The 576,716-nt window shown below is 36.6% G+C and overlaps 20 protein-coding genes, 9 long non-coding RNA genes and 1 pseudogene across 53 annotated transcripts; 12 read left to right on the top strand and 18 right to left on the bottom strand.

Moving 5' to 3' along the window:
* The first annotated feature begins 1,947 nt into the window (after window positions 1-1,947).
* LOC149612649 (uncharacterized) lies at window positions 1,948-98,400 on the top strand. The gene is made up of 3 exons (XR_016376367.1): window positions 1,948-2,717; window positions 97,605-98,162; window positions 98,252-98,400. It is a non-coding gene; the product is annotated as an uncharacterized LOC149612649 (long non-coding RNA).
* On the bottom strand, window positions 4,143-6,603 carry LOC149612650 (uncharacterized). Its single transcript, XR_016376366.1, has 2 exons — window positions 6,019-6,603; window positions 4,143-5,740 (listed from the first exon to the last, which is right to left on the bottom strand). It is a non-coding gene; the product is annotated as an uncharacterized LOC149612650 (long non-coding RNA).
* Window positions 98,401-103,340: 4,940 nt separating the features above from the next.
* Window positions 103,341-174,291, bottom strand: LOC149612651 (protein kinase C-binding protein NELL1-like). 5 transcript variants are annotated; one of them, XM_089858322.1, is made up of 16 exons: window positions 174,097-174,291; window positions 115,256-115,544; window positions 113,931-114,201; window positions 113,493-113,565; window positions 112,931-113,013; window positions 112,712-112,840; window positions 112,525-112,618; window positions 112,258-112,446; window positions 111,838-112,095; window positions 111,627-111,749; window positions 111,465-111,557; window positions 111,216-111,353; window positions 110,673-111,037; window positions 109,941-110,156; window positions 108,433-108,479; window positions 106,720-107,186 (listed from the first exon to the last, which is right to left on the bottom strand). In XM_089858322.1, the coding sequence occupies exons 1-16, from the start codon at window positions 174,209-174,211 to the stop codon at window positions 106,862-106,864; spliced, it is 2,808 nt and encodes a 935-aa protein (XP_089714448.1). In that variant the 5' UTR covers window positions 174,212-174,291; the 3' UTR covers window positions 106,720-106,861. The 5 variants fall into 5 exon arrangements, with proteins under 5 accessions (XP_089714445.1, XP_089714444.1, XP_089714447.1 ...); XM_089858319.1 differs by lacking the exon at window positions 108,433-108,479 and having other exon boundaries at window positions 103,341-107,186; window positions 115,256-115,541; XM_089858318.1 differs by lacking the exon at window positions 108,433-108,479 and having other exon boundaries at window positions 103,341-107,186.
* An 872-nt stretch (window positions 174,292-175,163) lies between these two features.
* On the bottom strand, window positions 175,164-195,573 carry LOC149612652 (uncharacterized). Its single transcript, XR_016376368.1, has 2 exons — window positions 195,353-195,573; window positions 175,164-175,257 (listed from the first exon to the last, which is right to left on the bottom strand). It is a non-coding gene; the product is annotated as an uncharacterized LOC149612652 (long non-coding RNA).
* A 3,282-nt stretch (window positions 195,574-198,855) lies between these two features.
* LOC149612653 (uncharacterized) lies at window positions 198,856-209,284 on the top strand. Its single transcript, XM_089858202.1, has 4 exons — window positions 198,856-199,136; window positions 199,220-199,348; window positions 200,490-200,597; window positions 201,682-209,284. Exons 3-4 carry the CDS (start codon window positions 200,506-200,508, stop codon window positions 208,958-208,960), a joined length of 7,371 nt encoding a protein of 2,456 aa, XP_089714328.1. The 5' UTR covers window positions 198,856-199,136; window positions 199,220-199,348; window positions 200,490-200,505; the 3' UTR covers window positions 208,961-209,284.
* LOC149612654 (proline-rich protein 5-like) lies at window positions 209,274-212,214 on the bottom strand. Of its 2 annotated transcripts, none has more exons than XM_089858208.1 (8): window positions 212,042-212,214; window positions 210,698-211,001; window positions 210,488-210,623; window positions 210,363-210,420; window positions 210,195-210,286; window positions 210,057-210,135; window positions 209,747-209,977; window positions 209,274-209,553 (listed from the first exon to the last, which is right to left on the bottom strand). In XM_089858208.1, exons 1-8 carry the CDS (start codon window positions 212,067-212,069, stop codon window positions 209,432-209,434), a joined length of 1,050 nt encoding a protein of 349 aa, XP_089714334.1. In that variant the 5' UTR covers window positions 212,070-212,214; the 3' UTR covers window positions 209,274-209,431. The 2 variants fall into 2 exon arrangements, with proteins under 2 accessions (XP_089714334.1, XP_089714335.1); XM_089858209.1 differs by lacking the exon at window positions 212,042-212,214 and adding an exon at window positions 211,341-212,010.
* Window positions 212,215-212,467: 253 nt separating this feature from the next.
* Dera (deoxyribose-phosphate aldolase) lies at window positions 212,468-228,722 on the bottom strand. Of its 2 annotated transcripts, XM_089858212.1 has the most exons (5): window positions 228,576-228,722; window positions 226,129-226,182; window positions 224,599-225,102; window positions 223,580-224,054; window positions 212,468-212,735 (listed from the first exon to the last, which is right to left on the bottom strand). In XM_089858212.1, exons 2-4 carry the CDS (start codon window positions 226,157-226,159, stop codon window positions 223,606-223,608), a joined length of 984 nt encoding a protein of 327 aa, XP_089714338.1. In that variant the 5' UTR covers window positions 226,160-226,182; window positions 228,576-228,722; the 3' UTR covers window positions 212,468-212,735; window positions 223,580-223,605. The 2 variants fall into 2 exon arrangements, with proteins under 2 accessions (XP_089714338.1, XP_089714337.1); XM_089858211.1 differs by lacking the exon at window positions 212,468-212,735 and having other exon boundaries at window positions 223,471-224,054.
* Window positions 212,792-223,533, top strand: LOC149612656 (kielin/chordin-like protein). Of its 2 annotated transcripts, XM_089858203.1 has the most exons (20): window positions 217,945-218,086; window positions 218,150-218,335; window positions 218,400-218,834; window positions 218,899-219,071; window positions 219,146-219,239; window positions 219,303-219,388; window positions 219,454-219,627; window positions 219,689-219,865; window positions 219,922-220,189; window positions 220,252-220,422; window positions 220,494-220,831; window positions 220,893-220,986; window positions 221,048-221,221; window positions 221,286-221,557; window positions 221,616-221,807; window positions 221,863-222,163; window positions 222,230-222,462; window positions 222,559-222,825; window positions 222,884-223,175; window positions 223,243-223,533. In XM_089858203.1, exons 2-20 carry the CDS (start codon window positions 218,251-218,253, stop codon window positions 223,443-223,445), a joined length of 4,029 nt encoding a protein of 1,342 aa, XP_089714329.1. In that variant the 5' UTR covers window positions 217,945-218,086; window positions 218,150-218,250; the 3' UTR covers window positions 223,446-223,533. The 2 variants fall into 2 exon arrangements, with proteins under 2 accessions (XP_089714330.1, XP_089714329.1); XM_089858204.1 differs by lacking the exons at window positions 218,400-218,834; window positions 218,899-219,071; window positions 219,146-219,239; ... (13 more) ...; window positions 222,884-223,175; window positions 223,243-223,533 and adding exons at window positions 212,792-213,213; window positions 213,286-213,377; window positions 213,447-213,575; ... (5 more) ...; window positions 215,726-216,070; window positions 216,156-217,854 and having other exon boundaries at window positions 217,920-218,086; window positions 218,150-218,291.
* cactin (cactin, spliceosome C complex subunit) lies at window positions 226,259-228,576 on the bottom strand. The gene has a single exon (XM_089858207.1). It carries the CDS (start codon window positions 228,377-228,379, stop codon window positions 226,334-226,336), a length of 2,046 nt encoding a protein of 681 aa, XP_089714333.1. The 5' UTR covers window positions 228,380-228,576; the 3' UTR covers window positions 226,259-226,333.
* Window positions 228,723-229,083: 361 nt separating the features above from the next.
* On the bottom strand, window positions 229,084-233,154 carry Lztr1 (Leucine zipper like transcription regulator 1). 2 transcript variants are annotated; one of them, XM_089858206.1, is made up of 12 exons: window positions 232,845-233,154; window positions 232,716-232,778; window positions 232,416-232,658; window positions 232,046-232,330; window positions 231,569-231,974; window positions 231,175-231,273; window positions 230,952-231,105; window positions 230,537-230,878; window positions 229,773-229,951; window positions 229,623-229,720; window positions 229,338-229,524; window positions 229,084-229,282 (listed from the first exon to the last, which is right to left on the bottom strand). In XM_089858206.1, the coding sequence occupies exons 1-12, from the start codon at window positions 232,985-232,987 to the stop codon at window positions 229,142-229,144; spliced, it is 2,340 nt and encodes a 779-aa protein (XP_089714332.1). In that variant the 5' UTR covers window positions 232,988-233,154; the 3' UTR covers window positions 229,084-229,141. The 2 variants fall into 2 exon arrangements, with proteins under 2 accessions (XP_089714332.1, XP_089714331.1); XM_089858205.1 differs by having other exon boundaries at window positions 232,046-232,348.
* Window positions 233,155-239,361: 6,207 nt separating this feature from the next.
* Window positions 239,362-245,986, bottom strand: LOC149612659 (chromosome-associated kinesin KIF4-like). Its single transcript, XM_089858235.1, has 18 exons — window positions 245,965-245,986; window positions 245,849-245,919; window positions 245,674-245,757; window positions 244,737-244,998; window positions 244,149-244,259; window positions 243,862-244,037; window positions 243,490-243,798; window positions 243,276-243,334; window positions 243,061-243,190; window positions 242,753-242,926; window positions 242,008-242,111; window positions 241,500-241,644; window positions 240,770-241,066; window positions 240,408-240,557; window positions 240,153-240,321; window positions 239,821-240,077; window positions 239,584-239,706; window positions 239,362-239,505 (listed from the first exon to the last, which is right to left on the bottom strand). Exons 1-18 carry the CDS (start codon window positions 245,984-245,986, stop codon window positions 239,362-239,364), a joined length of 2,787 nt encoding a protein of 928 aa, XP_089714361.1.
* On the bottom strand, window positions 245,941-247,498 carry LOC149612660 (kinesin-II 85 kDa subunit-like). Its single transcript, XM_089858361.1, has 5 exons — window positions 246,948-247,498; window positions 246,796-246,879; window positions 246,584-246,657; window positions 246,237-246,482; window positions 245,941-246,042 (listed from the first exon to the last, which is right to left on the bottom strand). Exons 3-5 carry the CDS (start codon window positions 246,636-246,638, stop codon window positions 246,017-246,019), a joined length of 327 nt encoding a protein of 108 aa, XP_089714487.1. The 5' UTR covers window positions 246,639-246,657; window positions 246,796-246,879; window positions 246,948-247,498; the 3' UTR covers window positions 245,941-246,016.
* Window positions 247,499-249,874: 2,376 nt separating this feature from the next.
* LOC149612661 (protein inscuteable homolog) lies at window positions 249,875-254,085 on the bottom strand. The gene is made up of 9 exons (XM_089858360.1): window positions 254,053-254,085; window positions 252,259-253,444; window positions 251,824-252,011; window positions 251,162-251,744; window positions 250,895-251,073; window positions 250,577-250,802; window positions 250,147-250,233; window positions 250,010-250,072; window positions 249,875-249,952 (listed from the first exon to the last, which is right to left on the bottom strand). The coding sequence occupies exons 1-7, from the start codon at window positions 254,083-254,085 to the stop codon at window positions 250,154-250,156; spliced, it is 2,475 nt and encodes an 824-aa protein (XP_089714486.1). The 3' UTR covers window positions 249,875-249,952; window positions 250,010-250,072; window positions 250,147-250,153.
* A 12,156-nt stretch (window positions 254,086-266,241) lies between these two features.
* On the top strand, window positions 266,242-267,403 carry LOC149612662 (uncharacterized). Its single transcript, XR_016376365.1, has 2 exons — window positions 266,242-266,395; window positions 266,458-267,403. It is a non-coding gene; the product is annotated as an uncharacterized LOC149612662 (long non-coding RNA).
* LOC149612663 (uncharacterized) lies at window positions 266,879-275,538 on the bottom strand. Of its 4 annotated transcripts, none has more exons than XM_089858310.1 (10): window positions 274,307-275,538; window positions 274,094-274,118; window positions 271,354-271,546; window positions 270,626-270,841; window positions 268,976-270,349; window positions 268,807-268,909; window positions 268,676-268,731; window positions 268,393-268,595; window positions 268,160-268,319; window positions 266,879-267,812 (listed from the first exon to the last, which is right to left on the bottom strand). In XM_089858310.1, the coding sequence occupies exons 3-10, from the start codon at window positions 271,544-271,546 to the stop codon at window positions 267,499-267,501; spliced, it is 2,619 nt and encodes an 872-aa protein (XP_089714436.1). In that variant the 5' UTR covers window positions 274,094-274,118; window positions 274,307-275,538; the 3' UTR covers window positions 266,879-267,498. The 4 variants fall into 4 exon arrangements, with proteins under 4 accessions (XP_089714436.1, XP_089714435.1, XP_089714433.1 ...); XM_089858309.1 differs by having other exon boundaries at window positions 268,807-270,349; window positions 274,307-274,367; window positions 274,434-275,536; XM_089858307.1 differs by having other exon boundaries at window positions 268,807-270,349; window positions 274,307-275,536.
* A 2,576-nt stretch (window positions 275,539-278,114) lies between these two features.
* Window positions 278,115-279,448, bottom strand: LOC149612664 (uncharacterized). Its single transcript, XR_016376333.1, has 4 exons — window positions 278,829-279,448; window positions 278,677-278,760; window positions 278,469-278,542; window positions 278,115-278,367 (listed from the first exon to the last, which is right to left on the bottom strand). It is a non-coding gene; the product is annotated as an uncharacterized LOC149612664 (long non-coding RNA).
* Window positions 279,449-281,196: 1,748 nt separating this feature from the next.
* Window positions 281,197-283,209, bottom strand: LOC149612665 (uncharacterized). Its single transcript, XR_016376338.1, has 3 exons — window positions 282,869-283,209; window positions 282,189-282,800; window positions 281,197-282,106 (listed from the first exon to the last, which is right to left on the bottom strand). It is a non-coding gene; the product is annotated as an uncharacterized LOC149612665 (long non-coding RNA).
* Window positions 281,241-284,569, top strand: LOC149612666 (uncharacterized). Of its 3 annotated transcripts, XR_016376336.1 has the most exons (5): window positions 283,180-283,433; window positions 283,568-283,641; window positions 283,743-283,870; window positions 284,077-284,179; window positions 284,256-284,569. It is a non-coding gene; the product is annotated as an uncharacterized LOC149612666 (long non-coding RNA). The 3 variants fall into 3 exon arrangements; XR_016376334.1 differs by having other exon boundaries at window positions 284,077-284,569; XR_016376337.1 differs by lacking the exon at window positions 283,180-283,433 and adding an exon at window positions 281,241-281,299 and having other exon boundaries at window positions 283,743-284,569.
* Window positions 284,570-284,940: 371 nt separating this feature from the next.
* On the bottom strand, window positions 284,941-286,146 carry LOC149612667 (terpene synthase pseudogene; annotated as a pseudogene).
* Window positions 286,147-286,867: 721 nt separating this feature from the next.
* Window positions 286,868-288,938, top strand: LOC149612668 (exportin-7-like). 2 transcript variants are annotated; one of them, XM_089858257.1, is made up of 4 exons: window positions 286,868-286,915; window positions 288,224-288,382; window positions 288,443-288,643; window positions 288,703-288,938. In XM_089858257.1, exons 1-4 carry the CDS (start codon window positions 286,901-286,903, stop codon window positions 288,814-288,816), a joined length of 489 nt encoding a protein of 162 aa, XP_089714383.1. In that variant the 5' UTR covers window positions 286,868-286,900; the 3' UTR covers window positions 288,817-288,938. The 2 variants fall into 2 exon arrangements, 1 of the variants encoding a protein (XP_089714383.1); XR_016376356.1 differs by lacking the exon at window positions 286,868-286,915 and adding an exon at window positions 286,931-287,300 and having other exon boundaries at window positions 288,703-288,936.
* Window positions 288,939-294,431: 5,493 nt separating this feature from the next.
* On the bottom strand, window positions 294,432-296,299 carry LOC149612669 (terpene synthase-like). Its single transcript, XM_089858376.1, has 2 exons — window positions 295,970-296,299; window positions 294,432-295,294 (listed from the first exon to the last, which is right to left on the bottom strand). Exons 1-2 carry the CDS (start codon window positions 296,175-296,177, stop codon window positions 294,498-294,500), a joined length of 1,005 nt encoding a protein of 334 aa, XP_089714502.1. The 5' UTR covers window positions 296,178-296,299; the 3' UTR covers window positions 294,432-294,497.
* A 955-nt stretch (window positions 296,300-297,254) lies between these two features.
* Window positions 297,255-298,517, top strand: LOC149612670 (leucine-zipper-like transcriptional regulator 1). 3 transcript variants are annotated; one of them, XM_089858312.1, is made up of 5 exons: window positions 297,255-297,584; window positions 297,651-297,713; window positions 297,771-298,013; window positions 298,074-298,300; window positions 298,415-298,484. In XM_089858312.1, exons 1-5 carry the CDS (start codon window positions 297,442-297,444, stop codon window positions 298,423-298,425), a joined length of 687 nt encoding a protein of 228 aa, XP_089714438.1. In that variant the 5' UTR covers window positions 297,255-297,441; the 3' UTR covers window positions 298,426-298,484. The 3 variants fall into 3 exon arrangements, with proteins under 3 accessions (XP_089714438.1, XP_089714439.1, XP_089714437.1); XM_089858313.1 differs by having other exon boundaries at window positions 298,092-298,517; XM_089858311.1 differs by having other exon boundaries at window positions 298,074-298,515.
* Window positions 298,518-305,206: 6,689 nt separating this feature from the next.
* Window positions 305,207-306,006, bottom strand: LOC149612671 (uncharacterized). Its single transcript, XR_016376330.1, has 3 exons — window positions 305,748-306,006; window positions 305,477-305,685; window positions 305,207-305,292 (listed from the first exon to the last, which is right to left on the bottom strand). It is a non-coding gene; the product is annotated as an uncharacterized LOC149612671 (long non-coding RNA).
* A 6,206-nt stretch (window positions 306,007-312,212) lies between these two features.
* LOC149612672 (uncharacterized) lies at window positions 312,213-316,577 on the top strand. 3 transcript variants are annotated; one of them, XM_089858197.1, is made up of 2 exons: window positions 312,213-314,670; window positions 314,740-316,577. In XM_089858197.1, the coding sequence occupies exon 2, from the start codon at window positions 315,544-315,546 to the stop codon at window positions 316,510-316,512; it is 969 nt and encodes a 322-aa protein (XP_089714323.1). In that variant the 5' UTR covers window positions 312,213-314,670; window positions 314,740-315,543; the 3' UTR covers window positions 316,513-316,577. The 3 variants fall into 3 exon arrangements, with proteins under 3 accessions (XP_089714323.1, XP_089714321.1, XP_089714322.1); XM_089858195.1 differs by having other exon boundaries at window positions 314,760-316,577; XM_089858196.1 differs by having other exon boundaries at window positions 314,763-316,577.
* Window positions 316,578-317,171: 594 nt separating this feature from the next.
* Window positions 317,172-321,948, top strand: LOC149612673 (uncharacterized). 3 transcript variants are annotated; one of them, XM_089858194.1, is made up of 2 exons: window positions 317,172-320,041; window positions 320,111-321,948. In XM_089858194.1, exon 2 carries the CDS (start codon window positions 320,915-320,917, stop codon window positions 321,881-321,883), a length of 969 nt encoding a protein of 322 aa, XP_089714320.1. In that variant the 5' UTR covers window positions 317,172-320,041; window positions 320,111-320,914; the 3' UTR covers window positions 321,884-321,948. The 3 variants fall into 3 exon arrangements, with proteins under 3 accessions (XP_089714320.1, XP_089714318.1, XP_089714319.1); XM_089858192.1 differs by having other exon boundaries at window positions 320,131-321,948; XM_089858193.1 differs by having other exon boundaries at window positions 320,134-321,948.
* A 143-nt stretch (window positions 321,949-322,091) lies between these two features.
* LOC149612674 (uncharacterized) lies at window positions 322,092-326,556 on the top strand. Its single transcript, XM_089858198.1, has 2 exons — window positions 322,092-324,549; window positions 324,639-326,556. The coding sequence occupies exon 2, from the start codon at window positions 325,423-325,425 to the stop codon at window positions 326,290-326,292; it is 870 nt and encodes a 289-aa protein (XP_089714324.1). The 5' UTR covers window positions 322,092-324,549; window positions 324,639-325,422; the 3' UTR covers window positions 326,293-326,556.
* Window positions 326,557-326,683: 127 nt separating this feature from the next.
* Window positions 326,684-333,333, top strand: LOC149612675 (uncharacterized). 3 transcript variants are annotated; one of them, XM_089858191.1, is made up of 7 exons: window positions 326,973-327,634; window positions 327,711-327,967; window positions 328,082-328,600; window positions 328,895-329,120; window positions 329,855-330,219; window positions 330,340-330,403; window positions 330,561-330,699. In XM_089858191.1, the coding sequence occupies exons 1-6, from the start codon at window positions 327,631-327,633 to the stop codon at window positions 330,355-330,357; spliced, it is 1,389 nt and encodes a 462-aa protein (XP_089714317.1). In that variant the 5' UTR covers window positions 326,973-327,630; the 3' UTR covers window positions 330,358-330,403; window positions 330,561-330,699. The 3 variants fall into 3 exon arrangements, with proteins under 3 accessions (XP_089714316.1, XP_089714317.1, XP_089714315.1); XM_089858190.1 differs by lacking the exons at window positions 326,973-327,634; window positions 330,340-330,403 and adding an exon at window positions 326,684-326,903 and having other exon boundaries at window positions 330,561-333,333; XM_089858189.1 differs by lacking the exon at window positions 330,340-330,403 and having other exon boundaries at window positions 326,974-327,634; window positions 330,561-333,333.
* A 581-nt stretch (window positions 333,334-333,914) lies between these two features.
* LOC149612676 (uncharacterized) lies at window positions 333,915-334,967 on the bottom strand. The gene is made up of 2 exons (XM_089858256.1): window positions 334,557-334,967; window positions 333,915-334,473 (listed from the first exon to the last, which is right to left on the bottom strand). Exons 1-2 carry the CDS (start codon window positions 334,589-334,591, stop codon window positions 334,065-334,067), a joined length of 444 nt encoding a protein of 147 aa, XP_089714382.1. The 5' UTR covers window positions 334,592-334,967; the 3' UTR covers window positions 333,915-334,064.
* A 5,352-nt stretch (window positions 334,968-340,319) lies between these two features.
* Window positions 340,320-341,791, bottom strand: LOC149612677 (cytochrome P450 4V2-like). Its single transcript, XM_089858330.1, has 6 exons — window positions 341,481-341,791; window positions 341,249-341,372; window positions 341,025-341,180; window positions 340,794-340,967; window positions 340,645-340,711; window positions 340,320-340,546 (listed from the first exon to the last, which is right to left on the bottom strand). The coding sequence occupies exons 2-6, from the start codon at window positions 341,255-341,257 to the stop codon at window positions 340,479-340,481; spliced, it is 474 nt and encodes a 157-aa protein (XP_089714456.1). The 5' UTR covers window positions 341,258-341,372; window positions 341,481-341,791; the 3' UTR covers window positions 340,320-340,478.
* Window positions 341,792-418,863: 77,072 nt separating this feature from the next.
* On the top strand, window positions 418,864-424,950 carry LOC149612678 (uncharacterized). 3 transcript variants are annotated; one of them, XR_016376347.1, is made up of 3 exons: window positions 418,864-419,955; window positions 420,018-420,403; window positions 424,649-424,950. It is a non-coding gene; the product is annotated as an uncharacterized LOC149612678 (long non-coding RNA). The 3 variants fall into 3 exon arrangements; XR_016376348.1 differs by lacking the exon at window positions 424,649-424,950 and having other exon boundaries at window positions 420,018-420,188; window positions 420,263-420,561; XR_016376346.1 differs by lacking the exon at window positions 424,649-424,950 and having other exon boundaries at window positions 420,018-420,561.
* The last annotated feature ends 151,766 nt before the right edge of the window (window positions 424,951-576,716 follow it).

Genomic DNA, 576,716 nt, shown 5'->3' on the forward strand with positions numbered 1-576,716 from the left:
AAATTAATACATACCTAATATATTTTAAACTAAGCATGAATACATGTGTATACTTCTGAGGTTATATGACATTAACTTCTGCTGTTTTTTTTTTTTTTTTGATTAGAGTACACGCTTTTGGATGGTACAGTGAATAACAGAGACAGATATTATTGCTTAGCACGCGTTCTATATAAAGACTTATCGTATAAAAAGGAAAAACTATGAAATCAGATAGGAATGTCTGGCAGGAAGTCCATGCCGTCAAAATGGACCAGCGGAAACGAACCATTTGTGATGTTAACGAGACACGAAAGGGTAAAGGGAAGGGATTTCCTAGATTACTTTAACCCATTCCCCCGTTGTAATAAAAGAAATTAGAAATTAAAAACTTTATCCAAATAATTTTATTAAAATATTAAGGTGTATTCGGATAGGCCTTCAAATTAGCTTTAAAATAAAACAAACCCGATCAAAATCGGACGATAATTAAAAAAGTTGGATTTATTTCAAACTTGAGAAGTCCCTCAAGTTTGAAATTCAACTTTTTTATTTATCGTCTGATTTCAACGCGGTTTGTATCATTTTAAAGCCTAGGTTAAGCTGTATTTAAATCCGTTTCGAAACTTTCAAAAGGTTTGAACGGTAAAGAGACAACGCCCCCTTTCACTTCGACGAAAAAAATAAAATTCCTTTCTTTCGGGTTTAAAACTTGAATAAGATAAATTTATTTTTATTCCATAGCGAGACAGGAAGATTTGAAATAGTAAGGCGTTGAAATGATCCCTTGCATTATGTAGATTTGCGGCGTGAACGGGGTATGGTATAAGGAGGCATCATCACTACTTTGAATTTTTACCTGAATTGACCTTTAAGGCATAACCATTTTCTCTCTCACGCTTTTAAGGCTCAACTCAGGATGTCCTTATCCCCCTTTCTCGATAAGAATCTACATTTAGATTGCGTACATTTCTTAAGGATTCAGCTATTTCTTTTTATTTTCATAAAGTTCTTTTGCAAAACGAATTCTTTTTTTTTTTTAAAAAAAAAGGAAAAACCGTTTTCTTTTAGGCCATATCGTAGTTTGACCCGAGCCGTAGTAGTAACAGTAGTAACAGTAGTAACAGTAGTGGCCGGAGTTTTCGCTATCGTTATCGTTATATTTTAGCTTAAAAGGAACTCCATAGTACCTAAACCCACCAATAGGGGTAGCTGGGCTCGGTTAGAGATTTAATTTTAATTAAAATTTTTTCAGGTCAGACCCGGGAATCGAACCCGGGTCGCTGGCGCAATAGGCAGACATTCTACCAACTGAACCATAGAGACTTGATAGAAACTCCGAGTTTTTTATTATTTATTTTTATCTCTAAAATGTCGGGGTGATGTGGGGTGGGGTACCTCTTAATCTGTGGGGTCGAATACTTATGAATTTGTATGTTTGGGGTTTTTATATTTATTTTCTTTTTATTTATATGTGCTAATTAAATAGATAACGATTTTCCCCGTTTCCTATCGCGCTCCTCATGTGTTTCGTTCTCCTTCGGTAGCTATCGTCATCTATGTTATGTTTGACTGGAACGTTTTGGCGGTTAATTCAAATGTGGGTTTAGATAGAGCTAACATAGTGTTAAATGAGCGTTATGCGTTTGATCATTTTAGCATTGCTAAAGGTAATTCGAGGGGATAATCACTAAAATGCGTAATGACTATAACTAAACTTTCTCTTTCAAACGTTTCTGGGCATAAGTCCTTGTTAGAAATATAAAAAAACGTCTTGATTTGGACCAAGACCGAAAAAACAAACGATATGTGTGAGGTTTATCAATTGGCTGAAGTTTCAGATATTGAAATTTTTTTTAGTTATTTTTATCCATTTAATCCTTAAAAAATATTAAATTCAATCAACTGATTTTACTGTTAATCGATCTATTACCTCTAAATTAATTGAAAAAATTACATATCTACGCTTTTTCAAGAACAATTACATTTTCCGAAAACATTTTATCATGAAATTAATTATTTTGAAGGGTGTACGTGCTGAGGGATCAATAATGAATATTTGAAACACTCTGTCTAAAAAGACCAAGCGAACTTTGACATAATTCGAAAGGAAAATGTAAATTTTTAAAAGTCGATTCCAAACCACCCTGCACGAATTCATACATTTAATTTCGTATATCGAAATGCTACATTTCTAATGTCGCGACTATGAAGGAAAGGTTGCACTGCAATTTCCCTCTTCGTACTTTAGAGTTTTATAACGTCACCATCCCTTTCTACATTGTTGGCGTTACTTGTACACCGGTAACGTATTACGCATAATCATTTTAGCACGCGTAAATACCATTTCGGAAAACACACAGTGGCGAGGCCACCATTGGGTATTATCCCTCGCACCAAGGGTCACCGCCAGACGGTAACAAAGTTGACTACAGGCAGGAGGCTAGTCAACTTGCACTGCCTATAGCGGTGCTTCTGGGCGAGAGAGAGAAGACCTTAATGGCGGCATCACACCTGTGTTTTAATTCTCTGTATGTAATTTCTAAAATGGTCTACTCTCTTACAAATGTACACCGATTAGACTGAGTGATCGGTCCTTCAGGCGCTAGCGAGTGTCAAGCCACAACAATAATCATTCTTGTACACGAACGTTTTATAGTTTTAGGTTATTAAGGTTGGCGGGCAAGTCCGGAGAGTCATGTACCGTTCACTAATGTGAAAAGGTTTCGACCTATATGGTAATATTTGCTGGGTGTATTGCGTCGGCTCAGATGACCCAAAACACTGGAACCACTGGTGATTGTAAAATTTTATATATTGGGGAAATGGAGGAAGGGGGGGATTAAGTTAAGTGTGACCTTCTTCGTTTAACTGGTAATGAATGGAGATGAATATAACAAGCCATTGATACTGAAACGTATTTCTTTTTATGTAATCTTTACCCTTACCTTTGGTTATATACCGATATCATATTTGTCCAGTGTTACAGATAGCTACCTACTAAATGAAACCACACAGGATAAACGATGTTGCTTTGTCTTAAATAGACGACATTAGTTATTTAGTTTATTAACTAGTCTGAACAAAATAAATTTAAATTATCATATTTTTTTTGAACATCAGTCTTCTTAGCAACTTACAGATTTAAACTTTTTTGGGTGCACATTTGAAAATTTGTCAAGCCAGCAACAATTAAATCTATGTCCGTCAAGGTGCTTACACGAAATCCCTTGAAAAAAATTAATTTCATGATAAAATGTTTTCGGAAAATGTAATTGTTCTTGAAAAAGCGTAGATATGTAATTTTTTCAATTAATTTAGAGGTAATAGATCGATTAACAGTAAAATCAGTTGATTGAATTTAATATTTTTTAAGGATTAAATGGATAAAAATAACTAAAAAAAATTTCAATATCTGAAACTTCAGCCAATTGATAAACCTCACACATATCGTTTGTTTTTTCGGTCTTGGTCCAAATCAAGACGTTTTTTTATAATATCTGTCACTTCAGTCTTAATGTAATTAAATTTTGAATAATTATGTTAGCTTTACCGTATATATATATATTTATATACGTGGGCTATTTATATATATAGGCGCTAGCCCACTTGCGAGAAGGTTCAAGGTAGTTTGACCATAAAGGATAGGTTTGACTAAATGACTAAATTGACTCTGCGAGACTTCAAAATTCCAATCGTGCCGAGACTGCCGACTACCGTGTAGTTTTAAATCTAACTTAATACCACTACCAAAACCTGGTACCACTTGGCAAGCCCTTCATTTGGGTCTAAACTCTAGAGTGATGCGGTTTATTGTGTTTGAAATAGAAAAGTTAAGAGTAGAAATTGGAAGAAAGCTTGAATTTTTAAACTGGTCCCGCCTCAATTCCCATCAAAAAACTTAATTATTAATTTTTTCAATTAAAAACTGGTCCAAGCAACCAATAAACTGGTTTTGGACCAGCGGACGTGTGCTATTTCTAAGTCTGGTAGTGTTAAAATTGTAACAATACTCCTGTTAAAAAGGCACAAATACTGTAACATCCCCCCCCCCAAACTTTAAGTTTCGCTCCTTTTCAATGGCTCTCTTTCAATATGGGAAAAATGCTTTTAAATGACAATTTATTTAAGTGTAAGAATTAAACAGGAAAATGGAGGCTGAGTGTAAGATAAGTGTAGTTTTAATTATAATTTGTTAGTTTAATTATAAGGTATCCATGAATTTTCCAAAAACATTCGTGTTTTGGGTTGATTTCACATTAATTATACTTGATTAAGTTTAATTTAACGGTTTATCTAGTGTGGATACAAGTTTCGATAGAATATTAACTTTAATTGCAATTACCCTAAAATATGTAAGAGCTTTCGATGTATTTTAATGATGAATTAAATCAATTTGAAAGTGAAATAGGAAACATCTGTGGCTGTGCGAAAAACTTGTGATGTTTTAATATTAATTTTAGCGCGGTTCGGGAGAGTGGATTAAGCTTAAAAGTATAATTTCTTGGAATTTTTTACCCTAATTGCAACGTTTAGTGAAGTTTAACATTTTTGCCAGTCATTATTTTACCTTAAACTTTTGAATTTCGCGCCAATTAATGTACTTTAAAGATAGTTTAAATTAACTTAAGTGTGAAATAGAAAACATTGGGATTTATACCAATGGCTTGGGTAGTTTTAAATAAGATTAAAAGTTATTTGAGTTTTTATCCAAAAAATGAATATATTTGGTTTAATTTCACGTTAATTATATTTAATTGAGTGACAATTAACGTAGGATTGTGTTTCGGCAGTGTATATTTAGGTTATAAAATTACTTCAATAAATACTTCACGTTAATTGCAATTTTTAGTGGAGCTTTTGAATCTTATTTTACCCTACACTTTCGAATTTCGCGCCTATTAATGTATTTTAAAGATAATTTAAATTAACTTAAGTGTGAAATTGAAAACATGGGGCTATACTAACAGCTTGTGCAGTTTTAATCTTAATTAAGTATTTTATTTCAAAGTTACTCGAGTTCTCATCCAAATATGAATATTTCATGTTTAAATTCACGTTAATTATACTTAATTAAGTTGAAATTAATGAAGGATTGAGGTTTGGCAGTGTTGATTTAGCTTACAAAATGAGTATCAAATCACCTTAATTGTAAAGTTTAGAAGAGGTTTTCATTCTTGCCAACACAATGTGTTAAATTTTTATCATACCACGTGCTAAATTTGCGGTAACATAAAGATCATCTATAACATATGTTAATGAATGATGTGATTCTATAGTTTAGCTACTTTGGCTTCAATAACAGTAATTAAATTAAATACCTAAACAATTCATAGCAATTTAGACAAATGAACAAACGGCAATGTGAACTGTGGAGATAGCGAACAACGTAACCCTCCGTTGCTGACGTGGTTACGTTGGAAAAATCTGCGCCGATGTAAACATGGAAATTATTTGACTAATTAAATTACATAACGACACTGTCCTCCTGGATTAATCAGACCACTGTTACTTATATTTATGAATTAACAAAATCCACTGTTGGTAACAAACTGCGCTAAGGTAAACACCACGAGTCTTTAAACTGCCGTAAGGAAAACATTTTAAACTTTTTGTCATCTTACCAGTAGCATTTTGAAGTTTTCGATCTTTTCACAGGGTGAAAAGCACTATCTTTATTTCAACACGTTAATAATTTGAATAGGTATGCCATTTTTTACATCAAATTGCAAGCGCACACGGTAAATACAGCATAAAAAACCTAGGGTTAACCCGGTTAGGCTCTTTTTCTAGCATAAAATTGAGCAGACTATATAAAGGATTCCAAAACAAATGAGAGCTGGAAATCAGCCTTTTTAATAATCTTTAAAGAGTAACTAAAATAGGGTAATGGCAGCCCTCTGCCTTCGACTGTATTAAGCTCTATGGGGAAATAACATGGGGTGCTATTAGTCTATATAACTTAAGCCTTGGCCGTAAAGAACGTCGAAAAACTTACTTCAAAAGATATAAAAACCCCTATTAACTGTAATAATTTACCTGAATTACTTTTCTAGACGAAAATTCGACCTGATAACGACCTATTTCTTATTAAGGGTGCTACAGTTAATTAGAAAATACATATAAAGGTGCTCAAGCTCGGACGAAATACCAAAGTAATTTGTTAGAGTCTACTGCAAAGAAATTAGGAAAATCAGCAAGAAAGCCAACATTTGAAATTTGTCAACGTAACTTGTTAGCACCCACAAACCTAGGCCCTTCTAGTTGTCAACGAGAACGAAATCAGGAAATAGGTTTAAGCGCGCTATAAGGTTAGGCTGACATCTGACCCAAAAGTAATTTTTTGACGTACTATCTTAATTAGTTAAATTACAAAAATTAGAATTCATTAATTAAAAATCGAAACAGGTAAGTTTCTCATTTAAGAAATGCTTGTTAATTTAGAAGTATTCCGAAAACTAACTTCGCTATAGTTTTTCCGTATGGCCGGCTTCAATTGCCTTAAAAAACCGAAAATTTTTTAATGCTTTTTCTATGGGACGCTAACCCTAAAAGGTGTGACTTTTTCTTTAACATTACGGAAGGGTGTCATGTCATATCTACAAGGGCCTACCGGCCCTGTAGAATTTATAATATGCGATAAGTGTGAATCGGCATAAGTCTATGTTGTAAACTCATCGAGGGGATTATCACTAAAACTATCTGTTCTTCGATTCGCCGGAATATTAGAATTACAGCATAAGTAAATTTATACGGTTATAATTTTATCACTGTCTAGAGTAGGGAATCGAGGGGCTATTAACTCTGATTTTATGCACGGTACATCACGGTACATCATTAAAGCATTGAAAAAGATAGCGCTATTCACTCATTAGGGTAAGGTATAGAGGGGTTATCCACTCATTAGGGTAGGGTATAGAGGGGCTATTCACTCGTACGATATGGCTACTATTACGAGCCCTTGGGCCGTCTTGTTTATTTCTAACAGAAACTTTAAATAATTCTTTCTTCTCTTTAAAAATATACGAAATTTGGTTCCCGAGATCTTTCATTTTTTAAGGTTTTTGAGTTTAGCTCGAGGAGCTAAAGAAATTTATCGATTCCCAAAACGTTTATCGCTGTCTACTTTACCGCTGGGTGTCGCGTGCAAGAAACGACTAATCTATAAAGTGACGTCATTTACAAACGTATCCCAGAAGAAGAAGAAGATTCGAACAATTGGTTAAGAGAGATCGTTCCAGGCGTTCATGAATCATAATCCAAAGAAAGTACTATAGTAACGTTTTGACAATTTGACGAGCGTATTACGTGACATTTTTTTTAACTAACTATACTGGCGTAGATAGCGCTTAAATAGAGCTTTAAAATGGTGCAAACCGTGTCAAAATCGGATAATAAACAAAAAAGTTGAATTTCAAACTTGAGGGACAACCCTAAGCCTTGGTCAAGTTTGAAAAAAATCAAACTTCCTTAAATATCGTACGATTTTCACGCGGTTTTCACCAAATTAAAGCTTAGATCGAGCATAATCTAATTCCAGAGTGACTTCGTATCCATAATTAATTTTTCCTTCATTAATTAACAAATATAAACATCCCAATCCAATTAAAATCAAGTAAAAGGTCAATAACCTTTAATTGGAGAAATTACTCGATCCTTATTTTAAAATAAACAAGAAGGGGTGCCGAATTAAGTTTAATTATAAAATTAATCAGGAAATAATCTCATTAAGCTCCGGCAACCATCTTTACGCAACAAACACTTAGGCATGGTTCCAAAATCAACAAGTTATATATGTCTACACAGATCAAAATGATTTAGAGAATGAATGAAAGGTCAATGCTTGAAGAACGAAATTAGGGAATTCAAGAGTCAGTTCAATAGACTTTAGTCAAACCTTCCCAAAAGAAAAATCCAAATTGAGTCCCAACTAAGTAATGGAGTTGGAAAAAAAAAATCCCAAACTAGGATTGAGTGTCAGATAGTCTTAACTTTCAATTAACTAAAAACAACAGTTGAGTAATTGACTTTTCTTCGTTACTATACAACTAGGGGATAGGGATAGCTTTCAGAGCAAATAAACGTAAGAAATAATTCAAGATTAGGAACAATAGACTTTCTTCCCGTGATTGCGAGTCAATGTTCCTTTTCTACTTCCTTGCCTTGCAAAAGAGTGAATAAAGGTTTACATAGGCCAAGGCCTAAGAATGCCTTCTTCAATATTTATAGAAAAAAAAAGGGGGTTTTCCTTAGATTTACGGCTAGGGTTTCTAAACCTACGTAAACACCAGTAAAAAAATAATAGAAGCAATGAATACGTAACATAGGTCTTGTTTTATAAAGATGGAGAATGATTAGAGCTTCAAAATGAATTCAACCGCGTTAAAATCGGATCATAATTAAGGAAGTTTGAATTTTTTGGCAATTTTTTTCAAATTTGATATTACTTTGGCAATTTATTTTTTTCAAATTTGATACTACTTTGGCAATTTTCAAACTTTCTTATTTATAACCCGATTTTAACGCGGCAAATTCCAATTTAAAGCTACTTCCATGTACTATCGTACTGCATTAATATATTTTAAATAGCTTTGATTTCCAAAAATTACGAATTTAAATTCAAATTTGATAATTGCCAATTTTCAAACTTTCTTATTTATAACCCGATTTTAACGCGACTGATTCCAATTTAAAGCTACTTCCAAGTACTATCGTATTATATTTATACATTTGAAATAAATCTAACTCTAGAATGACGTCAAGTTCAAATAAAAAACCCGGAGGAGAGTATTTTCATTTCAAACTCGAGGTACTTGGACGTATTGTCCTTCTAAATAAAAAATACCTTCTTTATTTTGAAAGTAGATGGGTTTTGGGCTAAGAAGAAGCCAAGCACGTACTCTATTCAGTCTTTTTTTTTTGGGATAAACTTTAAAAGCTTAACCATGCATTGAAGAATTGTATGGTAAGATCATACTACAGTCGAAACCAAACCAAAGTAAATGGTATCACATTTAAATGCTATTGTTTAAAGGTACAATCTTAGGATGAAAAACCAAGTCAAAACCAATTTTTGTTCCTTGCCCTCTTTGTGATCTTTAAGCTTTACGTGTGGTAAGGTTTTTAGTCTTTGGTCAACTTTTTGGTTCTTGGGCAATGGTGTTCCATTACAGTAAGGTAAGTTGGTCACGTATGCTCTTGTACCTTTCATGGAAACTCTATCTATGGCTAGGTGTATATAAAAATCCCTCAAATACAGGGTGTTTGTCCATTCCAAAATGGATAATTGTAATTATAGTTTGCAGTATAAGTACATGATGCAGTGGGACGTGCATGTGTGGTAAGTTCTATGGGAAATCAATCAATCTGGAGTCCGAAAATGTATTTAACATCTATACTTCTTTGACCACCCATAAGATTTAGTTTGACCCCCCATAATGGACATGTACTGACCACCCCCTAACACAAGTTGATTGGAACGAGTGTTTTATGGATGACCCCCTTAATTAAATTATCAATCATTAATTTAATTTAAGTTTCTTAATTAACTCTAATTATAATAAAAATCCAAAATTATTTCAATGTCATTAGAGGTCAAAAATTGTACGTAAGGGTCAAGACGTGGACACGATAGGGTTGAACTGGACACAAGGGGAAGAAAGAGAGAGAGAGAGAGGGAGGGAGAGAGAGAGGGAGGGAGGGAGAGAGAGAGGGAGGGAGGGAGGGAGAGAGGAGTGGCAATGTCAATCTAGATCAGTGTCCAAGTAACTGGACATGGTACGGTAACGGGTATAAGCTCAAAGGATCAAACGTTAACGCACCGTTGAATCCGAACGAATTCGGGATCGCTCTCGGCCAAACAAGAAAGGAACCCCCCTTCCACCCACCCTCCTAGCTACAAAAATTGATCTTGGGAAGTTGGGACAGAATCAAGAAAACACAATAAAAAAGATAACCAGTCGTATCCAACCGTAATTGACGTAAAAGAAAATGTTAAAGCGTATTAATACGTAATGTTAAATTTAATAGAATAGAAATACTTAATGTTAGAAACTCATTTTAGAAGTAAACGAAGCCATTATTTTATAAATGAACAATCAATAGGGTCAGAGGTTAAGTTAAAAATATATAGTATGCACCAAGGGGGGTTATATAATAACTTAACAGGGTTGCCACACATAATTTTATTATTGAAAAATTCCCAAGATTTCCAGTTATTGTGGGAACCCTTTGTACTCGCGTCCATCTCACGACACAAGTTTCAATCTCTTTTAGAGGTCAAAGGGTCAAGAGATTTTAAGTATCTCAGGGACTGGCACCGGAAACGTCATTTTTTTTAAAGAGAGAGTTAGAGCCTTCATCCTTGGCCGAGCGATGTTTAACTTTTAAATTTGACGTAGAAATTAAAGACAAATATTTACAATCTCCCGAAGAGAAAGTTACCGCTTCTGATAACCTATGACCTATGAGTATGACGTCAAAAGGGAATCCGCTTTCTGTCAGTTTATACTAAATTTTGAAAACTGTCCCTTATCATCATGTACAGTAGACTAGAGATGATGAAGATGACATAATCAGGCTGGGAGATTACAAATTTAGAACGTAATGTACCCAATAACCTAAATACATTTTTTTAACTAATTTATTTCAATTCAAGGTTTTCTCTGTTTTTCAAAATTTATAAAATAATCAGAGAGTTGTTTTGCCTTTGGAATTAACTACTGCCAAGAGACCATGTCACTTGACGTGTAAAATCAATTAGTTCCAGGTTGTCAAAGCGTAGCGTACCGCGGAGTGTCTCTGTCCCACTTTACACTATGTCACCTAAACCAAGGCCTACTATGCGCCAACTACTATTTAAAGACATTTTTTTCAGGAACTCAGAACAGGGTAAGGTTTATTTTGCGTATTGAACCATGGACTTTTTTACTTTTCAAGTAAGTAGGTTCGTTGAAGTATGACACTAAGTTAGTGTCACTAACTATACAAGTTCGTAATGCTAAGTACTGAGAGACTTACAGCAGCTCGAGATAACTAGTTCGAGAAGGAGAACGAGGGGGAGCGAGTCAATTGAAGTCCTAAGGACACTCGGTGCATTGTGGTTAATTAATTTTGCAGCTAGGACATATTCCATCTAGGCACTCCTTTTTAGTCCACATTACTAAGCCCAAATTTGACAGCAGCGCCCCCTCACTCACCAAATAGGCCTCCCTCGCTTTACCTCCTCGAATCTATGACCTACCTCACTCACTCACTCACTTCAAAATTACAAGCCTTTCAGTTTCTAAGTTACAAGAGATTAATTAAACAAACTTATGGAAGGAAAATATCTTATGAACTTATGGTATAAAAGGGGAAATTAAGATTGGAGTTCTCAAGGTCGATCTAAAAGGATTTCTCGTTACATCATGGTTACGATTACGACGACATTCGAATCTTAACTGGGGCAAAAACAAAGGTTTTTTTGTATTAGTAACAAACATATAACAAGTTAAATGTTCCAAATACATCGAGGATCTGAACCTGAAAGATCCAATTGTTTCACACAGAGAGAACTATAAATAAAACTCACAAACACGTAACATCGAATTCTTAACAAACGCCCTGATTTACAGGTGTTAAGATAAAATGCTACCCAATCTCTAACAAAAACAATTTTTCAATTCTGAAGCATGTATTACCGGTTAACCATTTCATTTAACTACTATAACCTTCAAAAGTTAATTTTAATAAACATGTTTGTTTAAACGATACTCGGAATTTTCTTTTTAAATTGTTTTAAAGCAATCAATACGCAATTACTTAAATAATCATTAAATATTAACATATAATAGCCATTTAATGTCAATTAAATTCAACTTAAATAATAATTACTACTCATTATTTATTATTCTCAAAATCGTATAAGGAAAAGTTGAGCTTTTAATTCTTGTTTACCATTTAATATCAAAACGATCTGACCTTCAAAATTTAACAATTAACTCGCGTCTTTTTTCTTAATGTCCGTCTGTAAATAACGCTCGATTTGTTAAGTTAATCGCCTATAGATGGCGCGCGCGCCTTTAGTACCGTTATCTACCTGTTAATTTTCACGCGCCACTTTTAAATATATATATAAATCTTCGCAATTAAGAAAATAATGGAAAATTTTAATTAACAATTATTTAAAGAGTTAGGTAACTCTAAAAAAATCAAATAGCTTCCCATAAAATCTATTTTAACAACCCTTAATTTATAATCCCATACTTGTAAAATTCTTCAAAATGAAAAAGAACTTAAATTGGATTTTGCGAAGTTGCCAATATTTTTATAAAAGCTTTAATTCATTTTAAGTCTAAAAATAAATACTAAATTTTTTTGTACGAGGTAATAATCAACTCTACGTAATCCTAAACTTAACAATTCATGACCACAACCAAACGGTCAAGAAAAAATGACCAATAGCCATTGAGTAAATCAAAATAATGAATGGAACAAATTTTCTATCAAAAAAATCATTCAAATAAACTAACCTTTCCTGGACCGTAACTGGTACACATCCAACGACACTACCACCACCACCTTGACCAGTACCACCAGTACATTCCTTGACCTTTAACCTCGGGTCATTATGATTATATACGTCACAACTCCAAGCTTTAACAGTTACTCTATCGGGTACTTCTTCTAACCGACCAGTACCCTTCTTTTCACAAGCTACCAAAAGAGCTTCGGCTATTGTGGGGTCAAGTCCGTTAACCTCTTGACCTTCCAACCGCGGGGTCACTTTATACTGACGTTTACGTCGACTGAATATCGCGCAAAACGGCATGGTCGTACAACGACGAAATCAAACGCATGGTTTTCATATATTTTAAACTAAGTTCTTCCCTGAGAAATGTTCCAAGTTACACTGTTAGTTGCTTAGAGGGGGAAAACTGTCTTAGAAAAATCCGGAACTTTGCCAGATTTCGAAGAGAGTGTGTATAGAACAGTCCAAACTTTAAAGCGTGAGGGTGGGAAAGGTTTAGAACATTTTTTAAGTAACGTTATAAGTATAAGTTACATTTCTACGAGGCGGGGTTTGTTTGTGGGCCGGGCTTAAGAACTTACAATCGCGTCACGCCTGATGGCGTCTTACCTAACTGTAATTTCATTGGTTGCATGGTAGCAACGCGAGTTCCCAGGCGCTCGCCCGCAGGTGCAACAGGTGCAGCGAGATAGATTATTAATAGAGTAATATCGGTTACGGGGAGGGTGACATTAAACTCCGCCCATTCGCCCTTTTGGAGGCAGAATTTAACATGAGCTCTATAGCCACCAGAAGGTGACTCCATCTGTTGGCTTGTTAATTTCATTGGCTGAAAAACCAATGACGTCTCACCCCCCTCAGCAAATATAACTCTATTCGCCAGGTAAAATTCGTCATGCTCCGCCCATAAAGCCCGCCTAGATACGTTGAGTGAAAATGAATGGCTACACAATGATTCCTAGTAGCTGTATGTATTCCTGATGCAACAAGAAATCATACATTACTCCCAAATTAACGTATCTTGTAGTTATTATTATACTTATTGGTGTTATGTGGTTTATGGTATAGTGCATATATTACTTGCGAACTGCATAAACTCAAAATCGAGGTAAGGGCTTTGACAGAAGTAGACTAAGTAGAAGTGTGTTTATTATTATTATTTTTAAACAGCGGAACCGAAAATTTTTTGACAACGATTTGTATATCTATTTCAATCTTGGGCCGAGAATGTCTAACGTCTTAAAATGTTTTCTTGAAGGTTTTTATCTACGTCATTAAGTTAGTGACTCACTCAACACTCTTCATATTGAAGAGGCCCCCACCTTAAACGGTTTAATTATAATTTGACAATTTAAAGAAGTTTATTTATATAAAATATTAGCAGATCTAATTTTAGCAAAAAAATTAAACCACTAATTATTTTTTGAAGGATTTTTGTGACGTTACTTCAATTTGTACACCGATGAAATTTGGAGGGATTACTCTATGAAATATCTAGTTTCTAAGGGTATTTTCAAATTAATTTAATCTCAATTAGAACTAAAGTTACAGCCAATTAAATATGGGGTAAATTTAAAATTTAAAATCAACCGAATTAAAATAAAAAAAAATCCAAAAAGTAATAAATAATAAGTGATTTTACTTCAATTACTGTATCGATGAAATTAGGAGCGATTACTCTATGGAATATCTAGTTTCCAAATATACTTCCAAATTAATTTAATCTCAAATAGAACTTAAGTTACAGCCAATTAAAAACAGAGTAAAAAATTCAATTTAAAAACAAAACACTAATAAATAAATAAATAAATAAGTAATTAAAAATTCATTTCGTCACTACTAGGGAAGTTTAAATAACCCTGATTATAACTATAACAATCCCTAAATCCGCTTGAACAACTTAAATTCAATTAAAATTAAAATAACAAATAAACAAAAAAACCTTTTAAAAATTTGGATGATAGGCTAGCAAAACCCAAACACAACGCAACAACGCAAGTAGCAAACCCAAAAAATCAAACGCAAGAAAGAACAGAACAGAGAGACGTAACTAACTAACTAACCTTTGATCCTTTAAATTTAGACATCGCGTTAAAACGAACCGACCCATCACGACCACGAAGGTAACTAGACTAAACATACCTTTAAAAATATCTACGTCATAAAAAAAAACTGAAAATAGTTCAAAAACTTATTAAGAAAGTTTCTTAAAAAGAAATTTTCCGTTCAAGCGTTTTCAAAAAGTAAAAAAAAAACCTCCCATAACGTTTGGTTTGGTTTTTCGTCGTTTGGGTTTTGGGAGCCGAGTTTAAAAATAACCCAAAAAATCCGTCGTCGACTTTCGACCTTGTATATTCGCGTAAGGTCGCTATAGAATTACCAATATCACTTGACAGCGTTAGGGAACCTAAGGTAAAACGATTTTCTTCAGTCTTAGGGTCTTATCTAACGGAATAATTTGAATTTAAGCCAAATGTTAACACCGATTTGTACGTTGATAAAAAGGATTGTGAGGAAAAGTTTACAGGGGTTTTTTTAAATTAGAGTTTCACATTGAAATTGCACCGATATAAAGAGCTTTTTGTACTGGTATTTCTATGGCTTGAAGCTAAGTTTGTATGTAGTGCAGTTTAAAGTTGAAATGAAGTGAATAAATAAATAAATAAATAAAAATGCGACACTTCTTCGAGACACGTGCTGGCATCTTTTTAAATTTTGCCAAACTAAAGTTAAAACTCTATAATTAAACGTAAGTAGCATAGCGTGCACTGTTTTTTAACTATAACTGCACGCGCTTCCGGTACAGGATTGCCAATAACTTGCTTTTACTATAGAGAGCTTCCCAAGTCTTACCGGTGTTCTGGTAGCCAACCATATTGGGTGGTCTCAGCTTCATTCCCGCTTTAAACCCACCAATATGGCAGCGTATATTATGTCACGAGACTCGGCTCCTCCTCCAACTGAAAGCTCTCTATAGGGACACAGCAATACGGGATAAACCCCTCCTACAAAAACGTCACACCTATTACCCAATCATCTTTCCTCCCTCACTAGGGTTCCACTTCATAAATTCCTCCAAAATGTAGATGTAAATGGGAGGAGCCGTCTGAAGCCCAGCCCCTTTTGCTGTTTCCCTACATATATATATAGTAAACTAGTCCATAATAAAGACTTAAAAACCATAAAAAAGAATCAATTAAGGTTAGCAAGGTCTTGGTCAATTTGCGTTAGATTCGGAACGTGTCCTTCTTTCAAAAAATTAAAACTCAGACCCAAAACTTTTAAAGTCTCCTTATCTTAAGCCAAGCTTTGAAAATTAAGTCTTTTCATAAAAATGGCATTACAGAATTATTAACACTAGGGGCACCTAGTGTTATTTCTCCTTAGAGCTTAATTCAGTCAAAGGTCGGGGGCTGCCACTACTCCTTATAAACGACTTTTCTTAACAGGGGATGGTTTCTAGTTATATAAGAATCGTAAAGAGCTAGGAAAAGATTTTTTGGTGGTTCATTTGAATTCAAAACCATCCTAAGATGGTTGGTTCCTAAGGGGGGAGGGGTTACGGCGGAGTAGTTCAGTTTCAAATCTACCCCCGCTGCTATACTTGCTTTTTGAAAAGGCTTGGATTTTGGTTTTAATGACCCAGAAAAGTTTGTTTAATTTGGGTATAAATTTAAGGCGGGAAAGTTGTTTTAAAACTATGACATATATCCTAGTTTCTTGATTTTAATAAATAAAAGGTTTTAGGTTTAGGTTTGAAATAGGCTTAGGTTTGTTTTTGAATTTATAGGGCTTTAAAATGAATTAAATCGTGTCAAAAACGTGCCATAAATGATTAAGGAAAATTTAAAAAAATTTGTTTTGAATTTTGAATTTTTCAAACTTGCTTATTTGTTAATTTTTTTAATTAATTCGAAAACGGTGTGATATTTAGATTTCGCTTAAATACAGTTTTAAAATGAATCAAACCGCGTCAAAATAGGACCATAAATAAGGAAGTTTGATTATTACGCATTTTCAAATTTGATAATTTTCAAACTTCCTAATTCATTAATTTTTCTAATCTGAACAAGATGCGATATTTAGATTCCCCTTAAATACAGCTACAAAATGCTACAAACCGCGTCAAAATCGGCCCATAAATAAGGAAGTTTGATTATTAGACAATTTGATAATTTCAAACTTCCTTATTTATAGGGCGATTTGAACGAAACTAATTTCAAATTGAAGATCTAATCGAGTACTATCTAAATCAGACCCAAAACGCAATCAAATAAATACCCTTAACCTTAATAACATCAAAATGAATTATAAATACAAATTTAATTAAAATAAAATCTTCACTTTACTAATTATACCAAATACCATTAAAGAACCTGTAAAGTCGGTAGCGAACCGTAAAGGTGAATGGAGAGGAAGTTTGATTAAATTAATATCGAAGCTGTTTGTAATTAAACTTTAGAAACGGCTAGCTCTTAAATCATTTGCGACAATAAACGTATGAAAAGAAATATTATTTCGAGTCGAGGCGAGGCGAGCGGCCATCAGGTACAGTACACAACACGCAAGGACCTTCTATATTATAAGCGGGAGTTAAGTGTCCTTCCATGGTCCTTACTCGTGCGTCGCCTGTTGTTTTAATTGCAAACAGGACCGGAAGGTCTCTTCTGGATCAATATCCGGGGCCATTCGTCGAGAGACTAAATTTAGATTTTCATAGCTTCAGGAAATAAGGATCTAGGAGACACGCTCGGCTCGTGTAAGATAGATGGGAAAGGAGGAAGCTACTTTAAGCGTAACTCTTCAACGTCCGATATCAGTGATAAAACGCCGTAACTGCCCCCAATGCCTTAAATAATATCACTCTTTTCGAAATGAGCTTAAAAAGAGCTTTAAAATGAAATAAACCGCGTCGAAATCCGACCGTAATTAGGGAAGTTTGGAAATTTCAAATTTGAAATGGGGACTATGGAAAGTTCGTCTTGAAGTAATTACCGAATGTAGAAACCTAATGCGGAATTACAATAAATTTAAAAAGAGCTTTAAAATGAAATAAACCGCGTCGAAATCGGACCAGAATTAAGGAAGTTTGATTTTTTTCAAACTTGCTTGTCCCTAAAGTTTGAAATTGAACTTTTTTATTTATGGCCCGATTTCAACGCGATTTTTTTTCATTTTGAAGGTCTAATCGAGCTCAAACTTTATATGAATAAACAACATCTATAATTTTAACTTATAAAATAAAATTATAATAAAAACGTTCTTAATACACTTTTGAAATAAGATACTATATAAAGTTAACGTAATAACGTTCGTCTGTAGGTAACGGGGCGTCGTCGTCTTTAGCGATATCATTCCACCCCCCTCCCCCGCCCCCTTCTTCTTCTTCCCAACAGTTTTATAAGCAAATAAGGAAGTATAGCTGTACAATGTCCATATAGACGCTTTTCCTTTGCAAGTCCCATCTCCTCTCTTGGTAAAAGTCACGCGTCGCAACTTTTAAATCCTTCAATTTTTGGAGAATTCAAATCGATATGCAAATTGATTTTTCTTTGCAGTTTTTGTAATCTCCTCGCGGCTAAATTCAAACCCCTCCCCCTTCCCCCCTTTGAAGATGGGAATGAAACTAACAAGTACCCCTTCAAACTTACAGTAAATTTTTCCCCCCTAAGAACACCACCGATTAAAGAGATATTTAAATGCTCAACTAAATAATTAAAGTTGATAATATTATACGGTTTTTCAGTTCTTAATCCAAGATGGGGTCCACGGACCCGACTAAGTTAAGAGAAATTTATAATTATCGCTTGCTACGTAACGATCGAGTGATCAACGACGTTCAAAATATGCTTTTATTATATAATTATATTAAATAGATTATAAAATGATTATTTTATTTTTCAACTACTAACCCAAGATGGGGTCCGCGGGCCCAATAGTTTCAAGAATAATATAATTATCACCTGCTATGATTGTTCAAGGACGTTTAAAAATTACTTTTATTATATAATTATATTAAAGAGCCTACAAAATTACTATTTTTCAACTATTAATCCAAGATGGGGTCCGCGGCACAAGTAGGTTCCAAGAAAAATATAATCATCACCTACTATAATTGATCAACGATGTTTAAAAATTGCTTTTATTATATAATAGTATTAAAGTCCCGTCAAAGGTACTATTTTTCAACTATCAGTCCAAATTGGGGTCCGCGGACCCCATAATCATCTAATAAAGTCACAGGTAGAATTAACACCTTTCGATATAGGAAACGGGTACTGTTTGCAAGACACATTATATTTTAATACACTGTATTAAGTACGCGTATTTTTTACCTCTCCGTGTGACGTAGTCCAGGAGAGGTTCTGTAACGGCCGTGTCTGTGTGTGTGTCTGTCTGTGTGTGTGTCTGTGTGTGTGTCTGTGTGTCTGTCTGTCTGTGTGTCTGTCCGTTGTTACACCCACGTGACCGCGTTCGCAGTTTGCGTATCGGAGCAAACGTGTTCGCCATTTCCGAACTGCTTTCACAGTCACGGAAATGGCTCCTCTACTTGAGTTCTCACACCACCATCTTCTGGTCTTTGTCCATCCCACATTGACACCAGTCTGCACTTACACTGGCTTCTAACACCACCATCCACTGGTCTTCCGTCATTCCACATAGACACCAATCTGTATCATTGGCTTCTACTCCATTATCATCGTTTGGTTTTAGGATATACGCGGCGATCAGCTAGGGTTACGAGAAACGTCTAGCCTCCCTAAGGTGGGATCGCCACCAAAGGTTTTCGCAATTGCGCTTTTTCCTTACTATTATAATGGAAATGAATCGTATATATACCCCAAATTTGAAAAAAGCGGGCAAGAGGGGTACCCTTCACTTTAAACGTCAATATTAGCAAAGTTTGAGAAGATAATAGGTATAACTTTATTTTAAACGATTTAACTATTATTAATGTTAATTATTGAAGATTAAAATAATTAAAAATAATTATATTTATTTAAATATTAAAGATAAACCTCTCGTGCAAAGAGAGAGATTATCATTGCCTCCTATATCTACCAAGGCCCGTGCATGCGATATATTTCCTTCATTGCCTCTTATATCTATCAAGGCCCGTGCATTGTGATATATTTCATTCATTGCCTCCTATATCTATCAAGGCCCGTGCATTGCGATATATTTTTCAAAACAACAACAAAAATGGGAAACCCCAACTTAGAAACATAATAACGTTTTCATTGGATACTTTAAGTTTATATAATCTTCTTGACACGGAGAGGTAATATTTTGGTTTTCCCAACTTGTCTAACTTAATTAGTGTCCGTTTTTGATCTTTGTTAGCCAATCAATTCACCCCGTCGTCGCTAGCTAGTAGCCTTTAGTACGCGCCAATGCCCTGGGCTCCGTTAAGCCTCGGTTTTGATGCCAAGCAGCGGGGGAAGTATACGCGAGATCCTATTATGAAGTAAAGTCGCTTTCATCGACGTCGTCAACGGTGCACTTCAAGGGTTTCTGTCTTATGTTCAAGAGTGAAGCCTTACTAACAAGAAAACTAAAGAAAACCAGACGCGGATGAATACACCACGTTAAATCTCGTAAGAAAAAAACAGTCTCGATGAGATGTCCTTGTACATGAATATAGAGTATAAAACTAACCTTTACTGCCCCAGAAACTTGACTTTTTCTAAATGGCCCAGTTATTTATATTTCTGGATATCTGACCATGTACTTAGCTTAAAAGGTCGTCTGCGTTGGCATTTGCTTTTTATATGAGAGTTCGTAAGTTCAAAGGTCATTATTTCGGGCCCTAATTGAGATAGGGTCAAGTTTTAAAAATCAATGGATAGAGGACAATTTGGTCTTTAGTATAATCAAGGGGTTTCCCTGAAAGTCTTAAATTCCCTGACCTTTCGATGTTTTCCCTAGGTGTAATTTTTTTCATAGAGTTCGTAAGTTCAAAGGTCATTATCTCGGGTCCTAATTGAGATATGGTCAAGTTTTTGGTATCAACGGACAGAGGAGATTTTGGACTATAAGATAACCAACGGATTTCCCTGAAAGTGTTAAATTCCCTGACTTTTTCAGGTTTTCCCTAGGTGTAATGTTTTTCATAATAGAGCTCTCAAGTTCAAAGGTCAATAGAGCCCTAATTGAGATATGGTCAAGTTTTTAGTATCAATGGATAGGGGAGAATTTGGACTATCTTATTATAAAGGGATTTCCTTGAAAGTGTTAAATTCCCTTACGTTTTCGGGTTTTCCCTAGGTGAATTCTTTACAATTTTAGAAAACAAAAATTTAAATTAATTTATTCTTAGTATAAATTGATACAGTATAATTAGGAATTTCCCTGACTTTTCCAGGTATTTCCCTGAAAGTGTTAAATTCCCTTACGTTTTCGGGTTTTCCCTAGGTGAATTCTTTACAATTTTAGAAAACAAAAATTTAAATTAATTTATTCTTAGTATAAATTGATACCGTATAATTAGGAATTTCCCTGACTTTTCCAGGTATTCCAGGAACTGTAACAACCCGGGTATAGTATCATTAAAATTCAAAAATGAATTACAAAATTGGTCTAATAGAAATAAGACGTACAAATTCAATTTATCAGAATAATTATTAAATTTTAATATATTCAAATTAATTCCGATACCATTTATTAAATTTAAACGTAATAATCATATTACAGAGGTATAAGTTAAACGCGTACAATCCCATATGCTAAATTTAAATTTAAATTTGGGTCAGGTGCAAATTCGGCCAATACTTGAGGCTACTTCACATCAAAGACCATTTCACCTTCGAGGAATTTTGGGCTCAGATGCAAATGCGATGCGACTGAATTGCAATATACCATATTATACAATTCTAAAAAGGTGTAAATTTCACCCAAAAACCTTAAAAACTTTAAAAATAAAAAGGTAGCTTCCACTCTAGTTCAATTTAAATTTCAAATGAGTATTTTACGAGTTGGTAGACTATTTCTATCTAGTATAATCTGAAGTTATAAAAAAAAATAAATACATTTTGTTGCAGTTGCAATTCTAGAGCATACGGTTAATAGAAACAGGAATGCATATATATAATAGGAATCTTTTGAAGATGTGGAGCCATTTTACATTTTTTCTCAACGTATCTAGGCGGATTTTGTGGGAGGAGCTAACTAGGCTAATCATTAAGTATGATGAATTTTACCTCGCGTATTAATAATCTATCGCCTTACCTCGTAATAACCAATGAAACAACAGTTAAGAAAGACGTAAGAATAATGAGATAAGGATAGTAAGTTCTCAGGCCCGGCCCACAAAACCCCCGCATAGAAATGAACACGGGACACAATAATTCCTATTAACTTCATGTATTCCAGGCACAAAATTAATTTTAATTTAATTATTAAGAGATAAATTGTAATTAGCGTTTAATTATAATTGGTTTCTCATTTAAATATATATATTTAAACCCTAGTTACATATTTAAACTATTATAAACAATTCATTCATTCATTTATAATAGGAAATACATTGAAAACCAAACCCCTAAGTATTGGCTTTCCTCTAAGCCATTTTTCCAACAAAAAGAAAATAAATAAAAAATTGCTAAGCCTAATCTAAATCAATTAATTTAATCAAAACGATAAATAAAAGAAAACCAATTTCGTAACAAGTCACGAGACTTTCATCCATATCGAACCCCCCCCCCCCCCCAGAAAAAAACCGATTTAGGTTTGAAATATTTTAACAGGAGATTTTACTATAGGTTTAAGGCTGATTTAACGTGTTAAAGGAAGTCACGGTTTCCCCCTTTCGACTATATTGTCGTCTGCTACTAAAAACTACGAAGGTCTACGGAAGTGTACGTACCCTTCCCTTTTCTAAGAAATTACAAAAAACGAGCTACAGAATTTTCCGAGGAGAAATCGGATAAAATCCCATCTCGGTTGCCAAGGGTTACCGAACGAGACGTTGTCCTGGCAACGCCGATCCAGGAAGAGCGAGATGAGAAAGATAACTCGGTGCAAAAATGCCCTATCTTTCAAAATATTCTTATTTTACGAAGGGTTTATAACTTTGCAATAATTGCAATTACTAAATTGAATATAAAATCCAGCGTGACGTCATTACAAAAGCCGAATAATCAAAATATAATTGCAGATTCGATTAGAGCTTATTGAGAGCTTTAAAACGAAACCAATCGCGTTAAACTCGGCCTGTAAATAAGGAAGTTTGAAATTTTAATATTTTTGAAATTGCCATTGAAATTAACGCAAGATTTTGAAAATTGCAATTTTCAAACTTCCTTATTTACCATCCGATTTCGACGCGGTTTGCGCCATTTTAAAGCTCTCAACGAGCTCTATTCATATCCGTTGCGACATTTCAGCCACTTGGAAGATTTTTGCGCCAAAAATAACCTTTACTGAGAAAAGCGTATATATACTATTGTCTCGTGGCCCTGTGAATAAGTTAGAAAAATAGCCCGTACCTTAGTCGTCCTGCCCGCCCTTCCCTTAAGGTATACAACATTTAACCCTGGAGGTACAAGAGAGAGAGAGAGATGTATACGGAATTGGAATCAATATACGTCATAGTATAGGTAGATCTTCCTCGGAACTCGTTTTTATCAGAGGAGGCAAAAGGCTTAGGTGATTGATTGTGGCAATAAGATTTACCCAAAACGCGGAGGGACCCAAACGGACGATCGTATACCATCTTCTTCTATCCCATCTAAAGGTATCTCTGGGGACACGGGACATATCCTACACGCAGATACAACCAGACAGAAGCAAATAAACCCTACAAGTTATCGAATCCCCGGGACAATTGCGGCTAAAATAACAGTACGGAAAAAATAATAATTAATTTGAATATTTTCCAACCTATTATAGAAAGCATCAATTGCTAAGGGAATATTAAGCTTTAACTTGAAGCGAGTATTTGATAACTTCAGATTTAATTGATAATAGTTGCAACTTCTAGGCAAGAAAAATATATTGTCGCAATAATATATGTATATTTACCGAAATATCAGCTTAAATTCGTATAACTGCCAAAAATAACCATCAAACACCTTTCCCTTGATAGGCAAGATACACGATTTGGGGTCAAGCGAGGTCAAATTTCAATTTACATGATACTACCTAAGTCTGTATATTTGCAAGTTTTGCAACCCCTAAAGCACAGTTTTATATATTAAAATCTAAATTATTCAAAAAATGTATTTTAAAGTGTAATTTAACGAAAACATTTAACTAACATTTGAAATTAATTTTATAAATATAAAGCTATTTATATATAATATAAAATAATAAAATGTAATAATATATAAAATAATAATATTATATATTATCAGAAGGGGATAATTGAAGAGAAGTATTAAATACTTCTGATATAATGCATTCTAAATTATTAGCTTCAAGACTGTTCTGCTTAAGGCCTTAGCCTGAATATTTTAATTCTTTTTTAATTAAGGCAAAAAACCACCTTTTTAAAGATCAGATACTTTGAATAAAAAAAAGCACGAGGAAATTTTCTTTTCGTTCTTTTAAATTCACGAGCTAAAAAATTATAGTTCATGTCACGCGGAAATTACAATAAGGATTAAAGTATAAAATAATTAGAATTGTATGCTAAAAGTGTAGGAGACAAGTTAAAAAGTATAAAGTAAACTCGAACTGGGATGATGATGATAAATTTAATTATTAAGGCGTATGGATACCCAATGTCAAATATCAAAGGGGTTTAAAAAAAAATGTTCAGATTGAAAAGTATTTAAATTCCAAATACGAAATCAGAATCCAAAATTAAAAACTTTGGAAATTCAAATTCGAATTCTTTTTTTCAAATTTAAAAGATTAAAGCAAAGCAAAAAAAAAAAGGCACAATCAAATTTGACTTACTTTCCCATACTGACGCAAAGATATCTCATGGATATTAAAGGCAAAAATTAAATTAAATTAATCTTAATTAAAAATGATTAAATTAAATATTGAGATACGTGGTGTGTCAGTTGTTCATCCATGCACAACCTCAACTGACAAAATAGCCCTTGAATTGGCAAATCACTGGTTTATATAACATTTAACAGTTGGGGGAGGGGGGGCAGCGGCAGCTAACCCTAAATTCGAACATAATCCTGATTTAATTTATATGGTTTCGGTAACTTCGTCGTATTCGGAGGAGATAAGAAACCTTCAAAGTTAACTTTGGTAAGCAATAGACCCAATTCCGACAAATATACACGCGTAAATATAGATACAAAATATTTTTAAACATGTATTTAAACAGAAAGTATTATTTATAAATTATTTATTACATATTTATTTTTTATTTTGTAAATTATTCGGTTTAATAATCGTGGAAATTAATTAATCAAAGCTTTCTCTGTCTTTTATAAAATAAAATGCACTGTCAAGGTATCAAAAGGTTCACGCTCCATGCGCCTATCGAAATGGTTAGTCCAAAATAAAAAATTCACGTGCTAATATTAATTTATTCCACGTGCTAAAATGTATTCATTCCACGCGCCAAAATTACTATATTTATTCACGCGCAAAATAAAAAGCAAGGATGAATAAATACCGGAGAAGAAAGTAAATAAAACATTTACTGTAAAAGTAAAGTTACGAATTGTTAAAAAGTTATTAAAGTTTTGCAGAAATTTCATTATAAATACCGTACTATTTAACGGAGAGAAGGGGGGAGGGAGATTCTATTCATAAAACTTTTATATTCGTTCATTATTAAACAAAGGGGTTCCCATAGAAACGCCCACGCTTTCCCGAAAAATTCCTTAACCAGGCAGGTGCCTACCTACTTTGGAAGTTGGAACAAAAGGCGAAAATATCTCCGAAAAGAAAAATCAATTAAAAACCTACTCCATAACCAACCCTGGGTCCTAAAGGATTCTAGAACATAAGTGCGGACCCCACCTTGAACACCAGGTTGAATATACGCCTTAAATAAAGTATAATAATAATAAAGTTCCCAATTCTTTCTCGAAATGTACGTAGAAGAAAGAATCTCTTTTAGAAGTATGTTGATTAGATTTTTGAATGATGCAGCTTAGTTAAGTCCTCAAAAAACAAAAGAAATCCTTTCTTAATTAATTAATGGGAAGACAAGCTAACTTGGCACTGATAAATATACACTGATTACGGTACAGTCACTAATTTACCTTTGAGTATGGTTAGAATCAATGGGATTTAATATTAACTGCCAATACAAAACTTGTAGAAAAATAATAATAATGAAATGAAATGAAATGAAATGAAATAGATTTTAATGTCTATATAAAAAACTATACAAGTAGTTCACGAGAATATAGACAGACATATAAAAGCAAATACAATAATTACAGAAAATACACTTTTTACATATATACATGGGATTGAGATTATCATCGTACTAGCGTATATTTGTAATTGGTACGGAAAATATATCTATTGTTTGGGAATATTTATTATACGTATTCTGAATGCGATTAATTGGATTAAGAACTTTCATAGGTACATAAAATGTCACGGTATAACGGAGAGAATTTGGAATTAAAAAGTTAAGTTTTGCGACTAAGTCGCTTAATTTAATCTTATTATTAATTAATTTAGAAAGAAATTTAATATCATTTATTTCAAGTAAGTGGGCTAAAGATGGAAGGCCAAGACTAATTAGTAACAATTGATAATCATAAGTGAGATTTCGCAAGAAGAACGTATGGGCGTATAATATAAATTTCCGTTGAACCGATTCTATTCTTTGTCGTAAATAGGAACTACAGCCACTCCATGCCAATGAACCGTAAACAAGTCGCGATCGTACTAGACTGAGGTAGAGCAGTTTAAAATGTTTTAACGATCTTAGGGACCGACATAGTTTTAAGGACACGCCTAGAGTTCGGCGACAGCGATTAACTGTAATCGTCACTTGCTCGCGAAAAAGCAAGGCACGATCAAAAATAACACCTAGATCATTTACCTGAAATTTCTGGGGGATAGTTGTATTTGCAATGGTGTATGTATTGCAGATTTCTCTGCCCACTCTCCTCGTGAAGGTTACCTGAGTCGATTTGGTAGGGTTAATTGGCAAATTTCAATCTAAGTTTACTATACAGTTAATACTAAAACCAACGCCTTAGAAACACAAACTCCCCTGCCTTTTACAGTAGAACAAACTGAAGTTGGAAATAAACCGAAATAAATTTTTAATAATAAAAAAAATTATCAATTTTAATTTAAAAGTTTGCACCATGATTTAACGGTATATTAATGCATTGTTAATTGTTATTAAAGTGACTTGCAATTTGTTAATTACGCATTTGGCGGGTACTATATCAAGCTTATCTTCAAGACACGTGTGAATTTCGTAGTATTATCAGCGGATTTTAAAACACTTGACCATCGGTCATTTCCGTCGAATCTATAACGCCATCTCGTTACACGCACAGAGTCACGTGAGAATGCCCGATAATCTCTACTCCAGGAAAAATTAGCGCTACTATTTCAAAATATACATATAGTTCTGGACACGCCCCTCTATGCATACGCTGGTTTATCTACGATGTTAAAATAAACTTTGATGTTTTAAATATTTAACAAGAAAAAGCGACAAAAATACCTGGGATAAAAAAAAAATAAAGAAAAAAAAACTATGCACGCGAGAATATTTCATGAATGGGGTTCAAATTTTCCCCGCTGTGAACGCTAGTCTCGGTAAAAGGTTGAACTTGGATATATCGCGCCACCTATAGTCCAAAACCTCAACTAAAAGTTTCAGGAGTAAATAGAATTCGGAGTGTGCAATAGCAATACTGTATGTAATTTACAAATAAATATTGAAGGAATATATCGTGAAAACCACTACAGGGGGAAAGAAGATCGTGAAAAACTCGACGGAAAGGGGAGACAGGGGAAGAGAAGCTCGTGAAAAACTCTACGAAAGGGGGTGAGACTGGGTGGGGGGAAATAAGCTCGTGAAAAACTCTACGAAAGGGGGAGGCGGGGGAAAAGAAGCTCGTAAAAAACTCTACGAAAGGGGTGAGACTGGGGGGGGAAATAAGCTCGTGAAAAACTCTACGAAAGGGGGTGAGACGGGGGCAAATAAGCTCGTGAAAAACTCTACGAAAGGGGGTGAGACGGGGGCAAAGAGGCTCGTGAAAAACTCTACGAAAGGGGAGAAGCTGGTGAAAAACTCTACGGAAAGGGGGAGAAGCTGGTGAGAAACTTCAGGTAGATAAAAACTGACCATAACTGACCCTTAGTAGACCTAGTTGGTTTTATCTTCGCTACGAGTATAAATGCAGTTGTTTGAGATTGAGAGAAACATTTCTTTTGGTTGTTGAAAGGTTCACTCCTTGGCGGGGTAAGCTTAGCCGAAGCTTATCTTGTTATAGGGGGCCATTCGGTCAAAGATTCATTCTTAAAAGTAAACGCCCCTTTTTTCGGGGACGTATTCTCGTAGGCTTTCTCCGTTTGACGTCACCCCCCAATGACGTCATCATAATTGGAGTTTACATTGTGAGGCTCTGGGGGAAATGGATAGTGTCGGAAGCCGTCAACCACCAGATGTTAAGACAGAGCGACAACCTCACCTGACCATATGACAAGGGATTTGTCAAGGACAACAAAGTTCCCTACCCAATAACTTTTAAGTATGGCTTAAACAGAACATAAATAGCCCTATCCATGTTTGTTTTTACTTAAGGATAAAATAGATGATGCGCAGCATGGGTTAGGTATTAGAGTGGGTTGTTAGTATTATTTATACTATAATGTAGTAGTTTCCCCCCTATGCTATGTATTAAATAATTAAATACCTGCGTTGATAATATACAATAATACCTAACAATAAACATTAAAAGTAAATTCTATAGTGTAGTACTTTTTCCACTGTAATATAGTAGTTTTACCCCTACCTACTGTTACACTACACTTCTATGATGTAAAAGCATTAAATAATTAAATTCCTGCGTTCATATTACACAATAATACCTAACAATAAACTGTACACTAAAAGAAAATTCTATAGTGTAGTACTTTTCCCACTATAATAGTAGTTTTACCCCTACACTTCCATGATGCAAATGCATTAAATAATAAAATTTCTGCGTTGATAATACACAATAATACTTAACAATAAACACTGAAAGTAAATTCTATAGTGTAGTACTTTTCCCTCTATAATATAGTAGTTTTACCCCTACCTACTATCTCACTACACTTCTACAATGTAAAATTAACATTAACTCGTTAAAGTTCTTCCATTAAAAATTCTAAAAATTTAAAATACAAATTAAGAGACAGTCACATCGTAATTGTAAAATCTTTCTAAACCTGACTAAAAATAGCAACCGAATTTGAACCCAAAATCAATATAACAGTTGTAAACCTTAGATCCGTTTTCCAAAATAGATAGCCATTGGAATACGACAACTTTACGACGTCATAGAATAGAATAGAATAGAATAGATTTTTAATGTGGATCAAAACAATACAGAGGTATCAGCTAGTTGAGCCACACGAGTCAAGTTTGCGAATGATAAAATAATTAAAATACAAGAAGAGAAAAATCTGTAAGAGTCAAAGTCGAGTCGAGTCGAAGGATTATATTAAATTGTTATTAGGAACTGCGACTGACATGTAAAATGGTCATTTAAGACCTGATAAAATAATTTTATTATTTTGCAATTTTGTAATAGTATTGAGGTCATTTTGAAAGCCAAATTTGTTATAATTGTCCATCAGTCTATTAATAGTTCGTAAGGTTTTAGTTCTAAGAAGGCGTGGCTACCATACGGTTATGATTTGAAATACGATTGCTAGAAATAAAAGTTATCATTCAGAAAACCAGAGGCCAAAAAAAGGACCTCTCTGAATGAAATGGAATGGTTGCCCATAGCAACCGTGGTACCTTACGACCCAGGACACAGGACAACCTGAACCCGGAAGTAAAATTTTTACCTTACGTTTTTCCGAATTTCTGATTGGAGAAATATTTTACGGATAACCCCTTAATGAAATTTAACGTAAGAAACAATGAAATACAATGATATCTAATTTAAATCAAGAGGGGGTCATCACTAAAACACTTTCCAATGTTCATAACTTTAACTTGTGAATATGCCTTATGCGGTCATAGTAGTATAGATATTGATTGATTTCCAATACTGTGCTAAGGTTATATAATAACCCTCTCTTTTAAACACCATAATTAAATAGTGAATTAAAGATAAATTAATTTAATACCGACTCAACTGAAATATTAAACCATTTATAAGCCTTTTCTTTATGCTCTTTAAGATTTTATGGGGGTAAGGTGGAGTGTTCGACGTCTTATTAGAGGGGTTAAAGTATAAGATAAACACCTACCTATTTTCACTTATGATTCATCCTCGCAAACGCTAGACTAGATGTTAGAATGCAGTCAGTTGTGGGGAGTTAAGGCCTTTTTAGCGGAAACGAGGGGCTTATAAAATTTCTGAATCAAAAGTGACCGCGTTTGTTGGTATATGTCAAGTGAGAGTCAAAATAGATTCTAATCCAATTTTTAATATTCAACATAATATTCAATCTTGTTCATAAATGTTCACACACTTTTATAGGGGTCAAAATAAAGAAATTAAACAAGACAATTAAACTTACATCTAAGGGAGGTTTGCAATTTATAACCTCTTTGAAATGGCTCCTCAATAGGATTACCTCCTACAGCCTTTAAGATTTTAAAAATTAAATTTAGGGGTTTGTTAGGTTAAAAGCGTGCAATTATGCACTAAAAAATGATGTTCAAAAATAGAAAGTTAAGATTTTTTAAAATGAATCAATCCGTCAACCATAATCCAGGTTCTTTAACAATAGTTTCAAGCCAGTTAATCAATAGTTTCAAGTTTTTTTAATTTCTTACGCCAAGTAGCTCCTCTTCCATATTCTTTATAGGGGTTCAGGATCTTTTTTTTTCTTCTCTCTCGATTTCAGGGTTTTTCTTCAGGATCTTTTTTTTTTCTCTGATTACGCGATTTAAGGGTTAATTATGTTTTTTTTTCTTCTTTCTCGATTTAAGGGTTCGCGCGCTCTCTTCTTCTAGGGGTTAAAATATTCTCCGATTCAACTTGATGAAAAATAAAGGTATCAAATGAATAAAAATAAAAACATCGAATAAAAATAAAGGTTTCGATTTAAAAAATAATCTCCGTCCGTTTAGAGATTTCTTGGGGGTGAGCCGACAGGGTCTCGTTTAGACATTTCAGGTATCGACTGACGATGGGACAGGAGGGACTTCGTATATATAACTTCTAGTTTCTCGCAAGGATTTCTGGGATAATGACGTTTGTTGATTGACTTCGGTTTGGCGAATAGTGGACCATATTTATGACGTAGCCGGGCGTATTCATGTTAACAGCGAATGGGCAAAACTTTTTGTTTTGGGACCAAATACGGATTGGTCAGTTAAAGGGTTAAAAAAAATGTTCTAGAAGTTTCTCGGGCCAGGTACCAAGATAGTGACTCAAGGTCTTGTTGCTTGGGGGTCTAAATAAGCTAGTATTTCTCTGGTTTCTTGGAAAAAATTTTCGTTGCTAAGTGTTTCATTTTGCACTGTGGATACTGTGGTATAGGATAGTTCTAGAAAGTTCGCTGTCAATTTTGATGGGCTATTTCCTCTTTCATTGTAGTTATTTTTAGAAACCGTGAATTTCTTTTCAGTTTGTTTTAAAGGGATAGGTTTAAGTTTAAAGGGCTAATATTATTTTTATAGGGGTAATTTAAGGCATTTCGTTATTAATTTAAAGGTTTAATCGGAAATTTAATTTGATTTTCATGTCAAGATGGTTATATATCCCCACCTCTTCTGAAAAGTTCGTCCCCGAACTTACTCTGTTCATCCTACCATCACGTTAAATTTTTTTTTTTTTTTTTTTTTCGATGCATAGGGGTTTTAGTACTTGAAGACTTCATCAACTTGTTTCCATTCAAAAACCGCTCAGTGGGATAAAAAGTAGGGGTGTTATGTTTCAATTCTTCTTTGTCTTGTTCATCCTCCGTAAGGGAATTTTCATTCATTCTCTTCTCTTCGATAAAGAAGTTTTGCAATTCTTGTTTTTTCTCTGTATCCAGATCTATATCTTCTGGCATGCTTATGTTATTGGTCAGGGTCATAGTAGTAGGGGTTGCTCTTGGGTTTTGAATAAATGGAAACACCCAGTATTGTCCATTTATTGTGCAAGTGATACTATGATCCTCGTAGTTCAGTTTTGCTCCTACATCTGTCATCCAATTAGATCCCAATATAATCGAAAAGTTTGCTTTCTCAATTATGTAAAATTCAATTTCCATAGGGGGACCCATTTCATCATTTAATTGTACAGGAAGTTTAATTGGGCCTTCAGCTTTAAGAGGACTGTTAGGGGAAGCTGAATAGAATTCTCTTGTTTTCAGACGGTTAAAATCCATTTCTGGGTAGACTTGTTCAGCGACATTTTTGACCATAAACGATGTACATGCTCCCGTGTCTAGGATTGCAGCATAATTGCCATTGGGTAATTTTAGGGGTATACTTCCAGTTCTTGGGACGAAATTACGTATCACGTTAATTAAGTTTTCTGGTTGTGGGACAGTTATCTCAACCGTTCTTTTAGGAGTGGTATTTTGTTCTTCATTTATTCTTTCTCTTGATTGATAGTTTTGTTTTTGGGGACAATCTCTAGCCATATGATCCGTAGAATTACATACAAAGCATTTAGGCCTAGCTGATGGAAGATACGATTCAAGGGGTAAGGTTACTTCTTGTGGTCTACTCCTTTTATTTGGGCAGTTATAAACAAAATGTCCATATTCCTTGCAATAGTTGCAAAATTTGTTTGTTAAAGGGTTTCGGGGTTCGTTTGTTCCTTGATTTCTAGGGTGTAAAACTCCCATCACTGGTTGAAGTTGCTTCACTACCTCTAGAAGTTCATCAACAGTGGTACATGTTTTCAGATTTAATAGGGCTTCATATTCGGGCATTAATCCAAAAATTATATGGTCTAATCGATCTTGCTCAGAGGGGATAGAGGGTAATTCATCATAATAGTTAATCATATCCTGCACATAATCTGCAGGGCTCTCATTGGGTCTTTGCCTTCTTGTTTGGATTTTTCTCTTGATTATTTTGGAATAACCATCTCCCAAAAATTTTTCTTTAAACTTATTTTCAAAGTCATTCCAAGTATGAAAATCATTTATATTTTTCCAATACCATTTCTTTGCTTGTCCTTCGAATGCTAAGGGTATGTGGGTCAATAATTCCTGACGTGTCACGCCTGTTATCATCCCATACTCGTAAGCGCTATATAGGAATTCTATAGGGTTTGATTCTCCATTAAATCTTGTGGTAAATTGAGGAATAGGTAAAGTTCGATTTTTAGGGGTTGAATATTGTAATTTTTCTCCTCTAGGAATTAAGGTAATATCAGGAATATTTGATATCTCTTGTTCTTTCTCGTATACAGGAAATATAGGACTTTTCAACTTGTCTTGGAAGGTATTCTGACTTAGAATAGGTTCGTTTCTTGGAAAAAGTTCCTCTCTCTCGGGTCTCAAGGTAACGTTTGTAGGGGGGTTGAAAAATTCTTTTACTCGTGTCGTATAGGGGTCTTCCGAACGTTTTTCTTCGTAAATATTGGAGGGGAGGGATACTTTCTTTCCTGTTTCTTTTTGGTTATAAGGGGTAGATGTAAATATGGGGTCTAACCTCTCTTCCTCTCTTCTAGTTCTTTCGACTCTTCTAAGGATTTCTTCTCTATCAATAACATTTTCTTCGGGTGATTTTGGTATATCATTTATATGGGTACGTTTTGTATTAATTTGATGGGTATCAGATTCCGAACTCGAACTTGAGTTAGATCTCAAAGATTGGGGAGGGGAACCTCTATGGGTTTCTAATGAATCTCTATAACTCTTATTGAGTGTCTCTATCGTTTCTTTAAACATTTGTTGTGATTCAGCATTTTGCTGTAATAGTTTTAATATCATTTCATCTTTAAGATTAGGGGTAACTAAATTTTTTCTTTGGATCCAACTGACCAAGACATAAAACAATTTTATAAAGGGTAGAATTACTTTGTCATACGACAATATGATTATCAAAATAATCAAAACGTATATAATAAGATCCGATGTGTCAATTTGACTCATGATGCTTGCTCGATTATTTTCAATATTTTCTCAAAATATAGGGGTTTTTTAATAATAGGGATTTTTTTAACAATTGAACCAACTTTGACTCTCTTTAAGACATGTCAGAATCCATCATATCGATAAGATTCCGAAGTATCGCATCCTGCCGACTGCGCCAATTTATAAGCCTTTTCTTTATGCTCTTTAAGATTTTATGGGGGTAAGGTGGAGTGTTCGACGTCTTATTAGAGGGGTTAAAGTATAAGATAAACACCTACCTATTTTCACTTATGATTCATCCTCGCAAACGCTAGACTAGATGTTAGAATGCAGTCAGTTGTGGGGAGTTAAGGCCTTTTTAGCGGAAACGAGGGGCTTATAAAATTTCTGAATCAAAAGTGACCGCGTTTGTTGGTATATGTCAAGTGAGAGTCAAAATAGATTCTAATCCAATTTTTAATATTCAACATAATATTCAATCTTGTTCATAAATGTTCACACACTTTTATAGGGGTCAAAATAAAGAAATTAAACAAGACAATTAAACTTACATCTAAGGGAGGTTTGCAATTTATAACCTCTTTGAAATGGCTCCTCAATAGGATTACCTCCTACAGCCTTTAAGATTTTAAAAATTAAATTTAGGGGTTTGTTAGGTTAAAAGCGTGCAATTATGCACTAAAAAATGATGTTCAAAAATAGAAAGTTAAGATTTTTTAAAATGAATCAATCCGTCAACCATAATCCAGGTTCTTTAACAATAGTTTCAAGCCAGTTAATCAATAGTTTCAAGTTTTTTTAATTTCTTACGCCAAGTAGCTCCTCTTCCATATTCTTTATAGGGGTTCAGGATCTTTTTTTTTCTTCTCTCTCGATTTCAGGGTTTTTCTTCAGGATCTTTTTTTTTTCTCTGATTACGCGATTTAAGGGTTAATTATGTTTTTTTTTCTTCTTTCTCGATTTAAGGGTTCGCGCGCTCTCTTCTTCTAGGGGTTAAAATATTCTCCGATTCAACTTGATGAAAAATAAAGGTATCAAATGAATAAAAATAAAAACATCGAATAAAAATAAAGGTTTCGATTTAAAAAATAATCTCCGTCCGTTTAGAGATTTCTTGGGGGTGAGCCGACAGGGTCTCGTTTAGACATTTCAGGTATCGACTGACGATGGGACAGGAGGGACTTCGTATATATAACTTCTAGTTTCTCGCAAGGATTTCTGGGATAATGACGTTTGTTGATTGACTTCGGTTTGGCGAATAGTGGACCATATTTATGACGTAGCCGGGCGTATTCATGTTAACAGCGAATGGGCAAAACTTTTTGTTTTGGGACCAAATACGGATTGGTCAGTTAAAGGGTTAAAAAAAATGTTCTAGAAGTTTCTCGGGCCAGGTACCAAGATAGTGACTCAAGGTCTTGTTGCTTGGGGGTCTAAATAAGCTAGTATTTCTCTGGTTTCTTGGAAAAAATTTTCGTTGCTAAGTGTTTCATTTTGCACTGTGGATACTGTGGTATAGGATAGTTCTAGAAAGTTCGCTGTCAATTTTGATGGGCTATTTCCTCTTTCATTGTAGTTATTTTTAGAAACCGTGAATTTCTTTTCAGTTTGTTTTAAAGGGATAGGTTTAAGTTTAAAGGGCTAATATTATTTTTATAGGGGTAATTTAAGGCATTTCGTTATTAATTTAAAGGTTTAATCGGAAATTTAATTTGATTTTCATGTCAAGATGGTTATATATCCCCACCTCTTCTGAAAAGTTCGTCCCCGAACTTACTCTGTTCATCCTACCATCACGTTAAATTTTTTTTTTTTTTTTTTTTTCGATGCATAGGGGTTTTAGTACTTGAAGACTTCATCAACTTGTTTCCATTCAAAAACCGCTCAGTGGGATAAAAAGTAGGGGTGTTATGTTTCAATTCTTCTTTGTCTTGTTCATCCTCCGTAAGGGAATTTTCATTCATTCTCTTCTCTTCGATAAAGAAGTTTTGCAATTCTTGTTTTTTCTCTGTATCCAGATCTATATCTTCTGGCATGCTTATGTTATTGGTCAGGGTCATAGTAGTAGGGGTTGCTCTTGGGTTTTGAATAAATGGAAACACCCAGTATTGTCCATTTATTGTGCAAGTGATACTATGATCCTCGTAGTTCAGTTTTGCTCCTACATCTGTCATCCAATTAGATCCCAATATAATCGAAAAGTTTGCTTTCTCAATTATGTAAAATTCAATTTCCATAGGGGGACCCATTTCATCATTTAATTGTACAGGAAGTTTAATTGGGCCTTCAGCTTTAAGAGGACTGTTAGGGGAAGCTGAATAGAATTCTCTTGTTTTCAGACGGTTAAAATCCATTTCTGGGTAGACTTGTTCAGCGACATTTTTGACCATAAACGATGTACATGCTCCCGTGTCTAGGATTGCAGCATAATTGCCATTGGGTAATTTTAGGGGTATACTTCCAGTTCTTGGGACGAAATTACGTATCACGTTAATTAAGTTTTCTGGTTGTGGGACAGTTATCTCAACCGTTCTTTTAGGAGTGGTATTTTGTTCTTCATTTATTCTTTCTCTTGATTGATAGTTTTGTTTTTGGGGACAATCTCTAGCCATATGATCCGTAGAATTACATACAAAGCATTTAGGCCTAGCTGATGGAAGATACGATTCAAGGGGTAAGGTTACTTCTTGTGGTCTACTCCTTTTATTTGGGCAGTTATAAACAAAATGTCCATATTCCTTGCAATAGTTGCAAAATTTGTTTGTTAAAGGGTTTCGGGGTTCGTTTGTTCCTTGATTTCTAGGGTGTAAAACTCCCATCACTGGTTGAAGTTGCTTCACTACCTCTAGAAGTTCATCAACAGTGGTACATGTTTTCAGATTTAATAGGGCTTCATATTCGGGCATTAATCCAAAAATTATATGGTCTAATCGATCTTGCTCAGAGGGGATAGAGGGTAATTCATCATAATAGTTAATCATATCCTGCACATAATCTGCAGGGCTCTCATTGGGTCTTTGCCTTCTTGTTTGGATTTTTCTCTTGATTATTTTGGAATAACCATCTCCCAAAAATTTTTCTTTAAACTTATTTTCAAAGTCATTCCAAGTATGAAAATCATTTATATTTTTCCAATACCATTTCTTTGCTTGTCCTTCGAATGCTAAGGGTATGTGGGTCAATAATTCCTGACGTGTCACGCCTGTTATCATCCCATACTCGTAAGCGCTATATAGGAATTCTATAGGGTTTGATTCTCCATTAAATCTTGTGGTAAATTGAGGAATAGGTAAAGTTCGATTTTTAGGGGTTGAATATTGTAATTTTTCTCCTCTAGGAATTAAGGTAATATCAGGAATATTTGATATCTCTTGTTCTTTCTCGTATACAGGAAATATAGGACTTTTCAACTTGTCTTGGAAGGTATTCTGACTTAGAATAGGTTCGTTTCTTGGAAAAAGTTCCTCTCTCTCGGGTCTCAAGGTAACGTTTGTAGGGGGGTTGAAAAATTCTTTTACTCGTGTCGTATAGGGGTCTTCCGAACGTTTTTCTTCGTAAATATTGGAGGGGAGGGATACTTTCTTTCCTGTTTCTTTTTGGTTATAAGGGGTAGATGTAAATATGGGGTCTAACCTCTCTTCCTCTCTTCTAGTTCTTTCGACTCTTCTAAGGATTTCTTCTCTATCAATAACATTTTCTTCGGGTGATTTTGGTATATCATTTATATGGGTACGTTTTGTATTAATTTGATGGGTATCAGATTCCGAACTCGAACTTGAGTTAGATCTCAAAGATTGGGGAGGGGAACCTCTATGGGTTTCTAATGAATCTCTATAACTCTTATTGAGTGTCTCTATCGTTTCTTTAAACATTTGTTGTGATTCAGCATTTTGCTGTAATAGTTTTAATATCATTTCATCTTTAAGATTAGGGGTAACTAAATTTTTTCTTTGGATCCAACTGACCAAGACATAAAACAATTTTATAAAGGGTAGAATTACTTTGTCATACGACAATATGATTATCAAAATAATCAAAACGTATATAATAAGATCCGATGTGTCAATTTGACTCATGATGCTTGCTCGATTATTTTCAATATTTTCTCAAAATATAGGGGTTTTTTAATAATAGGGATTTTTTTAACAATTGAACCAACTTTGACTCTCTTTAAGACATGTCAGAATCCATCATATCGATAAGATTCCGAAGTATCGCATCCTGCCGACTGCGCCAATTTATAAGCCTTTTCTTTATGCTCTTTAAGATTTTATGGGGGTAAGGTGGAGTGTTCGACGTCTTATTAGAGGGGTTAAAGTATAAGATAAACACCTACCTATTTTCACTTATGATTCATCCTCGCAAACGCTAGACTAGATGTTAGAATGCAGTCAGTTGTGGGGAGTTAAGGCCTTTTTAGCGGAAACGAGGGGCTTATAAAATTTCTGAATCAAAAGTGACCGCGTTTGTTGGTATATGTCAAGTGAGAGTCAAAATAGATTCTAATCCAATTTTTAATATTCAACATAATATTCAATCTTGTTCATAAATGTTCACACACTTTTATAGGGGTCAAAATAAAGAAATTAAACAAGACAATTAAACTTACATCTAAGGGAGGTTTGCAATTTATAACCTCTTTGAAATGGCTCCTCAATAGGATTACCTCCTACAGCCTTTAAGATTTTAAAAATTAAATTTAGGGGTTTGTTAGGTTAAAAGCGTGCAATTATGCACTAAAAAATGATGTTCAAAAATAGAAAGTTAAGATTTTTTAAAATGAATCAATCCGTCAACCATAATCCAGGTTCTTTAACAATAGTTTCAAGCCAGTTAATCAATAGTTTCAAGTTTTTTTAATTTCTTACGCCAAGTAGCTCCTCTTCCATATTCTTTATAGGGGTTCAGGATCTTTTTTTTTCTTCTCTCTCGATTTCAGGGTTTTTCTTCAGGATCTTTTTTTTTTCTCTGATTACGCGATTTAAGGGTTAATTATGTTTTTTTTTCTTCTTTCTCGATTTAAGGGTTCGCGCGCTCTCTTCTTCTAGGGGTTAAAATATTCTCCGATTCAACTTGATGAAAAATAAAGGTATCAAATGAATAAAAATAAAAACATCGAATAAAAATAAAGGTTTCGATTTAAAAAATAATCTCCGTCCGTTTAGAGATTTCTTGGGGGTGAGCCGACAGGGTCTCGTTTAGACATTTCAGGTATCGACTGACGATGGGACAGGAGGGACTTCGTATATATAACTTCTAGTTTCTCGCAAGGATTTCTGGGATAATGACGTTTGTTGATTGACTTCGGTTTGGCGAATAGTGGACCATATTTATGACGTAGCCGGGCGTATTCATGTTAACAGCGAATGGGCAAAACTTTTTGTTTTGGGACCAAATACGGATTGGTCAGTTAAAGGGTTAAAAAAAATGTTCTAGAAGTTTCTCGGGCCAGGTACCAAGATAGTGACTCAAGGTCTTGTTGCTTGGGGGTCTAAATAAGCTAGTATTTCTCTGGTTTCTTGGAAAAAATTTTCGTTGCTAAGTGTTTCATTTTGCACTGTGGATACTGTGGTATAGGATAGTTCTAGAAAGTTCGCTGTCAATTTTGATGGGCTATTTCCTCTTTCATTGTAGTTATTTTTAGAAACCGTGAATTTCTTTTCAGTTTGTTTTAAAGGGATAGGTTTAAGTTTAAAGGGCTAATATTATTTTTATAGGGGTAATTTAAGGCATTTCGTTATTAATTTAAAGGTTTAATCGGAAATTTAATTTGATTTTCATGTCAAGATGGTTATATATCCCCACCTCTTCTGAAAAGTTCGTCCCCGAACTTACTCTGTTCATCCTACCATCACGTTAAATTTTTTTTTTTTTTTTTTTTTCGATGCATAGGGGTTTTAGTACTTGAAGACTTCATCAACTTGTTTCCATTCAAAAACCGCTCAGTGGGATAAAAAGTAGGGGTGTTATGTTTCAATTCTTCTTTGTCTTGTTCATCCTCCGTAAGGGAATTTTCATTCATTCTCTTCTCTTCGATAAAGAAGTTTTGCAATTCTTGTTTTTTCTCTGTATCCAGATCTATATCTTCTGGCATGCTTATGTTATTGGTCAGGGTCATAGTAGTAGGGGTTGCTCTTGGGTTTTGAATAAATGGAAACACCCAGTATTGTCCATTTATTGTGCAAGTGATACTATGATCCTCGTAGTTCAGTTTTGCTCCTACATCTGTCATCCAATTAGATCCCAATATAATCGAAAAGTTTGCTTTCTCAATTATGTAAAATTCAATTTCCATAGGGGGACCCATTTCATCATTTAATTGTACAGGAAGTTTAATTGGGCCTTCAGCTTTAAGAGGACTGTTAGGGGAAGCTGAATAGAATTCTCTTGTTTTCAGACGGTTAAAATCCATTTCTGGGTAGACTTGTTCAGCGACATTTTTGACCATAAACGATGTACATGCTCCCGTGTCTAGGATTGCAGCATAATTGCCATTGGGTAATTTTAGGGGTATACTTCCAGTTCTTGGGACGAAATTACGTATCACGTTAATTAAGTTTTCTGGTTGTGGGACAGTTATCTCAACCGTTCTTTTAGGAGTGGTATTTTGTTCTTCATTTATTCTTTCTCTTGATTGATAGTTTTGTTTTTGGGGACAATCTCTAGCCATATGATCCGTAGAATTACATACAAAGCATTTAGGCCTAGCTGATGGAAGATACGATTCAAGGGGTAAGGTTACTTCTTGTGGTCTACTCCTTTTATTTGGGCAGTTATAAACAAAATGTCCATATTCCTTGCAATAGTTGCAAAATTTGTTTGTTAAAGGGTTTCGGGGTTCGTTTGTTCCTTGATTTCTAGGGTGTAAAACTCCCATCACTGGTTGAAGTTGCTTCACTACCTCTAGAAGTTCATCAACAGTGGTACATGTTTTCAGATTTAATAGGGCTTCATATTCGGGCATTAATCCAAAAATTATATGGTCTAATCGATCTTGCTCAGAGGGGATAGAGGGTAATTCATCATAATAGTTAATCATATCCTGCACATAATCTGCAGGGCTCTCATTGGGTCTTTGCCTTCTTGTTTGGATTTTTCTCTTGATTATTTTGGAATAACCATCTCCCAAAAATTTTTCTTTAAACTTATTTTCAAAGTCATTCCAAGTATGAAAATCATTTATATTTTTCCAATACCATTTCTTTGCTTGTCCTTCGAATGCTAAGGGTATGTGGGTCAATAATTCCTGACGTGTCACGCCTGTTATCATCCCATACTCGTAAGCGCTATATAGGAATTCTATAGGGTTTGATTCTCCATTAAATCTTGTGGTAAATTGAGGAATAGGTAAAGTTCGATTTTTAGGGGTTGAATATTGTAATTTTTCTCCTCTAGGAATTAAGGTAATATCAGGAATATTTGATATCTCTTGTTCTTTCTCGTATACAGGAAATATAGGACTTTTCAACTTGTCTTGGAAGGTATTCTGACTTAGAATAGGTTCGTTTCTTGGAAAAAGTTCCTCTCTCTCGGGTCTCAAGGTAACGTTTGTAGGGGGGTTGAAAAATTCTTTTACTCGTGTCGTATAGGGGTCTTCCGAACGTTTTTCTTCGTAAATATTGGAGGGGAGGGATACTTTCTTTCCTGTTTCTTTTTGGTTATAAGGGGTAGATGTAAATATGGGGTCTAACCTCTCTTCCTCTCTTCTAGTTCTTTCGACTCTTCTAAGGATTTCTTCTCTATCAATAACATTTTCTTCGGGTGATTTTGGTATATCATTTATATGGGTACGTTTTGTATTAATTTGATGGGTATCAGATTCCGAACTCGAACTTGAGTTAGATCTCAAAGATTGGGGAGGGGAACCTCTATGGGTTTCTAATGAATCTCTATAACTCTTATTGAGTGTCTCTATCGTTTCTTTAAACATTTGTTGTGATTCAGCATTTTGCTGTAATAGTTTTAATATCATTTCATCTTTAAGATTAGGGGTAACTAAATTTTTTCTTTGGATCCAACTGACCAAGACATAAAACAATTTTATAAAGGGTAGAATTACTTTGTCATACGACAATATGATTATCAAAATAATCAAAACGTATATAATAAGATCCGATGTGTCAATTTGACTCATGATGCTTGCTCGATTATTTTCAATATTTTCTCAAAATATAGGGGTTTTTTAATAATAGGGATTTTTTTAACAATTGAACCAACTTTGACTCTCTTTAAGACATGTCAGAATCCATCATATCGATAAGATTCCGAAGTATCGCATCCTGCCGACTGCGCCAATTTATAAGCCTTTTCTTTATGCTCTTTAAGATTTTATGGGGGTAAGGTGGAGTGTTCGACGTCTTATTAGAGGGGTTAAAGTATAAGATAAACACCTACCTATTTTCACTTATGATTCATCCTCGCAAACGCTAGACTAGATGTTAGAATGCAGTCAGTTGTGGGGAGTTAAGGCCTTTTTAGCGGAAACGAGGGGCTTATAAAATTTCTGAATCAAAAGTGACCGCGTTTGTTGGTATATGTCAAGTGAGAGTCAAAATAGATTCTAATCCAATTTTTAATATTCAACATAATATTCAATCTTGTTCATAAATGTTCACACACTTTTATAGGGGTCAAAATAAAGAAATTAAACAAGACAATTAAACTTACATCTAAGGGAGGTTTGCAATTTATAACCTCTTTGAAATGGCTCCTCAATAGGATTACCTCCTACAGCCTTTAAGATTTTAAAAATTAAATTTAGGGGTTTGTTAGGTTAAAAGCGTGCAATTATGCACTAAAAAATGATGTTCAAAAATAGAAAGTTAAGATTTTTTAAAATGAATCAATCCGTCAACCATAATCCAGGTTCTTTAACAATAGTTTCAAGCCAGTTAATCAATAGTTTCAAGTTTTTTTAATTTCTTACGCCAAGTAGCTCCTCTTCCATATTCTTTATAGGGGTTCAGGATCTTTTTTTTTCTTCTCTCTCGATTTCAGGGTTTTTCTTCAGGATCTTTTTTTCTCTGATTACGCGATTTAAGGGTTAATTATGTTTTTTTTTCTTCTTTCTCGATTTAAGGGTTCGCGCGCTCTCTTCTTCTAGGGGTTAAAATATTCTCCGATTCAACTTGATGAAAAATAAAGGTATCAAATGAATAAAAATAAAAACATCGAATAAAAATAAAGGTTTCGATTTAAAAAATAATCTCCGTCCGTTTAGAGATTTCTTGGGGGTGAGCCGACAGGGTCTCGTTTAGACATTTCAGGTATCGACTGACGATGGGACAGGAGGGACTTCGTATATATAACTTCTAGTTTCTCGCAAGGATTTCTGGGATAATGACGTTTGTTGATTGACTTCGGTTTGGCGAATAGTGGACCATATTTATGACGTAGCCGGGCGTATTCATGTTAACAGCGAATGGGCAAAACTTTTTGTTTTGGGACCAAATACGGATTGGTCAGTTAAAGGGTTAAAAAAAATGTTCTAGAAGTTTCTCGGGCCAGGTACCAAGATAGTGACTCAAGGTCTTGTTGCTTGGGGGTCTAAATAAGCTAGTATTTCTCTGGTTTCTTGGAAAAAATTTTCGTTGCTAAGTGTTTCATTTTGCACTGTGGATACTGTGGTATAGGATAGTTCTAGAAAGTTCGCTGTCAATTTTGATGGGCTATTTCCTCTTTCATTGTAGTTATTTTTAGAAACCGTGAATTTCTTTTCAGTTTGTTTTAAAGGGATAGGTTTAAGTTTAAAGGGCTAATATTATTTTTATAGGGGTAATTTAAGGCATTTCGTTATTAATTTAAAGGTTTAATCGGAAATTTAATTTGATTTTCATGTCAAGATGGTTATACGTTGTTCAGTAAAAAGTAAAAATAAATAAATAAATAAATAAATAAATAAATAAATAAAGTTTTGAATCAATACGAAAATTGATTAGAATTTTGGTGGAAACCAAAAACCGTAGTGAAGCAGCGACACCTAACGGAGAAGTTAGTAACCAGACCTTAAACTTAATTAAAACCTTTTTTAATTAATAATTTTATAATAACCCTAAATCAACGAACGTTACAATTAACAGGGGCTATTATTTTAAATTAATAATTATATTAAATTCTTGATTAACTTTCAATATATTAAATAAAATAAAACCAATCGATAAAACTCAAAAATCCATAATAAAGTATAGATCTACCTCAGAGAAGCCTTAGCGTGACGTCACCCATGCAATTTACCCATATAACCAAAGCGGTACCAAAACATGGCCGCCAACTACCAAAGCTAAGCCCGTGACGTTTTACCTAGGCACTGACGTCACAACTAAGATAGTTCTATTGGAATTAATCCTTGAAACGAAAAAATAAAATTAATATGACATATAAAACTTGCAAGAAGATAATATGACATGTCAAATTTAGAAGAGGACAATCTGACAATATTTTACCTGTCAAAATGTTTAGTAAAGATAATATTGCTAGCAATAGCAACAGGTGTTTTTGATTTAAAACCATTCCTAACTACACAATTCGCGATTTATAAATATTTGATTGATAACAGTCATTACTTATCATCAATTTCAACAATAAGGTGCTCTCCAAAATTACTCAGGGACGTCTAAGGATTAATAATTTTATAGTTCATTACATAACTAATCAATAATGTCGTTCAGATTTGGCATGAAAAGATTTTTTTGTTTCAAATATTTCAAAATTTTAAATTCAGAATTAAGTTCAGAATTTTCCTTAATCAATTTTACTCCCCAAAAAAATATGAAATTCCCTGACAACTATATGTAATAAATAATAAATACTAATAACCATGGTTTTAAAGATACTATAGAAACCACATAGTCAATAATTTCACTCCATTTAAATTAAAGCTACAATCATCTAATCAATATTTTAATTAAGAGTCTAGTATAATTCCGTGTTCTCGGAATTTCTAGGGCATCTTATAAACAGTCACAATCTCCGATCCTTATAATACAAATTAAATATAAATGGGCGTCATTGTTACCATAGCAACCCCAAAACCGAAGATACCCCATTATATAAGCAACTTGATAAATTAAATAAATAAATAAGTCGACGTGAAAGTTTGCAAAACTTAAAATTGGTTTATGTAACGAAATCTGCATTCTTATTAAAATTAGTTAACAAGATTTAACTAACAAATGAAGATAATTTTATATATAAATATAACAAGAAAAAGAGGCGCGAAAACTAACAGCTGATTCAGTTTACTGTTATTTTTGGCGCCAAAACATTATTGGCGCGAGAATAGAGGCTGTTAGAAGCACGTGCTAAGCCAGCAGTAAGTCGTCACAAGTCTCGCTCGCGCCAAAATCAAATTGAGTTCATTTCCGACGCGAAGAATTTTCCCGCGCGCGCGCGCTTCTTTCTTCACCCCACGTGACTAGACCGGAAGTTGAGTCTTGTAAAAGAGGAAATAACCCTATATAAGTCTCTCGAGTGCATTTGCATAACATTATTATTTTTATTAATATTAAGGATTCTTTAGTTAGTGGTTTGACCTTCATTTATAATTAAATTAATTAACAACAACAGTTTTTACGCTGTAATTGTAACTTAATGAATAAGTCTTTAGTTAATTCAAGGGTATATTAAAGTTTGGGTGGGTCCCCTTTTTTGAGCCCCAAAAAAATTCAATAATAGGTCAAAGGCGTGACGTCATCGGTATCATTATCGGGTGTATGGGGTGAATAAGGGTGGGTTCTGATTGATGCGGTTAGGTTAGATTCTTTATAGCCCAAATAAAAATAGAAATTCCTTATTTTTTCTTGGCTTTTCAAAGCCAGGCTTTGTTCGATTCAGTAAGATGGAGCCTGCAATGGTCTTTTTTGCCAAAAGAAAAGTATCTGGGTCATTTAGTTTGACCTCAAAGTAGCCCCAACAATAACAACAAAGAAATATATTTATTTTTATTGAATTTCTGTCAAATATAAAAAAGAAATATGAAAGAAATTATTGTGTAACTTCGGTTTTATAGACTTTAGTATATAATTTCAAGAAGTGATATCTAGTTTATTAGGGAGAAGGTTTAATAAATTCGCGCCACATTTCCAGCTTTATCTCCAGTCCAAACGTAGACGTGTCCGGAGTTAATCCCCGCCGCCTCTAAATAAAATTACAACCAGCCAGCATCTCATTGGTTCTTGAAAACTCGTGCACGTCAGCGCGACGCGAATGAAGAGAAAATTACAGTCGTATTTTCCTTGAAAGGGGGACTGCAGGGCTATGGCGCGCGCCAATACTTAGGCATCTTATACCTTCTCCCTAATAAACTAGATATCACTTCTTGATATATTATAAGAGTAAAAGTTCTTTGTTTTGGGTTTTTTTATTCTTATGTACTTGGTTTATTTTAGGTCAAAATTGGGTATTATAATTTATTGCTTGTTAAGACTGAAGCACGTACTGTACGCTTTTTCAGATAAGATAAGGCGTCTGTTAAATTAAAATAGCTTATACCGTCGTTTATGACTTCACTTATAGTTTACTACATCTTTGTTTGCCACCAGTTCTATATCGACATATATAGTTTTCAGACCATTTGCACAGCAGGAGGTCAGGTTACTTGGTGGACAAAGTGCGGTACCAAGTAGCCCGGTCTCCTGGTGCCTGTAAATGGTATAAACCATCCTAGCCTGAAAATTCTGAATATATATTAAAATCCATTGGAATTTAATATATGGCTGTAAATTTGGAATTGAAATAAATGTCAAGTTTATTTATTAATCTATAAAAGTTGAGTTACGATTAACCCTTTATGTTCTTAACGAAAAATAAATAAATAAATAAATAAATAAAGAAAATCAAAAGTATTAGCATATATATATATATATTTCTTATGACTCTGAAGAAGGAGTGTTTAAAAATTAACCTGACACACTTTAAGCACATGGCTCTAATAGAGCGTATCGCGCTATACTTCGCAGCAGGACGCCATATTCCAGAAAAACAATTAAAGCAGCCAGTTGTTCTACTTAAGCTCAATAAGCGAGCGCACCGTGGCCCAAAGCCAAATTATACTTAATTTTATAATAAACATTTCTTTAAGCTAAAAGAATCCATTATTTTTTATTTTTTTTAATAAATTCTTTTCACTCTCATGCAGCCAAAACTAATTGAAAATTAGTTTATACTGTTTCAAAATAATTAATTTTTAAAATATACGGGTTTTGCCCAATGGATTTTTAATTGCCTGAGTAATCAGTGATATAATTGTTTTAAGTTGGTTTTAGCAATTAATCACTTCAGGGCAAACTTATTCAAGCCACACAAATTTCACTGAATTTTACTAAAAATTATACATGTCCCCGAATTGTCCCGGAATTTTACTATAAAATTATAAATTTTCCCGAGTTTTCCCTGAATTTTATTAAAAAAAATTATAAATTTCCCTGAGTTTTCCCTGAATTTTATTAAAAAAAATTATAAATTTCCCTGAGTTTTCCCTGAATTTTATTAAAAAAAATTATAAATTTCCCTGAGTTTTCCCTGAATTTTATTAAAAAAAATTATAAATTTCCCTGAGATATCCCTGAATTTTACTAAAAATTATTAATTTCCCTGACTTTTACTAAAAATTATAAATTTCCCTGAATATTTAGTCAACAATATATTTCCCTGACACTTCTAAAGCTTCTCCAAACCCTTAAACAGTGCTAACGGGACCACACTTAAACCTCCAATAATTCGCATATATTAGACAGGTACTAATTAACAACATTAATCTCACCTTATTCTCGGATAACAGAATTCCAAATTAGCGTTTCGTTTGTGATGTAAGAAACAGGCGGCTTCTACGATACTGGCATGTTCATCCAGATCATAATCGCAATGATTTTCGTCGTAATTTCGCAGTTCACGTTGACCACCATTATGGTCATCTAACGGAGTCAAAGACTGTCCCAGAGGACTGGGTGACAACGACCCTGACCTATTACGAACTTTTTGTCTAAAAGCCGGACGGTGTTTGTAATGACCTAGTGACTTCCGTTTTGTGTATCGTGGATTAACGTTTTTCAAACCAATTCCACTTGTGCATTGAGAAAACATGATTGTTTGTTTAATTAGTTAATTAAGAGTTTCCGGGTTCTTAATTAAATTTAGTCTTTTATATTTAACACGCAAATTAGGTCAAAGTTCACATATTTCTCAAGATCTTCAAGAAGTTAAAGTTTGTATAATTTCAGATTCAATTTCAATTTCAGGTTTTCCCTGACTTAATTGAACTTTTTAAAATTCCCTGACCTTTTGAAATTCCCTAATAATTCCAGGTCAGGTTTTACCTGTGACACGTGTAGAAATTAACCCTTTTTCCCAAGTTAGTCTCACCGCAACTTAAAGGGCTTGTTAAAATACACGTCTTGGGGCGTAGTACTTAAATCTAATCCGAATTAAGACATAATTCCAAGCCAATTAAAATAATTAAACACTGCAATACAACGCCCCTTCAATCACTTTCATACTAATTCACTTTTCCAAATCAATTCTTCTATTAAATAAAATCAAATTAACGTATAAATCCAATTATAAAAACCAAATAAAAACAATCTAGTAGTTTTAAAGTTGATAACCCGTCAAGATCACAGCACACACCTGTGTCACAATCTTTCTCCCTAACAAACAGGTATTTAAAAACAAAACCCACGAGTTCACAACAAACAGTCGCGTTTCACCAAGTTAAACACGGCAGTTGTAAACACAGAACCGAAATCCGTGTTGGTTAACTTAAATCGTAGGAAGAAAGAAACACCACAGTTTAGTCTCATAATCAAACAGATTCCCGAATGTAGCAGGTGGTTTTGACGTCCGTTAAAGACCAACGCAAGACACACACCACTAAGGATAGAAACTTGTGGTTTAGTACGTCAAAAGTATAACGCTGCCTAACTCTTTTGGCGCGAACTAGCGTGTTTGCGCGGGAAAGGTCTCGTGCGCTCTCGCGCCAGAATTACAACATATGGAGACCGCACGCGCAGCACGAGGAACTACGTAACGTTTTCCCGCCTTCTATCTCCTTTGGCTGGCTCTTTAAACGATTTAATATATATAACTTCCCTCTGGCTTTCCTGGCGCTATTTCGTCACTAGGTTACGTCATATTATATCTAGAACGAATGTTTTCTAACTCAAAACCAGTCTTTAATATGGGGCTGGTTTACTTCGCGACCAGTCTTTGCCTCTTTGGGTGTCTATTGAAATTCGCCCACGTTAGGTTAGGTTATAAAAGGTCAAATGGACTCTACGGAGTGCTTGCTATCTTTCTAATGGTGTTTATGAATTTATCTTTCTTCTGTTTATGTATTCATGGGAAAATATTATGGGTTTATATGAGTTGAGTTTTGTTTCAATGTACAGACGTTAATTTTGTCTCGATTGTGACGTAATTTGGAGCAATTACTCTATGAAACCCCCTCTATCTCATGGAACTCTCAATTCTTCCCTAACTAGCTTAGAACCAAAGTTATGGGAAGTTATGTATAACGTTGTATCATTTAAATTCGAGTTATAAATTAAAAATATATTAGTTTATATTAAGTGACCTTATTTTCAAACCGATTTTCATGATACTTGGAGCAATTACTCTATGAAACGTCCTCTATCTCATGATATTTTGAAATATTCCCTAACTACCTTAGAACCAAAGTTATGACGAGTTATATAATGCCACAAAACTAATAAATAAATAAATTGGTTCTGTCGCCAAGAACTTTGTGTACTGGTGACAAATAGACCTCAATTACTCTACTAAACCCTAACCACCACCCTCTTTAAATAACTGACCACTGACCAAAATAGATCTATACTCCCATGGGACGATTTGTTTAAAAAAATATATTCCGGTTTTAGCGCATAAATGAAAAAACAAAAAAAATTGTTATCCAATGTTTACGTTCATATATATATAAAAAGTATTAAAAATGTCCCCCAAGTTGCATAACATATTTATAAAATAAAAGTTTAAAAAAAAAATGTTAATAAAAACTTTGCCCATACAATAATATTGTTGACTTAACCCAATCTAAAAATACATTTATTTTTGAAAAAAATTTCCGAATTTCTGTAGGCCCCTATAGAATCCGTCCGTCAATTAAAATTGACAATCCCACGCTAAGAATTCATAATAAAAATGTGTCAACTTAAGTTCAAAGCAGTAATATTCAATAAAATTAATATGGTACCCACTAAAAGGTTAACTTGACTAAGCGTCAATTCAAGGCGTTTAACTTTAGAACGAGGGGGGTTTAATAAAGTACAACCTAAGTTGGCATTAAAACTTTCAATTCAATTTTGACATACTTTCCCTGATTAAATTCAACAGGTAGGAAAGGTACTGGGTGGCTGTTCATACAAAAGGACAGAAAGGCAAACATATATTTTCTATTCAAATATTTAAGGGGGAGTTCATTACGCGCCGGATGCTAAAGCGGATGAATAAACAATGGAAAATCGCGTTGAAATGAAAATAGTTACGGTTTAAGTGAAGTTTCAAAAAAGGAATGTCACGCGGTGTGTCTTTATCTCCGGGGGGGGGGGAATATTCCCCCCATTTTAAATTCGTCGTATATTAAATTTATGGGAAGTAAATTAAAGGTGAAGTCTCACAATATTTCCCTCCATCTCTACATCTTACCTCTCGGCGACAACCCGCCCCCAAATATTACCTCTCGGCGACAACCCTCTCCCAAATCTTACCTCAGCAGCAATTACCCCAAAAAAACATAAAGATAAGAAAATCCACCACCACAAGACAGTGCACAATAACAACAAAAGAATGACGTAAACAATTAAGTACCCTAGATACCACAGACCTGTAAGATGGCCGATGTCTGCCTCCCATATGCCACGACAGTCCATCAAAAGCGTCATCCTCGGAAGGCGACAAAAGTCCAGCAGCGACGCTAACGCCCAGTTGAGGATTGGTTCTTCGGAAGACTTCCAACGGCGTCAAAGTCTCCGGAAACAATTCCTCTTCCACAACGATAATTGGTACCATCTCTGGTAACGGTTCCAATTGGCTGAAGGATGGTAAGGTCAAAAGGGGGTCTTCGTCCGATGACGGGTACTTTGAACCATTGTCGTTATTGGAGGAGGCCATGACGGTGTCCTGTTGGGTGTCACACTCCACCATAAGGACAAACAACGGGGCAAATGGTCTACTTGCCACCCGAAATCTCTCTTCAAGTACTTATCAAATACGTCCTGCAATAAATAATAATAAAGATTCATATTAATTAAAATTAAATACATCTCAATTTAATAACCAATGGTAATAAAAATAGGCCAAATTAAATAGACCAAAAAATGTTTAACCGCAAAAAATTAATCGACCCGTATCTTAACGGGTTATTGATTAAATTACCAATCTAACTTAAATTTAATTTAATTAAAATTTGAATTGACCTAAAACTAAATTAATCGAAATTAAATCATTACTAAATATATTAAACGCGATTAACTTAAACCACAATTAATTATTATAAAATAAAATAATTTTTTCCAAGCGTCCGCTAGATGGCGAAGAAAGATTTACTTCGATCGAAGTCGGAAACGGTTATTCTTTGCCAGAAGTTACAATCTTAGAAAGTACCTAATCTACCAGTACCATCTAGTGGAGTTTAAAAGCATTCGCCTTACTTATAACTTATTTACTACCAAGATTGCAAAAAAGTATGGTTCTGTAAGCTGTCGGAATTTTGCTCGGAAATTTTTTTAAATAGCTATACATTATGGAATCAAATTTCCAAGACATTCCATAGAAAGAGAAGAATGTCGCCAAAATATGACAGGACCACCGTGACATTCTACAGACTACATATGACCGGAATTTGTGCACAGATTGCAAAAAATAAACTCAACTACATACAACACTCTTCAAAACTTGCGAACAGGGCAGGGATAGATTTAATTTTAGAAGTAGGAATGGAGAACGGGGTTAGTATTTACTTCAGTTATTCCGACTGATAGCCCACCCAGTATAGAGCCCCTCCCTAAAACCAACACGTAACGAAAAGTTTAAATTATCTTATTGGCTGACTTAAACCCTACGTTTTGATGACGTTGCTGACGGGGACGGCGAAAAATTAAATACGTAATTCCTTATTACCTCTGTCGCTATGACCCTTCGGCCTCTTCTTTCATACACCCCCCCCCCTCCGTCCCGTTAAAAGGGGGTCCGGGACTTTGACTCGCGCGCGCCCAGATATTACTCTGTTCTCCATTCCTACTTCTAAAATTAAATCTATCCCTGCTTATATCATTTAGGTTATACTGGACAAAATTCAAATTGATACTGTGGATCACTTAATTTTTTGGCCTATTTTTGATCTACTATAAACATGCACCGCACTAACTCAATATGAAACACCCTGTATTTTCTCCTTACAATATACTTAAACTTCGATTTTCTTAATAAATCACTTCTTCGGTGAGAGACTCGAGACATCATTAGCCTATCAAGGTCTCACTTCAAGAATCATAGAAAAAAAGTTCTTCAAAACTTCTTTTGGTTTTAAAATAAAAAAAACCGTGTTAAGCCGGAATCACACACACAGAAATCCAGAGCTAATGTATATAAGCGTCCATAAGACACACAAGTATCGCAATCAAACAGTGTGAAGCTGTCTTTAAGACTCAACTCAAACACAATGATGAAACGGAAAAAACTTAAAGAAAAAAAGAAACTTTCGAAAAAGATTTTTATATCCTTTTTTAGTCCGGCTGTTTTATCCCTTCTCTTCGAGGGAGTAACCTCCTAATAACGTTTTCAAATTCTCGAATTTCTTATAGGAATTATAGGATTTTATTTTATGGGAGTTATAGGATTTTATAGGACAAATAAAACACATGTTTTTATAGGAAAATATAGGAATAAAAATGCATGCTCATATATAATAATACTATTTTGGCTTAAACTATATTATAGAAAAATCTCAAATAAATAAAAATTATAACAAATTGGGGATTTTATACTTTGAATTAAATTCAGAGGAACTTAATTAAATTAAATGACATAATATAATTAAAAAAAATCCCGAGTACAAACTCCGCCTGATAAATTTCGGTCAAATCTAGTCAAATGTCATCTCTATTTTAAAAGAGCCATAACTAAATTTTAATTAAAATAAATTTGATGCCTAAACTATAAACGAAAACTAAGACCCCAAACTAAGCATCAAAAATATATAGGATATTATATTATAATCTGACCTTTCATGAAATTATAGCATAATAATAATATAGGCTAGAACATGTTCAAAAATATAGTATTTAATTTTATAGGAATTATAGGACCACTGGGCTCCCTGAAAGGGTCACCTAAATCGAAGTGGTCAACCTCTCGAATTTTCAATCAATATTACGCGGGGAAGGAGATGTAATGGTCCTTAAGGTATGATGCTCTGTTCTGCCCACCAGATTTATGCTCCTTTGCTATTTTTTTTACAAAGAAACCTTCAATTAGGTCTAGTAAAGATTTAGAAACCGTACGTCAGGTCACTAAAGTACAAAAGCATTGTTATTTTTAACACTGCTCTCTTTTCCGGCCATTTCAAATAGACTTTACTCCATTATCGTTATAGAGTTGAATTATACGTTAGAGAGAGCGCGGTGATTTCGTAGTTTTTATTAAGTTAGGGTTAACTTAAACTCGCTATAACTTCCGAATGAATTAAGGTAGAGTAAAACTGAAAACACCAGTAGATACTAGATATTCAACAGAGTAATCGCACCAAGTTTCATGGGAAACCCAGATTAAATAATACCCTAATAAATTAAAAACGTCTATGGGTAGTATTCAAATTATTCGTTAGGGTTAGCTTAAACTCTCTATAACATTTGACCTATTAATCGTAGAGTAAAAATAAAAACATAATAATAAACTAGACATTCCATAGAGTAATCGTTCCAAGTTTCATGAAAATCGCATTTCAAATAATAGCCCAATAAATCAAAAATATTTCGGATAATATTGAAATTTTCGTTAGGGTTAGCTTAAACTTTCTATAACTTTGACCTATTTATTGTAGAGTAAAAATAAAAACACCATAATAAACTAGACATTCCACAGAGTAATAGCGCCACGTTTCATGAAAATACAACAAAAAATAACAGACAAACAATTAAATCAATATCAATAATTAAAAATAAACTTTTCAAAATACCATTCATGCACTCTTTCACCAAAACAATTTCACGAGATTTAAGAGTTCAATTTAAGTCTCACCTTACGGTGCACTTTGTTCAAAACTATCCAATCAACGGAGCGACCCCGGCAAACCCCAAAATAGCCTCAATTTATTACAACAGTGATAAATGCCCTGTGATAAATATAAATTTCGATTTCTTCCAGAGCCAAACTTCGACTTCCAAGAAAATTGCCAGTCAAAAGAAAAAAAGATAGAAGAGTAATCGATGAATAGGAATAAATTTTTGCCGATTTGGACTTACAGATCCGTACTACCTTAGCACCTTAAAGTGTAGTTAGGAATGCATTGTATACAAACTGTTCCTCGTTATAAGCGTGCGTACTTAAGTTTCTAAGTGACTATGGAAGGTGTCACGATAGGTGGAAAAGAGTAGATTTACGAGACCCACTTTAAGATGATTCCCTTGTAAAGTTACACGGATTGGATTAGCTATTAGATTACATAGTATTATTCCTACTATATCGTAGTAGTTTTCCCCCTATCATTTAAAAATTGTATCTGTCAACATACTGATACTTGGATGTATAATAAAAAAGAAACACGAACGAAATTTAAAAGCTATTATGTAGTATTATTCCTGCTATTATGTAGTATTATTCCTACTGTAATGTAGTAGTTTTCCCCCTACTATATTGAAAAAGTAGTTTTTAAATAATCAAATTCGAATGTACTGAATCTGATGAAGCATAGATAAACTAGAACCTACATCGAAATTGTATGAATTCTAAATTAAATTCTATGATATAGTGATATTCTACTACATGTAGTAGTTTTCCCCCTACTATACTGAGAAAATAAATTGTATTAAAATAATAAAATAAAATGTAGACAAACACGATAAACAACCCTACATTGAAATTGAATGGGTAGTATTATTCAACTATAATGTAGTAGGTGTCCCCCTATATTAATTATTAAGAAAAATATTAACAGCCAATTGGCATGGATTGACAGTAGAAAATACCGTAGCTTACAGTAGGATCATACTACCCTACAGGACCTCGAATATCCAACCCACTCTGTTAAGTCCCCTGTGCCAAAACCGTTTCCAACTGCAGGAAGGCACCAGCAGCTAGCTTGAACTTCATCCCCTCATCCCGAAACACACGTTACATACTCTGTTACAGTCTCAGTGTTTTTCCTTGCCTTCCTCTAAATGGCTTCTGGGCTCTCTACTTTCTTGGGTTTTCTTTGGATTGGATGCAGCCATTGGAGCGTAAGACTGGATGGATACCTTAGGGGGGGCTATACCCCTGTACTATACCTTTTCCCCTTAACCCTAACTTCCAAAAGTCTAATGACCAAGTCCTAAACTCATTCCCCTCCAAATTCCTAGATTTATAACATCTGCTACAATACAATCTTTGCCCTTATTTTTTCGGGAAAAACTAAAACTTTCGATGCCTTTACAAAGTTTCAATTTAAAAATGTTTGCTTTTTACCTCTCCGAGTGACGTATGTCACGGAGAGGTTCTAATTTCGACGTGTCTGTGTGTGTGTGTGTGTGTGTCTGTCTGTTGTTATTGACATACACCCCAGGGGACCGCGTTCGCAGTTTCCGAATCGAAGCAAATGTGTTCGCTATTTCCGGACCGCAATCACAGTTCCCGGAAAATTCAAAACTTGAGGCTATCCACAATTCAACTAGTCACTATTATTTCATCTGACTAGTCAATTGTCCATTCCACATGAACACCAATCTGTATTCATTGGCTTCTAACACCACCATCTTCTGGGCGTTGTTTTTGTCTATCCCACATAGACACCAGTCTGTACTTACTGACTTTTAACACCACCATCTTCTGGTCATTATTCCCACATGGACACCAGTCTGTACTTACTGGCTTCTAACACCACTATCTTCTGGTCTTTGCTTTGTCCAACCCACATGGACACCAGTCTGTACACCTGGCTTCTACACCACCATCTTCTGGTCTTTGTTTTTGTCCATCTCACATGGACACCAGTCTGCACACCTGGCTTCTACACCACCATCTTCTGGTCATTGTTTTTGTCCATCCCACATGGACACCAGTCTGCACACCTGGCTTCTACACCTCCACCTTCTGGTAATTGTTTTTGTCCATCCCACATGGACACCAGTCTGCACACCTGGCTTCTACTCCATCATCATCCTTAAGGTTAAGACATACGCGGCGATCGGCCAGGGTTACGAGAAACGTCCGGCCTCCCAATGGCGGGGCTTCCACCAAAGGTTCACGCAATTGCGCTGTTCTTATCCATAGCTGCGATTCGAAATCCTTATATACTACCTATTTGACTAAGGTGAAGCAACCGGCGTATGCTTCATTTTAAACGCCAATATTAGTCAAGTCTCTCAAGAATGTTTAATTGTTCTTTATCAAGACGATGTAACGCTCAATAAGGCGAACAACTAACGAAGAAAATATTTAATATTAATTATATTTATTTTAATATTTAAGATAATCTTGTTTCTCAACTCAAAATTAATACGGAAAGAGTTAAAAAGCAGTCTATTTTTTCTGTCTGTGTGTGTCTGTCCGTTGTCACACTAGTGCGCCGAGTTAGCAGTTCGCTTTGTTTTGATGTGTTAAGAAATCCTACAGAACCTTAATATTCTCTTTTTCCATAATATAAAGTGAATATGTGGAAATCTTTTTCGTAATTACGATGCATTTAATACTTTTGTAGCTTTAAAACTCTATTTCATTTTGATATTCCAAGGATGTTTTTTAATATTGTTATTTGAAATTGCTGTTTATATATTACTTAAGCTATACTACATCTGTTTATAGCATAATCCTTTCTATAGTCATTTCAAGAAGAACGCAACGATGTTGGTCAATTGATTTGTTATTTGTCAATAGGCCTAGTGAACCTAAAAGTAAACGCTAGGGTTTGGTTTTCGTTTCTGTAATGCAGAGACATTAACGGTTCAGAGTGAGCCGAAAGTTAATACACTTTTAAATAATTAGGCTTAGATTATATAATCATGGTGGATACCTGGGCCGCGTTCAGCAGAGCTCAGCGCTGTTAGCAGTGTCCTACAGGACGGGATTTTGTTTTAGAATTAGACGTCACGGTGCTCAGCGCTGAGCCATCGCGGTCTTCAAAGAAAATAGTCGGGTTTTTGGAAAACGTGACGTAAAACGCGTAGTTCTCAGCTTGGCGAAAAAACATGGAGGAATTAATACAAATAGGTCTTGCTGATTCTGATGGGACTATAGCTATTTAATTGGCGTGAAACCAGTTGATCACGCGAGAATTTTAAGATACATGTTACTTTCTAATTTTAATTATAAAAGTTGTTGTTATCTATCTCTTTGAATATGTTATCATACAATTTTTGTTAAGCCTTGGTACCTTGCACGCTTTATTGCGCTAGCGTCATTTTTAAAACACCGATGACCGGAGAAAAGCTATGACGATAGATCTCACCGGTAAACGTTTCGTAATCGAATTATAGCTTCGTGTTTTCATGCTTTTTATGGTACGCATTTACTTTCAGTGTGTGTAGCCACAAATAAGCTTTGGTGTTATGTAACGTTAACAGTCATGTTGACAAACTAAGAAAATCGTTGAGGTGAAACGAGAGGATAGTGTTTACATGGCAACCCTGTTGTGAATATGGCTTTGAACATAGAGGGTATACAGTTGAGGAGTAGAAAATTGGGCCTTTACAAACACGTAAAGGTAATATCCCTCCAAAGTTTTAGCTCTTCATTTCCCGTTTTTCCACCATCGGATGATTTTAATGTGTACAAGTATATCCTTATTGGATGTAAAATGTCGTCTGATTTACAGTATATTTGCTATGCTTTGTATACTGCTTTAATATTTCATAAATTTTAACTTCAGTATTTGTTCTTAAAAAAAGAAACATTTCCATATCTGGGTAAGTAAGTTTGTAAGTAGTCCTCCTCGGAGAGGTAATATTTTGGTTTTCCCAACTTGTTGATTTTTGGTATGCAGAGTTACAAGAATAAATGGTTAGGTTTTAGGCAATTGTAATTATTAATCAGTATGATGTGAAGTTTTCTTTATTCCAGGATTACATAACAGCTACTAGGAATGATTGTTAACGCAATATATCCCTTTGGGTTTTGTGGATATTCCGGGCTTGAGAACATACTATCAACGTCACGCCTCATAAATCTGATGGCGTCTTTCCTAACTGTCGTTTCATTGGTTGCATTGTAGTAACACGAGGTCCTAGGCTGGTGCAATTTGCAGCGAGACAGGGCATAGGGCAAAATTCCTCATACATTATGATTAGTCTAGCTAGCTCCTCCCACAAAACCCGCCTAGATACGTTAAGTAAAAATGGCTGTACACCATTATTCCAATTAACTGTATGTATTCTTTAAGTCTTTTAATAATGAACTCTATTTTTACACATCAAAACAAAAGGTCATAGACATTTACTAAAAACGTCTTAATAAGCTAAATTTCTCTATAATCACGTACCATTTTCTCGAGTTAGTTATTAGAAGAAATAATCTTTAACAATCTTAAGCTCGAGCTGAATGTTTTCTTCATTGCGTAGTACCAAGAAGTGATATCTAGTTTACTAGTGAGAAGGTATAAACTCGCGCCGCCACATTTCCAGCTCTTTATCTCCAAACTGTAGAAAATATCACGAGAAATTTCAATTAAATCAAAATTAAAGTAAATTAACTTAAAGATAAATAACATCAAATAAATTTAGAATAAAATGTAAAAAATAGAAATAGAAATCGAAAACAACATGTTTTGAAACTTAACGAAAATGGAAAAACCGACAAAAACCAGGTGTCAGGTGTTTTCAAAATCAACCTTTCATGGAAAAATACCACTTCTATAGGGATGAGCAAGAACTTATACCCTAGAAAGAAAGTTCATTGGTCCCCCGGACCCAGCCTTTGGTAAGGGTACTGGGCAGGACCAACCCCTTTGCAAAAGGTATAAATACCAAAGCATTTCCTTTGTAAAATTAGACCCTTTCAAAATTTTCACCTGTAGCCACTTGGACGGCAAAATAAAACTCGGATCACTTTCTTTTTATTTGTTACAAAACTTGGAATTTACTTGACTCTAACTTAGCCTAGAGACTTTAGGAAACAGCGAATTTGGACGTTTTTGGACTTCAGAGAACTCAAGGTAAATAGGCTATCATTTTTCAGTCGGTGATAGGCTCTATTAAGTAGCCAAACGCTATTAAAATATCCCAGCAATTAGCATGCGCCACTAGGAAGGTGCGATATGGTGCAATGAAACCCGGGAATTAGAACTAAAAATTCGGGACTTTAGATAAAATTAATTAGGATTAAAGTGAAAAGAAAGGGTACGCTTTTTAGTGTAAAACGTAAATCGGAATCGGAATCTGCAAAATCGGATCTTGCAATTAGGAAATAATATAGGATTTTGGACTGACCCAAACGGTTAATTGGAAAAATAATTAAAATCGGAATCGTGAGAAAAGTAATCGGAAAGAACAATGGCTAGTCGCGAAACGGAATTGAATAAGTTTAAGACATCGCGAAAAGTCATAAGAACTTTAGTTACGAAGCTAATCACAGAACTTGAGACGCTACTTAAAGCAACGAACTGTGATGTCGAAGACGTAGAAGACATCGTGGCAATTTTTCAACAAAAGGAGGAAGCTCTGATAGACTACGACGCCAAAATCGAAGCGCTATTCGACAATGATAAACAACAAGAAGAGGATACAGAAAAGGCCCAGGAGTACCGGGATAAAATCATTAGGGCAGTACGGAAGGCGAACCGACGCATAGAAAGTATCAAGGGGGCGACAACATCGGCGTCCAGCTCAACTTCCACGATCGTCACCGGAAATACCGTGGCCAGCCAAGTCGTCCCGACTCAGGTCACCCAACACGCCAAGCTACCTAAGCTCACCGTAAGAAAATTCGACGGGGAAATCACCCAGTGGACAAGCTTCTGGAACCAGTTTTCTTCAGCCGTTCACAAGCAAAACATTGACAAGGTAGAAAAATTCACGTATTTAGAATCGTATTTAGAAGGTGAAGCAAAATTAGCTTTAGCGGGAATGTACCCCAGTGACGCAACTTACGATGAGGCTATAGACATTTTAGAAAGGAGATTTGGTCAGAGAGACCAGGTTGTCAATACCCACATGCACACATTACAAAATCTAGAACCTGTATATAAGATCAGCAATTTGAAAGGTCTGAGAGAACTAATTAATACCATTGATATTAACATTAGAAGCTTAAAATCCGTGGGGGAAGATGTAAGGAAGTGTAGTGTGGCTTTATGCCCAAGAATATTGGAATGCTTTCCAGAAGAGATTAGGTTAGATTTTAGGCGCGTTAGAAAAGCGAATACTGATTGGGATATTGACCAGATGGTTGATTATTTGAGGGAGGAGATTGAATCAAGGGAAGCCTGTAGAGCTTTAGGATCTAAATCTAGCTCAGAAAAAATTGGGACAAATAGTTATAAGGAGTACGTTGAAAGAAAACCTTCCTACCAAAGGCACACAGCTTCGGCCTTGTCAACGGGTGTAACATACCCGCAAAATAGTTATCAAAATCAAAACAGGTATCAAAGTAGGGACAATAGATATCAAAATCATAGTCAAAATCGAGCGGAAAATCCATTTTGCATATTCTGTGAAGCTAACGGGCATAATTCGAATGATTGTCCTAAGTTTAATTTGGAACAAAAACGTAACTTAATTAGAGAACAACGTCGATGCTACCTTTGTTTGAGACAGAACCATAGAGTCAGAGATTGCAATGCCAGGTTTAAGACATGTAAGAAATGCCAAAAGGGCCACAATTACGCGGTGTGTGACAAAAACCCAGCTAACTTTACAGTAGAAAATAAGGAGGAGAACGTAACCTTGAACGTGGGGGTAGCCTCAGTTAGTAATGGGGAAGGGATTGATGAAACTGTTTTGCTGCAGTCGGCGAGAGCTATTGTTAGGAACCCAGTACAGCAAAATACAGGTTTAGAAGTAAGGTGTTTTTTGGACTCCGGGGCGCAAGCGTCATTTATTAGGGAACATGTATCTAGGAAATTAAGATTACCAGTAGTGGGAGAAACTAAGGTTGGATTTAACACCTTCATGAGTAAGGAGGTATCGGAACAAATTAGGAAGCGAGTCAAGGTAACTCTCGAAAACGTAGAAAAACCGGAACAAAGGGTTGAGATTATAGCGATAGAAGTTCCGTACGTTTGCAACTCAGTAACTGCGTTTAAATGCCATGAGATTGAGACATACATGAAACAAAAGGGTTGGCAATTAGCGGATAAACCAACAACTCAGAGCCCAGATTCAGATGGGATGGATTTGTTAATAGGGGGAGATTATTATTGGACAGTCGCGTCAGGAAAGACAGAAAGATTTGGACCTAGGATTATGGCCATTGAAACAAAATTGGGATGGGCCGTGCAAGGACCCTTGGATTCGGGGAACCAGGTAAACGTAAATAGCTGCCCAATAACAGTAATGAGGGTAGGTGTAGTGGAAAGAAAAGCTGATGAGATAATTGAGAAATTTTGGAAATTGGAATCTATAGGAATTGAGAATGAGGAGAAAAGGGTGGGATATTTGGAAAATCAGGAAATAATTGAGAATTTTAATTTGGAAACTAAGATGGAGAATGGGCGATACCACGTGAAATTTCCGTGGAAGGTAGAGAAGGAATTGTTGCCTGATAACTTGGACTTAGCAACAAAAAGGGGGAATTCTTTAGTACGTAGATTCATTCGGGACCCAATTTTGTTTGAGGACTATAAGAAGGTCATAGATGACCAATTGGAAAAGGGGATAACAGAGATTGTACCTGAAAATAGCATAGCCCCAGCGGGAACTTTTTATCTTCCCCATCAGCCGGTAAAAAGCGCGTCGGCCACCACAAGCTTGAGAGTAGTGTTAGATGGGTCAGCTCATGGAAAGGGGCTCCCCTCCTTAAATGATTGTTTAGCAGCGGGACCAAATCTGAACCCGGATATTTTATTGTTATTGTTGAGATTTAGAATGAATAAGGTCGCATTCGTAGCGGATATTGAGAAGGCGTTTCTCCAGATAGCCCTAGCAGAGTCAGAAAGGGATTCAGTGAGATTTTTATGGGTAAACGCTGAGACGCATGACCAATTAAAAGAAAATGATTTTAAAACCCTACGTATGGCACGCGTACCTTTTGGAATCACTTCAAGCCCTCTTTTGTTAGCTCTAACAATAAAGTATCACATACACAAGGTGGAGGGAGCGGACGAAAATGTAGTTAGAATATTGGACCAGGATCTCTATGTAGATGATTTGACTAGTGGGGAACAAAATGTGGAAAAGGCTTATGAAACTACTGTAGGAATAAATAAGATAATGAGCAGCGCCAACATGCGATTTAGGAAATGGAACACAAATTCGCCTGATCTTAGGAAGTTATGGGGAGACACAAAATCGGAAAATTCGGTCCCCATGTTTGATGGTAAGGAGGCACCCGAAGGAATCAAACTGTTAGGGCTAAGGTGGAACCCAAATTCGGACACTTACTTTTTTGACTTAACAAAATTAATTGAGATATTACAAAACATCAAGCCGACCAAGCGTTGCGTAATCAGTGCCGTTGCACAAATATTTGACCCTATAGGAATTTTGACCCCATTTACAATTAGAGCAAAACTCTTATTTCAGAGGTTATGGGTGGAGAAGGTAGATTGGGACGAAACTTTAGGACCAGAGTTAGCGGAAGAATTCCTTGATTGGTGCCACGATTTGCCCAATCTTCGAAATATTAGTATGCCAAGGCATTATTTTGATGGGGAGGAAGAAGTAGATAATTGGGAGTTACACTGTTTTACAGATGCAAGTAGGAACGCCTATGCGGCTATTGTTTACGTTAGGTATATAACAAAGGCAGGGAAAATTAGGGTAGCTTTTGTAACATCCAAGGCACGAGTCGCACCGCTTAAGCAGTTTCAACAAAGTTCCAACTTAGAACCCGAACTATCGATACCACGATTAGAACTAATGGGATGCAATTTAGGAGCGCGTTTGGTAAATTATGTAAAATCAACGTTTAGCAAAAAATTGATTAGGAGTTTTATGTGGACAGATTCCAAAATTGCCCTTTATTGGATTAGGGGAGCGTCAACCACGTGGAAACCTTTTATATCAAACAGAATATCAGAAATACAAAGGCTCACAAATACAGAAGATTGGTTCCACTGCCCAGGGGTTGATAATCCAGCAGATATTCCTACACGGGGAGTAAAAGCGGAGAATCTGCACGCGCTCAAAAAATGGTGGGAGGGACCTAGTTGGTTGTTGTTGCCGAGATCAGAATGGCAAATGGACGATTCCAGAAAAATAAAAATAGACCCCAAAGAGTTAGAACAGGAGATGAGAAAAACAATTTTAGTCATAAACATTGATGAAAAACCTGGATTAGATAAGATTATTGACCTACGTAGGTATAGTAAGTTGGACAAAGCGTTAAGAGTTACAGCCTATGTTAGAAGGGCATTCAGAAAAAATAAACAAGATGGACCCGTAACCGCGGCGGAGATGGTAAAAGCGGAAATAGATTGGGTGAACTGCGTCCAGGGGATAGACTATGCTAACGAGATAGCTACAATTAAAATCGGTGAGAAATTAGGGAACTCAAATAAGCTAGCAACCCTTCAGCCAATTTTCAATAATCAAAATCAATTATGTGTAGGGGGAAGATTAGACCAATCGGATTTGACTCAAGAACAAAAGCACCCCATAATTCTAAATTCAAAACAAAGGTTAGCCTATTTGTTAACGGAACGCAGTCACAACCGAGTTATGCATGGGGGAGTCCAAGAGACCTTAACTCAAGTCAGAGAAAGATATTTCATTATTTCAGGTCGACAGTTAGCAAGGAAAGTGGTTAGGGGATGTATGGCATGTAGGAAACTACTTAGTAAAGCTGGAAGCGCACCAACTGCGCCCTTACCGAAAGACCGGATTGAGGAAGCCCCACCCTTCTCAGTTATAGGGATAGATTTTGCGGGGCCAGTGTATGTGAAGGGACCCTCATATTTTGAGAAAAATAAGGATTTGGACAAGGCTTATATTTGTTTAGTAACCTGCGCCGTTACAAGAGCTTTGCATCTGGAACTTATACCATCATTATCAACAGAGGAGTTTATGTTAGCTTTCAGACGAATGGTAGCTAGGCGAGGTTTGCCACATACTATCTACACAGATAATGCAAAAACGTTCGAGCGCGCAAACAAGGACATGCAAAACATTTGGAAAAAATTGAAAGAGGAAAAACTATTGGAATATTTTGGGAGGGAAGGAATTAATTGGAAATTTATAGCCGAACGAGCCGCATGGTGGGGAGGTTTCTATGAACGTATGGTTAGGTCGACTAAAACAATTCTGAAAAAGGTACTTAAAAATTCGAAACTAACCTACCCCGAAATGGAAACCATTCTTTTAGAAACAGAGGCATCCATAAATTCACGCCCAATTACATTTGTTTACAATGACCCCCAGGAACCAACCCCTTTAAGTCCCTCGCATTTTTTACTAGGTAAAAGAGTTAATTCTTTACCACCCCAAACATTCGATCAGACCATTCAAAAGCAAACACAACAACAATTATCAAATAGATTAAAGTACAGGCAGCAATTATTAGATAGGCTTTGGAAAAGATGGCACGAGGAGTATTTACTCCAGTTAAGAACAGCCCATTATTCGGATAAACAATTAACTCATAAAATTAAGTTAGGAGATGTAGTCTTAATACATCAAGACAAAAAACCAAAACATGAATGGAAATTAGGAACAATAACGGAAACATTAATGGGTAGAGACAACCAGGTCAGAGCTTGCATGATAAGATTAAGTAATGGTTCAATATTAAGAAGACCCATACAACTTCTGTACCCCTTAGAGATAACTGAACCATAATTTTAAGAAATTAAGAAAACTTTAAAACTGAAATTAACTAATTAAAATTGGATTGTATAATAAATAAATTAAGAACTACTGTGAAAAACATAAAACATAAGACATAAAACTAGGAATAAGAAAATTAGAATTTAAATAGGACCAATTTTCTCGCGAATAGTTTTGTATAATTTTTAAGTAATACATGACTCAAGGTTGCGTCACATATTACGGTGGGGAGTGTAGAAAATATCACGAGAAATTTCAATTAAATCAAAATTAAAGTAAATTAACTTAAAGATAAATAACATCAAATAAATTTAGAATAAAATGTAAAAAATAGAAATAGAAATCGAAAACAACATGTTTTGAAACTTAACGAAAATGGAAAAACCGACAAAAACCAGGTGTCAGGTGTTTTCAAAATCAACCTTTCATGGAAAAATACCACTTCTATAGGGATGAGCAAGAACTTATACCCTAGAAAGAAAGTTCATTGGTCCCCCGGACCCAGCCTTTGGTAAGGGTACTGGGCAGGACCAACCCCTTTGCAAAAGGTATAAATACCAAAGCATTTCCTTTGTAAAATTAGACCCTTTCAAAATTTTCACCTGTAGCCACTTGGACGGCAAAATAAAACTCGGATCACTTTCTTTTTATTTGTTACAAAACTTGGAATTTACTTGACTCTAACTTAGCCTAGAGACTTTAGGAAACAGCGAATTTGGACGTTTTTGGACTTCAGAGAACTCAAGGTAAATAGGCTATCATTTTTCAGTCGGTGATAGGCTCTATTAAGTAGCCAAACGCTATTAAAATATCCCAGCAATTAGCATGCGCCACTAGGAAGGTGCGATACAAACAGACCTATCAGACACACCCTGATGTATATTTGCATTTGAAGTTACAAAGCGATAACTATAATAAGGAAAAGGAAGTGATAATACTGAATAGACAAAAAAATCCATCATTTCAGGAAGTTATCTAGGCATACCAATAATAATAATAAAAAAAAACCCGTGAAAGAATAATCGCCGCATTTGAAAGTCAACAGCCTGTTGAGAACGATATCGGCTATACACGGAAACCATCCCACATTATCGATTTTTCATTTTGAAACTTTAAAACACGTAAAGAGAAAAAACCGCTAACATAATTCCCAAGTGTAAATAAACACCTTAATAATACACTGGAAGCTAAATACAGTGTATTTTCAATGCGGGTAACTTAATATAGGACATACTTTACACTTCATTAACTATCTAATAGCGATGCAGTTAACAAATTCGCATCAGATAACAGCAAATTTGAAGAGAAAAAAACCTTAATCGAAAATCGTTTAAAAATAAACTAGGTCGATTTCAGAATATTTTAAGGTCATTCAGGTTGTAAGGGTTAATGAAATAAAAGGGTTTTCTATGGAAGCATGGGGTTAGGGTAAGCCTTGGCTGTATTACCTGTTAATAGGAATCAGGTATTACATGGGATAATTCGAACGGAACTCTACTAGCTTTTGGGTATAGATTTATCAAGCTCAACCTTGATGCCTTGTGACGTGTCTGACGCGAATACGGTTGACTGCCTCCACCAGAACGGTGATGTTTAAGTTAGGCTTAGCGTTATTACATTATATTTCTATGAGGATTTAGTTACGGTTAAGGTTATCGAAAGTAACCCTATTCCATAGACAACACGATAGATTAGATTCTGTATTTTTGGGTAAATTAATTTATGAGAGGAAAATGTTGATCTTCCATCCATAGGGTTAACATGGAATTTTTGTTATACGCGATGTACGAGGTTACCTCCCATTTTTAAAATGTGAGTAGTTTTTGGTAATCGCCATCTAGTGAGCGAAATCTGTACTTTGATTTTATTCCGTATTTTAAAAATGGCCGCGGACAACAACAATCTTTATGACACAGAGTTAACCCTTTGTCAGGTCCCGAATGAAGTTTGCAAACCCACGATCTCCACTCCCTTAAATCCCTATCACTACTTTTACAGCCAAGAACGGAACATGTTCTACCCCAGCTTGCCATTTTCATTTTTCAAAACTTACTAATTACCAATGAGAATTAAAAAATATGTTCAAATCATCGGATTCACCGAGCCAAAGGATTTCAGACGATGGTTTTGAACTTCCTGCTTTTGAACGCTAGATGGCTTTAAACACCGACGTTTAAAGAGACAAAAATACCGAATTTTACGCTTTACTTCGACGCTAGATGGCGGTATCAAAAACTACTAAGACGCAATGGCAGCCCCCCTTGAATTTGCCTGGTAAACGACGTATAATAATTTGGAGACTCATAACTCTGGTTCTGTAAGAGATACGGTGATGTCCTTTGAGTATGTTATAGCACTATTTCTTAGCTTTCCAACCATACTAAATACTTGGAGTTTACAACAATCAGGGCACGAGTAATTAAGCAAAATGTTAATTAACATCCTCTCCATAGTGTTAACATGGGCTTATTTACACGACACCATTTAACACTGCTTCTATAAGAGATACGGGGGTGTCTTTCGAGTATGTTGTAGCCCTATTTCTTAGCTTTCCAATGATACCAAATACTTGGTGGTTACATCAATCAGGGCCCGAGTAATTAAGCAAAATGTTCATAATCCAAAAAATTCCCATGTTAGCCTTTTGGAGAGGACGTTAATTAACATTTTGCTTAATTACTCGGACCCCGATTGTTGTAACCCCCAAGTATTAGGTATCGTTGAAAAGCTAAGAAATAGGGCTATAACATACCCAAAGGACACACCCGTATCTCTAATAGAACCAGAGTTATGACCTTCCAAAATATTGCGCCAAGTGTATTAGTAATTGACTTGGAAATATTTCCGTAATTCGAAACTCTAGAAAAATGCCACTTTGCCATTTCAAACATTTCCAATTCCCTAATGCTTTAGAGAGGAGGTGTCCAATGGGATCCCTCTTGATTAAGTGGCTAGTTAAGAGCCGAGATTCCGGTATTTCCCACGCGTTCCAAACGAAAGTGGTCCCGTATTTTCCACTTAACAGTTTGCATAATTTAAAACATCCCAACAATTTTCAATCCCTTAAGTAATAACCCCATCTAGAAATGTTTTAATTTAACTAGTAAATATTATCATTGGGATTTTAAAGTTTTTTAAGGTCATAGGTCAACTTGGAGTCTTGGAATTAACAGCTACGTTTATTAAAAACTTGCGTGGGTGGATTAAGGGAAGATGACTTCCAGGGGCAAAGGTAGTACAGGTTTACAGGTTTACAGGTTTAATTGTTCGCCGTACAATGGTACGCCCTTTTGAAACAGGGCGGCTCCCTACAATTGGGGGAGCGCAGCAGAAGTTAATAAGTCCAACAAAATGCGCAAATGTTGTGGTGGCAGCGGGGGACGGAAGTCTTGAGACCTATCGGTCCAGATAATGTGGTATGGACGAGTCAGGGTGGGCGCGTCGCCAGGCTTCATTTTTGGTCCACCAGGTCGTGAGGATGGCCCGAACGGCGTCGTGGTCCCACACGGAGCCCTCCAGACCTAGGACGACTTCCAACGGGCTACCACGATTGACATGTCGCCAATCGGAAGTCGCGGGGGAGGCACATGTCTCTGGACACGCCATTAAGACGTGAAAGACATCTTCGTCCTGGAGACCACAGAGGCGACAGGTGCGCTGGTAATCGCCGAAGTCGGCGCGGCGGACACCCGTAAGCAGGGACCCCGTCCGTGCCTGGAAAAGGAGGCCTCCTCCGTGAGAGCCATCATAGCAGGCCTCCACGGAGGGAAGCGCTTTAGCCCCGTAGTGCCGTAGGCTTCGCTTGGCGGAGATTGCGGAGCGCCACGTCCGTTCAGCGTGCTCGGATGTTTCCCCGTCGACTTGGCTGGCCCAGGTAGCATAGGATGTTGCTTCACCCCTAGCGGTGCCGACCCCATATTTTCTATCCAACGCCGCGACGCGGAAAGTCCATGCGGTCTCTAGACCGTTAGCACGAATGGACTCGTACACTTGTTTGGCCAATCTGTCCTGGGGGAGGAACTTTAGGCGGCCGAGGTACCTGAGTTTGGAACGAGCTTCTCTGGCCTCCATGGAGCTCCAGCCCATTTCCCCTTGGATTGCCGCGTAAGCCGCCATCGAACCCGCGTTTAGTGCCGTTTTGCCAACCATCGATTGGGTACGCTCCAAGGTATCACACACCGATTTGGGGTAACAAAGTACCTCATTTCCATGAGTGAGGGCCGGGACTGCAACGGATTTCCATAAGGTTCGACCGACGGAGTATTTATTGTAGGACCCTTCCGCAAGGTTGCGGACGGACCAGCGGAGGCGGTTACACTTCTGTGCGAGCACGTTGGCGGCCTTGGACAGGTAGTTGCCGACATTGGTTAGCACTACCCCCAGATAAGCGTATTCGTCCACCTCTGGGACCCGGAAGCCTTGAAGAACGTAGCCGGGGTGCTGGACTAGTCGACAGAAAGCCATAGAGTTAGACTTTTCACGGCTAAACCGAAGGCCTGTCTCCAAGGCAAAGGAACTGCAGGCGTCCAGGAGGGCTTGCATGTCGCGGGGGGAGTTCGCGAAGAGAACGATATCATCAGCGTACAGGACGCAGGAGATGATAATCGCCTCCCCGTTCCCCACAGCCGGCAACGTTGCGCCACATTTGAGATGGATAAGACTAGCCACCAACCGATCAATGTATACCAGGAACAGAAGAGGCGAGAGGGGGCAGCCCTGACGAAGGCCAACGAGACTGGGAATGGGCGCGGTGGTGCAGCCATGCAGCGTATACTCATACGACGACCCCGTGTATAGGCGCCGGATCTCCTCTATAAACGCGGGCGGAATGCCTTTCGTAGCGAGAGTCGCCCACAGACGCGTTCTGTCCACGCTATCGTACGCCTTTTGGATGTCGAGAAAGACGACTTCGAGCGGAGTACCTGCCCGTTGGGCCAGATCTACTAACTGTGTGACGACGAAAAGGCTGTCGGCAAGGCGACGGTCGGGGCGAAAACCGCCCTGGGCTTCCTCCAAGAGGTGGCCGGTTTCAAGGAAAGGGCTTAGCCGGTTTTTCAGCAGGAGGGCATACATCTTGTAGAGGATGGATGACACAGCGATCGGGCGGTAGGAAGCGAGGTCGGCCTCGTCCTTGGACTTCCCCTTGAATATGAGAGAGACTCGGGCGCGCAGCCAGGACGCAGGGACTACGTTCTCTGCCCTCATGGAGTTGATAATGTTGAGAAGTGCGAAAGCGGCTGCTGGCCCAAGTGTTTTTAGCGGTTCGGTGTAGACGCCATCGGGGCCCGCGGCCTTACCAGATTTCAACTGGAGGAGGACATGGCGAAGTTCCGCAATATCAAACGCGTCACAGAGGTCCGAAGGTGGAGTCGGCAACGAAGGTGGGGACGGGGTATGTCCCTGAGACCCTGGCCCGCTGCCGGGTGGAGCAAGCAGCTCAGCTTCCAGGTCCTGGACATATTCGACTATGCGGAGGATTATGTCCTGGCGGGCCGTTAGGATGGCACCTTGCTCTGTTTTTATCCCCTTTAGCTGTGTAGATAATCGTTTGCCCTGACTACGGAGCCGCTTGAGGTGACGCCAGAATTTTCGGCCCTTGTCACGTCCCGCTGCGAGTATTGCTCTTTCAGTCCTGCGATGTGTTTCCCTAATCTTGTCTTGGATCAAACGCTTTGTAGACTGGCGAGCATCCTGGTAAGCTAGCCATTTTTGCCGCGTCACCTGGACCGGCTCATGAGCACGGACCGAGAGTCTATGGCTTTTGTTGCGCTGTTTCCGCGTTAGGATCGCGTCCTTAACATCCTGATCCCACCACCTTTTCGGTGTGTGACCTTTGTGCGGTTGGGCCGATAGCTTCTTCCTGCGCAGGTGTAGGTTCATACCGTCGAATAAAGCCGCGGTAAAAGTATCGTAGGTGGGGAGGCCGGCGATAGCACGAGTCTCCATGTAGGACGAGAACGCTACCATCGCTCTGTCATCCTGGAAGTCCCAGGTATAGCGGTCCGGGGTGACAACCTCGGGGTCGGGCAAAACGGGAGGCGGGGGTTGGGATTTTTCTACGGAGCCCCTGTAGAAAGGGTTTTCCTGCCTGGTTTTTATGAAAAAAATATATTCGATTTTGAGTCTAATTTTAAACTGATTATTACGACTTCAATTTAATTACGGTATTCATGAAATTTGGTGCAATTACTAAACGGAATACGCTCTTTCATATGGTACCAATGACTTTGCGCTAACTATAAAAGAACCTAAGTTACGATTGTTTCATTAGATCGTAAATTAATTTAATTACTGCGACTTCAATTTAATTACTGTACTCATGAAATTTGGTGCAATTACTATACGGAATACGCTCTTTCATATGAATTTGCGCTACCTCTAATAGAACCAAAGTTACAGCCCATTATAAACCACCTCCCTCAAAATGATTAATTAGATCTTAAATTAAATTGACTTAATTATTGCGACGTTAGTTTAATTACTGCATTCATGAAAGACGGTGCCAATTACTATACGGAACACGCTCTTTCTAATGGTACCAATGAATTAGCTCTACTTACAATACAACAAAAGATACGGACCATTAAACCTCATCTCAAAATAAATATTTAAAATAAAATAATTCATTAGCATATCAAAAGACGTCCTCGTAAAATGGAACGCTAGCCATCTATCCGCGGAGTCTGAATTAATAAAGATAAAGGCGGGGAAAATACGTGTACACGTTAAGCGCAATACCCTTAGCGTTAATTAAACCTTTCAAAGTGAACAAAGTCCTTTGATATATAGACTACAGACAGCTTCAGTCGTTCTGAATTCCAACCACGGAAAATACCTGAACTCTATTAACAAAGGATACGAGGTTGGTTTACACCTTAATTCAGTATTCCTAAGATATTTCTTATAGCTTTGATACCACTGTCAAGTAACGCAAGTAGATCCAGAGCTAGAATTCCAAGAATTCCAGAAAATACCACCGGGAGTGAGTTTAATAACAGCAATGGACTTGCAAGTAAAAAAAAAATATATATCAAGTGATATATAACCCAGACGTATTTACAACACCCCTGCTGTTTGATTTGGTCCTTTTTTAAGTTTACTAGGTTCTTTGGACTATTTTGAGTCAAAAATGTTCTATGACATTTTCCCGTTAGGGTCACTGTTTTCGAGTTATGACTTGATAAGTATTTTAGGTCTGACCCCTTAATTAAAAAATTAGCAATAATTATAAGGGTTTTAGTTAGTGAAATTAAAATTTTGATTTTTGAAATATCATGGTAAAATATTAGTTGTTGTGATATAGGCCTGGTAACTGTGGGAAGATGTAGAAACTTAACTTGACCTAGATTATAGAGGTCAAATCAGAGTTCAAACTCTGGGATTATTGGAAGCTTTATATAGATTCAATCTGTTATCAATTTATATGGGATCGTTTTCCATTTCCAGATATTGGATTACAGTTATTTTTCTTGCATTGCAGGTATACTGTATAGTGAGGAAATCTTTTTATTGCTTCATGACAAGGTATTGATGAACATACATTCTATTTCCTAAATATAATACAACTACTTTTTCTGTTCTTAAGAAGAACAGTGCTCTGATACCTTTATTATCAAGTTATGGAGTAGAATCAAGGTTTAATGTGTTAATTGGTTCAAAGGTCAACTCATTTGATTATTCTGACCTTAGTTTAATTACGATATTAATTATGCTCGGTGCAATTACTCTATTTAATGTCTCCTTTTATATGTTACCAATGAATTTTCTCTATCTACTATACGTCAAAAGTTATGGCGAATTATAGATTGATTTTAGGAGAATTGCAATTAATTTGATTGTTGTGACGTTAATTTAATTACGATATTTATGATACTCGGTGCAATTACTCTATTTAATGTCTACTTTCACGTGGTACCAATAACTTCCTTCTATTAGCTACAGGTCAAAGGTTAAGACTAAATAAACCTCATTTCATTTGAAATTATTTTCAAGTATCTTCATTAGAGTATCAAAACCAAAGCATCGAATGCTTTTAATGACTACGATTCAAAACCCAGAATTCAAGGTCCTCGATTCAAAACCCTCAATTCAAAGTCCTCAATTCAAAATCATCAATTCAAAGCTCACAATTCAAAGCTCACAATTCAAAACCCTCAATTCAAAGCTCACAATTCAAAACCCTCAATTCAAAGTGACATTACGTAACTCCTAACCGATGCAAATTTCGAAGATTCAAATCAGGCCAACCGCCAAAAGGGTTTTCGTAAGTATAGAGAATAATCCTTTATAGGGTTTTGGGACACGAATAACCTCCCAAATTTTCAAATGAGCAATTATACCCAAGCCTTTGTCATCCTAACTTTGGTATTAAAGATCTACAACATGAAACTTCGCTTTACGACGTTTCAAGACAGTAGCCGAGTCCGCAAATCAATAATTCCTAATTTGTCCAAGCGATAACTCGCAAATCTAAGACGAAGTTTCAAACCATCGAAAGGGATAAATAATTCATGCAGGTCGCAATTATAATGTTATTATTTTAATCATAAAATGTATTATAAGTCAATAATGGAGAAAACGCAAATTACTATTATTATTAAATTGATTTTGAAAAGTAAATTAAGTTAAATATAGTAATAAAAGAATGGCAGAGGTAAAAATAAATGATAATTAGATTTAGGGGCAATTCACGACGGTTAGTTATATCAAGAATACATACAGCTAATTGGAATCATTGTGTTTTAAATCCATAATTTAAGTAAAATTTGACTTACAACCTTTTATCATTAAAACCGGCTATTCAAAGCTAAGTAAAATACGATAATATAATTTCTCTAAATCGCATTAATTATGAACGCTATAGATTAAAGTTTAATTTCGGCTCACCGTTTACGTTTCTCTTCAATACATTTATAGAGCATAAGTTTATAAGTGATATGTTCGCTCCATAAGTATGATATGCACTACCTATACTTTGTCGTAATGCAACTGAGAGACTTAGAGCAGCTCGAGATAACTAGTTCGACTCAAGGAGAACGAGGGGGAGCGAGTCAATTGAAGTCCTAAGTACACTCGGTGCAGGTGGTTAATTAATTTTGCAGCTAGGACTTATTCCATCTAGGCACTCCTTTTTAGTCCACATTACTAAGCCCAAATTTGACAGCAGCGCCTCACTCACCAACCAGGCCTCCCTCGCTTTACCTCCTCGAATCTATGACCTACCTCACTCACTCACTCACTTCAAAATTACAAGCCTTTCAGTTTCTAAGTTACAAGAGATTAATTAAACAAACTTATGGAAGGAACATATCTTATCAACTTATGATATAGTTAAACCTAAAACTCTGTCCTACTCCCCCCCCCCACCTTGGGGTAATTAGGGATTTTCATTAAATATTCTGTCTAATGGACTAGGGGATTATCAAGCGTTAATTGCTAATCAGCGTCTAATTATAACTTCATTTGTAAAATAGACTAATTTCCAAAATGAAATCATTATTATATTTTTAAAAGGCAAAATTCGTGCAACGTTTATTTCCCAGTATTGTTATTATTATTTATCACAAATTGCTTTATTTATTGAAAAAGTTATTGTTTTGAAAAGTTTACTCGGAAGTAGACATATTATATATACAAAACACAGACGAAACCACGCCTTCTTCAAAGTCAGAGGCCGTCCCTGAACATCAAAACTAAAATAAAGCCTTAGTTCCATATCCCTTTACACTACGATCAAAGGCAGGAGGGGTCCTATTAAACCCATTTTATAAGTGAAGGTTATTATTGACAGGTTGGATTGCTATTAGAGGTCGGGTAAACTTACGGACGTCGTAACTCTGGTAATTTGAAAGCTAAGTGGAAATCCTTTGAGGGTGTAATAGACCAAATTGTCCTCTATCCAACGGTACCAATTACATGGTCCTAAACCAATCACAGCTCGAGATATTAAGGTTTTAACCGAGTTAATTTTAGACGAACTTTGACCCGTCGTAACTCTGGCAGTTTTAGAGATAAGGGAAATCCTTTGAGGGTATAATATACCAAATAATCATTTATCCAACAATACCAATAACGTAATCCTAAACCAATCACAGCCCAAGATATTAAGGTTTTAACCGAGTTAATTATTAGACGAACTTTGACCCGTCGTAGCTCTGGCAATTTTATAGATAAGTGGAAATCCTTTGAGGGTATAATAGACAAAATTGTCCTCTATCCAACGGTACCAATTACAAGGCCCTAAACCAATCACAGCCCGAGATATTAAAGTTTTAAAACAAAACCATTTTTAGACCTTTCGACTTCATCTTGGAGAAAATTCCCTAGGGGGAAACATACAATATATTACGGTAAAATAATGCCACCAACTACCTAAGCCACACTGTCAAGGGTTCAACAATCAAACATCCGTTATCGAAAATATAATAAAGACAATATGGTCATACGTAACTTGGGAGCACTATGAAGGGTAGAGTTGGGTCTTATAACTCTATAAGGATGGTATAAGGTTACGTTGAATTAAAGTCTTGAGTGACGGGGCGGTCGCCCAACCTGCCCTACTGTTATCCTGTCAAACTACTTCTGCGAAAGAGCGGAGAGACCCCCTGAAATCTGGCCGTCCGAAATTTTCCTATACGAAGGAAGTCGTTCACAGATAAGAGTTTTAGTTTTCAATGGTTATTTTATTATCTCTATGCTATAAGGATGCCTCCGCGTTATGTTCCGTGGCAATCAAGAGCGTTAGAGTGCATTAATAAATTGAGTTTATGTTCGCATTTGACAAGGCTTAACTTTAGAATTTGACAAAACTCTGGTTCTATTAGAGATACGGGGATGTCCTTTGAGTATGTTATAGCCCTATTTCTAAGCTTTCCAACGATACCTCACACTTGGGGTTTATGACAATTAGCCCCCCGAGTAATGAAGGAAAATGTTCATGAACGTCCTCTGCATAGGATTAACATGTGCACCACCTTTTAAGGCTCATAACTCTGGTTCTATAAGAGATACGGGGATGTCCTTTGAGTATGTTATAGCCCTATTTCTAAGCTTTCCAACGATATTAAAAAATTGGGGTTTACAACAATCAGAGCCCTAGTAAATAAGGGAAATGTTCATGAACGTCCTCTCCATAGGATTAACATGTGTGCCACTTTTATGGCTCATAACTCTGGTTCTATAAGAGATACTGGGATGTCCTTTGAGTATGTTATAGCCCTATTTCTAAGCTTTCCAATGATACTAAAAACTTGGGAGTTACAACAATTAGGGTCCGAGTAATTAAGCAAAATGTTAATTAACGGCGTTAACATGGTCTTATTTACACGATACCTTTTAACTATGGCTCTATAAGAGATACGTGGGAGTCCTTTGAGTATGTTATAGCCCCATTTATAAAGTTTCCAACCATACAAAACACTAAATTCAATCTAAACCAATCAGATCTAGAAAAATCATTTAATTTAAAGAGAAAAAACTTAATTTACTTTCTAAGCCTAAATCAAATCTATACCTTGTCGGTTTAATATAGTTTACAAAAAAATAAATAAAATAAAAACAGAAGAACGTAGAAAATCCCATAAGGAGCAGAACCGAATTTCTCATATTGGAAACAAAAAAAAAATGTATACATAAAAATTTCCAACCCAATTCAATTCGAACATCAAACATCGAATCCCGCCAAAAAAAAAGATGTCACCGAACATTGAAAAATAAAAAAACCCAAAATAAAAAATGAAATAAAAGAAAATAATAAAAAAATCAATACGATTTTTATATCAAGTACAACTTCATCGATAACAAAAAAAATGCACAACTTGAGCAAGAAACTACACTTGAAATTTCTCAAAAAGGTTCTCAAACTACCTCTACGTATCATCATATCCATTCTAAAATGCTATAAGTCATGATGGTGTAAGTACTTGTAAGTAACTTCTATTGGGCTTTGTTTACCTATGGTCATAAGTTTATAAGATATGTATGTTGCTTCCATAAGTTTGTTTAATTGTTTTCTGGTAACTTAGAAACTGAAAGGCTTGTAATTTTGAAGTGAGTGAGTGAGTGAGTGAGTGAGGTCATAGATTCGAGAGGAGGTAAAGCGAGCTAGGGAGGCCTGGTTGGTGAGTGAGGCGCTGCTGTCAAATTTGGGCTTAGTAATGCGGACTAAATAGGAGTGCCTAGATGGAATGGAAGTCCTAGCTGCAAAATTAATTAATTAACCACCACCGAGTGTACTTAGGACTTCAATTGAATTGACTCGCTTCCGTTGTTCTCCTTGAGTCGAACTAGTTATCTCGAGCTGCTCTAAGTCTCTCGGTAGGATTACGAACGTATCATACTTATGGAGCGAACGTATCACTTATAAACTTATGCTATGGTATGTAGAAATCGCTTCTTTTTGTATTTCTTGGAACTCGTATCGCGACTCGAGTTCTAAAGGGTCGACCAAGGCCCAAAGCACTTACAACAACTTTCAAGTAAATAAATATAAAAATAAACATAAGGAAAAAAAGATTGCGAATCCAGTGGGATCACGTGTATCAAATACAAAAGAGTTCTTGGATATGGAATATGGATTTCAAAATCGCGTACAATCGTCGTAGCTAAAGCTTTTTCAAGTATTTTTCTTATCTCAGAATCTTAATGTTTATTCACAAAGTAGTTTAGATTGGAAAAAAATAAAAATATGTTCAACATTCTTTGTTAAAACCCTCAATTTCAATTTTTGTACTAAATTTCACTTCGAATATATGAAATGCTAACCCTCATTGATTACTAATTGGTAATTTAATTTATCCCCATAAGTTACTAATTACCAGTAGAAATTACTACCAAAAAATTTAATTACCTTTAATTTTTTACATAGATGTAGATCAGATTTAATACTTGGCAAATATTTCTAGCATAATCTGTAATTTTAAATGTTTGGATTTAATTTAGGTAACATTAAGCTTAATTAGTACCTTAATACGGTTGAAATTTACCTAGTATAATGAAGAATATAACATTAATTGGCCCAGGCTTAAAAAATTAATTTTTCCTTACTGGAGAAAGATCACTTAAACCAGTTGAAAACTTAAATTAGCTTTCTAATTATTAGTAATAACTTAAAATAATTATCCCCACGATTAGGTTCTACCTTTCTACAACTTAAATACTTAGTAATTAAACTTTAAATTACTTAAAAATTAACTTTAAATCATGGTAATAATTTTAGACACCGACAAAAACCCAAATTTCCGGAAAAAACCTGAGTAAACTAAGCTGTAAGCAGACTACATGACCGCTGAACTACACACGTGATTACTACAGCCAATCATCGAACTTCGCAAAGATTTTAAACTGGCTTTTCCCGCGTTTTTTTGTATAAATCCGATTTAATCATGGTTTTAAACCAATAATAAATGCAAATAACTTAAGGTTATTGAACTACAAAGTCGAAAAGCTTTACTTTTTATAAATATATCAAAAAGCTCGGGTTAACAAAGCCTAAACCACATGAAAAGCTGTTACCAACAGCGTAAATAATACAGTCTACATAACAGGCCTACAGGTGCATCCTTATATAAAAGGCCAAGGCTTAATAAAAAAATCAGTATAACTTCACAGCACTAATAAAGGTATTGAATCCCATACTTTGCTTTCAGGTTATATCAGGTAACACCAGTGGCGTCGCCAGGGTCTCGAATTTGGGAGGGCTTAAGCCCTCCCTAAAGTACTGTGTTTCCAATTATTCAAAACACATCACTTTTGACACCCTCTTGTCTATAAGGCGAATATTAGAGTAATAAACTAAGGAAAAGTATTTAGGGACTGAACGCATGTTTTATCACAAAAGCTTTCGCATCACACAAATTAATTTTTACCTCTCCGTGTGACGTAGTCCAGGAGAGGTTCTGTAACGGCCGTGTCTGTGTGTGTGTGTGTGTGTCTGTCTGTCTGTCTGTCCGTTGTCACACCCACGTGACCGCGTTCGCAGTTTGCGTATCGGAGCAAACGTGTTCGCCATTTCCGAACTGCTTTCACAGACACGGAAATGGCTCCTCTACTTGAGTTCTCACACCACCATCTTCTCGTCTTTGTCCATCCCACACGGACACCAGTCTGTACTTACTGGCTTCTAATCACCACCATCTTTTGGTCTTCGTCCATTCCACTTGGACACCAGTCTGTACATACTGGCTTCTAATCACCACCATCTTCTGGTCTTTATCCATCCCACTTGGACACCAGTCTGTACGTACTGGCTTCTAATCACCACCATCTTCTGGTCTTTGTCCATCCCACTTGGACACCAGTCTGTACATACTGGCTTCTAAACACCACCAACCTTCTTCCGTCTATTCCACATAGACACCAATCTGTATCATTGGCTTCTACTCCATTATCATCGTTTGGTTTTAGGATATACGCGGCGATCAGCTAGGGTTACGAGAAACGTCTAGCCTCCCTAAGGTAGGATCGCCACCAAAGGTTTTCGCAATTGCGCTTTTTCCTTACTATTATAATGGAAACGAATCGTATATATACCCCAAAATCTGAAGAAAGCGGGCAAGAGGGGTACCCTTCACTTTAAACGTCAATATTAGGAAAGTTTGAGATGATAATAGGTATAACTTTATTTTAAACGATTTAACTATTATTAATGTTAATTATTGAAGATTAAAATAATTAAAAATAATTATATTTATTTAATTATTAAAGATAAACCTCTCGTGCAAAGAGAGAGATTATCATTGCCTCCTATATCTACCAAGGCCCGTGCATGCGATATATTTCCTTCATTGCCTCCTATATCTTTCAAGGCCCGTGCATTGTGATATATTTCATTCATTGCCTCCTTTATCTATCAAGGCCCGTGCATTGCGATATATTTTTCAAAACAACAACAAAAATGGGAAGCTCCTCTCAGAAACATAATAATTTCTTTTCTCTGTATATGAAATGAAAATATGGATAATATTGCGCTCCTTCTTTAACGGTATGAATCCTTGCCTGTCTATTAATATTTTACGTAGGAGTAATACGTTTTTAGCGAAGTCTAGAGAGGATAAACATAAGCGAAATTGTTTGGAAAAAAAATACTGCTTCCACTAATGGGTTTATACTCCTTGTTACTGTTGTATAGAGTAATCATGATAAAAGCTTAAAAAATACGAGAGGACAGACCTTTTTTATCCTCTTGTTTTATTAGCCATATCGTAGTATACGATAGGCTCTTAGTTTGACCCGAGCCGTCCGTAGTAGTAGTAGTAGTAGTAGTAGTAGTAGTGGCCGGGGTTGTCGCTTCGTTATCGTCAGATTTTAGCTTAAAAGGAACTTTATATTACCACAACCCACCCATAGGGGTTACTGGGCTCGGTTAGAGATTTAATTTTAATTAAAATTTTTTCAAGTCAGACCCGGGAATCGAACCCGGGACGCTGGTGTAGAAGACAGCCACTCTACCAATGAACCATAGAGACTTTATAGAAACTCCGAGTTTTTTATTATTTATTCTTATCTCTAAAATATCGGGGTGATGTGGGGTGGGGTACCTCTTAATCTGTGGGGTCGGAAACTTTTGAATTTTTATCTGTGGGGTCGGATACTTATGAATTTGTATGTTTGGGGTTTTTATATTTATTTTCTTTTTATGTATGTGCTAATTAAATAGATAACGATTTTCCCCGTTTCCTACCGCGCTCCTCATGTGTTTCGTTCTCGTTCGGTAGCTATCGTCATCTATGTTATGTTTGACTGGAACGTTTTGGCGGTTAATTCAAATGTGGGTTTAGATAGAGCTAACATAGTGTTAAATGAGCGTTGTGCGTTTGATCATTTTAGCATTGTTAAAGGTAATTCGAGGGGATAATCACTAAAATGCGTAATCACTATAACTAAACTTTCTCTTTCAAAAGTTTCTGGGCATAAGTCCTTGTTAGAAATTTATAAGATGCGATAAGTGTGCATCGGCATAAGTCTATGTTGTAAACTCATCGAGGGGATTATCACTAAAAACTATCCGTTCTTCGATTCGCCGGAATATTAGAATTACAGCATAAGTAAATTTATACGGTTATAATTTAATCACTGTTTAGAGTAGGGAATCGAGGGGCTATTCACTCTGATTTTATGCACGGTAAATCATTTAAGCATTGAAAAAGATAGCGCTATTCACTCATTAGGGTAAGGTATAGAGGGGTTATCCACTCATTAGGGTAGGGTATATAGGGGCTATTCACTCGTACGATATGGCTACTATTACGAGCCCTTGGGCCGTCTTGTTCTTAATAAGAATATAAAACATTTATTTTTTGATGCTAAGATTGCTTTAAAAAAATCCAAACGGTTAGGCATTGGTAAAAGAGACAAATGATATTTTTCAAATCTAATGAGATAACGCCCACCTAGTTGAAAATTGGCCTTTTTTATCCGCGGGATCCATTCTTAATGAGAATTTCGATGCTAGTAGGTTGTCAATTAAACTACCGGTATATTATTGTTGTTGGAAATTGGGTATTAAGTCAAATTAAGTGGTTGTAAAGAGCCAGCAGGTTTTTGCCACTTCTTTTTGTGAGTATTTGATTTTTGTATGTAAAATGGAGGAAGATAATGTTGAGAGTAAGGATGAAATGCAGAAGCGCAAAGCGCGGGAAAGGATGAGGGCAAAAAGGTCGACGTTTTCATCGGATACTTAAGTTTATATAATCTTCTCGACACGGAGAGGTAATATTTTGGTTTTCCCAACTTGTATTACTGTTAAAATGTTTGAATATAACTTGACACTGACTGAATCAGGACTAGACTAAACTCGAGTGTGACAAGTGGACGTGCTTGATAGAGGGGGGGGGGGGGCAGTAATGGCAAACTTTCAATTATTCGATTCGGCGATCCTCCTCCGGTACTTGAGTGGGTAGAGGACGGGGAGAAGTTATTTTTTAGACCTCGCTTCGGAAGGCACGCGATTGAGGCGAAAGGGGGAAGATGTTGCCCTCAGTGCTTGGGACGGTGTAGGGTAGCTATGCTACAGAAAAATCATGAAAATAACTGTTACGACTATATACATACGCTCTAGTTTATATAAATATGAAATATTGTTTCTATGTGTATTTCACTTTCATATAGTAAAAACTTCAATTCATCCCAAATGAATAATTAGGATAGTCTTTCGGTAAAAATAAGGGGCCGCTTTTAAGAAATTTTAGGAGGGGCTTCAGAGAATTTTCAGGGGGCTCAAGCGCCTCCAAAAAAACCCTGGCGACGCCACTGGGTAACACAGACACGTGTTATATAATAGCCAATTAACCGCCAGTACAACTTGAAAGCGGTATATATATAGAAGTCCACAAGTGACCAGGCGCAATCCGAACCAATCTCAATTGTTAATTCAGATGGGGTATTTCAATTCTAACCACGTGCCAGTTTCCATCAACCTTTATCAATGCCTTAATTTAGCAAGGAAATATCTTAGCACGTGCCTCGAATTTAACCAGCCCATACTCCATTCATTCATAAGTGCCAAGGTTAGTTGTCAGTACTATAAAAGATTTATTACACCATCGTAAGTCTGTTCTAGTACTCTCAGGAAAGATAGACACAGTGTCAATCTTAGTATGCATTGAAATCGATTTATAGTACCTTTATCGATTATCTTTGATCTAACTGTCAACTTCAAATGACGCTAGCGAGACCTGAGGGGTATATAATCTAACCTTTTTTTTTTTGCCTTGACATCTTATTCGTGGTTTGATTTGCTAAGGCACCTGTCACCTAAGAGAGGATAATAAGGACCCACTAAAGCCTCAAATATCGATGACAAAATCAAGTATCTTTTCATAGGAATGGAATAGAAGTTACGACCTTTTTGCAACAAAGTTCAAATACGATATTTCAGTGTTAACTTCAACATCAAAAGAACGTATGTGTTAATTTATGAAAGTCGTAAGTCCTTAATGTCTGTTAATCAACGCCCAGCTCAAACCACTTCATCTAGAAGGCTGAGACATTTTGCAGGGACTTGTGATGAAGTGACGTAGGTGAAACGTCATAGATTCAGGGTAAAGCAAGGGAGGCTTAGTACTTAAGACTAAATAGGACCTAGATGGAAGTCCTAGCTGCAAAATTAACCACCGAGTGTAGGACTTCAATTCTCACTTGTCGTTCTCGAACTAGCTTTCACTAGAACCTAATTAACATTAACCCTTGACCTTTCGTCATAACATAAGCGACTACCTAAAAAAATATGGGTATTTTCAAAGCTTTGTATACTAAAGGTGAAAAATTAGGGTGAAATTTGAATTGTAACCCAAAATCGTTTAAGCAAACCCTCTGCTATGAAGAAATCGACCGGTTTTCTTTAGTGGGGGGTCCCTTAGCTTGTATAGGGGCCCTTGGGGGTCCCTAAGGCGATCCATTTCCGGGCCTTGGCCTCGAAAAGCCATAAAAAGGAATGACCAAAAACGAAACTGCAGTCAGCCATAAATCAAGGAGGATTTTAGTTTAGATAGTCTTTCCGGTGGTGGTGGATTCAGAGCTGCAGGCAACCAATTGGATTGCGGACTTTTAAATGGCGGCAAAAAAACGTCACACCATCCATAAGTAAAAGTTTCCCGCAATATTTGTTAAACGGGCAGTTATACATGCGAGTCCTTAGAGTATATTATAGCCCTTTTTCTTAGCTTTCAAACGATACTAAATACTTAGAGAATACAATAATCAGGGCCTGAGTAATTAAGCAAAATGTTAATTAACGTCCTCTCCATAGCGTCAACATGGGCTTATTTACACAACACCTTATAACTCTGGTTCTATAAGAGATACAGGGATGTCCTTCGAGTATGTTATAGCCCTATTTCTTAGCTTTCCAACGATACTAAATACTTGGGAGTTACAACAATCAGGGCGCGAATAATTAACCAAAATGTTAATTAAAGTCCTCTCCATAGCGTTAACATTGGCTTATTTACATTACACCTTTTAACTCTGGTTCTATAAAAGATACGGGGATGTCCTTTGAGTATTTTACAGCCCTATTTCTAAGCTTTCCAACCATACTAAATACTTGGGGGTTAAAATAATCAGAGCCAGAGTAAATAATAATTAAATAAATAAATTACTAAGGAAAAAAAGCATAAAAATAGTAAGCCATTTTTCAAAGAACAAATGTGATTTCTTAAATCAATCGAAAAGGACGCTACCTATTTCATTTCCTTTAAAACTCAAAGGAACTTCCTAAGCCTTGGTTAGCTTTAAAAAGAAGAGTGTGAAATTCAGCGTGAAATCTAAACGATTCTCAAGGGGTCCCCATAAGTCCCCACTCCAATTTTAAGCCCTTCTCTCTTCAACTACTGAAGAAGATTTTTTCTCAGGTACACTACTTTCTTCTCCTACGACTCTAAACCATCTCGTATCCTTCCGCGCAACCCTTGATAACATATTGAAGAAAAATATTCTAATTTTAGAATTCTAGAAATGCAAGAAGTTTTTTGGAGCGAAGAGTTTCCCGCGCTAGGGCATTGGAAGTTTTTTTTTTGGTTGGGAAATGAATTAGATGGACCCCTTTTCTTTGAATTATTTTTTTTAAATCTAAATTTATTCTTTTGTTGAAGGATTTGATTCTATGGAACTCGAGGAAAGGTTCATATCGAGTCACACATATCAGAGGTATATTAAAATAAAAGAAAGTGCCTAAGAAGCGTTGGTATGTAGGTGACAATCGCGTCTAGCTCCTCCCACAAAGCCAGCCCACCCTAGATACGTTGATGTAATCATAAGTTCATAAGATACGTTCCTTCCATAGGTTTGTTTAATTAATCTCTGGTCATGACAAACTGAAAGGCTTGTAATGAATTTGAAAAGAGTGAGTGAGTGAGGTAGGTTATAGATTCGAGGAGGTAAAGCGAGGGAGGCCTGGTGAGTGAGTGGGGCGCTGCTGTCAAATTTGGGCTTAGTAATGCGGACTAAATAGGAGTGCCTAAATGGAATAGGTCCTAGCTGCAAAATTAATTAACCACCACCGAGTGTACTTAGGACTTCAATTGACTCGCTCCCCCTCGTTCTGCTGATCTCGAACTAGTTATCTCGAGCTGATCTAAGTCTCTCAGTAGCATTACGAATCGTGTCATACTTATCATTTAACATATAACTTATAAACTTATGTCTTAAGAAAGCTACACCTTCAACTACTTACTTAGTAAGTACTTCACTAAACAAATTTAGAGCCCAAAGAAAACAAATGAAATAAAACTGTCTTACATCTCCCTGCAGTAAAGTCGAAAGCATGCAGAGTACGCCAGGTTCAAGAGTGGACCGCTCTCTCCTCGATCTAATTAAGTTGTGTCCCTTAATGGCGTCGCTAATTTGAAAAGCTCCCACTGGCCAAGAGAGAGAAAGCATGAGAGAGCATCCCTGTGGCGTTATACAGTGAAGAGGCTTGGATTAAAATAACCATTCCTCCAACCACTCAGAATCTAAACTTGAACCAAGACTAACAATTTAAGCCTTCATTTACATACAAAACAAATCTGTAAAAACATTCGCGGTGATATAAAGTTTCGTCTCAAAAATAAACCTGGTTTATGATACGGAATAAATTATTTAATTTAACCTTTGCAAAATATTATGATTAGGTATAATTAAAAAGAATTAAATATAATACAGTGTCGTCTGTTATAATTTTAAGGGTGGTTGTGGGGTTAATTGGGGTCAAATTTTAGTTGAACGTGTCACCAGAATCATTAAAGTAAAGTCTATAATATTTAGTTGAGTATATAGATATGGGCTCTGAAATATTTTTTTTTCAACTAAAATATGTAAAAAAGGAAAGCTAGCATACAGGGGCAAAGACTCCATGTATTTTCCCATGAATGAATGAATGAATGAATGGTTTATTGACCCAATTTTTAAAAAAATCCCTTTTGAAACAGGGAGGAACCCTCAAAGGAGGGTTCACAGGTCCGGAAAAAAAATTAAAAAAACGAAACGGTGCAATATGCACTTTACAATGGCAAAAACTAATAAAAAAACTAATAACAAAACTATTTACAATACCACACGAGACTGAGTTACAATAATTAATCTATCTATATACAGCGCTACCCTCTAAGAGGGCATGGGGCCATGGGAGCGCGCTTTTGCCCAATTTGCAAGAATACTTTTAGTGGCGTTAATAATGTCTATATTTGACCTATCTCCGAGAGACAAACTATCTGCTAGGGACACGGGCCCAAGCCTCTGGTACGGTGCTCTCGCTTTTTCTAGAGCCGGACAAAACAGCACTACGTGTTCGACGTCCTCTATTTCCGCCCCACAGAGGGGACAGGCACCCTCCTCATTACCTAGAATGCGAGAAAGACGGGCGGATGTTGCCAATGCCCCCGTTCGGGCCAGGAATAACAACCCACTGGCAAGGGAATTGTCGTAGAAAGGTTCTATGCCAGGGGCTTCCTTTAATGCGTAAAGTGTCAAGCTCGGATGGCCAGCAACATCCCTCCGCCATTGGGCTTGAGAATACTCAACAACAGCCTTATCTACCTTGGCATACCACTCATATACCGATTCAACCGAGCTCCGGGACACTCCAGCACCATAGTTTTCGTGAAAAACCTCAACGCGCTTCAGCCAGGTAGTTTTCCTGGTCATTGCTCGAATATAGCAAAATACCCGCCGTGCAACGCGCTTTTCGTCCATGAACATCAACCGACCCAGGTAGCGGAGCTTACTTTTGGCCTCCCTCTCCTCGAAGGCAGACCAGGCCATTTCACCCTTCACAGCGGCGTATGATGTAATGAAATTACCCCCCAACGCGGCCTTACCCACGTTAAATTGAGCCTGATTAAGTCGACGACTCGTAGTAGATGAGAAACACATGACCTCATTCGCGTAAGTTAACGCCGGAACCGCGACAGCCTTCCATAGTGTCCTCATAGCACTGTACTTATTGTACGAGTGGTACCCCTTGTGCTTTATGGCACCAGCCAGACGGTTGGCCTTAGCCATCACACTACTTTCCTGGGGTTCCAAAAACTTCCCCCTATTCGATATCTTTACGCCTAGGTAGGTTACCTCAGTCACTTCCGCTAAAACGCAACCTTGCAGGAAAACAGAGGTGGACTCTCTTTCAAAAGGCAAACTATTTGCGAGGACTAAACATTTATCAGGGCTAAAAGTCAATCAATATTCCGCTGCGTAGGACCCACAAATATCCAAAATGGCTTGCAGCCCTACCCGCGATTCAGCAACAACAAAAATATCATCCGCAAAAAATCCACCCACTATCCGATAGTCCTGCGTCGCGCTGCCAGGGTAGCTAAGCGTAAAACCGAGGTTGGAAGCCCGTAGGGCCCTGTCTAGAGGTTCCAGATATAGTGCAAAGAGGAGAGGAGACAGAGGGCACCCCTGTTTTAAACGGGTGTACCTCGTATGAGCAGTTCCCAGTAGAGCAGTTCTCGAAATAGCAGCCGCGATTCCAAAAAAACAGCGGCGTTCTTCAAAACTGCTGTTTTAGAAATAGCGGCTGCTGTTTTAGAAATAGCGGCCGCTGTTTTAGAAATAGCGGCTGCTATTTTGGGAAATAGCAGTGTTTGTCTTCAGTTTCGAGTATTTCTTAACAATAAAGTTATATTCGTTGTTTTCGAAAACAACCTTATTCTGTGATCATTTAGTCAGTAATGTGACCTACTAACGGATCGTGTTTTTAAAGTACACTTAAATATTACACTATTCTTCAGGCTGTATCAGTTTACAATTCTAATACCAGATTAGAAAATATTTCAAGAAAGCTTATTTTATTTCGGAAGTAGATAATTGTAAACAGTATTTTTTTTTGAAAGGGCATATTATTATTTGGGAAGTGAAAGAAGATAAACAACAATATTTTGGAAAAGGCGTAACATTGTTACACCATTTCCAAAATATTACTAACCTAAGTCTAACCAATCAAAACAAAACCTTAAAACCCAACCGAACCCAACCCAACCCAACCCAACCCTACCTAACCAAACCTAACCAAACCTAACCTAACCTAACCTAACCTAACCAAGCCCAACCAAACCTAACCTAACCTAGCCCAACCAAACCTAACCTAACCTAGCCCAACCAAACCTAACCTAACCTAGCCCAACCAAACCTAACCTAACCTAGCCCAACCCAACCTAACCTAACCTATCCTAACCAAACCTAACCAAACCAATAAGAAAGCTTACTTTATTTCGGAAGTAGATAATTGTAAACAGTATTTTTTTGGAAAAGGCATATTATTATTTGGGAAGTGAAAGAAGATAAACAACAATATTTTGGAAAAGGCGTAACATTGTTACACTATTTCCAAAATATTACTAACCTAAGTCTAACCAATCAAAACAAACCTAAAAAACCCAACCGAACCCAACCCAACCCAACCCAACCCAACCCAACCCAGCCTAACCTAACCTAACCAAACCCAACCCAACCCAACCTAACCTAACCTAACCTAACCAAACCTAACCAAACCTAACCTAACCAAACCTAACCTAACCTAACCTAACCTAACCTAACCTAACCTAACCTAACCTAACCTAACCTAACCTAACCTAACCTAACACTATTGGGGGTTCAAATAATCAACTTGAAGCAAACCATATATGACCTAGTTCTATTTCAGTTCATTTTACACAGCGTAAACCATAACAAACAACAGTCGTTTTTCGCATTCCTGTTTTTCTGCTCTTTTGAGAACTGCTGTAATGGTACGCCGCGTTTACAAGAACCGCTGTACTGGTACGCCGCGTTTACGAGAACCGCTGTATCGGTAACTGTTGTAACGGGTAAACTGCCATTTCGGGAAACCGCTATTTAGGGAACTGCTGATATGAGGACCGCTATTATGGAATCCGCTCATACGGGAACCGCTCATCTGAGGGCTTCCCGTTTTAAACCCACCCCACTGGACATGAAATCTGTAACCACATCCCCAAACCAATACCGGTACTTTACATCCTCATAAAGCCGAGCCAAGAGAGTAACAAAATGACCTGGAATGCCTAGGGTCACCAGTAACGCCCACAACCGAGCCCTACAGACACTATCGTAAGCCTTTCGTAGGTCCAGAAAAGCGAATAACGCCGAACGTTGTTCAATTCGAGAAATGTCCAACAACTGGTATACTATAAATAGACTATCAGCCCCTCGCCTATCCCTCCTGAACCCGTTCTGTAACTCCCCTAAGATATTATTGTTCTCAACAAAATGTTCCAAGCGTGTTTTTAGAATTGCGACAAACACCTTAGAGACGCACTGTGATAGGGCAATTGGCCGGAACCAGCCCAGATTTTCAATGTCCTTTCCTCCACCTTTGTACAGCAGTTTTATTTCCGTGAGGCCCCACGTCTCTGGGACAGTCGAATTTCGTAGGACTCCATTAAATAATTCGCACAATACCCGACGCGAGCACCCGTTCAGGGATTTTATGAGATCATACGAAATAGAGTCCGGACCCGCCGCCTTCCCCGTGGGGAGAGCGTTGAGAACTGTATCAAGCTCATGGGGATGAATATCATCGTGGAGAGAGTCGTCATACTGTATCTCTACACCGGCTTGCAGCCCGGGAAGGAACGCGTGACATTTTATGAAAGCTTCTTCCTCGGCCCGGAAGAATTCCGAGACTCGTAATCTAATAGCCTCTGGACCTGATATAAGATTAAAACCATCCTCCGCCTTTACTGCCGCCAGGGTCTGAGATGGGTGTGGCGGGTTAAATAATCGCCAAAACTTTTTACCAGCCAAACGTTTATCAGATAAAATATCCTGTTCCATGGCCCGATTTACTTCTCCAATCTTGCTTGCTACAAGCTGCGCGACTTCACGTTTACAGGCACAATAGGAGTTACAAAGCTCCTTTATGTACTCCGGCCCCTGTAGAAATGTTGTTCTCTCAATACACCCATGTTCAGGGAGAAGCCCGTTTACAGGCACGAGGCTTCATTATTATCAGGTAAAAAGGAAAGCTAGCATACAGGGGCAAAGACCCTACATATTTTCCCATAGCCCCTGTAAAAATGTTGTTCCCTCTATACACCAAAGTTCAGGAAAAGAATGTTGTGTGTCTAAAAATGACTAATTTAACATGAACCTATAAATGCTAGTAGTAGCTAAAAATTCCCTGACATCATTCCAAAATCCCTGATTTCACCAGGTACTACTTTAACCCTACTCATTGTAACACCAATTAAAATCCAGAATGCATTAACTTCAGAGCCTAAATTAATCTAAATCAAACTCATATAATGGTAAATGAAGCTTTTATCTTTAAACATGTTATTACAATACCGTTTTATTCTTATTATTTAGGATAGGGCAATGAGTCTTTTTTTGGTTAAACCTCTACATAATCTGTCCCTACGCAAAGCTAGAGGAAAGTTAGGCTTAACGCTAAGCCTTGCAGGAAATTTCACTCTATTTTATTACCATTCCAGACGACGATTTTTTACGACTAGCAATAGTTTGTCTTGCCCAAGGGTGTTTAAGTCCTATCCCGAAAACTCGCGGTCGAAACTAGTTCTCTTACGACAATGGACGGCCATGACAGTGGTAAACCAATACACCACGTGACTCGATCGATTACGATCTGGTTTATTATTTAAAATTAAATTTAGAAAGACCAAGTCTAAATAAATTTTCTAGGCCTTTGTCAAAGTGAGTAAGGTTTGGACAATCTTAACTTGCATTGCAGGCAAGGGAATGACCTTATTTTCGTTCGTTTAACATTGTTAGTCAACATGGCTTGTTCCAAGTTCCAACAAGAAGATATCGCTTGTCAGCTTTTCTACGGAAAGTGGCTTTGCTATTCGAGTAGCTAGTATTAAATGATTTGCAAGGGAAACTACTATATCATAGGGGAAAACTACTAAAATGTAGGGGCAAAACCACTATTGTAGGGTGAAAACCACTATAAAGTAGGGGAAAAACTACGATAATGTAGGGGGGAAAACTACGATAATGTAGGGGGAAAACTACGATAATGTAGGGGGGAAAACTACGATAATGTAGGGGGGAAAACTACGATAATGTAGGGGGGAAAACTACGATAATGTAGGGGGGAAAACTACGATAATGTAGGGGGGAAAACTACGATAATGTAGGGGGGAAAACTACGATAATGTAGGGGGGAAAACTACGATAATGTAGGGGGAAAACTACGATAATGTAGGGGGGAAAACTACGAAAATGTAGGGTGAAAACCACTATTGTAGGGTGAAAACCACTGTAATGCAGGGGAAAAACTACTATAATGTAGGGTTGAATAAATCCTGCCCAGTCTGAATAGCTTAACCACCCTGTCCCCTGAGACGAAAGGCCTCGTTTGAGGATCACGTGACTATATCTCGAGCCATCCCTGAAAGAGGACTTAATTAGGCGTTATTAAAACTCTTTTCTGAGCTAAGCCTTTTGATAATAACAGAAAAGCGACGCGTTTCCATGGAAATCTTATTCAAAGACGCATAAAGGACTTGTTAGTCTCCTATTCAATCAAATCTAATTAGTTTACCTATTAAATTTGGTGTTCCGAACTTCAAAAAACAAAAAATGAAACAAAAGACAAATTTGCATAGCTTAATATATCTATTTTAAATCGACATAGGATCTATTTGAGCTGAGTTAGTTAATACAGTTAAACTTAACCTCCGTGCCACTTTTTCATCTCCCTTATATAACCTTCATTACCTGTAGCGACGCGAATACTTATTTCACTTTTAAAATTCAGTTAAATATAACCTAAACCTTTATTAAGGAAACATATTTCCTTTCAGAGTTTTCAAGATGAAATGAACTAAAAGTTTCACAGTCACGAGACATCATAGACATAATAAATATTTAAACTTTTTAAAAATAAATCGTGTTGAAATTAATACACGATTTCATAAACTATTTCTGGTATCTATGAAGAAAGATAAAATTTCTAATTAAGCACGTGCGCCAAGCCTTGGTTAATTAAAAAGAAAAAAATCTCAACTTCCATGCTTGTCAATGGGCCCGTTTCGAATTATGGAACGAGCGCGAGATGTTGCAGCCTTTAATAACGCCGTTTATTTTAATTCTATTAAAGGCGGGAATGAAATGGCTCAAAAGTTTAATGAAAAACGTCTATACCACGATGGATTTTTTTTATTTTTCGATAAGAAAAAGTGGCCGGGCTTTGTTTGACAATCTTTAATATAAATTTAAGTAAGTAAGGAAGGAAGAAAAACCAAGCCAGGTAGCACCTGTTATGTGTTGAAAATAATCGATTAAGGACATATTTTTATTTTAAAATAAAATCGTTCTTTTTTCCAAAAAAAAACCGTAACCCATACACGTTTTTTTGTGTTGATAAAAACTTTGAATAATTTTTTCTTTAAATATCTTTTAAAACAGGAATGCATACAGCGACTAGGAATCATTGCGACCCCATGTTAATTTCTTTGAATTCGGGTTTTTGTGGGTATACCGGGCTTGAGAACTTACCATAAATGAAGTCACGCCTTAAAATAATTCTGATGACGTCTTTCTAACAGTGCAATTTTCATTGGATGCATTGTGCAACAGCCAGCAAGATATATTATTAATTTGCTATGGGTAAAATTCGCTATACGTATAGCTAGCTCCTCCCACAAAATATGCACCTAGATAGATTGAGTTAAAATGGATGTAGCATAATAATTCCTATTAGGTCTTTATGTATCCCTTTTTTAAAATAAAAATAAAAATAAAACAACACGTTTTTCTTGCGGACTTATTTTTAGAAACTTTGAAAGAAGGTTTTTCTTAGACAATATTCCCAAAATAAAATATTTCAGTATCTATATTTTTTTGTTGTTTGAGTTGTTGTTTAAATACTGACTACACAGAATGGAAAGCCGCCATTACATTAATGTCCATTAAAATGATAGTTGAGATATATATTAAATAAAACGGAAAACACATAGATTTTTTGTCGCGAAATTACTAAAGGTCAAAGGGCATTAATACACAATGCTAAAACAAACCAAAAATCATTGCAAACTGCTCCTGAAAAAATCCCAGCTTAACCTTAGGGAATAAGAACTCTTTGAAGACCAAAAAACAAATAATAAAAAATAAATAAAAATGTGAAATCGTAAAAGTTAAAAAAAAATTTTAAAAATAAATAAAAATGGTCAAAAAATGTTTCTTCACCAAAAACAAATTTTTCTTTCTTTTAAATTCAAGTCCAGAAATTTCTCATTTTTTACAAAAAGGGAAAATCTTTTCTTTCAGGCTGGACTCAAAGGCTTAAGTCAGGCGCTACGTTAAGGCCTTAAATCCGTAGTGCCTTAGAAAAGAGCCTTAGCTTTATCCTACACAATTTAACTCTGCACCAACGGTATTCCATAAATTTCATAAATACTTATATAAGGAAAAATGTATTTCAACCTTAAATTGCTTCGAATCCCCGCATTGAATAGGTTCATTTTTAGACCATTTTAAGATCGTAATTTTGTGTTACCAAAATGTAAGGAGCTCAGGAAGGAAGGAAGTTTTCATACGGAAAAACTTTTGAAAAGGCGTCGAAAATAGACAGATAACAAGGGTTTTACTATAGAGAATATATTGGCGTTGACAATATTACTTGTCAGTGTTATTAAAGGCTGATTTTTTAAGCTGATAATAAGTTCGTTGGCTAAAATTCATAAGATACGATATTCTATGGTCAGGTAGGTATGACATTTACTTAGAAAAAAGACGTATTTGACAATGTTTATAGTCTGTGTAAAGGATTATGGTCTTTTACGCCTTTAGGGGTTTTATTATGTATATTACTACTATAGCATAGCATTTCTCTGGTTTAGGATTTTAGGCCTAGAATTTTTCTAGATTTAGGAGGCGTAGATGGGATTTCCATGATGTGGAATTGTAGTCGATTTTATTATTATAACTCCAAGGCACGTCCTTCGACAAAATACTTCGTTGTGATAGCTTAAAACAAGTTGGGCACGGCCCTAATATATACTGCTCTTTACTATAACAGTATATTCATAAATGTTTCATTAACATTCGATATAACTCGTGTTCCATTTCAGATAGAGTTAATCCGAAGGTACATCGTGAAATTAGACATTCCGTAGAGTAATTGCTCCAAATATTATAGGGTTTACTTTTAAAATTAATTTGTGGTAGTTTATTGAAGTTTCATCTAACACCTTACGCGTCATAATTGGGTATATCTTAACTTCTGAAGTAGATAAGGGAAAATTGAAGATACCATAATAAACTAGACATTCCATAGAGTAATCCCTCCAAATTTTATGAATTTCCCATTTTAAATAAGGTCACAATTTAAGTTTGAAAACCAAACTCAGAAAATTTTAAAATTAAGTGTGTCTAAAACAGGCCATAACTTTAGTTCTAAAATCGATAGAGAAAAATTAAAGATACCATAACAAACTAGACATTCCGTAGAGTAATCCCTCCAAATTTCACGAAATTTCACAAATTACAACACTTGAAACCAAAGAGATATACAACCATGGAAGTAAAAACACCAAAAATAAAAAGAGACTTTAAGAAATGATCAGTATGAGCGAGAAGCAACCAATCTTACACAGAGAAGAAAGAAAGATAGGGCTTAAGAAACGTTCTTGGAATATATTTGATGGACAAGGGTTATTTTGTGGCATTTCTGGGCCACCTAGAATCCTAAAAATCGTGCCTTATCGCAGGGTCACGTAAATGTTTAATAGCTCCGAGATGGACTTGCGAGGTTCTATCTCTCGCTCGGCTACGTTGTTATAAAGCAATTGTTTATGGATCAAAACCGAATTATGGATAGATACTCTATATATCGGACACTGCAACTCGGAAATAGAACAGCTGGTCTCGTCTCAGCCAAGGCTTAACAAATATAAGTTATTTTTCTTGTCTGTCACCGTCTTTATAGATTATCGCTTGTTTTACGATGTTAATAAATTGCGATTGTTACGTAACTATATTAGAGGAATAGAAATATAACTTTCTTGACTCTTCGTCCAAGTTGGGGTCCGCGGACCACCTAATTATTTAATTTTATTAAATTTTAGTAATCTCTACAGGAGGCCACGTGCCAGGAACGTAATATAAAAATGCTATTATTATATAACTATATTAGAGGAATAAAAATATAATTTTTTCAACTCTTCGTCCAAGTTGGGGTCCGCGGACCACCTAATTATTTTATTTTATTAAATTTTTCTAATCTCTATAGCCGACCACGCGCCAAGGACCTAATATAAAATGCTATTAATATATAATTATATTAAAGGGAAAGAAATTGCGGTTTTTCAACTCTTGATCCAAGTTGGGGTCCGCGAACCCCAAAAATAATTATAATTTATTAATATAATTGAATGAGGTTTTTCCTCTTAACACCGACTAGAGGTTTATACAGAAGGAGTGATATAATAATAAAGATAACAATTAAACCGTTTGATACAAACAAGCAGAGAGAAGCCAGTGATATTAGTGGAATTATTTGCCGAACCGCGAGCAAACTAGGGACATGCACGAGTTACACTTATTTTGCAACAATTTTTACAGCATTACAGAACTGATCTCTTAAATTGGGATGAACCTTAAAACGTCTACGCTTGTAAAGAGAAAAGGGGATTTGGAAGCGATTAAAACTGAGACTAATCCCTGGTCTCCGTTTGTTTTCTAACCCCTCTGTTTTAGGAGATTATACTAAGCCTTAGTAGATTTATCATTTGTTTGCACCGTGAATTTTTACATCTCTCATTTTGAGTTCATTTAAATATTAAACACATTGAATTTCTTTCGGTTGAAAAACAACAACTAAAGTATGATTTTAAAAAGACAGACATTTATGCTAAATTTTGGTTATACAGGGTGATGTATCCCAAAATGGGAGAGGACTTCCTAACACCCTGTACAATCATTTTAAAATACTACAAATGTATGTACGTTACAGGACAGACATTAATAGCGTTTATGCTAAATTTTGATTATACAGGGTGTATTCCAAAATGGGAGGGGTAATTACAAGACTTCCTAACACCCTGTACAATCATTTTAAAATACTACAAATTACAGGACAGACATTTACAGCGTTTAAAATAAACTCCCCCTTTTTTATCATGACCTTCTTGGGGGCGATTCAATCTATAAATAGGAGACGCTGCAACTGACCCCGGCCGCTATATCTACAGGTAAACAAGGCGGTTTATGCACACCTAATATAAATCCCACGCTCTGTAAATATAAAGCGTGGTGGTGCTGCCAAAAAGGGAATCGGCAACCAAATTACCCTAGGGGTATTGCATTGCGTTTTACTCCCCTTTAACCCTTCTATAGGGTTTTCAATTGATTTTAAATCGATGGATTCCAATATGAAACCACCTAAGTCGGGTTGAAATGGTGGGGAAAGGGGATTCGTTTTCAATTTGCAAAGTTAAGGCGGATTTTGTTTATTCTCGTGTGCTCCGTTTGTATAGAAGGGTTACGCCCTATCCTATCTGTTTTCTAAACCAATTGTATTGGAGATTATTTCAGGCATTATTAAACTACGTCACGTGGCAGGCATTGAGTTTTCCCGCCAAATTAATTTAATTTTATTTATAAAACAGGTATAGCGCGTGCATTAATAATTTATGGCGCGTGGAATTATTTCGCGCCTTTTCTTTTGGAGGCAAGACTCGCGTGAGAATAATACACCGCACGTGCTTTTTTTATTTCCCGCCAAATATTCTAGAGGGCCGGTAGGCCCTTCTAGATAAGATCCCACACCCTCCCGTAATGTTAAATGAAAATTCACAGATTTTAGCCGATTTTCCCATAGGAATAACATGGGGTTTTTGGTGCTCCTGTACATCGAATCATTTAAAAACTACATGCAAGTTAGCTTTCGGAATACATTTAAATTAACAAGTAACTATTCAAGGTGTGCCTTTTTCAAGTTTCATCAAATTTAATTAAGTCTAAGTATGTTAATTTAATTAAAAACGTAAGTACCTCAAAAGATTATTCTACAGCAGACGACGCTAATTGTCGTTACCCTACAGTAGACGACGCTAATTTGCCATTTCGCCGCCTTGAAACTTTAACTTGATATTTTTCAATAAATATAACACTATATTTATTAAAAACTTCTCTGGCGGGTCTAATTTTCGTTTAATTATGTGTCTCGGTTGAAATTCTATACTTAAGATACCTTTTTAATTTATATTTTAGATGTTAGTTTCGACCAAGGCTTAAGTTGCCTTACTTAGGCCATGGATTTATAATAGAAGCTTACGCTTCATGGATATTTCCCTGTAGCCTTCAGTAAGGCATTTTGATTTTAAACACATTTATGTCACAAAAATTCGCGCGGGTGGGGACTGGGGGGCTGATGACGTAGAAATTGAGGCAAACGTTTTTCTTTAGGCGTGCGTGCGCGCGCGCTATTCAAAATTAGAACTCTGAATTTGCCTCAAATTCTACGTCACAAACGCGCGTGCCAGGCTGGTACTATTTCAGACGAGGAATAAATGTTGTGCGCGTTTTAAGGTGAGTGAAATATCCAGGAAGCGTAAGCTTCTATTATAAATCCATGCTTAGGCAGACTATTGAGTGAGTCTATGCAATGGGTGATTGTAAAAGCTGGAAGGATAGATGGATCCGTGTTGGAAATAAGGATATTTTTAAAACTGGACCTGTGGCCTAGGTATTTTAATTAAAATAACTGTCCACGGTGCCAATCACTGTAAACGTACAAGGGCAGTGCACGCAATGTCATGGATAATTGCAATCGTAAAGTGGACTGTAAAAGATACGGCTTTGATAGTTTAAAATCGTGGCAGGTTTGTTTTGAAGTTGACTATAAAGCTCGGGTTCTAAAACGAATTGTGAGCCGTATCATACAGGGTGTTTCTGAAAAGTCCATCACAAATTAAGGGGCGTGTTTATGGGACCAAACTGAGCGGAAAGTACCAAAGAACATGGGGTGTACAACATTTTGTTACGGAGATATGGCCTTCCAAACATTCGCCCCTAAAACAAGGAAATATCCAAAAATGAGGAGTAACACTTAGACCGACTAACCAGCTTGTTTAAAATTACTAGACAATTTCTATAGCCTTTAATCGAACAATTGATTTCTACCTTTACTAATCAGAAGCGTATAAATGAGTAGAAGTATGCCTACGGTGGTAATGTAAAATTAATCCCAAGTGACATGATGTTTCAAGATCTTCCCAGCACCAAGTAAAATGGTTCTGATTGAAGGGACTTTTATTAGCACAGCGTAAACAACGTTATTTTCAGGAATTAGTCCAAATGTCCACGGGCGGCATTACAAAAACGAGGCAGTCTTTCGAATGATACTTGGACATGTTGGAAGATCCCTGGCTTGTTCCTGTTATCTCAAACCGTAAAAAGCTACGCAAATCTTCATCATCACGGACAACACTCTTGTACGTTAGGTATGACCTTGAGAAAACCTAAAAGGACATCTCGAATGTATTTGAAAAACCCATCTCCAATTAAGGGGCGTGTTGTTTGTTTCCAACAGAGTAAACTCGCCCAGAGAACAATTACAATGCAGAGCCACGTTTCGGCGTTAATGGCCCACAAAGGTGGTCCCAAACAAAAGAACAAACTTTAATTTGTTTCGTTCAGTAAGTGTTTCATGTGTCATAGATAAAACGCCATGATTAATGCACAAAGAAAATGTTATTGACAAGTTTTCGGACCGCGATGCTGAAATGTGGTGGTGCACCATCGTGCATGAACCACATTCTGTTTATTAAACCTAAGGGTACGTCTTCGAGTAGTTCTGGTAAATCGTCCCGTAAGAACTACAAGTAAGCCACACCGTTTAACCGCTTTGGTCCCATTGAACCGAATTCCCATTCGACAGAAGGGGTTTTTTTTTGGGGTCCCATTCGACCGAACGTAGCCAAAGGTGCGATTTTATTATAGTCCCATTGGACCGAAATTCTATTGAACTGAAAGAAGACATACTGTGTGGTTTTGCATTAAATATATTTTTAATTTCACAACTTATTGTTGTTAAAATAAATGTGAGTTGAAAATGTATTACTGCACTTATTTTAACTACGTTTTAATTACGGCGAACCTCACCTACCCTATCCTATCCTAACCTAACCTTACCAATCGTAACCTAACCTAACCTAACCCAATCCAACCTTGTTTGGAGGTAAAAAGATTATTTATATGAGTATTAAAAGCCCGCCTCTTACCACGAACAATTTATAAGCAATAATAGAAATATTTTGGAAAAGATGTCAGATAATTAATTGGAGAATATTTTGGAAAAGGTGGCAGCTAATTAATAGGAGAATATTTTGGAAAAGGTGGCAGCTAATTAATAGGAAAATCTTTTGGAAAAGGTGGCAGCTAATTAATAGGAGAATATTTTAGAAAAGGTGGTAGCTAATTAAAAGGAGAATATTTTGGAAAATGTGGCAGCTAATTAGTAGGAGAATGTTTTGGAAAAAGTTGCAGCTAATTAATAGGAGAATATTTTGGAAAAGGTGGCAGCTAATTAATAGGAGAATGTTTTGGAAAAGGTGGTAGCTAATTAGTAGGAGAATGTTTTGGAAAAGGTTGCAGCTAATTAATAGGAGAATATTTTGAAAAAGGTGGCAGCTAATTAATAGGAAAATCTTTTGGAAAAGGTGGCTGCTGCTTGGTGCTGGGAAGATCTTGAAACATCATGTCACTTGGGATTAATTTTACATTACCACCGTAGGCATACTTCTACTCATTTATACGCTTCTGATTAGTAAAGGTAGAAATCAATTGTTCGATTAAAGGCTATTGAAATTGTCTAGTAATTTTAAACAAGCTGGTTAGTCGGTCTTAAGTGTTACTCCTCATTTTTGGATATTTCCTTGTTTTAGGGGCGAATGTTTGGAAGGCCATATCTCCGTAACAAAATGTTGTACACCCCATGTTCTTTGGTACTTTCCGCTCAGTTTGGTCCCATAAACACGCCCCTTAATTTGTGATGGACTTTTCAGAAACACCCTGTATAAGAATTAGTAGAAGTGTAGAACCATTTTTAACCTCGTCCTAGAAGTGAAAAATTTCGCATTTCAGGCAAATATTATTTTATAATAGATTAATACAAATAAAGACTGAAGGAACAGATATTATATAAAAAGGACTTGGTTTGTCCAAGCCTAAAAAACAAAACGATAAGAGTTTTTTCCAGTTGACTGAAGCGCGGATATTTTATTTTTCTATATAATCTTAAAGACAATCTGTATTTTACTACTCTTTAATTCAATCTACTGATTTTACTGGTAATGGATTTATTTCCTATAAATTAATTGAAATAAAAAATTACTTATCTCAGATTTTTCATGATAAAATTTTACGAAAATGGAATTGTTGTTGAAAAATCTGAGATAAGATATTTTATTTCAATTAATTTATAGGAAATAAAATCTGGAGATTGAATTAAAGAGTAGTAAAATACAGATCGTCTTTAAAATTATATAGAAAAATAAAATATCCGCGCTTCAGTCAACTGGAAAAAACTCTTATCGTTTTGTTTTTTAGGCTTGGACAAACCAAGTCCTTTTTATATAATTTATTATGTTTTCCCGCTTTTTTTATTTATTTAATTTTTTTGGATTTCGGATTATGTTTTCGCGCCAAGACAAATTTGAAGTTAAGAATATTTTAGATCCGTTTAGAAAAATTGGTATCGCGCCAATCTTCTAATCTATTTTTAAACACCTGTCATATAACTTAGGTGGATAAAAAGGTATTCAAGGATTATTATCATTGCGGTATTTTTAAATTAAAACATCATTCAAAAAACCGTCCACAAAAACATCAAAATTTACTACAAACACAATTACTTTAAAATTAAACTAACCCTACCTCAAAAAGGTTGGTTGTTAGTCGAAAATATTTTCCCCGAAAATTAAAATTAACCACAAAAATTAATTTAACCTAATTTTCAAAGTTTTTCGAAAAATATATATTTTTTTTAAATAAAATTCTTAATTGACATGCGAGACAATTAAGCTATATTTTCTCTAATAAATAACGCTAAATTTCTGGGCTTAAATTTTATTTTTTAAAGCATTAAAACTCTTAAGGTAGAGAGCGGTGAAGTTAAAACGATCCGATTGTGAGATTGGCAAACTTGGTTTTGGCGGGATTGACTCTGACTCTTCGCACGAGCTACGATTTTGATTCTAGTCTCGGCCACCGTGACCGTTTTGGCGCCAAATTCGCACGCGCCGCATTTGTTACAGGAAAGCGCGCGCCATATACCCCCAATCAATGGTTAAAACGAGCGCGCTATGTTCTATACTTATTACGATAAACGCGTTGCTATGGTTACCATTCAAAGCTACCCCCCTAGTACACCCCCCTGCATAAACCGAGGGTTAAGGTCGTAAAGGATGTATCTGTTATGATACGATGTCAGAAGGTTTTAAGTAACAATTCCAAATACTCATACAAAACATGAATTGAACTCACATGTAATAGTAGTTATCAAACTTCATGTTGGTTATCCATCTCATGTTGATTAAAAGTATCGTAATACTTCATGGGCAAATTTTCCAAATTTATCCCCCTCCCTTCTCACTCGCCTATACGGTTGTTATGTACGTCCCATTCTTGAATTCGGTAGTCAGATTTGGAACCCTCATTCCGCCCATTCCACTTCCATCCTTGATGGTGTTCAAGCCCGAGCATCACGTATCCCACGTTCGCTGTCCCACCTATCACGCGAGAACCGTTTAGAAACCTTGGGATGGGCCCCTTTATCACTACGTCGCTCATTCCTAGATCTAATTAGTCTATTTAAAATCTTAGTCAATCCTACACAAGATTTTTTCACCTTTGTCCATCAGTCGGTACATACTCGCGGACACAGTCGTAAACTATTCCTCAAACCCTTTAAAAGAGATTGTCTTAAGTTTTCTTTTTACCGTCGAGTCATTCCCCTATGGAATGCACTTCCTGATGAGCTAGTGTCTGTTCGTTCTATTAATATTTTTAAGAGAAAACTACGTATTCATTTAAACTTGTAAAATTATTTTTAAAATTTCAGTGTTAGAAATTCCTATTATAAGCAACCTAGTGATAAATCTTGTCAATCCTTGTGATATTTTGTAAATATGAAATTTAAAAAAAAAAAAAAAGAAGTACTATTATCAATTATCTTTTTAAGCGTGTTTTGGAGCTGTAAGGCTACTAAGCCCTAGCCCTTAAGTAAATAAATAAACCTGGAACAAAAAAAAAAAAAAAAATGTTCTAGTTATTATTTACTCTCACTATTTAATCCGATTCTTAAGTTCACAGGTTACGATGGCTTCCTTATTAGTAAACCCGGTCCCGGTGTAAATTGGTGCAAAGGCTTAGCATAGTCGTACTAAAAATTATCCACAATCTTAATTTTAAAACAAAGCTGCCTATTTTAAAACTTTGGCATTCTACAGTCTCGAAGAGTGACGTCATCACAAGCGCGACTTAAACTCTAGCCAAGGCCCGAAAATCCCGCCTAAAGTCTCAACCTATGTTGTCTTGATTCCCGAACTTTAGGGTTCAATTCGCGACTTAAAACGGCTTCCCAAACCAAGTCAACATTTCCCACGCTTATTATAAACATTCCGTAATGAAGTACAAGCGTTTGACCGTAATTATTAATCAAAATTAAAGTTAATTACCCAATAATTAGCGGAGACAGGTGAATTTCTTTCAAACTCGACGTGAAGAAATTTTCATAGATATATATACGGGTCTAGATACACTTCCCCTCTGTTAGGCCCTTTAAAAAATGCGGAGGTGAGAACTAGCAGTCGACGCTTTACGGCGGGGGAATTAGATCCAAACGCCATCTATTGAGAGTTTCAAGAAACAAAAAAACGAAAAATTCGAATATGGAAGGCGCGGGAAATTCGAATATGAAAAGAGCGGGAAATTCAAATTAGGCTTAACTTTTCAAATAGCTTTACGTATTTTTGATCTCCTTTATACGTGTAATTATGTTCTTAAATGAAATAAATAGTTTTTATGTAAAAGAAGTAGTGTTTTTAATGAATTGTTAGTGAAATAAGGCATTAAAGATGGTTAACAGTTGTTCTTTCACACATTGTCATAATTTATCAACTTCTGGAAAAGCAATATTTTTTCATAAGTATGATTAAAAGTTTGTTTACCACCTCGAAACCAAATAATAACATTATAACTACCAAATACAATTGCAAAGCATCAGCACGCCCGCTGGCAAAAGTTATTTATCCAATTTTTTAGCTTTCAAAGTTCAGCGATAGATGGCGCACTAGGTATCTTCCCCCGGGAAAATCGCGTCGACTGCTAGCTGTCATCTCCGTATTTTCCCCGATTCAGTAGGGTATCTAGACCGTATATATATATCTATGGAAATTTTACTCAAGAACGACGGGTGGTCCGTTATGAATTTCCTAGCGGTGGTTTCAAAAGGCGCTCACGTGACTCTTTCTGTCCAATCAATGATAATTGCGCCAAATACGAGTACGTAAGCCGGCATGGTGTCCATAGACATCATAAATACGTATAAATCTGGATAATATTATAATTATCTGAAATTAGTCAAAATAAATTATTATAATAATTAAAGCAAGACGAAATTAGTTTTTAAGTCTTTTTTGATGAGCATTAAGCTTTTACTGTCACATCTTTTACACAGTTTATTAAACCTTTAATACGGTTGTTTGTTTTTTTATTTATATAGGTGTTCATTCTAAACCTTACTTAATTTAAAAAGAAATTAAAATTAATCACCTATATTATTTTTTCTTTAGGTTAGTATTGGCTACATGGTTGTTTGTTTATTTATTTTAAACGCGTTTTAATTGTTGTTTATTATTTACTTTTTTTAATTGACGGAGGGGGGATGGGACGAGGGGGACCAAAATAGACTAGACTAAAATCAAGTGTTTGTTTGTTTATGTATGTTTTGTATTTTTTGTTATTTTTCATTTTTTCAATATTAATACATTTACACTATTCACAACAATATACAACTACAATTTTTTCCATGTTTTCTTTTACTTTCATTTATTTAATTTAAATAATCTGTAGAATTTTTTTTTTAAATTTATTTTATTGTATTTTTCAGAAATTTGTTTATTTTTTTTTTGTTTTATTTGTTATTTATTTTTCTTATTAGATCCTGCTGATAATTTACGTCAGCGTTTGTTTATTTGTTTATTTATTTGAAATTTTACGCTAGGTTTAATTAGTTTTAAGCTAATTTAATTAATATCAGTTAAAATTAAAAAATAGAATTTTTTTTTTATTTTAAATTCCTGTTATTTATTTTACGTTTTTATTTTATTTATTTTAAACAGCGAATAATTTAACTTTAATAATAAAAAAGTTTGAGAAATAATTTTTTAATTAAATTAACATATTTTTCTATCTTTCAATGTAACAAATGTTTGTTTACTTATTTTTTTATTATTTATTTGTTTGTTTGTTGTACGTTGATTTATTTATTTATTTATTTATTCAATTTTAATATTTATATTTGGGAAGACATTTTGCATAGCATTTAAAAATAAAAAAAAATTATTTTTTTTTTATAATTTTTAATACGAAACCTTTATGGTATAATATTTTGTTATTTTTAATGTTCATTTTATTTTAATTAGTGTGCAATTTTAATTAAATTTGTTTTTATTTATATATAATTGGCATTTTTTAGAACTGTTTTAAATCCTGAAAGAGGTTTTGTTTAATTATTACAACTATTTAATTTTTATGCAGATTCCGTTTTCTGTTTTAAAAATTAACTTTTTTATTTAAAAAAAAAATATTTTTTTTTTAATTTTAAGTTAATTGATTAAAAATTAAAATTAAATTAATAAGCGTTTAAAAAATTATAGGTGGTAGTTTTTAGAGTAGGTTTACTTTTGTTTGTTTGTTTAGAATTTAAAAACCTGACGCTATATTTTAAGTATTAATTAATTAATTAATTAATTTATTTTTAACAAATTAATTTTCGGAAAAAAAAATATTTTAAAATTAATTGAAATTAAGAATTAAATTAACCCAAATTAAATTGTGTACTGAGGTAGTCCAAAAGATTTTTGTTTTTTAAAAATAATTAAACCGTAAATGATTAATTAATTTAAACTGAAATTAATGAAGAAAAAGAAAAGCTCTTAATTAATTTTTTTCTTACGAATTAATTAGTTAATTAAAACACAAATTAAACCTGAACTGACTAGGGATTATACGTCACAAACATGCTAAGTTATTATTAGTTACTGTACATTTTAATTAAATTAAATTAAAAAGAAATCACGTAGTTTTTAATTAAAAAAAAAGTGATTTTTTTTAATTTAATTTAATTTTATTTTATTTTCCCTAATTATGAGGAACATTTGACTAGTGTTCAGTTATGTATTATTGTTGTTTTTCAATGTTAATTAACCGGTAGTTAATTAGTTAATGAAGGGGGGCGCAGTATCAGTAAACATCGATGATTAATTTTTTTCCAGGCCAATTACCAAAAAAAAAAAAAATTATAAAATTGTTTTTGATAAATTTTTAAATAACCAGAAATTAATTAATTTTTGATTATTGTTTTTTTTGGATATATTAATTATTGTTTTAACTGTATTATTTAATAGTTTGTGCTTGGTTTAATTTTTTTTTCTTTTTAATTTTTCGGGTAATTAACGTTAATTAACCGCACTGTAGCATCATTTTTTTAATTATCACAAAACTTGATCAATTTTCTGTACATTGTCCTTTATTTTTTTAATTGTTTTTAATAATTCTCCCCTGGTTTTTTTTTTTTTTTAATCGCACACGAGTTGACCGCACAAATTTTTTTCTAACCATTAACCATAAATTACCATTATTAGAGTAATTTAAGGTAATTAATTCCACGTTTTTTTATAATTACAATATTATAATACAAGTTCATTCTTTAATAATAAATAAGATGCAAATTTTTTTTGTTTAATTTCACGGCGTGATGAAGCTAATTAATTAATTAGTTTTAATGATTAATTTTAATTTGTTTTTTAAAGGAGAGGGGAAGGATCAAATTGTTTTCAATTTTTTTTATTCATTTATTTAAATCTTTTAAACCTTTTTTTTTTAATTTTAATTTAAAAGATCGCAATTTTGTTTATTTGTTTACGCGATGGCAAAAAAATAAACCAAAAAAAAATAATGTGTTATTTACAATTTAAGAAAAAAATTCAAATAAACGTTTAAAAAACTTTCTTTTTAATTTAGGACAAAAAAACGCAAAAATAAACAAAAATAACTAATATTTTATAAACACAGGGAAACTCTTTGTTTGTTTGTTTGTTTGTTTGAATTTTGAAGGCTCGCAATTCAAAATATATTTTTTTTAGTCTTTGTTTAATTTAATTTAATTTAAACAAAACTTAAACTTTTTTTAACTAAACTGCAAATATTAGTACCGAGTAGTAAAGTAAAAAAAACAATGTTTTTTAAACTGGGGCGAAATATGTTTGTATGTTTGTTTATATATAAATACTATAATTTCTGTTTGTTCTTAATTAGGGAGGGGGCGTGGCGTGTCTGATATGTCAAAAATTAAGTAAATAGAACGAACTTATATATATAACAAAAATTTTGACATAGTGCAAAAAAAAAAAAGAAATTTTACAAGAAAATTTCTTTTTAAATTTAAGTTAAATTTTAACGTAACTTTTTTCTCTAAACTTTTCCATAATTTTTCTTTTGTAGACCTTAAATTTTTGCGAATTTAATTATATTACTTTAAATTACCGGTAGTAATTAAATCCACATTTACCTAAAAAAATGTTTGTTTGTTTGTTTTCATCATTATTTACCAACTTTGACAAAGTTTTCTAACCACCAACCAATCTGGTTCAAAGAATTACGATATTCTTTTGTGTTTTTTAAGCCCCGCCATTGTAGCGATTTCGCGCTGTAAGCTTTGACTTAGCGGTGGTTGTAGTAGTAGTAGTTGATGTTGTAGTGGTAGGAGTAGTAGTACTAGTTGAAGGGTAATTATTACGGGAAGTAATTACCAACTTTCCATCATCTCTGACATCTCGGAGGTCGTTAGTAGTAGTAACTCGTTTATCGGTTAACAAAAATTGTTCGGTAGAAGTAGTAGCAGCACTATCGTTAGCTACTACAAAGGAGTCCTTGGAATGCTCTGTAGTTGTAGTTGTAATCGTAGTTGTACCCCGTAATGCGTACGATTCAGTTTCAAACTCGATATCGTTGGAGGAAGTGACGTTATAGACTTCGTCTTTGATCGTGAAGAATTTCTCTTGGTATTGGTTGACGTTGTTGTTGTTGTTGTCGTCGTCGTCGTCGTCGTCGTAATAGTGGTGGTGGTTGTAGTAGTACTCGTTGCCGGAACGATCCAACAGAGATCGTCTAGCAACTTTATGTTTGTCGTCCATATCAAGGCCAAGACAACTGCCCATAAATGAACAGCAAATTTTGCCATTCTGCGTGTTTCGAAACGGAAATTTACCAATTTAATTTTGACGCAGAAATTTTGGGTTTTAAAAGATTTGAGGGGGGAAAGACGGATTATCAAAAACAGAGTTGGTTTTAATGGTAGAGGATAGTTCAAATTAATTTCAGAAGGAATATTATCGCGATTTAAGGCCCGAATTAATTTGAGAATGAAAATTATCGCGTTTTAAGGCCCGGATTAATTTGGTAAGGAATATTATCGCGTTTTAAGGCCCGGATTAATTTGGTAAGGAATATTATCGCGTTTTAAGGCCCGGATTAATTTGGTAAGGAATATTATCGCGTTTTAAGGCCCGGATTAATTTGGTAAGGAATATTATCGCGTTTTAAGGCCCGGATTAATTTGGTAAGGAATATTATCGCGTTTTAAGGCCCAGATTAATTTGGTAAGGAATATTATCGCGTTTTAAGGCCCGGATTAATTTGGTAAGGAATATTATCGCGTTTTAAGGCCCAGATTAATTTGGTAAGGAATATTATCGCGTTTTAAGGCCCAGATTAATTTGGTAAGGAATATTATCGCGTTTTAAGCCCCGGATTAATTTGAGAAGGAATATTATCGCGTTTTAAGGCAAATTACCTTAGAATCAGAAAACCAACTCCGTTATCGATATAGAACTTGGAAAAATCCCAGAAATTTTTATGTACCATCGTAAATATTCTTAGAAAACCCATAAAAATTTCTTGGAAAAAGGAAGCTTCGAAGCCAGAAAATACGTTGAAGGAGAAAATAATTATCACACGTGCACACTATATATATAAATGGTTGTTTGTATCACGAAGGCACAAATAGACAAACTGTGCAATTCTCTCGAAAAAAATATATATTTTTCGAATCCTTAAAAAGTAATTTAAACTTAAGCCAAGAAAAATAAATAATTAAAACAAGCACAAATTTTGACCCTATACAATAATTAAAACAATATATATCGTGTAATATATCTATACTCTCATGCTATAATATGACAATATATATACAACCCTGGAAAATACCATCAAAATGGTAGCCTCCAAAGTTGACGCAAAATTTTTAAAGTGATGGTGAAATGTTTATGAATAAATATTTTGGTGACATTGTGATATTCAAAAAATTAGAAGCAATGTGATTGGGGGGGAAGGAAAAGGTGTGGGGTGATTGTTTGGTGCTTTGGTATAAATATAAATATATATATATTTGTTTACGAAGGTGTTAGACAACAAAAAGTGCGTTTTTACCGATGGAAGCTATAACCGGAGCTCACCGAATGCTCACAGTGAGGAACCTAAAACGTCATCGGATGGAAATTTGGTTTGTTTTTTTTTTCACCCATGGAGAAAGAAATGGACGGGGAAAAAATATGGGATAGGAGTAAAAATGGTTAGGAATTTGTTAGTAAAAAAGCCACCAACTGTTTTTAATTAGAACATATTAGTTTATAAAATTGTTAGTTTACTATCGTTTATTCAATTAAAAAAAAAATAACCAAGATATGCAAAAACTCTTTCTGAAGTTTTTCATAAATTTTAAGTAGAATTGATCATTTATGGGAGTTTTATTCTAAATATTATGTTACGCATTTTTACAGTAGATTTCCCCCTAAGTACAGTAGATTTCCCCCTAAGTACAGTAGATTTCCCCCTAAGTACAGTAGATTTCCCCCTAAGTACAGTAGATTTCCCCCTAAGTACAGTAGATTTCCCCCTAAGTACAGTAGATTTCCCCCTAAGTACAGTAGATTTCCCCCTAAGTACAGTAGATTTCCCCCTAAGTACAGTAGATTTCCCCCTAAGTACAGTAGATTTCCCCCTAAGTACAGTAGATTTCCCCCTAAGTACAGTAGATTTCCCCCTAAGTACAGTAGATTTCCCCCTAAGTACAGTAGATTTCCCCTAAGTACAGTAGATTTCCCCCTAAGTACAGGCTAATACCATTATCAAAAATTGATCTAAAATTTGTCTAACAAATCAGAAAGAGTTTAAAGCATCATTTGACGTGTGCTAAACTCAAACTTGCACCAAGCACACCAGCATTTAATTTAAAAAAAATTAAATATTTCTATTTAAATTGAACATTGCTGGTTAAAATTAATTTTAGGGATTTTAATCTACGCCAGAATAAGGTAAAGAAAAAAGGTTTGAACAGGATTTGCGAGAGAGAGAGAGAGAGAGAGAGAGAGAGAGAGAGAATTGCATTTTTTGTCAATTATTCGGCCCCCATTTAAGTCCCGCGCAAATTTATTAAAATTTAACCAAAAATTAAAATATAATTAAATAATTCTACTAAAAATTCAAATTATAAAAGAAATTATTGAAAATTTGGAAAATGAAAAACGGAAAAACAAGGAAGAATTTTTTGTTTTTGAGAGAGAGAGAGAGAGATATGGGGTCAAATTTGGTGCAAATTTGTTTTTAGACACTGGGTTTAAAAAAATTAGAAAAAACTTAAAAACAAGATTAGTAATAAAATAAATAAAACCAGGAAAAAATATAGTTGACTATGGGTTAAAATCATAAATTTAAAAAACCAAAATAAAGTGTTAATTGGTTAATTAATTGTTAGTAAAAAATATAGTAGGAAATCAAAAAGTTTAAATTAAATTAAATTAAATTAATGATTATGGGTTCCACCGGTTTTGGAATGAAAATTTTGTACTAAAAAAAATAATCCTACTAAATCTACTAATAATACTACTACTACGTTTAAATAAAAATATGGGATGATGATTTAAAGGGATAGTACTTACATTGCATTTGCACGAGGAACATGGATCCTGAGTGCGTGGAACTTTTTCACCAGAGAGGTACATTTTACCCGCGTAACTGCAGCCTTTCGTGCCATTCTCGAAAGAACTGCAAGGATCGTCGGGACATATCGGGCAGCAACTACTACCCGGATCTATGACTGGATTTTCGCACCTAGCAGGCTTGCACGTGATCGGCCAACAATCAACTTCACCATACTGTTAAAAAGAAATGCGAGTACACGAATTTAGTAGGTTTCACTCTAAATTGTAGTAGATTTCCTACTATAATGTAGTAGGTTTCATTCTAGAATTTAGTAGCGTTCCTACTATAGTGAAAATGTGGTAGGATTCTTTCTATAGTGTAGTAGGATTCTTTCTATAGTGTAGTAGGTTTCATTCTAAAATGGGGTTGGATTCCTATAGTGTAGCAAGTTTCATTCTAGATTATAGTACATTTCCTACCATAGTGTAGTAGGTTTCATTCTCGAACGTAGTATATTTCCTACTATAGTGCAGCAAGTTTCATTCTACATTTCCTACTATAGTGCTGCAAGTTTCATTCTACATTTCCTACTATAGTGCTGCAAGTTTCATTCTAGAATGTAGTATATTTCCTACTAAAACGCGGTAACTTTTTAACTAAAATTTGGTATGATTCCCACTAAAGACTTATAAATGGTACATTCACCCTTCTAGAAATGGTAGTTTTAATTGGAGAGAGAAAGTACTTACTAGGCACTCGCAGGTTTCACACTGATAAATCCACTGATCTCCATTACGATAGGCAATATTGGCCTCCTGATGTTGGCAAGTAGAGGACCTATCGCACTCGGGGCAACAACCCAAATCGACGTCGGGATTGGCGCAATCGCACTCTTCATTGACGCACGTCGTGACGCCATCTTTACATTCGCACAAACTGCAAGATTGGCCGAAAGGATGCCACGTTTCGCCGTTAAACCTCATGGCTTCGTAATCTAGGCAATCTAGAGAGCAAGTCACGTTGCTATTGCACTCGCAACGATAACCGCCAACCTCGTTGACGCACGTTGCCGATTTATGGCATGTATGAGCACCAGTTTTACATTCGTCAATATCTGAAACAAACAAAGAAACAAAACCGAAAAACCCTTTAAGCCTTGGTTTACAAAATAGACCTAAATCCGTTTCCATCATTAAAATTAAACGAAATAATTAAAAAATATCGACGAATAATCGTTAACGATAATATACTTAAATTATTTAAACAATTATTTTATTAACTTAATGACGTACCTTGGCAATGAATTGCGGAATCCGTTGAGACTCGACTTTTGTATCCAGGTTTACACTGGCAATAATACCAGCCTGGCATATTGACGCAAATCGTATCTGAATGACAATGATGTTGACCCGTACCACATTCGTCAAGGTCTGTCACAATATAATTTAAAATAATCTCATTAAACCTAATTTAATTAAAATTAAACTAAAATAAAATCACAAAAACGCAATTTAAATTAAAATTAAATTAATAAAACGTACCAATATCGCATCTAGGGCCCGAATACCCGCTAAGACAAGTACAAACTCCGGGAGACGTGCAATTGCCATTTTGACAAGTTTGATTGCAAACGGCTGCAAGAAGTGAAACAATTCCTTAGCTTAATTTAATTAAATTATAATTAAGTCGACTGATTAACTTACGATGACATTTGAACCCGTCACCGGAGAATCCCTCTTGGCAATGACATTGATAGCTACCATCTGTATTTACACATTTTGCATTTTTGTCACATTGATGATCCTGAGCTCTACATTCGTCATATTCTGCAATTAACGGCAACAAGATTCGTCAAAAACTCAGCCCGGGGGCAGGGTGGCAATAAAACCCATGGGTAAAACGGCAATAACTCACCGACGCAAGTATAGGCATCTTGCCTCGTGTACCCTGGTAAGCACTCGCACGTGTAGGACCCTGGTACGTTGGTGCAAACCGTATTAGCGTGACAATGATGACCATCGTGTCCACCTAATTTCAAACACTCGTCGATATCGGTACAATTCTTGCCATTACCCTCGTATCCCAGATTGCACTGGCAAATATACCGCGTTTGAACGTTCAAACAAGTCGCGTTCAAGTGGCAATCGTGACCACCGGCGCAATGGTCCATTCCTAATAATAATCAAGTTAAACCGTCCCCCAATCAGAAACCAGCAATTTAGATCACGCCCCCAATCAGAAACCAGCAATTTAGATCACGCCCCCAATCAGAAACCAGCAATTTAAACAAACAAACTTTCGAAGGAAGTAAGCTTAAGTAAGTAATCTACTTACCGGGACAAAATGGACAGCATTCCCCGGAGACGTTAAACTGTTCACTTTCGGAACAGTTTAATTTAGGACAGACCTTCTCGGGGTCTGTTCTATTGCAGCTTAAGCGGCCATCTTGGCATTCGCATTCCATACACTTGCTTCTCTTACGTTCGCCGTGCATATACGACATATTACCCGCGAAACACTCTCCTAAACACAAAGAAAACCCCCGGTCAATCCCCGCTAAGCCTTGGCGAAGAAAAAGTAGGCTTAAATACAGAAACTTACCAAGACACTTAGGACAACACTCTCCCGGTTTCTTAACGGGATATTTGCAGTTTGTTTCATTACATTTTATATGCTGGCACTTCACTTCACCATGCTTTAAAAAACAGGCGGTAAATAATTAGGCTTAACAATTGAACAAACGGTTTTTTTAAAAATTAATAAATAGGCTTAAGAATTGAACACTTACCACGCACGCGCATTCGTCACAATTATTCCGCCACGTGCTACCATCGAGGCGTAAACTGTTATTAACGAAGCAATTCTTTTGACACTCACACTCTTCAACGGCAGCCAATCGGCTTTCGGCTTGTAATAGCTACGAAAAAATAATTAGGCTTAACATTAAGCCTTGGCCAAAACCGAAATAAAAACCAACAAAACAGAACAGTAATAAAATTCAACATACCCTATTGTTTAACTGTTGTATAATACTTTCTAAGTGGAATACTGAAACTTGTAGTTGACGAAATTGACCACAGGTAGGGCATTCTAACGAAAAAACAATTAATATTTAAATTAAATAAATACGTCGAGTGGCGCCATCTATGAAGCTAATCACGAGGTAGTTTTGGGAAAGAGGGCGGAGATAGGCAATCAAAATTACAGGGCACGCGACAATAAAGAACTAAAGCGTGTCCGGCCATTGTTGTAAATTTATCTCCTATTTCTTTTTCGTTTTTTTGTGGGGGGGGAGGGGGTCCCACCCTGGTCTGTATTTATATGTCTATATACTAGATTAACATTACTCGGGGACGCGTGGCGCAGCTTTTAAACGCGTATGACGACACCTGTCAGGCGTCTGAACTCATGCGGAACCCTTAGAAAAAAAAACAGCAAACTCTAGGCCTAACCCAAGCAATAAAATTAATGTCATTGGACCATGGGGGAAGGGGAGACGAAAATATTAACGGTTTTCTGTGTTTATGCTATAATAAGGTAACTTTTCTATTAAATTTTATTAAACTTACCTGTGTCAATGTGCGGGCACTGCATAACGTAACCATGCGCTTTGCCAACTATTTTGACATCTTGCAGGTAACCCTAAACGGCAACAAAAATTACCAATTAATTAGATTTATTAATTAGGGATCGTAACTTATTAAAATACTGGAAATTAATACGAAATTATTATGATTTTTAAACGCAAAATTAACCAAGTCTGTCAAAAATACTGTTACATTACAAAGAAACAAAAACCATGACTTTCCATAACTATTTAAAATTTCCACCAACTGGGACTATGGCGCGCGAATACTTATAGGCATCTTATACCTTCTCCCTAATAAACTAGATATCGCTTCTTGATAGTAGATACCTTTTAACTTATTTAAAATCCCCATGACGTAAATTTCAAATAAAATCCCGCGACTTCCACAGTAAAATGAAGGACAAAAGAAGGGACAAACCTTGTATAGGAAATGGTTGGCGTTTCTCTGACCAAACCAAAGGGTCAAGTTTTTGTCTTGTAGTTGGCAATCGACCTCCCTGATGACCCTCTTGTAAATACGTGAGCAATTAACGAAAACGGCGACGTGCGTCCCACTGACGGACACGGCAACTTGATGCCACGAGCCGTCCGCTAGTCTATATGGAAAGGTTTCCACTAGAATTTTGTCCCGATGACTGTAATGCAACCTTAATTCGTCTCTTCGACCACTGCTTTGTAATTCTAGGAACCTTAAGAAACACAGAAAAAAGAAAAATTAAAAATATATCAGATACACCATAATGGTCATGCACGTTATATTTTCCGTTCCAGGAAATTGTAACCCAGATTTCCGCCTCAAAGGAGTACATAGTACATGGTATTTTTAGTGCCTTATACGCGGCAGGAATACATACAGCTACTAGGAATAATTGCGTAGCCGCATTTTCATTCAAAGTATTTAGGGCGGATTTTGTCCAAGGGAGGAGCTAGCTAGACTAATCATAATGTATTAATAATAATTGTACCTAGGAACTGGTGTTGCTACCATGCAACCAATGAAACGATGGTTAAAAAGACGCCATCATATGAGGCGTGATGGATACCTAGTAAGTTCTCAAACCGCGTTGAAATAAACTTGGGAGATAAAAGAGTATTCAAATATTCCAATAAGCTGTATGTATTCCAGATGTACGTTATTTCATTAATAAATTGCATTGCACAGAATGGGAAGGAGGTAACACTGTAGCTGACCTCAGAGAGAATCATTGTGCGTATATATATTGTTACGTGCTGTTCATTAACATGTATATTTTATTAGGTTATATATATATATATATGCTCTGATTTTTATGGTTTTGTTTATATAGTAAATTTCCCCCTTTACTGAATATTAAAAACAATGACTTTTATATGTTTTGGTTTTTTTTAAAAACATTCCATGAAATTTAAACGTAAATTCCATGAAATTTTTGTCTGTATAATTATTAAGGTTAATTCGTAACATTCATATTAAACTTCCTTGAAAATTTAATTTTGGTGAAAACTCTAAGAATAAGGTCCAAGAACCCGAATATATAGTGATAAATTTTGCCAAAGTATCTCCATGAAATTTCCATGAGTAATAACCCAATAAAAAAATACCAAAACCCAACACCATAAAAACGGAATACAAGTCCTAAGAATCCCCAAAAATAACCTTGCAATTCTTAGAAACTCAAGGACAAGGGTGTGGTCCAAGTAAAAATTCAAGGAATTTGTTAAGGACCAAACAAAGATGACTGGGACATTAGTATGACATTTTACCGATTATTTCCTTGTGAAAAGGCCAAAATGGTGCCGGCATTCCTGGCGTCTTGTTTAATGGAAGCCATGAGAGTGAACTCGTTACTGCGAGATAGTAGCGAAGTGGCCCGGTTGAGGACTTCCGGTGGCAATTGAACTCGTCGAGTCTCGCCCGTCAAGAAGACCGCCGTCGACAAGGGTAACAATCCACCTTCCGAACTGACGCTTAAACCACGGTATGTCCGGTTAGCCAGACTTAAACCCGAAATCAAGTCCACTTGGTAGCGAGCCTCTATCAGCAAGCCTGCTGCTAAGAACATAAATAACAAAAAACAATTAAATATTAATAATTAGCGAAAAAAATTATAAATTAAAATGAAAAAGTTTTAAAATACAACAAAAATAACTATTAAGGCAAAGCTAACAAACAGGGGCAACGAGCCCCATGTATTTCCCCATAGCCCCTGTAGAAATGTTGTTCCCTCAACACATCCGCGTTCAGGGAGAAGCCCGTTTACAGGAAACACATTTCAAAAATTTCAATTTTTTAATATTTGAATTTTTATTTTATAATATTGAGGTAAAAGTGATTTTTAATTTAAAAAATATTAAATTGATTTGTTATTTTCGGGGATTCACTGATGTTCTTCATTAATTTTTCCACTAACCACTTTTAATTTCAACTTTAATTTACAAGTTGAAATATCAGAATTAATTAATATTGTGGGGTTAAAATTAGTTCAAAATTAACTAATTAATATTCCCCAATTTTTAACACTACAATTTTAAAAATTCCCAAATTTTCTAAAAGTACTTATGACAGCTAAAAATTAACAAAACCCAAAAACACACCCAAATCTAATATAACAACCTCAAAAAAATAAAAACTCCAGGAACACGGAAAAACCTGGGCCAAAAAAAAAACATTATAAACCCGACAATAATATAATATAAAACCAACAATAGTTTAAAATTTAACAAGGTTACCCAAAAACATATGGTTTTTAAGGAAATAAGTAAAAAAAATATTAAAAAGTGTCAAAGAAAACCAACGATATCTGTAAAACTCGACAATTCAACTATAAATAATCCAAAAACCGAACCCCAAAAACGTATAAAACCGTACCCAAAAATCTTACAAGGGTTCCAAGGACTACGGAAACAGCATACTTCAAAATTTGGCTCGACATAAGCAAGAAAAAAAGTGCCATTTAAATTGAAAATACTAGAAACTTCGGTGGTAACTTTTACATAAAAGTTTCAGAACTACTACTAACCCCGAAATGTTAGGTACGACTTGGACACAATACAATAGCTCTTTATAAAAGGGGGGGATAAGGTAGGGCGCCACTCCAAGATACGATCTTAGGGCTAAAAGGTCGTAGGTTAAAACTTAACGAATAATTTTGAGCAGAAAAATTACTAGTTATAAATATAATAATATTATTGTAGTCTTTGTCCACTAAGACATTTTTTAATTAAGTTAATTAAGCTTTACTTGAACACTATAATTACCATCCCATTTTGGAATAGAAATAAACATTTCCCAAACAAGAGCATCATAGCCCAAACATCCAAAATCTATTTCCCAACCAATTCAACATTTTAAACGGTTACTACATATCGTCACCGGAACGCACCCCCCTATCACTACAGAATACCCTTGGGGCAGGGGCAGGGGTTTGGAGGGGATAGATTCTATACATTCGGGGTCACAGTGCCGGAATCCGACCTACTTAAAAAAGTGGCGTAATAATGGCAGTCACAATATCACAATAGGCAATTTTTAGAATGGAAAGAAAGTTTTCGAGCAATGCCCCAAAAACCCTCGGGGGTAGTCCCTAGTATACTGGCACGTGACAGGCACGAGCCTAAATTTAATCCTTAAGGCTAGAGAAAAGGGGGAGGGGGGGAAAGACCGAATTGAATTATGGGAAATGTACCCGGTAGCAGCAGCTGAAATTTTGTGTCCGTATGAACATAATAATGGCAACTTCAGTACGTATTTCTTTTTAAAAATCAATTGATAGAATGCGCAAATTTTTAAGCTATTTTTGAAGGTCTATTTTACGACTGCCCCATACGTGGAGTTGTTTGTAACATCATAAGTTCATAAGATATGTTATGTTCCTTCCATAAGTTTGTTTAATTAATATCTGGTCATGACAAACTGAAAGGCTTGTAATTTTGAAGTGAGGTAGGGGGCATAGATTCGAGGAGGTAAAGCGAGGGAGGGAGGCCTGGTGAGTGAGGTGGCGCTGCTGTCAAAGGGGGCTTAGTAATGCGGACTAAATAGGAGTGCCTAGATGGAATAGGTCCTAGCTGCAAAATTAATTAACCACCACCGAGTGTACTTAGGACTTCAATTTAATTCGCTCCCCCTCGTTCTCCCTGAGTCGAACTATAGTTATCTCGAGCTGGAAGTCTCTCAGTAGCATTACAAGCATATCTAACTTATAAACTTATGGTAACATCAATATTTTTGACTTTTAAATTCCCTGACTTCCATTAACCCCCAATTAACAAACTCAGTCCATTTCTTGCTAATTTAAATTTAAATATGTACAGTTTGCAAAATTATAAACCAACCATACCCACTTCTGAACTTGAACCCATATATTGCATAAAATAATTCATAGAACTATCCAAAAACAGATACAATAATAAAAAACCGTCCGTCCAAAGCAACCTAACACACACAAAATTTAATTAAAATTGGCAGACACGCTAAAAATCGCGGGAAAAAAAAGGTTTTAAAAGAAATGGCGGGAAATGTCACAGCTGTGTCGTCAATTTGGCGGCAAAACAAAACACGAGAATTGGTTGGAAACGCGAGAGGTATAAAAACATGAGTCTCGAGAGCGCGCTCGCGCTAAAAGGCGGGAAAACATTAGAAAAAAAAAAATTCTCGCGCCAAAGACTGAATTTTTGTTGTTTTCTCTGGTATGATCCAAGACGGAAAAACTAAACGAAGCGTGTGTATCAGTCACCCCTGCACGCGCCAAAAAGGTACCCTCCCCCTACCTTCCTCCTTTCAAGATTATTCCCGCCACTTTTCACTCCTCGCCGTTTTTCCCGGGACCCGGAGCGAGCGAGATCTCCGCTTTTTCGCGCCTTTAACTTTTTAGCGCCAAAAAGACAGGTGATTTGGAAAGGTCTACTACCAAGCTACGGGTTTAGTAGATGAGATGATTGAGGTTTAAAGATAGGAAACTACTATCAGAAGAGCTCGGTCAAGAGAGGTTTGAAAACGACACGAGCCGGCGTAAGTTGGAAAAATTCAAACTTGGAGCCTTTGAATAACGTAAAACATATTCAAATTTGAAAATTCAAAGACTATAAACCGATATGAACGCGGTTATTTTCACTTTGAAGCTTTATTAAAATTAAAAACCCGCAGTTCAATTTTCAAACTTGAGTGAACATTCCAAATTTGAAATTTAAACGTTTTTCAAACTTCCTTATTTATAGACCGATTTCGACCAGACTTATCTCATTTTAAAGCTCTTTTTAATCTCAATCCGAATATGAACATAACATTAACTCGACTAACCTTCAAAATAAAAAACAGCAATTCAATTTTCAAACTTGAATGAACATCACAAATTTGAAATTTAAATTACTTCGAACTCACTTATTTATAAACCAATTTCGACGAGAATAATCTCATTTTGCAGCTCTTCTCGAGCTCTACACGAATATAACCCTAACATATCTCCAAACCATGAACCTTTTTAAAACTAAAACGTCTTAATAATATCATCTAGGAAGGAAGAAGTAAGGAAGGTCTGTGAAAAAGTAAAGTACACGCTGAGAAATCTCTTCGGAACAGTACAGTACAGGGGTAGGAGAGGGGGTGTGGGAGAGGTTTAGGTGCTGACAAGCGTGCCATAGCCCATTAAAAAGGTTCCAGACCTCTATACGCGCCATTTTGCTTCGCTACTCAGCTGATAATAACTCAAAACCGCGCGCCGTCTTTTAACGGGGTCTTACATACATTCTGAGGAGACTACTATCTCTCCAACCAATCCACCTTATAGGGCTTCTTTAAGCCCCCAAAAACAAGAATGTTTCGCGCCAAAAGTCAATATTTCCCGGGGACCACCGTTACTCCCTTTTAAACCTTCCCAAAAAAAATTATAAAAAAATATCAGTATAAATGTTTTGGACGTAACGTCTTTGAAAATTTACGATACCCAAAATTCCTTTTTGAAACTAAATCTTTAATACCCAGTGCCCAGAAATTTCTCATCAATAATTAAACTGTATGTATAGATAGGGGCTAAAATATTTAATCAATCAAATCTCGAGTCCCAAAATGTATTTAACATCTATACTTCAATGACCACACCGATTTTGTTTGACCCCCATGAGGGACATGTACTGTACACCCCCTAACACAAGTTGAAGTTATGAACATTAATGTAAGGGGTGTTTTATGGATGACCCCCTTAAGCAGAATTGTCTTTCATTCATGTACTTAGGCAAACTATAACTACAATTACCCACCCATTTTGGAATGGACAGACACCAATGTATTGTAATTGTGTAGCTTTCTAAGGCGCTAACAAACTATAATAATAATAAAATATAAATTCGGTAGCCGGCCTAAACTAAACTAAATTGAATAACGTATATTTTTTTATCGGTTTCACGTAAGGTTAATTCAGTTCAGTTAAAAAAGAACCCCAAATTATATACGTGAATCAAAATCTAGTCGGTATACTTTTACACTATATAGTAAAAATAGAGTAGAAATCATTCATAATTTTACGTCAACGTAGCAAGTGTACCTTAGCATCACCGGAAACTACACATATTTATTTTAATTCATATATTTTTAAAGCCAGGAATGAATACAGGTACTAGGAATAATTGCGCCTATAATATATCCCGTGTTAATTTATTTGAATTCGGGTTTTGTGGGTATATTGGGCTTGAGATCCTACTACTACGTCATGGATTAACTAACGGTCAAGCATCAAAGTTAAAATGAGGCTACGCAATTATTCCTAATAGACCTTTATGAATTCCAGATCGTAAAACAACATAGTAATAATAATTCTACACACGCTTTAAGGACCCATAAAATTAAGTTAAATTAAGTTCTCAAATTTTAATTCTGTAATTTCAACAAGTCTTATATTATATTATATTTTAAGTGAGGTGAAACACCTTTTATCATTAGAATTATAATTGCGACATTATGTATAATGTTTCTTTTTTTTAATCATTGGGTCCTTCAAACGATATAATTAAGGGCCATATATAATACCTTAATAAAACACATTCCCGAATTTTAAACACTAGTAACCCGACCTTGTGCGTTTGAATTATAAAATCTTATATATATATAAAAAAAATTTAATAGTTTCCCATAGATTTTATATTTTAGAGCAAAAACGCAGTATCTTTATATTAATAAAATTAAAAATATTATTACTTAAAAACCTAATTACTTAAATGACTGTTTTAAAATACGTATTTTTATTTAAATTATTTAAGTTATCTTAATGGGAAATTCAATTTTTTCATTTACTTATATATTTAAAAAAATAATTTGGAATTTTTAAAAGTTCAGTTACGACGTTTTTGTTCTGAACTCAAATTGCACACCCGGCGAATGCAGACTACAATTTAAACTATTCGAATGTTAATTGTACGAATTCTTTTTATATGAATTAAAAAAAAAGAAAAACTAAATGAAATATTCGGAATTTCAAGGCTACACGCTTTTGATAATAACTTAAGAATTAAAACTTCTTTAAAAAAGATCAATTTAGGCCCAGGAGACATTATGCAAATTAACCCGGGGGACAAAACAAGTTTCTATATAGCTATGTCAAAAAATACAACTAGCTCCGGCTGCAGACGCCGGTCTGCCTTGCAGCCAAAGTCTATGCCAACTTTCAGGCCCAAACGAAAATCGAAAATACTAAAAATAAACTAATCACTAAGAAATAAATATTTGACCTTTTTTTACCTTAAATTCTACTTAGTTCTATGGGAAAATAACGAGTAGGCCAAAAATAGGTCAAATTCGTAAACATAACAGCTATCGTGCCAGTATCCGATAGAATTTAGGCCAAACTAAAGCCTCTAAGCCTTTACATTATTTTCAGAGGCGTATCTCGAATTTATTACAATTTAATTTAAATGCTAAGCTTAATTTTAAATGTACCCCAATTACTAAGCCTTATTATTAAGAAACGCATCCTCTTCAACGCCTAATATTTAATTAAAACCTTATTAAAACGTAATTGAGGTGTTATTATAAATAAATACTAAATTCCTAAGCCTAATTTTGATTAAAATAATGTATTTAATGCATAAAAACAATTAAAACTTACCAATATCGGGCGCTAAGCTTACTAGTACAGCTCCCAGCCAAACCAGGACAATGAGCATACTGTTTTAATCAACGCTACCATTCAGACAGATAATTTTACCTAAGTTAATTTCACGTTAAAATAATATACATTCCGACGTATTTAACTTATAAATTAAACAACCGTAACGGCGGCGGTTAAAATAAATATCACACCGACACAACTGATTAAACACGATTTCGGTCCCCGATTTGGTTTGGTTTCCTTTTTAAAAAAAACGAATTGCAAATTTTAAAATTAATTAGGCTTAGTAAAAAAATTAGATATAAACTGGCGCGCGCGAAAAATCCACGCGAGCAATTATCCAATAGTAAAAGGCGCGTGCCGCGGACGTAAAACTTCGATGACGTAACGTCGTCGCGATATCATTTTGGCGGGGAATAGAAAAACTAAGAAAAAACAAAAAAAAAAAAATTACGGTAATCTCGTGCAAACTGCGAAGGGAAAAATCCAGCGTATTTTTGGCGCGTCTACTCCGCCAGAATTCTACTTGCCAAATGACATAAAATCGCGCGCGCTACTAGCGGAGCGACTCTGATGCTGCTGAAGCTGAAGCTGTAGTCCTCGTGCGTACGTTCAATTTCTCTCTCTCTAGTCTCTCTCGAGCTTAGCCGGGGAAACCAATAGAAGGGCGGGAAAAAAAGAAGCGGGAGGGGGGAGTTCAAACACACCGGTAAAAATGTAATGCTAAATTATTATTTCATATTTTTTTGTAAATTATACTATTAAAAAAAAAACTAAATAGAGCTATATATTTCTCTCAATGATTTGCATTAATTGATTGTAAAATAATTATTGGTGGTTATCTGCTAAGTTAAGGGTCAAAGACTCAAAGGTCAAATTATTTATTAGGTTAAATTTATCAAGTTCTATTTAAAAAAAATTGGTTGATTTATTTATTTTTTAACACATGTTTTGAAGGTCAAATTATTTATTAAAATTGCATTAAATTGCCCTATGTCTCCTGCAATATTGCTCCATGGTGGAAGATTGCTGGCAGCTAATTAAGGGTAAACGGCATTAATAAGAATTTGAAGTGGTCAAGCTGATACAGGTCGTGTTGGTTGGATTTTTAAATGGAATGATGTGGGATTGAGGTCAAAGGTTAAATTATTTAAATATATGTATAAATTATATTTAATATAAAGTTTTCATTTGGACATTAGGGTCAAGCTCTTATTGGCAGCGTTGATTACGACGACCCCTGTAGAAATTTATCGTAAATAACACGAATGTAATGAATGAAACAGAGGTCAAAGATCCGAATGGCAGCAAGTCAATCGCAATTCGCAATCTACACATACGTATGTACTCGATGTCACAGAACGTTTCTGATTGGTTTATTGGAAAATAATGTGGGATTTGAGTGACAGGAGTACTTATTTAGTTCCGAACTTGTACCGTAATGAAATACTGTCGAAATGTACATTTCCTCATTTAAATATTAAATGTTAAAAGTCACTCTGATGATTAAAATAAAGCGTGTTAAAAAACGTGTTCACCGGATATGTAAAATAAATAATAAAGTAAACATAATTTACTTGTCAAATGAAATGTAAAATTTCAAAAATTAATTACAAAAATATAAATTTAAATAATAAATACATATTTTTATTTTAAACTATTTTATTTAAAACTAAAAAAAATACTTGAATAATTTTAACCCTTTAAGGTAGTTGACCTTGAAATTAATATTAATTTTAAAACGTAATTAAACTAATCTGTGCTTAACTTAATCATAATCGTGAACAACCTATTTAAAAAATAAATTACAAAAAAATATTAATTTAAAAAATAAATACCATAAATGTTTTTAAATTATTTTTATTTAAAACTAAAAAAAATAATACTTGAATAATTTTGACCCCTTAAGTTATTTGAACTTGGAATTAATATTAATTTTAAAACGAAATTAAACTAACCAAAGTTTTTATTTAAATTAAAATAATCATGCATAAAAATTAAGAAATAATAAAAAGATTTAACATAGATCTATTTCTATATTATATTTTCAATATTAATGTGTAATATGGCTGCATTTATTTCGGGATCTAGCGTTAGTGACCACCTGTATTTAGGGGTTTCCTCAGCTGTTTCCGCCGTACCAGGACTAGGACGCCCTCTCTTTACCACCCACACTAAAGGAACCCACAGATCGCCACCCTTCGCAATGGGCGACACAAATGTCCCCCAACGACAGACAGCAGGAGGTACGTGAAAGCTCCAATAACAATAGACATATTTTGCCAAATTTCGTACCAATATTATGGATTACGGTAGCCCTGACCAAAGAGTACCTATTACAATGGAGTTGTTTCATAGTAATATTTCTAATCGCACGTACAAAGTTCCATTGGATATAATTTTTAAACAAATTGTTAGTTGCGATTCAACTAAAAAAATTCATTAAAATGCTCGTATAGTATTTGAGCAACTTCAAATTAACCTATATAAATTTTAATGATCGCTAAAACACTATGAAATAAAATAAAACGTATTTGAATTAAATTTCACAATCACGTATTAAACGTTTGCTAACTTTGAAACCCTCGCGTTGGTTTAATAAATTTAAAAATAAATTATTTTGTCAAATTAAATTATTTTGTCAAATTAAATTATTTTGTCAAATTAAATTAAATTGGTGTACGTGAAAAAATTAACAAGCTTAAATTCAATTACATTTAATTTTATTATTATATTTTTTTTAATAATAAAATTTCGTAGGTAATGCGAACTTAAACTTTGCAAGTTTTGGCGCGAGCCAAGAGAGTCATCGCACGCGCCACTAAACTTGATCCTTCTTTCCTCTTTTCAATCTTCTGATAAAAGCGCGGGAAGGGGGTGGAAACTTGGACACGTTCGTATTACAAATTTTACAGTTACCTTCAGGAATGCCTACAGAGCACTAGGAATAATTGCATAGGGCTCCATTTTCACTCAGGATATCTAATAGAGAGGAGTTTTTAGAAGGGCTAGCTAGACTAACCATTATGTATGACAAATTTCACCCTGGCGAATAAATAATCCATCTCGAGCCAAACAGCCAACCAATGAAACAGCAGATAGAAAGGCACCATCAGAATTATTATGAGACCGGCGTGACGGGGGGAAGGGATAGTAAGTTCTCAAGCCCCTCCCACAAAACAAAACCCGAATTCATAGAAATTAGCATGGGGATACACAATTATTCCTAGTAGCTGTATTTATTCCTGTTGTTATATAGACCTATGCCTACTTGATTTTAGGATACTGGACAAATATTTGATTCGGGAGACGGCCTGGGACTCCGGGACGGGAGTCGAGGCTGAATCCGAAAATGAGTTTTAAGTAAGTATAGCTATAGCGGAGTCGTGTGTTAGCTGCGGATTAATATGGTTTCACGATTTATTTGACTGGTAAATTAATGAGTATAAAGAGAGGGCAGGTTTGCGTGTAGACTACAAAATAAATATTTAACTTCTAATTAAACCAACTCAACTGAGTTTGATTTTGTTAGCATTATAGGCCTATATACAGGGTATAATTATAGTCCACATACACCCTTTTTGGAATGAAATACAACAACTTTATGTTTAAACAAGAAGCGATATCTAGTTTATTAAGGAGAAGGTGTAAGATGCCTAAGTATTGGCGCGTGCGTGCCATAGTCCCTGCAGTCCCCCTTTCAAAATACAAGGGGGGACGTAAAAGGAGGGGCCGGGCTATTTCGCCTCCTCTCCTCAGTCGGAAAATTTTACTGTGATTTTTTAGTCATTCGCGTCGCGCTGACGTGCACGAGTTTTCAAGAACCAATGAGATGCTGGCTGGTTGTAATTTAGAGGCTTCGGGATTAACTCCGGACACGTCTACGTTTGGACTGGAGATAAAGAGCTAGAAATGCTGTTAAAAGATAAAGCTAGAAATGTGGCGAATTATTTATCTTCTCCCTAGTAAACTAGATATCACTTCTTGGTTTAAATAAAAACTTGTAAAATTTGACTTGACTATAAACAGAAGTTGATAGAATATTTAATAAAGCAAGTTAATTATAATTTTTTTTTCTTAACCTTTTTGAGAACTCAATATATTTCGGGTATAAGAATCTGAATTTATGAACTGCTTTTACACTTACCATGCAGGTATATATATACGCACTTATATATTTCATTATATATATATACACTAGGCCTAAATTGAGAAATATTTTCTGCCGTGGTTCCCTTTTTCGTTGACCGTTGAAGCGTACCGACATTTGGCTGCGCTGCTGGCTTTTAAAATGTTCTTCAACTTTTATAGCCATAGATCTTAAACGCTCTTTTGAACGCAAACTATGGATGGAGTTTAAGGGTCCAGGGGACTAACGTACTCCGTCCCTGAGTCCCCATACTTGGTTTTTATCGAGCCCCAGTCAATATTACCATAAGTTTAAAAGCGATATGTTCCTTTCCATAAGTTTGTTTAATTAATCTCTGGTAAGTTAGAAACTGAAAGGCTTGTAATGAATTTGAAGTGAGTGAGTGAGTGAGTGAGGTAGGTCATAGATTCGAGGAGGTAAAGCGAGGGAGGCCTGGTGAGTGAGTGGGGCGCTGCTGTCAAAGGGGGCTTAGTAATGCGAACTAAATAGGAGTGCCTAGATGGAATAGGTCCTAGCTGCAAAATTAATTAACCACCACCGAGTGTACTTAGGACATCAATTGACTCGCTCCCCCTCGTTCTCCTTCTCGAACTAGCTATCTCGAGCTGCTGTAAGTCTCTCAGTAGCATTACGAATCTTATAGGTAGTGTCATACTTATGGATGGAACTTTTAAACTGATGTTATTACATATATTTTCCTGGGGAATTCCTTAGGCAATGGGCGCTCTCCATAAGTTACCGAGTGGGCTGCCCGTATTGTTTACTTACCATCTATGGGTTCCCCTTCTCCCATTATACAGGGTGTTTCTGAAAAGTCCATCACAAATTAAGGGGCGTGTTTATGGGACCAAACTGAGCGGAAAGTACCAAAGAACATGGGGTGTACAACATTTTGTTACGGAGATATGGCCTTCCAAACATTCGCCCCTAAAACAAGGAAATATCCAAAAATGAGGAGTAACACTTAGACCGACTAACCAGCTTGTTTAAAATTACTAGACAATTTCTATAGCCTTTAATCGAACAATTGATTTCTACCTTTACTAATCAGAAGCGTATAAATGAGTAGAAGTATGCCTACGGTGGTAATGTAAAATTAATCCCAAGTGACATGATGTTTCAAGATCTTCCCAGCACCAAGTAAAATGGTTCTGATTGAAGGGACTTTTATTAGCACAGCGTAAACAACGTTATTTTCAGGAATTAGTCCAAATGTCCACGGGCGGCATTACAAAAACGAGGCAGTCTTTCGAATGATACTTGGACATGTTGGAAGATCCCTGGCTTGTTCCTGTTATCTCAAACCGTAAAAAGCTACGCAAATCTTCATCATCACGGACAACACTCTTGTACGTTAGGTATGACCTTGAGAAAACCTAAAAGGACATCTCGAATGTATTTGAAAAACCCATCTCCAATTAAGGGGCGTGTTGTTTGTTTCCAACAGAGTAAACTCGCCCAGAGAACAATTACAATGCAGAGCCACGTTTCGGCGTTAATGGCCCACAAAGGTGGTCCCAAACAAAAGAACAAACTTTAATTTGTTTCGTTCAGTAAGTGTTTCATGTGTCATAGATAAAACGCCATGATTAATGCACAAAGAAAATGTTATTGACAAGTTTTCGGACCGCGATGCTGAAATGTGGTGGTGCACCATCGTGCATGAACCACATTCTGTTTATTAAACCTAAGGGTACGTCTTCGAGTAGTTCTGGTAAATCGTCCCGTAAGAACTACAAGTAAGCCACACCGTTTAACCTGGGCTCTAGGAAATATGGCCCAATTAAATTGTCACCCACAATACTACACCACACGTTTAAGCTGAATTGTACTTTGTGAATTCTAACGCAAGTTGCGTGTGGTTTTTTCTTAATCAGCAAACCAATTGGCGGCTGCTTGTTTTTGGATCGTCCTCGAAAATAGTGAGAACTTCGCCCATTCTTAAAAAACAGTGCACTAAAACAGAGCACTATGTTTTTTAAGAAAGGAATAAAAGAGGTTTCACGTACATGTGTTTGTTTTATTAAACTCATAATTCAACGAAGTCTGTTACAATGCCTTTCTTCACAAATGCCGAATATGCGGATATGCACCTAATGTATGGACTAGCCGAGGGGAATGCCGCTGCAGCTGTACGCTTGTATCAGGAAAGATTTCCGCAGAGGCGACTACCAAATCGACTGACGTTCGAGGCTGTGGACAGACGTTTGAGGCAAGATGGACGAATCCAACCGGCTGGACCTCAACCTAGAGCGAGAGCCATCCCAGAGGCCGTAGAAGACGAAGTTCTCACCATTTTCGAGGACGAGCCTGAATCAAGTACCCGCCAAGTTGGTCGCCGATTAGGCGTAAACCACACGCTCGTGTGGAAAATCCTCAGAAGCCACCGGTTTCATCCTTTCCATGTTCAAAAAGTTCAAGGTTTGAATCCAGCGGACTACCCACGACGCACGGCGTTTTGTCAGTGGTTTCTGGCTAAAGTAAACGATATCGATTTCCCACGGGATTTGTTGGTTACTGACGAAGCTAACTTTTCACGGGATGGTATTATTAACTTACATAATAAACATCAATGGTCCCAGCTAAACCCCCACGCAACTTGCGTTAGAAGTCACCAAGTACAATTCAGTTTAAACGTGTGGTGTGGTATTGTGGGTGACAATTTAATTGGGCCATATTTCCTAGAGCCCAGGTTAAACGGTGTGGCTTACTTGCAGTTCTTACGGGACGATTTACCAGAACTACTCGAAGACGTACCCTTAGGTTTAATAAACAGAATGTGGTTCATGCACGATGGTGCACCACCACATTTCAGCATCGCGGTCCGAAATTATCTTAACGCGACCTTCCCTTTGCGGTGGTTAGGTCGAGGTGGACCTGTGGAGTGGCCTGCTCGATCACCCGATCTGAACCCTTGTGATTTCTTTCTTTGGGGCCACCTGAAAGACTTAGTTTATCAGACTGAAGTGCCCGATGTTGAAGAGCTACGTCGACGAATAATTCACGGCTGTCAAACAATTCGCGAAACTCCAGGCATTTTTCAACGTGTAAGGGAATCATTTGTAAGACGTGCTAATGTGTGCCTTAACGCGGGTGGTGAACACTTTGAACAATTTTTGTAACTAGTTGCAATTAAATGTTAAAACTTGTCAATAAATTCATTTTCTTCGTGCATTAATCATGGCGTTTTATCTATGACACATGAAACACTTACTGAACGAAACAAATTAAAGTTTGTTCTTTTGTTTGGGACCACCTTTGTGGGTCATTAACGCCGAAACGTGGCTCTGCATTGTAATTGTTCTCTGGGCGAGTTTACTCTGTTGGAAACAAACAACACGCCCCTTAATTGGAGATGGGTTTTTCAAATACATTCGAGATGTCCTTTTAGGTTTTCTCAAGGTCATACCTAACGTACAAGAGTGTTGTCCGTGATGATGAAGATTTGCGTAGCTTTTTACGGTTTGAGATAACAGGAACAAGCCAGGGATCTTCCAACATGTCCAAGTATCATTCGAAAGACTGCCTCGTTTTTGTAATGCCGCCCGTGGACATTTGGACTAATTCCTGAAAATAACGTTGTTTACGCTGTGCTAATAAAAGTCCCTTCAATCAGAACCATTTTACTTGGTGCTGGGAAGATCTTGAAACATCATGTCACTTGGGATTAATTTTACATTACCACCGTAGGCATACTTCTACTCATTTATACGCTTCTGATTAGTAAAGGTAGAAATCAATTGTTCGATTAAAGGCTATAGAAATTGTCTAGTAATTTTAAACAAGCTGGTTAGTCGGTCTTAAGTGTTACTCCTCATTTTTGGATATTTCCTTGTTTTAGGGGCGAATGTTTGGAAGGCCATATCTCCGTAACAAAATGTTGTACACCCCATGTTCTTTGGTACTTTCCGCTCAGTTTGGTCCCATAAACACGCCCCTTAATTTGTGATGGACTTTTCAGAAACACCCTGTATATTGGACATTTTTGTTGGGTTGGCGTCAAACAGAAGGTACCCCGGGTCTACAAGGGTATAAATTTTTGGGGGAATTTTTCACTTTTTCGGCAACTATTTGACGGGGAGAAACTTTTGGAAAGGGAAATTTTGTCGAGGCGTTTGGTGTTTTTAATATAATATTTTTCTTTCTATTTTTGGGGCGGTTTACAAGTTGGCATATAATTTTGAAAGAGGTCTTTTGGTCTGGTTTTAATTTTGATTGCATGTTTGAATAGAGATTGTTTAGAGGTTTAAAATGATACCAGTTACATCAAAATAGGAAAGTAAATAAAGAAGTTGATTAAATTCAAACTTTCAAAACAGTTTTACCTTTCTGGTTTTTTATTTTAAATTTCCTGACCTTCCTGGTTCATTTTTTAAATTCCCCAAAATTTCTAGCCCATTTTTTAAATCCCCCAAAATTTGTAATCTTTTATATATTCCCCTAAATTTCTAGTCTAGTCCATTTTTTAAATTCCCAAACCTTCCTAGTCCAACCCTGCAAGAAATACTAAAGCATTCAATAAATAAATTAATCAAATAAATAAATACAACACCGCAAAACATCTGCGCAGACGCAGTTAGAACCCCATAAAACATCTTTCGATGATTCGATGATACAGTACTCAGAAAAATATGGCATCAGCTGCTAAACCTAACTCCTTTTAAAATCCCCTCAATAAACCAAGATTAACCACCACCAAAGAGTTAACTCGTTTGGGGTACAAAACTCCCAAAATATTGTTGCCCAAGTTTTCCCCCATCGTAGCAAAGCAGAACTTACTAAACACTTTCATACTCGATCATAAAGGTTTGTAAAAATTTCTGCCAAGGCTTAGTACCATAGCATACCATCCATAAGTCATATTAAAAACGGGGGGTTTATGTTCAGCCCCTCGTGCACGCTCCAAAAGGGTTTCCTTTCCACTATAACATACGGAAAGCTATAACCCCCGCTGGCTGCACGCGCCAATACAAAAATCGCGCGAGCGGAACGTCAAAGTTCAAAATGCAACTTAGGCCTAACTGTATAGTAGTAGTGGTAGTAGTAGTAACAGATGCCATGTGGTATGTATGTTAGGGTACAACTTTGGCGGGAAAAATATTGAAAAAAAAAAAAAAAGAAATCTGCTGTACCGTACTACCACCATCATCCATAACACTATCCACGTGAACCTCGTAAGGGGGTGGCACCTGTTTATGACCTATATTAGCTGGTAGGGTCAAATGACAGTGGGTTTAAAGTAAGAAGTTTGTACAGTTAATCCCTTAGACTGTGGTCAAATCACCTATGAATTATTCTCATAGCGGTAAATACATCATTTTAGAAGTTCATAAAGTACAAATAAAACTTATATCAACTTTAACTGCGCATGCGCTTCAGGGACAGGGTTGCCTGCAGTAATTTGTTATTAGAGCAACTCCTGCATTCATTCAGATTTGGAACTCAATTATCCAGAACTGAATTGAACAGAATTCTACAATCTTAATTCATTCTGGTTGTAGATAACGAACTTCAATTGCACACGTCACAAATGACTGGCAACACTTACAAGTATTTGCACACTATCTATATGAAAATTGCCGAACCAATATAGAATTGCATAACACCCATTTTCAAATTCGACGACTTTTCCATGCAGATACTGCAGTGATAACTCGACTGTTACCAAAATAAATAACTTCAAGTATCAAACTTCTGTTGTTAAACGTTATTTTGACACGAGGTTCTAATAATAATACGAGGTGACCTTTGAACCCCATTGCTTCAATTTAAGCGAACGCGCATGCATGCTAACTTGTAATGCAAAGCAAACGGAAATGAATACAGCTGCAGCTGCAACGACAACCCAAGTTATAGTTTAGAAAGTCCAGCAACTAGAAAAGTGTATCAAAATGATTATGGCCTGGAGCAAGAAGGTTATCGTCCCCTGATGGTGCAGCTAGGCTACGCTAGAGTGACCATACGTGGCACGCGCCCCGTTCCCGCCAACACGCTTTTACCTTTATAATAAGTTAAGGCGCTTTCTTTTTAAAGGAAATTGTATATCGTATAGGAAATTAAGCGCCAAATGGGGAGGGGGTCACGTGTTTTTACCGTTACACAGAAGCTGATGATCATGATCATTTAACCAGAGTAGATTAGCCTTAGATGGATGGGACTTTTTGAAAGTGATACGTCACTAGAGAGTACGGAACATCTGGGGTGAAGTATGGGGACACAAAGACGATAATTTTTATACCTGGGCTTCAAAGTTACCAGTCCTGCTAAACCGAAGTAGTCCTTGTCTTAATTAACACGTCTTTGTTGTTACCATACCGTCCTATCAATGTTTCGTCTTAACTTAAGATAAGGTGGAATTTTAAAACGTTTACACATATGGAGGATTCATACCATTTACACCAGAAGGTCAAGCTACCTGAAGGTCAAAAGCAGACGGGTTTCTGCCCTCTAGGTAGTCACTATTCCGGCCTTCTGGTGTAAATTGTATGAAACGTACATTTGTTTAAGTTATCTATACTTTTTTGACAGTAAAAAATAGGGACCTAACGCCAGTAAAATCTAAAAATTAAAATCTCCTTTGCATATTATAACCCCTAAAATCCCAATGACCTTTGAACTACCCCTTTGACTAGTAACAAAATTGAACGGACATCCGTTACTTATGCTAGGTACCACATGTCCACAAAATTTCACTTAAAATGAAAGTATTTCTGTTAAGTTTATCGACCCAATATGGTTTCCGCTATGATCTCTAGAAGACCGCTATAGCTGATGGTCCAGCCACGAACCGGTGACCGGATTTCTGTCAGTCTGCCAATAATATAGGCGTACACTTCGGACTACTATATACAATTGGGTCAGGGGAGCTCTGCTCGGCTACTAGAGTCTGTTCTGTTCTCAACCGAGCGGTGGTGACCACCAAGGCTTAACGGTACGGTAGACCTAGCGGAACCCAACCCGCAGCTAAGGTAAAGAAGGAGAAAGAACTGAACTACAAAACATCTTTTCACAACAAAATACCTTTTCAAGGTGATTATGGATCCGTAGCGTAGAGAGCAAGCGACAGATTTCAAAGCACGATTTACAAAATTCAATGAGTGGCAAAGGCTTAGTTCTAGATGTTTATTACAGTACGATTTGATGTACTTTTACAATGGAAAAGGGGTTTTGACAACGGATGGTTCTAGTTCACACTTGGGGTCACGTGTACAAGAAGGGAGCCATGCGCGAAGTACAAAAGATCATCCACCATTTTGTGGCATGCATCTTGAATTCTATAGTTTTCAGGCTAGGAGGATTGATACCTTTGCTGGTACCAGGAGGAGAAGCCACTTGGTGCATGGACAATGTGGAGTACTACCAAGTAACCTCGTCTCCTGGTAGCTGTAAATGGTATCAATCCTTCTAGGGCTAATTCTCTAAAGCGAAGAAATAGTTAGTTACACATGTTGAGTAATTAGCTTTACAATTAAATAAATAAATGAAGAAATATGAATAAATTTTAAATTTGAATACGTGTATAAAAAATAAAAACCCTTCAAAAATAACAACGGAGGTAATAAATTACATATTTTTATTACACAATATGGTCAAACAAATGAAATATCCGAATAAATTTAATATATAATATATAATACATACACCTGCCTTAAAACCAAATATAATATAAACTTGTTACAGATCCGCATACCAATGATATATTTGAATTAAAATGAACAAGATAGAATTTATTTAAAATTTAACGAAAATCTTTCTTATGAAATAGAAACTGAATAGACATAAATGATTTAATTCTAATTAATTAAATAATAAGGGGTTATCCCTAAAGTACTCAAATCAAATAATAACTGGAAAACAGTGTCCCTTAGATAGATAAGTTATATTTTCGACACAAAATCTATGCTAAAAATAACATACATGATCCCCCTTATCAAAAGACACAATGTATAAATCACTCAATAACGACGCCCTAATAAGATGTTCCCAAAAATAACCGCCATGCAGACGAGTATTTTTTGTGAATGATAAGGCCTTGAAGTTGATAAACAGTTATGTCTTGGTAATGGTACAAAGGTAATTTTTGCAACCCCCCCCCTGTTATTTATTTGCAAAAGAGGAGATCATTGATAAGTAAGAATATTATGACCTTTTAGGATAAAAAACCAAGTGTAGGTTATACACTGTTCCCTCCTCTCATAACCCATCCGGATATGTTCAGGAAATTTGACTGGCTTGAAGACAACGCCTTTTTTGCGTCACATGCGTGCCGGCCGGGTCCAAAATAGAATCGCGGACATACCTTGTACATACACTCTACCTTGACCTAACGGACCGTTCAGCAGCCAGCCATTCAAGCTCTGTTCTCTCTCTGTGTGTTGGCTGAGATATGAATATAATAACAAACAGTTTGAGTTTAAATCCGTTTCTAGTACCGTTTTCAAAACTGGACAAAAGCTAGCGACAATTACGTTTAAATGTCCTTAATGATCCGGGTGCTTTAAACCTGATAAGGATGTGCCGTATGTAATAATACCATTTTTGAAGAGATATACAGTTTGATACTGGGAAATTAAGTTAAGCCTATTTGTGAAAAATTAATATTTTAAAAACTTCGACATCGCAAAGGCTCTAGTTTACTAAATAATTGTTAATCACTGGTTACAAACTGAAAGGCTTGTAATTTTGAAGTGAGTGAGTGAGTGAGGTAGGTCATAGATTCGAGGAGGTAAAGCGAGGGAGGCCTATTTGGTGAGTGAGGCGCTGCTGTCAAATTTGGGCTTAGTAATGTGGACTAAAAAGGAGTGCCTAGATGGAATAGGACCTAGCTGCAAAATTAATTAACCACCACCGAGTGTCCTTAGGACTTCAATTGACTCGCTCCCCCTCGTTCTCCTTCTCGAACTAGCTATCTCGAGCTGCTGTAAGTCTCTCAGTAGCATTACGAACTTATAGGTAGTGCAAGTCATACTTATGGAGCTAACATATCACTTATAAACTTATGGTATCTACTTGTATTCCTGGTGTTAAATATATATATACGCAATACCTTCTTAAAGACACTATCATTGTCTCTCAAATCACACCATACAACATTTTCCTTAATCTCTGGGAGCTAATTGGGAATTATCTAGCATTAAGACAGCACCGGGTTTCCATTATCAACTGAGCGTGTAAAATACTTGTCCCCCCTCTTAGGGTACAAGTTCTGAGTCACACACAGCCAGGCCCAGTCACTTTCCAGTATCCACCCACCGTCCATCGTCTCTTAGTTGATTAAGGAATCCCTCCGACTCTAGACTGTTTGCAATTAAACTCACCAGGACACTAAGGACAGGAGGGGACAGGACAGGACGCAGTCTTATTAACTAAACCCCAACCCTGCACTGTGTAGACTGTTTTCGTATATCGTAAAGCTCGACTCTCACTCTAGCCACCCTCCAAATTGGCTACAATTGAACTCCCTTCCTCCTCCCAACCCCAATTGCATCTCCATGGTCAAGGGGTCAAGTACTTACCAAATTTTGTGTAGTCCTATCAATAAGTTGTAAGATTTTATTTTTTAAAGAGCTTTTTTACACAGAAGATTTCATGGAAGGTTAATGAAATTTCATGGAAATGCCCTAGGTTTTCAAGGAAATGTAATGAAATTTCATGGATAATTGTATTCCACGGAACGTTAATGATATTTGGGGGAACTCAAAGACATTTCATGTAAATTTCATCGAAATTTCATGGAATTTCTTTGGGATTAAGTGTCCAACTCCACATAAAGTACTCAATACTAACAATAGGAGAATCCTTCTTCCATCCAGAGAGAGAGAGAGACAGAGAGAGGGGGAGAACGTGAGAGGAACAGATAGCCACTTAGAACCTAGACGAACGTGCTATTGGGCTTGTTACACGCTCTTAAAAACATCCCACTTAGAGAATGCAATTACTAACAACCATAGAAACGATACCTAATCTAATCCCATAAGAGGTAAACCGAAAGGAACACTGAAATACACTTGTTGCATTCTAGATGTGAAATGATCAATGTAAGTTAAAATCTCGCGTTCAACATTATAGGGTTGACTTTTTGTAGATTCTGATCACGTGGTAACTATAGGGTTGTAAAAAGTACCAAGATAGCCAATTGATCTTCCTACGATGCTCAATCCACGTCCGGACCATAGCATGGTAACCAGGGAATCTAAGCGAGTGTTTTGGTTGGGGACAACGCCCTGCCGGGAATCTGCTGGTTAATTTCACGCCCTAATCGTTTAGAACCGATTTAGTTAGTTATTCACGTGGCCCTTCTCTATACCACGTGACGCATGCCATATAGCTCGCGATTGTCAGTGTAGTTAAGAAACTATATGGCGGATGGATACTAAATGTTAAATCCCTGCAGAGAAAGTAGTCTTGTGACGTAATGGCCCTTTCGATGTATAATAAAAGGGGGTATAGGAAAACCGCTATGTTGTAGGTGGAAAACCGCTATATTGCAGGTTTAAAACTACTATATTGTCGGTGGAAAACTACTATATTGTCGGTGGAAAACTACTATATTGTCGGTGGAAAACTACTATATTGTCGGTGGAAAACTACTATATTGTCGGTGGAAAACTACTATATTGTCGGTGGAAAACCACTATATTACAGATGGAATACCACTACTGTAGGTGGAAAAAAGCTATATTATAGGAAGAAAACCACTATCATAATACCATGAGCCTGAATAACTAAGCTATATATACACTTTATATAACGAACCTCTTTGAGAATCGGAAAGATACGAGTCAAGGGATCAAACGTGATAATTCTCTTGATGATGCCGAGAATCGGAAGAGGCGATAGGTACATGATCGCACCAATAAGAAGACAGAAGATATACCCCCAAAGGATCGTTATATACAGTACATAAACACGCGTATCAGTAACTTGGTATCGAAGCTCCGTTCGCGTTACTTCCATATTAACGTTACTTTTCACCCTTTTCATAAAACACCTTTGAACATCTTTTAGTATGTGAACAAGACTTTATGCCCAACCCAAAGTTATCTTTTTTTTTTATTGGGGCCCCAAACTTACATCAAACATCGATATGGAAGGAAGGGAGGTATAGCTTCGTTATTGGCCCATAGCCCAACTAAATTACCTAAAAATGAGGGGCCCTTTTTTATTGGTAAAGAAAACTTTTGGGGCCAAAGAGATAACTAACTAATCCAGCAGGCTTTCATCAAAGAACCATAAGATGCCCGGGTTTCCTCGAGGGTCCACTATAGAACCATCTCTATCTCTCTCTCTTAAAGGTTTGCTTTCTGTACAGAGCATCCAAATTAGGCTCCAGGGAATTTTAGGGCCTTTTGTAAAAGTTTAGTTTTCTAAAGGATAATGAATTTTGCCCAAAATATTTATCTACTTAGTACAATAATGGTTTGCGAAATTAGGTCAAATTTGTTAGATAGTAAAATATCTCCGGAAATTTATCCCTTGTGGAGATATTTGCAGGGGGACCCTCTACAAAATAGTAGGAACCTACTGCAATAATATTTAAGTAGGGGGAAACCTCTGCAGAATAGTAGGATCACCCTACAATAATATTGAAGTAGGGGAAAACTTCTAGAAAATAGTAGAATCATACTACAATAATATTGAAGTAGGGGGAAACTTCTAAAAAATAGTAGGATCACTCTACAATAATATTTAAGTTGAGGAAAACCTCTACAAAATAGGAGGATCATACTAAAATAATACTGAAATAGAGGGAAAACCTCTAGAAAATAGTAGAATCATACTAGAATAATATTTAAGTAGGGGGAAAACCTCTTCAAAATAGTAGAATCATACTACAATAATATTGAAATAGGAGAAAAACCTCTTCAAAATAGTAGGCTCACACTACCCTGCATAGGAATGGCACGGAAAAAAATATTCTCACGGTAAACACAATGCGATCACAGGTGCTGGTAATTACCAAAAATTAACAACAAAAAAAAATTTAAATAATTCTCATAGAAAAATTCTTGATACGAATTTAACTTCCGTTTGTAATCAAATAAAAAATACATTTCAATATTAACGGTTCGATTATCACGTGACCGGAAACGACACTCCTAGCCGGTGTAACGCGACGCAAAGTGTAAGTTATCAATGGGTTTGTCTTGTTTTAAATCTCTCATCCGATAATCAAAGCGAGTTGACGATCAAATCGGCTTTTTAATCGACAATAAACATCTTTGTTTATTATTACCACCGATTTGGGCCAAGGTTTCCAGCATTGTTATTAAGAGATAAAAATAAGTTTTTACCTCCATTTTAATGGACATTAAGTTACCTTAATAGCGTACTCTAACTTAAGTGTTTACCTACCGGAAGTAAGTACAAGGAGTATTAAGTTATAGGGAGATGGATGGTGTTTGGGTAAAATATATAATAAATGCATTGTTTAAAATATATTTACAAAGCATTCGTTGTTTAATTTTACTGGTCTGTTTGTTTGTTACTCTGCAAACAGGTTTAATTGTAATTTAAAGGGAGTATAAACGACAGTAAATCTACAATAACAGCGCGTATCCCACGACCGTATACTTCCCCTTTAAAAAAACCCAAAAATTATAAATTATTTTTAAATTTAAATAGAGCTTTAATTTAATTTGAAAATAAATATAGGTTTAATGTTAATTTAAAGGGGGTATAAACGAAAATAAACCTATAATAACAGCGTTTCCCATGACCATATACTTCCCCTTTAAACACCAAAATTATAAAACATTAAAAAAAAAATTAAATAACAGTTCTAAATTTTAATTTAATTTCAAAATAAAACCTTAAAATTCTAACTAACAATTTTGCAAACGCAAAAATGAGGAGTAGGACCTTCTAGCCTTATATACATTTTTGCCTTAACCTGAATAGCCTTAGAAGATATATAAATTTTTTGGGTTCCTGAACCTTACACTTTTTTTTTTCAGATCCCCCGCTAAATTTTGCTTATACAAAAAAAAAATGTCCAATACGTAACGTTTTGGAGCTTTGCCAAAAAGTGCTACAGTCAGGCGAGAATCGTAGCCTGATTTATGCCCTTATACTTAAAGGCAGGGCTCTGAGAGACCTAAGGCTAAAAAAACTGTGCATAGGCTTAACCCTAGCAGAGAGCAGAGACATAAAAAAAAATAAAATCTCATCCATTTCCACTGTCTCGTAATTTGTATGACAATTACGTTGGGTGGCGTTGAATTATACGTCTGAAGCTAGATTCCCACTCGACGGAAAACACGACGGAAACCCGGCAGAAAGGGGTTCGACCGAAAAATCTTTACGCCGAGCCCGACGGAATTTCCGTTCAGTCGGGCGTAAGTTGTGTTCTATTTTTTCGGTCGTGTTCGGCGTTACGCCGGTGTCTCAGCCAATGAAATTATCCCACTGACAACGTCATAAATTTCAAGAGCGCACGCACACGCGAGATCGATTGATAGCCGCCATTTTTTTGTGGTTGACCAAGGCTTATCGGAAACATACCACCAAGAAAGAAAAATTAAACTAACGGAAGTAAAAAGAGATAAGATGTTAATAAGGAAGACCCCATTACTGAGAAACAGAAAATATCCCTTCTTGTACGATCTAAGCTACAAAGGGACAAAGATACCAATTCAGAGTGTGAAATAGATGTTGTGGAAACAACTCAAATCTGTCACGTGACCCAAAATTATCTACCGCCAAACAGAAAATTCGGTCGTAGTGTGAACGGTCTACCGCCGGACGCCGGCGTAAGTTAAAATTTTTACCGTTGGCTGTGTGATTTCCGCCGGTTTTTTTCGGTCGAGTGGGAATCTAGCTTGAGGGTCTGAGAAAATAAAGCGGTAGATTTTACAGACGATCGTCGTCTTTGGCAGCACGAGATAGGCGATTGTCTGCACGTGAAGTATTTTTAGCTCCGCCCCCTCCCATTCCCGTCTGTATATTGAAACAAGCGGATAATGGCCAACCCCTCGTCTTGTCTCGTTTTGCAATATGTTATGGAATCCTGTTTTCAAAATATTGATTCTGAACTGCGAAAGTTTTGAAATATAAAATAAATAAAATATTGTTTCTTTATTTTAACCACAATCTATTGTTTTTTGGTTTTTTGTTATTGTTATTTTACTACTATAAATAAAACATAGTTTTCGGGCTAGGAGGATACATACCATTTCTACAAGGAGTAGAGGCTACTGGAGCCTATTAAAGTACTCTCCGCTATTGTCTTTCAAGTAGACTAGCCTCTACTCCTTTTGTAAATTGTGCGAATCGTCCTAGCCGGAATACAATGTATAGTAATAGCAATTCGTACCCTTTATAGTACCAATGTTACTGCTTAAAAATACGCTACTGCCATTTATCTAACTTCAATGGAAAAAAATTGCACTATTATTTATATAAAAGTTACGCCTAAAACAACTTACAAGCAAACAAAAAGAGCTCATCAAAATAACGTAGGTAAAATCATTAATTTTAAGGTTAAACTGACGTTATAAGGCCTTGTTAATCTATAATTTACGTCAAGTTAAGTTAAAAGCGTCTATTTATATTCGGCAGTGGTTGCCATGGGAACCATGTTGTACACAGAATGAAATATTATATATATATATACCCCAAAATGGGTTCCTATATAATATTTTGGGCCCTTAAAATAAGGACCCTTCGCTTGACTATGTAGAGCGGTCATTCAAGGATTAAAATATCTCTAAACTCTATTAAGTAATTTAAGTTTAATCGATAATAAATAATCAATTATTTATTTTTATAAATTACAATCAATACCGCTATAACAATCATTTTCATTATTGGAGAGTTGTCATTGCATCTACCATTATCATTAACATGAAATAAACCTAAGCTAACCAGATAATTAATCCCCAATTACCAGCACTTTTTAATAACAATAATAATTAATGCGCGATAGACAGTGCGCAAAGGAAATTACAGGGCAAGCAGTTTATGAATGGTCATTTTGGCGCTATGACTGGTTCCTTCCCGAATTCATACAGCAAGAAGTGATATCTAGTTTATTAGGGAGAAGGTATAAGATGCCTAACTAAGTATTGGCGCGCCACAGTCCTGCAGCCCCCCTTTCAAAATACAAGAGGGGACGTAAAAGGAGGCCCCGGGCTATTTCGCCTCCTCTCCTCAGTTGGAAAATATGACTGCAATTTTCGTACTCATTCGCGTCGCGCTGACGTGCACGAGTTTTCAAGAACCAATGAGATGCTGCTAGTTGTAATTTAGAGGCGGCGGGAATTAACTCCGGACACGTCTACGTTTGGACTGGAGATTAAGCTGGAAATGTGCTCGCGAATTTAACCTTCTCCCTAATAAACTAGATATCACTTCTTGCATGTTCATACTAAATAAAAATCAATTTTGTTTATTTTGACTTGAGTCAGCCTGCTCTTTGTGTCTGCGATCCTAAATTTTGATTGACGACTAGGGTTGAAGTTTTCTCGTGCAGAGCAGCAAGGAGACCAAATATCTTAGACATCAGTTAGGCCTAGCAAGCGATTCCCCGAAAATTACGTAACCAACTAACCGTATAGACCCCGTGATCCTATTTTTAGACAGACAGACAACAATTTCCCGCCAAGAAAAAAAAAGACAATTTCCTATAAACAATATCAATTATTTTCTAGCAAACTTGTAATCTTTAGGTTAAGTTAAAGTAATTTAATTTTAATTATAAAGATTTTCAAGTCTATACCTATACTATTCGTAATGCTACTGAGAGACTTGCAGCTCGAGATAGTTCGAGAAGGAGAACGAAGGGGAGCGAGTTAATTGAAGTCCTAAGTACACTCGGTGGTGGTTAATTAATTTTGCAGCTAGGACCTATTCCATCTAGGCACTCCTATTTAGTCCGCATAACTAAGCCCCCTTTGACAGAAGCGCCCCCTCACGCACCAGGCCCCTCCCTCGCTTTACCTCCTCGAATCTATGACCTACCTCACTCACTCACTCACTTCAAAATTACAAGCCTTTCAGTTTCTAAGTTACCAGAGATTAATTAAACAAACTTATCACTTATAAACTTACGAAAACCATCTAATATTTCTAATTAATTTGAAAAAAAAAAAAAAAAAAACTAACGGTATCTTAGACACGAAGCGTCTTTAAATTCTACACTTTAAGGGGCCGTTGACAGCGAGAGTCGAAAGACGGTTTTGGGTTTTTTCTTTCTTTGAAATATTTTTCTAAACCCTGAGGGAGAAGTAAAGAAGTATAAGCCGCCCATGCATGCACGAGTTCTGGCGGCTATTTAGCATCTTGAAATATATCTTCATCCTCCTGCCTCTGAAGATCCTTCTCTTTAAAATCCCGAGAGGGAAAACATATTTTCATCTTGAAAATCATCCACAGTTTAAAGTAGAATTTATGTATTTTACAGCATCTCGTATGGTATATTTTTAAACTAAAAAAAACTACTTTCTCAGCATCTTCCAATCCAATCCCGGGAGAGAGTAAATATATTTTCATCTTGAAAAGCATCCAAAGTTAAAGGTAGGAATATTGTAAATTCAGGATGGTATTTAAGGATGATGATGATGATAAGGTATCGTTCTTTTCAAGGGATTTTTAACGCGTGGCTCTTGAGCTTCTCGTTTCTCCTTTGGAGTGTTTTTTTTTTTTTTAAAAAAAAAAGATGAGGTAGATGGTGGTTAACTAGAGGATGATTTAGTGCTCATCACGTTTAAGAAAGAGTTTAGTTTAGTTCAGTACAGTTCCTTATAGAGGGTGTTAATTATAGGACCAAAGTATGCAGTACAGTAAAATCAACCTGCAGTTTTTCCTATATGATTTTCTATTCATTACATTAACACAGTTCAGTTCAATACCGTTCCTTAAAAAGAAAGGGTTACCAGTAACTAAATTTAGCGTAAAATATGCTTCCCCCGGCGTCCATCTCTGATAGATAAGTTCCTCTTCCCCAAAAACCACCACCACCGTCCAAAAGCCTCTTCCGGTGGTTCCTGATGCGCTGTGTTTAAAGACATTATGTCTCCCCTGGCAACCATGTAAGCTAAAACGGAGGAGGAGGAGGAGGGAAGGGGGTATAATTCCGCGATCATTTCCTCCTCTGGAACCGGAAATTCTTAAAGGATGGTATGGTATGTCCTCTCCCCTACTAGTTTGGTATCGCGAGTATATAGTTAGAGGCCCTAATGTTCTGCTGATACTGTCACTTAATCGAACTACGTCGGATATAAGAACGATTTTTCTATTAGGTAAAATGATATCGATTCTTTAGATTATTGGACTCAATTGACACTTTGTTTTTGGTCTATTTTTATCTACTATATCAATAGATATCTATTTTCCTGTACTACAAATTCATTAATGTTGTTTTATTATTATTATTATTATTAATGTTGTTAGATCCACACGCCGGGCATTATTTGTCAGCCGCCTGGAAAAAGATCTACTTTCCTCTGACTTGGTTGCTGCGCTTCGGGACGAGGCTGGCATTCCTAAACCAATTTGCATCAGGCTCAAAACTAAAAATCCTGACGCTGATCATTCCTCATTCTATCAGAAGTAATATAAGAAACCTCCCTACGGGAGGGAAGTATACAAGGCGCCATAGCCATAACGTTAAAACACGCGATACATCCTCGAAACGCCAAATACCATATTCAGACACTATTGCTCATGGACAAGGTACGGTAGTCCTTCGATATGGTCGTTGGAAAAGGAAAGAGGAAAAAGCGCTTCAAACTAGTGTAGTCTGCTTAGCCGTCTGTCGTAAGAAACAGATGATTCCTGATTTTACTAATAAATATTCACATACGGTTATTTCGAAACAAAAATCTAGTTTGAAGATGATGAAAATTATGAATACAAGAATAAAATTTCGAGATAGATAATAACACCATTTTAAAATCTATCTATGTATAGTGTTAGTCATGTACCTTGGCTAGGTAAGGATTTAATTAAAATTTTATGCAAAGACCTATGAAAATCCTATAATCTAGTCACTGCCTGTCTATTAATGATTTATTATCATCAAAATCTAAAAATACTGCATGAATTATTTCATTGAAAAAGTTTAAAATTACAATGAGTTTGTGAAATTGACGAACTTAAGCAGCCGACGCAATCACTTAAGCAGCCGACGCAATCGCTTAAGCAGCCGACGCAAACGCGAGATCAGAGAATGTATTCCTACGCTCTACGCGGCGCGGCCCTATTTTTTAAACGTTGTTTACGGCCGTATAAGTGCGCGGGGACATTCGCGGTACGAGGATGTATCGCAAAAAATTCGCCTTTGTATACTTTCCTCCCGAAGGGAGGTTTCTTATATTACTTTTGATTCTATGTTGCCTGTGAGGATGACAGCGACTTTGACAAACTATCTGACCTCGCCATTTGGCCGGTCAACTGCATTATTACAGAATTTAATGGTATGCCTCGTGACGCACATAAACATGCCAGCGAAACTAGCAACCCTATCATCGTAACACCACAATGAAGAAGATATCAATGGGGTACCAAAACGTTCGTGGTTTACGGACCAAATCAGTTGAATTTTTTAGGAACATTGCTACACAAGATATCGATATAATTTGTTTAACGGAAACTTGGCTAAATAATACACATTTTACAAATGACTACTTTCCCAATAACTACACCGTATATCGTGCTGATCGTCCAGATCTTGATTTTACTAACGTCCGTGGTGGTGGCTCTTTAATTGCCATTAAGCGGTCTATGACTAGTTGGCGACGACATGGCCTTGAGGGCACGTCTGAAAGTGTTTTTGTTGAACTAAAAATCTCATCGCACAGATCTCTAATAATTGGCTCAGCTTATTTTCGACCTTCCCTTGACGATCAGGGTTACTTGCTTTATAGAGACAGTTTGTTGCGGGAACTGGGTGGTGATACTAATGATCTCATATTGCTTGGTGATTTTAACCTCCCGGGCATTGACTGGCAGTGTTGCGGCACACTAGGCTGCTCTGCTCCTGTTAGCTCTAAAGCTGCCCCGATCTTTGATATCTGCTATGAATTTAATTTGCGGCAAGTGATACCTGCCCCAAGCTCAGGCAATTTGTTAGATTTATGCCTTACCAATGTCAATGGTTTGGGTGTTGATAGTCTTGATGACCCATTTGTGGTCATTGATACTTTTCATCCCCCATTACTATTTACATTACCGGACATTTGCTGTTCAACGCCTCCACCTTCAGACCCTATATTCTTATACAAAAAGGGAGACTATGCTTTATTATACACTACCCTTAGAGTCATGAATTGGAATTTAATCCTTGATTCGCAGAATGTTAATTATTGCGTCGATTTGTTAACGGAAAGAGTCCAGGAAGCTATGGATCTGGCTATCCCTAGAAAGGTACAGCGTGCCTACTCTGGATTTCCTCAATGGTACTCTCATGCTCTTCGGACTGCCATTAATCAGAAAAAATATTATTTTAAAAAGAAAAAACGAACTGGTGATAACCGATATTATTGAATTTAAACGTCTACGGGCAGTTCTCAAACGGTTACTCGCGAAAGACAAAACTGCTTATGCTGAGACTATTTGCCAGCATGCACGTTCCCACCCTAAAAAGTTCTGGACCTTTGTTAAAGGCAACATTCGTGAGGACTCGCGTACCATCACATTAAAACTTAACAATACGATGGTCTCTGATCCTACTCGCCTGGCTAGCACATTTGCAGAACAGTTTTCTCGTGTCTCCGTCGACAACACTGACCCTAATGAGCACTACAAGTTTGAGGATACCAGAGTTGCAGAGAACCCCTATTACTCTCAGGTTATCACATTGTCACAAATTCACAATGCCATTTCCAAACTTCCCAATAAATTATCAACTGGGATAGATGGTATTCCTGCCTTTGTTGTTAAGGGCTGTGAGACCGTGCTTCTGCCAATATTAGAACACATCTTCAACCCTTCAATTAAAACCAGTACCTTTCCCACTTCTTGGAAAAGAGCAGTTGTAGCCCCTATTTTCAAGTCGGGCGTAGCCTGTGATCCTAAAAATTACCGCCCCATTTCGCTATTGTGTGTTTTTGCAAAGTTATTTGACATGGTCATGCACAGCCATTTACAACAGTGGTTCAGTTTTTTCCCTAACGAATGCCAGCATGGATTTTCCCCTGGTAAGAGCGTTGATACTAATCATGCGGCCTTTATGAATTTCGTGGCACCGGTGGTTGAAAGTCGCGGTCAAGTTGATGTAATTTATTTGGACCTTGCTAAGGCTTTTGATCGTGTTCCCCATGGTTATTTAAGGGATAAATTGTGTGCATTGGGCATAAATGGCGTACTTTTAGATTGGCTAACTGATTATTTGAGAGGCAGGGTCTGTGTCCTAAAATGCAACGGATCTCTCACGACAATTGTATACCCCGTGAAATGTGGAGTACCACAGGGCTCATCACTTGGGCCTTTGTTATTTAATATTTACCTATACGATCTACAATTTAAAATTCAATTTTCTAACTTACTACAATTTGCAGACGACAATAAACTTAGCAAGATCATAGACACTGATCATGATATTTCCGCCTTGCAACAGGACATAGACGCAGTTTCTGACTGGTGTACTAAAAATAATATACCCGTAAACCCTTCTAAGTCAGTACATATAACCTACACAAGGCGTGTTTGTCGAGCCCTTCACAATTCATTTGTCATAAATAACACACCCATACATACTGCTACCGAGACTAAAGATTTGGGCACCGTATTCGATGCACCTTTACGTTTTACGAAACATGTCAATAAAACCGTTAATTTATGCCGCCGCACCCTAGCTATATCATTAAAACTCAGTCGAAAATTAAATTCATTAACCCGTTTTCGAACTTTATATCTAAGTCTTGTTAGGTCGCGTGTAATTTTTGGTTGGGTTGCCTGGGGTGGGTGTAGTCCATATTTCCTCAATAAAATCGAAGGAGTTCAGCGGAAATTTATCGAAAATTGTCATACATTCTTTATGCCTCGAGCAAATTATAATTATGATTCCTTGTTAAATATACTAAATCTTCCAAAACTTCAGGACATCTTGTATTTTAATGATATAACCTTTGTTTAAAAATTATTAAATAACCGTATAAAACTACTAGAATCAATTAATATCTTAATTCCCAAACGACTACGAAATGTGCATACATTCTATATTCCCCGTAAAAGTATTAATCCAATTATCCGAATGCAAAGTATATGCAATAATTTCACTAATAAATTTGACATTTTTTTCGACAAATTAATTGATGTAAAAAACCTTTTTCTGTATGGCTGTAAAGAGTAATTTTTGAAAAGTGTTTTCATAATTATTAACTTAACTGTGGATGTAGATGGTTACTAAATGTATTAAATATATGAGATGACATTAATCAATACTAAACAAAAAAAAATTTAATTCAATGATTTAATTTATTATTCTTAAATTTGTTCGCGATTCTAATTCTCTTGTGTTATTCTCATGATACTCTGTAGTTTACATTTTTTTTTATTTTTGACAAATTAATTGACGCTAAATTACCTCTGTATGGCTGCAAAGAATAACTTTTGTAGTAGTAATATATATATTAACTTCTTTTGATTGTTACTTAGGTCTTATGATTTTCTTTGTGAACTGTGCATGTTCTCGTGAGTTGTATACAACTTTTTTCATGTACAATAAACCCATATTTCATTTCATTATAGGAATTTTACTAATAAATATTTCCCATACTTTCCTCAAAGCACGTTGATTATTCCTCTAATTTACACATAACACGTTGATTATTCCACTAATTTACACATAACACGTTGATTATTCCACTAATTTACACATAACACTTTGATTATTCCACTAATTTACACATAACACGTTGATTATTCCTCTAATTTACACATAACACGTTAATTTTCCCCCTAATTTACACATAACACGTTGATTATTCCCCTAATTTACACATAAAACGTTGATTATACCCCTAATTTACATATAACACGTTAATATTTTCCTAATTTACATATAACACGTTAATATTTTCCTAATTTACATATAACACGTTAATATTTTCCTAATTTACATATAACACGTTAATATTTCCCTAATTTACACATAACACGTTAATATTTCCCTAATTTACACATAACACGTTAATATTTCCCTAATTTACACATAACACGTTAATATTTCCCTAATTTACACATAACACTTTAATTTCCCCTAATTTACACATAACACGTTAATTTTCCCCCTGATTTTGTCCAAACACATTGATTTTTCCCCTGATTTTGTCAAAACACATTAATTTTTCCCTAATTTACTCAAAAACACGTTAATTTCCCACTAACATGCTCAAAAAGACATTGGTTTTTATCAAATACGTTTTACCCTAAACCGATTTCCCCCAAAGACATCTTCCCTAGGCCTATTTGTCATCCATGTCCATTATTTTGGTTTATCGCTTGTGATCCCAAAGTTGGGCGAGTCCGTCTAGAACCAATATCTCAATACCAATTTGCAATACTGCTAAAACTAGCTACGACTAGGGTACATACAATACACCATAGAATTATGGGAGAACAACTATAAATTGAAACGAACCTAAAACAACAACACAAAGCCAAGCTTAACAATACAAGAACCCCCAATGGGGCCCTTATGTTTGCACCCACGAGTCCGGAAAATGGAGTATTTTTTTTTAAACAATTGGTCACTTAGAACGTTTTTGGTTTCGGTTTTATCAGCTCTGGTAGCTGGTTCCCCCTCCCCCATTACGTCAAACAGTTAACAGCGAGTCGTAGAGCACCCTGTAGGGTACCAGGGATTGCCAACAAGGGTGCAGGGGAGATTGGTTCTTGTCCGACAAAGTGATGTTCCGTGTAACTATAACTACACGAGCTATATAGGGTTGCTTGAGCCGAACGATTTTTTTGGAGGGGATTCAATCATATTTAATGGATTTTGTATTGGCTAATCGGTCAAGCGGAACCCACTCTCTCTTTCGCTACTATCAGAGACAAATAGAATTAACAGAAAATGTACATGGCATTATCGACTCGCGGTACTTCTAACGGTGCTTCTTTGAACCAGGAACAAAACCCAAGAAGTTGGTGAACCTTCCCCACACTGTGTGGTCTTTGCGTTCCTTCAGGAATCAATTATAATTATCTACACCGACCTGCACATCCTTCACTTCCCATTACTTCTATTTGCATTTCATAATACCATACATTATATCACGCCCTCCAGTGACTATTGCCTTTGACGCTTAGATATATACACGCGTCAATACGTGACAGGTTTAGTTGACAGCGCTGGGTAATTCTTTTAACTGTCTCATTACAATTACAATTACAGTCAAAATAAACATCTATGGTGATGCATGGTAATAAGAATGGCATCCCTAATCAATAATAATTAAGAATATTCAATTAATGGTCTGACTTCCGCAAACATCAATAACACTCTTGTTAATACACAATACAAATATCGTATTTACTTAATAAGAAATAAATAAATAAATATTACGCAATGTAGGCAGGAATTGATCATCAAATTGTAAGGAAGGAAGAAGACCCATATAAAAATAAATTCAGAATGTTCAAAAATAGTTCTAACGAAAAAGGGTTGTCTACCACCAGTCCGTTTCATTTCCAATATACAACGCCATTAAGGCTAAACCAGCCATATATATACCATACAAATCTCGCACGTGAGGCGAACTCTACGCGGCAAGTCGCGCCAGAACACACCACGCGCTGCTGTGCTGAAACGCCGGCTCTTCCAGGGGCGCCAACCAGACTGACAAAAATACACTAGCAGAAGATTCAATCCCAATTTGCAATATCAAAACACTATCATTACGTAATACGACCTAACTTTGTAAAGCAAACTAGGGTTGACTTAAACTATAATGACCCCGACTAGATCTCGCGACGAGTGCACGAGATTCCAACTCCTCTCCCCCCCCAATCCAACCCAACCCTGTTAAGTCCATCGTCTATATATTTGGTTTTTCTTTTGAAAACCAAAGTACGTCAGTTTTTGAAGAAAAAAGAATTTGCAGTTCAATTGCACTTGATTAAAACTCGAATTCCGACTACTCTACTCTACTCTTAAGATGTATTTCAAATTTGAGTACGTTACGTCATGTCTGTACTTGGATCAAAAGGGTTGTCTATTCCAAAAAAAAAGGGTTAATTGTAATTATAGTTTGCTGAATTCGGTACATGCATGATTGCAGTGGGATGAATTGGATGGTAAGTTCTATGGGAAATCAATCAATCTCGAGTCCCAAAATCTATTTAACATCTATACTTCTATAACCCCACCGATTTTGTTTGACATGTACTGACCACCCCCTAACACGAGTTAAAGTTATGAACATTGATTGGAAGGAGTGTTTTAGGGATGACCCCCTTAACCAAATTTAACGTAATAAACAATGAAAGACAATAAATGTACTTAATAAATGTAAAACAGTCTAAACTAAAACGTATATTTTTTTTCACATCAAAATTGAATTACGATTTAAATGAAACTTGCCCTTTCTAAAGGTCATTGACCTTAGATTAAACTAAATTGTATTCTTCCACACACAATAACATAAATTGTTTTACTTTCAACAGAAAGAAACCGCGTTAGAAATTTAATTAAACACCAAAGAAGACCATATGGTCCTAACCTAAACTAAACCCAAATAACGTGTTTTTTTATGGTTCTTTTTTTTTTGGGCCGATAAAAACATGGGGTCCAAATCCTGGTCATTGTATATCCCACAGGAATCACTATTAAACCCTAAAAAAATAGCCAACGGTCATTGCAAAAACCCCAATACATTGATGTCTTCATTACCTCCGTACCAACACACAAAAAAATCGTCTGCTATCTCCAAAAGGTAGCAAAGGCTTAGCGTGCAAAAAAGTTCTGGGTCTAGACTTTTTGTATAAAAAAAATTTAGAAGAATACCCCGGTTACCCTCACGTGTACCAGACCATTTTTTTAAAGGGTCCTGTACCCATTGTAGAGATTACCCGGGTCCGTCCGTTATCTGTGGTCCAAAGATATTGCCTATCGCACCGTAAAGTTGTAAACCAAAAGGGTTTATACTTTAGTGTGGTGGTTTTTTTTTTCTAATGCAAATTTATGTATGCCTCTTGGTTTTTTTCCCCCGCTATGGGTCCCGTTGATAATAGCAGCTCAGTTATGTTAATATTTACAGATAAAAAAATTTGCCGGACGCTTCAAAATTTACTGATCCATTTTGCGCTTGCTATCTTGAAATTTGGCGGGAAAAAAACGAATCAAAAACATAACAGATAAAGGCGCGAAATATTTATGAAGAAATAATAAATCCACGTGCCACCTACTGAGCTGCGCGAGATTGGGCTAAGAAATAGATCCAATTGGACATTTATCTAGAGATTTATTCGTTCTCCAATTGGTTTAAAAAATAAAAATCACGAGACCAACTTTGAAAAATGGTTTCCAATATTTTCTCGTGTTCAAGGGACCAAAAAAAGGTACGCAGCGCTCTAGTAGTAATAATGGATTCATTTTAGTACACGTAAAGGCTAAAATAAACCTGCACGTGCAATAAAACGAAAAGGTTTATGTAATATTCCACGTGAGAAATAGCTTTTAATCTAATTTACAGCGCGTGAAACGATCTTTTTTAGTTCGAGGAATCACGCCTTGTTTGCAATACCATTAAAGTTAATGGGGGTATAAAAAGTTCACTTGGAATTTAAAGCATATTCCGGGTGGATATTAAACCGGGATTAAAAAATAAGAGTATAATAAAGTTAATTTAGTGTATAATAAGATATATAATTCGTATTTTTAGGCCTAGGCCTATTTTAGGAAAATATAAATCACTAGTAAAGTGATTACAAATTAAGATTTGTAACATAATAAATTTTCAAATAAAAATAAAATCAAACTGCGCTGTAGAAATAGGCTTAGCAAGGAATGCATACAGCTAATAGGAAACATAAAGACAACAATTTATTGTAGATAACGGTTGAATATTGCACGTCACAAAAAACTGGCAACACATACAAGTATCTACACACTCAATATATACCCTCTAAACCACAATCCGTAATATCAACTTAGTTTAAAGTTAAACCAATATTTAAATAAAATTTAATAATAATAAAACAGAACTATATATAAAAAGGTATCCTTGATCTATATATAAATATATACACATCAATAAATTTCTTTATACATATAAAATATCTATAGTTAAAAATAAACGTACGTTCACGAACATTCATTCACCCATCCATCCACAAGTAGCAAAACGGCAGTAGCTGGCAGGCAGGCAAGCAGACACGCGCCATGCAACTTCTGTTTTTCAAACTAGGTATTGTACTTATGGGGGTATATCCCCCTTGGCAGACCCCGGGGGCAGGTGATAGTAGCGTAGTGGCTTTCCAGGTGGTCCTTGGATTAGAAAATCCCCCTACACTGTACTCGACTTGATTGGGGTGACATTGGATTGGACCAGGAATCGTTGGTTGCATGGGTCGTGTGCCAGACGGTTGAAAAAAATGACTAGGCTCATAGTCCTATAGTCCCATACCCGGAAAAAAAATTACGCAAAAAATAAGTGAAAGTTAGGGCATAGTAAGGGAAATAATAATAATACTAAAAAATGGTGTTCGATTTTACAATAGGGTCATGAGGGTATCGGTTTTCGTGGATATCGTTTTTGATTTTTTTTTTCATTTATTTTTTTATTTGAATTCGTCAATAGCTTCATCAGGGTGTTTTTTTATAAATATATATATTTGATTGAATTGAATTGAATCGCATATGTTTGCATGTGATTTTTTTTATCAGGTATGATATTATTAAAAAGAAATGTTGAAATATATTAAAAAAACAATACGGGTGTCCATTTTGGAAGATGGAGGTTCAGGTAGTTACAATCGAGGATTTAAAGGGTTAATTAGCGTCTGATAAGTTTGGTATTTAAATTAAAGGGGGTGTTAATTGTTCTTTGGGAAATCAATCGATTTTGAGTTGAAAATGTATGTAACTTCTATCTATATGACATTTTGTTTGACCTAAGACTAAGGGACACTGTTTTCGAGTTATGATTGGATTTTAGTGTTTTATGGATGCCCCCTTACATTTAATTAGCAATCATTGTCTTAAATTCTGTTTCTTAATTAAATTTTAGGGATCACCCGTACAATACTCTGTACAATCTTAACTCGAAAACAATGCCGAAATTGTTCTTGAGTTTGGAAATTAAACCAAATAAAAAAATATTCAATTACCAATCATTGAGTGGTTCAGTTTCTTAATTAAATTTGAGGGGTCATCCGTAAAATACTCCAATACAATCTGAACTCGAAAACAGTGCTGAAATTACTCTTGAGCTTGCAAACTAAAACTAAAAAAAAATTCAAATATATAAACCAGGATTATGGGCCAGTAAAAGTATTTTTTTTTCTTTTTTTTTTCAAACTTAAAAACTAACCCTCAGTATTTTTTCCAATTCGACATCGGCAGGGTCATTTTAAAATTGGTGTATGTCACTAGGTGACGTTTACCGGTTACTAGGGGCAGATGTCTAACGTTATCCCTAAGTATATCCTGCTACACGCTAAGTTACCAGTAACAAAAAAAAAATAAAAAAAATTAAATAAAAAAATAAAATCACTTCTAACGCCTTCCATGGTTCCATGGTTCCATGGTATGGTATGCTTGCTATACCTTGAAGATTATCTCTATGAAAAAAAAAAGGTTTCGGTTATTTGGCGATAAAAAATTGTCACCCCTCGAAATATTTTTTTTGTCTGGTAGGGTATTTTGGAAAAATTTTGGACAGGGGGCTATATGGGTCCCCGCAGCAAGTTTTTGAGGGGCGACCCTCAAAGGACTTAAGTTTGCCCCTATATGCGTGTCTCTACTCTACTACGTAAGTTTGTTGGTCCCCCCATTTTTGAACATTTTAAAGGTGTTTTATAAATTTTTTTCATGATTTTTTTGATTTTGAAAAGGTGTATAAAAAAATTAGAAAATATATTTTTTTGGAGAAAATGGTAAGCATTATTTGCAAATAACTATGAGATTGATGTTTGTATAAATTTTAAACACCATTAATGATCCCTTAATTTTAATTTAATTATGGCTTAATTTAAATTAGTATTTGAAATTGTTAATTTTTTAAGAAAATAATTATTGCAAAATTCTATAATAAAAAAATTTGAGCAAATATTTTTTATTTGTAATTTATATCAGTGTCCCCTGGGCTTGTCGGATTTAAATCTTAACCCTTTTCCCTTTACAAGGGTTTTAACAAAAGGAATGTTAACCCTTTCAAAAGGAATTGTAATGTATTCTTGTTAAAGTTGGGGATACGTTTTTTCGTTATTACCTAGTGTAATCCTTAAACAAGTTAGGTGTCGTCTTTAATGACTTTGTAATTTACCTTTTAACGCTTCAAGTACCACGCTTTCTTCGAAAACTTAAACAATGTAGCAAATATTTGAAGAAATTAGACCCCCTATAAAGAAATAAGGAAGATTTTTCTACAAATTAACCAAAAAAAGTAAAGAAAAAAAAACTGCAGTCTGGGATTTAGTTTCGCTAATATCTTAAACCGACTGCCAATTAAATTCAATTAAATACCAAATATTCAAATTCAAATCCAAAACCCCAAATTACACTCAGTTCACTGAACCCCTAAGGCTATAGGCTAGGCTAGGCTACACCCTCCCTGAAAAACTGAACAACTCATACATAACGCCTAATAAATTTTAAATCGCATCATGGTAGTGAACCAACAAAACACCTTTATCGAAACCACACTTACCATCTTACAATCAAATAAAAAAGAATTAACCCTTTCCCAACAAGACAAATTACACGACATCAACCCTTTCAAAAGTTCATTCAAAAATACGGTAGTAACAGGAGCATGTTATAATACATTACAAAAGTAAACCTTGTATTGTACAATTCAATCCCTCAATTCACCCAAAAACCAGAAATACTGGACCAGTTGTAAAAAATCTCCGATATACAGCTGACAAGTTAAGTTGGACCATGGCATGCCTGCAAAGACATTGTTAATCTTTACAATATCTATATTCGGTTCAATAGATTTAGAAGTGTGCCATCAGTATTGTTGAATTGGCTTCTGGGTAAGGAAGCTAGGAACACCTTGGACTAGTTTATTTCCTCTAAAGTTCTTCCTCCGGTAGTGGTGGTTGGTGGTACTGACTAACGCGTGCCATGGGCCTTTGCAGCTGTCTTCTTGTGTCGTACCCAAGTAACTTATCTTTCCTACTGGGGATTATGTAATTGTATGATTCTTAAGAATAAGCTAGTACTTCTGTATATGTGATGATTTACTCCCATTTAACCCAAACCGTTTCTCCCAATTCCCATATCTCCCAATCCCATATGACCCAACACTATGTCTTTTCCCCCAATTTCTTTTGTCCCAATTCAGCATAAAACATATGTTAATAAGTTCAAAGAGAATTTTTTTGTTTTATTAACAATGATATATTTTACATTGGCAGGATAATTATTTAACCTAACCTAACCTAACATAACAGTAATGTTTTGAAAAAGGCATATTATTTGAGAAGTCAATGAAGCTAAACATTATTATTTTGGAAAAGACGTACCATAGTTTAATGATTTATAAAATATTACTAACCTAACCTAACCTAACCAAACCTAACCTATCATAACAGTAATGTTTTGGAAAAGGCATATTATTTGAGAAGTCAATGAAGCTAAACGTCAATATTTTGGAAAAGGCGTACCATAGTTTAATGATTTATAAAATATTACTAACTTAGCCTAACCAAACTTAACCTAACCTAACCTAACCTATCATAACAGTAATGTTTTGGAAAAGGCATATTATTTGAGAAGTAAATGAAGCTAAACATTAATATTTTGGAAAAGGCGTACCATAGTTTAATGATTTATAAAATATTACTAACCTAACCTAACCTAACCTAACCAAACCTAACCTATCATAACAGTAATGTTTTGGAAAAGGCATATTATTTGAGAAGTCAATGAAGCTAAACGTCAATATTTTGGAAAAGGCGTACCATAGTTTAATGATTTATAAAATATTACTAACCTAACCTAACCTAACCTAACCAAACCTAACCTATCATAACAGTAATGTTTTGGAAAAGGCATATTATTTGAGAAGTCAATGAAGCTAAACCTCAATATTTTGGAAAAGGCGTACCATAGTTTAATGATTTATAAAATATTACTAACCTAACCAAACCTAACCTATCATAACAGTAATGTTTTGGAAAAGGCATATTATTTGAGAAGTCAATGAAGCTAAACGTCAATATTTTGGAAAAGGCGTACCATAGTTTAATGATTTATAAAATACTACTAACCTAACCTAACCTAACCTATTTGCCTATTCGCATTAAAAATAATCAAAGTAGTTTTGAAAGCAACCCTTTGCAGCATAAAATATTAGACGAAACCATTCTATTGGGAGAAATGAGAATTGAATAGTTTGGGATAAAAATTCCGATTGGGAAATATAAGATTGGGAGAACTGGGAATCGGAAAGTTTGGGATAAAAATTTATTTTGGGAAACACAGAATTGGGAGAAATGGGACCATACCTATGTGATTGATAACAATAGAGCCAGTATCAAATTTTTTATGGTTAGCTTTATATGATTTTTTTGAGGGGATATGGTGTCATGACCTGAACTGAACTGAAGGAAATTATAGAATCTATAATTTCTGGATACTTTGTATTATATGTCTTTAGAAAGTGTTATACATATATTTTTATGATTATTAATTTATATTAACACATGGAAAATATTCATGGAATGAAAGTCATGGAAATATCAAGGAAATTGGTTTTCAAAATGAGGAGAAGAATGTAGTGTCGTCTGTTTCGATACTAGTGTTAAGAAAGTGGCAAACAGGGCCGGAAATAAGGAAATATTCTTATAGGACATGGGTCCAGTGATGCACCCATTGACCTTAAAAAATTATAGGACATTGTCCACTGGAGTGTGCAAACATATTTGCTTTGAGGTGAAATTGAAAAAAAGGAAATTAAGTGTCTGCAGATAATTAACCCATTAAGACAATTGCAAGACGTTTCAGTTAAATTGAAAATTTAAGCAAAATTCGCAAATTCTTCACTCGGAATCGCATCATTTATTTTTACAGCCCATAAAGCGGGTCTTGATTGGATGGAACTTTATACGCGTGTATCACGTGACTCTAATCGTATCCAATCATCGTTTCCCTTAATGATAACCATAACCGATGTTCCATGATGGTACTATGGCATTCCTTGAAATAAACGAAACCCGTGTATGTCTTTCGTTACAAATGGCAGCAGCGCAGTGAAGCGTGAATTATTTTTTTTATAGTATAATTGCGGGTTATTTATCCGTATTGGTTAAAGGTGCCATTACTCTCTCCATTAGTGTCAACGTTAAGAATGATTAAGACATGTATTTCGTGATAGTTAACCATTAACTTTAACACAAGATTGATCTACCTTTGAAAGGAGTTGCTTGTTAATACGATTTTAGAGTTAAATATATAATTTTTTTTATATTCTGATAAATCTAGCAGTGTTTTTTAGCGACAGATTTTGAGTCTAAAATGTTATGTAACTTCTATCACCATTTTGTTTGACCCAAGGGACACTGTTTCGAGTTATAATTGGATGAGGTTTTAGGGATGACCACTTAAATTTAATTAAGAAACTGATTAACACAATCATTACTAATTAAATGATAAGGGGGTCATCCCTAAAGTACTTATCAAATCATAACTCGAAAACAGTATCCATTAGGTCAAACAAAATGTCATTTTCGACTCAAAATCGACTTTCAAAAGAATTAGCACTGCTCCTTATCAAAAACACCAGGCTGTATCATTTTAAATATAATTATATTTTGCAAGGTAATCGCCACCGCCATGACAGCGTTACTATCAGAAAGACAGACAAAGGCAGCTCCCGGGGACTCGGTCTTCCTTACAAGCATACATTAGGTTAGGGTTTCCAAAAAAAAAATCGATAAAAATTAATTTAACGACTTGAGAAGCGATTCAGAAGTATAGCATCATGCATAATCTCGCCCTCGGCTCGGTTCGGTTCGGTTGGGTAAGAAGAACTGATGGAACGTATGGAATCTGGCATTAAATCTTTCCCCCAGCCTAGTAAAAAAGATAAAAAGATTTCAAATCATCCCAGGCATATTTTCTATCTTTTTTTCCTTGCCAAGGCTTAAGACCAGCCTATTCAAAAAAAGAGATAAAAAATACCAGGCTAAGAAATCGTTATTACACCTCTTTGCCTCTTACGATCATTTTTGAAGAGCCGCATCAGGGATAAAGATGAAGATGAGATGAAGATGAGCGTAAAAAATTTATATTAAGATATTAGGTACGTTGTGAAAAAATAATTAAAATAAAAAACCCCACGAGATTTAATTAATAAATCAATGAATTAAGATATTAACGAAACTAAATCCCAGACTGCAGTTTTTTTTTCTTTACTTTTTTTGGTTAATTTGTAGAAAAATCTTCCTTATTTCTTTATAGGGGGTCTAATTTCTTCAAATATTTGCTACATTGTTTAAGTTTTCGAAGAAAGCGTGGTACTTGAAGCGTTAAAAGGTAAATTACAAAGTCATTAAAGACGACACCTAACTTGTTTAAGGATTACACTAGGTAATAACGAAAAAACGTATCCCCAACTTTAACAAGAATACATTACAATTCCTTTTGAAAGGGTTAACATTCCTTTTGTTAAAACCCCTGTAAAGGGAAAAGGGTTAAGATTTAAATCCGACAAGCCCAGGGGACACTAATATAAATTACAAATAAATCCCTATGCTACATGGTATTATATTTTAGCTTTTATAAATGGGCCTTAGTGGAGTCTGAAAACGATCATAATATTTTTTTTTAAATTCAAACTGAAATATTTAGCCTAAATTATAGACTTAATCTTAATTTAATATTTGACCGTTGGGCCTGGGTTGCCAAAATATATATCGCCACCATAACCATACCGGATGAAAACAGGAACTAATAAAATTCATGCAGGGAAATGAATCAGAATGCACATTGAATTCTGAATTGAACTTAATCAGGTCAACTCCACTTGGTCCGTATTGACACCCCCGTATACTGAACTCAATAAATTCTCCCCCATGCAATTCCTATGGGACAATAAAAGCGTGGACAGCTGGTGACTGCTATGGATGGTGAAAACAGGCTTCCAGTATGTACGTCCATCAGTATTTGGGCTCGACGCAGAAGCAACGTCGACGCATTTTGCAATCGCGGACAGCTTCTCTATTTTCGTTACACGTTAATCGCGTAATGTATCGGCTCGCGGAACTCTAATAAAAGATTTAGGATGACGGAGCTAGGGATTAGACCAAGGCTTAACGTTGTTAGTCTGTTAGAGGGTGGCAAGCAAGCAAGCCAAGGCCTAAATTTAGGACTTGGCTTGGCTTGGCTTAAAAAAAAAGAGATGGTATCGTTGGCTGGTTGGTGTCTGCGAGGAGACTAGTCTTTTATATTAATCCTGTTATGGATTTTTTGTAATCCATGGATTTACTATGATGTTTTTTTACCTGTATTGGTTTGTTGTAGTTGAGGTTAGAGAACCCAGTTGTTGTTAATTTGTTAAAGGGGTTGTAAAAATTAGGCTTAGTTATTATGGATCTTTTAAGGTGGAGAGATGGTAGCAAGATATATTTATGGACGACTGTGTTATTGGAAAATGAGGTAAATAGCGAGAATTATTTTGTGGGTATTTATTAGCAAATACATTTTCTGGGGATTTATTAGCAAATACATTTTCTGGGGGTTAATTAGCAAATATATTGTGTGGGGGTTAATTAGCAAATATATTGTGTGGGGGTTAATTAGCAAATATATTGTGTGGGGGTTAATTAGCAAATATATTGTGTGGGGGTTAATTAGCAAATATATTGTGTGGGGGTTAATTAGCAAATGTATTGTGTGGGGGTTAATTAGCAAATATATTGTGTGGGGTTAATTAACAAATAAATTGTGTGGGGTAAATTAACAAATACGTTGTGGGGTAAATTAACAAATACGTTGTGGGGTAAATTAACAAATATATTTTGTGGGGGTAAATTAACAAATATATTTTGTGGGAGTAAATTAACAAATATATTTTGTGGGGTAAATTAACAAATATATTTTGTGGGGGTAAATTAACAAATATATTTTGTGGGGTAAATTAACAAATACTTTGTGGGGTAAATTAATAAATACTTTGTGGGGTAAATTAACAAATACTTTTTGGGGTAAATTAATAAATACTTTGTGGGGTAAATTAACAAATACGTTGTGGGGTAAATTAACAAATACGTTGTGGGGTAAATTAACAAATATATTTTGTGGGGGTAAATTAACAAATATATTTTGTGGGGGTAAATTAACAAATATATTTTGTGGGGTAAATTAACAAATATATTTTGTGGGGGTAAATTAACAAATATATTTTGTGGGGTAAATTAACAAATACTTTGTGGGGTAAATTAATAAATACTTTGTGGGGTAAATTAACAAATACTTTTTGGGGTAAATTAATAAATACTTTGTGGGGTAAATTAACAAATACTTTGTGGGGTAAATTAACAAATACATTGATGTGCACGGAGACCACACACAGTCTCAAATCACGATCGCATATAATATTTATAACATAAAACACACTTAACCAAAAAAGCAACCGTCTCAATCGAAACTTGAACCTTCTTCATTTATAGTCAAAATAAGATTTTCCAAGAAAGAATTCTCTAAAATATTTAAACAAACTTTTTCGGAGTTTATTTCACTTGGCTTATAGCGATTTCCACTGACTGCTCCAAAGAGTGCTCTCAGTGTCAGGATGACGTAACTGCCCTCAGCGAGTTTTGGAGAGAATAGTTTCGTCAGTGGAACACGATCGAGAGGTCAGAGCGCGCTCTGAATAATCAAAATTGGCGCCGGAGACGAAATTGCAATAAAGTGTGTATATCTTGACGCAAATGGGCCGAAACCAATTAATAGAATTAACATTTCAATTAATTTTCAAAAAATCTATTTTGAATAATGATCGACAACGTCTCTGATATAATTATTGGTTTTAGGAAGAGGCGTAATATCTTTAAAGTAATGATAAAACCTCGTATTCTTCATCTTCAGAACTTTAAGAAGATGATTCCAGAAATAAATAAGCATAAGCGAGAGCCTGTCTTCTATGAGATACCCCATGGTCCGCCATTTTAATTTTATTACGTCATACTCGAGCACCGTCGCTCCGTCGAATTTTTCAGAGCACGAAAGAGCAATTCTCGGGCAGTTTTTGGGGTCAGTGGAAAACGCGATTCTGGGCGAGTGTTGCACTCGTGTTCCCAGTGGCGGACGAAAACGCGCCGAGAGTGCACTTAGAGTGCTCTAGTGCAGTCAGTGGAAATCGCTATTAACGTCACTTCCTTGATTCTATCTCCTCCCCCCTCCCCCTCCCACCCCCTTCTTATAAATGAGTAATAAAGTAACTATTTGGGGAGAATAAATAAATTGGATGGACCTCCTAGAAATTTAGAAAAACCAAAAGAAAAAAAATCCAATGTTAATTTGCATTACACCCAAAACTGCGTTACTCCATACTTATACCATATAAATAGGGTCAACTCCGACTGACTCGTATATATATTTAAGACAAAAGACACCCGGGATTTTAAGCATTGATTAATAAGGGTTCGCCGTGACTTTTATAACAGTGACAAGTGACATTGTATTTTTTATTTACAGTATAGTGCTTTCACCTGAGAGACCGAGTGATGTAAATAATACAGAAACAGTCTACCCCCTTTTAGTAGAAGCCACCTTTACTTGACAGAGGGCCTCTATATTATTAATTGCACTTTCCTAACTCTTAGGAAACTGCCAAGATAAATTGGTTGTTAAATTTTTCAACGTAAACTAACTTCCGAAACGTGTTCGCCACAACGACACTGAACAGATACGTTAGTAACGTTACTATCAGTGTATCTTTTTTGGCTTTTTATACTAGGAAATTCTTTAAATAGTTTTATTATAGAATTCAGAGTGTAGACACATTTGTTTTTTGTTTGTTTTTCAAATTCCTTCTTTTCTTATTTATACAATCAAATTGGAATAACTTTCAAAGATGCCGGTGTATCGTAAAGGTTACTTCATATTTGAATTCAACGTCAACAGAGCTTTAAAATGACACCAAAGAACGTCCAAATCGGATAATAAATAAGAAAGTTGGAAATTTTCAAACGTTTTCATACCAAATAATGTCATTTTCAAATCAGACAAAAATCAAACTTCCTTATTCATCACGCGATTTCAGCGATTTTGATGTCAAATTAAAGCTCTAAAGGAGTACAATTTTAATGGGGGGAAATACCCAGAACTCAACTGGTATTTGAATAGCTATTCAATTAAATACAGTTTGGTATCAAATGACGTCACTTTCAAATCAGACAAAAATCAAACTTCCTTATTTATCAAGCGACTTCAACGATTTTGGTGTCAAATTAAAGCTCTTAAGGAGTACATTCATAATTGGGTAAAATATCCAAAATTCCAAAGGTACTTGAATAGTTATGTAAATAACTAAGTTTAAATAACACCTGGGATAAAAAAAGACCCCTCGAGTTAGACTCGTCAGTACGCCGTCCGTCAATTACGCAAAATATATTTGTTTTCGTCGTCAATTCCATACCTAAAACATCAAAGCCAACCGAGCCCATTACGGTAGAACCGACCCGACCCACGAGTTCCCCCTCCCACCATGTCAGGTCATAGTTAAAAAAAAAATCTACCTTTAGCGTGAGTGTATATATAGGTAACACACGCCATATAGTACGCTATCCCAATGGTAAAATTCCAACTAAACAGTACAACTTGAACCAAAACAAAATAGGCTCCATCTTACAGTACATTCAAACAGATTCGAACCCTAGAAGATCCCAAAAACCTCCCCATGGTTTTTGGTCTCGTGACATTGATGAATTGAACTGTCTTACGCAACGATAAGGCCCTAGATGGACCTGACCCCTCGTGGCGTAGTAGTTAAGGTATTGTAATTTAGGCTCACGCGCGAGAAAGTACTTTAACTGCGCATGCGTCTTACAGTAAAAACATTCCCGCACGACTTAATAGGCATGTCAATGTCAGACCGTGCTATATATCTACTAACTATGACTCAGTTAAGACTTGGCTAGCTATAACCTTAAGCCTTGGTCGGTGCATAGAGTTGGGTGTATGTTTCATTCTTCAGTTTTTTTGACCTTGACAGATATAGTTTTGTTTACGTTAAAGCTAACTTCTTGCCTTGTTAAAAGATAATACTATTTTTAGGTCTTTATTGGTTATTTTCTAAGCATGGATCTTCTTTTTTACCATATTAGGGCAAAGGTAACGAAAGGGAAGACAGGGACTTTGTACCGCATTATTTTACTTATGGCTCCATAAGTTTATAAGTGATATGTTCCTTCCATAAGTTTGTTTAATTAATATCTGGTAACTTAGAAACTGAAAGGCTTGTAATGAATTTGAAGTGAGTGAGTGAGTGAGTGAGGTAGGTCATAGATTCGAGGAGGTAAAGCGAGGAAGGCCTGCAGTGAGTGAGGTGGCGCTGCTGTCAAATTTGAGCTTAGTAATGCGGACTAAATAGGAACTAGATGGGATAGGTCCTAGCTGCAAAATTAATTAACCACCACCGAGTGTACTTAGGACTTCAATTGACTCGCTCCCCTTCGTTCTACCTCGAGCAAGTCTCTAGCAGTGCAAGTACCAAGTAGCCTGGACTCACTCCTGGTGTAACTGGTATGAATCCTCCAAGTCTGAAAACTCTGTATAGAAAACTGATGATAAGCTTAAAGACATATCGAACCATCGCAGCCCCAATTATTGGAAACCAAAAATGAGATCCATTAATAATTATCGGACAAGTTGACCAAAACTGGTTCAAAATATTTTCAAACTTCATTCAGGCTTATAGCCAATTTTACAGAAAGCATGTACAGGGTGTTCATTACAAAAAGGAACAAGTAATTATAGTTTGCCGAATGGATGGTAAGTTCTATGGGAAATCAATCAACCAAAAATGTTCTTTGGAATAAACACCCTGTATACTTCCGTGTGGTCCTACGTTCATCCATATTTCATCCAAGGTTGACTTTCCGATAATGGGGTCCCCCAATTTTCGCGATCCCTTTATAAGCCTTTGCCATATTTTACTGTAGATTAGTTCTGCTATGGTTTTAGACGATAGGGAAAACAGCTAGCTATAGGTAAGTTTCAAAACGTGTATGGTCATATAAAAATGATTGAAAAGCTATACGCCGCTAGCTACCCATTCAATTTTCTTAATCTATAGGTTACCCGCACTTGTCACTGGAATAGATTATAATGAGATATGTCCACAGAAACATATAGGGAAATTATGAAGAAAAAATATATATTTTAACTGATTTTAGCTGAAGATTATGGATTCATTTTATATGGCTTGAAAAATTCTTAAGAAAGTTTGACACTTTTGAGACGTCATAACTCTGGTTCTATATGAGATACGGGGATGTCCTTTGAGTATGTTATAGCCCTATTTCTTAGCTTTCAAACGATACCTAATACTTGGGGGTTACAACAATCAGGGTCCGAGTAATTAAGCAAAATGTTAATTAACGTCCTCTTCATAGCCCTTGTTAACATGGGCTTATTCACAAAACACCATTTAACTCTGGTTCTATGAGAGATACATTGAAGTCCTTTGAGAATGCTATAGCCCTATTTCTTAGCTTTCCAACTATACCTAATATTTGGGGGTTACAACAATAAGGGCCCGAGTAATTAAGCAAAATATTCATAAACGTCCTCTCCATAGCGTTAACATGGGATTATTTACACGACACCATTTAACATACGGTGAAGTCCTTTGAGTATGTCATAGCCCTAATAATAAGCTTTCCAAACATCAACTTAATCCTACACACAACTGAGCTTTAAATTAACAATAGAAATCCCCGGTGAACTAAATACAGAAAAGACCCTTCTTAAAATAACTAATTTGCTACTATTTTCCAAAAGAAGACTGTTGTTATAAAGCGTAGTTCGCGTGCTATCTTTGAAGACACGAATACATTGTCTCCTCTTTCATACGTTACAAAAGATCTGGAATAGCATTTACATTTGCATAATAAATAAAGAGCTAACACGTATCTCCAACCGTCCCATTCTTCATAAAGACGCAAAAGATATACTAAAGTTTACGACATAAATGTGATAAGATCAACCTTGCATTATTTAGAAACAGCGTATAATATAAATTCCGTAATTTAAATAGAATTCTTTAAATATTTCAAATAGTTTTAAATGGTCTACATTCTCTAACCATTATCAAATTCAATCAGGGTAAAAAATAGGTCAAATAAACGATTAGAGAAAGCTGCAAAAATGTAGTAGAATCAAAATGTAAATTGCCAATCTCAGTTTGCAGTAGGGTTAAATATAATGACCTTAGTGGAATCACTCAGGTACTTTGAGTCAACCGAGCTTGTCCGAAGTAATTTTGTAGATCGTTGGTCTATTTCAGTCTTAATTTGCTATGAAATCAAAGGGAGTAATGCACGGCTTTCTAATGTTAGTAGTAATAAGGTGTAACGCATACTCCGGTTGAACTACAGGTACTTCTTTTTATTGCAAGCCGTTAATAGCTCATAAAGAAAAGTATTGTTTTTTGTTTGGGAACCGACAAAGGCTTAACGGTTGGGGGTCTAATGGGGCGTCGCTTAGCCCCCTCAAGGTCTCCTCAACTAACACCCACCAATGTAAATGAGGCTTTTATGTTAAGGGCGTTTTAAGTTGTTCTACTATTTCCAAGTTTTTCAGGGTTGTTTCAAATGATATCGTTATTGACGTTACATATTGGAAAACAGATCGAAAAATGCTCTAAAATGACACCGAGATCGTCAAAATCCGATAATAAATAAGAAAGTTGGAAAATTTTCAAACTTGCCATGAAATGACGTCATCTTGCAGGAGCAAGTTTGAAAATTTCCAACTTCCTTAATAATGCACCGATTTTAATTTTCTTGGTGTCAAATTAAAGCTCTTGTCGAGCTCTATTTGAATCCATAATCAAAATCTAAACAAATATTATATTTACAGATCTACAACAAATTGAGGAAAACAAATATAAAATTTAAACCCATTTCGAAAAAGTAAAAACTACACGGAAAACCCTTTTTCCCCATGAAATTCGAAAACCGTGGGATAAAAAAGCCGTTAGATGGGAACCGAGATATAGCAAAAAGTAAATCCCCTGTCCCCATTAGCTTTGCCGTTTCTTTACACCTTAAAATCCCCGGGGTTTTTAAAAACGAGTAAAAAATCCCTTTCTAAAGTGAGGAAAAACCAGGGGAGAGAAAAAACAAAAAATAAAAGGGAGAGGAGGTATTTGCCAGTTGATCAACGCCAAATTCAGGCGGGAGATATGCTGAGAAGAGTATTCTTAAGGGGCTGTTTAAAAAGAACAACACAACCGCTCAGGCTACAAAGATCTATCTACATTACCAACTTCAAACTAAAAGTACATCAGTTAAAGTAAATCAATTTGAACCTAATAGGGCGTTCAATTATAAGACCAATCTGCATAGTGAAACATCAAAAGAAAATACCCATGATGAATTATTTTAAAATTCAAATCAGTTCTAGATTTGCACCTCCAACCAATCACGTAACGCCCTACCTTCTTGTTAACAAAATTCCCATAGCACGTGACGTTCTACATTTCGTGCAATTTTTATAAAATCTCGCGCAATAAAATTCAAACTAGATTTGCACCTGCAACCAATCACGTATCACCGTGGCCTTCTTGTTAACAAAATTCGCTTTGGTCCCATTGAACCGAATTCCCATTCGACAGAAGGGGGTTTTTTTTTGGGGTCCCATTCGACCGAACGTAGCCAAAGGTGCGATTTTATTATAGTCCCATTGGACCGAAATTCTATTGAACTGGAAGAAGACATACTGTGTGGTTTTGCATTAAATATATTTTTAATTTCACAACTTATTGTTGTTAAAATAAATGTGAGTTGAAAATGTATTACTGCACTTATTTTAACTACGTTTTAATTACGGCGAACCTCACCTACCCTAGCCTAACCTAACCTAACCTAACCTAACCTAACCAAACGTAACCTAACCTAACCTAACCTTGTTTGGAGGTAAAAAGATTATTTATATGAGTATTAAAAGCCCGCCTCTTACCACGAACAATTTATTAGCAATAATAGAAATATTTTGGAAAAGATGTCAGATAATTAATTGAAGAATATTTTGGAAAAGGTGGCAGCTAATTAATAGGAGAATATTTTGGAAAAGGTGGCAGCTAATTAATAGGAAAATCTTTTGGAAAAGGTGGCAGCTAATTAATAGGAGAATATTTTAGAAAAGGTGGTAGCTAATTAAAAGGAGAATATTTTGGAAAATGAGGCAGCTAATTAATAGGAGAATGTTTTGGAAAAGGTGGTAGCTAATTAAAAGGAGAATATTTTGGAAAAGGTGGTAGCTAGTTAAAAGGAGAATATTTTGGAAAATGTGGTAGCTAATTAGTAAGAGAATGTTTTGGAAAAGGTTGCAGCTAATTAATAGGAGAATATTTTGAAAAAGGTGGCAGCTAATTAATAGGAGAATATTTTGAAAAAGGTGGCAGCTAATTAATAGGAAAATCTTTGGAAAAGGTGGCAGCTAATTAATAGGATAATGTTTTGGAAAAGGTGGTAGCTATTTAAAGGGAGAATATTTTGGAAAAGGTGGTAGCTAATTAAAAGGAGCATATTTTGGAAAAGGTGTCAACGAATTATTGGAACCAAACCAAACCAAACCAAACCTAAGCTAACCTAACCTAAGCTAACCTAACCTAAGCTAACCTAACCTAACCTATGCTAACCTAACCTAACCTAACCTAACCTAACCTAACCCAACCCAACCCACACGAAACCAAAATATTAAAATTTTAATTTAAAATTTAAAGACATTGATGGAACTACCATTAAGACTGTACTTCATTTTAAGCACAATTTGTTTATTAATTCTATATATCTCTTGCCTTGAAAGGAATGAAAGTGAGCGTTTTAATTAGTATCACGAAACATTTACTTTTAATATTATTAACATACCTTTCGGAGATTCGAACCAATAACCTATCGCTTCGCAGTCCAACATCGTATCCACTACACCACCGAATCGCTGACGGCTACAGTGTTTCAAGTTATATTCATGTATTTTTTAGGGGCATATTCGGACGATTGGGATTTCGGTCCATCGGGAATATAGCCATTGGGCTGGAAATCTAAAATCATTGCGGGATATTCGGTCGAATGGGATTTCGGTCCATTGGGAATTCGGTTGAAAGGAACGATACCACAAAATTCACGTGCCACGATTGTGTCAGATCGCGTGCGATTTCAATCAAATCTCGCGCTAAATTTCATTCGACACGTGTCTCGTGAACACTAGGCCTACTAATCTTAATTCCCTACCACGTGACTCGCTTTGTCGTATCGACAAAGAAGAATTTCTAATCTCTATTTAAATAACCCGATTACGATCACAGTGCCACATTGTCATTCCTTATGTAAGAACAATGTTTAGTGTACATCAAGATAATGGTCTTTTAGCCTTACATAAGGAGCTATCGACGTCAAAAACAGGCCCTCTTTGGAGAAATAAAAAAAATTTACTAGAAAGGAAAGAGGTCTTGGAGAGATCTAGCTGGCTATAGGCGAAAGCAAAGTTCTAGTTCCTACGATGGGGGGCCAAAAACGAAACAAGCTTGAGTTCTACAATACAACATATATCCTCCTCACTCAAAGTCCAGTCCAGAAATCGATATGGTATTGAAAAGGGACATTTTATATGTATGTATGTATTCAAGGCTTAATAACAAGAGTCATTGTCTTTCTGAGGAGGGCTCCAATTCGTCCAGGAATGCATAAAGCTACATGGAATCATTGTGGCCAAATATTAATTTCTATGAATTCGGGTTTTGTGGGTATACCGGGCTTGAGAACTCACGTGCCTCATAATTTTGATGGTGTCTTTCCTAACTGCTATTTCATTAGTTGCATGGTAGCAATGCTTGTATTATTCTGCTTGATTCATTTATTACCATTCAATTCCTAACATGAATGATGCAGAAGATGATTTAATAACTAATTACTAGCAACACTGTCATTGAAGCGCATGCGCGGTTAAAGTTAAGAAATGTTTATGGGGGGATTTAGGAAATTAATATCTCTAGAACCCCCCCGTTTAATGCATTAATATCTATTAATATAAACTAACCTACTTTACAAATTATAGCTAAAAAGAAAGAGAAAACGAAAGTATGGAATTCATCTCATATCATTATTTTACAAAGCACGATTTGACCTAATCATAAATAAAACACAGACGATAAGCTTAGGACTTAGGAGAGGAGAGGAGAGGAGACAGGGTCATGTATAGAACGTATATATATCCAGTATAAAAAGAAAGCAAACTATATCATATTAAACAGATTAGTGTAAGGCTATTAGGAGATTGTGTGGATATAGGACAAAACGCCGGTTATAGTAAAAAGAAGAAAAACCGTATATACGCTTTGTATATATGTATATAGTCTTATATTATCATGAGTAAGGTAATTACGATAAGTGTGACACTTGAAGAGAGGTAGACAGAGCCTGGTCTATTAAAAAGAGCTCCATGGGTAATTATAGTTGGCCGAAGTACATGATTGCATGTGTGGTAAGTTCTATGGGAAATCAATGATATCAATCAATCTCGAGTCTGAAAATGTATTTAACATCTATACTTCAATGACCACACCGATTTTGTTTGACCCCCCATAAGGGACATGTACTGACCACCCCTAACACAAGTTAAAGTTATGAAAATTGATTGGAAACCGTGTTTTGCCAATGACCCCTTTCAATTTAATTTTACGTAAGAAACTAAGAGGTTATCCTTAAAACACTCCTCAAATTAATGTTCATGATAACTTTAACTTGTGTTAGGGGGTGTTCAGTACATGTCCCTTATGGGTGGTCAAACAAATCTTAGAAGTATAGATGTTAAATACATTTTCGGACTCGAAAATTGTGCAAAGGGAAATTGCGGTAAACTTACGTTCTCGCCTTACTTCTTAAGGGGGGGGGGATTGGGGGTTTGGGTGAGGGTTGGGGGTCGGTGGGGTCCAAAAGTACTCTAGAGAAATCGATTTTGGTAGGCGGCGAATATAGCCTAGTCTGTAACTCCGTACAGGCTCTCTTGTATTGCGGCAAAGACCGCGACGCCGGCGCCAAGAGCTAAGCCTTCTTTCCTATTTTCCATTGCCAGAATTTACAACTATTCCACGAGTCGAATTATAATAATAACGGTACCATTCTTTCCATATAAAGAAATTCTAACTTTGAATTATTTTTTTTTTCTTGAATATTATTTTATATTCCTTATAAAGAAATCATGGTGGGATAATACATGAAACTTGGTGCAATTACTCTATGAAACGTGCTCTTTCTCGTGGTACTTTCAAAATTGTTTTATCTGCTCTCGTTAAAAAGTTACATCCAATTGAAACTAGAACCATCGGACAATTTTCTTAAAATTCATATTTTAATTTTAATGTGGGAATTTTAATATAATTGCGGTATTTATTAAACTTGGTGGAATTACTCTATGAAACGTGCTCTTTCTCATGGTACTTTCAAATTCCCCCTATCTGCTCTCATTAAAAAGTTATGGTCAATTGAAACTAGAGACATCGGAGAATTTTCCTTTCTTATAATTAATAATTAATATTTAAATTTTAATGTGGGAATTTTAATATAATTGTGGTATTTATGAAACTTGGGAGTAATTATTCTACACAACGCGCTCTCTCCCTTTCTCGTGGTCCATTCAAATCCCCTAATCTAATTAAACCCAATCAATTATAATTAATATTAATATTTAATTATTTATATTTTAAAATTGAGCGCGCGGAGAATATCAAAGGGTGTTAAGCCTAATTCGTCGCGTTCTTATCTGTAAAAGACTGAACCAATATCCCGTCAATAATTCGAAATATATATTGTGAGTCTCATTTCCCGCTACACGCTCTGATAAAGATAATAACTATTTTACAAGGTATATATATTAAAAGCGTATAATTCTCGTCAAATTTCTCCCCATTATCAAATAAACAGATCTTGTGTAAATATAGATGGATTCCTGCCATTAATGTTAGAGCTAGCTTTTCCCGTCACTACAATATCCTTTGTAATTAAACTATGGGCCTAAAACTGATAATAAATAATATTAATACTGAATAATTTCGTTACTTCCGGCTAAGTTCATAAATTTAGCAAATTTGATTTGCTCGCTGTGACGTCATTTTAATCGTGAATTTTATAAAACTTGGTGATTTTAGATTACGAAATGCCCTCTTTCTTATGACGTGCTCAGTTCTTCTCTAACTATATTAGGTCAAAGGTTATGGTTCATTTAATTATGAACCATGTGCAAGTTTTAATTTATTGCAGGGGAATTTATTTTAATTTAATTCCGCGGCTGATGATACTTGGTGCAATTACTCTACGGAATATTCTCTTTTTAATGGTGTTACCCCTCGAAATTTAATCAAATAAATAGTTGCAAACCCAAGAAAATACCTGAAATTCCTTAGCCGGGAAAAACTCTACCTAACGTGGATGAATGTATCTCAAATGAAAATAAAAATAATAAAAATAAATAAAATTCTATTTTCCCGAAAACATTCCATTTTATCTTTAGAAATACACGTTCGAGAAAACAATACCAAGTTAACATGACTAAATCAATTAAATTTTAATACAAAGTGTCAAACTAACACCCAACCACTATTACAAGGCTTGAACAGATAAAAATCTGTACTTCTTGGGGGGGACCCAGGGGGGAAGGGAAACAGAGAAACCACACACACCTGAACGAGTCCCTCTTTTCAAGAATTTAGTAATATCGTTCTATCGACAAGTGGCGTACAGGGTTCATCCCATGTTAAATATACAGTACAAATAACCTTAGCCCACCCATAAACCGTGGTTAAATTTAACATTAGTTTACTATTGTATTAATGGAACGTTTAAACTGGGACAAAACTTCTAAGGTATGGGCCATTTCGAATTTTTACTTTTTTGGGGCTTGAAATTTTGTGAACCACCAATACTCATAGATCATGCGCGGTTTCGTTTGAACCTTAAAGGTCGGGCGAGGTCAATACGGATTCTTTTTGGTGTATTTCACTTTTTAAGGGCTGTTAAAGGCACGTTTTCAAAATGGTTTTATGGTTGAATTGAACTGGTCTAAAAGGGTCACGTGGGGGTTTGAACTTTGATAAATGGATTCAAGTTTCTTTTTTCCCATTCAATTTCAAAGGTGTGGGGTATAGGTGGTATTGAAGCCGTTAAGGTATTTTCTACTATTGTTAATGGGGTAATGGCAGAGTGTACTTTTGACTATGGTTATTTATAGGTGAAGTTCACATTGGGTGCCATCGTTAGCGGAATTTTCATTTTGACATAACATAGAGTTAAAAATGGCGACCGTTAACCCATTTGGTACTGACCAATAATACACTGACCTATTAAATTTAAGCCACTTTGGAAGAAATTTTTGAGACACAAATTCGTATTTAAAAATAAAATAATTAAAATTAGGCCAAAATTAAATAATTATATAGGCCAAAATTAAATAATATTAGGCCAAAATTAAATAAAATTAGGCCAAAATTAAATAAAATTAGGCCAAAATTAAATAAAATTAGGCCAAAATTAAATAAAAATCGGCCAAAAATAAATAAAAATCGGCCAAAAATAAATAAAAATCGGCCAAAAATAAATAAAAATCGGCCAAAAATAAATAAAAATCGGCCAAAAATAAATAAAAATCGGCCAAAAATAAATAAAAATCGGCCAAAAATAAATAAAAATCGGCCAAAAATAAATAAAAAACGGATAAAAATAAATAAAAATCGGCCAAAAATAAATAAAAAACGGATAAAAATAAATAAAAATCGGCCAAAAATAAATAAAAATCGGCCAAAAATAAATAAAAATCGGCCAAAAATAAATAAAAATCGGCCAAAAATAAATAAAAATCGGCCAAAAATAAATAAAAAACGGATAAAAATAAATAAAAATCGGCCAAAAATAAATAAAAATCGGCCAAAAATAAATAAAAAACGGATAAAAATAAATAAAAATCGGCCAAAAATAAATAAAAAACGGATAAAAATAAATAAAAATCGGCCAAAAATAAATAAAAATCGGCCAAAAATAAATAAAAATCGGCCAAAAATAAATAAAAATCGGCCAAAAATAAATAAAAATCGGCCAAAAATAAATAAAAAACGGATAAAAATAAATAAAAATCGGCCAAAAATAAATAAAAATCGGCCAAAAATAAATAAAAATCGGCCAAAAATAAATAAAAATCGGCCAAAAATAAATAAAAATCGGCCAAAAATAAATAAAAATCGGCCAAAAATAAATAAAAAACGGATAAAAATAAATAAAAATCGGCCAAAAATAAATAAAAATCGGCCAAAAATAAATAAAAATCGGCCAAAAATAAATAAAAATCGGCCAAAAATAAATAAAAATAGGCTAATAATAAATAAAAATAGGCTAATAATAAATAAAAATCGGCCAATAATAAATAAAAATCGGCCAAAAATAAATAAAAATCGGCCAAAAATAAATAAAAATAGGCCAAAAATAAATAAAAATAGGCCAAAAATAAATAAAAATAGGCCAAAAATAAATAAAAATAGGCCAAAAATAAATAAAAATAGGCCAAAAATAAATAAAAATAGGCCGAAAATAAATAAAAATCGGCCAAAAATAAATAAAAATCGGCCAAAAATAAATAAAAATCGGCCAAAAATAAATAAAAATAGGCTAATAATAAATAAAAATAGGCTAATAATAAATAAAAATCGGCCAATAATAAATAAAAATCGGCCAAAAATAAATAAAAATCGGCCAAAAATAAATAAAATAAGGCCAAAAAAAATTAAATTGGGCCAAAAATAAATAAAAATAGGCCAAAAATAAATAAAAATAGGTTAAAAACAAATAAAACGCTTCCGAAAGTTCCGAATGCACTTAAAAATTAGACCCGTTAACCAACTGAGGTATTGAGACTCACACGCTTAAGTAATTTGCCAACCCCCAAAAAATTCATTTTAAAATATTTCATTGCAGCAATTAATTTCTTAATAAAATTAAAAAACAAAGAAAAGAAATAATTTTTTTAAGCTTACCTAAATTATCTACGAAAATGTCCAGAATGAGAAACGCATAGAGGAACGAACACATGGCTACGCTACATCTAAAGTTGCTTAGTAGACGAATCGCGAAAACCACTAGAAATACCATGCAGCGAGAATTCACAATTCCAAAATTTTTAAACTTTTGTTTATCCACTCGTAGCAGACGATGATCCGATCTAATTTATTTTTTTTATACCGAATCACGTGACACGCGATTAATTAATTAATTAATGAACGTTAATTAAGTTCAGGCACTAATTTTTTAGCGGCGAAGTTCAGCAGTTTCTTTTGAGGCACCGAAATTAAAAATTTTGAAAAAAGTTATTCTTTTTAAAATTAAAACTCAAAATGATGATGGCGACGAAAAACACAATTAAAACTGATGAAATTAACGGAGCACCGGTATTAACGATGACGTCATATCGTGACGTATATACAGTCTTTTAACTCGCCTATAACGGCGATTTTTTAATGTTTTTAATATCATTTTTTTAATTTAATTATATATAAATGGCTTAGTTTTTTAAAAACACGACTTTTTTATATTTAAATTTAATTTTCACGGTAAAATATTGCAGCGTATTTTCCGACGTTTCTTAACCATTTGTTTTAGATGCATAATAACAAATTTCCGTACGTTTAAGCAGACGACGCTTATAGCTAGCTAGCTAGGTCGGTTATTTTAAAAAAACAATAGCTTCGATAGCTTGGTAATTTTCGGACTCCCGACCAAAGAGAGCCCAACCCGACGACTAAGGCGAGCGACTTTACTGCCCAGTCGAGTTTCGCCCCCAATTTCTTAAAGGGGCGATCGCAGCGCCTCAAATACTACGGTGTCTGTCTTATATGTGGGGTGAAAGAATTTTGCAGTCAAAAACCATCTCTTCCCAAGATTCCAAGACTTTCGGCGGTAAGAAAAGAGACTGGCTGGAAGAGTTGGTTGGATTTCCTTTAGCTCTAACGTACCTCTAAAGTAGCGGTAGAGTTGAATTTTTGGGGCCAAGACGAACGAGGTCCACGTCCGTCGTAGTGGACTGCTGGACGTACCAACCCCAAAGGATCATACACCTACATTTTTTGCCTTGCATTGCTAGCCTTGCAAATAAGGCTTAAATAGGTTTCATGTGCCGTACGGTTTTCCGTTTACAAATTCTGAAATATAAATTGTTTTTATAAATAAATTTTATTAATATATGCTTTTTATAAATAAATTTCATTAATATTTTTTTATAAATAAATTTTATTAATATATACTTTTTTATAAATAAATTTTATTAATATATACTTTTTTATAAATAAATTTCATTAATATATATTTTTTAATAACTAAATTTCATTAATATATATTTTTTAATAAATAAATTTCATTAATATATATTTTTTATAAATAAATGTCATTAATATATATTTTTTATAAATAAATGTCATTAATATATATTTTTTATAAATAAATGTCATTAATATATATTTTTTATAAATAATAAATGTCATTAATATATATTTTTTATAAATAATAAATGTCATTAATATATATTTTTAAAAAAACAAATGTCATTAATATATACTTTTTATATTAATATATACTTTTTTATCAATAAATTTTATTAATATATACTTTTTTATCAATAAATTTTATTAATATATACTTTTTTATCAATAAATTTTATTAATATATACTTTTTTATCAATAAATTTTATTAATATATACTTTTTATAAATAAATTTCATTAATATATACTTTTTTATAAATAAATTTTAATAATATATACTTTTTATAAATAAATTTCATTAATATAGTTTTTACATAAAGCATGAAATAATAGATTAATTTTCTTTTAAAATCGATTATGTTCCCAATCCCCGGATTCAAATAAAATAATCTAACAATACCAAATAATCGACTAAATCTTAATTCTATAACTAAACTAAAAGATAATTTAACAATTACGTTTTTAAAATTAAAAATTAATTTGTCAGTCAGTCAGTAAAGAATTAAAAATTAATTTAAAAATTATTTCCCAATTTATTTTCTTTATAACCGGCGCTTAATTAATGAGGTAGACACGTCTAAGTAATTATTATTTAATTTTTAAAAAAACGCCCCAAAACCAAAACAGTCTGGGCATCAAATTTGGCAAATCCGAAAACCAGTTTCGGTAAAAGGAGAATCAAAAGTCTAGGGGTTTGATCGGCAAAGTTAATTTAACTTTGATGTGTTTTCTTGAATGACGAAATTCCAAAGATAAATTTCTTTACACGACACGAAAGGGTTAAGTTGTAGAATTTGAAACTTAAAAAAAAAAAAAAAGAACCCCAGGGGGTACGTACGTACGAGTTTTCAGTTTAAAATTAAATTAATGATTTTAAAGTACGTAACCGTGCATTGAGTATTTCCTTATTGTAAAAGGAAAGGAATTTATGTCTACGTTTTTAATTACTTTAAAATAAATACTTCAGATTATGGACTAAATGTCTGGGTTTCAAAAAAAAAAAAAATATTGAAAATTCTCTAATATATTTTTAGATATTTTTTTATACCCCGTTAAATATTTCAATTTACGCTTGATTAAAGACCGTTTAAATATTTAATTTATTATTAGATTATTAAAAAGCGAAGCTAATCGAATTAAAGTTCACTCTCTCTTTCTTTCTGTCTTACGAAAGTTATTTTAATAATTAAAATTGTTAATGAATTGAAAAAATTATATAGTAAAAATATTAAATTAATGGTGTAAGCTGGTACTGTAAAATTCCATCAATAAAAAGTCTCAACCCAAATTTTCATTCATAAAAGAAATGGTTCCTTTTTCTTTTAGTTCACCAGTTATTTCATTAATAATTATTCTATAATGAACAAGTTTTGAGAGTTGCTAAGGGTATGGATGTACCATTGTGGTTTTCAGAGGAAGAACAAATGTTTGAAACGCAATAACTCTGGTTTAATACTAGATTTTTGGAAAAATTTTCAGGATGTGATAGCCCCAATTGTCCTCTATCTAATGCTATCAAGAACTTTGTCCTACAAGTATTAGAAGTCGAGTAATTAAGATTTGAATAAAGACATATTTTGGGTCACCAGAACTCTGGCGATTTGAAGGTTAATTAAGAACGCTTTTAGGATATGATAGTCCTAATTATCCTCTATCTAACGGTACCAATAAATTGTCCCTACATCAATTAGACCTCGAGTTATTAAGCTTTGAATCAAGACAAACTTTCAGACATTAAAACTAGAGATATTAACGGTTTTAAAACAGACGTCAGAACTCTGGCAATTTGAACGCGAATCGCAAACGCTTATAGGTTGTGATAGCCCTAATTGTCCTCTATCCAACGATACCAAGAACTTGGTCCTACATCAACCAGACCTCGAGTTATTAAGCTTAGAATCAAGACAAACTTTCAGACATTAAAACTCGACATATTAACGGTTTTAAGACAGACGTCAGAACTCTGGCAATTTTAACGCAAACGGCAAACGCTTATAGAATATGATAGTCCTAATTGTCCTCTATCCAACAAGGTCCTAAATCAACTAGACCTCGAGTTATTAAGCTTTGAATCAAGACAAACTTTCAGACGTCAGGCACAACTCAAAATATAAAGATTTAACTTTTACCGTGTTCCCCATAAATTGGTACCGCCAACAAAACCCTTATAACCAAACCAACCGATTAAAATCTCTTAAAAGCAACTTAACTTAAAAAAAATGCAACTCGAACTATCCTATATCAGAGGTCAAAAAGGTTAAATAATTTGACACGTTCAAAAGCTTACACAGCGCGAACCTTTCTTTCATTTTTAGCTAACAAAAAGTCATGTAGCGACAAAACGAGAGCTTAACAACTTGAAAACGCTGCATGAATACATGTTTAATTATAAACAGGATCCAAAAGATCTTAGAAACCCCTCCGAAAGAAAAATTGAAAACCAAGAAAGAAAAAGAATTCAATTTATAACTGAAACTCAAAAGAAGGCTTTCAACAAGTTTCAAAAAAAAAAAAAAATTCTTCTTTTTGTGTGTTAAAAAATTAAATAGCCATGTTCAAAAAACGTTACACCGAGGATAATTTACGATAATATAAGTTTCCTTTTAATTGGATAATAAATTTTAAAAAATTGTGAAGAAACAATTTAGTTTAAAAAAGAAAAATTATTTTTTTTTAGAATAAAAATAGTATATATTGTAGGGCCTTTGTTTTCAGTGCAAACTAAGCTTGGTTTGTGTGGTGCGATTGCAAGAAAGATCTATTATAGATTGTGTGCAAATACTTGTAAGTGTTGCCAGTCTTTTGTGACGTGTGCAATTGCAATTCAACCGCAATCTGCTACAACAACAGACTGAATTAAGTTTGTAGAATAGAATTGTGTAATTTGATTCAGTAATTAGAACCTGAATGAATGCAAGAGATGCAAATATAATAACAAAAAACTGGCAACACTGTCCATGAAGCGCATGCGCAGTTAAGTAAAGAAACGGAGGAATTAATTTCTCTAGCTTTTAGTACATTTATCTATACTTCATTATCCCTTGAAAAAATAAGAGAAAAACGAAGTCTTTTAGTTAAAATTCATTTTGTTCTAAACTAAAATAGTTTTGTAAAGTTTTGTGTTGTGTAACAAAGCTTTTCTTGTTTTAAATCGTTGTTGTTGTTCACTTTCTTATCTTGTAGGAAGCAGACTGCGTACAGTCCAGTCCTGTCCGTGTTCGGTCAAGCGTCCAAGACTTTTAACACTCAAGCGCAATTTGCAATGAAGGTAAAGGCTATACTAAGTACTCTGTACTATGTGTGATCCGGTATTTTATAATTATATTTAAAAAGCATTCAGTGTTGGTTGGGTAAGTGCAGGTCTTAGACAAAAAGGCCTAGAAAATTAATTTTGTCTCTTATAAAAGAGTGTAATATTAATAACTGGAAGTAGAATGAACAAGAATAAATAATTTTAAAATTAAATTTGAGAATTTGAGTGGAATAAACAGGAATAAATCATTTTAATATTAAATTTAAGAAGAATAAATACTAATAAATATTTTTCAAATTAAATTTAGGAAGAATAAATGGGAATAAATAATTTTAAAATTAAATTTAAGAAGAATAAACAGGAATAAATAATTTTAAAATTAATTTTAAGAAGAATAAATGGGAATAAATAATTTTAAAATTAATTTTAAGAAGAATAAATGGGAATAAATAATTTTAAAATTAATTTTAAGAAGAATAAATGGGAATAAATAATTTTAAAATTAATTTTAAGAAGAATAAATGGGAATAAATAATTTTAAAATTAATTTTAAGAAGAATAAACGGGATTAAATAATTTTAAAATTTAATTTAAGCAGAATAAACGGGATTAAATAATTTTAAAATTTAATTTAAGCAGAATAAACGGGATTAAATAATTTTAAAATTTAATTTAAGCAGAATAAACGGGATTAAATAATTTTAAAATTTAATTTAAGCAGAATAAACGGGATTAAATAATTTTAAAATTTAATTTAAGCAGAATAAACGGGATTAAATAATTTTAAAATTTAATTTAAGAGGAATAAACGGGATCAAATAATTTAAAATTTAATTTAAGAGGAATTAACGGGATTAAATAATTTAAAATTAAATTTAAGTAGAATAAACGGGATTAAATGAAATATATATAGTCTATCATTGTTGAGTTGGGTTCAGTTCAGATTTACTCTTTGAACCACGAGAAAGAAAACGCACAGAAATATTTCCAAGTAAATCCAAAATCCCTCTAAAGAAACTAAATTCCGGCAATAAATAAATCCGTCAATGTTGGATTGAATCACGTACTGATATTTGAGCAAGTAATTTAAGTTTAGCGGGAATCTAGAAAATCGAAAATGCGCCAATTTCACGAAATCTCACGAAAAATTAAGCTTAGCGAATCGTTTTTTTTTACGATAGCCCGCAATTTCATTTTATTGTCGCCATAAATATAAAATTAATTCCTTCTGGGTCTAATTGGTTCCATGTGACGTCACGTGGGGCACCCACCAAAATAAAAAGTGAAATTTTTCCACCTCAAAATTTTTTTTCAAATAAAAAAATTGAAGTTCACTGGAGCGTTGAAATTTTTTCAAAAATTTAATTTAGTTGAGTTTTTCATGACAGATGAGTGGTAAAAATTTGGGGGGACTTTTAGGTATTATATCAAATTTTAATTTTCATATAATATATTACGTTGTACTGTACCATAAGTTTATAAGTGATATGTTATTTTTCATAAGTTTATTTAATTAATCTCTGGTCATGACAAACTGAAAGGCTTGTAATCAATTTGAAGTGAGTGAGTGAGTGAGGTAGGTCATAGATTCGAGAGGAGGTAAAGCGAGGGAGGCCTGGTTGGTGAGTAAGGTGGCGCTGCTGTCAAATTTGGGCTTAGTAATGCGGACTAAATAGGAGTGCCTAGATGGAATGGAAGTCCTAGCTGCAAAATTAATTAACCACCTGCACCGAGTGTACTTAGGACTTCAATTGACTCGCTCCCCCTCGTTCTCCTGATCTCGAACTAGTTATCTCGAGCTGCTCTAAGTCTCTCAGTAGCATTACGACAAAGTATAGGTAGTACATATCATACTTATGGAACTTATAAACTTATGATCTTACATATATTTTTGTCATACTTATGGATGTAACATATTGTACCACGTGGTTCCATGCGATAACATAAATGACATAACAACTGCAAGTGCCATGCTCAATGAAACCACATGTGTTTTTTAGGATAAAATTCTATATGGTGACGTAATTTTTAAAATCAATGAAGCAGTCAGTGAATTAAATCTATTAATGTTCCCTATCAATGAAAATTAAATGCGAACACGACCTTAACTTTTCTTCATAGCGATGGCACGTTTAAGATAAGAATATATATAAAAAAAATCGTTCAAATGTCTCTCGCGGTTTTTCTTTGAGGTAAGTAAGTTAAGGTTTCTAGGGGGTGCCAACCAAAAACGAAAATACTGTAATAAAATTATATACATATATATATATCTATAAGGAGGGGCCCCAAATTATTGCCATATATATTTATATACTTAAAAGGGAGCTCCTATAAACGCCACTCGAATTCTAAATAGATCTCGTAAAATTGAATTTTATTTTATTTTAATACCAAAAACTTATATTTAAAATTAAATTAAGATATCTATGACTTTAGAACAACAAGGACTACTTTGATGCAGAGGGACTTGTAACTTTGAAGCCCATAAGTCTGCACCAGGCTTCCCTCGCTTTACCTCCTCGAATCTATGACCTACCTACCTCATTCACTCATTCACTTCAAAATTACAAGCCTTTCAGTTTCTAAGTTACCAGAGATTAATTAAACAAACTTATGGAAGGAACTTATCACTTATAAACTTATGATAGAGCTAATAGATTACCACAGAACTTTGATTTCCCCGGGACATACGCCTTTAATTTACAACTTACCAAAGTTAAAATTCTCAGACACATTTCTAAAAAAAAAAAAAATTTAAAAAAAAAACCAAATTTAATTCAAGAATATAAAATTTTATATAAAACCGGGAAATCAAAGCGTGACCCCAATGACCCTGCAACATAAACCGGATATTCGATGGCGCACGCCGATAAAACCCCTTTTCAAAAATGTCTCCGTTTGTCTAACACTTCCCAAAAACCACCTACTACTAGTAACATAAGTTTATAAGTGATATGTCACATCCATAAGTATGATATGCACTACCTATACGATTCGTAATGCTACTGCTAGAGACTTATGCTATGTTCACACTTGCAGGGGAACCGGTTGAAAACTCGTCTGCCCAAACAGTTTTGAAACGCTCTTTAATGGTAGTTCGGAGCGATTTCAACTGCCTCGGTTCACACTCTAAGACGATTCTGTTAGTGCTGTCTGCTTATCATTTCGTTGGTGTTGTCTGCTAAGGCCGGAGAAAATACACTTAATACTAGTCTCATCCCAGGTGAAATATCCCTGAAAACTACAAACTAGCTTCCAAAGCCGCTTTAAGTTGGTTCGCGAAGAAACTTCAAGAAACCGCGTTTGTAATTAGCTTCTCGAGTATCAGTTTTGTTCACACCTAACTTTGGAAGCGATTTGAGTCGCTTCGAACCGGTTTCCCATGTAAGTGTGAACGTGGCTTTACAGCAGCTCGAGATAACTAGTTCGAGATCAGGAGAACGAGGGGGGAGCGAGTCAATTGAAGTCCTAAGTACACTCGGTGGTGGTTAATTAATTTTGCAGCTAGGACCTATTCCATCTAGGCACTCCTATTTAGTCCGCATTACTAAGCCCCCTTTGACAGCAGCGCCCCCTCACGCACCAGGCCCCTCCCTCGCTTTACCTCCTCGAATCTATGACCTACCTCACTCACTCACTCACTTCAAAATTACAAGCCTTTCAGTTTCTAAGTTACCAGAGATTAATTAAACAAACTTATGAAAGGAACATACATATCTTATGGTAACAGTTTTGAGTGGGTCAAGTCAGGACTTTCACCTGATACTATCCGACCTCTCGCTTGTGTTGTAGCAGTTTAAAAAAAAGAGTGACAGTTTCGAAGGATAAGTTTAGATATGTCAGATTTCTTGTTTTTTTCCTTACGTAAGTCGGTCGGTCCAAGTTCAAAGCTTGTCGGTGCTCGATGGTGGGGGCCATGAAAATTTTAGGCTTAACGTTAAGCCTAACTGTGAAAAGGGTCCACACCACACCACATTCCGATAAGGATTAACTAGGTGGTAATATTATTTTTTTTTTCACTGCACGGATTCAAGATTAAACGCCAATTTTATCAAAATTTTAAAATTCATGATATCAAGGTCAAAGAACTGTTTACTTAGCATTTTAATTTTATCTTTAGTTGTGAAAATTCTGAACATCATGGGTAACAATCCTGTATAAGTATGATAGACCAGGGATAGATTAAATTTTAGAAGTAGGAATGGAGAACGGGGTTAGTAGTTACTTCAGTATAGAGCCCCTCCCTCCCTCCAACACGTAACGAAAAGTTCAAATTATCTTATTGGCTGCTCACTTAAACCCTACGTTTTGATGACGTCGCTGACGGAGACGGCGAAAAATTAAATACGTAATTTCTTTTTACCTCTGTCGCTATGACCCTCCCGCCTCTTCTTTCATACCCCCCCCCCCGTCCCGTGGAAGGGGGTCCGGGACTTTGACGCGCGCAACCAGATATTACTCTGTTCTCTATTCCTACTTCTAAAATTAAATCTATCCCTGCTGGTTCAACGGTTCTTCTGAATTTCTCTGACCCATGATAGGCCCAACGCCACGATATAGCGTGTTGTAATCCCTGGCTAAATTCGATTGGGTATAATTGTTTCGAGCTAGCTCCCTTCCAAATAATCTAATTACTCAGGGGGATGGGGGAACCATGGCGCCGCGGCTCTAGTGAGAGGAAATGATTAGTCCTTGATTAATTAGCTACCCGGGACTTAACGAGGCAATCGGAAACCAATAACTGCATGCCTTCCCCTACCTCAGTACCTCAAGTTGCAATTACCATCCCCATTCCCAAAACCCTGAGCACTGTATCTACATTTTTACAATTTAATATTTTATTATTTATTTCTAAATTTCCCCATCTATAATGAATAATTAAATAAATAAATAATAAAATTAATACAGACATATTTAGAAAATATATAAGCCCGCTCCGCTTTTCCAGTTTGAGGCAAAATTCAAATAATCCAACACTCACGTCATGCGCCCTCATAGATATTTAATCCAATCAAAACACTTCAACCTAATCCTGGCCTAAAAATTACAGGTCAAGGGTTATACCATAAGTGGATCATATTACAGCTCCCTATTCTGAGAGAGCGGTAGCTCTCTTAGATAAGACTTCATACTGCTCTTAATGTATAAGGAGGGTTTTTTGTTTGGATGTAGTTTTTTTTGTATTGCATTAACTGTTTTGAAAAAATTCCACAGAACTACAATTCCGGCCCTCAATATGTGGTTAAAATTTCAAAGAGATCCATTAATTAGTTAATTTTATAAAAAATAAAGTTGCTAAGGGTGGTTTTCATTTCCATAAAATTAATCACACCTTTTGATGCAAAACAGAAATTTTTCCCATAGAAATAACATGGGAAATTTTTTGAAAAAAACAAATCGGTTATTCGTGATTTAGGAAAACTATACGTTGGTTAGTTTTGGGAACGGTCTTAAATTAAACTTTAAACTATAATCTAGGATCATTTTTCTTGTTATTAAGAAAAATTATTTTAAGTATGTTTAACTTTAATTTTAAAAACTACCCCAATCTGCGATATTTTAGCATTTATACACTGTTTTATTAGGAAATATCAGCGAGACCAATGTTGGCCTTTTTTAACGTATAGTTGCCTCATAATAATCCGATTGTTTCTTCTTAATGCCTTTTGGTTGGAATGGCCTATCGATAGTGAGATAAGACGGCTTTAATATTGCTGCAGTGACGTTGACGCGGCCGCTACAGCGACGCCTTCAAAACACTCGGGGTCTAAATTGTCGCGGATATAGTCAAATTCAGACTAGCTTAATGAACATTTTAATTTTCCCTGCTAATTATTCTGGATTACCAATAAACGATAATTAAACTAGACTCCCAATTAAAGATAAATAAGCTAGATTACGAATTTAAGTAATTAAAGTAGTTTACCAATTAAACGTTCTTAAAATAAATTATCAATTACAGGTAATTAAACTAGACTACCAATTAGAGGTTATTAAACTAGATTACGAATTAAGGGTTACTAATTAAATTACCAATTAAGGGTAATTAAACTAGATTTCCGACGACTGGTAATTAAACCAGATTACCGACGACTGGTAATTAAACCAGATTACCGACGACTGGTAATTAAACCAGATTACCGACGACTGGTAATTAAACCAGATTACCGACGACTGGTAATTAAACCAGATTACCGACGACTGGTAATTAAACCAGATTACCGACGACTGGTAATTAAACCAGATTACCGACGACTGGTAATTAAACCAGATTACCGACGACTGGTAATTAAACCAGATTACCGACGACTGGTAATTAAACCAGATTACCGACGACTGGTAATTAAACCAGATTACCGACGACTGGTAATTAAACCAGATTACCGACGACTGGTAATTAAACCAGATTACCGACGACTGGTAATTAAACCAGATTACCGACGACTGGTAATTAAACCAGATTACCGACGACTGGTAATTAAACCAGATTACCGACGACTGGTAATTAAACCAGATTACCGACGACTGGTAATTAAACCAGATTACCGACGACTGGTAATTAAACCAGATTACCGACGATTGGTAATTAAGCCAGATTACCGACGATTGGTAATTAAGCCAGATTACCGACGACTGGTAATTAAGCCAGATTACCGACGATTGGTAATTAAGCCAGATTACCGACGGCTGGTAATTAAGCTAGATTACCGACGACCGGTAATTAAGCCAGATTACCGACGACCGGAAATTAAGCCAGATTACCGACGACCGGTAATTAAGCTAGATTACCGACGACCGGAAATTAAGCTAGATTACCGACGACCGGTAATTAAGCTAGATTACCGACGACCGGTAATTAAGCTAGATTACCGACGACCGGTAATTAAGCTAGATTACCGACGACCGGTAATTAAGCTAGATTACCGACGACCGGTAATTAAGCTAGATTACCGACGACCGGTAATTAAGCTAGATTACCGACGACCGGTAATTAAGCTAGATTACCGACGACCGGTAATTAAGCTAGATTACCGACGACCGGTAATTAAGCTAGATTACCGACGACCGGTAATTAAGCTAGATTACCGACGACCGGTAATTAGGCTAGATTACCGACGACCGGTAATTAAGCTAGATTACCGACGACCGGTAATTAAGCTAGATTACCGACGACCGGTAATTAAGCTAGATTACCGACGACCGGTAATTAAGCTAGATTACCGACGACCGGTAATTAAGCTAGATTACCGACGACCGGTAATTAAGCTAGATTACCGACGACCGGTAATTAAGCTATATTACCGACGACCGGTAATTAAGCTAGATTATCGACGACCGGTAATTAAGCTAGATTACCGACGACCGGTAATTAAGCTAGATTACCGACGACCGGTAATTAAGCTAGATTACCGACGACCGGTAATTAAGCTAGATTACCGACGGCCGGTAATTAAGCTAGATTACCGACGGCCGGTAATTAAGCTAGATTACCGACGGCCGGTAATTAAGCTAGATTACCGACGACCGGTAATTAAACCAGATTACCGACGACCGGTAATTAAACCAGATTACCGACGACCGGTAATTAAACCAGATTACCGACGACTGGTAATTAAACCAGATTACCGACGACTGGTAATTAAACCAGATTACCGACGACTGGTAATTAAACCAGATTACCGACGACTGGTAATTAAACCAGATTACCGACGACTGGTAATTAAACCAGATTACCGACGACTGGTAATTAAACCAGATTACCGACGACTGGTAATTAAGCTAGATTACCGACGGCCGGTAATTAAGCTAGATTACCGACGACCGGTAATTAAGCTAGATTACCGACGACTGGTAATTAAGCTAGATTAGCGAAGACTGGTAATAAAGCTAGATTACCGACGACTGGTAATAAAGCTAGATTACCGACGACTGGTAATAAAGCTAGATTACCGACGACTGGTAATAAAGCTAGATTACCGACGACTGGTAATAAAGCTAGATTACGGACGACTGGTAATAAAGCTAGATTACCGACGACTGGTAATTAAGCTAGATTACCGACGACTGGTAATTAAGCTAGATTACCGACGACTGGTAATTAAGCTAGATTACCGACGACTGGTAATTAAGCTAGATTACCGACGACTGGTAATTAAGCTAGATTACCGACGACTGGTAATTAAGCTAGATTACCGACGACTGGTAATTAAGCTAGATTACCGACGACTGGTAATTAAGCTAGATTACCGACGACTGGTAATTAAGCTAGATTACCGACGACTGGTAATTAAGCTTTATTACCGACGATTGCTAATTAAGCTACATTACCGACGATTGTTAATTAAGCTAGATTACCGACGATTGCTAATTAAGCTAGATTACCGACGATTGCTAATTAAGCTAGGTTACCGACGATTGCTAATTAAGCTAGATTACCGATGGACGCGCAACGCCCTAGGACTTTTTCTCTCCTATATTTTCTAAACAATTTTAATTAATATGAAGACTGAAGTGACAGATATTAATAAAAACTGTCATTGTAGACAAAGACTGGAAAGTGTAAAAGATAAGGTTTGAAAATGAACTGCCTGAAGTAACAGATATTAAAATTTTCACTTTTGAAGACATCATTATAAAACATCAATTATTTTAAAAAATTCTTATCTTACTTTTTTTCACCAAAATTTCATTTTCCCAAAATATTTTTCAGCAATATTTACCCAAGTATTTTGTCCTCAATAGTAGTTGTCACCTAGAAGGGTTTAAGGGATACTAGCTTGGTACTGGTTTTACTTTCAACTAACATTTGATTCTAGGAGATTCAAATGCTTGGATATCTGAAAAGATTTCTCTTGAAGAGTTTAAATTTTTATATTTTAAAATTGAAAATATTGCAAAGCGGAAAATAATATAGGACTTTTCATTGTGATTTAGTTATTAGTGTCGAAAAGATCTGTAGATTGATCTAGATCTTTGAGAGCAACACAGCACGTTAATATTTAATACTTTGAAAGCTTTACAATTTAAGAATACGTTTTGTAAAGTTTTAATTTTATAAGCTCTCAACGATTTTCTCTCGTTATAGGGTCGAATTTTCTACCTAATTTTAAATTTTTGATAAAAAATAAAATGTAAAGCCGTAGTATTTTTAAAATAACGCGCATGTTCCTTTTTAAAATACTTTCCCGAAGTAATTTTGGTGAAAAAAAGTAAGATAAGAATTTTTTAAAATAATTGATGTTTTATAATGATGTCTTCAAAAGTGAAAATTTTAATATCTGTTACTTCAGGCAGTTCATTTTCAAACCTTATCTTTTACACTTTCCAGTCTTTGTCTACAATGACAGTTTTTATTAATAAGTACTGGACGTAGGTTATGCTTTTGTAAACAGCGTTTTCTTCCAAGACATCCAAGCCTGCCATCTATAGCTCAGTCTTACAATTATAGTTTGCCCATTAACCCGGATCTGGAGTTTCTTTAGACTACGGAAGTTCCGGTTGATGGTAGCCTAATGGCTGTCAGACCGCCGTCAGTGTTGTGATTAGAGTGAAGCTTGTTATCGCGCTATAATTTTGATTTTGAATGGCTTATGTTTCTTTGCTAATTAGGAAAAACGTCTAGCATCAATGTAACTAATTACAATCGTCGCATGCCCAAATGAAAGACACATCTGAACACAATTTATATGTGATATTAAAATCACATAACCCTAAGCGACTAAAACGTTTTGTAAAACTGAAAAATATTGACCAGCATCTTTCGCAAACGGAAAACGTTAAAGCATTGAAAAAATTTGTCAGACTTAAAAAAGGAAAACAAATTTCTATGTCGACGCACATAACCTATAATTCGTAATAAATCGGTCCAACTATCCCTATAAATCGGTGGAAACTCAGTGCTGTATTGGGGATGCATTAAAAATGTTCTAGCATGATGAATTTTATTTTGAACATTTGAATTCATATTAATTTCCTTTTCAACACAAGCGTTTAGAAATTGAGCGAAATATCTATAGACCGCCAATTATTTTTTAAAATCGTAAAAACAAAGTGGACTTCTAGTATTATATTTTCAACGCAACACTATGTATGGAACAACTTGTTTCCTTCCGCGCTCTTCTCTCCAAACCTTTTCTCGTTGGCTACTACGTACTTCCGTTTTCTTGGCCCGCTTTTTAAAAATTTCTTTCGCGCCAAAATCATTCCTCTGGTTTAGTTCACAAATTCGCCGCTGCGTTTCGCATATACCCTCTTCCCTTTAGCGCTGGGAGACAATGCTGATGCACAGCGATGTTATATCGTCCAGTACTTCTAGGGAGCTGTAATATGATCTACTTCTGGTTATACGTATCATATCTAGCTGTCTTTCAAATCTGACAACAAGTTTATTTTAAAATCGTAATAGACTATTGCATAAATTACTTGCAGATATGTTCCTTCCATAAGTTTGTTCTATTAATATCTGGTCATGACAAACTGAAACTAGTCTGAAAGGCTTGTAATTTTGAAGTGAGTGAGTGAGTGAGTGAGGTAGGCCATAGATTCGAGGAGGTAAAGCGAGGGAGGCCTGGTGAGTGAGTGAGGTGCTGCTGTCTCAAAGGGGGCTTAGTAATGCAGACTAAATAGGAGTGCCTAGATGGAATAGGTCCTATAGCTGCAAAATTAATTAACCACCACCGAGTGTACTTAGGACTTCAATTGAATTCTCGCTCCCCCTCGTTCTCCTTCTCGAACTAGTTATCTCGAGCTGCTGTAAGTCTCTCAGTAGCATTACGAACTTGTATACTTATCACTTATAAACTTATGGAAGGTTTAAATTTAAATTTAAATAAAATCGATCGTGTTTTTAAAATTAAGGGACCACCATGAATGATTTTAACCTCAATATTTCACCCTTTATTAGAGAGGTACCAGAAAATAACGATATCCTTATAACTAGAACCGTTACAACAAAAAAATCAAGTCAAAAAACGCGTCTTGCACTATTTTCTCTCGACGCTAACGAGACCGTCTGTCAACAAACACGTCATCTTAACTAAAGTCATCCAAAAATAAAGATACAATGGCGCGCGGTGGGTCTAGCTAGTCTCGAGGTCTCATTTCGCGCCCAAAAGATTTTTACCTCTCCGTGTGACGTAGTCCAGGAGAGGTTCTGTAACGGCCGTGTCTGTGTGTGTGTCTGTGTGTGTGTGTGTCTGTGTGTCTGTGTGTCTGTGTGTCTGTCCGTTGTTACACCCACGTGACCGCGTTCGCAGTTTGCGTATCGGAGCAAACGTGTTCCCAATTTCCGGACCGCATTGACAGGTCACAGAAATTTAGAAAATTGTATTTCTCTCCGCTGGCTACTCTATATTTGAGTTCTCACACCACCATGTTTGGCCTTCGTCCATCCCACATGGACACCAGTCTGTACATACTGGCTTCTAATCACCACCATCTTCTGGTCTTCGTCCATTCCAATTGGACACCAGTCTGTACATATTGGCTTCTAATCACCACCATCTTCTGGTCTTGTCCATTCCACTTGGACACCAGTCTGTACATACTGGCTTCTAATCACCACCATCTTCTGGTCTTTGTCCATCCCACTTGGACACCAGTCTGTACATACTGGCTCCTAAATACCACCATCCACTGGTCTTCCGTCTACTCCACATAGACACCAATCTGTATCATTGGCTTCCAACAACACCATCCACTGGTCTTCCGTCTATTCCACATAGACACCAATCTGTATCATTGGCTTCTACTCCATTATCATCGTTTGGTCTTAGGATATACGCGGCGATCAGCTAGGGTTACGAGAAACGTCTAGCCTCCCTAAGGTGGGATCGCCACCAAAGGTTTTCGCAATTGCGCTTTTTCCTTACTATTATAATGGAAACGAATCGTATATACACCCCAAAATTTGAAGAAAGTGGGCAAGAGGGGTACCCTTCACTTTAAACGTCAATATTAGCAAAGTTGAGATGATAATAGGTATAACTTTATTTTAAACGATTTAACTATTATTAATGTTAATTATTGAAGATCAAAATAATTTAAAATAATTATATTTATTTAAATATTAAAGATAAACCTCTCGTGCAAAGAGAGAGATTATCATCGCCTCCTATATCTGCCAAGGCCCGTGCATGCGATATATTTCATTCATTGCCTCCTATCTATCAAGGCCCGTGCATTGCGATATATTTTTCAAAACAACAACCAAAATGGGAAGCTCCTCTCAGAAACATAATAATTTCTTTTCTCTGTATATGAAATGAAAATATGGATAATATTGCGCTCCTTCTATAATGGTATCAATCCTTGCCTGTCTATTAATATTTTACGAAGTAGTAATACGTTTTTAGCGAAGTCTAGAGAGGATAAACATAAGCGAGATTGTTTCGGAAAAAAAAAATACTGCTTCCACTAATGGGTTTATACTCCTTGTTACTCTTGTTGTCTGTGTGTGTCCGTCCATTGTTACACTAGTGCGTCGCGTTAGCAGTTAGCCTTGTGTTGATGTGTTAAGAAATCATACAGAACCTTAATATTCCCTTTTTCCATAATACAAAGTGAATATGTGGAAGTATTTTTCGTAATTATGATGCATTTAGTACTTTTGTAGCTTTAAAGCTCTGTTTCATTTTGATATTCCAAAGATTTTTTTTTATATTGTTATTTGAAATGGCTGTTTATATATTGCTTAAGCTATACTACATCTGTATATAGAATAATCCTTGGTTCAGTGATTTCGTGAAGAAAACTAAGACCTAGACTCCGGCGCGTATAACAAGTATTGTCCGCAATAGGCTTAGTGAAACAAAGAGTAAATAATTGAGGCCTGAGGTGAAGTAAACTCTTGGCTTTGATTTTCGTGTCTGGAATGAACAGACATCAACGGTTCAGAGTGAGCCGAAAGTTAAATACACTCTTAAGTAATAATTATAAGGTTAGTAAAATGGCTAATGGTAAACGGGTAGTAACTACAGACTTATTATTCTCTTTATGGTGCGCATGGACTATTAGTGCGTCTAGCTACAATTTAGCTTTGGTGTTATTTAACGTTAACATTCATGTTGGCAAACTAAGAATATTGTTGCGGTGAGACGAGACGATAGTGTTTACACTGCAAACCAGTTGCGAATGTAGCTTTCAGAATATAGGGTAAACAGCTGAAGCGTAGACTTCATTTCCTGTTCTTTTCCCCATTGACTGATTTCCATGTGTCCAAGATTTATCCTTATTGGATGTAAAATGTCGTCTGCTTTACTGTACATTCGCTATGTTTGGAATACTGCTTCAATATTTCGTAAATTTTTACTTCAAAAAAGTGAAATAATTCCATATCTAGGTAAATACGTTTGTAGTAGTAGACCTCTTGACACGGAGAGGTAATATTTTGGTTTTCCCAACTTGTTTTTTTTTTAGTTTTTTTTTATTTCCCGCCAAAAATGTTCCTTTTGAAGAAGGCGCGCGCGGGCTGTGATTTTGAGTGAAGGCTCAGAAGAAGAAACCTCGTGCTTATTTCCCGCATTTTTCTTTCTTTTATTATTATTATTATTATAACGAGGAGACATTTATTTTGGCGGGAATGAATCAGTATTCATTATCAATTACGTATGACTTTTAACGTCATGAAATACCACACAAGATGGTTTCCCAAATTCATAAAAATAAGTTGTTTTTTAAATACTAAAAATTATTTTAAAAATTTAATGTTTTTAGTATTGATAGGAATACATATAGAAGTAATAGGAATTATTTTGTAAAAAGTTAAACCCATTTTCACTGTCAATGTATCTAGGCGGGAGTTATGGGTGGAGCTTAACCTTACGTACGCCTATGGAGGAACTCGCGTTGCTACCAACCCAACCAATGAAAAAATCACAGTTTGAAAGATGCCCTCAGAATTATGAGGCACGTGACAGTTCTCAAGCCCCTCCCCCATAAAAAACCGGCTTTCATAGGAATTAAACAATGATTCCCGTTAACTTTATGCTTTCCTGTTATTGACTATAGAAAACTTCAACTAAATTAAGAAATACGGTATTTAAAACAGCTTATGAGTTTAAGGTTACTTAACATTCTTGAAAATCCCAGCTTTTTTAATGGAAAATTGTATATAAAATCGGTGCATTTTAAGCTTGCAATATTTTTCTCTAGTCTAGTCTGGCTGGCCCGGACCCGGCCGGGAATGGTCCCGGGAATCAGGGCTCTATTTTTCATTTTTAAGACTTGGAGTAAAGCAGTAACAAAACGGTAGAAAAAGCTAATTTTAAATACGATAAATTTAACCTAATCCCTGCCTTTAATCTCTAGTAAATTCTTAGCGTGAAAAAGGCCTTAACTTTCAGCTCTAGGGGCTAACGATAAAAGAAGGTGTTAAATGACGCGGTTAATCGAAAAAGGCAATTTTTCCTTTCAAAAGCCAGAAACGACAGATTAACTTGAGAGTGATGAAATACGTGGCTATTTAATACTGGACAGTTGAAGTTGACTGTACAAGTATACTTAGCCCCTATTTACTCCCGCGTTTAAAAGTCACTGACAACTTAGTCTGTCCAAGATGTTTCTAGGGATTTAAAAGCGAGGCGATTTTAAAGTTTCATTTTAAATTGGTTATTGTCAACATGATATTATTAATACTCTCTATCTCTCTCAAATATCGGCCCCTGGAAATGCGGCATTCCATATATACACTTTAAAATGGATTAAAATTCCATTATGATTAAAAATAAAAATTTTAATTAAATTTTTTGAAATAAAATCAAAGTAAGACTGTAATAGATTAAAAGGATGTGACGTACTAACTGAGCTAACTGAAATCTCTCTACTGAACCCGCTGTATTTCGTTCAGATTCTGTAACCTTTTTTGTAAACACCAGGGATAGATTTAATTTTAGAAGCAGGAATGAAGTCTAATGGTTAGTATTTACTTCAGTTATTCCGACTCATAGACCACCCAGTATAGATATGCCCCTCCCTCCAACCAACACGTAACGAAAAGTTTAAATTATCTTATTGGCTGCTCGCTTAAACCCTACGTTTTGATGACGTTGCTGACGGAGACGGCGAAAAATTAAATATGTAATTCCTTTTTTACCTCTGTCGCTATGACCCCCGCCTCTTCTTACATACCCCTCCGTCCCGTGGAAGGGGGTCCGGGACTTTGACAGATATTACTCTGTTCTCCATTCCTACTTCTAAATTACATCTATCCCTGGTAATTACAAAAATTTTAATTGAAAAGAAAAAATTTTTTATTTTAATTCCATTTTCGGGTTGGTGTTAGTTATAGGACCTTTTCGTGTACCAAACGTTGTCGAAGCTTATTAATTAATTATTCCGTTGAACAGAGAAGGGCGTTGTTATCTCTAAACGGAAACTTGATCCATTTAGGACCCCCTACCCCTTCCCCCTAACTTTCCAAATAATCACTAACCCGAACGGAACTCATTGTGTGTGGGAAAAATCGTGAAAGCGAATGAAAACTCGGAAAATCAACGCGTGATGGGGTTGGTGACATACCCTTCTGTGTGGCGCAATTTTTGCGCCCCTTTTTTTGCATAAAACGCGCGCTTAGTTGTTAGTAACGATTTTTAAATGTCCGACTAGGCCACCACCTGTCGCCTAGGAAACATGTCACGCGAGAAATAAATGTTTCCCTCCAAAAGTTGTAATTGCGCGCGCCAACTGCTTTGTTTTTAATTTCGTTTATTTGACATAAACATCAAATTGGTTATATTTTAGTATAAAGGCCCATTCAGACTTATGTTGATTTTGTGGCGTCGGTACGTTCATTTCCCTGTTCAGAAGCAGACGACAGAGCAGACGACTTAAAACGAGGGAGGACGCGTCAGTTAAGGCAAGTATGATCGAGTGAGCTATGCAGGAGCTAACAAGGTGGCACCATCTGACGACACTGCCAGTCGAAACTGATTGAAAATTTAAATTTTCAAACTAAACCCCGCCAATTTTTAACGTAGAAGTTGACACGTGTGTCTAATGTAGCCATCAAAGTGACTACACTGATGCGAACGTATGATTTTAGTCTGTAGTCTGAAGAGGCCTTTGATTTATTTTTTAATTTTAAAATTCTAATTTGTTAGCTTTAGTAATTAGCCCCTTTTAAAGGGGGAATTTAAATCTTGTCAACCGTGCAAGTTATTGACACTCTCATAATGAATAGAATAGAATAAAACAGAAGCAACTGGACAATCTCTCAAAAGTTTCTAATTAAAACCGAAACTAACCCAAAATCGGATCAAACATTTCTAATTTCCCTTCCTAAATGTCTCCTATGTCTTTCAAAGATATAATAACTTTTGTGACAGTTTGAATTAATTCTAGAAAATATACAGGGTGTAAATCCATTCCAAAAATAGGTCCTGGGTAATTATAGTTTAAAATTTAAATTGAAGAAACGTTTTCAAAGGCATTGAAATACTACTGAATTCACTCTGTTTCACTCAAATAGCCAGGGATTATGAAAATGGTATTGGAAAATTGGGCTTACCCTTTTCAGTAGGCGGTATGTGTCCCGTTACCGTTATTGTCCCGTGTCTAAAATGCCAAAGGACACGACGACGACGACGAAGCTGTCCTTTCAAGCGTATCAAATGGCAGGAGGCGTTGGAATTGTTGGACACTCGGCAAATCATTCTGAATTTTGGACACGGTTCAAGGAACAATTATAGAACTGCACCCTTTGTTATATCTGAACGTTTTAAATATATAAGAGAAATACCTGCAATTAAATAAAAATAATATAAATTAGATGCGTATTTAATAATATTTAAAATGAAAGTAAGATATTAACTAAAAAAAAACTCCTAAAATATTTAAACGATTTCCTTCCATTTATAATAAAGTTAATTTGAAAGTGTTATTGTTCGAGGTGTCTAGCAATACGTTAACTTATCAAATTTTTACAGGCGTTTTAAGGAGAACCTAAAGGTTTTGTTCGACCCCTCTAATATTAAACAGCAGCTTGCGAGAAATATATAATAATTTGAATAGTTTTAACTTGTAAAGTTTGGAATACATATAAATAATAGGAATAATTGCGTATGGCTCTATGCATATTTAATTTAACATATCTAGGGCGGATTTGGTGGTGGGAGGAGCTAGCTAGACTAATCATCTGTGACGAATTTTACCCTAGCGAATTAATAATCTATCTCACTGCACCTTGCGTGGACTTACGTGCCTAGGAACTGGCCTTTCTACCCGACCAATGACGCCATCAGAATTAAGAGGCGTGACGGTGGGGTAGTAAGTTCTCTAGCCCCTCCCACAAAACCCACCGCATAGAAATTAATATGGGGTCGCAATGATTCCTAGTATCTTTATGTATTCCTGGCTTTAAAACCTATTATAAAACTATGAAGTATGAACCATTGTTAAAACGAATAGGTAGGTCTATTACGTGAAAGTAATTTTTGACTATTTTGCATTGTGTATTTCTTCATTCATTGTTTAATTAATTGCACTTAATTAGGAATAAGTATATTTAATTCCAATTTGAAATAATTTTATATATTTATATTAAAAAAATTTCATAAATTCTCATGCTGTTGTCTATGATTTGAAATCTGATTGTTTTATTTAAATTGCTATTAAAATAATTAAATTGGAATTTTGGTTATTTTGATTTTTCTTTGAAAGTACTTGGTAATAATAAATAGTGTTCAAAACGACCCATTTAATAGAGGGGAAAGGCTAAACACGCTTAACTTAATACTAAACAATAAACATTCCCCTATTTTGCTTTATTACCAAATAAACCTCGAACATACCATGAGAAAACAAACAGACCGTCTTAAAGAAGAAACAAAACTTAAAAATTTCGAAATTTTCTATCAACTAAACCTCATACTAAATTCAAATCTACAAGATTACCTTTAAACGCTGCAGACTTATCAGATTCACCCTGTATATCTGCTTGTTTTATTTCTTGGTATTCTTGTTTGAGAAAATACCTGATCAATATGAGAAGACATTGTTTGCAAACCAACAGATGAGATCTTTAATATACTAACGGCAGATTCTAGCTTTAATAGTGTTACGGTTTTACCGAGGTTGCCATTAGGGTTTAAAAGTAAAAAAAGGCTGACGTCTGCGTAGTATATTAGATTGCAATTCCAAGAAATTGCAATTTTAGACTCAATTACTTTCGTATATTGATTGATTCGATCGGATAAGAATATAATGAGATATTGGTTTAACTATATACCTAAGAATTTCCTGGAAATTTCCAGGAAAAATAGGTATTTTTAATTTTTTAACCATATATTGCCAATACTATTAAAATTTTTATTTAATATCATCGTATGAAGTCTAAAACTAACAATTAAAAGCGCAGTTTTGTGAAAATCATAATAAGAATAAATTAAATATTCCATGACTTTCCAGGAGTTCACGGTATATTTTAATCCAATATTACAAAATTATTAACAACATGGCATGAAGTCTAAAATTATCAATTAAACGCGAATTTTTATCAAAATTATTGGAATAAATGAAATATTCCATGAAATTTCCAGGAGTTCAAGGTATATTTTAACTCCTGGACGCGAGGAACTTCTCGTATTTTAACAGCCTTGAACCCCGAAGTTTAAAAATAAAATTAAACCTCTTAAATACCTAACTGTTAATTTCCTCAGTTGATTGCCCAAGGCTTAACAATATAAATCCTCATTGCAAAGTTGCAATTCAACAAAAATATATAACTTTCATTCAAACAGCTGGTGTTCTTCCGAGAGACACCTGGCACCTGAATCTAGCAGAACCTCCCGCGCAATATGGTTAAAACAATGGGCAATTTCATTTTACATCGCGAACTAATCGCCTCCCGCCTCAATCCCATATTAAAAATAATAGCGTTATCAAAGGCAGGGAAAACTTAGCTCGTACCTTCAATCGAAATAGCCCCTTACATAAATATCTATCCTTATTATGAATGACTAAACGCATCAATAAGCAATAGACTTTTATTCCGCTCCACTAAAAATATATAAAAAGAATTTAAAATGTTAGAGCAGACAAAATAAAACAGGCTATGGATAATTGTTATGGGTTAGCGTCAAGTGTAACGTCTGTCCAAATTTCCTATCCACGATTTTCGGTGTTCCCTGGCTTTAAATATTTTTAGGGTTAGTAATTAATTGTAGTTTTAATTATGACCTGAGGAATTTTTAATTAAAATTTCAACTAAAATTAACGAGGCAAGTTTTAAAGACGACTTTTAATTAATTATAGTTTCAAAAGAATTGTAATAAAAGAAGCCCCAATAAATTATACAGAAAAGAATTCCAAAAATTTCACGTATATAAATTTTGGCGCCCACTTTACCTAACGCCATCTATTATAAAACAGTGAAAACTATATGTAATTAACTAATAAAGTAAGCGCTAGATGGTGTCGAATAATTTGCATCGTCCGCTACATCATTTTCAATATTTTTAACCAAGGCTTAAAGCTTATTACCGTATTTTTCATAGTTTTAACTAATTAAACTTAAACTATATGTATGTTATAACTCGAACTAATTATAAAATGTTATAATTATATAATATTCAAAGTTTTTAAGCCAAGACAAGGATGAAATGATAAATAATATTTACCAGAGTCAATGTAAAAGCCGGATTCTTCTAGGTGAACTTTATATGGGAGGGGAGGGTAAAAACCTTGACTCAAAACAGTGACACTACCGCCATCTATGTCGTGACTTTTAAAACAATTTATTCCTTTTTAAGATTAGGCTTAGGTATCGATGCCTTTAAAAACTTCTATTTTCGTAAATAAATTGGTTTTAACTTGAATTTTGATATATTGTGGTTATGTTTTATAATAAATATGTTTTAAAAAAACTGTTTTCGTAATTTTTGGCCACATATTTCCTTCATAACTTATAAAATATCGCTAAACGTAAAGCTCCGAGGAAGGAACGTGCAAAATGTTATCATAAACATACTCGTTCCTTATTGGCTGAGCGGCTAACCCAGGATCAGAGCCACCTATAAGCGGGAGGTCAGAAAATCGCGCAATTCGACGAGAAAGCGCTAAAGTAGTCCATCGATCTCTATAAAGAAACCTTTAAACCGCGCTAATTATAAAATTAATTGAACTAATTTTCGGTTTTAGTTGTGGTTAAAGAACCCTAATTTCCTCTATGAAATTTTCGCGGTAGGTGTAAACATTCTTTAAGTCATTTAAAGCTGTGCAAAGGGACTCAATTTGGTCGCTAAGCCTCGGCCATTGGCTTTATCCCAAAGGCCCTAACCGCTAGGCCTAACGACGTAAGTCTGACGTTTTACATAATGTTTTTATCACTTGAATCATTGCAATACTAATAAGAAAATCATTTATAAATTATTTATAGGATTGTGGACAAATTTGGGACATAACTATGCTGTTATAGTTGTCATAATACAAATAATTTAGCCTAACAAGTAACAATGACTCAGCAATAATTTGTAAGCGACCGCAGCGCCACCATATCCCGTTTGTGGTACGTTAAAACTTTAATTATCTTATTAATAAACTTATGATATCTTGATCTTGATCGTGATCCTAAACACTGAATCAACCAGTATACTCAGCTACATATCCTCTAAACCTGCTGATTTAATAACAATAAAACTAATAAAGTACCATTATAGTAACCTAGTGGTCAACACATGTAAACATGAACAAGGCTTAGCTAGTTTTTTTCAGTCTGCATTAAGCCTAAATCACACTAATTAGGCTTAAGTCGTAATTTACCCTTATGTAGTATAAATATGGGTTTGTGTATAGTGTAGCTTACTCTATGGGCAAGGCTTAGTTAATTTTTAAAACCATGATTACAGCGTGATTACGCAATCATTACGTCATGTAATTAACATTGCATTATAATTACGGATCGTACTTAGGTTAGATGTGACCAAAATTAAGTGTAATTAAGTTCAATGTTGAAATTACGGCAAAATATCGTTTTCACAGCGTGTTCCTTATGCAGTTGAGATTTTTTTTTCCAGTTAACTCCTTAACTAGGGACTCCTAGCGGGGACAGATTTTGGCGCCATTTTTGAAAAGTTGTATCAACCTTTTGAGATAGCGATAGGAAAGGTAGGACCCCGCCTTTGTGAATGTATTAAGATTTCCCGCCTTTCATAGTGCTATCTCAAAAACTTGAAACAATTAACATTATGTCCCGAAATTGGGATTAATTAAAAATTAACAAATTAATAGAATTTAGGCCGACTTAAATGAAATTAAATTTAAACTAAGCTTATATGAGAAAATAAAATACCATGTTGATATAAAAATTACGTTCCCTGACATTATTTCTTTACATAAAATATGTGATAAATGCAAATTAATTAATTTAATTAATGAATTTTTCTAATTAATTTAATTAATGAATTTTTCTAATTAATTTAATTAATGAATTTTTCTAATTAATTTAATTAATGAATTTTTCTAATTAATTTAATTAATGAATTTTTCTAATTAATTTAATTAATGAATTTTTCTAATTAATTTAATTAATGAATTTTTCTAATTAATTTAATTAATGAATTTTTCTAATTAATTTAATTAATGAATTATTCTAATTAATTTAATTAATGAATTTTTCTAATTAATTAATTAATTTATTTAATTAACAGAAAATTGAAATTAATCATGGAGGAAATGCCACTAATTAAAATAAAGCAGGAACCTCCAGATTATGATGAAAATATTACCGATAACGGAGAATATCAAAATACACCAAAGTAATTAATAAATAAATTTTTCAAATTAAAAAACCTTGCCCCCCCCCCAAATTTACCCGCCATAAAAACAAACCCACTTAATAAAACCATAAGTTTATAAGATATATTCCATAAGTCTGTCACTACCTAAAATTGTACTAAGCCTTTGACAGACGTCACTTTAGGAGAATCTATGACGTCACGTTATGACAAGCCTGTGACAAACTTATGGTGAACATATCTTATGAACTTATGATAAAAGTATAAAACCCATCACTAAGATTTTCAATTTGCATGAATTTAAATGCTAGAATAATTTAATTTTAATGATATTTTAAGTTATTATTGTTTTATAATCAACTTCAAAACCCATTATTTAATAATTTTTATAAATTGTTATAAAACATTTTAAGACTTTTTTAGACTTTTAAAGATGACCTCCCACCCCCCCCCCCAAAAAAAACCCCAATAAAACCCGGCGGGCTGGGTTTGTTTTTTAAATAACCCTTTTTATTTTAACCCTGAATAAAGTCCCTCATAATTAAAATTATAATTAATTATTCTAAAACACCCATTTAATTAAAATAATAACTAATTAATCTAAACGAAGTGGCTATATAGGCCCAAATTTTGGGCCTAAATAGTCCCGGTCTATTTAAGCCCAAAATTTGGGCCAAAATAGCCGGTCTCCAAGGTCTTACTATTAAGGCCCAAATTTTGGGCTTAAATAGCCTCTATAATGCAGACAGCTATTTAGGCCCAAAAATGTTAGCCATACAATTTTGGGCGTAAATAGCAACGGCCGCGCGGCGATGACTATTTAGGCCCAAATTTTGTGAAGACAATTTTTGGGCCTAAATAGCAACGGCCGCGCGGCGACGACTATTTAGGCCTAAATTTTGGGCGAAAATAGTACTGATAAAGTAATAGGCTATTTAGGCCCAAAATTTGGGCTTAAATAGCTCACCAAACCATATACACTATTTAAGCCCAAAATTTGGGCCTAAATAGTGTCCCCGGCTATTTAAGCCCAAAAATTGGGCCTAAATAGAAGCAGCCTAATCTAAAACACCCCAATCATATATTTAATTACAATAAAACGCAGCAACCACCACCACGTTGTTGAAGCAGTTCCCACCATGTTACTACAAGTCCAATACATCCAACAAGAACAGAACGTATTCAAAGTATTGGTCCCTCAATCTACCATTAGCCTTAAAGACAACCAACGCTGTTCGTCTCAAACAAACCACCCAAACCACCAAAACCCAAACACGGACAGAAAACCCTCATTTGAAAGCGGAAACGAAATAGGCGGTCTTGATTCCTTACAAGGATTAAAACCGGTTATTTGTCAAATACAAGAAGCCAAAAGCTTCGAAAAACAATTTCAAGATGAATCTCCGGTTTTAACAACATTTTCCAACTTATCAAGTCAATTTAAAACGGTTAAATCGGTTGTTAAATTACCAGTTGGGTTAGATAGTGCTATGGGTGCGACTAAAAAGGTATCTACATCTACATCCACGCAAATTAAACCCCAATTGCAACCGCAACCGCGACAGCAACAACCTTTGAACTCTATTCCAACCCCCGATTCCAAATCTCAAAATAGCCTTGACGCTCAACCGCCAATTTTAACAGCTGAAAAACCAACCGAACTCGCGTCAACAACCACCACAACAACAGCAGCAACAACAAAAAATCCCGGACTCGGTATCGGTATCAGTATCCCTAAACCGTCTCTGTCCCCGCCACCAACTTTGGTCCCAATGAAACCAATTCCTTACCCAACCGCGTTATTAAAAGCCGCCCCTCGACCAGTTAACCCGGTTGTTGAACGTCCATTACCAAGTTTGACCCCTCCTATTGTCCCCCAAGTTATGGAAGACGTTAAACCGAACGTTGAGGAATTAGCCAGACTCTTAAGTTTGGAATCGGCCATTAAACACGACGATATTACGTCATCCGATATGGCGGCCATTAAAAATAATTCCAGGATTATAAGTAGTAGCAGCAGTAGCAGTAGTAGTAGCGAATCGGAGGATGAAACTGATAGCTCGTCATCAAGTTCGTCATCGGATGATGATAATAAAACTCAACTTGGAAATACGTTTTTATCGATGCTTAAAATTAATTGCAAGAAAAAAGGCAATGCCGGCAATACTGAAGATGATAAGACGTTAATCAGGAAACAAATAAGTTCAAACAACTCCTTAGACTCGTCTACGTGTAAGGATGACGTCGAAAATAGACCACCAATGACAACCACGTCCCCAAATGAAAACATATCCCAAAATAAACTAATTAAAACATCACCAAAGTTTAACGAACAACAAAGTCCCCCAAAATCCAGGACTGCAACACCCCAACCTTTTCCCGAGGTACCCTCTGAACACCCTTTAGAAACCACCACCCAATCATCTTCGGAAATACCCGAAACTCCGATGGAGATTGAAGAACCCGAACCTCGTAAAAGACACGACGCCTATCATAATCTAAGACCCCAAAGAGGTCTCCCAATATGGGCGCAATTAAAACGCAATAAACGAAAGGATAAACCACCCCCCGTACCACGTGTACCAAAGGTCAAGGTTCCTAAACCACCACCTAAACCGAGAGCTCCGCGAATTCCGAAACCACCCGCTGAGAAAAAGAAACAACCAAATACGTTGCCAACACCCGTAGTACCTGTACTATCAAACCAGCCGAAATCGCAGCAACCAAGGCCTAAAATAACCGCAACTGCAACTGATCAATGCGCGCGCGTTCTACTAAACGCGAAATCAGACGCGATTAAGTTATCAAATACCAGAATTACTCAGAAAAAACCGTTCCCTCATGTTAATTCCGCAAGTACTTCCGGTGGTACTTCGACCTTATCGCGAGAAGGTAACAACGAGACATCAACGCCATCCGATGACGACCAGGATGAGGATGAAGACAGTAGTTCCAGTAGCAGCAGTGACGAAGACGAGTACTTGGATGAAGTCATGAACTTTCATACCTTAACTGTCTACGATCCCAGAAGAAAACCAACCTTTGAAGAACATTTAAAACCTCCGCCAACTAAAAAGGCACCTGCCAAGAAAAAGGACCCCCCTGTCCGCGATTTCAACTACACAATACGTCACGATGACCCCTTAAGTCCCGAGGAAACATTTCAACGAAATTTCGGTCGTAATTGGGTCGATTTCGATCGTAGTATGTCCGGAAGTAACATTGATGATTCGTCATCATCTAGTTCCTCGAAAAATTCAACTTCCTCCGCTTCAAAGAATACCACCACCACCACCACCACTACTACTACTCCCCCTGCAACTACAACTGCAACTGCAACCACAACCGCAATTCCGCGATTGGACTCGGATACTTTAACGCAATTACTGGATAAACGAAAACCAGTTGAAAAAATTGCGAAAGCTCCTGCGAAAAAATACGAAATTCCGGATAAACCTCCGCCATTGGAGTTACCAACTTGCGAGGAAATTGTAATTACGGCGCCGATTTACGATTATCGTATCGAACGTACGGATGACTTCCTTTTTAGGAATAAAGATAAACCAGTTGATAAACCGCATGAAAAACGTAAAAGACATCGACCCAAACACCACTTCGATAGACGTATCGATAATTTGGTTAAAAGTAGCGAAACTTCCGAAGATACGACCAGTAACGATAGCGCTGGTTTATTCAGCGATAAAAATAAAACAGCAGCTGCTAAAAACGCAATTGCCAGTCCGACAACTAAGTTATCCACGGCGCAAAGTTTATTGCAACTTGCTGAAAGTTTAGCAACTTCGTCCAAAAATAGCAGTGGTTCCTCGAGTAAAGTTAACGCCGCCGCGGCCAAAATAATCGAGGCCAAGAAACCAATTCAACCCAAACGTCCTCCCATCTACGCCCCCAAACCCACGGATCCTAAAGAAACCTCGACGAAACCGAGTGCGACAACCACAAATGATAAAACTGCAACCCCAACCTCAACCACCTCGAATGATAAACCAGGATACCAAAAATTCAAGTTCACAACATCGGAGATCATAAATAAAGATGGAAAACGTGAAGTGACCATCGTAATACCTCAAGATTGTTTTCAAATGAAGGATGGACAGATTGTGGTGCCTAAAGACTTCTTAATGCCTTACTTGTCAAAGGGTGGGCAAGTTAAATTGATGTTTCAAGGGACGCCTAACGCTGATGGTAAGACGCAAACCACGACATCAGCCACTGTTGGGCCAACTGGACCGTCGGCAACGTTTCAAGCAGCGGAAGTCGCGCCTGTTATGAAGCAACCCGTAGTTCCGCCCGCTGTGAAACAACCAGTTGTTGCGCCTATTATGAAGCAACAAGTTGTTGCACCCGCTGTGAAGCAACCAGTTGTTGCGCCCGTTGTGAAGCAACCCATAGTCCCGCCAATTTTGAAACAACCAGTTGTTGCGCCTATTATGAAGCAACAAGTTGTTGCACCCGCTGTGAAGCAACCAGTTGTTGCGCCCGTTGTGAAGCAACCCATAGTCCCGCCAATTTTGAAACAACCCGTAGTTCCGCCAGTTTTGAAGCAACCAGTTGTTGCAACTAAACCCGCTATCTTATCACAACCTGGGACCAAAACTGTTGTTATGACTTCGAAATCTTCAACTGTTAAACCAGTTTATAGTAAAATAGCAAAAACAACCACCCCAGCTGCTGTTGTTACGACCAATACAACTTTGAATACGCTTAAAGTTGCTACTAGCAACATTCCCGGTACACCCGTAACAACGACAATAATGCTGAACAATCCGTCTACCACAAAAATTATAAAAACTCCTAACAACCCTGTTGGTACATCAGTTGCAAATAATGCAATTACCATGCTTGGTCAAAAACCGATACTTCAGTTGTTGCAAGAAGCCTTAAAGACGCAACAAGGGAAACCCGGACAACCGATTAAGTTAATGATACCCAAAAATCAACTTAGTGGCAATGAAGCAATGCAGAATAAGTTGACCAAGGCGTCGCAATTGCTTACAACGATGGCTTCAAATATCGCTAAGGTCCATAAACCAAAACCTAGGAACCCCATTTTAAACTCACCGCCATCTACATCCCGGACTGAACCATTGTTCCCAAATTTACATTTGGACGCTTTTAAACCCAAGATTGTAATGAGAGCTCAACCTGTTGCGCCTACCATCGTCAAAGTACCTTCTAATTCCGCTACAAGTACTTCGCCAACTACTTCTACTACTACTACTACAACATCAACACCCAAAACTGTTCCAGCAAATTCCGCACCAGTTAAAAAATCCCTGGTACTAAACGCCGCCGATTTGGAAAAGTTTTCAAAGAGTCCCACTGGGACAATTACTATTAACAATCCGTCAAATATCGCCGGTCCTTTGATAATGACGTCGAAAGGACAAAGATTTCTGTTGATACCACAAACATCAGCGCCTGGTAAGGGTAAGACTGACGCAAAGGATCCTAAAGTGTCGACTCAATCCGCAGCAGCGGCTGCAAAACCCATTGTGGTACAAGGCCCGAAACCAAACCCACCGCCGACTAACACTAAAACCTCAATTAAGTTTGAAATAAAGAAACCTCCACCACCGAAAGTTCAAGATCAACTTAAAAGCGTTCTCAAATCAAAACCAGAACCCCAACAACAAAAAATTATTTACGTTCAACAACCCCAACCCCAACAAACACAACAACAATTTGTGATTCAACAGCAACAACCCCAACCCCAACAAACACAACAACAATTTGTGATTCAACAGCAACAATCCCAACCCCAACAAACACAACAACAATTTGTGATTCAACAGCAACCACCCCAAGAAATTGTCTACCAACAATTGGTTGATGTTGTTCAAGATACGAAGGTTGAACCAAATCCCCCTGTGACGCAACAAATAATTGAAGATGAATTTGGTAGACAGTACCTTTATGAAGGCGGTGGAGAAGGGCTGTTCTTTAACCCAATTACTCAACAAATGATGTTTGATCCTTCTAATTATAAATTAATTAATCAACCAACGCAAGAAAATGCCTTGCAAGATGGTATGGTTCAGGAGGAAATTGCGCAGCAAGGTTTAATCCAGGAAACGGTGGTGCAAGATGGAATGGTTCATGAAAATATTTTGCAACAATCTATGGAGCAAAATGCTATTGTGCAAGATTCTATGGGACAAAATGAAACGGTGCCAGAATTTATGGGACAAAATGAAACGGTGCAAGAGTCTATTGGTCAAAATGTCACTGCGCAAGACACTACCGTGGAAGAACCAATGGAACAAGGTACCCAACAAGAAACCACGTTACCTAACCCCATGATGCAACTGGGTGGTTTAGCTGTACTTCAAGCAGCGGTAGACCAACAATTGATGGAAGAAGAATTAGCGGAACAGTTGCTGCAAATGAATAATATGGCTACCAATGACGCACCACCGTTTGATCAGCAAGTCATTCACGAAACCGTGGATCATTTGCAAACGCTGGTTGATCAGCCCTTATTTCAAGATAATATCAACACTGTTGAGTCGTCCTCAGATAATCAAGTACTTGAGGAACAGTTGCAACAACAAGAACAACAACAAACGGATGATGAAGTAAAACCTCAAAGTACTAATGAGGAATTGTTGGAGCAAGAAAAATCTCAAGAGGTGCAACCTGGTATTGTTGAAGTCTCTCAAAATGAACAGGTAGAGCAATTGCCTCAACCGCAAGAACAATTTGCAACTGAAGGAATTGAGGAACAAAGTACCTTACTGTTGGGCCAAACACAAAATCAGGAAGAGGCAATTGTCGACCATCATTTATTGCAACTTTATCAAGAACAGGCTGACACGGAACCCTTAATTGATGAACACCAATATATTACCCAGGATCAGGGACTTCCCGAGCAATTACTGCAAGAAGACTCGCAACAGCAAGAAATGAACGAAGAAACCTCAGTCCAAGAGCAACAACTTGCAGAAGAAAATTTTACTCTAGCTCAACCAGACCATGAATTGCTGCAACATCAACAAGATCATACCATTCATGAGGAAGTACAAACTAGTACTGAACAAGTAGTTCAAAATGACCAGGAATTGTTGCAACAAGTTGCAGACAATCAGTCGCTTCAGGAGCAATTGACTTTAGAGCAATCTAATGAAGTACAAGTAGTCACGGATCTACCATTAAACGAAAATGAAACGTTGCAGGGACAAGACACTAATGAATTATTGCAGCAAGAACTACCAGCAGAGGAACCCAAGCTAATGTTAAACCAGGAACAATTATTGCAAGAGCAAGTCAATGAAAACATCTTACACCAACATAATCAACTGACCAATAACAACCAACTCTTGCAGGAGCAAACTAACCAAGAACAGTTATTACAAGAGCACTCTAACCAAGAACTATACCACCAAACTGAGCAAGTCGAACTTGCCGACGAACAACAGGTGCAAAATCAACTTATTCAAGACCCAAACACCCAACAACTGTTGCCGGAACAATTACTTCAACACTTCCAAGAATCTGCAACTGGAATTGAAATTCCGCAAGACCAACTAATGGTCCAAGAAGACTATTTCCAAGGACAAATCGTTGACGAATCAGGCAACGAACAACTATTCTACTTGGACGATGGTACCCAAATAACCGCGGAAATGTACCGACAACTTGTAGGTGACCAATTTATATACCAAGAAGGCCTTATTGACGATGGACACGTCGATACGATACAACTACATGAAAATCTAGTCCAAGAAAGTCTACCACAATATAATATGGCTGCCGTTAGCCATGACATGAAGCTGCAACCGGAAATGGTTCAACAAACGCTGGTACTCGAAAACGAACCCCAATTACCCATGTCCCAGGACATGGCTGTCCAGGATATCCCTCAAATAAACCAAGAAATGGCCGATATTTATAAAGAATTAGAAATACCCATGGAAAACTTGGTGGAAACTCAAACTAATGAACAATCGCAACAAGACCAAATGAATTTCATCAATTCTTTCATACAGGACAATACCCAGATATTGGACAATGGTCAGTTTAATGATATGCTTCAGTTTAATCAATTTGAAATAACTTCTTCGACAACCGAAAACGTAGATATAAAAACTCTTAAGAGAAAATCTAACGATGATAGTGACCAACCACCGGTTAAAAAATCGCTATTAGATGGTTTAATCATCAAAAATCCTAGTAGTGACTCTATAGGCTTCCCATTGGTTAATAATAAACCAATAAGAACTTATTTATCTATAGGTGATGCGGACGTTTCAAGTGAAACTTTAAAAAACCAAGGTACAAAAGACTTTCAACAGTTAATTGGTAGTTTACCCAATGCCTTAGAAAATCAACCATCACCCACTGCTAGTACGAACGTATCATTATGATTACCTTAATTTCTTCTTCTTGAACAACCCCCAAAATTATCCCTTTCATTTTGTTTATTTTTATTTTAAGTTGTGACTCACGATTATTTAAAAGTTATATTGTAAAATAAATTCACTTACCAGTTGTCAACTTTGTGTATATTCCGCTTTAAACCATCAAAATCATCAGTTACCAACAAGAGTTAGGCTTAACGTACCCAAGAAATTGCTAAGCCTAACGTCTTCAAAATTCATTATGTGTATCCAATCCATAAAATCCGTGAAATATCGGCACATTTTTGTATGAAAATTTGATGAATTAAATGTAATAAACTTATTAACAAACGTTATATTTATTATTTTGTTAAAAATTAAACTTAAAAACTTAAATATTCTTTTGTTAAACGGGAGAAAACGCGAGCTTACGCAGACCGAACTTTCAGGAGGAAGTTGAAATGGCCAAACCGGAAGTAAGTGAACTTTTGTTTTAACCTATCGGGCGAAACTAGAAGCTTGCTGTTTTCTAATTGCCATTAAAAATAAGTCGTTCAAATTCTCTAATTGTCTGGGTTGAACGCTAAGAGGTCTGGAAACTCTTCTACATAGCGTTAAATCTATGAAAATACGGTAAAAATATTTGAAATACGCAGATATTAGCAGTAGGTGGGAATTCTCAAGCTTATGTTCAGCGCGGCGCCGCGGCCGCAAGAAATTTGGCGGGAATTTAAAAATGGTGTTAGACATAAGTCAAAGGCTGCCGAGGCTTATCAAAATAGTGGTTAAAACATAAGAGAATTATAAATTTACCTGTAGATTTTTTCCTAGCGACCATACTAGGTTCAGAAGAAACTATAACAGGTTCAGGACCACCCTGGTATAAACCATTGAACCCCATATATGGTATGATAACCATAGCAACAAGTTGCTCAAATAAAAGTTTATTCTTATTGGGCGGAAATACGTCATTAACGTTCTGTAAGACCAATAGCATATGCTTTATGGAAGGATTAACAGCGGATTGAATATTGGTCAATGCAACTGTAACCATGGAAACCATATAATAATTAGGCTTATCATTTTAAAAAAGCAAAGGCTTAGGTAGAAATGGCTTAATTACCATCTAATTTAACTTTTAAGGCAACAACATCTCGGAATGCAAGTAACGCCGTAGCTCTAATAGCTTGGGCCCTTTTGGTCTAAGATTAGTTTAATATTAAATTTAATTAAATCTAATTAAAAACAAATTAAGTCTTACTTTAACTGGGTACATTATAGCTTCCATATAGGGTAAAATTTTAGTAAAAAACGTATCCCAAGTTTCACCTAACACTTTTAAAAGTTTTTCGCCTAAAACCGTATTAATTTAAATTTAATTCAATTCAATTAAAGTTAATTAATTAATTAATTAAAATTAAAAACAAACCGTTATGTTTCTTGACCTCTTCCCTAAGTATAATCATACCTTTAGTTAAAAGCTCTTGCTACAACAAAAAATAAATAAAATTAATTACTTAAACATTTAATTATGTTTAATTTAATCTTACATACTTTATAATAATCGTAAAGAAACGGTCCTGTTTTGGACTCCAATAATTTCCTAATATTCTTATGCAAAATTGTTAATTCCCCTGGCGCTAATGACGGCTCAGAATGTCGAAACAAATCCAAAATACATCTTTGCAAACTTAAGTTAAAACCCAAAACACTTATCCTCAGCGCCAGTACTTAACGGGGACAAGTAAGTACTTATTTACATACTTATTCCAATCTTCCCCACGTCCCGCAGCTCGTACCTGTTGATAATTACTGGTCACTGGTAATGTCTGGGCGTGTGACACTTGTCTACAAGGTGATGTCCTTCCGGGTGATCTTCTTGACCTTGAGGCGTCGAGATCAACTTCACTGTTCTCTGGCACCCTTTGTAACGTATGACTGTTTCGAAGGTAAGATGGTCCGCCGCCAGTGGACACACTCAAACTTTGTACTAAACCTAAATTCGGGTATATTTGAGCCGAGCTTATGCTGGGTGGTAAGAACGGTTTCTTCCAAGCTGCCATTTTCTCTAAAAATAAATAAATATACCACAAGACAACTGCTTCAGTTCTGTGTGGACGTCTTTACTGTATATTTTAATATAAACACAATTATCAGGGGTTCATGATGTACTTGTTACTTCAACTTATAATCGAAAATAAGATAAGATAAACAATATCAATTCTACTCAAGGTTAACTAACACACACTATGTTTATAGTGTGAGTATTGTATAGCGTAGTGTTTGCAGAATAAACCATTTCGTAATGAATTATATCAGGAATACATACAGCTACTAAGAATCATTGCGTCCCATGTTAATTTCTATGAATTCGGGTTTGGTGGGTATAACGGGCTTGAGAACTTACCATCCCTCCGTCACGCGCCTCATAATTCTCTTGTTTCATTGGTTGGGTAGCAGCGCAAGGTGCAACAGGCGCAGCGAGATAGATTATTTTAGTTCGCCAGGTTGAAATTCGTCATACGTAATGATTACTCTAGCTAGCTCCTCCCACAATATCCGCCTAGATACGTTGAGGGAAAATGAATGGCTACACAGTGATTCCTAGTACGACTTTATGTATTCCGCGTTATAGATACATTCTCATTGTTACCAATAATGAAAATTACTGGGTAATTACTAGGTACAGGTGTGAATGACTTGCCTGAATGAACTGACGCTTCAAAAATGGAGTTCGCGATGTTAATTAGGACCAAGTGAAAATTTCCGACTGACGTTATGAACCGTATAATTCGTATTATGGATAAATAATCTTTTTTTTTTTTTAATAAATTATCTTTAAGTGAATAAAGATAAGATAATGAAGAAAAACGTTCTTGAGACAAGAGCTTAAGTTGGTTTATCCTTGCATGATTTTAAAGGGAAAGGCCAATTGACAGTGAGTAGCGTTTTATAAAGGTCAACTGGGGTCAGCCCGAAATTTATTGAAATATTCAGCTCAAAGAAATATTAATAAAGTTATTGAATTACAGAATTATCTTAAATGAAATATTTCTTCTTAAAAAAATTTCTTAATTTTATTTTAAATATTAAAATTTAATTACTTACGTTTGAATAACTTCTTAACTGAATTCATCTCTTAGTCCTCAAGTTCAAACTCCGAGAAAAAACGAAGTGTTTCATTTGAAATCAGGAGAAATAAATTCAAGTTCAGAAACCAAGGAAAAACTGATTTTGAAGACTTGTATTTCAACTCATCCGTTTTAAAACCTCTGAAAATCGGTCTGACAAACCGCCTACACAATAGGCCTAGCAGTTAAACAATGCCGACCCAACATAACCAACCCACAATGCATTACTAATTAAAAATAAATGACATTGCAAAAAATAAACGTTGAAGTTTTGTTGTATAACAATTAGTTAAAGTCAATATTAAAAAAATATATTTATATATAATATATTTCTCTTTTTTTATATTCTAACAAAACCACATATCTCAAATTTGAAATCTACATGACAATATTTACATAACATAACATAAAGACAGCCCCTATCATACCCGGAAACAGCGATACAACACACTTTCAAGATAACTCGCAAATCTTTACAATATTTACAATATAAAAATGGACAACTTAACCTAAACATATCATAACAACCTAAGCCTAACTATGTTAAATACTGACTTAAGACAGTCAGTTTAAAATATACCACGAAACATGACACCAGTGAAAGTCTTCAAGATACCAGTAGACAAGTCCTGTTGAGTCCTGACAGTTCCATACGTGTACCATAGCAAGTACTATAAGGATATATTGAAATTTGTACTTGATTTTAAGCTCAAAGTCAGGTTAAGTTTCACAGCTTATTGCGTACTGGTTTTATAATAAAACAACGCTGTTAAGTTAAACTGTCGTGAAATATATGGATCATGGATATTTAGTCGTATTTCGGTCTATTTTTTACCCAATAACAGATAAGCCCCTTAAGTAGAAGTGGATTAACATGCATTGAAAGACGCATATCCTATTACAAAACCCGTAAACTTTAAAAGAAAACTCCAATGTCGTGATTACTTCTAGTTAATCAACCTCTGACCCCTATATGGACCCCCTTTTTGATATATTTAGATGTACTTACTGTTCAGAGTGAGAAAAATTCAGTTACTAAAATGTCTTTGGTGATGGTACTAAAGCGGCTCTCATAAAATAACATGGATTTTAAACTTGTCATTCGTGTTTTGATAATTTTTTGTAATTTAAATTGTATTTACAATTTGAGTTAAGTCTCATTTTGATATTAATTTAATTTACTAATTAATTAATAGGTTTAAATTAATTATATGAATTTAGGTATTACGCAAGAATCATTATCTCAATCTATTAACGATACTTCAGAGTTAAGGGACAATATTCATGGTGAATTGTTCGAACTCAAAATTGAAGTGAGTTTGTCTTTGGAATAAGAAAAATTTTCAAAATTCTTTTCACTGACATAATTTCTTACATTGAAGAAAACAATACTGATTGAAAACATTGACAAACTGATATCAGCTTGTAACTTACGAGTATGTCACGAAGGTAATCGAATTTACCTTTCAGATGAGTCATGGATTAACAATTGTACAATAAGTACTTGTCAGGTATGTCAAATCGGGTAACCCCGACGAGTCAAGTTTGAATTACTTATCATGCGTTCATAGGATAATGGTGAAATTCTACGCAAAACGGATCTGTCACGAATCGAATGTACCAACGCATGTAGTCGAAACCCGTGTTTAAACGGTGGTACGTGTCATCTATTGGACCATGGTACCTTTAGGTGTCAATGTAAACCGAGTTACTACGGGACACAGTGCGAACATAGGGTTAATTGTTGCCTTGAAGCTCCCAAATACGGTAATTGTCTGGGTAATAATGCCAGATGGTATTACAACAGTACCAACCAGGAATGCCAAACCTTTATTTATTCCGGTAAGTGAAGGGGTAACGCGGTCCATTACTAATATCGGACTAATAATGGTTCCGGATACCATTAGGTTGTGGTGGAAGTTCAAATACCTTCCTAACCATGACTGAATGCGTCAATAATTGCGAACGCGGCGCGTGTTGTACCAAGTCAAAGACAACACAAGTTATAACTTGCGTGGTAAGTATTTTCTATTCATCGCGCTTGGGTCCATCATTGAGTTATGTACCATTCTTTTAGAAACAAAGTAAATCTACTTGCAAAGCAAGTAAAAACACAGAGGTCATCGCCTTTCATGTCGGTTGGCCAGTTAGAAACTCATGGCGTACGGATTACGCGTCATGCGATATTGGAATTCGTTACCGAATAGGAGACAACTTCACCGTGGGTTGTGACAGTACGGGGAATGAATGCACCTGCCTGATTGGTGGGATTACATCATGTCGGTAAGCTCTTGGTCCATTCCAAAATTAAGTATAATTAAGAGTCATACGTCATAGGCAAAGACCGAATTATACAAGAAGGTTAGAATTCCTGGATTTAAATTATCACCAATGGAAGAATTTTGCAAAGGTCATCAAGATCATGAGGTTAAGTGGTCCTGGTAACTTATGGGTACACTTAACGGAAATCTTTACTAGTCATTACCTCCACGCGACTTCAGACCGTAATTACTTGCTCTGGAACCGGATGTACTTAAAATACGTCGAGTTAATTATGCAACGAGTTAATTGTAATGTTACCTTACCATTCTGGGACTTTACCATCGAGGATTCGGTTCAAAATTCGTTAATTTGGAGTACAAATAAAATGGGTCGTCCAATTGGTAATTGCGTCAAACGTCACGCGTTTCAGAATGGTACTATTGATTGGGAACCGTGTATATCGCGTCAATTTCGAACCAATCACGCGCAACCTACTAAATATGACGTCATGGTAGCGTTATCTCGAGATAGTTTCGAAAAATTCACCGTGGATGTTAAAAACATCGTTAAGAAATTATGTAAAGTACTTGGACTTGATGGTACGACCGAACTCGGTTCGCCTTACGACCCCGTTTTCTACTTGATACAAAGTTACGTTGATATGTTGTTCACTAAATGGCAGGAACGTCATAAGGAGTGTTCATTTGAGTCAACTCAACTTGAAACTGAGTTACTGTACCCGTTTAAGGACTCGAACGAAGATGTATGGGCGTTTAGGGCTAATTACCAAACGCCTGAATGGTACAACGTCATTGGTAAGACTATAAATGAATAGAACTTTTGAAAACCATCAAAACGAGACCAACCGCGTCTAAATCGGACCATAAATAAGTGACTTTGAAGTTTTCAAACTTTCTTATTTGTGGTCCGATTTCGACGTTCTTGGGATCGTTTTAAAGCTCTAATTGAGCTGTATTTGAATAACTCATCATGTAAAGCATAACGATTACAGATCCATGTGTCCCGAACCCATGTTATCACGGTGCAACTTGTAAGTCACTGAACGAAACTAAATACTATTGCGAGTGTCCAGCTGATTTTGAAGGACCCTTATACGAAGTTAAAGCGAGTAGCATGCGATGTTATCAACCCAGGGACATCACTAAGGGTACATATCAGAAATACCTACAACCAATTGGAATTATTGCCTACCCATTGTAAATCAACGTATCTAGGCGGGCTTTGTGGGAGGAGATAAGCTAGACTAGATCTCAAGCCTGGCCCGCAAAACCCGCATGGAAATTAACATGGGACACAATAATTCCAATTAGCTGCATGTATTACTGTTATATATAACCCTGTAGAAAGTTTCCTCAAAAACAAATAACAACTTAAACAGGTTGTGGTGCAACTGAACGTTGGTACTACGACTCAAAAAGACTTAACTGTTACCAGTACAACTACACTGGTTGCAAACCTAAAGGAAACACATTCGTATCTCATTACGATTGCAAAATTCATTGTCTTATTGGGGCCTGTTGTTGGAGAGTGCCCCTAAACCCTAGTAGAGTTGATGGTTACGACAGTAGGGGTTATGACAAATATGGAAAACACCAGAACACGAGCGCCAAAATTAATTGGACCAATCAACGCTTCAGATACGTCACAAGCACCAGTAAATCATTGGACTGTCAAGGTTACGACGAAAGGGGCTTCAATTACATTACTGGTTTCAACCTGACAGGTGAGTGGGACAAAAAGGGAGGGTAATCATAGGCCGTAGGTACTGTGGGACATGGTTCTATGTTACAATCGAACACATACAATAGGGTACAACGTCATTGGCGACCACGATGGTGTGATAGACTATGACGCGAATGGTTTCAACAAGGACGGTTACGATCGCGACGGCTTCAACTGTCAAGGGGTCAACTCAAAGGGTTACGATAGATGCGGGTTCACCGCGGGTTACCACAAAGAATGTCGATCCATGTCCATGAGTGATTGCAAAACCATTGAAAAAATCTACCCCTACCTAAAACGTAAAGTCGTTCAATTCGCTTTGGGTAAACGATGCGAGGACATTGAATGCGCCAATACGTGTACTTGTAATTATCTAAGTAGAACTTACAACCTAGGCGAGTCTTTCGCAATTGGCTCTACAAAATGCGAATGTCAACGAGGTAGCTCGATTAAATGCGATTTTGAAGACACTAAACGTAAAGAAATCCGCGATTTTAGTCGCGTAGAATGGGACGAATACCATGACGCATTGCGTCAATTAAACAGCGGTGATTGGCCCACGAAATGGATGGAGTTAACCCAAACTTATTCGCAATTTTTGGGACAATCGCAAGGAGTGAATTTCCTAACGTGGCATAGAATTTGGTTTAAAATGGTTGAATCTGAGTTGAGGAACTACAGGCCGAATATAACAATACCGTATTATGATTGGACAATTGATAATGATGTCACGCAGTCACTATTATGGCAAGTTAACGTCATGGGGGGTAACGGTGACGGTAAAAACGACCAATGCGTTAAATACGTGCCGTTTGAAAACGAATCGAACCAAACTCGAACGTGTTTAAGACGAAATTTAACTTCAATTACTTTACCAAGTAAAGTACATTTGGAACTGATACTAAGGACCAAAAACTACACGGAATTTGTGCTTAAAATGCAGCGAATCAGTGGACAGTTTCACAGATTAGTCGACGGGCATATGATGACCATTTACTGTTTCTACGACCCGGTGTTCCTACAATTCTACGCGTTTTTGGACAAGTTATTTTCTGACTGGGAAATTAAGTACTCGGACGAACTTAATTACCAATTAAAATATACCCCAATGGAACCGTTCGGAGTTACCCCCGATGACGTCATGAAGAATAGTTTAAAAGTTAAATACTTAAATACCTTGCAATGTGCGTGCAAAGCCAATTACCAATTACCACCACCGAAACCAATATCAATTAACAATCACGAAGGAGGATACGTCAATGGTTTTGACCAAATGAATTGGGATTTTGATGGGTTTAACAAGGATGGTTTCAACAGAGACGGTTACGACCGTGAAGGACATGACCGAAATGGTTTCAATCGTTACGGTATTCATAAAAACAACTGCGTCAAAGTAACCAAGTGTGCCAAGCACGATATCAACTACGAAGAAAGAATTTTTGACCAATTTGGGTTCGACTCTCAAGGATTAGACGTGGAAGGTTATGACCAATACGGTTTTGACCTCGAAGGTTTGGACAGACGCGATTGCAGCTACGGTTCAAACGGACCATTTTACAACCGAAGGATGGTCGAATACGAAACGGTCATCAAGGAATTACCGACAGAAAAGCTATTACAGATTGAACCATACGAATTTAGGTCTAGTAACATTGATAACTGGTACATGGACCAGATGTGGTGGGTCAATATGACGGATTTGACAAATCAGGGGACGGATACGAAAACGGATATAGTACCGGAAGTAGATGTTTTAAAGGAAGTAGATTACTGGATTCCAATAAGGTTGGTCATTGTCAAATCAATCACTTCCTAAATCTCAACGGTTGTAAAATACAAGTACTTCATAGATATCAAGAGGAACCACCGATTCATTATTGTTCCCACGAGTTATGTCACAATAAGACGTGTCCCTTCAACCCTAACGTGCATTGTAAAGTCAAATACGTCACAAGTACTTGCTCAGTGACATTCATAGACTGACTAACCGGGGAAGAAATACCATGTCCTGAAAACTGTAAGTACTTTGAATGAATGAATGACTTGAAAAGTAATTGCTAGCAATTTACCAACCCCGTAGACTGCGAGTATAAAGGTAAGTACTACTTAAACGGCACCGTACTCGTAAACAAGTACGACGCGAACACCACGTGTCAACGATGCTTTTGTTACGAGGGTAAAATGACTTGTTGGAATAAAGAAAAATGTGTCAAAACATGTACACATGGTTTTGATTCAATTACATCGTGTTGTTCCATGTGTTCTGGTAAGTTCGTAACCCGTTTGAAACACCTAATTACCTATCTAAATTACCACGGTAACACACACAGACTGTAGTTACCACGATTACTTGCTTGTCAATGGCCAACTTTTTTCAACCCCGAATAACCCGTGCAATTTATGCACTTGCAAAGACGGCAACGTTACGTGCGTCAATTTAAAATCTACTTGTCCCAAATTAAGTTGCAAAAAGGTTGAGCGCCTAAAGGAGGAATGTTGCCCTAGTTGCAAAGGTTGCCTAGATCATAAAGGGAAGTATTTACAACACGGCAGTAAATTTCCCAGTCCGGAGGACAAGTGCAAAACATGCAATTGCATCGAAGGCGATATTAAATGCAGTAAAAACACCTGCGTTTCAAAATGCAGGAACCCTATTACATTCGATTGCTGCGCCGATTGCAGCGGGTGTTATTATAAAGGTGTTAATTACACAAACGGTGCGGCATTTGACGAAGGATTATGCAGGAATTGCAGTTGCAATAATGGTAAGTTAACTATAAATAAATTTGAAACCCCTGAGCTAGGTTATAATTTTGAAATACGCAAAAGGCAATGTTGACTGTCAGGACGTTATATGTCCGGTGTTAAACTGCCCAAAAGGGACATCTATCCCTGGACAATGTTGTCCGATTTGCCAGGACTGTGAATACAAGGGCATTCAGAGCTCTGACCAATATGAATTCATAACACAGGAAGATCCATGTGTAAAATGCAAATGTGATGTTAGTATAATTGTTTTTGGGTTAGGTTTAATTGAAAATTATTAAATAATTATTTTAAGTTAATTCATTAATAGAAAGGCAATATTTTATGCAAAAGTATTGAATGTGGTAATCAATGTTCTCATCCGGTTAAAATCCCTGGACAATGTTGCCCATATTGTGACCGAGGTAAATAACTTTAAGTTACCGGCTAAAATTCCTCAAATAATGTGTTAATTGTTACGTAATTAGGTTGTCAACTTGGCTCAAAATTATACCAAGATCACGAAACATTCGCGCCCATACTCGAGGATCCGTGTTTTACTTGTAATTGTTCGGTAATTAAACATAATTACGAAATAATTTAATTAAACAGGATGGGTAATAACAATAATTATGATAGTCCGGTAATATAGATTGTCACAACGGAACTTGTCCCGAGACAAATTGTTTAACTTCAGTAAAAGTACTTGGTAAATGTTGTCCAATATGTACTTGCGAAGTAGGGGACACTATTTATCGTGAAGGACAAAAATGGAACAGTACCCAGTACAAATGTGAGGAATGCGTGTGTCTCGTAAGTATTTGGTTAATTTTAACAGCTGGGATCAGTTCAAAAGTTAATTTTTTATTTACAGAACTCGAGACCATATTGTTATCGGTTAGAATGCCCATCGGCTAACTGTTCTAACTCAGCCGCACCATACGGGGTCTGTTGCCCCGAATGCAATCATTGCGAATTTAAAAGAAGATTATACAGAAATGGACAACATTTCATAGTAAACGATGGGACGTGTCGCAAATGTCAATGCGAAGTAATAAGTCTAAAACTATTTTCAAGTACTTAAACTAAATCCACAATGTCCCACAGAATGGTGAAGTCACGTGTCAAGTTGAAACATGCCCACCCGCTTACTGTACGCATTCCGTACAAAATCGGGACCAATGCTGTCCAAGTTGCGACCAAGGATGCCTTCTAGAGGGTAAGTTACTTAAACACGCCGAAAAGTTCCAGCACCCATTAGAAAAATGCGTTGATTGCAAATGCAACGGTGGCAATGTGACATGCACTCAACGTAAGTGTCAAGAGACAAAGTGTTTGCATCCAGCGGTTGAAAATTGCTGCCCGGAATGCAACCGTAAGTTGATAATCGTAAGTACTTGAAAAAAAAAATCAATCAATACCACAATAACATTTCAGACTGTGAGTACCAAGGGGAATTGGTTAAAAATGGCGATAAGGTTCTCTTCTATGACGAATGTACTATTTGTACTTGCGAGGATGGTACTGTGGTATGCCGTGCTAAAAAATGTCCTACCTACAATTGCCAATCACCAATTTTGAGGAATTGCTATCCCATATGCGTAGAAGGTTTGGCAATTACTTTTGCGGAGCCCTTAAGAGTTAATTACTAATTGCTGGTGGTGCAATTCAACGGATAGGTTGTTTCCATAATGGCAACACATACGCACTAGGCGAGGAATTTGAAACGCCTCATAAGCCCTGCGAAAAATGTATTTGTATCGAAGAAAAGGTCAAACCAGTCAAAAATCCAAAGGGACAAAAGGATCAAGACAATTCCATAAGTAATTGGATAGATTTCCAAGAAGGTAGAGTACACTGCTACAAGAAACCCTGTGGACCGGTTCAATGCAAGAACCCAAAACCTGGCGTGTGTTGTCCGGTTTGCACAGGAACTTGTTTACTTGGTAGCGCCGAAATGCAGAATGGTACCGCAATTTACGATCCCGATAATCCTTGCAATTACTGCAAGTGTCTGGTACGTAATTACACGCTTTTTAATGCCATTGGCAAGGGTTAAAGCGTTGCATTTTGTATAGGATGGTAAACTGGATTGTGTCATGAAAGTATGTCCTCAAATCGCCTGCGCGGTTAGTATTAGGAAACCTGGAGAATGCTGCGAAACTTGCAAAGGTATTTGTCCTAATCTGCATGAAATGACGCGGTACTTGTATAAAATTAAACTATACTTAAGGCTGTATGTACGAGGGACGGGAATACAACAGTGGTTCCAGTTGGACTTCGCTAAAAGACCCTTGTATCTCGTGCCAATGCGACGGCGGTATTGTATCATGCGCTCAATTACAATGCGTTGTCCCTTGCGTAAACCCTGTACCAGTGCCCGGCCAATGTTGCCCCATGTGTCCTGGTAAGTTTCATTTACCATTTTTTTCCAAATCAAGTGCTGAAAGTGCCTCATCAAACCCATAAAGGTTGTACAGTCGGTTCAAAACTTTACAAATCCGGAGAAACATTCAACCCAAACCATAACCCTTGCGAAATTTGTACGTGTGAATCGGGACAATTACTATGTCTTAGTCAACACTGCCCCCCGTTAATTGGTTGCCCAAAAGAATCAATAAAACCAGCGAGAATTGGTGAATGTTGTCCAACTTGTTCGGGGTTAAGTACAGCGTGTCATGAAAATGATATTGACAATCTGAAACATCCAACAAACGATCCTTGTTTCACTTGCGAATGCAAGGTAGGTTTGTACTGAACTTGAAGAACTGAACCAGATAAATTTAAGTTCTTTGTGGTAGGATTCAACTTGGATATGTATCAGACAAATATGTCCAAGATGGGACAACTGCCCTGAGGAATACTTATTGAGGGAACCGGGAGAATGTTGCGCTACCTGCTCGGTTTGTGTGTCCGAAATCGACAAAGAAATGCATGCAAACAATTCCAGATGGACGCAGAAGGATGACCCTTGCCTAAAATGTGCCTGTCAGGTTTGTAGTCCATATTTTTCTCGCATAAATTATTTAAATACTTATTGAATTACAGAATGGTAACATAAACTGCACCAAAGAAATCTGCCCTCAACATAACTGCCTTGAAAACCAAAATCTAATTAGACAATCTGCCGAGTGTTGTGGTCAATGCGTCAATTTGACCGATTTGAGTTGTATCTACTCGGACGAAATTTATAAAAATGGGGAGATATGGAAATTAGATACATGTACCGAATGTACTTGTTCGAATCAAGTAGTTAGGTGTCATACCGAACGATGTCCTCCATTAAGGTGTCCGGATGGTTATACCCCGACTATAGACCCTGGTTTATGTTGCCCCAAGTGTATTCTAAGTACGATGTTTCTTTAATTATCTTAAGTTAAGAATTTACAAGTTGTAATTTTATCACCACAAATAGAACCAGCTACTTGCGCTGCCTTTGGGGACCCACACTACAGGACATTCGATGGACAGATAATACATTTTCAGGGGACTTGCAGATACGTCCTGGCTAAGGATTGTGACTCTGGGAACTTCACCGTTGAGGTACAGAACAGTGATAGAGGAAAGAAAGTAGTTTCATGGACTGAAAGTGTCCACGTAGAAATTGGAGGCGTCAATATTGACCTTTACAAGGGCCCAACTATTATGGTAGGTTATATTTAAGTATAGATATGTATTGGGGGCTTTCAAATGAAACTTGTAGCACCCAAAAAACGAGAGGCTCTTTACCTTCCACCTACTTAGGTTAACGACCAACCCGTAACAGTCCCGTATCTACAAGAATCACATTTTTACATCGAACCAGCGGGTACTTCGGTCTTACTATCAACAAACGTTGGAGTTCAAGTCATATGGGACGGGGAAAGCTTCGTGGAAGTTAGTGTATCGGGCAATTACGGCAATAAAGTTTGCGGACTTTGTGGCAATTTCAACAGTTTCCCTCAAGATGACCTACGGCTACCCGGTGGACAAATTGCCACGTCTGAAACCTACTTTGGGGACAGCTGGAAGGTATGTCTCACAAAGTTAACCTTTTGCAACTAATGGCTCTAACACTTTCATATTGTAGACCCCGGGACTACAACTTGATTCGTGTCAAAAAACGGAGGAAATAGACCCATGTAGCCGGGGAGGTTACAAGGCGGTCAAACTCGCGAATATCAAATGCTCAGTATTAAAAGGCGCAGCGTTTCGACCTTGTCATAAAGTATTCTCTCCTGAACCGTACTACGCATCCTGCGTTTACGATTTATGCGCGTGTTGGGAGACATTCGACTGTCTCTGCGATATACTGGGGACGTATTCGCGCAAATGCTCGCAAGTTGGCGTTATACTCAGCTGGAGAAAACCAGGATTATGCGGTAAGATACATAGATAGATCATGGTGCCTCAAAGTCAAATTTAAAACATTCAATTTTACCCAAATAGATATTGGTTGTCCAAAAGAATTGGGTCTTATTTTTGACGAATGCGGACCTCCTTGTCCGAGGACATGCGAGAATAAAGACTTACCATTGGGTGTTTTAGACGCCCAATGTTTTAAACCCTGTATTTCCGGTTGTCAATGTCCGGCAGACAAAGTTTTACATCGCGGAAAATGCATTAAACCCGAACAATGCCCGAATATTTAAAACTATTCCCAAACAATAACATTTCATATTTGTGTGTGCCTTGATTTGTTTAATCGACAATAAAGTCGAACTTAACTTACAAAAATAATTGGTACTGTACAATCATGCGTAGGAATTAAGTAATTGTGACGCACCTTTAGGGACTGATGTCTGTCCAGAGTTAAGCCATGGGTAGGTCCCGAACGCTGGCGTATCTCCCGGTTAAGTGATGGTACAACTGTCTCTGGATATCGTGAAGAAGTCCACTGGCCCCGATACGGAAGAGTTGTGGAGTCAACCAATCATCTCCCAGTTCCTCTTTCATTAGTATCATCCAGTTCAATGCGTCTTTGGTGGTACGTATCCCACCGGCGGGTTTGAAACCAACTTTGAAGCCGGTCTTGGAGTAATATTCCCTTATGGCTCGAGCCATGACGAGTCCTCCGATTAAACTGGCGTTGATTGACTCTTTTCCCGTTGAGGTTTTGATGAAATCCGAACCGGCCATCATACATATCATGCTGGCACGATAAACGTCATGCATGGAACTAATTTCGCCGATAGCGAGAATGCTTTTTAAATGGGCTTCCCCACAAGCCTTTCTCATAGCACGAACTTCGTGGTAGAGTTCTGGAATGAACCCATAACGTTTCCTTGATCTTTTCAACCAATTTTCAAAGTTTCCCGTCGCTCTGAACCTAATTTCAAATCTACCTCGAGCCATGAACTCAATTTCAAACCTTCCCCGATGTTATGAACTCAATTTCAAACCTTTCCCGACGTTATGAACACAATTTCAAATCTTCCCCGCCGCTATGAACACAATTTGAACCATTTCCAACACTACGAACACAATTTCAACCTTCCCTGACGCTATGAACACAAGAACCTCACCCGACGCTATGAACACAATTTGAACCTCCCCCGATGCTATGAACACAATTTGAACCTCCCCCAACACTATGAACACAATTTGAACCCTTCCCAACACTATGAACACAATTTGAACCTCCCCCGACGCTATGAACACAATTTGAACCTCCCCCAACACTATGAACACAATTTGAACCCTTCCCAACACTATGAACACAATTTCAAATCTTCCCTGACGCTATGAACACAATTTGAACCTCCCGCAACGTTCAGAACCAATCAAAACAAAACTGTAACTTACTTTGCCAATCCCCAGTTGCGACCAAACTCCTATTAACAACAATATCAATTTCTTTGGCTCCATCAGCAACTGCAAGTTCAATTTCGCGTAGTTTGGTCTCGAGGGGATACTGTCCACTTGGAAAGCCAGCGGCAACCGAAGCGACGGGGATGTCCACTTTAAGTTTCTTCAATTTCTCGACGGCCTCTCGGACATGGTAAGGGTAGACGCAAACGGCCCCTACTTTGATGCTCTTCAGAAAATCATCGTCTTCATTAAGTCCAACGGTGTCCAAGTTTTCTTGGGTAATTGGATGAGCGGCTTTGGTGCAAAGACGTTCAACAGTTCCTCGAGTATCGTTTGAGTTTAGGGTGGTCAAATCCAAACAGGTAACCGCTTTCAAGAGCCAAGCGGCTTCGTGGTCACCCTTGACCACGCGACGGTCTTTAAGGTGGTTGTAATGTTCAGTCAGGGCTGGTAGATTGACGACGTATTTGGACGTTTCATAGTGAAAATCCTCAACATCTTTAAAATTTGTTTATGATACTCGGTGCTATTACTCTATGGTATATCTATTGACTCATGGGTAAGGATAGAAGCTTAAGCCCTTGGAACTCGTGGGTTTAAAGTTTAGGACGTAACCTAACCCAAGCCAACAGGGGTTTCTTCAAGGTCAAGGGTCACGAAACTAAGGTACGTTTACCAACTCATGGACTATGGTATCAACCATAAGTTAAGAATTTAAGGTCTTAGAACTCGTGGGTTTAAAGTTTGGGGCGGAACCTAAACCAACAGGGGTTTCTTCAAGGTCAAGGGTCACGAAACGAAGGTACGTTTACCAACTCATGGACTGTGGCACCATCCATAAGTTAAGAATTTAAGGTCTTAGAACTCGTGGGTTTAAAGTTTGGGGCGGAACCTAAACCAACAGGGGTTTCTTCAAGGTCAAGGGTCACGAAACGAAAGTACGTTTACCAACTCATGGACTGTAGTACCATCCATAAGTTAAGAATTTAAGGTCTTAGAACTCGTCGGTTTAAAGTTTGGGACGGAACCTAAGCCAACAGGGGTTTCTTCAAGGTCAAGGGTCACGAAACGAAGGTACGTTTACCAACTCATGGACTGTGGCACCATCCATAAGTTAAGAATTTAAGGTCTTAGAACTCGTGGGTTTAAAGTTTGGGGCGGAACCTAAACCAACAGGGGTTTCTTCAAGGTCAAGGGTCACGAAACGAAGGTACGTTTACCAACTCATGGACTGTAGTACCATCCATAAGTTAAGAATTTAAGGTCTTAGAACTCGTCGGTTTAAAGTTTGGGACGGAACCTAAGCCAACAGGGGTTTCTTCAAGGTCAAGGGTCACGAAACGAAGGTACGTTTACCAACTCATGGACTGTGGCACCATCCATAAGTTAAGAATTTAAGGTCTTAGAACTCGTGGGTTTAAAGTTTGGGGCGGAACCTAAGCCAACAGGGTTTCTTCAAGGTCAAGGGTCACGAAACTCGGAGTATTTACCAACTCATGGTAGGCGCCTACCATCCATACTTACTTAAAGGAATTCCTGGATTTCGTTCCAACATTTTCAATTACAATAGTTTTCCACCTAAAATAATTAAGCCTTAATTAATTAATTAACCATTTAAATTAAATAGAAAACACGTGACACAACAAGTCCAAAATACACTTGAAATATAAATTTATTGGTTACATAGTGAATGAATATTTTTTTTGCAATTTTCAATAGAAGTACGCGTCTATCTTCTGTATCGGTAACGTTTGAAATGAAACCATAACTGGAAGATATTATTATGAAACTGACATCTAAATCCTCGTTTATACGAATACTCCCATTCGCGATTAACAATCTTGAAGGCGATGTCTTCGTAAGGTGGTCCGGCGTGGAACCTCAAGATGGCGAAATCCTTATTATCGGGACATGCTGTTAAAGAATACTCCGGCGTCTTGCTTTTATCAATCAAATCCGGGAAGAATATATTGAACTTATATCCTTGTACGATCTTTGGGGGCGGGTTATCCATATCGTAATGGGTTTGATTGTACTTGTTCCATTCGAAACCAGTATGGACTCTGTTGAAGTACCGTGGTTTTCTCGGACGGTACTTATCCGACCATAAGTAAGTCTTGTCAACGGGGGATTCGACGCTAAAGATGGATTCATCTCCATCCATACTTTTTCTGGCTTCAGCTTCAAATGCCTTCTCTTCGGCAGTCCGGTCGTCAACTGGTCCTGATACGTTCATAAGTCGTTGACGCGTGAAGTTAAGCCTAGTTTCATCCTCAGCGGGATCGACTAGAATTGTCCCAGGTTCTAAGTTATCTTGCGTCAAAAGTGTGGGGGAGTAGCGGCCATTCGCGTATTCCTCCTCGCATTGTTTAATGGGGTCAACTTCATCTTCTTTGGGTTTATCTTCATTGGCCGTTTCATCATCAGTATTTTTGCTGGATGTTGAGGCAGTTGACGTAATATTCTCCACCACCGTTCTGGAAGAAGTGGATGGTCCAGGTTGGGTCGAGGAATCTTTAGAATCCGACTCATTTCCCGAATTAACGCAAGGAAATAATGGCGCGCTGGCTACTCCTTGTTCCTGTTTCAATTGGAACAGTTTTTGTCGTAGGTTCTCTTGATGACGTTCGCGGAGTCTAGCTCTGGCCATATAGGCTTTAAGACGCGATTGGAGTGTCTCCCAGTATCCGATATCGACTCCTTCTTCGCCGGAATGGATTTTGCGTTCGATTTGTTGGTGTAAGGCTTGTAATTGCGCTGGAGTTTTGCCTTTAAAGACTGATACGACTTCGCCACTAACCGCGGTGTTGATTCCTTCGCGTCTATCACCGACGTGCGTACTATCCGATGATGTTAAACGATGAAGTTTATGTATTTCGTCATCGACTATAATTTGGAGATCGCGCCAGTAATCCAGGTTTTTCCCGTTTTCTAAGGTCATGTAGACTTTAATGTCTTCTTGTAAGTCTTCTAAGTCGTTAATGGTAAGTCCATTTAGGTATACGTATGGTTCGTGCATTTCAACGGTGAAATCTTCCTCCTCGGCGCTGATATAACGAGCTAAAAGATCGATGGGTTTCGCGCGGCCATCTTGGATGCGTATCTTAGAACGCAACTTTGCTTGTTGAAGATGAAATGAATCTTCTTGTTTCTCCCATTCTTTGAACTGAGCAGCTTCTTTGTCGCGTTGAACTCGCGTCAATTCATCTTCGCGTTGTTCTTTTTCACGTTCACGTTCCAATCTGCGTTGCTTAACTTTCTCCAATTCTTTACGGTTTTCTTCAAGCTTCAAACCATTCTGTTTCTCAATTTCCTCAACGGCAACATTAACTAAACCTTCTTTCTCAAGTTTCTTGTTCCAGACGAATGTTTTCAATAGATTTGCGTCACCAAATGGGTTATCAGTGTTGGTATAACCCATATAATCCTCATCCCAGCCCATTTGTTCCTTGCGTTTACGTTCCTTAGCTTCTTTTTTAGCTAAACGCCTAAGACGTTTTTGTTCCGGAGTTTCAATAGCCTTCATCATCTCTTTTTGAGCTTTAAGTTGCTGAATTCTTAATAACTGTTCTTCTTCGGCGGTTAATTTAGAACGGGTATCGCGCTTATCTCTTACTGGGGAAGAATCTGAATCACTGCTAGAAGAAGCTGATGAATTGTCTCTCCGTTTATGGGATTTGTTATGGTGGCTTTTAGAATGTTTTTTATGTTTTCTAGATTTGCTTCTATGTTTATCATGCCTAGAGTCGCGTTCGGGGGATCTTGAACGACCCATTGTTTAAAACTTTCTTTAATTTCGTATTTTAATACAAAATGTTTAACAAAATTGAATAAAAACGCAAAAAAAAAGAATTTATATATATATGACCAAGGCTTAACAACACAAATCGAACAATTTCCGTTTAGCTTAACAGCTTAATTACAATAATTATTCTTATTTAAACTATCACATATGTTAGTTTATAGTGTACCTTTGATAATCCGCACAAAATCCAGATAATCTTCTTTAAAGTTAATCAACTTTTCCGTAAAAGAATGGCACAGCTCGCAAAAACACACCACTAAAATCCACTCGCTCGCGTAAGATAAGATTATAGACTAATGGCACCCCATGTTATTCCCCATAGAGCTTAATACAGTCGAAGGCAGAGGGCTGCCATTACTCTATACGAGATTCTGTGTTTGTGACGTAATAAACTCAACCCCGATAAATTTTGTCTAAAAAATTAGTTTATTAATTAATCTTAGCGATATGCCTAAATTCGAACTTTAATATTAAAAATCAAATACAAATAATAGTTCATTAGTTTTTATTCCAGATTTACTACATAAGAACACTAAAGAGATTCTGCGTTTGTGACGTCATAAACTCAACCCGATAAAACCCGTTAATCTTATTTTGCCTAAAAAATTAGTTTATTAATTAAACTTAGCGATATGCCTAAATTCGATACTTTAATATTAAAAATCAAGTACAAATAATATTTCATTAGTTTTTATTCCAGATTTACTACATAAGAACACTAAAAAAATAAATCTATGAGGAATTATCGAAGCATAAACTACCCGATGACATATCTTGGCACATTTTAGACTCGCTCCTTTCGTTGGCGAGTTCAATCAGAATTTCATACAATAACTTTTGACTTACAACCTTCATTCGGGGCAATTTCGCGACCTAAATCATTTAAAAATAAATAAAAACTCACCTTTGACCCTTGAACATTACTAACCTTAACAATATGATGAACAATCAAATGAAGCGCGTATTTCTTCATATCAGTGGCTTGAATTCTATCAGCCGCTTCCAGAATCTGAATAACGTTTTCAAACGTCACATTCATTTCTAAATTTTGTTTACAAAATGCTTGTAAACGATTATTTGTAAATCCATAGAAAAACGGGGCTGAAAATAAATATCTGAAACAATTTTAATTAAGAAATGAATATTATTTCTTAAGCCTTGGTTACGTTAAGCCTAACTTTAAAAAATAGACCAAAATAGGCCTAAAGGATACAATGAATCTTCCGGTGGCATTGTTATCTCTCCGTAATAAATATATCTTAAAAGAGTATTGAATGACTGAGCTGATGGTACCATTTCTCCAATGGTTATCTAAAATTATGGGTTAATCACTTGGTAATTAAGTTTAATTAGTTAAACTTACGGTAACTTGATTATCTTGGGGCATAAATGATCGAAACATTGCTTCAAAATAACTGCATCTCGCTGCTAAGATCGCTTTATGAGAAGGGATTGGTTGATCATCTAACATCAAAACAACATCGCAAAATTCACGCCCAGTAGTTTTTAAGAAATTTTCCATGTCTTCTTCAAGCGTGGTGCCTAATTTTAGCATAAAATGAACCAAAATAGGCTCAGCATAACTTGTTGAATTATAGACCAAAGTAGGCTTAACAAAAGTAGACCAAACTAGGCTTAGCGCAACTCGTTGACTTATAGAACAAAGTAGGCTTAACAAAAGTAGACCAAACTAGGCTTAGCGCAACTCGTTCAATTATAGACCAAAGTAGGCTTAACAAAAGTAGACCAAACTAGGCTTAGAGCAACTCGTTGACTTATAGAACAAAGTAGGCTTAACAAAAGTAGACCAAACTAGGCTTAGAGCAACTCGTTGACTTATAGAACAAAGTAGGCTTAACAAAAGTAGACCAAACTAGGCTTAGCATAACTTGTTGAATTATAGACCAAAGTAGGCTTAACAAAAGTAGACCAAACTAGGCTTAGAGCGTTGACTTATAGAACAAAGTAGGCTTAAGAAAAGTATATTAAACTAAACTTAGAGCAACTTAACAAAAGTAGGTCAAACTAGGCTTAGCAAACCTCATTGCTAAAAGTAGACCAAACTAGGCTTAACAAATCTGATTGATAAAAGTAGGCTTAGCATATAAAATAGGCCTAAAACTTTACCTGTAGAGTCGAAATTGGGTTCAATCAATCTTCTAACACCCACAGTTTGTCTCCTTCTTATAATTTCAACCATTAGAGACTGGGCAATTGTTTCAAACTCGGTACTCAAGATAATCGAGTTAAAATTCTGATCTTTAACAATAAATCTCAAACAAAACTCTTTAATGAAGTCCAGCTTCAAATCGGAGGCGTTTTGTAGCGCGACCAAGACATTCTTATGATTAATGGCCGTTTCTAAATATTGAACGCAAAGTTGTTCCAATCTCCTCATATGAAATTTAACGGCCAATCTGTAGACATCCATCATTAGTAAAACTATTTTGTTACTAAATGGATCTTTTCCTGTTTCAATTAAAACCCTTAATTTAGTTTAATTAATTAGTTTTAATACTAATTAATTAATTAATTAAACAACCTTTTTTGGTGGGATCAATTCTATCCGTGTAAATAAATGTTAAAATGAGTTCAAAAGCTTCAGGAACCGCGTCTTGTAGGACACATTGAAGCATCGGAGTTTCATGAGATTTTCCAATTAAATCTAATTGATCTTGCCTTAAATTATTCTCCAGCTAATTAAGAATATTATAATTAATACGGTAATTAATTAATTAATTAATTAATTAAAATGATATAATTACGTATTCATTTTGCTTTTCTTTCGCTTTTTTGATCAAAGCTCTTAACCATTCAGATCTCGCTGTAACAAAAGCAATATGCGCGGGAATTCTGACTTCCTCCTGTAATTAAAACCCCCATAATTAACTTAATCACAATTAGGCCTAATTAGCCTTATTCCTGATCAGCGCCACCTACCCATAGCGGCGATTTTGAGAACTACTGTAAGCGGCAAGCCAATCAGATGTCGCTAAAATCTGGTGACGTCACTGACTGGCACTCTCGGGTCTTACCAAAAATGACGTAACCAGATTTTAGCGACATCTGATTGGCTTGCCGATTACAGTAGTTCTCAAAGTCACCGCTATGGGTAGATGGCGCTGATCAGGAATAAGGCTAATTATCATTAAAACTTACAGGCCCAACTATAAACTCCACATCACAAAACAACTTTGTCTCTAAAAGTCTCCCAAAATCTTCGTGTAAAGTACATTTTGGATAACAAGAGAATTGGAACCGAAACATTTCTCCGCTACGAACATTATTGTCTACTGTTCCTCCAAAAATGTACATAGCATCCCCGATAACGGCGGAAGCGTGGAATAAACGTCCCGAAGGTATCTGACTATCACTTGAAGGGGTAACGGTTGACCAAGTTTGCGAGTCAAGATCGAAGCAATGGAGTTCGCTAGGAAGGGCATTATCAGCAGCTCCGCCAAATACGTAAAGATGACGGTCAAAAGCAACCATTGTGTGGCCATAACGGCGGGTTGGAGGGGAAGGAGCGCCTCTTAAAATATGCTCAGTTGATATTGTTGCCCAACTTAAGTGTAAATTTAAAATGGTTTCGTAATTTTAATTTACGAGTTTTTAATTTTTATCGTTAAAACTCACTATTTTCCTTCAAAATTAAACTGGAACAAGGTGTTTGTTATTTTGGCGCCACTTTGGCCTGAGAAAACGAACATACTATTCCTTGCAACCGCAACAGGAAAGTTGCAACATGTAGGGGGACAATCCCCGCGTTGGGGTACTTCCTCCCATACTTTTCTATCGCCCAATAACGATATTGTCCACATATCGTTTAATCTAGCGTTGCCATCATATCCGGCAAAAATCCATAATTTCCCATCATAAACTACAGCGCCGTGCGCTGATCTGCAAGCGGGTACTGGTACTCTGGGGCATATACTTGGTCTAGTAATTGTCGTTTTATTTAAAAGTCCCTCCCGATGGTTTTAAGTTGATTTATAAAACAACTTACAAGTCAAATTTCCACTCAATCCATTGACCAGTGGTGAATTTGTACTCGAATAAGTCGTTTTTATTGGTTAAATTGGAGTTTGAATGAATATCTCCCGTGTAACCGCCAAAAACGAACATGCTATTCTCATGAACAACGGCAGAATGATGGTACCGAGGCGCTGGTGGGATACCAGTTGTAAATGCCCTTCCCCAAGACTTATCTTTAACATCAAATCGCAGTAAATCGTTTAACATGTGTCTCCTAATATATACGACATAATTTAACACGAGGAACCCGCATAAATTATTTAATAAATACCCATTATCCCCGCCAAAGACATAAATGGCATCCTTATAGGCTACAACTGTATGTTTGCTACGTCTATAATATTTTAATTAATTTAGGGGCTACTAAATAAATAATAAAGGGGTAATTATAATTAATTACCTTGCTCCTACAAATTCGTCACATTCAGGCATTCGTTTCCATCGATGAACAGTTTCAAATGGTCCAAAATCAAGTGATAGAAACTCGGAAGCTTCCGGCCAATTATGGTCAAACTCCATTCCAGGTGGTCTAGCGATTGCCATTTTAATTTTAGATAGTTAACTTCTAACTGTTTAATATGTCAATAAGGCATTGGTAATTAAAAATTAAAGTTTCCAGTGATCACATAATTTATAAATCATTAACTTCCTAAATAATTAACTTGATTTGAAAGAAGCCAGTTATAATGTACACTACACATCCAGACGTTCGGATTTTTGACACTTGAACGCGGAAATGTATGTACTACATGTAGACGGTGCTCAGGGCTGTAAATAAGCTGTCGCTGATTGAAGAAGAATACTCTGAATGACGTCAGAAAGGTATTCACTAAATTACCGCCAACTTGCAATCTGCCGAAAATTGCCGAAAGTAAAAAATTCTACAATAGTACTTTTTCCACTATGCGTCGTCTGCTAAAAATCATACCAGGAGGAGGGGCTTATGTAGCTTTCATTCTGTTAAAAAAACATACCATAATGGCGCTGGGGGCGGAGTTAAGCCCGAATTGCCAAGTCCCTATAGAGTAATGTCAGTTCTAGGTATGCAAACGCCATACCCTTCTATCTCTTAGGTCAGTGTCATCCCCCCTACCCCCTTACAAAAGCACGCCTAGAGGGAGGGATACACCGTCTACTCCCCCCTACCAGGCGCGTACAGTATCCCCTCTTACAAAAGCACGCCTAGAGGGAGGGATACACCGTCTACTCCCCCCTACCAGGCGCGTACAGTATCCCCTCTTACAAAAGCGCGCCTAGAGGGAGGGATACACCGTCTACTCCCCTCTCTACCAACACTACTCTATAAGGATTAACGTAGTTGTGATAGGCTTATAGAGTACTCCATTTTCTACTCGGGGATGCTCACTTTTGTGTTCCATTTATAGATCTAGATGAGCTCGCGCTAGAATTTTCGTTTACCGAGAGCCCGAAAAATCTTTCAAGTAGGATTAATAGAGCTATCTCAGTTATGACGTCAGTGCCTAGGTAAAACGTCACCGTTTAGCTTTGGCAGTTGGCGGCCATGTTTGGTACCGCTTTAGTTCTATGGGCAAATAGCATGGGTGACGTCACACTAAGCCTTCTGAGATAGCTCTATTAAACTCGTCGACATTCTTAAGCACACCTTAAGTCAGTCCTAATTGATAACATGTTAAAATAAAATTGTAGAAAGTTATTGTAAAAAAATTGTAAATTTTATTTATTAAAAGATAACTCAGCAACGAAGAAACGGGTGCAAAATACAATGACCAGGATTTTTCTTATATTAACATCATTTTTAAACAATTCTTGCAAATAAAAAAAGTAAATTTAAAATTAAAATTTAAAATTTAAAATTAAAATTTAAAATTAAAATTAAAATTTAAAATTTAAAATTTAAAATTTAAACTTTAAAAAATTGTAAATTTTATTTATTAAAAGATAACTCAGCAACGAAGAAACGGGTGCAAAATACAATGACCAGGATTTTTCTTATATTAACATCATTTTTAAACAATTCTTGCAAATAAAAAAATTAACACGCGTTCATTTACTATCTGAAAAGCAACTAAAATGGTTCCTTTTGCACCTTATGTTCAAACATTTCAAAGACATTAAAAATTAAATTTAAAATTAAAAATTAAATTTAAAATTAAAAATTAAATTTAAAATTAAAAATTAAATTTAAAATTAAAAATTAAATTTAAAATTAAAAATTAAATTTAAAATTAAAAATTAAATTTAAAATTAAAAATTAAATTTAAAATTAAAAATTAAATTTAAAATTAAAAATTAAATTTAAAATTAAAAATTAAATTTAAAATTAAAAATTAAATTTAAAATTAAAAATTAAATTTAAAATTAAAAATTAAATTTAAAATTAAAAATTAAATTTAAAATTAAAAATTAAATTTAAAATTAAAAATTAAATTTAAAATTAAAAATTAAATTTAAAATTAAAAATTAAATTTAAAATTAAAAATTAAATTTAAAATTAAAAATTAAATTTAAAATTAAAAATTAAATTTAAAATTAAAAATTAAATTTAAAATTAAAAATTAAATTTAAAATTAAAAATTAAATTTAAAATTAAAAATTAAATTTAAAATTAAAAATTAAATTTAAAATTAAAAATTAAATTTAAAATTAAAAATTAAATTTAAAATTAAAAATTAAATTTAAAATTAAAAATTAAATTTAAAATTAAAAATTAAATTTAAAATTAAAAATTAAATTTAAAATTAAAAATTAAATTTAAAATTAAAAATTAAATTTAAAATTAAAAATTAAATTTAAAATTAAAAATTAAATTTAAAATTAAAAATTAAATTTAAAATTAAAAATTAAATTTAAAATTAAAAATTAAATTTAAAATTAAAAATTAAATTTAAAATTAAAAATTAAATTTAAAATTAAAAATTAAATTTAAAATTAAAAATTAAATTTAAAATTAAAAATTAAATTTAAAATTAAAAATTAAATTTAAAATTAAAAATTAAATTTAAAATTAAAAATTAAATTTAAAATTAAAAATTAAATTTAAAATTAAAAATTAAATTTAAAATTAAAAATTAAATTTAAAATTAAAAATTAAATTTAAAATTAAAAATTAAATTTAAAATTAAAAATTAAATTTAAAATTAAAAATTAAATTTAAAATTAAAAATTAAATTTAAAATTAAAAATTAAATTTAAAATTAAAAATTAAATTTAAAATTAAAAATTAAATTTAAAATTAAAAATTAAATTTAAAATTAAAAATTAAATTTAAAATTAAAAATTAAATTTAAAATTAAAAATTAAATTTAAAATTAAAAATTAAATTTAAAATTAAAAATTAAATTTAAAATTAAAAATTAAATTTAAAATTAAAAATTAAATTTAAAATTAAAAATTAAATTTAAAATTAAAAATTAAATTTAAAATTAAAAATTAAATTTAAAATTAAAAATTAAATTTAAAATTAAAAATTAAATTTAAAATTAAAAATTAAATTTAAAATTAAAAATTAAATTTAAAATTAAAAATTAAATTTAAAATTAAAAATTAAATTTAAAATTAAAAATTAAATTTAAAATTAAAAATTAAATTTAAAATTAAAAATTAAATTTAAAATTAAAAATTAAATTTAAAATTAAAAATTAAATTTAAAATTAAAAATTAAATTTAAAATTAAAAATTAAATTTAAAATTAAAAATTAAATTTAAAATTAAAAATTAAATTTAAAATTAAAAATTAAATTTAAAATTAAAAATTAAATTTAAAATTAAAAATTAAATTTAAAATTAAAAATTAAATTTAAAATTAAAAATTAAATTTAAAATTAAAAATTAAATTTAAAATTAAAAATTAAATTTAAAATTAAAAATTAAATTTAAAATTAAAAATTAAATTTAAAATTAAAAATTAAATTTAAAATTAAAAATTAAATTTAAAATTAAAAATTAAATTTAAAATTAAAAATTAAATTTAAAATTAAAAATTAAATTTAAAATTAAAAATTAAATTTAAAATTAAAAATTAAATTTAAAATTAAAAATTAAATTTAAAATTAAAAATTAAATTTAAAATTAAAAATTAAATTTAAAATTAAAAATTAAATTTAAAATTAAAAATTAAATTTAAAATTAAAAATTAAATTTAAAATTAAAAATTAAATTTAAAATTAAAAATTAAATTTAAAATTAAAAATTAAATTTAAAATTAAAAATTAAATTTAAAATTAAAAATTAAATTTAAAATTAAAAATTAAATTTAAAATTAAAAATTAAATTTAAAATTAAAAATTAAATTTAAAATTAAAAATTAAATTTAAAATTAAAAATTAAATTTAAAATTAAAAATTAAATTTAAAATTAAAAATTAAATTTAAAATTAAAAATTAAATTTAAAATTAAAAATTAAATTTAAAATTAAAAATTAAATTTAAAATTAAAAATTAAATTTAAAATTAAAAATTAAATTTAAAATTAAAAATTAAATTTAAAATTAAAAATTAAATTTAAAATTAAAAATTAAATTTAAAATTAAAAATTAAATTTAAAATTAAAAATTAAATTTAAAATTAAAAATTAAATTTAAAATTAAAAATTCAATTTAAAATTAAAAATTAAATTTAAAATTAAAAATTAAATTTAAAATTAAAAATTAAATTTAAAATTAAAAATTAAATTTAAAATTAAAAATTAAATTAAAAATTAAAAATTAAATTAAAAATTAAAAATTAAATTAAAAATTAAATTAAAAATTAAAAATTAAATTTAAAATTAAAAATTAAATTTAAAATTAAAAATTAAATTTAAAATTAAAAATTAAATTTAAAATTAAAAATTAAATTAAAAATTAAAAATTAAATTAAAAATTAAAAATTAAATTAAAAATTAAAAATTAAATTAAAAATTAAAAATTAAATTAAAAATTAAAAATTAAATTTAAAATTAAAAATTAAATTTAAAATTAAAAATTAAATTTAAAATTAAAAATTAAATTTAAAATTAAAAATTAAATTTAAAATTAAAAATTAAATTTAAAATTAAAAATTAAATTTAAAATTAAAAATTAAATTTAAAATTAAAAATTAAATTTAAAATTAAAAATTAAATTTAAAATTAAAAATTAAATTTAAAATTAAAAATTAAATTTAAAATTAAAAATTAAATTTAAAATTAAAAATTAAATTTAAAATTAAAAATTAAATTTAAAATTAAAAATTAAATTTAAAATTAAAAATTAAATTTAAAATTAAAAATTAAATTTAAAATTAAAAATTAAATTTAAAATTAAAAATTAAATTTAAAATTAAAAATTAAATTTAAAATTAAAAATTAAATTTAAAATTAAAAATTAAATTTAAAATTAAAAATTAAATTTAAAATTAAAAATTAAATTTAAAATTAAAAATTAAATTTAAAATTAAAAATTAAATTTAAAATTAAAAATTAAATTTAAAATTAAAAATTAAATTTAAAATTAAAAATTAAATTTAAAATTAAAAATTAAATTTAAAATTAAAAATTAAATTTAAAATTAAAAATTAAATTTAAAATTAAAAATTAAATTTAAAATTAAAAATTAAATTTAAAATTAAAAATTAAATTTAAAATTAAAAATTAAATTTAAAATTAAAAATTAAATTTAAAATTAAAAATTAAATTTAAAATTAAAAATTAAATTTAAAATTAAAAATTAAATTTAAAATTAAAAATTAAATTTAAAATTAAAAATTAAATTTAAAATTAAAAATTAAATTTAAAATTAAAAATTAAATTTAAAATTAAAAATTAAATTTAAAATTAAAAATTAAATTTAAAATTAAAAATTAAATTTAAAATTAAAAATTAAATTTAAAATTAAAAATTAAATTTAAAATTAAAAATTAAATTTAAAATTAAAAATTAAATTTAAAATTAAAAATTAAATTTAAAATTAAAAATTAAATTTAAAATTAAAAATTAAATTTAAAATTAAAAATTAAATTTAAAATTAAAAATTAAATTTAAAATTAAAAATTAAATTTAAAATTAAAAATTAAATTTAAAATTAAAAATTAAATTTAAAATTAAAAATTAAATTTAAAATTAAAAATTAAATTTAAAATTAAAAATTAAATTTAAAATTAAAAATTAAATTTAAAATTAAAAATTAAATTTAAAATTAAAAATTAAATTTAAAATTAAAAATTAAATTTAAAATTAAAAATTAAATTTAAAATTAAAAATTAAATTTAAAATTAAAAATTAAATTTAAAATTAAAAATTAAATTTAAAATTAAAAATTAAATTTAAAATTAAAAATTAAATTTAAAATTAAAAATTAAATTTAAAATTAAAAATTAAATTTAAAATTAAAAATTAAATTTAAAATTAAAAATTAAATTTAAAATTAAAAATTAAATTTAAAATTAAAAATTAAATTTAAAATTAAAAATTAAATTTAAAATTAAAAATTAAATTTAAAATTAAAAATTAAATTTAAAATTAAAAATTAAATTTAAAATTAAAAATTAAATTTAAAATTAAAAATTAAATTTAAAATTAAAAATTAAATTTAAAATTAAAAATTAAATTTAAAATTAAAAATTAAATTTAAAATTAAAAATTAAATTTAAAATTAAAAATTAAATTTAAAATTAAAAATTAAATTTAAAATTAAAAATTAAATTTAAAATTAAAAATTAAATTTAAAATTAAAAATTAAATTTAAAATTAAAAATTAAATTTAAAATTAAAAATTAAATTTAAAATTAAAAATTAAATTTAAAATTAAAAATTAAATTTAAAATTAAAAATTAAATTTAAAATTAAAAATTAAATTTAAAATTAAAAATTAAATTTAAAATTAAAAATTAAATTTAAAATTAAAAATTAAATTTAAAATTAAAAATTAAATTTAAAATTTAAAATTAAATTTAAAATTAAATTTAAAATTAAATTTAAAATTAAAATTTAAAAAATTTAAAATGGTCTAAAATAATGATGTCCGGAACTTTACGCTGGCAACCGTTTTTGTTCTCGACCGATTGGGGAGACGGAGTCAGCGGCACAATGTCCTCCTGCCCCTTAGTTTTGCCGAGAACCAACTCCTGCGCGCGCAATTAAAACGTGCAAATTAAACCACCTTTTAGGGTGTCGCCGAGAACATCATTTTCAAGGCCACTTACCGCCTGCAATTGGTCAACTTCGTCCGACTTCTCTTTCAAATTGCGCGTCAACTTCGAGATGAGATCGTCTGAGCTCTTGCTAGATTTCTTGACAGAGCTAACTTGATCCAAGAGGTCCATTATCTAAAGTCGCGAAGGAAAACTCGACTAATTCATATCTCAAATCTCGGCTCGTCAATGTCGCAAAAAACCCCCTGGCCCTCGGCTCGTCAATTCCCAAGTAACCAACTAACTTACCTGAACATTGTACTCATCCGTCAACTTCTTGATGGTTTCTCGCGACTCTTGAGCGGCTTTCTTCATCTCCCGATCGCAATCGCGGTGTTCTTTCTTTATCTGTTCGAGGCTCGATCGAGCTTCGTGATAATCCCGAGTGACGTCATTTTTCTTGGAGATTTGTTGCAACAGCATCTCGAATAAATAAGACAAAGCGCATTTGAATTCGGCCACTTTGCTCAACTCGTTCCATCGACTCTTTTCGTTTAACGTCAAATCTAAGCGAGCAAACAAAACATACATGAATGAATCTAGTTTAGCGCGCAGATACTCGGGAGCACGCGTGTCCGTACCGTCCGATCCAGTCAGCATATCGTGATGAATGGCTTGTATGCTCGACGTGAATTCCTCCATACTTTGTTTAATTCGTGAAATGTCTTGTTCGATTTCCAACCTTTTTTTCAACGTATCCGAGGAATCAACTTCGTCCAAGTTGAAGGCGGTGTCACCCGAGATGCGTTTCTAACCCCCCCAGAGACATCATTAGATATTCATTGATGGTATAAAGAAAACTAATTAACCCGGAGCAATTAGCGAAGGTTAAGTACCTTTGAAGGCGACTGAGACAAGTCTTCTAATTGTTCTTGCAAGTTTTCGAGTTCTTTGGCCAATTCAGCTCGGTTTTCTTTAAGAACTTCGATATGTTTTCTGGCTTCAACTCGGTTAACTTCTACGTCGATCTCTTGGTTCAACCAGTCCTAGATATATAACTTTACTTAGGACTAACGGCTCTGCGAGTCCAGTTTTCTACTACTCGAAACTAAAAGTATCGGGACTGGCCGAGTCCATTTTTCTACTACTCTTAAGTTGAACTCAAAACTGATGTAATCAGGACTATCACAGAACCCCGTTTTTTTATCCAAACTGAGATTAACGATTAGTAATAAACGAAACGAAAATACGTTCTTACCTTGACACGTTCACTCAAGTTGGCTTGCGATTTTCCTCGGAAGGTGGCACGATCTTTAGCGAGCGCAGTTTGCTTAGCCAACGACATTTCTAGTTTCTGTTTGGCCGATTGCGCGGCTTCGAGTTTCCTCTTGACTTGAGCAATTTCCTCGTTATTTTTACTGACCAGCATTTTAGTCTTACTTTGTTCGTTTTGGAATCGGACATCCTGCGTTCTCACTTTGCGTTGAAGTTCCGCGATTCGTTTCGACTCTCCTTGCATTTTACGCATTAAAGATACTCGAGCGCTCTTAAGCTCCTAGAAAAAGACAATCGAACGACGACCAAGGCCTCAGAGACTATTTTAAAGCGAATAGAGCTATCTCGGAAGCTTTAGTACGACGCCATTTTGCGGGCATAGAAGCGAAGCGGCGTACCCAAAACATGGCCGCCCATTGCGGACCAAAGCTATAATAAGCCCATGACGTTTTACCCAAGCACTGTCGTCACAGCAGAGATAGCTCGATGATTTTTCTTTGTTTCCTTAATTTTAATTTCCCCTAATAATTTTTAGGCCTAAAGTTACTCGTTAATTGCTAAGAGAGATATCGTAAAGACGCCATTAAACACGTACTCAGTCAATACGCTAAAATAAACCGATTTTAACGGAACCTTTCTTATTAAACGCCTACCATCTTAAATTGCAATGGAAACTAAATAAATAACCAAGTTATATTAAAAGCGTGACTTGCCACGATTTCTTTCTCCAATTCCTTCTTCCTCCTTCCCTGTTCTCTCTTCATGGACAGCAATCGCGTTTTCTCCGCCATTTCCTTCTTTAAAACGGCCATCTCACCTTCCAACACTTTGATCTTTTTCCGACGCTCCTCGCTCATCCTTAAATAAAAGTGTTTCGTAACGAATTAAATTTAATTAAAAACAAGTTGGGAAACCAAAATGAATAACCTCTCCTACGAGTCGAGACCGAATTAATAAGAGGTTTTTCTCAAATAATTAAATATCATTGAAATTAATGCTTTTAATCGGCAGTAATTTACCTTAATATTAGTTAAATCGTTTTAAGAAACTTTATTCATAAAATCATTTTAAACATAGCTATTGTTGACGTTTTAATTCTAGCGTATGCCTCTTTAAGAATCTTTGGAAATTTAGGTATATAAGTTAGGCGATTAATTCACGATAAATGATAAGAACACCCGCAATTGCGGCGATGAAATTATAAAATTCATTGCAACTCACTTGGCGGCAGCGTTCTTGGTTGTTGATGGCACTTCGCCGGATATCTCCACGAGTCGCTCCTTCTCCAATCTATTGATCTCGGATTGTAATCGCTCAACGCGCACCTGCAACAGTATTATGGCCGGGTTGGTTTGAAGTGATTCGCGATAACAGGAGGAAAGGTTCAAAAATATAGGATTTCATAGGAGCGGAGCCTCCGAAATGAACTAGGCCCATGCATGTCAAATTTTATGTGGGGAAATATCCAGTTTGTTAAGGAAAATATTTTCACCATATACGTGTACGAGATGGCGCTTATATTACCGTTGTGACAGGGGTCTTCCTTAAATTATCGTTGATATTTTTGGGGTCAGTCATAAAATTTTTATGATAGAGAAAAGTTTCATCCTAAAATTAACGTAAATGTTTTTGGGGCTATTCATTTTTTATTGAATCTTTCGGTTAGATTGTATTGATGACAACAAAATAAATTATTTCAATTAAAATAATTCAGTAAGCCTAATATAAACGTATACTTACAATCCGCGACCTTGGCCCAAATACTTAAGCAGTCGACAGGGTCACGGGGTTGAACTTTGTTTATTTTACGGTAATGATATAAGCGCCCCCAAGCGTAAAACCACGGCGAACTAAATTGGTTAAAAAAAATATTCTCGCTTCGCGACACGCATGGGCCTAGTTCATTTCGGAGGCTCCGATAGGAGTTATAGGACAACTGGGCTTCTTCGAAGTCCCTTTAGCTTACGTTTTCTGCCTCAGTTTCCTCTTCCCGTTGGTCATTGTCATTTTGGTAACGACACAGCAAGATTTGCTTCTTCTCGAGGTTATCTTCGACGGACTGCAATTCTTTGCTGATGGCCACGCTCGCTTCCAGTCGCTTCATATCGCCACCTCCGCCGCTCGCCAAAACTAACTCGCTCTTAAAATTAAAATAAATCAATATGATTAAAGTTTCGGGGTGTGTGTGGGGGGGGGGCAATCAGACGGCGGCAACTCGACCCCGCTCCTCGAGAAAGGTCAACAAGAGGAGGTGGTGGTGGTACTACTACTCACGGGGTTGCGTTTAGGATTCGGAGTCCGCTCATTAACAACGTTGAGAGTCTCGTCTATAATGGGGGCCAATTTCATCTTGATGGCTTTAACGGCGTCTTCGTTAACCCCGCTCACTTCATTGATCGTTTCTCTGCATCGAAGAATAAATTTAAATCTCTACCTTCAACGCGAATGAGATATGGAGACGCGAATAATAAACAAGAATTCAAACTAACTCGTAATGTTTGGCGAATTCTTTGAACTGCCGTCTCATGTTGTCTCGAGTATTTTCTGCCTGTTTGCGAAATTACGACAGTTAATGTTATTAAACAATAACAATATATCGTTATTGAGGCGCGAAAAACGATAATAGCGGCGCGCATCAATAAATAATAATAGCAGCACCCTAGTCTGCGCGTAGGATATAATCAATAGAAAGATAATACTCACGCATATCATTCTGCCACAGAATCCGGCAATTTGGTTCATGGCATGTTGCAACTCCTCTTCGACTTTTCTCTTTTCTTCCTCGAGTTTATGCAATTGCTCCTTGAGGCGACTGTTGGTGGGGTCGTGACGGGAGACGGGCGAATTGCCACCGTCAGAGTCGCAGGCAGGAGGAACGCTCAAAGTATCGTACGCGATGTAGACGTCCAAATCATCATCGTCATCTAAATCTCCATCTTTGACTTTAACGGGATCGTCTTTCATGGGACATTTGGCGCGATGTCGCGACCATTCGAGTTGCAATGTCGTGATCTGAAGAACACCCAAAGTAATTACTCCCAGTTATAAATGAACAAACCGGAAATTGGTTCCGACCTGTTTTTTAAGTTCCTCAATTTCCAGTACTCTGGGATCTTTATTAACAATCGGTTGGTTCTTGATCTTTCTGGCTCTATCGGCGTATCGGAGGGTGTTTAACGTTTCTTCTAAATTAGTATCGGCGGGACTGACGCAAGCCACCATCACCGTGTAACTATTACCTCCCAGCGAATCTTAATTGAGATTAATTTAAATAGAGACATTCAAATTATGATTTAGCGTTGTTCGTTTTACGAATTTCAGTAGGATAAAGATGTATGCCTATCAATTATTAAATTAAATACCTTGTAGAAGTCTGGTTAGTTTCGAATCTCGATAGGGTATGTGCGAATTTCCGTCACAGAGGGCGCTGATGACGTTGCCAAGTGCCAATAATCCCTTATTGATGTTAACACCTTAAGTGACATTGAATTAAAATTTTAATTAAATTATACTTTTAGGACCAAATATTAAATTAGTTAATACATTTCAGGGCCAAACATTAAATTTAATGATTATTTTTTAATTTTTAGTTAATTTGCTCAACTACTCGGGCCCTAATTGTCGTAACCCCAAGTACTTAGTATCACTGGAAAGGGGAGAAATTGGACTATGAAATACACTCGGAGGACTTCTAGTAGAACCAGAGTTATAATAACACTCCAAAGTTGCGTGTCAATAATATTTGCGCTATATTTTTGCTATTTTGCTTAATTACTCAGTCCCCAATTGTAATTGTAACCCCAAGTATTTTGTATCGTCGGAAAGGGGACAAGTGGGACTATAACATACTCTGAGGACTTGCCCGTATCTCTTATAGAACCAGAGTTATGACGCTTCAAAATCATAACCACATTTTACTTTATTCCAAGAAAATCCCCGTTATCTCTCACCTTCTCTGAATCTGGTTCCGGATGCTCCCGTTTTTTTGGCCCTTTCAGATCCGGCTAAATCGACCAGATGAAACTTGGAGGTGCTACAATCGTCGGTATCAGCCTTGCTTCTTTGTTCCATGGTTAACGTGAAGATGGCGTGACTTCTCGAGCTAGATTCGTTCATATTAGTCGATCCAGTCTTCCTATTGGCCGTCCCGCGTTCCAAAAGGGTCAAGACGTCCTTTTCACATTCAACCGAAATTTCCTTCACGCCACTGATCTGTAAAATGTTAGGGGAAAAATACACAAGTAATTATTAAATTCCCTGACTTTGTAAATACAAGAATTTCACTAAACTTCCCTGACTTGGAAAAAAATTCTAAGATTTCCCACAATTCCAACCCCCCCCCCCCCGACTATTTCGCTTCCATTTTCAAATTCCCAGACTGGGATAAAATTCTTAAAATATCCAGAATTTTCCCTGAATTTTTGGCCTATTATTAAAATTCTGGATTTGATAAAAAAAAACAAAAACCAAAAAAAAACCACAACAAAAAACCAAAAAAAAAAACACAAAAAAAAATGCGCAAAATGTTCCATGACTATTAAGCGCCATTTTTTTAAAGTACCTGTCTTGGTAAACCCAATAAATTTAAAAGTCCCTGATATTTTCACTTTCCAGGCCCATTTATAAATTCCCTGATTTAGTACACATTCTTAAAGTATTTCCTGATCTTTTGACTCCATTCCTAAATTTCCTTGAATTGGTAAAATAAAGAAATTTCACCACTAAAACAGATTCATTGGTTTTTTTTCCTGATTTGGATAATATTCCCAGAACTTTTTGTATAACATTTAAACTCCCTTAATCAACTCCTTAAAATTCCCCGATTTTATTAACAACTCCTTAAAATTCCCCTGACCTTTAATTCTCTTTAAAATAATAGTATCTCACCTTAATTGCAGTGAAATCATCGCGTATCTGAACTTCTTTGACACCGGACGGATTGAACAAATCATAAATACTTTCATTATAAATCTGTCCATAATTAAAAACATTAAATTAAAATTAAAATTAATAATTATTATAATTCATTAGATAAAAAAGTAAAACCCATCCATTCACGTACTTCTAAGAATGAAACTCTAATGGTATAGATATGCGTTTCAGTCTTCGATGCGGTTAATTTGAAGATATCCGCTAACACCCGTGGAATTATCCCTTTCTAATTATTAGTACAGGTACTCTGGGCATGCGCCGTCCCCATTGTAAATGTTTTACCTGAACCAGTTTGACCCTAAGCCAGGATAGTGGCATTGTACCCTAATTAGTTTAATTAAATCTCAATTAAATACTAAGCCTAAATAATAGTAACAACAAGAACAGCGGAGTTCAATTTAATTAATAAATTAAATAACTTAACATTCTGAAAACCGAATTAATAAGCCTCACTTAAAGCCCTAACCTAACTTAAAATTAAGCCTAACATAAGCCCAACACAAAATATTAAGGCTTACCTTTAGAAATAGTTTCAATCAGTTTCTTGCCACATTTATCGTAAATTTCATCCTGCTTGGAGTCAGGTGGGAACACGTGATCGTATGTGAAGCATTTATTGAGATCGGGTAGGGAAACTTGATTTTGCGCCTTTGAAAACTGCACCACAATTTTGGCTCCTCCATAGGTTTCCCTTCGCACAAGAGGACGTGAACGGACCACAACTGTTACTGGAATAACTTTCTCCAGTGCAGCTGAGGTGGCTTCTATTTAAATAAAAAGGGCGTAGTTTAAATAAAAAAGGCCAATTTTTAAATCAGATTAACATGCCAGATAGATTCGCGTAAAAAATTAATTGAAACAATACCAGAATTGGCACGAGGAGAGACTCGAGTGGTTGTTGATTTGAGTTTGCCAAGCATTGTTGAATTTGTTTTACCACTAAAATAGTACACAAGGGTCGGTCAATAAGTTTAAATGGTAATAATCAAGGCCCAATTTATTTATAATATAGCAACTAATTTAAATTAATTAATTAAAGTTAATATATAAACAGGATCAGAAAAGCTTATTGCTTACCTAGTATCACAAGGCGCTTGTTAAGTACAAAAACTTAACTACTATTACTTCAAATTACCGTCCCGGTTTAAAAAACTGATAAACCTGAACATTAAAATACAAACATTATAAAATTAAACTAACTAATTAGCTTTAGTAAAATGATATTCAACCTAGAAGCGTCAGACTTCAGGTCCAGGAAGCAACTACCAAACAATTTAACATGACTTTCCGAAGAAAGTTCCCTCTGAAATTTTGAAATTGACATTTGGTTTTTTTTTAATTATTTCGTAGTGGTTTTTTTACGGTTAGGGGCTGTACATAGACATTAGAATACTATAAGATGGCCTCCACTGACGTCTGCTACGGTGCGTTCCAGACCAGAGGGTAGTACTTCTTTGGCAGTCTGGGAAATAAGGATATTTTTTAAACTAGTCCTTGGGACCAGTGACCACCCTAGGGTCCGAAATAATAAACTGGTCTCCGGACTGGTCCCTGGCTTTGTTCTCTTATAGATTTGCAATTAATAAACTGGTCCCGAGGACCAGTAACCCCCACTTTTTGAATTAAAAAACTAGTCCAAGCAATTAATAAACTGGTTTTGGACCAGAGGAAGTGTGCTATTTCCCAGACTGTTCTTTGGTAGTACTGAGGGCCGCAAATAAGAAAATTTTCTTATAGGACACGTGCCCAGTGACTGAGTAAGCACGGATGTGCTCCATGGAGTAAGTGAGTAACCGCGGAGCAACGTCTACGAGGGTTTATGTAACGCCTATGCACGCGGCTCCATAGAGACTATAAACCCCAAGGAGTGGAAGGAATGCCTCAACTTGTTGCCCCTTTTTTCCTGGTAAACGGGCCGGAAGCTCTCATGTACCAATTTAGGAGCAACATCATTATTTGCGCTTGTAGAGCGGGGGACCTGCCACTCCTTGGGGTTTATAGTCTCTATGGCGGCTCATTCTGAATGTTTTTCTGGAGTTTATACTTCGACCAGTATTATCGCTAGAGCGGCTAGAGACGCTTTTTTAACAGGCTAGGAAATAAGACAGGTTTACAGGTCAAAAACCAGTTTATTATTAGCTTGGACCACTTTTTATATTCAAAACGTGAGGGTCACTGGTCCCAATGACTAGTTTATTAATTGCAAATCTATAGGAGAACAAGGGTGGGGACCAGTCTGGAGACCAGTTTATTATTTCGGAAGCTAGGGGGTCACTGGTCCCAAGGACTAGTTTAAAAATTATGCTTATTTCCCAGCCTGTTTTTTAAGGTAATAAAGGTAGTGACGTGTTTTACGTCAGAGCTTGTTTGAATTTGAGATTCCCGCGCAAACTGATTTTCCCGCGACCTGGGTGGGAGCATGGGAGGAAGAGATTGGGTGAAAAAAGCTTAGAGATTCGGGTCCCAGGGAAGAATTCGCAAGAGACACTTTGGTCTGGGAAATATTTCTCCCCCTTTGTGATAATTTAATTAAGTAATTAACTCATGAACCAGACATTTTCCAGAGGTGAGACATGGTTCATTCGATTCTTGATATTGAGTAGAATATTTTAGAATATTTTCATGAAAATTGTATGTATAAGGGGGCGGAGGTAATCAGGTTTTTTTCCTTTTGTAGGGATGATATTGGAGAATTTTTTGTTTTAGTTTCATAGGTCTGAAGCAATTTTTCCGTCGTGAGTCCGGCAGAAGTTTCGCCTAAGTTTGTTTTTATTTTGCTGATTCTTTTTTTTTCTTTTTCTGGTTTTTTGTGGAGCTAGGGCGCAGGCCATAGCAGCTCCTTGAGGCATATTTAAAATTTGACTATAATAGTACCAAGGAAACAGGGACATATTTGGTAGGTATGGGCCAGATTGAAAAATTAAAGTATACATCAGAGTTAAGAATAGTTACATATTCTGTTGGGATTCTGTTCTGCTATAAAAAATGTAATTTTTTGGCCTAAATGGGAAATAAAGTTATTAACTATGAAGCATTGAAACTACGGTGTTTATTTATTTATTTATTTATTTATTTATTTATTTATTTATTTATTTATTGAATGAATGATTGCCCACAAAGTCATCAAAGTGACGTGTAAATGGGCATCGTATGTAGTTACAAATTGTCAAGAGAAAGAAAAACTAAATGTAATTACAAAATAAGAAAACATCAACAAGTAATCGGGAGCAAATAGTACAATAGTATTGGGCAAGAATAATAACACGAGATTAATTAAGACCATGTATATGTATAAAAAAAAATAAATAAAATAAAATAAGATAAAGATAATAATGATAATTAAATAAAATGGTACAATATAAGTTGGTCATTCAGAATAAAAAAAAAAGAAAAAAACTAACAATACAGTGAGGAACTAGGGTAATGAAAGTTACAAAGTAGCGCGAAAAAAGTTTATCAAATGACGACGGAATTGAGATTTGGTAGAGAGTATGATAATATCATTGGGCAAAGAGTTCCAATCATCAATGACAGAATTGGCAAAATGCGTTTGGCGGAAGGTAGTCGTGACCCGCGGTTTAGTTAATTTCTGTGAGTGACCACGAGTTCGTGTATTGGAATAGGGGGTGAAAAATAATGAGGGGTCCAAATCAATTATTAATAAGATCTAGCATTCAGCTTTGAAATGAGAAAACGAACATACTATTCCTTGCAACCGCAACAGGAAAGTTGCAACATGTAGGGGGACAATCCCCGCGTTGGGGTACTTCCTCCCATACTTTTCTATCGCCCAATAACGATATTGTCCACATATCGTTTAATCTAGCGTTGCCATCATATCCGGCAAAAATCCATAATTTCCCATCATAAACTACAGCGCCGTGCGCTGATCTGCAAGCGGGTACTGGTACTCTGGGGCATATACTTGGTCTAGTAATTGTCGTTTTATTTAAAGTCCCCGATGGTTTTAAGTTGATTTATAACAACTTACAAGTCAAATTTCCACTGAATCCATTGACCAGTGGTGAATTTGTACTCGAATAAGTCGTTTTTGTTGGTTAAATTGGAGTTTGAATGAATATCTCCCGTGTAACCGCCAAAAACGAACATGCTATTCTCATGAACAACGGCAGAATGATGGTACCGAGGCGCTGGTGGGATACCAGTTGTAAATGCCCTTCCCCAAGACTTATCTTTAACATCAAATCGCAGTAAATCGTTTAACATGTGTCTCCTAATATATACGACATAATTTAACACGAGGAACCCGCATAAATTATTTAATAAATACCCATTATCCCCGCCAAAGACATAAATGGCATCCTTATAGGCTACAACTGTATGTTTACTACGTCTATAAGGTTTTAATTAATTTAAATTTATAATTTAATTATAGGGGCTGCTAAATAATAAAGGAATTATAATTACCTTGCTCCTACAAATTCGTCACATTCAGGCATTCGCTGTTATTTCTTTCGTAGCCATCTTTGCATAATTTAACCAATCTTTTAACTCCTGTTAAGAAAAACAAAAAGAAACCAAGGCTTAAGTTTAAAGAATTTCTAGTTAGGCATAAAAAGTTTCCGTTCAGTTCAGTACCCAGTACCGCTTATTTAGGCGCCAAATATAAATTTTAACCCAGCACGTGAGTAAAAATTAGGCTTAAATAAGGTTTCGGTTTATGTTCAGCACCGCTTTTTAAGGCGCCAAATATAAACTTCAACCCCACGTGAGTAAAAATTATGCTTAAGAAAGGTTTCGGTTTATGTTCAGCACCGCTTTTTTAGGCGCCAAATATAAGCATCATCTTCGCGTGAGGAAACATTAGGCTTAACAAATATAAAAAACCGAGGCTTACCATGCATTTGAGCGACAGATGTAGCCGTTTTCAAATCGCCGCATAATCTCGATAAGGCGATGGCTGATTTTTGTTGTACTCTTTCGCAAGCCGCTAATTCCGCGTCATTCATTGATTTCAAGGGTCTGACTTGCAAAAACGATAACAATAGTACGAGAGAACCCGCTTCGATAACGGAAGTTTTGCAGCTGCCAATGGCGGCCATATTTGCCAAAACTGTCGCAACCTAAAGAATGAAATAACAAAAACGTACTTTGTTAGTTCCTGGTTTTGTTTTAATATTGTTTTTCGTTTACCTAATCAATAGCGTGACATTACCTGATCTTTGATAAATAAGGAATCTCCCAAGGCGTTTTGGGTACAAGCACCAATAAGTACTTGAAGAGTTCCGTCAATTTGAAAACAACTGCAAGCCTTGGCGTCGAGGAATGATAAATTAGCCAATGCCGCCGCTGTTAGCAAGAGAACTTCGCTTGATTGTGTTGTTCGTGCCAAATCTGAATTGAAATAAATAAATGAACAAATTTAATTAACACATGTCTCATAGTTAATTAGCTGCAAAATTAATGAGTAACCAAGGCTTACCGGTTAGTGCACGTGTTAAATTGTTCATGTTTTCGACTAGTCCTTTAAGGGTTTCGCTTTCGCAGTCCATCCAAGGGGCTGTGATTTGAGCTAACAATCCAGCAGCTTCACTACGTAGACTTTCCTCTAAGTTAGCTTCGCAGAGGACATCACAAAGTACTTGGATTCCTCCGGCTTTTTCCAGTTGTTGAATGGCTTCAGGGGCGCAACAAATGATGGTAAGTATCCTCAGAGCCGCCGCTCTGAGTGGTCGCCATTTGTTCTCCAAGCATACGGTCAACAGAGATTTAATTCCTCCTGATTTGGTTATGAGGTGACACATGGTTTCGCCCGTTTGACCAATCATGGCTAAGGCAGCCATGGCCATTTGAAGACAGTAAACGCTGGATGTTTCTTCTATTGACTTAACGATGACCGTCATCTCTTCGATGGTGAATTGGTCAATTAGTTCCTTCAGGGTTCTAAGTACCGAATGAAGGTTGCGTTTGACTGTGGATTTGCGTTCCTCCGTTTGGGACTTGTCCGAATTTCTCTTTAGAAATTCCTCAAGATCTTCGCAAGCGCGTTTAAGACACACTTCAGTCTATAATATATAAGTTAAATACTTAATTTTTAGTTTTTGGTCTCAATTAAAGAAATAAATTAAATTTAAGGCTAATTACCTTTGAGGTATGGGCGATCTCAATGTCCGTGGAACAATGGTAATTCCTTAACGTTTCCAGAATGTTACTAATGAGATTCATGGCGTACTCGCAAAACTCGAACCATCTTTTCGATGATAGAGATTCGATTACGAATTCAAAGTCTTCCAATACGAATTCTAACCTCCTTTGTAAGGCGGCTATCGTATCTAATTAATTAAAATTAATCTTAATTAACTTTAATTCTAATAACAAGACGCTATTGTCATAATTAATAAGATGACCTTTAGAATGGTGAAAACCGCGTTCAAATCGGTTCAGAAATAATAAAGTTGCAAATATTTCAAACTTCGCTTATCAACAAACAAAGTTTGAAAATTTTCCAACTTCCTTATTTATGCGTCGATTTCGACGCGGTTTTTACCATTTTAACGCTCTATTTAAAAACAAGCTTACCTTGTGAGTTTCGAACAGCAGCTGCCATCAACATACCGGGATCTTTGGTTAGAGTCTTGGCTTGTAATACGTTCAAACACTCAGCCTCGGCTAAAACTCTAATGTCCTTTAACCATTGCTGAACGCACCCATCATACTTAATCGAACTGTCCACATTAACCGTTAAATAACTGTCCAATAAAATGTCTTCATCATTTTGATAATCGCTCTTTTGACTAGAAACACAAATCTCCCCGGAAGACACAACTTGTTGTTGTTGTTGTTGTTGATCTTGTTGCAAATTTTGTACCGCGGTGTTTCTAGTTGTTGCAACAATACTTTGACTAGATTCCGGTGTTGGATTTTCAAAAAGTACTTTTTTAGCTGTTGTACCACAACCGAGGGCGCGGTTAATGTCAGTTTTAACTTGCACCTTCTCAGGTGTATAGGTGTTTACATGTCGTGGTTGAAATTTGACATAAACTTCCTGACAATCGTAATGACTTTCGCGTCCGAGTGGTTGAGGTCTCGGTTCTGACGTCATCATACTGGGTGATGACGTATCGTCTAAATTAAGAGGTAATGGCGGTAATGGAGGTTGTTTATAAACTGGAGGACTTCGTGGTTCTTGTTCCAAAGTTGAATTGGCGAAGTGAACTGATTTGGGTGGTTGTATCCTGCAGCTATGAGGTCTGCCCTGACCTTTCGGGGTACTGGTCTTAGGTAGGGTAACGACTAGTTGCTGATTTGGTGGGGTGACGTATCCTTGGTTAGCCGAACCATTTAATGGACTGATGCCAATACTGGTTGTTGATGTTTTCTTAGCAGCTTTGTCTTGCTTGCAACGGAGACACATGGCCGGTCTGCGGACTAAACGGTACTTTGGGGTGGGGCTGGTTTCAATTATACTGTTCTCTGAGGACTTAGGTGTGTCCTTGAACGGTGGTAAAGTGGACAAGACAATTTTATCGTCTTTATTCGATGTGTTGCCGGACATGTTGATTTTGTCGTACAGGACCTCTTTGTATAAAGGCCCTTGGCAAACTTTGTCGATGGATTGAGCTATGACGTCATCGACTTTGTGGTCGTGACGTAAGCGAGGTTGACTAGCCGGAACGCTTTTAAATGATTTTAAAGCGATCGGGGTTGGCGACGAGTTGTTTAAAAAAAATTCGGCCACTTGACCATTGGTGGATAGCGGTGGAATCTGAATTTAAATTAATTATACTTTAATTTAATATTAAAGAAATTAAATTTTTTTATTGAAATTATTCTAGGTTAGGAGAAGCTAACTTACAGGGGGAATCGTTATAATGGAAAACCCATAGAACGCCTGTACAAGGTTTACCCGCAATACACGCGTGTAGTACATCCCCGGGAACATAGTAATTTTGCTAGAATTTTTTTTAGACGTTTAAATTTAATTTATGTGTAAATTAATTTAGATATTATGGTAGAGGATAACTAGAGCTATATTTTGAGACCCAAAAGGTCGAAATCAGTCAATAATTATGGAGATTATAAATAATTTACCAAAACCAAAAAAATATATATTTTCTGAAAATTAATTTATAAATCCCAAAAATGTTTAAAAATTCATAACATCCTTAAAAATCGTCTGATTTTGTCCTAATAAGGCTTATTTTGAAGCCCATATTCCCCTCTAACTAAATAAGCAAACCTTAACACCAAAAACTAATTTTAACATAACATTAAAACTAAAATAAACCATGAAATCAAAAGTATAATAAATAATTTCTTTAAAACAAATATCAAAATTATCCGATGACTAATATTAAAATAAACAATGCTTACCATATCTGAATATTGACTAGTTTGTTGTCCCATAATATTACAAGTTGGGAAAACCAAAATATTACCTCTCCGAGTCAAGAGGAGAACTACTTCAAAACTTAATTACGAAATTATTTGTCTTTTTTCTTTTGCGCTCTTTAGAGCTAGCGAAAGTATTGTTCCGACCCTTGCTGGCAGGCTGGGCGCCTTTTCTATCCCCATTTCCCCCTTTTTTCGCGTACATGGTCGGATATTTGCAAAGAACAACTCTTAGGTTGCTCTGCAACATCAATATAATTTTTTATTTAAGAAAATATTTTGCGCTTTGGATCCCCACTTTTCTCCTCAGATTATTGACTAAGCAAGCTGAGCCACGGAGGTATGTTGACAAGCTACAGTTATTTGGCAAAGCGTATCTCGTGAAGAGATATTCGTCGCCTGGGAACGGCCGCGATTCACTTATTTAATTAAACTGTAAACCAAATTCTAACTAGATTGGTTTTATTCATAATCGGAATGCTATTTTATAAACAATGGAAAAAACCGAAAATTATAAATTTGCCGGGGTCATCTTATAATGAATATAGTAATACTAATTCTAGTCACTAGAGGCCGCGCAAAAGTGTAATCTGGCCGGTGCCATCTTGTTTATGTTAAAATTTACGAATTATTAAAGCAGTATTGAAGGCAAAGCGCATATACAGTAAAGCAGACGACATTTTTCATCCAAGTAGGATATGCCTTAGCTTTATTTTCTAATCTCTAAAGCAAGGTTTTAAGGTTTATGCCATCTACAGTTGTAGTATAGCTTAAGTAATATATAAACAGCCATTTCAAATAAAAATATAAATATTGTTTTTGGAATATCAAAATGAAACAGCTTTATTGTTACAAAACTACGTGAATTCTTCGAAATTACAAAAACAAAATCCCTATAATCATGTTATATTAGGACAAAAGCAAATATAAAGGTTTTATAGGATTTCTTTACATATCTACAGAAGGCGAACTGCTAACGTGGCGCACTTAACAACGGACGGACGCACACACACAGATAAACTCATAGTGCTATTTAACTCTTTCTTTATTAATTTGCAACCCTCTTTTCTACTCGTTGGTGCTGAACGCGCACCGCCGCTAAGGTAAAGGATGCTACTTTAAATATGTTACTAATATTTTTTAACCAAATGAAAACAAGGAATTGAGCAAGCCAGTGTTCTCTTTAATTTCTGGGTATCTTAATTAATAACAATTTATAATAATATGGCCAGGTGCCGCCCTACTAATACGATTGAGACAAAGAAATTAATGATCAGAATGTGAGGCACTTATCACTTCGCGACACATCGGTGGAGGGCTTCTGAAATCGTTCTCTACATCCGTCCTTTTGACTCAGACATACGGGGTGGACGTCTACAGTTGGTGTCCTTGTCTGTCGTTACATAATAATAGTTGGCGTGGCCATCGCCTTGGCTATCATCATTATGACGTCAGTTCTGACTCCTGTTCTCGTCTCCCTTTGGTTCTGAGGTACTTCGGAACGCTTTCGGGAACCAGTCTCCCGTGATTCCAGGTTCCAGCCTAGTTAGTTTAACTTGGGTCGTTCTGCCATTAACTTTTCTAAGTACTCCGCTCCGCTATGTTCACACGGTAAAAGTCTACTGCTTTAGTCATAGTCTATTAACCGACACTTGGATTGTTGTTCCGTCCGACTCGGTATCTTCGGACCTTCTCTTCTGTGGTCTCGAAAGCAACTCGCATCCTCTTTTAACCCCTTTTTCTGATGTTGTTAAAGTAAGGCACCAATCATGTCGGTCAACATTGGTGACGCTGGTTTGTAACCCGTTATTAGTGGCTCTTACTTTCGCGCCAAACGATGTAAGTGGCTAGCACCTTCACGGTAACCAATGTCGTCAATGCGAGGGCTTTTTAACCCTGGCGTCGCGTTGTCTCATGACCTTTTGGACGGCTCCAGATTACCTAGCTCTGGCTACCTGGCTTTAAGCATGCATGGGCCTAGGTGTCTATACAGTCATCTATACTGTCTTCTCGAATCGCAGCAATGGAAAAGAACAGCGCATTTGCGTGAATTTTAATTTATATTTATTAATATTCATATTTTTTTCGTATTAGGTTAGCAAACTGATCCTCATAAATAGCGCTCAACGCTTAACCACGTAACAAAGTCAAATTATCAACACCAATAATTAAGTAACAAAGTCATAAATTCTCAGCATCAACAATTAAGTAACAAAGTCATAAATTCTCAACATCAGTAATTAGGTAACAAAGTAACAAGGTCATAAATTCTTAACATGATTAATTAAGTAACAAAGTAACAAAGTCATAAATTCTCAACATGATTAATTAAGTAACAGAGTCATAAATTCTCAACATCATTAATTAAGTAACAGAGTCATAAATTCTCAACATCATTAAGTAACAAAGTAACAAGGTCATAAATTCTTAACATGATTAATTAAATAACAAAGTCATAAATTCTCAACATGATTAATTAAGTAACAGAGTCATAAATTCTCAACATCATCTTGATATTCCTTGTTCTCCCAAATCTAGTCTTGAGTTTATCTATTGCTTTCTTATAATTAGCAGAGGTTAAGGAGAAACCAGCTCTTGAGCCTGCGGCTTCTCCTCCTACGTATGACCTTAAGTATCCAAACTTAGTGACGTCATCTTCTGCAGTGTTGTGGATGGCCATTTCAAATTGAGACCAAAATCCATTCCACTGACTTGGATCTCCCATAAATTTTTCAATAACCAATTTAGGTAGCCTATGAACGGAACCGTTTCCATTTGCGGAAGGGTTGATCGATGCATAATCAAGTGTAAGAAGTCTTCTACTTTCTATAAATTCAGTCAATAAACATTTTACTCTTACTATTCCTTCTCTGTAATTTTCAGCATTTTCCATTTCCTGGTTCAAGGTTTCTTCGTCTTCGGATAAGTTTATAATTTCTTCGTCTAATCCGAATAACAGTTTTTCTTTAGCACTTAACTGTTCATAGTGAACCTTCATGTTGGAAACTGTGGTCGATGGTGAATTTACTTCTCTTTCTATCTTGTTAATTAGCGTTGTGGTCATTCGTCTTAAAGTGGTTCTCTTTTGTTTCATCATTCGTAATCCAGTATCGTCGTCTATTTCGTCTGCCATGTCGTCGATTCTTCTAGCGTAATTTCACAATCACCTTAATTGTTCCTTGTAATTTCAGTCCTTTCGTCTTTCTTCGTTTCGGGTCGTTTCGGGAACAATAAAGTTTTCATCGGGAAATTTCACTCATTTTAATTAAATCTAACTATTATCCAAAGGGATTCCCGGGTTTCGGCACCATGTTGTAATTTCAGTCTTCAGGGAAATTATTAGACGTTAGTTTAATTGTAAAAACTAGAAAATGAGGTAAATTTATTGAGCAAAAATTGGTTACATGTTTACAGCTCGGTGGCTAGTACAAGAGTGATATTTTTAGAGAGAGAGGGTCAAAGTAAAAAGTCCTCTCTTCTTTCAAAAAGGGGGAGGCACTCCTATTTTTAGGTAAAAGTATTCGAAAAAGGTTAACAAGCGCGAACTTTTAGGGTTAGATAGTGATCTAAAAAAAGGGGAATGGCTCCATACTGGGTGGTCGGTTTATCAGTTCAATAACAAAAAACAAGTCGTCGCGCGCGATACCTTCAAACTAAACAAGTCGTCGCGATACATTAAAATAAAACAAATCTCAACATAATATGACATTTCAATTAATTTTTTTTTCGTTTCCTTTATATATTTCTCAAACTTAATATTGAACAAAAATGAAAAATGGGAAAATTAATCTAACCTACCTACAACTTGCTTTTGTTAAGGCTAGTTAAATTCAGTGAAAAGATGTCGTAAGTCGCAGTTCACAGAACATAGGCCTAGATTGTGTGCACTAAAGGGGGGGGGGGCAAGGGAAACTAATTCATCCCCCCCCAGTTTCTTAACTTTAACAGTGTTGCCAGTAATTTGTTATTAGAGCATCTCCTGAATTCATTATTAGGTTTGGAACTGAATGATACAGTACTGAATCGAATTACAGATTCACAGGACATAGGCCTAGATTGTGTGCCCTAAGGGGGGGGGGCTAGGGAAACTAATTCATCCCCCCCAGTTTCTTAACTTTAACAGTGTTGCCAGTAATTTGTTATTAGAGCATCTCCTGAATTCATTATTAGGTTTGGAACTGAATGATACAGTACTGAGTTGAATTACAGAACTGCTACAAAGTAAACTTAATTCAGTCTGTTAATTATTGTAGATAGCAATTGAATTTTACACACGTCACAAATTACTGGCAACACTTACAAGTACTTGCACACAATCTATACACCCTTAACATTATTACTGACTTGCGTATTATTACAGTACATATGAAAGTGCAATTTTCAAAAACGAGAGTTGCGACATCTACGCATTCAGATAAGCAAGCAAAATCTAAGATACTTAAGCCTAACTTCAAGATTAACTGTTAGCGCTATTAAAGGTGGAAATCATAGCTTGATTCCAGGTACAATAGGACAATGTTAGATTGATCTTTCAATCTCTGAGTAGAAATCGATATTGGTTTGATGAATGATTTCCTAGAGCACTTCTTGCCTTATCTAAGTGGGGGGCCGCGCACTTTTTGGGGGGGGGGGTTCCTTTTTGTTTTATAGCTATAGCCCCAAATTTCGAGATATCAAAAGAAAATTATAATTCGGCGCAATGTTATCTCAAAACCCTAGCTAACATCGATAAACCAACTCATTTCCTGAATGTACCCGAAACACGAAATTCAACTTAATGTTTGTCGTCTCTCGTGATTGGGGAACAATACCAATTTGAAAATGTTGAACGAAAAGAGTTTATGACAGTTCAATGATTGATTTTGGGTTTATTTTTAACCCTAAGGTCACGTACTAACTTATTTTTGTCGCGTTAAACTTTTTGTCGGAAGTATTAAGGGTCTATAGTGACACAGTAAAAAGTAGCCAATCACGAGAGAGACGCGAGCCTGAAGGTCAAATATTTTGTCCAATTACATTTCAGTCCGAGATTCAAACCCGATATTGTAATATTTACAAATTTTTGGGGGCTATTATAATTATAATTCAAATTTAACTTCTAGGTTACGTAAGTTGTTTTTAAATTTTAAATTCGTTATGGTTTGAAAACGGGCTCAGCCAATGGGAGACTATAGTTACAAAGGATCTCAAGGTCAGGCCTATAGCCAATCAGAGATGGATTCCAGGGAAAATAGGGGAAAGGATCAAGGTCAAATTGAACCGCGTGGTTTCAAAAATGTCTTCCAATAAAATAATTGGTATTTAGGGTATATTTAAATAAAGGCCAGTTAATTAATCCATAAAAAATAGTTCAAAATGACTTACCAATTATAAGAAATGAACTCTGTGTTATCAGCTTATGATCAGCCCGCTTGATAAGGTTAAAGTCTACTGATAAGAACTATATAAATATCGTACCCTCCCATTATCAGTTTAGTTGTTAATTTAAGTCCCGTAGAGGCAAATACAGACGCGCATAAATAATGCAATAAAAATTACGTTTTATACAAATTTAAAGGTGTTAAAGTTCATAACACAACATGGTGTCAGAAGAAACAGTCGCGAGCGCTCTATCACCGCGTAGTTTTTAAAATTTTTCGTTTTCTCAAGAGTATCAGTAACGCGTTTCGTGCCGTCGCGATCCAGCTTCTATCATCGTGTTTGCGGACGCTAGACTGTAACGCTTACCTATTGCTACTTAAAAAGAAAAACAACTCAACATGACCGCTGTGCCAGCCTCTGCGCCCGTATTTCAAGTCTCAACCCCGGATCCTTTCACCTTTGCTTGCCCGAGCGAGTGGCCAAAATGGAGCCGCCGTTTCGAACGTTTCCGTAATGCCTCTGGTCTCAGTTCAAAAGGGGAGGAAGAGCAGGTCAACGCGTTAATTTATCTCATGGGAGATCAAGCAGATGACATATTTCTTTCGTTCACACTGACGGCTGCGGAAAAGAAGACATACTCTGTAGTATTGGACAAGTTTGATAAACACTTCGTAATACGCAGAAACACCATTTACGAGAGGGCAAGATTCAATACAAGGACACAACGAGAAGGTGAGACGGCGGATGAATTTATTACCGCAGTATACGCTTTATCCGAACATTGCGAGTACGGTACCCTACGGGACGAACTGATAAGAGACCGAATCGTCGTTGGAATACGCAACAAACACTTATCAGAGCGGCTACAAGACGATCCGAAGCTAACACTAGACCAAGCTATACAGACGGTCAGAAGCGCTGAGGATCGGAAACGGGAACAGCTGGATTTAAATGGAGTCAAACCAGCTAGCCAAGTAGACCGAATTGGAACCCAACCGAACAACAAACGCGCAAGTGCGTGCAGCTACAAGTCGGATTGGAAAAACCGTAAGAAGCGCACATACGACAACATAACGAAGAAGCAACCACCGTTCAACACAACGAAGAACAGTAAAGGATGTTCTCGTTGCGGCAGCCAAGCAAGTCATTCCCGAGACAAGTGTCCAGCGAAGAGCAGCAAATGTCACGAATGTCACGCCGTCGGACATTTTGCGAAGTACTGCCGAAAAACCACTATTAACCAAGTCGAAATGGAAGATGTCTTCCTAGGAGCCATTTCCGTAGACGACATGGAAATCAACGAGTTGGATATCAACCTGGAAAGTCTATTTCGTGAGGAAGACAACTCAGCTAGCAAGATTATGCAGCAAGAAGACACATACATCCATTCAGTATCAGAGGAACGGGACAAGAAATGGATAGTACCAGTCAAAGTAAACGGCGATTTGGTAAAATTTAAAGTGGATACTGGAGCAGAAGTTTCTGCCATACCTTGGGACTGGTATGAACCAAGAAAAACTGAGATGACGCTCTTACCATCAGACAAAAGGCTGTATGGACCGGGAAGAACACGGTTGAAAACGGAAGGCAGAATCCAAGTTCAGCTGGAATACCACGGTGTAAGAATCGATGAATATCTCTACGTTATCGAGAAACTACAACTTCCATTGTTGGGGTTAACGGCAAGCGAGGATCTCAGACTGATCCAAATGATTGAAGATATTGGAACAGAGACAAGATCAACGGTGAATCCCGTCAAGGAATTCCCAGCACTTTTCAACGGCCTGGGAAAGATGAAAACATCTTACAAGATTCAGTTGGTACCAAATGCCGTTCCATTCGCATTAACTACCCCAAGAAGAGTGCCAATTGCGCTATTGGACGACATTCTACCTTTTGGAAAAGGACAGGAAGACCATGACACAAACCTTCGTGCTGTATTAGGACGACTGCAAAACTCAGGCGTCACATTGAATTTGAAGAAATGCCAATTCTCTGTAAATCGTATCAAGTTTGTGGGACATGTTATCGACAAAAATGGAATCAGCCCGGACGAGGAAAAGGTTCAAGCAATTACGAATTTTCCGGAACCGAAGGATCCCACGGAGCTAAGAAGATTCCTGGGTCTTGCAAACTATTTGGGGAAGTTTATCCCAAGGATGGCCGACATCATTCAACCATTAAATGCACTTTTAAGCACGAAGAATAGCTGGTTTTGGGGCGTCTCACAATCTAACGCCTACCAGGAAGTTAAGACCATCCTCGCATCGAAGCCTGTGTTGTCACTATATGATCCAAAACTGAAAACCATAGTATCAGCGGACGCATCATCATATGGCATCGGCGCCGTTCTCCGTCAAGAACAAGAGAACAAGCAATTGAAGGTCGTCGCCTACGCTTCCAAGACGTTAAGTCCAGCGGAGGTACGGTACGCCCAAATAGAGAAGGAGGCCTTAGCCATGGCATGGGCGTGCGAGCGATTTCAAGATTACATCTTGGGACTTCAAATTTTGATCGAGACCGATCATAAGCCACTCGTAGCCATAATGCAAACCAAGGCACTTGACGACCTGTCACCTAGACTACAACGACTACGTATCCGTCTAATGCGATATGACTATACTGTTTATTTTACGCCAGGAAAAGACTTAATCATAGCAGATGTCTTATCAAGAGGCCCGTTACCAGAAACCGGTAATGCTGAGCTAGAAGAAGAAATCGCAGCACATATTCAGTTGGTCACGGCTTCCATTCCTGTATCAGACGAAAGATTGGCTGAAGTCTGGAGAGCACAAAAGCAAGACGATACCTGCAAAGCGTTGACGAAGTATTCAGAATCGAGTTGGCCAAAACCAAGGGAACTAAACCAAGAGCTGACTAAATATTATCCATACCGTGATGAGATCTCCGTCCAGCAAGATATTCTGATGAAAGGATCCAGAATAATAATACCAAGCGAAATGCAACACGACGTTTTGGATAGAATACACGAGGGCCATCAGGGCATAACAAAATGTCGAGCTAGAGCAAGATCTACAGTTTGGTGGCCAGGACTGTCGAAGCAAATAGAAGAAACTGTAAAGAAATGTACAGCATGCACGAAAGAAATCACAAACCGCCACGAACCACTCTCTCCGAGCGAATTCCCAGACCGTCCCTGGCAAATAGTGGCAATGGACCTTTTCTACCTAGAGAAACAGTGGTATCTCTTGGTAACAGACTTCTACTCTCGCTATTTCGAAGTTCGAAAGCTCAATGACTTGACATCAGCTGCTATCATCAATCACGTGAAATCAATATTCGCCACGCATGGAATCCCCGAGCAAGTCAGGAGCGACAACGGACCACAATTTCAAAATAAACTACTATCAACTTTTACCGCTTTCGCAAGGGAATTTGGATTCCAGCACGTGACGTCAAGCCCGAATTTCCCGCAAAGTAACGGATTTGTAGAAGCAGCCGTGAAAATCATAAAGCAGACTTTGAAAAAGAGCAAGGACCCGAATTTGGCACTTCTAGCATATCGGTCGACACCGTTAGCCAACGGATATAGTCCCGCGGAATTATTGATGGGCAGAAAACTCCGAACAACCCTACCCATATCGAACAAGGAGCTGTTGCCACAAATACCGCCGTTTCATATTGTCCTCAAACGTGAAGAGAAACGTAGGCAGAGACAGAAGGAAGACTATGATCGTCGTCACCGGGTGAAACCATTGCAATCACTTTCGAGAGGAGAGAGAGTGTGGGTCACAGATCTAAGAGTACAAGGGACAATACAAGACCAAACTTCTGAGCCCCGATCATACCTAATCCAAACGCCCAATGGTTTGCTAAGAAGAAATCGATTTCACTTGGTACCAATGCCAAAAGAACCGGAGGATGGTACCCGTCACATACTACATCCCACTGGAGTTAAAGAGATGTGCCTAAACCACGCCGTTCAGTATCCTGTTGCACCAACCATCTCAACGGAAGCTACTGATGCAGAACCAACCATCTCAACGGAAGCTACTAATACAGAACCAACGATAGTCGGCGATCAGAATTCAGTTCCAGATCCATTGACGAATAATCTACCGACCGAACCATCAACTAGTCAGAATGAAGCACTTGACCCTGCAAGAGTTCCGGATGCCAGGAGAAACGAACACACAGCAATAATACACACCAGAAGTGGCCGCCAAGTGAAACAAACTGTTAGACTTAATTTGTAATTAATTAGCTAAAATCATTACTGTAAAGTACTTGTAAATAATGAATTGTAATGTAGGAATTTGACTTATGGGAGAGGATGTGTTATCAGCTTATGATCAGCCCGCTTGATAAGGTTAAAGTCTACTGATAAGAACTATATAAATATCGTACCCTCCCATTATCAGTTTAGTTGTTAATTTAAGTCCCGTAGAGGCAAATACAGACGCGCATAAATAATGCAATAAAGTTTACGTTTTATACAAATTTAAAGGTGTTAAAGTTCATAACACAACAAACTCGACAATATTGAACTTGAAAAATGAATATTGAACTTAATTGAAGAGATGAATTTTCTGTAAAAATTTACTTAATTTTAGTATAATTATAAATAAGTTTAAAAATTAATATCAACATCAAGAAAATCTGCATTTAATAAAAAAAATATGAACATTACAATTTGAACAATAAAAATTAAATATCTAAATAAAAATAATGATATAGATGAACTAATCAATCATTCTCTAATAAGTTACTGTTCCCAAATCTGTAGAAAAATAACTCTACTTATTCCGAAGATTAAACCAAAACTTTAAGTATTTAGCTCAAATTGCACTATAACTTAAAATACTTAATCTTTCCCAGTGTAATTTAGAATTATTTTTATGTAAAAATAAATAAAAATAATTAAGGAATGTGAAAATGTAAATAACATTATGAAAAAAAACAAAAAAATGCTAAATAATAATTAAAATACCTTTCTTTATTTTTATAATTATTAATAACTATTAATATTAATATTAAGATCTAAATATTATTACTTTTCTAATTTTTATAGCTGATAAATATTAAAAGAAACTAACCAATTAAAACTCCCCGTAAATTTTTAAAAAAATATAAAAATTTAGATATATTGTTTTTAGAAGGAAATTCCATAAAATTAAATTAAAAGAAAATCAGTGCCTTTTGTGTGATTAAAGATTCAAAAAATAAATAAAAAGTAAAATTTAAATAATCTGATCAAAAAATTAAATAATCTTGCTCATGAATTAACTTTAAAAGAATTTCTTTCTTCTATGATCTAGATCTAAAAGCCAAGGCCCGTTTTTCTCCAATTTTTAAGTTTTACCGTTTTAATTTCAAATGGTCTGTGATATTAATTAAATGTAATTTGTAAATACACTTTATACCTGAATTATGTATTCACCTAATAACTAATAGAGATAATAAATTCATTATAAAATTAAATTGTATTTACCTTTTTATATGCCAAGGCTTAAACGAGGAGTGGAATTTAGAGCGACTGGTCTACAGGTATTCCCGGAGTAAAAATGGGCTACAATTCCAATATGGCGGACAAACACGTGACGTGACGATGGTGACGTATGGTACCTAAGCCTTGGATAGTTTTGCGTAATTAAAATTTATTAAAATCATTTCCAGGCTGTTCAGAATAATTTTACTAAATAAATTATACCTTTTCTAATAAAATTAGGCCTAATAAGTCTTTGTATGTAAAATAAATTCCAATATGGCGGACTTACGATGGTGACATATGGTACCTAAGCCTTGGACACTTTTGCGCAACTAAAATATAATAAAATCATTTCCAGACTGTTAAGAATAATTTTACAAAATAAATTATACCTTTTCTTATAAAATTAGGCCTAATAAGTCTTCGTATGTAAAATAAATTCCAATATGGCGGACTGACGATGGTGACGTATATTACAGAGTCAAATTCTCAACATCAATAATTAAGTAACAGAGTCAAATTCTCAACATCAATAATTAAGTAACAGAGTCATAAATTCTCAACATTAGTAATTAAGTAACAAAGTCATATTTTTTAGTATCAATAATACAATAACTAAGACAAATTTCCAACATCGAAAATTGTATAACTAAGTTGTAATTACGTAACTAAAACGCATATTTTAAAGAAACCAATAATAAAGTTTGTTTATTATAAATCCCTGATTATTGTTGCTGTCTGATAAGTACTGTTCTCTATAGTGTGAGTGTTGGGCTTGAAATAATTACGAATTTCTGACCCTGCATTAACGGATTAAAGACACTGTCATATCGTATAAGGGAGTCACAAGTAATTTACTGCAAAAGTCGATGTATCATGGAAATATTCCAGAATTGACACTCATTCATGAAGACAAAATACCTAGCAGATTTTACAATTACACCAATGTTGCTTCTATTTGATAATTATGTGTTCGAAAATCTGACAATTTCCCTTCAAGAAAGCAAATCGTTTGGGAAACGGAAGTTAACGTTACTTTGCTCTACACATCCAGTGACTTTGCCCGAAGCTCAGTTTTCCACCGAGACTTACCAAACGGGATCGTTTGGGAAATGGCAGCGAACGTCACTTCATGCCACACATCCAGTGACTTTGCCCGAAGCTCAGTTTTCCACCAAGACTTACTAAACAGGATCGTTTGGGAAATGGCAGCGAACGTTTTTTTGGAGCAGGTTTGCATTTCAGTTTGCGCAAACGAGCTTCTTGATTATATGTGAAGAACAAGAAACTATGTTACTTGCGTCATTCGAACTCTCCCGCGAGTCGAATGCTTCAACATTGTAAACACATTGACTCCCCTGTAACAAAATAGACGTTGGCCCGACTTCGTCCGACCGACGCAACACCGACAGACGCAAAAGGGTCGGTGAACATGCAGTTTGACCGTCGAAATGTCCTAGCCATGAAACGGTTGGCCAGACTCTTGCCCGACTGTATTTTGCCAACTCCGAAAACGTAACATTACCACCCCAAAAAAACATAGTTTTCCGACTGTATTCTGTACCACTTGCCAACAGATAAGAATCTTAATGGGCGTCTAAACCGACTATTAATGGTGTTCCTATCCGACTGCTAACGGTCGTCCGCCCGACTGTTAACTATAATCACGCCCGACTGCTAATGATCGTCTTGCCCGACTGCTAATGGTTGTCCGCCCGACTGTTAACTATAATCACGCCCGACTGCTAATGATCGTCTTGCCCGACTGCTAATGGTCGTATCGTCGGACTTATATCTGTTGACTCGCCCGACGTTTAACTGTCTTCTCGCCCGACCCTAAATATTCTTTTTGCCATACTGTAAATATCCTTTTTGTCCGACTGAAAATCGTCCTCTTATCCGACTGCAAACGATTGCCTTACCTGTCTCGTTATCACGCTGCGGGCAGCGAAGTTGGTTTTTCCTTAGGTCCCAAAAATTGTGAATTTTACACATATATAGATTTCAAGAACATAAAAATAGTTTTATTCCAAGGTCACTTTAGCATCTCACACATAGTCATATCACATCTTTTAACATAATGGTATCACTAAATGACCGTTTTTTGATCATGTGGGAAAAAATTGGAGGAAAATGAATTTTTTGTAAATGCAATATTTTGTTAGGACCAATGAATTAGAATACTAAATTTCATGTACAATATAGTTTAGGAACATTAATTACATGAAATACAAATAGTTTTGAGGAGTAACAATGACTTAAATATTTTGTTTGGACCAAATAACTTGAAAACTTGTTTTACTATTTAAACATTGAAGTTTGAAAACACTTCAACTTATATAGTTAAGGGATAATTAAATGACGAAAACACTTTCATATTATGCAGCTCAAAAGCTTTAAAGGGAGAGTTAATTCTGACATAAAGTGATATAACAGAGTCCATGTTCCAAAAAACGCCCAATGAATCCAGTTTATTTATAAATATAAAGGAATTTATAAATATAAAGGAATTTATAAAAACCACTTTTTGCTAGAATAGTCTATAATCCCTTAGGATACTTGGAAAAGTTCGTATTAAAAATACTCGTCTGAAAAGATAAAGTGAAGTCTCTATATACTTAATCAGTTAAAGAATCTTCACTGTCGAAACGCCTGCTTTCATCATTGGACGTTTGGCACTTTTCATAGTTCAAACCCTCATCTATGTTCCCTTTATCTTCAGGGTTTTCTTCTTCATTACTGTTTTCGTCGTCATCAATTCGTTCATCTGCATCAACACTATCACCATCTTGGGAAATTATCTTATTTTCTTTCTTTCTTCGATCCAGTCGACCCCCATCGCGGTCAGACTTATGTTTAAGCCATTTTTTAATGACACATTCAACATCATATTCCGTAGATCTTCTTAACTTCGGATTTGCCATTACTGCAGCTACAAGTAAATAAATTATTTTATCTCTCTGAATAAAAACAGGAATGTGATAAATACACATTCCAACAATATATAATTACTTTAAACTAAACTTACCAAAACCTTTCCGTTAATTTAATATTGTTTTTCAAAGTTTCAAAAGTTGACTTAAAAAGTCAAAATTTAAAAGTTTGAAAAACTATATAAAATGAACGAACAGATTTTGATAAGTTTTGTTATTGATTTTGATGTTATTTTAACAATCTTAATCGATTTAAAAATGGTTCTGAGATTATTTCTTTATCCCTTTATGATGAATAGTTGTTGAAGATTTATGCGCTTCACTAGCACTTAAAAATAATACTAACCATTGATTACATCTCTTAAAATTAATTTTGAATAGCCAATTTTTCCATTCGATCCCATCCAGTTCATTTGCAAAACTAAACCATGTTTGAAAGTTTTCGCCAAGGCCCTCCTTATAATATCATCCGGATACTTTCCACCCCAAGTTCTGATCATGGCAATCTTCAAATAATAAATTACACTCATTTCATGTCACAACCGTTTTTGAGTATTAATTGGGAAAGGATTTACTTACGGCTTTTTCTCTTTCTTCTTCACTTTGAAGGAGTTCTTCAATTTGTTCTAGCACTTGTATATCTGGAATTGGTAACTTTAAACGATTTGATGTAGTCGATGACGTTGTATTAAATCCAAAATTTTCCGAAAGAGCCTTTGACATTTGAGCAAACTTGGAATTTAAGTCGGTAAGCATAAGAACTACAGTTTTTTGAAATTTTTCTGTAATCCAAAATTTTTTATAAACCAAAAAAACAAAATATTTATAAAATCAATGAAGTAAAAAGCGTTCTCATTTTTACCTTGAGACATTATATTTCCAGTTAAACTGCAAGCTGTGTCGTCAATATTCATTGTACTATGATAAATAAATTAGAATAGGCTGTTGTAACTTGGCATTTTGAGAGTTATATTGCTTAAATTTTACTCATACTTCATTTGAGTGGATATACTTTCTGGGTTACTAGTCGATCCAATAAAACCATATTTTTGAGTTGATTCGCTATCTAAAGCTCGAGTTGATCCGCCTGATGCACCTATATGAGTTGAACCGCTAGGTAATCCTTTCCTGCCATTACGGAGTAATTCGCTTTCGCTTTCACCTTTTCGAAATGATTGGCTTTCACTTTTGCGAGACGATCCATTTAGACTTTTGCGAGATGAACCGATAATATCTTTGCAAGGTGATACGGTTATATCTTTGGAAAATGATCCGGTTATACCTTTGCGAGCTGATCCGGTTATACCTTTGCGAGCTGATCCGGTTATACCTTTGCGAGCTGATCCGGTTATACCTTTGCGAGGTGATCCGGTTATACCTTTGCGAGGTGATCCGACTAGACCTTTGCGAGGTGATCCGACTAGACCTTTGCGAGCTGATCCGGTTATACCTTTGCGAGCTGATCCGGTTATACCTTTGCGAGCTGATCCGACTAGACCTTTGCGAGGTGATCCGACTAGACGTTTGCGAGGTGATCCGACAAGACGTTTGCGAGGTGATCCGACAAGACGTTTGCGAGGTGATCCGACAAGACCTTTGCGAGGTGATCCGACAAGACCTTTGCGAGGTGATCCGACAAGACCTTTGCGTGTTGATCCGACAAGACCTTTGCGTGTTGATCCGACAAGACCTTTGCGTGTTGATCCGACAAGACCTTTGCGTGTTGATACGACTAGACCTTTGCGAGATGATCCACTACTAAATAAATGAGGCCCCGATTCGCTGACAACTGATTTAGTTGTTAATCGGTTAAATGACTTTGAGGTTGAAGCCCTATCTATGGGTTTATGAACCCATCCGCTAGCTCCATTCTTTTCAGTACTTCCGGTTTCATTTTCATCCACAATTTTTTTATTATTTATCCCAATACGGGGCTCTTGCTCGTCATTTTGTTTCTGCAAGTAATTTTCTGCATTATCGTTTAAGACGTCTTCAACTACGCCTATTTTTGAAGATGTTATATGCATTTCTCTTTGAGATGAGATTTTTTTATTTTTATTTTGCAAAGAAGTGTTAATAGCTTCCAGTTTTGTTCCTCCTATGTTGCTATTTAAGCTTAGAGGTTGCACGCTGAAAGGCAAATTCAGATCTTCGGACCTTCCCTCAGACGAATTGTTGTAAGTTGTATTTTCTTGTGATTTATTGTTGAAAGCCCCTGGGGATACATAGTTTTCATCCGAGCCATTTTGTGCACTGCTTTGAGTTTCTGTTTCTTGTAGTGAAACTGTAGGTGAATCTTTCACTAGAGATGACGAAACATTTTGAGGAAACTCAAATCTGGATTTTTCCGTTATAGCCGGTGGCAATATCTCAGATAGATCCCTTTCGACTAGATTAGTTGAATCCATACTCTGCCCTGACCTTAAAAAGGTTTTTTGACTAGTCTGTTTGTTTGGATTACTTTCCGGAAATGGAACAAATTCCGGTGGAGATGGAAACTTAATGACGGTAGAGCCCTTGGGTTTGAGAACCAAATCTGATAATATATTAGGAAAAAATTAGTACAACCTTTTAAGGGATACTTAAACCCAACCCAATATTTTCTTATTGAAAATTCATAAAATGAGTCTTTTTGAAACATGAATAATAAAAGAAATGAAGAAAATTTAGTACCTCAACAATTACAAAACATAAAAATGTTTTTGACAAATTGTAAAATTGTATTTATCCCCGATTCTCCAGAAAGTATATCAATTTAATCTCCTAATTGCTGTTCTCATTTTTAGTATTGAAATAAGATATTTTTATTTACCATTTGATATCTCCTTTTTTTTCTTAAACTTCTTTTTTCGTTGAGTCAGTTCATTATCAGAACGGCTCGATTCATCTCCATCTCCTCTGTCACTTTCTTCGTTGCTTAGATAGGCTGTATTTCTCTTTCTCTTTCGTTTTCCGTTTTCGATTTCACTTTGCAAATCCGATGTATCTTCCGCCCTCTTGCAAAGTTGCCTAGCTTTATTGTACGTCGCTTCAGAAGAAAAACATGGAATATGAAATTAATTACCATTTGAGACCGGGTAAATCGAAAAATAACTATACTTTTATGCGGTACCGCATTTAAGACTTGTTTACATAATAATAACGCATGCATTTTTTGCAAATGCTTTGAATTTTGAACTATTAGATGTCTTAATCTACCATTCACGTGCGTGTCAATGCAAATCGATCTTTGTAGTTAACCTCTCATTTAATTCTTTCTTCATCATCCCATTTAAGGGGTTCTTCACCGAAGATGAAGAGGCAGAGCATATTTTGCAATTTTCGGCGAAAAAATTTCGTCTACAGAGTATGCACGACTTTCTAACCAATGAAATCACCTCTCGTCATACCAGAGGGCGCTGCTGGTTGGTTGGCAAGTCACGCATGCTCTGGATATGAAAGTTTGCGCCGGAAATTTCAAAAAGGCTCCTCGTCTTCATACTCGGTGAAGGCCCCTTTAATAATCATTTACAATAAATTGAAACACTTTTAAATACTTACAGGCTTTAGATAGAATCTTTACGTTGAATGATTCCCAGTTCATTGAGGGAGGATGACAAGCAATTTGTAACTTAGATATTTCTCCGCGCTTAGATTTCATTGGCCATAAGCACTTGTTTTTGGCAACACACCAAGATGATGGCACAATATCAATAGCCCCAGGCTCATCGAGAAAACTAACTATTGCATACATCTGATTCAAGAAAGATTGAAATTTAACTTACATTGCTTAAATTAGATCTTAAAATCATCTTGTCATTAATAATTTTTTTAAACAAAGAATATACGCTTCTCTTTATTTAAAAAAAATACCAATGGTAGGTTCATTTTTCAACCACAGGCGCTTATTTTGAATTTGTAATATCAATGGGGTTTTAAATGTTAAAATCCAATCAAGCAGAAAAATGTTTAGTTAATTTTTGTTACTATCTAGGCATCATGCATCAAAGGAATCACGCTGAATAAATTATTCTCTATTGGCAACAGTAAACACTTCATCTTTAGACTTGAATAACTGTAAGTGCTAATTTGTTTTGAAAACCGCCCTATAAAAATACCTAATTTGGAAGATTCCAGGGGATAGTCAAAAAGGTCATTGACAAATTTACAAACACTTCCGCAAACAAATATTTCACTATCTAAATTTTTAAAAATCGCTTTTATAACCAATGTTTCACCAGATTCCAACAGAAAACAATTATCCCCGTTTGATACTGACACAACAAATTTTTGTGTATGAAGTTTTTTGAACGTTTCTACATTTGGAGGTAAAAATGGATAGTTGGCTTTAAAACGTTTCTTTAGACTTAGACCTTGCCTAATTTGGGATTTGGAAAATGATTTGGATTCTTCAATCCTTTTAATCAGTTGCTGAAGTGGTTTGTTCGGACTTCTTAAATGTTTTTTAATGAAATGCAAATGATTTTCGAATGGAAAGGCACTATAAGAATCTAGTGCTCCAAACATCTTTACATCCTGAACAATATGAGAAAGAGAATGGACATTCATTACAATGAACTCTAATCCATAAATTTCTTTTGACATGTTTATGAATATTTTCAGTAACTCTCCTGCATAATCGGCATATTGTTTGTGCAAAATTGGGTGTGCTAAAATATAAATTGCGCAGTGAAGCAACCGGAAATGTTTTAAAACATCATCTTTGAGTATGCCTATCAAAATTATTGGACCAGTATACAATAGAAACTGCCTAAGTTCTGTTGCTTTCCACAGTTTAATGTGCTTTACAGCTCGGGGTTTTCTCGCAAATTCATTTGGAACATACTGTCTACAGTTTAGGAGTTTCTCAGATAGACGTTCACATAAGTGGTTAGTTAATCTAACATTAAGTTTTCCGGTTAACCAACACTTGGCCATCCTTCTCATCACACCAAGGCAAACCAAATGCATGTAATCCAATGGAAACTGCCGAACCATGTTTACATTCAAGTCTATTAGGGGAGACATGTTACCAACTAAATGATGAAAATCATCATCTTGGATTCGAAATAATTCATTAGTACGAGGTGGCGTGCTAAATTCTTCATCAAAAAAAACAGTTCGGCGGAGATGTCTACTGCCTCTTATAGAACATTTGTCACATGAGTTGAAACCTGTGTGACCCTTTGTATTCTTAACAAAAGCCCGAGCAGGAGTGTCAAGAATAAAGGGCCCTTTAACATTGCAGATATATTTTTTATTTTCATATTCAAATCCGTTGACTTCTAAATTTTGTAAGTCAGTAATCAACGGCCTCAAAAATTCTTCTAGGTTACCAGGTTTAACTTCCCCGCAGAACACACCGACCACAAAAGGCTTACCTATCATCCCCTGAGAAAAACTAAAAACACTAGCTAATATGGGCCAAAAGTGTTTGGCATCACTATGGAAAATTGGAAGGCCATCTATATTTATGGCAAAAGATATTTCACGATCATAATGGGGATTTCCTTGTAAAAATGTTTTTAAACCTTGACTAAACCCGGCATGATAATATTCGCCGTTTTCTATATTTACTACCATAGCTGACCTTGGAGTCTTTAAAAGAGTACGTGCATCCTTTGGCAGTTCCATACCATTATCTCGCAACAACACCAGTAGGGCATTAATAGTAACGTGATTAACACTGTGATTTAATGCCCAGTTACGCAAGCCCGAACGAATGTCTAACAATTCCTCTTCCGATGAGCTACTCGAACTTTGCTCTGAATTTAAACTACTAGGGTCTGAACTATTGTCAATATCAGAACTTATTGAATGACGTGAACCACCAGAATTAGAAGTATCTCGATTGTAATCGTCACGATGAGAGTTACTCATATTTGAATCATTGGAACCTGGAATATTTTCCCCGCTAACACGAAGCGGACCTTCTGCATCCGAAGAACTTGACTGCGTAAACTCAGGGGTCGAACCCTCTAAAGACGGACTATTACTTCTTTTGGAGAAAGTGTTAGAGCTACTGCCCTGATTTTCGCTAATTGTGTCATTCAATGATACCTTATTAACATCATCAACTCGATCTAAAACACTCGCAAGATATCTAGCTCTCTTTCGACGTTTCTGCCTATCACTCAAATTATTCAACGACTTATAACTACCCCGTGGAGCTTGGCTATCATCCATTATCTAATAGCTGAACCAATAACCCAACTTAACAAACTAATTAATGCTTAAAACTGTAAACTCACCTAATGTATGTTGGTTAATCTTTTGAAATTCTATTTAAATACTTTCTTACCTTTATTAACAACACAGTTTCAAACCTAAAGAGAGAAATATAATATTTAGATTAATGGAGTCATAACTTACAGTTTAACTAGCTTAATTTTAGCAAAAGAGCAACATTCAAGTCCCCTCTGTAGAGGCACAGGCTTAAATACACTATCAAAATCAGTTCTTTCTTTGTCATTCTGTAGCAAAGGCTTAGCGAAATTATATACAAAGAACTCACCTCTTTACACAAAAGCGTTTGTACAATAAATGCTGAGTTTCATTAGGTCTCTCTTAAATACCTTTAGAATTTAGAGCTGCAGTTAAAGAAGTATCATTAAATTTAAGTTTAAAGGCGATAAACCCACGGGCCACAGCAGTATCAGGCTCTATCAGCGCAGTAAACACGAGACAAACGCGGAGCGAAGAAAGCGCGAGAAACGTTAAGAGTCGGCCGCGTAAGTGAGAGTGGGAGACCTTAACGTGGTAAAACCCGACACAATCAGCGCCGAGGATGAGACAGAGCTACCAGATTTTTTATGGATACCGCACAATCCAAAAAAATCCCGCACAAATAAAATAGGTTTTTCCGGGAAACCGCCAATAAAATTCCATGAAAAAACCACAATTATTTACATTTATATATAAAAGTTTTCTTCAATTAAATATATCTTGAGCAACGAACTCTATTGGCATATTTCTCTTTGTCTACTGAAATATAAATTCCAAAAAAGCCAAATTCGAGATGAAAACCGCCCATCCGGAAACTCTGGAGTGAGAATGGATCAAAATTCAAAATTTATTTATCAAAGACTATATAACATTTCTCCATGAGCAAATGGACTCACAAACTCTATATTTTATATGGTTTAATAACTTCCTGCTCAGTGCCGGAATAATTACACGGAGTTTTTACACCATTTATATTAACTAAGAATTTTTTTGTATATTTTTATTAAATACGTAAATGACTATTTTTATTTCCTCATCGTTTATACTACAACTTAATTTTTTATTTTTAAATAAACGACTTCTCGACCTTTTACCAACCTAAAAGCGGTACGACTAGCTACATTCAAAACGGCCGACTCCTTACCAACCCTTTAAAAATGATTTAGATTTAATCTAACTAAACGTAGTTCATAGCATTGTGTCAGGACGAGAATTAATTATTGGCGCGTTTTCAGATATTTTAAATATTTAGAAATGATTAATTTTCGTTAAGGTCAGACCACCCGCAATAGAGTCGGTAGGAAGTCGAACATTCCGACAGTTTGTTAATTCGAGAGTTAATCCAAACTGCATCTCGGTTGATAAGAATTGAGAAATCGATTGGAACTTAAAAACTTCTTGCGACTACGAACCGTAACATAAGCCGACCATTATTTCGAAGTACTGTTAGCCGACCTTATAACGGCGTAGTCAACTAATGTCGGCATTTAGTCGTTAGAGAACACTCAACGGACAGCCGACGATTCGACCAAAAACCGACGAAAATGCGGAGAGCTTGTGCTACTGGGGCTAAAGCAGTAAGAAATGTGACAATTAAACGCAATTTGTCCTTTTTTAATCCTTTAACCCTTGATCAGAAATTGTCAATTATTTCAAAATCTTGACATACACATACACCTAGACAACAGAACTTGATAGACAACAACAACGTTAAATGATACAGGACTCAAAGTAGGTATCGCCAGGAAATCAAAAAACGGACCTGAAACATTTTAATAGCAAATTTACATTAACACTCCCCTCCCCTCCCCTTCCCCGAATCAAAAAGTAACAATCGGGAGAGTTCTCCCCCTTAATTACGTAACGAACAGAATTGACCCCTTTTGTATACTAGAATTTCGCTACTTTAAATCTATCTCGTCTATTTCCCTCTAAATAATGTGAACATAGTGGAAATTGTATTAGTAAAACTCAATGGAAATGTATTCATTGATAAAACCCAAAGTACATAGAAATAGAAACAAAAAGTACACTTCGTTGAAACTTGCTCGTGCCATGTAATATGAGGAGTCCTCCTTTATCTCAGAATAGTGTTGACCCCCTCTGCACAGGGAACAAGCCGTGAATAGGCTCATAAAGTAGCAGATGCTAGCTCTAGTACCAAAAATGAACGTTAGGATAGCCAGCATCATCTACTACTTTCTATAATTTCCCTGATTGGTTAGTTCATGTAATCGGTTAAGCGGATTGCAGTTTGCTTCTCAGTTTACATGTAGTCTACAGTCAATGGAAGGGAATGGTTAATGAAGTGTACTTTTTGTTTATATCTATACACTTTTGATGAAACCCTGTTCTTCTAACGTAATTTGTGAGCAGGCCCAATGAGATTTATTTATTCCACACAGGAATATTTTAATCTGAATTTTCACCTATTGCGTTATTCCAAACAGGAATATTGAAATTTGTATTCACACATTTTTCTTTATTAGATTTTTCTATTTTAGATCTCGCATTCAGCTTTGAAATGAGACCAAAAAAATTAAAATCGGACCAGAAATGAGTTTGAAAAAAAACCTTCTTCCCTTCCTTACAACATACATGGATTAACTAACGCCAGAAGTATATAATACTTCTCTTCGAGAGAAGTGTACCACAAAGCTGGGTGAGTGTAACGTCACTCTTCCCAACATCGGAACATTTAGAGCAAGGTTACTAAACCGAATCACATACGCGATAAATAGTTCCCTCATCATTACTCTATTAGCGCTTAAATATTTGGCAAGACGCGCTCGTGCATTTTGTCCCACGTCAAGACGAGGTTTGTGGGATGATTGCTGGGGATTTAGTGCCAAACAACTATCGAATTCACATTACGGTGCGATGCCCATTTGTAGTTTGATGAGCAGGAAAGCAAACTTAAAGGGTGAGCCTGGGAAGAATGACGTTACATAACTAAAGCATAGGGAGGATACAGAGTGTCATCCTTCTTCTATTATCCCCTTCTGCTAACGCTAGGGATTGTTCGTTCCCTCATAAAGATTAAGTATGCGTGTTTCAAACACCCCCTAGCAGCAGCTACTATCATTGAGTGGCTACTATATGTATTATGAAGGATATATGTTCTGAACTCAATGGCTACTATCCCTAACCGGAAGTTAGAATAAAATTGGACCAAATATCACCGTGTCCTACGACGTCAAAATTAAAATCCCACCTAAAATTGGGCGCCGCCATCTTTAAAATCCGCAAAAACGATTTATTTTGCGTAGAGATGGCGCTATATCTACATCAGTTTTGGTCCAATAAATTGGGGGAATGAAGAGGAGAATCAAGGAATAATTCGGAACATGAAGTTGGCGATAGAAATACATGGGAAACACGGTTAGTGAACAATCCCTAGCGTTAGTTAATCCATGCAACATAAGCCAATTTGAAAATAAATATAATTATTTAAAATTCTTCATTTATTATATAAAAATTCTTAAAATACATTTTGCTGACCGCCATTTTGTTAATAATTTACTGATTAGCCTCAAACAATTAATTAAATTAAAACTTAAAATTTAAAATTTAAAATTTAAAATTTAAAAATTCTTTGAATACATTTTGCTGACCGTCATTTTGTTAATAATTTACTGATTAGCCTCAAACAATTAATTAATTTAAAACTTAAAATTTAAAATTTAATTTAAAATGAGAATGAAACTCTAATTGAGTTTCAGTCGTCGATACAGTTAATTTGAAAATATCCGCTAACACCCGTGGAATTATGCCTTTCTGGTTACTATTTAATTTAATTTAAAATTTAAAATTTAATTTAAAATTTAATCCATGGTGAACGGCTTAGTAACAAACACAATTAAAATTTAATTTAAAATTTAATTTAAAATTTAAAATTCAATTTAAAATTTAAAATTTAAAATTTAATTTAAAATTTAAAATAAGATCACAGCTCCCTTTAAAGATTTCATATCGTTGAGCATGGCTGCATGATGAAGCTATCACACCGTTCTCATGTTGTTTATAGAAAGACTTAAAATTTAATTTAAAATTTAAAATTTAATTTAAAATTTAAAATTTAATTTAAAATTTAAAATTTAATTTAAAATTTAAAATTTAAAATTTAATTTAAAATTTAAAATTTAATTTAAAATTTAAAATTTAATTTAAAATTTAAAATTTAATCGTATGTGAAACATTTATTGATATCCGGAAGAGAGACTTGATTATGTGTCTTTGAAAAGTTAACCACAATTTTGTCTCCTCCATAGGTTTCCCTTTGTACCAGAGGTCGTGAACGGACTACAACTGTTACTGGAATAACTTTCTCCAGTGCAGCAGTGGTGGCTTCTATTTAAATTAAAAGGGCGTAGTTTAAATAAAATGGGCCAATTTTTAAATCAGATTAACATGCCAGATAGATTCGCGTAAAAAATTAATTGAAACAATACCAGAATTGGCACGAGGAGAGACTCGAGTGGTTGTTGATTTGAGTTTGCCAAGCATTGTTGAATTTGTTTTACCACTAAAATAGTACACAAGGGTCGGTCAATAAGTTTAAATGGTAATAATCAAGGCCCAATTTATTTATAATATAGCAATTAATTTAAATAAATTAAAGTTAATATATAAACAGGATCAGAAAAGCTTACTGCTTACCTAGTATCACAAGGCGCTTGTTAAGTACAAAAACTTAACTACTATTACTTCAAATTACCGTCCCGGTTTAAAAAACTGATAAACCTGAACATTAAAATACAAACATTATAAAATTAAACTAACTAATTAGCTTTAGTAAAATGATATTCAACCTAGAAGCGTCAGACTTCAGGTCCAGGAAGCAACTACCAAACAATTTAACATGACTTTCCGAAGAAAGTTCCCTCTGAAATTTTGAAATTGACATTTGGTTTTTTTTTAATTATTTCGTAGTGGTTTTTTTACGGTTAGGGGCTGTACATAGACATTAGAATACTATAAGATGGCCTCCACTGACGTCTGCTACGGTGCGTTCCAGACCAGAGGGTAGTACTTCTTTGGCAGTCTGGGAAATAAGGATATTTTTTAAACTAGTCCTTGGGACCAGTGACCACCCTAGGGTCCGAAATAATAAACTGGTCTCCGGACTGGTCCCTGGCTTTGTTCTCTTATAGATTTGCAATTAATAAACTGGTCCCGAGGACCAGTAACCCCCACTTTTTGAATTAAAAAACTAGTCCAAGCAATTAATAAACTGGTTTTGGACCAGAGGAAGTGTGCTATTTCCCAGACTGTTCTTTGGTAGTACTGAGGGCCGCAAATAAGAAAATTTTCTTATAGGACACGTGCCCAGTGACTGAGTAAGCACGGATGTGCTCCATGGAGTAAGTGAGTAACCGGAGCAACGCCTACGAGATTTATGTAACGCCTATGCACGCGGCTCCATAGAGACTATAAACCCCAAGGAGTGGAAGGAATGCCTCAACTTGTTGCCCCTTTTTTCCTGGTAAACGGGCCGGAAGCTCTCATGTACCAATTTAGGAGCAACATCATTATTTGCGCTTGTAGAGCGGGGGACCTGCCACTCCTAGGGGTTTATAGTCTCTATGGCGGCTCATTCTGAATGTTTTTCTGGAGTTTATACTTCGACCAGTATTATCGCTAGAGCGGCTAGAGACGCTTTTTTAAGGTAATAAAGGTAGTGACGTGTTTTACGTCAGAGCTTGTTTGAATTTGAGATTCCCGCGCAAACTGATTTTCCCGCGACCTGGGTGGGAGCATGGGAGGAAGAGATTGGGTGAAAAAAGCTTAGAGATTCGGGTCCCAGGGAAGAATTCGCAAGAGACACTTTGGTCTGGGAAATATTTCTCCCCCTTTGTGATAATTTAATTTAGTAATTAACTCATGAACCAGACATTTTCCAGAGGTGAGACATGGTTCATTCGATTCTTGATATTGAGTAGAATATTTTGGAATATTTTCATGAAAATTGCATGTTAGGGGGCCGAGGTAATCAGGTTTTTTTCCTTTTGTAGGGATGATATTGGAGAATTTTTTGTTTTAGTTTCATAGGTCTGAAGCAATTTTTCCGTCGTGAGTCCGGCAGAAGTTTCGCCCAAGTTTTTTTTATTTTGCTGATTCTGTTGGGATTCTGTTCTGCTATAAAAAATGTAGTTTTTTGACTGTATTGTTAGTTTTTTTCTTTTTTTTTATTCTGAATGACCAACTTATATTGTACCATTTTATTTAATTATCATTATTATCTTTATCTTATTTTATTTTATTTTTTTTTATACATATGCATGGTCTTAATTAATCTCGTGTTATTATTCTTGCCCAATACTATTGTACTATTTGCTCCCGATTACTTGTTGATGTTTTCTTATTTTGTAATTACATTTAGTTTTTCTTCCTCTTGACAATTTGTAACTACATACGATGCCCATTTACACGTCACTTTGATGACTTTGTGGGCAATCATTCATTCAATAAATAAATAAATAAATAAACACCGTAGTTTCAATGCTTCATAGTTAATAACTTTATTTCCCATTTAGGCCAAAAAATTACATTTTTTATAGCAGAACAGAATCCCAACAGAATCAGCAAAATAAAAAAAAACTTGAGCGAAACTTCTGCCGGACTCACGACGGAAAAATTGCTTCAGACCTATGAAACTAAAACAAAAAATTCTCCAATATCATCCCTACAAAAGGAAAAAAACCTGATTACCTCGGCCCAGTGTTGCCAATGTGCGGGAAATTTCCCGTTTTGCGGGATTTTTCGATGGTATTTTGGCTTTGGCGGGAAAAAGGTAGTTTTTTGATAAATCAATCGATTTGGCGGGAATTTCAATGACCGTAGGGTTTTGATCATATTTTTTAAACCTTTGGTAAAATTTTAATCTTTTGGCTTGGTGCATCCGATTTTTTCCAACCGACCAGAAATGTTTCCTTCATAGTTTTGGTCCCCCAAATGGGACCTTACTTATAATTGGGTATTTAGTGCTTCTCAGGCAACACCTTCACAATGCTTACTTAAATTGTAGTGCGGCTGAAAACGTAAAATTTACGACAATTTTGCTCTAAATGGAGTTGCGGGAAATAATGACCGTCGGCGGGAAATTTTGGGTCGTCAGGCGGGAAATTGACACTTTGAACATTGGCAACACTGCCTCGGCCCCCTAACATGCAATTTTCATTTTAGGAACTTACGTATTTTGAGTTTAAATAGAGAAAGAGTGGGCTGGCCAACTACTTCGGTAGGAATGGAGTTCCAGATGGGAACAGTCCTCCTGGCATAAGTAAGCAAAGCGCGAAAATTGTTCCACAATTTTACATTATTTTTATTACTAACTGCAACTCAAGTAAAGATATCCGGTTGATCAGTCCAGTTTGTTAGTAAAATGGCTCAATGCCATTGGAAAATCAAATTGGTCTCCAGGGAAAAATACCGCGATTTGTACAGGGTTGCCACAGAATTTTCAGAACCAAATTCCCTGACTTTTCCAGGTTTTCCCTGACATTTTTCTTAGATTTTCCCTGACCTTTTTAGGCCGAAAACGTAAATTTTTGCAGCACGTTTTAAGTGCTTTTAATTAAATAAACCCTCTACATAGAGTTTTCCCATTTATTTGTTACCTTAAAATGATTAAGAAATATAACAGTCTAAGAGGTTTTTAAAGGCATTTACTTGACATAAAAGCAATTCTAGACAGCATTTTTAAGGATTGCTCAAGAGTTCAGTCTGCGTTATGAAGAGAGGATGAGGAGAAAACTTTCATTACTCTTTCAATAAAGACTTATCCCCAGAAATTTTACTCGCTTAAATCAATTTCCCTGACTTTTCAACCCATTTTTAAATTCCCTGACTTTTCCAGGTTTTCCAGGTACTGTGGCAACCCTGTTAGCAATCATTTTCAAATATCTGACTATCGGAAAGTCACCAAAATAAGTTTTTTGTCACTTGGGCAAAACCGCTATTCTACATTACTTTTGCGTGCACCCACAAACCCACGCCTAAGAGATGGAATTATATTTTATCAAAGAAATTTTAGACTCCAACGGTGTTTTCAAATTTTTAATCATTAATTATGGAAAACATAGTCGGGCTAGCAAAAAGAGCGATAGTTTAGGGTCATCAAAATCTGTTGATATCTACTAATATATTGTTTTAATCAAAACAAAAATTACCTTCCAACGTACAAACTGTCTCAAAACCATTTAGATATTTTTTCGGAGTAGTAAGACAAAAAGGTGGATGGAACAACAATCCCACGATTTTAAAATTTAAAGCAGCTTATAAAAACCCCTTTCTGGTTGTGCAAATGTCTTGGCTCGTGATAATACTGAGTCACCAAATTTTTCTGAGGTATCAACAAATTTTCTCCAAGCTAACAGAGGACATTTATATTTTGATGGGTCAAACCTATTGAGAGACACCATCATTCACTATTTTGGCTGGATTTGTGTACGGAAACTGCACAAAGTCCTCAAGTGCAATCAATGCAAACTTGCACAAGAAAAACCTCCTCTTAATCGCAAGAGTTTTCACGACTACTGCATTACGACCACGTCGACCAGAGGATTAATTGTTAGAGATCACGGTAGTTTAATATATCCTTCGGAGAGTGTAGTGAAAATTCTTGATCTCACCAAAAAATTCCTGCGGATGCAAAACCTTGAAAATGATGGTGGTACTGCTTCTAAAACAATTGCTCTCAAAATTTAATCCCTCGTAAAAAGGTGTCTGATGCGTGAAAACATTTTTCCAAAGAAATTGGATGAAAACATTATCTGAACTTTCTAGTTTCCAAAGTTATTCGTATTTTTAATGAAAAAATGAAAATGGAAGCTGTTAGAAAAAAGCTTACCAAATTGATATTATTTTAAGGACAATAATAACAACAGCTAAGCCTACAATTGCTTCAAAACATATTTAATATTATAGGCCTACTTTTCACAATAAATAATATCAAAACAATATTTAAAAACATTTTCACTACCGCGTCTATGCGCCCAAATTCATAAGCAATTAAAGCAAATGAGAAAAATTCAGCTTCAGCAAAGCAGACGACAGATAATTATTTCGTCTCAAGCATTATAGATGGCGTTACCAACGAATGATAAAGTTATCGTTTAAAAAAAAGTGGGCTTGGAAATTGAAAAATTCGAGCGTGGATGTGTAATTCTAGGGGGCTATATGTTCCAAGTTCTTTGAAAATTTCAGAGGGAACTTTCTTCGGAAAGTCATGTTAAATTGTTTGGTAGTTGCTTCCTGCAGCCCGACGCTTCTGGGCCAAACATCCTTTTACTTTAGCGAATTAGTTTAATTTTAGAACATCTGTATTTTAATTTTCATGCTAATCATTTTTTTAAACCGGGACGAAGTAATAGTATTTTAAGTTTTTGTACTTAACAAGCGCATTGTGATACTAGGTAAGCAGTAAGCTTTTCTGATCCTGTTTATATATTAACTTTAATTTATTTAAATTAATTGCTATATTATAAATAAATTGGGCCTTGATTATTACCATTTAAACTTATTGACCGACCCTTGTGTACTATTTTAGTGGTAAAACAAATTCAACAATGCTTGGCAAACTCAAATCAACAACCACTCGAGTCTCTCCTCGTGCCAATTCTGGTATTGTTTCAATTAATTTTTTACGCGAATCTATCTGGCATGTTAATCTGATTTAAAAATTGGCCCATTTTATTTAAACTACGCCCTTTTAATTTAAATAGAAGCCACCACTGCTGCACTGGAGAAAGTTATTCCAGTAACAGTTGTAGTCCGTTCACGACCTCTGGTACAAAGGGAAACCTATGGAGGAGACAAAATTGTGGTTAACTTTTCAAAGACACATAATCAAGTCTCTCTTCCGGATATCAATAAATTTTAAATTAAATTTTAAATTAAATTTTAAATTAAATTTTAAATTAAATTTTAAATTAAATTTTAAATTAAATTTTAAATTAAATTTTAAATTAAATTTTAAATTAAATTTTAAATTAAATTTTAAATTTAATTTAAATTAAATTTTAAATTAAATTTTAAATTTCAAATTAAATTAAATAGTAACCAGAAAGGGATAATCCCAAGGGTTATAGCGGATATCTTCAAATTAACCGCATCAAAGACTGAAACGCATATCCATAGCATAAGAGTTTCATTCTTAGAAGTACGTGAATGGATGGGTTTTTATCTAATGAATTATAATAATTATTAATTTTAATTTAATGTTTTATTATGGACAGATTTCCCTTGTTTTATTTATTAATTTATTTTTCTTTTCTTTATTTTTATTCAAACTTTAATAGAACTGTTATTCTTTATTTTTATTCAAACTTTAATAGAACTGTTATTCTTTATTTTTATTCAAACTTTTATAGAACTGTTATTCTTTATTTTTATTCAAACTTTTATAGAACTGTTTTATATGAAATAAATTATTAATTGTTATTTATTATAGTTATGTTTAAAGACCTAATTTAACTCGTGTATGATTTTGAAAAGTACTGATGTATGTTATCATGCCCGAAATAAAATTCAATTCAATTCAATAATGAAAGTATTTATGATTTGTTCAATCCGTCCGGTGTCAAAGAAGTTCATATACGCGAGGATTTTACCGGAATTAAGGTGAGATACTATTATTTTAAAGAGAATTAAAGGTCAGGGAATTTTAAGGAGTTGTTAATAAAATCGGGGAATTTTAAGGAGTTGATTTAAAGGAGTTTAAAAGTTATACAAAAAGTTCTGAGAATATTATCCAAATATCCAGAAATATAAATCCTGGCTTATGTTGTAACAGAAGTGGTCACTTCTGCTTGTAGGGATGGTAAGTAGGTGTTTTTTTCACTTGTTTCTGGTCCGATTTTAATTTTTCTTGGTCTCATTTCAAAGAGATCTAATTAATAACTGAAATATAAACAACGTAGCTTCATAGTAAATAACTTTATTTCCCATTTAGGCCACAAAATATTACATTTTTTTTATTAAGTACAATCACCAATTCACAAGTTCATCTAAAACAGTGAGTAAATGCGGATTCCCGCCAATTATTTTAACTTCTTCGCGCGCTTTTTGATCCAAATTAGTTAGAAAATTTCTTGTATATTCGAAAGAGCCTAAACGCTCCAGTAATTCGACTGTATATTTCTTTAAATCAACATCGGTAGTACGTTGTCTCAAAATATTCATAACTTGAGGCGCTTCAGGATGAGTTTGAATAGCGTGAATTATGGGGAATGAGAACTTCCCTTCGGTTAAATCTTCGCAAAAACTCTTATTAACCGTATATTCCGTCGACTTTAAATTGCAATAATCATCGCGAACTTGGAAATAAAGTCCCATTAAGCCAATTAGATTATTAAAATCAGTTTTATTTTGACTGAAAAGTTGAAGTAATCTAACTGCCAGTCCAAATAATCCGCCGGTTTTACGTTTAACCATCTCGCAGTATTGTTTTTCAGTAGGACAAATGAAGTTATCGCGCCAATAAATCTCCATACCCTGACCTCTATGTAGCTCTAGCAATTGTTCTGTATAAACTAAGGTAGCGTCCGCGTGTCCAAGCTTTTGCAAACGTTCTAGAGCCAAGAAATACGCGTAATTCGCGGCGTTTATCGTGCTAGCGATACCAAAAATGGAATGGGCTACTGGGATACCACGGCGCAATTTAGAATTGTCCTCAATATCGTCTATTAGTAGACTAGCATTATGCAGCATTTTAATAACCTCACCAATTTGGACGCATATCTCAGTTGGAACGTTTAACCAATGGTTAAAGGCTTTAGTTAATTTAGTTCTAATTTCTTTACCGGGAACTTCCATGATGTAATGAAATGGTTGTAAGATTTCCGCGTCAGTCGCTTCCGAAGATTTGCCTTCCGGGTCTGGCACCACCGCTGATGTACTAGCAATTTTCAATGGATCATTTTTCCCTTTTATTGGCGGGAAAGAATTGGGTAAACTACGCCAATCCGACATAATTATTATAATTTTGTTAATAATTTAATTTAATTTCAATAACTATAAATAATAAATTAGGTTAACAAGGAACACGCTCAGTATCACCGAGCCGGTACGTCAGACACGCCTGTAGATGGGTGGTACCGTGGCTAGTAGCGTCGGTCTAGCAGACGATACGTAGTACCAGAAGAAAATATTTTCTTCTGGTAGTACGTACACCAGGCTGGGAAATAAGGATATTTTTTAAACTAGTCCTTTGGACCAGTGACCCCCTAGCCTAGTGTCTGAAATCATTTACTGGTCTTCGAACTGGTCCCAGCCTTTGCTCTCCATTAGATTTGCAATTAATAAACTGGTCCCGAGAACCAGTAACCCCCACTTCTTGAATTAAAAAACTAGTCCAAGCAATTAATAAACTGGTTTTGGACCAGAGGAAGTGTGCTATTTCCCAGCCTGACGTACACCCCGAATCATGCGGCCCTAAATTACCGCCAATTTGGAATCTGCCGAAAATTGCCGAAAGTAAAAAATTCTACAATAGTACTTTTTCCACTATGCGTCGTCTGCTAGAAAACACCCTTTGGATTTGACTTGACTTTCGACTTAGGCGGTAAAATAGAGTGTTAATTCGGCAAATCAAAACACTAGGCGGATGTAACGGCCAAACCATGCATTCCCCCTCCCAAGATAAAACACGTCGTCTGCTATTTTGTCTCCTTACACAGTCACTTTTTTATTAGCCGTTAAGCGTCACTATATTTTTGTATAGTGCGAATTTTTCCCGGACTCCCGGAGTGACGTCTCGAGCGCCACTGCATCTTATCATAGATCTTATTTTTTATGTACGCGATAAAAAGGCGCGGACTGGCGGCCTGGCCGAGCTAAGTTAGTTGAATCGCGAGTCGCGACAGTAGAATTGTGTTTCACCATGGATTATAATTTGGTAAATATGTTTTAAATCAGTCATGGACCATAAGTCCTTTAAACGGGAACCTGGGAACTTCTTAGTCTATTTTCTAGTTTAAATTCTTTGTGAGTCGTAGTAGGTTAGATATTTTGAAATTCAAACCAACCGCGAAATACGGCTATCTTGTGACGTCGTAATGGGGACCTTGTTAACTTTTTTCATTGGTCGTTTGGAAATAGGAGAATGTTGGGAACTCTAGACAACTGTATAGTAGTTTTTCACCTTCACAGGGAAGCGACGCATATTTGTGAAGACCTTTCTGAACATAATTTTGATTTTTCATGTTTATTATCCTTTGTTCTCTTAACTCTTGGTTAGGTTGTAGAGTAAGGATGATAGCGATTTGTCAAAATTGTTACAGGTAATGTCCAAAACCCCACATTTTTACGCTATTTTGGCAAAGGCTTAGGTTCCATGTATAATAACGTAGTGCAGTCTGGGAAATAGGGATAATTTTTAAACTAGTCCTTGGGACCAGTGACCCCCCCTAGTGTCCTAAATAATAAACTGGTCTCCGGAGTGGTCCCAGCCTTTGTTCTCCTATAGATTTGCAATTAATAAACTGGTCCCGAGGACCAGTAACCCCCACTTTTTGAATTAAAAAACTATTCCAAGCAATTAATGAACTGGTTTTGGACCAGAGGAAGTGTGCTATTTCCCAGACTGATGTAGTGTGTGTGCAGCGGGATAAACAGTTGGGCTATGGAAAAATGCATTAGATAGTTTCAGCCTGTAAGCGGGCTTTGCCCGGTGCATTGAAATGCGGCAGAAACAACGCTTCTTCTACTTTATTTTAGCCTAATGGCCCTAATCTAAGCTTTAACATATTTTTTGTGTAATTAAACATAGTAAAGCTATTACTTTGAACACCAAAATTACATTGAAACTATTTACCTTCCTTTATAACTCTCAAAGCATCCAAATAAATAATATTTATTTGGCTAAAATGCAAAATAGTATGAAAACTACTTTAAGGTGTAAATCTACTATATTTCCGTGTGAGAGGAGGGTAGCTGGGGTAATGTAGGTGTTTGGCTCGGGTTTTTGCCAAACTACTGTGGAGGGGGCAGTGATCGGAGCGGTGCCGAAAACTAATACTTTTAAAAATTAATTAAAAATAGTTATGTTATTAAAACTATTAATTTATATATATATTTGAGACCGTAATTTTAGGTTCTATCTGATTTAAAAAAATTAAAACTTTTCATTAATAGGCAAAAGATTGATTCAAGGTTATAAATAACTTATAATAAAAATTATAATTAATGCCAACATCGTTTTTAGGCGGAAGAAATTAGGTCTTTCTGTAAACAACATGAGAACGGTGAGATAGCTTCATCATGCAGCCATGCTCAACGATATGAAATCTTTCAACGGAGCTGTGATCTTCTGCGTAGAGCTCTGGACAGCTGGAAAGCTACTTCTTTCAATGATGAGGCGCAGGTAACCAACCACAACTGACCTGCTCATTGCACACAGCCTTAATTATTGTTTAATTTACAGCACAACTTGATGAGTCATCTGTTAAGGCTGTCGCGCAATATTCTTTCATGTTATTTTACTGGAACATCGCCTGATGAATCCTCTGATGATCTGTGCACTGTTCAGATTCCCACAAGTTGGAGGCCTGCCTTTCTCGATTTAAATACTTTACAGCCATTCTTTGACTTGTATCATTTACTACCAGCGTCTCTGTCACCATTGGTCGGTGTAATCATTAAATTAATACGGGACTGTTTTTGATCCGTGTATTTTGCATTTAGGCTCTTTCCTGCCTCGTCCAAATTGCCTCAGTTCGGCGGTCATTGTTTGATAAGGCGGAACGGGCCATATTTCTAGCAATGTTCAATTTTAATGTTCAATTTTTTAAATTTTAATGTTCAATTTTTTAAATTTTAATGTTCAATTTTTTAAATTTTAATGTTCAATTTTTTAAATTTTAATGTTCAATTTTTTAAATTTTAATGTTCAATTTTTTAAATTTTAATGTTCAATTTTTTAAATTTTAATGTTCAATTTTTTAAATTTTAATGTTCAATTTTTTAAATTTTAATGTTCAATTTTTTAAATTTTAATGTTCAATTTTTTAAATTTTAATGTTCAATTTTTTAAATTTTAATGTTCAATTTTTTAAATTTTAATGTTCAATTTTTTAAATTTTAATGTTCAATTTTTTAAATTTTAATGTTCAATTTTTTAAATTTTAATGTTCAATTTTTTAAATTTTAATGTTCAATTTTTTAAATTTTAATGTTCAATTTTTTAAATTTTAATGTTCAATTTTTTAAATTTAAATTTTAATGTTCAATTTTTTAAATTTAAATTTTAATGTTCAATTTTTTAAATTTAAATTTTAATGTTCAATTTTTTAAATTTAAATTTTAATGTTCAATTTTTTAAATTTAAATTTTAATGTTCAATTTTTTAAATTTAAATTTTAATGTTCAATTTTAATGTTAAATTGTTTAAATTTTAATGGTAAATTTTTTAAATTTTAATGGTAAATTTTTTAAATTTTAATGGTAAATTTTTTAAATTTTAATGGTAAATTTTTTAAATTTTAAATTTTAATGGTAAATTTTTTAAATTTTAAATTTTAATGGTAAATGTTTTAAATTTTAAATTTTAATTTTAAATGTTAAATTTTAAATTTTAATTTTAAATTTTTTAAAGTTCCGGATATCTTTATCGATGAGCCTGACGAAGATGATGATGATCCATTGTTGGAAAAAAGCCCGCGCCAAAGAAGAGAACACACTTGGATATCTTTAAATTTCAATTTTAAATTTTTTAAATTTCAATTTTAAATTTTTTAAATTTTAATTTTAAATTTTTTAAATTTTAATTTTAAATTTTAATTTAATTGTTTGAGGCTAATCAGTAAATTATTAACAAAATGACGGTCAGCAAAATGTATTCAAAGAATTTTTAAATTTTAAATTTTAAATTTTAAATTTTAAGTTTTAATTTAATTAATTGTTTGAGGCTAATCAGTAAATTATTAACAAAATGGCGGTCAGCAAAATGTATTTTAAGAATTTTTATATAATAAATGAAGAATTTTAAATAATTATATTTATTTTCAAATTGGCTTATGTTGCATGGATTAACTAACGCTAGGGATTGTTCACTAACCATGTTTCCCATGTATTTCTATCGCCAACTTCATGTTCCGAATTATTCCTTGATTCTCCTCTTCATTCCCCCAATTTATTGGACCAAAACGGATGTAGATATAGCGCCATCTCTACGCAAAATAAATCGTTTTTGCGGATTTTAAAGATGGCGGCGCCCAATTTTAGGTGGGATTTTAATTTTGACGTCATAGGACACGTGATATTTGGTCCAATTTTCTTGTAACTTCCGGTTAGGGATAGTAGCCATTGAGTTCAGAACATATATCCTTCTAGAGTTCTATTTGGACGGATGGATAACTTTATCTATTTCACTTAAAAAATACATATTTGTTACTATGGCGTCTGCTATAACTTCGTAATATAGATAGGAAATGTTTAGAAACCGCTTATGATAATGAAAGTAAATTGCTAGATTCGAGTAAAAACAGAGAAGGAACTGCATTAACCGATAGTATATGTATTTTTGAGCTTTCGTGATAGTCAACTTGACAAAAATGATCACCGCGAATGTCTTTTTTTCAAGTCCATTCAATTCCATTAATGGCCTGACACCATTGTTTTGGTAATTCCGAATTTTTTGTAGGGAATCTTAAAGGACCCTGCGGCTCTAGCATCAGCCCCTGTGAATTGTTTTTTCTGCGCAAAATTTTATAGCCAGATAGTGCTGGTCCCTTTCGGTGGGTTTGAGAACTATCCATAAGAAGCAACTAGGGTCCATTGCCCCGTTTTGGATTTGCTACTAAAATGGAGTATTTCCCTCTGTCGTTGGGAGGGGCTAAATTTTGTACCCACATCGCCTATGAAAGGTTTTGAGAAGTTGCGCTTGGTCTTGGTGTAAAGAAACGCGCGCCGTGCCTATGCAAATTTTACCTAGAAGAACTATCTCTCTTTGCACTAATGTGAAGTGCAGGCACAGTGGGGTTCTAAAGTTATTTTCCTCTGAACACCAACCCTTTTTCTATTATCAAAGGAGGAAGTGTTTTCAAGCAAAACCTGCATTTCGAAAAGAAGCAGGTGGTTTTTATTTCAAAACGTTAGGGATTACAAGGTTACTTGTGACTACTATCAAGGGCTAATCCACCCTTTGTGATAATTCGGGGTTGACACATATCAAACTATAATTTATATAGCACTTGTTGTAATTCTCTCAGGCTCTACTATTGGTTTTTGCCTTGCCCAGTATTATGAGAAGGTAACGTGCTGTGACCATGAACGCTGAATCTCTAAAGGGACTGGTAAACCAAAGAGAGTATAGGGGAGGAGTGGAAGCTCCCCCGCTCCACAAGGCTAAATTACAATGTTCCCCCTAAATTATACTAGTGGTACGAGGGAGTTTCCGGCTCAGTCGCGCCACCTACGATACCGTTTAATGCCTCAAACCGAAATGCCTAGGTACTGCGCATTGAAGATGCGCGGTAGAAAAGAGGAACAAGATTTTCCTCTCTTTCCACTCCTCCCCTATACTCTCTTTGGGTAAACGGAATAGATTTTTCTTTATAGCACGTTTGCTTTGTAAAAAAATAAATAAAAAAAACGGGTACGGCCAAGGTCATTTAAATTTTTTTTAAATAGGTTTTTGAAGAAGCACAAAAGACCGAATGGCCTTGAGTGTTCCCAAATTGACAGCCCCCATTCCATCCCCCAATGCTATGCTAGAGAGGAATCGGTTTGTACAGTGGAAGGCGGGCGTTTTCCGGTCCCTTTAGAGATCCAGCGTTCATGCTGTGACGCTAAACTGTAAGGCATATAGAGAAATGGAAGCAGGCAACGCCAGACAGAGACTGCTTATCCAACCCCCTTCCATACACGCTTTTGTAACAAAAGAAATTTTAGAAGCTAAGATATAGAACTCTGTTGCATGCAGATTGTTTGAAAAGCGCATTAATGAAAGGCGCTTTGAATCCGCCTCATATAACACCTGGAAAGAGGCTTTTCACGAGAACGAAAACTATCGCGGTTCGTCGGAAAGGCGCGTATGCTAGAAGTTAATAAACATAATTTCAGAACTTAGTGCCTTTCCCAAACGCGGTTTTATCAGTGCAATGATAAACCGTCTTTCGTACTGGTAAACCGAGCTCATTAGCGAGCACGTATAAGGAGGAGAATCGGAGAGACGAGTTTTTACTTTATAAGAGAAAATGCAAGAAAAATTTCTAGCACCAACTCAAACAATTTATGCATTCAGTATTTATAAAATGCCCGCACTCGGAATCTACCAATAATAGAGCTATCTCAGTTGTGACGTCTATGCCTAGGTGAAACGTCACGGGCTTAGCTTTGGCAATGGGCGGCCATGTTTGGTACCGCTTTGGTTCTATGGGCAAATAGTATGGGTGATGTCACACTAAGGCTTCTGAGATAGCTCTACTCTTTTCGAACCGTAATAAATAAACCGAAATAGATTCAGGGACTTGAACCTTCTAACATAGGCCTAGATCAAACAGCATTCTGCGCCTATTTTTGAACTCAAGAATGTGATGGGATTATTTACGCTATTGTTGAATGAAAAAAAAAACCTCCCCAATTTTAGATATATTTAAAACGTACATCGCTTGTCAGTAATATATTGCGCGTATTGTATGAAATAAGCTAGGCGAATAGGGTCATTTGACAACGGCGATACAACTTAACAAAACCTTTCCATCGGAGAGGGTTAGATATTTTTTTACCCCACTCCGCCCCAAATGGGCGATACGACAACAAAAGACTCTATCCAACAACTGATAGGATCTTAGGAGGTTTTTCGAGGGGAAAAAACCTACTACATTACTCAAAGAATAGAGACAGAATTTGGACTGTAAACAACTTTTCCTTCGATGAAAATTTCCATACTCGAAAAGCATTAAAGAGCTAACTTGCCAGTCCATCTAGGTAGTCTCTTTTATTGGTTTTTTATGAACGAAAATATTCGAATTTCGCGCCTCGATATTTCAACCAATGAGACGAAATGCCAGAGTTGTACAACTGCGTCGCCAGCGCAGCCTAGTGGCAAAATGACTGAACTAATAGCGACCGCGTGGGACTTTAATCGTACAGTTCAAAAAGGGTTGAACTATCTAAATATTTATTAAATTTCTATACGTATATGCTTATGTCACGGAACATTTTTATTTCTACCAGTGTTGATCAATATTCCTTTTATTAAATATCAAATTTTATTTATTAGGCTCCACTTACTGTTTTTCAATTAACTAACTTTCATATTTCGCGCTGTACTTCTTCCTAAGCCTAATTTTCAAACTCAAGCTGCGGCGATTTTGCGGGGCCGGGGCGCTTTCCCGCAAAATCGTGGGAAATTCTTTTAAGCTTCTCACTTGAGGCGACAGATGGCGCTAACGACTAATGATAAAGTAATGAAATTCGACGAATCCGAGTACGCGAGGAGGAAATTCAGCAAAAACTCTAGAAATACATATATTAGGACTCAATGATAGTAGCTGCTTGCTGCTAGTAGGGCTGTTCGATACTACTCGATGCCAACTTGGTTTCGAGTACTTCAGTCTTTCGATACCGGTATCGAGTACCGTTTTTGGGATCCGATACCAGTATCGAGTACTTTCGAAAAATCCGAAGCATCGAGTACTTTATCCCCCTATCTTTTCCCCCTGGAATCGAAGGAACGTTTCTATTTGAAACTTGCGGCCAATCATTTGCTTTATATTTTAACACGTGAATGTTTCCCTCGTCGACATAGTTTAGTCTCTATACTCCATCCCTAGAGTCGACTGACGTCAGACGTAGCTTCTTCAACCATAGCCCATTCGATCGCGCACAAAACGACACAAGCTGCTTGTGCTATAGAATAGCGTTCAAAGAATTGGATTTACATATATAAGCGCAACTTTTGAAGAAAATTCGGAGTAACCGAAAATTAATATTAAGTTCTATAGGAGGAGGTATGTTTTTTGGCCAGTTCCTTCGTCCTATTGATACAAATGACCTGAAATTTAACTTAGACGCGTTTCGACGTGTTTTATTATACTTAAAAGAATTTAAATACGCAAATCTATCATAGGTGGCGCTTTAAAAAAAGTACTCGATACTTTGGGTATCGAGTATTTTTTTCTCCGATACCGATACCTGGTATCGAGTACAATATTCAGTACTCGATACCGGTATCGATACCAAAAATCTTCGATACTCCCAGCCCTAGCTGCTAGGGGGTGTTTGGAACATGCATACTTAATCTTTTAGAGGGAACGAACAATCCCTAGCGTTAGTTAATCCATGGATGTTGTAAGGATGGTAAGTAGGTATTTTTTCAAACTTATTTCTGCTCCGATTTTAATATTTTTGGTCTCATTTCAAAGCTGAATGCTAGATCTTATTAATAATTGAAATACAAACAACGCAACTTCATAGTAAATAACTTTATTTCCCATTTAGGCCAAAAAAAATTACATTTTTTTTATTAAGTACAATCACCAATTCACAAGTTCATCTAAAACAGTGAGTAAATGCGGATTCCCGCCAATTATTTTAACTTCTTCGCGCGCTTTTTGATCCAAATTAGTTAGAAAATTTCTTGTATATTCGAAAGAGCCTAAACGCTCCAGTAATTCGACTGTATATTTCTTTAAATCAACATCGGTAGTACGTTGTCTCAAAATATTCATAACTTGAGGCGCTTCAGGATGAGTTTGAATAGCGTGAATTATGGGGAATGAGAACTTCCCTTCGGTTAAATCTTCGCAAAAACTCTTATTAACCGTATATTCCGTCGACTTTAAATTGCAATAATCATCGCGAACTTGGAAATAAAGTCCCATTAAGCCAATTAGATTATTAAAATCAGTTTTATTTTGACTGAAAAGTTGAAGTAATCTAACCGCCAGTCCAAATAATCCGCCGGTTTTACGTTTAACCATCTCGCAGTATTGTTTTTCAGTAGGACAAATGAAGTTATCGCGCCAATAAATCTCCATACCCTGACCTCTATGTAGCTCTAGTAATTGTTCTGTATAAACTAAGGTAGCGTCCGCGTGTCCAAGCTTTTGCAAACGTTCTAGAGCCAAGAAATACGCGTAATTCGCGGCGTTTATCGTGCTAGCGATACCAAAAATGGAATGGGCTACTGGGATACCACGGCGCAATTTAGAATTGTCCTCAATATCGTCTATTAGTAGACTAGCATTATGCAGCATTTTAATAACCTCACCAATTTGGACGCATATCTCAGTTGGAACGTTTAACCAATGGTTTTTTTTTTTTTTTTTTGCTCCTGAGGGGGGATACGAGCTAGGGCTGAATGAAGCCTTACAGCTGCGATTTCTTAGGTTGAAAATTGTGAGGGGAATTAATTAAAGGCTTAAGTGTTGTTTAAGTTTGGTTTTAAATTGCACAAGTGATTTTAGGGAGATAATCTCAGGGGGTAGGGAATTCCAGATGGGCACCAACCGATGGAAAAAAGAGTGCTTCAGTTGATTTTTACGGGCCTGTTGACGAAATAATTTTCTATGGTGACCACGGGTGGGGATAGACGAGGGAGCAGCGGAAAAGAATCTTTGGTCGGGACAATTTAGGATTTTGAATAAACTGATTAGGTCGAGGTAAGACCGACGAGTAGTCAAAGAAGGCCAACCAAGGGTAGATAGCCTACTGTCTCTGGGTTGATGTTTTAGGATACGCGGTAGTCGAGAGAAGGAACCCTGAATGTTGTCTAGTTGTTGAATGTCGAGAGCTGAGTGAGGGTTCCAGATTTGGCTACCAAATTCTAGGACTGGGCGAACGTAGCAGTTATAAATGCGGGTCAGAAACTCAGGGGTGATGCCTGGGAAATTGGCTTTGATAGTGGCTAGTAAACCTTTGGCGCGACCACAAGTCTTTCTCACATGGGAATGAAATTTTAGATTATGATCTATTTGGACACCCAGATCTCGACACTCATTAACACGTTTAAAGGCTTTAGTTAATTTAGTTCTAATTTCTTTACCGGGAACTTCCATGATGTAATGAAATGGTTGTAAGATTTCCGCGTCAGTCGCTTCCGAAGATTTGCCTTCCGGGTCTGGCACCACCGCTGATGTACTCGCAATTTTCAACGGATCATTTTTCCCTTTTATTGGCGGGAAAGAATTGGGTAAACTACGCCAATCCGACATAATTATTATAATTTTGTTAATAATTTAATTTCAATAACTATAAATAATAAATTAGGTTAACAAGGAACACGCTCAGTATCACCGAGCCGGTACGTCAGACACGCCTGTAGATGGGTGGTACTGTGGCTGGCTCTGCTGGCTAGCAGCGTCGGTCTAGCAGACGATACGTACACATTGAATCATGCGTTTCTGACGTCACTCAGAGTAGTCTTCTACCAGGGTGAGAAATAAGGCGGTGGCACTGGGCAAATGACCAGTTTAAAAATTGCTTTGACCAGTTTAATTATTAAATGCCTGGGGGTCCAGTGGTCATCGTGACCACTTTTTATATTCCCCTTCTTTAGTAAAAAAATAATTCCCAGTAGTGGGTTATAGAAATTAATGCTTATAAAACAAATAAAACAGTATATAAAACCATCCCTAGAGCCATTTCAGTGCAGCTCTGACAGTATGTAGAAATATTAAGTGGTCATTGACCAATTTTTTAATTAAAACCCTTGGGCTCTACTGGTCAAATGACCAGTTTAAAAATTTTCCTTATTTCTCACCCTGGTCTTCTACTATCAGCGACAGCTTATTTACAGCCCTGAGCACTCTCTATATACATTTCCGCGTTCAAGTGTCAAAACTCATAAGTCCGACAGTGATGCCAGATTGAGGGAAATTTCCCATATCTGGGGAAATTTTGACTCTTAAAAACGGTAAAAAGGGAAAAGGGAAATTCCACCAAAAATTTGCTAAATCTAGGGAAATTCCATGGGAAGAAATATTTTATTCAAAACCTACAATCTCAACATAGAAAATTAAACAACTTCATCAAATTGACCTATTAATCACGTTGGATTCTTATTAGATGGCAACCCTGCTACTGTTTTTAGTAATTTCCAAACATTGAATTACCGAAAGTCGTCTGCTAAATAACTGACCCATTGTAATCGTTACGAAAATACATCGCCAAAAACAGTTGTCAAGCTATAATTCTATCAATTTCTACGCGCAGAATCTGGCAACCCTGAACTAGGGAAATTTTGGTCCAAAAAGGGAAATTTTAAGGGTTAGAAAGGGAAATTCCATTTTTCCCACCTGGCATCACTGAAGTCCGAACGTCTGCCTGTGTACATTATAACTGGCTTCTTTCAAATCAAGTTAATTATTTAGGAAGTTAATGATTTATAAATTATGTGATCACTGGAAACTTTAATTTTTAATTACCAATGCCTTATTGACATATTAAACAGTTAGAAGTTAACTATCTAAAATTAAAATGGCAATCGCTAGACCACCTGGAATGGAGTTTGACCATAATTGGCCGGAAGCTTCCGAGTTTCTATCACTTGATTTTGGACCATTTGAAACTGTTCATCGATGGAAACGAATGCCTGAATGTGACGAATTTGTAGGAGCAAGGTAATTAATTATAATTACCCCTTTATTATTTATTTAGTAGCCCCTAAATTAATTAAAATATTATAGACGTAGCAAACATACAGTTGTAGCCTATAAGGATGCCATTTATGTCTTTGGCGGGGATAATGGGTATTTATTAAATAATTTATGCGGGTTCCTCGTGTTAAATTATGTCGTATATATTAGGAGACACATGTTAAACGATTTACTGCGATTTGATGTTAAAGATAAGTCTTGGGGAAGGGCATTTACAACTGGTATCCCACCAGCGCCTCGGTACCATCATTCTGCCGTTGTTCATGAGAATAGCATGTTCGTTTTTGGCGGTTACACGGGAGATATTCATTCAAACTCCAATTTAACCAACAAAAACGACTTATTCGAGTACAAATTCACCACTGGTCAATGGATTCAGTGGAAATTTGACTTGTAAGTTGTTATAAATCAACTTAAACCATCGGGGACTTTAAATAAAACGACAATTACTAGACCAAGTATATGCCCCAGAGTACCAGTACCCGCTTGCAGATCAGCGCATGGCGCTGTAGTTTATGATGGGAAATTATGGATTTTTGCCGGATATGATGGCAACGCTAGATTAAACGATATGTGGACAATATCGTTATTGGGCGATAGAAAAGTATGGGAGGAAGAACCCCAACGCGGGGATTGTCCCCCTACATGTTGCAACTTTCCTGTTGCGGTTGCAAGGAATAGTATGTTCGTTTTCTCATTTCAAAGCTGAATGCTAGATCTTATTAATAATTGATTTGGACCCCTCATTATTTTTCACCCCCTATTCCAATACACAAACTCGTGGTCACTCACAGAAATTAACTAAACCGCGGGTCACGACTACCTTCCGCCAAACGCATTTTGCCAATTCTGTCATTGATGATTGGAACTCTACCGCCGTCAATCTAGCAGAATGGTATACCAGCAGAATGAAAAAACCGAGTCAAAAATTCTCCCGGACTCGCGACGGAAAAATTGCTTCAGACCTATGAAATAACTGATTCTGGCAGAATACCAATTCGCCCTTACCCCCCCCCCCCCCCCCGAGACCTAACTATTGTAAATTCTACTCTTATGCTCTTCATACTCTTAATTGATACTGTAAAATGTTTCATTCGCACTCTAATTAATTAAATAATTTTAATCAAAGGGGGGAAATAACTCGGCCCCCTAACAGTGAATTTCCTTGAAACTTTCACCAATTAATCTACTCAAGCTTACAAATTGAATGAGCCATGCCTCATTACTGTAAAATGTTTCAATCGTGCGCTAATTAATTAATTAGATTTAAACAAAGGGGGGAAATAACTCGGCCCCCCAACGGTGAATTCGATTTGTAAGCTTGAGTAGATTAATTGGTGAAAGTTTCAAGGAAATTCACCGTTGGGGGGCCGAGTTATTCCCCCTTTTTATTTAAAATTAATTATTTAATTAATTAGAGTGCGAATGAAACATTTTACAGTATCAATTAAGAGTATGAAGAGCATAAGAGTAGAATTTACAATAGTTAGGTCTCGGGGGGGGGGGGGGGGGTAAGGGCGAATTGGTATTCTGCCAGAATCAGTTATTTCATAGGTCTGAAGCAATTTTTCCGTCGCGAGTCCGGGAGAATTTTTGACTCGGTTTTTTCATTCTGCTGGTATACCATTCTGCTAGATTGACGGCGGTATAAAAAAACCTCATTCATAAATAGAAGATGAAGTTCACGTCGGAGGCCATTTAGGGTTCGATTCCATCATCCTCCTTAAAGCCTCGGTAGTCATTAATTTACCGGCGCAAAATAAAAGGTTCCGCAGTTTTCCTTCCTCGTTAGGCTTAGCGTTTTATTTTTGAGCTCGTTATTCTAAAAGCGTGAGAAATTGTTGAACTAGTCAATCACGGCTGATAATCTCATATCTCATAGCTCATTCGATAGGTAATTAAATGCAGATTAAACTGTCACAATTTGAAGTCAATCGTATGTGTGGGAGGGGAGGAAACGGCAAGTATCCGACCCCCGTTCAGGTCAATTTGTACCAAATTTCAAAGTTCCCTTCCTTACTTTTTACTCATTTTTAGGCCAAACTAATATTGTCTATGTAATGAGCTATACCTCATTCGATAGGTAATTAAATGCAGATTAAACTGTCACAATTTGAAGTCAATCGTATGTGTGGGAGGGGAGGAAACGGCAAGTAACCGACCCCCGTTCAGGTCAATTTCTACCAAATTGTATAGTTTCCTTCCCTTATTTTAAGACAAACTAATAAAGTCTAGGTAATTAAATGCAGATAAAAGCATAAAACACTTAAAATTTGTAATCAATCGTATGTGTGGGAGGGGAGGAAACTGCAAATATCCTCTTTTAAGTAAGTTTGTACCAGATTTCATATTTTCCTGTCTTGTTGTCAATTGTTAAAACTAGCGCCATCTACGTTATCCCAGTGGAATTTCTTTTTATCAAAATTGTCAGTTTCTGGTATACTACATTGCAATTAGCGATTATTTGTTTTACATAGCTCCGTGTACCTATTAGAGATAAAAGGGATTTTTCCCCCTTACGAAAATATAAAGAAAAAAATAAACGTTTAGTTGAGTCTTGGCACTGGTTATAGCAATTTCTGCTTCGCTGGTTTGGTGCTACTTCCGGTTTAGAAATATTACGTTTTTTCTGCCAGATTGACGTGACTCGAATCATTCGAATGGGAGCTGTCGTAGCAGTTGGAGTCAGGATCAGACTCTAGGACTTAATTAACTATTTAACTAACGGATTGTATTACCACTATTTAGTTAACGGACTGTATGTAAAGTATTAACCGGATTTATGTTCTAATAAGGACGTTTGACTCTTATCGCCTTTCACGGGTGAACTTTTTTTTGTGTGCTGCTATCGGATTTGGTGGCTGGTGTACGTTTTGGCGTGTTCAACGGGAACAATCTACTACTGCCAACCAGTAACGAACGTTAAGTTGACCTTACAATTTTTCTATTTTAACTTTGAGATATGAGGTTAGGGTGTCGTTTATCGTAAGCCTCGGTCGCCGTTCTTTTGTGGGGTACGTCAGGCAGGGCGGACTACATTTAGCCTAAACGTTAAGCCTCGGACCTCGTGGGTACTACTTAAATTACCCCTTGGCTAGTGTCATACTGTTTTTATGTTGCCTATGTCAATCAAGGCCTGTGCGCGGTGGCTTCGAAGGGGGGGGGGATTTTTAAGAAACGCGACTTCTTATTTTCTCCCTATTTTAGCGCGAGATTTCATTGATAGCTGGACCGAAACGCGCGAGAAAATGAACATTTCAAATTCCAAGCGCGTGAAAATGAACATTTCAAATTCCAAGCGCGTGAAAATGAACATTTCAAATTATTTAGGTCCGGCTATTAGCGCCTCAGGTGAGAGAATTTTGCAACTTAAATTGCCAAAATAAAAATAAAAAAGGCGCCGCGCACAGGCCTTGATTAACGTAGGCAACGGTTTTTATTACCCGGTTAAGAGTCTAAGAAATAAATTGCTAAAGTCTCTAACGAACCTAGGATCTTCAAGACTTCCTGTTTCATTAAGCTCTTGATGAAGCTTCTTATTTTCGAACAATAGGTCATTCTTTTCTCCCTCAAGTTCATGACAACGAGCTGTTATTCTTTTCATTTCAAATACACATACTGTTTCTCTTAGCTCAGGAGTAAAAGGGCCTATAATCTTAGTTAGTTTTTGGGAAGAAAATAAAGAGCTGATACCTTCTGAATGGCGTTCATAAGAGGTACTTGGACATTTACCTCCAAACCCATAATAGTTTGAACGTAAACCCTTTTATTTTTCAATTCTACGGCACATACTAAAATCAGTTTTAACAGACGACCCAATTGACTCGGGTCTTGTCTCGCAGCAATATCATAGACATTTGGTGTTTGCGAATCCAATATTTCTTGGTTTAATACATCCATAAAATAACCAAGAACTCCTTGCAGCACCTTTTTTAGGTTGCTTTGCTAAATAATACAGTTTAAAATTATTATTACTATTAGTGTATACCATAAAGAGTATTTAAAACAAACCCGGAGTCTCCAATTTTCAACAGAGGCAGTTTTTAGACTTAGTTTGAAATAATCTTGCAAAATGTTACGTTTACGCTGCATCTGCTGAAACTTTCTTCCAGCCTCAGTGCTAAATTTGTTTAATCAAGAATTAAGAGTCTAAGAAATAAATTGCTAAAGTTTCTAACGAACCTGGGATCTTGTAGACTTCCAATTTGTTTAAGTCTTTCCTTTAGGTTCTCATTTTCATGGATAAGAGAATTGTTTTCTCCTTGGAGATTTTCGACTTGTGTAGCAAGTTAATGACAAAGCATCATTAGCATCGTCTATTGTTTCACTTAGTTCAGGAATAAAAGCTATCACCTTAGTTAGGTAGTTTCAAACGAACCTTGGATCTTCTAGATTTCCAATACGACTAAGTTTTTCATTTTTAAGCATTATAGAATTCTTTTCTTCCTGTAAAATTTCGAATTGAATTTCAAGTTCATGAAAACGAGCTGTTATTTGTTCCCTATCATCATAAGCAACTTAAAGATCATGGGTCGTTTTATTAACTTCAATAACTTTTTCGTTTAGTTCTAAGTCAGAATCAGGAGCTACAACTTTAGAAACTTGTCTTAAAGGCCGACTTCCAGCTTAAAGGGTTCTAGCGAAATAAAATAAATAAAAGAAATAAATAAAATATCTAAATTTTCTTCATCATCCGATTTTGCTTTCGTTTCCAAATGTTCCAATCACGTTAATATTGTTTACAAAGTTTTATCAAATTGAACTAATTTCTGGTTCACGTTTTCTAATCCTTTTTCGACATTTTTTATTATTTTAACTACATCATATGATTTATTCGAAACTGAACTCGGACCAGGGTTTAATTTTGGTGTGTTAGCGCGTCGCTCGGCGTATTGTATTGTATTGTATTGTTGAAGGGGGTGACGCGTCGCCGCGTCGAGCACCGATACCAAGGGTATATTGTGCGCCCCGAGCTGGTTAGACTGAGAAGAGTCCTGTCGCCTCGATGAATCGGAGAATCCGATTGGCCGAGACAGTAGAGAACTGGTGAGGTTCCATAGTATGCATGTCAAAATGCTCAAATCTCATGGCCGCGAGGTAGTCGCAGCTGCAGAGGATATGGGAGGAGGTTTCTTCTACCTCCCGGCAGAACCTACAGGTGGGTCATCAACGATGCCCAATAAGTGCAGGTGTCTATTCAGCCGGCAGTGTCCAGTGAGGAGACTGGTGACCAGCCTAATTTTGCTTTTGGTGAGGGCAAGCAGTTCCTTTGCCCTAGTGATAGAAGGACCCGGGACAAACTCCTTGGCTTGTCTCTGCCCATCCATGTCAAGCCAGAGCTGCAGTTGAAGTGCAGACATCCGGCAGTGAATCCTATGACGAATGATGCCATGGGGGATGGGAACCGCTGGCTCAGGTCCGAAGAACTTCGCCTCAGCCCCCCTTTTGGCATACATATCAGCCCTCTCATTGCCCAGGTATCCGCAGTGTCCTGGCACCCACAGCAATTGAACCTTGTTGCGGACAACCAGAGAACACAGCAAATCCAGACAACTGAGGATCAGTCTTGAATCAACAAGGCACTGATCCAGTGCCATGAGGGCGGCCTGACTATCCGAATAAATCTGAATCGTCCGTCCGCGGTAATTTTTCTTGATGCAGAAATCCGCACATAAACAAATGGCCATGATTTCCGCTTGGAAAACACTGGCAAAGTTGCCGAGGCTCTCGTAAAAACCAAACTTCTTGGTCAAGCAGTAGACCCCGGCACCAGCTCCAGAGTCAGTCTTCGAGCCGTCTGTGAACCAGACGGTCTCCCCCCCCAGTTCCAAGGACTGGGTTGGTCTCCCAATCAGTGCGACTAGGAAAGTGCACGCTGAAGGGCTTGTCAAAATGATATGATACAACAGACTTGTCTGAGACCATCGCAAGTGATGGCTCGAGACTGCTGTACTCACTGAAGAGCTTGGTGTGACTGAAGTCCCAGTGCTTGGGCTTCCACCAGCCGTGGTTGTTGAGCCTACAGGCTCCCATAATAGCCTCCTCCTCAATAAAGAGGTGGAGAGGAAGCATATTCAGAAGGATCTCCAGAGAGGCTGTGGGGGTAGTCCTCATGGACCCCGTGATGCCGATGCACGCCAGCCTTTGAAGCTTGCGTAGTTCATCTTGGGCTGTTTTAAGGCAAACCGTGGACCACCAGACAAGAGCTCCATAGGAGACCACCGGCCTGATGATTCTAGTATAAATCCAGTTCACGGCACTGGGGCTTAAGCCCCAGGATTTGCTGACTGAACTTCTTATACGCCAGAATAGAATTTTGGCTTTCTTGATGCTAAGATCAAGATGGGATTTCCAAGTAAGCTTGGCATCAAAGGTCACGCCAAGGTATTTGGCCTCGGTGGACTTCTTCAAAACCTGTCCAAAGAAGGAAATATCATTGAAGAGGTCATTGGTCCTCTTCCGAGTAAACGGTATAAGGACAGTCTTGTTGGGATTGACGGTGAGGTTAACATCCCTACACCATTCCTCAACAACATGCAAGGCAGTTTTCATCAGTGCAGCGATCGTTGCAGGGAACTTCCCCGTAACAATCACTGCTATGTCATCCGCATAGCCAAAGCAGTGACACCCCCCCCCCTCCCCGAGTCGACCCAGCAGCTCATCCACCACCAGGCACCAAAGAAGAGGGGAGAGAACCCCTCCCTGTGGACAGCCACGGTCGGTGGAGATCTCCAGGGATTCCCCGAGAAGAGACGCCGTCACCCTGCGATTCGTGAGCATGGAGTGTATCCAACGACACAAAGTGTCGTCAATACCAAACCGCTCCGCAGCGCGAAGAATAACTTCACTAGAGACCCTATCAAAGGCTCCCTCAATATCAAGGAAGATGGCTAAAGACATCTCCTTGAACTCGATGGCCCTATCAAGGCAGTTCAAAATGCCATGGATCGCCGTCTCCGTAGATTTGCCTTTCTGATAGGCAAACTGAGCAGTGGACAGGGGAGTATGGGAGAGAATTCCATCCCGCAAATACCTGTCCACCAATTTCTCTAAAATCTTTAGGAAGAAAGAGGTAAGACAGATGGGTCTAAATGCCTTGGCCTCAAGATAGCTCGTCTTCCCAGGTTTGGGAATAAAGATAACCTTCGAGCGCTTCCAGATATCCGGAATATGCGCCAGAGCAATGCAGGCCCTGAATATCCTGCACAGATAGGGGCCAATGGCGTCCATACCTTCCTGAAGGAGGGCAGGAAAGACGCCATCTGGGCCAGGGGACTTATAGGGCTGAAACGAGTTGACAGCCCACTTAAGTCTGGAGTATGTAACTATCTTATTGGCAATGCCCCAGTCCGCCCTGTGTGCTCTCCGAAAGTACACGGGGAGAGCATCGGTGCATGTGGGGACAAAAACCTTGGAGTCCGGAAAGTGTACCTTAAGCATATACTTTAGGGTATCAGTCCCTGACTTGGTAAACTCACCTTCTGCCACCTTAATGGTGCTGAGCTGGTGAGTGTTATCATGAGCCAGGATCTTCATGATCTTGGCAGTAGCGGGGGCATCGGAGATACTACCGCAAAAGTCCCTCCAGGAGTTCCTCTTAGCCTCCCGGATGGCTTTATTGTACTTGTTGAGGGACTGTCTATAAATAGTCCAGTCCCCAGTCCTCTTGGCTCTATTAAAGAGTTTACGAGTGAGCTTGCGGAGCCTGCCAAGTTCCGTATTCCACCAAGGAACGAGCCTTGGCCGGCTGGCAGGCTTCGCTGGACAGTTATGGTGGTAGGAATTGATAATGGCCTGTTGCATGAGATCAACAGCCAAATCAAATTCCAGCACCGAGGTAAGTTTAGGAGCATTACCTCTGAGTAGGAGGCAAAGTTCCTCCCTGTAGATGGACCAATCGGTCCGACGAGGGTTGCGCAGTTCCGTCTTAACCGAAGTTGACTTGACTGCGACCGAGAAGCAGATGTGCCTATGGTCTGAGAGAGATGGTTCATCAGACACATGCCAGTTAGATACCGACAGACTGATATTATCTGTGGCAAGGGTGACATCAATGACCTCCTTTCTGTTAGAGGTAACGAAGGTTGGTTCATTGTGCCTGTTGAGAATATGCAGGTTCGTACCGACCAGATATTCAAGCAGTTCATCACCACCTTTGTTGCAATCGCTGCTGCCCCACGTGACATGATGAGCATTGGCATCACAGCCTAGAATGAGCCTGTCCCCCTGCCGCTCACAGTGGTCGACAAGAGCGGCAACCTCCTGTGGTGGGGGGGGAGTCCGTGGCATCATGTGCAAAGTAAGCAGACGCTATGACAAGGCCAGTTGCCTCTCCAGAAGAGGAGGGCAATACCCTAATCACAGCAGTATCTCTAGTGAGGTAGTTCGGAAGCGGAAGGGTATCGAGACCCTTCCTTGTCAGAACACACGCCCTGGGGTTGAGTGAGGTAAAATCATAAGTAATGTTACCTACATTCTTTAAACCAAGGATTTTACCATTATGGATCCAAGGTTCCTGAATGAGGGCCACATCCAGGCCCTCTAAGGCAAACCTCCGACAAAGGACTGCTGAGGCTGCTTTGCAGTGATGCAGGTTGATCTGGATCACCTTAATGCTCATGCCACAGAAAGAGAGACGGCCTTAGCCGCTACTTGGCAGCAGCTTGGAGTCCCGATCCAGGACCGGTATCTCCTTCGCAACCGCCAGCAGCCCCGGCCTCCATCTCCATCCTAGTGTCAGAAGCGGAAGTCCTCTCGGTATCAGAGTCCTTCAAAAAGTCGGACTCTGTCCCGAGGTCTATGTCCGAGCCATCTGGAAAGGATGGCTCTAAGTTAATTCCAGCAATATTTGCTGCCAGCTCCCCACTCACGCTGGCTGCGGTATTGCCTTCATCATCAGAAGCCTCAGAGACCTTCTGAAGAGGGTCCTGTGGTGCGTTCAGGACCTTGAAAGTCCCGACATCAACACCAGTGAGACCCTCAAAGCCGGCCTCCTTGATGGCCTCCATGGAGGAGCCATCAATTAGGAATATCCAGCGTCTGGTGCACTTCTCAACGAACGACTTCAGGCACCGCCAACAGTTGGTCAGAAACCTTCCGTTGTAGGCCTTTAGTCGCCGGAGAAGAGCCGCCGGATCAGTGGTGCGACGGTCCTTGGTACGGAAGGACACCTTGAACGGCTTCGGGAGCTCACAGGCTTTCATCACTGAAAGCCGTGTTCCCCCTATGGCACGCTCATTCTGGTGCAGCACCTTCTCGAGCCATTCACCGGTCGCAGAATCTCCACATGAATAGATCATGGCCCCAGCCATGATGTGGAAATTTAGGGGACGCGGCAGCGAGCTTCCCGAGGAGAGCTCAGCGCCCAGTGCGTCAAGTATAGCGGCCTGGATGGGAACAACGTCCGCATCCGTGACCGCATTAGTAGGATAGCCATCTTTAACGATGGCCATCTTGACAATGCTGGCGACGTCGCAGTAAGACTTAGTCTTCTTTGGCGCCGCCGCTTGTGAGCTAGGCGAGGGATCAGAGTCCTCTGTCCTAGCTCTCTTCCCAGAAAAGGTGGTAGCTTCTCTTGCACCAGGCGTAGAGTCCGTACCCGAGACGTTACTTCCAGCACCCGAAGGTACAGGAGTCCCATCTCGGCCCGTATCTCTTGCACCCAGTGCAGAGTTCTGGCCACCTTGTAGGGCTTGTTTTCTTCGGCGGTTGGCCTTTCGCCTCCTATTAGCCTCACTCAACTTGGTAGAACCCAGTTGAGGGGCAGGAAGCGATTTTTGGCTTTCCGCCGATTGAGGGTGGGTGCTGCCGGAGGCAGCAGCTCGCCCAGAAGCAGGTTGGGAGTTGCCTCCTTCCCTGAGAGAAGGCTGGGTGCCGGCAGAGCCGGCTCCATGCCCAGGTTTGTTTTTAGTTTTAGTTTTAGTTGTAGTTTCCATAAAGGTCCCACGAGTAATGAGGCAAGTAAGTAAGTAACTTCGTATCGCTTCAACGGCGTCGGTACTTTGGTTTTTGAAAGCCAAGTGTAATGGTGTCTTGCCATTTTTGTTTAAAGCATTTATATCAGCGCCGTTTTGTAACAGCACGCTGATGTTATCCTTTTGGTTTCTTTCCGCGGCATAATGTAACGCCGTTTCCTTACTTAAACCGCACGTTTCGTTAACTTCGGCTCCCTTATGTATTAAAGACATTATAACGACACTGAAACCATTCTTGCCGCAAGCGTAACTTAAGGGAGAGCGGTCGGCCATATTACGAAGGGTCACATTGGCACCATTTTGTATGAGAATAAGCGCTAGTGCCGCGTTTCTATTTCGACATGCCAGGTGTAAAGCGGTGCCTCCATCAAGATCATTATTTCATAAAGCTATGAAACAATCTCTGAGTTCATCATTGACATTGTGGCCCCGTTTCTGCCCTCTTTTATTTCAGCTGTGTTACATATTAACGAAGTGGCCACTGAGGTATTTCCCCTTGCAGATGCGTACAGAAAGGCGGTATTGTCTCTTATATCACGTGCATTTACATTAGCGCCTTTTTCAATTAGAGCTAGAGCGATATTCGTAGCATCAATAAAGCAAGCTTGGATTAAAGGCGTTCTTTCATACGCGCCAAATTTGTCTTCTAAATTCACTCCTTCGTCGAGCAGCTTTAAAACTTCATCCAAGCATTTATTACAAACGACGTCATACAGACGTCTTATCTTTCGCTTGAGCCATCTTTTAAGGCTCATTTGCAGGCGCGATTGTAACTCCTAAAAACAGGATTTTGCTTGAAATATTTTAAATCTTTTCTGCACAAGCTCAAGCTCAAGCTCGGCCATTTACATGACTGCTTGTAGCTTCGCTTGTTCCTTGGTTTGCTTTTTAACAAGCTCAATCCGCAACAAGAAAGGAATTTGGTTTTTTCTAGCAAGCGCCTAAAAAAATGCTACCGCCATCAATGAAATTTCCGTTTTTAATTATTTTGACTAAATTTTAACTGGATATTATTTATATACCTGAATTATTTGGCCCAACACGTATTTGAATAGTTAGGCCAAACACATATTTATAAAATTAGTCTTAGCAAAAGTTTGAAAAATTAGGCCGCTGAAACTGAAGTTTTTTTCAGTCACGTTTGTGGTACCAGCTAGGCCTACTTAAGTTGTCACCAATTAGCACCTACCACTTTTCTACCCCGCCGGACGGCGCGTTTCCAAAGGACTATTTGATATTTTAAATTTATTAAATGTGAAATTTGTTCTTTTCATTCCTTTATTACAATTTTCTACTTTTTCAACTGCAAAATAAAGCCCAATTATTAGCACCAGGAGTTCATAATAACCCCCCTTCTCCTGTTAGCACCTACCTTTTTCTTATTAACCCCCCCCCCCCCAGGGCTGGCCGTTTGTATCGTTTCGTTCTCGTGGTCTGGGGCTACAGCATAATCACTAAAAGCATGCTAAAAGTGAACTCGTTTTTTTTTTTTTAATTTTTGGCCTCTTCAACCGGATTATTAACATCATAAACTGCAAAATAATAATTTTGTGTTTGCAAATAAAATTAAAAAGGCAAAAGAAGTGAGACGTTCAACTTTGGTTTCCGATATAAATTAAATAATGTTCCTGACTAAAATTATAAGGAGATTGAATACACGTATGATAGAATATAATTTTTACTAACCTGGCCAGTCAGAGAATCCTTTTCCTCTCTAAGAGCTACCAGTTCCAAATCTACGTGGTTTAATAACGTTTTCTAAGCGGTTTGTTCAATTTCATTGTCGTGGTCTTGGGCTACAGCGTAACCACTAAAAGTGGACTCGGTTTTTTTTTTAATTTTTGGCCTCTTATCTGGGAAACGTGACTCCGCGAGGCGGGATTATATCCAGAATTTGACGCGCGCGCGATGCTTAAAAATTAGGCTTAGCTCTCGTAATGAAATCTGTCTCGCGCTGGTCAACCTCTTATGACGTCACCAGGGGTATATATATAATTTATTCCGTCTTAATGAGGTATGTGAAATATCAATTTTCTTTTTCGTATTACAAAATGAATAAATTTCTATTATTCTTTTTACTTTGGATCTACTGTTATTATAACCCAATTGATGTTTTAATACGAAAATTAGCCACTTTTCAAAAAACGTGGCACTAACACTTTTTAAGAAGAATATGGAAGAGGAGCAACCTGTCGTAAGAAATTAAAAACTTGAAACTATTTTGATAAACTGACTTGAAACTATGGTTAAAGAACTTAGATTATGGATGACGGATTGATTAAAATTTTTAAATCCTAACTTTCTATTTTTGAACATTATTATTTTAGTGCGTAACTATAAAATCTTAACCCAAATACCCCTAAAATTCTAATTTAAAACTTAAAGGAGACATTCCATAGAGGTCATAACCTCCCTTTTGATTTATGTTTAATTTTCTTATTTTGACCCCTATAAAAGTTTGTGGAAATTTATGAACAAGATTGAATATTATGTTGAATATTAAAAAATAGGATTAGAATCTATTTTGACTCTCAATTGACGCATACCATCAAACGCGGTCACTTTTGATTCAGAAATTTTATAAGCCCCTCGTTCCCGTTAAAAGGCCTTAACTCTCCACAACTGACTGAACTCTAACATCTTGTCTAGCGTTAGCGAGGATGAATCATTAGTGAAAAGAGGTAGGATACGATCCTTCCGAATCTTATCAATATGATGGATTTTGACGTGTCTTGAAGAGAGTCAAAGTTGATTCACCATCTATTATTAAAAACCCCTATATTTTGAAACAATATTGAAAGAAAAAAATTGAGCAATCAAAATGACGGAAATTAACCTTAATTCATCAGATCTATTATTATCCATCTTCGCTATCATAATTTTATTGTTGGTAGGAATTTCCTATGATAAAATCTTAAACTTCTTGAGAAAACTGTTATTATTAATATTGGTATGTTATTTCGAAGTACAAACAATGATAAATCTATCCCAAAAAGTATTAACTGAAACTATTGTTGCTTTAAGAGAGATTCATTAGAAACCCTTAGAGGTTCCCATCCCCAATCTTTGAGTTCAAACTCAAGTTCGTGTTCGGAGTCTGATACCCATCAAATTAAAATGAAACTTACTCATATAAAAGATATACAAAAATCACCCGAAGAAAATGTTATTGATAGAGAAGAAATACTTGGAAGAGTCGAAAAGACTAGAAAAGAGGAGGAGAGATTAAACCCCGCATTTACATCAACACTTTATAAGCAAAAAAGAACAATCAAGAAAGTATCCCTCCCCTCCACTAAACGCGAAGAAAAACCAATTCGGAAGAGCCTTATGCGACGCGAATCAAAGCACTCTATACAACCCCCTACTAACGTTACCTTGAGACCAGAGAGAGAGAGAGGAACTTTTTCCAAGAAGAGAACGTATAGAGAATCGGTCTACATTTTTCCAACAAAAGTTGAAAAGTCCTATTTTTCCTACATATGAGAAAGACCAAGAGACCTGCTCTCTAAAAAATATCACCAAGTCTACCCGGAAGCAAGCGCCCTTTTAGACGACTCTATGTACGTCGACGACTTGGCTTCAAACGCTGACGCTGACCGAGAAGCCTCGCGCTTAACTTCAGAAGTGGACAAAATCATGCTAGACGCTGGCACGAAGCTAACCAAGTGGCAAACTAACTCAACTAAGCTGAGAGAGGTACTCGCCAAGAAAAATCCCGCAGCTAAACCAGCCAATCACCAAACGTCCTTCGCACCATCCAAAGTCCTTGGACTTACACGGGACAGCTCGGAAGACGTTCTAACCTTCGAGATTAAAGACCTTTTGAAGTTTATCCAGAGCCGAGACAACACTAAAAGATGGGTACTGAAGTCAGTCGCGAAAATCTTCGACCCACTTGGCTTCCTCGCTCCCTTCGCAGTACGAGCCAAACTTCTCTTCCAACAACTCTGGGAACAAGGTTTGTCCTGGGACGAGCCCCTGCCTGACCACGTAGCTGAATCATTTGAAGCCCGGTGCTGCGAACTTGAAGATCTCACCGCTATTAAAATTCCCCGCCACTACTACCAGAGAACCGCCGAAATCGCCGTCGACAGCATCGAACTTCACTGCTTTTCGGACGCAAGTCCTAAAGCGTACGCCACCGTAGCATACTTCAGCTACCGGAGCAAGGAAGGAAAATTCGCGTCAACCTTAATCACGGCAATATCTCGAGTAGCCCCGCTAAAAAGACTAAAGCTTCCCCAACTCGAGCTGACGGAAGCTCTTCTAGCCGCCAAACTAGTCAATCACTCGCTGACCGTTCTGAAAATCAAGCCGAAGAAAATTCACACGTGGAGCGACTCGAAAATAACCTTAGGCTGGATCAAAGGAGCCGCTGACAGATGGAAGCCGTTCATAGCTAACTAACCGCGTGAGTGGGATACAAACTATTTCTAACCCTATGAATTGGAATCATTGCAAAGGCACGGACAACCCTGCCGACCTTCCCACACGCGGACGCAAAGTAATTGACCTCGCGAAAGACCCCTTCTGGTGGCGTGGGCCTAGCTGGCATCGAGAAAACGCGCGAAATCAGAACGAAAACCTGTCCACCGAAGTCAATTTCGAGGACGTTCAAGAACAATTAAGGAGTATTTCCCTTACAATGACGATAACGACCCCGCCTAAAGAGTCCCTTATCAACATTAAGGCTTTCAATTCGCTGAAAAACCTGGCTTCTACGTTTCCCTCATAACCTTCGCTTAAAGGATCAAAGACGTACGGGAGAGCTAACCGCCGACGAAATTCGCCTTGCCGAAATATATTGGTCCGCACTACCCAAAAGGAGTAGTTCCCGGAAGAAGTCCAATGCCTCGTCAACGGACAATCTATCGCTAAGGACTCTAAGGTCCTTACCCTCCATCCACACCTGGATAATCACGGTCTCCTACGCATTGGAGGTCGACTAAAAGGCAGCGAGCTCTCACACGCTGAACGTCAGCCATGGCTTCTCGCTCATAACCACCCATTCACGGAACTTCTTGTCAAAAACGCCCATGAGAAAGTCATGCACGCCGGCGTTGTCATAACAACGGTGTCGCTACGCGAAAAGTTTTGGATTATCAAGTCGCGCAGTTTCGCGAGTTCCATTCTTAAAAATTGCAATGTCTGCAAATATTTTCGCGTAAAACCCTCGGACGCAGTAATGGCCCCCTTGCCAGAGTTTCGTACGACCCAAACGCCCGCTTTCGAGAACTGTGGATTGGACTTCGCCGGTCCTCTCTACACGCGAGACAATGCAAAATGCTACGTCGCTCTATTCACTTGTGCCGTCACAAGAGCGGTGCACCTCGAACTTGTATCTGACCAGTCCACGGATACCTTTCTCCTCGCTTTCAGGAAATTCGTCTCGCGTCGCGGAATGGTAAAACATGTCTACTCAGACAACGCTAAAACATTTAAACGCGCCAAAACTGATCTCAGTGATCTATGGAAAAACGTGGACAGTCCGGAAGTCGCTCGCTATTTCGGAAACAACCAAATCGCAGACCCCGTTGACCGGACCTCAATCGCCTACCGGTAGCGGCACGCCGATGCCGCCGCCGCCCGGAATTCTAACGCTCACCGGGAGCGGAACCTCAAGCCAACCGGGTGCCGGCCAGATGACCGCCGCGCCACCGAATACCGCTCCAGCCATAAGACGGCCAAAATTAGAAATCCGACGATTCTCGGGAGAAATCAACGATTGGCAGAATTTCTGGGCGCATTATGGATGCTCTATTCATAATAACCCGACTCTCTCCAAACCGGAGAAATTCAGTTACCTTATTTCGTATTTAGAAGGCCTCGCTCTAGACGCAGTAAATGGTTTATCGTTATCAGACGCAAACTACGATTACGCAATCTCCGAACTTATAAGAAGATTTGGCCGTAAACAAATGCTAGTTTCAGAGTACACGCACAACCTACTCTGCCTGCTAGCTGTAAAAAGTCCAGCGACTTGGCTGGTCTACGGAAACTCTACGACACGTGCGTGTTGCGGATAAGAAGCCTGGAAAACCTACAGGTCATTGACCAAACTTACGGGAGCCTCCTTGGTCCAATCATTACACAACGACTCCCGGAAGACATTACGCTAGCATTCAGCCGAGAACACGACGCCGTTGGCCAATTACGAATTGCCGACTTAATGAACTTTCTAAGGAACGCGCCTCGCGGCCTCCGTCTTAACGCGCTTGACAGCTCAAAACTTAGAACGGAGATTCGTCGAACCTGATCGCAGACCCCCCGAAAGACCGTCGCAACCGCGGGACTTTAATCGATACGATAGCCGAAGGCCAAGGCCTCCGTTCGTGGCTGCCACGCTAACCGTGAATACCGGAAATAAATCCTGCCTCTACTGCGGAAAAAATGATCACACACCAGTACGCAGTGTACAGAACTATCGCTTCAAGACAGAAAAGCCCAGCTTAGCCAGAAAAAGCGCCGCTTTATTTGTCTTCGGGACCAACATCAAGCTCGCGAGTGCACCTCCAGATTTCGCACGTGTTAGAAATCTGGAGGACGTCATCACTCAAGTGTCTGTGATCGAACCGAGACGCGTATCGCGAATAACCCTCCCCAAAACCCGCCAATCGAAAGTGGCGTATCGCGGATGACAGCCGTCGTCACTAGAGAAAAGACTGAAGCCGTGTTCCTGCAAACCGCTTTAGCAGAAGCCAGTCGCCCAGGTGAAACCGAGCATAAATCAGTCAGATGCCTACTCGACACCGGCAGCCACGTGACCTTTATCAAAGAAGCCGTATCTCGAGAACTTGGACTACAGATTCTATCCGAAGAATTCCTAGAAACCAACAGTTTCGGAAGCCAGACGTCAGAGAGAGCCCTGAGACGAAAGGTGCAACTAGAACTGAGGAGCCGCCACAATCCCGAGAAAAGCGTTCTCATTCAAGCCTACGAAACACCGACAATCTGTGGGTCAGTTTTCGCCGTACCTGGTGCCGAGCTCGCTAGCGAATTCCAAAAGCGAAATCTCCTCATGGCAGACTTGACCACGGTAGAAATTGGACATAATAACCAACTTTGTTAATGAGGTACGACACTTTTGAATTAAAATGTTAAAAAGGTTTGAAAGACCACTTGTTGTACAATAATAAAAATAGTTTTTATTTCTACAATTTAGTAGACGACTAGTTTCGTTACCATTCGGTAGCTTCTTCAAGTGGCGGATTATTTATGGGCTCTCGCAAGCGGAAGAAGCCAACGGTTCGGGCCTACTCTTACCGCGCGGGCTAGAAACCATCTTTGGTTGGACACTCCAAGGCCCAGCTACGGTAGCCGCACTTGACAAAGGAGTAAACGCGATCTCTATCATTTTTTCAACACGATCGCGCCTCAAGAGGAAGAAGCCATCTCAACCCAACTTCGCGCTTTTTGGGAACTGGAATCTTGGAAAACGATGAAGATAAAGACTTGGGAAGAAAAACGCTTGAAAGGTTCGCTAAATCCACGGTTTTCGAAAACGGCCGCTACGCCGTCGCGTTACCTTTCAAACCGAGCAACCTAACCGACCTAATTTTAAAGCTTCGCTAAAATCCCGTTGATTTTATCGAATATAATCAAATTATAAAAGATCAAATCTCCACCGGCGTTGTCGAGAAAATCGATCCGTTCGCGAAAACAATCGGGCCGCTATATTATCTACCGCATCGCTCCGTAGTCAGAGAAGCCAGTACGACCACCAGAACCCGTATCGTTTATGATGCATCTTCGCACGCGCCAAATGTTTCGAGCCTCAACGCTTGCCTCGAAGCTGGCCCCAATCTTAATCCGGAGCTATACGATATTCTCATTCGCTTTCGTGAGAAAAGAAATAGCCTTCACCGCTGACGTAGCCAGATGCCCTACGATTCTTATGGGTTGACGTCGACAGCCCATTCGCAAACCACGCGCTACAAACCTACAGAATGACACGCGTCCCCTTTGGCGCTACTTCTAGTCCGTTTCTCTTGGCAGCCACCCTACGCCTACACGCTAAAAAATATCACCAAGTCTACCCGGAAGCAAGCGCCCTTTTAGACGACTCTATGTACGTCGACGACTTGGCTTCAAACGCTGACGCTGACCGAGAAGCCTCGCGCTTAACTTCAGAAGTGGACAAAATCATGCTAGACGCTGGCACGAAGCTAACCAAGTGGCAAACTAACTCAACTAAGCTGAGAGAGGTACTCGCCAAGAAAAATCCCGCAGCTAAACCAGCCAATCACCAAACGTCCTTCGCACCATCCAAAGTCCTTGGACTTACACGGGACAGCTCGGAAGACGTTCTAACCTTCGAGATTAAAGACCTTTTGAAGTTTATCCAGAGCCGAGACAACACTAAAAGATGGGTACTGAAGTCAGTCGCGAAAATCTTCGACCCACTTGGCTTCCTCGCTCCCTTCGCAGTACGAGCCAAACTTCTCTTCCAACAACTCTGGGAACAAGGTTTGTCCTGGGACGAGCCCCTGCCTGACCACGTAGCTGAATCATTTGAAGCCCGGTGCTGCGAACTTGAAGATCTCACCGCTATTAAAATTCCCCGCCACTACTACCAGAGAACCGCCGAAATCGCCGTCGACAGCATCGAACTTCACTGCTTTTCGGACGCAAGTCCTAAAGCGTACGCCACCGTAGCATACTTCAGCTACCGGAGCAAGGAAGGAAAATTCGCGTCAACCTTAATCACGGCAATATCTCGAGTAGCCCCGCTAAAAAGACTAAAGCTTCCCCAACTCGAGCTGACGGAAGCTCTTCTAGCCGCCAAACTAGTCAATCACTCGCTGACCGTTCTGAAAATCAAGCCGAAGAAAATTCACACGTGGAGCGACTCGAAAATAACCTTAGGCTGGATCAAAGGAGCCGCTGACAGATGGAAGCCGTTCATAGCTAACTAACCGCGTGAGTGGGATACAAACTATTTCTAACCCTATGAATTGGAATCATTGCAAAGGCACGGACAACCCTGCCGACCTTCCCACACGCGGACGCAAAGTAATTGACCTCGCGAAAGACCCCTTCTGGTGGCGTGGGCCTAGCTGGCATCGAGAAAACGCGCGAAATCAGAACGAAAACCTGTCCACCGAAGTCAATTTCGAGGACGTTCAAGAACAATTAACAGGGTTCATACGAACATGGAAAACAGGGAAAACCTGGAAATATCAGGGAAATTGGTGTAGAGGAAAAAATCAGGGAAATATCAGGGAAAATGAAAATTTCTTTGAAAAATCAGGGATAATAATTTTTTTTCCAAAAAAATCAGGGAAATTAAATAAAGTGAAACAAATACACTTCAGTGGGACCCATAATCTAATTTGGTGCACGAAAAAAATCGTCTTATGACGGTTTAAACGCAAAAATAGCGAGATCACAGTTGATCAAAGTCCAAAATCGTTTAACTTATTATTTAAAATGAATCCAGTTCAAATGAATGTTTTGTTTTTGATTTAAAACGGCATCAATTGCTTTGATTTCTGTAATTGAATTTCGCCGTACACCTTTTCTGAGGTGACCTTTCCTTTGACTGGAAATATCTAAGACCATAGATTGAGCTAAATTACGACACTGACCTTCAAAATATCTTTTAAATCGGTCATCTCTGAAAACATTTCATTTCAAGTGGCCCCTATTTAGTCACTTTTTGCTTACCATTTCTAAATTAATTAGTCACTTATTCAACTAAAATTGAGCGTATGAGTGAGTATCAGCCCTGGTGTATGGAATTCTGTATTTTGGTACTGTCTATTATAACCTAACAAAGAATGGTAAACATATAATATTTATTTCGTAACCAAAGCTACTGGCAACCACAGAGGCATGAGCCTATATAATGTGGTTGTAGCTATAGTCTGGTTACCCTATTTGAAATTATAACACTCCTCCAATGCAAAAAATGCACCTGGAAATTTATAAGAAGTATTCTGGAAAACCTGGAAATATCAGGGAAATTGGGTTTCGAAATTTCGTATGAACCCTGATTAAGGAGTATTTCCCTTACAATGACGATAACGACCCCGCCTAAAGAGTCCCTTATCAACATTAAGGCTTTCAATTCGCTGAAAAACCTGGCTTCTACGTTTCCCTCATAACCTTCGCTTAAAGGATCAAAGACGTACGGGAGAGCTAACCGCCGACGAAATTCGCCTTGCCGAAATATATTGGTCCGCACTACCCAAAAGGAGTAGTTCCCGGAAGAAGTCCAATGCCTCGTCAACGGACAATCTATCGCTAAGGACTCTAAGGTCCTTACCCTCCATCCACACCTGGATAATCACGGTCTCCTACGCATTGGAGGTCGACTAAAAGGCAGCGAGCTCTCACACGCTGAACGTCAGCCATGGCTTCTCGCTCATAACCACCCATTCACGGAACTTCTTGTCAAAAACGCCCATGAGAAAGTCATGCACGCCGGCGTTGTCATAACAACGGTGTCGCTACGCGAAAAGTTTTGGATTATCAAGTCGCGCAGTTTCGCGAGTTCCATTCTTAAAAATTGCAATGTCTGCAAATATTTTCGCGTAAAACCCTCGGACGCAGTAATGGCCCCCTTGCCAGAGTTTCGTACGACCCAAACGCCCGCTTTCGAGAACTGTGGATTGGACTTCGCCGGTCCTCTCTACACGCGAGACAATGCAAAATGCTACGTCGCTCTATTCACTTGTGCCGTCACAAGAGCGGTGCACCTCGAACTTGTATCTGACCAGTCCACGGATACCTTTCTCCTCGCTTTCAGGAAATTCGTCTCGCGTCGCGGAATGGTAAAACATGTCTACTCAGACAACGCTAAAACATTTAAACGCGCCAAAACTGATCTCAGTGATCTATGGAAAAACGTGGACAGTCCGGAAGTCGCTCGCTATTTCGGAAACAACCAAATCGCAGACCCCGTTGACCGGACCTCAATCGCCTACCGGTAGCGGCACGCCGATGCCGCCGCCGCCCGGAATTCTAACGCTCACCGGGAGCGGAACCTCAAGCCAACCGGGTGCCGGCCAGATGACCGCCGCGCCACCGAATACCGCTCCAGCCATAAGACGGCCAAAATTAGAAATCCGACGATTCTCGGGAGAAATCAACGATTGGCAGAATTTCTGGGCGCATTATGGATGCTCTATTCATAATAACCCGACTCTCTCCAAACCGGAGAAATTCAGTTACCTTATTTCGTATTTAGAAGGCCTCGCTCTAGACGCAGTAAATGGTTTATCGTTATCAGACGCAAACTACGATTACGCAATCTCCGAACTTATAAGAAGATTTGGCCGTAAACAAATGCTAGTTTCAGAGTACACGCACAACCTACTCTGCCTGCTAGCTGTAAAAAGTCCAGCGACTTGGCTGGTCTACGGAAACTCTACGACACGTGCGTGTTGCGGATAAGAAGCCTGGAAAACCTACAGGTCATTGACCAAACTTACGGGAGCCTCCTTGGTCCAATCATTACACAACGACTCCCGGAAGACATTACGCTAGCATTCAGCCGAGAACACGACGCCGTTGGCCAATTACGAATTGCCGACTTAATGAACTTTCTAAGGAACGCGCCTCGCGGCCTCCGTCTTAACGCGCTTGACAGCTCAAAACTTAGAACGGAGATTCGTCGAACCTGATCGCAGACCCCCCGAAAGACCGTCGCAACCGCGGGACTTTAATCGATACGATAGCCGAAGGCCAAGGCCTCCGTTCGTGGCTGCCACGCTAACCGTGAATACCGGAAATAAATCCTGCCTCTACTGCGGAAAAAATGATCACACACCAGTACGCAGTGTACAGAACTATCGCTTCAAGACAGAAAAGCCCAGCTTAGCCAGAAAAAGCGCCGCTTTATTTGTCTTCGGGACCAACATCAAGCTCGCGAGTGCACCTCCAGATTTCGCACGTGTTAGAAATCTGGAGGACGTCATCACTCAAGTGTCTGTGATCGAACCGAGACGCGTATCGCGAATAACCCTCCCCAAAACCCGCCAATCGAAAGTGGCGTATCGCGGATGACAGCCGTCGTCACTAGAGAAAAGACTGAAGCCGTGTTCCTGCAAACCGCTTTAGCAGAAGCCAGTCGCCCAGGTGAAACCGAGCATAAATCAGTCAGATGCCTACTCGACACCGGCAGCCACGTGACCTTTATCAAAGAAGCCGTATCTCGAGAACTTGGACTACAGATTCTATCCGAAGAATTCCTAGAAACCAACAGTTTCGGAAGCCAGACGTCAGAGAGAGCCCTGAGACGAAAGGTGCAACTAGAACTGAGGAGCCGCCACAATCCCGAGAAAAGCGTTCTCATTCAAGCCTACGAAACACCGACAATCTGTGGGTCAGTTTTCGCCGTACCTGGTGCCGAGCTCGCTAGCGAATTCCAAAAGCGAAATCTCCTCATGGCAGACTTGACCACGGTAGAAATTGGACATAATAACCAACTTTGTTAATGAGGTACGACACTTTTGAATTAAAATGTTAAAAAGGTTTGAAAGACCACTTGTTGTACAATAATAAAAATAGTTTTTATTTCTACAATTTAGTAGACGACTAGTTTCGTTACCATTCGGTAGCTTCTTCAAGTGGCGGATTATTTATGGGCTCTCGCAAGCGGAAGAAGCCAACGGTTCGGGCCTACTCTTACCGCGCGGGCTAGAAACCATCTTTGGTTGGACACTCCAAGGCCCAGCTACGGTAGCCGCACTTGACAAAGGAGTAAACGCGATCTCTATCATTTTTTCAACACGATCGCGCCTCAAGAGGAAGAAGCCATCTCAACCCAACTTCGCGCTTTTTGGGAACTGGAATCTTGGAAAACGATGAAGATAAAGACTTGGGAAGAAAAACGCTTGAAAGGTTCGCTAAATCCACGGTTTTCGAAAACGGCCGCTACGCCGTCGCGTTACCTTTCAAACCGAGCAACCTAACCGACCTAATTTTAAAGCTTCGCTAAAATCCCGTTGATTTTATCGAATATAATCAAATTATAAAAGATCAAATCTCCACCGGCGTTGTCGAGAAAATCGATCCGTTCGCGAAAACAATCGGGCCGCTATATTATCTACCGCATCGCTCCGTAGTCAGAGAAGCCAGTACGACCACCAGAACCCGTATCGTTTATGATGCATCTTCGCACGCGCCAAATGTTTCGAGCCTCAACGCTTGCCTCGAAGCTGGCCCCAATCTTAATCCGGAGCTATACGATATTCTCATTCGCTTTCGTGAGAAAAGAAATAGCCTTCACCGCTGACGTAGCCAGATGCCCTACGATTCTTATGGGTTGACGTCGACAGCCCATTCGCAAACCACGCGCTACAAACCTACAGAATGACACGCGTCCCCTTTGGCGCTACTTCTAGTCCGTTTCTCTTGGCAGCCACCCTACGCCTACACGCTAAAAAATATCACCAAGTCTACCCGGAAGCAAGCGCCCTTTTAGACGACTCTATGTACGTCGACGACTTGGCTTCAAACGCTGACGCTGACCGAGAAGCCTCGCGCTTAACTTCAGAAGTGGACAAAATCATGCTAGACGCTGGCACGAAGCTAACCAAGTGGCAAACTAACTCAACTAAGCTGAGAGAGGTACTCGCCAAGAAAAATCCCGCAGCTAAACCAGCCAATCACCAAACGTCCTTCGCACCATCCAAAGTCCTTGGACTTACACGGGACAGCTCGGAAGACGTTCTAACCTTCGAGATTAAAGACCTTTTGAAGTTTATCCAGAGCCGAGACAACACTAAAAGATGGGTACTGAAGTCAGTCGCGAAAATCTTCGACCCACTTGGCTTCCTCGCTCCCTTCGCAGTACGAGCCAAACTTCTCTTCCAACAACTCTGGGAACAAGGTTTGTCCTGGGACGAGCCCCTGCCTGACCACGTAGCTGAATCATTTGAAGCCCGGTGCTGCGAACTTGAAGATCTCACCGCTATTAAAATTCCCCGCCACTACTACCAGAGAACCGCCGAAATCGCCGTCGACAGCATCGAACTTCACTGCTTTTCGGACGCAAGTCCTAAAGCGTACGCCACCGTAGCATACTTCAGCTACCGGAGCAAGGAAGGAAAATTCGCGTCAACCTTAATCACGGCAATATCTCGAGTAGCCCCGCTAAAAAGACTAAAGCTTCCCCAACTCGAGCTGACGGAAGCTCTTCTAGCCGCCAAACTAGTCAATCACTCGCTGACCGTTCTGAAAATCAAGCCGAAGAAAATTCACACGTGGAGCGACTCGAAAATAACCTTAGGCTGGATCAAAGGAGCCGCTGACAGATGGAAGCCGTTCATAGCTAACTAACCGCGTGAGTGGGATACAAACTATTTCTAACCCTATGAATTGGAATCATTGCAAAGGCACGGACAACCCTGCCGACCTTCCCACACGCGGACGCAAAGTAATTGACCTCGCGAAAGACCCCTTCTGGTGGCGTGGGCCTAGCTGGCATCGAGAAAACGCGCGAAATCAGAACGAAAACCTGTCCACCGAAGTCAATTTCGAGGACGTTCAAGAACAATTAAGGAGTATTTCCCTTACAATGACGATAACGACCCCGCCTAAAGAGTCCCTTATCAACATTAAGGCTTTCAATTCGCTGAAAAACCTGGCTTCTACGTTTCCCTCATAACCTTCGCTTAAAGGATCAAAGACGTACGGGAGAGCTAACCGCCGACGAAATTCGCCTTGCCGAAATATATTGGTCCGCACTACCCAAAAGGAGTAGTTCCCGGAAGAAGTCCAATGCCTCGTCAACGGACAATCTATCGCTAAGGACTCTAAGGTCCTTACCCTCCATCCACACCTGGATAATCACGGTCTCCTACGCATTGGAGGTCGACTAAAAGGCAGCGAGCTCTCACACGCTGAACGTCAGCCATGGCTTCTCGCTCATAACCACCCATTCACGGAACTTCTTGTCAAAAACGCCCATGAGAAAGTCATGCACGCCGGCGTTGTCATAACAACGGTGTCGCTACGCGAAAAGTTTTGGATTATCAAGTCGCGCAGTTTCGCGAGTTCCATTCTTAAAAATTGCAATGTCTGCAAATATTTTCGCGTAAAACCCTCGGACGCAGTAATGGCCCCCTTGCCAGAGTTTCGTACGACCCAAACGCCCGCTTTCGAGAACTGTGGATTGGACTTCGCCGGTCCTCTCTACACGCGAGACAATGCAAAATGCTACGTCGCTCTATTCACTTGTGCCGTCACAAGAGCGGTGCACCTCGAACTTGTATCTGACCAGTCCACGGATACCTTTCTCCTCGCTTTCAGGAAATTCGTCTCGCGTCGCGGAATGGTAAAACATGTCTACTCAGACAACGCTAAAACATTTAAACGCGCCAAAACTGATCTCAGTGATCTATGGAAAAACGTGGACAGTCCGGAAGTCGCTCGCTATTTCGGAAACAACCAAATCGCAGACCCCGTTGACCGGACCTCAATCGCCTACCGGTAGCGGCACGCCGATGCCGCCGCCGCCCGGAATTCTAACGCTCACCGGGAGCGGAACCTCAAGCCAACCGGGTGCCGGCCAGATGACCGCCGCGCCACCGAATACCGCTCCAGCCATAAGACGGCCAAAATTAGAAATCCGACGATTCTCGGGAGAAATCAACGATTGGCAGAATTTCTGGGCGCATTATGGATGCTCTATTCATAATAACCCGACTCTCTCCAAACCGGAGAAATTCAGTTACCTTATTTCGTATTTAGAAGGCCTCGCTCTAGACGCAGTAAATGGTTTATCGTTATCAGACGCAAACTACGATTACGCAATCTCCGAACTTATAAGAAGATTTGGCCGTAAACAAATGCTAGTTTCAGAGTACACGCACAACCTACTCTGCCTGCTAGCTGTAAAAAGTCCAGCGACTTGGCTGGTCTACGGAAACTCTACGACACGTGCGTGTTGCGGATAAGAAGCCTGGAAAACCTACAGGTCATTGACCAAACTTACGGGAGCCTCCTTGGTCCAATCATTACACAACGACTCCCGGAAGACATTACGCTAGCATTCAGCCGAGAACACGACGCCGTTGGCCAATTACGAATTGCCGACTTAATGAACTTTCTAAGGAACGCGCCTCGCGGCCTCCGTCTTAACGCGCTTGACAGCTCAAAACTTAGAACGGAGATTCGTCGAACCTGATCGCAGACCCCCCGAAAGACCGTCGCAACCGCGGGACTTTAATCGATACGATAGCCGAAGGCCAAGGCCTCCGTTCGTGGCTGCCACGCTAACCGTGAATACCGGAAATAAATCCTGCCTCTACTGCGGAAAAAATGATCACACACCAGTACGCAGTGTACAGAACTATCGCTTCAAGACAGAAAAGCCCAGCTTAGCCAGAAAAAGCGCCGCTTTATTTGTCTTCGGGACCAACATCAAGCTCGCGAGTGCACCTCCAGATTTCGCACGTGTTAGAAATCTGGAGGACGTCATCACTCAAGTGTCTGTGATCGAACCGAGACGCGTATCGCGAATAACCCTCCCCAAAACCCGCCAATCGAAAGTGGCGTATCGCGGATGACAGCCGTCGTCACTAGAGAAAAGACTGAAGCCGTGTTCCTGCAAACCGCTTTAGCAGAAGCCAGTCGCCCAGGTGAAACCGAGCATAAATCAGTCAGATGCCTACTCGACACCGGCAGCCACGTGACCTTTATCAAAGAAGCCGTATCTCGAGAACTTGGACTACAGATTCTATCCGAAGAATTCCTAGAAACCAACAGTTTCGGAAGCCAGACGTCAGAGAGAGCCCTGAGACGAAAGGTGCAACTAGAACTGAGGAGCCGCCACAATCCCGAGAAAAGCGTTCTCATTCAAGCCTACGAAACACCGACAATCTGTGGGTCAGTTTTCGCCGTACCTGGTGCCGAGCTCGCTAGCGAATTCCAAAAGCGAAATCTCCTCATGGCAGACTTGACCACGGTAGAAATTGGACATAATAACCAACTTTGTTAATGAGGTACGACACTTTTGAATTAAAATGTTAAAAAGGTTTGAAAGACCACTTGTTGTACAATAATAAAAATAGTTTTTATTTCTACAATTTAGTAGACGACTAGTTTCGTTACCATTCGGTAGCTTCTTCAAGTGGCGGATTATTTATGGGCTCTCGCAAGCGGAAGAAGCCAACGGTTCGGGCCTACTCTTACCGCGCGGGCTAGAAACCATCTTTGGTTGGACACTCCAAGGCCCAGCTACGGTAGCCGCACTTGACAAAGGAGTAAACGCGATCTCTATCATTTTTTCAACACGATCGCGCCTCAAGAGGAAGAAGCCATCTCAACCCAACTTCGCGCTTTTTGGGAACTGGAATCTTGGAAAACGATGAAGATAAAGACTTGGGAAGAAAAACGCTTGAAAGGTTCGCTAAATCCACGGTTTTCGAAAACGGCCGCTACGCCGTCGCGTTACCTTTCAAACCGAGCAACCTAACCGACCTAATTTTAAAGCTTCGCTAAAATCCCGTTGATTTTATCGAATATAATCAAATTATAAAAGATCAAATCTCCACCGGCGTTGTCGAGAAAATCGATCCGTTCGCGAAAACAATCGGGCCGCTATATTATCTACCGCATCGCTCCGTAGTCAGAGAAGCCAGTACGACCACCAGAACCCGTATCGTTTATGATGCATCTTCGCACGCGCCAAATGTTTCGAGCCTCAACGCTTGCCTCGAAGCTGGCCCCAATCTTAATCCGGAGCTATACGATATTCTCATTCGCTTTCGTGAGAAAAGAAATAGCCTTCACCGCTGACGTAGCCAGATGCCCTACGATTCTTATGGGTTGACGTCGACAGCCCATTCGCAAACCACGCGCTACAAACCTACAGAATGACACGCGTCCCCTTTGGCGCTACTTCTAGTCCGTTTCTCTTGGCAGCCACCCTACGCCTACACGCTAAAAAATATCACCAAGTCTACCCGGAAGCAAGCGCCCTTTTAGACGACTCTATGTACGTCGACGACTTGGCTTCAAACGCTGACGCTGACCGAGAAGCCTCGCGCTTAACTTCAGAAGTGGACAAAATCATGCTAGACGCTGGCACGAAGCTAACCAAGTGGCAAACTAACTCAACTAAGCTGAGAGAGGTACTCGCCAAGAAAAATCCCGCAGCTAAACCAGCCAATCACCAAACGTCCTTCGCACCATCCAAAGTCCTTGGACTTACACGGGACAGCTCGGAAGACGTTCTAACCTTCGAGATTAAAGACCTTTTGAAGTTTATCCAGAGCCGAGACAACACTAAAAGATGGGTACTGAAGTCAGTCGCGAAAATCTTCGACCCACTTGGCTTCCTCGCTCCCTTCGCAGTACGAGCCAAACTTCTCTTCCAACAACTCTGGGAACAAGGTTTGTCCTGGGACGAGCCCCTGCCTGACCACGTAGCTGAATCATTTGAAGCCCGGTGCTGCGAACTTGAAGATCTCACCGCTATTAAAATTCCCCGCCACTACTACCAGAGAACCGCCGAAATCGCCGTCGACAGCATCGAACTTCACTGCTTTTCGGACGCAAGTCCTAAAGCGTACGCCACCGTAGCATACTTCAGCTACCGGAGCAAGGAAGGAAAATTCGCGTCAACCTTAATCACGGCAATATCTCGAGTAGCCCCGCTAAAAAGACTAACGCTTCCCCAACTCGAGCTGATGGAAGCTCTTCTAGCCGCCAAACTAGTCAATCACCCGGACCGGGACCAGTGATCCTTCCCCTAATTTTTTTTCTACTGGTCCAAGGACTTGTGGTCGTTCTCTCTTCTAAAAAAATCTCTCTCGGCTTAGGGTTGTATACACAACTGGACTCCTGGAGTCGAAATTTATGTTAAAATGAAAATAATTAAAGAGGTCCCCATATCAATTTTTAATAAAAGTAGGAATTAATAAACTAGTCATTGGGACCAGTGACCCTCACGTTTTGAATAAAAAAAGTGGTCCAAGCTATTAATAAACTTGTTTTTGACCTGTAAACCTGTCTTATTTCCTAGCCTGGTAATAGCGTTTTCCTTTTGGTCCTCACGGAGCGCTCCCAAGGAGCAATAAAAATGGTAGTAGTAGTTTCCAGCTTCTTTAAAGACTGTTTTTGAAGAATAGGATCTCCTATTTTTATTCCTCCATGGAGCGCTCCGCGAGAACCCAAAGGATAACGCTATAAAACTAGCGCATGCGCCCGCTCGCCCAAGCCAAAGACCTGTGACATAGCGTCTGCTTCGTCAATTTTCAAATAAACAACAAATTCGGTTGCGGTTACTTCGCGCATCGAAGACATAAGGTTATCGACTTCTCTCAGAAGTCTTTGCTTTTTGGGATCATCTCAAGTAACTACTCCATTATACATTAAATATGTTTAAAGCTATTAAGGTTATAACAGCTTTTACATTCAAGCCTTGGCTATTAAAAACTTTAACAGTAAAACTAGATTTTTCAATTTTTTTTTTTTTTTTTGCTCCAACGAGGTTGTCGACGAGCTAGGGCTTGTGTAGCCTTACAGCTCCAAATATAAGTTAGATAATGTGAGAAATCAAATGCCCAAAAATTTTTTAACTCCGGTTTTAAAAAGGAATATTGATGACTGGGAGACGAGGTCATTCGGGAGGGAATTCCAAATAGGGATGGTTCGACGGAAGAAAGAGTGTCTCAGGGGGCCTTTGCTAGAAGGGGGAAGGAATAGCTTTCTATTATTGCCGCGCGTTCGATGGAGGTGGGGAACCGAGGTGAAATAACGCTGGTTTGATTTACTAAGAACTCTATAGAGACTGACGAGGTCTAGATAGGTACGCCGCAGCGAAAGGGGGGTCCATCCCAAAGCAGATAATCTGGTGGCGCGAGGAAGATGACGCAGGGACGTACAGAGCTTGGAAGCGCGACCTTGTACACTATCAAGGAGGGCAATATCGCTTTGGAAAGAGGGGTTCCATAGTTGGCTTCCAAACTCCAGTAATGGCTGCACATAGCAGTGGTAGAGACGTGTGAGAAGCTGGGGAGAGAGGTTTGGGAAATTGGCCTTGCAAGGAGACCGTTAGCACAACTGCATGCTTGCATAACATGAGTTACTGTTTGACATGATACATTATTGATCATTTTTAACATATTTTTCATTGAATCTTTATTGAATTATAATTCAGATCTCAAAATGGCTCAAACCAGTCCTGATCCAAAAATCTCCAATGATTGGAATTCTGTTTTTCCTACCTCAATACAAAATGACACCAACTCATGTGACGTTATGAAGCGACTTTTAGCGTTGTCAGTTTCGAATATTCTATATGTAAGAGGAATTTTCCCAGAGGATGCCTTTTGCAATCAAGAAATCAATGGCCGTTACTTAAAAATGATGAATGATTCCACAAAACCTCTTGGAATGAGAGAGGTTGTCGGATGGGTAAATAATGTTCCAAAACTTAATTACCTAGGCCTAATTCTTAATAGCTAATTGTAGTTAGACGTATCAACTCTAAAAATATGTTTCCTTTTTTACTCTACTGATGATTTTTAGGTCAAGGCTTGTTTTGATGCCTTAGAACGAAAGTATTTACGTCGAGCCATCTTTGGCATACACTTGGATGAAAGAAATACATACAAGCTCTTGGAAGCTTACATTTTCCGCTTTAGCTACACTGAAAACGAAACAATTATCTCAGTTAACAACGAGGCTAGCACTTCAGTTCCCAAAAATATAACTGCCGATATGATAAAGATGAACACTGTAAATTTCATCAAAAGCATCGAGGAATTCACTGAGAACTTGAAACCCCTTCCACCCATTTGCCATTTGACGATTAAACTTCTTTACTATGATGAAATGACTCCGAAAGATTACGAACCCGCTGGTTTCGAGAGTTGTAGCCATTATCCTTACCAGTTTGAGGGGGATTACGATGCTCCTATCCTTAAAGTTGGAAAACTGAATACCTATTACCACACTATGAGCATGAGTGCTCGGTCATGGGCTTTAAAAGGAAATACCGATAACAATAATAACTCCTCGCAACAGTCCAATCATTTGTCTCAAAATGTTAGTGTTAACCATGTTTTACTTTCACATTATGGTTAAAGGAAAAGTTCATGTAACATAACATGTTATCTTCAAAGAACTGCCTTTTTCTAAATATAAAAGGAATAATATTAAAATAAATCAATAAATGATGTCTTATTACAATAAGATAATTAACATTTAATGCTAATTATCATATTGTAATAAGAGATCATTTATTTAATTCCTTTTATATTTAGAAAACGGCCGTTCTTCTAACGTATAATCTTATGTTACCTGAACTTTTCCTTGAAAACATCGTGAATCCCAATTTAGAGCCAGCACGAGAAGCCTAACAAAGAAAATGTGCCGGAACAAATTCCGGAGCCGGTAGGTGATGATGAGTTTGATATTGTATGTCCATGTGGAGACGTTACGGATGACGGTCTGATGGTTGGTTGTGAGGATTGCAAGAAATGGCAACACATAGAGTGTTTTGGAGTCTTGAAAATTGATGCAATTCCTACATTGCACATTTGCGATTCTTGCCATGGAACCAACGGTAACTTTAGTTGTCTTTGGCACTTACAGGGAGCTAAGCGGTCTTATAGATAGTTTTCACACATGGAGGATTCATACCATTTACACCAGGATGCCGGGCTATCTGGCGGACAAAAACACGTCTGCTTTTGTCCTCCAGATAGCCCGGCATCCTGGTGTAAATGGTATGAATCCTCCATGTGTGAAAACTATAATTATATAATTCCTATGAAACCCTATATTTTTGAACCTATCATATATTATCCTATAATTCCATGAAAGGCCCTATAATACCCTGTAATTTCCTGAAAGATCCTATAATACACTATATTTTTTACTTATACATGAAGTTTTCGTATAGTTTAGGCATCAAATTTATCCTAAAATTTAGTTATTGCTCTTTTAAAATAGAGATGACATTTGACTAGATTTGACCGAAATTTATCAAGCGGAGTTTGTGTTCAGGATTTTTTAATTATATTATATCATTTAATTAAGTTCCTCTGAATTTTCAAAGTAAAATCCAATTTGCTATTCTTTTTTAATAGATTTTTCTACATAGTTTAAGCCAAATAGTATTATATATGAGCATCCATTTTTATTCCTATAATTTCCTATAAAACACGTGATTTTTTTCACCTATAAAATCCTCTAATTCCGGGAGAAAAAATACCTATTATTCCTATTCCTATAAGGAATTTAAACTTTCGGTTGGGCTTAAGTCAGGCAACAAAAATCTTCATTCTTTACATTCAGGCCAAGAATGCTCGGATCCGATAATTGCCAGTTTGCCACCGAATAAACGCAAAGATCTGGCCCTTTACCGAAGAATTCTACGTCATTGTGCAAGAATCGATGAAGCTTACGTCACACTCAATCAAATCATGAAAAAACTTGAGGTTGAACGATTCGTAGCTCAAAACATTATGAAACAAATGGAAAGCGAGAAATACCTAATGGGTACGAAAATCACGAAGAATGTTCAGAAAGGAAGTAAAAAGATCGACAAGAAACGTATCGAGGAAGATGGCTCCCAAAAGTATTTTAATCCTGATTATGACATCACTTTAACTTCGTTTTATAAAGCAGCCTCATTTGAAGCCAAGAAGGGACCGAGCAAGGTACGTAATTCATTTATTATAGTGTGTGGTTGGTTCCATGGTTTTCGTTTTCGTTCAAAATGTCTCTGCAAGAAATGGAGCTTTAAACGTTAGCTTTGAAGTACCGGTTTCCGTTTTCAGGGTAATGTTTGGCAGTAATTGAGTTTTGCTGCAAAATGTTTGGGGAATAATATACTTTTTATCGGTATGTTCTGCACATTATGGAGCACACACATATTGTCTATTATCACTGTAAATATTAAACAAACGCAATAGTCTGGTTTTCTGTGCTAAATAGGCCAAAATTTCAATCAAACAACATTAAAAAGCTAGCTTCAACAGTAGATAATTTAAATTTTTAGCGCAAGCCCGCGGCGGGAGACGCAAACACTTCGAACAGCTCATTGGATATTTTTGATAATACTGACTTAGAAAGTGTTATCAGTAAAACAGAATCACTTTCAATTGACCCTGAACCACGTAATTCCATGAACAAACGGAAAACTAATCAGTTAAGACCAGGATCAGGTGAGGGAGACAATGAATTGGTCGAAAATAACCCGAACAAACGTGCAAAAAACAGCCAAGGTGATAAAAATATTAACGTTTGAACAAAATGCTCGTAAACATTTTGTTTCCGATATATTTAATTTTATTTTAAATGACATGTAATGTCAAACATTTTTTGAAAAAAAAACAAAAAAACAAAAAAAAACGGGAGTATTTAAGGGAGTTCTACGATATGGGACCAAAGATATTTGTTAAAGTTGTCATGAAAGCTCAGTATTCTAGTAACCAGTTACTTAAAACCTGCTCAAAACTGGTTACGGTATATTATTAGTGCAATACATTTGATTATGTTACTTGAGTAACAAATTTTCGGTAAATTATCCCATAATTAAAATTTAATCAATGTTATCAAGGTAAATATATTATAAACTATATATTTATTTATTCATTCGACTTAAAATTCATTCGAACTTAGTGTAATTAAACAAATTCTTTAATTGCGTAGTTTAAGCGATGTGATATTAGGTTTTTATTTTATTCCTAGTCAAATATTGACAATTTCTAAGTCAAGAACAAAATTGAAAGCCCAAAGATGTACATTTAGTCATAACTCTTATCTATAGTCGTATAACTCCCTTATAAACTCAGCTCATTATCATATATCGTTCAGTGTAATAAATCAATTTAACCGTCCATATTATATCGTTAAAAATATATTTATATGTTAAATGAAATGTTTATTGTATAATAATAATATCAACTAGGCACCTTTTTGTGATAAAAAACAAAGAAATATACTAATAAGAATCTCTAGTCTAGGCTGACACTGAAATATTTTAGTCTGAAAATGCCCTGACGATTTCTTAACATCGTAACCATAAATTTTTTTCAGACTAATTGTTTTCAGTAACGAAAGTTTTATTTTAAAATTTCAATTTGGGAAAACTGACATAATTGGTTTAAAAATTTAACCAATGTTATTACTATTATTATTATTTATATCTTTAATGATGCAACCAGTCGTTGTCATTGTTTAACTGTGATCAATTGTTCATCTGTATAAATACTATATATATTATATATTTATATATTTGGAAACTTTAAAATAACCAAAAAAAAATATTTTTAAAATATTAATTCACCACTTCAAACTTTAGGCACAAGTGAACTGATGATACAGTTCATAATATCATATGACATTGTAGGTTGTAGCTTATTCATTTGGGACCAAATACAATCGCCGAAATAAGTAAATAGATACGAGGTTGTTAAAGGGATATTTAAGAGCAGCAAATAGTTTTTGTTAGCGTTATTATGAAATATTTAGTTTGTAAATCAAATCATTTTGGTATTTTTATCCATGTGTTTCGATTAAAATTTCTCGTGTTGTATTTTGATTAAAATTTCACGTGGCGCCTTTCGATTAAAATTATTACGTGTCGCGTGTTTCCGTTAAAATTTTCACGTGTCGCGTGTTTCGATTAAAATTTTCGCGTTTCGATTTAAATTTTCACGTGTCGCGTGTTTCGATTAAAATTTTCACGTGTCGCGCGTTTCCGTTAAAATGTTCACGTGGCGCGTGTTTTGATTAAAATTTTCACGTGTCGCGTGTTTCGATTAAAATTTTCGCGTTTCGATTTAAATTTTCACGTGTCGCGTGTTTCGATTAAAATTTCTCGTGTCGCGCGTTTCCGTTAAAATGTTCACGTGGCGCGTGTTTCGATTAAAATTTTCAAGTGTCGCGCGTTTCCGTTAAAATGTTCACGTGGCGCGTGTTTTGATTAAAAATTTTCACGTGTCGCGTGTTTCGATTAAAATTTCTCGTGTCGCGCGTTTCCGTTAAAATGTTCACGTGGCGCGTGTTTCGATTAAAATTTCTCGTGTCGCGCGTTTCCGTTAAAATGTTCACGTGGCGCGTGTTTCGATTAAAATTTTCACGTGTAGCGTTTCGATTAAAATTTCTACCACTACTACTACTAGATCGTTCTGTGATTGGCCATGAAGTTTAATCGAATTTTTTGGCGCTCCTTATTTGGTAGTTAGTAAGGTACTAATTTTCGGTGAATTAAAGCGTTCCTTTTGTTTATTTTCACTTGAGATATTTGCGTTTAAAAGTACATACCAACTTCAATATAGTTCCAATATATTTCTATTTCGTTAACTGCGTAAAATATTTTATTAAATATATTATGATATATATCTATAATTATTTAAACAAAGCCATTATATGTTATTGTTAGACATATCAAACATGTTCAAAATATCCAACACTTAACATGTATGTATAAGACATGAAAGCGGTATTTTACTAGTCAAAACATAAAGATGCAAAACGCAACAAACAAAAAATCTGCAGTGCCTTAACATGATACAAAATACATAAAACACCCGCGCGCATTTATTGTTTATGTATTAATGTTCTTGGCGTCATACAATACACATGCGTATATCCTATTTAAAAAAACACGTTTCCAAAATATATATCGTTAATTTTGTTCAACATTGGCATAATTTAATGTGCCTTAAGGTTATATGTTGTGACTAAAGAACCAAAAAGAAAAGAAAAAAAAACACTCTTAAAATGTTACCAAAATAAAAATATTTTATTACACTTTAACATGAAAATGTGTACGTTTTTAATTGAAATTTGAATCCCATTGTGAAATTTGAATTAGTACCTTAGTAAGCAATCGCAACGCCACGTTTGGGCCGTGATGACATCTTCAAATATCATCGCAGTACCGAAAGAATTCAAGGCAAGTCCACCTCTATAAATATTTTATTCACTTCAAGACAAAACGAGAGTAGTAAATTATTCAGCTCAAACGACTTTACCAAAAAAGTGTGAAATTTTGCAGGACGTTGATTCTTAAGTAGTAGGCGAGCATAAAGAAAGATTTCTTCAATCCGCCGCCATCTTGAAAAATCGCGGCCAGAAATGTACTAAAACCTTAATTATCTCATAAAGTAGTACATTTCAACAGATTTCTTCAATATTTTATACAAAGGAAGGGTCTTATGACTTTTGGGGCTTCGGTTTTCCATCATATTTGCAAATTGCGGCCTGAAAAACTAATGAAAGCATCCCGACGTGTGCCTTTGCTACTAAGATAGTCGTTATATATGAAATAATGAAGCAATTGCGTCAATCTTATATAATTTTAATATTTGTAACGTAATATTTATCCAACAAAGGGTTAATTATATTATAATTACAATATTTTAATAGACTCTTTTTCTCTTAACAATTTATTTTCTGTGTTTTATATAGATATATATTTCAATTGTTTACAAAAGTATTTACAAACTCTTTTAAGAATATTATCAATTCTTTTTACAAAAACTAAATAACTCTTTCATATACTTATTGCTGTCCATTTATAGTAGTAGACTGATTGCAATTTGAATTTATCGAACTTAACGATGCTGTTTAAAACCCCCATCATTTCACGATGGCGTTTAGCTTGACTTCTTTCGCTTTCAGCTTGGGCTCTTCTTATATCTTCGCGTAATAAGTATAATTGGTCGATAACTTGGGCATTGGTACTTCTACCCTTTTGCTCGTTAAGTTCACGTAAGTCTCTACGAAGTAACGTTAACTGTTCGGCGACTCTCGTTTCTTGCTTCGTACGAGTTTGACCCGGTCTAGCAATGGAACCCATTTCATTGGCAACTATTTGAGCGGCGATTGCCGAATATTCGGCTTGGACTTCGCGGTCACAGTGACGTTTGGATGGAGGAACGGTAGTAACTTCACCTTCTTCGCTATAAAAATGATTATAAAACTCTTATTTTAATTAATTAACAATGTATTAATTAGTAGAAGAAGGTTTCATGTATTTACTAACCATGCATCAAATTCAATGTAGCCAGTGGCATCCATTGTATCATCACCCGTTTCGGCGTTAAAGTCAAATTCGTTCCAACCACTCAATTTGTCCAAGACCAATTTTATTTCTCTGGGTAAAATATAATGTTAAGAGGTTCGATTTACCAGACGCCACTAAAGCAATGGCGGATGGCGCAGTAGTCTTTGATTATTTTTAAGACTAATTAAATGTACTTATTATCATATTGTAATAAGAAATCGTTTATTTTAATTTAATATTTAATTCCTTTTATATTTAGAAAAGGCCTTTCTTTTAAGGTATAATCATAATGTTATGTTTCCTGAACTTTTTTTTTTAAGCGGAATTTAAAACAATTAGGTCTCGCCTGTGGTTTAGCTCAAACCACGACGCTATAGTCGAGGGGCGGAGCTAATCAGACCGCTTTGTTTTAGCTCCCCCCTCGTGGATGAGTTATGATTGGTTCAAAGGTAAAATTGGTGTGTAGAAGATTAGCCAGCATGTTAGGAGCGTCTTGTTTCATAGAATTTTTGTAGGATCTCAGTAACGTTTTCCATCGGTTTTCAATTTGACCGTATTGAAAATGGTTTCCATTTTCGCGCATAAAGGCTGTCAGGTGCTGATACATGATTTTTTTACTAGGTATTTCTCTAGTTCGAACTTTTTCCATCATTAACGGCATTTGAGAAAGAAGTAACCTTGTGTTTGTGTCGTTCCAACCGCAAGAACCACTTGGTGTGCAAATAACTTCGTACTGGAAAGAAGATTACACGTTTCCGCATAAGTTTATAAGTGATATGTTCCATAAGTATTCCAATAGGCATATCACAGTCTGATTCATTTCAAAAATTGAATATTAACTTTTCAGTCCAAGTTTTCCCCTAGTGTCTAAAGTCATTATTCCTAATCAATTTTAATTCATTTAAGCCTACACCACTTTTAAATGAAGTAAAAAAGCGGTCTTTATGAACTTTCAACCCCCCCCTTGCCCCCGCTTCGGGAATTTTTTTATTTGTTATCAAAATAATTCAATATTCATAGGATTTTCTTCAAAACTCGCTCGACTTCAAAATAGGCCATTTAGTAAAGAATGCGAGGATAGAAAAGCGGCGGTGTTATTAAAATTACATTAGAGAATTTTTGGGGCATTTTCGTTTGGAGCCAAATGTTGCTATTCGAGCAGACGTTTTTATTGAAAATCCATAAATCCTTGAGAAAAATTTTAAAATCCAGTTTAAGCGGTTTTATCCGCCCCCTCCCCTCCCCCGAGAAAGAGAGAGCGAGAGAGAGAGAGAGAGAGAAATATTACGCAATTTCTTAACTTTGTTATTTTTGTTAAACAATCTTATTGTCTCAGGAGGCTAATTTAGCGAAATGAGCTTGTCTACGTTCGCACTATCAACTTAATTAACGTGGCTAAATATCTCTAATGGGAACACGGCACCCCTGAAAGTCATCTTAGTACATCTTATAGAATTTTCCGTTTCCATGGCAACCGTCCGTCTCCCACGCGCGGCATTCTTATTTTTAATAACAAGCGATTACGCAAATATTTTTAGGTTAAACAATTTACAAGATTGGCAATTATCCAATTAAGGGCGTTAATGAAGTACCCTTTAAACCCACGCGTGACGTCATTCGACCTATAGAACTTAGTAAGAATTAAATAAAACCAATTATTGAGGGTTTAGGCTTTACAAGTATTAGTTCTATTTGTTTGAATATTGGGTGACCCTAAAATGTCTTTGGTGTTTTGGTCACTTCATATTTTGTCGAATTAAGGTTGGAATTTTCTCGCTCAGGTAAACAGATAAGCTATAAGCTATCCTTTCCTTTCGAGTAACGGCACCCCGTGTTATCTAAGCATAGAGCGCCAGACACTCAAACTCGGGCATCCGTCATTACTCCGCCTTTGACGTTTCAATTAAAAATAATAATTATTAAAATGTAATTATTAAAAGTAAATGACTTTCGAGCGGGTAAAGGCATCGATTCTCTTTGAATATACGTCCTGGGATACAAAAATAACATTAAGTGTCACCTGCTGGTTCTTAACGGCCCGAAATTTACCTTAGAAATTGTCTTTAATAACACAGCGCGGTCCGTAAAGTTTCAAGCGGTTAAGGCCTTAATTAAGGCTTTCATTTTGTTAGTTTTAAAACTATTTCACGTTCGCCTCTCGTAATATAAGGCCCTCGAGTGTTTTCGGAACCTGATGCCCTTAATTTGGCCCCAACCCCCGTTTTATATCGCCCAATAAAGGGCCTCACCGTTTCCATTCAAAATTTAAACCCGCTTGGAAATTTTAAGATATTTAATTAACTTAATTGGAAATTTATATTATTCAGGACATTTTAAGTTGTTATTATTCAGTTGGATTTAAATATAATTAGACGGTGTTATTTTAAAGACACGAATTTCTTGGAATTGTAGGAGGGGGGGGGAATTAGTTCTAGCAAAAAAAAAGGAGGGGCCAGCATTGATTTGGCGGGAAATTAAAAACCTATAAGAAACACACGCGACAAGTTAGAATCATTATTGGAATTTTTGAATTCACAAAAACCCCCAAGTTGGGACCTTTATTGCAACCAGGTATGGCGATCGGGCCCCGCTTTGGCAATTACTTAATATATTCCCAATAACTCCACCAATCAATTTCACTTCGCAGCGTTTCCCCCACGCAATCAGTCCTTCCCCCCTTGTCCCTTTCCGCCGACACGAGAGCGTAAGCCAAACTATAGTCTGTCAAACGAAAGAAGAGCCCTGAGAAATTTGTCCAAATTGGTGTCGCCACCATCGACCCCATAGTACTTTATCAACTTGTTTTGTTTTGTCAATAGTCGTCTGTAATATAGTCTGCTATAAACAGATAGGCTTAATCGCAATAGAACCAATAAATTTTGCTATATATATTTAATATGTTTATGTTTCATGGTTTTTTACGATCATCGAGTATTAAAGAATAAAAAACAAAATAAACGACAAGACACCAGTTTTATCTTTGTTGAACTAGCATTGCAATATATTTTAATGACATAAGTTAAAGTACTTTTCCATAAGTCTAAGTAGTAAGTAGTTCAGCATCAAAGCGTCTTCAGTCCACATCTTCATCAGAGTCTTCGCTGTCTTCTTGCATATTAATTTTAAGAGGTTCAATTGTGGTTTCGATGATGGGATCTTTTTCCCAATACTCATGCATTATATTCTCGACGTGAACATTATGAAATAATAAAGCGTCACAGGTCCAGACCAGAACCCTGAAGTACGAAATTGACGAGGTTGCTAAAAGTAGAGGTCACACGGTAGTGAGGATTCCACCGTACCATTGCCAGTTTAACCCGATTGAACTAATATGGGCACAAGTGAAGAACGACGTTGCGAAGCAGAATTCTGGTTTCAAACTCTCGACGGTCAAAGATGCAACATTGAGGGCCATTGAACGTGTGACACCAGAGAATTGGCGTAAGGCAATAGAGCACGTCGAGAATATAATGCATGAGTATTGGGAAAAAGATCCCATCATCGAAACCACAATTGAACCTCTTAAAATAAATATGCAAGAAGACAGCGAAGACTCTGATGAAAACGTGGACTGAAGACGCTTTGATGCTGAACTACTTATGGACAAGTACTTTAACTTATGTCATTAAAATATATTGCAAAGCTAGTTCAACAAAGATAAAACTGGTGTCTTGTCGTTAATTTTGTTTTTTATTCTTTAATACTCGATGATCGCAAAAAACCATGAAACATAAACATATTAAATATATATAGCAAAATTTATTGGTTCTATTGCGATTAAGCCTATCTGTTTATAGCAGACTATATTACAGACGACTATTGACAAAACAAAACAAGTTGATAAAGTACTATGGGGTCGATGGTGGCGACACCAATTTGGACAAATTTCTCACTCTCAGGGCTCTTCTTTCGTTTGACAGACCATAGACGACACTGGAGGCTCGGAAGCTGGGTAAGTGTAACTGGGTTCTCCGGAGTCCCGAGTCCCGAGAATCAAGAATATATACAAATACAATACATAAGAAACCTAAGCCTTGGTCTTAAAGAACATCCAAAAACCAATATCTTTAATATAATGAAATCAATCACCTTTAGTTTTATACCTGGATTGCTTTATTAAACAAAATTTCGACCTGATAGCAAAGTGTTTCTTAGCAAGAGTGTTACAGAAAAATTTATAAAATGAAATAAATATTTTGAGCCGGTAAAATACTAAACAAGCGTCGACTGCTCAAAACAAGTTCAACCATGGAGCCTGTATCTTTTTAAGATTCAGGCTCCATGGTTCAACTTCCACAGAATGAATCAAACTGAAAATGTCAACTTAACTTGTTATTAGGCACAAACCTAGGCCCTCCGTTGTTCTCAATATGCTTGAAAATTGAAGAAATGGGTATCAGCGCGCTAACAGGTTAGCCTGACGTTTAACTCAAGAGCCGTACTTCAGTAATTAACTACAATTAACATACTTAGACTTAATTGTTTCTGATTAGACTAGCCGATCGCACACCCTGAATACTTAATTGTTAAATTAAGAGTATTCCGAAAAGTAACTTCGCTCTAGTTTTTCAGTTAGAGGTGGTTAAATATCACGAAAAACCCCATGTTAATCTCCATAGGAAAATTGGTAAAAGCATGTGAATTTGGCTTTAACGTTACAAAAGAGCAAGGTCTGTATACCGCTTCGCATTATTAGGTCGGAGCATCCTTCAGGGGTGGTAAGCGGGAGATTCTCCTTTTTGTAGTAGGGGGGCTCTAGTAATTTTTTCCCTTACTATGACGTCATACGTGGGCTAGAAACAAGTATCTGCGGTGGCTGCGTCCAGAGAGAAAACGTCTCTCTACTTTGAAAATTGTATACCCCCTTTCTTCTTCACCCCTACCTAACTTTCACGGTTTAGGGCGAGGTCGATTATCCGTTATAAATTCAAATCTTAGGCGGTAACGGCGCGTTGCGCTTCGCCTTTAGTGGCTTTCAGACTAATTCTTTTTGAAAGGTAAATATTATTTACGCCATGAACTTTTAATTTAATGTAAGGTTTTACAAATCTACGAACTATTATAAGAATGAATTATTGCCATCACCCTTTCAAAAGCTGACGATGATAAAATGAAAATGAAAAAAGTTACTACTTGAAATAAAATTTGATACAAAATACTTGGTCTTTTCATTTTAAATGTGGGTACATTATAATTATCCTAAATAACGGTGAACATTATTAAGTATAGCAATTTTGAATGCAAAAAGACCTTCGTGTTTACACGTATATAAAGGCCTTTAACGTCGTTCTTCTTTTTCCGGACATACAAACTTTATTCTCATATAAGACAGCTCGCGTATTCTTTGGCGCCCACGTATGACGTCAATGAAAAGAGCTAGACGAGAGAGGTAGCTAGAACGGTAAACCGTAAAATCCCAACACCGAATACGCCCGCCTTGACAAAAGAGTATCAAGTCATATCTACAAGGGCCTACCGGCCCTGTAGAATAGACTAAAAAACTTTTGTAGGGAAGTTTTAGCCAAGGAGTACTAACTACCTATGAGTAGAATTGGTAGAAAATGTGTTGAGCTAGAAAAATTCTAATAAGGAACCCCGAATTAATAAACTGGTCCCACTGTCTATTTTTTCCAAAAACCATAATTAATAAAGTGGTCCCTGGGACCACTGACCCCAAGTTTTGGAATAAATAAACTGGACCGAGCAATTAATAAACTGGTTTTGGACTTGTAAACCTGTCTTATTTCCAACCCTGCTTCGGGGATTGCCTCTTATAAATCGCGGGCGCTCATTGGCCGGTAGGTCGCTTTACCAAAATTCAAATGCATGTTTTGGATACAAAACTTCAATTATTGTTTAATAGCGATTCAAAAAATCAGAAAAAATTCAAGGCGGCATATTTTAACATAAGGAATCAGAATAAAAATACTCAATTTTTGCCAATAGTATCCCTTTAAGTATTTTATCGCCTAGAAATTTGCAATAGAATTATTTTAAACATTGAAATATACAATGATGATATTATTCGAATATTATTCGAAAACTGAACGATAGTGGAAAAACTGACTTATTTTTAAATCTTTTGTGAGCTGGCGATCAATTAATGAAGCTGGAGAACACAGCCTTAGCGATTCCTGCGGATAATTAAGTTTTTTTAATTAAAATTATAAAATGTGAAGTTTGTAATTTGTGTCTAGGCATTTAATCAAAATTAACCTTTATGACACTTTCGAGGTAGGTCAAGTGTTTCAGGTCGTTGTACTCGATGTCTCTTTCGACATCCCTTCCACAGACGGAAGTCAACTCTTGGTAGACCTTTTCTTGAATCTCCGGGTAAAGACCGAGCATGTACAGGGTGAATGTAGTAGCGACAGAAGTGCTGTCGATACCCTGTGAAAGTAATTTAATATAACCCTTTTTTCATTTAAAGCGCACTTGTTCTATTACCCCTCCAATGATATTTAAGCATTCGTCTCGAAGTTGTTTATCGCTCATCAATTCGGGCTTTTTCTCGAGCATTTCTAGAAGGATTTCCATAAAGTTCACGCTTCGAACGTTATCATCGGGTTCTTTCATATTCGCTTTCTTTCTCATCAACATCATCTGCGAATGAATTGGTGCGGTTTTGTTCGAAATGCTTAAAGTTCGAATTTCAAAACTTGTCTACTTACTTGGAACATCTCATCAATTACTTTAACTGCATTTACGGTTTCTTTTCCCTTAGCAGTCAATTTGAATAATTTCTCCGATTGCAACCATGGTCGAACTAAACGGTAAACGAAGCTTTCTTTGAATCTAGTATTAATGAATATTTTATGTTAATTCTGTTTGAACGGGAAGAACTCCCTGTTCAGGGTTATTTTTCCGTTATTTGGCAGCAGAAAAGATTTTCCGTGTTTTTACCTTTTAGTAGGTTCGAAAAATCGTTCTTGTAAAATCTTTTCATTTTCATAATCAAAAACTGCGTCTACAAGAAAATTAAATTTAAGTTGACTTCAATTTAAGAATTAAACAATGTAAGTACACCAATATGTTGAGCAATTTTCCTCAAAATTCTGTCCAATATTTTTTTACTGAATTCCAAGAAATTTTAGTCAGTAAAAACCAGCCTTAATATAAGCCTAACCAAAAATAAACCCAACCTGAAGCCGATATTGGGATTGAATAATTGAGAACTACGCTTTTAGTTACAATACTTCATGGAAAGAAAAAAAATTAATTTAGCAGTGAATTCCGCGTCATTATTCAAACCGTTTAACAGAAATACGCCTCAATTCTACGCAATGAGTTCCCCGGTTGATGTCACAGAGAAGAATTCTGCGCATCATATGCATGCAGATTCTCAATTTACCCATAATTATGTAGAATGCGCACTTTTCGACTGACTCCGTTATGTCTAATATCTTGGAATCAGACTTTATTTAATTCGGAGGTCTCCCAACATTGGCCCTTAAAACAAGATAAATTGGCACACATGGGGAGTAAGGCAAATCAGCTTGCCCATCTTGTTTAGACAATTTCAATAGCCTCCAATTTAAGAACGTTAATGAGCCTTTATCTAGCAGAAGTGTACTAATTACAACTAGAAGTGTGCCTAAGTTGGTAATTTAAAGCTTTTCAAAGAGTGGACATTTTGAACAATACCTCTAAATAACTTGGTACACATCAGATAGATTAAGGCTCTTTATCCTTCTCAGATGGGAGGCTATTGAAATTGTCTAAACAAGATGGGCAAGCTGAATGTCTTACTCCGGATGTATGCCAATTTCCTTGTTTTTGATCCCATGTACCTTAACACTTTTTATTCAGTTTGACCGAAAAGAACACAATTTAATTAATGACATTATTAAAGAGCTCGCAAATAATGAAATTGTTGAATAAAATTACGTCCATTTGAAAGGAAGAAGTAGTTTTGAAAGAAAACTGACAGAATTACCGTGTGAACGGTGCATTTTCTAGAGGTTGGTGAAGTCAGAAAATCTGATGAGCGAGAAAAAGAGTTCTGAGCATGTATTGCGCATTTATGCTGAACGACCCCTAGTTGACGAAAACCATATTATACATTATTTGAAAAAATTTCTTATCTTAGTTTTTTTCACCAAAATTCCTTAAGTAAAATATTTTATCCTCAAACATGTGCATCATTTGAAAAATAGAACACGTATGCATTTTATTTTCTTTTTAAAATTTAGAGTTAGTTTGAGTATTCGGGCCTATAAGGAGAATAAAATGGACAGAAAATCGTTGATAGCAGACAAAATAAAACAAGCATGAAAACTTAACAAAACGTGTTCGTTAATTTCAAAGTTTTCGAAGTTTCAATAATTGACGTGATGTATATCTCTCAAAAGATCACGATCAAGCTACAGCAGGGAGTAAGGAACGTTAGAGGGAGTGTTGATCTAATGCTAAAAAAACCGTCATACAGTGGCAAATGGGAAAGAAAGTGGGGGTAGGAATTTTTTATCTCCGTTCCACAATTTTAGCTAACGCGCAGGCGCGAGTGACGTCGTTTACTACCGCCAGCAGAGAGAATTTAAAAATTCTCTCTGCCGCCAGCTTCCGCTTCCATCGACTGTTGCCCCACTCACTCTGTTCAACCAACAATCAACGTCTGTTGGGAGGAAACCGAGGCTTAATAAAAATGCCAAATTGTTTTTGTAACGGTTGTAGGAATGATTCAAGGTATTCGTTTAAAAATATATGAAAGGAATATCCTTCCACGCGTTTCCAAAGCCAAAAACCCAGATAAAAAATGGAAAAGATGGATATTAGCTAGTGGAAGACCGATTTCCACTAGCTTCTATTCACTTTCATTAAATTTCAAGCTTTGTTTTTGGTTTGGGAAATGGTTTGAAAACGATATTTACCATGTCGGGTCTTGTTAAATACTTAGGGTTACTTGAACAATTAAAAAACAACACTTCTTATAGTTATCCATGGCAGAAATTCAAACACGACCTTCCCCTTCTAGTTCAAATCCGGTTTTTAAATTTGACGCATGCGCGCGGACACCGCCATGAGTCCCTGAGTCAGCGCCAGGGAGAGACGATTTTAGCCACGAAGCGAAAGAACGCGCCTATTCACTTTAATACTCCCTCTCAAGTCTCTCCTCCCTGGTCAAAGGGCGAATGTAATTTTCGGTTCGCAATATTTTCAATTTTAAAATATAAAAATAAATTCTTCTAGCTCTATTTTTCAGATATCCGAGTATTTGAACTTGCTCGAAGCAAATGTTTCTAGAAAATAAAAAGTAGTATTAAGGTAGTTTCTCTGAAATTTTTGTGATAAAAACTAAGATAAGAAATTTTTTCAAATAATTGATGTTTTATAATCACGTCTTCAAAAATGAAAATTTGAATATCTGTTACTTCAAACAGTTAATTTTCTACACTTATCTCTTCCATTTTTGCGTCTTTGTGTACAAAGACAGTTTTTATTAATATCTGTCACTTCAGTCTTAATATGAATTAAAACTGTTTAGAAACTAGTATTTTAAAACTTATTCTGAAAAGCAGGCGCTCCATTTAAGTCTTGTGGTGTTGCGCGTTTATTAGTTACCGCGTTTGAACTAACAAGGCCCTAACCATCTATTATAGAAGTATTAATCTTGATTGCTTCAACGCCCAGTCCAACTCAAATTGCCTTCCCGTCGTTTTCATGTGCAAAGCACAGTGGATGCAATAATACATATAGATTCCGAAGACTTAGGCTAAAAAATTATTACGTAGACCTGTGTACAAAAACAATCTATACACCTGTGCACAAACATATTCCATAGACCTGTGCTGGGTGACCATATTTCCTAAATTTTATAATTTTTCCTATTTTCGGATGTCTTCCTATTAGTTCCTATAATATCGATAATTTTCTTATATTTTCCTATTTTGGAAATTGTAGATATTTTGTGCAGTCTCACTTTTGGTTTTGTTATATATCACTCAAAACAGAAATTTGACAGAAAGTAATGCCGATTTCCACTAGCTACTAGCAATCAGCCACCGTGGATTTACAATACAGGCTAACGCTTCTGTGATTCAGATATTCCGATCGTGTTTTAAGTTTAAGTTTAGTATTCCATGATGTATGTAGCTAAAGCTATGGAAGCCTCTAAAAATATTTGTCACGGAAGTCCGTGATGTTTTAAAGTTATAGCATATGTTTCTAAGATTACGATCCATAAGTATGACACTTCCTATATTTCGAAATGCTAGAGACTTAATGAGAGCAAGTTCGAGAACGACGCGAGAATTGACTACACGCGATTTTCTGCTCCATCTTCCTATTTAGTCTGTACTAAGCCTTTGACAGGGCCTCATCAGGCGTCACTTTACGAGAATCTACGACGTTTCATTTATGTCACTTCGAGACAAGCTCTCAGTAACCAGTGACAAATTTATGTAACATATCTTACGAACTTATGGTTATAATTAAACCAAAGTTCTTTTGTAAATCTTGTCTTATTACTTTCAAAGCATTTGCAACCTATATTTTGTTATTTTTTTCAAGGGTAGTTCTCTTGTCTTTTCCTGTTTTTTTTTTAAATTATACATCTATATCTATAAAAATCAAAGTCCTGACTGACTTACAGACTGACTGATAATCACCGCCCAGCCCAAACCGCTGGCCCCACAAGGGTGAAAATTTGGAGGAACGTTACTCGTAAATAGTAGGCGCGTACTAAGAAGATTTTTCCAATCCGCCGCCACCTTAATAAATGGCGCCCAGAAATGTAACAAATTTTCTCTTTGTTAGAAAGTCCGCGCGTTTCAACCGATTTCACAAATATTTAGTTCACTGGATTCCATTAACCTATAGACGGGCAGAATGGTCTTTCGGGATCGATTTGTTGTCACCATTTTAAATGGCGACCAGATATTTAAAAGCCCTTCTTTATAGAATGTCTGCGTGTAAAGCAATAAAAAATGTCCCGACGAGCTGATGGCCGACGCCGAGTGTCTTCGCTCCTAGGATGCTACAAAAATATTAGTCGAATCAGTTAAATGTACCCATACTTGATGGAAGTTCTTACTACACTCAAGCGATGCCGCGGGTAACAGCTAGTCTCCTATAATTTCCTGTAAATCAATTGTAAATTTCCTATTTTCCTATAACTATTACAAGGCTTTGTTGTGGTCACCCTGTCTGTGCACAAACATATTTCGTAGAGCTGTATACATACAGATACCATAGACTTGTGAAAACACATGTCATATAATTGTGTACAAACAGATCCCGTAGACTTGTGCACAAACAGATCCCTTAGACCTGCGCGCTAAAGATTCCATAGACCTTGGTACATGAAGATTTCATACCCATAGCGCACAGAAATATTCCCTAGACCTCCGGGGGACCGTCCATAAACTACGTCACACTCTTAGGGGGAGGGGGTTTGTAAGTTTGTGACGGTCCGTGACGAAGGGGGAGGAGGGGTCCTTCGATGCGTGACGTCACATTTAAAATTAATTTCATTGCGAAGTCAGTTAGAGGTTGATTGACACTTTCACTGGAGAGCTAGCTTACACGTACGCATAAGGACTGCTAAATGTAGTGTCAGCTTAAACTCTCTAATGTCACTGCTTTTTCGCATTAGCGAGGATCAATCGGATCCTCCATTCAATTTAAATGCTTCGTTTATTTCGCACATTTTTAAAATCTGAATCCCAAGCTCGATTAGCCTTAAGGCTTTCAAGTGACAATGTCGAAAACTATGAAGTGTGCCCCTTTAACTACGCTTTATGGAAATATTTTGGAAGGTTATGAAAAAGCACATCCATACATTAAAGTGCTAAAGCTCAATCATGGGCAAACGATATTTGTTAAAGCTTAAACAAAAATGAACTTTGACTGTCAAGTCGAGCAAAACATTTCTGAGTGGAACCCAAGAAGAATCTCTTTAAATTAATCAAATTGAATTGGTAAATTAAGACAATTCATAGTTCGTTGAGGGGGGGGGGGTTAAAGAAATATGACGTGGTTTTCAGGGGAGGGGTGTTAGAAAACGTGACGAAGCGTGATCTGGGGGGGGGGACGGGGGTTCAGAAAATGCCATTTTTTGCGTGACGTAGTTTATGGACGGTCCCTTGCGCGCAAAAATATTTCTAAAACTGTGCACAAAAAGATTCCACTGACATATGCACAAAATATTCTATTGGCTTTTGTATAAACATGTGACATGGACCTGTGTACAAAAATATTCCATGGACCTGTGCACAAAAACATTCCTTGGACCTGTTCAGAAATATTCCACACCCATTTGCACAAACATTTTCCGTAGACCCGTGCACAAACAGATGCCGTAGACTAGCGCATAAACAGATTCCATAGATTTGCGCACAAATATATTACGTAGACTCGTGCACAAGTAGATTCCACAGACTTGTACACAAACAGAAGTCACACGGTTTTGCACAATCCGATGTTATAGACTTGTGCACAAACAGATGTCACATGCTTGTGTAAAAACCGATTTCATAGACTTGCTAAAAAAGTGATGTCATCGACATTTGCACAAGAGATTCCGTAGATTTGTGCACAAGAGATTCCGTAGATTTGTGCACAAATATATTTTGTAGACCTGTACACACACTGATACCATAGACTTGTGAAAAATGTCGAATATTTGTGCACAGACTGATGCTATAGACTTGTGCACATCCATATGTCCTAGACCGGTGTACAAAACATTCTATAGATTTGTGCACAAACATGAGTCATATACCTGTACACAAAAATATTCCACGGACTTCTGCACAAAAACATTCCATATACCTGTACACAAAAATATTCCATGGACCTCTGCACAAAAACATTCCATATCCCTATGCAATTTTCCTTACCCATTTGCACAAAAATATCACGTTCACCTAAGCACAAAATTATCACGTACACCTGTGCACAAAAATATTCCAAATCCATTTTCACCATAATATTTCGTACACCTATGCAGAAAAATATTCCGTACACTTGTGAACAAAAACAGTTCGTACACCTGTGCACAAAAATATTCCGTACACCTTTGCATAAAAATATTTCGTACACTTGTGCACAAATAGAAATCACAGGCTGTGCACAAAGAAATGTCGTAGACTCGCGCAAAAAGAGATGTTATAGACATGTGCACATCAGATTCCATAGAGTTATGCACAAACATTTTCAATACCCCTATGCTCAAACAGATTTCAAACCCTAATGCTCAAAAAGATTGCAAACCCATTTGCACAAAAATAATCCGAAGACCCGTGCTCAAAAATATTCCGTAGACCCTTGCTCAGACAGAAGTCACTCGCGTGTGCACAAACAGATTCATAGACTTGTGAATAAACAGATGTTATAGACTTGTGCACAAAGAGATGTTATAGACTTTTTCACACACAGGTGTTATAGACTTGTTCACTCACAGGTGTTATAGACTTGTTCACTCACAGGTGTTATAGACTTGTTCACTCACAGGTGTTATAGAATTGCTCACAAACAGGTGTTATAGAATTGCTCACAAACAGGTGTTATAGAATTGCTCACAAACAGGTGTTTTAGAATTGCTCACAAACAGGTGTTTTAGAATTGCTCACAAACAGGTGTTATAGAATTGCTCACAAACAGGTGTTATAGAATTGCTCACAAACAGGTGTTATAGAATTGCTCACAAACAGGTGTTATAGAATTGCTCACAAACAGGTGTTATAGAATTGCTCACAAACAGATGATTTAGACTTGTGCACAAACAGATGATTTAGACTTGTGCACAATCAGATATTTTAGTCTTGTGCACAAACAGATGTTTTAGTCTTGTGTACTGTACAAACAAATGTTATTGACATGCGCAAAAAGAGATGTAGAAATGAGCAAATCAGATTCCATAGACCTGTGCACAAACAGAAGTCGTAGACCTGTACAAATAACGATTTTTCACTTGGGCACATAAAGATTCTTCAGACTTGTGTGCACGTAAAGATTCTTCAGACTTGTGTGCACGTAAAGATTCTTCAGACTTGTGTGCGCGTTAAGATTTTTCAGACTTGTGTGCACGTAAAGATTCTTCAGACTTGTGTGCACGTAAAGATTCTTCAGACTTGTGTGCGCGTAAAGATTCTTCAGACTTGTGTACGCGTAAAGATTCTTCAGACTTGTGTGCACGTAAAGATTGTTCAGACTTGTGTGCACGTAAAGATTCTTCAGACTTGTGTGCGCGTAAAGAATTTTCAGACTTGTGTGCGCGTAAAGAATTTTCAGACTTGTGTGCGCGTAAAGATTCTTCAGACTTGTGTGCACGTAAAGATTCATCAGACTTGTGTGCACGTAAAGATTCTTCAGACTTGTGTACGCGTAAAGATTCTTCAGACTTGTGTGCACGTAAAGATTGTTCAGACTTGTGTGCACGTAAAGATTCTTCAGACTTGTGTGCGCGTAAAGATTGTTCAGACTTGTGTGCACGTAAAGATTCTTCAGACTTGTGTGCACGTAAAGATTCTTCAGACTTGTGTACGCGTAAAGATTCTTCAGACTTGTGTGCACGTAAAGATTGTTCAGACTTGTGTGCACGTAAAGATTCTTCAGACTTGTGTGCGCGTAAAGAATCTTCAGACTTGTGTGCGCGTAAAGATTCTTCAGACTTGTGTGCACGTAAAGATTCATCAGACTTGTGTGCACGTAAAGATTCTTCAAACTTGTGTGCACATAAAGATTCTTCAACTTGTGTACATAAAGATTCTTCAAACTTGTGCACATAAATATACCATAGACCCATGAACAAAAAATTCCATAGACCTGTGCACAGAAGATTCCATACTCCTATACTCAAAAGGATTCCATGCAGATTTGCACAAAAACATTCCGTAGACCTGTGTAAAACAATATACCATAGGCCTGTGTAAAACAATATACCATAGGCCTGTGTAAAACAATATTTCATAGGCCTGTGCACGAAAAGATTCCATAGGCCTGGAAACAAAAATATGCCACTGACTTGTGCACGAAAAGATTGCATAGGCCTCTGCACAAAGAGATTTTATACCCCTTTGCATAAAAATATTCTGTAGGTCTGCGCTTAAACAGATTCCGTAGACTTGTACACAAACATGTTATAGTTTAGACTCGTGAAAAAAATTTAATTACCTATAATTGGTAATTATCTTTAATTGCTTATTTTGTTTAATTATATTTAATTGCATATTTTGCTTAATTCAGTTTAATCTGTACTTCGCAACTAAATTATTTGGACGCGCAAAAGTTATAATGACAATTAAGCTAGCTAATTGCCCTACCAATTTGATTATCCGAAGTAAAACGACGTAAGTCCTAGAATGACTTTCTTTATTACTTAACCCAAGCAAAAAAGTCTTAAGTTCCACAGTTTAAAGGTAAACCACGTAATTCGGAGCAGGTACTTAAAACTATTAAAAACAATACTTAAACTTTGTTTTTCTTAATGAAACAAAAATTGGCGCCCACTATAAAAATGGGGCTTTCATTTAAGACCGTTTTCAAATCTATCAAACGTATAGTTATTTTTGTAAGGGTAGTTACAAAATGGGTAAGTTTGGAAAATTTCCCATGTTATTTCTATGGAGATTATCTAGTTTTTCGCCGAAATCTGTGATTAAATTTATGGAAATGAAAACCACCCTTAGCAACTTTATGCTTTATAAAATAAACTATTGGATGGATCATCTTGAAATTTTTACCACATATTAAGGGCCCGGATTTTAGTTCAGTAAAAAAATTTCAAAACAATAAACTTAATACGAAAAAAGTTACAACCAATCCAAAACCTTCCTTATACATTTGAGCCGTCATCAGGCCTTATCTAAGGGAGCTACCGCTCCCTTAGAATTAATAGACTTTAACAAGTTGGGAAAACCAAAATATTACCTCTCCGTGTCGAGAAGATTATATAAACTTAAGTATCCAATGAAAACGTAGACCTTTTTGCCCTCATCCTTTCCCGCACTTTGCGCTTCCGCATTTCTTCCTTACTCTCAACATTATCTTCCTTCATTTTAGATACAAAAATCAAATACTCACAAAAAGAAGTGGCAAAAACCTGCTGGCTCTTTACAACCACTTAATTTGAATCAATATCCAATTTCCAACAACAATAATATACCGGTAGTTTAATTGACAACCTACTAGCATCGAAATTCTCATTAAGAATGGCTCCCGCGGATAAAAAAGGGCAATTTTCAACTAGGTGGGCGTTATCTCATTAGATTTGAAAAATATCATTTCTCTTTTTTACCAATGCCTAACCGTTTGGATTTTTTTAAAGCAATCCTAGCACCAAAAATATTTTTTGATACAAAATAAATGTTTTATATTCTTATTAAGAATAAAACATTTTTTAAGCTTTTATCATGATTACTCTATACAACAGTAACAAGGAGTATAAACCCATTAGTGGAAGCAGTATTTTTTTTTCCGAAACAATCTCGCTTATGTTTATCCTCTCTAGACTTCGCTAAAAACGTATTACTCCTACGTAAAATATTAATAGACAGGCAAGGATTCATACCGTTAAAGAAGGAGCGCAATATTATCCATATTTTCATTTCATATACAGAGAAAAGAAATTTTTGTTGTTTTGAAAAATATATCGCAATGCTCGGGCCTTGATAGATATAGGAGGCAATGAATGAAATATATCACAATGCACGGGCCTTGATAGATATAGGAGGCAATGAATAAAATATATCACAATGCACGGGCCTTGAGGAGGCAATGAAGGAAATATATCGCATGCACGGGCCTTGGTAGATATAGGAGGCAATGATAATCTCTCTCTTTGCACGAGAGGTTTATCTTTAATATTTAAATAAATATAATTATTTTTATTTATTTTAATCTTCAATAATTAACATTAATAATAGTTAAATCGTTTAAAATAAAGTTATACCTATTATAATCTCAAACTTTGCTAATATTGACGTTTAAAGTGAAAGGTACCCCTCTTGCCCGCTTCCTTCATATTTTGGGGTATATATATGATTCGTTTCCATTATAACAGTAAGGAAAAAGAGCAATTGCGAAACCTCTGGTGGTCGATCCCACCTTATGGAGGCTAGACGTTTCTCGTAACCCTAGATGATCGCCGCGTATATCCTAAAACCAAACGATGATAATGGAGTAGAAGCCAATGATACAGCATGGAACTAACTAACGCTAGGGACGGTCCGCACCGATAGAACTTACATTAGTCTCTCTGAAAAACATTCGTTGATAAACCCTCCCGCTTTTAAATCCCCCCTCCTGAAATTTGGTGATTCAAAACGGAAATAAGGTAATTTTTAACGCCACCTATAATTTAGTTTTCGTACTAATATATAAGATCCGCAGTAGAAGTCGTCCGCTATGCTAGGCGTAGCTTAACCTAGGCGTTACCTTTGTGTAAATTGTGCTACTATGGAACTAATTAACGCTTAGAAATTCATTTTATCCCTAACTTTGAAACATAATTTATTTACGGAACTAAGTATTTAACACTTTAAAGGCTGTACCGTTGTTTTTAAAATAATTATAAATATGGATATGTGTGTATAGTGGTTGTAAAAGTGACAATCGTCAAGATCATAAATAGTACATGAGATATGCAGAGTTTATCGCTTTTCCTAAACCTAAGCGTAATTATGAAATAGCAGACTGCTTTTAAGGCTTTTTGTTACCCCCCCCCCCTTGTAAAAATTGAATCACTTTTCCGGTTCGCACCAAATTCTCGCTAGGGTGCGTTGTCACCGAACATTTCTCAGATATTCACGCTTGCGGACCGTCCCTAGCGTTAGTTAGTTCCATGGATACAGATTGGTGTCTATGTGGAATAGACGGAAGACCAGTGGATGGTGGTGTTAGAAGCCAGTGTAAGTGCAGACTGGTGTCAATGTGGGATTGACAAAGAACACCAGATGGTGGTGTTGGAAGCCAGAAATGTACCAGACTGGTGTTCATGTGGTATGGACGAAGACCAAACATGGTGGTGTGAGAACTCAAGTATAGAGTAGCCAACGGAGAGATATACAATTTTCCAAATTTCTGTGAACTGTCAATGCGGTCCGGAAATTGGGAACACGTTTGCTCCGATACGCAAACTGCGAACGCGGTCACGTGGGTGTAACAACGGACAGACAAACACACAGACAGGCACGGCCGTGACAGAACCTCTCCTGGACTACGTCACACGGAGAGGTAACAAGTTGGGAAAACCAAAATATTACCTCTCCGAGTCAAGACGACTACTTACAAACTTATTTACCCAGATATGGAAATGTTTCTTAAGTTAAAATTTATGAAATATTAAAGCAGTATACAAAGCATAGCAAATTTACTGTAAATCAGACGACATTTTACATCCAATAATGATATACTTGTACACATTAAAATCATCCGATGGGGGAAAAACGGGTCATCGGCGTTTTATAAATGACGCTAGCGCAATAAAGCGTGCAAGGTACCAAGGCTTAACAAAAATTGTAGGATAACATATTTATAGAGATAGATAACCACTTTTATAATTAAAATTAGAAACTAACATATCTCTTAAAATTCTCGCGTGATCAACTGGTTTCACGCCAATTAAATAGCTATAGTCCCATAGAGCTATTTGTATTAATTCCTCCATGGCTTTTTCGCCAAGCTGAGAATTACGCGTTTTACGTCACGTTATCAAAAAAGCAGGCTATTTTCTTTGAAGACCGCGCTAGCTCAGCGCTAAGCACCGTGACGTCAAAATTCAAAATCAAAATCCCTAGGCCGCGTTCAGCAACGCGAGGCTCTGCTGAACGCGACCCAGATTTCCACCATGATTATAAATCTAAGCCTAATTATTTAAAAGTGTATTTAACTTTCGGCTCACTCTGAACCGTTAATGTCTCTGCATACAGAAACGAAAACCAAACCCAAACGTTTACTTTTTGGTTCACTAGGCCTATTGACAAATAAGAGTTCATTTGACCAACATAGCAGCGTTGTGCTTGTATTCACTATGATTTTAGAAAGGATTATGCTATAAACAGATGTAGTATAGCTTAAGTAATATATAAACATCCATTTTAAATAATAATATTAAAAAAAAATCTTTGGAATATCAAAATGAAATAGAGCTTTAAAGCTACAAAAGTACTAAATGCATCATAATTACGAAAAATATTTCCACATATTCACTTTATATTAAGGATAAAGGGAATATTATGGTTGTGTTGGATTTCTTTACACATCAAAACAAAACGAACTTCTAACGCAGCGCACTACTGTAACAACGGACGGACACATACAGACAAAAACATAGACTGCTTTTAACTCTTTCCGTATTAATTTTGAATTGAGAAACAAGATTATCTTAAATATTAAAATAAATATAATTAATATTTAATATTTTCTTCGTTAGTTATTCGCCTTATTGAACGTTACATCGTTTTAAAAAAGAACAATTAAACATTCTTGAGAGACTTGACTAATATTGGCGTTTGAAATGAAGCATACGCCGGTTGCTTCGCCTTACTAAAATAGGTAGTATATAAGGGTTTCGAATCGCAGCCATGGATAAGAACAGCGCAATTGCGTGAACCTTTGGTGGAAGCCCCACCTGAGGGAGGCCGGACGTTTCTCGTAACCCTGGCCGATCGCCGCGTATGTCTTAACCTTAACGATGATGATGGAGTAGAAGCCAGGTGTGCGGACTGGTGTCCATGTGGGATGGACAAAAACAATGACCAGAAGATGGTGGTGTGTAGAAACCAGTGTGTACAGACTGGTGTCCATGTGGGATGGACAAAAACAAAGACCAGAAGATGGTGGTGTTAGAAGCCAGGTGTACAGACTGGTGTCCATGTGGGATGGACAAAGAGCAAATGACGGTGGTGATTAGAAGCCAGTGTGGACAGACTGGTGTCCATGTGGGATGGACAAAGACCACAAGAGGGTAGGGATTAGAAGCCAGTGTGTACAGACTGGTATCTATGTGGGATGGACAAAGAGCAGCAGATGATTGTGATTAGAAGCCAGTGTGTACAGACTGGTGTCCATGTGGGATGGACAAAGACCAGAGGTTGGTGATGTTAGACAGGCAATGGAGTAATAGCCTGTAAGTGTAATACAATTTTCGAAATTTCCGGAAATTGAGAACACGTTTGCTCCGATTTGCAAACTGCGAACGCGGTCACGTGGGTGTAACAACAGACAGACACACACACACACACACACACACAGACACGTCGAAATTAGAACCTCTCCGTGACATACGTCACTCGGAGAGGTAATAAAAATAGAAGAATTACACATGACTAAAAACTTTAAATTACGAAAGTTAAAAACAGTAGCTTTCGAGCTCGTGGCTCTTTTTCAACTTTTTTTTTTTTTTTTTTTTTTTAGAGGTTTCAATGTAAATTGGGTCCCATAAGGGTCCGCGACAAGGATGCGATTATTCAGGTTTCAGTATGTGAATAATCAGGGAAGGAAATGAGGTTTACTTGGGAGGTGACGGAAGGGGTGTGGGGATCAGGTCACCTCCGGCGGACACGTGGCAGTCGGCACCTATAGGGTAGGATCGCCGACATGTGTCTTATTCCCTCAAACTTTGCCGCCCAGAAGCTTGGCTTACAGGAGTGCGCCACACTCCCGGCTCTTTTTCAACTTACGCGATACCTTTAAGTATATTTCAAACTTCGACATGATTCACCCCTAGTGGTATTTTCTACGCTGATGTAATACATTTTTTAATTACACAATCACCCCATTTTTATCGTAAATTTGACCTTCCTCAAGATTTATTTGAGCTCACCGGTTTTTTTTGTTATACACCATATACCCACATAAGTTTATTATAAGATTTGTTCATAAGTATGACACTTCCTATATTCGTAATGCTAGAGACTAACAGCTCGAGCTTGTTCGAGAACCACTAGCGAGAATTGACTACACTCGGTTAGTTTTGCAATCCATCTTCCTATTTAGTCCATACCAAGCCTTCAACAGTGCCTCTCCAGTCGTTGCTTTACGAGAATCTATGAAGTTTCAACTTTCAAGCTCTTATTAACCAGTGACAAACTTATGGCCAACATATCTTATGAACTTATGATACCCATTAGAAACGCAAGTTGGCGAAATTTAGCAGGGAAGGGGGAAAAAGCGTAAAGTTTATTTATTTTGATAAAAACTTAAAAAAAAAAAAACAAAAAAAATTTATCTCGACATTTTTGAAAAAGCAGTTGGCAACATTGCTTTCTCTCTCGAGTAGTTGAAATTGAAAATTACAAATTGCCATTCTTCATTTACAAGTCGAATTAAAGAAGTTTAAGCAAAATTCTATTTACTATACACCGTCGACAGTGAATGTAATCTTTGGGTTCGGCCAATGAAGAAAGTGGCAAAAACTATTGAGGCAGATGCTGGGGAAGGATACAATTATGATAATCCCGCTGACAAAGCAAATTATTGCGAAGGCCATGGAGAAAATAACAGTCATGATGATGGTTAGTTTTTAACATTTTCAATTCGTGTTTTCATAAAAGTCATTACATTTATTTAATTTTTATTGCAGCGGCTAGTCCCGTAGGGAATCATGAAATGGAATTTTCCCTCACTCAACCTCAGACTGATGCTCAAACGGAAGAGGTGGTGGCGTTCACTGCTGAAAATCTAGTTCAACAGCCTTATAAAGTATAATGTTATTATTATAATTTTCAATTTATTTAATTTAAATGATCAACTTTAATTTTAGATTGATAAACCAATAATTGCTTATGCGAAAACATCGACAAAAATTGACGCTAAGAAGATAAAAAGAGCCATGTGGACCGTGCTCTCCAAATCTGTACTTATATTAGTAATTTCAGAAGTAAGATGAGACTAGAAGTACTGAGCTAACCAAATTCATCACTTGGCGAAAGTGAATATTCTTGATAACACACCAACGGTTGGCCCTTTGGTAGCTGGTTCTGAATTTTCCCTCCAAAAAGCGAGACGCTCGTGGCGGTAGACGGCCGAACTAGATTCAAGCACCCGCGTCCGTGTTCCGTGGCTTTAGGTTGAGGGGAAGGGCATAGGAATTTTTTTGGAACTAGACCAATTTTTTTCTCAGTCTAGTGTAGGCGCGATGGAAGCGGCACAAAATCTTCAAATTTGTTCACTAGTGCCAGGATCTACTACCAATGCTAGAGCACTTTACTTCTTGACTCATCTTACTTCTGGTAATTTTCAATTAAATTGCAAGGTTAATGATAAAATTGATTTGGTTAGGAAGAAAATGCGGAAGTAAAGCCAGAACCAATGATGTTTACGCATTTATACAAGGAAATTCCAAAGCATGTGTCCGAGGAGACCGTTAAAAATCTCAGTGTGCCTACAGCTTTCGTTACATTCTTGCATTTGTGTAACGAAAAAGTGAGTATTTATGTTTAGTTTAAGACGAAGTAAACGTACATATGGGGAGATTTGGTTAAAAAAATAAGACTTGGGCATATGATAAACTTTTAGAATCTGCAATTGACTGGGCAAGAAGATATGCGAGACTTTAAAATTGAACAGGGATAAACAATAACCAGAATTACCGACTTATATCATAAGTACCAATTCAAAGATATGAAAAAAAAAAAATTGTACAATTCTATATATATTTGTTTAACTTGTTTTATCATTCTTTATGATTCATTTACCGAAACAATTATTTAAATTTAAAAACAACTAAAAAATAATAAAATTAACCAGATTCAAATTTAAAGATGACGTTAATTATTTCGCCAAAAAGGTATCATGAATTAAATCTATTTGAATTTCAAATTAAAGTTCAGTAATAATTAGTTTAAAAGTGACTTTCGATTGATTGGTGGGTCTGCCAAATTAATTTGTAGACCTATAAAGGTGATAGGCTTTTGGGTAGTATGAAGCATCGTCTACTTGATAGTCTGAAACTTGTGAAAACGGTAAATTGACAAGTAATATTGAGATTTGTTATTGTTTAGCGCTGAAATAATTAACTAGAATTCAAATTAGGTTCAGATTTTATGGATAATTTGAAATAAGGACCTCCCACCAATAGTGTAACGCCCTATCTTCTTGTTATCAAAATTCCCGTGGCACGCTCCATGCCGAATGAAATTTAGTGCGAGATTTGATAAAAGTTGCTCGCGATGTGACAATCGTGGCTCGAGATGTAGAGCGTGCAACGGAAATTTTGTTAGCAGGAAGACGGGGCGTTACGCGATTGGTCGGAGGTCCTTATTTAAAATTATCCATAAAATCAGAACCTAATTTGAATTTTAGAATCATTCGGAGATATTTGCTGGACGTTTCATTGGTCTTATAATTATAATTAGTAGAAAAATCGATAAAAAAACACTAAGTTCCTCTTCACCCTCCCTTTAAAGAATAAAAATTATATTTTTATATTTTTTAAATAAAAACACGTGTTAAAGATAATTATTTCCAAGGATTGACATAAAAATTACGTCTACATACTAGTGTGAATTAGCGAAGCGTAAATCTGTGATACAAAGAGTTAACGCGTTACGGTTTATATAACCTAAGCAACTGTATTAAGAAAGAATAATCGTCATATTTTTTAATAACGTTAATGCAATGAATGTATTCATTTCTTTCCTGAATAAATCAATTCAAATAATTTGCTATAAATTGCGTCACATTCTTAGGGAGAGGGAGGAATTTTTACATTCGTGGCGGTCCGTGACAGGGAGGGGTCAATCAATACTCTCGTCAATCGATACTCGCGATATATCGAATAACACGGCGAACATTGCGGTGGAAAAATTGGAATGTACTTGGAAATTAGCCACATTACGGTAAATTAGCAGTTAAATTGATTTGTAATTTAGAGTGAAGATAATTAAGAATGAACTTGGGTCTCCACCAAAATCAACGAAGCGATTACTGGACAGTTTGAAGGGCTACTCACTTGCGGATGGCGGATGAATCCTTTTAGTATTGTTACAGCGTGTACTCTCAGCTACTCTGATTACGCCTAGTGATACTCCCCTCACAGAGGGCGGTCTGTCGGCACACTAAAAGCAAAAATTATTATTAGAGATTATTAAAATGGCTTAAAGAATAAATATTGCATACATTTTTTTAATAAAAAATTTTGTTTTGGCTTTATATACTTCTCTTTATTTAAATTAAGCTTATATTTTTACCTTCAAAGTTTAGTTTTTTTTTCTAAACACTAATTTCATAGGCTTAAATAGTAAAAGAAAAGGGAAAAAGCTTAAAAAAATGTATGATATGTATTTAGAAAATATATAAGTTTTTCGGTTCAATTCAATTTATTAGGCATTAACCTTTAAAACCTATACTGCCAAAAAGGATGCCGAGCTTGCAATACGCGTAAATCTACCCCCTATGTAATTTTATTGAATAAGGTTAGTATTCTTTGCGTTGCATACTTCGGTTGGAATAGCAGGTAAAGTGTACCAAATTTAACCTTGCACCTTATGGAAGGGGGATATCATGGTTTTCCCCGCCTTTTATAGTACTGTCACAAGTAGAATAATCTTACACCAAGTTCCTATGTAATATTTTTTGCCGTAGCCTCTGTGTCTGAAAGTTCTGACGTTAAGCTTTTTAAAGTTCCCAACGGAGCTCGCGTGAATGGAGAGATAAAATTTCTAAAATATCGGCCACGACCGAGAACGAGCTTTTGAAGCAGCGCTCCACAGCGGTGGAGAGTGAAGTTAAACAGGCGGGGTTAATTTTTTATCCGAGCAAGTTCAAGCATGGAGGGTTCATCCAAGTGCACGGTGTTTGCGTTTTTTATAGTATCGTGTGGAGTGCAAACGTTTTTAAAGAGGGTGATTAATTCGACATAATTAGAAGCCGACGGAATTATATTTTTCTGGCACGGAAATACTCTGAGTTCGTTTTGAGAGCCCTTTATCCATTTCTAAATTAATACATATAAACCTAACTTGCTCCGCCATAACGTAAACTCCGATCGCCTAAGATCTACGCGAGCGGATCTACGTCTCTATTGGCCGAAAAGCTCAACACAAGTTTCATAAAAATTCGAACCTTTTTTAAGGGGGGTGGAATTTTTTTAGTTAGACCCAGCTTTCCGCGGCTGATATTAGTTGGCGCCGAGAAAAAATGTTAGTAGAGAAAAACTTTGGGTGTTCAACTACCATTTACTCTACAGTAAATACATTCGGCCTAGCCTTGGAATATCAGGTTTTAGGAACATTCGAGATGAGACGTTCGTTAGAGATAACCTGACACACATTACCCTCATTCCTAGGCTGGAAAGCTATGTCCTTTTAGATCATCTCCTTTTGGTACTGTCAAATTATGTTGGGTTTCTTTGATAGAAAAAGTATTGATTAGACAACCGGGAAAGTCCCTAGGCTAAAGTTTCTCAGGCAATAAAGGAAAATGCGCCTTTTTTTTCTGCCTTTAATTTTTTTTAGCTTTAGCCACTAGGCTTCGCGATAAACCTAGGTAAACGTCACCTAGGAGACTTACCAATAAAAATTCTTCTATATGAAGCGCGGGAAGGGGAGACTTGACTTTCTCCGGATATTGCGGGCTCTCTACTACCTTATACCCTCTGCTCATCCATATAGATTTTTTCCAGGCTATTTTTGTGGTCGAGTAAAATTAGTTTTCTTACGTTTTTTCGGTTAAGATTACGTGGTAACGCTTAATGCGATTAGAGATTCGGATAGAGATTGGGAAGAGCTTTGAAATGACGCAAACCGCGCCAAAAATGGACGATAAAAAAAAACAAATTTGAAAATTTCAAACTAACTTTTTGTGGTTGGGTGAAATTAGTTTTCATAAGATGTTTCGGTTAAGATGACGCAATAACGCTTAATGCGATTAGAGATTCGGATAGAGATTGGGAAGAGCTTTAAAATGATGCAAACCGCGCCAAAATCGGACGATAAAAAAATCAAATTTGAAAATTTCAAACTTCCTTATTTATAATCCGATATCGATGCGGTTTTCGTCATTTTAAAGCTCTGATTGAGCTATAGAAATAAATTGAATAATTTTTAGTTAATTTGAAAATGAATTCCTTAGAGAAGCTATTATGTCAAGAGAGAGAGAGAGAGAGAGAGAGGCAAGCCTGCAAATCAAATTACCAGACGCGACCTCTTTGAAATTTAATTAAAATTCTAGCTGTCTAAGTGACGAACTGACGATAGTCGTTAGGCCTTGCCCTCTCAATCATTATAAATGGCCAAAAACTATACTGAACATTTCTCTAGTAGAGATGAGGTCAAAAGGTTATTGCCGAAATGCAATGAAGCGTATTAAAGTTTAATTTCACAATTTAGATTGTATATTGATAGAGATTGGTTCATATAGATTGTCGCAAATTAGTTTATTTGACCGAAGTTTAATTTATGCCTATTTGTCAAATTATGTAAAGGGGAAACCACACTTGATTAATCACTCACTTAATTTCAATTGATTATTAAAATTAGGCTTAAGATAGCAAGACGTCCTTAAAATATGTTTCTATCTATCTAAAGGATCGATTTGGGGCTTAAGGAAACATTCAAAATGCAACAAACCGCATCAAAATCGGTTCATAAATAAGCGAGTTTGAAAATTACACCGAATTTATCAAATTAGAAAATTAATCGAAATTTCTTTATTTACCGTGCGGATTATTTATTTTTGAAGCTCAGTGAATAAATATTTCCTTAAGATTCCTACGAACAACCCGAACATAAAAATTAGAAATTTTGAAATTTGCCATTTCAAATCAAATTTGAAAAAAATTGCCAAATTCAAACTTTCTTATTTACGGTCCGATTTTAACGGGGTTTGTTTCATTTTGAAGCCTTTCTCGTGTACAATTCGAAAATGTAGCCTATTCGGGTAAAAAGAGGCTTAGGTGATCAACAGAACGAAAAACTCTAAAAAGTAGGCTTAGCACGCATCAAAATAAAGAAAAGCGCGTTAAAACTAAGAACGACAACATTATAAACGAACTTAAAAGACGGAGATTTCCTTTTTCTTATGACACTTGGCACCGAAAGCAAACGTTAACTTTGACCTTCCAAACTTAAGTAAGTTGGGACTGTCTCGTAAAGGGGGGCTTGAAGGGGGGGACAGACGCTAAGCCTATTTTTACAGCTTTATATCACCGTTAGAAAGGAAGTAGACTAGTACCTTTTTAAGCCTATTTCGAGATAGAATAGCATAGGCCTGTCTATTGGTTCTTAGAATGGTTCCAAGTTAAGCTGTGAAAAGTCCCTTACAGCCCAAGGGGACTTCTTTTTTTAAGCTTCGCGACGAATGGAGTTTCAACTCCAATTTAGGACGAGAGATAGCGAGCTATACCAAGATCGTTACTTGTAACGGCTAACAAAATAATGTAGGCTCTACATTAGGACATATTCCGTTTGTAAAGGGTATGGGTAGAGATCAAAAATAAAAAATTATGTTCTTTATTTTGTGTCACTATCCCTTTAAATTCTGTCAAAGGCTTAGATTCTTGATACATTTTTATATTAAAAACAAATTAATACGTTAGGAAAAATTATACTTTATTTTGTGTCACTAACCCTTTAAATTCTGACAAAGGCTTAGATTCTTGATACATTTTTATATTAAAAACAAGTTGGGAAAACCAAAATATTACCTCTCCGAGTCAAGACGACTACTTACAAACTTATTTACCCAGATATGGAAATGTTTCTTAAGTTAAAATTTATGAAATATTAAAGCAGTATACAAAGCATAGCAAATTTACTGTAAATCAGACGACATTTTACATCCAATAATGATATACTTGTACACATTAAAATCATCCGATGGGGGAAAAACGGGTCATCGGCGTTTTATAAATGACGCTAGCCTAATAAAGCGTGCAAGGTACCAAGGCTTAACAAAAATTGTAGGATAACATATTTATAGAGATAGATAACAACTTTTATAATTAAAATTAGAAACTAACATATCTCTTAAAATTCTCGCGTGATCAACTGGTTTCACGCCAATTAAATAGCTATAGTCCCATAGAGCTATTTGTATTAATTCCTCCATAGTTTTTTCGCCAAGCTGAGAACTACGCGTTTTACGTCACGTTATCCAAAAAGCCGACTATTTTCTTTGAAGACCGCGCTAGCTCAGCGCTAAGCACCGTAACGTCAAAATTCAAAAACAAAATCCCTGGGCCGCGTTCAGCAACGCTGGGCTCTGCTGAACGCGGCCCAGATTTCCACCATGGGTACGTTCAGTAACCCTCTTTGATGGCAGCGCTTACTAAGCGATGCCAGATTTTCACTACTGTACGCTTTTTCGCGTTTCCGGTTTTGACGTCATGATGCTCAGCGCTTGCTCATCAGAAAAACCATCTAATCGATATGGTTTTTTTGATGGCGTGACGTAGCGCTTGACTGTTGTAGGCGCGGGATTTAAAAATTACATTCCAATAATGCTATTCCAACAGTAATTGTAATCGTTTTCTTTACAAAACTACTTCTACCATTCAAATGGACATAATTTTCTTAAACAATTTCATTATTTGCGAGTTCATTAATAGTGGACAAGAACCATTTGCGCTTCGTGAGGGCCAGTAAGACATTTCCCCAACCCCATTTTCGAAAACAGCGCTAACTTCAAAATGTGACTTTTCCGTTCAACAACCTTTTACGTCACTGTGACGTCTCGAGCCCATCAACCAAACATCAAGAAAACAGCGATTTCTTTGAGATTTTCGTTACTGAACGTACCCCATGATAATAAAATTTAAGCCTAATTATTTAAAAGTGTATTTAACTTTCGGCTCACTCTGAACCGTTAATGTCTCTGCATACAGAAACGAAAACCAAACCCAAACGTTTACTTTTTGGTTCACTAGGCCTATTGACAAATAAAAGGTCATTTGACCAACATAGTAGCATTGTACTTGTATTCACTGTGATTTTAGAAAGGATTATGCTATAAACAGATGTAGTATAGCTTAAGTATTATATAAACATCCATTTTAAATAATAATATTAAAAAAAATCTTTGGAATATCAAAATGAAATAGAGCTTTAAAGCTACAAAAGTACTAAATGCATCATAATTACGAAAAATATTTCCACATATTCACTTTATATTAAGGATAAAGGGAATATTATGGTTTCTTTACACATCAAAACAAAACGAACTTCTAACGCAGCGCACTACTGTAACAACGGACGGACACATACAGACAAAAACATAGACTGCTTTTAACTCTTTCCGTATTAATTTTGAATTGAGAAACAAGATTATCTTAAACATTAAAATAAATATAATTAATATTTAATATTTTCTTCGTTAGTTATTCGCCTTATTGAACGTTACATCGTTTTGAAAAAGAACAATTAAACATTCTTGAGAGACTTGACTAATATTGGCGTTTGAAATGAAGCATACGCCGGTTGCTTCGCCTTCATCAAATAGGTAGTATATAAGGGTGTCGAATCGCAGCTATGGATAAGAACAGCGCAATTGCGTGAACCTTTGGTGGAAGCCCCACCATTGGGAGGCCGGACGTTTCTCGTAACCCTGGCCGATCGCCGCGTATGTCTTAACCTTAAGGAGTAGAAGCCAGGTGTACAGACTGGTGTCCATGTGGGATGGACAAAAACAAAGACCAGAAGATGGTGGTGTTAGAAGCCAGGTGTACAGACTGGTCTCCATGTGGGATGGACAAAAACAAAGACCAGAAGATGGTGGTGTTAGAAGCCAGGTGTACAGACTGGTGTCCATGTGGGATGGACAAAAACAAAGACCAGAAGATGGTGGTGTTAGATGCCAGGTGTACAAACTGGTGTCCATGTGGGATGGACAAAAACAAAGACCGGAAAATGATGGTGATAGAAGCCAGTAAATGCAGACTGGTGTCTATGTGGAATGGACAAAGACCACAAAATGGTGGTGTTTGAAGCCAATAAGTACAGATTGGTATTCATGTAGAATAGACAATTGACTAGTCAGATGAAGTAATAGTGGCCAGTTGATTTGTGGATAGATTCAAGTTTTGAAATTTCCGGGAACTGTGAATACGGTCCGGAAATAGCGAACACATTTGCTTCAATTCGGAAACTGCGAACACGGTCCCCTGGGGTATAAGTCAATAACAACAGACAGACAGACAGACACACACACAGACACGTCGAAATTAGAACCTCTCCGTGACATACGTCACTCGGAGAGGTAAAAAATTATTTTTAATAAGTTAGGCCCGTGGGAAGTTTGTGTTTATTTTGATTTTTTTTAAAGTAAATTTTATCAATATTTTATTTTAACTTTGAAAATCGAATTTAACTACCTAACTACTAAAGGTTAGAAGTTACGTGGTTTTGTCAATAAACTACTTTTTTTTTTAATCATAAACACCTTTGGGGCATTTTCGTGGGTCCCTTATTAATTATGGCAGTAAACCGAAAAAAATTCCCGTCGGATGTGTATTCAATTTTTATTAAAAAAAATCTGAAGTTATTCGAGCTGATAGAAATTTTTCATTAAAAATATTTTACAGTCAATACCTTAGAGGATTAATGAATAACCTTCTTTACCTTGAAAATATACGAATTTAATATAAAATGGAATTTTAACGAAATCTATGTTAAATTTTATAATTTCCCATAAATTTTAATGAGGAATACATACATCTACTAGGAATAATTTCGTACATATCCCTTTTCACTTAAGGGATCTAGGCGGGCTTTATGGGAGGAGCCAGCTAGACTTAATCATTAATTTTACATTCTGTCTGTATTCCTGGCTTTAAAATAGACCAAAAAAACAACTTATTCTTCTTTTTTGCAAACAAATCTTGGGAGGTTGCGCTAGAATTCTTTATTTGGCGGAAAATAAGGTGCTTTGTATTCATAATACATTGGGACGTCACAACAACATGCAGACCTTGACGTTTTATCTATATAGTCTCCTTTGGTGTAGAAGGACCCACCAAAAAAGTCCATTATTGGTAAAACAAATGGACATACCCTATAACGTGTACCACCGCCTTGGCACCCCTTTTACAAAGGAAAGTTTATTTATTTATTTTATTTTCAAATATATTCAAGTTAAGACTGACATCTGACGGCAAGGGGGACCATCCCCAAAAAACGTGACCCCATAGTATTGTAAAATTTTTAAATTTATTTATTTATTTCAACACAGCTATGCGAATATTCATTCGTCTAAAACCGAGTACTCTCCATACCATTCTACTCGTGTTACATAATCGTCGTTACTCGGCGAGTTGTAAGTCACTCGTCTTAAGGCCTCTATCTGTAGATACAAACCCAAAAAGTTAAAGTTCCAACTTCCTGATTTCGATCCGAGATTAAAAGTACATTACGAGAGAGATCGTTAGGGAAGGAGTTGAACATTAGTTTCTTAGCAAAAATCAAATAGAAAGTCTTAGAGGAGAGAGATGAAATGGAGTAGTGATTGTTAATGCTTGAGATTTACAGCAGCTCGAGATAACTAGTTCGAGAAGGAGAACGAAAGTTGAAGCGAGTCAGTTGAAGTCTTAAGTACACTCGGTGGTGGTTAATTAATTTTGCAGCTAGGACCTATTCCATCTAGGCACTCCTATTTAGTCCGCATAACTAAGCCCCCTTTGACAGCAGCGCCTCCTCACTCACCAGGCCCCTCCCTCGCTTTACCTCCTCGAATCTATGACCTACCTCACTCACTCACTTCAAAATTACAAGCCTTTCAGTTTGTCATGACCAGAGTTTAGTTAAACAAACTTATGGAACATAACATATCACTTACAAACTTATGGCTGGTTATATGTATAAAGAAATGACTCCATTTCACTATTTCCTCCAAGGAACAAATCTCACGCATACATACCGAGATTTCCATGGGCTTTTCTTTACCTTCGGTTGCTGGCTGGACCCTAACGATTACGGGCCTAATCTTTTTGGCGGGCTGTTGGTATTTCGCGCCAAAAAAGAAAAAGTTAACTTTCAAAAGTAGATTAGGCTTAGCAAAAGAGATATGAATGTATGATTTATATTTATCATGTTACTTATGCTTCTAAATTACATATTGAATATTGACATATTTTTATTGATAACAAATCATTTTTATCCAATTTTTTCTTCAAGACTTAAAGAAAAGAAAAGAAAAGATAAACGTTATCTATTTGATGTTAATTTTAATTGGTGACGTCAGTGATAAAAATTAAGATGTGATTTCATTTTGTTAGTATATGAAAGGTTTTTCTCGTTGACGGTTGTATTTTATACGGAAGTAATATAGTTCTATAACTTGTGATTAATTATGAGTTTGCGATGGAAATTTTGAAAGGAAATTATTGATTAATATGATGTTAAATTGCTGCAGCCCGGATCGAGTCAGGTAATGTCTGGGTTATATACGAAAAACACTCAAATTACAACCTTCATCCTTTAATTTCCAATTATAATTACGGCAATTATTGTAATTATATTAGTTATATATCTCGTGCCCCAAAGCAATTAGCGATAATTTGATCCATTACGTTATTACTATAACCGAAGAATATCAGGGTTGCCACAGTATCTGCTGGGAAAGTTTTGAAAATTAAATTTTTGTGGTAACCATGAATTTCATGGGTTATTAATGATTGTTAAGAGTGTTAATTAAAAAGATATTATTAATTTACTTGAAGATTTGGATTGAGCTTTAAAATAGCTTCAAAATGAAACAAACCGCGTCCAAATCGGATAACAAATAAAGAAGTTTGAAAATACTTCAGAAATGACTTGCGGTCATGTTTGAAAATTTCAAACTTCCTTATTTATTATTCGATTCTCACGCCGTTTGCGCCAAATTAAAGCTCTTTTCTTGTACTACTTAATTATGTATGTGATTACAAACTATCTTTGAAACTTTGATGAAAATTACTCTAAAATGGCATACACTTGATGGGAGATAAGTTTGAAAATTTCAAACTTCCTTATTTATGACTCGATTTGGACGGGGTTTGCGCCATTTTGAAGCTCTTTTAACGTACTATTCAAATATACGTCAAAACCCCTTTTAGTTCGCTTGGCAAAACGCAAAACACGCCGGTTTCCGACTCGAAATTAACTCTGTTCAAATATTTATAGGATAGCTAGGAATATTTAGTATGTATTATTACCCCTCCAGCGAATTCATCGCACGCCTTTAAATAGTGAAAACACGGGATTTCCCGTAGTAAATATGAAACACGCTTCATGCATAGCGTTTGTTTCTCTTTAAAAACCAAAAAAAAAAATCATTACTTCGTTATTACAATATTTTCCCAGAATTTTTATTTCTACCACAATTCAAAGCTAGATTCGGTGTATCTTAACGACATTTAACTTCGCATGTTCCCCGCCCTTATACATGGTTTAATCTCAACCTTAAAAAAACCCGACAAATAAACCTTATTTCCAAGCGCATATTTCAGTTTGGTAGACTGTATCAGAAGTAAGATGAGACTAGAAGTAAAGAGCTCTAGCATTGGTAGTAGATCCTGGCATTAGTGAACAAATTTGAGGATTTTATGTCGCTTCCATCGCGCCTACACTAGACTGAGAAAAAAATTGGTCGAGTTCCAAAAACATTTCCTACCCCCTTCCCCTCAACCTAAAGCCGCCGAACACAGACGAAGCGGGTGCTTGAATCTAGTTCGGCCGTCTACCGCCACGCGCGAGCGTGTCACGTTTTGCAAGGGAAAATTCAGAAACCGCTACCAGAGGGCCAACCGTTGGTGTCTTATCAAGAATATTCACTTGCGCCAAGTGAAGAATTTGGTTAGCTCAGTACTTCTAGTCTCATCTTACTCCTGACTGTATTTATATCAAAAACCGAAATCGTATATTGTTTTAGGGTTTATGACTTTACGTAACCATGGCAACAAATATTAACGTGAATTATACGCTACGCGTGTGTTTGTGGTTTTTTTGGTTCGTCTATTTAAGATAGGTTTAGGTTTTGTTGAGAGCCCAACCGGGTATGAATTTGTACAACTAAAATATGCCCGTATTTGTTACGGTAAAATGATTTAGAGTTATTGCGTTCAACCAACTGTATCTATTACAGTCAGAATGATTAAAGTCGTTTAAATATTGTTGCTGCTTAATCCGCCATACCAGGGTAGCTCTGAGCTGGTATTGAAAAAGAGAAAGTAGTACTATAATAGCTTCCATAGCGGTTTTTGTGGACCATGTTGTCAAATATAGTTCGACTCAAGGAGAACGGGGGGAGCGAGTCAATTGAAGTTATAAGTACACTCGGTGGTGGTTAATTAATTTTGCAGCTAGGACCTATTCCATCTAGGCACTCCTATTTATTGAATCTGCATTACTAAGCCCAAATTTGACAGCAGCGCCACCTCACTCACCAGGCCCCTCCCTCGCTTTACCTCCTCTCGAATCTATGACCTACCTCACTCACTCACTCACTCACCTCAAAATATTACAAGCCTTTCAGTTTTCTAAGTTACCAAAGATTAATTAAACAAACTGTTGTATTATGTAAAAAACTAAGTTAGTTAAAAAACTATTTTATCTATTGACATAAGATTAAACTAGAGTGAAACCGAGTCTTCTTAATCGGTAGAGATTTTTGAAGGAACCACTTCTCTTAAGAACATCTACCATGTAACAACGCGTACTTTTTATCGTAACAAATTAATCTTTTATTATGCACAAACGTTTATTAAATTAATCAATTAGAAAACCACAACATGGTGTCAGAAGTGGGGTCTTTTTTATAATTCGTGCCCAACCACCCACTCGCGTATCGTTACAAATATGATGGCCTCCTTCAAAAGTCCGGAACCTTTTACACCTGGGAACAGTCCAGCAGAAGCCTGGGAGGCTTACAAGGAACGCTTCAAAATTTACGCAATTGCCTCAAAACTTAACAAGGAAGAACATGAACTGCAACTTAACGTCTTTCTACACGTCATCGGTACGGAGGGACTACGGATTTACAAAACGCTCTCGTTTCCATCTACCATCGTCAATCGTACGCTACAAAACGTCTATGATGCCTTCGATACCTATTACAAACCATATCAAAACGTAACCTATTCTCGGTACAAGTTCTTTACAACGAAACAAGAGTCAGGCGAACCATTTGATGTCTACCTAACGAAAATCAAAACCCTGGCAGCCCAATGTGATCTGGACAAACTCAACCTGACGGACTCGCTGGTAGCCACCCAGATTGCGATAGGAACGACCAATGCCAAGGTTCGAAAACAATTACTAAAACTAGAACCACTCTCGCTGAGCCAAGCTATAGCCATAGCCCAAGCTGAGGAAACGTCCATGCAGCAGGCCCAAGTAATCAATCCAACAAAATCCATACTCACCTCCTCACACGGCCAGCCAGAGCAGGAATGTTCTATTGTACATGAAGTTAATAGCCTCACTAACGTCCAATATTGGCGCGACCGCCAATCTACAAGCCAATTTCAGGCACAACGGGGTCGGCCAAGGACTCGCAACCACTATTACCACCAAATCCCTCCAGACAGAAACAATTTCCGCCCAACCTCGCAATTTCGATCCGCTGTGCCGCCACGACGTCGCCCAAGCCAGAATCCTACAACTTCAGACCCAACCTGCACACGATGCGGTCTGCGACACCTGTCACACCAATGTCCCGCAATGGGATCCACCTGTCGGGCTTGCGGAGGACCGAACCACTGGTCAACTGTTTGTCGTGCCATTAATGAACTTAATGCTTATCTACCACCTTCCCGTTCCACTGACGACGAACACGGACACAACATCCGACGTGTAGACGAACTAATGTATGACCACAACCACCCAAAACAAAATAACGAATTCTTGTACTTATCATCTTTGACACTACACGCAACATTTGCGAATCTGGAAGATGACCATCTCTGGCGGGCACAACTCATGGTGGCGAATACACCGACCACCTTTAAAATCGATACGGGCTCTCAAGTCAATGTTATTCCGGAAGCACTGTACGCTCGGCTACATCCACGACCCGCCATGTTAACCCCAAGACACATCATCAAAGCATATTCTGGGCATGCTGTCGAAGTTCTTGGTATGACTCAACTCATCTGCTCCTCAAACCTTGCCTCAATAGCGCTCGACTTCTATATAACGCCAAAGGATCAAACTCATATCATTGGTGCGAGTGCATCTCGAAAACTCGGCCTAATCACAAGATTACCGCACAATGAACATAGCGCAATTCCCCCATTCATGGCACTCCAACCAGCCGTTGGCTTTAGGACTCCACCGCAAGCTACCGCGTCCCTACATTCTTGCACAGTGCCACCTGATGTTGCGACTAGCACGCCACAAGAAATAATGAAGAGATTCCCTGATGTTTTTGACACGGTAGGAAAACTCCCTGGACAATATCACATGAAACTTCGCCCGGATGCGATCCCAACAAGAACACCAGCCCAAAAAATCCCGATCCAACTGATTCCACGGGTTCAAGCCGAAATACAACGCATGGTCGCTGCACAGGTCATAGTTCCTATCACCGAACACACAGAATGGCTTCATCCAATGGTCGTGGTTCCCAAACCAGGCAATGACATCCGCATTTGTCTGGATCCGCGCAATTTAAACAAGGCACTATTAAGAGAACACTATCCCATGCCAACATCCCAACAAATCTTCTCAGAGTTATCTGACGCCCAAGTTTTCACCGTATTGGATGCCAAATCGGCCTTTTGGCAAATCGAACTTACACCCGAGAGCTCTCGAATGTGCACATTTTCAACGCTATTTGGAAATTTTCGATTCACGCGTCTACCCTACGGGATATCCACTGCTTCTGAATACGGCCAAAGGACAATGAATTCTATATTTGGCGATATACCTCGAACACGAATTGCCACAGACGACTTCCTTATACACGGTTCAAACGAAGCAGAACACAACAAAATCCTATATACAGTATTGGAACGGGCGCAAAGAAAAGGACTGAAGTTTAATTCCAAAAAGATTCAGCTAGCCGTTACCCGCATCAAATATCTCGGTCATATCATATCTCCCAAGGGCGTCGAAACTGATCCGGAGAAAGTTGGAGCGATCAGAGAACTACCACCACCAGCGGACAAACCGGCACTACTAAGATTTCTGGGCATGGTTAACTTCATGGCAAAATTTATTTCTGGATATTCCGAACGAACTGCTCCCCTACGACCTCTTCTCAAACAAGACACAGTATTTCGATGGGACGAAACCCACCAAGACGCTTATGACGACTTGAAACAAGCCATCACTTCAGCGCCAGTGTTAACATTTTATAATCCCAAACTACATAACACTGTATCCGTCGACGCTAGTCAACATGGAATTGGTGCCGTACTTCTGCAGCAAGGCAAACCGATTGAATACGCGTCGATGACCTTTACATCCGCCCAAACGCGCTACGCTCAAATTGAAAAGGAGCTGCTTGCCATATTATATGCATGCGAACATTTTCATTATTATGTGGCAGCCGCCCCACTAACAGTGCAGACAGACCACAAGCCGTTGCTTACCATTATCCGGAAGCCGTTCCATCTTCTCTCTCCGAGGCTGCAGCGCCTAACATTGCGGTTGGCGCGGTATGACCCGACATTAATTTATGTTCCTGGTACCAAGCTTTTCATCACTGACGCCCTTTCGAGAGTACCTCAACCCAACTGCACAATGACAACGGACTTTTTGGAAGGTCCCGCCGCAACAATATATGCTCTGACCACTCTTTTTTTCAGATGACCGACTCCGAAAGTTCCAACATGCAACAAATCAAGATCCTGACCTGCAACAGATTCAAAGCTACGTGGAAAATGGCTGGCCCTTGCATCACAAGTCAATCCGTCTTCCTGGCGTAAAGGCATTCTGGGCACTACAGGAGGAAATACACTCACAGAACGGACTCCTATACAGAGGCGATCGTCTGGTGGTTCCGGCAATACTAAAAGGAGATACCATGAAGCAGATACACGCCATACATCAAGGTGTTACAGCTTGTCTCGCCAAAGCCAAAATGAATGTATACTGGCCGACCATGACTGCCGACATTACCAGATTTATTGCAAATTGCCCCGTTTGCAAGGAACGAGAACGCGCAAACACTGCGATGCCCTTACAGCCCTTGACAATTCCACCACATCCATGGCACACGGTCTCGTCTGATCTGTTCAAATTCCGCTCTAAAAACTATATCCTTCTGATTGACCACTTTTCGAAATATGTAGAAGCCCAAGAATTGACAACCACGAACGCTGAAGCTGTCATCAAGTTCCTAACACCATATTTTGCCCGCCATGGTATTCCAAGACGTTTTCTTTCGGACAATGGACCACCCTACTCTTCATACATGTTTACGAAATTTCTCGAAAAATGGGGAGTGGAACAAATCACATCGAGTCCTTATCACCCACAAAGTAATGGATTAGCAGAACGCATGGTCCAAACGCTAAAGAACTACCTAGCTAAATCGCAACCTGAAGGCAAAGACCTCAATCAAATCTTGCTAGAATACCGGACGACTCCATTGGAAAATCTTTTCACACCGGCAGAAATGCTAATGGGGAGAAAACTTCGTAGTCCCATCACAATGAATGACGCATCACTCAACCCGAATTTTCCGACACAAGAAATCATATCTGGACTACGACACAGACAGTTCACCATGCAAAGACATGCTGACACGAAACCGCACAGAAATCTACGTCCACTCGAGATAGGGGAGAAAGTCTGGTACTTCGTGGGAACACGTTCTTGGAAACCGGCAATAATCCTTCAAAAAGCTACCTCCCCAGATTCCTACATCATAGAAACGGAACAAAATCAAATTTTCCGGCGATCAAGAATTCACCTTCGCCACCAAATTCAACGAAAACCTGATAATCAAAATAAACCAGCAATTCCGAGAAGGATTAACGAACAAAGATTTCAACACGACTCACGTGCTAACCTTCTTGAAGAAGCTTTCAACAAAACACCTAAAGTGGCTCATTATGCGCACAAACCGGTCGCTGTGACAGAGACGAGGTCTCCGAGATCTTCCAGTGTATTGACAGATCACTCCCAGCAATCATCTATCCTCCCCAATCTACCCGATACTCATGAAGTAGATGCTAACCACCCTTTAGAATCACACATCGAGAACCCATCAAGACAATCTCTGCAAGAGACGTCAACACGTGATGAGACCGGGCCAAGGATGATCCCACAACCAACTGCTCTAATGAAATCTCGACCACCAACCGTTCCACCTTTCCCACAAAGAACAGTCCAGACACCCACGTCATCGTATGGACGACCATTGAAAACCCCCGCTTGGTACTCACCCGCGTAGACCGTAAAAAAAAAAAAAAAAGCTTGTTGTATTATGTAAAAAACTAAGTTAGTTAAAAAACTATTTTATCTATTGACATAAGATTAAACTAGAGTGAAACCGAGTCTTCATAATCGGTAGAGATATTTGAAGGAACCACTTCTCTTAAGAACATCTACCATGTAACAACGCGTACTTTTTATCGTGACAAATAAATCTTTTATTATGCACAAACGTTTATTAAACTAATCAATTAGAAAACCACAACACAAACCTATGGTGAACATAACATATCTTATGAACTTATGTCTTTAGGGATGGTCCATTGGCATTCTTCGTGCAGGGTAAAGATTGGAGGGTATATCTTTCGCTACTAAGTACCTGATCAGCTTCCGTAATAAATGCATTAGGCAAAGAGAAAAGGGAGAAACGGTTACTATTAAACGAAGCGTAAGGTGGAAGAATAAATATCGCCGTTATACCGGCTGCCTGCCTTCCACGCGACTCTACCCGCTGCTTGACCCTACCTTCAAACCTCCAACGATTCATCAACTTAATCAGAAACTCCGATTTTTACGGCAGGTCCTTTCTCCCGCTCTTGATTTCCCCCCTTTCCATTAGTTACCCTTGCGTCATCTAGACCTAGAACTAGAAGGCTGGCTGGAAATTCATTTAGGTGTCCGTCCGTGTACCATAGACAATTTATTGTAAGGCATGCTCTCGGCGCGGTTAAGTTATGTCGAAGTATTTTTGGCATTCAACTTTGGAGGGTCGTAACTCTGGTTCTATTCGAGATACAAGGAAATCCTTTAAGTATGTCATAGCCCTATTTCTGAGCTTTGGAATTATGTTAATTTAATTACTTGGGGCTACATCAATTAGGGCCTGAGTAATTAAGAAAAATGTTCATTAACATATTAGGGTAACTTGGGGTTTTTGGGATTAAATTTTGGAGGGTCTTAACTCTGGTTCTATTAGAGATACAGGGAAATCCTTTGAGTATGTTATAGCCCTATTTGTTCCATATCCAACGATATTAATTACTTTGATCTACCTTAATTAGGACCGGAGATAATTAGCTTTGAATGAAAGGCTAATATATATGTACAGATACTACGTTCTTCTAAATTTGATATTATTCCGTTTTCTCTGTGGGAATTGTTCTAACCTGAAAGTAATTTGTCTAAGCTCGTACAAGATGATGGTTCTCGGTGTAGGGGTCACTCTCATCCGCGCTCTCCTGGTTTGAAATGAATGAAAATCCAAAAGGCAGGTGGCACTCGTGTTCCTCTAACTATACTGACAGCACTGGCTTATACTCCCACGCTAGAACCCGGAACAGTAGTTGATGATCTAAATCGGTTAATCGATTATTCTGTTTGGTCCAATAATCGAAAAACCTTTATCTTATCCCCTGCCAAGGCTTACGTACTTTTCTAGCTATCTACAGTTCTTATTATATATATATATATATTCCCAATCTCGGACTTTTTTTCCGATAACTTTTTGTGGTTGGTTTACTTCCAAATGGTATTTTGTTAGGGCTAAAGTATAGCTGGAAAGCGGGCCAATTAAGGCAGGGTTAGTTTCGTTAGGCTTAGTGGCGTTGTTTTGATTTAAAAAAAAACGCCGGAAGTGTTTCTCTGATGGGTAGTTTGAGTTAGGCTTAACATTGCTTTGAATTTCACTTTAAAAATAGGCTTAAGCGAAAAAAGAGCGGGGAAAAATTGAGACAAGTTGGAGTTGGGCTTAACATTGTTTTGAATTTCACTTTAAAAATAGGCTTAAGAGAAAAAAGAGCGGGAAAAAAATTGAACTAAGGCTTAACATTTTTTTGAATTTCATTTGAAATCGTTTTAAAAGTAGGCTTAGGATCAGAAATTCATAAATCCTATCGTTTTTCCAAGTAAATAATCTGATGTGCAATATATCTGGCGGGCATTTTCTGTTCGTAATTTTGCTGTTTTGGGGTTTTGATTTCTTCGCAAGCCTTTTGGGAGCTGTTTTTAGGTCTATTTATTGGTGTAATCCTTTTTCGGAATCAACTCTACCATTCTCTAAGTATTAAACCTTAGATTTAACGTGTTGCAATTGCGTTTAGAGCAAACTGGGGATGGTTGAAAGAATATTATAGTGTAGGCATCGTAAGATGAAATTGGCGCGTGCTGTAATACCTTTACCTGCAATCTCTAATCATACATTTGAGCTCGCGGAATGTGTCTCGAGAATATGCCATTTGCTTCTGTCTTTTGTTAGTACACCTCGTTTGAGGAAGTAGTGTTTTTGGCTAGCTTATTACATTGATATCGTTGTCTGTCCTCCATAACTTTTAGTTCTGTTAAAGATATTGTACGATTAAGGGACTAACTTTAACCCGCGCTAATCAGGGTTGCCAATAACTTGTTATTAAAGTATCTCCTGCATTAATTCAGGTTTGGAACTGAATTATCCAGTACTGAATCGAACAGAAATCTACAAACTTAATTAATTCAGTCTGTTATACATAATTTACAGGCATGGTCAGGGGTCCATAATAACCCGAAGTACGAAACTGGTTAAAAAGCCCGTAACAACAAAGTTTCGCCGTAAAGCTCAGCGGATTCATACACCGCTTAACTCCCAAAGAAATAGTTACGCCATTTTTTAGCGCCCACGCGCATTAACTTACACACTTCCGGTTTAGCACTATTTTTATCTTGTGATTTTGGGAGCGAAAATGGTTCACGTCTGCTTCTGTCGGAACGGTGTAAATTAAGCCTAGGCTAAGAAGTTGGCTTTTAGTCGGGGTTTCTAGTTTTTTACAAAACATTTAAACGATCGTCAATAATGTTTTGTTGTGATATGTGTGAGTGAGAATTCCGAGGTTAAATTAAAACGGTTAGGACAAATTTATGCGCAGTATCTTTAATATAAGAATTCGTGTTTCTACGTCCACCATATCGCCATTTTTCTTTTCGACCGAAATCCCAGCCAACGGAAGTTTTGGAACGAAAACCAAGGAGCATAGATACCACTACGATATACTGTAAGGTTGTATGTCCATAAACAGGCTAATCCTTTCTATGCGCAACGACAGAATCTTGTTTTTCGCGATTTTTACCATTAGCTCTATGGCCAGTTTCATACTTCCCCCCCGAAGGGAGGTTATTATGAACTCCTGGCATGGTGGATTCCTACCATTAACACAAGGAGACCAAGCGACTTAGAGTCTAAAATAGTCTGCTATTTTACACTCTTAAGTTTCCTGGTCTCCTTGTGCAAATGGTATGAATCCTCCTTGCGTGTAAACTATGTATGGTTGAACTTGAATTGACCTAACTTTGATTGTATCTGCGAAAGTACAACATTATAAGCTTGACATTCCATGGAGTAATTGCACACAGAGTATTATGAAGATTACATTTAAAATAACGTCCCCAGTAAGATATTTAATTTTTACTATATAGGTAATAAATACCTTATTGTTCTTCTTTATGGAACTACTTGTTTAAAGAGTTGGAAATAAAAGTTTTGGCGGAATTTTTCCGCTAGATTAACGCCTTCTAGTGTCGAAACATCTGCCTTTTTAGAATGGAATATTCTTTCGTTTGTTATTTTTTTTTTATAACAGAAAATGTAGATTTCCTATAAAGTAACTGTTTCCGTAACCCGTTTTTAGTAAAAATCTATTTTCTAACCTTGGAAGACATTTATCTTACTGAATGATAACTCTCACGCACAATATCGTGTAAAGAATACATACAACTACTGGGAATCATCGCGACCCCATATTTTAAACACGTTAATTTCCTAAAAGATTTTGTGGGCGGGGTCTTGATAACGTGCTGAGGTTGAGGGGTACAGACTGTAACGTAACGTTATAGGTATGGAATGGAGATTACGACTCCATCTCGCTTCTCCAAGCTAAGACTATATAGCCTAGGGTTATATCTCCTATGAGGGGAAAAACAGTTGGATTACCGAAATTTCTTACGGATTTTTACAGCAATATTTTTTATTTATTATTTTATAAAATATATATTTCGTACTGTCTGTTATTTTCTCTGGTTTTCTATATGTTTTTCTCTCTAGAAAGATATGGACTTTTAGGTTTTTTTTTTATTTGCTCCTTTGTTTTATGACGAGCTAGGGCTTTATACAAAGCCTTACAGCTCCAAATTCGTGGGGATAAACTAAACTAAACTAAAGACCTAATAATTTTTTGGTAGCCAGTTTGAATTGGGAAATCGAACGCAGGGAAACAACTTCTTCAGGAAGGGAGTTCCAAACGGGAATAGTTCTCCTGAAGAAAGAGTGTTTTAGTGGGTCTTTGCAGGATGGCGGGAGAAAGAGTTGGCGACCATGGCCGCGGGTAAAGTGCGTGTGAGGGCGGGAAATAAAGTAGGTCTGATCGGAGGAGTGGAGGACACGAAAGAGGCTTATTAGATCCATGTAGGTGCGCCGACTGGACAGGGGAGCCCAACCGAGGGAAGCGAGTCTGCTTTCGCGAGGTAATTTGCGTAGTGACTTAGGGATTTTTGAAGCGCGACCCTGCACGTCATTAAGGAGTTTTATATCACCACTAGCGGAGGGGTTCCAAAGTTGGCACCCAAATTCAAGGGTCGGACGAACATAGCAGTTGAAAAGACGCGTAAGAAATCGGTGGGAGAGATTTGGAAAATTGGCTTTGATGGTCGCGAGTAGCCCATTGGCGCGACTACATGTCCTAGCAATATGGGTGTGGAATTTAAGGTTATGGGAGACTTGCACTCCTAAATCACGACATTCGTTCACTCGACGTACGGTGAATGGTGAGTAATAAGGACTTTTGGCTGTTGAAAGAGAGGCCGTTACGCGAGGTCCATGCCTCAAGCCGATTGAGGTCGGACTGGAGGGTTTGTACATCGTCATAAGAGTGGATCACACGAAAAATTTTAAGGTCATCCGCGAAGAGGCACAACTTAGAGGATAATTGAGAGGGGAGGTCATTTATGAAAATAAGGAACAGAAGAGGGCCTAGAACGCTACCCTGAGGGACGCCACTAGTAACTGGTAGGAAGGTACTAAGGGATTCGCCAACGCGGACTGACTGAGTGCGAGAAAGTAGGTAGGACTTAATCCACTGGTAGATATTGTTATTTATACCCAATACCCTTAGTTTGGCCAACAATCTTTGATGGGGAACCAAGTCAAAGGCCTTAGCTATGTCAAGGTAGATGACGTCAACCCTATGTTCCTCATCAAAAGCTGAAAGCCACGTAGAAAACGCCGAAAGGAGGTTTGACTCAACAGATCTATTGTTAAGAAAACCATGTTGGAACTTACTTAGATGGGGGGTTTTAAACTGTAAGAGGGGCGTACGGATGCACTTTTCAAGGACCTTGCAAACCGTCGATGTTAAGCTGATGGGTCTGTAATTTATGGCATCGCTTTTGCTACCTTTACCTTTGTATATGGGAGTGACGTGGGCAACACGCCAGTCAGAGGGGAGGGTCCCTTCAGTTAAGGTGACAGAAAAAAGGGTTAGAAGAGGTTTGGCAAGCGAGGAGGCACAATTCTTCAGGAGGCGGTTTGGAATCCCATCAGGACCCGAAGCACTTTTTGAGTCAAGGTTGCGGAGAATATGTTTAAGGTCTACTAGGGTTGGAAGGAAATCAGGCATTTGAGCTGTAAGACTTTGGGGTAATACAGTTAGATCAGGTGGATTTGTATTAAAGTTCTTGGTTAAAGTGTCATTTTAAGTGTTGATATCGGGTCTACAATCCACAAAAACCTCCAGAATTTTTCCCCCTCCCCCTCCCTCCCCCCGATGTTTACATTTTCACGGCAGTGATCTTTATACCATATTTATATTTCTTTACTTTTTATCGACAAAAATCGATACAAATTCTATTTTCGGTTTCTGCGATATTGGCTGCCTATGGTTTATTTACTTTCCCATTATTTTGTGTGGTTTGTCTTTTAAATTTTTTCTTATTTTTATTTTTGAAGTGCAATAATAATCGTATTTTATTGATTTAATGATTTAAATTAATTTCTATTAGTTAAAATTTATGGTGTATTTAAATAGAGGATTTAATTGGCTATATTTTAAAAGAAACCGCGTCAAAATCGGCCGGTAAATAAGGAAGTTGGATTTTTCTCATATTTTCAAATTTGTTTATTGTTGCGTTAAATTTCAAATTGGATTAATGTTGCGATAAATTACCATTTTCAAACTTCCTTATTTATGGTTCGATTTCGACGTAATTGGTCTCATTTTGAAGCTCTCATTGTCCTCTATACGAATATGATAAGATTTAATAATTAATCTGTAGCTAATTAATTAAAACGCTAAAACTAAACGTAATTAATAATATTAAAAAAAAACGCTAAATGTAATTTTCTGAAAAATTCGCCTAGTTTCGAAAAGTCTCCAGGGTATATAAAATTTGACTATACACTCCAAGCAAGCAATCTCCTTTGTATGGTTATGCAAATGAATAATATTCTCATCGTGTTTTCTCTCTTACGGGCGCCTGTTGAAGCTTGCGGCAAGATTCTAAATTTAGCAAAAGGCTTTGTGACGTCTCAAAAGCTAGTCTTATCCGTAACATTGGCCATTTCTATTCTGAGAATCGCAAATTAAGTAAATTTCTCTTTCAACCCTTCCAACCTGTTGTTGTCGATAAATTTCATGTTAAATACGGATATTAAGTTGAAATTAACGGCTTATCTTCTTTTACTAGCGTTATTTCAGTTCATTATACGAGTTTGAATAAGAAATTCTCCTTAACTGCAAACTTTAGGGGAGTGACTCTTGCGGAACAATCGCTATTTTGCCCCAAAACTTTTAAATATCGCGCCTTTTCAATGGCTCTCTTTTCAAAATTGGAAAAAATGCTTTTAAATGACAATTTAACTAACCGTAAGAATTAAACAGGAAAATGGAGGCTGGGTGAAAGATAAGTGTAGTTTTAATTTTAATTTGTTAGTTTAATTGTAAGGTATCCATGAATTTACCCAAAACACGAATCTTTCACATTAATTATACTTGATTAAGTTTAATTTAACGGCTTATCTTGTTTATCTAGTGTAGATTTAGTTTATAATACAAGTTTCAATAAAATATTAACTTTAATTGCAATTACCCTAAAATTTTAATGTATGCGCTTTTGATGTATTTTAATGATCATTTAAATTAATTTGAAAGTGAAATAGGAAACATCTGTGGCTGTACGAAAAACTTGTGATGTTTTAATCTTAATTTGAGCGTGGTTCGTGAGAGTGGATTAAGCTTAAAATTTATTTGAATTTTTTACCCTAATTGCAGTGTTTAGTGCAGTTTAATATTTTTGCCATATATTCATCATTATGGTACCCTAAACTTTTGAATTTCGCGGCAATTAATGTACTTTAAAGATAGTTTAAATTAACTTAAGTGTGAATTAGAAAACATTGGGCTTTACCAATGGCTTGGGTAGTTTTAATCATAAAGAGTTTATTAAAAGTTACTTGAGCTTTTATCCAAAAAATGTATGTTTTGGTTTAATTTCACGTTAAATATATTTAATTGAGTTAAAATTAACGAAGGACTGTGTTTTGGCAGTGTACATTTAGGTTATAAAATGAGTTTAAATGTAGTGGAATTTTCGATTCTCATTTTACGCTAAACTTTTGAATTTCGCGCCTAATAAGGTACTTTGGAGATAATTTAAATTAGTTTAAGTGTGAAAGAGAAAACATGGGGCTTTACCAACGGCTTGGGTAGATACAATCTTAATGAAGAACATCATTTAAGAGTTATTAGTTTTCATCCAAAAAAAATGTATATTTGTGGTTTAATTTCACGTTAATTTCATGTTAATTACACTTAATTACGTTGAAATTAACTTGTCGTCAGTGCTCATTAATCTTATAAAGTGACTTTTTACAAATAATTCACCTTAACTCTAATGTTTAGAGGAGTTTTAATTATTTCCAACACATTGCGTTCAATTTTTATCATATCCTGTGCTAGGTTTGTGGTAATGCACTATATATTTTAGTAAGGATCTATTGAATTAAATAAAAGGCGAAAGCTGCTATTAAAACGTCTATAACACAAAATCAAAACACTGCAAGAAACAAAACTAACAAACAACTGCAAAAATTAATTTTAAATTACACTGCTGACTGATAACAAAAATCAAAACTAAATTGATTTTACTCTTCAAATGATAGACTTTACAGAAAAATAATGAATTAGTAAATAAATCCGAACGCCAAACTAGAGCTTGCTCGGTAGAAGTCCACACACTAAGGTCTACAGTGCTTTGAGAGAGGCCAGAGACTATAGCATTTTCTTTCGCTTCACAGTTAGGTTGAACATAAAAATGGGGATCACCGTAATTAGGGGAACAACTAATCAGCTGCTAGTCTAGGGATCTTGCAACTACTTTCCTTCGATTCCTAACATTGATTTTTACGTCAGAATCGGATAGTTTCGTTTAAATTTATTGCTATTTTAAAGCCAAAAGTATGTTCGAGATACGAAAAATTAAAAATGTAAGCTGTCTTTTTGAAGGTTTAATACTTTAATTGCATAATTAATTAACGGTTAATCGTGAAGATCTGAAATTGACACCATTGGAATTAGGAGGCTCGAAACATTCAGAGTTGATGCCTTTCCTTAAATAATTAAGCTAATTACAATTAGAAACCGAAAATAACCGAGAAACGAAATTTTGTAAAAGTGGTCTTCGATTTCAGCTTTCAACTATAGTGTTACACCCGTAAATACTTCGTACGTTTGCCAGGTTAGGTTTCGCTGGATTTTAATTACGTCTCGCGATTAAAGTAATTTAAGAAGAAATTGGCGTCCAGTTATTTTCATATTTATTCATATAATTTGCATAATTCTATTTCTAGCTTTCGACGTTTGGTGGTCTATAGTTCAGAAACTGCTAGTCCTACGCTCTCGAAAGTGAAATTATTGGATTTCCCATCCCTGAATTAATATGTAATAAATGTTAAATTAAATTTAATTGAAAGTCTTGTGATCAGCGGGTTAGGATTAACTTTTATTATTAAAAACAAGTATTTAAATTAAGTTTACAATAATGGAAACAACCGATAGCGCGGCTCCGTTGATGCCCCTTATAGATGGCTTTTCTGCTACACAGTGGCTAAGCTTGCTGAAGGCTAGTTAAACCAAAGGCAGGAACCAATGGGAACTAGTGCATTAGGTCTGATTGGTTCCTGCCTTTGGCAAGGTAAAATTCGTGTGCAGAAGATTAGCCAGAATGCTAGGGGTAATCATGGAGCCGCGCTTTCCTTTAAATTTAAACTTTCCCAAGAACTAACTGAATCAATTTAGACACGAATTTGCGAAAGAGATTTAGAGAAAAACTTCAAAACGAAGTGTTGACCTATGAAAAAATCCGGGAACTCTACCAAAATTTTTGTTTAAAAAACGAACATATAGGTACATTTAACCAAAATTATATTAATGTAAATTAACCAAAATTATATTAATGTAAACCCTAATTTAACGTACAAAACTTCAAAGACATCCAAGAATGGGTTGAAAACAGTGAAAATTTAATATATCCTTCCATACCAATTCCAAAAAGAGAAAGATTTAGGTTTTAAAACCTGATTAAACTAATCACCATTAAGTTTTAATTTAATTTAAAATAAGAGCGCTGAATATGAAGCTAGAATCGAACGATTAAAGAAAGAACAAGCCCAACGTGACTATAACAAAATGACACTAAATGTGGATAACAAAGCTTTGAAAGAAACCCATGGACCAGTTATAAATTAATGAAGTCAAATTATTAAGATCTCAGATGTTTGCTGTCATGAATTTTATTCTAACTGTTGGAGGAACGTTTATGTTTGGTTATAAAGCTGTAGAATATTCTTTAAACACTCCCATCATTCCTGCAGTAAGTTCATTAACAGTTAAGGCTTAATTATTTTAATTAAAATAATTATTATTTCATTATAGCAAGTCATGACTTGTATGATTTTAGCTACCATTGTTGCTGTTGCAGAATAGGTAAATATATAAAGTAGGAGGAGCTAATTGAAAAATATAACAAATCGTCACGAGTGACGTTTCTAGTGTGGAAAAAAGACGCTCGCGCTCATATTCGTAAGATCATGGAAAGAATGCACCTGAGGAAATTTGTTTTAGTTTGAAAAAAAAATCCTCACGAGCATTCTACATCTAGACTTACGTCTCGTGCAAAATCGCGCGCAACTGTGATGACGTTTTCTTATTTTTTGACAAGTTGAGCAAGACCAAATACTTTATATATTCACCTATTGTATTTCCTAGCAAAAATAATTTAAATAATGTAATTACATTTTTGTATAATTGTAAATCATTTATTAATTAGAAAATAATTATTTAAAAAACATTAATTACATAATCAAGAATTATAAACACCAATTCAAAAATATCTGTTATAAATAAGATTTCTGGTCAATAATTTCACAAACACTATAATTACACTCCTAAACCCTGTCACAAAGCTTCACAAAACCTTTGAAATTATTTGGCAACATTCTTAAAATTTGGATGTATCTCTTCCAAAAAGAATTGTTTTTAACCAATCCATAGGAACCTGCATTCTTAAACGCCAACTCCCCAAACGTGTTAAATAAGCAGATCGCCATAAAAACCAAGATGTGACACCTAAGAGCTTACTAATTAGGCTTAAAACTAAATATTTTAAACTTAAAAGTTCAGGTAACATAACTGATTAGAGCTTAAAAGAATGGCCTTTTTCGAAATATAAAAGGAAAAATATCAAAAACAATAAATGATCTCTTATTATAAATTAATTATCATTTATTTAGCCTTAAAAACGGGGACAACTGCGCGGCCATTGCTTTACTGGCGTCAGCCTGTGAGAATTGCGGGAGGCGCAAAAGTCCTTGCTCGTTTTTAAACCGAATTAAATGCTAATTATCATATTGTAATAAGAGATCATTTATTTTGATTTCAATATATTTCCTTTCATATTTAGAAAAAGGCCGTTCTTTTAAGCTATTATCTGTTATGTTGCCTGAACTGTTCCTTTAACTGAAATCTCACCTTGTAGTTTAAAGTCAGGTAAATCAGTTAGAGCTTTAAAACCACCAATATAAGCCAACATTCCCATAGATTGGAATTTGAAGGGTTCAACTTTACTTGTTAAATCTTTGTTTGGAATACTCTTGTTAAGTATGTTATCTGCCAAATATCGACCTTGTCTCTCGGCAACTTGGGCTGTCATTGGTAGGGGTCCATCTAAGACGCAAGAACAATGCCCCAAGGCAAAAACATTGCCTGAAGGATCTCCTTGAACAAGGATTTGACCTTGTTTGTTTTTGGGAAGGTCAAGTGATTTCGAGAAATATTACTACGATCTCAAGAGGGAAAAATCTTGAATTAGACGTCGGAATGATTGTTTGGAAGCTGACTCATCCCTTGTCCAGCGCCCGAAATGGACCGGCCCATTCAAGACCATAGAGAAAAGAAGTCGTCCATTGGTTTATATCCTCGAAGACATGATCTCCGGTCAGAAAACAGGACCCATCAACGTGTCGTCTCAACTGAAACTTTATCAGACCCCCGAAGCTCCATTGGAAGAAAACTAAGATCGCGAGACTCCTGGAGAAGAACCAGACATATCCAGGAAGATGAAGACACTCTAGCAAAAGAAATCATCTCTCCACTAAGACGAGACCAAGAGCGCAAACTCCCGAAGGAACGGCACCACCCCAAAATGTACCGGAAGAAAGACAGACCTCGGTCTTCCTCCGAATCCCTCGAGGAAGTAGAAGAAATGATAGGATCATTCGGACCAGGTTCCGAAAAAGAGAACTCGAGAACAAGAAGTACATCAGCCTGAAGAGATCTAGCCGGAGAAGGAATTACAAGGACACATTGTCCATCATGAAGAGACTCCTCCGGTAACCGAGCCATTGCCTCAACTTCCAATATTTACGAAGAAAAACGTTCGGAAGACCCCTATGCGACACGAGTAAAATAATTTTTCTACCCCCCTACTAACGTTCCCTTGAGACCAGAGAGAGAGGAACTTTTTCCAAGAAACGAACCTATAGAGGAACCTATACTAAATCAGAATACCTTTTTCCAAGACAAGTTGAAAAGTCCTATATTTCCTGTATACGAGAAAGAACAAGAGATATCAAATATTCCCGATATTACCTTAATTCCTAGAGGAGAAAAATTACAACATTCAACCCAGAGAAATAGAGCTTTACCAATTCCTCAATTTACGGCAAGATTTAATGGAGAATCAAATCCTATAGAATTCCTATATAGCGCGTACGAGTATGGGATGGTAACAAGCGTAACACTTCAAGAATTATTGACCCATATACCCCTAGCATTCGAAGGACAAGCTAAGAAATGGTATTGGAAAAATATTAATCATTTTCATACCTGGAATGACTTTGAAAATAAGTTTAAAGAAAAATATTTGGGAAACGGTTATTCCAAAATAATCAAGAGAAAAATTCAAACAAGAAGGCAGAGACCTAATGAGAGTCCTGGAGATTATGTGCAGGATATGATTAACATATATGATGAATTACCCTCTATCCCCTCTGAGCAAGCTTCGATTAGACCATATAATTTTTGGATTAATGCCCGAATATGAAGCCCTATTGAACCTGAAAACTTGTACCACAGTTGATGAACTTTTAGAGGTAGTAAAGCAACTTCAACCAGTGATGGGAATTTTACACCCTAGAAATCAAGGAACAAACGAACCCCGAAACCCCTTCATCAACAAATTTTGCAACTATTGCAAGGAATACGGACATTTTGTTTATAACTGCCCAAATAAAAGAAGTAGACCGCAAGAAGTAACCTTACCCCTTGAATCGTATCTTAAATCAGCTAGGCCTAAATGCTTTGTATGCAATTCTACGGACCATATGGCTCGAGATTGTCCCCAAAAACAAAACTATCAATTAAAAGAAAGAATAAACGAAGAGCAAAATACCACTCCTCAAAGAACAGTTGAGATGACTGTCCCACAACATGAAAACTCAATTAACGTGATAAGTAATTTCGTCCCTACTTTTTTATCTTGACTTGTTGTTGTGAGCGTACTCGTGTTTTATAAAAGCATTAGTGTGATTATTTTTCCCGCCCGCTGGAACTATTTTTATTACCTCTCCGAGTGACGTATGTCACGGAGAGGTTCTAATTTCGACGTGTCTGTGTGTGTGTGTGTCTGTCTGTTGTTATTGACTTACACCCCAGGGGACCGCGTTTGCAGTTTCCGAATTGAAGCAAATGTGTTCGCTATTTCAGGACCGTATTCACAGTTCCCGGAAATTTCAAAACTTGAATCTATCCACAAATCAACTGGCCACTATTACTTCATCTGACTAGTCAATTGTCTACTCTACATGAATACCAATCTGTACTTATTGGCTTCAAACACCACCATTTTGTGGTCTTTGTCCATTCGACATAGACACCAGTCTGTACTTACTGGCTTCTAACACCAGCATCTACTGGTATTTGTTTTTGTCCATCCCACACGGACACCAGTCTGTACACCTGGCTTCTACACCACCATCTTCTGGTCATTGTTTTTGTCCATCCCACATGGACACCAGCCTGTACACCTGGCTCCTACACCACTATCTTCTGGTCATTGTTTTTGTCCATCCCACATGGACACCAGTCTGCACACCTGGCTTCTACACCACCATCTTCTGGTCATTGTTTTTGTCCATCCCACATGGACACCAGTCTGCACACCTGGCTTCTACTCCATCATCATCCTTAAGGTTAAGACATACGTGGCGATCGGCCAGGGTTACGAGAAACGTCCGCCCTCCCAATGGCGGTGCTTCCACCAAAGGTTCACGCAATTGCGCTGTTCTTATCCATAGCTGCGATTCGAAATCTTTATATACTACCTATTTGAATAAGGCGAAGCAACCGGCGTATGCTTCATTTTAAACGCCAATATTAGTCAAGTCTCTCAAGAATGTTTAATTGTTCTTTATCAAGACGATGTAACGCTCAATAAGGCGAACAACTAACGAAGAAAATATTTAATATTAATTATATTTATTTTAATATTTAAGATAATCTTGTTTCTCAACTCAAAATTAAAACGGAAAGAGTTAAAAAGCAGTCTATTTTTTTGTCTGTGTGTCTGTCCGTTGTCACACCAGTGCGCCGAGTTAGCAGTTCGCTTTGTTTTGATGTGTTAAGAAATCCTACAGAACCTTAATATTCACTTTTACCATAATATAAAGTGAATATGTGGAAAGCTTTTTCGTAATTACGATGCATTTAGTACTTTTGTAGCTTTAAAGCTCTGTTTCATTTTGATATTCCAAGGATGTTTTTTAATATTGTTATTTGAAATGGATATTTATATATTACTTAAGCTATACTACATCTGTTTATAGCATAATCCTTTCTATAGTGATTTCAAGAAGAACGCAACGATATTGGTCAATTGAACTTTTGTTTGTCAGTAGGCCTAGTGAACCAAAAAGTAAACGCTTGGGTTTGGTTTTCGTTTCTTTAATGCAGAGACATTAACGGTTCAGAGTGAGCCGAAAGTTAAATACACTTTTAAATAATTAGGCTTAGGTTTTATAATCATGGTAGATATCTGGGCCGCGTTCAGCAGAGCTCAGCGCTGTTAGCAGTGTCCTACAGGACGGGATTTTTGTTTTTTGAATTTGACGTCACGGTGCTCAACGCTGAGCAAGCGCGGTCCTCAAAGAAAATTGTCGGGTTTTTGGAAAACGTGACGTTTAACGCGTAGTTCTCAGCTTGGCGAAAAAACATGGAGGAATTAATACAAATAGCTCTTGCTGATTCTGATGGGACTATAGCTATTTAATTGGCGTGAAACCATTTGATCACGCGAGAATTTTGAGAGATATGCTAGTTTCTAATTTTAATTATAAAAGTTGTTATCTATCTCTTTAAATATGTTATCATACAATTTTTGTTAAGCCTTGGTACCTTGCACGCTTTATTGCGTTAGCGTCATTTTTAAAACACCGATGACCGGAGAAAAGCTATGACGACAGATCTCACCGGTAAACGTTTCCAAAATCCGCTGTCATTTTGGGGAGCTCTGCTGGACGCAGCCCAGACCAGTGAAAGGTCTGATCGTAATCGGATTATAGCTTCGTGTTTTCACGCTTTTTATGGTGCGCATTTACTTCCAGTGTGTGTAGCCACAAATAAGCTTTGGTGTTATGTAACGTTAACAGTCATGTTGACAAACTAAGAAAATCGTTGAGGTGAAACGAGAGGATAGTGTTTACATGGCAACCCTGTTGTGAATATGGCTTTGAACATAGAGGGTATACTGTTGAGGAGTAGAAAATTTGGCCTTTACAAAAACGTAAAGGTAATATCCCTCCAAAGTTTTAGCTCTTCATTTCCCGTTTTTCCCCCATCGTATGATTTTAATGTGTACAAGTATATCCTTATTGGATGTAAAATGTCTGATTTACAGTATATTTGCTATGCTTTGTATACTGCTTTAATATTTCATAAATTTTAACTTCAGTATTTGTTCTTAAAAAAAGAAACATTTCCATATCTGGGTAAGTAAGTTTGTAAGTAGTCCTCCTCGGAGAGGTAATATTTTGGTTTTCCCAACTTGTTTTCTATATAGATAGCGTTTATGTCAGGTGTTCACGCTATGATTGCTGGGCGGAGCACCAAAATGTTAATGTACTACTTTATTTTATAAATATCGTACAATTTTCCAACAAAAAATTAGGCCTAAAACCTTGTATCTTAACAAAAAATCTAACCCTAAAAATTTCAAATTTTAAAATTCAAAAAGGAATCACGTGGAAAAGGGGAGGGGTGGAGGGTATCACGTGACATGATTCTCGAGCTCTATTCTTGATCCTAAGGGGTGAAAAGGGGGGTTGCACGTGCAAGAACTAGACAATCTTCGTTATGGATGTTAAGCCTTTGTTAATCAGGCCCTGAACGTAGGGCAAAATTAACTTAATTGCTTGAATAACCACGCCTTTTTTACTGGAGTTGAGTAGTGTGTGATTACCGAAACGCTTAAGATTGTCAACTATGCCACGCGCCTTAAGCCTCGGCTTCCTGAAAGGTGGTATGCATTTATTTAAGCTTAAACCTTAACGGCGAAAATTACAAATGAACTTTGGGTTGAAAGGCTATTACGGGGAAACCCCCATGACGACAAAAGCCAGAGACCAAAGTTTTGATTAGTTAGACGTGCCTTCCTTCCCCCGGTCCTTTTTCTCTCTCTGTCTCAAATTTGGGAATGTATAAAACTAATTGGAATTATTGTGACCCTTGTTAATTTCTATGCCGGCTTTGTGGGCTGGACTTGAACTGCAATTTCGGTTAGGTTGGGTTGCAACGCGAGTTCCTAGGCGTGTGCAAGGAGCAGGGAGATAGATTATTAATTCGTGACTTAAAATTCTTCATAAGTAATGATTAGTCTAGCTAACTCATCCCACAAAATCCGCCTAGATACGTTAAATCAAAATTATTCCTATTAGTTGTATGCATTCCTGCTGTATTGAAAGGAAGTATTGTAGTATTTAGAAATATTGGTCTATTTTTACACTCAGTTTTAAGATAAAGTAATTAATTTTCTGGCTTTTTTTATAAACAAAGTCCATGATAAGATTCGTTAAATGCATCTGGGCTAAGCCTAAATGTCTTTAGGAAACTGTCCCTTACATTCCTGTGGAATAATTAAAGCCGAAGGAAACTAATTTTAATGATTAAAGATATTTCTGATGGACTTACAGAGAGGCTTTAATTTGCTAAGAGGTCGAATTGAACAAATACAACAAATACGGTCCTCGCTCGCTTTCGCTTCGCCAAAATAGGACCCCGATGGTATAGAAGTACTTGTTTCGATTAGTATACAACTGTCTTAATGTCTCGCAATCAACTTAATCTTACCGAAGGATCCAAGAGAGAGAGAGAGAGAGAGAGGGGGGGCTGGGGGAGCGTGGGAGGACGAGGACATCTCCGCTATCTAGGGTTATGGGGGTCCTTTCCGCAAGTGTGGCTGGCTGTGGCCTAGCTTATTTTCAAACTAGATCAATTCTAGCCGAGGCCTAGCAATAGCACCATGATGAGGTAGTTGAGATGTTTTGCCACAGAATTGTTTCAATACACCTATGTTAACCTGAATATAGTGTTCCTTCAGTATCTGATCTACCAAAGAAACCTCCGGTTTATTTCTCTCTGCGGTAGCCAAGGAAGTCAAAATGAATGTTTGTCCTAATACTTAAGCTATACCGAGTGGTGTCTCTTCGTATAAATACTTTGGTGCAGTCAGCATAGGGGTGCTGGGTGCTTTTAGAAGTCCGTCCGTGTATATTGATGACCCATACGCGTTTATTTAAGCCAATAGAGACGTCTTAAGAGGGGTAACTTATCTTGCCTATACTCAAGACGGGTTAAGCAAACATACTTCTAATAATAGTGTTCACTACCACTTTACAAGAGTACAATATTATCAAGAAGCGATATCTAGTTTATTAGGGAGAAGGTGTAATAAATTCGCGCCACATTTCTAGCAGCTTTATCTCCAGTCCAAACGTAGACGTCTCCGAAGTTAATCCCCGCCGCCTCTAAATTACAACCAGCCAGCATCTCATTGGTTCTTGAAAACTCGTGCACGTCAGCGCGACGCGAATGAAGAGAAAATTACAGTCATATTTTCCGACGGAGGAGAGGCGAAATAGGCCGACCTCCTTTTACGTCCCCCCTTGTATTTTGAAAGGGGGACTGCAGGACTATGGCGCGCCAATACTTAGGCATCTTATACCTTCTCCCTAGTAAACTAGATATCGCTTCTTGATATTATACACAGGGTGTTTTCCAAAAACGTGCTATCCATTGTCGGGGATTAATTATATCTTCTATTTATATATCTATTTTTCATAGAACTATGTACCACTGCGTGATGTACTTCGGTTCCATGACCCTTTCTGGAATCTTTCCGGATAATGGGGAATTTGACTCTGTGGCAACCCTGATGATGTAACTAGGCAAGGTTATAGGTCAATCCAATGTTTATAAGATGGAAAGGAACCAACATCTCCTTACCTTATGTACCAAAGAAAGTGCCCCGAGACTTTCATGGACAAAGAAAACTAAAGGGATCTTATACTAGAAGAAAACTGAACGGGAAATATGTGACGTGTGTCCAAAAAAAAACAAAGAAAGTTGCTAGGTTGAGCGATGAGCCATGTAGATCCCTACCCATCAAATTCCCCATCTTAACAACCAAGCCCCAGAAAGAAACGTAGACTTGGCAAAACCAGTAACAATAACCCGTAATATTATGTACCCAATCTTTTTAGGGGTTTGTTACTATGCAGGGTTTTCTAAAAAGGGTTAATTATAAAGCCTAAGTACAGTGGTAAACTAATTTTTTGGCATTAATATGATTTTAGAATCGTTTACAAGATTATGAGAGCTTTAAAACGGTAAAAACCGCGTCGAAATCGGACTATAAATAACGAAGTTTGAAAAAACTTGAATCCTGGCTCAAGTATGTGCAAGTTTGAATTTTTCAAAGTTCCTTATTTCTGGTCCGATTTCAACGCGGTCCGCGCCATTTTAATGCTTTAATTAAATACTACTATGAAAGCTTTAAAACTGTGAAAATTGCGTCGAAATCGGACAATAAATAACGAAGTTTGAAAAAACTTGAATCTTGGGCGCAAGTATTAGTTTGAATTTTTCAAAGTTCCTTATTTCTGGTCCGATTTTAACGCGGTTTGCGCCATTTTAAAGCTCTAATTAAGTACTACTCGTTTACATACAAACATTTATAGAAATTCTTACCTTTTAATAAGAAAAAAACACTAAAAACACTTGATATAAATTAACTCTAAGCCTAATTTCATAAAGTCTCTTCGCTTAAAAATAAATACGGGTACTATTTCCTATTATCGAGAAAATACTGAGAAGAAAATTTCGATTATTATTTTTCCATTACATTATTGATTTCCGAACCAACTACCGAGAAAAGAAAAGAAAAGGTCCAACAGAAGCAAAATTTCAAACTCTTGACAGACTAATACGTTCTTCTATATATAAACTCTATTGAAAACGAACACCAGTGCCATGACTACGTAGTACTGAGGATTAAGTCTGTCTTTCAAAGAAGAAAAAGATGTTTTAAGCCTCGGTCCTTAGAGAAATACATGCAAAAAAAAAATTAAGTCTATAACGACGTCACTTGACATCGCTGTCAAAGTTAAGCCTTAAAATCCTGGGATTAAATATAATAGATATTTAAATAGGGATTAGATATTCATTAGATAATATGGATGTTAATTCTTCATCTATCCAAAAGTGTTGAAACGATTGGGTCTGTGAAATAAGATACCCTAGATATAAACCAGAAATGACCTTGTTTCGCCTCCTCTTAAAGGAGGTGTTAACGGTTCAGGATTAGCCGAAAGTTAAATACAGCCTTCAGTGATACATTTTAGGTCCTCATTTGAATTATTGAGGAATCAAAGGAAATTGTTAAACGCTTAAGCCTTTGCTAAAGACCTTGGCAATATTTCGCCAATTTGAACTATGTATTTCCGGTTTTTCTCATTGGCTGGTGGACCTGTGTTTAGGAAGTAAATTCGTCTCGGCTCGGAGAGGTTTATTTTGGTTTCCCAACTTGTCATTTAACCCCTAGGCACCAAGTTAACTTGAAAGAAGATTTACCTTTAGTTGTATGAGGGAAGAGGGGGGGATAAATAGGTCAGTACTCACTTTGAAGTTGAGTTGACGATAACAGACAATTTTTAATCAACTCTTAAGGTCAAAAATGTTTCGGTGGGGGGGAGCTAGATTATGGTTATATAAAAAATGCGTGCAATTTATAGTATGTAATTAGCATAATGTTACGATGTTACCTCTCCGTGTGACGTAGTCCAGGAGAGGTTCTGTAACGGCCGTGTCTGTCTGTGTGTCTGTGTGTCTGTCTGTGTGTCTGTGTGTCTGTCTGTCTGTCTGTCTGTGTGTCTGTCTGTCCGTTGTTACACCCACGTGACCGCGTTCGCAGTTTGCGTATCGGAGCAAACGTGTTCGCCATTTCCGAACTGCTTTCACAGTCACGGAAATGGCTCCTCTACTTGAGTTCTCACACCACCAATCTTCTGGTCTTTGTCCACACCACACGGACACTAGTCTGTTCTTACTGGCTGCTAATCACCACCATCTTCTGGTCTTCGTCCATTCCACGTGGACACCAGTCTGTACATACTGGCTTCTAATCACCACCATCTTCTGTTCTTTGTCAATCCCACATTGACACCCGTCTGCACTTAACACTGCCTTCTAACACCACCATCCACTGGTCTTCCGTCTATTCCACATAGACACCAATCTGTATCATTGGCTTCTACTCCATTATCATCGTTTGGTTTTAGGATATACGCGGCGATCAGCTAGGGTTACGAGAAACGTCTAGCCTCCCTAAGGTAGGATCGCTACCAAAGGTTTTCGCATTTGCGGTTTTTCCTTACTATTATAATGGGAACGAATCGTATATATACCCCAAAATTTGAAGAAAGCGGGAAGAGGGGTACCCTTCACTTTAAACGTCAATATTAGCAAAGTTTGAGAAGATAATAAGTATAACTTTATTTTAAACGATTTAACTATTATTAATGTTAATTATTGAAGATTAAAATAATTAAAAATAATTATATTTATTTAAATATTAAAGATAAACCTCTCGTGCAAAGAGAGAGATTATCATTGCCTCCTATATCTACCAAGGCCCGTGCATGCGATATATTTCCTTCATTGCCTCCTATATCTATCAAGGCCCGTGCATTGTGATATATTTCATTCATTGCATAAACATAAGCGAGATTGTTTTGGGAAAAAAATACTGCTTCCACTAATGGGTTTATACTCCTTGTTACTGTTGTATAGAGTAATCATGATAAAAGCTTAAAAAATTACGAGAGGACAGACCTTTTTTATCCTCATTCAAAAATATTTTTTGGTGCTAAGACTGCTTTAAAAAATCCAAACGGTTAGGCATTGGTAAAAAAGACAAATGATATTTTTCAAATCTTATGAGATAACGCCCACCTAGTTGAAAATTGCCGTTTTTTATCCGCGGGAGCCATTCTTAATGAGAATTTCGATGCTAGTAGGTTGTCAATTAAACTACCGGTATATTATTGTTGTTGGAAATTGGATATTAAGTCAAATTAAGTGGTTGTAAAGAGCCAGCAGGTTTTTGCCGCTTCTTTTTGTGAGTATTTGATTTTTATATGTAAAATGGAGGAAGATAATGTTGAGAGTAAGGATGAAATGCGGAAGCGCAAAGCGCGGGAAAGGATGAGGGCAAAAAGGTCGACGTTTTCATTGGATACTTAAGGTTATATAATCTTCTCGACACGGAGAGGTAATATTTTGGTTTTCCCGACTTGTTTTTAATTTTAGGTATGGCAACTTTTTTATGGCTGAAGTAATAATTAATTTTGGTATTATTTTGTATCACTACACGAACCTAGTGATTTTTAATGTCGATTGTTCTTATTATTTTTTTATATTCCCCACTCGGTCTATAACCCACTCTACTTGTTATCAGTGTTAGTCTACGTACACAACACGTGACGGGTTTAGGAAAAAAATTACATCACGTGACCCACTAATACGCCGAGGGGGCGTTGTCGTATTAGTGAATATTCAGTATCACAATTTCCCAAAAGTCAAAGGAACAACACAACAGTTGAACACTGGACTGGTTCAAAGTCGTCTGGTCTGCTTGTTTTTGTTAGAAACCCTGAGAACATCGGTGAAGTTGTTGAAAACTCCGTTTTTTGTTGGGAATTCTGGGCGTTCTTCAACATTTGAAAGTTCTCCGAGCAAGGTAAGTTTTATAATTTTCGATATTTTAAACCTGAATCTTAGTTATTTACCTTGTAACATATAGTTTTAGGCGTATATCACCAAGTGGTTCTATGGCATGGCTTGGCATATACCTTTAAGCCTTGGCAAAATTTAGTTTATTAATATGTTATTCAGGGGGCTATGATTAAGTTAACCATGTTTTTTCCCCGCTTATTTTGAGTTAACGCGCGCTTAAATACTGCGGAAGGAAACTCGCGTCGAATGTCCGAGTGTGAAGAAGTGGGAAAATTTAAAATAGAGTTGAGGGAACTGAAGTCTATCTTGAACCAAAGTGAAAATGAAAAGCTAGTGGCCAATAAGTGAGAAATAGAAATGAAACGAGAGACGAAGAAGTTAAAGAATACAATAAAAGCTTAAACTTACAGCTGTCTAATGAAAGATGAAGATAGGGTCGATAGGGCAGCTTGTTGGACAATTAGGTCTCGGAAGATGGACCCATTTTTAGAATTAAAGCCTTTCTTTTGACAATGGAACAATGGATATTCCAAATGAATAATCATTTTAATAATTTTGCCAAATTGGGTTTAGTTTAATAAAGACGACACTAGGCCATTAAAGTCCCAAGGTTTTATTAGAAAGTACTTAACCATGTAGTCAGTACGCCAAAAGTACTAATTAATTTTAATTTTATATTTTTTCAGACTACGATCTCGACTGCTAGTTACTCAAAAAACGTTAAAATAGAGTCAAGTACACGACAATGTTTGATGAAGAATTATGGACTGCTGCTATTAAGGGGAAAATAGATGAGGTAGTCCGGTTGTTAAACCGTGGTGCCAATATCAACTATGCTGGTCTGTTTCGCCAAACCGCATTACACTTCGCTTGTTATGGAAGCCATTTTGATCTGGCATTGCTGCTTATTGAGAAAGGTGCCAATGTTAATCTGGCTGATGCATTTGGGAACAAACCCTTAATGAGTGCTTGCCAACATAATCTTGTCGATGTGGTCAAGTCACTTTTGAATAAAGGTGCCAATATCGACGGCGTTGATATGAAGGGAAAGACGGCATTACAATGGGCTTGCGATTATGGGAGATCCGATGCGGCATTGCTGCTTATTGAAAAAGGTGCCAATGTTAATCTGGCTGATGAATTTGGGACAACACCCTTAATGATGGCTTGCCAACGTAATCTACTCGATGTGCTCAAGTCTCTTTTGAATAAAGGTGCCAATATCGACGTCGTTGATAAAAAGGGAAGAACGCCATTACAATTGGCTTGCGAGTATGGAGAATCCGATGCGTCAGTGCTGCTTATTGAAAAAGGTGACAATGTTAATCTGGCTGATGCAGATGGGACAACACCCTTAATGAGGGCTTGCAAAAGTAATCTGGTCGATGTGCTGAAGTCTCTTTTGAATAAAGGTGCCAAATTTAGGAGTTTTTTTAATTCAAGTTCTCTCTTGGTTGCCTCCAATTTGTCCTTTTCCGTTTGCTTGAGTAGTTCATCCAGCGTGACTTTCAGTTCTCCCAACTCTTGTTTCAACTCTTGTTTCAACTCTTGTTTCAACTCTTGTTTCAACTCTTGTTTCAACTCTTGTTTCAACTCTTGTTTCAACTCTTGTTTCAACTCTTGTTTCAACTCTTGTTTCAATTCTTGTTTCAATTGTTGAAATTCTTTAACCATGTTGAAATTCTTATCAGTCTCCTTTTGGTTGTTAATGATTTCCATCACTTTAGCGAAATCATTATCCTTAGCCAAATCCAAAGGCGTTTTCCCATTTATGTCCACCGTGTTATAACGCGATCCAGAAGGAAACTTACGATGTGGACGTTGCCCCTTTCGGCGAAAGTGGCAACGTCGACATCGTAAGTTTCCTTATGTCCAAAGGATCGCGTTATAACACGGTGGACATAAATGGGAAAACGCCTTTGCATTTGGCTAAGGGTAATGATTTCGCTAAAGTGATGGAAATCATTAACAACCAAAAGGATACTGATAAGAATTTCAACATGGTTAAAGAATTTCAACAATTGAAACAAGAATTGAAACAGGAGTTGAAACAAGAGTTGGGAGAACTGAAAGTCACGCTGGATGAACTACTGAAGCAAACGGAAAAGGACAAATTGGAGGCAACCAAGAGTGAACTTGAATTAAAAGAACTCCTAAATTTGGCACCTTTATTCAAAAGAGACTTCAGCCCATCGACAAGATTACTTTTGCAAGCCCTCATTAAGGGTGTTGTCCCATCTGCATCAGCCAGATTAACATTGTCTAAATTTGTCTTTAGTTTAGCTATTTGCTTTTGTTATTATATTTTTCTATTCCTCTTTTTTTTATCCTATATTTTTTTAAATTTAATGTATTTTAAAATTATTAATCCTGTTTTCGAGATGAAATTTACCATTTTCTTTTTACAATAACACTTTTGCAAATAATTATTTAAAAATAAATAAATAAATAAATAAATAAATAAATAAATAAATGATAAAATGCTTATACTGTACTCAATATTTCGTATGTCTGCGTTTTGGTAGGAAACTACTACTCTGTCTTCAAATAGCTCAGCCACCTTGTATTATCAACTTTCCTACATCTAAGAAATTCGACTACAAACAACCCTTGTGGTCATCCCATAGATTCGCCTGTAATTTGATTCTCGTGTGGTCAGGTAATTTGACCACTAAAGCAAACTTACCTCGCGTATACACTTCACACCTGAGCGAGCAAAACATATCAATATAATGGTGGCGGTCTAACATAACCGCGTCTAATGAACCGAATCGGGGCGCATCTTTACTTTATCCCAATCTATACAGAAATCGGAGCTAATCTTACGAAAGTTAGGAACAACGCTAGATAGAGCAATAACTATGGGAAACTTTCGGTTATTATCCTATAGCCCACCTGAAGTTTGACCGTCATGTTAATTGAGATCACGTTAGGCTTAACTAATTATCGCTTAATTTATCACCGAAATCTAAGTTTAAACCTTCCTTCAATCGATTAGTTTATACAGCAGTTATTGTTTAAATATTGACATAGCACGTGTCTTAAGCGCGCGCACGCTTTTGTTGAGACTCAATTTGGCGCGAAAACATTTTATACAAAAAAAAAGTAAAATTTCCGCAATTTCTGCACGAGCTCGCGCGCGCGGTTCTTTTGGTGTCGAAATTTCTCTTGAATGTGTGTTCAATAATCCATAGAAGTAGGTACAAACTGTACAAGCCGCTTCCAGCTGTCGCGAGCTGCTAACATTGTTTTAAGACTCGAGCGCATTTTATCACGTGACCTTTTTTTAACGTCTAAAGCCTGGTTCCCACTTGGCGAAAATAGGGCGAAATTTCAACGCGAAATGATCAGCGCGATAAAATTGAGCGAATTTTTGATATTCGCCGGCAAAAAATCGTATTCGCGGAACTGAGCGACTTGTTCTATTTTTTTAGTCGAGGCGAAAAGGAGAAACAAATTCGCCCTAAAAGCAACCAATCAAAACCCAGATTCAGAATTTTGTAATGCCTCCTTTCTTTTGTCGATCACTTAAGTTTTATTTTAAGCCTACTACTGTTTTATGTTTTAGCACAACACAAATAGACAATGGGGGAACATCGGTTACAATATATAAGTGAAAACTACATTAATAGAATCTAAATTAAAGTTCTGATAATTCAATATTTCTTTACCTGAAGAAACTCGTGGTCACCTCTCATTTGCCGAAAGACATTTTTGAAACGTTAAATTTAAACAAAGGCCATTTTCATTATTTATTTTGTTTAGGTTTTCCATTTTTAATCCGCAAGAAAATAATTAGGCTTAACGTGAAAGAAAATCTCGCGCGCGATCTCTTCAAATTTCACGCTAAGTGGGAACGACGGCTCTGGCGTATAAATAATCGTCAAGAAGTTTCAGCCGGCGAATACACATTTCGCGTGCTTTTTTTCGTCAAGTGGGAACCAGGCTTAAATGCTATAGAATTTCGCGCCAATTTCGCATCGCAAAACTTTACCTAACAAGATTGTTACGTAAATAAAAAGACGTCTATTTCTATTTCTAGAATTTAAATTTCAAGCCAATTCGAAACTTAAAAAGGGTTATTTCTTATGTTATTTATTTTATAAGGCAAACCTTGTTAGTAGGAAAAAATAACCCTTTTCTGAATTTCAACTGTTTATAATATTAGAAATAAAGTTTTTCCCCATAGGCCTACCATCATTAAATTTGAATTTGTTTTTATTCCAAAAGTTTATTTTTCAAAAGAACAACGTGGTTTCTTTAAATTTTAAAAATTGTTCCTAGAAACGTGAATGTAGGGAAAGCCACAATTCAGGGGAAATTGCAGCATGCATTTTCTACCTGCCCCTGTAGAACTGTTTACCACGCCGAGCTTCAGAGTTTGTGGGGGAAAGCTAACGCATAGGCTAACACTTGGTCAATATAATCAAAAGCATATATAAGTAATGAAAAGTGAAAAATATATCTCTTAGTGCCCATTATGGTTATGGTTTAAGACGCCAAGGCTTAGTGGGCAATCTAAATTTTAGAACTAACTCATTTTGAATTAATCAATATATTTTGAAAAGGCGACGGACGACTTAAGTTTAAATCTAATATTCTACTAGCTTTGAAAGCATTCTCGTTAAACAAACAGGCTTAGGAATGTATTTATAATTCGCTAGACTACCGGTTTCATTAAGCCTTTGCAGGCTAATCTGGGAAAGTTTCTCGAATCTCGAGTCGAAAATTATATTGAAAATTATCCTAGGGCTCGGGGTTTTTTGATCGCATTTTTCGAAAAATACGGTTAACTACAAATAATCGAAAACTATTCAGAAGTTTATTCATTTAAACAAAACAACAAGTTTAGCTGATATTTTTTGCGATTGAATAATCTTAGTAAGAATTTAACCGACAAATTTAATCAATCGGCAAAATTTTCCGAAAAACTTTATGTAGAAAAAAAGGTCGTACTCTTTGTTCGGTTAAATCTAGGAGGATATAGGGGTGAAGGAGTCTTCGACTGCCCGATTTCCCATTGAAACGCACTTACAGATTTTCGGCCGTGGTTTCCCCCCGTTCTCTCTCGTTCTGGGAGATTCATAGCCGCGCAACTAGTTCCGCGCACATCGTCATCGGGCGTCGTCTTTTCTTTTGATTTCATTTTTGGTAAAGGCTGCATTTTTTAGTGCTTTAACGGAACATTTATCATTATTTAATTTTTTATTAATTGTAAATTATTTGTTCTTTGATAAAACTGTTGTAGAGGGTACGCTTTTTTACTCTATCCCTAAACCAAAAGCTTAAGTAAAAAGTGTTTAAGATGGATTAAAGCCTGTGGGAGAGTAGAGTTAACACCCGATAACATTAAAAAATATCATTCTTTCCCCAAATCTCTTACTTTTTACAACGCCGCCTACATATAGGCGGTGTTGCTTCTAAGGCCTAAGCTAGCATGAAAAAACCCGCTCTTTTTTGAATTGGGATTTGCGTGGTCACGTGATGCGCGTAACCAAGGTCACTAGGTGCGCGTGAACGAATCTCCCATGGGAGAGGCCGAAACCTGAGCTCTAAGAACGGGCAGTCGAAGTCTCCTTCACCCCTATATCCTCCTAGGTTAAATTAAAAATATTTTCTATTCTAAAATTCACTTGCCTCGAAGTCTAACTTTTAGCGTAATATTTTATAATTTAAGCTTTGTAAAAAACATCCAAATAATTTTTTTTTGTAGTAGACATTCATCTTAAATTTTTTCACTATTATTTTTTATTACAATTTAACATGTATACGCTTTTCTCCGTATCAGTTATTTATGATCAGATCGCCAAACTCACTTATTGTTACAATCTTTTCGATAAAAGCCAATTCCAAAAAGCCAGAGTTTTTACGTTAGTGGACTCTATAGCAAAAAAATTCCTCCAAGCACCAAAAAAGTATACCTGTGATATTTTCGCCATAGGGATCTCGCGATACCGCTTACCGTATCGTCGAAATGGCGATAAAAGCAACAACAATTAATGTGTAACATCAGAAGGAGATAATAGATAATTTCTAGCTTTAATTCGAAAATGGATGTCTTCGATTTAGGGCTCGGGGATCGGTTAACTATTATTCAAATGAATTAACATACCTAAATTTGTAAAACGAAGATTATATATAAGTATTTCATCTCGTTTTGATTTGGAGAAATGTAGATTGATGCAATTATTAATCGTAAGTATTTTTTCCGAAAAATTTAAATTTTCAACATAATCAGAAGAATTTTACTCAAAAAAGTTTTTTTGCGATACGTTTTATTCGATTTCGAATAAAAAAGTATGATCCATACGTTTCTTGATACAAATGTGGTTTTGGTTTGTTTTATCGATTAGTATTTGGACGAGTAACCGCCACTATTATTTTTTTACGATAAACTTTGATAATTTTTAAATTTTTTAAAGTCTATATTAACGAAAAAAGTTTTAATCATTGACAAATAATAGTACTTAAAAACCTGATAATGGTGTGAACTATCAATAAAAACATTGTGATTGTCTATATTATCATTAGTATATAATACTTATCTTCGAGAGAAGTGTACCACAAAAACAAGGTTACTAAATCGAATCACATACACAATAAATAGTACCCTCATCATTACGCTATTAGCACTTGAATATTTCCCAAGGCGTGCACTGTTAATAAATGTTGTCCAAAATTGGATGTAAATGGATCCAAACGTCTGCCTCTGAGACAGCATAGTTTTTCATCTATTTTTGGATAACGTAACTAGTGTCCAAAAAGGGAGGGTCAAATGATAAGCCAGATTTGGAGTCTCATCCAAAATTGGATCCAGAATCATCTATTAAGGGATCAATTATTACCCAGAAATGGTCAGGATATTTTCCACACATCAATCAAGCCCACATTGGACAATTTGGCAACCGATATAGGACTAAAATCAAACCCTCATTGGACAATTTCTAACCTATATCGTTCTAATATCAAGCCCATATTGAACTAATATCCAACGGATATTGGACTTAAATCAAGCCCACATTGGAATATTTCTAACAGATATTGGACTAATATCGAGCCCATATTCGTGTAATATCTAACCGACATTGGACAAATGTCGAACAATATTGGACTCATATGAAGCCAATATAGAGGCTAGATTTTTTACTTCACCGAGTGATGATTGTTTTGGAAATGTAATGTTCTCGACGTATCCATCTGTCTGTGTGTTTGTGTGTCTGTCTGCCTGTTTTTACACCCCAGGGGATCGCGTTCGCAGTTTCCTGATCTGAACAAAAGGGTTCTCAATTTCCGGATCGTATTCACAGTTGACGGATATCTGAAAAACTGTACTGACCACTATTCTATTAACTGTCATCATCAATCTAACTACACCATTTTAAGGTCTTGCAGACACTCGCGAAAGAGGCATACTCTAGGAAAATCGTCTCTTAGAGCGATACAACTAGAAGAATAATAAGTAACTTCAGATAAAAATAATTAATATCATATAAATTTAATAAATTAATTGTGCGAAAACCTTTCTTAACTGAAAAATCTGTAGTCAAAGTTTATAAATGACGAGTAACGAAGAATGGGTATAAGTCGATAGACTGGATACATTTAATAGTTTGAATTGAGACTCCACTGTACCATGAAACTTAATGAAAGTTAATATAGGATGAGTATTGATATCGTTAGTTAATAAAACCGGAATAGAGAAGTTGTTTTGAAGTAGATGATCAAAAGATGTTTCAAGTGTGACTCTCTGAAATATAGTAGGCGGTAGGGACGAGTGGATTTTAACTTTTACTGAGAGACAGGCTTTGTACTAGACGTGTCTGTCTATGTTTTGTTTTAACTTCGGCAATTGTTTATCAATAAATTGAAATGATTGCATGTCTAGGTAAATAGGTATGTTGGGGATCCTCAAATATTATTTCATTTCCCATTTTTACCTTATCCCTTTTATATTACACTAACCCCTCTTTGTTCGAGTCTAGGGTGTTTATGTTGAGATAATAACATAGACAGACACGTCTAGTACAAAGCCTGTCTCTCAGTAAAAGTTAAAATCCACTCGTCCCTACCGCCTACTATATTTCAGAGAGTCACACTTGAAACATCTTTTGATCATCTACTTCAAAACAACTTCTCTATTCCGGTTTTATTAACTAACGATATCAATACTCATCCTATATTAACTTTCATTAAGTTTCATGGTACAGTGGAGTCTCAATTCAAACTATTAAATGTATCCAGTCTATCGACTTATACCCATTCTTCGTTACTCGTCATTTATAAACTTTGACTACAGATTTTTCAGTTAAGAAAGGTTTTCGCACAATTAATTTATTAAATTTATATGATATTAATTATTTTTATCTGAAGTTACTTATTATTCTTCTAGTTGTATCGCTCTAAGAGACGATTTTCCTAGAGTATGCCTCTTTCGCGAGTGTCTGCAAGACCTTAAAATGGTGTAGTTAGATTGATGATGACAGTTAATAGAATAGTGGTCAGTACAGTTTTTCAGATATCCGTCAACTCTGAATACGATCCGGAAATTGGGTATCGTTCCTTTCAACCGCATTCCCAATGGATCGAAATCCCATTCGACCGAAAATCCTGCAATGATTTTAGATTTCCAGCCCAATGGCTATATTCCCGATGGACCGAAATCCCAATCGTCCGAATATGCCCCTAAAAAATACATGAATATAACTTGAAACACTGTAGCCGTCAGCGATTCGGTGGTGTAGTGGATACGATGTTGGACTGCGAAGCGATAGGTTGTTGGTTCGAATCTCCGAAAGGTATGTTAATAATATTAAACGTAAATGTTTCGTGATACTAATTAAAACGCTCACTTTCATTCCTTTCAAGGCAAGAGATATATAGAATTAATAAACAAATTGTGATTAAAATGAAGTACAGTCTTAATGGTAGTTCCATCAATGTCTTAAAATTAAAATTTTAATTTTTTGGTTTCGGATGGGTTAGGTTAGGTTAGGTTAGGTTCCAATAATTCGTTGACACCTTTTCCAAAATATGCTCCTTTTAATTAGCTACCACCTTTTCCAAAATATTCTCCCTTTAAATAGCTACCACCTTTTCCAAAACATTCTCCTATTAATTAGCTGCCACGTTTTCCAAAAGATTTTCCTATTAATTAGCTGCCACCATTTCCAAAATATTCTCCTATTAATTAGCTGCAACCTTTTCCAAAACATTCTCCTACAAATTAGCTGCCACATTTTCCGAAACATTCTCCTACTAATTAGCTGCCACATTATCCAAAATATTCTCCTTTTAATTAGCTACCACCTTTTCCAAAACATTCTCCTATTAATAAGCTGACACCTTTTCCAAAATATTCTCCTATTAATTAGCTGCAACCTTTTCCAAAACATTCTCCTTCTAATTAGCTGCCACATTTTCCAAAATATTCTCCTTTTAATTAGCTACCACCTTTTCTAAAATATTCTCCTATTAATTAGCTGCCACCTTTTCCAAAAGATTTTCCTATTAATTAAAAATACATTTAATGCAAAACCATACAGTATGTCTTCTTCCAGTTCAATAGAATTTCGGTCCAATGGGATTATAATAAAATCGCACCTTTTGGCTACGTTCGGTCGAATGGGACACCACAAAAAAGGCGTTCTGTCGAATGGGAATTCGGTTCAATGGGACCAAAGCGGAAATTGAGAACCCTTTTGTTCAGATCAGGAAACTGCGAACGCGATCCCCTGGGGTGTAAAAACAGGCAGACAGACACACAAACACACAGACAGATGGATACGTCGAGAACATTACATTTCCAAAACAATCATCACTCGGTGAAGTAAAAAATCTAGCCTCTATATTGGCTTCATATGAGTCCAATATTGTTCGACATTTGTCCAATGTCGGTTAGATATTACACGAATATGGGCTCGATATTAGTCCAATATCTGTTAGAAATATTCCAATGTGGGCTTGATTTAAGTCCAATATCCGTTGGATATTAGTTCAATATGGGCTTGATATTAGAACGATATAGGTTAGAAATTGTCCAATGAGGGTTTGATTTTAGTCCTATATCGGTTGCCAAATTGTCCAATGTGGGCTTGATTGATGTGTGGAAAATATCCTGACCATTTCTGGGTAATAATTGATCCCTTAATAGATGATTCTGGATCCAATTTTGGATGAGACTCCAAATCTGGCTTATCATTTGACCCTCCCTTTTTGGACACTAGTTACGTTATCCAAAAATAGATGAAAAACTATGCTGTCTCAGAGGCAGACGTTTGGATCCATTTACATCCAATTTTGGACAACATTTATTAACAGTGCACGCCTTGGGAAATATTCAAGTGCTAATAGCGTAATGATGAGGGTACTATTTATTGTGTATGTGATTCGATTTAGTAACCTTGTTTTTGTGGTACACTTCTCTCGAAGATAAGTATTATATACTAATGATAATATAGACAATCACAATGTTTTTATTGATAGTTCACACCATTATCAGGTTTTTACCTCTCCGTGTGACGTAGTCCAGGAGAGGTTCTGTAACGGCCGTGTCTGTGTGTGTGTGTGTGTGTCTGTGTGTCTGTCTGTCCGTTGTTACACCCACGTGACCGCGTTCGCAGTTTGCGTATCGGAGCAAACGTGTTCGCCATTTCCGAACTGCTTTCACAGTCACGGAAATGGCTCCTCTACTTGAGTTCTCACACCACCAATCTTCTGGTCTTTGTCCATACCACACGGACACTAGTCTGTTCTTACTGGCTGCTAATCACCACCATCTTCTGGTCTTCGTCCATTCCACGTGGACACCAGTCTGTACATACTGGCTTCTAATCACCACCATCTTCTGTTCTTTGTCAATTCCACATTGACACCCGTCTGCACTTACACTGCCTTCTAACACCACCATCCACTGGTCTTCCGTCTATTCCACATAGACACCAATCTGTATCATTGGCTTCTACTCCATTATCATCGTTTGGTTTTAGGATATACGCGGCGATCAGCTAGGGTTACGAGAAACGTCTAGCCTCCCTAAGGTAGGATCGCTACCAAAGGTTTTCGCATTTGCGGTTTTTCCTTACTATTATAATGGAAACGAATCGTATATATACCCCAAAATTTGAAGAAAGCGGGAAGAGGAGTACCCTTCACTTTAAACGTCAATATTAGCAAAGTTTGAGAAGATAATAAGTATAACTTTATTTTAAACGATTTAACTATTATTAATGTTAATTATTGAAGATTAAAATAATTAAAAATAATTATATTTATTTAAATATTAAAGATAAACCTCTCGTGCAAAGAGAGAGATTATCATTGCCTCCTATATCTACCAAGGCCCGTGCATGCGATATATTTCCTTCATTGCCTCCTATATCTATCAAGGCCCGTGCATTGTGATATATTTCATTCATTGCCTCCTATATCTATCATTGCGATATATTTTTCAAAACAACAACAAAAATGGGAAGCTCCTCTCAGAAACATAATAATTTCATTTCTCTGTATATGAAATGAAAATATGGATAATATTGCGCTCCTTTAATGGTATGAATCCTTGCCTGTCTATTAATATTTTACGTAGGAGTAATACGTTTTTAGCGAAGTTTAGAGAGGATAAACATAAGCGAGATTGTTTCGGAAAAAAAAATACTGCTTCCACTAATGGGTTTATACTCCTTGTTACTGTTGTATAGAGTAATCATGATAAAAGCTTAAAAAATTACGAGAGGACAGACCTTTTTTATCCTCTTGTTTTATTTTTAATAAGAATATAAAACATTTATTTTGTATCAAAAAATATTTTTTGCTGCTAAGATTGCTTTTAAAAAATCCAAACGGTTAGGCGTTGGTAAAAAAGACAAATGATATTTTTCAAATCTAATGAGATAACGCCCACCTAGTTGAAAATTGCCCTTTTTTATCCGCGGGAGCCATTCTTAATGAGAATTTCGATGCTAGTAGGTTGTCAATTAAACTAGCGGTATATTATTGTTGTTGGAAATTGGATATTAAGTGGTTGTAAAGAGCCAGCAGGTTTTTGCCACTTCTTTTTGTGAGTATTTGATTTTTGTATGTAAAATGGAGGAAGATAATGTTGAGACTAAGGATGAAATGTGGAAGCGCAAAGCGCGGGAAAGGATGAGGGCAAAAAGGTCGACGTTTTCATTGGATACTTAAGGTTATATAATCTTCTCGACACGGAGAGGTAATATTTTGGTTTTCCCAACTTGTTACCTCTCCGTGTGACGTAGTCCAGGAGAGGTTCTGTAACGGCCGTGTCTGTGTGTGTGTGTGTGTGTCTGTGTGTCTGTCTGTCCGTTGTTACACCCACGTGACCGCGTTCGCAGTTTGCGTATCGGAGCAAACGTGTTCGCCATTTCCGAACTGCTTTCACAGTCACGGAAATGGCTCCTCTACTTGAGTTCTCACACCACCAATCTTCTGGTCTTTGTCCATACCACACGGACACTAGTCTGTTCTTACTGGCTGCTAATCACCACCATCTTCTGGTCTTCGTCCATTCCACGTGGACACCAGTCTGTACATACTGGCTTCTAATCACCACCATCTTCTGTTCTTTGTCAATTCCACATTGACACCCGTCTGCACTTACACTGCCTTCTAACACCACCATCCACTGGTCTTCCGTCTATTCCACATAGACACCAATCTGTATCATTGGCTTCTACTCCATTATCATCGTTTGGTTTTAGGATATACGCGGCGATCAGCTAGGGTTACGAGAAACGTCTAGCCTCCCTAAGGTAGGATCGCTACCAAAGGTTTTCGCATTTGCGGTTTTTCCTTACTATTATAATGGAAACGAATCGTATATATACCCCAAAATTTGAAGAAAGCGGGAAGAGGGGTACCCTTCACTTTAAACGTCAATATTAGCAAAGTTTGAGAAGATAATAAGTATAACTTTATTTTAAACGATTTAACTATTATTAATGTTAATTATTGAAGATTAAAATAATTAAAAATAATTATATTTATTTAAATATTAAAGATAAACCTCTCGTGCAAAGAGAGAGATTATCATTGCCTCCTATATCTACCAAGGCCCGTGCATGCGATATATTTCCTTCATTGCCTCCTATATCTATCAAGGCCCGTGCATTGTGATATATTTCATTCATTGCCTCCTATATCTATCATTGCGATATATTTTTCAAAACAACAACAAAAATGGGAAGCTCCTCTCAGAAACATAATAATTTCATTTCTCTGTATATGAAATGAAAATATGGATAATATTGCGCTCCTTTAATGGTATGAATCCTTGCCTGTCTATTAATATTTTACGTAGGAGTAATACGTTTTTAGCGAAGTTTAGAGAGGATAAACATAAGCGAGATTGTTTCGGAAAAAAAAATACTGCTTCCACTAATGGGTTTATACTCCTTGTTACTGTTGTATAGAGTAATCATGATAAAAGCTTAAAAAATTACGAGAGGACAGACCTTTTTTATCCTCTTGTTTTATTTTTAATAAGAATATAAAACATTTATTTTGTATCAAAAAATATTTTTTGCTGCTAAGATTGCTTTTAAAAAATCCAAACGGTTAGGCGTTGGTAAAAAAGACAAATGATATTTTTCAAATCTAATGAGATAACGCCCACCTAGTTGAAAATTGCCCTTTTTTATCCGCGGGAGCCATTCTTAATGAGAATTTCGATGCTAGTAGGTTGTCAATTAAACTAGCGGTATATTATTGTTGTTGGAAATTGGATATTAAGTGGTTGTAAAGAGCCAGCAGGTTTTTGCCACTTCTTTTTGTGAGTATTTGATTTTTGTATGTAAAATGGAGGAAGATAATGTTGAGACTAAGGATGAAATGTGGAAGCGCAAAGCGCGGGAAAGGATGAGGGCAAAAAGGTCGACGTTTTCATTGGATACTTAAGGTTATATAATCTTCTCGACACGGAGAGGTAATATTTTGGTTTTCCCAACTTGTTAAGTACTATTATTTGTCAATGATTAAAACTTTTTTCGTTAATATAGACTTTAAAAAATTTAAAAATTATCAAAGTTTATCGTAAAAAAATAATAGTGGCGGTTACTCGTCCAAATACTAATCGATAAAACAAACCAAAACCACATTTGTATCAAGAAACGTATGGATCATACTTTTTTTTGTCAATGATTAAAACTTTTTTCGTTAATATAGACTTTAAAAAATTTAAAAATTATCAAAGTTTATCGTAAAAAAATAATAGTGGCGGTTACTCGTCCAAATACTAATCGATAAAACAAACCAAAACCACATTTGTATCAAGAAACGTATGGATCATACTTTTTTATTCGAAATCGAATAAAACGTATCGCAAAAAAACTTTTTTGAGTAAAATTCTTCTGATTATGTTGAAAATTTAAATTTTTCGGAAAAAATACTTACGATTAATAATTGCATCAATCTACATTTCTCCAAATCAAAACGAGATGAAATACTTATATATAATCTTCGTTTTACAAATTTAGGTATGTTAATTCATTTGAATAATAGTTAACCGATCCCCGAGCCCTAAATTATCCACCAGACTTAAGATTTATATATAGACATTGTTTTCTCAAATTTTAAAGGTGTCAAATAATGCGATTAAATATTGGCATTTCCGGGCCTTGGCAAAATGTTGAAAAGGCGCCATTGGGGTGGTTTGAATTAATTTAGGTATTTAAAAAAAATTAGATATTTGGGTTTTTAACTTCAACACAATTTTATTTATTTTATTTTATTTTATTTATTTTTTAATTATTTTAATTTAGTTATAAAATTAACAGATCTTGATTAATTAAACTAACTATATTCTGTTAGCGGAATATACTGTTTTTATTTCGGGTGTTCTTGAGAGAAGCTCATTTGTTATTTAAATCCTGGGGGTAAATCCTTAATTTTAAATACGTGTACTTGGTACTCTCTAGAAGATGAATCTGAAATTTTAATAATTTACTGGGTCAATTTTTAAGGGTATCCGCTTTTAATCTAATATTCTATTTCGACTGTTGGCAGGAGTTCTTAGAACTTGGAATTTTCATTTCATTACGTGTGATTTCAATAACACCTAATTGCAATTACTTACAATTTCAATAACTCCTAATTGCAATTACTTACAATTTCAATAACTCCTAATTGCAATTACTTACAATTTCAATAACTCCTAATTGCAATTACTTACAATTTCAATAACTCCTAATTGCAATTACTTACAATTTCAATAACTCCTAATTGCAATTACTTACAATTTCAATAACTCCTAATTGCAATTACTTACAATTTCAATAACTCCTAATTGCAATTACTTACAATTTCAATAACTCCTAATTGCAATTACTTACAATTTCAATAACTCCTAATTGCAATTACTTACAATTTCAATAACTCCTAATTGCAATTACTTACAATTTCAATAACTCCTAATTGCAATTACTTACAATTTCAATAACTCCTAATTGCAATTACTTACAATTTCAATAACTCCTAATTGCAATTACTTACAATTTCAATAACTCCTAATTGCAATTACTTGCAATTTCAATAACTCCTAATTGCAATTACTTACAATTTCAATAACTCCTAATTGCAATTACTTGCAATTTCAATAACTCCTAATTGCAATTGCTTGCAATTTCAATAACTCCTAATTGCAATTGCTTACAATTTCAATAACTCCTAATTGCAATTACTTACAATTTCAATAACTCCTAATTACAATTACTTACAATTTCAATAACTCCTAATTGCAATTACTTACAATTTCAATAACTCCTAATTGCAATTACTTACAATTTCAATAACTCCTAATTGCAATTACTTACAATTTCAATAACTCCTAATTGCAATTACTTACAATTTCAATAACTCCTAATTGCAATTACTTACAATTTCAATAACTCCTAATTGCAATTACTTACAATTTCAATAACTCCTAATTGCAATTACTTACAATTTCAACAACTCCTAATTGCAATTACTTACAATTTCAATAACTCCTAATTGCAATTACTTACAATTTCAACAACTCCTAATTGCAATTACTTACAATTTCAACAACTCCTAATTGCAATTACTTACAATTTCAACAACTCCTAATTGCAATTACTTACAATTTTGATAACTCCTAATTGCAATTACTTACAATTTCGATAACACCTAATTGCAATTACTTACAATTTCGATAACACCTAATTGCAATTACTTACAATTTCGATAACACCTAATTGCAATTACTTATAATTTCGATAACACCTAATTGCAGTTACTTATAATTTCGATAACACCTAATTGCAGTTACTTATAATTTCGATAACACCTAATTGCAGTTACTTATAATTGAAATATAATCAAATAACAGTAATCCATAAGTACGATAACGTATAAGCCTTCAAGTTCTTTAAGTATAATTATTTTTCCCATTTTGAATTTCTTTGTTTGGGAATAGGTTAGGTCGAAAATAAATTTCTTGTCGACTTTTAAAGAAAATCATAAAAAATTCTCACAATAGACTTGAATGACATTCCTCGGTGGCAAAAGAAGTTCTAAACCTCTGCTTTGCAATGAAAAGATTCTCGTATAAAAAACACTATGACCTTATAAAACTTTCCAATAATATAACTTCAATAAGTTGAGCTGATCGATAGCTTTAAAATTCTTCAAACGGCATTCGAAATTGAAATATTTTAGCGACGCCACTCCGGAATTGAAGTTTGAAGTTCATTAAAATAATTTACCGCAGTTCGATAGTACCCGGTTAGAGCTTTAATATGGTAAAAACCGCGTCAAAATCGGACTGTAAATAAGGAAGTTTGAAAATTGCCGTAGCAATTTCAAAACTGCAATTTTCAAACTTCCTTATTTATGGACCGATTTCGACCCGGTTTGTTTTGTTTTAAACCTCTCTTTCTGTTAAATTCGATATCTCATTATACATACGACTAATAACATAGAATCACCATAAAATATAAAACACCTTTTTAAGAAAAACAAACAGCCAAAAACTAGCCAATTGGGAGCTTTTCTCGCGATATTCTTTCGTTCTTGAAGCTATAGACAATAAATTAGGCATTAACTTTTAAAACCTATACTGCCAAAAAGGATGCTTTGGACTTGATTTTTTATAGGTCTCAGGTAAAAACTATGAAACGAGGAATATGGCTAACAAGAATGACCATAGCGTATGACGTGGGGCAATATTGACCAAGTCAAGCCGAGCTTGCAATACGCGTAAATCTACCCCCTATATAATTTTATTGAATAAGGTTAGTATTCTTTGCGTTGCATACTCCGGTTGGAATAGCAGGTAAAGTGTACCAAATTTTACCTTGCACCTTATGGAAGGGGGATATCATGGTTTTCCCCGCCTTTTATAGTACTGTCAAATTATGTTGGGTTTCTTTGATAGAAAAAGTATTGATTAGACAACCGGGAAAGTCCCTAGGCTAAAGTTTCTCAGGCAATAAAGGAAAATGCGCCTTTTTTCTGCCTTTAATTTTTTTTAGCTTTAGCCACTAGGCTTCGCGATAAACCTAGGTAAACGTCACCTAGGAGACTTACCAATAAAAATTCTTCTATATGAAGCGCGGGGGGGGGGGAGACTTGACTTTTTCCGGATATTGCGGGCTCTCCACTACCTTATACCCTCTGCTGATCTATATAGATTTTTTCCAGGCTATTTTTGTGGTCGAGTAAAATTAGTTTTCTTAAGATTTTTCGGTTAAGATTACGTGGTAACGCTTAATGCGATTAGAGGTTCGGATAGAGATTGGGAAGAGCTTTGAAATGACGCAAACCGCGCCAAAATCGGACGATAAAAAAAATCAAATTTGAAAATTTCAAACTTCCTTATTTATAATCCGATATCGATGCGGTTTTCGTCATTTTAAAGCTCTGATTGAGCTATAGAAATAAATTGAATAATTTTTAGTTAATTTGAAAATGAATTCCTTAGAGAAGCTATTATGTCAAGAGAGAGAGAGAGAGAGAGAGAGAGAGAGAGAGAGAGAGAGAGAGAGAGAGAGAGAGAGAGAGAGAGAGAGAGAGAGAGAGAGAGAGAGAGAGAGGGGCAAGCCTGCAAATCAAATTACCAGACGCGACCTCTTTGAAATTTAATTAAAATTCTAGCTGTCTAAGTGACGAACTGACGATAGTCGTTAGGCCTTGCCCTCTCAATCATTATAAATGGCCAAAAACTATACTGAACATTTCTCTAGTAGAGATGAGGTCAAAAGGTTATTGCGGAAATGCAATGAAGCGTATTAAAGTTTAATATCACAATTTAGATTGTATATTGATAGAGATTGGTTCATATAGATTGTCGCAAATTAGTTTATTCGACCGAAGTTTAATTTATGCCTATTTGTCAAATTATGTAAAGGGGAAACCACACTTGATTAATCACTCACTTAATTTCAATTGATTATTAAAATTAGGCTTAAGATAGCAAGACGTCCTTAAAATATGTTTCTATCTATCTAAAGGATCGATTTGGGGCTTAAGGAAACATTCAAAATGCAACAAACCGCATCAAAATCGGTTCATAAATAAGCGAGTTTGAATGTTTAAACTTAAACCGAATTTATCAAATTAGAAAATTAATCGAAATTTCTTTATTTACCGTGCGGATTATTTATTTTTGAAGCTCAGTGAATAAATATTTCCTTAAGATTCCTACGAACAACCCGAACATAAAAATTAGAAATTTTGAAATTTGCCATTTCAAATCAAACTTTCTTATTTACGGTCCGATTTTAACGGGGTTTGTTTCATTTTGAAGCCTTTCTCGTGTACAATTCGAAAATGTAGCCTATTCGGGTAAAAAGAGGCTTAGGTGATCAACAGAACGAAAAACTCTAAAAAGTAGGCTTAGCACGCATCAAAATAAAGAAAAGCGCGTTAAAACTAAGAACGACAACTTTATAAACGAACTTAAAAGACGGAGATTTCCTTTTTCTTATGACACTTGGCACCGAAAGCAAACGTTAACTTTGACCTTCCAAACTTAAGTAAGTTGGGACTGTCTCGTAAAGGGGGGCTTGAAGGGGGGGACAGACGCTAAGCCTATTTTTACAGCTTTATATCACCGTTAGAAAGGAAGTAGACTAGTACCTTTTTAAGCCTATTTCGAGATAGAATAGCATAGGCCTGTCTATTGGTTCTTAGAATGGTTCCAAGTTAAGCTGTGAAAAGTCCCTTACAGCCCAAGGGTACTTCTTTTTTTAAGCTTCGCGACGAATGGAGTTTCAACTCCAATTTAGGACGAGAGATAGCGAGCTATACCAAGATCGTTACTTGTAACGGCTAACAAAATAATGTAGGCTCTACATTAGGACATATTCCGTTTGTAAAGGGTATGGGTAGAGATCAAAAATAAAAAATTATGTTCTTTATTTTGTGTCACTATCCCTTTAAATTCTGTCAAAGGCTTAGATTCTTGATACATTTTTATATTAAAAACAAATTAATACGTTAGGAAAAATTATACTTTATTTTGTGTCACTAACCCTTTAAATTCTGACAAAGGCTTAGATTCTTGATACATTTTTATATTAAAAAAAAATTATTTTTAATAAGTTAGGCCCGTGGGAAGTTTGTGTTTATTTTGATATTTTTTAAAGTAAATTTTATCAATATTTTATTTTAACTTTGAAAATCGAATTTAACTACCTAACTACTAAAGGTTAGAAGTTACGTGGTTTTGTCAATAAACTACTTTTTTTTTTAATCATAAACACCTTTGGGGCATTTTCGTGGGTCCCTTATTAATTATGGCAGTAAACCGAAAAAAATTCCCGTCGGATGTGTATTCAATTTTTATTAAAAAAAATCTGAAGTTATTCGAGCTGATAGAAATTTTTCATTAAAAATATTTTACAGTCAATACCTTAGAGGATTAATGAATAACCTTCTTTACCTTGAAAATATACCAATTTAATATAAAATGGAATTTTAACGAAATCTATGTTAAATTTTATAATTTCCCATAAATTTTAATGAGGAATACATACATCTACTAGGAATAATTTCGTACCTATCCCTTTTCACTTAAGGGATCTAGGCGGGCTTTATGGGAGGAGCCAGCTAGACTTAATCATTAATTTTACATTCTGTCTGTATTCCTGGCTTTAAAATAGACCAAAAAAACAACTTATTCTTCTTTTTTGCAAACAAATCTTGGGAGGTTGCGCTAGAATTCTTTATTTGGCGGAAAATAAGGTGCTTTGTATTCATAATACATTGGGACGTCACAACAACATGCAGACCTTGACGTTTTATCTATATAGTCTCCTTTGGTGTAGAAGGACCCACCAAAAAAGTCCATTATTGGTAAAACAAATGGACATACCCTATAACGTGTACCACCGCCTTGGCACCCCTTTTACAAAGGAAAGTTTATTTATTTATTTTATTTTCAAATATATTCAAGTTAAGACTGACATCTGACGGCAAGGGGGACCATCCCCAAAAAACGTGACCCCATAGTATTGTAAAATTTTTAAATTTATTTATTTATTTCAACACAGCTATGCGAATATTCATTCGTCTAAAACCGAGTACTCTCCATACCATTCTACTCGTGTTACATAATCGTCGTTACTCGGCGAGTTGTAAGTCACTCGTCTTAAGGCCTCTATCTGTAGATACAAACCCAAAAAGTTAAAGTTCCAACTTCCTGATTTCGATCCGAGATTAAAAGTACATTACGAGAGAGATCGTTAGGGAAGGAGTTGAACATTAGTTTCTTAGCAAAAATCAAATAGAAAGTCTTAGAGGAGAGAGATGAAATGGAGTAGTGATTGTTAATGCTTGAGATTTACAGCAGCTCGAGATAACTAGTTCGAGAAGGAGAACGAAAGTTGAAGCGAGTCAGTTGAAGTCTTAAGTACACTCGGTGGTGGTTAATTAATTTTGCAGCTAGGACCTATTCCATCTAGGCACTCCTATTTAGTCCGCATAACTAAGCCCCCTTTGACAGCAGCGCCTCCTCACTCACCAGGCCCCTCCCTCGCTTTACCTCCTCGAATCTATGACCTACCTCACTCACTCACTTCAAAATTACAAGCCTTTCAGTTTGTCATGACCAGAGTTTAGTTAAACAAACTTATGGAACATAACATATCACTTACAAACTTATGGCTGGTTATATGTATAAAGAAATGACTCCATTTCACTATTTCCTCCAAGGAACAAATCTCACGCATACATACCGAGATTTCCATGGGCTTTTCTTTACCTTCGGTTGCTGGCTGGACCCTAACGATTACGGGCCTAATCTTTTTGGCGGGCTGTTGGTATTTCGCGCCAAAAAAGAAAAAGTTAACTTTCAAAAGTAGATTAGGCTTAGCAAAAGAGATATGAATGTATGATTTATATTTATCATGTTACTTATGCTTCTAAATTACATATTGAATATTGACATATTTTTATTGATAACAAATCATTTTTATCCAATTTTTTCTTCAAGACTTAAAGAAAAGAAAAGAAAAGATAAACGTTATCTATTTGATGTTAATTTTAATTGGTGACGTCAGTGATAAAAATTAAGATGTGATTTCATTTTGTTAGTATATGAAAGGTTTTTCTCGTTGACGGTTGTATTTTATACGGAAGTAATATAGTTCTATAACTTGTGATTAATTATGAGTTTGCGATGGAAATTTTGAAAGGAAATTATTGATTAATATGATGTTAAATTGCTGCAGCCCGAATCGAGTCAGGTAATGTCTGGGTTATATACGAAAAACACTCAAATTACAACCTTCATCCTTTAATTTCCAATTATAATTACGGCAGTTATTGTAATTATATTAGTTATATATCTCGTGCCCCAAAGCAATTAGCGATAATTTGATCCATTACGTTATTACTATAACCGAAGAATATCAGGGTTGCCACAGTATCTGCTGGGAAAGTTTTGAAAATTAAATTTTTGTGGTAACCATGAATTTCATGGGTTATTAATGATTGTTAAGAGTGTTAATTAAAAAGATATTATTAATTTACTTGAAGATTTGGATTGAGCTTTAAAATAGCTTCAAAATGAAACAAACCGCGTCCAAATCGGATAACAAATAAAGAAGTTTGAAAATACTTGAGAAATGACTTGCGGTCATGTTTGAAAATTTCAAACTTCCTTATTTATTATTCGATTCTCACGCGGTTTGCGCCAAATTAAAGCTCTTTTCTTGTACTACTTAATTATGTATGTGATTACAAACTATCTTTGAAACTTTGATGAAAATTACTCTAAAATGGCATACACTTGAGGGGAGATAAGTTTGAAAATTTCAAACTTCCTTATTTATGACTCGATTTGGACGGGGTTTGCGCCATTTTGAAGCTCTTTTAACGTACTATTCAAATATACGTCAAAACCCCTTTTAGTTCGCTTGGCAAAACGCAAAACACGCCGGTTTCCGACTCGAAATTAACTCTGTTCAAATATTTATAGGATAGCTAGGAATATTTAGTATGTATTATTACCCCTCCAGCGAATTCATCGCACGCCTTTAAATAGTGAAAACACGGGATTTCCCGTAGTAAATATGAAACACGCTTCATGCATAGCGTTTGTTTCTCTTTAAAAACCAAAAAAAAAATCATTACTTCGTTATTACAATATTTTCTCAGAATTTTTATTTCTACCACAATTCAAAGCTAGATTCGGTGTATCATAACGACATTTAACTTCGCATGTTCCCCGCCCTTAAACATGGTTTAATCTCAACCTTAAAAAAACCCGACAAATAAACCTTATTTCCAAGCGCATATTTCAGTTTGATGGACTGTATCAGAAGTAAGATGAGACTACAAGTAAAGAGCTCTAGCATTGGTAGTAGATCCTGGCATTAGTGAACAAATTTGAGGATTTTATGTCGCTTCCATCGCGCCTACACTAGACTGAGAAAAAAATTGGTCGAGTTCCAAAAACATTTCCTACCCCCTTCCCCTCAACCTAAAGCCGCCGAACACAGACGAAGCGGGTGCTTGAATCTAGTTCGGCCGTCTACCGCCACGCGCGAGCGTGTCACGTTTTGCAAGGGAAAATTCAGAAACCGCTACCAGAGGGCCAACCGTTGGTGTCTTATCAAGAATATTCACTTGCGCCAAGTGAAGAATTTGGTTAGCTCAGTACTTCTAGTCTCATCTTACTCCTGACTGTATTTATATCAAAAACCGAAATCGTATTCTACAGGGCCGGTAGGCCCTTGTAGATATGACTTGACACCCTTTTGTAACGTTAAAGCAAAATTCACATGCTTTTACTAAATTTCCTATGGAGATTAACATGGGGTTTTTCGTGATTTACCCCCACCGCGCACAGAAAAACTACAGCGAAGTTACTTTTCGGAATACTCTTGAATTAACAATTAAGTATTCAAGGTGTGCTATCGGCTAGTTTAATTTAAATCAATTAACTCTAAGTATGTTAATTTTAGTTAATTCTGAAAGTACGTCAAAAATTACTTTTGGGTCAGACTATCTAGCAGTAGACGCTGACAAATTACTTTGGTATTTCATCCGAACTTGAGCACCTTTATATATATTTTTTAATTAACTGTAGCACCCTTAATAAGAAATACGTCGTTATCAGGTCGAATTTTCGTCTAGAAAAGTAATTCAGGTAAATAATTGCAGTTAACAGAGGTTTTTATATCATTTAAAGTAAGTTTTTGGAACGTTCTTTACGGCCAAGGCTTAATTTGTATTTTAGTTTGTCTATGTAATATAGTCTTTATAGTGTCTTTCCCAGGGCCGGAAATAAGAAAATTTTCTTATAGGACATGTGTCCACTGACCCCCTGCTTGACTGGAAAATTTATAGGACATTGTCCACTGGAGTGTGTAAAAATTGTATCGCACCTCCATAGTCAAGCTATCAAAACTTCGGGAAATTCATTGGTCAAACTGTCCAGTGACCCCCTTAGTTTTTTACAAAATTATGGGACATTTTAAAATTTTATTGGACAATGTCCAGTGTCCTGTGCTTATTTCCGGCCCTGGTCTTTCCCCTTTAAAGATAAAAAAGCTAATTTCCAGCTCTGTATTTCAAAAATACGCAGTCTGCTTCGTTTTCTGCTACCAACAAATATAGGAGGTATACAGGGTTTCATTATTTGTTAATCTCACTAAAATGCTACTAATTGTGAAGATGTGTGATATTATATTTCCTTAAACTGAACCAATGTAGAGGAATTTCCATGTTTACATCAGCACAGATTCTCTCAACGTAACCACGTTGGAAACGATTCGTTAAAACAATTTTTTTCCTGGAGAAACAGTCCGTATATGATATTACGTTTTATAAATTATTTGTTACAAAGAGTGGATTGTTTAATTTAGAAATATAAGTAACAGTGGTGCTGGTTAATCCAGGAGAAGATTGTCTTTACGTAATTAGTCAAATAAATTCCATGTGCAGATTTTTTCAACGTAAACAGAGGGTTGCGTTCGCTATTTCCACAGTCCTTATTGCCGTTTGTTTATATGTCAGAATTGCTATGAATTGTTTAGGTATTTGATTTAATTTCTGGTATTTAAGCGAAACTATGGAATCACATCATTCATTAAAATTGTAACCTTTGTAGTGATCCGTTGTAGCGGGCTCCCCGGTACAACATATTTAATTGTTAATCTTCACGTTACCGCAAATTTAGCACGGGGCATGATAAAAATTGAACGCAATGCATTGGAACTAATCAAAAACTCATCTAAACATTAAAATTAAGGTTAATAATTTTTTGAAGCTCAATTATAGCTAAATCAATACTGCCAAACCACAATCCTTCATTAATTTCAACATAATTAAGTATAATTAGGGTGAATTTAAACATAAAATATACATATTTTGGATAAAAACACGAATAAATTTTAAATGGACTACTTAATTAATATTTAAACTGTATAGCTGTTGATAAAGCCTCGTATTTCTATTTCACACTTAATCAAGATAAACCTTTAAATTAAACTTAATCAGGATAAACCTTTAAATTATACTTAATTAGGATAAACCTTTAATCATACTTAATTCGGATAAACCTTTAATTAAACTTAATCCGGATAAACCTTTAATTAAACTTAATCCGGATAAACCTTTAATTAAACTTAATCCGGATAAACCTTTAATTAAACTTAATCCGGATAAACCTTTAATTAAACTTAATTCGGATAAACCTTTAATTAAACTTAATCCGGATAAACCTTTAATTAAACTTAATCCGGATAAACCTTTAATTAAACTTAATCCGGATAAACCTTTAATTAAACTTAATCCGGATAAACCTTTAATTAAACTTAATCCGGATAAACCTTTAATTAAACTTAATTCGGATAAACCTTTAATTAAACTTAATCCGGATAAACCTTTAATTAAACTTAATCCGGATAAACCTTTAATTAAACTTAATCCGGATAAACCTTTAATTAAACTTAATCCGGATAAACCTTTAAATTAAATTAATCGATATAAACCTTTAAACTAAACTTAATCGAGATAAACCTTTAAACTAAACTTAATCGAGATTAACCTTTAAACTAAACTTAATCGAGATTAACCTTTGAACTAAACTTAATCGAGATTAACCTTTGAACTAAACTTAATCGAGATTAACCTTTGAACTAAACTTAATCGAGATAAACCTTTGAACTAAACTTAATCGAGATAAACCTTTGAACTAAACTTAATCGAGATAAACCTTTAAACTAAACTTAATCGAGATAAGCCTTTAAACTAAACTTAATCGAGATAAACATTTAAACTAAACTTAATCGAGATAAACCTTTAAACTAAACTTAATCGAGATTAACCTTTAAACTAAACTTAATCGAGATTAACCTTTGAACTAAACTTAATCGAGATTAACCTTTGAACTAAACTTAATCGAGATAAACCTTTGAACTAAACTTAATCGAGATAAACCTTTGAACTAAACTTAATCGAGATAAACCTTTGAACTAAACTTAATCGAGATAAACCTTTAAACTAAACTTAATCGAGATAAACCTTTAAACTAAACTTAATCGAGATAAACCTTTAAACTAAACTTAATCGAGATAAACCTTTAAACTAAACTTAATCGAGATAAACCTTTAAACTAAACTTAATCGAGATAAACCTTTAAACTAAACTTAATCGAGATAAACCTTTAAACTAAACTTAATCGAGATAAACCTTTAAACTAAACTTAATCGAGATAAACCTTTAAACTAAACTTAATCGAGATAAGCCTTTAAACTAAACTTAATCGAGATAAGCCTTTAAACTAAACTTAATCGAGATAAGCCTTTAAACTAAACTTAATCGAGATAAGCCTTTAAACTAAACTTAATCGAGATAAGCCTTTAAACTAAACTTAATCGAGATAAGCCTTTAAACTAAACTTAATCGAGATAAGCCTTTAAACTAAACTTAATCGAGATAAGCCTTTAAATTAGACTTAATCGAGATAAGCCTTTAAACTAAACTTAATCGAGATAAGCCTTTAAATTAGACTTAATCGAGATAAGCCTTTAAACTAAACTTAATCGAGATAAGCCTTTAAACTAAACTTAATCGAGATAAGCCTTTAAACTAAACTTAATCGAGATAAGCCTTTAAACTAAACTTAATCGAGATAAGCCTTTAAACTAAACTTAATCGAGATAAGCCTTTAAACTAAACTTAATCGAGATAAGCCTTTAAACTAAACTTAATCGAGATAAGCCTTTAAACTAAACTTAATCGAGATAAGCCTTTAAACTAAACTTAATCGAGATAAGCCTTTAAACTAAACTTAATCGAGATAAGCCTTTAAACTAAACTTAATCGAGATAAGCCTTTAAACTAAACTTAATCGAGATAAGCCTTTAAACTAAACTTAATCGAGATAAGCCTTTAAACTAAACTTAATCGAGATAAGCCTTTAAACTAAACTTAATCGAGATAAGCCTTTAAACTAAACTTAATCGAGATAAGCCTTTAAACTAAACTTAATCGAGATAAGCCTTTAAACTAAACTTAATCGAGATAAGCCTTTAAACTAAACTTAATCGAGATAAGCCTTTAAACTAAACTTAATCGAGATAAGCCTTTAAACTAAACTTAATCGAGATAAGCCTTTAAACTAAACTTAATCGAGATAAGCCTTTAAACTAAACTTAATCGAGATAAGCCTTTAAACTAAACTTAATCGAGATAAGCCTTTAAACTAAACTTAATCGAGATAAGCCTTTAAACTAAACTTAATCGAGATAAGCCTTTAAACTAAACTTAATCGAGATAAGCCTTTAAACTAAACTTAATCGAGATAAGCCTTTAAACTAAACTTAATCGAGATAAGCCTTTAAATTAGACTTAATCGAGATAAGCCTTTAAATTAGACTTAATCGAGATAAGCCTTTAACTAAACTTAATCGAGATAAGCCTTTAAATTAGACTTAATCGAGATAAGCCTTTAACTAAACTTAATCGAGATAAGCCTTTAAATTAGACTTAATCGAGATAAGCCTTTAAACTAAACTTAATCGAGATAAGCCTTTAAATTAGACTTAATCGAGATAAGCCTTTAACTAAACTTAATCGAGATAAGCCTTTAAATTAGACTTAATCGAGATAAGCCTTTAACTAAACTTAATCGAGATAAGCCTTTAAATTAGACTTAATCGAGATAAGCCTTTAAACTAAACTTAATCGAGATAAGCCTTTAAACTAAACTTAATCGAGATAAGCCTTTAAACTAAACTTAATCGAGATAAGCCTTTAAACTAAACTTAATCGAGATAAGCCTTTAAATTAGACTTAATCGAGATAAGCCTTTAAATTAGACTTAATCGAGATAAGCCTTTAAACTAAACTTAATCGAGATAAGCCTTTAAACTAAACTTAATCGAGATAAGCCTTTAAATTAGACTTAATCGAGATAAGCCTTTAACTAAACTTAATCGAGATAAGCCTTTAAATTAGACTTAATCGAGATAAGCCTTTAACTAAACTTAATCGAGATAAGCCTTTAAATTAGACTTAATCGAGATAAGCCTTTAAACTAAACTTAATCGAGATAAGCCTTTAAACTAAACTTAATCGAGATAAGCCTTTAAACTAAACTTAATCGAGATAAGCCTTTAAACTAAACTTAATCGAGATAAGCCTTTAAATTAGACTTAATCGAGATAAGCCTTTAAATTAGACTTAATCGAGATAAGCCTTTAAACTAAACTTAATCGAGATAAGCCTTTAGATTAGACTTAATCGAGATAAGCCTTTAAACTAAACTTAATCGAGATAAGCCTTTAAACTAAGCTTAATCGAGATAAACCTTTAAACGTAAGTAAAATTAAGGTGAAATTAACCCAAAACACGATTGTTTTGGTTAAATTCATGGATACCTTATAAAATTAAAATTAAAACTACACTTATCTTTCACCCAGTCTCAATTTTCCTATTTAGGAGCACTTAAGTCCATATTTAGACCCATTTCAAGTCCATATTTAGACCCATTTCAAGTCCATATTTAGACCCATTTCAAGTGCATATTTAGACCCATTTCAAGTGCATATTTAGACCCATTTCAAGTCGATATTTAGACCCATTTCAAGTGCATATTTAGACCCATTTCAAGTCGATATTTAGACCCATTTCAAGTCCATATTTAGACCCATTTCAAGTCCATATTTAGACCCATTTCAAGTCCATATTTAGACCCATTTCAAGTCCATATTTAGACCCATTTCAAGTCCATATTTAGACCCATTTCAAGTCCATATTTAGACCCATTTCAAGTCCATATTTAGACCCATTTCAAGTCCATATTTACCCCCATTTCAAGTCCATATTTACCCCCATTTCAAGTCCATATTTACCCCCATTTCAAGTCCATATTTACCCCCATTTCAAGTCCATATTTACCCCCATTTCATGTCCATATTTACCCCCATTTCATGTCCCAATTTAAAACCCCTATTAATCTCATATCAAACCCCTGTTCACCCCATTTCAGGACCATGCGCCTGATTTACAGGAATATTTATAGTCTTGTTCAGTGGGACTTCACTACCTTTCCTATTGTGTTTGTACACGTTGAAGGCTCTCTTATTATATCAATCCTGACTGAACACGATTTTAAGTAAAAAAGTTAATGCCGTTAAAATTATCCAAATGAACTCTTTTGGGCAACAACTAATGTAATGGAGTCAGATTGGTTTTAATAATGAGCATGTTTTACTTTTTAAAACATCACTTAAAAACCTTTCTGAGGCCTGTATGCACAATTTTTTAGAAATACATGCTTATTGGAAAATATTTCATGGCATAAGAATTTTATTTTTATTTTACATACCGAGATTAATATTAGGTCATTACTAATCAACTCGGGCCTTTTCCAAAAAATCGGTTATTTTTCAAGGTCCCTCAACAAAAAACGTTGAAAATATTGCTTGTTTTATAGGTCGGGTTAGGTAAGGCATATGCTAGTTAGGTTACGTGTCATTGAGACACAAATTTCAAGCATTGTACCTCTTAATAGTAGACGTATTTATCCTATAAATGTTATAAATTTAATAAAAAAAAGTTCAATAATAACAAACGTTTTATCGTTGACAGCGTTTAAAAATAAAAATATTTGCTTTTAATAATATGTGGTTTTTCATAGGCACTATATTACGTTAGAAAATTATTTTTGGGAACTCATTCTATGTTCAAACTTCGTTTAAGTTCGTTACAGTGTTACGTAATTTGACTTAAAAATTAAAATAAGCGAATCGCTTTATAACGGTGCATTTCTGCGATTTAAAAATATTTCATTCTTCTAAACTATAAATTTTGCTTAATGTTTTACAAAATAGATGGGATTATTGCTCATTTTACATAACCACTCAAGTTACTCAGATGTTAACGGGCGTAGATAGAATTTTAATTTAAGCCAAGATGTTTGTCCCATTAGACCAAATCCAAAACCGCCAAATTGCGGTAGTTTTCAGCCGAGTTGGAATTTGGTAGTAAGGCAGGCAAGCGGTTAATTACCATAGTACAATTAACTTGAAATGGGTCAATAGGGCCTTAAAACGGGGGAAATAGGGTCTTTAAATGGCTAAACAGGTCTTTAAATGGGTAAACAGGGACTTGAAATGGTGTATTGACCGGTTTGTTTTACACCATAAACGTGGTGCTAAATATGGAAAAAATAAATATTTAACAACATTTCACTTCACTTGGTTTAATAATGTGACAGAGGTAGCGTACTTTTTCCATACTTTTAACACCATTAAACTAAGTAATATTAGAAGTTCAACAGATTGCCTAACAAAGATGTTAAAAACCACTGTAAATGGTGCATAAATGCCTAATATTTCCTTAATACTTGCAAATAATTTTAGCAAATGGCGTGAATTGATCATAAAAATGGGGTTAAAGTACACCCTAAATGATGTCTTTTTGGCACCGGAAAAAACAGCATATATGGTGTTTGAATGCACCGTTATATTTTAGAGTGCAAATGTATGACGGTGAAGCAAACATGATTATTCAAAATTTAATTACATTAAGACTGAAGTGACAGATATTATAAAAAACCGTCTTGGTTTGGACCAAGGCCGAAAAAACAAACGATATGTGTGGGGTTTATCAATTGACTGAAGTTTCAGATATTGAATTTTTTTTTTCTAGTTATTTTTATCCACTCAATCCTTAATCAATATTTAATTCAATCAACTGATTTTACTGTTAATCGATCTAGTCCCTCTAAATTAATTGAAAAAATTACATATCTACGCTTTTTCAAGAACAATTACATTTTCCGAAAACATTTTATCATGAAATTAATTATTTTGAAGGGATTTCGTGTCGATGTTCACTAACTTGTAAGCACCTTGACCAACATAGTTTTAATTGTTGCTGGCTTGACAAATTTTCAAGTTTGCACCAAAAGAAGTTTAAATCTGTTTTAAGTTGTTGGTAAGACTGTCGTTTACAGTGAATGTCGTCTACTTAAGACAAAGCAACAAAGTTTATCCTGCGTGGTTAAGGGTAAAGATCACATAAACAGAAATACTTCTCAGTACCAATGACTTGTTATATTCATTTCCCGCGGAGATAATATGGTTAAACATATCATTCATTACTAGTTATGCCAAGAAGGTCACATTTAACTCCGACACCCCCTCCCTTCCTCTATTTTCCCAATATATTGCATTTTATAATCACCAGTGGTTCCAGTGTATGGGTCATCTGAGCCGTCGCAACACACTATATTATATTACCATATAGATCGAAACCTTTTCACATTAGTAAACGGTACATGACACTCCGGACTTGCCCGCCAACCTTGTTAACCTAACACTATAAAACATTCGTGTACATGAATGGTTATGGTTATGGCTTGACACTCGCTAGCGCCCGAACGACCGATCACTCAGTTTAATCGGTGTACAGTACATTTGTAAGTGAGTTTGGAAATTACATACAGAGAAACTAAAACACAGGTGTGATCCCGCCATTGGGGTGTTTTCTCTCTTTCATTTTCTCGCTCGCTTAGAAGCACCGCTATAGGCAGTGCTAGTTGACTAGCGTCCTGCCCGTAGTGAACTTTGGCACCGTCTGGCGATGACCCTTGGTGCGAGGGAGAATACACCCCAATGGTGGCCTCGCCCCTGTGTTTTCCGAAATGATCTTTACGCTTGCTAAAATGATTACGCGTAATACGTAACCGGTGTAAAGTAGGGGGGTGACGTTTCAAATGAAGACTGAGTTATGACCAAGAAATTCTAAAGTATGGAAATGGAAGTTCCAGTGCAACTTTACCTTCATAGAGGCGACAATAGAAATGTAGCATTTCGATATACGAAATTTAATGTATAAATTCGCGCAACATCCTGGTTTGGCATCAATTAAATATTTCCATTTTCCATTCGAGTTATGCCAAAGTTCGCTTGCTCTTTTTAGACATCCAGAAGAACATTTCAAATATTCAATACTGATCCCTCAACACGTACTCCCTTCAAAATAATTAATTTCATGATAAAATGTTTTCGGAAAATGTAATTGTTCTTGAAAAAGCGTAGATATGTAATTTTTTCAATTAATTTAGAGGGACTAGATCGATTAACAGTAAAATCAGTTGATTGAATTAAATATTGATTAAGGATTGAGTGGATAAAAATAACTAGAAAAAAAAATTTCAATATCTGAAACTTCAGTCAATTGATAAACCCCACACATATCGTTTGTTTTTTCGGCCTTGGTCCAAACCAAGACGGTTTTTTATAATATTGTTTTAGGGTTTATGACTTTACGTAACCATGGCAACAAATATTAACGTGAATTATACGCTACGCGTGTGTTTGTGGTTTTTTTGGTTCGTCTATTTAAGATAGGTTTAGGTTTTGTTGAGAGCCCAACCGGGTATGAATTTGTACAACTAAAATATGCCCGTATTTGTTACGGTAAAATGATTTAGAGTTATTGCGTTCAACCAACTGTATCTATTACAGTCAGAATGATTAAAGTCGTTTAAATATTGTTGCTGCTTAATCCGCCATACCAGGGTAGCTCTGAGCTGGTATTGAAAAAGAGAAAGTAGTACTATAATAGCTTCCATAGCGGTTTTTGTGGACCATGTTGTCAAATATAGTTCGACTCAAGGAGAACGGGGGGAGCGAGTCAATTGAAGTTATAAGTACACTCGGTGGTGGTTAATTAATTTTGCAGCTAGGACCTATTCCATCTAGGCACTCCTATTTATTGAATCTGCATTACTAAGCCCAAATTTGACAGCAGCGCCACCTCACTCACCAGGCCCCTCCCTCGCTTTACCTCCTCTCGAATCTATGACCTACCTCACTCACTCACCTCAAAATATTACAAGCCTTTCAGTTTTCTAAGTTACCAAAGATTAATTAAACAAACTGTTGTATTATGTAAAAAACTAAGTTAAAAAACTATTTTATCTATTGACATAAGATTAAACTAGAGTGAAACCGAGTCTTCTTAATCGGTAGAGATTTTTGAAGGAACCACTTCTCTTAAGAACATCTACCATGTAACAACGCGTACTTTTTATCGTAACAAATTAATCTTTTATTATGCACAAACGTTTATTAAATTAATCAATTAGAAAACCACAACGTGGTGTCAGAAGTGGGGTCTTTTTTATAATTCGTGCCCAACCACCCACTCGCGTATCGTTACAAATATGATGGCCTCCTTCAAAAGTCCGGAACCTTTTACACCTGGGAACAGTCCAGCAGAAGCCTGGGAGGCTTACAAGGAACGCTTCAAAATTTACGCAATTGCCTCAAAACTTAACAAGGAAGAACATGAACTGCAACTTAACGTCTTTCTACACGTCATCGGTACGGAGGGACTACGGATTTACAAAACGCTCTCGTTTCCATCTACCATCGTCAATCGTACGCTACAAAACGTCTATGATGCCTTCGATACCTATTACAAACCATATCAAAACGTAACCTATTCTCGGTACAAGTTCTTTACAACGAAACAAGAGTCAGGCGAACCATTTGATGTCTACCTAACGAAAATCAAAACCCTGGCAGCCCAATGTGATCTGGACAAACTCAACCTGACGGACTCGCTGGTAGCCACCCAGATTGCGATAGGAACGACCAATGCCAAGGTTCGAAAACAATTACTAAAACTAGAACCACTCTCGCTGAGCCAAGCTATAGCCATAGCCCAAGCTGAGGAAACGTCCATGCAGCAGGCCCATGTAATCAATCCAACAAAATCCATACTCACCTCCTCACACGGCCAGCCAGAGCAGGAATGTTCTATTGTACATGAAGTTAATAGCCTCACTAACGTCCAACATTGGCGCGACCGCCAATCTACAAGCCAATTTCAGGCACAACGGGGTCGGCCAAGGACTCGCAACCACTATTACCACCAAATCCCTCCAGACAGAAACAATTTCCGCCCAACCTCGCAATTTCGATCCGCTGTGCCGCCACGACGTCGCCCAAGCCAGAATCCTACAACTTCAGACCCAACCTGCACACGATGCGGTCTGCGACACCTGTCACACCAATGTCCCGCAATGGGATCCACCTGTCGGGCTTGCGGAGGACCGAACCACTGGTCAACTGTTTGTCGTGCCATTAATGAACTTAATGCTTATCTACCACCTTCCCGTTCCACTGACGAAGAACACGGACACAACATCCGACGTGTAGACGAACTAATGTATGACCACAACCACCCAAAACAAAATAACGAATTCTTGTACTTATCTTCTTTGACACTACACGCAAGATTTGCGAATCTGGAAGATGACCATCTCTGGCGGGCACAACTCATGGTGGCGAATACACCGACCACCTTTAAAATCGATACGGGCTCTCAAGTCAATGTTATTCCGGAAGCACTGTACGCTCGGCTACATCCACGACCCGCCATGTTAACCCCAAGACACATCATCAAAGCATATTCTGGGCATGCTGTCGAAGTTCTTGGTATGACTCAACTCATCTGCTCCTCAAACCTTGCCTCAATAGCGCTCGACTTCTATATAACGCCAAAGGATCAAACTCATATCATTGGTGCGAGTGCATCTCGAAAACTCGGCCTAATCACAAGATTACCGCACAATGAACATAGCGCAATTCCCCCATTCATGGCACTCCAACCAGCCGTTGGCTTTAGGACTCCACCGCAAGCTACCGCGTCCCTACATTCTTGCACAGTGCCACCTGATGTTGCGACTAGCACGCCACAAGAAATAATGAAGAGATTCCCTGATGTTTTTGACACGGTAGGAAAACTCCCTGGACAATATCACATGAAACTTCGCCCGGATGCGATCCCAACAAGAACACCAGCCCAAAAAATCCCGATCCAACTGATTCCACGGGTTCAAGCCGAAATACAACGCATGGTCGCTGCACAGGTCATAGTTCCTATCACCGAACACACAGAATGGCTTCATCCAATGGTCGTGGTTCCCAAACCAGGCAATGACATCCGCATTTGTCTGGATCCGCGCAATTTAAACAAGGCACTATTAAGAGAACACTATCCCATGCCAACATCCCAACAAATCTTCTCAGAGTTATCTGACGCCCAAGTTTTCACCGTATTGGATGCCAAATCGGCCTTTTGGCAAATCGAACTTACACCCGAGAGCTCTCGAATGTGCACATTTTCAACGCTATTTGGAAATTTTCGATTCACGCGTCTACCCTACGGGATATCCACTGCTTCTGAATACTGCCAAAGGACAATGAATTCTATATTTGGCGATATACCTCGAACACGAATTGCCACAGACGACTTCCTTATACACGGTTCAAACGAAGCAGAACACAACAAAATCCTATGTACAGTATTGGAACGGGCGCAAAGAAAAGGACTGAAGTTTAATTCCAAAAAGATTCAGCTAGCCGTTACCCGCATCAAATATCTCGGTCATATCATATCTCCCAAGGGCGTCGAAACTGATCCGGAGAAAGTTGGAGCGATCAGAGAACTACCACCACCAGCGGACAAACCGGCACTACTAAGATTTCTGGGCATGGTTAACTTCATGGCAAAATTTATTTCTGGATATTCCGAACGAACTGCTCCCCTACGACCTCTTCTCAAACAAGACACAGTATTTCGATGGGACGAAACCCACCAAGACGCTTATGACGACTTGAAACAAGCCATCACTTCAGCGCCAGTGTTAACATTTTATAATCCCAAACTACATAACACTGTATCCGTCGACGCTAGTCAACATGGAATTGGTGCCGTACTTCTGCAGCAAGGCAAACCGATTGAATACGCGTCGATGACCTTTACATCCGCCCAAACGCGCTACGCTCAAATTGAAAAGGAGCTGCTTGCCATATTATATGCATGCGAACATTTTCATTATTATGTGGCAGCCGCCCCACTAACAGTGCAGACAGACCACAAGCCGTTGCTTACCATTATCCGGAAGCCGTTCCATCTTCTCTCTCCGAGGCTGCAGCGCCTAACATTGCGGTTGGCGCGGTATGACCCGACATTAATTTTTGTTCCTGGTACCAAGCTTTTCATCGCTGACGCCCTTTCGAGAGTACCTCAACCCAACTGCACAATGACAACGGACTTTTTGGAAGGTCCCGCCGCAACAATATATGCTCTGACCACTCTTTTTTTCAGATGACCGACTCCGAAAGTTCCAACATGCAACAAATCAAGATCCTGACCTGCAACAGATTCAAAGCTACGTGGAAAATGGCTGGCCCTTGCATCACAAGTCAATCCGTCTTCCTGGCGTAAAGGCATTCTGGGCACTACAGGAGGAAATACACTCACAGAACGGACTCCTATACAGAGGCGATCGTCTGGTGGTTCCGGCAATACTAAAAGGAGATACCATGAAGCAGATACACGCCATACATCAAGGTGTTACAGCTTGTCTCGCCAAAGCCAAAATGAATGTATACTGGCCGACCATGACTGCCGACATTACCAGATTTATTGCAAATTGCCCCGTTTGCAAGGAACGAGAACGCGCAAACACTGCGATGCCCTTACAGCCCTTGACAATTCCACCACATCCATGGCACACGGTCTCGTCTGATCTGTTCAAATTCCGCTCTAAAAACTATATCCTTCTGATTGACCACTTTTCGAAATATGTAGAAGCCCAAGAATTGACAACCACGAACGCTGAAGCTGTCATCAAGTTCCTAACACCATATTTTGCCCGCCATGGTATTCCAAGACGTTTTCTTTCGGACAATGGACCACCCTACTCTTCATACATGTTTACGAAATTTCTCGAAAAATGGGGAGTGGAACAAATCACATCGAGTCCTTATCACCCACAAAGTAATGGATTAGCAGAACGCATGGTCCAAACGCTAAAGAACTACCTAGCTAAATCGCAACCTGAAGGCAAAGACCTCAATCAAATCTTGCTAGAATACCGGACGACTCCATTGGAAAATCTTCTCACACCGGCAGAAATGCTAATGGGGAGAAAACTTCGTAGTCCCATCACAATGAATGACGCATCACTCAACCCGAATTTTCCGACACAAGAAATCATATCTGGACTACGACACAGACAGTTCACCATGCAAAGACATGCTGACACGAAACCGCACAGAAATCTACGTCCACTCGAGATAGGGGAGAAAGTCTGGTACTTCGTGGGAACACGTTCTTGGAAACCGGCAATAATCCTTCAAAAAGCTACCTCCCCAGATTCCTACATCATAGAAACGGAACAAAATCAAATTTTCCGGCGATCAAGAATTCACCTTCGCCACCAAATTCAACGAAAACCTGATAATCAAAATAAACCAGCAATTCCGAGAAGGATTAACGAACAAAGATTTCAACACGACTCACGTGCTAACCTTCTTGAAGAAGCTTTCAACAAAACACCTAAAGTGGCTCATTATGCGCACAAACCGGTCGCTGTGACAGAGACGAGGTCTCCGAGATCTTCCAGTGTATTGACAGATCACTCCCAGCAATCATCTATCCTCCCCAATCTACCCGATACTCATGAAGTAGATGCTAACCACCCTTTAGAATCACACATCGAGAACCCATCAAGACAATCTCTGCAAGAGACGTCAACACGTGATGAGACCGGGCCAAGGATGATCCCACAACCAACTGCTCTAATGAAATCTCGACCACCAACCGTTCCACCTTTCCCACAAAGAACAGTCCAGACACCCACGTCATCGTATGGACGACCATTGAAAACCCCCGCTTGGTACTCACCCGCGTAGACCGTAAAAAAAAAAAAAAAAGCTTGTTGTATTATGTAAAAAACTAAGTTAGTTAAAAAACTATTTTATCTATTGACATAAGATTAAACTAGAGTGAAACCGAGTCTTCTTAATCGGTAGAGATATTTGAAGGAACCACTTCTCTTAAGAACATCTACCATGTAACAACGCGTACTTTTTATCGTGACAAATAAATCTTTTATTATGCACAAACGTTTATTAAACTAATCAATTAGAAAACCACAACACAAACCTATGGTGAACATAACATATCTTATGAACTTATGTCTTTAGGGATGGTCCATTGGCATTCTTCGTGCAGGGTAAAGATTGGAGGGTATATCTTTCGCTACTAAGTACCTGATCAGCTTCCGTAATAAATGCATTAGGCAAAGAGAAAAGGGAGAAACGGTTACTATTAAACGAAGCGTAAGGTGGAAGAATAAATATCGCCGTTATACCGGCTGCCTGCCTTCCACGCGACTCTACCCGCTGCTTGACCTTACCTTCAAACCTCCAACGATTCATCAACTTAATCAGAAACTCCGATTTTTACGGCAGGTCCTTTCTCCCGCTCTTGATTTCCCCCCTTTCCATTAGTTACCCTTGCGTCATCTAGACCTAGAACTAGAAGGCTGGCTGGAAATTCATTTAGGTGTCCGTCCGTGTACCATAGACAATTTATTGTAAGGCATGCTCTCGGCGCGGTTAAGTTATGTCGAAGTATTTTTGGCATTCAACTTTGGAGGGTCGTAACTCTGGTTCTATTCGAGATACAAGGAAATCCTTTAAGTATGTCATAGCCCTATTTCTGAGCTTTGGAATTATGTTAATTTAATTACTTGGGGCTACATCAATTAGGGCCTGAGTAATTAAGAAAAATGTTCATTAACATATTAGGGTAACTTGGGGTTTTTGGGATTAAATTTTGGAGGGTCTTAACTCTGGTTCTATTAGAGATACAGGGAAATCCTTTGAGTATGTTATAGCCCTATTTGTTCCATATCCAACGATATTAATTACTTTGATCTACCTTAATTAGGACCGGAGATAATTAGCTTTGAATGAAAGGCTAATATATATGTACAGATACTACGTTCTTCTAAATTTGATATTATTCCGTTTTCTCTGTGGGAATTGTTCTAACCCGAAAGTAATTTGTCTAAGCTCGTACAAGATGATGGTTCTCGGTGTAGGGGTCACTCTCATCCGCGCTCTCCTGGTTTGAAATGAATGAAAATCCAAAAGGCAGGTGGCACTCGTGTTCCTCTAACTATACTGACAGCACTGGCTTATACTCCCACGCTAGAACCCGGAACAGTAGTTGATGATCTAAATCGGTTAATCGATTATTCTGTTTGGTCCAATAATCGAAAAACCTTTATCTTATCCCCTGCCAAGGCTTACGTACTTTTCTAGCTATCTACAGTTCTTATTATATTAATCAAAAATGCCTTGATTAGAATCAAGACCTAAAAAGTATCGATAAGACTGAGGTTATCACTTGTCTGAAGGATCAGATATTAATTTTTCTTTTTAATTGAAACATAAATGCATGCTTAAGGAAAAACAACGTTCCATTACCGTTTTCCGTTTAAATCAATTATTTTACTGGTAATCAATTTCAAAAATTTACTTATCTCGGCTTTTCGACCACAATTCCATTCCCCGAAAACATTTTATCATTACATTAATTACTTTAGGGAGAGTACGTGTATGGTTTTGCGTTGTAAAAGGTTCCTAAAAACGTTACATCCCCATTCGTGACTGGCACGCTTCGCAGTGGAACATTTTAATTATTCTAAAACCAATGGCGCCAAATTCAATAGGGACAGTTAGATTTTTACTCGCGGTTTTGCAAAATGATGTAATATCAAGTGTACTTTAGTCAACCATCGTATTGTTCTTTCTCATAGTTCAGGGCATGATCAGTGTTACTGCCCAATTTCTCTCTCTAGTTTCTAACAATGGTTAGAGACTATTTGATATGGCACGGCACAACAATATATACATTTGTAAATTCTAAGTAGCACAAAAGGAAAAAGAATCCATTTTTTTATATTTTGGTTTGAAATAACTGAACTCATGATAGTACTTATAATGAACAGAAAGTCAAGGGAATAGCACCGATAATGAGCAGCAAAAAAAGAGGAAAATTTCCTTCAAGTTAGCAGAGGGACATTTTAGTGAAAATAGTAATCTAGAATTTTGTTCGTTCAAACCTTAATATATCATGAAAAATTCAAGTGGGGAGGCGGCACTACCTAGAAAGATTCTGATTGATTTTGGCAGATAACAGCGAAAAAATTATGTTCTACACACACTGAGACTATGGGAGAGTTTCAGGGCCGCAGGTCGCACATGATGAAATTTCAAGTCCAGTTTACATCAATTCTCCCTGGTCGTACTAGTAGCAGGTTAAGCTATAGTTTGCTCAGGTCCTGTTAGTCTCGAAAGGGTTATATAGTCCTTGTAACTTTTAAAAGGTTGTTGTCATGGCTAAACAGACCGCTATTACAGTTTTTTATTGTGTTATAGGATATTTTGACACGATATCTCCCAAAAGTAATTAATGTAATGATAAAATGTTTTCGGGGAATGGAATTGTGGTCGAAAAGCCGAGATAAGTAAATTTTTGAAATTGATTACCAGTAAAATAATTGATTTAAACGGAAAACGGTAATGGAACGTTGTTTTTCCTTAAGCATGCATTTATGTTTCAATTAAAAAGAAAAATTAATATCTGATCCTTCAGACAAGTGATAACCTCAGTCTTATCGATACTTTTTAGGTCTTGATTCTAATCAAGGCATTTTTGATTAATATCTGTTCCTTCAGCCTTCATTTTAATTAAGAAGGTTAAGAAACGGTTTTTGCATTTGAAAATCTGCACTAAGCAGAAACATATATAAAAGGGACCATAACTTTAGCTCAATCAGACATTTATTTATTGTGATACTTCAAAAAAAAACGTAAATCAATAAAAGTTTGTATTCTTAATGTAATTAACATAATACAATTTTTTGCAATCATTTATTGAAACGCGAGGCGCCCCCTTAAAAATTCCAGAAATAGGACCAAATTGACAATTTTAGAAAATTTTTAAAAATGCTGTTCCCGGAGCAAGCACCCACAAGTACCTACAAGCACCCACAAGTACCTACAAGCACCCACAAGTACCTAAAAGCACCCACAAGTACCTACAAGCACCCACAAGTAACTACAAGTACCTACAAGCACCCACAAGTACCCACAAGTACCTACAAGCACCCACAAGTACCCACAAGCACCCACAAGTACCCACTAGTACCTACAAGTACCCACAAGTACCTACAAGCACCCACAAGTACCTACAAGCACCCACAAGTACCTAAAAGCACCCACAAGTACCTACAAGCACCCACAAGTAACTACAAGTACCTACAAGCACCCACAAGTACCCACAAGTACCTACAAGCACCCACAAGTACCCACAAGCACCCACAAGTACCCACTAGTACCTACAAGTACCCACTAGTACCTAAAAGTACCCACATGTACCTACAAGCACCCACATGTACCTACAAGCACCCACATGTACCTACAAGCACCCACATGTACCTACAAGCACCCACATGTACCTACAAGCACCCACAAGTACCCATAAGTACCTAAAAGTACCCACAAGTACCTACAAGTACCCACAAGAACCCACAAGTACCTTCAAACACCCACAAGCACCCACAAGTACCTACAAGAACCCTCAAGTACCCACAAGTACCTACAAGAACCCACAAGTACCCACAAATACCTACAAGCACCCACAAGTACCCATAAGTACCTACAAGTACCCACAAGTACCTACAAGTACCCACAAGAACCCACAAGTACCTTCAAACACCCACAAGCACCCACAAGTACCTACAAGCACCCACATGTACCTACAAGCACCCACAAGTACCTACAAGCACCCACATGTACCTACAAGCACTCTCATGTACCTACAAGCACCCACAAGTACCTACAAGCACCCACAAGTACCTACAAGCACCCACAAGTACCTACAAGCACCCACAAGTACCTACAAGCACCCACAAGTACCTACAAGCACCCACAAGTACCTACAAGCACCCACAAGTACCCACAAGCACCCACAAGTACCCACAAGTACCTACAAGTACCCACAAGCACCCACAAGTACCTACAAGTAAGCACAAGTACCTACAAGTAAGCACAAGTACCTACAAGTACCCACAAGTACCTACAAGCACCCACAAGCACCTACAAGTACCCACAAGTACCTACAAGTACCCACAAGTACCTACAAGCACCCACAAGTACCCACAAGTACCTACAAGCACCCACAAGTACCCACAAGTACCTACAAGCACCCACAAGTACCTACAAGTAACCACAAGTACCTACAAGAACCCACAAGTACCCACAAGTACCTACAAGCACCCAAAAGTACCCATAAGTACCTAGAAGTACCCACAAGAACCCACAAGTACCTACAAGTACCCACAAGAACCCACAAGTACCTACAAGCATCCACAACAACCCACAAGTACCTAGAAGCATCCACAACAACCCACAAGAACCTACAAGCATCCACAAGTACCCACAAGCACCCACAAAAACCCACAAGCACCCACAAAAACCCACAAGTACCCACAAGCACCCACAAGTACCCACAAGCACCCACAAGTACCTACAAGCACCCACAAGTACCTATAAGCACCCACAAGTAGCTACAAGTACCCACAAGTACCTACAAGCACCCACAAGTACCTACAAGCACCCTTAAGCACCCACAAGTACCTACAAGCACCCTTAAGCACCCACAAGTACCCACAAGTACCTACAAGCACCCACAAGTATCTACAAGTATCTACAAGCACCCACAAGTACCTACAAGCACCCACAAGTACCTACAAGCACCCACAAGTACCTACAAGCACCCACAAGTACCTACAAGCACCCACAAGTACCTACAAGCACCCACAAGTACCTACAAGCACCCACAAGTACCTATAAGCACCCACAAGTAGCTACAAGTACCCACAAGTACCTACAAGCACCCTTAAGCACCCACAAGTACCTACAAGTACCCACAAGTACCTACAAGCACCCTTAAGCACCCACAAGTACCCACAAGTACCTACAAGCACCCACAAGTACCTACAAGCACCCACAAGTATCTACAAGTATCTACAAGCACCCACAAGTACCTACAAGCACCCACAAGGACCTACAAGCACCCACAAGTACCTACAAGCACTCACAAGTACCTACAAGCACCCACAAGTACCTACAAGCACCCACAAGTACCTACAAGCACCCTTAAGCACCCACAAGTACCTACAAGTACCCACAAGTACCTACAAGCACCCTTAAGCACCCACAAGTACCCACAAGTACCTACAAGCACCCACAAGTACCTACAAGCACCCACAAGTATCTACAAGTATCTACAAGCACCCACAAGTACCTACAAGCACCCACAAGTACCCACAAGCACCCACAAGTACCCACAAGTACCTACAAGTACCCACAAGCACCCACAAGTACCTACAAGTAAGCACAAGTACCTACAAGTAAGCACAAGTACCTACAAGTACCCACAAGTACCTACAAGCACCCACAAGCACCTACAAGTACCCACAAGTACCTACAAGTACCCACAAGTACCTACAAGCACCCACAAGTACCCACAAGTACCTACAAGCACCCACAAGTACCCACAAGTACCTACAAGCACCCACAAGTACCTACAAGTAACCACAAGTACCTACAAGAACCCACAAGTACCCACAAGTACCTACAAGCACCCAAAAGTACCCATAAGTACCTAGAAGTACCCACAAGAACCCACAAGTACCTACAAGTACCCACAAGAACCCACAAGTACCTACAAGCATCCACAACAACCCACAAGTACCTAGAAGCATCCACAACAACCCACAAGAACCTACAAGCATCCACAAGTACCCACAAGCACCCACAAAAACCCACAAGCACCCACAAAAACCCACAAGTACCCACAAGCACCCACAAGTACCCACAAGCACCCACAAGTACCTACAAGCACCCACAAGTACCTATAAGCACCCACAAGTAGCTACAAGTACCCACAAGTACCTACAAGCACCCTTAAGCACCCACAAGTACCTACAAGTACCCACAAGTACCTACAAGCACCCTTAAGCACCCACAAGTACCCACAAGTACCTACAAGCACCCACAAGTATCTACAAGTATCTACAAGCACCCACAAGTACCTACAAGCACCCACAAGTACCTACAAGCACCCACAAGTACCTACAAGCACCCACAAGTACCTACAAGCACCCACAAGTACCTACAAGCACCCACAAGTACCTACAAGCACCCACAAGTACCTACAAGCACCCACAAGTACCTATAAGCACCCACAAGTACCTATAAGCACCCACAAGTAGCTACAAGTACCCACAAGTACCTACAAGCACCCTTAAGCACCCACAAGTACCTACAAGTACCCACAAGTACCTACAAGCACCCTTAAGCACCCACAAGTACCCACAAGTACCTACAAGCACCCACAAGTACCTACAAGCACCCACAAGTATCTACAAGTATCTACAAGCACCCACAAGTACCTACAAGCACCCACAAGGACCTACAAGCACCCACAAGTACCTACAAGCACCCACAAGTACCTACAAGCACCCACAAGTACCCACAAGTACCTACAAGCACCCACAAGTACCCACAAGTACCTACAAGCACCCACAAGTACCTACAAGTAACCACAAGTACCTACAAGAACCCACAAGTACCCACAAGTACCTACAAGCACCCAAAAGTACCCATAAGTACCTAGAAGTACCCACAAGAACCCACAAGTACCTACAAGTACCCACAAGAACCCACAAGTACCTACAAGCATCCACAACAACCCACAAGTACCTAGAAGCATCCACAACAACCCACAAGAACCTACAAGCATCCACAAGTACCCACAAGCACCCACAAAAACCCACAAGCACCCACAAAAACCCACAAGTACCCACAAGCACCCACAAGTACCCACAAGCACCCACAAGTACCTACAAGCACCCACAAGTACCTATAAGCACCCACAAGTAGCTACAAGTACCCACAAGTACCTACAAGCACCCTTAAGCACCCACAAGTACCTACAAGTACCCACAAGTACCTACAAGCACCCTTAAGCACCCACAAGTACCCACAAGTACCTACAAGCACCCACAAGTATCTACAAGTATCTACAAGCACCCACAAGTACCTACAAGCACCCACAAGTACCTACAAGCACCCACAAGTACCTACAAGCACCCACAAGTACCTACAAGCACCCACAAGTACCTACAAGCACCCACAAGTACCTACAAGCACCCACAAGTACCTACAAGCACCCACAAGTACCTATAAGCACCCACAAGTACCTATAAGCACCCACAAGTAGCTACAAGTACCCACAAGTACCTACAAGCACCCTTAAGCACCCACAAGTACCTACAAGTACCCACAAGTACCTACAAGCACCCTTAAGCACCCACAAGTACCCACAAGTACCTACAAGCACCCACAAGTACCTACAAGCACCCACAAGTATCTACAAGTATCTACAAGCACCCACAAGTACCTACAAGCACCCACAAGGACCTACAAGCACCCACAAGTACCTACAAGCACCCACAAGTACCTACAAGCACCCACAAGTACCTACAAGCACCCACAAGTACCTACAAGCACCCTTAAGCACCCACAAGTACCTACAAGTACCCACAAGTACCTACAAGCACCCTTAAGCACCCACAAGTACCCACAAGTACCTACAAGCACCCACAAGTACCTACAAGCACCCACAAGTACCTACAAGCACCCACAAGTACCTACAAGCACCCACAAGTATCTACAAGTATCTACAAGCACCCACAAGTACCTACAAGCACCCACAAGTACCTACAAGCACCCACAAGTACCTACAAGCACCCACAAGTACCTACAAGCACCCACAAGTACCTACAAGCACCCACAAGTACCTACAAGCACCCACAAGTACCTACAAGCACCCACAAGTACCTACAAGCACCCACAAGTACCTACAAGCACCCACAAGCACCCACAAGTACCTACAAGTACCCACAAGTACCTACAAGTAAGCACAAGTACCTACAAGTACCCACAAGTACCTACAAGCACCCACAAGTACCTACAAGCACCCACAAGTACCTACAAGCACCCACAAGTACCTACAAGCACCCACAAGTACCTACAAGCACCCACAAGTACCTACATGTAAGCAAAAGTACCTACAAGTACCCTCAAGTACCCACAAGTACCCACAAGTACCTACAAGCACCCACAAGTACCCACAAGTACCTACAAGCACCCACAAGAGCTCAAACGCCATGTTTTTCTTGCTTAATATCCCTCTAACGGCGTGAATCACGACAAAAACGCCGTAAGTCCAATATTAAAAATTAGGGCTAAAATGCGTGTCTCTAACAGTGGTAAAACGCCGTAATTCCAATACCCAAAACAACGTAAGTCAAAGTATGTGTTAATAATGATAAAAATCAATACTTAAACTTAATTGATCTTTATGAAACTTGAAAAGTCGGTAGAATGAAGTGTTATCTTTCATTTAAGATGGTTCCCAAACGTAACGAAGGAATAGTTTTCCTTATATGCCTTCTGAGAAAATGCTCTTTTTTATAAAATTCCCATGTTATGTCTATGGAAGAATATAGTATCTTTCACCAAATGTCGGATTCATTTTATGGATTCTAAAACCACCCTTAGCAACTTTTATCATTATAGAATTAACTATTAGTTGGATCTCTTTGAAATTTTAACCACAAAAGTAGGGCCCAAATTTTAGTTCACTGGCAAAATTTCAAAGCGGCAAACACAATACGAAAAAAGTTACGGCCAATCAAAGAACCCTCCTTTAGCATTAGAGGGAGTATCAAGTCTTATCTAAGAGAGCGACCGCTCTCCTAGAATATGGGTCAGTGTGCCTAACTTTGGACAGCTGCAACTTTAGACACTTTTATTATAAAAATCATATTTAATTACTGGATGCATCAAATTGATAATGAAATAGCTTATTTTAAAGCTTAGAATGTGAGGAATTTAGAAAAAAATACTTCAAAGCCGTAGAATAACATCCGACTACGTTACGAGCCAAATTAGCCCACTCCCCAAACTCGTCCATTTAAATTACGGCCAAATTTGACGGGGGTCAACCCTTTGGTCCCGGGAAATAAGGTTTGACGAAAATTAGAGAAATCATACCTGAACAAACTAGAAACCATTCGAAAGAGCAACTTTTTGGCTTCATAATCCGCATTTTAAACACTGTCTTACGCGGGAAATTCGACGAAATATTCAGCTTTAAAAACACCTGGGCAAATTTCTAACTTTGGACACTTTCATGCTGGCCGATTTCTCCGTTTGTTAACACTAATTAACTCGCGATATTAGCCTTTTTTAGAGTTTAAAACAATAAGGGACACGTCCTCAGTTTGTTAAAATTGTTACGCGGCAAACAGCGCGCCAAAATAGGCCTAGGCCTTATATACCTAAAAACCTACATAAGTAGCCCCATATTTAATAAAGTTTGTTTTAAAGAAATTTCTGATTTTTTATATATTTTAGGCATACGTCTAGGTCGGCCTAGGCTAAGCCTATATTTTTACTTTTAAAATTGTGATTCGCCTAATGCGTCGCCAAGTCACCCTTTTCTCGCTGTCCAAAGTTAGGAAGGGGTGTCCAAAGTTAGGAAGGGGGCGTCCAAAGTTACATAGAAGTGTCCAAAGTTGAGCACGAATTCGGCCTTTGGGGAACTCTACTTTGTGAAAAATGTATTCCATTTAAAAAGTTGAAAACTTGTGAGAATGTGTCTTAAGAATGCTTCTCTCCATTGCTTTTTTAATTTTGAGTCTAGCATATAAGCAACGGAAGTTATTCAAGGTTATGCAAAAAGTGTCCAAAGTTAGGCACACTGACCCTATATATTCCCAATCTCGGACTTTTTTTTCCGATAACTTTTTGTGGTTGGTTTACTTCCAAATGGTATTTTGTTAGGGCTAAAGTATAGCTGGAAAGCGGGCTAATTAAGGCAGGGTTAGTTTCGTTAGGCTTAGTGGCGTTGTTTTGATTTAAAAAAAAAAACGCCGGAAGTGTTTCTCTGATGGGTAGTTTGAGTTAGGCTTAACATTGCTTTGAATTTCACTTTAAAAATAGGCTTAAGCGAAAAAAGAGCGGGGAAAAATTGAGACAAGTTGGAGTTAGGCTTAACATTGTTTTGAATTTCACTTTAAAAATAGGCTTAAGAGAAAAAAGAGCGGGAAAAAAATTGAACTAAGGCTTAACATTGTTTTGAATTTCATTTGAAATCGTTTTAAAAGTAGGCTTAGGATCAGAAATTCATAAATCCTACCGTTTTTCCAAGTAAATAATCTGATGTGCAATATATCTGGCGGGCATTTTCTGTTCGTAATTTTGCTGTTTTGGGGTTTTGATTTCTTCGCAAGCCTTTTGGGAGCTGTTTTTAGGTCTATTTATTGGTGTAATCCTTTTTCGGAATCAACTCTACCATTCTCTAAGTATTAAACCTTAGATTTAACGTGTTGCAATTGCGTTTAGAGCAAACTGGGGATGGTTGAAAGAATATTATAGTGTAGGCATCGTAAGATGAAATTGGCGCGTGCTGTAATACCTTTACCTGCAATCTCTAATCATATATTTGAGCTCGCGGAATGTGTCTCGAGAATATGCCATTTGCTTCTGTCTTTTGTTAGTACACCTCGTTTGAGGAAGTAGTGTTTTTGGCTAGCTTATTACATTGATATCGTTGTCTGTCCTCCATAACTTTTAGTTCTGTTAAAGATATTGTACGATTAAGGGACTAACTTTAACCCGCGCTAATCAGGGTTGCCAATAACTTGTTATTAAAGTATCTCCTGCATTAATTCAGGTTTGGAACTGAATTATCCAGTACTGAATCGAACAGAAATCTACAAACTTAATTAATTCAGTCTGTTATACATAATTTACAGGCATGGTCAGGAGTCCATAATAACCCGAAGTACGAAACTGGTTAAAAAGCCCGTAACAACAAAGTTTCGCCGTAAAGCTCAGCGGATTCATACACCGCTTAACTCCCAAAGAAATAGTTACGCCATTTTTTAGCGCCCACGCGCATTAACTTACACACTTCCGGTTTAGCACTATTTTTATCTTGTGATTTTGGGAGCGAAAATGGTTCACGTCTGCTTCTGTCGGAACGGTGTAAATTAAGCCTAGGCTAAGAAGTTGGCTTTTAGTCGGGGTTTCTAGTTTTTTACAAAACATTTAAACGATCGTCAATAATGTTTTGTTGTGATATGTGTGAGTGAGAATTCCGTGGTTAAATTAAAACGGTTAGGACAAATTTATGCGCAGTATCTTTAATATAAGAATTCGTGTTTCTACGTCCACCATATCGCCATTTTTCTTTTCGACCGAAATCCCAGCCAACGGAAGTTTTGGAACGAAAACCAAGGAGCATAGATACCACTACGATATACTGTAAGGTTGTATGTCCATAAACAGGCTAATCCTTTCTATGCGCAACGACAGAATCTTGTTTTTCGCGATTTTTACCATTAGCTCTATGGCCAGTTTCATACTTCCCCCCCGAAGGGAGGTTATTATGAACTCCTGGCATGGTGGATTCCTACCATTAACACAAGGAGACCAAGCGACTTAGAGTCTAAAATAGTCTGCTATTTTACACTCTTAAGTTTCCTGGTCTCCTTGTGCAAATGGTATGAATCCTCCTTGCGTGTAAACTATGTATGGTTGAACTTGAATTGACCTAACTTTGATTGTATCTGCGAAAGTACAACATTATAAGCTTGACATTCCATGGAGTAATTGCACACAGAGTATTATGAAGATTACATTTAAAATAACGTCCCCAGTAAGATATTTAATTTTTACTATATAGGTAATAAATACCTTATTGTTCTTCTTTATGGAACTACTTGTTTAAAGAGTTGGAAATAAAAGTTTTGGCGGAATTTTTCCGCTAGATTAACGCCTTCTAGTGTCGAAACATCTGCCTTTTTAGAATGGAATATTCTTTCGTTTGTTATTTTTTTTTATAACAGAAAATGTAGATTTCCTATAAAGTAACTGTTTCCGTAACCCGTTTTTAGTAAAAATCTATTTTCTAACCTTGGAAGACATTTATCTTACTGAATGATAACTCTCACGCACAATATCGTGTAAAGAATACATACAACTACTGGGAATCATCGCGACCCCATATTTTAAACACGTTAATTTCCTAAAAGATTTTGTGGGCGGGGTCTTGATAACGTGCTGAGGTTGAGGGGTACAGACTGTAACGTAACGTTATAGGTATGGAATGGAGATTACGACTCCATCTCGCTTCTCCAAGCTAAGACTATATAGCCTAGGGTTATATCTCCTATGAGGGGAAAAACAGTTGGATTACCGAAATTTCTTACGGATTTTTACAGCAATATTTTTTATTTATTATTTTATAAAATATATATTTCGTACTGTCTGTTATTTTCTCTGGTTTTCTATATGTTTTTCTCTCTAGAAAGATATGGACTTTTAGGTTTTTTTTTTATTTGCTCCTTTGTTTTATGACGAGCTAGGGCTTTATACAAAGCCTTACAGCTCCAAATTCGTGGGGATAAACTAAACTAAACTAAAGACCTAATAATTTTTTGGTAGCCAGTTTGAATTGGGAAATCGAACGCAGGGAAACAACTTCTTCAGGAAGGGAGTTCCAAACGGGAATAGTTCTCCTGAAGAAAGAGTGTTTTAGTGGGTCTTTGCAGGATGGCGGGAGAAAGAGTTGGCGACCATGGCCGCGGGTAAAGTGCGTGTGAGGGCGGGAAATAAAGTAGGTCTGATCGGAGGAGTGGAGGACACGAAAGAGGCTTATTAGATCCATGTAGGTGCGCCGACTGGACAGGGGAGCCCAACCGAGGGAAGCGAGTCTGCTTTCGCGAGGTAATTTGCGTAGTGACTTAGGGATTTTTGAAGCGCGACCCTGCACGTCATTAAGGAGTTTTATATCACCACTAGCGGAGGGGTTCCAAAGTTGGCACCCAAATTCAAGGGTCGGACGAACATAGCAGTTGAAAAGACGCGTAAGAAATCGGTGGGAGAGATTTGGAAAATTGGCTTTGATGGTCGCGAGTAGCCCATTGGCGCGACTACATGTCCTAGCAATATGGGTGTGGAATTTAAGGTTATGGGAGACTTGCACTCCTAAATCACGACATTCGTTCACTCGACGTACGGTGAATGGTGAGTAATAAGGACTTTTGGCTGTTGAAAGAGAGGCCGTTACGCGAGGTCCATGCCTCAAGCCGATTGAGGTCGGACTGGAGGGTTTGTACATCGTCATAAGAGTGGATCACACGAAAAATTTTAAGGTCATCCGCGAAGAGGCACAACTTAGAGGATAATTGAGAGGGGAGGTCATTTATGAAAATAAGGAACAGAAGAGGGCCTAGAACGCTACCCTGAGGGACGCCACTAGTAACTGGTAGGAAGGTACTAAGGGATTCGCCAACGCGGACTGACTGAGTGCGAGAAAGTAGGTAGGACTTAATCCACTGGTAGATATTGTTATTTATACCCAATACCCTTAGTTTGGCCAACAATCTTTGATGGGGAACCAAGTCAAAGGCCTTAGCTATGTCAAGGTAGATGACGTCAACCCTATGTTCCTCATCAAAAGCTGAAAGCCACGTAGAAAACGCCGAAAGGAGGTTTGACTCAACAGATCTATTGTTAAGAAAACCATGTTGGAACTTACTTAGATGGGGGGTTTTAAACTGTAAGAGGGGCGTACGGATGCACTTTTCAAGGACCTTGCAAACCGTCGATGTTAAGCTGATGGGTCTGTAATTTATGGCATCGCTTTTGCTACCTTTACCTTTGTATATGGGAGTGACGTGGGCAACACGCCAGTCAGAGGGGAGGGTCCCTTCAGTTAAGGTGACAGAAAAAAGGGTTAGAAGAGGTTTGGCAAGCGAGGAGGCACAATTCTTCAGGAGGCGGTTTGGAATCCCATCAGGACCCGAAGCACTTTTTGAGTCAAGGTTGCGGAGAATATGTTTAAGGTCTACTAGGGTTGGAAGGAAATCAGGCATTTGAGCTGTAAGACTTTGGGGTAATACAGTTAGATCAGGTGGATTTGTATTAAAGTTCTTGGTTAAAGTGTCATTTTAAGTGTTGATATCGGGTCTACAATCCACAAAAACCTCCAGAATTTTTCCCCCTCCCCCTCCCTCCCCCCGATGTTTACATTTTCACGGCAGTGATCTTTATACCATATTTATATTTCTTTACTTTTTATCGACAAAAATCGATACAAATTCTATTTTCGGTTTCTGCGATATTGGCTGCCTATGGTTTATTTACTTTCCCATTATTTTGTGTGGTTTGTCTTTTAAATTTTTTCTTATTTTTATTTTTGAAGTGCAATAATAATCGTATTTTATTGATTTAATGATTTAAATTAATTTCTATTAGTTAAAATTTATGGTGTATTTAAATAGAGGATTTAATTGGCTATATTTTAAAAGAAACCGCGTCAAAATCGGCCGGTAAATAAGGAAGTTGGATTTTTCTCATATTTTCAAATTTGTTTATTGTTGCGTTAAATTTCAAATTGGATTAATGTTGCGATAAATTACCATTTTCAAACTTCCTTATTTATGGTTCGATTTCGACGTAATTGGTCTCATTTTGAAGCTCTCATTGTCCTCTATACGAATATGATAAGATTTAATAATTAATCTGTAGCTAATTAATTAAAACGCTAAAACTAAACGTAATTAATAATATTAAAAAAAAACGCTAAATGTAATTTTCTGAAAAATTCGCCTAGTTTCGAAAAGTCTCCAGGGTATATAAAATTTGACTATACACTCCAAGCAAGCAATCTCCTTTGTATGGTTATGCAAATGAATAATATTCTCATCGTGTTTTCTCTCTTACGGGCGCCTGTTGAAGCTTGCGGCAAGATTCTAAATTTAGCAAAAGGCTTTGTGACGTCTCAAAAGCTAGTCTTATCCGTAACATTGGCCATTTCTATTCTGAGAATCGCAAATTAAGTAAATTTCTCTTTCAACCCTTCCAACCTGTTGTTGTCGATAAATTTCATGTTAAATACGGATATTAAGTTGAAATTAACGGCTTATCTTCTTTTACTAGCGTTATTTCAGTTCATTATACGAGTTTGAATAAGAAATTCTCCTTAACTGCAAACTTTAGGGGAGTGACTCTTGCGGAACAATCGCTATTTTGCCCCAAAACTTTTAAATATCGCGCCTTTTCAATGGCTCTCTTTTCAAAATTGGAAAAAATGCTTTTAAATGACAATTTAACTAACCGTAAGAATTAAACAGGAAAATGGAGGCTGGGTGAAAGATAAGTGTAGTTTTAATTTTAATTTGTTAGTTTAATTGTAAGGTATCCATGAATTTACCCAAAACACGAATCTTTCACATTAATTATACTTGATTAAGTTTAATTTAACGGCTTATCTTGTTTATCTAGTGTAGATTTAGTTTATAATACAAGTTTCAATAAAATATTAACTTTAATTGCAATTACCCTAAAATTTTAATGTATGCGCTTTTGATGTATTTTAATGATCATTTAAATTAATTTGAAAGTGAAATAGGAAACATCTGTGGCTGTACGAAAAACTTGTGATGTTTTAATCTTAATTTGAGCGTGGTTCGTGAGAGTGGATTAAGCTTAAAATTTATTTGAATTTTTTACCCTAATTGCAGTGTTTAGTGCAGTTTAATATTTTTGCCATATATTCATCATTATGGTACCCTAAACTTTTGAATTTCGCGGCAATTAATGTACTTTAAAGATAGTTTAAATTAACTTAAGTGTGAATTAGAAAACATTGGGCTTTACCAATGGCTTGGGTAGTTTTAATCATAAAGAGTTTATTAAAAGTTACTTGAGCTTTTATCCAAAAAATGTATGTTTTGGTTTAATTTCACGTTAAATATATTTAATTGAGTTAAAATTAACGAAGGACTGTGTTTTGGCAGTGTACATTTAGGTTATAAAATGAGTTTAAATGTAGTGGAATTTTCGATTCTCATTTTACGCTAAACTTTTGAATTTCGCGCCTAATAAGGTACTTTGGAGATAATTTAAATTAGTTTAAGTGTGAAAGAGAAAACATGGGGCTTTACCAACGGCTTGGGTAGATACAATCTTAATGAAGAACATCATTTAAGAGTTATTAGTTTTCATCCAAAAAAATGTACAGGGTGTTTCTGATAAGTCTGCCATAAATCAAGGGGCGTGTTCTTTGGGTCAAACTGAGTGGAAAGTGTCAAAGAACATGGGGTGTACAAGAATTTGCAACGAAGATATGGCCCCCCAAACATTGGCCCCTAAAACAAGAAAATATTCGAAAATGTAGACTAAAACAAATTCAGCCTTATCAACTTGTTTAGAAATAATGAGACAATTTCAATAGTTTCCCTCTAACATCGTTATTGAACTTTCACCTGGCAGAAGTGTATTAAATGAGTAGAAGTATGCCTACTCTAGTAAAGTAAATTCAAAGTATCATGGTACCTTTCGGTTGGTATTACTTTTATTCTTAACAAGTTTACATGGACGTTACAGGTATTGTTCAAAATGTCCACCAACGGCGTTAAGACAAACATGAACCCGTCTTTCGAAAGATTCTTGGACATGTTGGAAGATTCCTGGCATGTTCCTGATTGTTTGACAACCTTCAATAATTCGTCTTCGCAAGTCTTCCTCATCACGGACTTCATTCTTGTACACGATGTCTTTGAGATGACCCCAAAGATAGAAATCGCACGGATTTAAATCCGGAGATCTGGCTGGCCACGCAACTGGTCCTCCACGCCCAATCCACCTCAAATTAAACGTAGCATTAAGATGTTCTCTAACTGCACGGCTGAAATGTGGGGGTGCCCCGTCGTGCATAAACCACATGTCACGAAGTAATGGTAACGGTATGTCCTCGAGTAGTTCAGGTAAAGTGTCTCTTAAGAACGTGAGATATGCTTCACCATTTAGTCTGGGTGGAAGAAAATGCGGACCTAGTAAATGATTACCGACAATGCCGCACCATACGTTTAAAGAAAATTGCTGTTGGTGACTTCTAACACTAGTTGCGTGTGGGTTTAATTGGCGCCATTCGTGGTGGTTGTGATACTTCAGAATTCCATCCCGGGAAAAATGTGCCTCGTCGGTTACTAAAAGGACCCGTGGAAATTGATTGTCCTCTACTCTGGCCAAAAACCACTCGCAAAAGTCGATGCGTCTTGGATAATCTGCCGGGTTAAGAGCTTGCACCTTTTGAATATGATACGGGTGAAACTGATGTCCGCGGAGAATTCGCCAGACCAAAACGTGATTAACATGTAATTGTCGTCTAACTTGTCTGGTACTTGTCGAGGGGTCCTCATCGAACATGGCAAGGACGTCTTCCTCGATTTCCTCCATGTCTTCTGGAATGTCTCGCTCTCGAACGTTGTTGGGTTGTACTTGTCCGATGTCCCTCAAGCGCCTGTCAACAGCCTCGAACGTACGACGATTTGGTATGCGTCGTTGCGGAAATTGTTCCTGGTATCGCCGCTGTGCTTCCACTGAATTGCCCTGCGCCAGTCCATACATGAGATGCATGTCTGCATATTCTGCATTGGTATACGCCATACTGTACTACCACACGTTCGTTCGAAGTGATACTGTGACGTTATCAACAACATCGCGTTACTTTATAGCAAACCACCGTTTAGTTTTTACGTTTGCGTCATGACTGTCAGCATTGTTTTTTATTCACAAACGTAAACAATAAACGGTGGTTTGCTAAAAAGTCTTTGGGGTCATCTCAAAGATTTTTTTGACATCGTGTACAAGAATGAAGTCCGTGAATAAAAAACAATGCTGACAGTCATGACGCAAACGTAAAAACTAAACGGTGGTTTGCTATAAAGTAACGCGATGTTGATGATAACGTCACAGTATCACTTCGAACGAACGTGTGGTAGTACAGTATGGCGTATACCAATGCAGAATATGCAGACATGCATCTCATGTATGGACTGGCGCAGGGCAATTCAGTGGAAGCACAGCGGCGATACCAGGAACAATTTCCGCAACGACGCATACAAAATCGTCGTACGTTCGAGGCTGTTGACAGGCGCTTGAGGGACATCGGACAAGTACAACCCATCAACGTTCGAGAGCGAGACATTCCAGAAGACATGGAGGAAATCGAGGAAGACGTCCTTGCCATGTTCGATGAGGACCCCTCGACAAGTACCAGACAAGTTGGACGAAAATTACATGTTAATCACGTTTTGGCCTGGCGAATTCTCCGCGGACATCAGTTTCACCCGTATCATATTCAAAAGGTGCAAGCTCTTAACCCGGCAGATTATCCAAGACGCATCGACTTTTGCGAGTGGTTTTTGGCCAGAGTAGAGGACAATCAATTTCCACGGGTCCTTTTAGTAACCGACGAGGCACATTTTTCCCGGGATGGAATTCTGAACTATCACAACCACCACGAATGGCGCCAATTAAACCCACACGCAACTAGTGTTAGAAGTCACCAACAGCAATTTTCTTTAAACGTATGGTGCGGCATTGTCGGTAATCATTTACTAGGTCCGCATTTTCTTCCACCCAGACTAAATGGTGAAGCATATCTCACGTTCATAAGAGACACTTTACCTGAACTACTCGAGGACATACCGTTAGCATTACTTCGTGACATGTGGTTTATGCACGACGGGGCACCCCCACATTTCAGTCGTGCAGTTAGAGAACATCTTAATGCTACGTTTAATTTGAGGTGGATTGGGCGTGGAGGACCAGTTGCGTGGCCAGCCAGATCTCCGGATTTAAATCCGTGCGATTTCTATCTTTGGGGTCATCTCAAAGACATCGTGTACAAGAATGAAGTCCGTGATGAGGAAGACTTGCGAAGACGAATTATTGAAGGTTGTCAAACAATCAGGAACATGCCAGGAATCTTCCAACATGTCCAAGAATCTTTCGAAAGACGGGTTCATGTTTGTCTTAACGCCGTTGGTGGACATTTTGAACAATACCTGTAACGTCCATGTTAACTTGTTAAGAATAAAAGTAATACCAACCGAAAGGTACCATGATACTTTGAATTTACTTTACTAGAGTAGGCATACTTCTACTCATTTAATACACTTCTGCCAGGTGAAAGTTCAATAACGATGTTAGAGGGAAACTATTGAAATTGTCTCATATTTCTAAACAAGTTGATAAGGCTGAATTTGTTTTAGTCTACATTTTCGAATATTTTCTTGTTTTAGGGGCCAATGTTTGGGGGGCCATATCTTCGTTGCAAATTCTTGTACACCCCATGTTCTTTGACACTCTCCACTCAGTTTGACCCAAAGAACACGCCCCTTGATTTATGGCAGACTTATCAGAAACACCCTGTATATTTGTGGTTTAATTTCACGTTAATTTCATGTTAATTACACTTAATTACGTTGAAATTAACTTGTCGTCAGTGCTCATTAATCTTATAAAATGACTTTTTACAAATAATTCACCTTAACTCTAATGTTTAGAGGAGTTTTAATTATTTCCAACACATTGCGTTCAATTTTTATCATATCCTGTGCTAGGTTTGTGGTAATGCACTATATATTTTAGTAAGGATCTAATGAATTAAATAAAAGGCGAAAGCTGCTATTAAAACGTCTATAACACAAAATCAAAACACTGCAAGAAACAAAACTAACAAACAACTGCAAAAATTAATTTTAAATTACACTGCTGACTGATAACAAAAATCAAAACTAAATTGATTTTACTCTTCAAATGATAGACTTTACAGAAAAATAATGAATTAGTAAATAAATCCGAACGCCAAACTAGAGCTTGCTCGGTAGAAGTCCACACACTAAGGTCTGCAGTGCTTTGAGAGAGGCCAGAGACTATAGCATTTTCTTTCGCTTCACAGTTAGGTTGAACATAAAAATGGGGATCACCGTAATTAGGGGAACAACTAATCAGCTGCTAGTCTAGGGATCTTGCAACTACTTTCCTTCGATTCCTAACATTGATTTTTACGTCAGAATCGGATAGTTTCGTTTAAATTTATTGCTATTTTAAAGCCAAAAGTATGTTCGAGATACGAAAAATTAAAAATGTAAGCTGTCTTTTTGAAGGTTTAATACTTTAATTGCATAATTAATTAACGGTTAATCGTGAAGATCTGAAATTGACACCATTGGAATTAGGAGGCTCGAAACATTCAGAGTTGATGCCTTTCCTTAAATAATTAAGCTAATTACAATTAGAAACCGAAAATAACCGAGAAACGAAATTTTGTAAAAGTGGTCTTCGATTTCAGCTTTCAACTATAGTGTTACACCCGTAAATACTTCGTACGTTTGCCAGGTTAGGTTTCGCTGGATTTTAATTACGTCTCGCGATTAAAGTAATTTAAGAAGAAATTGGCGTCCAGTTATTTTCATATTTATTCATATAATTTGCATAATTCTATTTCTAGCTTTCGACGTTTGGTGGTCTATAGTTCAGAAACTGCTAGTCCTACGCTCTCGAAAGTGAAATTATTGGATTTCCCATCCCTGAATTAATATGTAATAAATGTTAAATTAAATTTAATTGAAAGTCTTGTGATCAGCGGGTTAGGATTAACTTTTATTATTAAAAACAAGTATTTAAATTAAGTTTACAATAATGGAAACAACCGATAGCGCGGCTCCGTTGATGCCCCTTATAGATGGCTTTTCTGCTACACAGTGGCTAAGCTTGCTGAAGGCTAGTTAAACCAAAGGCAGGAACCAATGGGAACTAGTGCATTAGGTCTGATTGGTTCCTGCCTTTGGCAAGGTAAAATTCGTGTGCAGAAGATTAGCCAGAATGCTAGGGGTAATCATGGAGCCGCGCTTTCCTTTAAATTTAAACTTTCCCAAGAACTAACTGAATCAATTTAGACACGAATTTGCGAAAGAGATTTAGAGAAAAACTTCAAAACGAAGTGTTGACCTATGAAAAAATCCGGGAACTCTACCAAAATTTTTGTTTAAAAAACGAACATATAGGTACATTTAACCAAAATTATATTAATGTAAATTAACCAAAATTATATTAATGTAAACCCTAATTTAACGTACAAAACTTCAAAGACATCCAAGAATGGGTTGAAAACAGTGAAAATTTAATATATCCTTCCATACCAATTCCAAAAAGAGAAAGATTTAGGTTTTAAAACCTGATTAAACTAATCACCATTAAGTTTTAATTTAATTTAAAATAAGAGCGCTGAATATGAAGCTAGAATCGAACGATTAAAGAAAGAACAAGCCCAACGTGACTATAACAAAATGACACTAAATGTGGATAACAAAGCTTTGAAAGAAACCCATGGACCAGTTATAAATTAATGAAGTCAAATTATTAAGATCTCAGATGTTTGCTGTCATGAATTTTATTCTAACTGTTGGAGGAACGTTTATGTTTGGTTATAAAGCTGTAGAATATTCTTTAAACACTCCCATCATTCCTGCAGTAAGTTCATTAACAGTTAAGGCTTAATTATTTTAATTAAAATAATTATTATTTCATTATAGCAAGTCATGACTTGTATGATTTTAGCTACCATTGTTGCTGTTGCAGAATAGGTAAATATATAAAGTAGGAGGAGCTAATTGAAAAATATAACAAATCGTCACGAGTGACGTTTCTAGTGTGGAAAAAAGACGCTCGCGCTCATATTCGTAAGATCATGGAAAGAATGCACCTGAGGAAATTTGTTTTAGTTTGAAAAAAAAATCCTCACGAGCATTCTACATCTAGACTTACGTCTCGTGCAAAATCGCGCGCAACTGTGATGACGTTTTCTTATTTTTTGACAAGTTGAGCAAGACCAAATACTTTATATATTCACCTATTGTATTTCCTAGCAAAAATAATTTAAATAATGTAATTACATTTTTGTATAATTGTAAATCATTTATTAATTAGAAAATAATTATTTAAAAAACATTAATTACATAATCAAGAATTATAAACACCAATTCAAAAATATCTGTTATAAATAAGATTTCTGGTCAATAATTTCACAAACACTATAATTACACTCCTAAACCCTGTCACAAAGCTTCACAAAACCTTTGAAATTATTTGGCAACATTCTTAAAATTTGGATGTATCTCTTCCAAAAAGAATTGTTTTTAACCAATCCATAGGAACCTGCATTCTTAAACGCCAACTCCCCAAACGTGTTAAATAAGCAGATCGCCATAAAAACCAAGATGTGACACCTAAGAGCTTACTAATTAGGCTTAAAACTAAATATTTTAAACTTAAAAGTTCAGGTAACATAACTGATTAGAGCTTAAAAGAATGGCCTTTTTCGAAATATAAAAGGAAAAATATCAAAAACAATAAATGATCTCTTATTATAAATTAATTATCATTTATTTAGCCTTAAAAACGGGGACAACTGCGCGGCCATTGCTTTACTGGCGTCAGCCTGTGAGAATTGCGGGAGGCGCAAAAGTCCTTGCTCGTTTTTAAACCGAATTAAATGCTAATTATCATATTGTAATAAGAGATCATTTATTTTGATTTCAATATATTTCCTTTCATATTTAGAAAAAGGCCGTTCTTTTAAGCTATTATCTGTTATGTTGCCTGAACTGTTCCTTTAACTGAAATCTCACCTTGTAGTTTAAAGTCAGGTAAATCAGTTAGAGCTTTAAAACCACCAATATAAGCCAACATTCCCATAGATTGGAATTTGAAGGGTTCAACTTTACTTGTTAAATCTTTGTTTGGAATACTCTTGTTAAGTATGTTATCTGCCAAATATCGACCTTGTCTCTCGGCAACTTGGGCTGTCATTGGTAGGGGTCCATCTAAGACGCAAGAACAATGCCCCAAGGCAAAAACATTGCCTGAAGGATCTCCTTGAACAAGGATTTGACCTTGTTTGTTTTTGGGAAGGTCAAGTGATTTCGAGAAATATTACTACGATCTCAAGAGGGAAAAATCTTGAATTAGACGTCGGAATGATTGTTTGGAAGCTGACTCATCCCTTGTCCAGCGCCCGAAATGGACCGGCCCATTCAAGACCATAGAGAAAAGAAGTCGTCCATTGGTTTATATCCTCGAAGACATGATCTCCGGTCAGAAAACAGGACCCATCAACGTGTCGTCTCAACTGAAACTTTATCAGACCCCCGAAGCTCCATTGGAAGAAAACTAAGATCGCGAGACTCCTGGAGAAGAACCAGACATATCCAGGAAGATGAAGACACTCTAGCAAAAGAAATCATCTCTCCACTAAGACGAGACCAAGAGCGCAAACTCCCGAAGGAACGGCACCACCCCAAAATGTACCGGAAGAAAGACAGACCTCGGTCTTCCTCCGAATCCCTCGAGGAAGTAGAAGAAATGATAGGATCATTCGGACCAGGTTCCGAAAAAGAGAACTCGAGAACAAGAAGTACATCAGCCTGAAGAGATCTAGCCGGAGAAGGAATTACAAGGACACATTGTCCATCATGAAGAGACTCCTCCGGTAACCGAGCCATTGCCTCAACTTCCAATATTTACGAAGAAAAACGTTCGGAAGACCCCTATGCGACACGAGTAAAATAATTTTTCTACCCCCCTACTAACGTTCCCTTGAGACCAGAGAGAGAGGAACTTTTTCCAAGAAACGAACCTATAGAGGAACCTATACTAAATCAGAATACCTTTTTCCAAGACAAGTTGAAAAGTCCTATATTTCCTGTATACGAGAAAGAACAAGAGATATCAAATATTCCCGATATTACCTTAATTCCTAGAGGAGAAAAATTACAACATTCAACCCAGAGAAATAGAGCTTTACCAATTCCTCAATTTACGGCAAGATTTAATGGAGAATCAAATCCTATAGAATTCCTATATAGCGCGTACGAGTATGGGATGGTAACAAGCGTAACACTTCAAGAATTATTGACCCATATACCCCTAGCATTCGAAGGACAAGCTAAGAAATGGTATTGGAAAAATATTAATCATTTTCATACCTGGAATGACTTTGAAAATAAGTTTAAAGAAAAATATTTGGGAAACGGTTATTCCAAAATAATCAAGAGAAAAATTCAAACAAGAAGGCAGAGACCTAATGAGAGTCCTGGAGATTATGTGCAGGATATGATTAACATATATGATGAATTACCCTCTATCCCCTCTGAGCAAGCTTCGATTAGACCATATAATTTTTGGATTAATGCCCGAATATGAAGCCCTATTGAACCTGAAAACTTGTACCACAGTTGATGAACTTTTAGAGGTAGTAAAGCAACTTCAACCAGTGATGGGAATTTTACACCCTAGAAATCAAGGAACAAACGAACCCCGAAACCCCTTCATCAACAAATTTTGCAACTATTGCAAGGAATACGGACATTTTGTTTATAACTGCCCAAATAAAAGAAGTAGACCGCAAGAAGTAACCTTACCCCTTGAATCGTATCTTAAATCAGCTAGGCCTAAATGCTTTGTATGCAATTCTACGGACCATATGGCTCGAGATTGTCCCCAAAAACAAAACTATCAATTAAAAGAAAGAATAAACGAAGAGCAAAATACCACTCCTCAAAGAACAGTTGAGATGACTGTCCCACAACATGAAAACTCAATTAACGTGATAAGTAATTTCGTCCCTACTTTTTTATCTTGACTTGTTGTTGTGAGCGTACTCGTGTTTTATAAAAGCATTAGTGTGATTATTTTTCCCGCCCGCTGGAACTATTTTTATTACCTCTCCGAGTGACGTATGTCACGGAGAGGTTCTAATTTCGACGTGTCTGTGTGTGTGTGTGTGTCTGTCTGTTGTTATTGACTTACACCCCAGGGGACCGCGTTTGCAGTTTCCGAATTGAAGCAAATGTGTTCGCTATTTCAGGACCGTATTCACAGTTCCCGGAAATTTCAAAACTTGAATCTATCCACAAATCAACTGGCCACTATTACTTCATCTGACTAGTCAATTGTCTACTCTACATGAATACCAATCTGTACTTATTGGCTTCAAACACCACCATTTTGTGGTCTTTGTCCATTCGACATAGACACCAGTCTGTACTTACTGGCTTCTAACACCAGCATCTACTGGTATTTGTTTTTGTCCATCCCACACGGACACCAGTCTGTACACCTGGCTTCTACACCACCATCTTCTGGTCATTGTTTTTGTCCATCCCACATGGACACCAGCCTGTACACCTGGCTCCTACACCACTATCTTCTGGTCATTGTTTTTGTCCATCCCACATGGACACCAGTCTGCACACCTGGCTTCTACACCACCATCTTCTGGTCATTGTTTTTGTCCATCCCACATGGACACCAGTCTGCACACCTGGCTTCTACTCCATCATCATCCTTAAGGTTAAGACATACGTGGCGATCGGCCAGGGTTACGAGAAACGTCCGCCCTCCCAATGGCGGTGCTTCCACCAAAGGTTCACGCAATTGCGCTGTTCTTATCCATAGCTGCGATTCGAAATCTTTATATACTACCTATTTGAATAAGGCGAAGCAACCGGCGTATGCTTCATTTTAAACGCCAATATTAGTCAAGTCTCTCAAGAATGTTTAATTGTTCTTTATCAAGACGATGTAACGCTCAATAAGGCGAACAACTAACGAAGAAAATATTTAATATTAATTATATTTATTTTAATATTTAAGATAATCTTGTTTCTCAACTCAAAATTAAAACGGAAAGAGTTAAAAAGCAGTCTATTTTTTTGTCTGTGTGTCTGTCCGTTGTCACACCAGTGCGCCGAGTTAGCAGTTCGCTTTGTTTTGATGTGTTAAGAAATCCTACAGAACCTTAATATTCACTTTTACCATAATATAAAGTGAATATGTGGAAAGCTTTTTCGTAATTACGATGCATTTAGTACTTTTGTAGCTTTAAAGCTCTGTTTCATTTTGATATTCCAAGGATGTTTTTTAATATTGTTATTTGAAATGGATATTTATATATTACTTAAGCTATACTACATCTGTTTATAGCATAATCCTTTCTATAGTGATTTCAAGAAGAACGCAACGATATTGGTCAATTGAACTTTTGTTTGTCAGTAGGCCTAGTGAACCAAAAAGTAAACGCTTGGGTTTGGTTTTCGTTTCTTTAATGCAGAGACATTAACGGTTCAGAGTGAGCCGAAAGTTAAATACACTTTTAAATAATTAGGCTGAGCAAGCGCGGTCCTCAAAGAAAATAGTCGGGTTTTTGGAAAACGTGACGTTTAACGCGTAGTTCTCAGCTTGGCGAAAAAACATGGAGGAATTAATACAAATAGCTCTTGCTGATTCTGATGGGACTATAGCTATTTAATTGGCGTGAAACCATTTGATCACGCGAGAATTTTGAGAGATATGCTAGTTTCTAATTTTAATTATAAAAGTTGTTATCTATCTCTTTAAATATGTTATCATACAATTTTTGTTAAGCCTTGGTACCTTGCACGCTTTATTGCGTTAGCGTCATTTTTAAAACACCGATGACCGGAGAAAAGCTATGACGACAGATCTCACCGGTAAACGTTTCCAAAATCCGCTGTCATTTTGGGGAGCTCTGCTGGACGCAGCCCAGACCAGTGAAAGGTCTGATCGTAATCGGATTATAGCTTCGTGTTTTCACGCTTTTTATGGTGCGCATTTACTTCCAGTGTGTGTAGCCACAAATAAGCTTTGGTGTTATGTAACGTTAACAGTCATGTTGACAAACTAAGAAAATCGTTGAGGTGAAACGAGAGGATAGTGTTTACATGGCAACCCTGTTGTGAATATGGCTTTGAACATAGAGGGTATACTGTTGAGGAGTAGAAAATTTGGCCTTTACAAAAACGTAAAGGTAATATCCCTCCAAAGTTTTAGCTCTTCATTTCCCGTTTTTCCCCCATCGTATGATTTTAATGTGTACAAGTATATCCTTATTGGATGTAAAATGTCTGATTTACAGTATATTTGCTATGCTTTGTATACTGCTTTAATATTTCATAAATTTTAACTTCAGTATTTGTTCTTAAAAAAAGAAACATTTCCATATCTGGGTAAGTAAGTTTGTAAGTAGTCCTCCTCGGAGAGGTAATATTTTGGTTTTCCCAACTTGTTTTCTATATAGATAGCGTTTATGTCAGGTGTTCACGCTATGATTGCTGGGCGGAGCACCAAAATGTTAATGTACTACTTTATTTTATAAATATCGTACAATTTTCCAACAAAAAATTAGGCCTAAAACCTTGTATCTTAACAAAAAATCTAACCCTAAAAATTTCAAATTTTAAAATTCAAAAAGGAATCACGTGGAAAAGGGGAGGGGTGGAGGGTATCACGTGACATGATTCTCGAGCTCTATTCTTGATCCTAAGGGGTGAAAAGGGGGGTTGCACGTGCAAGAACTAGACAATCTTCGTTATGGATGTTAAGCCTTTGTTAATCAGGCCCTGAACGTAGGGCAAAATTAACTTAATTGCTTGAATAACCACGCCTTTTTTACTGGAGTTGAGTAGTGTGTGATTACCGAAACGCTTAAGATTGTCAACTATGCCACGCGCCTTAAGCCTCGGCTTCCTGAAAGGTGGTATGCATTTATTTAAGCTTAAACCTTAACGGCGAAAATTACAAATGAACTTTGGGTTGAAAGGCTATTACGGGGAAACCCCCATGACGACAAAAGCCAGAGACCAAAGTTTTGATTAGTTAGACGTGCCTTCCTTCCCCCGGTCCTTTTTCTCTCTCTGTCTCAAATTTGGGAATGTATAAAACTAATTGGAATTATTGTGACCCTTGTTAATTTCTATGCCGGCTTTGTGGGCTGGACTTGAACTGCAATTTCGGTTAGGTTGGGTTGCAACGCGAGTTCCTAGGCGTGTGCAAGGAGCAGGGAGATAGATTATTAATTCGTGACTTAAAATTCTTCATAAGTAATGATTAGTCTAGCTAACTCATCCCACAAAATCCGCCTAGATACGTTAAATCAAAATTATTCCTATTAGTTGTATGCATTCCTGCTGTATTGAAAGGAAGTATTGTAGTATTTAGAAATATTGGTCTATTTTTACACTCAGTTTTAAGATAAAGTAATTAATTTTCTGGCTTTTTTTATAAACAAAGTCCATGATAAGATTCGTTAAATGCATCTGGGCTAAGCCTAAATGTCTTTAGGAAACTGTCCCTTACATTCCTGTGGAATAATTAAAGCCGAAGGAAACTAATTTTAATGATTAAAGATATTTCTGATGGACTTACAGAGAGGCTTTAATTTGCTAAGAGGTCGAATTGAACAAATACAACAAATACGGTCCTCGCTCGCTTTCGCTTCCCCAAAATAGGACCCCGATGGTATAGAAGTACTTGTTTCGATTAGTATACAACTGTCTTAATGTCTCGCAATCAACTTAATCTTACCGAAGGATCCAAGAGAGAGAGAGAGAGAGAGGGGGGGCTGGGGGAGCGTGGGAGGACGAGGACATCTCCGCTATCTAGGGTTATGGGGGTCCTTTCCGCAAGTGTGGCTGGCTGTGGCCTAGCTTATTTTCAAACTAGATCAATTCTAGCCGAGGCCTAGCAATAGCACCATGATGAGGTAGTTGAGATGTTTTGCCACAGAATTGTTTCAATACACCTATGTTAACCTGAATATAGTGTTCCTTCAGTATCTGATCTACCAAAGAAACCTCCGGTTTATTTCTCTCTGCGGTAGCCAAGGAAGTCAAAATGAATGTTTGTCCTAATACTTAAGCTATACCGAGTGGTGTCTCTTCGTATAAATACTTTGGTGCAGTCAGCATAGGGGTGCTGGGTGCTTTTAGAAGTCCGTCCGTGTATATTGATGACCCATACGCGTTTATTTAAGCCAATAGAGACGTCTTAAGAGGGGTAACTTATCTTGCCTATACTCAAGACGGGTTAAGCAAACATACTTCTAATAATAGTGTTCACTACCACTTTACAAGAGTACAATATTATCAAGAAGCGATATCTAGTTTATTAGGGAGAAGGTGTAATAAATTCGCGCCACATTTCTAGCAGCTTTATCTCCAGTCCAAACGTAGACGTCTCCGAAGTTAATCCCCGCCGCCTCTAAATTATAACCAGCCAGCATCTCATTGGTTCTTGAAAACTCGTGCACGTCAGCGCGACGCGAATGAAGAGAAAATTACAGTCATATTTTCCGACGGAGGAGAGGCGAAATAGGCCGACCTCCTTTTACGTCCCCCCTTGTATTTTGAAAGGGGGACTGCAGGACTATGGCGCGCCAATACTTAGGCATCTTATACCTTCTCCCTAGTAAACTAGATATCGCTTCTTGATATTATACACAGGGTGTTTTCCAAAAACGTGCTATCCATTGTCGGGGATTAATTATATCTTCTATTTATATATCTATTTTTCATAGAACTATGTACCACTGCGTGATGTACTTCGGTTCCATGACCCTTTCTGGAATCTTTCCGGATAATGGGGAATTTGACTCTGTGGCAACCCTGATGATGTAACTAGGCAAGGTTATAGGTCAATCCAATGTTTATAAGATGGAAAGGAACCAACATCTCCTTACCTTATGTACCAAAGAAAGTGCCCCGAGACTTTCATGGACAAAGAAAACTAAAGGGATCTTATACTAGAAGAAAACTGAACGGGAAATATGTGACGTGTGTCCAAAAAAAAACAAAGAAAGTTGCTAGGTTGAGCGATGAGCCATGTAGATCCCTACCCATCAAATTCCCCATCTTAACAACCAAGCCCCAGAAAGAAACGTAGACTTGGCAAAACCAGTAACAATAACCCGTAATATTATGTACCCAATCTTTTTAGGGGTTTGTTACTATGCAGGGTTTTCTAAAAAGGGTTAATTATAAAGCCTAAGTACAGTGGTAAACTAATTTTTTGGCATTAATATGATTATAGAATCGTTTACAAGATTATGAGAGCTTTAAAACGGTAAAAACCGCGTCGAAATCGGACTATAAATAACGAAGTTTGAAAAAACTTGAATCCTGGCTCAAGTATGTGCAAGTTTGAATTTTTCAAAGTTCCTTATTTCTGGTCCGATTTCAACGCGGTCCGCGCCATTTTAATGCTTTAATTAAATACTACTATGAAAGCTTTAAAACTGTGAAAATTGCGTCGAAATCGGACAATAAATAACGAAGTTTGAAAAAACTTGAATCTTGGGCGCAAGTATTAGTTTGAATTTTTCAAAGTTCCTTATTTCTGGTCCGATTTTAACGCGGTTTGCGCCATTTTAAAGCTCTAATTAAGTACTACTCGTTTACATACAAACATTTATAGAAATTCTTACCTTTTAATAAGAAAAAAACACTAAAAACACTTGATATAAATTAACTCTAAGCCTAATTTCATAAAGTCTCTTCGCTTAAAAATAAATACGGGTACTATTTCCTATTATCGAGAAAATACTGAGAAGAAAATTTCGATTATTATTTTTCCATTACATTATTGATTTCCGAACCAACTACCGAGAAAAGAAAAGAAAAGGTCCAACAGAAGCAAAATTTCAAACTCTTGACAGACTAATACGTTCTTCTATATATAAACTCTATTGAAAACGAACACCAGTGCCATGACTACGTAGTACTGAGGATTAAGTCTGTCTTTCAAAGAAGAAAAAGATGTTTTAAGCCTCGGTCCTTAGAGAAATACATGCAAAAAAAAAATTAAGTCTATAACGACGTTACTTGACATCGCTGTCAAAGTTAAGCCTTAAAATCCTGGGATTAAATATAATAGATATTTAAATAGGGATTAGATATTCATTAGATAATATGGATGTTAATTCTTCATCTATCCAAAAGTGTTGAAACGATTGGGTCTGTGAAATAAGATACCCTAGATATAAACCAGAAATGACCTGGTTTCGCCTCCTCTTAAAGGAGGTGTTAACGGTTCAGGATTAGCCGAAAGTTAAATACAGCCTTCAGTGATACATTTTAGGTCCTCATTTGAATTATTGAGGAATCAAAGGAAATTGTTAAACGCTTAAGCCTTTGCTAAAGACCTTGGCAATATTTCGCCAATTTGAACTATGTATTTCCGGTTTTTCTCATTGGCTGGTGGACCTGTGTTTAGGAAGTAAATTCGTCTCGGCTCGGAGAGGTTTATTTTGGTTTCCCAACTTGTCATTTAACCCCTAGGCACCAAGTTAACTTGAAAGAAGATTTACCTTTAGTTGTATGAGGGAAGAGGGGGGGGGATAAATAGGTCAGTACTCACTTTGAAGTTGAGTTGACGATAACAGACAATTTTTAATCAACTCTTAAGGTCAAAAATGTTTCGGTGGGGGGGAGCTAGATTATGGTTATATAAAAAATGCGTGCAATTTATAGTATGTAATTAGCATAATGTTACGATGTTTTTAATTTTAGGTATGGCAACTTTTTTATGGCTGAAGTAATAATTAATTTTGGTATTATTTTGTATCACTACACGAACCTAGTGATTTTTAATGTCGATTGTTCTTATTATTTTTTTATATTCCCCACTCGGTCTATAACCCACTCTACTTGTTATCAGTGTTAGTCTACGTACACAACACGTGACGGGTTTAGGAAAAAAATTAAATCACGTGACCCACGCCGAGGGGGCGTAGTCGTATAAGTGAATATTCAGTATCACAATTTCCCAAAAGTCAAAGGAACAACACAACAGTACAACACTGGACTGGTTCAAAGTCGTCTGTCTGCTTGTTTTTGTTAGAAACCCCGAGAAGATCGATGAAGTTTCAAACTCCGTTTATTTTTTGGAATTCTGGACGTTCTTCAACATTTGAAAGTTCTCCGAGCAAGGTAATTTTTATAATTTTCGGTATTTTCAACCTGAATCTTAGTTATTTACCTTGTAACATATAGCTTTAGGCGTAAGTGGTTCTATGGCATGGCATTATTGGCATATAACTTTAAGCCTTGGTAAAATTTAGTGTATTAATATGTTATTCAGGGGGCTATGATTAAGTTAACCGTGTTTTTCCTGCTTATTTTGAGTTAACGCGCGCTTAAATACTGCGGAAGAAAACTCGCGTCGAATGTCCGAGTCTGAAGAAGTGGGAAAATTTAAAATAGAGTCTATCTTGAACCAAAATGAAAAGCTAATGAAATAGGAATGAAACGAGAGACGAAGTAGTTAAAGATTGCTTAAACTTATAGCTGTCTAATGAAAGATGAAGATCAGAGCTTTAAATAGGGTCGATAGGGCAGCTTGTTGGACAATTAGGTCTCGGAAGATGGTCCCATTATTAGAATTAAAGCCTTTTTTTTTGACAATGAATAATCATTTTAATAATTTTGCCTAATTGGGTTTAGTTTAATAAAGACGACACTAGGCCATTAAAGTCCCAAGGTTTTATTAAGTAGTACTTAACCATGTAGTCAGTACGCCAAAAGTACTAATTAATTTTAATTTTATTTTTTCAGACTACGATCTCGACTGCTAGTTACTCAAAAAACGTTAAAATAGAGTCAAGTACACGACAATGTTTGATGAAGAATTATGGACTGCTGCTATTAAGGGGAAAATAGATGAGGTAGTCCGGTTGTTAAACCGTGGTGCCAATATCAACTATGCTGGTCTGTTTCGCCAAACCGCATTACACTTCGCTTGTTATGGAAGCCATTTTGATCTGGCATTGCTGCTTATTGAGAAAGGTGCCAATGTTAATCTGGCTGATGCATTTGGGACAACACCCTTAATGAGTGCTTGCCAACATAATCTTGTCGATGTGGTCAAGTCACTTTTGAATAAAGGTGCCAATATCGACGGCGTTGATATGAAGGGAAAGACGGCATTACAATGGGCTTGCGATTATGGGAGATCCGATGCGGCATTGCTGCTTATTGAAAAAGGTGCCAATGTTAATCTGGCTGATGAATTTGGGACAACACCCTTAATGATGGCTTGCCAACGTAATCTACTCGATGTGCTCAAGTCTCTTTTGAATAAAGGTGCCAATATCGACGTCGTTGATAAAAAGGGAAGAACGCCATTACAATTGGCTTGCGAGTATGGAGAATCCGATGCGTCAGTGCTGCTTATTGAAAAAGGTGACAATGTTAATCTGGCTGATGCAGATGGGACAACACCCTTAATGAGGGCTTGCAAAAGTAATCTGGTCGATGTGCTGAAGTCTCTTTTGAATAAAGGTGCCAAATTTAGGAGTTTTTTTTTAATTCAAGTTCTCTCTTGGTTGCCTCCTATTTGTCCTTTTCCGTTTGCTTCAGTAGTTCATCCAGCGTGACTTTCAGTTCTCCCAACTCTTGTTTCAACTCCTGTTTCAATTCTTGTTTCAATTGTTGAAATTCTTTAACCATGTTGAAATTCTTATCAGTCTCCTTTTGGTTGTTAATGATTTCCATCACTTTAGCGAAATCATTATCCTTAGCCAAATCCAAAGGCGTTTTCCCATTTATGTCCACCGTGTTATAACGCGATCCAGAAGGAAACTTACGATGTGGACGTTGCCCCTTTCGGCGAAAGTGGCAACGTCGACATCGTAAGTTTCCTTATGTCCAAAGGATCGCGTTATAACACGGTGGACATAAATGGGAAAACGCCTTTGCATTTGGCTAAGGGTAATGATTTCGCTAAAGTGATGGAAATCATTAACAACCAAAAGGATACTGATAAGAATTTCAACATGGTTAAAGAATTTCAACATGGTTAAAGAATTTCAACAATTGAAACAAGAATTGAAACAGGAGTTGAAACAAGAGTTGGGAGAACTGAAAGTCACGCTGGATGAACTACTGAAGCAAACGGAAAAGGACAAATTGGAGGCAACCAAGAGTGAACTTGAATTAAAAGAACTCCTAAATTTGGCACCTTTATTCAAAAGAGACTTCAGCCCATCGACAAGATTACTTTTGCAAGCCCTCATTAAGGGTGTTGTCCCATCTGCATCAGCCAGATTAACATTGTCTAAATTTGTCTTTAGTTTAGCTATTTGCTTTTGTTATTATATTTTTCTATTCCTCTTTTTTTTATCCTATATTTTTTTAAATTTAATGTATTTTAAAATTATTAATCCTGTTTTCGAGATGAAATTTACCATTTTCTTTTTACAATAACACTTTTGCAAATAATTATTTAAAAATAAATAAATAAATAAATAAATAAATAAATAAATAAATGATAAAATGCTTATACTGTACTCAATATTTCGTATGTCTGCGTTTTGGTAGGAAACTACTACTCTGTCTTCAAATAGCTCAGCCACCTTGTATTATCAACTTTCCTACATCTAAGAAATTCGACTACAAACAACCCTTGTGGTCATCCCATAGATTCGCCTGTAATTTGATTCTCGTGTGGTCAGGTAATTTGACCACTAAAGCAAACTTACCTCGCGTATACACTTCACACCTGAGCGAGCAAACCATATCAATATAATGGTGGCGGTCTAACATAACCGCGTCTAATGAACCGAATCGGGGCGCATCTTTACTTTATCCCAATCTATACAGAAATCGGAGCTAATCTTACGAAAGTTAGGAACAACGCTAGATAGAGCAATAACTATGGGAAACTTTCGGTTATTATCCTATAGCCCACCTGAAGTTTGACCGTCATGTTAATTGAGATCACGTTAGGCTTAACTAATTCTCGCTTAATTTATCACCGAAATCTAAGTTTAAACCTTCCTTCAATCGATTAGTTTATACAGCAGTTATTGTTTAAATATTGACATAGCACGTGTCTTAAGCGCGCGCACGCTTTTGTTGAGACTCAATTTGGCGCGAAAACATTTTATACAAAAAAAAAGTAAAATTTCCGCAATTTCTGCACGAGCTCGCGCGCGCGGTTCTTTTGGTGTCGAAATTTCTCTTGAATGTGTGTTCAATAATCCATAGAAGTAGGTACAAACTGTACAAGCCGCTTCCAGCTGTCGCGAGCTGCTAACATTGTTTTAAGACTCGAGCGCATTTTATCACGTGACCTTTTTTTAACGTCTAAAGCCTGGTTCCCACTTGGCGAAAATAGGGCGAAATTTCAACGCGAAATGATCAGCGCGATAAAATTGAGCGAATTTTTGATATTCGCCGGCAAAAAATCGTATTCGCGGAACTGAGCGACTTGTTCTATTTTTTTAGTCGAGGCGAAAAGGAGAAACAAATTCGCCCTAAAAGCAACCAATCAAAACCCAGATTCAGAATTTTGTAATGCCTCCTTTCTTTTGTCGATCACTTAAGTTTTATTTTAAGCCTACTACTGTTTTATGTTTTAGCACAACACAAATAGACAATGGGGGAACATCGGTTACAATATATAAGTGAAAACTACATTAATAGAATCTAAATTAAAGTTCTGATAATTCAATATTTCTTTACCTGAAGAAACTCGTGGTCACCTCTCATTTCCCGAAAGACATTTTTGAAACGTTAAATTTAAACAAAGGCCATTTTCATTATTTATTTTGTTTAGGTTTTCCATTTTTAATCCGCAAGAAAATAATTAGGCTTAACGTGAAAGAAAATCTCGCGCGCGATCTCTTCAAATTTCACGCTAAGTGGGAACGACGGCTCTGGCGTATAAATAATCGTCAAGAAGTTTCAGCCGGCGAATACACATTTCGCGTGCTTTTTTTCGTCAAGTGGGAACCAGGCTTAAATGCTATAGAATTTCGCGCCAATTTCGCATCGCAAAACTTTACCTAACAAGATTGTTACGTAAATAAAAAGACGTCTATTTCTATTTCTAGAATTTAAATTTCAAGCCAATTCGAAACTTAAAAAGGGTTATTTCTTATGTTATTTATTTTATAAGGCAAACCTTGTTAGTAGGAAAAAATAACCCTTTTCTGAATTTCAACTGTTTATAATATTAGAAATAAAGTTTTTCCCCATAGGCCTACCATCATTAAATTTGAATTTGTTTTTATTCCAAAAGTTTATTTTTCAAAAGAACAACGTGGTTTCTTTAAATTTTAAAAATTGTTCCTAGAAACGTGAATGTAGGGAAAGCCACAATTCAGGGGAAATTGCAGCATGCATTTTCTACCTGCCCCTGTAGAACTGTTTACCACGCCGAGCTTCAGAGTTTGTGGGGGAAAGCTAACGCATAGGCTAACACTTGGTCAATATAATCAAAAGCATATATAAGTAATGAAAAGTGAAAAATATATCTCTTAGTGCCCATTATGGTTATGGTTTAAGACGCCAAGGCTTAGTGGGCAATCTAAATTTTAGAACTAACTCATTTTGAATTAATCAATATATTTTGAAAAGGCGACGGACGACTTAAGTTTAAATCTAATATTCTACTAGCTTTGAAAGCATTCTCGTTAAACAAACAGGCTTAGGAATGTATTTATAATTCGCTAGACTACCGGTTTCATTAAGCCTTTGCAGGCTAATCTGGGAAAGTTTCTCGAATCTCGAGTCGAAAATTATATTGAAAATTATCCTAGGGCTCGGGGTTTTTTGATCGCATTTTTCGAAAAATACGGTTAACTACAAATAATCGAAAACTATTCAGAAGTTTATTCATTTAAACAAAACAACAAGTTTAGCTGATATTTTTTGCGATTGAATAATCTTAGTAAGAATTTAACCGACAAATTTAATCAATCGGCAAAATTTTCCGAAAAACTTTATGTAGAAAAAAAGGTCGTACTCTTTGTTCGGTTAAATCTAGGAGGATATAGGGGTGAAGGAGTCTTCGACTGCCCGATTTCCCATTGAAACGCACTTACAGATTTTCGGCCGTGGTTTCCCCCCGTTCTCTCTCGTTCTGGGAGATTCATAGCCGCGCAACTAGTTCCGCGCACATCGTCATCGGGCGTCGTCTTTTCTTTTGATTTCATTTTTGGTAAAGGCTGCATTTTTTAGTGCTTTAACGGAACATTTATCATTATTTAATTTTTTATTAATTGTAAATTATTTGTTCTTTGATAAAACTGTTGTAGAGGGTACGCTTTTTTACTCTATCCCTAAACCAAAAGCTTAAGTAAAAAGTGTTTAAGATGGATTAAAGCCTGTGGGAGAGTAGAGTTAACACCCGATAACATTAAAAAATATCATTCTTTCCCCAAATCTCTTACTTTTTACAACGCCGCCTACATATAGGCGGTGTTGCTTCTAAGGCCTAAGCTAGCATGAAAAAACCCGCTCTTTTTTGAATTGGGATTTGCGTGGTCACGTGATGCGCGTAACCAAGGTCACTAGGTGCGCGTGAACGAATCTCCCATGGGAGAGGCCGAAACCTGAGCTCTAAGAACGGGCAGTCGAAGTCTCCTTCACCCCTATATCCTCCTAGGTTAAATTAAAAATATTTTCTATTCTAAAATTCACTTGCCTCGAAGTCTAACTTTTAGCGTAATATTTTATAATTTAAGCTTTGTAAAAAACATCCAAATAATTTTTTTTTGTAGTAGACATTCATCTTAAATTTTTTCACTATTATTTTTTATTACAATTTAACATGTATACGCTTTTCTCCGTATCAGTTATTTATGATCAGATCGCCAAACTCACTTATTGTTACAATCTTTTCGATAAAAGCCAATTCCAAAAAGCCAGAGTTTTTACGTTAGTGGACTCTATAGCAAAAAAATTCCTCCAAGCACCAAAAAAGTATACCTGTGATATTTTCGCCATAGGGATCTCGCGATACCGCTTACCGTATCGTCGAAATGGCGATAAAAGCAACAACAATTAATGTGTAACATCAGAAGGAGATAATAGATAATTTCTAGCTTTAATTCGAAAATGGATGTCTTCGATTTAGGGCTCGGGGATCGGTTAACTATTATTCAAATGAATTAACATACCTAAATTTGTAAAACGAAGATTATATATAAGTATTTCATCTCGTTTTGATTTGGAGAAATGTAGATTGATGCAATTATTAATCGTAAGTATTTTTTCCGAAAAATTTAAATTTTCAACATAATCAGAAGAATTTTACTCAAAAAAGTTTTTTTGCGATACGTTTTATTCGATTTCGAATAAAAAAGTATGATCCATACGTTTCTTGATACAAATGTGGTTTTGGTTTGTTTTATCGATTAGTATTTGGACGAGTAACCGCCACTATTATTTTTTTACGATAAACTTTGATAATTTTTAAATTTTTTAAAGTCTATATTAACGAAAAAAGTTTTAATCATTGACAAATAATAGTACTTAAAAACCTGATAATGGTGTGAACTATCAATAAAAACATTGTGATTGTCTATATTATCATTAGTATATAATACTTATCTTCGAGAGAAGTGTACCACAAAAACAAGGTTACTAAATCGAATCACATACACAATAAATAGTACCCTCATCATTACGCTATTAGCACTTGAATATTTCCCAAGGCGTGCACTGTTAATAAATGTTGTCCAAAATTGGATGTAAATGGATCCAAACGTCTGCCTCTGAGACAGCATAGTTTTTCATCTATTTTTGGATAACGTAACTAGTGTCCAAAAAGGGAGGGTCAAATGATAAGCCAGATTTGGAGTCTCATCCAAAATTGGATCCAGAATCATCTATTAAGGGATCAATTATTACCCAGAAATGGTCAGGATATTTTCCACACATCAATCAAGCCCACATTGGACAATTTGGCAACCGATATAGGACTAAAATCAAACCCTCATTGGACAATTTCTAACCTATATCGTTCTAATATCAAGCCCATATTGAACTAATATCCAACGGATATTGGACTTAAATCAAGCCCACATTGGAATATTTCTAACAGATATTGGACTAATATCGAGCCCATATTCGTGTAATATCTAACCGACATTGGACAAATGTCGAACAATATTGGACTCATATGAAGCCAATATAGAGGCTAGATTTTTTACTTCACCGAGTGATGATTGTTTTGGAAATGTAATGTTCTCGACGTATCCATCTGTCTGTGTGTTTGTGTGTCTGTCTGCCTGTTTTTACACCCCAGGGGATCGCGTTCGCAGTTTCCTGATCTGAACAAAAGGGTTCTCAATTTCCGGATCGTATTCACAGTTGACGGATATCTGAAAAACTGTACTGACCACTATTCTATTAACTGTCATCATCAATCTAACTACACCATTTTAAGGTCTTGCAGACACTCGCGAAAGAGGCATACTCTAGGAAAATCGTCTCTTAGAGCGATACAACTAGAAGAATAATAAGTAACTTCAGATAAAAATAATTAATATCATATAAATTTAATAAATTAATTGTGCGAAAACCTTTCTTAACTGAAAAATCTGTAGTCAAAGTTTATAAATGACGAGTAACGAAGAATGGGTATAAGTCGATAGACTGGATACATTTAATAGTTTGAATTGAGACTCCACTGTACCATGAAACTTAATGAAAGTTAATATAGGATGAGTATTGATATCGTTAGTTAATAAAACCGGAATAGAGAAGTTGTTTTGAAGTAGATGATCAAAAGATGTTTCAAGTGTGACTCTCTGAAATATAGTAGGCGGTAGGGACGAGTGGATTTTAACTTTTACTGAGAGACAGGCTTTGTACTAGACGTGTCTGTCTATGTTTTGTTTTAACTTCGGCAATTGTTTATCAATAAATTGAAATGATTGCATGTCTAGGTAAATAGGTATGTTGGGGATCCTCAAATATTATTTCATTTCCCATTTTTACCTTATCCCTTTTATATTACACTAACCCCTCTTTGTTCGAGTCTAGGGTGTTTATGTTGAGATAATAACATAGACAGACACGTCTAGTACAAAGCCTGTCTCTCAGTAAAAGTTAAAATCCACTCGTCCCTACCGCCTACTATATTTCAGAGAGTCACACTTGAAACATCTTTTGATCATCTACTTCAAAACAACTTCTCTATTCCGGTTTTATTAACTAACGATATCAATACTCATCCTATATTAACTTTCATTAAGTTTCATGGTACAGTGGAGTCTCAATTCAAACTATTAAATGTATCCAGTCTATCGACTTATACCCATTCTTCGTTACTCGTCATTTATAAACTTTGACTACAGATTTTTCAGTTAAGAAAGGTTTTCGCACAATTAATTTATTAAATTTATATGATATTAATTATTTTTATCTGAAGTTACTTATTATTCTTCTAGTTGTATCGCTCTAAGAGACGATTTTCCTAGAGTATGCCTCTTTCGCGAGTGTCTGCAAGACCTTAAAATGGTGTAGTTAGATTGATGATGACAGTTAATAGAATAGTGGTCAGTACAGTTTTTCAGATATCCGTCAACTCTGAATACGATCCGGAAATTGGGTATCGTTCCTTTCAACCGCATTCCCAATGGATCGAAATCCCATTCGACCGAAAATCCTGCAATGATTTTAGATTTCCAGCCCAATGGCTATATTCCCGATGGACCGAAATCCCAATCGTCCGAATATGCCCCTAAAAAATACATGAATATAACTTGAAACACTGTAGCCGTCAGCGATTCGGTGGTGTAGTGGATACGATGTTGGACTGCGAAGCGATAGGTTGTTGGTTCGAATCTCCGAAAGGTATGTTAATAATATTAAACGTAAATGTTTCGTGATACTAATTAAAACGCTCACTTTCATTCCTTTCAAGGCAAGAGATATATAGAATTAATAAACAAATTGTGATTAAAATGAAGTACAGTCTTAATGGTAGTTCCATCAATGTCTTAAAATTAAAATTTTAATTTTTTGGTTTCGGATGGGTTAGGTTAGGTTAGGTTAGGTTCCAATAATTCGTTGACACCTTTTCCAAAATATGCTCCTTTTAATTAGCTACCACCTTTTCCAAAATATTCTCCCTTTAAATAGCTACCACCTTTTCCAAAACATTCTCCTATTAATTAGCTGCCACGTTTTCCAAAAGATTTTCCTATTAATTAGCTGCCACCATTTCCAAAATATTCTCCTATTAATTAGCTGCAACCTTTTCCAAAACATTCTCCTACAAATTAGCTGCCACATTTTCCGAAACATTCTCCTACTAATTAGCTGCCACATTATCCAAAATATTCTCCTTTTAATTAGCTACCACCTTTTCCAAAACATTCTCCTATTAATAAGCTGACACCTTTTCCAAAATATTCTCCTATTAATTAGCTGCAACCTTTTCCAAAACATTCTCCTTCTAATTAGCTGCCACATTTTCCAAAATATTCTCCTTTTAATTAGCTACCACCTTTTCTAAAATATTCTCCTATTAATTAGCTGCCACCTTTTCCAAAAGATTTTCCTATTAATTAAAAATACATTTAATGCAAAACCATACAGTATGTCTTCTTCCAGTTCAATAGAATTTCGGTCCAATGGGATTATAATAAAATCGCACCTTTTGGCTACGTTCGGTCGAATGGGACACCACAAAAAAGGCGTTCTGTCGAATGGGAATTCGGTTCAATGGGACCAAAGCGGAAATTGAGAACCCTTTTGTTCAGATCAGGAAACTGCGAACGCGATCCCCTGGGGTGTAAAAACAGGCAGACAGACACACAAACACACAGACAGATGGATACGTCGAGAACATTACATTTCCAAAACAATCATCACTCGGTGAAGTAAAAAATCTAGCCTCTATATTGGCTTCATATGAGTCCAATATTGTTCGACATTTGTCCAATGTCGGTTAGATATTACACGAATATGGGCTCGATATTAGTCCAATATCTGTTAGAAATATTCCAATGTGGGCTTGATTTAAGTCCAATATCCGTTGGATATTAGTTCAATATGGGCTTGATATTAGAACGATATAGGTTAGAAATTGTCCAATGAGGGTTTGATTTTAGTCCTATATCGGTTGCCAAATTGTCCAATGTGGGCTTGATTGATGTGTGGAAAATATCCTGACCATTTCTGGGTAATAATTGATCCCTTAATAGATGATTCTGGATCCAATTTTGGATGAGACTCCAAATCTGGCTTATCATTTGACCCTCCCTTTTTGGACACTAGTTACGTTATCCAAAAATAGATGAAAAACTATGCTGTCTCAGAGGCAGACGTTTGGATCCATTTACATCCAATTTTGGACAACATTTATTAACAGTGCACGCCTTGGGAAATATTCAAGTGCTAATAGCGTAATGATGAGGGTACTATTTATTGTGTATGTGATTCGATTTAGTAACCTTGTTTTTGTGGTACACTTCTCTCGAAGATAAGTATTATATACTAATGATAATATAGACAATCACAATGTTTTTATTGATAGTTCACACCATTATCAGGTTTTTACCTCTCCGTGTGACGTAGTCCAGGAGAGGTTCTGTAACGGCCGTGTCTGTGTGTGTGTGTGTGTGTCTGTGTGTCTGTCTGTCCGTTGTTACACCCACGTGACCGCGTTCGCAGTTTGCGTATCGGAGCAAACGTGTTCGCCATTTCCGAACTGCTTTCACAGTCACGGAAATGGCTCCTCTACTTGAGTTCTCACACCACCAATCTTCTGGTCTTTGTCCATACCACACGGACACTAGTCTGTTCTTACTGGCTGCTAATCACCACCATCTTCTGGTCTTCGTCCATTCCACGTGGACACCAGTCTGTACATACTGGCTTCTAATCACCACCATCTTCTGTTCTTTGTCAATTCCACATTGACACCCGTCTGCACTTACACTGCCTTCTAACACCACCATCCACTGGTCTTCCGTCTATTCCACATAGACACCAATCTGTATCATTGGCTTCTACTCCATTATCATCGTTTGGTTTTAGGATATACGCGGCGATCAGCTAGGGTTACGAGAAACGTCTAGCCTCCCTAAGGTAGGATCGCTACCAAAGGTTTTCGCATTTGCGGTTTTTCCTTACTATTATAATGGAAACGAATCGTATATATACCCCAAAATTTGAAGAAAGCGGGAAGAGGAGTACCCTTCACTTTAAACGTCAATATTAGCAAAGTTTGAGAAGATAATAAGTATAACTTTATTTTAAACGATTTAACTATTATTAATGTTAATTATTGAAGATTAAAATAATTAAAAATAATTATATTTATTTAAATATTAAAGATAAACCTCTCGTGCAAAGAGAGAGATTATCATTGCCTCCTATATCTACCAAGGCCCGTGCATGCGATATATTTCCTTCATTGCCTCCTATATCTATCAAGGCCCGTGCATTGTGATATATTTCATTCATTGCCTCCTATATCTATCATTGCGATATATTTTTCAAAACAACAACAAAAATGGGAAGCTCCTCTCAGAAACATAATAATTTCATTTCTCTGTATATGAAATGAAAATATGGATAATATTGCGCTCCTTTAATGGTATGAATCCTTGCCTGTCTATTAATATTTTACGTAGGAGTAATACGTTTTTAGCGAAGTTTAGAGAGGATAAACATAAGCGAGATTGTTTCGGAAAAAAAAATACTGCTTCCACTAATGGGTTTATACTCCTTGTTACTGTTGTATAGAGTAATCATGATAAAAGCTTAAAAAATTACGAGAGGACAGACCTTTTTTATCCTCTTGTTTTATTTTTAATAAGAATATAAAACATTTATTTTGTATCAAAAAATATTTTTTGCTGCTAAGATTGCTTTTAAAAAATCCAAACGGTTAGGCGTTGGTAAAAAAGACAAATGATATTTTTCAAATCTAATGAGATAACGCCCACCTAGTTGAAAATTGCCCTTTTTTATCCGCGGGAGCCATTCTTAATGAGAATTTCGATGCTAGTAGGTTGTCAATTAAACTAGCGGTATATTATTGTTGTTGGAAATTGGATATTAAGTGGTTGTAAAGAGCCAGCAGGTTTTTGCCACTTCTTTTTGTGAGTATTTGATTTTTGTATGTAAAATGGAGGAAGATAATGTTGAGACTAAGGATGAAATGTGGAAGCGCAAAGCGCGGGAAAGGATGAGGGCAAAAAGGTCGACGTTTTCATTGGATACTTAAGGTTATATAATCTTCTCGACACGGAGAGGTAATATTTTGGTTTTCCCAACTTGTTACCTCTCCGTGTGACGTAGTCCAGGAGAGGTTCTGTAACGGCCGTGTCTGTGTGTGTGTGTGTGTGTCTGTGTGTCTGTCTGTCCGTTGTTACACCCACGTGACCGCGTTCGCAGTTTGCGTATCGGAGCAAACGTGTTCGCCATTTCCGAACTGCTTTCACAGTCACGGAAATGGCTCCTCTACTTGAGTTCTCACACCACCAATCTTCTGGTCTTTGTCCATACCACACGGACACTAGTCTGTTCTTACTGGCTGCTAATCACCACCATCTTCTGGTCTTCGTCCATTCCACGTGGACACCAGTCTGTACATACTGGCTTCTAATCACCACCATCTTCTGTTCTTTGTCAATTCCACATTGACACCCGTCTGCACTTACACTGCCTTCTAACACCACCATCCACTGGTCTTCCGTCTATTCCACATAGACACCAATCTGTATCATTGGCTTCTACTCCATTATCATCGTTTGGTTTTAGGATATACGCGGCGATCAGCTAGGGTTACGAGAAACGTCTAGCCTCCCTAAGGTAGGATCGCTACCAAAGGTTTTCGCATTTGCGGTTTTTCCTTACTATTATAATGGAAACGAATCGTATATATACCCCAAAATTTGAAGAAAGCGGGAAGAGGGGTACCCTTCACTTTAAACGTCAATATTAGCAAAGTTTGAGAAGATAATAAGTATAACTTTATTTTAAACGATTTAACTATTATTAATGTTAATTATTGAAGATTAAAATAATTAAAAATAATTATATTTATTTAAATATTAAAGATAAACCTCTCGTGCAAAGAGAGAGATTATCATTGCCTCCTATATCTACCAAGGCCCGTGCATGCGATATATTTCCTTCATTGCCTCCTATATCTATCAAGGCCCGTGCATTGTGATATATTTCATTCATTGCCTCCTATATCTATCATTGCGATATATTTTTCAAAACAACAACAAAAATGGGAAGCTCCTCTCAGAAACATAATAATTTCATTTCTCTGTATATGAAATGAAAATATGGATAATATTGCGCTCCTTTAATGGTATGAATCCTTGCCTGTCTATTAATATTTTACGTAGGAGTAATACGTTTTTAGCGAAGTTTAGAGAGGATAAACATAAGCGAGATTGTTTCGGAAAAAAAAATACTGCTTCCACTAATGGGTTTATACTCCTTGTTACTGTTGTATAGAGTAATCATGATAAAAGCTTAAAAAATTACGAGAGGACAGACCTTTTTTATCCTCTTGTTTTATTTTTAATAAGAATATAAAACATTTATTTTGTATCAAAAAATATTTTTTGCTGCTAAGATTGCTTTTAAAAAATCCAAACGGTTAGGCGTTGGTAAAAAAGACAAATGATATTTTTCAAATCTAATGAGATAACGCCCACCTAGTTGAAAATTGCCCTTTTTTATCCGCGGGAGCCATTCTTAATGAGAATTTCGATGCTAGTAGGTTGTCAATTAAACTAGCGGTATATTATTGTTGTTGGAAATTGGATATTAAGTGGTTGTAAAGAGCCAGCAGGTTTTTGCCACTTCTTTTTGTGAGTATTTGATTTTTGTATGTAAAATGGAGGAAGATAATGTTGAGACTAAGGATGAAATGTGGAAGCGCAAAGCGCGGGAAAGGATGAGGGCAAAAAGGTCGACGTTTTCATTGGATACTTAAGGTTATATAATCTTCTCGACACGGAGAGGTAATATTTTGGTTTTCCCAACTTGTTAAGTACTATTATTTGTCAATGATTAAAACTTTTTTCGTTAATATAGACTTTAAAAAATTTAAAAATTATCAAAGTTTATCGTAAAAAAATAATAGTGGCGGTTACTCGTCCAAATACTAATCGATAAAACAAACCAAAACCACATTTGTATCAAGAAACGTATGGATCATACTTTTTTTTGTCAATGATTAAAACTTTTTTCGTTAATATAGACTTTAAAAAATTTAAAAATTATCAAAGTTTATCGTAAAAAAATAATAGTGGCGGTTACTCGTCCAAATACTAATCGATAAAACAAACCAAAACCACATTTGTATCAAGAAACGTATGGATCATACTTTTTTATTCGAAATCGAATAAAACGTATCGCAAAAAAACTTTTTTGAGTAAAATTCTTCTGATTATGTTGAAAATTTAAATTTTTCGGAAAAAATACTTACGATTAATAATTGCATCAATCTACATTTCTCCAAATCAAAACGAGATGAAATACTTATATATAATCTTCGTTTTACAAATTTAGGTATGTTAATTCATTTGAATAATAGTTAACCGATCCCCGAGCCCTAAATTATCCACCAGACTTAAGATTTATATATAGACATTGTTTTCTCAAATTTTAAAGGTGTCAAATAATGCGATTAAATATTGGCATTTCCGGGCCTTGGCAAAATGTTGAAAAGGCGCCATTGGGGTGGTTTGAATTAATTTAGGTATTTAAAAAAAATTAGATATTTGGGTTTTTAACTTCAACACAATTTTATTTATTTTATTTTATTTTATTTATTTTTTAATTATTTTAATTTAGTTATAAAATTAACAGATCTTGATTAATTAAACTAACTATATTCTGTTAGCGGAATATACTGTTTTTATTTCGGGTGTTCTTGAGAGAAGCTCATTTGTTATTTAAATCCTGGGGGTAAATCCTTAATTTTAAATACGTGTACTTGGTACTCTCTAGAAGATGAATCTGAAATTTTAATAATTTACTGGGTCAATTTTTAAGGGTATCCGCTTTTAATCTAATATTCTATTTCGACTGTTGGCAGGAGTTCTTAGAACTTGGAATTTTCATTTCATTACGTGTGATTTCAATAACACCTAATTGCAATTACTTACAATTTCAATAACTCCTAATTGCAATTACTTACAATTTCAATAACTCCTAATTGCAATTACTTACAATTTCAATAACTCCTAATTGCAATTACTTACAATTTCAATAACTCCTAATTGCAATAACTTACAATTTCAATAACTCCTAATTGCAATTACTTACAATTTCAATAACTCCTAATTGCAATTACTTACAATTTCAATAACTCCTAATTGCAATTACTTACAATTTCAATAACTCCTAATTGCAATTACTTACAATTTCAATAACTCCTAATTGCAATTACTTACAATTTCAATAACTCCTAAGTGCAATTACTTACAATTTCAATAACTCCTAAGTGCAATTACTTACAATTTCAATAACTCCTAATTGCAATTACTTACAATTTCAATAACTCCTAATTGCAATTACTTTCAATTTCAATAACTCCTAATTGCAATTACTTTCAATTTCAATAACTCCTAATTGCAATTACTTACAATTTCAATAACTCCTAATTGCAATTACTTACAATTTCAATAACTCCTAATTGCAATTACTTGCAATTTCAATAACTCCTAATTGCAATTACTTGCAATTTCAATAACTCCTAACTGCAATTACTTGCAATTTCAATAACTCCTAATTGCAATTACTTACAATTTCAATAACTCCTAATTGCAATTACTTACAATTTCAATAACTCCTAATTGCAATTACTTACAATTTCAATAACTCCTAATTGCAATTACTTACAATTTCAATAACTCCTAATTGCAATTACTTACAATTTCAATAACTCCTAAGTGCAATTACTTACAATTTCAATAACTCCTAATTGCAATTACTTACAATTTCAATAACTCCTAATTGCAATTACTTACAATTTCAATAACTCCTAATTGCAATTACTTTCAATTTCAATAACTCCTAATTACAATTACTTACAATTTCAATAACTCCTAATTGCAATTACTTACAATTTCAATAACTCCTAATTGCAATTACTTGCAATTTCAATAACTCCTAATTGCAATTACTTGCAATTTCAATAACTCCTAACTGCAATTACTTGCAATTTCAATAACTCCTAATTGCAATTACTTACAATTTCAATAACTCCTAATTGCAATTACTTACAATTTCAATAACTCCTAATTGCAATTACTTACAATTTCAATAACTCCTAATTGCAATTACTTACAATTTCAATAACTCCTAATTGCAATTACTTACAATTTCAATAACTCCTAATTGCAATTACTTACAATTTCAATAACTCCTAATTGCAATTACTTACAATTTCAATAACTCCTAATTGCAATTACTTACAATTTCAATAACTCCTAATTGCAATTACTTACAATTTCAACAACTCCTAATTGCAATTACTTACAATTTCAACAACTCCTAATTGCAATTACTTACAATTTTGATAACTCCTAATTGCAATTACTTACAATTTTGATAACTCCTAATTGCAATTACTTACAATTTCGATAACACCTAATTGCAATTACTTACAATTTCGATAACACCTAATTGCAATTACTTATAATTTCGATAACACCTAATTGCAGTTACTTATAATTTCGATAACACCTAATTGCAGTTACTTATAATTGAAATATAATCAAATAACAGTAATCCATAAGTACGATAACGTATAAGCCTTCAAGTTCTTTAAGTATAATTATTTTTCCCATTTTGAATTTCTTTGTTTGGGAATAGGTTAGGTCGAAAATAAATTTCTTGTCGACTTTTAAAGAAAATCATAAAAAATTCTCACAATAGACTTGAATGACATTCCTCGGTGGCAAAAGAAGTTCTAAACCTCTGCTTTGCAATGAAAAGATTCTCGTATAAAAACACTATGACCTTATAAAACTTTCCAATAATATAACTTCAATAAGTTGAGCTGATCGATAGATTTAAAATTCTTCAAACCGCTTTCGAAATTGAAATATTTTAGCGACGCCACTCCGGAATTGAAGTTCATTAAAATAAGTTCCCGCAGTTCGATAGTACCCGGTTAGAGCTTTAATATGGTAAAAACCGCGTCAAAATCGGACTGTAAATAAGGAAGTTTGAAAATTGCCGTAGCAATTTCAAAACTGCAATTTTCAAACTTCCTTATTTATGGACCGATTTCGACCCGGTTTGTTTTGTTTTAAACCTCTCTTTCTGTTAAATTCGATATCTCATTATACATACGACTAATAACATAGAATCACCATAAAATATAAAACACCTTTTTAAGAAAAACAAAAAGCCATAAACTAGCCAATTGGGAGCTTTTCTCGCGATATTCTTTCGTTCTTGAAGCTATAGACAATAAATTAGGCATTAACTTTTAAAACCTATACTGCCAAAAAGGATGCTTTGGACTTGATTTTTTATAGGTCTCAGGTAAAAACTATGAAACGAGGAATATGGCTAACAAGAATGACCATAGCGTATGACGTGGGGCAATATTGACCAAGTCAAGCCGAGCTTGCAATACGCGTAAATCTACCCCCTATATAATTTTATTGAATAAGGTTAGTATTCTTTGCGTTGCATACTCCGGTTGGAATAGCAGGTAAAGTGTACCAAATTTAACCTTGCACCTTATGGAAGGGGGATATCATGGTTTTCCCCGCCTTTTATAGTACTGTCAAATTATGTTGGGTTTCTTTGATAGAAAAAGTATTGATTAGACAACCGGGAAAGTCCCTAGGCTAAAGTTTCTCAGGCAATAAAGGAAAATGCGCCTTTTTTTTCTGTCTTTAATTTTTTTTAGCTTTAGCCACTAGGCTTCGCGATAAACCTAGGTAAACGTCACCTAGGAGACTTACCAATAAAAATTCTTCTATATGAAGCGCGGGGGGGGGAGACTTGACTTTTTCCGGATATTGCGGGCTCTCCACTACCTTATACCCTCTGCTGATCTATATAGATTTTTTCCAGGCTATTTTTGTGGTCGAGTAAAATTAGTTTTCTTAAGATTTTTCGGTTAAGATTACGTGGTAACGCTTAATGCGATTAGAGGTTCGGATAGAGATTGGGAAGAGCTTTGAAATGACGCAAACCGCGCCAAAATCGGACGATAAAAAAAATCAAATTTGAAAATTTCAAACTTCCTTATTTATAATCCGATATCGATGCGGTTTTCGTCATTTTAAAGCTCTGATTGAGCTATAGAAATAAATTGAATAATTTTTAGTTAATTTGAAAATGAATTCCTTAGAGAAGCTATTATGTCAAGAGAGAGAGAGAGAGAGAGAGAGAGAGAGAGAGAGAGAGAGAGAGAGAGAGAGAGAGAGAGAGAGAGAGAGAGAGGCAAGCCTGCAAATCAAATTACCAGACGCGACCTCTTTGAAATTTAATTAAAATTCTAGCTGTCTAAGTGACGAACTGACGATAGTCGTTAGGCCTTGCCCTCTCAATCATTATAAATGGCCAAAAACTATACTGAACATTTCTCTAGTAGAGATGAGGTCAAAAGGTTATTGCGGAAATGCAATGAAGCGTATTAAAGTTTAATATCACAATTTAGATTGTATATTGATAGAGATTGGTTCATATAGATTGTCGCAAATTAGTTTATTCGACCGAAGTTTAATTTATGCCTATTTGTCAAATTATGTAAAGGGGAAACCACACTTGATTAATCACTCACTTAATTTCAATTGATTATTAAAATTAGGCTTAAGATAGCAAGACGTCCTTAAAATATGTTTCTATCTATCTAAAGGATCGATTTGGGGCTTAAGGAAACATTCAAAATGCAACAAACCGCATCAAAATCGGTTCATAAATAAGCGAGTTTGAATGTTTAAACTTAAACCGAATTTATCAAATTAGAAAATTAATCGAAATTTCTTTATTTACCGTGCGGATTATTTATTTTTGAAGCTCAGTGAATAAATATTTCCTTAAGATTCCTACGAACAACCCGAACATAAAAATTAGAAATTTTGAAATTTGCCATTTCAAATCAAACTTTCTTATTTACGGTCCGATTTTAACGGGGTTTGTTTCATTTTGAAGCCTTTCTCGTGTACAATTCGAAAATGTAGCCTATTCGGGTAAAAAGAGGCTTAGGTGATCAACAGAACGAAAAACTCTAAAAAGTAGGCTTAGCACGCATCAAAATAAAGAAAAGCGCGTTAAAACTAAGAACGACAACTTTATAAACGAACTTAAAAGACGGAGATTTCCTTTTTCTTATGACACTTGGCACCGAAAGCAAACGTTAACTTTGACCTTCCAAACTTAAGTAAGTTGGGACTGTCTCGTAAAGGGGGGCTTGAAGGGGGGGACAGACGCTAAGCCTATTTTTACAGCTTTATATCACCGTTAGAAAGGAAGTAGACTAGTACCTTTTTAAGCCTATTTCGAGATAGAATAGCATAGGCCTGTCTATTGGTTCTTAGAATGGTTCCAAGTTAAGCTGTGAAAAGTCCCTTACAGCCCAAGGGTACTTCTTTTTTTAAGCTTCGCGACGAATGGAGTTTCAACTCCAATTTAGGACGAGAGATAGCGAGCTATACCAAGATCGTTACTTGTAACGGCTAACAAAATAATGTAGGCTCTACATTAGGACATATTCCGTTTGTAAAGGGTATGGGTAGAGATCAAAAATAAAAAATTATATTCTTTATTTTGTGTCACTATCCCTTTAAATTCTGTCAAAGGCTTAGATTCTTGATACATTTTTATATTAAAAACAAATTAATACGTTAGGAAAAATTATACTTTATTTTGTGTCACTAACCCTTTAAATTCTGACAAAGGCTTAGATTCTTGATACATTTTTATATTAAAAAAAAATTATTTTTAATAAGTTAGGCCCGTGGGAAGTTTGTGTTTATTTTGATATTTTTTAAAGTAAATTTTATCAATATTTTATTTTAACTTTGAAAATCGAATTTAACTACCTAACTACTAAAGGTTAGAAGTTACGTGGTTTTGTCAATAAACTACTTTTTTTTTTAATCATAAACACCTTTGGGGCATTTTCGTGGGTCCCTTATTAATTATGGCAGTAAACCGAAAAAAATTCCCGTCGGATGTGTATTCAATTTTTATTAAAAAAAATCTGAAGTTATTCGAGCTGATAGAAATTTTTCATTAAAAATATTTTACAGTCAATACCTTAGAGGATTAATGAATAACCTTCTTTACCTTGAAAATATACCAATTTAATATAAAATGGAATTTTAACGAAATCTATGTTAAATTTTATAATTTCCCATAAATTTTAATGAGGAATACATACATCTACTAGGAATAATTTCGTACCTATCCCTTTTCACTTAAGGGATCTAGGCGGGCTTTATGGGAGGAGCCAGCTAGACTTAATCATTAATTTTACATTCTGTCTGTATTCCTGGCTTTAAAATAGACCAAAAAAACAACTTATTCTTCTTTTTTGCAAACAAATCTTGGGAGGTTGCGCTAGAATTCTTTATTTGGCGGAAAATAAGGTGCTTTGTATTCATAATACTTTGGGACGTCACAACAACATGCAGACCTTGACGTTTTATCTATATAGTCTCCTTTGGTGTAGAAGGACCCACCAAAAAAGTCCATTATTGGTAAAACAAATGGACATACCCTATAACGTGTACCACCGCCTTGGCACCCCTTTTACAAAGGAAAGTTTATTTATTTATTTTATTTTCAAATATATTCAAGTTAAGACTGACATCTGACGGCAAGGGGGACCATCCCCAAAAAACGTGACCCCATAGTATTGTAAAATTTTTAAATTTATTTATTTATTTCAACACAGCTATGCGAATATTCATTCGTCTAAAACCGAGTACTCTCCATACCATTCTACTCGTGTTACATAATCGTCGTTACTCGGCGAGTTGTAAGTCACTCGTCTTAAGGCCTCTATCTGTAGATACAAACCCAAAAAGTTAAAGTTCCAACTTCCTGATTTCGATCCGAGATTAAAAGTACATTACGAGAGAGATCGTTAGGGAAGGAGTTGAACATTAGTTTCTTAGCAAAAATCAAATAGAAAGTCTTAGAGGAAAGAGATGAAATGGAGTAGTGATTGTTAATGCTTGAGATTTACAGCAGCTCGAGATAACTAGTTCGAGAAGGAGAACGAAAGTTGAAGCGAGTCAGTTGAAGTCTTAAGTACACTCGGTGGTGGTTAATTAATTTTGCAGCTAGGACCTATTCCATCTAGGCACTCCTATTTAGTCCGCATAACTAAGCCCCCTTTGACAGCAGCGCCTCCTCACTCACCAGGCCCCTCCCTCGCTTTACCTCCTCGAATCTATGACCTACCTCACTCACTCACTTCAAAATTACAAGCCTTTCAGTTTGTCATGACCAGAGTTTAGTTAAACAAACTTATGGAACATAACATATCACTTACAAACTTATGGCTGGTTATATGTATAAAGAAATGACTCCATTTCACTATTTCCTCCAAGGAACAAATCTCACGCATACATACCGAGATTTCCATGGGCTTTTCTTTACCTTCGGTTGCTGGCTGGACCCTAACGATTACGGGCCTAATCTTTTTGGCGGGCTGTTGGTATTTCGCGCCAAAAAAGAAAAAGTTAACTTTCAAAAGTAGATTAGGCTTAGCAAAAGAGATATGAATGTATGATTTATATTTATCATGTTACTTATGCTTCTAAATTACATATTGAATATTGACATATTTTTATTGATAACAAATCATTTTTATCCAATTTTTTCTTCAAGACTTAAAGAAAAGGAAAGAAAAGATAAACGTTATCTATTTGATGTTAATTTTAATTGGTGACGTCAGTGATAAAAATTAAGATGTGATTTCATTTTGTTAGTATATGAAAGGTTTTTCTCGTTGACGGTTGTATTTTATACGGAAGTAATATAGTTCTATAACTTGTGATTAATTATGAGTTTGCGATGGAAATTTTGAAAGGAAATTATTGATTAATATGATGTTAAATTGCTGCAGCCCGAATCGAGTCAGGTAATGTCTGGGTTATATACGAAAAACACTCAAATTACAACCTTCATCCTTTAATTTCCAATTATAATTACGGCAGTTATTGTAATTATATTAGTTATATATCTCGTGCCCCAAAGCAATTAGCGATAATTTGATCCATTACGTTATTACTATAACCGAAGAATATCAGGGTTGCCACAGTATCTGCTGGGAAAGTTTTGAAAATTAAATTTTTGTGGTAACCATGAATTTCATGGGTTATTAATGATTGTTAAGAGTGTTAATTAAAAAGATATTATTAATTTACTTGAAGATTTGGATTGAGCTTTAAAATAGCTTCAAAATGAAACAAACCGCGTCCAAATCGGATAACAAATAAAGAAGTTTGAAAATACTTGAGAAATGACTTGCGGTCATGTTTGAAAATTTCAAACTTCCTTATTTATTATTCGATTCTCACGCGGTTTGCGCCAAATTAAAGCTCTTTTCTTGTACTACTTAATTATGTATGTGATTACAAACTATCTTTGAAACTTTGATGAAAATTACTCTAAAATGGCATACACTTGAGGGGAGATAAGTTTGAAAATTTCAAACTTCCTTATTTATGACTCGATTTGGACGGGGTTTGCGCCATTTTGAAGCTCTTTTAACGTACTATTCAAATATACGTCAAAACCCTTTTTAGTTCGCTTGGCAAAACGCAAAACACGCCGGTTTCCGACTCGAAATTAACTCTGTTCAAATATTTATAGGATAGCTAGGAATATTTAGTATGTATTATTACCCCTCCAGCGAATTCATCGCACGCCTTTAAATAGTGAAAACACGGGATTTCCCGTAGTAAATATGAAACACGCTTCATGCATAGCGTTTGTTTCTCTTTAAAAACCAAAAAAAAAAATCATTACTTCGTTATTACAATATTTTCTCAGAATTTTTATTTCTACCACAATTCAAAGCTAGATTCGGTGTATCATAACGACATTTAACTTCGCATGTTCCCCGCCCTTAAACATGGTTTAATCTCAACCTTAAAAAAACCCGACAAATAAACCTTATTTCCAAGCGCATATTTCAGTTTGATGGACTGTATCAGAAGTAAGATGAGACTACAAGTAAAGAGCTCTAGCATTGGTAGTAGATCCTGGCATTAGTGAACAAATTTGAGGATTTTATGTCGCTTCCATCGCGCCTACACTAGACTGAGAAAAAAATTGGTCGAGTTCCAAAAACATTTCCTACCCCCTTCCCCTCAACCTAAAGCCGCCGAACACAGACGAAGCGGGTGCTTGAATTTAGTTCGGCCGTCTACCGCCACCCGCGAGCGTGTCACGTTTTGCAGGGGAAAATTCAGAAACCGCTACCAGAGGGCCAACCGTTGGTGTCTTATCAAGAATATTCACTTGCGCCAAGTGAAGAATTTGGTTAGCTCAGTACTTCTAGTCTCATCTTACTTCTGACTGTATTTATATCAAAAACCGAAATCGTATATTGTTTTAGGGTTTATGACTTTACGTAACCATGGCAACAAATATTAACGTGAATTATACGCTACGCGTGTGTTTGTGGTTTTTTTGGTTCGTCTAATTAAGATAGGTTTAGGTTTTGTTGAGAGCCCAACCGGGTATGAATTTGTACAACTAAAATATGCCCGTATTTGTTACGGTAAAATGATTTAGAGTTATTGCGTTCAACCAACTGTATCTATTACAGTCAGAATGATTAAAGTCGTTTAAATATTGTTGCTGCTTAATCCGCCATACCAGGGTAGCTCTGAGCTGGTATTGAAAAAGAGAAAGTAGTACTATAATAGCTTCCATAGCGGTTTTTGTGGACCATGTTGTCAAATATAGTTCGACTCAAGGAGAACGGGGGGAGCGAGTCAATTGAAGTTATAAGTACACTCGGTGGTGGTTAATTAATTTTGCAGCTAGGACCTATTCCATCTAGGCACTCCTATTTATTGAATCTGCATTACTAAGCCCAAATTTGACAGCAGCGCCACCTCACTCACCAGGCCCCTCCCTCGCTTTACCTCCTCTCGAATCTATGACCTACCTCACTCACTCACTCACTCACCTCAAAATATTACAAGCCTTTCAGTTTTCTAAGTTACCAAAGATTAATTAAACAAACTGTTGTATTATGTAAAAAACTAAGTTAGTTAAAAAACTATTTTATCTATTGACATAAGATTAAACTAGAGTGAAACCGAGTCTTCTTAATCGGTAGAGATTTTTGAAGGAACCACTTCTCTTAAGAACATCTACCATGTAACAACGCGTACTTTTTATCGTAACAAATTAATCTTTTATTATGCACAAACGTTTATTAAATTAATCAATTAGAAAACCACAACATGGTGTCAGAAGTGGGGTCTTTTTTATAATTCGTGCCCAACCACCCACTCGCGTATCGTTACAAATATGATGGCCTCCTTCAAAAGTCCGGAACCTTTTACACCTGGGAACAGTCCAGCAGAAGCCTGGGAGGCTTACAAGGAACGCTTCAAAATTTACGCAATTGCCTCAAAACTTAACAAGGAAGAACATGAACTGCAACTTAACGTCTTTCTACACGTCATCGGTACGGAGGGACTACGGATTTACAAAACGCTCTCGTTTCCATCTACCATCGTCAATCGTACGCTACAAAACGTCTATGATGCCTTCGATACCTATTACAAACCATATCAAAACGTAACCTATTCTCGGTACAAGTTCTTTACAACGAAACAAGAGTCAGGCGAACCATTTGATGTCTACCTAACGAAAATCAAAACCCTGGCAGCCCAATGTGATCTGGACAAACTCAACCTGACGGACTCGCTGGTAGCCACCCAGATTGCGATAGGAACGACCAATGCCAAGGTTCGAAAACAATTACTAAAACTAGAACCACTCTCGCTGAGCCAAGCTATAGCCATAGCCCAAGCTGAGGAAACGTCCATGCAGCAGGCCCAAGTAATCAATCCAACAAAATCCATACTCACCTCCTCACACGGCCAGCCAGAGCAGGAATGTTCTATTGTACATGAAGTTAATAGCCTCACTAACGTCCAACATTGGCGCGACCGCCAATCTACAAGCCAATATCAGGCACAACGGGGTCGGCCAAGGACTCGCAACCACTATTACCACCAAATCCCTCCAGACAGAAACAATTTCCGCCCAACCTCGCAATTTCGATCCGCTGTGCCGCCACGACGTCGCCCAAGCCAGAATCCTACAACTTCAGACCCAACCTGCACACGATGCGGTCTGCGACACCTGTCACACCAATGTCCCGCAATGGGATCCACCTGTCGGGCTTGCGGAGGACCGAACCACTGGTCAACTGTTTGTCGTGCCATTAATGAACTTAATGCTTATCTACCACCTTCCCGTTCCACTGACGAAGAACACGGACACAACATCCGACGTGTAGACGAACTAATGTATGACCACAACCACCCAAAACAAAATAACGAATTCTCGTACTTATCTTCTTTGACACTACACGCAACATTTGCGAATCTGGAAGATGACCATCTCTGGCGGGCACAACTCATGGTGGCGAATACACCGACCACCTTTAAAATCGATACGGGCTCTCAAGTCAATGTTATTCCGGAAGCACTGTACGCTCGGCTACATCCACGACCCGCCATGTTAACCCCAAGACACATCATCAAAGCATATTCTGGGCATGCTGTCGAAGTTCTTGGTATGACTCAACTCATCTGCTCCTCAAACCTTGCCTCAATAGCGCTCGACTTCTATATAACGCCAAAGGATCAAACTCATATCATTGGTGCGAGTGCATCTCGAAAACTCGGCCTAATCACAAGATTACCGCACAATGAACATAGCGCAATTCCCCCATTCATGGCACTCCAACCAGCCGTTGGCTTTAGGACTCCACCGCAAGCTACCGCGTCCCTACATTCTTGCACAGTGCCACCTGATGTTGCGACTAGCACGCCACAAGAAATAATGAAGAGATTCCCTGATGTTTTTGACACGGTAGGAAAACTCCCTGGACAATATCACACGAAACTTCGCCCGGATGCGATCCCAACAAGAACACCAGCCCGAAAAATCCCGATCCAACTGATTCCACGGGTTCAAGCCGAAATACAACGCATGGTCGCTGCACAGGTCATAGTTCCTATCACCGAACACACAGAATGGCTTCATCCAATGGTCGTGGTTCCCAAACCAGGCAATGACATCCGCATTTGTCTGGATCCGCGCAATTTAAACAAGGCACTATTAAGAGAACACTATCCCATGCCAACATCCCAACAAATCTTCTCAGAGTTATCTGACGCCCAAGTTTTCACCGTATTGGATGCCAAATCGGCCTTTTGGCAAATCGAACTTACACCCGAGAGCTCTCGAATGTGCACATTTTCAACGCTATTTGGAAATTTTCGATTCACGCGTCTACCCTACGGGATATCCACTGCTTCTGAATACTGCCAAAGGACAATGAATTCTATATTTGGCGATATACCTCGAACACGAATTGCCACAGACGACTTCCTTATACACGGTTCAAACGAAGCAGAACACAACAAAATCCTATATACAGTATTGGAACGGGCGCAAAGAAAAGGACTGAAGTTTAATTCCAAAAAGATTCAGCTAGCCGTTACCCGCATCAAATATCTCGGTCATATCATATCTCCCAAGGGCGTCGAAACTGATCCGGAGAAAGTTGGAGCGATCAGAGAACTACCACCACCAGCGGACAAACCGGCACTACTAAGATTTCTGGGCATGGTTAACTTCATGGCAAAATTTATTTCTGGATATTCCGAACGAACTGCTCCCCTACGACCTCTTCTCAAACAAGACACAGTATTTCGATGGGACGAAACCCACCAAGACGCTTATGACGACTTGAAACAAGCCATCACTTCAGCGCCAGTGTTAACATTTTATAATCCCAAACTACATAACACTGTATCCGTCGACGCTAGTCAACATGGAATTGGTGCCGTACTTCTGCAGCAAGGCAAATCGATTGAATACGCGTCGATGACCTTTACATCCGCCCAAACGCGCTACGCTCAAATTGAAAAGGAGCTGCTTGCCATATTATATGCATGCGAACATTTTCATTATTATGTGGCAGCCGCCCCACTAACAGTGCAGACAGACCACAAGCCGTTGCTTACCATTATCCGGAAGCCGTTCCATCTTCTCTCTCCGAGGCTGCAGCGCCTAACATTGCGGTTGGCGCGGTATGACCCGACATTAATTTATGTTCCTGGTACCAAGCTTTTCATCGCTGACGCCCTTTCGAGAGTACCTCAACCCAACTGCACAATGACAACGGACTTTTTGGAAGGTCCCGCCGCAACAATATATGCTCTGACCACTCTTTCCGATGACCGACTCCGAAAGTTCCAACATGCAACAAATCAAGATCCTGACCTGCAACAGATTCAAAGCTACGTGGAAAATGGCTGGCCCTTGCATCACAAGTCAATCCGTCTTCCTGGCGTAAAGGCATTCTGGGCACTACAGGAGGAAATACACTCACAGAACGGACTCCTATACAGAGGCGATCGTCTGGTGGTTCCGGCAATACTACAAGGAGATACCATGAAGCAGATACACGCCATACATCAAGGTGTTACAGCTTGTCTCGCCAAAGCCAAAATGAATGTATACTGGCCGACCATGACTGCCGACATTACCAGATTTATAGCAAATTGCCCCGTTTGCAAGGAACGAGAACGCGCAAACACTGCGATGCCCTTACAGCCCTTGACAATTCCACCACATCCATGGCACACGGTCTCGTCTGATCTGTTCAAATTCCGCTCTAAAAACTATATCCTTCTGATTGACCACTTTTCGAAATATGTAGAAGCCCAAGAATTGACAACCACGAACGCTGAAGCTGTCATCAAGTTCCTAACACCAAATTTTGCCCGCCATGGTATTCCAAGACGTTTTCTTTCGGACAATGGACCACCCTACTCTTCATACATGTTTACGAAATTTCTCGAAAAATGGGGCGTGGAACAAATCACATCGAGTCCTTATCACCCACAAAGTAATGGATTAGCAGAACGCATGGTCCAAACGCTAAAGAACTACCTAGCTAAATCGCAACCTGAAGGCAAAGACCTCAATCAAATCTTGCTAGAATACCGGACGACTCCATTGGAAAATCTTCTCACACCGGCAGAAATGCTAATGGGGGGAAAACTTCGTAGTCCCATCACAATGAATGACGCATCACTCAACCCGAATTTTCCGACACAAGAAATCATATCTGGACTACGACACAGACAGTTCACCATGCAAAGACATGCTGACACGAAACCGCACAGAAATCTACGTCCACTCGAGATAGGGGAGAAAGTCTGGTACTTCGTGGGAACACGTTCTTGGAAACCGGCAATAATCCTTCAAAAAGCTACCTCCCCAGATTCCTACATCATAGAAACGGAACAAAATCAAATTTTCCGGCGATCAAGAATTCACCTTCGCCACCAAATTCAACGAAAACCTGATAATCAAAATAAACCAGCAATTCCGAGAAGGATTAACGAACAAAGATTTCAACACGACTCACGTGCTAACCTTCTTGAAGAAGCTTTCAACAAAACACCTAAAGTGGCTCATTATGCGCACAAACCGGTCGCTGTGACAGAGACGAGGTCTCCGAGATCTTCCAGTGTATTGACAGATCACTCCCAGCAATCATCTATCCTCCCCAATCTACCCGATACTCATGAAGTAGATGCTAACCACCCTTCAGAATCACACATCGAGAACCCATCAAGACAATCTCTGCAAGAGACGTCAACACGTGATGAGACCGGGCCAAGGATGATCCCACAACCAACTGCTCTAATGAAATCTCGACCACCAACCGTTCCACCTTTCCCACAAAGAACAGTCCAGACACCCACGTCATCGTATGGACGACCATTGAAAACCCCCGCTTGGTACTCACCCGCGTAGACCGTAAAAAAAAAAAAAGCTTGTTGTATTATGTAAAAAACTAAGTTAGTTAAAAAACTATTTTATCTATTGACATAAGATTAAACTAGAGTGAAACCGAGTCTTCTTAATCGGTAGAGATATTTGAAGGAACCACTTCTCTTAAGAACATCTACCATGTAACAACGCGTACTTTTTATCGTGACAAATAAATCTTTTATTATGCACAAACGTTTATTAAACTAATCAATTAGAAAACCACAACACAAACCTATGGTGAACATAACATATCTTATGAACTTATGTCTTTAGGGATGGTCCAATGGCATTCTTCGTGCAGGGTAAAGATTGGAGGGTATATCTTTCGCTACTAAGTACCTGATCAGCTTCCGTAATAAATGCATTAGGCAAAGAGAAAAGGGAGAAACGGTTACTATTAAACGAAGCGTAAGGTGGAAGAATAAATATCGCCGTTATACCGGCTGCCTGCCTTCCACGCGACTCTACCCGCTGCTTGACCTTACCTTCAAACCTCCAACGATTCATCAACTTAATCAGAAACTCCGATTTTTACGGCAGGTCCTTTCCCCCGCTCTTGATTTCCCCCCCTTTCCATTAGTTACCCTTGCGTCATCTAGACCTAGAACTAGAAGGCTGGCTGGAAATTCATTTAGGTGTCCGTCCGTGTACCATAGACAATTTATTGTAAGGCATGCTCTCGGCGCGGTTAAGTTATGTCGAAGTATTTTTGGCATTCAACTTTGGAGGGTCGTAACTCTGGTTCTATTCGAGATACAAGGAAATCCTTTAAGTATGTCATAGCCCTATTTCTGAGCTTTGGAATTATGTTAATTTAATTACTTGGGGCTACATCAATTAGGGCCTGAGTAATTAAGAAAAATGTTCATTAACATATTAGGGTAACTTGGGGTTTTTTGGGATTAAATTTTGGAGGGTCTTAACTCTGGTTCTATTAGAGATACAGGGAAATCCTTTGAGTATGTTATAGCCCTATTTGTTCCCTATCCAACGATATTAATTACTTTGATCTACCTTAATTAGGACCGGAGATAATTAGCTTTGAATGAAAGGCTAATATATATGTACAGATACTACGTTCTTCTAAATTTGATATTATTCCGTTTTCTCTGTGGGAATTGTTCTAACCCGAAAGTAATTTGTCTAAGCTCGTACAAGATGATGGTTCTCGGTGTAGGGGTCACTCTCATCCGCGCTCTCCTGGTTTGAAATGAATGAAAATCCAAAAGGCAGGTGGCACTCGTGTTCCTCTAACTATACTGACAGCACTGGCTTATACTCCCACGCTAGAACCCGGAACAGTAGTTGATGATCTAAATCGGTTAATCGATTATTCTGTTTGGTCCAATAATCGAAAAACCTTTATCTTATCCCCTGCCAAGGCTTACGTACTTTTCTAGCTATCTACAGTTCTTATTATATATATTTATTCCCAATCTCGGACTTTTTTTTCCGATAACTTTTTGTGGTTGGTTTACTTCCAAATGGTATTTTGTTAGGGCTAAAGTATAGCTGGAAAGCGGGCCAATTAAGGCAGGGTTAGTTTCGTTAGGCTTAGTGGCGTTGTTTTGATTTAAAAAAAAACGCCGGAAGTGTTTCTCTGATGGGTAGTTTGAGTTAGGCTTAACATTGCTTTGAATTTCACTTTAAAAATAGGCTTAAGCGAAAAAAGAGCGGGGAAAAATTGAGACAAGTTGGAGTTAGGCTTAACATTGTTTTGAATTTCACTTTAAAAATAGGCTTAAGAGAAAAAAGAGCGGGAAAAAAATTGAACTAAGGCTTAACATTGTTTTGAATTTCATTTGAAATCGTTTTAAAAGTAGGCTTAGGATCAGAAATTCATAAATCCTACCGTTTTTCCAAGTAAATAATCTGATGTGCAATATATCTGGCGGGCATTTTCTGTTCGTAATTTTGCTGTTTTGGGGTTTTGATTTCTTCGCAAGCCTTTTGGGAGCTGTTTTTAGGTCTATTTATTGGTGTAATCCTTTTTCGGAATCAACTCTACCATTCTCTAAGTATTAAACCTTAGATTTAACGTGTTGCAATTGCGTTTAGAGCAAACTGGGGATGGTTGAAAGAATATTATAGTGTAGGCATCGTAAGATGAAATTGGCGCGTGCTGTAATACCTTTACCTGCAATCTCTAATCATATATTTGAGCTCGCGGAATGTGTCTCGAGAATATGCCATTTGCTTCTGTCTTTTGTTAGTACACCTCGTTTGAGGAAGTAGTGTTTTTGGCTAGCTTATTACATTGATATCGTTGTCTGTCCTCCATAACTTTTAGTTCTGTTAAAGATATTGTACGATTAAGGGACTAACTTTAACCCGCGCTAATCAGGGTTGCCAATAACTTGTTATTAAAGTATCTCCTGCATTAATTCAGGTTTGGAACTGAATTATCCAGTACTGAATCGAACAGAAATCTACAAACTTAATTAATTCAGTCTGTTATACATAATTTACAGGCATGGTCAGGAGTCCATAATAACCCGAAGTACGAAACTGGTTAAAAAGCCCGTAACAACAAAGTTTCGCCGTAAAGCTCAGCGGATTCATACACCGCTTAACTCCCAAAGAAATAGTTACGCCATTTTTTAGCGCCCACGCGCATTAACTTACACACTTCCGGTTTAGCACTATTTTTATCTTGTGATTTTGGGAGCGAAAATGGTTCACGTCTGCTTCTGTCGGAACGGTGTAAATTAAGCCTAGGCTAAGAAGTTGGCTTTTAGTCGGGGTTTCTAGTTTTTTACAAAACATTTAAACGATCGTCAATAATGTTTTGTTGTGATATGTGTGAGTGAGAATTCCGAGGTTAAATTAAAACGGTTAGGACAAATTTATGCGCAGTATCTTTAATATAAGAATTCGTGTTTCTACGTCCACCATATCGCCATTTTTCTTTTCGACCGAAATCCCAGCCAACGGAAGTTTTGGAACGAAAACCAAGGAGCATAGATACCACTACGATATACTGTAAGGTTGTATGTCCATAAACAGGCTAATCCTTTCTATGCGCAACGACAGAATCTTGTTTTTCGCGATTTTTACCATTAGCTCTATGGCCAGTTTCATACTTCCCCCCCGAAGGGAGGTTATTATGAACTCCTGGCATGGTGGATTCCTACCATTAACACAAGGAGACCAAGCGACTTAGAGTCTAAAATAGTCTGCTATTTTACACTCTTAAGTTTCCTGGTCTCCTTGTGCAAATGGTATGAATCCTCCTTGCGTGTAAACTATGTATGGTTGAACTTGAATTGACCTAACTTTGATTGTATCTGCGAAAGTACAACATTATAAGCTTGACATTCCATGGAGTAATTGCACACAGAGTATTATGAAGATTACATTTAAAATAACGTCCCCAGTAAGATATTTAATTTTTACTATATAGGTAATAAATACCTTATTGTTCTTCTTTATGGAACTACTTGTTTAAAGAGTTGGAAATAAAAGTTTTGGCGGAATTTTTCCGCTAGATTAACGCCTTCTAGTGTCGAAACATCTGCCTTTTTAGAATGGAATATTCTTTCGTTTGTTATTTTTTTTTTATAACAGAAAATGTAGATTTCCTATAAAGTAACTGTTTCCGTAACCCGTTTTTAGTAAAAATCTATTTTCTAACCTTGGAAGACATTTATCTTACTGAATGATAACTCTCACGCACAATATCGTGTAAAGAATACATACAACTACTGGGAATCATCGCGACCCCATATTTTAAACACGTTAATTTCCTAAAAGATTTTGTGGGCGGGGTCTTGATAACGTGCTGAGGTTGAGGGGTACAGACTGTAACGTAACGTTATAGGTATGGAATGGAGATTACGACTCCATCTCGCTTCTCCAAGCTAAGACTATATAGCCTAGGGTTATATCTCCTATGAGGGGAAAAACAGTTGGATTACCGAAATTTCTTACGGATTTTTACAGCAATATTTTTTATTTATTATTTTATAAAATATAAATTTCGTACTGTCTGTTATTTTCTCTGGTTTTCTATATGTTTTTCTCTCTAGAAAGATATGGACTTTTAGGTTTTTTTTTTATTTGCTCCTTTGTTTTATGACGAGCTAGGGCTTTATACAAAGCCTTACAGCTCCAAATTCGTGGGGATAAACTAAACTAAACTAAAGACCTAATAATTTTTTGGTAGCCAGTTTGAATTGGGAAATCGAACGCAGGGAAACAACTTCTTCAGGAAGGGAGTTCCAAACGGGAATAGTTCTCCTGAAGAAAGAGTGTTTTAGTGGGTCTTTGCAGGATGGCGGGAGAAAGAGTTGGCGACCATGGCCGCGGGTAAAGTGCGTGTGAGGGCGGGAAATAAAGTAGGTCTGATCGGAGGAGTGGAGGACACGAAAGAGGCTTATTAGATCCATGTAGGTGCGCCGACTGGACAGGGGAGCCCAACCGAGGGAAGCGAGTCTGCTTTCGCGAGGTAATTTGCGTAGTGACTTAGGGATTTTTGAAGCGCGACCCTGCACGTCATTAAGGAGTTTTATATCACCACTAGCGGAGGGGTTCCAAAGTTGGCACCCAAATTCAAGGGTCGGACGAACATAGCAGTTGAAAAGACGCGTAAGAAATCGGTGGGAGAGATTTGGAAAATTGGCTTTGATGGTCGCGAGTAGCCCATTGGCGCGACTACATGTCCTAGCAATATGGGTGTGGAATTTAAGGTTATGGGAGACTTGCACTCCTAAATCACGACATTCGTTCACTCGACGTACGGTGAATGGTGAGTAATAAGGACTTTTGGCTGTTGAAAGAGAGGCCGTTACGCGAGGTCCATGCCTCAAGCCGATTGAGGTCGGACTGGAGGGTTTGTACATCGTCATAAGAGTGGATCACACGAAAAATTTTAAGGTCATCCGCGAAGAGGCACAACTTAGAGGATAATTGAGAGGGGAGGTCATTTATGAAAATAAGGAACAGAAGAGGGCCTAGAACGCTACCCTGAGGGACGCCACTAGTAACTGGTAGGAAGGTACCAAGGGATTCGCCAACGCGGACTGACTGAGTGCGAGAAAGTAGGTAGGACTTAATCCACTGGTAGATATTGTTATTTATACCCAATACCCTTAGTTTGGCCAACAATCTTTGATGGGGAACCAAGTCAAAGGCCTTAGCTATGTCAAGGTAGATGACGTCAACCCTATGTTCCTCATCAAAAGCCGAAAGGAGGTTTGACTCAACAGATCTATTGTTAAGAAAACCATGTTGGAACTTACTTAGATGGGGGGTTTTAAACTGTAAGAGGGGCGTACGGATGCACTTTTCAAGGACCTTGCAAACCGTCGATGTTAAGCTGATGGGTCTGTAATTTATGGCATCGCTTTTGCTACCTTTACCTTTGTATATGGGAGTGACGTGGGCAACACGCCAGTCAGAGGGGAGGGTCCCTTCAGTTAAGGTGACAGAAAAAAGGGTTAGAAGAGGTTTGGCAAGCGAGGAGGCACAATTCTTCAGGAGGCGGTTTGGAATCCCATCAGGACCCGAAGCACTTTTTGAGTCAAGGTTGCGGAGAATATGTTTAAGGTCTACTAGGGTTGGAAGGAAATCAGGCATTTGAGCTGTAAGACTTTGGGGTAATACAGTTAGATCAGGTGGATTTGTATTAAAGTTCTTGGTTAAAGTGTCATTTAAAGTGTTGATATCGGGTCTACAATCCACAAAAACCTCCAGAATTTTTCCCCCTCCCCCTCCCTCCCCCCGATGTTTACATTTTCACGGCAGTGATCTTTATACCATATTTATATTTCTTTACTTTTTATCGACAAAAATCGATACAAATTCTATTTTCGGTTTCTGCGATATTGGCTGCCTATGGTTTATTTACTTTCCCATTATTTTGTGTGGTTTGTCTTTTAAATTTTTTCTTATTTTTATTTTTGAAGTGCAATAATAATCGTATTTTATTGATTTAATGATTTAAATTAATTTCTATTAGTTAAAATTTATGGTGTATTTAAATAGAGGATTTAATTGGCTATATTTTAAAAGAAACCGCGTCAAAATCGGCCGGTAAATAAGGAAGTTGGATTTTTCTCATATTTTCAAATTTGTTTATTGTTGCGTTAAATTTCAAATTGGATTAATGTTGCGATAAATTACCATTTTCAAACTTCCTTATTTATGGTTCGATTTCGACGTAATTGGTCTCATTTTGAAGCTCTCATTGTCCTCTATACGAATATGATAAGATTTAATAATTAATCTGTAGCTAATTAATTAAAACGCTAAAACTAAACGTAATTAATAATATTAAAAAAAAACGCTAAATGTAATTTTCTGAAAAATTCGCCTAGTTTCGAAAAGTCTCCAGGGTATATAAAATTTGACTATACACTCCAAGCAAGCAATCTCCTTTGTATGGTTATGCAAATGAATAATATTCTCATCGTGTTTTCTCTCTTACGGGCGCCTGTTGAAGCTTGCGGCAAGATTCTAAATTTAGCAAAAGGCTTTGTGACGTCTCAAAAGCTAGTCTTATCCGTAACATTGGCCATTTCTATTCTGAGAATCGCAAATTAAGTAAATTTCTCTTTCAACCCTTCCAACCTGTTGTTGTCGATAAATTTCATGTTAAATACGGATATTAAGTTGAAATTAACGGCTTATCTTCTTTTACTAGCGTTATTTCAGTTCATTATACGAGTTTGAATAAGAAATTCTCCTTAACTGCAAACTTTAGGGGAGTGACTCTTGCGGAACAATCGCTATTTTGCCCCAAAACTTTTAAATATCGCGCCTTTTCAATGGCTCTCTTTTCAAAATTGGAAAAAATGCTTTTAAATGACAATTTAACTAACCGTAAGAATTAAACAGGAAAATGGAGGCTGGGTGAAAGATAAGTGTAGTTTTAATTTTAATTTGTTAGTTTAATTGTAAGGTATCCATGAATTTACCCAAAACACGAATCTTTCACATTAATTATACTTGATTAAGTTTAATTTAACGGCTTATCTTGTTTATCTAGTGTAGATTTAGTTTATAATACAAGTTTCAATAAAATATTAACTTTGATTGCAATTACCCTAAAATTTTAATGTATGCGCTTTTGATGTATTTTAATGATCATTTAAATTAATTTGAAAGTGAAATAGGAAACATCTGTGGCTGTACGAAAAACTTGTGATGTTTTAATCTTAATTTGAGCGTGGTTCGTGAGAGTGGATTAAGCTTAAAATTTATTTGAATTTTTTACCCTAATTGCAGTGTTTAGTGCAGTTTAATATTTTTGCCATATATTCATCATTATGGTACCCTAAACTTTTGAATTTCGCGGCAATTAATGTACTTTAAAGATAGTTTAAATTAACTTAAGTGTGAATTAGAAAACATTGGGCTTTACCAATGGCTTGGGTAGTTTTAATCATAAAGAGTTTATTAAAAGTTACTTGAGCTTTTATCCAAAAAATGTATGTTTTGGTTTAATTTCACGTTAAATATATTTAATTGAGTTAAAATTAACGAAGGACTGTGTTTTGGCAGTGTACATTTAGGTTATAAAATGAGTTTAAATGTAGTGGAATTTTCGATTCTCATTTTACGCTAAACTTTTGAATTTCGCGCCTAATAAGGTACTTTGGAGATAATTTAAATTAGTTTAAGTGTGAAAGAGAAAACATGGGGCTTTACCAACGGCTTGGGTAGATACAATCTTAATGAAGAACATCATTTAAGAGTTATTAGTTTTCATCCAAAAAAATGTACAGGGTGTTTCTGATAAGTCTGCCATAAATCAAGGGGCGTGTTCTTTGGGTCAAACTGAGTGGAAAGTGTCAAAGAACATGGGGTGTACAAGAATTTGCAACGAAGATATGGCCCCCCAAACATTGGCCCCTAAAACAAGAAAATATTCGAAAATGTAGACTAAAACAAATTCAGCCTTATCAACTTGTTTAGAAATAATGAGACAATTTCAATAGTTTCCCTCTAACATCGTTATTGAACTTTCACCTGGCAGAAGTGTATTAAATGAGTAGAAGTATGCCTACTCTAGTAAAGTAAATTCAAAGTATCATGGTACCTTTCGGTTGGTATTACTTTTATTCTTAACAAGTTTACATGGACGTTACAGGTATTGTTCAAAATGTCCACCAACGGCGTTAAGACAAACATGAACCCGTCTTTCGAAAGATTCTTGGACATGTTGGAAGATTCCTGGCATGTTCCTGATTGTTTGACAACCTTCAATAATTCGTCTTCGCAAGTCTTCCTCATCACGGACTTCATTCTTGTACACGATGTCTTTGAGATGACCCCAAAGATAGAAATCGCACGGATTTAAATCCGGAGATCTGGCTGGCCACGCAACTGGTCCTCCACGCCCAATCCACCTCAAATTAAACGTAGCATTAAGATGTTCTCTAACTGCACGGCTGAAATGTGGGGGTGCCCCGTCGTGCATAAACCACATGTCACGAAGTAATGGTAACGGTATGTCCTCGAGTAGTTCAGGTAAAGTGTCTCTTAAGAACGTGAGATATGCTTCACCATTTAGTCTGGGTGGAAGAAAATGCGGACCTAGTAAATGATTACCGACAATGCCGCACCATACGTTTAAAGAAAATTGCTGTTGGTGACTTCTAACACTAGTTGCGTGTGGGTTTAATTGGCGCCATTCGTGGTGGTTGTGATACTTCAGAATTCCATCCCGGGAAAAATGTGCCTCGTCGGTTACTAAAAGGACCCGTGGAAATTGATTGTCCTCTACTCTGGCCAAAAACCACTCGCAAAAGTCGATGCGTCTTGGATAATCTGCCGGGTTAAGAGCTTGCACCTTTTGAATATGATACGGGTGAAACTGATGTCCGCGGAGAATTCGCCAGACCAAAACGTGATTAACATGTAATTGTCGTCTAACTTGTCTGGTACTTGTCGAGGGGTCCTCATCGAACATGGCAAGGACGTCTTCCTCGATTTCCTCCATGTCTTCTGGAATGTCTCGCTCTCGAACGTTGTTGGGTTGTACTTGTCCGATGTCCCTCAAGCGCCTGTCAACAGCCTCGAACGTACGACGATTTGGTATGCGTCGTTGCGGAAATTGTTCCTGGTATCGCCGCTGTGCTTCCACTGAATTGCCCTGCGCCAGTCCATACATGAGATGCATGTCTGCATATTCTGCATTGGTATACGCCATACTGTACTACCACACGTTCGTTCGAAGTGATACTGTGACGTTATCAACAACATCGCGTTACTTTATAGCAAACCACCGTTTAGTTTTTACGTTTGCGTCATGACTGTCAGCATTGTTTTTTATTCACAAACGTAAACAATAAACGGTGGTTTGCTAAAAAGTCTTTGGGGTCATCTCAAAGATTTTTTTGACATCGTGTACAAGAATGAAGTCCGTGAATAAAAAACAATGCTGACAGTCATGACGCAAACGTAAAAACTAAACGGTGGTTTGCTATAAAGTAACGCGATGTTGATGATAACGTCACAGTATCACTTCGAACGAACGTGTGGTAGTACAGTATGGCGTATACCAATGCAGAATATGCAGACATGCATCTCATGTATGGACTGGCGCAGGGCAATTCAGTGGAAGCACAGCGGCGATACCAGGAACAATTTCCGCAACGACGCATACAAAATCGTCGTACGTTCGAGGCTGTTGACAGGCGCTTGAGGGACATCGGACAAGTACAACCCATCAACGTTCGAGAGCGAGACATTCCAGAAGACATGGAGGAAATCGAGGAAGACGTCCTTGCCATGTTCGATGAGGACCCCTCGACAAGTACCAGACAAGTTGGACGAAAATTACATGTTAATCACGTTTTGGCCTGGCGAATTCTCCGCGGACATCAGTTTCACCCGTATCATATTCAAAAGGTGCAAGCTCTTAACCCGGCAGATTATCCAAGACGCATCGACTTTTGCGAGTGGTTTTTGGCCAGAGTAGAGGACAATCAATTTCCACGGGTCCTTTTAGTAACCGACGAGGCACATTTTTCCCGGGATGGAATTCTGAAGTATCACAACCACCACGAATGGCGCCAATTAAACCCACACGCAACTAGTGTTAGAAGTCACCAACAGCAATTTTCTTTAAACGTATGGTGCGGCATTGTCGGTAATCATTTACTAGGTCCGCATTTTCTTCCACCCAGACTAAATGGTGAAGCATATCTCACGTTCATAAGAGACACTTTACCTGAACTACTCGAGGACATACCGTTAGCATTACTTCGTGACATGTGGTTTATGCACGACGGGGCACCCCCACATTTCAGTCGTGCAGTTAGAGAACATCTTAATGCTACGTTTAATTTGAGGTGGATTGGGCGTGGAGGACCAGTTGCGTGGCCAGCCAGATCTCCGGATTTAAATCCGTGCGATTTCTATCTTTGGGGTCATCTCAAAGACATCGTGTACAAGAATGAAGTCCGTGATGAGGAAGACTTGCGAAGACGAATTATTGAAGGTTGTCAAACAATCAGGAACATGCCAGGAATCTTCCAACATGTCCAAGAATCTTTCGAAAGACGGGTTCATGTTTGTCTTAACGCCGTTGGTGGACATTTTGAACAATACCTGTAACGTCCATGTTAACTTGTTAAGAATAAAAGTAATACCAACCGAAAGGTACCATGATACTTTGAATTTACTTTACTAGAGTAGGCATACTTCTACTCATTTAATACACTTCTGCCAGGTGAAAGTTCAATAACGATGTTAGAGGGAAACTATTGAAATTGTCTCATATTTCTAAACAAGTTGATAAGGCTGAATTTGTTTTAGTCTACATTTTCGAATATTTTCTTGTTTTAGGGGCCAATGTTTGGGGGGCCATATCTTCGTTGCAAATTCTTGTACACCCCATGTTCTTTGACACTCTCCACTCAGTTTGACCCAAAGAACACGCCCCTTGATTTATGGCAGACTTATCAGAAACACCCTGTATATTTGTGGTTTAATTTCACGTTAATTTCATGTTAATTACACTTAATTACGTTGAAATTAACTTGTCGTCAGTGCTCATTAATCTTATAAAATGACTTTTTACAAATAATTCACCTTAACTCTAATGTTTAGAGGAGTTTTAATTATTTCCAACACATTGCGTTCAATTTTTATCATATCCTGTGCTAGGTTTGTGGTAATGCACTATATATTTTAGTAAGGATCTAATGAATTAAATAAAAGGCGAAAGCTGCTATTAAAACGTCTATAACACAAAATCAAAACACTGCAAGAAACAAAACTAACAAACAACTGCAAAAATTAATTTTAAATTACACTGCTGACTGATAACAAAAATCAAAACTAAATTGATTTTACTCTTCAAATGATAGACTTTACAGAAAAATAATGAATTAGTAAATAAATCCGAACGCCAAACTAGAGCTTGCTCGGTAGAAGTCCACACACTAAGGTCTACAGTGCTTTGAGAGAGGCCAGAGACTATAGCATTTTCTTTCGCTTCACAGTTAGGTTGAACATAAAAATGGGGATCACCGTAATTAGGGGAACAACTAATCAGCTGCTAGTCTAGGGATCTTGCAACTACTTTCCTTCGATTCCTAACATTGATTTTTACGTCAGAATCGGATAGTTTCGTTTAAATTTATTGCTATTTTAAAGCCAAAAGTATGTTCGAGATACGAAAAATTAAAAATGTAAGCTGTCTTTTTGAAGGTTTAATACTTTAATTGCATAATTAATTAACGGTTAATCGTGAAGATCTGAAATTGACACCATTGGAATTAGGAGGCTCGAAACATTCAGAGTTGATGCCTTTCCTTAAATAATTAAGCTAATTACAATTAGAAACCGAAAATAACCGAGAAACGAAATTTTGTAAAAGTGGTCTTCGATTTCAGCTTTCAACTATAGTGTTACACCCGTAAATACTTCGTACGTTTGCCAGGTTAGGTTTCGCTGGATTTTAATTACGTCTCGCGATTAAAGTAATTTAAGAAGAAATTGGCGTCCAGTTATTTTCATATTTATTCATATAATTTGCATAATTCTATTTCTAGCTTTCGACGTTTGGTGGTCTATAGTTCAGAAACTGCTAGTCCTACGCTCTCGAAAGTGAAATTATTGGATTTCCCATCCCTGAATTAATATGTAATAAATGTTAAATTAAATTTAATTGAAAGTCTTGTGATCAGCGGGTTAGGATTAACTTTTATTATTAAAAACAAGTATTTAAATTAAGTTTACAATAATGGAAACAACCGATAGCGCGGCTCCGTTGATGCCCCTTATAGATGGCTTTTCTGCTACACAGTGGCTAAGCTTGCTGAAGGCTAGTTAAACCAAAGGCAGGAACCAATGGGAACTAGTGCATTAGGTCTGATTGGTTCCTGCCTTTGGCAAGGTAAAATTCGTGTGCAGAAGATTAGCCAGAATGCTAGGGGTAATCATGGAGCCGCGCTTTCCTTTAAATTTAAACTTTCCCAAGAACTAACTGAATCAATTTAGACACGAATTTGCGAAAGAGATTTAGAGAAAAACTTCAAAACGAAGTGTTGACCTATGAAAAAATCCGGGAACTCTACCAAAATTTTTGTTTAAAAAACGAACATATAGGTACATTTAACCAAAATTATATTAATGTAAATTAACCAAAATTATATTAATGTAAACCCTAATTTAACGTACAAAACTTCAAAGACATCCAAGAATGGGTTGAAAACAGTGAAAATTTAATATATCCTTCCATACCAATTCCAAAAAGAGAAAGATTTAGGTTTTAAAACCTGATTAAACTAATCACCATTAAGTTTTAATTTAATTTAAAATAAGAGCGCTGAATATGAAGCTAGAATCGAACGATTAAAGAAAGAACAAGCCCAACGTGACTATAACAAAATGACACTAAATGTGGATAACAAAGCTTTGAAAGAAACCCATGGACCAGTTATAAATTAATGAAGTCAAATTATTAAGATCTCAGATGTTTGCTGTCATGAATTTTATTCTAACTGTTGGAGGAACGTTTATGTTTGGTTATAAAGCTGTAGAATATTCTTTAAACACTCCCATCATTCCTGCAGTAAGTTCATTAACAGTTAAGGCTTAATTATTTTAATTAAAATAATTATTATTTCATTATAGCAAGTCATGACTTGTATGATTTTAGCTACCATTGTTGCTGTTGCAGAATAGGTAAATATATAAAGTAGGAGGAGCTAATTGAAAAATATAACAAATCGTCACGAGTGACGTTTCTAGTGTGGAAAAAAGACGCTCGCGCTCATATTCGTAAGATCATGGAAAGAATGCACCTGAGGAAATTTGTTTTAGTTTGAAAAAAAAATCCTCACGAGCATTCTACATCTAGACTTACGTCTCGTGCAAAATCGCGCGCAACTGTGATGACGTTTTCTTATTTTTTGACAAGTTGAGCAAGACCAAATACTTTATATATTCACCTATTGTATTTCCTAGCAAAAATAATTTAAATAATGTAATTACATTTTTGTATAATTGTAAATCATTTATTAATTAGAAAATAATTATTTAAAAAACATTAATTACATAATCAAGAATTATAAACACCAATTCAAAAATATCTGTTATAAATAAGATTTCTGGTCAATAATTTCACAAACACTATAATTACACTCCTAAACCCTGTCACAAAGCTTCACAAAACCTTTGAAATTATTTGGCAACATTCTTAAAATTTGGATGTATCTCTTCCAAAAAGAATTGTTTTTAACCAATCCATAGGAACCTGCATTCTTAAACGCCAACTCCCCAAACGTGTTAAATAAGCAGATCGCCATAAAAACCAAGATGTGACACCTAAGAGCTTACTAATTAGGCTTAAAACTAAATATTTTAAACTTAAAAGTTCAGGTAACATAACTGATTAGAGCTTAAAAGAATGGCCTTTTTCGAAATATAAAAGGAAAAATATCAAAAACAATAAATGATCTCTTATTATAAATTAATTATCATTTATTTAGCCTTAAAAACGGGGACAACTGCGCGGCCATTGCTTTACTGGCGTCAGCCTGTGAGAATTGCGGGAGGCGCAAAAGTCCTTGCTCGTTTTTAAACCGAATTAAATGCTAATTATCATATTGTAATAAGAGATCATTTATTTTGATTTCAATATATTTCCTTTCATATTTAGAAAAAGGCCGTTCTTTTAAGCTATTATCTGTTATGTTGCCTGAACTGTTCCTTTAACTGAAATCTCACCTTGTAGTTTAAAGTCAGGTAAATCAGTTAGAGCTTTAAAACCACCAATATAAGCCAACATTCCCATAGATTGGAATTTGAAGGGTTCAACTTTACTTGTTAAATCTTTGTTTGGAATACTCTTGTTAAGTATGTTATCTGCCAAATATCGACCTTGTCTCTCGGCAACTTGGGCTGTCATTGGTAGGGGTCCATCTAAGACGCAAGAACAATGCCCCAAGGCAAAAACATTGCCTGAAGGATCTCCTTGAACAAGGATTTGACCTTGTTTGTTTTTGGGAAGGTCAAGTGATTTCGAGAAATATTACTACGATCTCAAGAGGGAAAAATCTTGAATTAGACGTCGGAATGATTGTTTGGAAGCTGACTCATCCCTTGTCCAGCGCCCGAAATGGACCGGCCCATTCAAGACCATAGAGAAAAGAAGTCGTCCATTGGTTTATATCCTCGAAGACATGATCTCCGGTCAGAAAACAGGACCCATCAACGTGTCGTCTCAACTGAAACTTTATCAGACCCCCGAAGCTCCATTGGAAGAAAACTAAGATCGCGAGACTCCTGGAGAAGAACCAGACATATCCAGGAAGATGAAGACACTCTAGCAAAAGAAATCATCTCTCCACTAAGACGAGACCAAGAGCGCAAACTCCCGAAGGAACGGCACCACCCCAAAATGTACCGGAAGAAAGACAGACCTCGGTCTTCCTCCGAATCCCTCGAGGAAGTAGAAGAAATGATAGGATCATTCGGACCAGGTTCCGAAAAAGAGAACTCGAGAACAAGAAGTACATCAGCCTGAAGAGATCTAGCCGGAGAAGGAATTACAAGGACACATTGTCCATCATGAAGAGACTCCTCCGGTAACCGAGCCATTGCCTCAACTTCCAATATTTACGAAGAAAAACGTTCGGAAGACCCCTATGCGACACGAGTAAAATAATTTTTCTACCCCCCTACTAACGTTCCCTTGAGACCAGAGAGAGAGGAACTTTTTCCAAGAAACGAACCTATAGAGGAACCTATACTAAATCAGAATACCTTTTTCCAAGACAAGTTGAAAAGTCCTATATTTCCTGTATACGAGAAAGAACAAGAGATATCAAATATTCCCGATATTACCTTAATTCCTAGAGGAGAAAAATTACAACATTCAACCCAGAGAAATAGAGCTTTACCAATTCCTCAATTTACGGCAAGATTTAATGGAGAATCAAATCCTATAGAATTCCTATATAGCGCGTACGAGTATGGGATGGTAACAAGCGTAACACTTCAAGAATTATTGACCCATATACCCCTAGCATTCGAAGGACAAGCTAAGAAATGGTATTGGAAAAATATTAATCATTTTCATACCTGGAATGACTTTGAAAATAAGTTTAAAGAAAAATATTTGGGAAACGGTTATTCCAAAATAATCAAGAGAAAAATTCAAACAAGAAGGCAGAGACCTAATGAGAGTCCTGGAGATTATGTGCAGGATATGATTAACATATATGATGAATTACCCTCTATCCCCTCTGAGCAAGCTTCGATTAGACCATATAATTTTTGGATTAATGCCCGAATATGAAGCCCTATTGAACCTGAAAACTTGTACCACAGTTGATGAACTTTTAGAGGTAGTAAAGCAACTTCAACCAGTGATGGGAATTTTACACCCTAGAAATCAAGGAACAAACGAACCCCGAAACCCCTTCATCAACAAATTTTGCAACTATTGCAAGGAATACGGACATTTTGTTTATAACTGCCCAAATAAAAGAAGTAGACCGCAAGAAGTAACCTTACCCCTTGAATCGTATCTTAAATCAGCTAGGCCTAAATGCTTTGTATGCAATTCTACGGACCATATGGCTCGAGATTGTCCCCAAAAACAAAACTATCAATTAAAAGAAAGAATAAACGAAGAGCAAAATACCACTCCTCAAAGAACAGTTGAGATGACTGTCCCACAACATGAAAACTCAATTAACGTGATAAGTAATTTCGTCCCTACTTTTTTATCTTGACTTGTTGTTGTGAGCGTACTCGTGTTTTATAAAAGCATTAGTGTGATTATTTTTCCCGCCCGCTGGAACTATTTTTATTACCTCTCCGAGTGACGTATGTCACGGAGAGGTTCTAATTTCGACGTGTCTGTGTGTGTGTGTGTGTGTCTGTCTGTTGTTATTGACTTACACCCCAGGGGACCGCGTTTGCAGTTTCCGAATTGAAGCAAATGTGTTCGCTATTTCAGGACCGTATTCACAGTTCCCGGAAATTTCAAAACTTGAATCTATCCACAAATCAACTGGCCACTATTACTTCATCTGACTAGTCAATTGTCTACTCTACATGAATACCAATCTGTACTTATTGGCTTCAAACACCACCATTTTGTGGTCTTTGTCCATTCGACATAGACACCAGTCTGTACTTACTGGCTTCTAACACCAGCATCTACTGGTATTTGTTTTCGTCCATCCCACACGGACACCAGTCTGTACACCTGGCTTCTACACCACCATCTTCTGGTCATTGTTTTTGTCCATCCCACATGGACACCAGCCTGTACACCTGGCTCCTACACCACTATCTTCTGGTCATTGTTTTTGTCCATCCCACATGGACACCAGTCTGCACACCTGGCTTCTACACCACCATCTTCTGGTCATTGTTTTTGTCCATCCCACATGGACACCAGTCTGCACACCTGGCTTCTACTCCATCATCATCCTTAAGGTTAAGACATACGTGGCGATCGGCCAGGGTTACGAGAAACGTCCGCCCTCCCAATGGCGGTGCTTCCACCAAAGGTTCACGCAATTGCGCTGTTCTTATCCATAGCTGCGATTCGAAATCTTTATATACTACCTATTTGAATAAGGCGAAGCAACCGGCGTATGCTTCATTTTAAACGCCAATATTAGTCAAGTCTCTCAAGAATGTTTAATTGTTCTTTATCAAGACGATGTAACGCTCAATAAGGCGAACAACTAACGAAGAAAATATTTAATATTAATTATATTTATTTTAATATTTAAGATAATCTTGTTTCTCAACTCAAAATTAAAACGGAAAGAGTTAAAAAGCAGTCTATTTTTTTGTCTGTGTGTCTGTCCGTTGTCACACCAGTGCGCCGAGTTAGCAGTTCGCTTTGTTTTGATGTGTTAAGAAATCCTACAGAACCTTAATATTCACTTTTACCATAATATAAAGTGAATATGTGGAAAGCTTTTTCGTAATTACGATGCATTTAGTACTTTTGTAGCTTTAAAGCTCTGTTTCATTTTGATATTCCAAGGATGTTTTTTAATATTGTTATTTGAAATGGATATTTATATATTACTTAAGCTATACTACATCTGTTTATAGCATAATCCTTTCTATAGTGATTTCAAGAAGAACGCAACGATATTGGTCAATTGAACTTTTGTTTGTCAGTAGGCCTAGTGAACCAAAAAGTAAACGCTTGGGTTTGGTTTTCGTTTCTTTAATGCAGAGACATTAACGGTTCAGAGTGAGCCGAAAGTTAAATACACTTTTAAATAATTAGGCTTAGGTTTTATAATCATGGTAGATATCTGGGCCGCGTTCAGCAGAGCTCAGCGCTGTTAGCAGTGTCCTACAGGACGGGATTTTTTTTTTTTTTGAATTTGACGTCACGGTGCTCAACGCTGAGCAAGCGCGGTCCTCAAAGAAAATAGTCGGGTTTTTGGAAAACGTGACGTTTAACGCGTAGTTCTCAGCTTGGCGAAAAAACATGGAGGAATTAATACAAATAGCTCTTGCTGATTCTGATGGGACTATAGCTATTTAATTGGCGTGAAACCATTTGATCACGCGAGAATTTTGAGAGATATGCTAGTTTCTAATTTTAATTATAAAAGTTGTTATCTATCTCTTTAAATATGTTATCATACAATTTTTGTTAAGCCTTGGTACCTTGCACGCTTTATTGCGTTAGCGTCATTTTTAAAACACCGATGACCGGAGAAAAGCTATGACGACAGATCTCACCGGTAAACGTTTCCAAAATCCGCTGTCATTTTGGGGAGCTCTGCTGGACGCAGCCCAGACCAGTGAAAGGTCTGATCGTAATCGGATTATAGCTTCGTGTTTTCACGCTTTTTATGGTGCGCATTTACTTCCAGTGTGTGTAGCCACAAATAAGCTTTGGTGTTATGTAACGTTAACAGTCATGTTGACAAACTAAGAAAATCGTTGAGGTGAAACGAGAGGATAGTGTTTACATGGCAACCCTGTTGTGAATATGGCTTTGAACATAGAGGGTATACTGTTGAGGAGTAGAAAATTTGGCCTTTACAAAAACGTAAAGGTAATATCCCTCCAAAGTTTTAGCTCTTCATTTCCCGTTTTTCCCCCATCGTATGATTTTAATGTGTACAAGTATATCCTTATTGGATGTAAAATGTCTGATTTACAGTATATTTGCTATGCTTTGTATACTGCTTTAATATTTCATAAATTTTAACTTCAGTATTTGTTCTTAAAAAAAGAAACATTTCCATATCTGGGTAAGTAAGTTTGTAAGTAGTCCTCCTCGGAGAGGTAATATTTTGGTTTTCCCAACTTGTTTTCTATATAGATAGCGTTTATGTCAGGTGTTCACGCTATGATTGCTGGGCGGAGCACCAAAATGTTAATGTACTACTTTATTTTATAAATATCGTACAATTTTCCAACAAAAAATTAGGCCTAAAACCTTGTATCTTAACAAAAAATCTAACCCTAAAAATTTCAAATTTTAAAATTCAAAAAGGAATCACGTGGAAAAGGGGAGGGGTGGAGGGTATCACGTGACATGATTCTCGAGCTCTATTCTTGATCCTAAGGGGTGAAAAGGGGGGTTGCACGTGCAAGAACTAGACAATCTTCGTTATGGATGTTAAGCCTTTGTTAATCAGGCCCTGAACGTAGGGCAAAATTAACTTAATTGCTTGAATAACCACGCCTTTTTTACTGGAGTTGAGTAGTGTGTGATTACCGAAACGCTTAAGATTGTCAACTATGCCACGCGCCTTAAGCCTCGGCTTCCTGAAAGGTGGTATGCATTTATTTAAGCTTAAACCTTAACGGCGAAAATTACAAATGAACTTTGGGTTGAAAGGCTATTACGGGGAAACCCCCATGACGACAAAAGCCAGAGACCAAAGTTTTGATTAGTTAGACGTGCCTTCCTTCCCCCGGTCCTTTTTCTCTCTCTGTCTCAAATTTGGGAATGTATAAAACTAATTGGAATTATTGTGACCCTTGTTAATTTCTATGCCGGCTTTGTGGGCTGGACTTGAACTGCAATTTCGGTTAGGTTGGGTTGCAACGCGAGTTCCTAGGCGTGTGCAAGGAGCAGGGAGATAGATTATTAATTCGTGACTTAAAATTCTTCATAAGTAATGATTAGTCTAGCTAACTCATCCCACAAAATCCGCCTAGATACGTTAAATCAAAATTATTCCTATTAGTTGTATGCATTCCTGCTGTATTGAAAGGAAGTATTGTAGTATTTAGAAATATTGGTCTATTTTTACACTCAGTTTTAAGATAAAGTAATTAATTTTCTGGCTTTTTTTATAAACAAAGTCCATGATAAGATTCGTTAAATGCATCTGGGCTAAGCCTAAATGTCTTTAGGAAACTGTCCCTTACATTCCTGTGGAATAATTAAAGCCGAAGGAAACTAATTTTAATGATTAAAGATATTTCTGATGGACTTACAGAGAGGCTTTAATTTGCTAAGAGGTCGAATTGAACAAATACAACAAATACGGTCCTCGCTCGCTTTCGCTTCCCCAAAATAGGACCCCGATGGTATAGAAGTACTTGTTTCGATTAGTATACAACTGTCTTAATGTCTCGCAATCAACTTAATCTTACCGAAGGATCCAAGAGAGAGAGAGAGAGAGAGAGGGGGGGCTGGGGGAGCGTGGGAGGACGAGGACATCTCCGCTATCTAGGGTTATGGGGGTCCTTTCCGCAAGTGTGGCTGGCTGTGGCCTAGCTTATTTTCAAACTAGATCAATTCTAGCCGAGGCCTAGCAATAGCACCATGATGAGGTAGTTGAGATGTTTTGCCACAGAATTGTTTCAATACACCTATGTTAACCTGAATATAGTGTTCCTTCAGTATCTGATCTACCAAAGAAACCTCCGGTTTATTTCTCTCTGCGGTAGCCAAGGAAGTCAAAATGAATGTTTGTCCTAATACTTAAGCTATACCGAGTGGTGTCTCTTCGTATAAATACTTTGGTGCAGTCAGCATAGGGGTGCTGGGTGCTTTTAGAAGTCCGTCCGTGTATATTGATGACCCATACGCGTTTATTTAAGCCAATAGAGACGTCTTAAGAGGGGTAACTTATCTTGCCTATACTCAAGACGGGTTAAGCAAACATACTTCTAATAATAGTGTTCACTACCACTTTACAAGAGTACAATATTATCAAGAAGCGATATCTAGTTTATTAGGGAGAAGGTGTAATAAATTCGCGCCACATTTCTAGCAGCTTTATCTCCAGTCCAAACGTAGACGTCTCCGAAGTTAATCCCCGCCGCCTCTAAATTATAACCAGCCAGCATCTCATTGGTTCTTGAAAACTCGTGCACGTCAGCGCGACGCGAATGAAGAGAAAATTACAGTCATATTTTCCGACGGAGGAGAGGCGAAATAGGCCGACCTCCTTTTACGTCCCCCCTTGTATTTTGAAAGGGGGACTGCAGGACTATGGCGCGCCAATACTTAGGCATCTTATACCTTCTCCCTAGTAAACTAGATATCGCTTCTTGATATTATACACAGGGTGTTTTCCAAAAACGTGCTATCCATTGTCGGGGATTAATTATATCTCCTATTTATATATCTATTCTAAGGGAGCGGTAGCTCCCTTAGATAAGGCCTGATGACGGCTTTAATGTATAAGGAAGGTTTTTGGATTGGTTTTAACTTTTTTCGTTTTAAGTTTATTGTTTCGAAATTTTTCTACTGAACTAAAATCCGGGCCCTTAGTATGTGGTAAAAATTTCAAGATGATCCACCTAATAGTTTATTTTATAAAGCATAAAGTTGCTAAGGGTGGTTTTCATTTCCATAAAATTAATCACAGTTTTTGGCGAAAAACTAGAGAATCTCCATAGAAATAACATGGGAAATTTTCCAAACTTACCCATTTTGTAACTACCCTTACAAAAATAACTATACGTTTGATAGATTTGAAAACGGTCTTAAATGAAAGCCCCATTTTTATAGTGGGCGCCAATTTTTGTTTCATTAAGAAAAACAAAGTTTAAGTATTGTTTTTAATAGTTTTAAGTACCTGCTCCGAATTACGTGGTTTACCTTTAAACTGTGGAACTTAAGACTTTTTTGCTTGGGTTAAGTAATAAAGAAAGTCATTCTAGGACTTACGTCGTTTTACTTCGGATAATCAAATTGGTAGGGCAATTAGCTAGCTTAATTGTCATTATAACTTTTGCGCGTCCAAATAATTTAGTTGCGAAGTACAGATTAAACTGAATTAAACAAAATATGCAATTAAATATAATTAAACAAAATAAGCAATTAAAGATAATTACCAATTATAGGTAATTAAATTTTTTTCACGAGTCTAAACTATAACATCTGTTTGTGTACAAGTCTACGGAATCTGTTTAAGCGCAGACCTACAGAATATTTTTGTGCAAAGGAGTATAAAATCTCTTTGTGCAGAGGCCTATGCAATCATTTCGTGCACAGGCCTATGGAATATTGTTTTACACAGGCCTATGGAATATTGTTTTACACAGGTCTACGGAATGTTTTTGTGCAAATCTGCATGGAATCCTTTTGAGTATAGGAGTATGGAATCTTCTGTGCACAGGTCTATGGAATTTTTTGTTCATGGGTCTATGGTATATTTATTTGCACAAGTTTGAAGAATCTTTATTTGCACAAGTTTGAAGAATCTTTATGTGCACACTAGTCTGAAGAATCTTTATGTGCACACAAGTCTGAAGAATCTTTATGTGCACACAAGTCTGAAGAATCATTATGTGCACACAGTCTGAAGAATCTTTAGTTGCACACAAGTCTGAAGAATCAATATGTGCACACAAGTCTGAAGAATCTTTATGTGCACACAAGTCTGAAGAATCTTTATGTGCACATAAGTCTGAAGAATCTTTATGTGCACAAAAGTCTGAAGAATCATTATGTGCACACAAAAGTCTGAAGAATCTTTATTTGTCCAAGTGAAAAATCTTTATTTGCACAGGTCTACAACTCCTGTTTGTGCACAGGTCTATGACTTCTGTTTGTTCACAGGTCTACGACCTCTGTTTGTGCACAGGTCTATGGAATCTGATTTGCTCATTTCTATGACATCTCTTTTTTCGCAAGTCAATAACATTTGTTTATGCTCAAGTCTAAAACATCCGTTTGTACACAAGCCTAAAACATCTGTTTGTGCACAAGTCTAAAACATCTGTTTGTACACAAGACTAAAACATCTGTTTGTACACAAGACTAAAACATCTGTTTGTGCACAAGACTAAAACATCTGTTTGTGCACAAGTCTAAAGCATCTGTTTGTGCACAAGTCTAAATCATCTGTTTGTGAACAAGTCTATAACACCTGTTTGTGATCAATTCTATAACACCTGCTTGTGATCAATTCTATAACACCTGCTTGTGAACAAGTCTATAACATCTCTTTGTGCACAAGTCTATAACATCTCTTTGTGCACAAGTCTATGACATCTGTTTGTGCACACGCGAGTGACTTCTGTCTGAGCAAAGGACTACGGAATATTTTTGAGCACGGGTCTACGTATCATTTTTGTGCAAATGGGTATGTAATCTTTTTGAGCATAAGGGTTTGAAATCTGTTTGAGCATAGGGGCATTGAAAATGTTTGTGCATAACTCTATGGAATCTGATGTGCACATGTCTATAACATCTCTTTTTGCGCGAGTCTCCGACATTTCTTTGTGCACAAGCCTGTGATTCTATTTGTGCACAAGTGTACGAAATATTTTTATGCATTGGTGTACGGAATATTTTTATGCACAATAGTACGGAATATTTTTGTGCACAGGTGTACGGAATATTTTTGTGTATAGGTGTATGGAATTTTATGGTGAAAATGGATTTGGAATATTATTGTGCACAGGTGTACGGAATATTTTTGTGAAAATGGATACCGAATATTTTTGTGCACAGGTGTACGTGATAGTTTTGTGCACAGGTGAACGTGATATTTTTGTGCAAATGGGTAAGGAACATTTTTGAGCATAGGGATATGGAATGTTTTTGTGCAGAGGTCCATGGATTTTTTTTGTGTACAGGTATATGGAATGTTTTTGTGCAGAAGTCCGTGGAATATTTTTGTGTACAGGTATATGACTCATGTTTGTGCACAAATCTAAAGAATGTTTTGTACACCGGTCTAGGACATATGATTGTGCACAAGTCTATGGCATCAGTTTGTGCAAAAGTCTAAAGTATGTGTTTTTGCACAAATATTTGACATCTATTTTTGCACAAGTCCATGGTATCTGTGTGTACAGGTCTACAAAATATGTTTGTGCACAAGTCTGAAGAATCTTTATGTGCACAAGTCTACGGAATATCTTGTGCAAATGTCGATGACATCTCTTTTTGAGGAAGTCTATGAAATCAGTTTTTTACACAAGCATATGACATCTGTTTGTGCACAAGTCTATAACATCGGATTGTGCAAAACCGTGTGACTTCTGTTTGTGTACAAGTCTGTGGAATCTATTTGTGCACGAATCTACGTAATATATTTGTGCGCAAATCTATGGAATCTGTTTATGCGCTAGTCTACGGCATCTGTTTGTGCACGGGTCTACGGAAAATGTTTGTGCAAATGGGTGTGGAATATTTTTGAGCATATAGGGGTATGGAATGTTTCTGAACAGGTCCAAGGCAGGTTTTTGTGCACAGGTCCATGGAATATTTTTGTACACAGGTCTATGTCACATGTTTATACAAAAGCCAATAGAATATTTTGTGCATAGGTCAATGGAATCTTTTTGTGCACAGCACAGTTTTATGAAATGTTTTGTGCGCACGTCTAGGAAATATTTCTGTGCAAATGGTTATGGAATAGTTTTGTGCTATGGGTATGAAATCTTTATGTACACAGGTCTATGGAATCTTTAGCGCGCAGGTCTATGGAATCTTTATGTGCACAAGCATATATAATGTTTTGTGCACAGTTCCATGAAATATTTTGTGCACATCTTCATGAAATCTTTTGTGCACAGGTCTATGGAAACTTGATGTGCACAAGTCTATAGAATGTTTTTGTGCACATGTCTATGACTTCTGTTTGTGCACAAAACTATGGAATCTGGTTTGAACATGTCTATGACATCTGTTGTGCACAAGCCTGTGACTTCCACAAGTCTACGCAATTTGTTTGTGCACATGGCTACGGAATCTGTGCACAGATCTCCGGAATCTGTTTGTACACAGGCCTACGGCATCTGTTTGTGCACAGGTTTACGGAATGTGTTTCCTTACAGGTCTACGGCATCTGTTTGTGCACAGGCCTACGGCATAATTTTTTGAGCACAGGTCTAGGGAATCTTTTGTGCACAGTTTTATGGAATCTCTTTGGGCCCAGGTCTATGGAATATTTTTGTGCACAGGTCTATGGAATCGTTTTGTGCAAATGGGTATGGAATCGTTTCGTGCAAATGGGTATGAAATTGTTTTGTGCAAATGGGTATGGAATCTTTATGGAAACAGGTCTATGACTTCTGTTTGTAAACAAGTCTAAGACTTCTGTTTGTGCACTAGTCCGTGGAATCTGATGTGCACATATCCTTGACATCTCTTATTGCGCAAGTCTATGATGTATTTTTTGTGCAAGTCTATGACATCTGTTTGTGCACAACCCTGTGACTTCCGTTTGTGTCCAAGTATCCGGAATCTGTTTGTGCACATGTCTACGGTATCTGTTTGTGCACATGTCTACGGTATCTGTTTGTGCACATGTCTACGGTATCTGTTTGTGCACAGGTCTACGGAATATTTTTGTGCACAGGTCTACGGAATATTTTTGTGCACAGGTCTACGGAATATTTTTGTGCACAAGCCTACTGAATCGGTTTGTGCAGAGGTCTAAGGAATCTGTCTTTTCAAAGGCCACTGCATTTGTTTGTGCACAGGTCTAAAGAACATTTTTCTGCAAATGGATACGGGATATTTTTGTGCAAATTGATATGCAGTATTTTTGTGCACTGGTGTACGAGATATTCTTGAGCATATTTTTGAGCATAGGGGTATGGAATGTTTTTGTGCAGAGGTCCATGGAATCTTTTTGTGTACAGGTATATAACATCTCTTTTTGCACAAGTTTATGACATCTGTTTGTGCGTAAGTCTATGACATCATTTTGTGCGCAAGTCTATGACATCAGTTTGTGTTCAATTCTAAGGTATCTGTTTGTGCACAATTATAAGGGATCTGTTTGTGCACAATTCTAACGGATCTGTTTGTGCACAAGTCTACGGGATCTGTTTGTACACAATTATATGACATGTGTTTTCATAAGTCTATGTTATCTACGAAATATGTTTGTGCACTCAGGGTTACCACAAATAACCTTGTAATAGTTATAGGAAAATAGGAAATTTACAATTTATTTACAGGAAATTATGGGAGACTAGCTGTTACCCGCGGCATCGCTTGAGTGTAGTAAGAACTTCCATCAAGTATGGGTACATTTTACTGAGTCGACTAATATTTTTGTAGCATCCTAGGAGCGAAGGCACTCGGCGTCGCCCATCAGCTCGTCGGGACATTTTTTATTACTTTACACGCAGACATTCTATAAAGAAAGGTTTTTAAATATCTGGCCGCCATTTAAAATGATGGCAACAAATCGATCCCGAAAGACCATATATATATAGGTTAAAGGAATCCAGTGTACTAAATATTTGTGAAATCGGTTGAAACTCACGGACTTTCTTACAAAGAGAAGATTTGTTACATTTCTGTGCGCCAATTATGAAGATGGCGGCGGATTGGAAAAATCTTTCTTAGTACGCGCCTACTACTTACGAGTAACGTTCCTCCAAATTTTCAGCCTTCTGGGGCCAGCGGTTTGGGCTGGGCGATGATTATCAGTCAGTCTGTCAGTCGGTCAGGACTTTGATTTATATAGATATAGATGTATAATTAAAAAAACAGGAAAAGACAAGAGAACTACTCTTGAAAAAATAGCAAAATATAGGTTGCAAATGCTTTGAAAGTAATAAGACAAGATTTACAAAGGAGCTTTGGTTTAATTATAACCATAAGTTCGTAAGATATGTTACATAAATTTGTCACTGGAAACTGAGAGCTTGTCTCGAAGTGACGTAAATGAAACGTCATAGCTTCTCGTAAAGCGACGCCTGATGAGGCCCTGTCAAAGGCTTAGTACAGACTAAATAGGAAGATGGAGTAGAAAATCGCGTGTAGTCAATTCTCGCGTCGTTCTCGAACTAGCTCTCATTAAGTCTCTAGCATTTCGAAATATAGGAAGTGTCATACTTATGGAACGTAATCTTAGAAACATATGCTATAACTTTAAAACATCACAGACTTCCCTGACAAATATTTTTAGAGGCTTCCATAGCTTTGGTGATATATAACAAAACCAAAAGTGAGAGCGCACAAAATATCTACAATTTCAAAAAATCGGAAAATATAGGAAAATTATCGAAATTATAGGAACTAATAGGAAGACATCCGAAAATAGGAAAAATTATAAAATTTAGGAAATATGGTCACCCAGCACAGGTCTATGGAATATGTTTGTGCACAGGTGTATAGATTGTTTTTGTACACAGGTCTTCGTAATAATTTTTTAGCCTAAGTCTTCGGAATCTATATGTATTATTGCATCCACTGTGCTTTGCACATGAAAACGACGGGAAGGCAATTTGAGTTGGACTGGGCGTTGAAGCAATCAAGATTAATACTTCTATAATAGATGGTTAGGGCCTTGTTAGTTCAAACGCGGTAACTAATAAACGCGCAACACCACAAGACTTAAATGGAGCGCCTGGTTTTCAGAATAAGTTTTAAAATACTAGTTTCTAAACAGTTTTAATTCATATTAAGACTGAAGTGACAGATATTTATCAAAACTGTCTTTGTACACAAAGACGCGAAAAAGTAAGAGATAAGTGTAGAAAATTAATTGTTTGAAGTAACAGATATTCAAATTTTCATTTTTGAAGACGTGATTATAAAACATCAATTATTTGAAAAAATTTCTTATCTTAGTTTTTTTCACAAAATTTTCAGAGAAACTACCTTAATACTACTGTTTATTTTCGAGAAACATTTGCTTCGAGGAAGTTCAAATACTCGGATATCTGAAAAATAGAGCTAGTATTTATTTTTATATTTCAAAATTGAAAATATTGCGAACCGAAAATTACATTCGCCCTTTGACTGTGATGTAGTTATTAGAGTCAAAAGGATCTGTAGCTTGATCGTGATCTTTTGAGAGATATACATCACGTCAATTATTGAAACTTCGAAAACTTTAAAATTAACGAACACGTTTTGTTAAGTTTTCATGCTTGTTTTATTTTGACTGCTATCAACGATTTTCTGTCCATTTTATTCTCCTTATAGGCCCGAATACTCAAACTAACTCTAAATTTTAAAAAGAAAATAAAATGCATACGTTTTCTATTTTTAAAATGATGCACATGTTTAAGGATAAAATATTTTACTTAAGGAATTTTGGTGAAAAAAACTAAGATAAGAAATTTTTTCAAATAATTGATGTTTTATAATCACGTCTTCAAAAATGAAAATTTGAATATCTGTTACTTCAAACAATTAATTTTCTACACTTATCTCTTACTTTTTCGCGTCTTTGTGTACAAAGACAGTTTTGATAAATTTTTCATAGAACTATGTACCACTGCGTGATGTACTTCGGTTCCATGACCCTTTCTGGAATCTTTCCGGATAATGGGGAATTTGACTCTGTGGCAACCCTGATGATGTAACTAGGCAAGGTTATAGGTCAATCCAATGTTTATAAGATGGAAAGGAACCAACATCTCCTTACCTTATGTACCAAAGAAAGTGCCCCGAGACTTTCATGGACAAAGAAAACTAAAGGGATCTTATACTAGAAGAAAACTGAACGGGAAATATGTGACGTGTGTCCAAAAAAAAACAAAGAAAGTTGCTAGGTTGAGCGATGAGCCATGTAGATCCCTACCCATCAAATTCCCCATCTTAACAACCAAGCCCCAGAAAGAAACGTAGACTTGGCAAAACCAGTAACAATAACCCGTAATATTATGTACCCAATCTTTTTAGGGGTTTGTTACTATGCAGGGTTTTCTAAAAAGGGTTAATTATAAAGCCTAAGTACAGTGGTAAACTAATTTTTTGGCATTAATATGATTATAGAATCGTTTACAAGATTATGAGAGCTTTAAAACGGTAAAAACCGCGTCGAAATCGGACTATAAATAACGAAGTTTGAAAAAACTTGAATCCTGGCTCAAGTATGTGCAAGTTTGAATTTTTCAAAGTTCCTTATTTCTGGTCCGATTTCAACGCGGTCCGCGCCATTTTAATGCTTTAATTAAATACTACTATGAAAGCTTTAAAACTGTGAAAATTGCGTCGAAATCGGACAATAAATAACGAAGTTTGAAAAAACTTGAATCTTGGGCGCAAGTATTAGTTTGAATTTTTCAAAGTTCCTTATTTCTGGTCCGATTTTAACGCGGTTTGCGCCATTTTAAAGCTCTAATTAAGTACTACTCGTTTACATACAAACATTTATAGAAATTCTTACCTTTTAATAAGAAAAAAACACTAAAAACACTTGATATAAATTAACTCTAAGCCTAATTTCATAAAGTCTCTTCGCTTAAAAATAAATACGGGTACTATTTCCTATTATCGAGAAAATACTGAGAAGAAAATTTCGATTATTATTTTTCCATTACATTATTGATTTCCGAACCAACTACCGAGAAAAGAAAAGAAAAGGTCCAACAGAAGCAAAATTTCAAACTCTTGACAGACTAATACGTTCTTCTATATATAAACTCTATTGAAAACGAACACCAGTGCCATGACTACGTAGTACTGAGGATTAAGTCTGTCTTTCAAAGAAGAAAAAGATGTTTTAAGCCTCGGTCCTTAGAGAAATACATGCAAAAAAAATTAAGTCTATAACGACGTTACTTGACATCGCTGTCAAAGTTAAGCCTTAAAATCCTGGGATTAAATATAATAGATATTTAAATAGGGATTAGATATTCATTAGATAATATGGATGTTAATTCTTCATCTATCCAAAAGTGTTGAAACGATTGGGTCTGTGAAATAAGATACCCTAGATATAAACCAGAAATGACCTGGTTTCGCCTCCTCTTAAAGGAGGTGTTAACGGTTCAGGATTAGCCGAAAGTTAAATACAGCCTTCAGTGATATATTTTAGGTCCTCATTTGAATTATTGAGGAATCAAAGGAAATTGTTAAACGCTTAAGCCTTTGCTAAAGACCTTGGCAATATTTCGCCAATTTGAACTATGTATTTCCGGTTTTTCTCATTGGCTGGTGGACCTGTGTTTAGGAAGTAAATTCGTCTCGGCTCGGAGAGGTTTATTTTGGTTTCCCAACTTGTCATTTAACCCCTAGGCACCAAGTTAACTTGAAAGAAGATTTACCTTTAGTTGTATGAGGGAAGAGGGGGGGGGATAAATAGGTCAGTACTCACTTTGAAGTTGAGTTGACGATAACAGACAATTTTTAATCAACTCTTAAGGTCAAAAATGTTTCGGTGGGGGGGAGCTAGATTATGGTTATATAAAAAATGCGTGCAATTTATAGTATGTAATTAGCATAATGTTACGATGTTTTTAATTTTAGGTATGGCAACTTTTTTATGGCTGAAGTAATAATTAATTTTGGTATTATTTTGTATCACTACACGAACCTAGTGATTTTTAATGTCGATTGTTCTTATTATTTTTTTATATTCCCCACTCGGTCTATAACCCACTCTACTTGTTATCAGTGTTAGTCTACGTACACAACACGTGACGGGTTTAGGAAAAAAATTAAATCACGTGACCCACGCCGAGGGGGCGTAGTCGTATAAGTGAATATTCAGTATCACAATTTCCCAAAAGTCAAAGGAACAACACAACAGTACAACACTGGACTGGTTCAAAGTCGTCTGTCTGCTTGTTTTTGTTAGAAACCCCGAGAAGATCGATGAAGTTTCAAACTCCGTTTATTTTTTGGAATTCTGGACGTTCTTCAACATTTGAAAGTTCTCCGAGCAAGGTAATTTTTATAATTTTCGGTATTTTCAACCTGAATCTTAGTTATTTACCTTGTAACATATAGCTTTAGGCGTAAGTGGTTCTATGGCATGGCATTATTGGCATATAACTTTAAGCCTTGGTAAAATTTAGTGTATTAATATGTTATTCAGGGGGCTATGATTAAGTTAACCGTGTTTTTCCTGCTTATTTTGAGTTAACGCGCGCTTAAATACTGCGGAAGAAAACTCGCGTCGAATGTCCGAGTCTGAAGAAGTGGGAAAATTTAAAATAGAGTCTATCTTGAACCAAAATGAAAAGCTAATGAAATAGGAATGAAACGAGAGACGAAGTAGTTAAAGATTGCTTAAACTTATAGCTGTCTAATGAAAGATGAAGATCAGAGCTTTAAATAGGGTCGATAGGGCAGCTTGTTGGACAATTAGGTCTCGGAAGATGGTCCCATTATTAGAATTAAAGCCTTTTTTTTTGACAATGAATAATCATTTTAATAATTTTGCCTAATTGGGTTTAGTTTAATAAAGACGACACTAGGCCATTAAAGTCCCAAGGTTTTATTAAGTAGTACTTAACCATGTAGTCAGTACGCCAAAAGTACTAATTAATTTTAATTTTATTTTTTCAGACTACGATCTCGACTGCTAGTTACTCAAAAAACGTTAAAATAGAGTCAAGTACACGACAATGTTTGATGAAGAATTATGGACTGCTGCTATTAAGGGGAAAATAGATGAGGTAGTCCGGTTGTTAAACCGTGGTGCCAATATCAACTATGCTGGTCTGTTTCGCCAAACCGCATTACACTTCGCTTGTTATGGAAGCCATTTTGATCTGGCATTGCTGCTTATTGAGAAAGGTGCCAATGTTAATCTGGCTGATGCATTTGGGACAACACCCTTAATGAGTGCTTGCCAACATAATCTTGTCGATGTGGTCAAGTCACTTTTGAATAAAGGTGCCAATATCGACGGCGTTGATATGAAGGGAAAGACGGCATTACAATGGGCTTGCGATTATGGGAGATCCGATGCGGCATTGCTGCTTATTGAAAAAGGTGCCAATGTTAATCTGGCTGATGAATTTGGGACAACACCCTTAATGATGGCTTGCCAACGTAATCTACTCGATGTGCTCAAGTCTCTTTTGAATAAAGGTGCCAATATCGACGTCGTTGATAAAAAGGGAAGAACGCCATTACAATTGGCTTGCGAGTATGGAGAATCCGATGCGTCAGTGCTGCTTATTGAAAAAGGTGACAATGTTAATCTGGCTGATGCAGATGGGACAACACCCTTAATGAGGGCTTGCAAAAGTAATCTGGTCGATGTGCTGAAGTCTCTTTTGAATAAAGGTGCCAAATTTAGGAGTTTTTTTTAATTCAAGTTCTCTCTTGGTTGCCTCCAATTTGTCCTTTTCCGTTTGCTTCAGTAGTTCATCCAGCGTGACTTTCAGTTCTCCCAACTCTTGTTTCAACTCCTGTTTCAATTCTTGTTTCAATTGTTGAAATTCTTTAACCATGTTGAAATTCTTATCAGTCTCCTTTTGGTTGTTAATGATTTCCATCACTTTAGCGAAATCATTATCCTTAGCCAAATCCAAAGGCGTTTTCCCATTTATGTCCACCGTGTTATAACGCGATCCAGAAGGAAACTTACGATGTGGACGTTGCCCCTTTCGGCGAAAGTGGCAACGTCGACATCGTAAGTTTCCTTATGTCCAAAGGATCGCGTTATAACACGGTGGACATAAATGGGAAAACGCCTTTGCATTTGGCTAAGGGTAATGATTTCGCTAAAGTGATGGAAATCATTAACAACCAAAAGGAGACTGATAAGAATTTCAACATGGTTAAAGAATTTCAACAATTGAAACAAGAATTGAAACAGGAGTTGAAACAAGAGTTGGGAGAACTGAAAGTCACGCTGGATGAACTACTGAAGCAAACGGAAAAGGACAAATTGGAGGCAACCAAGAGAGAACTTGAATTAAAAGAACTCCTAAATTTGGCACCTTTATTCAAAAGAGACTTCAGCACATCGACAAGATTACTTTTGCAAGCCCTCATTAAGGGTGTTGTCCCATCTGCATCAGCCAGATTAACATTGTCTAAATTTGTCTTTAGTTTAGCTATTTGCTTTTGTTATTATATTTTTCTATTCCTCTTTTTTTTAACCTATATTTTTTTAAATTTAATGTATTTTAAAATTATTAATCCTGTTTTCGAGATGAAATTTACCATTTTCTTTTTACAATAACACTTTTGCAAATAATTATTTAAAAATAAATAAATAAATAAATAAATAAATAAATAAATAAATAAATAAATAAATGATTAAATGCTTATACTGTACTCAATATTTCGTATGTCTGCGTTTTGGTAGGAAACTACTACTCTGTCTTCAAATAGCTCAGCCACCTTGTATTATCAACTTTCCTACATCTAAGAAATTCGACTACAAACAACCCTTGTGGTCATCCCATAGATTCGCCTGTAATTTGATTCTCGTGTGGTCAGGTAATTTGACCACTAAAGCAAACTTACCTCGCGTATACACTTCACACCTGAGCGAGCAAAACATATCAATATAATGGTGGCGGTCTAACATAACCGCGTCTAATGAACCGAATCGGGGCGCATCTTTACTTTATCCCAATCTATACAGAAATCGGAGCTAATCTTACGAAAGTTAGGAACAACGCTAGATAGAGCAATAACTATGGGAAACTTTCGGTTATTATCCTATAGCCCACCTGAAGTTTGACCGTCATGTTAATTGAGATCACGTTAGGCTTAACTAATTCTCGCTTAATTTATCACCGAAATCTAAGTTTAAACCTTCCTTCAATCGATTAGTTTATACAGCAGTTATTGTTTAAATATTGACATAGCACGTGTCTTAAGCGCGCGCACGCTTTTGTTGAGACTCAATTTGGCGCGAAAACATTTTATACAAAAAAAAGTAAAATTTCCGCAATTTCTGCACGAGCTCGCGCGCGCGGTTCTTTTGGTGTCGAAATTTCTCTTGAATGTGTGTTCAATAATCCATAGAAGTAGGTACAAACTGTACAAGCCGCTTCCAGCTGTCGCGAGCTGCTAACATTGTTTTAAGACTCGAGCGCATTTTATCACGTGACCTTTTTTTAACGTCTAAAGCCTGGTTCCCACTTGGCGAAAATAGGGCGAAATTTCAACGCGAAATGATCAGCGCGATAAAATTGAGCGAATTTTTGATATTCGCCGGCAAAAAATCGTATTCGCGGAACTGAGCGACTTGTTCTATTTTTTTAGTCGAGGCGAAAAGGAGAAACAAATTCGCCCTAAAAGCAACCAATCAAAACCCAGATTCAGAATTTTGTAATGCCTCCTTTCTTTTGTCGATCACTTAAGTTTTATTTTAAGCCTACTACTGTTTTATGTTTTAGCACAACACAAATAGACAATGGGGGAACATCGGTTACAATATATAAGTGAAAACTACATTAATAGAATCTAAATTAAAGTTCTGATAATTCAATATTTCTTTACCTGAAGAAACTCGTGGTCACCTCTCATTTCCCGAAAGACATTTTTGAAACGTTAAATTTAAACAAAGGCCATTTTCATTATTTATTTTGTTTAGGTTTTCCATTTTTAATCCGCAAGAAAATAATTAGGCTTAACGTGAAAGAAAATCTCGCGCGCGATCTCTTCAAATTTCACGCTAAGTGGGAACGACGGCTCTGGCGTATAAATAATCGTCAAGAAGTTTCAGCCGGCGAATACACATTTCGCGTGCTTTTTTTCGTCAAGTGGGAACCAGGCTTAAATGCTATAGAATTTCGCGCCAATTTCGCATCGCAAAACTTTACCTAACAAGATTGTTACGTAAATAAAAAGACGTCTATTTCTATTTCTAGAATTTAAATTTCAAGCCAATTCGAAACTTAAAAAGGGTTATTTCTTATGTTATTTATTTTATAAGGCAAACCTTGTTAGTAGGAAAAAATAACCCTTTTCTGAATTTCAACTGTTTATAATATTAGAAATAAAGTTTTTCCCCATAGGCCTACCATCATTAAATTTGAATTTGTTTTTATTCCAAAAGTTTATTTTTCAAAAGAACAACGTGGTTTCTTTAAATTTTAAAAATTGTTCCTAGAAACGTGAATGTAGGGAAAGCCACAATTCAGGGGAAATTGCAGCATGCATTTTCTACCTGCCCCTGTAGAACTGTTTACCACGCCGAGCTTCAGAGTTTGTGGGGGAAAGCTAACGCATAGGCTAACACTTGGTCAATATAATCAAAAGCATATATAAGTAATGAAAAGTGAAAAATATATCTCTTAGTGCCCATTATGGTTATGGTTTAAGACGCCAAGGCTTAGTGGGCAATCTAAATTTTAGAACTAACTCATTTTGAATTAATCAATATATTTTGAAAAGGCGACGGACGACTTAAGTTTAAATCTAATATTCTACTAGCTTTGAAAGCATTCTCGTTAAACAAACAGGCTTAGGAATGTATTTATAATTCGCTAGACTACCGGTTTCATTAAGCCTTTGCAGGCTAATCTGGGAAAGTTTCTCGAATCTCGAGTCGAAAATTATATTGAAAATTATCCTAGGGCTCGGGGTTTTTTGATCGCATTTTTCGAAAAATACGGTTAACTACAAATAATCGAAAACTATTCAGAAGTTTATTCATTTAAACAAAACAACAAGTTTAGCTGATATTTTTTGCGATTGAATAATCTTAGTAAGAATTTAACCGACAAATTTAATCAATCGGCAAAATTTTCCGAAAAACTTTATGTAGAAAAAAAGGTCGTACTCTTTGTTCGGTTAAATCTAGGAGGATATAGGGGTGAAGGAGTCTTCGACTGCCCGATTTCCCATTGAAACGCACTTACAGATTTTCGGCCGTGGTTTCCCCCCGTTCTCTCTCGTTCTGGGAGATTCATAGCCGCGCAACTAGTTCCGCGCACATCGTCATCGGGCGTCGTCTTTTCTTTTGATTTCATTTTTGGTAAAGGCTGCATTTTTTAGTGCTTTAACGGAACATTTATCATTATTTAATTTTTTATTAATTGTAAATTATTTGTTCTTTGATAAAACTGTTGTAGAGGGTACGCTTTTTTACTCTATCCCTAAACCAAAAGCTTAAGTAAAAAGTGTTTAAGATGGATTAAAGCCTGTGGGAGAGTAGAGTTAACACCCGATAACATTAAAAAATATCATTCTTTCCCCAAATCTCTTACTTTTTACAACGCCGCCTACATATAGGCGGTGTTGCTTCTAAGGCCTAAGCTAGCATGAAAAAACCCGCTCTTTTTTGAATTGGGATTTGCGTGGTCACGTGATGCGCGTAACCAAGGTCACTAGGTGCGCGTGAACGAATCTCCCATGGGAGAGGCCGAAACCTGAGCTCTAAGAACGGGCAGTCGAAGTCTCCTTCACCCCTATATCCTCCTAGGTTAAATTAAAAATATTTTCTATTCTAAAATTCACTTGCCTCGAAGTCTAACTTTTAGCGTAATATTTTATAATTTAAGCTTTGTAAAAAACATCCAAATAATTTTTTTTTGTAGTAGACATTCATCTTAAATTTTTTCACTATTATTTTTTATTACAATTTAACATGTATACGCTTTTCTCCGTATCAGTTATTTATGATCAGATCGCCAAACTCACTTATTGTTACAATCTTTTCGATAAAAGCCAATTCCAAAAAGCCAGAGTTTTTACGTTAGTGGACTCTATAGCAAAAAAATTCCTCCAAGCACCAAAAAAGTATACCTGTGATATTTTCGCCATAGGGATCTCGCGATACCGCTTACCGTATCGTCGAAATGGCGATAAAAGCAACAACAATTAATGTGTAACATCAGAAGGAGATAATAGATAATTTCTAGCTTTAATTCGAAAATGGATGTCTTCGATTTAGGGCTCGGGGATCGGTTAACTATTATTCAAATGAATTAACATACCTAAATTTGTAAAACGAAGATTATATATAAGTATTTCATCTCGTTTTGATTTGGAGAAATGTAGATTGATGCAATTATTAATCGTAAGTATTTTTTCCGAAAAATTTAAATTTTCAACATAATCAGAAGAATTTTACTCAAAAAAGTTTTTTTGCGATACGTTTTATTCGATTTCGAATAAAAAAGTATGATCCATACGTTTCTTGATACAAATGTGGTTTTGGTTTGTTTTATCGATTAGTATTTGGACGAGTAACCGCCACTATTATTTTTTTACGATAAACTTTGATAATTTTTAAATTTTTTAAAGTCTATATTAACGAAAAAAGTTTTAATCATTGACAAATAATAGTACTTAAAAACCTGATAATGGTGTGAACTATCAATAAAAACATTGTGATTGTCTATATTATCATTAGTATATAATACTTATCTTCGAGAGAAGTGTACCACAAAAACAAGGTTACTAAATCGAATCACATACACAATAAATAGTACCCTCATCATTACGCTATTAGCACTTGAATATTTCCCAAGGCGTGCACTGTTAATAAATGTTGTCCAAAATTGGATGTAAATGGATCCAAACGTCTGCCTCTGAGACAGCATAGTTTTTCATCTATTTTTGGATAACGTAACTAGTGTCCAAAAAGGGAGGGTCAAATGATAAGCCAGATTTGGAGTCTCATCCAAAATTGGATCCAGAATCATCTATTAAGGGATCAATTATTACCCAGAAATGGTCAGGATATTTTCCACACATCAATCAAGCCCACATTGGACAATTTGGCAACCGATATAGGACTAAAATCAAACCCTCATTGGACAATTTCTAACCTATATCGTTCTAATATCAAGCCCATATTGAACTAATATCCAACGGATATTGGACTTAAATCAAGCCCACATTGGAATATTTCTAACAGATATTGGACTAATATCGAGCCCATATTCGTGTAATATCTAACCGACATTGGACAAATGTCGAACAATATTGGACTCATATGAAGCCAATATAGAGGCTAGATTTTTTACTTCACCGAGTGATGATTGTTTTGGAAATGTAATGTTCTCGACGTATCCATCTGTCTGTGTGTTTGTGTGTCTGTCTGCCTGTTTTTACACCCCAGGGGATCGCGTTCGCAGTTTCCTGATCTGAACAAAAGGGTTCTCAATTTCCGGATCGTATTCACAGTTGACGGATATCTGAAAAACTGTACTGACCACTATTCTATTAACTGTCATCATCAATCTAACTACACCATTTTAAGGTCTTGCAGACACTCGCGAAAGAGGCATACTCTAGGAAAATCGTCTCTTAGAGCGATACAACTAGAAGAATAATAAGTAACTTCAGATAAAAATAATTAATATCATATAAATTTAATAAATTAATTGTGCGAAAACCTTTCTTAACTGAAAAATCTGTAGTCAAAGTTTATAAATGACGAGTAACGAAGAATGGGTATAAGTCGATAGACTGGATACATTTAATAGTTTGAATTGAGACTCCACTGTACCATGAAACTTAATGAAAGTTAATATAGGATGAGTATTGATATCGTTAGTTAATAAAACCGGAATAGAGAAGTTGTTTTGAAGTAGATGATCAAAAGATGTTTCAAGTGTGACTCTCTGAAATATAGTAGGCGGTAGGGACGAGTGGATTTTAACTTTTACTGAGAGACAGGCTTTGTACTAGACGTGTCTGTCTATGTTTTGTTTTAACTTCGGCAATTGTTTATCAATAAATTGAAATGATTGCATGTCTAGGTAAATAGGTATGTTGGGGATCCTCAAATATTATTTCATTTCCCATTTTTACCTTATCCCTTTTATATTACACTAACCCCTCTTTGTTCGAGTCTAGGGTGTTTATGTTGAGATAATAACATAGACAGACACGTCTAGTACAAAGCCTGTCTCTCAGTAAAAGTTAAAATCCACTCGTCCCTACCGCCTACTATATTTCAGAGAGTCACACTTGAAACATCTTTTGATCATCTACTTCAAAACAACTTCTCTATTCCGGTTTTATTAACTAACGATATCAATACTCATCCTATATTAACTTTCATTAAGTTTCATGGTACAGTGGAGTCTCAATTCAAACTATTAAATGTATCCAGTCTATCGACTTATACCCATTCTTCGTTACTCGTCATTTATAAACTTTGACTACAGATTTTTCAGTTAAGAAAGGTTTTCGCACAATTAATTTATTAAATTTATATGATATTAATTATTTTTATCTGAAGTTACTTATTATTCTTCTAGTTGTATCGCTCTAAGAGACGATTTTCCTAGAGTATGCCTCTTTCGCGAGTGTCTGCAAGACCTTAAAATGGTGTAGTTAGATTGATGATGACAGTTAATAGAATAGTGGTCAGTACAGTTTTTCAGATATCCGTCAACTCTGAATACGATCCGGAAATTGGGTATCGTTCCTTTCAACCGCATTCCCAATGGATCGAAATCCCATTCGACCGAAAATCCTGCAATGATTTTAGATTTCCAGCCCAATGGCTATATTCCCGATGGACCGAAATCCCAATCGTCCGAATATGCCCCTAAAAAATACATGAATATAACTTGAAACACTGTAGCCGTCAGCGATTCGGTGGTGTAGTGGATACGATGTTGGACTGCGAAGCGATAGGTTGTTGGTTCGAATCTCCGAAAGGTATGTTAATAATATTAAACGTAAATGTTTCGTGATACTAATTAAAACGCTCACTTTCATTCCTTTCAAGGCAAGAGATATATAGAATTAATAAACAAATTGTGATTAAAATGAAGTACAGTCTTAATGGTAGTTCCATCAATGTCTTAAAATTAAAATTTTAATTTTTTGGTTTCGGATGGGTTAGGTTAGGTTAGGTTAGGTTCCAATAATTCGTTGACACCTTTTCCAAAATATGCTCCTTTTAATTAGCTACCACCTTTTCCAAAATATTCTCCCTTTAAATAGCTACCACCTTTTCCAAAACATTCTCCTATTAATTAGCTGCCACGTTTTCCAAAAGATTTTCCTATTAATTAGCTGCCACCATTTCCAAAATATTCTCCTATTAATTAGCTGCAACCTTTTCCAAAACATTCTCCTACAAATTAGCTGCCACATTTTCCGAAACATTCTCCTACTAATTAGCTGCCACATTATCCAAAATATTCTCCTTTTAATTAGCTACCACCTTTTCCAAAACATTCTCCTATTAATAAGCTGACACCTTTTCCAAAATATTCTCCTATTAATTAGCTGCAACCTTTTCCAAAACATTCTCCTTCTAATTAGCTGCCACATTTTCCAAAATATTCTCCTTTTAATTAGCTACCACCTTTTCTAAAATATTCTCCTATTAATTAGCTGCCACCTTTTCCAAAAGATTTTCCTATTAATTAAAAATACATTTAATGCAAAACCATACAGTATGTCTTCTTCCAGTTCAATAGAATTTCGGTCCAATGGGATTATAATAAAATCGCACCTTTTGGCTACGTTCGGTCGAATGGGACACCACAAAAAAGGCGTTCTGTCGAATGGGAATTCGGTTCAATGGGACCAAAGCGGAAATTGAGAACCCTTTTGTTCAGATCAGGAAACTGCGAACGCGATCCCCTGGGGTGTAAAAACAGGCAGACAGACACACAAACACACAGACAGATGGATACGTCGAGAACATTACATTTCCAAAACAATCATCACTCGGTGAAGTAAAAAATCTAGCCTCTATATTGGCTTCATATGAGTCCAATATTGTTCGACATTTGTCCAATGTCGGTTAGATATTACACGAATATGGGCTCGATATTAGTCCAATATCTGTTAGAAATATTCCAATGTGGGCTTGATTTAAGTCCAATATCCGTTGGATATTAGTTCAATATGGGCTTGATATTAGAACGATATAGGTTAGAAATTGTCCAATGAGGGTTTGATTTTAGTCCTATATCGGTTGCCAAATTGTCCAATGTGGGCTTGATTGATGTGTGGAAAATATCCTGACCATTTCTGGGTAATAATTGATCCCTTAATAGATGATTCTGGATCCAATTTTGGATGAGACTCCAAATCTGGCTTATCATTTGACCCTCCCTTTTTGGACACTAGTTACGTTATCCAAAAATAGATGAAAAACTATGCTGTCTCAGAGGCAGACGTTTGGATCCATTTACATCCAATTTTGGACAACATTTATTAACAGTGCACGCCTTGGGAAATATTCAAGTGCTAATAGCGTAATGATGAGGGTACTATTTATTGTGTATGTGATTCGATTTAGTAACCTTGTTTTTGTGGTACACTTCTCTCGAAGATAAGTATTATATACTAATGATAATATAGACAATCACAATGTTTTTATTGATAGTTCACACCATTATCAGGTTTTTACCTCTCCGTGTGACGTAGTCCAGGAGAGGTTCTGTAACGGCCGTGTCTGTGTGTGTGTGTGTGTGTCTGTGTGTCTGTCTGTCCGTTGTTACACCCACGTGACCGCGTTCGCAGTTTGCGTATCGGAGCAAACGTGTTCGCCATTTCCGAACTGCTTTCACAGTCACGGAAATGGCTCCTCTACTTGAGTTCTCACACCACCAATCTTCTGGTCTTTGTCCATACCACACGGACACTAGTCTGTTCTTACTGGCTGCTAATCACCACCATCTTCTGGTCTTCGTCCATTCCACGTGGACACCAGTCTGTACATACTGGCTTCTAATCACCACCATCTTCTGTTCTTTGTCAATTCCACATTGACACCCGTCTGCACTTACACTGCCTTCTAACACCACCATCCACTGGTCTTCCGTCTATTCCACATAGACACCAATCTGTATCATTGGCTTCTACTCCATTATCATCGTTTGGTTTTAGGATATACGCGGCGATCAGCTAGGGTTACGAGAAACGTCTAGCCTCCCTAAGGTAGGATCGCTACCAAAGGTTTTCGCATTTGCGGTTTTTCCTTACTATTATAATGGAAACGAATCGTATATATACCCCAAAATTTGAAGAAAGCGGGAAGAGGAGTACCCTTCACTTTAAACGTCAATATTAGCAAAGTTTGAGAAGATAATAAGTATAACTTTATTTTAAACGATTTAACTATTATTAATGTTAATTATTGAAGATTAAAATAATTAAAAATAATTATATTTATTTAAATATTAAAGATAAACCTCTCGTGCAAAGAGAGAGATTATCATTGCCTCCTATATCTACCAAGGCCCGTGCATGCGATATATTTCCTTCATTGCCTCCTATATCTATCAAGGCCCGTGCATTGTGATATATTTCATTCATTGCCTCCTATATCTATCATTGCGATATATTTTTCAAAACAACAACAAAAATGGGAAGCTCCTCTCAGAAACATAATAATTTCATTTCTCTGTATATGAAATGAAAATATGGATAATATTGCGCTCCTTTAATGGTATGAATCCTTGCCTGTCTATTAATATTTTACGTAGGAGTAATACGTTTTTAGCGAAGTTTAGAGAGGATAAACATAAGCGAGATTGTTTCGGAAAAAAAAATACTGCTTCCACTAATGGGTTTATACTCCTTGTTACTGTTGTATAGAGTAATCATGATAAAAGCTTAAAAAATTACGAGAGGACAGACCTTTTTTATCCTCTTGTTTTATTTTTAATAAGAATATAAAACATTTATTTTGTATCAAAAAATATTTTTTGCTGCTAAGATTGCTTTTAAAAAATCCAAACGGTTAGGCGTTGGTAAAAAAGACAAATGATATTTTTCAAATCTAATGAGATAACGCCCACCTAGTTGAAAATTGCCCTTTTTTATCCGCGGGAGCCATTCTTAATGAGAATTTCGATGCTAGTAGGTTGTCAATTAAACTAGCGGTATATTATTGTTGTTGGAAATTGGATATTAAGTGGTTGTAAAGAGCCAGCAGGTTTTTGCCACTTCTTTTTGTGAGTATTTGATTTTTGTATGTAAAATGGAGGAAGATAATGTTGAGACTAAGGATGAAATGTGGAAGCGCAAAGCGCGGGAAAGGATGAGGGCAAAAAGGTCGACGTTTTCATTGGATACTTAAGGTTATATAATCTTCTCGACACGGAGAGGTAATATTTTGGTTTTCCCAACTTGTTACCTCTCCGTGTGACGTAGTCCAGGAGAGGTTCTGTAACGGCCGTGTCTGTGTGTGTGTGTGTGTGTCTGTGTGTCTGTCTGTCCGTTGTTACACCCACGTGACCGCGTTCGCAGTTTGCGTATCGGAGCAAACGTGTTCGCCATTTCCGAACTGCTTTCACAGTCACGGAAATGGCTCCTCTACTTGAGTTCTCACACCACCAATCTTCTGGTCTTTGTCCATACCACACGGACACTAGTCTGTTCTTACTGGCTGCTAATCACCACCATCTTCTGGTCTTCGTCCATTCCACGTGGACACCAGTCTGTACATACTGGCTTCTAATCACCACCATCTTCTGTTCTTTGTCAATTCCACATTGACACCCGTCTGCACTTACACTGCCTTCTAACACCACCATCCACTGGTCTTCCGTCTATTCCACATAGACACCAATCTGTATCATTGGCTTCTACTCCATTATCATCGTTTGGTTTTAGGATATACGCGGCGATCAGCTAGGGTTACGAGAAACGTCTAGCCTCCCTAAGGTAGGATCGCTACCAAAGGTTTTCGCATTTGCGGTTTTTCCTTACTATTATAATGGAAACGAATCGTATATATACCCCAAAATTTGAAGAAAGCGGGAAGAGGGGTACCCTTCACTTTAAACGTCAATATTAGCAAAGTTTGAGAAGATAATAAGTATAACTTTATTTTAAACGATTTAACTATTATTAATGTTAATTATTGAAGATTAAAATAATTAAAAATAATTATATTTATTTAAATATTAAAGATAAACCTCTCGTGCAAAGAGAGAGATTATCATTGCCTCCTATATCTACCAAGGCCCGTGCATGCGATATATTTCCTTCATTGCCTCCTATATCTATCAAGGCCCGTGCATTGTGATATATTTCATTCATTGCCTCCTATATCTATCATTGCGATATATTTTTCAAAACAACAACAAAAATGGGAAGCTCCTCTCAGAAACATAATAATTTCATTTCTCTGTATATGAAATGAAAATATGGATAATATTGCGCTCCTTTAATGGTATGAATCCTTGCCTGTCTATTAATATTTTACGTAGGAGTAATACGTTTTTAGCGAAGTTTAGAGAGGATAAACATAAGCGAGATTGTTTCGGAAAAAAAAATACTGCTTCCACTAATGGGTTTATACTCCTTGTTACTGTTGTATAGAGTAATCATGATAAAAGCTTAAAAAATTACGAGAGGACAGACCTTTTTTATCCTCTTGTTTTATTTTTAATAAGAATATAAAACATTTATTTTGTATCAAAAAATATTTTTTGCTGCTAAGATTGCTTTTAAAAAATCCAAACGGTTAGGCGTTGGTAAAAAAGACAAATGATATTTTTCAAATCTAATGAGATAACGCCCACCTAGTTGAAAATTGCCCTTTTTTATCCGCGGGAGCCATTCTTAATGAGAATTTCGATGCTAGTAGGTTGTCAATTAAACTAGCGGTATATTATTGTTGTTGGAAATTGGATATTAAGTGGTTGTAAAGAGCCAGCAGGTTTTTGCCACTTCTTTTTGTGAGTATTTGATTTTTGTATGTAAAATGGAGGAAGATAATGTTGAGACTAAGGATGAAATGTGGAAGCGCAAAGCGCGGGAAAGGATGAGGGCAAAAAGGTCGACGTTTTCATTGGATACTTAAGGTTATATAATCTTCTCGACACGGAGAGGTAATATTTTGGTTTTCCCAACTTGTTAAGTACTATTATTTGTCAATGATTAAAACTTTTTTCGTTAATATAGACTTTAAAAAATTTAAAAATTATCAAAGTTTATCGTAAAAAAATAATAGTGGCGGTTACTCGTCCAAATACTAATCGATAAAACAAACCAAAACCACATTTGTATCAAGAAACGTATGGATCATACTTTTTTTTGTCAATGATTAAAACTTTTTTCGTTAATATAGACTTTAAAAAATTTAAAAATTATCAAAGTTTATCGTAAAAAAATAATAGTGGCGGTTACTCGTCCAAATACTAATCGATAAAACAAACCAAAACCACATTTGTATCAAGAAACGTATGGATCATACTTTTTTATTCGAAATCGAATAAAACGTATCGCAAAAAAACTTTTTTGAGTAAAATTCTTCTGATTATGTTGAAAATTTAAATTTTTCGGAAAAAATACTTACGATTAATAATTGCATCAATCTACATTTCTCCAAATCAAAACGAGATGAAATACTTATATATAATCTTCGTTTTACAAATTTAGGTATGTTAATTCATTTGAATAATAGTTAACCGATCCCCGAGCCCTAAATTATCCACCAGACTTAAGATTTATATATAGACATTGTTTTCTCAAATTTTAAAGGTGTCAAATAATGCGATTAAATATTGGCATTTCCGGGCCTTGGCAAAATGTTGAAAAGGCGCCATTGGGGTGGTTTGAATTAATTTAGGTATTTAAAAAAAATTAGATATTTGGGTTTTTAACTTCAACACAATTTTATTTATTTTATTTTATTTTATTTATTTTTTAATTATTTTAATTTAGTTATAAAATTAACAGATCTTGATTAATTAAACTAACTATATTCTGTTAGCGGAATATACTGTTTTTATTTCGGGTGTTCTTGAGAGAAGCTCATTTGTTATTTAAATCCTGGGGGTAAATCCTTAATTTTAAATACGTGTACTTGGTACTCTCTAGAAGATGAATCTGAAATTTTAATAATTTACTGGGTCAATTTTTAAGGGTATCCGCTTTTAATCTAATATTCTATTTCGACTGTTGGCAGGAGTTCTTAGAACTTGGAATTTTCATTTCATTACGTGTGATTTCAATAACACCTAATTGCAATTACTTACAATTTCAATAACTCCTAATTGCAATTACTTACAATTTCAATAACTCCTAATTGCAATTACTTACAATTTCAATAACTCCTAATTGCAATTACTTACAATTTCAATAACTCCTAATTGCAATAACTTACAATTTCAATAACTCCTAATTGCAATTACTTACAATTTCAATAACTCCTAATTGCAATTACTTACAATTTCAATAACTCCTAATTGCAATTACTTACAATTTCAATAACTCCTAATTGCAATTACTTACAATTTCAATAACTCCTAATTGCAATTACTTACAATTTCAATAACTCCTAAGTGCAATTACTTACAATTTCAATAACTCCTAAGTGCAATTACTTACAATTTCAATAACTCCTAATTGCAATTACTTGCAATTTCAATAACTCCTAATTGCAATTACTTGCAATTTCAATAACTCCTAACTGCAATTACTTGCAATTTCAATAACTCCTAATTGCAATTACTTACAATTTCAATAACTCCTAATTGCAATTACTTACAATTTCAATAACTCCTAATTGCAATTACTTACAATTTCAATAACTCCTAATTGCAATTACTTACAATTTCAATAACTCCTAATTGCAATTACTTACAATTTCAATAACTCCTAAGTGCAATTACTTACATTTTCAATAACTCCTAATTGCAATTACTTACAATTTCAATAACTCCTAATTGCAATTACTTACAATTTCAATAACTCCTAATTGCAATTACTTTCAATTTCAATAACTCCTAATTACAATTACTTACAATTTCAATAACTCCTAATTGCAATTACTTACAATTTCAATAACTCCTAATTGCAATTACTTGCAATTTCAATAACTCCTAATTGCAATTACTTGCAATTTCAATAACTCCTAACTGCAATTACTTGCAATTTCAATAACTCCTAATTGCAATTACTTACAATTTCAATAACTCCTAATTGCAATTACTTACAATTTCAATAACTCCTAATTGCAATTACTTACAATTTCAATAACTCCTAATTGCAATTACTTACAATTTCAATAACTCCTAATTGCAATTACTTACAATTTCAATAACTCCTAATTGCAATTACTTACAATTTCAATAACTCCTAATTGCAATTACTTACAATTTCAATAACTCCTAATTGCAATTACTTACAATTTCAATAACTCCTAATTGCAATTACTTACAATTTCAACAACTCCTAATTGCAATTACTTACAATTTCAACAACTCCTAATTGCAATTACTTACAATTTTGATAACTCCTAATTGCAATTACTTACAATTTTGATAACTCCTAATTGCAATTACTTACAATTTCGATAACACCTAATTGCAATTACTTACAATTTCGATAACACCTAATTGCAATTACTTATAATTTCGATAACACCTAATTGCAGTTACTTATAATTTCGATAACACCTAATTGCAGTTACTTATAATTGAAATATAATCAAATAACAGTAATCCATAAGTACGATAACGTATAAGCCTTCAAGTTCTTTAAGTATAATTATTTTTCCCATTTTGAATTTCTTTGTTTGGGAATAGGTTAGGTCGAAAATAAATTTCTTGTCGACTTTTAAAGAAAATCATAAAAAATTCTCACAATAGACTTGAATGACATTCCTCGGTGGCAAAAGAAGTTCTAAACCTCTGCTTTGCAATGAAAAGATTCTCGTATAAAAACACTATGACCTTATAAAACTTTCCAATAATATAACTTCAATAAGTTGAGCTGATCGATAGATTTAAAATTCTTCAAACCGCTTTCGAAATTGAAATATTTTAGCGACGCCACTCCGGAATTGAAGTTCATTAAAATAAGTTCCCGCAGTTCGATAGTACCCGGTTAGAGCTTTAATATGGTAAAAACCGCGTCAAAATCGGACTGTAAATAAGGAAGTTTGAAAATTGCCGTAGCAATTTCAAAACTGCAATTTTCAAACTTCCTTATTTATGGACCGATTTCGACCCGGTTTGTTTTGTTTTAAACCTCTCTTTCTGTTAAATTCGATATCTCATTATACATACGACTAATAACATAGAATCACCATAAAATATAAAACACCTTTTTAAGAAAAACAAAAAGCCATAAACTAGCCAATTGGGAGCTTTTCTCGCGATATTCTTTCGTTCTTGAAGCTATAGACAATAAATTAGGCATTAACTTTTAAAACCTATACTGCCAAAAAGGATGCTTTGGACTTGATTTTTTATAGGTCTCAGGTAAAAACTATGAAACGAGGAATATGGCTAACAAGAATGACCATAGCGTATGACGTGGGGCAATATTGACCAAGTCAAGCCGAGCTTGCAATACGCGTAAATCTACCCCCTATATAATTTTATTGAATAAGGTTAGTATTCTTTGCGTTGCATACTCCGGTTGGAATAGCAGGTAAAGTGTACCAAATTTAACCTTGCACCTTATGGAAGGGGGATATCATGGTTTTCCCCGCCTTTTATAGTACTGTCAAATTATGTTGGGTTTCTTTGATAGAAAAAGTATTGATTAGACAACCGGGAAAGTCCCTAGGCTAAAGTTTCTCAGGCAATAAAGGAAAATGCGCCTTTTTTTTCTGCCTTTAATTTTTTTTAGCTTTAGCCACTAGGCTTCGCGATAAACCTAGGTAAACGTCACCTAGGAGACTTAGCAATAAAAATTCTTCTATATGAAGCGCGGGGGGGGGGAGACTTGACTTTTTCCGGATATTGCGGGCTCTCCACTACCTTATACCCTCTGCTGATCTATATAGATTTTTTCCAGGCTATTTTTGTGGTCGAGTAAAATTAGTTTTCTTAAGATTTTTCGGTTAAGATTACGTGGTAACGCTTAATGCGATTAGAGGTTCGGATAGAGATTGGGAAGAGCTTTGAAATGACGCAAACCGCGCCAAAATCGGACGATAAAAAAAATCAAATTTGAAAATTTCAAACTTCCTTATTTATAATCCGATATCGATGCGGTTTTCGTCATTTTAAAGCTCTGATTGAGCTATAGAAATAAATTGAATAATTTTTAGTTAATTTGAAAATGAATTCCTTAGAGAAGCTATTATGTCAAGAGAGAGAGAGAGAGAGAGAGAGAGAGAGAGAGAGAGAGAGAGAGAGAGAGAGAGAGAGAGAGAGAGAGAGAGAGAGAGAGAGGCAAGCCTGCAAATCAAATTACCAGACGCGACCTCTTTGAAATTTAATTAAAATTCTAGCTGTCTAAGTGACGAACTGACGATAGTCGTTAGGCCTTGCCCTCTCAATCATTATAAATGGCCAAAAACTATACTGAACATTTCTCTAGTAGAGATGAGGTCAAAAGGTTATTGCGGAAATGCAATGAAGCGTATTAAAGTTTAATATCACAATTTAGATTGTATATTGATAGAGATTGGTTCATATAGATTGTCGCAAATTAGTTTATTCGACCGAAGTTTAATTTATGCCTATTTGTCAAATTATGTAAAGGGGAAACCACACTTGATTAATCACTCACTTAATTTCAATTGATTATTAAAATTAGGCTTAAGATAGCAAGACGTCCTTAAAATATGTTTCTATCTATCTAAAGGATCGATTTGGGGCTTAAGGAAACATTCAAAATGCAACAAACCGCATCAAAATCGGTTCATAAATAAGCGAGTTTGAATGTTTAAACTTAAACCGAATTTATCAAATTAGAAAATTAATCGAAATTTCTTTATTTACCGTGCGGATTATTTATTTTTGAAGCTCAGTGAATAAATATTTCCTTAAGATTCCTACGAACAACCCGAACATAAAAATTAGAAATTTTGAAATTTGCCATTTCAAATCAAACTTTCTTATTTACGGTCCGATTTTAACGGGGTTTGTTTCATTTTGAAGCCTTTCTCGTGTACAATTCGAAAATGTAGCCTATTCGGGTAAAAAGAGGCTTAGGTGATCAACAGAACGAAAAACTCTAAAAAGTAGGCTTAGCACGCATCAAAATAAAGAAAAGCGCGTTAAAACTAAGAACGACAACTTTATAAACGAACTTAAAAGACGGAGATTTCCTTTTTCTTATGACACTTGGCACCGAAAGCAAACGTTAACTTTGACCTTCCAAACTTAAGTAAGTTGGGACTGTCTCGTAAAGGGGGGCTTGAAGGGGGGGACAGACGCTAAGCCTATTTTTACAGCTTTATATCACCGTTAGAAAGGAAGTAGACTAGTACCTTTTTAAGCCTATTTCGAGATAGAATAGCATAGGCCTGTCTATTGGTTCTTAGAATGGTTCCAAGTTAAGCTGTGAAAAGTCCCTTACAGCCCAAGGGGACTTCTTTTTTTAAGCTTCGCGACGAATGGAGTTTCAACTCCAATTTAGGACGAGAGATAGCGAGCTATACCAAGATCGTTACTTGTAACGGCTAACAAAATAATGTAGGCTCTACATTAGGACATATTCCGTTTGTAAAGGGTATGGGTAGAGATCAAAAATAAACAAGTTGGGAAACCAAAATAAACCTCTCCGAGCCGAGACGAATTTACTTTCCCAACACCGGTCCGCCAGCCAATTTGACAAACCGGAAATACATAGTTCTAATCGGCGAGATATTGCCATGATCATTTGTAGAGTCTAAAGCGTTTAACAATTTCCTTTGTATCCTCAATAATTCTAATGAGGACCTAAAATGTATCACTGAAGGGTGTATTTAACTTTCGGCTCACTCTGAACCGTTAACACCTCTTGTAGGTGGACACGAAACAAGGTCAATTCTGGTTTAAATCTAGGATATCTTATTTCATAGACCCAATCGCTTCAACACTTATGGAAAGCCGAAGTATTAAAATCCATATTAAGTGGTGAAGTTAAAAGTTGTGTTTACACTATATATAAATGTAGTAAAGCTGAATTAAAACGTAAACACCAAATTTGAAATGTTAATATAAAAGATGTTCTTGGAATATTAAGATGAAACAGAGCTCTATAGCTACACAACTACTTAAAGAATCGTAATGCCGAAAAATATTTAAAGTATTTCCATTTAATATTCTGCAAAAAGGAAATGTTATCGTTTTGTAAGAGATCTTATCATCCTACTCGCTTATTATTAACTTTGATATGCGTGTAGTGTTTCGATTCGGATGCAATCTTCATTACTCGTTCTATATAAACTCTCACTTGTGTCATAACATAGAAATAAGTTTATCTTAAATAATTAATTAAATATAAATGATATTAATTATTTTAATCGCCAGTAAATAACTTTAAAAATAGTTGAATCGTTTAAAATAAAGTTGTTCCTATTATCTTTCGAAACTTTGCTAATATTGACGTTTAAAGTGAAGGGTACCCCTCTTGCCTGCTTTCTTCAAATTTTGGGGTATATATACGATTCGTTTCCATTATAATAATAGATAAAAACGCATTCGCGTGAACCGATGGTGGAAGCCCTGCCATTGGGAGGCTAGACGTTTCTCGTAACCCTAGCCGATCGCCGCGTATATCTTAAAACCAAACGATAACGATGGAGAAGAAGCCGGAATGAACAAAGACCTGAAGATGGTGGTGCATAGAAGCTGGTGTCAATGTGGGATTGACGAAGAACAGAAGATGGTGGTGTTTACGAGCCAGCAAGTACAGGCTAGTGTCAATGTGGGATTGACGAAGAACAGAAGATGGTGGTGCTCACGAGTCAGCAAGTACAGGCTAGTGTCCATGTGGGATGGACAAAGACTAGCAGATTGTGGTCCTTAGAAGACTGGTGTTGGCAGATGAATGGCCAAATTTCCGTGAATCGCTAACGCGTTCCGGAAATCGGGTATTTGTTTGCTCCGATTTGTAAACTGCGAACGCGGTCACGTGAGGTCTGACAGACAGACAGACACACAGACAGACAGACAGACACACAGACAGACACGTCCAGTGCAATACCTCTCCGTGACGTCATCGTCACTCGGAGAGGTAAAAATTATATTCTTTATTTTGTGTCACTATCCCTTTAAATTCTGTCAAAGGCTTAGATTCTTGATACATTTTTATATTAAAAACAAATTAATACGTTAGGAAAAATTATACTTTATTTTGTGTCACTAACCCTTTAAATTCTGACAAAGGCTTAGATTCTTGATACATTTTTATATTAAAAAAAATTATTTTTAATAAGTTAGGCCCGTGGGAAGTTTGTGTTTATTTTGATATTTTTTAAAGTAAATTTTATCAATATTTTATTTTAACTTTGAAAATCGAATTTAACTACCTAACTACTAAAGGTTAGAAGTTACGTGGTTTTGTCAATAAACTACTTTTTTTTTTAATCATAAACACCTTTGGGGCATTTTCGTGGGTCCCTTATTAATTATGGCAGTAAACCGAAAAAAATTCCCGTCGGATGTGTATTCAATTTTTATTAAAAAAATCTGAAGTTATTCGAGCTGATAGAAATTTTTCATTAAAAATATTTTACAGTCAATACCTTAGAGGATTAATGAATAACCTTCTTTACCTTGAAAATATACCAATTTAATATAAAATGGAATTTTAACGAAATCTATGTTAAATTTTATAATTTCCCATAAATTTTAATGAGGAATACATACATCTACTAGGAATAATTTCGTACCTATCCCTTTTCACTTAAGGGATCTAGGCGGGCTTTATGGGAGGAGCCAGCTAGACTTAATCATTAATTTTACATTCTGTCTGTATTCCTGGCTTTAAAATAGACCAAAAAAACAACTTATTCTTCTTTTTTGCAAACAAATCTTGGGAGGTTGCGCTAGAATTCTTTATTTGGCGGAAAATAAGGTGCTTTGTATTCATAATACATTGGGACGTCACAACAACATGCAGACCTTGACGTTTTATCTATATAGTCTCCTTTGGTGTAGAAGGACCCACCAAAAAAGTCCATTATTGGTAAAACAAATGGACATACCCTATAACGTGTACCACCGCCTTGGCACCCCTTTTACAAAGGAAAGTTTATTTATTTATTTTATTTTCAAATATATTCAAGTTAAGACTGACATCTGACGGCAAGGGGGACCATCCCCAAAAAACGTGACCCCATAGTATTGTAAAATTTTTAAATTTATTTATTTATTTCAACACAGCTATGCGAATATTCATTCGTCTAAAACCGAGTACTCTCCATACCATTCTACTCGTGTTACATAATCGTCGTTACTCGGCGAGTTGTAAGTCACTCGTCTTAAGGCCTCTATCTGTAGATACAAACCCAAAAAGTTAAAGTTCCAACTTCCTGATTTCGATCCGAGATTAAAAGTACATTACGAGAGAGATCGTTAGGGAAGGAGTTGAACATTAGTTTCTTAGCAAAAATCAAATAGAAAGTCTTAGAGGAAAGAGATGAAATGGAGTAGTGATTGTTAATGCTTGAGATTTACAGCAGCTCGAGATAACTAGTTCGAGAAGGAGAACGAAAGTTGAAGCGAGTCAGTTGAAGTCTTAAGTACACTCGGTGGTGGTTAATTAATTTTGCAGCTAGGACCTATTCCATCTAGGCACTCCTATTTAGTCCGCATAACTAAGCCCCCTTTGACAGCAGCGCCTCCTCACTCACCAGGCCCCTCCCTCGCTTTACCTCCTCGAATCTATGACCTACCTCACTCACTCACTTCAAAATTACAAGCCTTTCAGTTTGTCATGACCAGAGTTTAGTTAAACAAACTTATGGAACATAACATATCACTTACAAACTTATGGCTGGTTATATGTATAAAGAAATGACTCCATTTCACTATTTCCTCCAAGGAACAAATCTCACGCATACATACCGAGATTTCCATGGGCTTTTCTTTACCTTCGGTTGCTGGCTGGACCCTAACGATTACGGGCCTAATCTTTTTGGCGGGCTGTTGGTATTTCGCGCCAAAAAAGAAAAAGTTAACTTTCAAAAGTAGATTAGGCTTAGCAAAAGAGATATGAATGTATGATTTATATTTATCATGTTACTTATGCTTCTAAATTACATATTGAATATTGACATATTTTTATTGATAACAAATCATTTTTATCCAATTTTTTCTTCAAGACTTAAAGAAAAGAAAAGAAAAGATAAACGTTATCTATTTGATGTTAATTTTAATTGGTGACGTCAGTGATAAAAATTAAGATGTGATTTCATTTTGTTAGTATATGAAAGGTTTTTCTCGTTGACGGTTGTATTTTATACGGAAGTAATATAGTTCTATAACTTGTGATTAATTATGAGTTTGCGATGGAAATTTTGAAAGGAAATTATTGATTAATATGATGTTAAATTGCTGCAGCCCGAATCGAGTCAGGTAATGTCTGGGTTATATACGAAAAACACTCAAATTACAACCTTCATCCTTTAATTTCCAATTATAATTACGGCAGTTATTGTAATTATATTAGTTATATATCTCGTGCCCCAAAGCAATTAGCGATAATTTGATCCATTACGTTATTACTATAACCGAAGAATATCAGGGTTGCCACAGTATCTGCTGGGAAAGTTTTGAAAATTAAATTTTTGTGGTAACCATGAATTTCATGGGTTATTAATGATTGTTAAGAGTGTTAATTAAAAAGATATTATTAATTTACTTGAAGATTTGGATTGAGCTTTAAAATAGCTTCAAAATGAAACAAACCGCGTCCAAATCGGATAACAAATAAAGAAGTTTGAAAATACTTGAGAAATGACTTGCGGTCATGTTTGAAAATTTCAAACTTCCTTATTTATTATTCGATTCTCACGCGGTTTGCGCCAAATTAAAGCTCTTTTCTTGTACTACTTAATTATGTATGTGATTACAAACTATCTTTGAAACTTTGATGAAAATTACTCTAAAATGGCATACACTTGAGGGGAGATAAGTTTGAAAATTTCAAACTTCCTTATTTATGACTCGATTTGGACGGGGTTTGCGCCATTTTGAAGCTCTTTTAACGTACTATTCAAATATACGTCAAAACCCTTTTTAGTTCGCTTGGCAAAACGCAAAACACGCCGGTTTCCGACTCGAAATTAACTCTGTTCAAATATTTATAGGATAGCTAGGAATATTTAGTATGTATTATTACCCCTCCAGCGAATTCATCGCACGCCTTTAAATAGTGAAAACACGGGATTTCCCGTAGTAAATATGAAACACGCTTCATGCATAGCGTTTGTTTCTCTTTAAAAACCAAAAAAAAAAATCATTACTTCGTTATTACAATATTTTCTCAGAATTTTTATTTCTACCACAATTCAAAGCTAGATTCGGTGTATCATAACGACATTTAACTTCGCATGTTCCCCGCCCTTAAACATGGTTTAATCTCAACCTTAAAAAAACCCGACAAATAAACCTTATTTCCAAGCGCATATTTCAGTTTGATGGACTGTATCAGAAGTAAGATGAGACTACAAGTAAAGAGCTCTAGCATTGGTAGTAGATCCTGGCATTAGTGAACAAATTTGAGGATTTTATGTCGCTTCCATCGCGCCTACACTAGACTGAGAAAAAAATTGGTTGAGTTCCAAAAACATTTCCTACCCCCTTCCCCTCAACCTAAAGCCGCCGAACACAGACGAAGCGGGTGCTTGAATTTAGTTCGGCCGTCTACCGCCACCCGCGAGCGTGTCACGTTTTGCAGGGGAAAATTCAGAAACCGCTACCAGAGGGCCAACCGTTGGTGTCTTATCAAGAATATTCACTTGCGCCAAGTGAAGAATTTGGTTAGCTCAGTACTTCTAGTCTCATCTTACTTCTGACTGTATTTATATCAAAAACCGAAATCGTATATTGTTTTAGGGTTTATGACTTTACGTAACCATGGCAACAAATATTAACGTGAATTATACGCTACGCGTGTGTTTGTGGTTTTTTTGGTTCGTCTAATTAAGATAGGTTTAGGTTTTGTTGAGAGCCCAACCGGGTATGAATTTGTACAACTAAAATATGCCCGTATTTGTTACGGTAAAATGATTTAGAGTTATTGCGTTCAACCAACTGTATCTATTACAGTCAGAATGATTAAAGTCGTTTAAATATTGTTGCTGCTTAATCCGCCATACCAGGGTAGCTCTGAGCTGGTATTGAAAAAGAGAAAGTAGTACTATAATAGCTTCCATAGCGGTTTTTGTGGACCATGTTGTCAAATATAGTTCGACTCAAGGAGAACGGGGGGAGCGAGTCAATTGAAGTTATAAGTACACTCGGTGGTGGTTAATTAATTTTGCAGCTAGGACCTATTCCATCTAGGCACTCCTATTTATTGAATCTGCATTACTAAGCCCAAATTTGACAGCAGCGCCACCTCACTCACCAGGCCCCTCCCTCGCTTTACCTCCTCTCGAATCTATGACCTACCTCACTCACTCACTCACTCACCTCAAAATATTACAAGCCTTTCAGTTTTCTAAGTTACCAAAGATTAATTAAACAAACTGTTGTATTATGTAAAAAACTAAGTTAGTTAAAAAACTATTTTATCTATTGACATAAGATTAAACTAGAGTGAAACCGAGTCTTCTTAATCGGTAGAGATTTTTGAAGGAACCACTTCTCTTAAGAACATCTACCATGTAACAACGCGTACTTTTTATCGTAACAAATTAATCTTTTATTATGCACAAACGTTTATTAAATTAATCAATTAGAAAACCACAACATGGTGTCAGAAGTGGGGTCTTTTTTATAATTCGTGCCCAACCACCCACTCGCGTATCGTTACAAATATGATGGCCTCCTTCAAAAGTCCGGAACCTTTTACACCTGGGAACAGTCCAGCAGAAGCCTGGGAGGCTTACAAGGAACGCTTCAAAATTTACGCAATTGCCTCAAAACTTAACAAGGAAGAACATGAACTGCAACTTAACGTCTTTCTACACGTCATCGGTACGGAGGGACTACGGATTTACAAAACGCTCTCGTTTCCATCTACCATCGTCAATCGTACGCTACAAAACGTCTATGATGCCTTCGATACCTATTACAAACCATATCAAAACGTAACCTATTCTCGGTACAAGTTCTTTACAACGAAACAAGAGTCAGGCGAACCATTTGATGTCTACCTAACGAAAATCAAAACCCTGGCAGCCCAATGTGATCTGGACAAACTCAACCTGACGGACTCGCTGGTAGCCACCCAGATTGCGATAGGAACGACCAATGCCAAGGTTCGAAAACAATTACTAAAACTAGAACCACTCTCGCTGAGCCAAGCTATAGCCATAGCCCAAGCTGAGGAAACGTCCATGCAGCAGGCCCATGTAATCAATCCAACAAAATCCATACTCACCTCCTCACACGGCCAGCCAGAGCAGGAATGTTCTATTGTACATGAAGTTAATAGCCTCACTAACGTCCAACATTGGCGCGACCGCCAATCTACAAGCCAATTTCAGGCACAACGGGGTCGGCCAAGGACTCGCAACCACTATTACCACCAAATCCCTCCAGACAGAAACAATTTCCGCCCAACCTCGCAATTTCGATCCGCTGTGCCGCCACGACGTCGCCCAAGCCAGAATCCTACAACTTCAGACCCAACCTGCACACGATGCGGTCTGCGACACCTGTCACACCAATGTCCCGCAATGGGATCCACCTGTCGGGCTTGCGGAGGACCGAACCACTGGTCAACTGTTTGTCGTGCCATTAATGAACTTAATGCTTATCTACCACCTTCCCGTTCCACTGACGAAGAACACGGACACAACATCCGACGTGTAGACGAACTAATGTATGACCACAACCACCCAAAACAAAATAACGAATTCTTGTACTTATCTTCTTTGACACTACACGCAAGATTTGCGAATCTGGAAGATGACCATCTCTGGCGGGCACAACTCATGGTGGCGAATACACCGACCACCTTTAAAATCGATACGGGCTCTCAAGTCAATGTTATTCCGGAAGCACTGTACGCTCGGCTACATCCACGACCCGCCATGTTAACCCCAAGACACATCATCAAAGCATATTCTGGGCATGCTGTCGAAGTTCTTGGTATGACTCAACTCATCTGCTCCTCAAACCTTGCCTCAATAGCGCTCGACTTCTATATAACGCCAAAGGATCAAACTCATATCATTGGTGCGAGTGCATCTCGAAAACTCGGCCTAATCACAAGATTACCGCACAATGAACATAGCGCAATTCCCCCATTCATGGCACTCCAACCAGCCGTTGGCTTTAGGACTCCACCGCAAGCTACCGCGTCCCTACATTCTTGCACAGTGCCACCTGATGTTGCGACTAGCACGCCACAAGAAATAATGAAGAGATTCCCTGATGTTTTTGACACGGTAGGAAAACTCCCTGGACAATATCACATGAAACTTCGCCCGGATGCGATCCCAACAAGAACACCAGCCCAAAAAATCCCGATCCAACTGATTCCACGGGTTCAAGCCGAAATACAACGCATGGTCGCTGCACAGGTCATAGTTCCTATCACCGAACACACAGAATGGCTTCATCCAATGGTCGTGGTTCCCAAACCAGGCAATGACATCCGCATTTGTCTGGATCCGCGCAATTTAAACAAGGCACTATTAAGAGAACACTATCCCATGCCAACATCCCAACAAATCTTCTCAGAGTTATCTGACGCCCAAGTTTTCGCCGTATTGGATGCCAAATCGGCCTTTTGGCAAATCGAACTTACACCCGAGAGCTCTCGAATGTGCACATTTTCAACGCTATTTGGAAATTTTCGATTCACGCGTCTACCCTACGGGATATCCACTGCTTCTGAATACTGCCAAAGGACAATGAATTCTATATTTGGCGATATACCTCGAACACGAATTGCCACAGACGACTTCCTTATACACGGTTCAAACGAAGCAGAACACAACAAAATCCTATGTACAGTATTGGAACGGGCGCAAAGAAAAGGACTGAAGTTTAATTCCAAAAAGATTCAGCTAGCCGTTACCCGCATCAAATATCTCGGTCATATCATATCTCCCAAGGGCGTCGAAACTGATCCGGAGAAAGTTGGAGCGATCAGAGAACTACCACCACCAGCGGACAAACCGGCACTACTAAGATTTCTGGGCATGGTTAACTTCATGGCAAAATTTATTTCTGGATATTCCGAACGAACTGCTCCCCTACGACCTCTTCTCAAACAAGACACAGTATTTCGATGGGACGAAACCCACCAAGACGCTTATGACGACTTGAAACAAGCCATCACTTCAGCGCCAGTGTTAACATTTTATAATCCCAAACTACATAACACTGTATCCGTCGACGCTAGTCAACATGGAATTGGTGCCGTACTTCTGCAGCAAGGCAAACCGATTGAATACGCGTCGATGACCTTTACATCCGCCCAAACGCGCTACGCTCAAATTGAAAAGGAGCTGCTTGCCATATTATATGCATGCGAACATTTTCATTATTATGTGGCAGCCGCCCCACTAACAGTGCAGACAGACCACAAGCCGTTGCTTACCATTATCCGGAAGCCGTTCCATCTTCTCTCTCCGAGGCTGCAGCGCCTAACATTGCGGTTGGCGCGGTATGACCCGACATTAATTTTTGTTCCTGGTACCAAGCTTTTCATCGCTGACGCCCTTTCGAGAGTACCTCAACCCAACTGCACAATGACAACGGACTTTTTGGAAGGTCCCGCCGCAACAATATATGCTCTGACCACTCTTTTTTTCAGATGACCGACTCCGAAAGTTCCAACATGCAACAAATCAAGATCCTGACCTGCAACAGATTCAAAGCTACGTGGAAAATGGCTGGCCCTTGCATCACAAGTCAATCCGTCTTCCTGGCGTAAAGGCATTCTGGGCACTACAGGAGGAAATACACTCACAGAACGGACTCCTATACAGAGGCGATCGTCTGGTGGTTCCGGCAATACTAAAAGGAGATACCATGAAGCAGATACACGCCATACATCAAGGTGTTACAGCTTGTCTCGCCAAAGCCAAAATGAATGTATACTGGCCGACCATGACTGCCGACATTACCAGATTTATTGCAAATTGCCCCGTTTGCAAGGAACGAGAACGCGCAAACACTGCGATGCCCTTACAGCCCTTGACAATTCCACCACATCCATGGCACACGGTCTCGTCTGATCTGTTCAAATTCCGCTCTAAAAACTATATCCTTCTGATTGACCACTTTTCGAAATATGTAGAAGCCCAAGAATTGACAACCACGAACGCTGAAGCTGTCATCAAGTTCCTAACACCATATTTTGCCCGCCATGGTATTCCAAGACGTTTTCTTTCGGACAATGGACCACCCTACTCTTCATACATGTTTACGAAATTTCTCGAAAAATGGGGAGTGGAACAAATCACATCGAGTCCTTATCACCCACAAAGTAATGGATTAGCAGAACGCATGGTCCAAACGCTAAAGAACTACCTAGCTAAATCGCAACCTGAAGGCAAAGACCTCAATCAAATCTTGCTAGAATACCGGACGACTCCATTGGAAAATCTTTTCACACCGGCAGAAATGCTAATGGGGAGAAAACTTCGTAGTCCCATCACAATGAATGACGCATCACTCAACCCGAATTTTCCGACACAAGAAATCATATCTGGACTACGACACAGACAGTTCACCATGCAAAGACATGCTGACACGAAACCGCACAGAAATCTACGTCCACTCGAGATAGGGGAGAAAGTCTGGTACTTCGTGGGAACACGTTCTTGGAAACCGGCAATAATCCTTCAAAAAGCTACCTCCCCAGATTCCTACATCATAGAAACGGAACAAAATCAAATTTTCCGGCGATCAAGAATTCACCTTCGCCACCAAATTCAACGAAAACCTGATAATCAAAATAAACCAGCAATTCCGAGAAGGATTAACGAACAAAGATTTCAACACGACTCACGTGCTAACCTTCTTGAAGAAGCTTTCAACAAAACACCTAAAGTGGCTCATTATGCGCACAAACCGGTCGCTGTGACAGAGACGAGGTCTCCGAGATCTTCCAGTGTATTGACAGATCACTCCCAGCAATCATCTATCCTCCCCAATCTACCCGATACTCATGAAGTAGATGCTAACCACCCTTTAGAATCACACATCGAGAACCCATCAAGACAATCTCTGCAAGAGACGTCAACACGTGATGAGACCGGGCCAAGGATGATCCCACAACCAACTGCTCTAATGAAATCTCGACCACCAACCGTTCCACCTTTCCCACAAAGAACAGTCCAGACACCCACGTCATCGTATGGACGACCATTGAAAACCCCCGCTTGGTACTCACCCGCGTAGACCGTAAAAAAAAAAAAAAAGCTTGTTGTATTATGTAAAAAACTAAGTTAGTTAAAAAACTATTTTATCTATTGACATAAGATTAAACTAGAGTGAAACCGAGTCTTCTTAATCGGTAGAGATATTTGAAGGAACCACTTCTCTTAAGAACATCTACCATGTAACAACGCGTACTTTTTATCGTGACAAATAAATCTTTTATTATGCACAAACGTTTATTAAACTAATCAATTAGAAAACCACAACACAAACCTATGGTGAACATAACATATCTTATGAACTTATGTCTTTAGGCATGGTCCATTGGCATTCTTCGTGCAGGGTAAAGATTGGAGGGTATATCTTTCGCTACTAAGTACCTGATCAGCTTCCGTAATAAATGCATTAGGCAAAGAGAAAAGGGAGAAACGGTTACTATTAAACGAAGCGTAAGGTGGAAGAATAAATATCGCCGTTATACCGGCTGCCTGCCTTCCACGCGACTCTACCCGCTGCTTGACCTTACCTTCAAACCTCCAACGATTCATCAACTTAATCAGAAACTCCGATTTTTACGGCAGGTCCTTTCTCCCGCTCTTGATTTCCCCCCTTTCCATTAGTTACCCTTGCGTCATCTAGACCTAGAACTAGAAGGCTGGCTGGAAATTCATTTAGGTGTCCGTCCGTGTACCATAGACAATTTATTGTAAGGCATGCTCTCGGCGCGGTTAAGTTATGTCGAAGTATTTTTGGCATTCAACTTTGGAGGGTCGTAACTCTGGTTCTATTCGAGATACAAGGAAATCCTTTAAGTATGTCATAGCCCTATTTCTGAGCTTTGGAATTATGTTAATTTAATTACTTGGGGCTACATCAATTAGGGCCTGAGTAATTAAGAAAAATGTTCATTAACATATTAGGGTAACTTGGGGTTTTTGGGATTAAATTTTGGAGGGTCTTAACTCTGGTTCTATTAGAGATACAGGGAAATCCTTTGAGTATGTTATAGCCCTATTTGTTCCATATCCAACGATATTAATTACTTTGATCTACCTTAATTAGGACCGGAGATAATTAGCTTTGAATGAAAGGCTAATATATATGTACAGATACTACGTTCTTCTAAATTTGATATTATTCCGTTTTCTCTGTGGGAATTGTTCTAACCCGAAAGTAATTTGTCTAAGCTCGTACAAGATGATGGTTCTCGGTGTAGGGGTCACTCTCATCCGCGCTCTCCTGGTTTGAAATGAATGAAAATCCAAAAGGCAGGTGGCACTCGTGTTCCTCTAACTATACTGACAGCACTGGCTTATACTCCCACGCTAGAACCCGGAACAGTAGTTGATGATCTAAATCGGTTAATCGATTATTCTGTTTGGTCCAATAATCGAAAAACCTTTATCTTATCCCCTGCCAAGGCTTACGTACTTTTCTAGCTATCTACAGTTCTTATTATATATATATATATTCCCAATCTCGGACTTTTTTTTCCGATAACTTTTTGTGGTTGGTTTACTTCCAAATGGTATTTTGTTAGGGCTAAAGTATAGCTGGAAAGCGGGCTAATTAAGGCAGTTTTAGTTTCGTTAGCCTTAGTGGCGTTGTTTTGATTTAAAAAAAAACGCCGGAAGTGTTTCTCTGATCAGTAGTTTGAGTTACACTTAACATTGCTTTGAATTTCACTTTAAAAATAGGCTTAAGCGAAAAAAGAGCGGGGAAAAATTGAGACAAGTTGGAGTTAGGCTTAACATTGTTTTGAATTTCACTTTAAAAATAGGCTTAAGAGAAAAAAGAGCGGGAAAAAAATTGAACTAAGGCTTAACATTGTTTTGAATTTCATTTGAAATCGTTTTAAAAGTAGGCTTAGGATCAGAAATTCATAAATCCTACCGTTTTTCCAAGTAAATAATCTGATGTGCAATATATCTGGCGGGCATTTTCTGTTCGTAATTTTGCTGTTTTGGGGTTTTGATTTCTTCGCAAGCCTTTTGGGAGCTGTTTTTAGGTCTATTTATTGGTGTAATCCTTTTTCGGAATCAACTCTACCATTCTCTAAGTATTAAACCTTAGATTTAACGTGTTGCAATTGCGTTTAGAGCAAACTGGGGATGGTTGAAAGAATATTATAGTGTAGGCATCGTAAGATGAAATTGGCGCGTGCTGTAATACCTTTACCTGCAATCTCTAATCATATATTTGAGCTCGCGGAATGTGTCTCGAGAATATGCCATTTGCTTCTGTCTTTTGTTAGTACACCTCGTTTGAGGAAGTAGTGTTTTTGGCTAGCTTATTACATTGATATCGTTGTCTGTCCTCCATAACTTTTAGTTCTGTTAAAGATATTGTACGATTAAGGGACTAACTTTAACCCGCGCTAATCAGGGTTGCCAATAACTTGTTATTAAAGTATCTCCTGCATTAATTCAGGTTTGGAACTGAATTATCCAGTACTGAATCGAACAGAAATCTACAAACTTAATTAATTCAGTCTGTTATACATAATTTACAGGCATGGTCAGGAGTCCATAATAACCCGAAGTACGAAACTGGTTAAAAAGCCCGTAACAACAAAGTTTCGCCGTAAAGCTCAGCGGATTCATACACCGCTTAACTCCCAAAGAAATAGTTACGCCATTTTTTAGCGCCCACGCGCATTAACTTACACACTTCCGGTTTAGCACTATTTTTATCTTGTGATTTTGGGAGCGAAAATGGTTCACGTCTGCTTCTGTCGGAACGGTGTAAATTAAGCCTAGGCTAAGAAGTTGGCTTTTAGTCGGGGTTTCTAGTTTTTTACAAAACATTTAAACGATCGTCAATAATGTTTTGTTGTGATATGTGTGAGTGAGAATTCCGTGGTTAAATTAAAACGGTTAGGACAAATTTATGCGCAGTATCTTTAATATAAGAATTCGTGTTTCTACGTCCACCATATCGCCATTTTTCTTTTCGACCGAAATCCCAGCCAACGGAAGTTTTGGAACGAAAACCAAGGAGCATAGATACCACTACGATATACTGTAAGGTTGTATGTCCATAAACAGGCTAATCCTTTCTATGCGCAACGACAGAATCTTGTTTTTCGCGATTTTTACCATTAGCTCTATGGCCAGTTTCATACTTCCCCCCCGAAGGGAGGTTATTATGAACTCCTGGCATGGTGGATTCCTACCATTAACACAAGGAGACCAAGCGACTTAGAGTCTAAAATAGTCTGCTATTTTACACTCTTAAGTTTCCTGGTCTCCTTGTGCAAATGGTATGAATCCTCCTTGCGTGTAAACTATGTATGGTTGAACTTGAATTGACCTAACTTTGATTGTATCTGCGAAAGTACAACATTATAAGCTTGACATTCCATGGAGTAATTGCACACAGAGTATTATGAAGATTACATTTAAAATAACGTCCCCAGTAAGATATTTAATTTTTACTATATAGGTAATAAATACCTTATTGTTCTTCTTTATGGAACTACTTGTTTAAAGAGTTGGAAATAAAATTTTGGCGGAATTTTTCCGCTAGATTAACGCCTTCTAGTGTCGAAACATCTGCCTTTTTAGAATGGAATATTCTTTCGTTTGTTATTTTTTTTTATAACAGAAAATGTAGATTTCCTATAAAGTAACTGTTTCCGTAACCCGTTTTTAGTAAAAATCTATTTTCTAACCTTGGAAGACATTTATCTTACTGAATGATAACTCTCACGCACAATATCGTGTAAAGAATACATACAACTACTGGGAATCATCGCGACCCCATATTTTAAACACGTTAATTTCCTAAAAGATTTTGTGGGCGGGGTCTTGATAACGTGCTGAGGTTGAGGGGTACAGACTGTAACGTAACGTTATAGGTATGGAATGGAGATTACGACTCCATCTCGCATCTCCAAGCTAAGACTATATAGCCTAGGGTTATATCTCCTATGAGGGGAAAAACAGTTGGATTACCGAAATTTCTTACGGATTTTTACAGCAATATTTTTTATTTATTATTTTATAAAATATAAATTTCGTACTGTCTGTTATTTTCTCTGGTTTTCTATATGTTTTTCTCTCTAGAAAGATATGGACTTTTAGGTTTTTTTTTTATTTGCTCCTTTGTTTTATGACGAGCTAGGGCTTTATACAAAGCCTTACAGCTCCAAATTCGTGGGGATAAACTAAACTAAACTAAAGACCTAATAATTTTTTGGTAGCCAGTTTGAATTGGGAAATCGAACGCAGGGAAACAACTTCTTCAGGAAGGGAGTTCCAAACGGGAATAGTTCTCCTGAAGAAAGAGTGTTTTAGTGGGTCTTTGCAGGATGGCGGGAGAAAGAGTTGGCGACCATGGCCGCGGGTAAAGTGCGTGTGAGGGCGGGAAATAAAGTAGGTCTGATCGGAGGAGTGGAGGACACGAAAGAGGCTTATTAGATCCATGTAGGTGCGCCGACTGGACAGGGGAGCCCAACCGAGGGAAGCGAGTCTGCTTTCGCGAGGTAATTTGCGTAGTGACTTAGGGATTTTTGAAGCGCGACCCTGCACGTCATTAAGGAGTTTTATATCACCACTAGCGGAGGGGTTCCAAAGTTGGCACCCAAATTCAAGGGTCGGACGAACATAGCAGTTGAAAAGACGCGTAAGAAATCGGTGGGAGAGATTTGGAAAATTGGCTTTGATGGTCGCGAGTAGCCCATTGGCGCGACTACATGTCCTAGCAATATGGGTGTGGAATTTAAGGTTATGGGAGACTTGCACTCCTAAATCACGACATTCGTTCACTCGACGTACGGTGAATGGTGAGTAATAAGGACTTTTGGCTGTTGAAAGAGAGGCCGTTACGCGAGGTCCATGCCTCAAGCCGATTGAGGTCGGACTGGAGGGTTTGTACATCGTCATAAGAGTGGATCACACGAAAAATTTTAAGGTCATCCGCGAAGAGGCACAACTTAGAGGATAATTGAGAGGGGAGGTCATTTATGAAAATAAGGAACAGAAGAGGGCCTAGAACGCTACCCTGAGGGACGCCACTAGTAACTGGTAGGAAGGTACTAAGGGATTCGCCAACGCGGACTGACTGAGTGCGAGAAAGTAGGTAGGACTTAATCCACTGGTAGATATTGTTATTTATACCCAATACCCTTAGTTTGGCCAACAATCTTTGATGGGGAACCAAGTCAAAGGCCTTAGCTATGTCAAGGTAGATGACGTCAACCCTATGTTCCTCATCAAAAGCTGAAAGCCACGTAGAAAACGCCGAAAGGAGGTTTGACTCAACAGATCTATTGTTAAGAAAACCATGTTGGAACTTACTTAGATGGGGGGTTTTAAACTGTAAGAGGGGCGTACGGATGCACTTTTCAAGGACCTTGCAAACCGTCGATGTTAAGCTGATGGGTCTGTAATTTATGGCATCGCTTTTGCTACCTTTACCTTTGTATATGGGAGTGACGTGGGCAACACGCCAGTCAGAGGGGAGGGTCCCTTCAGTTAAGGTGACAGAAAAAAGGGTTAGAAGAGGTTTGGCAAGCGAGGAGGCACAATTCTTCAGGAGGCGGTTTGGAATCCCATCAGGACCCGAAGCACTTTTTGAGTCAAGGTTGCGGAGAATATGTTTAAGGTCTACTAGGGTTGGAAGGAAATCAGGCATTTGAGCTGTAAGACTTTGGGGTAATACAGTTAGATCAGGTGGATTTGTATTAAAGTTCTTGGTTAAAGTGTCATTTTAAGTGTTGATATCGGGTCTACAATCCACAAAAACCTCCAGAATTTTTCCCCCTCCCCCTCCCTCCCCCCGATGTTTACATTTTCACGGCAGTGATCTTTATACCATATTTATATTTCTTTACTTTTTATCGACAAAAATCGATACAAATTCTATTTTCGGTTTCTGCGATATTGGCTGCCTATGGTTTATTTACTTTCCCATTATTTTGTGTGGTTTGTCTTTTAAATTTTTTCTTATTTTTATTTTTGAAGTGCAATAATAATCGTATTTTATTGATTTAATGATTTAAATTAATTTCTATTAGTTAAAATTTATGGTGTATTTAAATAGAGGATTTAATTGGCTATATTTTAAAAGAAACCGCGTCAAAATCGGCCGGTAAATAAGGAAGTTGGATTTTTCTCATATTTTCAAATTTGTTTATTGTTGCGTTAAATTTCAAATTGGATTAATGTTGCGATAAATTACCATTTTCAAACTTCCTTATTTATGGTTCGATTTCGACGTAATTGGTCTCATTTTGAAGCTCTCATTGTCCTCTATACGAATATGATAAGATTTAATAATTAATCTGTAGCTAATTAATTAAAACGCTAAAACTAAACGTAATTAATAATATTAAAAAAAAACGCTAAATGTAATTTTCTGAAAAATTCGCCTAGTTTCGAAAAGTCTCCAGGGTATATAAAATTTGACTATACACTCCAAGCAAGCAATCTCCTTTGTATGGTTATGCAAATGAATAATATTCTCATCGTGTTTTCTCTCTTACGGGCGCCTGTTGAAGCTTGCGGCAAGATTCTAAATTTAGCAAAAGGCTTTGTGACGTCTCAAAAGCTAGTCTTATCCGTAACATTGGCCATTTCTATTCTGAGAATCGCAAATTAAGTAAATTTCTCTTTCAACCCTTCCAACCTGTTGTTGTCGATAAATTTCATGTTAAATACGGATATTAAGTTGAAATTAACGGCTTATCTTCTTTTACTAGCGTTATTTCAGTTCATTATACGAGTTTGAATAAGAAATTCTCCTTAACTGCAAACTTTAGGGGAGTGACTCTTGCGGAACAATCGCTATTTTGCCCCAAAACTTTTAAATATCGCGCCTTTTCAATGGCTCTCTTTTCAAAATTGGAAAAAATGCTTTTAAATGACAATTTAACTAACCGTAAGAATTAAACAGGAAAATGGAGGCTGGGTGAAAGATAAGTGTAGTTTTAATTTTAATTTGTTAGTTTAATTGTAAGGTATCCATGAATTTACCCAAAACACGAATCTTTCACATTAATTATACTTGATTAAGTTTAATTTAACGGCTTATCTTGTTTATCTAGTGTAGATTTAGTTTATAATACAAGTTTCAATAAAATATTAACTTTGATTGCAATTACCCTAAAATTTTAATGTATGCGCTTTTGATGTATTTTAATGATCATTTAAATTAATTTGAAAGTGAAATAGGAAACATCTGTGGCTGTACGAAAAACTTGTGATGTTTTAATCTTAATTTGAGCGTGGTTCGTGAGAGTGGATTAAGCTTAAAATTTATTTGAATTTTTTACCCTAATTGCAGTGTTTAGTGCAGTTTAATATTTTTGCCATATATTCATCATTATGGTACCCTAAACTTTTGAATTTCGCGGCAATTAATGTACTTTAAAGATAGTTTAAATTAACTTAAGTGTGAATTAGAAAACATTGGGCTTTACCAATGGCTTGGGTAGTTTTAATCATAAAGAGTTTATTAAAAGTTACTTGAGCTTTTATCCAAAAAATGTATGTTTTGGTTTAATTTCACGTTAAATATATTTAATTGAGTTAAAATTAACGAAGGACTGTGTTTTGGCAGTGTACATTTAGGTTATAAAATGAGTTTAAATGTAGTGGAATTTTCGATTCTCATTTTACGCTAAACTTTTGAATTTCGCGCCTAATAAGGTACTTTGGAGATAATTTAAATTAGTTTAAGTGTGAAAGAGAAAACATGGGGCTTTACCAACGGCTTGGGTAGATACAATCTTAATGAAGAACATCATTTAAGAGTTATTAGTTTTCATCCAAAAAAAATGTATATTTGTGGTTTAATTTCACGTTAATTTCATGTTAATTACACTTAATTACGTTGAAATTAACTTGTCGTCAGTGCTCATTAATCTTGTAAAATGACTTTTTACAAATAGTTCACCTTAACTCTAATGTTTAGAGGAGTTTTAATTATTTCCAACACATTGCGTTCAATTTTTATCATATCCTGTGCTAGGTTTGTGGTAATGCACTATATCTTTTAGTAAGGATCTATTGAATTAAATAAAAGGCGAAAGCTGCTATTAAAACGTCTATAACACAAAATCAAAACACTGCAAGAAACAAAACTAACAAACAACTGCAAAAATTAATTTTAAATTACACTGCTGACTGATAACAAAAATCAAAACTAAATTGATTTTACTCTTCAAATGATAGACTTTACAGAAAAATAATGAATTAGTAAATAAATCCGAACGCCAAACTAGAGCTTGCTCGGTAGAAGTCCACACACTAAGGTCTACAGTGCTTTGAGAGAGGCCAGAGACTATAGCATTTTCTTTCGCTTCACAGTTAGGTTGAACATAAAAATGGGGATCACCGTAATTAGGGGAACAACTAATCAGCTGCTAGTCTAGGGATCTTGCAACTACTTTCCTTCGATTCCTAACATTGATTTTTACGTCAGAATCGGATAGTTTCGTTTAAATTTATTGCTATTTTAAAGCCAAAAGTATGTTCGAGATACGAAAAATTAAAAATGTAAGCTGTCTTTTTGAAGGTTTAATACTTTAATTGCATAATTAATTAACGGTTAATCGTGAAGATCTGAAATTGACACCATTGGAATTAGGAGGCTCGAAACATTCAGAGTTGATGCCTTTCCTTAAATAATTAAGCTAATTACAATTAGAAACCGAAAATAACCGAGAAACGAAATTTTGTAAAAGTGGTCTTCGATTTCAGCTTTCAACTATAGTGTTACACCCGTAAATACTTCGTACGTTTGCCAGGTTAGGTTTCGCTGGATTTTAATTACGTCTCGCGATTAAAGTAATTTAAGAAGAAATTGGCGTCCAGTTATTTTCATATTTATTCATATAATTTGCATAATTCTATTTCTAGCTTTCGACGTTTGGTGGTCTATAGTTCAGAAACTGCTAGTCCTACGCTCTCGAAAGTGAAATTATTGGATTTCCCATCCCTGAATTAATATGTAATAAATGTTAAATTAAATTTAATTGAAAGTCTTGTGATCAGCGGGTTAGGATTAACTTTTATTATTAAAAACAAGTATTTAAATTAAGTTTACAATAATGGAAACAACCGATAGCGCGGCTCCGTTGATGCCCCTTATAGATGGCTTTTCTGCTACACAGTGGCTAAGCTTGCTGAAGGCTAGTTAAACCAAAGGCAGGAACCAATGGGAACTAGTGCATTAGGTCTGATTGGTTCCTGCCTTTGGCAAGGTAAAATTCGTGTGCAGAAGATTAGCCAGAATGCTAGGGGTAATCATGGAGCCGCGCTTTCCTTTAAATTTAAACTTTCCCAAGAACTAACTGAATCAATTTAGACACGAATTTGCGAAAGAGATTTAGAGAAAAACTTCAAAACGAAGTGTTGACCTATGAAAAAATCCGGGAACTCTACCAAAATTTTTGTTTAAAAAACGAACATATAGGTACATTTAACCAAAATTATATTAATGTAAATTAACCAAAATTATATTAATGTAAACCCTAATTTAACGTACAAAACTTCAAAGACATCCAAGAATGGGTTGAAAACAGTGAAAATTTAATATATCCTTCCATACCAATTCCAAAAAGAGAAAGATTTAGGTTTTAAAACCTGATTAAACTAATCACCATTAAGTTTTAATTTAATTTAAAATAAGAGCGCTGAATATGAAGCTAGAATCGAACGATTAAAGAAAGAACAAGCCCAACGTGACTATAACAAAATGACACTAAATGTGGATAACAAAGCTTTGAAAGAAACCCATGGACCAGTTATAAATTAATGAAGTCAAATTATTAAGATCTCAGATGTTTGCTGTCATGAATTTTATTCTAACTGTTGGAGGAACGTTTATGTTTGGTTATAAAGCTGTAGAATATTCTTTAAACACTCCCATCATTCCTGCAGTAAGTTCATTAACAGTTAAGGCTTAATTATTTTAATTAAAATAATTATTATTTCATTATAGCAAGTCATGACTTGTATGATTTTAGCTACCATTGTTGCTGTTGCAGAATAGGTAAATATATAAAGTAGGAGGAGCTAATTGAAAAATATAACAAATCGTCACGAGTGACGTTTCTAGTGTGGAAAAAAGACGCTCGCGCTCATATTCGTAAGATCATGGAAAGAATGCACCTGAGGAAATTTGTTTTAGTTTGAAAAAAAAATCCTCACGAGCATTCTACATCTAGACTTACGTCTCGTGCAAAATCGCGCGCAACTGTGATGACGTTTTCTTATTTTTTGACAAGTTGAGCAAGACCAAATACTTTATATATTCACCTATTGTATTTCCTAGCAAAAATAATTTAAATAATGTAATTACATTTTTGTATAATTGTAAATCATTTATTAATTAGAAAATAATTATTTAAAAAACATTAATTACATAATCAAGAATTATAAACACCAATTCAAAAATATCTGTTATAAATAAGATTTCTGGTCAATAATTTCACAAACACTATAATTACACTCCTAAACCCTGTCACAAAGCTTCACAAAACCTTTGAAATTATTTGGCAACATTCTTAAAATTTGGATGTATCTCTTCCAAAAAGAATTGTTTTTAACCAATCCATAGGAACCTGCATTCTTAAACGCCAACTCCCCAAACGTGTTAAATAAGCAGATCGCCATAAAAACCAAGATGTGACACCTAAGAGCTTACTAATTAGGCTTAAAACTAAATATTTTAAACTTAAAAGTTCAGGTAACATAACTGATTAGAGCTTAAAAGAATGGCCTTTTTCGAAATATAAAAGGAAAAATATCAAAAACAATAAATGATCTCTTATTATAAATTAATTATCATTTATTTAGCCTTAAAAACGGGGACAACTGCGCGGCCATTGCTTTACTGGCGTCAGCCTGTGAGAATTGCGGGAGGCGCAAAAGTCCTTGCTCGTTTTTAAACCGAATTAAATGCTAATTATCATATTGTAATAAGAGATCATTTATTTTGATTTCAATATATTTCCTTTCATATTTAGAAAAAGGCCGTTCTTTTAAGCTATTATCTGTTATGTTGCCTGAACTGTTCCTTTAACTGAAATCTCACCTTGTAGTTTAAAGTCAGGTAAATCAGTTAGAGCTTTAAAACCACCAATATAAGCCAACATTCCCATAGATTGGAATTTGAAGGGTTCAACTTTACTTGTTAAATCTTTGTTTGGAATACTCTTGTTAAGTATGTTATCTGCCAAATATCGACCTTGTCTCTCGGCAACTTGGGCTGTCATTGGTAGGGGTCCATCTAAGACGCAAGAACAATGCCCCAAGGCAAAAACATTGCCTGAAGGATCTCCTTGAACAAGGATTTGACCTTGTTTGTTTTTGGGAAGGTCAAGTGATTTCGAGAAATATTACTACGATCTCAAGAGGGAAAAATCTTGAATTAGACGTCGGAATGATTGTTTGGAAGCTGACTCATCCCTTGTCCAGCGCCCGAAATGGACCGGCCCATTCAAGACCATAGAGAAAAGAAGTCGTCCATTGGTTTATATCCTCGAAGACATGATCTCCGGTCAGAAAACAGGACCCATCAACGTGTCGTCTCAACTGAAACTTTATCAGACCCCCGAAGCTCCATTGGAAGAAAACTAAGATCGCGAGACTCCTGGAGAAGAACCAGACATATCCAGGAAGATGAAGACACTCTAGCAAAAGAAATCATCTCTCCACTAAGACGAGACCAAGAGCGCAAACTCCCGAAGGAACGGCACCACCCCAAAATGTACCGGAAGAAAGACAGACCTCGGTCTTCCTCCGAATCCCTCGAGGAAGTAGAAGAAATGATAGGATCATTCGGACCAGGTTCCGAAAAAGAGAACTCGAGAACAAGAAGTACATCAGCCTGAAGAGATCTAGCCGGAGAAGGAATTACAAGGACACATTGTCCATCATGAAGAGACTCCTCCGGTAACCGAGCCATTGCCTCAACTTCCAATATTTACGAAGAAAAACGTTCGGAAGACCCCTATGCGACACGAGTAAAATAATTTTTCTACCCCCCTACTAACGTTCCCTTGAGACCAGAGAGAGAGGAACTTTTTCCAAGAAACGAACCTATAGAGGAACCTATACTAAATCAGAATACCTTTTTCCAAGACAAGTTGAAAAGTCCTATATTTCCTGTATACGAGAAAGAACAAGAGATATCAAATATTCCCGATATTACCTTAATTCCTAGAGGAGAAAAATTACAACATTCAACCCAGAGAAATAGAGCTTTACCAATTCCTCAATTTACGGCAAGATTTAATGGAGAATCAAATCCTATAGAATTCCTATATAGCGCGTACGAGTATGGGATGGTAACAAGCGTAACACTTCAAGAATTATTGACCCATATACCCCTAGCATTCGAAGGACAAGCTAAGAAATGGTATTGGAAAAATATTAATCATTTTCATACCTGCAATGACTTTGAAAATAAGTTTAAAGAAAAATATTTGGGAAACGGTTATTCCAAAATAATCAAGAGAAAAATTCAAACAAGAAGGCAGAGACCTAATGAGAGTCCTGGAGATTATGTGCAGGATATGATTAACATATATGATGAATTACCCTCTATCCCCTCTGAGCAAGCTTCGATTAGACCATATAATTTTTGGATTAATGCCCGAATATGAAGCCCTATTGAACCTGAAAACTTGTACCACAGTTGATGAACTTTTAGAGGTAGTAAAGCAACTTCAACCAGTGATGGGAATTTTACACCCTAGAAATCAAGGAACAAACGAACCCCGAAACCCCTTCATCAACAAATTTTGCAACTATTGCAAGGAATACGGACATTTTGTTTATAACTGCCCAAATAAAAGAAGTAGACCGCAAGAAGTAACCTTACCCCTTGAATCGTATCTTAAATCAGCTAGGCCTAAATGCTTTGTATGCAATTCTACGGACCATATGGCTCGAGATTGTCCCCAAAAACAAAACTATCAATTAAAAGAAAGAATAAACGAAGAGCAAAATACCACTCCTCAAAGAACAGTTGAGATGACTGTCCCACAACATGAAAACTCAATTAACGTGATAAGTAATTTCGTCCCTACTTTTTTATCTTGACTTGTTGTTGTGAGCGTACTCGTGTTTTATAAAAGCATTAGTGTGATTATTTTTCCCGCCCGCTGGAACTATTTTTATTACCTCTCCGAGTGACGTATGTCACGGAGAGGTTCTAATTTCGACGTGTCTGTGTGTGTGTGTGTGTCTGTCTGTTGTTATTGACTTACACCCCAGGGGACCGCGTTTGCAGTTTCCGAATTGAAGCAAATGTGTTCGCTATTTCAGGACCGTATTCACAGTTCCCGGAAATTTCAAAACTTGAATCTATCCACAAATCAACTGGCCACTATTACTTCATCTGACTAGTCAATTGTCTACTCTACATGAATACCAATCTGTACTTATTGGCTTCAAACACCACCATTTTGTGGTCTTTGTCCATTCGACATAGACACCAGTCTGTACTTACTGGCTTCTAACACCAGCATCTACTGGTATTTGTTTTTGTCCATCCCACACGGACACCAGTCTGTACACCTGGCTTCTACACCACCATCTTCTGGTCATTGTTTTTGTCCATCCCACATGGACACCAGCCTGTACACCTGGCTCCTACACCACTATCTTCTGGTCATTGTTTTTGTCCATCCCACATGGACACCAGTCTGCACACCTGGCTTCTACACCACCATCTTCTGGTCATTGTTTTTGTCCATCCCACATGGACACCAGTCTGCACACCTGGCTTCTACTCCATCATCATCCTTAAGGTTAAGACATACGTGGCGATCGGCCAGGGTTACGAGAAACGTCCGCCCTCCCAATGGCGGTGCTTCCACCAAAGGTTCACGCAATTGCGCTGTTCTTATCCATAGCTGCGATTCGAAATCTTTATATACTACCTATTTGAATAAGGCGAAGCAACCGGCGTATGCTTCATTTTAAACGCCAATATTAGTCAAGTCTCTCAAGAATGTTTAATTGTTCTTTATCAAGACGATGTAACGCTCAATAAGGCGAACAACTAACGAAGAAAATATTTAATATTAATTATATTTATTTTAATATTTAAGATAATCTTGTTTCTCAACTCAAAATTAAAACGGAAAGAGTTGAAAAGCAGTCTATTTTTTTGTCTGTGTGTCTGTCCGTTGTCACACCAGTGCGCCGAGTTAGCAGTTCGCTTTGTTTTGATGTGTTAAGAAATCCTACAGAACCTTAATATTCACTTTTACCATAATATAAAGTGAATATGTGGAAAGCTTTTTCGTAATTACGATGCATTTAGTACTTTTGTAGCTTTAAAGCTCTGTTTCATTTTGATATTCCAAGGATGTTTTTTAATATTGTTATTTGAAATGGATATTTATATATTACTTAAGCTATACTACATCTGTTTATAGCATAATCCTTTCTATAGTGATTTCAAGAAGAACGCAACGATATTGGTCAATTGAACTTTTGTTTGTCAGTAGGCCTAGTGAACCAAAAAGTAAACGCTTGGGTTTGGTTTTCGTTTCTTTAATGCAGAGACATTAACGGTTCAGAGTGAGCCGAAAGTTAAATACACTTTTAAATAATTAGGCTTAGGTTTTATAATCATGGTAGATATCTGGGCCGCGTTCAGCAGAGCTCAGCGCTGTTAGCAGTGTCCTACAGGACGGGATTTTTTTTTTTTTTGAATTTGACGTCACGGTGCTCAACGCTGAGCAAGCGCGGTCCTCAAAGAAAATAGTCGGGTTTTTGGAAAACGTGACGTTTAACGCGTAGTTCTCAGCTTGGCGAAAAAACATGGAGGAATTAATACAAATAGCTCTTGCTGATTCTGATGGGACTATAGCTATTTAATTGGCGTGAAACCATTTGATCACGCGAGAATTTTGAGAGATATGCTAGTTTCTAATTTTAATTATAAAAGTTGTTATCTATCTCTTTAAATATGTTATCATACAATTTTTGTTAAGCCTTGGTACCTTGCACGCTTTATTGCGTTAGCGTCATTTTTAAAACACCGATGACCGGAGAAAAGCTATGACGACAGATCTCACCGGTAAACGTTTCCAAAATCCGCTGTCATTTTGGGGAGCTCTGCTGGACGCAGCCCAGACCAGTGAAAGGTCTGATCGTAATCGGATTATAGCTTCGTGTTTTCACGCTTTTTATGGTGCGCATTTACTTCCAGTGTGTGTAGCCACAAATAAGCTTTGGTGTTATGTAACGTTAACAGTCATGTTGACAAACTAAGAAAATCGTTGAGGTGAAACGAGAGGATAGTGTTTACATGGCAACCCTGTTGTGAATATGGCTTTGAACATAGAGGGTATACTGTTGAGGAGTAGAAAATTTGGCCTTTACAAAAACGTAAAGGTAATATCCCTCCAAAGTTTTAGCTCTTCATTTCCCGTTTTTCCCCCATCGTATGATTTTAATGTGTACAAGTATATCCTTATTGGATGTAAAATGTCTGATTTACAGTATATTTGCTATGCTTTGTATACTGCTTTAATATTTCATAAATTTTAACTTCAGTATTTGTTCTTAAAAAAAGAAACATTTCCATATCTGGGTAAGTAAGTTTGTAAGTAGTCCTCCTCGGAGAGGTAATATTTTGGTTTTCCCAACTTGTTTTCTATATAGATAGCGTTTATGTCAGGTGTTCACGCTATGATTGCTGGGCGGAGCACCAAAATGTTAATGTACTACTTTATTTTATAAATATCGTACAATTTTCCAACAAAAAATTAGGCCTAAAACCTTGTATCTTAACAAAAAATCTAACCCTAAAAATTTCAAATTTTAAAATTCAAAAAGGAATCACGTGGAAAAGGGGAGGGGTGGAGGGTATCACGTGACATGATTCTCGAGCTCTATTCTTGATCCTAAGGGGTGAAAAGGGGGGTTGCACGTGCAAGAACTAGACAATCTTCGTTATGGATGTTAAGCCTTTGTTAATCAGGCCCTGAACGTAGGGCAAAATTAACTTAATTGCTTGAATAACCACGCCTTTTTTACTGGAGTTGAGTAGTGTGTGATTACCGAAACGCTTAAGATTGTCAACTATGCCACGCGCCTTAAGCCTCGGCTTCCTGAAAGGTGGTATGCATTTATTTAAGCTTAAACCTTAACGGCGAAAATTACAAATGAACTTTGGGTTGAAAGGCTATTACGGGGAAACCCCCATGACGACAAAAGCCAGAGACCAAAGTTTTGATTAGTTAGACGTGCCTTCCTTCCCCCGGTCCTTTTTCTCTCTCTGTCTCAAATTTGGGAATGTATAAAACTAATTGGAATTATTGTGACCCTTGTTAATTTCTATGCCGGCTTTGTGGGCTGGACTTGAACTGCAATTTCGGTTAGGTTGGGTTGCAACGCGAGTTCCTAGGCGTGTGCAAGGAGCAGGGAGATAGATTATTAATTCGTGACTTAAAATTCTTCATAAGTAATGATTAGTCTAGCTAACTCATCCCACAAAATCCGCCTAGATACGTTAAATCAAAATTATTCCTATTAGTTGTATGCATTCCTGCTGTATTGAAAGGAAGTATTGTAGTATTTAGAAATATTGGTCTATTTTTACACTCAGTTTTAAGATAAAGTAATTAATTTTCTGGCTTTTTTTATAAACAAAGTCCATGATAAGATTCGTTAAATGCATCTGGGCTAAGCCTAAATGTCTTTAGGAAACTGTCCCTTACATTCCTGTGGAATAATTAAAGCCGAAGGAAACTAATTTTAATGATTAAAGATATTTCTGATGGACTTACAGAGAGGCTTTAATTTGCTAAGAGGTCGAATTGAACAAATACAACAAATACGGTCCTCGCTCGCTTTCGCTTCCCCAAAATAGGACCCCGATGGTATAGAAGTACTTGTTTCGATTAGTATACAACTGTCTTAATGTCTCGCAATCAACTTAATCTTACCGAAGGATCCAAGAGAGAGAGAGAGAGAGAGGGGGGGCTGGGGGAGCGTGGGAGGACGAGGACATCTCCGCTATCTAGGGTTATGGGGGTCCTTTCCGCAAGTGTGGCTGGCTGTGGCCTAGCTTATTTTCAAACTAGATCAATTCTAGCCGAGGCCTAGCAATAGCACCATGATGAGGTAGTTGAGATGTTTTGCCACAGAATTGTTTCAATACACCTATGTTAACCTGAATATAGTGTTCCTTCAGTATCTGATCTACCAAAGAAACCTCCGGTTTATTTCTCTCTGCGGTAGCCAAGGAAGTCAAAATGAATGTTTGTCCTAATACTTAAGCTATACCGAGTGGTGTCTCTTCGTATAAATACTTTGGTGCAGTCAGCATAGGGGTGCTGGGTGCTTTTAGAAGTCCGTCCGTGTATATTGATGACCCATACGCGTTTATTTAAGCCAATAGAGACGTCTTAAGAGGGGTAACTTATCTTGCCTATACTCAAGACGGGTTAAGCAAACATACTTCTAATAATAGTGTTCACTACCACTTTACAAGAGTACAATATTATCAAGAAGCGATATCTAGTTTATTAGGGAGAAGGTGTAATAAATTCGCGCCACATTTCTAGCAGCTTTATCTCCAGTCCAAACGTAGACGTCTCCGAAGTTAATCCCCGCCGCCTCTAAATTATAACCAGCCAGCATCTCATTGGTTCTTGAAAACTCGTGCACGTCAGCGCGACGCGAATGAAGAGAAAATTACAGTCATATTTTCCGACGGAGGAGAGGCGAAATAGGCCGACCTCCTTTTACGTCCCCCCTTGTATTTTGAAAGGGGGACTGCAGGACTATGGCGCGCCAATACTTAGGCATCTTATACCTTCTCCCTAGTAAACTAGATATCGCTTCTTGATATTATACACAGGGTGTTTTCCAAAAACGTGCTATCCATTGTCGGGGATTAATTATATCTTCTATTTATATATCTATTTTTCATAGAACTATGTACCACTGCGTGATGTACTTCGGTTCCATGACCCTTTCTGGAATCTTTCCGGATAATGGGGAATTTGACTCTGTGGCAACCCTGATGATGTAACTAGGCAAGGTTATAGGTCAATCCAATGTTTATAAGATGGAAAGGAACCAACATCTCCTTACCTTATGTACCAAAGAAAGTGCCCCGAGACTTTCATGGACAAAGAAAACTAAAGGGATCTTATACTAGAAGAAAACTGAACGGGAAATATGTGACGTGTGTCCAAAAAAAAACAAAGAAAGTTGCTAGGTTGAGCGATGAGCCATGTAGATCCCTACCCATCAAATTCCCCATCTTAACAACCAAGCCCCAGAAAGAAACGTAGACTTGGCAAAACCAGTAACAATAACCCGTAATATTATGTACCCAATCTTTTTAGGGGTTTGTTACTATGCAGGGTTTTCTAAAAAGGGTTAATTATAAAGCCTAAGTACAGTGGTAAACTAATTTTTTGGCATTAATATGATTATAGAATCGTTTACAAGATTATGAGAGCTTTAAAACGGTAAAAACCGCGTCGAAATCGGACTATAAATAACGAAGTTTGAAAAAACTTGAATCCTGGCTCAAGTATGTGCAAGTTTGAATTTTTCAAAGTTCCTTATTTCTGGTCCGATTTCAACGCGGTCCGCGCCATTTTAATGCTTTAATTAAATACTACTATGAAAGCTTTAAAACTGTGAAAATTGCGTCGAAATCGGACAATAAATAACGAAGTTTGAAAAAACTTGAATCTTGGGCGCAAGTATTAGTTTGAATTTTTCAAAGTTCCTTATTTCTGGTCCGATTTTAACGCGGTTTGCGCCATTTTAAAGCTCTAATTAAGTACTACTCGTTTACATACAAACATTTATAGAAATTCTTACCTTTTAATAAGAAAAAAACACTAAAAACACTTGATATAAATTAACTCTAAGCCTAATTTCATAAAGTCTCTTCGCTTAAAAATAAATACGGGTACTATTTCCTATTATCGAGAAAATACTGAGAAGAAAATTTCGATTATTATTTTTCCATTACATTATTGATTTCCGAACCAACTACCGAGAAAAGAAAAGAAAAGGTCCAACAGAAGCAAAATTTCAAACTCTTGACAGACTAATACGTTCTTCTATATATAAACTCTATTGAAAACGAACACCAGTGCCATGACTACGTAGTACTGAGGATTAAGTCTGTCTTTCAAAGAAGAAAAAGATGTTTTAAGCCTCGGTCCTTAGAGAAATACATGCAAAAAAAAATTAAGTCTATAACGACGTTACTTGACATCGCTGTCAAAGTTAAGCCTTAAAATCCTGGGATTAAATATAATAGATATTTAAATAGGGATTAGATATTCATTAGATAATATGGATGTTAATTCTTCATCTATCCAAAAGTGTTGAAACGATTGGGTCTGTGAAATAAGATACCCTAGATATAAACCAGAAATGACCTGGTTTCGCCTCCTCTTAAAGGAGGTGTTAACGGTTCAGGATTAGCCGAAAGTTAAATACAGCCTTCAGTGATACATTTTAGGTCCTCATTTGAATTATTGAGGAATCAAAGGAAATTGTTAAACGCTTAAGCCTTTGCTAAAGACCTTGGCAATATTTCGCCAATTTGAACTATGTATTTCCGGTTTTTCTCATTGGCTGGTGGACCTGTGTTTAGGAAGTAAATTCGTCTCGGCTCGGAGAGGTTTATTTTGGTTTCCCAACTTGTCATTTAACCCCTAGGCACCAAGTTAACTTGAAAGAAGATTTACCTTTAGTTGTATGAGGGAAGAGGGGGGGGGATAAATAGGTCAGTACTCACTTTGAAGTTGAGTTGACGATAACAGACAATTTTTAATCAACTCTTAAGGTCAAAAATGTTTCGGTGGGGGGGAGCTAGATTATGGTTATATAAAAAATGCGTGCAATTTATAGTATGTAATTAGCATAATGTTACGATGTTTTTAATTTTAGGTATGGCAACTTTTTTATGGCTGAAGTAATAATTAATTTTGGTATTATTTTGTATCACTACACGAACCTAGTGATTTTTAATGTCGATTGTTCTTATTATTTTTTTATATTCCCCACTCGGTCTATAACCCACTCTACTTGTTATCAGTGTTAGTCTACGTACACAACACGTGACGGGTTTAGGAAAAAAATTAAATCACGTGACCCACGCCGAGGGGGCGTAGTCGTATAAGTGAATATTCAGTATCACAATTTCCCAAAAGTCAAAGGAACAACACAACAGTACAACACTGGACTGGTTCAAAGTCGTCTGTCTGCTTGTTTTTGTTAGAAACCCCGAGAAGATCGATGAAGTTTCAAACTCCGTTTATTTTTTGGAATTCTGGACGTTCTTCAACATTTGAAAGTTCACCGAGCAAGGTAATTTTTATAATTTTCGGTATTTTCAACCTGAATCTTAGTTATTTACCTTGTAACATATAGCTTTAGGCGTAAGTGGTTCTATGGCATGGCATTATTGGCATATAACTTTAAGCCTTGGTAAAATTTAGTGTATTAATATGTTATTCAGGGGGCTATGATTAAGTTAACCGTGTTTTTCCTGCTTATTTTGAGTTAACGCGCGCTTAAATACTGCGGAAGAAAACTCGCGTCGAATGTCCGAGTCTGAAGAAGTGGGAAAATTTAAAATAGAGTCTATCTTGAACCAAAATGAAAAGCTAATGAAATAGGAATGAAACGAGAGACGAAGTAGTTAAAGATTGCTTAAACTTATAGCTGTCTAATGAAAGATGAAGATCAGAGCTTTAAATAGGGTCGATAGGGCAGCTTGTTGGACAATTAGGTCTCGGAAGATGGTCCCATTATTAGAATTAAAGCCTTTTTTTTTGACAATGAATAATCATTTTAATAATTTTGCCTAATTGGGTTTAGTTTAATAAAGACGACACTAGGCCATTAAAGTCCCAAGGTTTTATTAAGTAGTACTTAACCATGTAGTCAGTACGCCAAAAGTACTAATTAATTTTAATTTTATTTTTTCAGACTACGATCTCGACTGCTAGTTACTCAAAAAACGTTAAAATAGAGTCAAGTACACGACAATGTTTGATGAAGAATTATGGACTGCTGCTATTAAGGGGAAAATAGATGAGGTAGTCCGGTTGTTAAACCGTGGTGCCAATATCAACTATGCTGGTCTGTTTCGCCAAACCGCATTACACTTCGCTTGTTATGGAAGCCATTTTGATCTGGCATTGCTGCTTATTGAGAAAGGTGCCAATGTTAATCTGGCTGATGCATTTGGGACAACACCCTTAATGAGTGCTTGCCAACATAATCTTGTCGATGTGGTCAAGTCACTTTTGAATAAAGGTGCCAATATCGACGGCGTTGATATGAAGGGAAAGACGGCATTACAATGGGCTTGCGATTATGGGAGATCCGATGCGGCATTGCTGCTTATTGAAAAAGGTGCCAATGTTAATCTGGCTGATGAATTTGGGACAACACCCTTAATGATGGCTTGCCAACGTAATCTACTCGATGTGCTCAAGTCTCTTTTGAATAAAGGTGCCAATATCGACGTCGTTGATAAAAAGGGAAGAACGCCATTACAATTGGCTTGCGAGTATGGAGAATCCGATGCGTCAGTGCTGCTTATTGAAAAAGGTGACAATGTTAATCTGGCTGATGCAGATGGGACAACACCCTTAATGAGGGCTTGCAAAAGTAATCTGGTCGATGTGCTGAAGTCTCTTTTGAATAAAGGTGCCAAATTTAGGAGTTTTTTTTTAATTCAAGTTCTCTCTTGGTTGCCTCCAATTTGTCCTTTTCCGTTTGCTTCAGTAGTTCATCCAGCGTGACTTTCAGTTCTCCCAACTCTTGTTTCAACTCCTGTTTCAACTCCTGTTTCAATTCTTGTTTCAATTGTTGAAATTCTTTAACCATGTTGAAATTCTTATCAG

The sequence above is a fragment of the Phalangium opilio genome, unplaced genomic scaffold, assembly GCF_054372755.1.
Source record: "Phalangium opilio isolate 3A_F unplaced genomic scaffold, DU_Popi_V2 ptg000232l_1, whole genome shotgun sequence".
Lineage (NCBI taxonomy): Eukaryota > Metazoa > Arthropoda > Arachnida > Opiliones > Phalangiidae > Phalangium > Phalangium opilio.

What these genes read in the sequence shown, in the direction of transcription:
- LOC149612651 (XM_089858318.1), bottom strand. Translation starts at nt 174,211, where the DNA reads ATGGTATTTCTAGTGGTTTTCGCGATTCGTCTACTAAGCAACTTTAGA. An exon ending in GTGCCCGCACATTGACACAG is followed by an intron (nt 113,014 to 113,492) that starts GTAAGTTTAATA and finishes TTTTTTCGTTAG; the next exon opens with AATGCCCTACCTGTGGTCAA. An exon ending in GGGCCCTAGATGCGATATTG is followed by an intron (nt 111,354 to 111,464) that starts GTACGTTTTATT and finishes ATATTGTGACAG; the next exon opens with ACCTTGACGAATGTGGTACG.
- LOC149612653 (XM_089858202.1), top strand. Translation starts at nt 200,506, where the DNA reads ATGGAGGAAATGCCACTAATTAAAATAAAGCAGGAACCTCCAGATTAT. An exon ending in GAATATCAAAATACACCAAA is followed by an intron (nt 200,598 to 201,681) that starts GTAATTAATAAA and finishes AATAAAACGCAG; the next exon opens with CAACCACCACCACGTTGTTG.
- LOC149612654 (XM_089858208.1), bottom strand. Translation starts at nt 212,069, where the DNA reads ATGAATTCAGTTAAGAAGTTATTCAAAC. An exon ending in AGTTAAGAAGTTATTCAAAC is followed by an intron (nt 211,002 to 212,041) that starts GTAAGTAATTAA and finishes ATTTATTTTTAG; the next exon opens with AGAAAATGGCAGCTTGGAAG. An exon ending in CTATAATGTACCCAGTTAAA is followed by an intron (nt 210,136 to 210,194) that starts GTAAGACTTAAT and finishes AACTAATCTTAG; the next exon opens with ACCAAAAGGGCCCAAGCTAT.
- LOC149612656 (XM_089858203.1), top strand. Translation starts at nt 218,251, where the DNA reads ATGACTTGTTGGAATAAAGAAAAATGTGTCAAAACATGTACACATGGT. An exon ending in GTGTTGTTCCATGTGTTCTG is followed by an intron (nt 218,336 to 218,399) that starts GTAAGTTCGTAA and finishes TAACACACACAG; the next exon opens with ACTGTAGTTACCACGATTAC. An exon ending in GAGAAAACCAGGATTATGCG is followed by an intron (nt 223,176 to 223,242) that starts GTAAGATACATA and finishes TTACCCAAATAG; the next exon opens with ATATTGGTTGTCCAAAAGAA.
- Dera (XM_089858212.1), bottom strand. Translation starts at nt 226,159, where the DNA reads ATGTTGGAACGAAATCCAGGAATTCCTTTAA. An exon ending in AAATCCAGGAATTCCTTTAA is followed by an intron (nt 225,103 to 226,128) that starts GTAAGTATGGAT and finishes CAAATTTTAAAG; the next exon opens with ATGTTGAGGATTTTCACTAT. An exon ending in CGCAACTGGGGATTGGCAAA is followed by an intron (nt 224,055 to 224,598) that starts GTAAGTTACAGT and finishes GGTTCATTCCAG; the next exon opens with AACTCTACCACGAAGTTCGT.
- cactin (XM_089858207.1), bottom strand. Translation starts at nt 228,379, where the DNA reads ATGGGTCGTTCAAGATCCCCCGAACGCGACTCTAGGCATGATAAACAT.
- Lztr1 (XM_089858205.1), bottom strand. Translation starts at nt 232,987, where the DNA reads ATGGCAATCGCTAGACCACCTGGAATGGAGTTTGACCATAATTGGCCG. An exon ending in ATTGAGTGGAAATTTGACTT is followed by an intron (nt 232,349 to 232,415) that starts GTAAGTTGTTTT and finishes GACAATTACTAG; the next exon opens with ACCAAGTATATGCCCCAGAG. An exon ending in CCCAAGATAATCAAGTTACC is followed by an intron (nt 229,721 to 229,772) that starts GTAAGTTTAACT and finishes CCATAATTTTAG; the next exon opens with ATAACCATTGGAGAAATGGT.
- LOC149612659 (XM_089858235.1), bottom strand. Translation starts at nt 245,986, where the DNA reads ATGGGGACGGCGCATGCCCAGA. An exon ending in TGTCTCAGTCGCCTTCAAAG is followed by an intron (nt 240,322 to 240,407) that starts GTACTTAACCTT and finishes TGGGGGGGTTAG; the next exon opens with AAACGCATCTCGGGTGACAC. An exon ending in TATGCTGACTGGATCGGACG is followed by an intron (nt 240,078 to 240,152) that starts GTACGGACACGC and finishes TTGCTCGCTTAG; the next exon opens with ATTTGACGTTAAACGAAAAG.
- LOC149612660 (XM_089858361.1), bottom strand. Translation starts at nt 246,638, where the DNA reads ATGCTTGGCAAACTCAAATCAACAACCACTCGAGTCTCTCCTCGTGCC. An exon ending in CTCTCCTCGTGCCAATTCTG is followed by an intron (nt 246,483 to 246,583) that starts GTATTGTTTCAA and finishes TTATTTAAATAG; the next exon opens with AAGCCACCTCAGCTGCACTG. An exon ending in GATTGAAACTATTTCTAAAG is followed by an intron (nt 246,043 to 246,236) that starts GTAAGCCTTAAT and finishes TAAACTAATTAG; the next exon opens with GGTACAATGCCACTATCCTG.
- LOC149612661 (XM_089858360.1), bottom strand. Translation starts at nt 254,085, where the DNA reads ATGGGACAACAAACTAGTCAATATTCAGATATG. An exon ending in CCTTATTTATCAAAGATCAG is followed by an intron (nt 250,803 to 250,894) that starts GTAATGTCACGC and finishes TTCATTCTTTAG; the next exon opens with GTTGCGACAGTTTTGGCAAA. An exon ending in ATCTGTCGCTCAAATGCATG is followed by an intron (nt 250,234 to 250,576) that starts GTAAGCCTCGGT and finishes TTTTCTTAACAG; the next exon opens with GAGTTAAAAGATTGGTTAAA.
- LOC149612663 (XM_089858309.1), bottom strand. Translation starts at nt 271,546, where the DNA reads ATGTATGCAATAGTTAGTTTTCTCGATGAGCCTGGGGCTATTGATATT. An exon ending in AGTATATCCACTCAAATGAA is followed by an intron (nt 268,732 to 268,806) that starts GTATGAGTAAAA and finishes TATTTATCATAG; the next exon opens with TACAATGAATATTGACGACA. An exon ending in AAGAAGAAAGAGAAAAAGCC is followed by an intron (nt 268,320 to 268,392) that starts GTAAGTAAATCC and finishes TATTATTTGAAG; the next exon opens with ATTGCCATGATCAGAACTTG.
- LOC149612668 (XM_089858257.1), top strand. An exon ending in CTTTCAATGATGAGGCGCAG is followed by an intron (nt 288,383 to 288,442) that starts GTAACCAACCAC and finishes TTTAATTTACAG; the next exon opens with CACAACTTGATGAGTCATCT. An exon ending in CAGCGTCTCTGTCACCATTG is followed by an intron (nt 288,644 to 288,702) that starts GTCGGTGTAATC and finishes TTTTGCATTTAG; the next exon opens with GCTCTTTCCTGCCTCGTCCA.
- LOC149612669 (XM_089858376.1), bottom strand. Translation starts at nt 296,177, where the DNA reads ATGTCGGATTGGCGTAGTTTACCCAATTCTTTCCCGCCAATAAAAGGG. An exon ending in ATTAACTAAAGCCTTTAAAC is followed by an intron (nt 295,295 to 295,969) that starts GTGTTAATGAGT and finishes CCCCCTCAGGAG; the next exon opens with CAAAAAAAAAAAAAAAAAAC.
- LOC149612670 (XM_089858311.1), top strand. Translation starts at nt 297,442, where the DNA reads ATGGCAATCGCTAGACCACCTGGAATGGAGTTTGACCATAATTGGCCG. An exon ending in GTCTTTGGCGGGGATAATGG is followed by an intron (nt 297,714 to 297,770) that starts GTATTTATTAAA and finishes CGTATATATTAG; the next exon opens with GAGACACATGTTAAACGATT. An exon ending in ATTCAGTGGAAATTTGACTT is followed by an intron (nt 298,014 to 298,073) that starts GTAAGTTGTTAT and finishes GACAATTACTAG; the next exon opens with ACCAAGTATATGCCCCAGAG.
- LOC149612672 (XM_089858197.1), top strand. Translation starts at nt 315,544, where the DNA reads ATGACACGCGTCCCCTTTGGCGCTACTTCTAGTCCGTTTCTCTTGGCA.
- LOC149612673 (XM_089858194.1), top strand. Translation starts at nt 320,915, where the DNA reads ATGACACGCGTCCCCTTTGGCGCTACTTCTAGTCCGTTTCTCTTGGCA.
- LOC149612674 (XM_089858198.1), top strand. Translation starts at nt 325,423, where the DNA reads ATGACACGCGTCCCCTTTGGCGCTACTTCTAGTCCGTTTCTCTTGGCA.
- LOC149612675 (XM_089858189.1), top strand. An exon ending in TGAGAGAGGTTGTCGGATGG is followed by an intron (nt 327,968 to 328,081) that starts GTAAATAATGTT and finishes GATGATTTTTAG; the next exon opens with GTCAAGGCTTGTTTTGATGC. An exon ending in CCAAGAAGGGACCGAGCAAG is followed by an intron (nt 330,220 to 330,560) that starts GTACGTAATTCA and finishes TTAAATTTTTAG; the next exon opens with CGCAAGCCCGCGGCGGGAGA.
- LOC149612676 (XM_089858256.1), bottom strand. Translation starts at nt 334,591, where the DNA reads ATGGATGCCACTGGCTACATTGAATTTGATGCATG. An exon ending in TACATTGAATTTGATGCATG is followed by an intron (nt 334,474 to 334,556) that starts GTTAGTAAATAC and finishes TCATTTTTATAG; the next exon opens with CGAAGAAGGTGAAGTTACTA.
- LOC149612677 (XM_089858330.1), bottom strand. An exon ending in GCTTAAATATCATTGGAGGG is followed by an intron (nt 340,968 to 341,024) that starts GTAATAGAACAA and finishes TTACTTTCACAG; the next exon opens with GGTATCGACAGCACTTCTGT. An exon ending in ACCTCGAAAGTGTCATAAAG is followed by an intron (nt 340,712 to 340,793) that starts GTTAATTTTGAT and finishes AATTATCCGCAG; the next exon opens with GAATCGCTAAGGCTGTGTTC.